Raw genomic sequence first — 515462 nt, 5'->3', positions numbered from 1 at the left:
CCCTGAAGCTTTGGTCTTTTTATGATGTGACCCCTCTCTCTTCTCTTTCAGTAGTTCGTTCCTTCCTTTGCTTATTCATTCATTCATCACATCGGGAGCTCCCAGCGCGCCCTTCTTTCAGCGGGCCACGGCAGCTGGGGTCGTCGGGGGATTCCCAGCCGTGACGCAGTTGGAGAGGGCCACTCTGGCTTCCAAATAGCCAACTGAATCCCGGGCCCTGGGGCATGAGGTCATCAGCGGTGATGCCCATTGGTTCAGGCCTGGACGTGGGGAGGGGGTCCCCATAGCAACCGACGGTGCGTCCGACCGTAACCTGGAGAGTGGTCGTTGCTTGAGCTCCAGGGGCAGCTTGGGTGGCTGTTTGGGTTGGGGGCGGGGAGACTGGATGGAGCTCAGCTTCCCAGGTCCCGGCGCCCTAGCCCAAGCAAGCTCTTATCATTCTCGAGATCCTTTTTCTCACTCCAAGTAATGGTCAGTGCCACTTACCCCAGGAACGTTAGGGGAGGAGTACTGGCAACAGCGCTGGGGTCCTGGGTGCCCGGCCTCCGCCACATGGAATGCTAATTCTGAGATCCTCCTGGTCTTCTGCATATCGTCTGCATCTCATTTGCATTCTCTTCATTTAAGGTCAAATTGAGCAGACATCTCCACATCCCCAGCCCTGTCACTTGTCTGTATCGCGACTTTATCCCTTAGCAGCTCCATAATTTCTCTCTCCTTTTCCGGTTCCTTATCCCACCCCTCTTCTAGCCTCCAATGTCTCCTCCAGTGGGAGGGGGCGCAGCCTGGCTGAAGCAGAAAGGAGAAGTCTGCCTCTCCCTCTGGATGTTTGTTGACAGATGGGGAGGGCTGGTCGGTACTGTCTAGAGATTAAATTGGCAAAGCAAATGGTGGGGGAAGGTGCCCCCGGGCAGGGTCGAGGGTCTCTAGGGCCAAATCACCCACACGCCCGGCAGGGTGTTGGAACAAGGGATGCCTGCTTCCAGCGAGGGGCAGGCCTGCCCACCTGTCTGGTGCCAGGCCAGCTTCCTTCCTCCAATTAAATACTAATGAGGTGTCATTAACCCTTAGTTTGCCTGCCAGCCCTCCGGTGGAGTGCAGATTCATGGTCTCCCAGCGAAGCAAGAGGGAGGCCCTTTGAAGAAGCTCAGAGGTAGTGGGGCCAGGGGCCAGGAGACCCGCAGGCAGGGCCAGAGGTGTGAGCAGCCAGCGCTGGTTTCCTGCGTGCGGCTGAGGCACCCTAGACGTGGGTGTCCCCCTGTCTGAGCGCGCTTCTTCCTCAGTGTATCAGTTCAACAATTTGTTGTGAATCACCTTACCTGCTCCTGCTAACTCAACACCAGGCGTGTGCTGCAGGCTGGGGATGTGCACTTGCATCAGACAAGATTCCTTTCCCTTAAGGAATCTTCAGATTACTCAGGAAGACAAACTGGCCAACAAACGACTATAATGCCAAGTGCAAATGCTACGACGGAGCTACATACAAAGTGCCATGGGGAAACGGGCTGGCAGAGGAGACGTGAGCTTGAAGGACAAAGTTTGAGGCAGGGAGGGGATGTGCAGAGCTCATAATGCCTGTGTGTGTGACTCAGCGTGTTTCCAGGACTGCTGGTGTTTGCCCCCCCAGAGCTGTACACTTTGCATCTGTATGTAAGTGTGAGCGTGTGTATGTGTGTTGTCTGGATCTCTCTGTGTCTGGAATCCCTTCTCCTGAACACACATTGTGGTTTTATTACGGATCAGTGTTTGCCGTGAGGCTCTTGTGCAGATTAGCCTGGACCTGCCCAGCCCAGGGGAGGGGCGTAGAGAGAACTGATGTTGGCTCTTGGGGAAGGGGTGGGCAGGCACCGTCTCCACACTTGGGGGCCCAGACTCTTGGCTCCCCAGTTGGCAGCGGCCGGCCACAGGAGGCAAAGGGCTGGGCCCCGGGCTGTGGTAGGGTGTGCCCAAGCTGTAGTCCCCTCTGGCCCTGGCTCCCCAGAGGAGACAGGGGGGTTACCGCCACCACTCCTCACCGAGGTCTCAGGCCCCCCTCCCCCAACTCGTTCTGTCTGCGGAGGAGCAGGCCAGCTCAGACCTGTCTGCTGGCTCTCTCCTGCAGGGAGCAGATCCCTTCCAGAGGACTCTGGAGGGCTGGGGAATGCTGGAGCCTACTAGGAGGCCCTCAGAGGCTCTCTCCAGCCCGGATTCCCCCACCCACTCCAGGGAGCCACTTCTCTGGGTTTCGCCCAGACGTAGCCACCTTCGCCAGGGATCCTCTCAACCGGTAGGCAGAAGGTGGGGGCTAGGGTTCTGGTGATGAGGATGGGGCGGGGTGGGGGCTGAGGCTACTCAGAGACCACTGCCCCAGTTCCCGCTCCTTGAAGCCACTTGCTGGAAAGCTCGGTTTTGGTGGCGGGAAGAAGAGAGTCTGGATCTTGGCAGTTTTAGGGGTTATGAAGAGGCTCTGCAGTCTGAGGAGAAGGTCAGGGACCCCTCCTCCCACACTGTCAAGGATGGGGACTTCCTGGTTTGGGAGGAAACTTGCCCTCCCCCTGATTCCATCTAACTTTCCTGCCCCATCCCACTCCCCAAGCCCTGGGCCAGCTCTGTCACCGTGACAGCTTTCAGAGAAGCTTGGAGAGCGGGAGAAGTTATGGAACAGCCAGTTCAGGGGTCGTCTCAGTGGGCAGAACTCAGGAGAGAATCCCTTAATAATAACGGTGTTGGGGGCGCCGGGCTGGTAACTCTCGTGGGTGTGAGTTCGAGCCCCACGTTGGGTATGCAGATTACTTAAAAATAAAGTCTTTTTAAAAAATAAATAAATGGGATGCCCGGGGGGCTCAGTCGGTTGGGCGTCTGCCTTTGGCTCAGGTCATGATCCCAGGGTCCTGGGATAGATCCCCACGTCAGGGAGCCCGCTTCTCCCTCTGCCTGTCCCTCCGCCACTTGTACTCTCTCTCTCTCAAATAAATAAGATCTTTAAAATAAATAAATAAGTCAATAAATGGGTAAAACTAATGGTGATGAGGCCCCCATGAACCAAGCACCTCATGGGTCCTGAGCACTGTGCTAAGGGCTTCCCAGACATGGGTCCCAATCTCAGCCAACTCCTGGAGGAAGGGTATTATTTTCCCTACTTCACAGATGAGGAAGCAGCCAGAGGTTGGGTGACTAGAAGAGCCCATGAGTGCTGGGACTGGGGCACAACCTCAAGCCCACCCTGTCACTGTGAGGCCACACTCATCTTTTCCTGAAGCGCATTCAGGGGACTCACACACACTCTCACAGCACCCCGGAGATGCCTCCCCACTTCAGGCCGCGCAGCTTGTGGGGCTCATTACAGGGAGCAGGGCGTGACGAGGGTCAGAGCTTCTCACACCCTGACCGACCCACCGAGCCCGGCATCCTGGTTTCCTGTGTCCTGGACACAGGGCGGTGGGCGTGCTGCAGCGGCCCCTGCGGCCGTGTGTGTGTGTGTGTGTGTGTGACTCCACGCCGACTCAGGACGTGGCGCATCGCACAGCCATGCCGCCAACACACTGGGGAGAGTCAGCAGCCACGTGCATCGCCCTCCTCCTTGGCACCCAGGTCTCCACGTGACCGCCATCCCGACAGCCTGCCTGCTCTGGGGCACACGCATGGGCCCTGGGCAAGGTGCGGAACCCGGGAATATTTCATGTCTGGGGCAGGCGGCTGCCTCCCCCGCGCCCACACGTGCCCCGTCCTTCCTCTTGCAGGCTCCTTGTTTATTTGTTTAATGAATTATTTATCCATGGCCCCCCCTTCCCTGCTGGTCTCCCCCTCCCCCAGGCCCTAGCCTCCATGATTTATTGAACACAGCTCAGCTCTGTGGTTGCCACCCGATGTCCTGGGAGCCGCCTTGGGCCACGCAGCCTGAGTACTCCCTCTGCCCCCGACCTGTTCCGCTCCCTGCTTCCTTGGCCCCGAGGGGGGTGGGAGTGAGGCACCATGTCAGAGGGCTCCCAGGGGTCTAAATTCAGTGTCCCTGGGGAGAACATGGCCACCAGAGGTGCACCAGCAAGACTGAGGCCCGGAGGGAGATGCAGGCTGAATCTGCAGGTAAGAGAAAAGAGGCCGGAGGCCCTAGAGGGAGGACCGGCCCCATGGAGAGAACCCCAGCCCCAGCAGAGACCCTCACCCTACAGACAGGTGTCTGTCCGGGCCCAGGCCTTAGACACCAGTGTCTCAAACCATGGCTTGTGACCCCTTGGGGTGGTGAAATCAAGAATAAATTTTATGCGTCTCAACCACCTTTTTATTTAAGAAAAAAAAAAGATTTAAAACTAGAAGAGGATGGGGCACCTGGGGGGCTCAGTTGTTAAGCGTCTGCCTTCGGCTCAGGTCATGATCCCAGGGTTTTGGGATCGAGCCCCGCATCGGGCTCCCTGCTCCGCGGGAAGCCTGCTTCTCCCTCTCCCACTGCCCCTGCTTGTGTTCCCTCTCTCTCTATGTCTCTCTCTGTCAAATAAGTAAATAATATCTTGGGCACCTGGGTGGCTCAGTCGTTAAGCGTCTGCCTTCGGCTCAGGTCATGATCCCAGGGTCCTGGGATTGAGCCCCACATCGGGCTCCTTGCTCCGTAGGAAGCCTGCTTCTCCCTCCCCCACCCCCCTGCTTGTGTTCCTTCTCTCGCTGTGTCTCTGTCAGATAAATAAATAAAATCTTTAAAAATAAATAAATAAATAAATAAATAAATAAATAAATAATATCTTTAAAAAAATAAATAAATAAAACTAGAAGAGGAGAAAAATATCAGAGTGCATCCTCCGTAGTAAGGCTAACTTGTTTCATGACACTTACTGTTCTGTGTGTGTGCATGCTCACACGTGCACACGTGTGCTGTATTGTGAAATACACATTTGGAGCTCCTGGGTGGCTCAGCCGGTTAAGCGTCCAACTCTTATTTTACTTTATTTTATTTATTTATTTGACAGAGAGAAAGCACAAGAAGGGGGGAGCAGCAGAAGCAGCCTCCCTGCTGAGCTGGGAACCTGATGTGGGACTCAGTTCCAGGACCCTGGGATCATGACCCGAGTCGAAGATGCTTCACCGACAGAGCCACCCAGGCGCCCTGCGTCTGACTCTTGCTTTCAGCTCAGGTCATGATCTCAGGGTCGTGGGATCAAGCCCTGCATCGGGCTCCCCACTCAGCGGGGAGTCTGCTAGTGATTCTCTCTCCCCCTCTCCCTTTGCACCTCCCCTGCTCGCGCTTGCTCTCACTCTCTCTAAAATGAATAAATAAATCTTAAAAAAATAAAATAAAATATACATCTTACTGTGGGTCACAGTTGGGAAAAATTTGAGTGACGGTTATAAACAGAGACCTAGAGCCCACTGATGACCCAGATGCCACAAAAAGAGGCCTCGGCTTCAGATCAGATCCCAGGTGTATAGACAGTGACCGCAATCTTCTACACAGAGACCCAATCCCCAGAGAGGCCAAGAGCCCCTGACTGGAGGCCTAGGGGCAGGCCTGTGCATCACAGCTGGATTGGAGGTCCATATCCCACGTCAAGACTGCCACTTAGTTTACAGTTTGTGCAAGGCTCCGTGTCGCCCACGGAGCTAGTAAAGGGTGCCATCAGCTCAAACTCCCTGACCAACGTGGAGAGACACATAGGGCCACCTCCTGCTGAAGGAAACAGCGCGCTTGTTTGTGCACAAAGGCACTACTTGCAAAGAGATGCACCCTAAAGACTGGGTCTGCATAGAGGGTGCTTACCCTAAAACACACAAAAGCCCAAATCAGCCAGAGTTTGATTTGGATAGAGCACCAGGTCCCATAGACAGAAGCCTAGGCTCTATAGAGAGTGTCTCAGAACTTAAAAACCTGATAGAGCTGCTTAAATCCTAGAGAAAGGGCTCAGTTATGGGGGCTGGGTCTGGGGGTGCTAGTTTCTAAACAGGAGTATCTGAGTCCTGAAGGAAAAGACTCACATCCATAAGTGGGACCCAGATTCTACAAAAAGGGATTTAAGGCTTCTAAAATGAAATCTGAACTCCTAGACCAAATCAGCAAGCTCCCATCCATATGTAAATGGGCAGCCCCTCTGCCAACTGTGGGCCCTACAGAGAGAAGCCTCCCTTTGCATAGCAGGGAGTGTGGGGGGCAGAGGAGGAGGTTGGGATTGGGGCACCTGGAGTAGGTAGGTTAGCATCATTTGGGTGACACAAATCTCCCTGGGGGGTGAGGAGTCTGGGGGAAGAGAGAGCTGTTTGCAAAGTCCCCCATTCCCACCCCAAGGGGCCTAATTTATCTTCTGGCTCCTGAGAAGGGAGAGAAGATCTCCTGGGGAGGAGGGGAGTGAGGGAGGACAGAGTCTGTTCTAGCCCAGCAGCAGCTAGGCAGGAGGCCCATGCTGAATGGCACCGTCCCCACACCCCCCACCGCAGCACCTGAGGACCCCTGTCCTGCCAAGGATCAGCAGATGGAGGGTGCCTGCATGTCCTCTCTCCTGAAGTAAAGGAGAGAAGAGCATCACACCAGTCTCCCCGGGCACAGGTCATTGGTGTGGATTGTCAGAACCTGACCTGAGACCTGGTCACTCTTAGTCCGAGCCTCTCCAAGAGAGAGGAGATGAGAGCTGGGCACCCCCTAGGTCTGGATCCTAGACCCTTTCCCTCAACTTCTACTTCCTGGGCAAAGAAGGAACCAGAGGAGAACAGGGAACTGTGGTGTCAGGGTGCATGTGGGTCTGTGGGTGAGTCCCTGCGGGTGCATGGTCTGGGGTGTGCTCCCATGTCTCTGTGTGTCTACAGATCTCTGGTTGTCTCAGCGCCACTCCCTGTATGTGCTGGCCAGGGGCACCTGTGTGTGTAAATGTCTGTGTCCAGTGCTGCGTCTCTCTGTTCCCTGCGTCTGCTCTCATGAATGTGTGTGTGCCAGGTCTGTGCTTGGGCATCACTGTGGGGACAATGTCGGTGAGAGCTGGAGCCCAGGATCTGCCTTCCCGTCAGTGCGTCCAGCAGCGGCCAAGCTGGGGGACCCCGCTGGCTGCACTGGACGGGCCCTGCTTGAGCGTGAGCGAGGGATCCTCTGTAGGTTCTGGGGCTGACTCGCCTGCGCACCAGTATGGACATTCTCAGGGCGAGCTCCTCTCCCTCGCCTCCAGGAAAAACAAGCCTCATGCTCCTCCGGTGGGGGCTTTGGGTCAGGAGCGGTCAGGTCCTTGGTGCGCACTGAGGCTTCTCCACCCTGCAGCCCCCGACCCCTTATTCACACGGGAAGAGGACCATGGAGGGAGCGGAGGGCAGACTGCTCAGAAGGAAGGGGGGGGGGTTGTCTAGTTCTACTATGAAGCGGTCCTGGACCCCCAGCTCCTTTTCAAATCCCCCTCACCCCATCCCAGGGATGGATGTGCTCACAGCAGGTCGAGACCCCGGTCTGGGCCTCCCTAATCCTTCTCCAGGGAACTCGAGACTGGGCGGCAGAAGGCCCGGGACCCGCGGAAGCAAAAAGTAAACCTAGGAGGGAGAGAGGAGGCGCGCGCCGGTTGTTCCCGAGGGGACAGCACGGTCCCCACCTCCCGAGCGCCGCGCGCTCCGGGCCGAGCGGGGCGGGGCCAGGCGGGAGCGCGCCCGGGGCGGGGCTTCGGGGGCGCGCCCGGAGGGCGGAGGGAAGGGCTGGGGGCGTGGCCTAAGGCCTGGGGGCCGGCGGCGGCGGCGGCGGCGGCGGCGGCGGCGGCGGCAGGGAGCTGGGAGGCGAGAAGCCGGGCGCGCGGGGCTCAGTCGGGGGGCGGCGGCGGCGGCGGCTCCGGGTATGGCCGCGGCTCCGCTGCTGCTGCTGCTGCTGCTCGTGCCCGTGCCGCTGCTGCCGCTGCTGGCCCAGGGGCCCGGGGGGGCGCTGGGAAACCGGCATGCGGTGTACTGGAACAGCTCCAACCAGCAGTGAGTCGGGGGCCCAGGGAGCCCAGCGCGTCCCGCGTCTGCGAGAGGGGGAGCCGGTGGGCCCGGGAAGTCCCGGGGGCCCCGGGGTGGGGGTCCTGGGAGGCACGGCCGGGGGCTGGGAACGAGGGAGAGGGGGACACACACTGTGGGCGTCTGCGAAACTCGCGGGGGGGCGTCTGAAAGAGGCTGTTGAGGTCTAGGGACGAGCACTTGGGCCGTGCGGAGGAGGCTGCTCGGGGACACCGCACCCCACCTTTCTTCTCTCCGCACCGCCGCCGGAATAGCGTGCCCCCATCGCACAGTCCCCCATCTTCGCCCCCTTCAGCCGTGCTGGGCCGTCGCACCGGGGGGGGCCAGGGATGACCTGTTTTCAGCGGTGAGGCTTTCGAGGGGTTCTGTCTAGGACTCCTGCTTTCAAAAGTGGGGTCCAGAGCTGAGGCAGGGAGTCCGGCCCAGCACCTCCTCAGACCGAAGGTAGATGGTTTGCCCTGGTTGTGGGGAAAAGCCGGGCGGGGGTGAGCTGGGCTGGGTCGCCGAGGCGGGGGTCCTGGAGGTGCTGCTCGGTGGGGATGGAAAGGTGGGGTACCGGTGAAAGAGAGAGAGGCCCGCAGATGTCGGCGTGTCACACACGCACACACACGCCCGGCCTGGGGACGGCGTGTGGCTCCAAGTGTGAGCAGGCGTGCGCGGCTGTCAGTGTGCGTGTGTGTCTGAGTGTGTGATTTGTGTGTCTGCGTCGGCGATCGTCTGGGGGTGGGAGCGGGCGGCGGGGCGGGGAGGGGGCTGCGGTCGCTGTCCGCGTGGCCGGCCGCGTCTGGGCTGGGGTGGCTGCCGGCGCCGCCGCGGTCTGGGCGGGTGTCAGGGCGGCCGTGTGGTTTCCCGGGGTGTGTGGCGCGGCGGCTGGGTGCCGGCTGCGGGGCCAGGTCCTCAGTCTGCTCGGTCCTCCCTGCCCTTGTCTTCTCCTCCCCGCCGTGCCTCCGTGTGTGTCTGTGTGTTGGGGGCATCCCTAGGGACGCGGGGGTCACTGTCACACCTGCCTAGGCGGCGGCGGCGGCACCGCCTCGGGCTCCCCGCTCCGGGGGGCGACTCGGGAGCAACTGGCGAGGCCCCAGGGGAGGGGACCGGGAGGGCCGGGCGGCCGCGACCCCCAACCTCCCGGGGGAGGGGCTGCCGCTCGCCGCTCCGCTCTTTGTTGTTTGGGGCTCCGCGCCTCCCCCTCTCTCCCTGCTCGCGCCCGGAGTGTCAGACTGGGGGTGGGGATGAGCCCACGACGCCCCCCTCTCGCTTCCCATGGAAACCTCGGGGGTGGGGATGAGGCCCCTCCCCCCCGGAGCGGGACTCGAAGAACTCCGGGGGGTGCTGGAGGCTGACTCCCCGTTCTATCTAGCTCGTCCCCCTCCCCCAGACTCACACGTCCGCCTCCCCCCGCCCCACTAGAGGCTGGCGGGGAGCGGAGAGTACGCAGGTGAGGGGCCCTGGGTTCCCACCACCCTCGGGGCACCCCCGCGTTCTTAGGGTAAGCCGGAGCCAGGGGTATGCGGGAACGGCCGGGTGTGGGGGGGAATGTTGTTGATCAGGTTCCCCTCCCCCGCATACACCTGGGCTCAGGTGAAAGCCCTGGGAGGGGGTGGGGGAGCCCGGTTCCGGGAGCCTCCTTTCAGTCTTCCCCGCTCCCCCGCAGGTCTGGACCGGCAGAGGTGGGAGGGGGCGCGCACCCGGCTGGGAGGACGCCGCTGCCCCCGCCTCGCTTCCTCGGCCTTTGTTGCCGCTGCGCCGGGCTCCCCGGCTCCCTCACTGCGGCAGCCGCGGCCCCATAAATCGTGAGAGCGACGTGCTCGGGAGCCGGGAGTGGAGAGGGCCAGGGAGCTGGGGGCGGGGCCGGGCCGAGCCAAGGGCTCCCGCGCCCCCTCCCCCCGGTCACGTGAGCTGGGCGCCGGGCTCCCACCCCCTGTCACGTGCTGAGGGTCTCTGCCCCTTGGGGTCACGTGGAGAGGGTCTTGCGACCCCGCCTCCTGGGGTCACGTGGGAGGGTGCTGTAGGACACGTGCAGAGGCCTCCTTTGACAGTCCTGGGGGCCGTGCCCTGCACAGCGGTCCCGATCTCGCCCCTCGTCCACCCACTCAGGCCCTCCGTTTGATCCGCTGTAATTGGAGAGACCAGTTCCCAACCTGGCCCAGAAACTAGGGATGGAGGGTACTATACTGGAGGGAAGAAGGAGAAGGTGAGGTCGAGGGGTCCCCTGAGCCCGGAATTGAATTTGGGGTGGGGGTGGGAGGACCGGCTGATGGCCACATGTATGCCCCCTGGCCCCGCGCTTCCTTGCTTTACAGAACGGAGCAAGGCGTTGTTATTCGCCCCTAACTCAAGAAGCCTGGGGACCATCTTTCTCTAGCCGTCTCCCTACGTCTCTCTCCCTGAAATGTTTCTGTTGCTGATCTCTCTTTCATTCACACGCTCATTCAACAAATATTTATTGAGGCTGTACTACGTCCCTGTTGGTCTCTCCCTCTGCTCGTATTCTCCCTGCCCCCGAGCCTCTGCCCCGTACCCCCTTGCCCGCCACTGAGAGCCGTCTCAGGCTCTGCTGTCTGGGGGCCTCCCCGATCGGCCCCCACGTCTCTCCCTTTCTCCACGCCTCCCTCCGTTCCCATCCTGGTCCTCTTTCTCTCCGATTCTGGGCCCCTCTCTTTCGCTGTGTCTCGCCCTGTCCCCTCTCGGGGACCCGGGTCTGTTAGTCTCCCCTCTCGCTGCGCGCGTCTCTTCTCACTCCGTTTGTGTGTCTCGCTTTCGCCGGGTCTCTCGCTCTTCGCCGCCGCTGCAGATCAATAAACCTTCGCCGCCGCCCGGCGCTGTCGCAGGGAGGGGGGCGGGGATGTGGGGCGCGCTGCCTCTCCCCCACCCGACGCCGGCCGGAGAAGCCCGGCCCCGGGCCGGGGATGGCGAGACCCGGCGGGGCGGGGCGCCGAGAGCGCCCCGAGGGGTGCGGGGGTGTCAGCGTGCACGCGCCGCCCCGCGAACGTTCCCGCCACCCACCCACCCCCAGCCGGGCGCGCGGACCCCACGCCGCGCGCACGTGGTCCAGCCTCGCCTGCTGGAGCGAGCGGCGCGCCGCCTCGGGGCCGCGCGCTAGGGGGGAGGAGAGCCCGGGTCGGTGTCTTGCCATCCCTCCTCCGCTTCTTTAGCTCTGCATCCCGGCTTCTAGGGGTGGGGGCAGGGATTAAACAAGTTCAGCGCCCCTTGGGATGCCTTCCCTCCTCCCTGGTCTTGTTAGACGCCCTGTTTACCTGCCCCTAATTGCCCCGCGGGGAGAGGTTTGCTCCTTCCCTGCTCCCCCGCCGCCCACCCCACCAGGCTCGAGCAGGCGGGGCACTGAAGGAGTGACAGAGAAGGGTCGGAATGCGCCCCGGAGGCGGTGAGAGCCGGGAGAGACGAAATAACGGGGTGAGGGGGCACCCCTCCAGGTGGGGTGTGTGAACACTGGCCTTTCTGCGAGAGAGGTGGAGGCCAGTACGGGATGAAGGGAGGAAGAATAGAGACCTGTTTGAAGGGGCAGGCACACCCCAGGCCCCCGGGTCCCCCCCTCCCCCCTAGGGATGGGGAGCTGGGGCCCTAGAGGAGGAGTCAGCTGTGGAGCTTTGCTGGGCCTAGTGGCACCTTCCTCTCCTCTGCCAGGGCGGGGAGGATGACAGATTCAGTTACAGCGCCCAAGCCAAGCAGACACCCCACTCAGGTCTCCCGGGACTTTTGACTGGGGACTCTGGCACCCAGCCCCCTGCCCACCAGATACCAGCTGCCTACAGCCATTCCACAAGCCGCTGTTCCTCCCACATGCCCAGTTTGGGGGGCATTTCAGGGGCTCTTCCTGCCACCCAGCCCAGGGAGAGGTAAAAGATGGCTTCTCTTCCAGGTGCTCACCCAGCTGCCTTTCTGTAAGGCTAGGCCCCGCCCCGTTGAGGAAACTGAGGTCACCTGTCCCAATAGCTCTGGCCATGGCTTACTGCTTGCTGGAATGGGCTCTGTTGTAGGGGAATCTGGGCAGTGCCCCAGCAAGGGGCCACTTCAGAGCAGGGCTGGAAACCTAGGTGAGGCTCAAGGACGGAGGCCCCAGGGTGGCTGTGCAGTGGCTTTAGGCCTGGCCCCCTAGCACTGGTGGCCCCCTCCTCAAAGCCTGTGGGGAAGGAACAGTAGACTTGGAAGTTGGGGATCGAGAGGCAAGCCACTTGGGGATGGAGAGGCAAACCCAGGTGGCGCCAGGAGCCAGGCCTGGTCTAACCCGTTTTCCTGCTCCCAGTGCCCCAGGCCGAGACTCCTGCCCACCTGAGTGCCAGGGCCAGGGAGGGGCCTAAGTGACCCATCACTCCCGTGGGAACCAAGTGGGACTGGTGGCATTCCTGATGACTCAAGAAGGCTGTGCCCATTCCCACTGAGGTGCCCAGGCACCAGCTCTCACCTCTGCCTACTGCTGGGCTTGGAAGGGAGTGCTTGGGGAGAGGGTGGTACAGGCCAGGCCAGGCAAGGAGGGTAAGGTGGGGAGGGACCCTCAAGGCTCCACCCAATTCAGAGGCCTCCAAGCATGTTTCCCTAATGGATCTAATTACTATTTGTGGCACTGGGAGGTGCTTGGTGACATGGGGAGCCAGTCCCTCCCTCCAGGGAGTTCCCAGGGACTAGGGACCTCAGTGGTTTGACATGCTGCTAAGTACCCCAGGCCTTCTGTGTCCACCATGTTCTCTCCCTGCCAGGACGTGTGCATTCCTACCCTAAAGAAATTGGGGGAAACTCTTTCCTGCTTCTCTGAGTTTCTTTCTCCATTCAGATGTTTTTCCCATCCCCGCACCACTCCGCACCACCATCGAGGGCATTAAGACCAACACTTTGATGACGACTGGCAAGGCAGGTGGGGATTACAAGGGACCCAGCGCCCGCTTCTGTGTGCCCTACAAGGACCGAGGAAGTACGAGGCACAGCCATCTTGTCTGGGCACTACGCCCACTACTCTGCCTCGCGCCATTAAGGGGGCAGTGGTGCCAGGTGGAGGAGGAGGATGTATAGAGATGGAAGTTTTGGCTGGTTGGCATGATACCCCGTGGAGCTTTGGTGTTGAGCCCCTTAGCTTCCCGATTTGTTGTCTCACGTTATCGGGGACCTTCATTGCCAGTAATAGTGCAGAGAGGGCATGTGCCTGGGTGTGTGGGTGTGTGTGTGGGTGTGTGTCTGGGGGGGCGGGTCACGGGGGTGGAGGGGGCAGGGAGAGAGCTCGAGACGGCTGGGGTCAGCCCATCCTGGCATGCCGCCTGAGTGGACGGTGGACATATTTGTGTGTGCGCCACGGAACTTGTGCGTGCACATGCACGAAGCCTCCAGACGTGCGTCTGTGAGCTCAGGTCCTGGCTCACTGGCCTTGGGGTGGACTGGCAGCGGCAGGAAAGCACGCCGGGGGCGGGGATGCAGGGTGCGCATCTCGGGAAGGGCTCCCTCCCACTCTCCCCCTCCCCTTCCATCCCCTACCACTCCTCCCGGTGGGGAATTGTGGGGGATGGACGGAGGAAATCCGGGCCTGGGTCTGGGAGTCGCTGGGGCCTGCGCCGTTTCTGTGGTAACCAGAGCGTACGTTCCCTTCTCCCCCGCCTCTTCGCCTTCGGAGGGAGGCCGGGCTTCCCTGCGCCTTTGCTGCCCTCTGGTGGCCGCCCGCAGAAGGACCGCACAAGGCGTGGGCGTGGAGGGCTGGCGTGGGACTGGTGGCACTAGGGCCCTGGGGACAGGGACAGGGACCGAGAAGAGAGGCAGCTCCGAAGACCCTAGGGAAGGTCTGCGGAGCGGCGACGTGGGAAGAGGGCTGGCGTGGGCTTTCTTCTCTCTGACCCGCTTCCTCTCCCCCGCAGCCTGCGGCGAGAGGGCTACACGGTGCAGGTGAATGTGAACGATTATCTGGATATTTACTGCCCCCACTACAACAGCTCGGGGGTGGGCCCCGGGGGCGGGGCGGAGCAGTACGTGCTGTACATGGTGAGCCGCGCCGGCTACCGCACCTGCAACGCCAGCCAAGGCTTCAAGCGCTGGGAGTGCAACCGCCCGCACGCCCCGCACAGCCCCATCAAGTTCTCGGAGAAGTTCCAGCGCTACAGCGCCTTCTCGCTGGGCTACGAGTTCCACGCCGGCCACGAGTACTACTACATCTGTGAGTGACGGCCGGGGGGCGGGGCCGGGCGGGGCGAGTGACGGGGGCGGGGCCCCGAGGGGCCGGGGCGGGGCCTAAAGAGCGTACCTGGGGGACGGCCGGGGGTGGGGCCCCGGGGGCGGAGCTAGGGAACGTATCTGAGAGACGGCCAGGGGGTGGGGTCCCCGGGCTGGGGTCTCGGGGGGGGGGCGGGGCCGGGAAAAGTGAGTGAGAGCCAGGGGATGGGGTCCGCAGGGCCAACCCCATGGTTGTGGGGGTGAGCCTAAAAGCGAGGGTCAGAGTGCCGGCCAGGGGGTGGGGTCCGCAGGGGCTGGGGCGGGCCCACGTGGCGGCCACGTGGTCCGCGTCGCTGGGCTCGACAGCCCGGGATGCCACGTGGGGCCTGGCGGCCTTAGGGCTTCGGCTCGGACGGCGTCTGAGGCTGAGAGGTTTAGTGACAGTCCGAAGTTTGGGTCGCAGGGTCACCGCTCCCGCGAGGAGCGTTCCGGAACTGAGACCTCAGGGCTCGGGGTTTCTTGAGGGCTGGGACCAAAGGGCCTTCTCGGGCTGACGGCGGAGCCGCGGTGACCCGTGTCCGAGGGCCGGGGAGCCGTGAAGCCGCGTCCCCGGGGCAGGGGGCGGCGCGCAGGGGCGGGACGCGCGAGAACGCAGCTCAGGCCCCGTCTCGTCCCCAGCCACGCCCACGCACAGCCCGCACTGGAAGTGTCTGAGGATGAAGGTGTTCGTCTGCTGCGCCCCCAGTGAGTGCCGTCGGCGCCCAGCCGCGACCGCGTCCTCGGCTCCCCGCTTCGGGGCTCCCCTGGCTCCCGGGGGCGGGGGGGGCCCAGGAGCGGGGACTCGCTCCCCAGCTGTAGCGGTGGGGGGATCCTGGCCCTGACTCTCCCCTCCTCTCTCCCACCCGCACCCCGGCCCGCAGCATCGCACTCCGGGGAGAAGCCGGCCCCCACCCTCCCCCAGTTCACCATGGGCCCCCATGTGAAGATCAACGTGCTGGGTGAGTCTGCGCAGCGCCCTCTGGTGGCCACTGCTGGAACCGCAGCCCCCTCCCCGGTGCCTGCTCACCTTGCATGCCTTCCGGGGGCACGGACCCCTCCTCCCCACCCCACCCCGCCCCCGTGGGTGCTCACGTCCCGGCTGCACTGCTGCTGTCGCTGCCGCGTGCCCCGCCCGCGCGCGCAGCCCCGCCCTCACCAGGCTGTCTGTTCGTCTGCCCACAGAGGACTTTGAGAGAGAGAATCCCCAGGTGCCCAAGCTTGAGAAGAGCATCAGCGGGACCAGCCCCAAGCGGGAACGCCTGCCCCTGGCAGTGGGCATCGCCTTCTTCCTCGCGACGCTCTTGGCCTCCTAGCTCTACCCCCTCCCTTGGCGGGGAGACATGGGGCTGGGAAAGGGCAGGGAGACTTTGGTCTCTCCGAGAGAAGCCTAGCTGTGGGGCCTGGACCCCTGCTCCGGTGGCTGGAAGCGGGGTCTGCACCATACATCTGTGCCCATGCCCTTTGCCCCCTCTCTCCCCTCGTGGGGCACTGTAGTGGACCAGACACAGGGACAGCCACGGGTCCCGGGTGGCCTGTGGCTCTGGTACCTTTCTCTGACCCCGGTACCATCCCCTGTTGTCACCACCGGAGACAAATACGCCCCAGAGAGAGCAGATCCAAGCATGGGAGGCACCCCCCTCATTCTCTTCTAGGGGCGGAACACAGGGAGGGGACTAGATGGGCGAGGGGGTGGCCCACGGCCCCCCCTCCCCTGTTTACAGCAATAAGCACGTCCTCCTCCTCCCACTCCCGCTCCCGGGATTGCGGTTTGGATTGAATCCAAGTTTACAAGTAGACACCCCTGGGGGGGCGGGCAGTGGACAAGGGTGACAAGGGATGGGCACTGGGGTGCCAGCAGGCATGTACGGACTCTGTATCTCTATATATAATGTACAGACGGACAGACTTCCTCCCCCTCCTTAACTCCCTGACCTTCCTTGACGTCCCCTTCCAGCTTCAGACCCCTTCCCCACCAGGCTAGGCCCCCCCACTGGGGGACCCCCTGGCCCCTCTTGTGTCTTCTGTGAAGACAAGACCTATGCAACGCACAGACACTTTTGGAGACCGTAAGACAACAATGCCCCCTCCCCTCCAGCCCTGAGCCGGGACCCAAATCCCATGACCTTGCCCTGCCCACCCTCTGTGGCCCCACCCATCCTCCCGGGCCTTTTTCAAGTGCTTTGGCTGTGACTTTCATACTCTGCTCTTAGTCTAAAAAAATAAACTGGAGATAAAAATAACTAAGTGTGTGTGATTTCAGGGGCCATAGCCCTTCTGGATGCTGGTTAAAACCCACATGTCACGGGCGGGGGGCCGACTCTGGGGCCAAAGGGTCAACTGAGCACCTTCTGTGGCTCAGTCTCCCTTGAGGAGGCAGCTCTGTGTGGTGAGAGCCACAGGGCCTTGGAGCTGGGCCTGGCTGCCTTTGGGCAAATCATTCACCCTCTGCGAGGCTCGTGTTTCTCCTCAGAAGCTTGAGTCGGGCTACCCGTCTCTCAGGGCCTGGTAAGGATGGAATGGTAAAGGAAGCATCCAGCGCAGGATGGTTTCTCCTTCCTTCCTGTTCCACTCTGCAATCGGGGTCTTGATTGGGGTCTCTGGGTTGCAGGGGGGTTGTGAACCTAGATAGGGAAAAAAATCACATCTTTGTTTTCACTCACCTGTAACTGAAATTAAACATTCTCTTACGTACTTGGGCAACAAGCCAAAATAGTTTGCAGAGGGCCTGGGTTTTTGTAACCAACAGAAATCACAGATGCTTTCAGGCTGCATTATAGTTTTTGAAGCTCTCTCAAAACACCATTTGTTCTCATCACTGCTTTGAAAGGACCGGAGTTGTTAGACCGTTCTTGTTTTTAATGTGTTAATAAAGAAGCATATATATTACTACACCAAAAAATGTAAATGTTTTGATAACTGTGTTTCCATGTGATTGGTTTCCTTTATAATCCTTTGTGATTTTATTCATTTAAACCATTATGGCCCAAGGGCTGAGAGTGCACTGGCGCTGGGGTCCCACATAACTCCAGCACCCTGCATCTGTCGGGAGAGAAGAGGAGGCAGAATGCGCCAGACAGAGCAGGGGGAAGGGCCACATGGCCCCACCAGGCTGGGTGAGGTCAGGCTTGCACCCGTGGTGCTGTGGGGGAGGGGAGGTGATGACAGGAGCCAAAACCTGCCAGGGAGGGGGTCCTTACTGCCAAGCTGTGCAGCTTTGGGACTCCATCCCACCCCGGTCCTCTGTGTGCGCAGACTGGGTCCTGGCTGAGGGCCCCTCCTCGCCCCTGTGGCTCCTGCCAGCCGCATCCTGAGAATGAGCCCCTCCCCAGCGGCAGGGACTGGGTCTTCTTCCCGCTCTGTACTCATAAAATAGGGGAAATGGAATTTCCGCTGGACCGTGGCAGACAGGGAGACATGGGGTGGGAGGCAGTGGGGAAAGAGCCAGGGCAGCCGGGGCACCAGTCTGAGGCTCCTCACCCAGAGACAAGACTGAAAAGATAGGCTCATCCATTGCAATCATTCGAGGATTCCATCGACACTTCCTGAGCACCTGCTGAGTGCCTCCCTCTGCCAGGCTCTGGCCTGGGTACTGGGATGCCAAGACACAGTCTCTGCCCTCACATAAGCTCATGTTAGCATGTGTTGATAGGTGAAAAGGAATCAGTAACACCCACACACAGGTAGGACAGTGTAACCAAGTGTTCCACAGTTAAATGCCAGGGGGCTGTGGGAACATGGAGGGAAACGTACCCTCATGCCTGGAGACACAGGGAAGAGGCTGCTGGGAGGGGGAGGCACACACAGTTGGTACCCAACTGGGGAGAGCAGGAAAGGCCTGGAAGGGGTCACAGCAGTGGGCCTAAGCTGCAGGCTCCTCACATCCCAGGGCCACACGGGACAGGGGAGGGCATGCTGTGAGGGGGCGCTTAGTAGGCTCACAGTCCAGCAACCCAGCGGCGCTGGGTGGCTCAGCCGGTTAGACGTCTGCCTTCAGCTGGGGTCATGGTCGTGGGGTCCTGGGGTGGAGTCCAGGAGGGCTCCCTGCTCAGCGGAGAGCTTGCTTCTCCTCTCCTTCTGCCCCTCCCCCAGGCTCATGTTCTCCCCCCACAAATAAATAAAATCTTTTTTTGGTAAAGATTTTATTTATTTATTTGACAGAGAGAGAGAGCGAGCGAGCGCACAAGCAGGGGGAGCAGCAGAGGGAGCGGGAGAAGCAGGCTCCCCGCTGAGCAGAGAGCCCTGCTGGACTCCACCCCAGAACCCCGGGATCATGACCTGAGCCAAAGGCAGATGCTTAACCAACTGAGCACCCCAGTGCCCAATAAATAAAATCTTAAAAAAAACAAAAAAATCCAGCCAGCAAGACGGAGGGCCAAGCCCTGGGGGGCAGGAACTAGAGCAAGCAAGCCAGCTTCCACTTACTGAGCACCTACTATATGCCCAGCACGGCACCCAGTGTTTTCCATGTGCTGGGAGTACCATGCCCCTGGAAGCCTCATTATCCCCAAAGCACAGATGGGAAGGCTGAGGGTCTAAAAGGCCACGTCCCTGGATCAGGGTCACAGAGGCCTGGCACACGGGACAGGGCCTGGCAAGGCTGGCATTTGGAGTGGGTCTGACTGTCGCCACGCTCTGCCCATTGGAACCCCTACCACCGCCTTCCGCCCCCTCTCCCCCAGACTCCTCCAAAGTCACGTGGAGTCCGCAGAGAAAGACATCAAAGGACCTCCAATCCGGATTGGGTGTACCAGTCTGAACCCCACATCTTAAGGGCAGGAAAACTAGGGGCGCCTGTCTGGCTCAGTCAGAGGAGCGTGCAACTCTTGATCTCAGGATCGTGAGTTTGAGCCCCACGTTGGGTGTAGAGATTACTTAAATAAGTAAGGACAGGACAAAGGACAGGAAAACTAAAGCTCAGAAGGGCGAGTGACTCAGCCTATGCGGACAGGTGACGAGGCAGAGAGGCACTGGGACTCGGGTGTCCTGAGCTCCCGTCCCCTCCACCCCTCCACCATGCTGCCAGGCCCCAGGAGAGACTGACAACTTCCAGGGATCCAAGGCTGATACTTGAAACCTCTTAAACCACCCCAAGCAGTGGCTAAAGAGAAAGGACCATTTCCCCTGTAGCTGGGGCTTCAGCCAGGGGGTCCTGTGCGGAACTCCCCTCAGACAAGCTTCTAGTTCCCAGAGCCTGTAAGGGGGAGGGAGGGGTCAACACGTGGATGGATAGACGCCGGTGACCCTGAGCCTGCCTGGCACAGGGCCCCTGCTTGGTGGCATCAAAGTCGGCCCGGCCCAGGGTGTCCTGGCCAAGGCAATGGTGAGGTGACACCAGGGACAGGGCCTGAGGGGGCAGGTGGGACGGAAGGGGACCCACAGTCCAGACTCAACACCTGCTGAGGGATCAGACAGGGCAGGGCAGGATAGGATAGCACAGAACAGACTATGGGATCTGGGACTGAGCGAGACATTCAGGGGTATGGGGGGGTGGCGGCAAAGACAACAGGACCGCAGCGGGAGCGGGGAGGGAAGCAGGCTGAGTCACCTCCTCTCTCTGCCAACCTGGGCATCCGGGCTGCCCTTACCCCTTACCGTCTGCCCAGGAGACGCTGTGCTGTCTCCACCCCAAAGCTGCAGCCCCAAGGCCGTGTGGGCCCCAGGCAGGCAGCTCGTCCACCCTGACAGGGGCCCCTTGGCTCTTGTCTGTGTCCCTCTGGCTGCCTCAGCAAGACCTCAAGACGGGCCATAGCAACACACACGCGCGAATTTAGAGTTGTCCCAGGGGCTCCTCAGGACACAGCAAGACGCACGAGCAGACACAGATTTGGGTTTGGGGAGTGAGGCTCTGAGCGGCCACACGCCCCGCTCCCGGGCCCTGGGTCACCCTAACCCAGCCGTGGAGAGGGGAGAGGAGCAGGACCGTTCACCATTCGGGCTGGGCTCGTCCCCTGAGTTGGGGACCTGCAAGGGTGGGTGCTGGCCCCTGAGGGGCACAGGGAGCTTCACCGAGGGATGCTCTGGGCTCAGCCCTACCCTTGTGCTCTGGCCTGGGGCAGAAGGGGCGAGGTCCTGGCCCACCTTACATCCCAGGGCTTCTCCTACCCCCTTTGGCCTTCTCTCCTTCACTCCCATTTTAGGTGCTAAGGCCTTGGGGGTGGACCTTCCTGTCCGGCCAGCGCTACTCAGCCCCAAAGCCTCACATGGTCTCCCTCACCCTCCCTGTTCTGCTCAGGTGGCAAACCTGGGGTCAGGGGCTGAGCTGGGCTGCAGGGTACATTGGCTGGGACAGGTGACATGGGCTGGGCTGGGGGATGAAGGACCTGAGCTAGGCATGAGGGACACTGGCGGGAAGGGGTAGGGACACACAGGCTGGGTAGCTCAGCCCCTGGACAGACTGGGGAGTGTGGCGCGGGCCCAGGAACAGTACAGAGGCGCGTGGGTCAGGCCGGGGGGGGCAGCAAGAACAACCTCAGGCTGAACCCATGACTGGCCTGGGATGGGGCCCTGGGGACGTCTGGCTTCCTGTGGCTTGGCCCCTCCCCCAGAGGGTCAGCGCCAAGCTCCTGGCTTTCACCCAGGCGTCTGGCTCGGGGTAATTACAGGACTGTCGCCAACCCTGGCTATAAAAGGGAGGAAAGGAGCGAGGCTCAAGTGGCCTGGGGTCCCCCAAGCTGCTCCCCAGGGCTGGTGTTGGCCAGGGGACGCTCGGGCCTCACCCTCACGCTCACACACACTTGTGCTCCCTTCAATCCACACCCGCTCATATACTTCACAACCTTGGGACCCACACAGTCAATCAAAGTCACTGCTCTGGGGAGGGGGGCGGGGCCTGGGAGAGGAAGGCAGGGGCTTTGTTTACACAGCTGAAGTGGAGGGGCGCCCCGGGCTGAGGCAGCGGCCCTCCCCACACGCGAGCGGCGGCCGGACACACGGCCCTTCGCACTTGGACACACACTCAGTGGGCTGGACACGCTTCACAGCCACACGGACACCGTCTCGGGCCTCGGGGCGCACACAGGGGCGTCCCACTGATGCCCACACACGGGCACCCTGAGCCACCCACGTCCAGCGTCGCACAGCGGGGTGCACCTGAGGGCTGGCGTCCAAGGGGGACAGTCCCGGCCAGACAAACAGGGTTCTGTGCCGGGCAGAGCACGGGCCAAACCCGCTGGACAAATCTGGAGTCTGGGGAAGACCAGGGAAGGGAGGAGGTGGGGTTGTGGGGGCGAGTGATGCCGCGTTCACACCCTCTGGAAACCTACACACAGACACAAACACAACCCCTAGAGCCCTGAGGATGTGCACGTACACACACACACACACACACAGGGCGAGACTCAGACTCAGACACCCACCACAGCCCCTCCCAGGGACCTCCAGCGCCCCTCACACCCCCATTGTATGCTGGTGAGGGAGGTGACAGCAACGAAAGAAAGGCGAGCTTGGGACCAGAGAGATCCCTGTCGTCACATGGCAGACGTGCTTACACACGTGGGTGCACGTTCACACAAAGACACCAGACCCTGAGCCTGGGGGAGAGACCCAGGGAGAGACCAACCTGCCTCATCCCATGAAGGGCCACGTCTGAGCATGAGCACTGCCCGCTCTGGGCACAGAACCCCCCAGTCCAGCTCTGGGCAGACCCACCCCCCAGTCCAGCTCTGGGCACAGACCCGCCCCCCCCAGTCCAGCTCTGGGCACAGACCCGCCCCCCCCAGGCCCAGCTCTGGGCACAGACCCGCCCCCCCCAGGCCCAGCTCTGGGCAGACCCGCCCCCCCCAGTCCAGCTCTGGGCACAGACCCGCCCCCCCCAGTCCAGCTCTGGGCACAGACCCGCCCCCCCCAGGCCCAGCTCTGGGCACAGACCCGCCCCCCCCAGGCCCAGCTCTGGGCACAGACCCGCCCCCCCCAGGCCCAGCTCTGGGCACAGACCCGCCCCCCCCAGGCCCAGCTCTGGGCACAGACCCGCCCCCCCCAGGCCCAGCTCTGGGCACAGACCCGCCCCCCCCAGGCCCAGCTCTGGGCACAGACCCGCCCCCCAGTCCAGCTCTGGGCAGACCCGCCCCCCAGTCCAGCTGTGGGCATGGAGGATGGTCCTCCTCTGTGTCCTGAGGCCTGCCGTTTGGGTGCCCTTCCAGGCCTCAGAGGGCCTGGTCTGGCTGTGGGAAAGGGGCGCTCAGTGAACCCCTAGGAAGGCCCCTAAAACCGGCCTTGGGCGCATCCTTCACTCACGAGGGCTGCTTCGCCCACTGGGGCACGACGCTGAGCCCTAGTGTTCAACCCAGAACGGAAGGGCCGTTTGGCTGGGCCCGTGGGCAGGGCTGTGACGGAGGGCTTGGGGGAGCCGGGAGGCCGGCGCAGGGGCGCGCGCACGGAGCGCAGAGGCCGCGGCGTCCACGGCTCGGCTCGTAGAGACCCCGCCCACTCGCCGCAGAGCACACGGTCCGCGCGGGCGCCTTGTGCGCGCACCCTCCTCGGGCGCGAGCCTGCGGTGCCCTCGCGGCCCGGGACAAGCCCGCGGGCAGCGCTCCCAAGGCGTGTGCGCGGGCGCGCGTGGCGGGGTGTGCGCGTGTGCGTGTGCGCGTGCGCGCCCGCGGGCGGTCTCTCACCTGCGCGCCGGCCCGGGCGGCCGGGAAACGCGGGCGTCTGAACAGTCGGGGCCTTCGGGGCTGGGAGAGCGGGGAAGCCGGGGAGACTGTGGCCGCCCGGGGGCTCAGAAGCGGCAGGTTCTGCTTCAGCCAAAAGCACTTAAGACACTTGGGTTGAAAATAGGCTGGATTTGCTGCCAGAAGGTGGCAGGAGAGGAAGCTCTTTGCGACTCCCTCTTCTGCCCCAAACACCTGCAGGCCCTGCGGGAGCCCAGCCCCAGCCCTGTCTGCGGGCGCCGGGCCGCGACCCCAGCTTCTCGCCTTTATTAGCTTATGAAGCTGTACTTTAAAAACTTGCGTCGTGGTTCCTCTAGGATTACAGAATGCATCTTTAACTTACACCACTTTGCTTCTAGTATAAGCACCTTACTTCTATTTCCCACCCGCCAGCCTTCCCGCACTGGATTGCTACACATCGGATGAGTCCACACACGTTATTTTTGCTTGAATCCTTCAACTATCACTTAAAGAGAATTTTGTTTTATTTTATTTTAAAGAGTTTATTTATTTATTTGAAAGAGAGATAGAACAAGCAGGGGGAGCAGCAGAAGGAGAGGGAGAAGCAGGCTCCCTGCCGAGCGGGGAGCCCGACGCGGGGCTGGATCCCAGGACCCAGAGGCCACACAGGCGTCCCAGAATTTATTTTATTTTAAGTAGGCTCCACATCCAACGTGGGGCTCAAACTCACCACCCCAAGACAAGAGTTGCATGCTCCACTGACTGAGCCAGCCAGGCCCCTCTTTTTTTTTTTTTTTTTTTTAAGATTTATGTATTTATTTGACAGAGAGGGAAGTAGGGAGGGAGAGAGAGCATGAGCTGGGGTAGGCTGAGCAGGGAGCCCAACCCCACTGGGGTCTCTATCTCAGGACCCTGAGATCATAACCTAAGCAGAAACCAAAAGTCAGACACTTAACCAACTGAGCCACTTATTTAAGATAAGAAAAAAGTCTTTTATATTTAGCCACATATTTACCATTTCTGGTGCTCTTTGTTCCTTTGTATAGATGGAGAGTTCCATCTGGTATCATTTTTCTTCTGCTTGAAGGACTTAAATTTTTTCTCATAGTGCAGACCTGCTGGTGGCCAGATTTTGAATGTCTGAACGAATCTTTACTTCATCTTCAATTTTGAAAGATATCTCCCCTGAATTCTACGTTGACAGTGTTTATCTTTTAGTGCTATAAATTCACTGGTCCACTGTCTTCTGGCTTCTGCTGTTTTTGTTTTGTTTTTATTATTTTTAAAGATTTTATTTATAACTAATCTCTAGGGGTACCTGGATGGCTCAGACTGTTGGGCATCTGCCTTTGGCCCAGGGTCCTGAGATCGAGTCCCGCATCCAGCCCTGCTCAGCGGGGAGCCTGCTTCTCCCACTCCCCCTGCTTGTGCTCTCTCTCTGTCAAATAAATAAATACAATCTTTTTTTAAAATAAATAAAATCTTAAAAGAAAAAGATAACTAATCTCTACACCCAACGAGGGGTTTGAACTCACGACCCCAAGATCAAGGGTCTCAGCCTCCATCCGCTGAGCCAGCCAGGTGCCCCTGGGTTTTCATTGTTTCTGATGAGAAGTCTGCTTCTCCTTTTCCTCTTTATATAATATGTTGTTTCCTTCCGGCTCCTCCTAAGATTCTCTCCTTATCACCACTGCTCAGCAGTGCCTAAGGCAGATTATGATGTGTCTTCATGTGGTTTTCTTCATGTTTCTCATGCTTAAGATCTGTGGGGCTTCTTGGATATATGAGTTTATAGTTTTCATCAAAATTGGAAAATCTTTTGGCCATTACTTCTTCAAATATTTTCCTGTCAGCCCTCTCCCCATATTTCTGGGTCTCCAAACAGGTATTCCACAGCTCACTGATTTTTCCTTCTCCTTCTCCCTCTTCCTCCTCCCCTTCCTCCCTTCCCCTCTCCCTGCTTTTTCTCCTCCTTCTCGTTCTTGGCTTTTCCTGTGTTTCATTTTAGATAGTTTCTATTGCTAAGTCTTCAAGTTCACCAATCTTTTCTCTGCAGTGTCTAATCTGCTTTTAATTCCATCCAGTACACTTTCTATCTCGGACCTTGTAGTGCTCATCTCCAGAAGTTCAGTTGGGGTCTCATCTTGTTGCACATCTATCCTTATCATGCCCATGTGTTTCTTTAACTTCTTGAACATATAGAATATACTTAATAATAGCTATTTTAGGGCGCCTGGGTGGCTCAGTTGGTTAAGCAACTGCCTTCGGCTCAGGTCATGATTCTGGAGTCCCGGGATCGAGTCCCACATCAGGCTCCCTGCTCAGCGGGGGGTCTGCTTCTCCCTCTGACCCTTCCCCTCTCATGCTCTCTGTCTCCCATTCTCTCTCTCAGATAAATAAATAAAATCTTTAAAAAATAATAATAATAATAGCTATTTTATTTTTTTAAAAAATTTTTTAAGATTTATTTATTTATTTGACAAAATAAGAGAGAGCACAAGCAGGGGAAGCAGCAGGCAGAGGGAGAAGCAGACTCTCCACTGAGTGGGAAGCCTGATGCGGGGCTCAATCCCAGGACCCTGGGCCGAAGGCAGATGCCCAACAGACTGAGCCACACAGGTGCCCCAATAATAGCTATTTTATTTATTTATTTATTTATTTTTAAGATTTTATTTATTTATTTGGCAGAGAGAGGCACAGTGAGAGAGGGAACATAAGCAGGGGGAGCAGGAGAGGGAGAAGCAGGCTTCCCGCTGAGCAGGGAGCCCGATGCGGGGCTCGATCCCAGGACCCTGGGATCATGACCTGAGCCGAAGGCAGATGCCTAACAGCTGAGCCACCCAGGCGCCCGTATTTTATTTATTTTTTAAAGATTTTATTTATTTATTTATCTGAGAGAGAGAGGGAGAGAGAACACAAGGGCTGGGGAGGGGCAGAGGGAGAAGCAGGCTCCCCACTGAGCAGGGAACCCGATGCGGGACTCCATCCCAGGACCCTGGGATCATGACCTGAGCCCAAGGCAGACGCTTCACCGACGACAGCCACCCAATAACAGCTATTTCAAAGGGGTCTTTCCATTCTGGCTGATGGGAACACAAAGTATTCCCGGCCCTGTCTGAGCTGAAGATTGTCCCCTTCTTGCCTCTGGTTCTTCCCCTACTTGCAAGGACTTCCCAGCAGCGGCTGGGGCCCTGGGGAGGTCCCTCTGCAGACCCCCAGAGCCCTCTCTGGGCAGCTTGCCCCTTTCCAGGGCTCTGGCTGCACACTGCCCACCTTGACCCCCCAGGACCCCCACTCCCTCTCCTCCAGCTGGGAGGTCCCTGGGCTCAGCCAGCCTGAAATTCTCTCCAGCAGTAAGTGTGGGCAATTTTAGGGCCCGCTTCATTTATTTCTTCTCTCTCCGGGATCACTGTCCAGCTCCGCCTCTTGTCCAACGTCTGAACATCACTGCTTCTTACAGTCTGTCTGGGTTTTCAGTTGTTTGATGCAAGAGGGTAGAGGGAGGGTCGTCCCTGTTTCTCCAATATGGCCAGAATCAGAGTCCACGGATGATTTCAGAAGAGACCTTCTTCCAAATAGGACTTTGTCTTTCAAAAAGACCTGCTGGATTAAACCATGAGGGGGCGCCTGGCTGGCTCAGTCTCCGGAGCGCGCTACTCTTAACCTCAGGGTCCTGAGCTCAAGCCCCACGTTGGATGTGGAACCTACTGTAAAAAAGAAAGAAAGGAAAAAGAAAAAAGAAGACAAAAAGACCTGCTGGGTCTTCTTCAGTCTCTTAACCCTTTCTTGGCACAACACATGAGCACAAACCCCCAAGTCTGTCTGGACTACCCCTCTATGGAAAAATAGGAGCTTTATGTGGCCACGTACATGCCACTTCTTTTAATTGTATATAATTAATCGTATCACAGTAATACCTTACATAGTTTAAAAGGCCGAATGGCGGAGAGAACGTCAAGCACCTTCATTCTGACCTCAGTCTGTACTTTCTCACTGACTACCTTCTTCTTTCCAGCTTCTCTCTTAACTCAGGTGAAAGACCCAGCGGGCAGAGCGTCCCGTGATGGGGACCCGAACCACCCTCACGCAGAAAGGACTGTCCTGATGCCATGTGATTGACCCCAAAACAGGGATCGACTTGACCTTTCCTGCCCACCTGCATGTACCCCCCAACCTTTGCCCCACATTTTCCTTGTATAAACCTACAAGTATTACAGTGATTTGGAGACAGTCTTTGACTCACCAGTCACTGTTTTCCCGGTGCTGGCCTCACCAAAACAAACTCCTTTCTGTCGTCACCGCTGCTTGTCCCTCTGCCTTTGGATTTTGTCAGGGGGAGTGGCCGGACCCGGTCTGTGCTCGGACACTCCTGCGCCCCTGCGGCCCAGCTGCCATGGGACAGTGAGAGCCGCTGCCGCACCCCTCCGCAGTTCCCAGAGGCAGCCCCCCTCCAAACTTCTGGTCGTGTCCTCTGATGTTTACCTTCATATTTCTAAATGGTCTTATTTTAGCCGGTACTGCTGCTGTTTCTATTCTTTCCTTTTCTTTTTCTAATTTTAGACTTCCAAGAGAAATAGATTGACTTCCTCTCAGGGAAGGTGAGGATTTAGTTCTCTGTGCCCTAGGCCTCAGCGCATGAACACACACACCCTTAGCCTCTGCCTTCCCAATATATTTAAATCCAAAATTTTGGTTAAATCAATATTTAGCATTAAATCGTTATGAAACTGTGACAATTATTCATAATTGAGCCATGTTGTATGCTATGATCCATTCTATTTCTTCACTTTTCCATTTCCATTGTAGTTAATAATTATCTGGAAAGACCAACAACCCAATAAAGAAACGGCCAAAGAACACAAACATTTCCCAGAGGGCGCCTGGGTGGCTTAGTCCTTGGGCGTCTGCCTTCGGCTCAGGTCATGATCCCCGGGTCCTGGGATCGAGCCCCACACTGGGCTCCCTGCTCTGGGGGAAGCCTGCTTCTCCCTCTCCCACTCCCCCTGCTTGTGTTCCCTCTCTCGCTGTCTCTCTCTGTCAAATAAATAAATAAAATATTTTTAAAAATAAAAATTAAAAAATAAACATTTCACAGAAAAGAAATGCAAATGGCTCTTAAATTTTTAAAAAGATGCTCAATCTCACACATAAGAGAAATGAAAATTAAAACTACATCGAGATGGCATTTCTCATTTATCCGCTTGGCGAAAATCCAGACGTTTACAATACAGTCTGTTACAGGGCTTCAGGGGACAGGCGCTGTCGGCCTTGCCAGCGGGAGAGGCCCGGAGCCGTGAGCCACGATGACAAAGGCCGGTGTCCCCGGGCGGCGTCCGCACGCACCGGACGAGGGCGCACGTGCGCGGTGAGGCGCGGTGGCGGCGGCGCGCTGGGAGAAAGCCGAGGTCTTCCCCTGGACGGCTGGTCAACAGGCTGCTTGACGTCCTGGTGGCGAAACGCGAGGCCACCAGACGAAGGAAAGCGCAGCTCTCCATGGAAAGACCTCCAGGTTCCATTGTCAAGTGGACACAGCAAGGTGCAGGACGCAAGAAAAGGGGCACCTGGCTGGCTCAGTAGGAACAGTGAGCGACTCTTGATCTTGGGGTCGTGAGTTCGAGCCCCACGATGGGTATAGAGATTAGTAAAAAAAAAAAAAAAAAAGAAAGGAAAGCAAGACAGAGAAGATAGCATATACATATGTATTTGTACCTTATTAAATCTTTGGAACACAGCAATGTGAAGATAGTTAACAGTACTGAACTGTGCACCTGAAAATGGTTGCAATGGCGATTTCATGTTAGGTGTTTTGGACCACAATTAAATATATATATATATATATACACATACACACACACACAGGAAGTATCCATGAGAAACTGACAAAAAATGGTTGCCTGTCTGGGGAGGAGACAGGGCGCACAGAATCCGTTATTTTGCCTTTTATGTCATTCTGATTTTTCAACCATGTGAATATATTACCTATTCAAAGATGGATTTAAATTTAAAATATTGCCTGGATTGGAGCACCTGGGTGGCTCAGTTGGTTAAGCATCCAACTCTTGGTTTTCCACTCAGGTCATGATCTCATGGGTCCTGGGATGGAACCCCGCACCAGGCTCCGAGTTCATCGTCACCATCATCATCATCATCACCCTCACTGGGCTCCACTCTCATCATCACCATCATCATCATCATCACTGACACCGGGCTCCACGCTCATCCTCCTCCTCATCATCATCATCATCACCCTCGCTGGGCTCTGTGCTCATCATCACCATCATCATCATCATCACCTTCACTGGGCTCCGCTCTCATCATCACCATCATCATCATCATCACCCTCCCTGGGCTCCGCTCTCATCATCACCATCATCATCATCACCTTCACTGGGCTCCGCTCTCATCATCACCATCATCATCATCACCTTCACTGGGCTCCACTCTCATCATCACCATCATCATCATCATCACTGACACTGGGCTCCACGCTCATCCTCCTCCTCCTCATCATCATCATCACCCTCGCTGGGCTCTGTGCTCATCATCACCATCATCATCATCATCACCTTCACTGGGCTCCGCTCTCATCATCACCATCATCATCATCATCACCTTCACTGGGCTCCGCTCTCAGCATCATCATCATCATCATCATCATCACCGACACCGGGCTCCACGCTCCTCCTCCTCATCATCATCATCATCACCCTCGCTGGGCTCCACGCTCATCATCAGGGAGTCTGCTTGAGATTCTCTCCCTCAGCCCCTCCCGCCTACTCACACTCACATGCCCGCTCTCTCCCAAATAAATAAATAAATAAATTTTTAAAAAATAAAATAAAATATTGCCCGGATTATTTTCTTTATTTTCATTTTCTTTTCCTGATTACAAATTCATCCCTAAACTCTTTGACCCTTCCTCGCAATGTGATCAAACTCATCAAGTAGTTTGGCAGTACTTTTTTCAAAAGATTTTATTTTTAAGTAATCTCTACCCCTGAGACCAAGAGCCGCAGGCTCTGCCCGCTGAGCCAGCCAGGCGCCCCCACGGGGCCTTTTTCTTGGAGACACTCTTCCTGGAGCCCATTGTCCTGCGGTCAGGTGGGTCGGCCATTAACCCAGGTACACGGCTGCACCGTGGAGCAGCCCCTCGTCGACCGGCTGGGAGTGAGCACCCTTTCCCTTTCCTGAGAGAGCCAGGTCCTGGGTACCTGTCTCAGTCCTCCTCCTTACCCTCCCATTTCACGGAGCACACCCCCAGGAGCTTGCTGAGACACAGCGCGTGGCAGGGAAATGGTTTGTGTCACTGGTGAGCGTGCTCCGTACCCTAGCCCCGTTCTTTCTCACTGTGTGGCTGGGGGTAGCATTTGGGGCTGGAAAACATTTTGCCCCGGATTTTGAAGTCCCCTAGCTTCCAGTGTTGCTACTGAGAAATCAGAGATGCAACTGATTCTTGAGCCTTAGCATGAATGTGAATTTTTATCATTCGTTCGGAAAATGTCTGAGAAGGTTTCTTATACTATGTCTTTGATAACTTCCACACCCTTTCTCCTGTCAGTTGGGATGCCCAGTCTGAGTGGTTTCTCTCATTTTTATATTTTTCTCCCTTATTCCTCAACATTTTGGCTATATAATCTGCTTTCTTGGGGATTTCTACCGCTAGACTTCCCAACCCCTTGATTGTTTCTACTAACCTATATTTAATTTCTGAGTAAATTTCTAATTTATTTTTAATATAATTTTATTATTTTACAAATCCTCTCTTATTTCTAAAAATATCAGTTACTCGGGTGCCTGGCTGGCTCAGTCAGTTAGAGCATGTGACTCTTGGTCTTGGGGTGGTGAGTTCAAGCCCCACGATGGCATACAGATCACTAAAAAAAAATAAACTTCAAAAAAAACATTTTTTTAAAGATTTTACTTATTTCTTTGACAGAGAGACAGAGACATAGCACAAGCAGGGGGAGCGGCAGAGGCAGAGGGAGAAGCAGACTCCCCGCTGAGCAGGGAGCCCGATGCGGGGCTCGATCCCAGGACCCTGGGATCATGGCCTGAGCCGAAGGCAGACACTTAACGACTGAGCCACCCAGGCGCCCCAACGATCATTTTTTTAATTGAGGTTTTTCTTCTTTTTGTTTGTTTTTATTTTTTTAAGTAAGCTGTGCGCCCAACATGGGGCTCGAACTCACAACCCCGAGATCGAGTCACAGGCTCTACGGACTGAGCCCAGCCGGGCTCCCCTCTTAGGTGTTCTTCTACTTCCCACATTATTCCTACATTCTCATGGCTTCCTTGTCTCCCTTTGCGTGCTTTGCTTGCTGCCTCTTTCTCACTGAAGCATCCCTCAGATGCTGGCTGGTCCTTGGCTTCCGTGCGTATTTCAGCATGAGGTACAAAAACCGTTGGGTAACTGCGAGCAGGAGCCGGTTTATGGTCACGCCCAGAAGATCGGCTCCTTGAGACAAAGATCTATGTCAGTGTGGTTCACACACGAGTCCAAGCACCTAGAATATAGCTTGGCACATAGTAGGTGCTCAATAAAATTTGTGGGCGGGAGGAAGGAATAAACGGACACCTAGGGACTTTCTCATCTTTCTCTGGGACCATTCTCTGGGGCGTTTTCTAGAAAAGAGCCCTCTAATCTCATTCCTGAAAATGCAGTCCTGGCTGGGGGTGGGGAAGGGGCCGGGTCTCCCCACTCAGCATGCAGATTGTTATTTTTATCCATTGCTCCTTTCACCTGTTTTGCTTGGTGTTCCTGAGGCTAGAGTCATGCCCTTCCTATTTTTTCAAATCCTACCATATGCCTGGCACTGTTCTCTGCATTAGGGAACAAAGTCTCTGCCCCCATGAAGCTTACAATCTACTGGGAGAAACACAAAATAGACAGAAAAGGACGTATACAAACACACATACAAGTCAGCTAGTGACAAATACTATGAGAAAAAATAAAGCAGCGAAAGAGGATGAAGAGGAACAGGAGGGTGTGTGAGCTGGCTCGTGCAAGCGCGTGTGGGATAGTCCTCAGAAAGACCTCTCCATGGAGATGACATCGTATGAACCAAGTCTATATCTTGGGGGAAAGTTTTCCAGCCTGAAGTTCGAGTGCAAATTCCCCCGCAGCTGGAGAGTAGGGAGAAGGGGAAAAGGTGGTTTGAGCCCCTGGGAGAGGGAGCCAGGGCCAGACAACATAGGCCTGGGGAGACCACAGTGCACACCTGAATTTCACTGTAAGTGTGAATAGGGGCCACTGGAGGGTTTGGCCAGGGGAGCCCAGATAAAATCTACATTTCAAAGTCTCTGGGGGGCCTGGTTGGCTCGGTTGGTGGAGCACATGGCTCTTGATATGGGGGCCCACGTTCGGTGTAGAGATTATTTAAAAATAAAATCTTAGGGGCGTCTGGGTGGCTCAGTTGTTAAGCGTTTGCCTTCAGCTCAGGTCATGATCTCAGGGTCCTGGGATCGAGCCCCACATCGGGCTCCCTGCTCAGCGAGAAGCCTGCTTCTCCCTCTCCCGCTCCCCCTGCTTGTGTTCCCTCTCTCACTGTGTGTGTGTCTCTCTCTCTGTCAAATAAATACATAAAATCTTAAAAAAATAAAAATAAAATCTTAAAAAAAAAAAAAAGAAGTCTCTCTCTGGGCTGTTGTGTATGGAATAGGACCGGGGCGAGAGCGGGACTAGGAGCCTGGAGCGCAGAGCTGGCGGCGGGTTCAGAACCTGCAGGAAGGCAGATCTGACAAGATTTGCCAGGATTCTGGGACGCCTGGGTGGCTCAGTTGGTTAAGCGACTGCCTTCGGCTCAGGTCATGATCCTGGAGTCCCGGGATCGAGTCCCACATCGGGCTCCCTGCTCGGCGGGGAGTCTGCTTCTCCCTCTGACCCTCCTCCTTCTCATGCTCTCTCTCTCTCATTCTCTCTCTCTCAAATAAATAAATAAAATCTTTAAAAAAAAAAAAAAAAAAAAAAAAAAAAAGATTTGCCAGGATTGGGCAGCAGGTGAGAGAAAGGAGGTCAAGGATGGCTCCCGTGTGGTTTCGTGTGGGTTTTGGCGATTCGGCAGTGCCATCCTAGTGGGGAAGGCTCAGGGCAGAAATCAAGAGGGCATTTGGGCCATGTGGCGTGCAGGATGCTGCTTAGGCATCCTGGTGGACCCGTAAGCCCTACAGGCTGGCATAAATTCGTGAGTCCTCAGCTTAGAGATGGGTTTACAGCACGGAGCTTGATGTGATCTCTCAGTAGCTCGCAGACTCGGGGCAGGGGTGAGGCCTCCTCTGGGGGGAGGTTTGCGGGGGTGCAGGAAAGACCTGAAGGCTTCTCTGCCCTACGCTGCCCTTTCCCAAGCCCTCCCCATTTGCACCCTGGGCTACAACCAGCGTGGAGGTGCCTTGCGCTTCTGAAGCCTGAGCTCACCGGGGGACCCGCAGAAGCCAGCACTCACCTTGTAGGCGCCCACCTCAGAGCTGTTTCCTCTCCCAAAGATGAACCCCACTCCCTGGCTGCTGTCCACCTTCCAAAATGTGTTAAGCCTCTCTAGTGATGTGGTCCCTCCTCTCATCCTGGGGAAGCCACACTATTACTACACTCATTCACACTCATTGTACTGTGGTTTTGAGAAATAGATATATGTGATTAGCCCCTCCCATTCCCCCAGGTCTCTTGAAGGACAGGGTCTGAGTGTCACCACGGAAAGAGCTGAGGGTCGAAGTCGGACAGACCTACTTCAAGTCCCAGCTCTTCCCCTTACAGGGTTTTGAGCCTGGAAAGGCTTCCAAGCCCCTTCAGTGCCCCCTCCGGGGGCAGAGATGACCCCCACTCTTCAGTTCCTGAAGGAAGAGGCTGGTTCTCTCTCCCTCTCCCACCTCCTTCTAAAACCAAGTCCCCAGAACACATAGAAATTCAGATGGGAGTAAAAATAGACAAAAGGGGGCTGAGGAAAAAGAGGCAGCCAGCCTCTGAGGGATGGAGGCCCACCCGCAGCTCAGGTATATTCACAGCTCGATCCTTCCTGCGCATTAGCCACCCCTCCGCCCTGGAAACCAGTGTGCCCACCCCAGCGCATTTGTCGAACTTCGCAGCACAAGCAAGGAAGTACGGCTCATCCCGCAGCTGAGGTCCGAACTAGAGCAGGGGCTCCATTTCCACTTGTGGCCATAAACCCACCCCCCACCCCCCGGTGCGGACCCGTGTGTCTGCGTGACCAACAGCCACAGAGATGATGTATCTGATACCGCTGCTTAGCTATGCCCGGCGTCCTCCCCAGAAAAAGGACCACAGCTTCCTTCAGGTGATTCCCATACTCGAAGCCTCAGAATACCAAAGTCCTGGCGGGCCCCAGCTCCCTGCTGCATGCCACGTACACCCGTGTGTCCCACGCCCTCCCCCAGGCCGCGTCAGAGAGGACTTTGCTCAGGGACGGGTTTCACGACGCTTCCAACAGCTATGTGAGATTTACCCACATATTAAAGCAAACAGCACTTTGGAAGTCTCTAGAAGTTTAGAAACTTTATTGCTCTTGTCCCAAAGCTCCTATCTTTGTCATGTTGTTTAGGACCCAGGAAACAGAACTCAGTTCCATGGTCCCCAAACCAATCCTGATGCTACTCCTTTAGAACATCACTCTCCTTAACTAAAACGCAGGCAAATGCCACTGTCAGCCGGGCCCAGTCAGAGACTGCCCACCCCGAGCAGCAGCGTGGGGTGGGCCTGAAGCATGATGCTACTGTCTGCCGCTGGGGACACGGACCGCCCTGGGTCCCCATGCGGACACGAATCCAGCCTTGTAAAGTTACCGTGAAGGTTAATATGACGGGTTGTGTAAAGCTCCTCCATCACAGAAACTCGACCGGTGGCCAGAGTTACTCATCCTAAGTGAAAGGGGTGCTGCTTCCTGGATGGGGAAGTCAGGCATGTGTCGGCGGCCTGAAGGGCTGGCCCCGGGAGTCGGGAGAGCAGAGCTGTCCCAATTCACCAGGGAGGCTCCGCGGAGAGAGTGGGACTTCACAGAATTGTCAGATGACAGAACTCCCTGCGGAATCTGAATTTCAGATGACATGAATACTTTAGTGTAAGTATGTCCCAAATACTGCATAGGGCATACTCATACTGAAAAAGTATTCATTGTTTATCTAAATTCAAATTTAACTAGGTATGCCCTATTTTCATTTGCTAAATCTGGTTAAGCTTAAACTTGAAGAGAGTGTAGCCTCCATGGGCTGGGAGGCAGGGGAAGAAGGGGGCCTGCCAGGCTTGCGGCGGGGGGGGGGGGGGGGGGGGGTGCAACCGGAGTGCACACTGACACCTGCCGGGCATTTACGTGAGTATCACTAACCCCTATGAAGTACTTATTCTTCCTCACTTTTCACAGATGAGAACACTGAGACTCAAGACCACTGCTCGTTAGTAGTTAAACCCCCAGCCTTCCTGGCTCCTCAGCCCGTTTCTTCCCAGGCGCCAGCCCCCCCCCCCCCCGCCTCCCCGGGGGCAGCAGGGAAGCAAGGGAAAGGAATGAACACCAGTGTGAAGGTCCGCACCAGGACTCTGCCCCAGCTGCGCTCCAAGGCGGCCTCACCACTGGACACCAAGGAGTCAACAATTGTTGCCATTGTTGTCATTTCTTTTTGGGAGTTGAACAAACAGCTAGACTTACAGATTGCCACCGCCTTCAACCTTGGTGCTTTGACCAGGCTGCATTTGGAGCACCTGTGAATGTTCCTTCCGTGCTCAGTTTCGGGTTCCACGATATCAGAACCATCCCCGAAAAATAGTGCCCCCATGCCAGTGTTATATCCTTCATCCGTCAGGTGCCAAGAAAAGTCCTAACAAGACACAGATTCACCATAGGTCCTCTTGCCCCCCACACACACCGTGTTATCCCCAAACAGAGGATTTCCTAACAAGATAGACATTAGAACTACAGACGTCAGAACTATAGTAAAATAAAACCACATTTCCTTCAAATTATATCTTGAATTCCACTAATTCTAAATTCAGCATAATGATATGTACCTTCCACTGAGGCAGAGTTCAAGGACAAACCAGATTAGATCTGCACCAATGCGGGGCCTCTATTGTCCTCTATTGTCTGCCCAGTCATCCTCTTAGAAAGCCCAAAGGTTTAATTCCGCAAAGCCGAGCAGGAGCCCCCTCTGGGCATGGAGCTGTCGGGAGCTGCTGACGGCCAACGCGACACTCTGGTCCCCAAAGCACGTGCGTGCGCCGGAGCCGACAGAAGCTCAGACAAATTCAGCGGAACTTCGGAAGGGAAGGGACCAGGTAAACTCTGTAAAAGACGAAATGTCTTGGGGGCCCAGACGAGGGGGGGACGGATGCACACGGCGGGGAGGCCTGACTGCTCTGGCAAAGGCGGCCAGGGCAGCGACAGAGACACGTCGGCCAAGAGAGGAAGAAGCCAGGAAGCAGGGGGTCCTGATCCTCCTCATCATCTAACGGATCAAAATGTAGACGCAGTGTTCTAATGATGATGTCTTGTCAAATCTCATGACGCCCACTTGCTTCAGAAGTAAAAATCACACCCCTGTATTATTACCCCCATAGGCCTTTAACTAATGATTTATAAGTATAGTGATTTTTAAAAAGATGCTAATTTCCCAGACGAAACCACCCTCCCAAGTCCCGAGGCGCTTCACGCACATTCCAGCACTAGGAACACACACCCTGACCAACAACGGGCTCCTTCTCTTGCCCCTGATCCCCACCAGCCCCTCCGCATCACCGCCTCGAAACTCCCTCGTTAACCCGAGCTCCGGGCCACACACACACGCGTGTTACCAGCTCCCCATACACAGTGCCAGACAGGAAACACATTTGGAGGATTTTAAACAATTTTAAAACGTGCCTTCAAATTTTACAACTTGCTTTACTTGCCCGAGGGAGGAACCAAGCCCCTTATATAAATATCACCCAAACAGGCCTGCTCTACATCCCACCCAGCTCGGGGCTCTTGGTTTTTCAGTGTGAGGCTTGGGGTGCATTTGGGAGGTTTTGTTTATTTTGATTTTTTTTTTCACTTCATCTATGCCTTCTACGGTCACTGGCCTTCTCGGTCATGTTTATTTTATAGGCGCTCCAGTAGCCAAGGGGGAGGACAGACGCTAGCAGGCTCCCGGCGGCCCTGTGCGGGAGCACCTCAAGCCAAGAGCCTCCTGGTCAGAGCCGGCGGTCCCGAGAGTCAGGGCGGCTGTAAGGCAGAGAAAAGGCCCCTCTCCTCCTAGCAGGGACAGGGGCACCCACCCGGAGGGAGCCGAGTGAGAGGGGCCTTCCTGAGCACTGGCCTCTCATCAGCTCACAAACCCGAGTCTCCAACTAACCAGTGTGGTGTTGTTCTTTGTTGTATTTTTTATCACCTTCAGTGAAGTAGAACTTGGACGGAATAATATTCACACATTTTATTTATTTTTTAAAGATTTTATTTATTTGAGAGAGAGAGAGCAGGAGCAGGGGGAAGGGCAGAGGGAGAGGGAGAAGCAGGCTTCCTGCGGAGCAGGGTCCTGGGATCATGACCTGAGCTGAAGGCAGACCCTTCACCGACTGAGCCACCCAGGCGTCCCATATTCGCACATTTTAAGTGTATAGGTTGATGATGAACTTCAACAAGTGTATTCATCCAGGTGCCCACCACCCCATGAAGATAAAGACATTTCCATCTCCCAAGAGAGCTGCCTCCCGCCCCCTCCAGTCGGACCCCCAGCCCCACACCCACCCCTCTCCCAGTCAACCGCTCAACTGCTTCCGGTCACTGTCCATTAGATTTGCCTGTTCTAGAAGCAATTTACCTTTTCTAGAAGGGCACGGTGGTCCCCTGGCTGGGGTCAGACCCTACTCCCTGCTGGCCCTTGGCCTTCTCCGACCCTGCAGGGCACCCAGCTGCATCTACGACATGCAGGGTCAGGTTGCTGTCCTCTACATCGAGAGAATTCTGCAGACACAGGGCCCTGGGGAGAGGCGGGCGGAGCAGGGGGAGATCTCAGGAATGTCCTTGGCCTCCTAGACAGTGGGGATAGAAGGCAGATCAGTGGCTGACAAGGGCCCTGGGGCCTCAGGGCCTGATTCTGGGCCTTTGGTGACAGAGTATGGGCAGGTGGCCTGTCCCCAACCTGGTGCCCTCGGCCCCTCCCCCTGCCCCAGTGGTGCCCTCGGCTGCCCACGCCTGGGACAGGGCTGGTCTCACACTCGGCCCGAGCGTTCTGCCAAGAGACTTGGCTGGGCTGCTATCCCAGGACGGACTGTGGCGGGACAGTCATCAGTACTGTCCACCCTGAGTATGCCGGGGTGGAAAATCACCAAGCAGCCAGGAGGGGACCCCTCACAGGAGTGTCCTTGCTGGAGGGCCTGAGGGAGCTCCCCCAGGGCTCGGCAGCAAAGCCTCATCCCCAGAGAGGACTGGAAAGCCCTGTGGGACAGACTGGGGACGAAACTGCAAAGCCATCCTCAGTCCGGCCGTAGAACAGCTGTGAAGGACGCTGGGACGCGCTGGCCCGCCAAAGCGGAGCATGGAGGACCCCCGCAGGGGCGACAGGGGAGAGGACAGGGAGCTCCCTGCTGCCCACTCCTCACCTGCCCAACAGTGGCAGCGAGCTCGGACACGGGGGGGGGGGGGGGGGAGTCCACGTGACATGCCGGGTGGGAACCACCAGCAGTGTTTGAGGGGACTTTGTCGGGGGGGCTGGGAGGCCCTGTGTCAGGAGGTAGGAGCAGGACCCGGGACTGGAATCCATGACTGTCACTGCACAACAAAAGTCATAATAATTCCCATCAAAATAGCTAACCCCAAGGCCTTTTCATATCGCAGACACACCTGCTTTCCAAGTACCACGCCTACATTATCTCGTTCACCGCTCACCATGATCCTTTGGATAGTTCATGAGGAGACTGAGGCCCGATGTGCTTTGCCCAGGGTCACATCCCAGTGGGTGACCTAGTGAAGCCTCAGAGCTGGCATCCAAAACGCCTGCAGTCTGTCTCCAAAGCCCCAGCCCCAGCCTGGGGGAGGCCTGGGAGCAGGTGATCCGGGCGCAGGTGCCTTCTGCCAATCGCTCCGGCTCCCAGCCCCCTCCCGCCTCCCCTCTGAAACCCAGCTGTGCCCCTCACGAACCTGGACTCCCACCCTCTGCCCTGCACCCCACCCCCACGTGTTCCTCCTGGGGCCGACGTCCTCAGTTTCCCCTGTGCATCTCCAGGCTCCCTGCACTGGCTCTCTCCTCTTTCTCTACAACTGGGCCCACATTTCTCCATCCAGATTTCTCTCCTCATCCCTGCCTGGTCCCTTCAGGCACTGGATGAAAGCCAGCTCTCCACCCTCTCTCATACGGCTCCGGGGCCTCAAACCCCTTTCCCTGCTCCATCTCCACGCTGCTGGCTCAGAGCACTGTCCCAGGCTCAGCCCCAAATATGCAACATCTCAATGCTTGGGGACAAGCACTTTACAGCTAACCTGCTCAAGAAGAGCTCCTGTCCTTCCCCGGGGACAAGCCCACAACTGACCCTTCCAGCCTCCCAGGCCTGGACTTTGCCACCATCACTGACCCCTCTGCCAGCCAGCCCCTGGCTTCCAGTGATAGAAACTGACCCTAGGCCACTTAAGACAGAAAAGTGTTTATTAGAAGGAAATTCAGTATTTCCTACAATAGATGGAAAGGCGGGGAACCTGCCTTGGGGGCTAGGCAGGGACCGGGGCGCACGGGGCACAGAGCTACAGCCAAGACCATGGGAACAGCCTGGTAGGGAATGACCATTGGAGTCCCCCGTCCATCTCCGAGTCCTTCCTCTGCGTTAGGAGCCCCAGGTGGAGCACCTGGCTGACGGAGCTCCAGCAGGAAAGGCCTGGGGGAGGGAGGATTTGATCTGCCGGCTTCTGCAGCTCTGCCTCCTGCCGGGGCTCCTAAGGCTGAAGGGACAGCCCCGTTATACCCCCACATCCGAACAGCTGCTGCATCTGTAGAGGTCATTTCCAGAATGGCCTTACCTCTCGGTGTCCCCAGTGGCCTGCACCGAGTCCCGTTCTCACTGCCTCTTTCTAGGAGCGGCTGGCGGACCGCGGGCCGGTGTGGTTCCCTGCCAGGGCAGGACTCTGGGCCGGGCTGCCCGGTTTCCAAGGCTGGCGGCAGCACTGCCTAGCTGTGTGGTCTCAGGGAAGTTAACAACATCTCTGTACTTTGAGTTCGCCCATCTGTGAAACGAGGACACTAGAACTACCTGTCTCGGTGGTGGTTGTGCAGATGAAGGACGCTAATGGACACAGAGTGCCTCCAAGGAGCCCGGGGCCCAGAAGACTCTGTAACGTAAGCTGCTGTTACTCCCAGGGCACCTTGCGCGCCGTCCACACTGGAGTCTCCAAACCTTCTCTCGCTCTCTGCCTTCCTCAGCCGATGGTCCCCCAGAGACACGCAGCCCACTTGGCCGGTCTCTGAGGCCCGATCTGAATGGCCTTGGCCCATCTGAAACCAGTGTCCCTCCAGGACGTCTGTCCAGTCCGACACCGGCACTCACGCCCCAAGGGGAGCTTTTCCTGCTGAGCCCCACACACTCCACACACCCGCCTTGCCCTCCAGCTATTTGTACCCTCCTGCCCCTCCTTCCACGCGTGTGTGCCCCTCCCCCACCTCCTCTTCACCAATCCCCCCTCCTCGGTCAGACCCAGTTCCCCAGGACCCCTAGGCTGGTGATGATGCCAAGACCATGGTGGGGGGTGAGGGAGGAGCTGGGGCAGTAAAGAACCTAGAGGGGAAAGGCAGGCTCCAAGGGACAGACCCCCCCAACTCTTTCCTGGCCCACCTGCGGGTCAGGGAAGAGGGGCCTGTCCCACTGCCCCGCCATCATCTCCACCCCACTGAACCTCAGGGCTGTGGGTTGCCATGTTTATCAGGTACACCCCCATGTCCAGGTAGAAGCAATGTTGGTGTTCCTGGGGCTCCTGGCACACTCACTGCAGGCTCAGAGAAGTTAAGGAGCTTTCTGGAGTTTCCACAGCTGGGGCACAACCCCACTCTCTCCTGCTCCATCCCTGCACCTTATCTGGCTTCCCCTGCACAATGCCTAATACACAAACCGACCTCAATAAATGCTCCTGAAGGGGGACATAAGCTCTACCGGGACACGTACTGGCCGCAGGGACAGGCCAGGGTGGGCTGAAGCCCTGGAGGCGTGCGTCTCATCAGCCTGCCCCACACACCCCCCTCGGGTCCCTTCTAGGACCTCCGGCCTCCCGTGGGCTCTGGCGCGGGAAGGAGCTGCCCCTCTCCCCCACCCCCCCATCCCCCACCGCCCCTTCCACCTCCTACATACACTCCCTCCTCCCTCCGTTTGCCCACAGCTCAGCAGGCCTCTGCTCAGGGTGGTAAGACAGCAAAGTGTGGACGGAGGAGAACAGCCTGGACGCAAGCCCCGCGCGGCACAGCCATCTGAATTCTGGCTACCACCTCCTTCCAGCCTTGGTTTCCTGGCCTAGTGGGGAAGGGGGGGCAATTCCTGCCTTTGCCTACCTAGCAATGTGTAGGAGTCTATAAAGATGAAATAGTATGTGATAAAATATGCAGCTGAACACACTGGAAGGTCGTAAAATGTTACACAAATGTAAGGGGTTCCGAGCTGGCCGTAACATGGGCATTAAACCGCGGCCTCGCCAAGACGTTCACCATAAAACCTCTAGAGCCGTGGGGAGGGGCCGGGGCTCCTGAGATTTCTGCCACTTCTGTGAGTGACCTCCTCCTCTTCATCACATGTTCTGCATTGATCATATATTCCTTCTGTAATCAGAAAAAAAAGTTATATAAAAGGAATACTTGTGAAATAAAGTATCTGAACTCCTGGTCTTATACCATGTCAATGGTGAAGGTTCTAGCCAGCGGTGGAAAAGAGGTTTATGGGCAGCACGGAGAGTGGAGGTTCTCCCGCCTGCTTTCACGGGCTCTTCTGCCCTGAGAGACCCGAAGCTGGGAGCTGGGAGCTGGAAGGAGGGATCACGGGGCAGACGATGCAGGCTGTCTGGGTCTGAGGACACGGGCCCCAGCGAGAGGCTCCTTGGCCTCATGCAGGACAGAAACCAAACTGGAGCCTCGAGGAAAAGCCAGCAGAGTTCAGCAAGGACACAGAGAGTAGATAGGAAGAGAGACTCGGAAAGGAGAGGAGAGTGAGCCTCATCTTTGCCTGGGGCCTGGGGTTTTTACTGAGGATGGTGGTCTGGGGCACATGTCTTCTCAGTAACCCAGGAACAAAGACCCGTGGTCCTCCATCAGTCACTGATACCCTGGAGCCTGGGTCCTGATGCATCAGCAGTCTTGGAAAACGTGATGAGCCCGCCCCTTCCCTCCTCCGTTATCTGTTGCAAGTTATCTCTGGAAGACTGCAGAGAAGTCACTACCTCCTTGCCCCTCACAGGGAGAACTATACTATTTGTGCTAGAAGGCCGGTGTAAGGCGGGGTGGAGGTCCTAGCAAGAAGAGAAGCAGGAAAAGAAGTGGTTTTTCATGGGGTCCCTTTAGTTTCCCTGTCTCAAAGGACTTCTAGCCCTATATCCAGCAGGCTCTTCTTCCCCACCTAGAGACTCAAGGCTCAGCACGACATCCCAAAGCGACAAGTATTCTGAGCTTCCCACCCTCTTGGGTGCCACCCCCATGTCCAGCTGCCCCCGGGGCCCTTCCCCCTGGAAGTTTCACCGGCCCTTTCAATGCAACAGGCCTGCGGTGGGCACAGCTCAGTGCCCACCCTTCTTCCCGGCTAACAGACTCAGTTTCTCTGGGGAGCAGAGCAGATCCCGGTTGGGGGAGGGGACCTCCCGAGCCCCAGGTCCAGTCAGAGCAGCCGCTTCTCCTTCCGAGATGCGGGTGTAGCCATGGCCACTGAGCCGTCTCTTTCCCCTGAGAGGAGATTGTCTAGGCAGCTGCTAGGAATGAGTTCCCAGCAGATAAAAAGAGATCTTTACCAGGAGAAGACCTCCCGCTCCCACCCCTTCCTCCTGCGGCTCCCACAGCTGGGATGTAGCTCGGTGGCTGAGGCCACCATCTTGTGACCAGAGTCGTGAGGGCAGCAAAGTGGATAGGCGGAGGGGACGGGCTCCTTGCCGACACTGATGAGCGGCTTTCAGATGCTTCCAGAGTGCTTTGTCATGGGGGAAACAACACCTCTTGTTTAAACCACTGCTCCCCGGGGCGCCTGGGTGGCTCGGATGGTCGTTAAGCTTGTGCCTTCAGCTCAGTCATGATCTCAGGGTCTTGGGATCAAGTCCTGCATGGGGGGGGCTCCCTGCTCCGCGGGGAGTCTGCGTCCCTCCCTCTGTCTCTGCTCCTCCCCCGCCGCCCCTCCCCCACCCCCACTCCTGCTCTCTCTGTCAAAGAAATAAAGATTTTATTTATTTTTTTGGCAGAGAGAGAGCACACAAGCAGGGGGAGCGGGAGAAGCAGACTCCCCGTGGAGCAGGGAGCCCAATGTGGGACTCGATCCCAGGACCCTGGGATCATGACCTGAGCTGAAGGCAGACTCTTAACCAACTGAGCCCCCCAGGCGCCCCAATAAATAAAATCTTTAAAGAAGTAAATAAACGACTACTTCTTCACTACTTCCTTTACCCCCCCGCAATCTGGAAGTGGCACTTCTGCCCACCACGCCATCCCAGACTCCCCCTTGCCTCCTATCTGTGGCTTAGCTCCCCTCCACTGTTTAACCTGGCCCCTGGCCCCCCACACTCGCACTGGAACTAACCAGCCCCCCTATCTCTGAGCTCCCTCCTCGACCCACATTCTAACTGCCCAAGTGATTTTTCTAAAATACCAATCTGGGGGCGCCTGGGTGGCTCAGTTGTTAAGCGTCTGCCTTTGGCTCAGGTCATGATCCCAGGGTCCTGGGATGGAGCCCCGCATTGGGCTCCCTGCTCAGCGGGAAGCCTGCCTCTCCCTCTCTCACTCCCCTTGCTTGTGTTCCTTCTCTCGCTGTGTCTCTGTCAAATAAATAAATAAAATCTTTAAAAAATAAATAAATAAATAAAATGAAATACTAATCTGCTTATGTTTCCTACTCAAGTATCCGGGAGCTACAGAACAATGTTCAAGATCCTGAGCATGGATTCAAGGCCATTGGTAACATGGCACCCAACCACCTTCTGCTCTCATCTCCTGCCACTCCCCCAGACCCATCCTGCACTTGCAGCTACCCCAGAGTAATGGTGCACACACTCCCATCCCTCTGAATGTGAGTGCCTACTTATCCTCCAAAACCCATTTCAAATATCCCCTCCTCTGTGAAGCCCTCCTCACCCAAATAAACCTTCCTTCCTCTGGGAGCCCCCAGTCTGTTGTCTCACGCCTGTATTACATTCTTAGCCTATATTCTAATTATATATTTGCCAGTAGACTCAATTACTTTAGGGCGAGGATATACTCCAGAGTCCCCACCACCTCCCAGCACAGTGTTTGACAGGAGTGATTAGTCAGTTTTTGGTGGAAAAGGCAGCAGTACAAAACACCTTCTGGTGCTTTATGTGCAGAAACCACAATCCCATCCTCCTTAGCCCTTCCTGTTCCATGTCCTGCTCACTCCCCATCCTGCCCAGCCTCCCCTCCCCCCCCCCCCCCCCCCCCCCGCCCATCCTACTGAGCCTCCCCTCCCCCCAGTGGGCACCCAAGGGAAGAACTCCACCCTCTCTCTGAGTCTGCTGCCCACCCGACCCCACCCCACCCCCACAACTCTGGACTTGGATTTGGAGGAGGGACAGATCCATGAGGTTCTGGTCACCTTGGCCCTCAGTAAGAGAATTGGACCAGTGGTCAGAAGAATCTGGCTTCCATTTGGCCATATCAAACGCATTTTCTCACATCTGTGATATCCTCCAAAATCTAAGAAAGCAGATATCCAGATTTCATGTAAAATGTAAGCTCCACAAGAGCAGGGTCTCCACCTATTGTCCTGCACTAAGCCCCCAGCCCCCATCCAGAGCCCCCATCTGGAGTGGGTGCACCATAAATGCTTGTTGAATGGAAGTCAATCTCAGGATCATCTGTAGGTTCTAAGAGGGCAATAAGCTCTGCTCAGCAACTGAGGAGTGCTTAAGTGTGTGCATGCTTTTATTTCTTTCCACGCAGCCTCATTACACGGGCAGACTCTGAGACACTCACTTAATGAAACATTATGCTGCCATTAAAAATATTGTTTACAAAGAGTTTATAACATGCAAAATGTCTTCTGTTACAAAGCTAAAAGGGAAAAAAGGAATTAACAATAGAAATGAGTCATATTTATCACACCATCTGAAAGCAAGCAAAGTTTCAAGCAAGGGGGGGCCCGGAAGACACAAAGACACCTGGCACTTCCCCAGCCCTCATTCCCCTGTTCTCTATTTTCCAACTTGTGAAAAATATGCACACATTACTAATAAAGTGGGAAACATACCCCTTATTTTCCAAAAGAACACGGACGGAGCGGACAGCCCCCTCCCGCCTCACCCCATTGCCCAGAGATGCCCTCGGGGCTGCGCCAGGTTAGACGGCGCCTGGGGACACGGTGGCCCTGGCCTTCCCCACCTCAAACCACAGGGTGCTCAGCAAGGGAGTGGCAACCAAGTAGCTCGGCCTGTTCCAGACTGGAAAGGGCGCCTCGAGGAGGGAGTGCGCCGCCCCCGCAGGTGGACAGCGCCTCTCTCCAGAGGCGGGGCCTGCCCTGGGGCGCTCAGAGGGCTAATCCTGTACCTCAGGAATTCCCAAAAAGGACTCGCTACGGAATTTCCCAGACGGGCAGGCAGACAGACAGACAGCCACCGCAGACAGCTCCCCCACTGAGCACAGATGTTCGCCTGGGGGTAGCGGTGCTGAGAGCCGACACAGACGCACCACTCAGCGGGGACAGGCCGTCCAAGGCGACTGCCAGACAAGAGCCGCCCGGGCAGGCTGGGGCTGGGACGGGGAGGCCGGCGAGGGCTCCCCTGGATCGCGCGGTGCCTGCAGGCCTCCTCTTGGTCCAGCAGGCGTCGCCGCGGCTCTAGGGGCGGCGGGGCGAGCGAGGGCCGCGGTGGGACTGCCGCCGCCGGGGCTACAGCCCCTATCGTTTGTTGTATCAATGGTGGCTTGTCTATCATGTCCCCTACTGGCCTGGGGGCTTCCCAAGGGCAGGAATTTTATCTTAGACTCACCCTAACCCCGGGTGCCCGTAACACCCGACCTGAGGTGCCCCATCAAGTCTGACAAACGACCCCCGACGCACAAATACCGGATCGAAGAGTGATGGGACCAAAGCCTGAAGTGAGAATACTGGGGACAGCGCCAAGCCGGGGAAGGCCCCCCCACCTCTTCCCCACCCGGCTCGCCCCAGCCCTGCCCCAGCCCTAGACGCAGGCAGAGCGGGAACCGACGTGGCCCCGCCGGGCTGGGCTGAGCGCGCCCGGACCTGCCCGGCCGAGCGGAGCAGCCCAGGGACCCCACACGTCCCCGCCCCCAGTCCCCGCGGTGGAGAAACGCGGGATGTGCCCCAAACCGTCTCCTGCTGCGGGTAACCCAGGGCCGCCCTCTCTGAACAGCTACCCCCAGCCGTCCCCTCCATAACCCTCTCCCGGTTTCTTTTCAGAGCAGTGAGTCCCGCAGAAGCTCGGCCCCTTCACTCCACAGGGATTTCACTCCCTCCACGAACACGTACGGACCCACTGCCACGCGCGCTAGGTGCCGGGCAGGCGCGGACGACGCCGCCGCGGACTCACACCCTGCGCTCGGCGAGCTGCGATTCCCGGGACACCCGAGCGGGGACTGGGTGATCTCGCCGGGGGCACGTAGGAGGCCCACACCCAGGTGAGCAAAGCGCGCGTGAGGCGCCGCCCCGGGGCTGGTGGGCGGCTGGACTTCGGACCTCACGTCTGCAACCGCCGAGCTGGGCGCGGCCGGGGGGGCGGGGGCGCCGGGGGAGGGGGGGGCCCGGGGCGTGCGCCGAGCCAGGCCGGACCCAGACGCTCGGTTACGCTCGGGAGGTGTTTACAGTCCGCGGGGCGGGTCTCGCCTCCCGCCGCCTGCGGCCCTCCGAGGCCAGCCCGGGCCCGCCCCGCCCCAGGCTCCTCCCCGAGGGACCTCTGCGCCCGACTGGCAGCGGCGTCGGGGCCGCGTGTAATTACAGGCACTGTCGCCAGGCCCGGCCGTAAAAGAAGAGGATGAAACGGCCTGGGCTGCAGGGAGCTGGGCCCGAGGCGGCCGGGAGCCCCGGGTGTGCGGCTCCCCGCGATGCGCCCCGGCGGGGAAGGGCCGGCCGGGGGGCGCACACTCCCGCAGCGCCAGCCGCGCGCGCAGACAGCCGCGCAGTGACACGCAGAAACCACCGCGCGCACGCAGGCACACGGCGTCCGGCCTCCCGCCCCGGCCGCACACACGAGCCTCGGCGAACACCTGTCCTCCCTCGCGCCAACCCTGCTCCGGACGGCAGCGGATCCCGGCGGGGAGAAGGGCCGGGGGGCGCCAGGTCCGGCGGGTGTGCGCGCCTGGCGAGGGGGAGGGGCCCGCCGGCCCGGAGCGTCCGCGGCCGCGGTGCGAACCCCCCCTCCGCACAGGCCCCGCTAGCCGGTGCACGTTCCCCCTCTAGACACGCCGTTCGCTAACATTAGCACACGTACGCGAGAGCTGCACGCGCTGCCGCACACGGGGCTGTGGGGCTACACACGCCTTCACACTCGCGCGCCATCACACGTATTTACACATGCCAGACGCACATGTGCGGTTACAGTTTGCCAGCCTTGGTGAATGCCCAGATTCTCACAGTCCGCGTTCAAAGCCCCTTCGCATCGTACACACGTGCGTTAGCGCCCTTTGGAGCACGAGAAACGAGCAAGAGAGAACGCCCTCGGACCAGGAGCCCGAGTGTCCCTCCCTCGCACTGTTAATGATGGGCACAGGCGCCCTTGGCCCCAGCCGCACACGTTACACACTTGATCACACAGGGTCGCACTTTATTCCCGGCATCTAGGCGATGACACAATCTCCCGAACAAAGACAACATTGACAAACCCAACAAAAACAAACAGCCGCGCGTGTGGGGAGGGGCAGCCGAGCGGAGTCCGGGAAAGGCGGGTGGGAGGAGAGTGGGAACGCGGGGGCCGAGCCTGGGTGTGCTAGGCTCGGGAAAGGTGCGGGCCCTGTCCACGACTTTGCACCCCGCCAGACCCGCGCGCGGCGCCGCACAGCCGGGTCCCGCACGGCGCGTTCGCAGACCTGCACGTGCAGCTCGTTCCCTTCTCCCGCACGCCACTGAGCCGGGGGACGCAGACCCAGCGCCCCGCACAGGCCCACGGGGCCGCATGCACACCCACAAGCGAGCGAACGCGCGGTGCAGAGCACCTCCGTCCCGGCAGACGCTTAGATCCCGCTCGGCTCCCCTGCCCTCCCCTCCTCCACCTCCCAGGCCCCAAGCCCTGGGGCCGCCGCGCTCCGGGCGGGGCGGGGCGGGGCGGGGCCAGGGGCGGGGCGGGTGGTGGGCGGTGCTGGCCCAAAAGGCGGAGTCGCCCGGCGGAGGGGCCAGAGCTGTGCGCGGGGCCGAGTGCGCCGCTGAGACAGCCCGCGGGAACCCGGACCCCGAGGAGCCCCCCGCGTCCTCGCCCGGCCTGGCCAGGCCCTGCGCTATGGAGTTCCTCTGGGCCCCGCTCTTGGGTCTGTGCTGCAGTCTGGCCACTGCTGACCGCCACACCGTCTTCTGGAACAGTTCAAACCCCAAGTAAGCCCCGAGTCTCCGGCCGGCAGCCTGGGCGCCCGGTTGGCACTGCCCACCCCCTAACCCCTCCTGCCCGGGTAACCGTGCCTGCCAGCCCCTGACCTGAGTCTTGGGGCGGTGACCAGAGGCGGGAGGGATTCCGTAGACTTTTTCCCCCTCCCTTCTCCCCCATAACTGGGAGTACCCCACCCCTGGGCAGGAACCTGTCCGTGACTGCTTGCACAGGGTTCTTTCTGCCCTTCCTTTCCGTCTCTCTGGTACCTCTGTTACTCTGAAGTGAGGGACCCTTGCTGAACAGTTCTGCCGGCCAGGGCTCTTGTTCTAGGCCCTTCCACAACAAAAGCTTCTGTGTGTCACTTGGACATATGCCCACCCGGACAGGTACCTGATGTGACATCAGGCGTAAGCAGAATGCTCACTGTAATCCTGGGAGGACCCTTCAGGAGGGACCTGGCCTTCTGGCTTTAAGCCTCTGCATTCTGTGTTTGAGATGAGCCTGGAAAGCTTCCCTCCACACACAAGGGATCTTCCGAGGTGGCACGAGTGGGGCACATGCTGTGTGTAGGTAGGCTGAGGGAGTCACCTGTTTAGGAGATTGGGGGGGGGGGGCATGGGAAAGGTTCAGAAGGAGTGGAAAGGGTTAAAAGGGTGACAAAGGGCTCTGGGCAGGAAGGAGTTAATTTCTCCTGGGCAGGTTTAGGGCTGGGAGGCAAATGGTACTGGGAGGAAGAAGCCCCGTTGGACCCTTTGTTCTTGCCCTTGAGTTTTTGAAGTTATGGGAACAGTATTTGTGGGAAAATGGGAGAGGGGGGTAGGGTGGAGCAGGGAGAGGAGGTCTGGGCAGCTTGGGGTCAGGAAAAACACTTCACTCAGCTTGGCCACCCGCAGCCCTAGCACGCCAGCCCCCCACGCCCCTTGAGAAATGTGTTGTGCCAGCTTCCTCTGACCCTGTGGCAACATTGCCTGGTGGGGGGTCTGTGGGCTGGGGCTTGTGGGTCGGGGAGGGAACAGCCAGCTGCCAGTGCAGGAGGCCAGTGCCCTTTTGCCCATTGGCCACAGGGGCAGCCCGGTCAGCCCCCTCCACCTCACTGTTTGCTTCCTGTTCTTTACCTCCTTGATCCAATCTTGTCCTAGGGGGAGAGAGCGAAGTCCCTGTTTATGCCCATGCCAGGTGTTGGCTGGAGGAGGAGGAGGGGCAGGAAGCCATGAGTAGGGAGGGGGGAACCTGGCCTTTTCCGTTCCCAAGCTCCCAGATTTCCTCTCTTTCAGGAAGGAGCCTCTTCCTTGCCCCCCCCTCCGCCTTCCCTGACGCCGCTGCTGCCCCCCTTTCCCAGACGGGGAGCCAGGGTCAAAGGAGCCTAAGTGGAACAGATTGTCCTGGGGGGGGAGTAATGGGTGCCCCCACCAAGCACAGCTTCTGCCCTGTCCATCTGGCCACACGTGCGCGCGCGCGCGCACACACACACTCCACCATCCCAGGATTGAAGAGAAGCCAGCCAGAGTGCAATGCACAGGCAGCCGAGCTGGCCCGCTCGCAAGCACAGATGAGGTGGCGATGAGCTGGGCGGGGGTGAGGCTGGCCTGGGTGACTCAGGGTAGTGGGCATCGGCGGGATCTCCAGGTCCCAGGCGGGGGGGGGGGGGGGGGGGGGCGGGAGGGGGGCAGCTTGGGGAGAAGGGCGGGGCTGCCGTGAGCTGGGCGCTGGCCTCCCCCGTGCTGGAGGGGCACGTAGCCCACCCACTCAGAGCTGCCAGCTCCTTAGGCCTGGGGGACCGAGCCCGGGGCAAGTCCTGGCATTGGGGTCTGGGGGGCCACGCACATTGGACAAGGTAAACGTTCACAGGTTCTCACGAATGCTGGGGCGGGTGGCAGAGGTGGATGAGGAATGAGTCAGTGCCCGTCACGGGAATGGGGGAAAGACGCCAGGCCGAGAGCTGAAATACCTGTTTGAAATGGCTTCTATGTTTATCTCTCCAGAGAGGAATTTTAAAAGCCTCTCCCTCGCTCGCGCGCTCCTCCTCCCCTCCCCCTCCTCCGCCCCATCTCCCTCCTCCACCCCCATCCCCCCCGGGGGAGGAGCCCGGGGTAGCCAGGGCCGAGAGCTGGCAGGCTGCCCCCAGGCCGGGCCGCGGTGGTGAGGGGGGGGATTGTCCCGCGGACGGGGCAGGGGGTGCCCACCCCAGGGGCCTCGCGTCCGAACTCCTGCCCTCCCCCCACCTGTGCCGGAACTTCGGTTGGCAGCCAGCACTGCTGAGTCTGGCTGGCAGCGCCGGGGAATTTAGAGTCGCTGACCAGCTCGGAGGGGGCGGGAGTGGGGGGGGGAGGCAGCTCCCCCGCCAGGACCCCACCCCGCCCCCCGCTGGAGCCAGGTGTCTGGGGCCGCCGGGCTGGAGCCCGAGGGGCCTGCGGGAGGGAGCTGGCTGCCCCTGGGATCGCGGGTGGGAGAGGAGGCCTCCCACCGAGAACTCCAGCAGCTCTGGAGCTCCTTCCTCGGAGGTGAAGTGTGGCTTTGGAGGTAAAGGGACTGGGAGGTTTGGGGTGCTTTGGGAGAAGGGGACAAGGAGGCCTGAGCCTAAACTGGAGGAGCTAGAAGGGGGATTTACTGTGGGCCTGGTGTGCTGGGGGCGGGAGTGAATGCACTCAGGGGCTCAGGGGAAAGGCCAGGAGTGAGGGACCCCAAGCGGTAGGTGTGCTGGGGGCTAAGGGCAGCTAAGCGCAGCTAGGAGAGCAGGGGTTCCTAGACCCCCATTGCAGCATGCCCGCAGGCTGGGAGGGTCTCAGATTGAGGGCTAACAACATTTAAAGGAGTAACTGCGAGAACAGATTTGGGGAAATGCTCCCGGGAGAAGAGCAGGATGAGTGAGCTAAGGACACAGTCAGTAGCCCTTCCATGGGTAAATGTCTGGGGCTTATGCGAAGTGCTTTGGTACCTGAAGGACACTGAAGTGGACACTGTTTAGAGGATGAACTAGAGGTAGTGATGGGAGCAGGCGTGTGTGAAGATGGTGTAAAGATACTGAAGAGGTCAAGATCAGTAAATACTGGGAGTTGAGATTCTTGAAAAATCTTTGTGGGGGTCCAGTGTGAAATGCGGGGGGCCAGGAAACATTGGGAAGCTCGCAGCCCTAGCCGGGCTTCCCGCCGATGGCCTGCTTCCTCCCGCCCTGCACACGCAGGTTCCGGAACGAGGACTACACGGTGCACGTGCAGCTGAACGACTACCTGGACATCCTGTGTCCGCATTACGAGGATGACACCGTGGCCGACGCCGCCATGGAGCGGTACACCCTCTACCTGGTGGAGCGCGAGGAGTACCAGCGGTGCCAGCCCCAGTCCGAGGACCAGGCTCGCTGGCGGTGCACCCAGCCCAGCGCCAGGCACGGCCCCGAGAAGCTGTCGGAGAAATTCCAGCGCTTCACGCCCTTCACCCTGGGCAAGGAGTTCCAGGAGGGGCACAGCTACTACTACATCTGTGAGTCCTCGGGGCGCGCACACGGGCCGCGCAGGGACCGGTCGGAGCCGCACACAACCCCTTCCATCCTGAATTGTTTTCATGCGTTCACATGACAAGCGTGGAGTGAGCTGCTGCTGTGCACGGGGCACTCTGCTTGGCACGACAGGCACAGAGATAAATAAAACACCGTAGGGCCCCTATCCTCCAGGAAACTGGAAAGCGACGCACACGGGGAAACTCACCATTAGCACAGCACGATACGAAGATACGGACACAGGGGCCTTGGGAGAATGACGTGGGTAACTGCCAGGCTCGGGAGGCTTAGAGACGGGTTCCTGGGGAAGATGACCCAAGAGCTTAGGACAGGCAGAGACGCTGGCCAGGCATGAGGGGACATGTGCAAAGGGAGCATGACATCTTCAGGGAACTCTATATGGTTCAGTCTGGCTGCAGTAGGAGGGACCCTGGAAGTGGGCAGAGGTGGACAGGGCACATCATGGGGGCCTCGGAAGTGCTAAGGAGTTTGGATTTTGTCCTAAGGGTAGTAGAGAAGCACTCGTGGCTACAAGAGTTAGGAAATCTGCTGGTCAGTGGGGCCTAGATAGGGGAAACGTAGTGTGAAGGCCTCAGCCAACTTCGGGCTGGGAAGAGTGAAGGATGGACTGAGGCAAGAGGACAGGGTCTGTGTGCGTTTAGCGCCACCTCCAAAGCCAAGGGTCATTGCAAAGAATGGGAGGTTGAGCGTGAGGCAGAAAGCGGGCAAACGACAAGGAAGGTGAGAATCACAGATGAGCAGGAAGAGGGGCTCAAGTGAGCAGGGCCTGAGAGAGGAGAGCCAGAGGGTTTGCACTTGTATTTTCTCCCAACAAAGGTTCCTCCCTTAACGCTCTGCGCGGGTTTGTCTTGCAGCCAAACCCATCCACCACCAGGAAGACCAGTGCTTGAGGTTGAAGGTGACTGTCAATGGCAAAATCAGTGAGTGTCAGAGCCCTGTGAGCCTCCTTCCTCCATCTGTTTGCGGGGCCTGGGCTAGTGACCTGGGATGGCAGGGAAGTCCCACCTGCCTGCCTCCCCAGGACAGTCCCTGATCGGCCACCGCCCTTGCCTTTCAGCTCACAGTCCTCAGGCCCATGCCAATCCACAGGAGAAGAGACTTCCGGCAGGTAGGTAGCCAGAGCAAATTGGGCCTGGGGTCTGCTTACAGAGGTTGGGTACATAAGGTGGCTTCTTTGCCAGGTGGGGGCTGGAGCTGACGGCCAGTGCCAGCAATAGGGCCACTCACCTTGGGGGCGCTTGCCCTCTCATCTTGCAGATGACCCAGAGGTACAAGTTCTCCATAGCATCGGTCACAGTGCTGCCCCCCGCCTCTTCCCACTTGCCTGGGCTGTGCTGCTCCTGCCATTCCTGCTGCTGCAGACCCCATGAAGGGCTGTGTGCCACATCCAGCCTAAGGACCAGACTGGGGCTGAGGAGGCGGGGCAGGGCATCCCTCACCTGTCCTGGGAACCATTCCCACCACATGCACAAGCTGCCATTCAGCAGCCTCAAAACGGGTCAGGATTAAGGGTTTCAACCCAAAGGAGGTCAGCAAGCCTGGCAGTGCCATCCCTTCCTCCACCCCGAGGGACAAAGAAGTGGGGACAGTCCTTTCCCCGCCATTCCTGCCCTTAAGCCAAAGAAACAAGCTGTGCAGACGTGGCTTCTTAAGGAGGGCACCGTGGGAGCCAAACTGGAAGGGGCCTGGGGTCATGCAGATGGACACTGAGCTTGGCAGAGATGCCCCTCCCGAGAGAGCCAGGATGCCTGGATGAACTGACGGACAGAAAAGCGGGAGACCGTTCCATGCTTGGAAGCCAGAGACCAGGAGAGGCGGCATGCTTGGGCTGACCCAGCATCTCTCCTGAGGCTTCCGGAAGTCTTTGGAGCTGCCATGGAGAGGTTTGTAGCCAGGCACCGCATCCTGTCCCATCTGGGGCAGCACTGCCCAGAGCAGTGCCCGCAGGGGGCTGTGCCACCCTGTGCCTGGAGTGTAGCTGCAAGGGCAGGGCCCACGCATACAGGATCTGTATATAAACTTGATGTGTGTCTGCTGATTTCTACAACTGGAGTTTTTTTATACAAAAAAATAAAGCGATGTGTTTCTTTATTTGGACATGCTTGTCTGCCCCCCTACCCCCATCCCCCATCCTAATTTAGGACCACTGGGTCCCCGCCACATGCTAGGCTCTGTGGGACACCAGGCAGCAACTGGGTTTAAATTTTCTTCCTTCCATCTGGAAAGAATACACGCCCCTCACTAGCACCAAAGGGTGGGATGCTTCCTCCTCTGAGCGCCGCTGCGGTCTCGGGGGCTCCAGGCTGCACCCCACTCCCGCATCGCGGGGCTTTGGCAAACCATCCGGTTGCTCCTGCTGTTGGGTGCATCGGGGAATACCAGCCGAGGCACGGCAGGCCGCCTGGTCCCACAGCCCCGGCAGCCGGGGCAGCCGGGGCGTGCGGGCTGTGGGCTGTGCGAGGCCGCAGGGAGAGTCCCCAGCAGCAGGTCCTGTCGGTTGGACTAGGGCGTCAGTGACAGGTGCTCCAGCCGATTGGCCCAGTCACCCAAAGTTGGCAGTGTGGCTGAAGGCGGAGGGCGCCTGACAGACTGGTGATTCCCGGCAAGCCCACTTATTTAGGGGAGACACTGGGAAGAGGCTTCAACAAACCGGGGAAAAGCCTGGGCAGGTGAGGTTGCGATCGGGGCCTCCGGGGGGGGAAACGTCCAGCAATTAAGGTCGGCCACGACGGCTCATGGGCAAGAGACTTGAGGCTGGGGTCCGGGTGAGCCAAGGGGTAAGCAGAAAGGGAGGAGCGGCGGGTGCCCGGGGCCGGTCCGCGGAGCCCGGGCTTGGTACCCGCCAGGACCTGGAGAGGCCACATCGTACCAGGCCTCCGGCGCGCGCGGACCGGCAAGGGTGGGGCCTGGTGATCGGGGGACGGGACCTGGTTCCGGCAGGACGCCCGCGTGGGCGGGGCTGCGGGTCCATTTCCGGCGGACGGCGGCGCGCGGAGGGGGCGGGGCTCCGGCGCGGGGGCGGGGCTCCGGCGGCGCGGGCTCTGGCCCAGCAAGTGGACGCCGGCGCTGCGCCCAGGATCCGTCGCAGGGGGAGATGGAGGCTGGTGGCGTGGCCGACTCGCTCCTCTCTGGAGCTTGCGTGCTCTTCACCCTCGCCATGTACTCCGCCGGCCTGTGAGAGCGCGGCCGGGCTAGGCTGGGGCAGGACCTGGAAGTCAGGGAGGGAGAGAGCGGGAACAGAGACGTGGCCGCAGCTCCAGGCTGCATCCGAAACCTGGGTCAAAGTGGATTCGGGTCGAGGGATCCGGGGCACAAGGGCGAGGCTGGGCACTTCAGGGACAGGCCAGGGAGCTGAGGGCGGGGCCGGGACCTGCAGTTGTCCGGGGACGACCACAGGCATCAGGGATCTCGACTCCCCAGCAGCCCGGTTCTCCCTTCCCATCTCTCACCTCTGCTTTCGGGGCCCGTTACAGCTCGGACCTCAGGCAAATGCGGATGACCCGGAGCGTGGACAGTGTCCAGTTCCTGCCCTTTCTCACCACGGACATCAAGTGAGAGGGGCGACGTTTGCGGCGGGAAAGGTTGAGGGAGGTGGGGAGGTGGGAGGAGGAACGCTGAAGAGGCCCCTTGGGTCCCCTTCCCATCCTCATCCCCGTGGTGAAGGACCCTCCTGTCCACCCTGCAGCAACCTGAGCTGGATGAGTTACGGGGCCTTGAAGGGTGACGGGACCCTAACCTTCGTCAACGCCACGGGAGCTGTGCTTCAGACGCTGTATATCTTGGTGTATCTGCGCTACTGCCCTCGGAAGGTAGAGGCCCTCCCTGGACCCACGTCTGCTGCTCACCCTGCCCTGCTGGCAGAGTAAACACTGCTTCCTAGAAGATTCTGATAGGCTGGCCATTGCCACCTTTTCCTGGAAGGCCCCTCCAGCCTTGCAGTCCTCCTTCCTCCGTGAAGCCAGCCTCTGAGACCCACACACTGGGCACCCCCCCATTCCTGGCAAGCTGGTAGTTCTGCCTAGCCTGATGGTGCCCTGCTGCCCAACAAGCTGAGGGCAATGGGCTTTGTCTCTGATAGTTCCTTCAGAGTCAGCGCCAGTGCCGGAGAAATGAGTTGATTCGCTGTGCTTCCCCAATCCTACCAGCATTTAAGTTCCTACCGTGTGTATCAAGTTCACACCAAAAACAAAAGCAAAACCCTTCTCTCCTAGAAACCTCTAGTGTTGTGGGTGGATGGGACATGTGTTTGTCACTGGTGGGAAAGAGGCTGCAGCAACTGCTATACTGAGGCTTAGCCCAAGGGCAGCTCCCCCACTGGAGCAGGAGAGTCCGAGAGGGCTCCTGAAACATCTACAAGTACGGCTACTCTCTCCCCTGCAGCGTCCGGTGCTCCTTCAGACTGCAACCCTGCTGGGGGTCTTTCTCCTGGGTTTTGGCTACTTTTGGCTCCTGGTGCCCAACCTGGAGGCCCAGCTTCAGCAGCTGGGCCTCTTCTGCAGTGTCTTCACCATCAGCATGTACCTCTCACCACTGGCTGACTTGGTGAGTGGGGGGTTGTCCAGGGAAGTGGGGGAGGTAAGACGGGTCAGGGTCCCATAGCCAGAGACTGTATGTAGCTTACACTCCAAAGGAAGATCCTGGAAGACAGGGCAGTAGAGGTAGGTGAGTGGGAGGCAAGAGGACAAGGCTGGGTAACGAAGATCAGAGAGGATGTTTGACCTTTTTTCTGAGGAAATTCTTAGACAAGTGGGAGCTCTAGGATGTGTCTGGGATAGGGGTCTTTCATCCTTTTTCTGTAGGCCAAGATCATTCAGACGAGATCAACCCAGCGTCTCTCCTTCCCACTCACCATTGCCACCCTCCTCACCTCTGCCTCCTGGACCCTGTATGGGTTTCGGCTAGGCGATCCCTACATCATGGTAAGCCCAACAGAGAGGGATGGCTGACAGGTGTGTAAGGTGGGAAATGAGCTCCTCTCCTCATAGCAGCCCTTGTGATTTCAGGTGCCCAACCTACCAGGGATCCTCACCAGCTTCATTCGCCTCTGGCTTTTCTGGAAGTACTCCCAGGAGCAAGACAGGAACTATCCACTCTTGCAAACCTGAGGCAGTTCACCTGACCACTGGGCACCTAATGCCAACCTGCTACCAAAGAGAGCTCCTTGCAGCTGTTTCTGCTGACCAGCTCCATGAGCACAGTGGGTTGTCGAAAAGAAAAAGATAACTCTGAGAATCGAGGGACCAAAGAAAGTGTTTTGCTTAGAAGATTGACTGGGACTTGGGAGATGAATCACTTATTTTTTATAGATTATATTTTTTAATTGTGGAGGTTGTGGTGAAATCCTTAGAATGTGCCTTAAAATAAATTGTTCCTTACCCCTGCCCATAAAAGCTTAGTCTCTATCTGGTGATTCTCAACCTGCCTGCTTGGTGAAGGGCAGAAGCGCACTGCCTGATCCACAGTTGTTCGCGGGCTGGGGTTGGCTCAGAGGAGTATGTGAAGGAACCACGACGTCGGAAAGACCTAGGAAGGCCTTCAGAGAACAGAGCCTGGGTGTTCCGGAGAACAGAAGGTAAGACTTCACGAAGTCCTTCCTGAGAGGGTTAAAAGGACCAAGAAAGTGAAATGACATTTCCATCTCGAGAGACCTTGAGAAGGGGTCTTTGCCTCCTTTGGAGCAAAAAGCAGGAGGGACACAAGTAAGGGTGCAAAGGTAAAAGCTGAGATGACCTCAGGAAGGTGGCTCGCCCCCACCCCCAGCCCCCGCTTCCCCGCCAGCTGGTACACAGAATCCCCAGTTCCCGCTCTCCATAAACTAAACAAAGTTAGAAAATAAGCTTCTCTTTAATGGGCGGCGGGAGGAAAGGCTGTCCGGTGGGAATGGGGTTGGGTGTCAGAAGCGCAGCCCCCTGCGGGCCAAGTCGGCTCGGGCCTCCTGGATCTGGCTCTGCAGCTCGCGGGCGGCGTCCTCACAGTCGTGGAAAGTGGCCACGCGATAGCCCACAGTGCCCAGGGCATAGCAGCCGGCGGACACCAGCAAGTAGGCCGGCAGCGGCCACAGCACCTCCCGGCACGACGAGGGCAGCTCCAGGCCCAGGGCTCCCGTGGTCAGAGCCGCCCAGGTGGAGCCCAGGAGCGCCAGGCCCCAAAGCCACTGCGCTAACTTCGTCATGGGCACTGCGGGGAGAGAAAGCAGAGCTCGCGGCCCCTTCCGCCCCGCTACCCCGTCCACCGGAGACCAGTTCTCTGTCCCCCTCACCCACCCTCCGCATCACCTACCCCCAGGGCCGCTCCGCCGCCGCTCTCGCCCAGCTCGCCCCCCGCTTTCGGCCCTCAGCCTGCACTCACCCCCGCCGCCGTCTCCCCTGCCCGGCGCAGCTCCGACGTCAGCGTCCCGAAGGTCTCTCGGCTCGCGCGGCTTTCTGGGAGTTGTAGTCCTCGCGGCGGCGGCGGCGGCGGCGGCGGCGGCGCGCTCTGCCTCGCGCGGCCTTCTGGGAGTTGTAGTCCCCGCGGTGGCTCCCGGGGGAGTGGCAGCCGCCGCCTGCGTCCAGGCTGCGTTCGCAGAGCCTCCGACGGCGGCCCGAGTGCCCGGGGGCTCCGGTGCAGCGCTGTCCGTGAGGACCCCGCTCCACGCTGGCTGGCGTCCTGCTGAGGACACCCTCAAACTTTGCGAGAAGATGGGAATGTAATCTGGGTCCCCCTAGACCTTATCCACGTATTCTTTCCTTCACTGCAACGTTGCCTGGTCACCGTCATAGCCTTCGGAGAAATGCGGCGGTGCAGACACTCGGCCCCAAGCGGACGCCTTGACCGCTGACCGTGACGCCTCGATAGCTGTCAGAACTGAGGATGTCACCCTTTAATAAAGACCCGCAGCGGAGCAACAGTGCAGCTTGGAGCCCGAGGAAGAGGGGCTCTGGGAGGGGTCTGCAAGGAAAGAAAAGTGAGTTTAAGGTATTAAGAGGAGTTTTAGGCATGAATTCATGGTAGGTACGTGGAAAACCCAAGTAAGGGAAAAGTCGGGCAGTTACCAACATCGGGGAAAAGACTCACAAAGAAGGGCGCGGACAAGAGCCTGCCTGGCAAGGGCCTCCCCGGACGTCACTGCCGCTGACCAGCACGCAGCTGCGAGAGAGCACCCCCAGGGGACCCGGGGCCACCCCGTGCGGGGGAGACAGGGCCCTCACAGGAGGTGCGGAGGGTGTGTTTGACAGGTTCGCGCTAAGCGGGAGTGTAAGTGAAGGCATCAGCGAGCCCGGGCTGAGAAGTGGACTGGGGTCCCCTTGGTAACTACAGAATTAAGATAATTAATTTTAGAGAATTATGCAATAGATAACTACGTAATTAAGATAAACATAGAGTGCTGCGTCCAGACGCCTCCACTTGAAGCTTTGCAGGAGGTTGGAAATGGAGGCTGCTTCTCTGTGTCAAAGTAACCTGCCTGGCTCAGACCTCCAGGCCAGAGTGGGATGTTCAGTTCTCACCGATTGATTTCAAATCGCAAAGTGAGTGCCTGCGTGATTCTAGAGAAGGAAGTTTCTCAGTCTCATGTCCTTGATGTTAATTAACAAAGCAGTTTTGACAGATTCACATAGTCTTAGTAAGGACATTACATAACTCAGCTGTGAAGACTATTTTCACAGCCCTAATAATGTAAGCACTGATACTGAGTTAAGTAAATATTGGGATGTATTTGAATTGAGTGGGTGGGGGAGGGGAGGCTATGAGGCGCGTCATGGATAAAGAGAACCATAGCCTCATCTTCCATGGCAGGTGGTCAGCTATATCTAAAATGGAAGAAATGAGGGGCGCCTGGGTGGCTCAGTCGTTAAGCGTCTGCCTTCGGCTCAGGTCATGATCCCAGGGTCCTGGGATCGAGCCCCGCATCGGGATCCCTGCTCCACGGGGAGCCTGCTTCTCCCTCTCCCACTCCCCCTGCTTGTGTTCCCTCTCTCGCTCTCTCTCTCTGTCAAATAAATAAATACAATCTTAAATAAAAAAAAATAATAAAATGGAAGAAATGAAATAATCATATGAGCACATTACTAAGAAATATGAGGTGTACCAAGGAAGCAGCCAAGAATCCCAGGAGGGGCTTACAGAGCTGCACGTGCGGAGTTAGGAGAACTGGAACAGGGGACTGGTATTTTTCTTTAAGTGCCTTTGTAGAACTAGTTGGCTTTTTAAACTATGTAAATTCCTTTGTTAAAGTAAAAAGACAAAATAAAAACATTTTTAAAAATTTGCTATATGAGGGGCGCCTGGGTGGCTCACTTGGTTGAGCGTCCAACTCTTGATCCCAGCTCAGGTCTTGATCTCAGGGTCATAAGTTCAAGCCCCCCATGTGGAGCCCACTTAAAAAAAATTGGGGAGGCGCCTGGGTGGCTCAGTCAGTTAAGCATCTGCCTTCGGCTCAGGTCATGATCCCAGGGTCCTGCGATCTGGCTCCCTGCTCAGCAGGGAGCCTGCTTCTTCTTCTCCCTCTGTCTGCAGCCCCCCTTACTTGTGCTCTCTGTCAAATAAATAAGTAAAGTCTTAAAAATTTTTTTTCTTTTGCTATATGAACTTCGAAGCCCCACTCTACTCGCTTCCCCATTCCATCTAAAACCCTACTGGTTGCTCGCCTGACTTCCAGACTTCTAGCACAGTTCAGCGGATGGATGTCAGCTTTGTAGATCCAGAAATTCTATTTGGTCATCCACAGTAGACCTGGCCCTGAAAGATTACCACTCCCCAGAACAGTTTTTGGGGAAAGATAATGAGAAGGGGCTTGCCCTACAACACATAAAGATAGATAATAAATTATAGCATTATAATAATAATCAGCAGCCAAAGAATAAACATTCATTGAAGGGCTATGATGTGTCGTGCCCTATGGCACATTGTCGTGTTTAATTTTCACAGAATGCAGCAGTAGGTACTTTTCTATCGCCGTATATAAATGAGGCAGCTAGAACAGACAGATGGTGAATGGTAAGTAACTTGCCCAAGATCCTGCAGATAGTGAGTAGCAGAGCTATGCCATCCTTCTCGAGGCTTGGTGCTCAGTGATTTCACCCTCCTGGTTCCTGGTCCAGGAAGGGGCAGAGAGGGATCATCATGGCAACTGACATTCACTGATTGACTGACTGCCTTGCGCCAGGCACTTTGCTGAGCACTTTATGTGCCTGATCTCATTCAGTCTTCACAGCCACCATTTGAAGTGGGTACTATTCTCTCCACTTGACAAATGAGAACACTGAGGCAAAGCCCACATAATGTGACCTCTGAGCTTGCCAGCTCTGCCCCCCCAGTACAGCACTTCTCTCCCTAGATCAGTGGAACAGAATAAAAAGTGAAGAAATAGATTTAAAAAATATACCAATTTAGCATATAATAGAGATGGCAACTCAAGCAAGTAAGGGAAGATGGATGATTTAAAAACCATTTGCAACTAGCTTACCATTTGAAAAAGTAAATTGTTATTACACCTTATTCCAAAATAAATTCCCAGTGCATTAAAAAAAAGCAAACAAACCATAATGTGAAAAGTGAGACCATAAATATGCCATAAGAAAATGTGGGTTCATATTTCTCTGTGTTCCACTCAGGCTTCGTGTCCTCCAAGGTTGCAGGGTCGGCCACCATCCTCCTCCTTTGAGCGCCCAGACGGTCTTGATAGACAGCACTAAGCATGATCTGCAGCGTTTTTCTTTCCCTGCGTGCCCTGCCCAGGGACATTGTGGCTCCAGGACCAAGCACAGTGAGAGAAATCCAGCAGGGCTTCTCTAAATGTAAAAACAAGGGACAGAGGGAAGGACAGGTTCATGTCTGACGGTCTCTAGCGAGACGGACCCAGCTCTCCTGGTTCCATGAACTAGAACTACTCCCACCGGCTGGACACAACGTCCTTGGCCTTGGATAGTGCTCAGCAAACCCAGCAGATTCTTACAGTCCAGCTCCTTTCTCTTCAGTCTTTTTGCAGACCATCCCTCTTTTGCTGCCACAGGACACACTACATGTGATTATAGCAGGGTATGAGAGGCAGTATGGCTCGGGAGATAAACGTTTGGGGGCTTAGGGGCGCCTGGGTGGCTAAGTTGGTTAAGCGTCCGACGCGTGACCTCAGCTCAGGTCCTGATCTCAGGGTCATGAGTTCAAGCCTCAAGTTGGACTCCACGCTGGGCATGGAGCCTATTTAAAAAAAAACTAAAAAGTGTGGGGTTTTAGAGCCTGGCTGTCCTGAGGTTGGGTCCTTGCTCTTTCTTTTCCTTAGCTGTATGAACTTGGGCAAGTAACATAATGTTTCTGGGCCTCAGTTTCCCCACCTAAATAGTGGAGCCAATAGCTGGTCCTCCCTCCTGGGGTTGCCCTGGAGATGAGAAGAGCTAATGTAGGTAGTATGCTTACAACAGTGTGCGGCATGTGGGAAGCATGCATTGGGAGTTAGTCCCTCTTATTGTTATGCTGTCATTCGTCACCTTTTAGGGCTGAGGACGCCCCAAAGCACCTCCCCAGCCTTCCCACCATCTTCTGAAGTAAGTTACTTCTGGGGATGGCTCAGCTCATGTTTGTGGGGATTTTCGGCTTTTGCAAGCTTTGGTGTCAGAGAAAGACAAACTCCAAATCTGGAAGCCCTTATTCAACAGTGCACCGAGGATGAGGATGGGGGGATATGCAAAATGAGACACCACACAGAGGAGGGTTGACTTCCAGGGGGAAGGCCTCACAGAGGCCCCGAAGCCCCAGCTGATACTGGAAAGATGAGTGAGAGTTGTTCAGGTGGGGGGCCGCATGCATGGCCCAGGGAACCCTGAACAAAGCCCAGATGCGGGGAGTAATCCTCTGTGGCTGTCTCTTGGACAAAGACGGCTTCGTGGGGGAGTGGCAGGAGATGAGGCTGGAAAAGCAGACCAGGGCCAAGCTACTAGGAGCCCCTTGAAAGTATTTGTGTTGTGGGGCAGGCTGTTGGTCCCTGAGGTCGGTGTCTTCACCCCTAGAAGAGCGGGTGACCCCCATGTGTGCCTGAGTGTCTGGTGTAAGGCAGTTAAGTGTTCTGGGTGCCTACAGGTGCCAAGGGGATTACTGGGTCCTTGGGGGAGCCCCACTTAGTCAGGTTGCATGGCCTCCATCCCTGTCCCGAGGGCCCCCACAGAAGCAACAGGAGAGACACACATGTAATTAACCAAAACACACCCCACATTATAGCCAGGCTTGAGGGGGACAGAGATCAGAGATGGCGCTGCTGCTTGGACGGAGGAGGGGCTGGGGGCGTCAGGGTTTCCCGGAGAAGGTGAGCCGAGGAGAAGATGCTAGCCTGAGGGAGGAGGTCCCCAGGCACAGGCTGGGCTGCAGAGAGAAATCCTTGGCTGATTCTGGGCACTCGGCAGTTTGGAATTGATGCAGGGTGGAAGGTGAGTTTCAGCAAAGAGTTCAAAATGGGACCATGGCGTGTTGCTCAAAGAATTTGGAGCATATTTAACAAATGTGTGTCGAGCCGTGTTCTAGTCGACAAACCAAACTCCCCGCTTTCAATGAAGCATTCCATGAAAACGGATAAATTTCCTGCTTCAGTGAAGTAAGTGGTGGGAGACAGACAAGAAACAGATCAGTATTTAATGTATCAAGTAACGAGCGGCCCTGGGAGGGTAAGGGGCAGAGGGGTGACGGAGGCCTCCCTGGGAGAGGCGTCTGCACGGACACCTGGATGAAGGCGAGAACCGTGTCCAGGCCCCGCCGAGCGGCGGCAGCCAAGCTGGGAGGAGCGCGAGCCCACGAGGGGGGGGTAGGTGGGGCCCGAGGCCGGGCGGTGACCGCGCTGGCCCAGCAGCATGGCCAGCACCGGTGGGTCTGAAGTTCAACGGCAGCCCTGCCTTCACTTATCAAATTGGTGGGTTGTTTTTTTTTTTAACTTTTAAATAATCTCTACACCCAACATGGGGCTTGAACCCATAACCCCAAGATCAAGGGTCGCACACTCTACTGAGCCAGCCAGACTCCCCTTCATTATCATCTTGAGCAGCTTATTTTGACCTCTCTTCCGTCTTACCTCATTTCATTTCACTAAAATGGGTGTGTCAGTCAGGGTTCTCTAGAGAAACGGAACTCATGGGATGGACATATGTATGCAGGAAGAGATTTGTTTTAAGGAATCGGCTCATGCAATTACAGTCGCTGGCAATCCCAAATCCACAGGGTCTCACTCTGTGAAAACTTGACTTCCAGGGCATCTGGGTGGCGCAGTCGGTTGAGTCTCTGACTCTTGGTTTCAGCTCAGGCCATGATCTCAGGGTCGTGGGGACGAGCCCCGCATTGGGCTCCACGCGCAGTGCAGAGTCCGCTCCAGATTCTCTCTCTCCCTCTCCCTCTGCCCCTCCCCCTGCATGCATGCCCTCTCCCTCTCCCTCTCTCAAATACATAAATAAAATCTTTAATAAAAAAAAAACAACCCACAAACACAAAACCCTTGACTTCCTCCTCCCTTGGTGGGGAGCGGTGGGCAGAGGGCCAGGCCACAGGGCAGGGGAACGCAGATACCCCCAGGCACCCTGCAGGCTGGAGCCCCGGGGCAGCGCTGCGGTTGGGGGTCAAGTCTGAAGGCCAACAGCTGCTGTATTCCCTCCGGGTCTGGGGAGGTCAGTCTTTGGTTCAAGGTAAGAGTTGAAATCGAGAATATCTGTAAAGCACGGAGGACGCTGCCTGGCAAGGTGCGCATCCTCGTCACTTCACAGGGACGCTTGTCCAACGCCCTGCAGGACGGCGCCCATGCGCTCTGCTCAGCCCCTCCACCGCGGCATCTCCTTCTTTATCACAAGCTGAGGCAGGTGTTACTATCCACATTTTCCAGTCGGGGAACTGAAGGTGCAGAGAGCTCACTCAACTTGCCAAAGGACCTTCACCGGGTAAGGGTTCAAAGCCCAAACTAGAAGGCAGGTCAGCCTGAGTTCAAGCCCCAGGCCGTCCCACTGTCCCATGTCCTGTCTGGAACCTGGAACTCTCTGAGTCACAGAGGCTGGAAATGGGGGCTGGAGGCTGAGGGCAGGAAGGGGGGGAGGCTGGGGGGGTTATTCCCAGACACTCACACACCGGTGTACGCGCCCCTCAGTCCCAGAAATGCCCAGGAAGCAGCCGGAGGTCAGCCCACAGCAGCTCTCGGCCCAGAAGAGGGGTATGCGGGAGGTTGTTCTGCGCGTCCTGCACCCCCCCACCCCGGGCAGTGCAGCGTCACCCTAAAATGGGCGGGCGACCCCCTGCTCTTCCAGCCTGAGGGAAGGGGAATTCTCAGAGGAGAGTTCCTCACAGGCCCAGAGGCCATTTGGCTGAGGTCTGAGTTCCCAGGGCCTCACACCGAGCCCCGGGATGCTCTCTGCACAGCATGCTGGTCACACCACTGCCCCCGACAGGACAGAGAGGAGGAACACACCGTACAAGGGACTCAAAGTGCTGTTAGGGAATCTCCAAATATATACAAACATAGAAACAACCGTACAACGAATCTGAGATGCCCATTATCACAGGGCTTTCTATTATAAGATAGGGCCTGCAGTTCCCCGTGAAGGAAAACTTCCTAAAAATCCTGTAATAATCTTGTTACTAACATGATTATATCATATTGTAATTTTGTGTTAAAAAGTGTTCATTTGGGGCGCCTGGGTGGCTCAGTCGTTAAGCGTCTGCCTTCGGCTCAGGTCATGATCCCAGGGTCCTGGGATCGAGCCCCACATCGGGCTCCCTGCTCAGCAGGGAGCCTGCTTCTCCCTCTCCCACTCCCCCTGCTTGTGTTCCCTCTCTCGCTGTCTCTCTCTGTCAAATAAATAAAATCTTTAAAAAAAAAAATAAAATAAAATAAAAAGTATTCATTTGTTAAATGTAAACACTTCAAACATGTTTCCATTTTTCTTCATCTTAAGGCTTATCTGGAGCCTCAACAGACACAAGGGACCTGTGTCCCAGGGGGCAGCTGTGAGCCCCTTGGGCCCAGGTGGAAGAGAGCTGGTTGGAGGGAAGGACGCCCAGCCCAAGCCCTCGGTTGCAAATGCTAGGGAGAGGGGGCTGGGGAGAGGGGGCTGCGGGGAGGGGGCTGTGGGGAGGTGGCGGGGGGAGGTGGCGGGGGGCAGGGGCCTCTGGAGCTTCCTGCCAGGCTTCGGCTGTCACTCCAGGTGATGCAGGGGCCTCCCTCTGGGGCCACCAGGGGCTTCCCTGTCTGTCTCTCTAGGAACCCAAGCAAATAGCCTTTCCAGCACAAGGTCTGTGTGGCCAGGTTGCTCAAAGCCCCAGGGGGCTGGGGAGGTAGGGTTTGGGGCAGGATCTTGGCCCTGCCTCCTGAGGAATTTCCACTCTGCTGGGAGCGAGGCAGAGAAAGGTACCTGAACCAGAGCAGTGAAGTGCCACCAACTATGCCTGCACCAGGGTTCCGGCCCTTGTTTGCCTAGGAGGCGGCTCAGTGACTGACCCTAAGTCAAGAAGGAGCGCGCACAGGGCGGGCCAGCCCTGAGGCCCCCCGAGGGGGCAGGGCCTCTGGCTTCCCATTCTTTTATGGTTCCCACAGTGCCCAGGGCCTTCTCTGCTCACAAAGAACTTCAATGCTGGCTTTTGACGGAATCTTTCCCCTTTGTATCTGTCTCTGCGTCTCTCAGCATCTCTGTCTCTACAAGTCTCTGGCTCTCTCTTGTTTCCCAACATCCTTCCCGAGCCCCTGGGGAGCAGAGCTGGGGGGCCGGGCAGTGGGAACCAGACTGCGTCCTGTTCTCACCAAGGACAATAAGGGCCGGAAAGGGCTGGAGCCAAGGCCTGGCGCGGACTCCCTTGCTCCCTGCCTGTCCTGGGCACCCCCCACCCCCCAGTCCAACCCCGTGGTGCCCCCTCCCTCCAGTGCCAGTCTGGGAGGAGTCTAGCCTCTGCCAGGGGTTAGGGAGCTCTCTCACCCCCCCTTCTCACTGCCCTCCTCTCTGGTAGCATCACCTCCGGCCCCAAGACCTGTGCCTCCGGGGCCAGGAGCTTGGAGTGTCCTCCCCGGCCTGGCTCCCCACACATCTAGGGCCCCCTCCCCCGGTATTATTTACTCCTGTTTCCGGAGCTGGTGGCAGCGCTGGCGGGTGGGCGGGTGTCAGGGCCACGTGTGAGGGAGCAGGAGGAAACATCTGGCTTCCCTCTGTCCTCCAGGGGCCACCACCTCTCTCTCCCCCAGGCCTCCAGCCGCTGGGGTGGAGTGGAGCCCAGGAGAGCAGGGGCCAGGAGGTGAGCGCCTTTGCCCTTCCCACCTCCAGGCCTCCAGAAGCCATGATGGCCTCAAGCCCCCTTACTTAATGATGGTTATTAGTGGGTAGGATACCCCTGCCAGGGTTAATTGGTAGGTTAAGTCCACAACATGCAACTAGGCACCCTGGAGATAGGCCCCAATCTGCCTTGTAAATGCACCTGTTCCCTGAGGAAGGGGTCATTATTCCTGAGCCACTCACTGTCCCTGGTGTCTACGCAGTGGGTGGCAGGGTGCTCAGATCGCTGGGCCTGGCCCCTGCTCTCCGGCTCTTCCCCACCCTTCCCTAGCCTGGCCCTGCCCAAACTCTCATCCTGAAGCCAGGGTGCCCTCAGGTGGCCAGATAACCCCCACCCTGGGTGTCTATGCTCCCTTGGCTGGGACCTGGCCCTCTGCCCACAGCTCCCACCCCAGTTAGGAGGAAGTCAGAGTTTGACAGAGGGAGCCCTAGAACCAACTCAGCCTCCCCTTAGATGCAGGGTCCATTTTGGACAACCGGTCGTCCTCCCCCAAAGGGTCCCACATACCACAAGCCCCTAACCATCACTAGGTAAGTTAGAGCCTAGAGTTGCCATTCCCTCTCAGGGAGGCTCTGGTGTCCCTTGAACGCTCTTTGCCTCCGCTCCCAGGGACACTTGCTTCAGACTCCAGCTCGAAAGGGGCCAGTCCTTCAGGGCCTCCCAGGTGGGCTTCCACCCAGACTTGGGCCAGAACGGTGAGACCCAGCCGCAACCCTCCCTAGCCCTCAGGGCAGGCTTGACCTGCAGATTCGAGCTCGTGGCACCCTCTGCAGGCATCCTGGGCACACTGCACAGCACTCCCCCAAGCTAGGGACTGAGGAGCATGGGGTCTGGGATTCCCGAGTGGATTGGAGTGGGTGGGGTGGTCCTCTAATTAGAGGGAGGGGGCTCTAATCCTTGACCAGAACTCCTTCGATTCACTTCTTCATCTCCACTGGGACTTCATCCCTACTTAGACACATCCCATGTACAGTATTTTGTTGCCAGAGGGCAGGTTTTGCCAACCAACCCAGGTCTTCACTGCCCACGATCAAGCACTGTGCAGGATACAAAGCTGACCACGGCGCTGTGCAAACCCTAAAGTCCACGCCATCCAGCAGAAAGGAAGGTGCTCGGTGCCCTCAAAGGACAGGTACTCTGGACTGAGAGGCACCCCTCAGGGCAGAGCAGAGTAGGACCTGAGAAGCCACATCACTCCCATCAAGGTTGGCTCCAAGGCCGATGGCTTTGTCCCTATCGTTTTATATGCTTTGCTAAAGCGTAGCAAGTCCCTATCTATTGGCTACAAGCCAGAGAAGAGAAATGGAGGCACCTGAACAAAGAGGATGGGGCAGTGATCAACCTTGGAGTCTTTCTAAACCCAGGTATCTGTGCGTGCTGGAGCTGAACAGATGGGTCCAGGAGGGCAACATCAGTAGGGACCTCCCTCCCAAGGGCTCGGAGCAGAAAGGGCAGGAGGCTTGTTTGCTCGGGGTGGGGAGTCAGAGTAACAAGACCCCCAGAGGTGTAAATGAACTCCACAGGGAGTTGTAGGGGTGAAGGGGCCTCTCCTTCCCTTGTTCTTCTATTCCAACATCTATTCCACTCTGATAGGCAAGGAAGGCTTCCTGCACTACAGCCTTGACCCCTTTTCCGAAAGGTCAAGACGGCAGATCATCCACGCACTTTTCTTCCACGACGAGACTTTTGCACAAGCACTCACAGCACTGATGGCAGTCAGTTAAGTATTTGCTAGAAACAACCCTCGGAGGAAGGCAAGCCCCCCCATCCCCAAGGCCTGGAAACAGCAGGTATCCACCTGCCACACCACCAGGCACACCACGCACGCATCGGCGGAAGAGGCCACAGCACGTCACACTCACGGAGCTACAAAGAACCAACTTTATTGGACACTCAGGGTCAATTTCTCTTTTTGCCCTTCCCCGTGACCTTGGCTGGTGTGAGGACGGGAGCTGCTGCCTGGTACAGAGCGGAGGAGATCTTGTTGATGTAGTACAGGCCAAGCATGGAGAAGATGAAGCTACACGGGGACGACAAAGAGGTCACAGCATCGGGGGGTACACTGCCGGCCCGGTGTCTCCCGGGGCACACAGCAGCATCAGGGGAAGAATCCTGGGTCAGGTTTAGGAAAACGGGGAAGGGGACAGGAGGGAGAACGGGGGGAGGAGGGGACGGGGCAGGTGTGGGATCATTACAGGAGGAGTCAGTGCCGAAGGACAGGGTGCTGCACCCCTTCCCCGGCCGTGAGGCACTTACCAGGTGGTGACGCAGACGCGGTGGATGAGGCCGGATGCAAAGAGAGCCAACAGGAGGCAGAGAAGAACTGGGAAGGCAAGAGGGGACAAGGAGGGCGGTGGTGGGAATTGGAAACACCAGGCATTCATATGTGGAGTCTAGGAGAAATCGGGGGCCCTCTGAAACTTGGGGAATCTGCTTGGAGGAATATGGCTGGACATCAGCAGGAGGACTTCAGATGCCCTTAAGGATGCCCAGGACATGGAGGGAGGAGACACATGCTCGTTACCAGCTCTGTCCCAAATATCACTTCCCTATCCTGGCTCTCTTCCAATATAAAGGAAAAGGGAAAGTGATACAGAGTCTGAAAAGCAAGGTTTGCTCCCATTTGGGAAGGAAAGGTAAGGCCTTTCCAACAAAAGCCAGCCACTAAGGATCAACTCATTAAACTGGCTGGCCAGTGGTTGGAGCTGAGGGCCTCACTCCCTGGACGCAGGATGGAGGGCTGGAGGGCTGGGCGTCTGGACGCGCGTGCCCATGGAGGCAGGAAAGGGTCTCGGGATTATCTGGTGTAGGACCAGAGAGAAAATGAGAGGCTAGACGGCTGGGCAGATACCACCTGCCCAGCTGGGGAGGGCGAGGGGGTCAAGAATCTTGGCTCACAACAAAGGTTTCTTTCAGAAGCAAAGGAAGACAATACACATGGAAACAAAATCTCAGAGATCTTGAGGCTGCTGGAAGGGAGAAGCTCCGGAAGGCTGCCACAGGGCTAGGTGGAGGGCACACGACCTAGAGGAGCGCAAGGACTCAGGGCAGCGGCAGGTCTGTGTTCTACCAGACGAAGGTTCCTCAAGAGGCAGCATTTGCTGCCACCTTCAAGCTTGTGACATTGCTTAGGTGACCGGCCTTGATGCCTCAGCTGCTTTAGGAACTCAATTCTGCACAAATGACTAAATCAACACTCCATTACATGAGCAATAACAAGTACTGTTGCAAAGAGGAAATAACCTAACGTTTATTCTACCTTGGTCAGGATTCCTGCTGACATAGAGATCTGCTATAATATTGAAGCTCTGCATGATCATCTCAATAAACAGAACCCAGTGACACTGGTTCACCTTCACATCAAGCCCCTCATTGAACTCAGTCCCGTTTCCTCCCCACACCTCCCCAAGGACTCTGCAAAGCCAGCCCGCGCCGGCCCAGTGTCCTCAGAGACCCCTGGGAACTAGGCTTCCTGCTCTCGGGCCTTCTCTTCCAGCCCCGAGTCCAAGAGCTCGGGGAGGTGCTGGATCCAAGGCCGGCACCCCCCTCCAGACGGTCTCAGGAAGCCCATTCCCTTCTGAACAACCTTTACCAACCAAGCACCTGAGAACTCAGTACCGTGTTGGGGGCGCTTGGAGCAGATGGCTGAAGCACTCGACCCCCACTTTCACTTACTCTCAGGGAAGATCTTTGCTTGGAATCCTTTGCCAAAGACGAGATTCTCCAGATTATTGAAGGCCTGGTGGAGGGAGTTAAGGGCAGGCCGAGCGACAGGGCAGAGTGGCGGGCCCCCTCCCCCCGCAGCGCAGGAAGGATACGGTGAGCGAGAAGACGAACAGGCCGGAGCCCAGCAGGCCCCCCTGGATGGTGAGCCACTCAGTGGAGGCCAGCTGGCGGCTGTACATCTGCATCCCGGCGAAGAGCAGCAGCGACAGGAGGGAGGAGAGCGCCAGCGAGGTGCCCGTGCCCACGGCTGCAGGGGACGCGAGGACGCGAGGTCCGGCCGGGCCCTCCCTCCCGCCCGCGCCGCAGGCAGAGCCGCCCCCCCCCGCACGGCGCACCCCCGCCGCGACCCCCGGCGCCCCCGGCACCGCGCACCCCCGCCAAGACCCCCGGCGCCCCCGGCACCGCGCACCCCCGCCAAGACCCCCGGCGCCCCCGGCACCGCGCACCCCCGCCAAGACCCCCGGCGTCCCAGGCACCGCGCACCCCCGCCAAGACCCCCGGCGTCCCAGGCACCGCGCACCCCCGCCGCGACCCCCGGCGTCCCCGCCCCGGGCTCCCGCGCCTTCCCGCCCCCCCGGGCCCCGGGACACGTCAGCTCTGCGGGCAGAGGACCCGGACAGACGGTCCGCCCCAACCCCACCCCACTAGTCCGTCGGGGGATCCCGCCAGTCCCGTTACCCATCGCGTGCTGCCCCCGGGGCCCAGTCGGCGCCTCAGGCCAAGAAACACAGTAACCGGACCGGGGCGGTCGGCCGTGCGCATGCGTCAGCCCCACTCGCGGGCTCGCTTCCCCTCACGTCCCGCTCGCGCTCCCTCTAGGCGCCTGGCCGCAGCGTCCCCTGCCGGCAGGGAGGAGATATTGCGTCCAAGAGCGGCCTTGGCCACCGCCCTGGTCCCTTGCCGTTCCCCGCACCCCGAGCGTCTGCTGCCCTCAGAGCAAGCCGCTGGGCCCATGGCCCATAGCCTCTAGCCCACCTCTGTCTTCTTTGCCATATACGTCATCTCTAGTGCCTGTTCCTCACACCTCCCTCCCCCATGATCATTGCCTCGCATCTCCCGTGGACTCTTGCCCAAACCAAAATCTAGTCCTATTCTGGAGCTCATCTTTCTCTGAAACTATCCCCCCGTTTTATATGAGTAAGATTAGGGAGCCAATGAAGAATGCGAACATTAGAAATGACTCCCCCCTCAAATACCATTCCATGTTACCCAACCCCCCGACCGTCTTCCGAAAACCACGTGGGGAGAACTATTTCCCACCTCCTACCTCGACGGGCGCTGTTCGAGGCTGTCCCTGGAGCATGCGCAGTGACATCTCACCCCCACCCCTCCCCACACCCCCCACCGGGCTCCTGCTTTAAGCCCGGGGTTCGCAGCCGCAGCCGGGATCGGGCACCCGGGGGCGGGCGGGCATGGTAGGGCCATGGCTGAGGGTGAGGATATGCAAACCTTCACTTCCATCATGGATGCACTGGTCCGCATCAGTGTGAGTTAAGGTGGGGTCGAGGGGAAGGGGAGGGGAAGTATAGGGGTCCGGGGCAGGCCGGGACCTTGGACAAGTGGAGATGAGGCAAGATGCTGGGATGTAGACAGGGGGCTGGGGATGGCAGAAAGGACTGGGAGGGTCGGGGTGCAGGTTGGAGAGGGTAATCCTGGGGCATCCCGGAGGTGAGTGCCGTGGAGGCGTCCATCTGCTAGGGCGTAAGGAACCGGGAGCTGCCCGGATGCTGCGGGTGGGCTGGGGTAGCCGCCAGCAGTGCACCAGGGCTGGGGCTGCAGGGCCATGAGGCTATGCTATGAGGAGGGGGCATGTGTGAGCTTGGATATTTTCCAAGAAAACTGAGGATAGGTGAGGGGCGACGAAGGAGCCGCCCCCAGGGTGCAGTTCCAAATTTGGACCCTTCGGCGAGACCCCACCCCACCGCGCCCCCACTCACGGCTGCCTCCGAGCCCGCGGTTGTCATGGCAACCCGTGCCCGGCTCTCCCAGGGGCGGTGCCAACCCTGCTCCCCCCCACCACTTCCTTCCCCCTCCCTGCCTGTCCCTCCCTCCTTTGTGTCAGCTGCGCCCCTGACCGGGATGGCTGCGAAGAGAGGGACCAAGGTGAGGTGTGGGGGTGGGGCATAGCTTGAGGACCCCCTCCACCAAAAAAGGGAGGGGTACTTCCGGTGGGGAGGGGGCAAGTAGGCGGGCGCTTGTTTCCCCCTCGCTTGGGGAGGGGGTTGTGGCTAGTCAGGTCGCGCCGAGGGAAGGAGCGGGAGGGACGGATGGTGGGGGAGCAAAAGGGAATGGGTAGTACTGGCGACCCGAGGGGACGGCTGGGGAAGTGAAGGATGGGGAATGGAGGCTGGAGCGGCCGCAGGCTCAGCCGCGCCAAGATGATGGACGCGGTGAGCAGGAGGATGGAGAGCGTGCGGCGCCTGGCTATAGGGAGGAGTCACGCCGGGGAAGGGGGGGTTGCCAGAAAAGGGGGCGGGGGTCTGCACCAAGCTGCAGAACGGGCGGTGTCCTTGAGACAAGCTGGCGGCCCGGAGATGGGGGGATGGGGGCAAAGGCCAGGTGAGAGGGGCCGCAGGCCCAGCGCCCGCAGGGGGAGTGAAAGGGGCGGGGCTTGAGGCTGGGGGAGGCAGGTGCTCCAACCTGGAGCTCCAACCAACCCTCCGAAGGCTCTAGGTCTCTGCGGGAGGAAGACAGGCAGGAGCCGGAGCTGGGAAGGTCTATGAAGCAGGCTGGTGTGCGAGGGGGGCGGGGGGGGAAGCCCGAGGTAGCTTGCCTTGGCCTTCCCTGAGACCCCTGGGGTTTCTAAGGGCAGCTGAGCGGCGTGCTGAGATAGGCCCGGCGGCCCTGCTCTGACCCAGCCTCCTGCTCCCTCCGCAGACGAGCATGAAGAACATGGAGAAGGAGCTGCTGTGCCCCGTGTGTCAAGAGATGTACAAGCAGCCGCTGGTGCTGCCCTGCGCCCACAATGTGTGCCAGGCCTGTGCCCGGGAGCTGCTGGGCCAGCAGGGCTACATAGGCCCTGGTGGGGACCCCAGCTCCGAGCCCACCTCGCCTGCCTCCACCCCGTCCACCCGAAGCCCCCGCCTCTCCCGCAGAACTCTCCCCAAGCCTGACCGCCTGGATCGGCTGCTTAAGTCAGGTGGGGCTGGGTCCTGGAGGGCGGGGGTGGGGATGCTGGGATGTCCATCCGGTCGGGGGCCGCTGTCTGTCTTGCAGAGGGTGAAGTCGCGGCTCCCACGGGCTCCAATGTGAGCTGAGCTCTGGCACAATAAAAATTATTGTTTTAATTGAACCTAACTTTCCCCACGCTCGGCCCGCTGTAACTTTCAGCCCCTTCCCTCGGGCACCTCCACAGGCTTTGGGACGTATCCCGGGCGGAAGCGCGGTGCTCTGCACCCCCAGGTGATCATGTTCCCGTGCCCAGCCTGCCAGGGTGATGTGGAGCTGGGGGAGCGGGGCCTGGCGGGGCTGTTCCGGAACCTGACCCTGGAGCGTGTGGTGGAGCGCTACCGCCAGAGCGTGAGCGTGGGCGGCGCCATCCTGTGCCAGCTGTGCAAGCCGCCACCGCTAGAGGCCACCAAGGGCTGCACCGAGTGCCGGGCCACCTTCTGCAACGAGTGCTTCAAGCTCTTCCACCCCTGGGGCACCCAGAAGGCCCAGCACGAGCCCACCCTGCCCACCCTGTCCTTCCGCCCCAAGGTGAGCCAGTGGGGGGAGGGGCCTGAAGTGCTGGCTGGGGGCGGGCGCTGGCCCAGGGGGCTTCCCAGCGGGGGTGGGCCGAGGTGGCCACTGCCAGGCTTCTGTTTCTGTAGCAACTACAGAGAGGGACGGCATCAATCTTTAAACCTCTCCGAGCTCCATCTTCTCGTCCGCTGAATGAGAATGATGAGATCTGCCCTGCATCACCCACGCCCTGGGGGTTGTTGGGGGGATCCCACGAGGTAGTTTGTGAAAGTTACCCCTAGGCTGAAAAGGTCTGTGTGTATTCACTCATTCAGTGAGCAAATATTCATTCAGCACCCATGTGCCTGGTGCTATTCTCGGCATTGGGGATGGGCAGTGAGCAAGATGGACACGGTTAGTTATTAGCCACAAAGCGGAGATTAATCATCATTATCCTTGCTGTTACCGCACATGTGCAGGCGGAAGGGAGGGAGGGTGCCGGCCAGCCAGGCTCCCGTCCTTGCCGGTGCGCGTCGCCAGGTGGCACTGCGGAGCACCCCCAGCGGGGCTGCCTGCCTTGTTCAGGCCGGCAGGCCAGGCTGCGCGTGCTTCTGCCTGAGGTCAGCAGCCTTAAACCCACCGTTGGCTGATGATGTCATTGCTCTTTCTGTCTCTAGGGCCTGATGTGCCCGGACCACAAGGAAGAGGTGACCCATTACTGCAAGACATGCCAACGGCTGGTGTGCCAACTCTGCCGGGTGAGGCGCACCCACGGTGGGCACAAGATCACCCCAGTGCTCAGCGCCTACCAGGCCCTCAAGGTGAGGACCCCGGCTCGCTCCACCCCGCGCCAACCCACACTCACACCCTCTCACACCTCCTCCTAACGGCTGGCTTCTGCTGAGCTAGGCATGATGCCCACCTTTTTCTTCCCCCTCAGGACAAGCTGACAAAGAGCCTGACATACATCCTGGGAAACCAGGACACAGTACAGACCCAGATCTGTGAGCTGGAAGAGACCGTGAGGCACACTGAGGTGAGGGAGGGCTTGGAGGTGGGCCCTGGGCCCCGCCCGGGAGCGGAAGCAGGAAGGGGCTGTGGAGCGGCAAGGCCCAGTCATCTGCTTGACAGCTCAGGAAGCCTATATGGGGTCCATGGGTGTGTCGAGGTTCTGGTTAAACCAGGTTGGCAGGAACACCAGTGCCCCAGACCAGGCTGTCCCTGGGGCTACAATGGGAACAGTGTGGCTATCACCCAGGACCAGGACAGCCTGGAAAGCCCCAGGGACATAGCTCAGATGCCCTCAGGCTCAGCTGCCTGCTGAGGATGGCACACCTCCCTGGAGCTAGGGCGAGGCTCTGTCTCCCGGACCTTCTGCCAGGTTGCTTGAATCCACCGACATGGGGACGGACAGTAAACATGGCCCGGAGGCGGGGAACATCAGTGCCCAGTGGGCGTTAGCGCAGTCACGGTCTCTTTTATTTGGGGGACACCTTATGGGGTCAGGATGATGGTGTGGGCATCCAGGAAGGGTGGCATAAAGTGTCAGGCGTTGAGCCCATCTGGGTGGACAGGTGCCTTTGGAGCCGTGGGCCTGGCCCCGTTGGAATGGCTGCGTAGGACTTCCCTGGATCTTTGGTGATCCGAGGGAGGCTAGCGCAAGTGCTGCCTTCAAGAAGACAGTGAGTGCTGCTGTCTGGGCAGGTGAGTGGTCAGCAGGCCAAGGAGGAGGTGTCCCAGCTGGTGCGGGGCCTGGGGGCTGTGCTGGACGAGAAGCGAGCATCACTGCTTCAGGCCATTGAGGAGTGCCAGCAGGAGCGCCTGGCCCGTCTCAGCGCCCAGATCCAAGAGCACCGGAGCCTGCTGGATGGCTCGGGTCTAGTGGGCTATGCCCAGGAGGTTCTTAAGGAAACAGACCAGCCTTGCTTTGTGCAAGCAGCCAAGCAGCTGCACAGCAGGTACGCGGGGGCACGGGGGGCAGGGGTGTCACGGCTGGAGCCGAGGTCTAAGCTGGGTCTGTACCAGTGCCCCATGGAGAGATGGGTCCTGAGGACTGTCACCAGGCCAAAGTGACACCCAGCTTGCCTGAAGGGACCCGGAGGTGACCCAGAGCAGGTGCCCAGGCTCTAGGGACAGGCGAGGCAGAATCAAGGGGAAGGGCAGCTGCCCAGACGGGAGGGCCTGACCCTCGCCTGCCCCCCTCCCAGGATCGCCCGAGCTACGGAGGCCCTCCAGACGTTCCGGCCAGCGGCCGGCTCCTCCTTCCGCCATTGTCAGTTGGACGTAGGGCGCGAGATGAAGCTGCTGACAGAGCTTAACTTCCTGCAAGGTAAGGAGGTGGCCGGGGTGGCCCCGCGCCCAGTTAGAGCCTTCCTCCCTTCTTCCCCAGCAGCGGGCCCGGGGGGCAGCGCCCACCAGGGACCTCCCTGGCCTCCTGCCCAGCCTGGCCAGCCGCCCCTCCCACCTCGCCCACCCAGCCACACCGTCCCACCGCGCTCAGCGCTGCTTCTCCCTCTCTTTGTTTGTAGGCTGTGGCCATCGCGGACTCTGCTCCGGAGCACCCCAGGCAAGTCAGCGGCCCTGCCCCGGGGGCCCTGCCCTGCCGCCCCCACACAGCTCGGCCACCCATTCATTGCTTCCTTCTCTGTCCTGCCTTCACCAGACTCTTGGTCCTGCCCCTACCCCCACCAGTGCCCTCTGACTCTCTCTGCCTGCCCTAAGCTCCTGCCTAGTCCTTGCCCTTCTGACCTTTAGTCCTTGGGATTCTTGCCCTCGGGACTTTCCTTCTCTTCCCCTTGATCTTCGCCTCCTGCCATCATCAAGCTTTTGCTTGTCCTCTGTTGTCCCCTGTTTTCTGCCTTGCTGGCTCTCACATCTGTCTTCCTCCTCTTCTGCCCCTCCTTCCTGTCCAGTGCTCTTTCCCCAGGCTCCAGTGGCCTCTGCCCGCCTTTCCCTGGGGCTCCTCTTTATTCATAGAATAAAAAAGTCCTAGAAAGAAGGGTCCCCATCTGGTCTAAGACTGTTTTTGACAGAGGAGGAAACTGAAGCCCAGACTTGGGAAGCGACTGCCCTAAGGCTGGAGTTGGGAGAATGGCCGGCCAGAACCCGCACGAGGCTTCCCGCCCCCTGCGCCCGGGCCTCTCCCCTGCTCCCTTGGGCTCTGCCCTGCCCCTCCCTGCCCGGCACCCAGATGGCCTCGCCCCCAGTTCCCTCTCACCCACACTCACCCCCCCGGCCCCCGCTGCTTTCCCTTTTCCTGCCTGCCCTCCATGCTAGGCCCGTGACCAGGCCCTGACTGACCCCCGCTGTCTCTTCCCACAGTGCCCGAGGCTCCCGTCATCGACACGCAGCGCACCTTCGCCTACGACCAGATATTCCTGTGCTGGCGGCTGCCTCCCCACTCGCCACCTGCCTGGCACTACACCATCGAGTTCCGGCGCACCGATGCACCTGCCCAGCCGGGTCCCGCCCGCTGGCAGCGGCGAGAGGAGGTGAGGGGCACCAGTGCCCTGCTGGAGAACCCAGACACAGGCTCTGTGTACGTGCTGCGCGTCCGGGGCTGCAACAAGGCCGGCTACGGCGAGTACAGTGAAGATGTGCACCTGCACACGCCCCCGGCACCCGGTGAGCGGGCAGGTGGGCGGGCGCGGGCACCCGGGGAGCGGGCAGGTGGGCGGGCGCGGGCACCCGGGGAGCGGGCAGGTGGGCGGGCGCGGGGCGTGCTGGGGCCCCCCGGCACCCGGGGAGCGGGCAGGTGGGCGGGCGCGGGGCGTGCTGGGGCCCCCCGGCACCCGGGGAGCGGGCAGGTGGGCGGGCGCGGGCACCCGGTGAGCGGGCAGGTGGGCGGGCGCGGGGCGTGCTGGGGCCCCCCGGCACCCGGGGAGCGGGCAGGTGGGCGGGCGCCGGGCGTGCTGGGACCACCTCGCCGCACTAACAGCTGGCGCTGGGCGGGCACTGGGGAGCAACACAGTGGGCCACGCTCACCAGCTCTGGAGCTAGACTGCCTGGGGTCAAATCCCCACTCTGCCTCTTGCCAGTGGTGGCTCTGGGCAAGTCGTGGGCCCTCTCTGAACTCCAAGTCCCTCTTCTCCAGCGATAATAGCAATGTTATTGCTGTGAGAATGAAGCCGGTGAGCTTCCAGCTCATAGTAAGGGCTCAGTAGAGGTTAGGAGAGCGTCTCTCCAGAAAACAGCCTGGCCCCTGGGGTGCAGGCATAATACCATACCGGAGCATCACCGCCCAAGTGGGGTGTAAGGGCTGGGTGTGAGTCCCAGAGCAAGCGCTGGAAGGTGTAGGTCGGTGGTGGGGGCCAGCCATAGGAGGGGTGGGAGGAAGCACTGCAGGTCAGCTGGGTCTGGGAGACTGGTTTCTGGGCCCACTAATCCCCACTAAAACTCTTCCTGGGGTCCCATGCCCCTTTGAGGTACCCCCTTCTTTTCTCCTTGTGTCCCCATTGCAGTTCTCCAGGCCCTGGTCCTTGGAGCCCCCGCCCATCCCTTGGCAGCTTGTTTCACATTCTGAAACCTCCCAGTGTCCTTTGCTGACACCTCACGACCTCCATGGCCTGGGTTTTTCCCTCAAGGCCTTCCTTTGTCACCCCTCCCCCACTGCAGTCCTGCACTTCTTCCTCGATGGCCGCTGGGGCACAAGCCGAGAGCGGCTGGCCATCAGCAAGGACCAGCGAGCGGTGCGGAGTGTCCCGGGGCTGCCCCTGCTGCTGGCTGCTGAGCGGCTGCTCACTGGCTGCCACCTGAGCGTGGACGTGGTCCTGGGAGATGTGGCCGTGACCCAGGGCCGCAGCTACTGGGCCTGTGCCGTCGACCCAGCCTCCTACTTGGTCAAGGTGGGCGTCGGGCTGGAGAGCAAGCTTCAGGAGAGCTTCCAGGGCGCCCCCGATGTGATCAGCCCCAGGTCAGGCCTCTCTGGGGGGTGGGGGGTGTGAGTGTCCAGGTGGGGGAGCTGGAGACAGGATAGGGGTGGCAAGGGGAGCTCATGCTGGTTGGGGTGGAGTGGGGGAGTTTAGGAGCATGGATGCCAGGCTGGGGCCTGTGGCCGGGGCAAGCGTGGGCTTAGCAGAAGGGCTTGGAGAATTGGTTTTCGGAGGAGTGTGTGACTGGGAGCGGGCTGCAGGAGAGGGAGCCATCCACTTGCTCCCACCTGTCCTCAGGACCACCAGACCATGTCTCCGAGAGCCTCTGCATCTCCCAACGCCCTGTTCCAATGTGCTTTCTCGGCAACACCCTCTTTCTTCCCTTCACCACGTCTGAGATCCTTCCCTTAAAATGTCCACCTCCATCCCGTCTATCGCCAACATGCTGTTTGACACCCCCCAACGCATGTGCCTCCCCGAACCCTTCCTCCCAGCACTCTATCCCTGAACACCCCATTTCTTCTCAGCGCTCTCCCGCCAACACTAATCCCCCCACCCTGTGGCGCCCCCACCCCCACCCCACCTCCCTCCCAACACCTAGCCTTCTCTCCCCAGTCCCTCAGTGACAAAGCCCTCATCCTCAACATTCTTAGACCCTCCCCAGCACGATGTCCCCACGTGGTTCTCCTCTCCACCTTCTTGTCTCCTGTCTCCTCACAGCATCCGATCCTCACCTCCCTCCCTCCTTCTCCGTCACCTCTCCTGCCAACGTGCCTGCTTTCAATACCCCTTTCCCCCTGGACTCACAGCCCAGCCCTGTATTCTAATGCTCGTGTCCGCGAAACGTCCTCTCCGTACCCCAAATCGGTCCTTTCAACCACTTGCTCCCCAACGTCCCATCCTTCCAACGTCTCAGCCCTCTGCCCCCCACCCCCACCCGCACCGTACTCCACCCCTCCCTCTCCCCCAACACTCTCCTACCCAACTCCGCTCCTGCAGGTACGACCCGGACAGTGGGCATGACAGTGGTGCCGAGGATGCCACGGTGGAGGCGTCCCCGCCCTTCGCTTTCCTGACCATTGGCATGGGGAAGATCCTGCTGGGGTCCGGGGCCAGCTCCAACGCAGGGCTGACGGGGCGGGACGGCCCCGCAGCGAGCTGCACCGTGCCCCTGCCGCCCCGCCTGGGCATCTGCCTGGACTATGAGCGGGGCCGCGTGTCTTTCCTGGATGCCGTGTCCTTCCGCGGGCTCCTGGAGTGCCCCCTGGACTGCTCGGGGCCTGTGTGCCCCGCCTTCTGCTTCATTGGGGGTGGTGCAGTGCAACTCCAGGAGCCTGTGGGCACCAAGCCTGAGAGGAAGGTCACCATCGGGGGCTTTGCCAAGCTCGACTGACCGTCTCTGGCCCCTCCTGGGCCCTGGCCCTCCAGGTCTGCTGAGCCGGGTTATTCCTCCAGCAGCTTCTCCCCAAACTCTTCCTACCATGTCTTCCTGTCCCTTATCCTATGTCTGTGTATTCCCGGGGCCTTCTCTTGAGCAAGGGACTCTCCCCTGCTCACCTTTCTAGACGTCCCCCATTCTCTCCATTGCCTGTTAAGCCAGGCCCCAGCCCCCACCAAGTCTCTGGCCTACGCCCTGCCCTTGGCATCCCACCCAAGTCACGGAGAGAGCCCCTTCCCCTTTGCTGTCCTGTGCCCCTCCCCAGGCTGACTGGGAGGGAAGGCACCTGGAACACTGGGCATGACCCCCAGCTCTGCGCTCTGCCCTCCACCCTGCCAAGCTCCCTGCCCCATCGATGCTGAGCTACAGCCTTGGGGCGGGCAGGCTTTTTGGGCACACACTGCCCAGGCACTCCCTGGTGAGGAGAAGAGGACCCAGTCACCCTGCTTGACTTGTTGGGGTTCCCACAGCCCTCGGCCGCATGCCTGTTTTTCTCCTCCTTCCTCTTGCATGCTTCACCCCCTCCTGCACCTATATGCCAACGTGCCAAGTCTCCCTGGGGGCCCAGCGGAGGTTGGGTGTCCCCGGCGGGTTGGGCTAGGTGAGGCCCCTGGGGCCCGCTGCTGCCCCCTGCAGTGGGCACTGCCAGGCTGTGCCAGGCAACAGCCGATATTTTCATGGTTTCTAAACAATAAACGACATTGCCAGGCACACCTCTGCCTTCCCTGAGCCCGACCGTCCCTTCTCATTTCTGGGCTGGGCATGACACGTGGGAAAGAGCCGGGGAAATCCGCTGCTGCTCAGAGCAGGGGTGCTCAGGGGATCTGGCGCCTGAGGGCAGGAGGTCCCAAGCAAGTGCTCCTGAGCCTCCTGCCACACACGTTCTGGCTCACGCCCCCGCCGATGGGTGGCCTACTGGGGGCGCATGGCACTGGCAGGTGCTGGCCATGGCAGGGCCCAGGCCCCCAGGGCATGTGGTGAGAGGGGCGGGCACTGTGCCTGGGCCCAAAGGGGTCAGGGAACCAAAACAACTTCCCCATTCCCAGGGTGCCTGGGGCACACCCCGCCAGCCAGGGAGGGGGCTCCACCAGGCGCCACCATCCGGCTCTGATGCTGTGCTTATCACGGCCATGTTGACTCTGCCTATTATCGCTGCCCACACACTTACTTCACACCCTGGCAGCTAAGATTAGAGCTTCTGGGGGCACCGGGCCAAGGGGAGGTGAGGGTGCGGCTGCCCCCAGCCCCCAGCCCAGGAGAGGGGAGAGCCCTCCCTGCGGGTGCAGGCGGAGCTGGGTCACACTGGCCTCAGGTCGTGCTGGCCTCCAACCAACTCAGTTTCGTTTCCTCCTTCCTCTTGTGCCACCAGGGATGGGAAGAGGTGACCTGCGCCCCAAATTCGTCTCCTCTCCACATCTCCTGCTTTCCAAATGAACCCTACTCTTGCCTTCTTCGCCGCCCCCCGTCTCCCGCAAAGACCCCTTCCAAACCCCCCCCACACACATTCTGTCCCCCCCCAATCTAAGGGTCACAGATGACAGATCCAAAGTTGGCAGTCAGCACAGAGGAGGGCCCCGCTTTATTCAGTCCCGGTCTGGTCTGCACTTCCATCTCAGGGTTTTCTGGGCCGGTCTTCCTGGGAGCCACTGTCCCAGGCCTGTCCCCAAGGGGCTCGGATGGGCTTCAGCAGGGCTGACGTCGGTTGGGAGACCTGGTGGGACTCGTGAGCAGCCCGCCTGAACCCCCAGCTCACCAGCCCCGAACAGAGTTGAGAGGAGAGGACTCTGGCAGTGAGGAGCCTGGGGGAGGCACGAGACACTGGCGTCCCACGCTCGGTGGCGGCTGGCGGCAGGCAACGTGCTCCTACAAGTTGGCGGAAGTGGCTGATGGGTTCACGTTTACATAAGAGAACCCGCTGCCCCCGTTGCCTGCAGAGACCTAGGTGGGGAGAGGAAACCCAGGCTGAGAGGTGGTAGCTCTCCTGGGAGAAAGTGCCTCCAGGGCTCCCAGATCACACCCCAAGCTGGGGTAATAGGTCCGGGAATCTAACTCTCAAAGGGTTAATTCGGAGAGCACCTGCCAGGAACCGCCCGGCAGCCAAGTGACTGTAAACAGGGCCCAGGACTGCTCCTCCCCACTCTGCTCCCCTTCACTCCCTCCCCTTGCCTCTCATCAGCCCCCTTGTCCTCCCCTACTGCCCCCATCTCCATCCATCCTCTGCTCCTCCAGCCCAAGCAGGTGTGTGTGTGTCTCTGTTGAGCTGGGACAAGGAAGTCCCGGGGTGAAGGAAAACAGGGTCGAGGAAGGGAAACTCCCCTCCCCCACCCGCAGTGGCTCTCTAGCCCTAGGTGGCCGAAGTAATTATTTACTAGGTCCTGGAGAGAAAGGCCAGGTGAGGAAAGAAAGAGGAGGGCTCCTTGCTTCCTCGGGCCTCCCAAGAACCCCATGGCACCAAGCTCACCTGGCTGGGTGAGACTTCCTCCCCCACATCACAGACACCCCTCATTCCTGCTGGCCTTTCTAAATCGACCCTCCACTCCTGGGAGCTGAGTGGGGCGGCTCAGGCGCTCATTCCTTCGGGAGTCCTGCTGGAGGGTTCCCCTGGGGCTGTTCAGCAGACCAGCGAATGCTGTCTTGGAAATGCTGGTCATGGGGACACTCTCTCTCGAGATCCCCTTCCTCCCAGGGTCCCTTCCCCAGGCCTTCCCCCTCCCCCAGCCCCTCTGACCCCGCCCCCTTGCCAGGCCCTCCGCAGCCTCTCACCTCTTCTAGGTTCTCTGGGCTTTCAGAAGCCCTGCCCAGCCCAGGCTCTGCCTCCCTGCCCCTGTGGGGACCCTCCTACCTCCTCATAGGGGCTGTGCGTGCTGCCTGGTGGCACATAGCGCCCATGGGTATGGTAGGTGGGGTACTCGCTCATAGGGTGGTAGGCGTCGCGGGTTGGAAAGAGGTCCAGCTGCCTACAGTCCTTCCGGCGGCACCAACACACAGCCTGGGGAAAGGACGTAATGGGGGTCGTGGGGTTCCTTCCAGCAGGGGGCCTCTGGTCAGGCCTGGAGACCCAACACTTACCAGGGTGATGACGTAGAGGATGGCGAGTGCAACCAGGACACAGACCAGAACCAGCAGGGCGATGCCCCAGCCAGGTACCCCAGGGCCGGACTGGCCGGCGGAAGGGAACGACACGTCTTGCACTAAACGGAAACGTAGTGGTCAGAACCTTCTCCCAAAGGAGGTGACCCTCCCCCTCCTAGCACCCTGGGGAAGAGCAGGAGCCTGGGTGCTGGAGAGAGGGGCCCTGCAGGTGTGGTGCTGGGCGGCAGGCGGGGACAGTGGACTCACCGCTAACACCTGAGACGGACAGGTTATATCTGGCTAGCTCCTTTCTGTGCTCTTCAAACCATGTCTTCACGGCCCAGGCATCGGTGGCACTCTTGCGGAAGGCCAGAATTGATTCCACCAGCACAGATCCTGCTCTGGTGACAGGGAAACGGGCCCAGCTTCAGGTCAGCAATCCCCCCACGGCCGCGGCAACCTCCACTCCTCCCCTCCACACGGTCCACACAGAACTGTACCTGAACTTGATGTTAGAGAAGCCCAGAAAATCTTCCTGTTCATAAATCTGCAAAAACTGGGGTGAGAGGAGAAGGAATAAGGCTTGAGGCAAACAGGCCAGGCAGTTTGGAGGCTGATGCGGGGGGAGCACGGAGCACAGGAGAGAAAAGACACCTACTCACCAACTCAGAAATGTTTCTCTGCAGCTCCTGGTAGTATTTGGTGCTGGGATCTTCCAGAGAAGAGTTAAACTGGAGATTCAAAATGGAAAAGGACAGGAAGAAGAAAGAGATCCTAGGAGACAACTGGGAAGAAGTGCTACGATTGGAGGAGGTGGGAGGTTCTACGCTATGGTGAGTGGTACCAGCAATAGTCCTGGTGCTGTGGCTGGTGGGGCCGCCGGTCGGGGATGAGGTGCCACGGGAGTCTGGGGATGAGGCGCTCTGGAGTCCCCGGGTGGTGGTCGGGCCCGAGGCGGGGCCGCCGGTCGGGGATGAGGTGCCACGGGAGTCTGCGGATGAGGCGCTCTGGAGTCCCCGGGTGGTGGTCGGGCCCGAGGCGGGGCCGCCGGTCGGGGATGAGGTGCCACGGGAGTCTGGGGATGAGGCGCTCTGGTGTCCCCGGGTGGTGGTCGGGCCCGAGGCGGGGCCGCCGGTCGGGGATGAGGTGCCACGGGAGTCTGGGGATGAGGCGCTCTGGTGTCCCCGGGTGGTGGTCGGGCCCGAGGCGGGGCCGCCGGTCGGGGATGAGGTGCCACGGGAGTCTGGGGATGAGGCGCTCTGGAGTCCCCGGGTGGTGGTCGGGCCCGAGGCGGGGCCGCCGGTCGGGGATGAGGTGCCACGGGAGTCTGGGGATGAGGCGCTCTGGTGTCCCCGGGTGGTGGTCGGGCCCGAGGCGGGGCCGCCGGTCGGGGATGAGGTGCCACGGGAGTCTGGGGATGAGGCGCTCTGGAGTCCCCGGGTGGTGGTCGGGCCCGAGGCGGGGCCGCCGGTCGGGGATGAGGTGCCACGGGAGTCTGGGGATGAGGCGCTCTGGTGTCCCCGGGTGGTGGTCGGGCCCGAGGCGGGGCCGCCGGTCGGGGATGAGGTGCCACGGGAGTCTGGGGATGAGGCGCTCTGGAGTCCCCGGGTGGTGGTCGGGCCCGAGGCGGGGCCGCCGGTCGGGGATGAGGTGCCACGGGAGTCTGGGGATGAGGCGCTCTGGTGTCCCCGGGTGGTGGTCGGGCCCGAGGCGGGGCCGCCGGTCGGGGATGAGGTGCCACGGGAGTCTGGGGATGAGGCGCTCTGGAGTCCCCGGGTGGTGGTCGGGCCCGAGGCGGGGCCGCCGGTCGGGGATGAGGTGCCACGGGGGTCTGGGGATGAGGCGCTCTGGTGTCCCCGGGTGGTGGTCGGGCCCGAGGCGGGGCCGCCGGTCGGGGATGAGGTGCCACGGGGGTCTGGGGATGAGGCGCTCTGGAGTCCCCGGGTGGTGGTCGGGCCCGAGGCGGGGCCGCCGGTCGGGGATGAGGTGCCACGGGGGTCTGGGGATGAGGCGCTCTGGAGTCCCCGGGTGGTGGTCGAGCCCGAGGCGGGGCCGCTGTCTCCGTCTGCAGTGCCAGCTGTAAGAAGTTGAGGTCACGGGGTTGGGTTAGGGGACAAATCAGAACGAGGAGGAAATACATCGACTGGCATCCTGAGCAGTAATGGCACAGAAGATCTGGAGAGTGGACCAAATCCTGGGTAGACCCTCCTCCTCCTTCCTGGCTGACAGCCTCCCTCTCCCCACACTCCCCTGCTCCTAGCTGTCCATTTCTCCACTCCTAAAACCTAACCTCCCTTGACTCCCCACCTCCTCCCCAGACTTCGCTCCAGGTCATTGTACTGCCCCTGGCACCAGCTCTCTGGAGGGACTGACTCTTCCGTCTGTCCTTAGCCTCTCTCCTTTCTTCTGGCACAGACTGGGTTGCTCCTGCCTATAACTTCTGCCCCTTGGGGTACCATCTGCTAGCAAAGAAAACCCAGAGAAAGGCTGGGAAGACGCCATGAGCTAGGCAGCCCCCTTCCCACCTTGTGCCCCTCACCTGTAAGCTGTGCGGATACCAGGAGCAGGAGGAAGAGAGGGGCCTGGAAGCCGGGTGTCATGGTGGTGGTGAACCAGGTGGGGAGGGGGCAGAGCAGTCTCCCGAACGCGCTGCGTGTGAGGTGGGGCGGTCACAGGCACCTGCTGCTTTATACCGGTCCCCGGCCCGCCCTAGGCTCAGCCAAAGCAGGTGACAGGGGACAAAACCCCGCCCCCTCTCCCCTTCCCTACCTCCTGCTTCCTCCTCCTCCCCAATCATTCCTGGCCCCTCAGGTGGGAAACCTGGGCTCCAACCACTCAACCCTCTGACAACCTGTTTGTTCTCCAAATGGTCTCCTTCTTTCACCAACCACTCCCTGGCTCCAGAAGGCGGTGAAGGGGTGGGGGGAATCAAGGCCCTGGGTCTCCCAGGCTCTCGTTTTTAGCCTCAGGGCGACAACCAAGGTGAGAAAAGGGTCAGAGGAAGTGGGCTAGGTCAGGCTCCTGGACAGCAGGCCGAGGAAGCTCACCCTCACGTCCCTCACCCCGCTCCCCATTCTCACTGCACCCCTTGAAGCCCCACTGTGCGGGCTGGGGAGGAACGAGAAGCCTCGGGAAAGGGTGGGCTGGGTGCCCCTTTTGGACAGCCCCCCGCCCCTTCCCGGACCCGCCGCTCCTCGCCCTGTCCCAGCCGCTCCCTGTCCCGGTCCGCACGCAGATCCACCGAAACCCACAGTCCCCGCCCTGCCGAAGCTTTCAGCAGCCGGCCTTCCCGCCCTGGCTTTCTCCCGAGGAGGGGGCGGGGGAAGAAAGTTCCACTTCACGCTCCACGGGACCGCAGGGTTATTCCGGCCCGGTCCTCCGCCGGGCGGCGGGCCGGGCTCTCCCGCCCCCTGGCGGCCCCCGGGAGCCTGGCGGCCGCGCGCCACAACGCAGGGACGCCCGGGTGGCGGGAGGGGCCGGAGCGGGGGTGGGGGGGGGTGGGGGGGATGGGCGCGCGGAGCCCCGGCGCGCAGGTCAGGGGCTCGGACGCAGAGCGCAGGGACGCGCCGCTCCGTGGGCGCAAAGGCTGACCGCTACGGGGACCCCGGGGCGCGTGGGGGCGGAGTCCGGCGGAGATGGCGCTCAGTGGGTGGGGTCCTGAGGTACCGGGAAGGGGCGCCGAGGTCGATGGGAGAGGACAGCGGAATGTGGGAGGGGAAATGGGGCAGGTTAATGACGCGTTTACGAGGCGGAGACTAGGTGGGGCAACAGAATGGTATTTGGGGGCCCAGAGCTATCATGGGGAGCACAGTGCAATTGGGGGGAGGCAGGCACATGGTGGTGACCAGGGGACTGTATGTGAGAGGGGGTAACGGCAGGGGAGAAGTACGAAGGGCAGAAACGTTTGGGCACGGGGAGGTATTTGGGGCACAGCGCACGTGGAGCGTGGGGGTCGGGCCCCCTCCGGAGGTTACATCCCCCAGTTGCGTCCGCATTAGGAACAGTTCTCGGTCGCAGCGAGTAGACTGGACAAGGGACTTTCATAACACTAAGGTGCCACGGGGCTGGGGGAAGCCGGGCGGCAGGCGAGGGGGGCGCGGCTTCGTGCAGCGGCCAGGCGGGGCGCGCGGGCCGGAGGGGCGCGGAAGCCCCCCACCCGCCCGCGGGGGAAAGCGCAAGCATCTAAGTGGGCGGCCCCAAAACTTCTGCCCCGGCGTTGCCAGGCAACAGCCATTCAGTCCGGTTGCTGGGACACGCGTCACCATGGCGACGGCTCCGCGCCACGCACTCCGAGTATTTAAAGAGCAAGCGCGCGCAACGGCTGGGTGTCGGAAAGCGGCTTTCCGGGCCACCGCGGTCTCCCCTCCTGGCACCCCCACACACACCGTCCCCTCCCCCCTCGTCCAGGCGCCAAGGCCCTGGCATCCAGGGTGGACCCAACTCCCCGGCGCGACCCCGGTTCTGGGGCTGGTCCGGCTGCAGGCGGTGCGGAGCGGGATCCCGGGCCCCGGGCGGGCGGGAGGGACGGGACGCGGTGCAGTGTTGTTCCTTCCCCCGCCAATATTGCACTCGTCCCGGCCTCCGGCCCCCCCGGCCCCCCGGCCTCCCCCTCGCCCCGAGCGGGCCAGCTCCAGCCCTCCTCTCGATCGGGACGACCTAAGATAGACTGGAGTGTCGCCGCTGCCACCGTGAGTAAGTGGGGCTGGGAGGACTTTAGCCATCTTCGGACTAGCCCCTCATCCTTCACCTACCCCAATCCAGCACCTTCCCTCCTCCACCCGGCCCCAGACACAGCCAAACTTCTGTAGATCTCCAACTTTCATCCTACCAGCCCCCTTCCTCACCCCCTCAGGTTCCTTCCTGCTCCCCACACTATCCCGGAAAATCCCTAAAATAAGCAACATGCACTAGCTTAGAAAACCACTGGAACTTTATGGCAATGTGGTGTTATCTTTCCTGGGGTTAGTGCCTGAGAAAAATATCCCTTGAAAACTTCCCAACTCCTGAACAGTGGGGTCACCACCCCTCTGGGGCTAAACTCCTGTGGGTGCCAGAGGAGGGTCTGTGTTTGGCTGAGCTGCTGTAGATTAGACCCCAGCGTCTCCAGGATGGACCCCAAGGCCAAAGGGTCTAAAATCAGGATTCTGAATCCGGTGGCCGCCTCTTCACACTCTTCCCTGGAGCAGCTGCCTCCGGAATGGCTCAAAATCCTCGGGCACTGTGTCTGAGGAAGGAGAAATGATTAAGGTCAGAAGCTAGGACTCTCCCACGAGGGCATCGGAAAGGTCAGGCTGATCTCAGTCTGGAGCCTCACCATTGCATCGGTACTGGAGATTGGACCAAATGATGTTTTCTTGGGAGAAGCAGAATACACCAAGACGCCCTCCCCGCATGGCTGTGTCAATGATCACCCCAGAATCCGCCACTAGCTGAGGACCCTCATAGAGCTTCACCCTGTCCAGGATAGGGGTGTCCGTGGGTGCTAGGATGCCAGTGGGCACTGGGCCATCAAGCCCAGGCCCCTGCTCATCCCCAACCCCCCTGGAGCTCACCGGGCCAGAGGGAGAGAACGGAAGGAGGGAGAGGGAGGAAGGAAAGGGGAGGGACACGGGTGCTTTTCTCAGGCCTGGGGCCCCTGCCTCTTTGTCCGCCCCCTTTGCATCTCAAAGCACCAGCCACATTCCAAGCGAGGATTGGGTTGCCATGACAATGAGCACAAAGGGCTGGGGGGTGAAGTCACCCGCTTCCCAGGCTCTAGTCCACCCTCCCTTATCCCCTGCCCTGGCACCCTGCAGCCCCAGGCACCTTAAAGGAGAACCAACCCAAGTCCGTGGACCCTGGGCTCTTGCCATTTCCCCTCCCTTCCCTGTCATCCCCACCAACTAGGAAATGCACAGGGGTGCACACAGCACTGAACTGAGAAGTCTTAGCCCTGCTACTAAGAAGTGTGCAGTCTAGGCCTCGGTTTACTCTTCTGCAAATGACGACCCCTTCCGGGTCAGACACCGTGATGGGGGGGCTTCTGGGAGGTACCACTGAAGGGGCTGGATGTGATGGGCCTCTCCAAAGACTGGCCTGTGGTTTAGAGGCTCCCAGAGATGCCCTCACTTTACAGAGGGAAAAACAGAGCTCGGACGAGGAAGAACTCGCCCAACGTCACCTATAGGTCCTAGGTCGCACCAGCACCAGGGCCCAGGCTGCCTGAGGAGGAGAGCAGGGCTGAGGTGGGACGTCTGTGGTGGGAGGGGAGAGAGAGAAGTGGTCCCGGTCCCAGCCCATGGCACCGAGGAGTGGAGTAGAGGGGAGTAGAGGGGAGTAGAGGGGCCGTCACTGGTGAGTCCCAGCTAAAGGTGAAGCAAAGCCTGGCCTGGGTCCCTCAGGAGGGCTCAGCCCCTCCCTCACCGGATGTAGCCGACTTGAGGCCGGTGCAGCAGCTGCCAGCGGTAGGAGGTCTTGTCACGCCAGCCCACGTTTCGCGGGTCAGTCCACAGCAGTCGCACCTGATCAGGGGTGTGGCCAGTATGCCACAGGGCATTCCGGAGGTGCTCACCTGGGCCGGACACTGACGTCACTGCCTGGAGGGTATTGGCAAAGATGTTGGGTCAACCACAGGACCCAGACAACAGGCTGGGAAGTGCAGGTGGAGAAGGAAGTCAAGGTGGTCAGGAGAACGTTCTGGAGTCCCGGGGAGCCAACCTCCAGGCCAGACGGCTAAGGAAGAGGGTCCCCACGCAGGCGGCGGGAGAAGCCCTGGGGCCAGCTCAGGGAGGCTTTGGGAAAGGGCCCCGGACTGGGGGCTCTGGGCAGCCGCGGACCTTGAGCTGCAGCCCCGGCTGAGCAACAGCCCGGAAGGGTGTGGCCTGCCAGTAGGTCTGCTCCGTCTGCTTCCACATGACCACGTAGAAGCGGCCGCTGTCTTGATAGCTGAAGAGAAAGCCTGCGTAGTCATCATCAGTCACCGTGTTCACGTGGAAGGTGCCTTCAAAGTCCACACCATTGAAGGCTGTGTATCCTGGGGGGCAGGTGGGGTCAAGGTCAGGGCAGCAAAGCCACCACTGGCCCACGGCGGACTCAGGGTGGGAAGGGATGCCTGTGACGTGTATGGCCAGCTTGGCCCCCACCCTCTGACCCTGTAGGATTCCTCCATGTGGACAGGATCAAACTGGGTGCCCCATACATACCAACTGCCAGGCCGGGGTCACTGTTCATGGTCTGAACGATTTCCATGCCCTGGGGGTGTGCAGTGAAGAAGAAAGCCCTGTTCCGGGTACGCGGCCCCACCTAGGCCCCACCTGGTAGTCTGGTCTGATAGCACCTGCCCAGCCCACTGCCCAAGTACCTGGTTGAGCACGACCCAGTTTGGATCAATCTGAGCATCACCCTCAGGATCCAAGACGACAGTCTGATAGGCCCGGAAATCTGTGAGGGTCACCTCTGCACTCTCGGGGCACACGTCCAGGGGGTCGACCACCGCGTCATTGTCAAAGTCATCCTCACACACATCCCCAACACCATTGCCTGGCAGAGTGGGGCCAGGTGCTCAGGAAGGCCTGGCCGTGGCCTCCAGACAAGACTACCCCCCCGTCGGGCTTTGTCTTCCTGGCTTCTCCCCAGCAGCACCTGCCTCCTTTCCCTGGGCAGGGCCCCCTCCAGTGCAATCCTTTGTGGGACCCCAGCCTCACCGTCTGAGTCCTTCTGATTGGGATTGGGTACCAGGCGACAGTTATCAGGACCAGGAGGCACGTAGTCTGGGACCCCGTCATTGTCATCGTCCCCATCACACTCGTCTCCAAGTCCGTCATTGTCTGAGTCCAGCTGGGAGCTGTTTGGCAGCTGTGGGCAGTTGTCCTTGGTGTCCTGATGTCCATCCCCATCGCTGCCCAGAACAGGCACCAAGTAAAGGCTCTAAAAGTACCACATCCATCCCCTCTCTTCTGCTCAGAAGTCTGGGGTGTGCCCTGCAGTCAGCCAGGTGAGGTGAACGCCCAGCGGCAGGAGTGGAGGCTAGACTAGGGGAGTGACTTCCTGCTCAACAGTAGTGGAGAATCAGAGCTTAACCGTACAGGAAACAGAGAATGTACTGCAGGAAAGTAAAGGAACCCCGGTAGGACCGTCCGTCTCTTGGCCCGCCCTACCTGTCCTCGTTGGTGTCACAGACATCCCCTACCAGGTCGCTGTCTGCATCTGTCTGAGAGAGGGGGGCCGTTCTCACCATCTCTTGATAACTGAAGACGATGGCCGGACGCTTCCCATGGGAAGGGCTGGGACCTCACCCCAGGCCCTCCCGCTCCCTGCCCTCCCCACCCCTGTACCTGCGTAGGGTTGCTCATCTCAGGACAGCTATCACAGGCATCCCCCACCCCGTCCTCATCCCTGTCTGTCTGCAGGGGGTTGGGGACTTTAGGGCAATTGTCCAATCCATTGGGGATGCCTACGAGACGTGCAGGGGGCACAAGCCTGTCAGTAACAGCAGGTGGCGCTCTTCCGGAGCTGCTCTCCCACCAGGACAGCTGCGCGGGGAATCCGCCCGCGCCCTCTGGCCTGCTCCTGCCCCCTGCCTCACATTCCCAGGGCCCTCTGCCCACCCAGGCCTCCCCCTGCGGCCGTCAGACTGCCCAACTGCCCCTCCTTCCCACCGGCACCCAAATCCACACGGGCCTCCCAGTCCCCAGCCCCAGTGGCACCGTCCCCATCCACATCGTTGTCACACGCGTCCCCTTCCCCGTTGCCGTCCGTGTCCTTCTGGTCATTGTTGGGAACGTTGGGGCAGTTGTCACAGGCATCCCCGAACGAATCTGTATCAGAGTTTTGCTGGTCCTTGTTGGGGAACAGCCGGCAGTTGTCCTGAGGTGAGAGGAAGAGTCAGGCCTCCCTTGCACCCCTGGCCACCTAGCCCTCACCTCGTCCCGTGCCCGTGTCTGCAGTCACCACGACGTGCCGGCCCGCCCACCCGCCCTCCACGGAATCCACCCTGTCCTGGCACAGGGTTTATGCTTCCCTAACGGAGCACTGAGGTCCTGCAGAGCCGCCAGGGACCAAGGGGGGACAGGGTTATGGGACAAGGCGTGGAGGGGAGCAGAGGAGCTGAAAGGGACAGGAGCCACCTCGACATTCTTGATCCCATCCCCATCGGCATCATCATCACACTGGTCCCCCACGCCATCGTTATCAGCATCTTCCTGCCCAGAGTTTGGTGTCAAGAGGCAATTGTCCTAAAGGTCAGGGGAGGAAGAGGCAGGATGGGTTGTGGCCTGCCCCAGCCTGCGCGCTCACCACTGCCCGCCTGCCCCAGGCTGCTCCCCCGACCGCCGCCCCAGCCTGCGCGCTCACCACTGCCCGCCTGCCCCAGGCTGCCCCCCCCCGCCCCAGCCTGGGCACCCACCCCAGCCTAGGCACGCACCCCTGCCCCAGCCTGCCTGCCTGCCCGCCTGCCCCACACCTGCTTGCAGTGTTTGTTGTTGTCCATGCACGGCAGGGCCTGGTCCGGGTAGCCATCGATGTCCGTGTCGGTCCCACACACATTCCCATTCCCGGCCCAGCCCACGTTACACTGGGCAACGGGAAGGGTAGGAATGAGGGCCAGGGCCGTCTCCTCACACCCCAGCCTTTTCCTGCTCTAGCCCCCATTCTCACCAACCAGTTCCCGGGCCCCTTCCCATGTGGGCCCCCATCCCAGGCCCTAAGCGGAGTCTCCCCTTCCCCCCCAAGCCCCAGGCCTAGCTCACCGCGCAGGACACTGCCCCGTTGCGTTCAAAGAGACAGTGCGCATGGACGTGGCAGGGGCTGTGGGCTGGGCTGTGGCAGGTGCGGGCTGGGAGGCAGCCCTGGCTCTGGTTGCCTAGGAAGCCCAGGCGACAGGGGCCACACTTGAAAGAGCCCTAAGAACAGGGAAGCAGTGTCTCAGGGAGGAGGGTCAGCCCGCCGGGCACCCAGGACCGGGGCTGTCCTGCCCGAGGGGTGCAGAGTGGGCACTCCCAGCCTGAAGCCAGCTAGGGCAGTCATCGCCTTTGGGCTCTCCTGGCAGCCTTTTGAGGTGTATCTCAGCCCCAGTTTTCAAGTGAGGACACTGAACCTCAGGAGACCTGCTAACGGTCACAGTAAGAAGCAGAACCAGGATTCCAAACCAGAGTGTGCCACGTCTGTGTGGCCTGCCCTAGGGAAGGAGGAGGGGGAGCAGCAGATCTGAAGTGGGGTTCACACACCCCAGCACTCCCGACACACTCCGGGCACTCGGCTCACCACAGTATTGGTGCAGATGGAGTTTGGGTCACAGCCACCATTGTTCCCGTCATTGCATTCGTCCACATCATGGCAGACCTGAAGGGGCAGACTCGAGGTAGGACCGGACCCACGGCGGGTCTCCCCCAGCAAAGCCAGAGCACCAGCCCGGAGCCCCAGCCCACTTATCACAAGGACCCCGTGTCCAGCCCGTTAGCCCCCGGTCCCCACAAGGCCAAGAACTCGTCTCCACGCTCTACTCGACCTGACCTGTTTGCTGGCGCGGGCATAGTCGATGCCCACGCCGGACACCCGAGTGCCTCTGTAGCCTCGAGGACAGGCTTCGCAGTGGAAGCCGGGCACGGTGTTGACGCAGCTGGCCCCAGGGAAGCAAGGGTCAGTGTGAGCACACTGCGGGACGAAGGAGGGAGCGGTCAGGCCCTTGCCTGTGCTCTCCCCACCCGGCCTCACTGCTCTCACCCCACCCCCGGGCCTCCACGTGGCCCTCCGGTCTTCGCCACGCACTTTGCGCCCTCCTTCCTCACCTCTTTTCCTGTCTCCCAACGTCCTAAAGCCCGGGCTCTTCTGATCCTGACTGACACCCACCCCACCGCCTCGGGCCTCTCCTAACTCTCTGTGCCCTCGCAGGCTGCCCTCCCCACCTCATTGATGTCCGCGCAGTGAGTGCCGTTGCCCTGCAGGCCAGGGGGGCAGGGCCCGCAGCGGTAGCCAGGGTACTCATACACTTCCATGCAGTCCACGCCTCGGAAGCAGGGGTTGGGGCTGCAGTGGGAACGCTGCTCGTGGAAGCCTGAGGGGCGGGCACGGTCAGAGCCACCCAGAGGTGGCCATGCCAATCCCTGGAAGTGGAGCCTGAAGCCACGGGGTGGGGAACACGGGGATGCCATCTGGAGCCCACCCCACTCTCCCACTCACCGCACACCTGACACTCCATGATGGTGTTTCGGATCAGAGACATTTCTTTCACCTGGTGGACAGAAGAATGGGGGCAGCCAGCTCCTCGCACCCACCACCCCATCCCAGAGCCCGTGCCGCCCCCTCCACCAGTGCGCTCAAACCTGGTCTCGGATATCATCGCGCAGCTCCACCAGGATCTGGTTGAAGAGAGTGAGCTGGGTGACCAGCGCCTTGGTCTGCTCACCTGCCAGAGCCCCGGGTGCAGAGAAGCTCAGAACTGGGCCACAGCCCTGGTCCCTCTTTGGGGCAGTAAGCCGATTCCTGCCCCTGCTGCCCACCCTGCCTTTAAACCCCACCCCTCTCCTGGCTAAAGAGGACTTTGTTTCAGGCCGCTGCCCAAGCCCTGGACCTCCTCCCCAGCCTCTCGCCCCTCCCCCCTCCTTGTGGCCTGCTCACCTAGGATGGAGTGAAGTGCGTTGGTCACTGGAGAGGAGAAAACACAGAGGGTAGAAACGTGAAGAGGGCCAGGCCAGGGAGGAGGAGGAAGGAAAAGAGGGGCAGGAACAAAGGCCTAGAGGAGTCTTGGAAGAAGGACGGGCAGTTGGATGGTAGGAGGGCAGAGGTGACAGGCAGGCGGCACCAGCTCTCCCCACTGGGTGAGGGACCCTCCAAGGGGGTTGCCTCACAGTCAAAACCCAGATCCTCCTGGTTCCCAGGCCTAGAAGCAGCAGAAGGGATCCAAGTGAGAGGTGACCCAGAGCAGGGCCAGGCCCCCAGTCCACTCCATTTCCGCTCCAGTCCCCCTACCAAGCTTCTGGGAGAAGTGGGCATTTTATTTAGGTAAGAACCTCTGAACATCCTTGTCAGAGACACCAGGCAGATGGACAATGCTCAGACTGCTGGTAGGTGACAGCCTCCCAACGAAAGCTAAGAAAGACCCAAGACCCTTCCCTGGGTCACCAAGACCAAGCAATTAACTTTCTCACCCCCACACGGAGTGCTTGGGAGTTCTATTCTTCTCCTCCATCGCTCTATTCTCCCAGCCACCACGGGAGGCGGGGCCACCTGAACAGGGAGACTTTTCGAGCCACGCCTCCTGGGATGGCTGTATCATTTGGAGATCACAGAGCCAGAGGCAAAGGAGATTGGGGGTAACAGGGTCAGAAGCCCCAGAAAATGAGTGAGCCAAAGGAATGAGCGTTAAGGGGGAAGACAAGGAGATGAGAATCAACAAAGACCACAGGAAGTGATTTGGGGTCCAGAACGTCAGCTCCGTGTTACCTGCACTGTGGATGGACTCGTCCCCCTGGAATGGACACTCACTCAGGGCTCCCACCCGGGCCATGGACCCGCCCAGAATCATTTTCATAGATTCCACGAAGCCCTGGGTGGGGGGGGATAGGAGCAGAGTAGGGTGGGAAAATCCACCAACTCCTCCTCCCCCTGCTGCTGCAAAATGCATCTGCGGGAACTCAGGGGGCCCTCCCTCCCTGCTCACCTGCATCCTCAAATACGCTTTCTGTCCAGTCCGAATCTCCAGCCCGTCGACCTCCGCTGGAGGAATGGGGGCCAGCGCAGGGAGGCCAGCGTGCTGGTCTCCCAGTTTGCAGTCCACATAGAGCTGCAGGGCAGGGCTGGGGCGGGCGGGGCCGCGGAGCCGCAGGAGAGCCGTGTGTGTGCGCCCGTCGGCCAGGCCTGCTTGCTGGAGGCTCACCGCGTGCACTCTGCTGTCTTCCCGCTGGTACCGCACCAGGACTGCCCGGGAGGGGAGGTCAGTACGGGTCCTGTCCCCCGTCCCCTGTCTCCCAGCTGAGCCTCGAATCAACTCTTCTGGACGGCATGCCTATCAGCCCCTAGTCAGCTATGCATCTCTCGCCACCTTGTATGTGATGGGCACACAACAGATGCTTTTCAAACCGGTTCAGAGACAAGGACGTCCTTAGTCTTCAGTCACTCTGTCCCTTGCTAGGGTGGCAGCTGGTTCTGTACCCACTGGACTGTGCCGGGGATCTGAGGGGCTGCTGAATACCCTTGCTGGGACACGTAGACATGCCTCTCCCTCCCCCAGGCAGCCCCAAGTACAAAACCCCCTCCCTACAAGTATTAGGCCTCACTCTCTTGTTTGGGTACCTGGCCTCCTGAGGCACCTCCTAAGCACCCCATTCCAGGCGCCCCTGGTGCCTGAGCACAGTCGGATGGGTCCATGGGCCCCCACGGAGCCCAAGGAGAATTAAGAGGGGTATGGGAGTGGGGACGAGGGAAAGTGCTCAAGGGATCATCGCTGCAGGAAAGGAGATGCCCACCAGTCACCTTTGTTAATTTTGCCCACAACTGAGGCCTCCAGCCATCGTGTGTTGTCCTGGCGAGAGTAGAGGCCAAAGAGGACCCCACCCTGCTTGGGGGGCAGGCGGAAGGTGGACAAGAGGTAGATGTCTCCAGCAGTGAGCAGGGCTGCCCGGATCTTCTCTGCTACAGCTGTCATCTGCCGAGACTCGCCCACAGTCAGCAGGTCAATCACTGGCCAGGCAAGGATTACCAAGGTCAGAGAGAGGGGTCAAATGCCAAGGCCTGCCCTTTCCCCTGAGCCCTCAAGGGCGGAGCATCCTTCATCACTACCCCCCACCCCCGCCCCCAGGCAGCGTTAGTCACCTTCTTGAAATTCAACCCTTGCTGCTATCAGAAGACAAGGCGTTGTGCCTTCCTTTCCCTCAATATTGCCTACTGCCACCCTCTGGAACCCGAAGGCCTGAGCCTCTCGGAAACACAGAAACAGCGCCTGGCACAACTGAGATGCGCCCACCAGGTGGCGCAAGGGAGCCACTGTGCTGATCCCACGCAGAAGTAGCACCTGGTGCCCACAGCGCAGAAATGGAAAAGCAGTTTCTCTTTACGCTGCTGGTTTGGCTCATTCCACACCCGAACGCCCCTCCTCCCATCCTGGGGGCTCAGCACACACACTCTGGATGAGAAGAGCTGCCCACTGAGGGCTCCGACCCTCGTACTGTCTGCCTCTCCCCCACGGGAAGGTAGGACCCAGCTCCTCTCCTCCCGTGTCCTGGCCAGTCTGTGGTTTCCCCTCCAGCCAGTAATGAATCCGTGCCTCTGTCATCTGCTCCAGCTACCTCTCCCACACCCACAGGCCCATCCCACAGCCAGACCTCCGGGAGAGCCCAGACCTCTCGGTCCCCACCCCCACCCTGTCCTGGGGCAGCCAGGAGCCCAGCGGGTGAAGAAGCCCACCTTTGCACTGCTCTCCCAGATCCTGGGCTGCCTGCGGATGCTCAGACACCAACCCAGCCGGGGCAGCCCTAGCATCCAGCTCCTGAGTCCTCTGCCCCGGCCTCACGCTGACCCTGGCCAGTTCCTACTCACCCACCACCCTCTGGTGTTCACTCCTCCGTCTATGGCCCTAATTTCACCAATTCTTCCCTCCTGGTCAATTTCAGGACTCTCCCCTGGCCCACATGTTTCCTGCTACTCGGCTGGGGGCAAACGGGGAGGAGGCCCAGCGGGGTCTAAGAGGATGGAGACAGGCTTACCCTGCAGGTCCTGACTGGCAGATGCGAAAGTGCAAAGGAGGAGAAGAGCCAGGGCCCCTCGAAGTTCCTGCGTCTCCATGCCGCTCAGCTGGCTCACTACCCCTGGCAGGCAGGCGGCTGGGAGGGGAAAAGGCTAGGCGGAGAGAGCAGGAGCGGGGGGCGGAGGGACTGGAAGGGGGAGGTGAAGGGGGGGGCCATCAGGCGGGTGAGGGGGGGCTGAAACAAAGAGCTGCCAATCAGCCCGGAGGCATCCCCAGCCCTGGGAACCAGGGGCACTGGGGAAGAGTCTGGAGGCCTCCCTGCCTCCTGCCTCTCCCTAACGGTCCTCCCTCCCAGGTGCCTCCCTCCCTCCTGGCATCTCGCTGCTGGGGGCCACTACCGAACGCTACTGTTTTCTGTAAGTTACAGTCGGGGAAGGCAGGAACCCCAGGCAGGGGCAGTGCCAGACAGTGGGCATTATTCCACAACTGGCATCAGAGGATGCCAAGGGAGTGGTGGAAACTAGCTTGCTATCGTGCCCAGGGGATGCCCACATGGCTTGAACTTCGCTGCTCTGACGAAGCAAGTGCTCTTTATTAGGGTGGGGGTCCCCTGACACGTGCCTCATTCCTGGGAAAACGTGGAGGCCCCTGCTAGGAACTGGAGGGCCAGCCTAACGCAGCGGTCAGTGAAGGGGTTGGACGGAAGGAATCGGGAACGAGGAAAGGGCCAGCAGGGCCGGGAGTAAACCAGGGGACAGGCAAGGGGCCGGGGCCAAACAGGGAACACATGGGGTACTGGCGGGCAGGCCGTGACCCGGATGAAGCGGAGGGGCGCCTCGGTTCCCGTTACCCCGGCAACGGCCCGCGAGCCCCACCCCCTCCCCCCATCCAGGCCCCAGCCCGACCCGGCTACGGCCGCCGCCGCCCCTGTTTTGTTTCCATGGCGACAGGCGGCGCGGGGCGGGCTCCAAACATAACGCGCTGTGGAAAACATGCGGCTCGGGGGACCCCCCCGCGGCCCCTGCTCCGGGCCGAGTCCCGCGGGGCCCGGGCGCAGCCCAGGCCGCGTGCAGGGCTGCGAGAAACCCCAGAGCCGGCCCGGGCGCACAAGACCCGCTTCGCCGGGACCCGCCGCGCCCTCGGGGGTCCGGGGCTCCCCGCAGCCAGGGCGCCCAGCCTCCGCGAGGAGGGCCCGGCCGAGAACCCTTCCCCCCTTCGGGACCCGCCTCTGGAGCCGGCGGCGGCCACCCTCCCCAGAAGCCCTCGGCTCCGCCCCGCGCCGCCCCGCCCCGCCTCGGAGCTCGCTCCGGCCCCCGCCTCCGGCGGCCCGCGGGGCGGGGCGGGTGGAGGGGGCCGCGCGGGGCCGGGCGGAAGCGCGAGGGGAGGTGCTTCCGGGACAGAGGGCGGGCAAGATGGCGGCGCCCATGGAGCTGTTCTGCTGGTCGGGGGGCTGGGGGCTACCGTCAGTGGATCTGGACAGCCTGGCCGTGCTGGTGAGGGGTGGCGCCACTGCCCTCTGCTGCGCTCTGGAGGACTGGGGGGGGGGGAACCGAACTGGCCGATCGTCCGAATTTTGCCAGGGTGCCTCAGCGCGGGAGCACTGGGGGAAACTGAGGCAATCAAAGACTGCGCCTAGCCCATATGGGCTCGGTGCCCTATGGCTTAACAGCCTAGGTTTCGTGCAGCCACAGCAAGAGGCCTGGTTGGGGTTCAGGAAATGAGTCTTAAGTCCTTGCTCATCCACTTACTGGCTATGTGACCTTGGGGCGATCCCTTCTCGTCTCTGAGCGCTGTTTCTTCATCTGGAGGTTTACTGAGCCTGGACGATCTCCGGGCTCTCGGGCTTGGCATTCCTGTCTTCTCAGCCTCCCTTTCCTCCTCCTCCTCACTGAGCAGCATTTACTGAGCTTATTTATTGAACCAAAAGGCTTACCGCCAGGCTCTGTGCAAAGAGCTTTGCAGCCAGAAAGACTAGTTCACTTCATTCATTCACTCATCCTTCATTTAATAAGCACGTATCAGGCCTCTTCCAAATAGGGCACATTGGCACGCAAAGATGGATAAGACTTAGTTTCTCCCCTGCAGTTGTTTGCAGAACGGCAGACATGTTAGCAAATAAAAGTAATGTGTTCAGGTGCTAAGCTTTAAGTAGGAACAGGCCACAGAGACTCCCAGAGAAGGACATGGTCAGTGCTTCCAAGGAAAGGGATATACTGGTTAGGAGGAACTTAGGAGGCTATGTGTACATCAGGTAGATGGCAGGGGAGGGGACAGAGGGGAGGCTTTGAGTGGCAGACCTGTCCACACTCTCTGAGCCCTGTGTTGCCCATTGTGAAATGGCAGCCATAACGCCCACCTCTTCTTCTGTGAGGCAGGTACTAAGTGTAGCACAAAAGGAATTCAATAGATGTTATTTCTCTTCCTGATCCCCTCTGGGGGCCTCTCTGCCTTCTGCTTCCTTCCCTGCAGACCTATGCCAGATTTACTGGTGCCCCACTCAAGGTGCACAAGATCACCAACCCCTGGCAGAGCCCTTCAGGTACCCCATGTTCCTGGGGGGTGAGGAAGGGGTGGAGCAAGAGACGGACAGGAATGTGGTGTAAATCCATATGGATAGGCAGCTAAGGGTCTGGTGGGCATCCTTTTTTCTCAATGTCAGGAACTCTGCCTGCCCTCCGGACCAGTCATGGAGAGGTCATCTCGGTACCACACAAGATCATCACCCACCTTCGAAAAGAGGTAGGTGGCTCGGGAAGGAGGGCTGCCAGTGAGAGTGGTTCAGTCATTTCAGTGCAACAGACTTTTATTGATAAACGTCGAGCTAGATGCAGGAGACCCAGGGCTTCAAGGAACACGTAGTCCGATGGGAGAGACACACCCAGAGCTGCTGAGACCAGTAAAGCACTAGGCCAGGCGTGAAGCTGGGGAGCTGGGGAGGCATCTGGAGGCACAGTGCCTTTTGCCTGCTGGGCAGGGAGGGAGAGGTGAACAGGCTGATGACACAGGGAAGGGAAAGGACGGCAGAGGAGAATATCTGGCTCAGATGAGGCCCTCAAAGGTGGCTCCTGTCCTTCTCACAGGACCAGGTTGGGCTGGATATGGGGCTTAGGACAGACAAGGCTTCAAGCCAGCGTGGGGAAGTGGAGGGAGTATTACAAGAGGACTAGGGATACCTTGACTATGCTCTTCCCTCTGTCCTTGACTGTGTGACCTTGGGCAAGTTCCTTCACCTCCCAGAGCTTTAAGTTCCTTGTTTGTGAAAGGAGGGGGCTTAGGATCTTCCCAATGGCTCCTCTTTCATGGGAACACTTGTCAGAAGTGGGGCCTCTTCTTCATTTCTGCTTTCCGAAGGGTGAAGGAGCTGGGGAATTCAGTGGAGGCTTGGGAGGCATGGAGAGAGGGGATCCAGGTAGAATGCAAAGTTCCTGGCGGGGACTGGGCCACTGCCCTGATTCCTTATGTATGAGCACAGCTTTGGCAGTTTCCAGAGTGTTCTCCTAACACAGCCACATTGAGAGGAGATTCTACAGGGGAGAATCTGAGGCTCAGAGAGGTTTTTTTTTTTTTTAAGGATCATGTTCCAGAGGTTATGTGGGGACAAAACTTGCTCAGGATGTGGAGAGGGTTGCTGAGGACCAGACACGGGAGCCTACAAAGGTGTGGCAGGCTGAGAGCTGGGGTACGGTTAGAATGTGTGTGGTGGCGCCCGGGCCACGGAATGAAAGAGAAGAAATAGCCGTGGGCATTGAGAGAACAAGCCAAGGGGCCCTGGGCACGAGGAAGGCGTCCCTTAGTTCCTGGGGCATGGACTGAGGCCCACACGGCATCTGAGCTCCGCTCTGCCAGCCGTGCGCTGCCTGGACTGGGGAAGTTCCTGTTAGAAAGTCGCCGTCAGCAGGCACGCTGCCAGCTTTCTGTGGAGGCTCCGGGAGCTGCTCCTGGTTTGCGGCTGGGCCTGCCTTTCTCCCCGCAGCGGGCGCCCGACCTTGATGGCCAGCAGGCTCCGAGGCCCAGGCTTCCCGCCAACAGCAACAGGCTACTGAACGGGCCCAGGCAAGGGGGCCTCAGCAGGAAAAGCTGCTTGCTCTACCTCTGCTGCACTCAGAGGCCGTGCGGGTAGCACCAGACAGGATGCCTCCCTCCTTGGGGACGTGCCCTGGAGCCTCCTGGTGTCCGCCTCATGGGCATCTCCTCCACAGAAGTACAACGCTGATTATGATCTGTCAGCCCGGCAAGGGGCAGACACGTTGGCCTTCATGTCTCTGCTGGAGGAGAAGCTGCTCCCGGTGCTGGTGAGTGCGCCCAGACCTCCCAGCGTTCGTGGCCAGTAAGGTGGGGGCGTGGGGGGGTCATGGACACACTCACACACACGGAGGCCAGGGGCAGCACAGAAGCCCACCCTAAGTCAGGCAGCTGCGCTGGCTCAGACCTGCTTCATCCTTCCTACCTCCCCAATCCAGATCCATACTTTTTGGGTAGACACCAAGAACTACGTGGAAGTGACCCGGAAGTGGTATGCGGAGGCCATGCCCTTTCCCCTGAACTTCTTCCTCCCCGGCCGCATGCAGCGGCAGTTCATGGAGCGGCTGCAGCTGCTGGGCGGGAAGCACGGGCCTGAGAACGAGGAAGAGCTGGAGAAGGAGGTACCTCGGGGCAGGGGGCTGCTGTAGGAGAGGAGCCCCAAAGACCACGGCCAGGAACGGGGCCGCCCAGGCCGGGAGGGGGCTCTGTTCCCGCAGCCGCGAGCCTGCCTTGTGTCCTCCCGCAGCTGTACCAAGAGGCTCGGGAATGCCTGACCCTGCTCTCCCAGCGCCTGGGCTCTCAGAAGTTCTTCTTCGGAGATGCGTGAGTCCGTCTCCAGGGGAAAGACAGGCGGTTTGGGAGAAGATGCGGGTTCAGGTGTCGCCGCAGGGACTGGGGTGGCTCAGGCGCCGGACGAGAGGTCCTTGGGACAGACACTGGGCCTGATGACAGTGGGGCTGTGTGTGAGGTGGGAGGGCTGCCAGGCACAGGGGGGCCTGCAGGGCTGCGGGGCGCTCAATGTGCCCTTTATGCAGCCCCGGGATAGAGTCCCATTCAGGGCCAGGCTGGCGCCGCCTGGGGAGCCCTCCCCACGCCAGGTCCAGAACCGGGTGTCCTCTCCTCCCCTGGGGGCCCTCTGCTGCCAGGGCCCGCTCTTCCTCCCACCCTGTCCCCACCCCTTCTGCCACAGTCTCCTCCTGCCCTCTCTCTGCTCCAGCCCCGCCTCCCTGGACGCCTTCGTCTTCAGCTACTTGGCCCTCCTGCTGCAGGCCAGGCTGCCCAGCGGGAAGCTGCAGGCCCACCTGCGGGGGCTGCAGAACCTCTGCGCCTACTGCACACACATCCTCAGCCTCTACTTCCCCTGGGATGGAGGTAAGGGGCAGACGGGGGAGGGGTGGGCACCAGCCCTGGGGAAAGTGGGCAGGGGTCCAGGAACTAGCCCCCCACCCCCACCTTCCTTCCTTGTTCCTCAGCCGAGGTGCCACCCCCACGCCAGGCACCAGTGGGCCCGGAGACTGAGGAGGAACCGTACCGGCGCCGGAACCAGGTCCTCTCCGTGCTGGCGGGCCTGGCAGCCATGGCGGGCTACGCCTTGCTCAGTGGCATTGTCTCTATCCAACGGGCAACGCCTGCTCGGGCCCCGGGCGCGCGGTCCCTGAGCATGGCTGAGGAGGATGAAGAGGAGTGACGTGTCCTCACGCCCCCGGGACTGACTTTTCTACTGTCGTACATTCCAGAGGCCCCCGTGTTGCCCCATTGCCAGTACGGCTGGAAGTGGGGTGCCACTCCCGTAATAAACCTGTCCACGCTGACTGGAATCAGACACTCTCTTAAGGGGCCGCCGTCCTTCTGGCCGCCGTGCATGTCCTCCCTCATGTCCTCCTTCCCTCAGCCGCCCCCCACCCCCAGCTCGTGTTTGTCCAGACGGTGAGCTCACCCTGGGCCCCAGCCCAGTTTCCACGGAGCCGGCACACAGCACGGGGGTGGGGCCGCCGGGGCTGCCCTGTCCTCTCCCGAGGGGCCTCCAGCCCCCGGCCCCAGCCAGGGGGAGAGTGAGTCACCCAAACCGCTGCTCCCGGGCTTACGTCACCTACGCCCCCCCGGCCCTCCTAGAGCCTCCTCAGCCACACACAGCACGGGAGCCGACTCTGTCCCTTTAATGCCCACGCCGAGCCCGGGCCGTCACTGGCGGCGCCACAGGTAGGTGTGGATGGAGTAGCCCGGGGACAGCGTCTCCACGAAGCCCACGCCAGGGTCCTCGATGGTGAGAGGCACGTCCTTGGGGGAGCTGGCGAAGGGGGGGAAGAGCAGCTGAGCACTCGGCCTGCCGAGGCCGCCGTCCGGCCCCCGCTCTCCGGCCCCCCCACCCCCGGCCCCGCCGCTCTCACCGGTTCAGCACCACCACGACCGCAGAGCCGTCGGGACGTGTCAGGGCCACGGCGTCCAAGCCGTTCTTCTCGCTGGCCAGCAGCTCCACTCTCTGGGAGCCCTCCGGAATGAACTTGCTGAGGTGGGAGCAGGCGTGCTCAGGCCGGGCCCACTCCCTTCTCACTCAGCTGAGAAGGCACTCTCCCCCTGCCCACCCCCAGAGCCCCGGCCAAAGCTGCGCCCTCACTGCCCATCCCCAGCGTCCGCTGACGCCACCTGCTCACTTCCTGCCGGGGGGGGACCACGGTGCCTCCCCCCGGTGCCCTCCCCCACGGGGGGCGCTGTAGGCCTGTGCGGGAGATGCCAGGGGGCCCACCCTCCACTCACCTGAAGTGGCCGAGGTGATAGAACATGGGCTGTTTGTAAAACGTGTCTTTGGTGATGTCGACGATGATGGGGCTGTCCACAAAGTTGCGCACCCAGTTGGGCCCCCCTTCCAGGTTCAGGGCGAGGTTCCAGTCGGTCCAGCCGGCCACGTGGTAGAGGAGATTCTGGGGTGGGAGCAGAGCAGAAACAAAGGCTCCACACAGGGTCCCCAGACAATGTCGTTAAGGGTTGTGTGAGGAAGACAGGTGACGGGTGCCCCGTCCCCGTGACGGGTGCTCTATACCCTCGGTACTCGGGGCGGGGGGGGGGCGGGGGGTGAGGATGGAAGCATCGGAAGAGAAGCTGAGAAATTGAGGCAGATGAGGTGTGCCCGTCTGGGAGGGAAAGCGTGATAGGGAATCGCGAGATCCCAAAACTTGCCCCAAAGAGCGAGTCAGCGGGGACGGTTGGCGAAGAGGCCTTCCCTTGGTGAGACCAAGAGGGTGTGCGGTGGTGTGCCCGGTGGGGGGCGGGGGCTCACCGTGATGATGCTGTGACTGTACTGTACCCCTCGGTCCCAGGAGCCCAGGCGTACACTCTGCTCCCAGAACTTGGAGCCCACACAGGCCTCGGAGGCAAAGAGCATGGTGTTGGGGAACAGGCGGTGTGTCTCCCCCAGGGTGGCTTTGGCTGGAGCCAGGAAGTCCAGGTACCAGTGTACAGCAATGCCATGGACGTACTTAGCTGCATCCGGGTCCGCCAGCACCTTTACCGGGAAGGGCAAAGAGGGGACGGGGCCACTGAACCTGGGCCCTGCCCGGAAGGTTCTGGAAGTAGCACCAGGACCTGAGAAATGGGCCGTGGGGTGCAGGCAACTAGAGGGGCTTCAGGTGACAACCTGGGGACCCCTGGGGCCCTGGAGATCCAGAGGAGGTCAGCCCCCAGGGGAGCCACCTGGGCACCTGGCTCTAGGCCAGGGAATTCTAGGAACCAAGAGTTGGGGCAGGGAAGACACTCTGGGCGCCAGCCACCTGGATGCTAGATTTGGGGGTCACCGGGATACTCCTGGAGGCCCTGAGCCTTACCACCTGGGCCCAGTGAGGCAGCAGCAGGCGTTGGTCATCCAGTATGAGCAGACGGGTGTCGCGGTGCGTACTGTTGGCAAGGGCAGGACCCAGGTCCCGGGCGATGAAGTCTCGCTGGTGTTCGGGGGTGAAGCCCAGGCATTGGAAGGGGTACCCACTGAGCAGCCCTGCAGAGGGCTCATTCTCCGCCGTCACTGCCCAGAACCGTAACTTGTGCTCTGCATAGGCATCCAGGAACCTGGCAGGGCAAAGGGTGTGAGTGAGCCCGGCCAAGAAAAGGGACCAAGACCCTGGGGAACAGGAGGCCCATCAAGGGGGGAAAACTGACAGGCCAAGTCTGAAAGGCCCAGAAGGTAGAAAGGTGGTCTGAGGAGTCCAGTCTGGGGGTGGCCAAGGTCAAGGGGTGGGGCAGAGATGAGGGTGTCCAAGAGGGGAGCTGGTCCAGACCCCATGGCCTTGCAGCTCCCTTACTTCACAAAGTATCTGGCCCAGGTCTGGTGGTAGAGATCCCCGGGCCGACCCTTGAGTGACCCCTTCCCATTCACGGCCCCGTTGGTCTTCATCCACGTGGGTGACGTCCAGGGACTGGCGAACAGTGACACAGGGCGCCGGGCCAGCTCCAGGGCTTGGTGAATCAGGGGTATCTGGAGACAGTGGAGGTGAGGAGAGAGATACCCAGAGCTGGAATACGGACAGACTGGCCCGACCAGTGCATCAGGCCTAGCCATCGGCCCCCGCCCTGCCCCCCCCACCCCAGAACACAACAGAGCCAGGGGCAGGTTCCGCGTCTCTCCGCAGACTGCTCCGGCCTGAGGCTTCTCAGCCGGCAGGCATCGACTCCGCCAGGCCGAGTGCCCACCTTGAGCTTGACGTCCTCCTCAGGGAGGCTGAAGCCGCGTAACTGGAAGTCGTCAGGGGTATCATCGTACGTGTAGGTGCGGACGGAGAAGTCACAGCTGGCCATGGGGACCCGGATGATGTTGTACTCGATTCCTGCAGGAAGGCAAGGCCAAGGCAGGAGGGTCTGGGTCAGCAGGAGTGTGTGGGACCTGGCCTGCCCCCTGCCAGTCCTAAATGATGTCCAAGGCAGGCCAAAGGGAGCCTGGGCTCCGGGGCTGGGGCCTGCAGAGCCAGGCCTTCTGAGCCTCAGCATCCCTACGGGCTCAGTGAGAGGTAGGTGGGACACTCTTACTTCACTGGGCACTGAGAGAGGACCCAAATGTCAGGGGTGCGTGGAAGTCATGGTCAACGGAAAGGTCGGGGTGCCAGTCACACTGTCATCTTGTCCCCCTTTTCCTCACCTTCTTCAGAGAAATAGGATTTGAGTAGCAAATCCCGGGCAGGGGGTGACAGGGCGAGGATGTTGAGAGCAGCCGCATCTGTCATGGCCCCTCCAAAGCCCTTCACTTTCTGGAACGTCTGGCCTGGCCGCAGGGTCAGCAGCAGCCCTGAGAACACACACAGGGAACGAAGGGTCTCAGTGCGCAGGGAAGAAAGTCGTGGTGGTCACTGGCATGACAGCTCCGGGGGGACCCCAGCCTGCCCTGGGGGCAGGGATGCCGTGGTCACCTGTGCCCGTGCGGTTGGCCCGAATGGTCCCCAGGCTCTGCTCCATTCGGCGCCCGCTGCGCGTGCTCTCATACCGGCTGAAGGTGCCGGGGGCAGGCAGGGTCAGGGGCTCGAGAGAGTCACAGTACGTGGCATTGCAGACACAGACCACGGAGCTGTAGCCAAAGCTTTTAGGGCTGCAGGGCCGGGCACCTGGGAGGGAAGGAGCACAAGCAGAGGCTAGGGCTACAGGACGAAGACAGAGAAGGGACACACAGGTCAGAAGGACAGACAACACGGATTTCAAAACTCCTCTCGCTGTGCCCCCACCCAAGCTTGGGCTCAGTCGCTCAGAAGGGTTTATTCCACACCCACTGGTGCTCCTGGATGCCAGAAGGGGACCAAGGACCATCAGGCAGAGGGAGGCGGGGGGCTCCCTCCCCTCTCCGTGCCTCGCTCACCTGATGCCCACGATATTGCCTGAAGTAGAAGAAATCCCGTGAGGCTAGCAGCCATGATGCCTACCCTGCCCAGGGGCCGGGGACACTCCTGAGAACAGAATGACGACTGGCTAGAAGGCAAGCCCCTCTCCACGCCCAGCTCCCTCCTGTGGGCTGGGTGCCCACAGCCTAGTCTTCCACCCTCCTTTAACAGGGCCAGAACAAGGCCCACAGACAGCTGGGTGCTGCCCACCCCAACCAGGACCCCTCTCCTCCCCTCTTCCCACCGCCTCTCCCTCCACCCCTCCCTGCTCCATCTGCCCCTCCGTCGAAGAGCCATGAAGGCCTGGGCTGGAGGAGACTGTCATGCATTGAATTCCAGGGTCCGGATGGCCAGGATTCCGGGAGCAGCGTGACAGGACCGATGGGGAGCTGGGCCCACTCACCTCTCTGGGAGGACCTGAAAGCTCCATCACCAGGTGAGGGGACTGCAGGGCTCAAGCCTCGGAAGGATGGAGGATCCACTAAATAAAAACAGGGATGCAGGTACCGGCCGTAGCTATAGACACCGAATTAGCCCTGCAGGTTGGATTCCGGCCGAATGGAGCGGACGGGTCATGTGACGACTATGGGCGGGTCACGTGACACCGGAAGTGAGGCAACGGCCACCATACTTGTAAAGGGCGGCTCGCTTCCTCCTGGCTGTCGGCGCTTACTCATCCTGTGAGACTCTGCAAGGCGTGTGTGGATGACAACTTTAGGAAGAATCTAGATCGAAGATCTGCGTGGACGGTTGGGCCGAGGCTCCTGAATCCCAGAGGATGGGAGCCACAGCAGGCACACTGCTTTCTTGAGAAAAAAATTTTTAAGTAATACCTAATAAAGATGGGGCGCCCGGCTGGCTCCGTCGGCTGAGTGTGCGACTCTTGATCTCGGGGTCGTGAGTTCAAGCCCCGTGTTGGGCACGGAGCTTACTTAAAAAATTAAAGGGGCGCCTGGGTGGCTCAGTTGGTTAAGCGTCTGCCTTCGGCTCGGGTCATGATCCTGGAGTCCCTGGATCGAGTCCCACATCGGGCTCCCTGCTCGGCGGGGAGTCTGCTTCTCCCTCTGACCCTCCCCCGTCTCATGCTCTCTCTCATTCTCATTCTCTCTCTCAAATAAATAAATAAAATCTTAAAAAAAAAAAAGTGTCTTGCAAAAAAAATAAAATAAATTTTAAAATTAAAAATTAAAGTAATACTAATAAGGGTGATACTAATAAAACAGGCTCAGCCCCAGAATACTGGGAGATGGCTAAGGTACAGTTTGCCCTCCAGAGGCTCTAGAGGCAGGGAAGTTGGACGCGTACACGGATAGTTACAGATAAAGATGAGCTAACAGGTGTTCATGGTGGGAGTGACCCAGGAAGGCTTCATGGAGGAGAAGGGGCGGAAGAGCAGGGAGGAAGGGCCCTGGGCAGAGGGCCTGCACAGCTGGACGGAGGGAGTCATCAACATCGTGCCTCTTGGGACATGTTTTGTCATCAGATGAGGACTGTCATAACTGGTCTTCCTTTCCCGCAGAACAGGGAGGTTGTGAGGTTCAGAAACTGGAAAGCGTACACAGCTGTATCCTTGGTGGGTGTGAGAAGGGGGTTGTCCATGATGATGGCTCCTGGGCCACAGCACCTACGATTTAGCGGGAGGGACACGCACAGCTAGGACCTGACCAGCTGTAGCTCTTGGTGCCAATTGCTCATCTATAAAATGGAGGCAATACCACCCCCCCCCCCAGGGTCACTCCTGGATCAATAAGATAAATACAGTGCCTGGAGCCTAGTAGGTGCTCAGGAACCACTTTTTGTGGTGTCTTTTTGGTTTAATTACTTCAATGAAGACTTTCCAGACACAGTCCAGGCAAAATTGATTCTTTCTTGGGGCGCCTGGGTGGCTCAGTCGTTAAGCGTCTGCCTTCAGCTCAGGTCATGATCCCAGGGTCCTGGGATCGAGTCCCGCATCGGGCTCCCTGCTCCGCGGGAAGCCTGCTTCTCCCTCTCCCACTCCCCCTGCTTGTGTTCCTGCTGTCGCTATCTCTGTCTCTGTCAAATAGATAAATAAAATCTTTAAAAAAAAAAAAAAAATTGATTCTTTCTTCTAGGTTCCTAGAACACTGAGCCTCGTCTCAGGGAGACAAGCCGGGTCTGAGTCCCAGCTCTGCCACGTACTGGGTGTTCGACCTTCAATCAACGTCTTCATCACGCTGAGCCATATTCGTTGCACTCCTGATGTGCTGACCCCTGCGATTTCCCCAAATGTGGGAAACTCGACTGCATAATTTGTGGTAGCGGGGGACGGCGCTAAAGTGGTTCAAGAGAAATGGTTATGATCTTCTTGCGGCGCAGAGCTTTCCAGTGGTTTTTCCCCACACATTTTCAGTCTTGTTTGGGAGTAGTTTCGCCCCCCAAAAGAAGCAGTGAGTCTTTGCGTGTGGAGAACCCAGCTCGTAGCCCTTCTCCGTCCTACTCTCCTGGCCGGGAGGACATCGACCCAGCTCCCTCTCTCAGGGCAGAAAGGGCATTGGCTTCGTTCGGCCCAGAGGAGGATGAGTAGAGTCCATGAGGGTTTCTAGAGTCTATTTAGAAGCAGCACGGGCAGGTGCTCAGGAGGGCAGGTGCCCGGGAGGACAGGTGGCGGTGGTGGGGGTACAGGTGCCTGGGACAGGGTCTGGGCATCTGCGCCCCTCCCCCCAAGGCTGTGAAAAAAGGAAAGGGAGTGGCAACTCAACGTCACAGAATTGTTGAGAGCTCTAAGCACAATAATGCGTGTCTAGTGCACTGCTTGGCACCAAATATTGCAACAGGTGAGGTCTGTGTTTAATTCCGTGAAGGCACGTCTTACTCAGTCCATGCAGATGGCCAAGCAGAGTGGGCAGGTGCCAAAGTGTTGAACTGAACTGAATCCGCATCAGCAGGTCAGCACCTGCCCCACTCAGCTTCCTGCTTCTCCAGGAAGTGCTGCTCCTACAGAGGCCTTGCTGGGGGAGGCGGGGGCATAGACACCCGACACCTTAGGGCCCTCCGGTTCACTCATTCCACAGCAGGTGTGGAGCGTGGACTGCATCTGGCCCTGCCTGCCGGCTCGCTCGTAGCCGCAGAGCCCCCGGCCCCGTCCTGTGTCACTGGGCAGGCGCAGAGTTTGTAAGTCTGCTGTTTCTTCGTCTTACCCTTCAGTTTGAATGTCAACGTTCTCCAGCATGGGGGTGGCCGGCTGGCCCAGGCCCGGAGAATGTGAGTCTTGATCTTGGGGTTGTGGGTTTGAGCCCCATGCTGAGTGTAGATTGCTTAAAAAAATAAAAGTCCTAAAAAATTATTTTTCCAGCACAGACACCATCTCATCTTTCAGATTTCTCTCACAATGTGATTTGCTCTTGAGGCTTTTATATTTTATTTTATTTTTTATTTTTTATTTTTTTTAAAGATTTTATTTATTTTTTTGACAGAGAGAGACATAGCGAGAGCAGGAACACAAGCAGGGGGAGTGGGGGAGGGAGAAGCAGGCTTCCCGCTGAGCGGGGAGCCCGATGTGGGACTCGATCCCAGGACCCCGGGATCATGACCTGAGCCGAAGGCAGACGCTTAACGACTGAGCCACCCAGGCGCCCCTATATTTTATTTTTTAAATAAAGTTGGTGGGACACCTGGCTGGCTCAGTCTGTGTAGTGTGTGACTCTTGATCTCGGGGTCGCGGGTTCAAGCCGCATGATGGGTGTAGAGATTACTTAAAAAAAAGCAAATAAATAAAATAAATTAATAAACAAATAAATAAAATTGGTTATAATAAGAGCTAATATTTATGGAGTGCTTATTCTATGCTACTTTATGTTCGCGGCCTCATTTTGTTCTCACAAGGCAGATACTACGATTTTCCCCATCTTATTTATTTTTTGGATTTTATTTACTTATTTATTTTAGAGACAGAGAGAGAGAAGGGGAGCTGGGGGAGGGGGGGTGGCAACCAGCAGACTCCATGTTGAGCCCGGAGCCTGATGTGGGGCTTGATCCCACGACCCTGAGATCATGACCTGAGCCGAAATTCCAAGTCGGACACTTAATGGACTGAGCCACCCAGGCGCCCCTGTTTTCCCCATTTTAAAGATGAGGAACCTAAGACTCTGAAAGGTAATTAAATTGCCCAAAGTCCAGTGGCCATTCCGTGGCAGACACTGGATTCATGTCCAGAATCCCACGACATGCTCCACGTATTTCCTGAGCACCTCTGGTGCGCCAGACGCCATGCGAGGTGCTGGTTATTTTCAAAAGCTGCGGTGCTCGCGTTGCTTTAAGTCGTCCCGTGTGTTCACGGTGTGTTCTTCTCACCCAAGTTGAAGCCCGTGTTGGCTGCTGATGCTGGCTACGTGGTAGCATCTCTGGATCCTTTTTTCCAAGGGCAGGGCTCAAGGCCTGCAGCTTCCCAGTGAGCCCACCTCGAGAACTCCCCAGGGGGGCAAGGACGACTGACTCTCAGCTGGGAGGGGCAGCTCAGCTCCGCTCTCCATCCCGGGAGGTCTCAGCCCCAAAGCCTGAGCACTCCTCTCCATAACAAGTATTTCCTAACACACTTGTTCCTGTGCTGGAATGAATGTAAAGATAAGAGGACTTACTTATAGGGCGCCTGGGTGGCTCAGTCGGTGAAGCATCTGCCTTCGGCTCAGGTCATGATCCCAGCGTCCTGGGATCGAGTCCCGCATCGAGTGCCTCATCGGGTTCCCTGCTCGGTGGGGAGTCTGCTTCTCCCTCTGCCTGCAGCTCCCCTGCTTGTGTTCTCTCTCTTTCTCAAATAAGTAAATAAAATCTTAAAAGAGGACTCACTTATACACAAACTTTAAAAGAATCAATACAGTTACCTTAATTGGAATAAAAAGAAAGAATAATGGGACAAATTTTTATTATAAAATATGTTTTCAATAAGTAAATGTTTACACCCTGTCATCTAGAAGACATAATGTAGTCAGATCTTGTACTAACCTAAGTGGAATAAATTGGGATTTAATAGAAGCAAAAACAGACCACGAATTAATACATAATTTATGTAATATATGTCATTTTCACAATATGTAATTATCATTGTGCTACAAAAATATGAAATATATGATAAATCAAAATGTTTAAGGTGGCGCCTGGCTGGCTCAGTTGGTGGAGCGTGCAACTCTTGATGTTGGGGCTGTAGGTTTGGACCCCACGTTGGGTGAAGAGATTACTTAAAAATAAAATCTTAAAAAAAAAAAAGGAAGGGGATGCCTGGGGTGGCTCAGTGGTTAAGCATCTGCCTTTGGCTCAGGTCATGATCCCAGGGTCCTGGGATCGAGCCCCGCATCAGGCTCCCTGCCTGAGGGGAAGCCTGCTTCTCCCTCTGCCTCTCCCCCTGCTTGTGCTCTCTCTCTCCCTCTGTGTCAAATAAATAAATAAAATCTTAAAAAAAACCCAACCCCTCCCTTTATTATTATATGATAAAGTCCTGCTTAAATTTAAAGGCTTAATTTTGATTTTTACTTTGAATGTGTTGTTGAGCAGAACATTCCAGAGTCAAGCGGAACGAGAGATGGTTTTTCCTCGCGCGGGACAGTAACGCGCCTTTCCTGTCCGCGCGCCTGCAAGTCCTCAGACCGCCTCCGGAGGGCGGTCCCCACGAAAGACACCCGTTTTCAGAACGGCCCCTAGGGGGCGGCTGAGGACCACTGCCCGAGGGCGGCCCGCCGGGGCGGCCGCCAGGGGCGCCCGAGGTGCACAAAGCACTCCGCAGGCCTCTTGCGAGCGCTTCAGGGGACTCCGCCGAGCTCCAGCGACGGCAGCTGGGAACGAAATAGAAGCCGAAGTACAAAAGTAGTTGGTGCCGCGGCGCGGCAGCTCTGACCCCACGTCGCGCGGCCCGTGCGGGGCGGCGGGCTCGGCTCGCATGCGAGCTCCTGCGCTGGGGACCGCAGAGCATGCCCCACGCTCCTTGCCCTTGAGGCCTCAGACAGGCTCCCCAGGCAGGGACCCCTTCACAACCCAGGTCACCAGCACCGTCAAGCCCGAGGGGCACTTTCTCATTCATGCACCGCAGAGCAGGAGCTCAGGAAGTTCTTTCTAGATGAACCAATGAACAAATCTTACCGGTCAGCTCTGGCTTCTGATCTGAAGACACACCACGCCTTCTGATCACTGACACCAAAAATCACCTCTCTCTGCAGCGAGACCCGTTCTGCCCCTTCCTCACTAGGTGTGGCTTCATCCCTGGATTCATCTGATTAACCAGCCCCTTTGCCGCCAGGCTTACTGAGATATAACTGACAGACCACCGTGTGTAAGTTCAGGGTGACGGTGGGATGCTTTGATACATGTATATACTGCAAAGTGATTACTACAATAAAGTCAGTTTGATTACCCAACTCTTCAACAATACCTACAGCATTCTCGGTAAGGCCCAGGGCAATCTCAAGTACCTGTGCCCTGAGGGCTATCCGAAAGTTCTCTCAGAACAACAGCCAATCTTTCCTTATGAATGCAACCCCTTCCTCCCAGAACCTGGGGCTCATCCTTGACTCTGTCCTCTCTCTGTACCCTTATCCCCATTATTTCTTCTCTGAACTGCTGAAACATCTCTCTCTTGGTCTCCTAACCTCCAATTTTCTCTTCCAATCTGTTCCCCCAAAACTGGATGTTCTAACTAAAATACAAATTCTGAAGCATCCAGTCTCTCTCTCTCTCCTAAAATCCTTCAGCGGCTCCACACTGCCCTTAAGAGAGGTTATGGGACCTGGCCCCTTGTCCCATCTTCATTTCTCACCTGTCCATTTGCACCTTATGCTCCAACCACATTCCTCCAATAGGCTATATTTCATTTCACCTCTACTCTCCCTTTGGCCATGAGTACTTTCTTCTTCTCCTCTCTTGGAAAAAAAAAAAAAAAGAACAACTACTCCTTTTCATCATTGAGGCCTGAAACTTAATGTTACTGCCATCAGAATCATCTTCCTGACACCTCTGACTGGGTTAAGCATCCTTGCTCTGTGCTTCCCAATTCACCCACCCAACAAATAATATAATTGAACATCTGCTATGTGCCACTCTACTAGGTCCTGGGGATACAGCAATGAATAGGGTGATAAAGTCCCTGGCCCTGGGGAGCTTATATTTGAGTGGGGATGGAAGACAAAAAACAGATAATTTCAGGTGGCCATGAGAATTACGAAGCACAATAAAGGGTAGAGCGTGCTGGACAGAGGGGACGAGTAAGGAGTTCGGAGGAAAAGGTTGGTTGCCAGTCTCTGGGCCTTGGTGACCACAGTAATGACTGGTAAATTTTGTTCTAAGATGGAAATGCACTGGAGAGTTTGGTACAGGGAAGTGCCAAGATTAGATTTATATTTTCAAAATAACACTTTGGCTGCTGTGTAGAAATCAGACTGTGAGGGACAGCTGCAAGACAGGGAGACCAGCCTCCTCCCCTCGTTCTCCGTCCCTTCCGTAGACTGTCTTCCTTCAGCATGCAACACTCCTCTCCTCCAGTCAGACTCCTTCATGCTAATGCTGCTAACACAAGCTCACAGCCCTACGAGGCTTGTGTAGTTCACCACGGCTGTAATGACTCCTACCAGTGCTTGCTTTGTCGGTGGGTAAGCCTCGAGGGTAGGGACCAGGCATCCTGGTGCCCCGCCCCATCCCCGGCGGCGCCCTATTCCCCGGCCCCGCCCCTGACCCCACCCCGCCCTGTTCCCAGGCGGCGCCCCATCCCCCGGCCCCGCCCCATCCCCGGTGGCAGCCAGAGACTCGCGCTGGTTCCGTGCGCAGTGTACGTTTGTCGAATGACTAAAGAATGGATAAATTATACAGACTGTCTTCCCACTCCACCTCTCAAAAAAACAAGTGGATGGAGAGCATTTAAAGATTTCATCCGCTGGCGCCTGGGTGGCTCGGTCGGTGAAGCGTCCGCCTTCGGCTCAGGGCATGATCCCAGGCTCGTGGGATCGAGTCCCGAGTGGGGTTCCCTGCTCGGCGGGGATCTGCTTCTCCCCCTCCCTCTGCCCCCACCCCGCTTGTTCTCTCTTCTTCATTAGCAGAAGAGGGCCATCCCTACAATTAATAATGACAACGATGATGAAAAGGTGGACTGCAAACGCAGAGGGGACAGTCCAACAGCGCAACATCCAACACGCCTACCGCCGAGGCGAAACAGCAGCCTCAGCCAGAGGCAAAGCGAAACCCCGGCGCCGCCCGCACTGCGGGGAGGCCGGGCGGGGACACCGGCCCGCGAAGCCGGCGCTCGGCCGGGAGCAGCCCCTTGACGCGCAGCCGCGGGAGTCGCGGGAGTCGCGGGAGTCGCGGGGCGGCGGGGCGGGGCGGGGCGGGGCGGGGCCTCGAATCGCTGGGAGGCGGGACGCGGGCCCCTTCCGCACGACTATTGGTCGTCTTGAGGACGGACTGCTCTCGCTGAGCAACCGCAGTCCAGATGGAGCGCAAGCGTATTCGGGAGTCTACGCGAAAGGGCGCGGAAGGCGAGAGGCGCGCATGCGCCTGGGCTGCGAGCCGGCCGTAACGAGCGGGGCGGGTGGTTTCCCTCAACGCGTCCCGCCCGCGGAGCGTGCTCCTCTGGGAGCCTCGCGACAGGGAACGTCCGGTGCCCAGAAACTGCCCCGCTGGGAACCCCCGTCTCCAGCTCCTCCTACCCCGTGTTGTCGTCCGGCCGCGCCCTGACCCGCCCTGCGGCTGGTGAATTATTGACGAAGCCGTGCAGCCTGACGCCCTCCGCGGGCAGCGCGCCTCCCCCGCGGGCCCCTGTAGTCGCTGTTAGACCTCGCGCGGGGAGCGGAACAGCGCGAGGTAATCCTGGGTAGTGCTCCGTGCTCGGAGCGACGTGCCACTGACGGCGTGACGGCGCGGAGGCGCGGAGGGCGCCGCGGGCAGCGGAGGTGCGCGAGCCCGTGCGTGAGGCCGTGCGGCTGGAGCGGAGGGAGACCGGCTGTGCACCTGCCCGTAGTCTGCTCGGGAGTCTGGAGGGTAGTCTCAGTACAGCGGGAACCCCGTAGACTCAGGCAGAACCTTGGTGTGGCGTGATTTCTTAGCACTCCGCCGAGTGGGGAACAGATTTTTAGGAAGAGTGGAAAATAGACCAGTTCAGAGCTGGGAGAGAGGGGCGTGGCTTGAACCTACCGAGGTAGCTGGTGAGACGCCTGAATTCAGGATGGGATTGGGTTGTGTTGGGTGAGGGAAGAAATAAAATCAGGATGATTCCCAAGCTTTTGGAATGTGCAACCAGGTGAATGGTGGTGCAGTTTATTGAGATGGGAACAGGTGCTGGGGATGGGACTCAAGGTTCATTTGTGGTCACGGTGAGTCTGAGACGTCCATTGGACATCCAGGCAGACACGTCAAGTTGGAGGGTGGAGCTCATGGAGAGGGACCAAGGAGAGAGTTATGCATGGACAGGCAGACGGTATTCAAAGCCATGGATTTTGCTAGTACCACTTGCAGGCAGAAAATAGAAGAGGGCCACGGGGAAAACCCTGGGTTCTCCGGCATCAGACGACCCAGCAGAGGCAGAGGATATGGCAAAGGAGACCGAGAGGGTAGAGAGGAAAAGGAGGAGTATGAGGTCTTCAAACACAAGAAAGGGCAAAATTCAAGAGAAAAGATGCGGATTATCTGGCTTCAAAGTTTCTCAGGAGTCAAGTGACATGCAGGCCGAGAAATGGCCATTGGGTCTTTTACCTTTTTGGTTACTGAACACTTTTTCAGGGGCAGTGCCTAGGGAGGGGGGGGATGGAGCCTGACGGGAGTGTTCTAAGAAGAGGATGAAACGCAGAGAGAAAACATTTTGCTATGAAAAGGAGCAGAGATATAGGCGGTTGGAAATAAATGTCTGGAGAGATTTTCTTACCTATGGGAGATACCAGAACAAATTTCCATGGTGACAAAGAATGACCCCGAGGAGAAGGGGGAAACCTGAAATTTACTGAAGCCTTATTTAGTGTATTAAGAGCTTTACAAACATTCGTCTTCACAATGTTTTATGGATCAGGCAGTTGAGGTTAAATAATTTGCCCACGGTCATGCAGCTAGAGGTGGCAGATCTGAGAGCCACCAGATTTCTCGGACTCTTCATGCCTTACCACCCCATTGCACAGGCACACAGCGCCCTGTGCATAAGCACTGGGACATGCCTTTGCCCTGGCCAGAGTGCCCGTCCAGTCAGAGAGCTCACTCATGCTGGGGTAGGGCTTTATTTTCCTCTTCCGATGCTGTAAGCAGGGGCCTCTCCCCCCGCCAGCCTGAACACCCAAATACCCATGCAGCACAGGACAGAAGCCCTCCCCGTCCTGAGAGGCAGCGGCAAGCAGGAGGAGCTCCCAGAGGTAGGAGGCAAAGGGATACTTCTGGGGGTGTTCAGCGGGTTTCTTTTTGTGTCAGCCGGTGCATGGGGTGCTGGTTGGTCCCAACCAGCTGGTGCCTATGGGCCCAGCATTCATCTGGAGCTGTTCAGAGTGGCAAGAAGCCCAGGTCAGAGCCCGGTCTCCCGGCTGCCCCCACTGAGGCTGAGGCTGTGGGGGCGGGTACCACGCTCCAGCCGGCGGCCGGACAGGAGGCGCCGCAGGGAAGAGCCGGAGCTCAGGTCGCCACAGCTTCGAAGGTGGAGGCTCTCTCGGCCTGGCCGGCCCCATGGGCTCCGGGGCACCTAGAGGCGGACACAGGACAGGGCATCAGCGTGGCTCAGCCTGAAGCTCCAGGCTTTCCTGGTTATCTTCCCAGACTCCCCTAACTCCTACCTGCTTAAGCCCATGGGCCCCATTCCCACTGGGGTCTGGGGCCTTCTTGGACATCTGGAAGAAACGAGTGACCAAGCCTCGGCCTGGCCAGCTGCTCTTCAGGTCTCCCAGGGAGTGGGCAGGTGCCGGGCCCGAGGGCAGGGGGACCTTTTGAAAGGTGGGCACGGGGCGCCGTTTCTCAGCTGAGCGGGCACGTAGCAATTTGGGCGAAGGGCAGCGGGCTAGACGGAAGAGGCAGGCTTCAGAGCAGAGCCCTGGAGACAGAGAAGGTGGGAAGGGAGGTGCACGGAGGGCCAGGCAAAACTCCCATAACCGCCTCCCCCCACCTCGGTACCAATCACACGCCTGACCTGTATCTGCAGAGGAAACGGAAGCAGCTTCTTCCTCGAGCGCTTTGGTATAAAGGTCCCTGAAGTCAGCTGGGGAGGAGAGGGAGGGACTGGAAGGGCCCAGTGGACACGCCCTCCAGGCGAGACTCAAGCCCGGAGGAGCTTTCCCAGCCCCCACACTCCACCCTCAACCGAGCAGGCATCCCCTCTGCCTACATCTGCCAGAAACCCGATGGTAGAGCCCAGCTAGACAGGAACTAAGGCGGTCTGGTTGGTGGCTGCATCCCCCCCAGTCCCCCCAGTACTTGGCACACAAGGCCAGTGCTAAAATTCTATCGCATCACCTCATTCCTCAGTAACTCGAGCACCTGGGCCGAGGGGCCGCTACTGCGCCCCATGAACAGGCAGGAAGCCGAGGCTTGGAGAGGGTGGGTAACTAGCCCCAGCTGGGAGCTGTGGAGTTTGGTTTTAGCCCTTCAGCTACTGATGGTGGGTTTTTAGAGGTGAGCACTCAGAAGTGTCTACTGCAGGAGTGAACTCACCCCTTCTTCCTCCTTGGGGACCTCCACGGTGTCCTAAATCCTGGCGGGCACCCCTGGCCCTCTAACTCCCCTGCCTGTGCGCTCCTGAACCTTTGGCGGGGGGATGCTCACCGGTGTCGCTGGAGGTGGTGATGCCTGGGTCACTGTGGGACCGCGGCAGCTGCAGCGGTGGTCGGGGAGCCGGATGAGGAGGCCGGTGCCCCGGGGGGGTGAGGGAACCTGAGCTGTCGCTGAAGCGGCGAGTGGGGGCGCAGGCGGGAGGGGCCGCAGCGGGCCGGCCGCCTCCCCGGCTGCCTCCCCGGGGGACCCGCCGCCTCAGCTCGGGGAAGCAGGGTCCCACCCAGGGCGGCCAGCCCTCCAGCCGGTGGCAGCTGCGGGCGGCCGTGGGGGCCCCCAGCGGGGGTGGGGCCTCGGGGGCCGAGCAGGAATAGGAGCGGGCGGCCCTCGGGGGTCGCCGCGGCAGGGGGCTGTCCTCAAAGGGGCCGCGCAGGCCGCAGTCCAGGCTGAGGCAGTAGCCGGCGCGGCTGCGCTGAATGGAGCGGAAGAGCACGTAGTCGACGGAGCGCACGGAGCCCTGCAGCTCCAGCAGGCACGAGTCCTCCGACGGGCTCGAGCCCCCAGGGAGGTCACCGATGGCCGACAGCACCAGAGACCCGCTGTCCATGGACACTGTGGGCGGCAGGAGGGCGTGGGGGGGCGCCAGTCTTTTCGCAGCCCCTCAGCGGCCACGCTGCCTCCAGAGCGACCTCAGAGGAGGCAGGTCAAGTCCAGCGCCCCGCCCAGCTCTGCTCTCGCAGGCAGCCCAGCCCTTGCCCCCCTCCCCATTTTGCTCACCGTCTACAATGGAGGCCACCCGCTCACAGATGCAGGAGCCATCGTGAAGCTGAGGATCAAACAGAGTGGCCTGCAGAAAACGCGAGCGTCAGGGGGCCAGCCCGACAGGCTAATGTGGCCACCCCATGTGCTGTGTGCTGGACAGAGCTCTGAAGACCTAGCTTTCAGTCCAGCTTTGCCACCCTGTCCAGGTCAGTTATGTGGGCCTCAGTTTCCACATCTGTAAAATAGAAATAATAGTCCCCCCCATCCCCACCCCCGGGCTCTAGGAAGACCAGGTGCCACAAAGACCGTGAGGACTACTGTTTTCTTTGTCCAGTGACAGCAGCTCCCTCAGCTTTTCAGGTTCTCTCACCAGCTCCCCAGGCCACACCGAGCCCTGCTCTCACCTGGCTGTCTCCTCGTAGCCCCATGACAGCCTCATAAGAAGGGGGGCAATCCGTAGGGTACAAGGGCACCGGACTGTCCATGGAGCCATTGTAGGTGATGCTGGCAGGATGAGGGAGAGGAAAGAGCCTGGAAGAGCACTCCTACTCCACAGAGCTCCCTCCCCAGCAATCCAGGCTGCAGCCCTGGCCCCCTGCTCGGTTTCCCCAGCAGGACTCCACCAGGCCTCACCTCTGTGCATCTGTTTCTGAGCTGCAGGTGTACTCTGGGGGATAGTAGGGCGGAGGGGGCACCGGTGGTACGAATTCCTCCAAGTCCAGCATGGTGTGTAGGAGAGGAGCTGGGGGTGACGACGTACAGCCCAGAGGCCCCAGGGGGCCTGAGACTGAGCGCTCAGGGGCCAGCTGCTGGGGAGCAAGCAGATCGGCAGGCCTGGTTTCTGGGAATGCAGCTCCTAGGCTCCCAGACTCCTCCACATTCTCCTGGTCCTGCCTCCTCCCTCAGCCAGAACCAGCTCCTCTTCTCTCTCTGCCCCAATCATCCAGAAAGTCCTCCACTTATGGCCCCATCTACATCCAGAATTGCCATCTGTTCTCTGCCCCCACTAGAACATCAACCCTTTATCCTCGTCCCCACCTAGGATCTTCTGGACTTCACCCAACTTGTAGTCCCATTTAATGTCCGCTCTCTGAGCTGACATCACATATTTTTCTCGCTCCCCCCCTTCCCCTCCTCATCCTTCCGTGAACCCCCCTAAACATCCCTACACTATATGTGCCTAATACATGACCCACAGCCCCTGAGGCTCAGAGCCAGCGCCGCAGCCACCATCCCCTCAAGCCCAGGCCCGGCACACACACCCCTGCCCCGCATCACACCTGCTTGCCGTTGGCCCTGGCCCGCCTCTCACCGTGTGCACGAGATCCAGGGAGAAGATCTGGATGCAGCAGACAATAGCAGAGAGGGTGCAGATGACGGCGGCACAAATGGTGATCCCGCAGACGCTGAACAGCAGGTTCTGAAAGCCAGAGAGAAAGAGGGGTGTGAGCGGGGTCTGGGGAGGGGGAATCCCACAAGTTCTGGGCCTGTGAGGACTCCAGAAGGGGAGGCAAAGGTGAAAACCAGGGAGATGGTGGGGGGGAAAGGAATGGCTGAGGCGGGGAGTGCACGCTCACCTTGAGGGCTCCTCGGGCTTCGTCACAGGTGGAGTTAGGGGCAACTTTCAGTTCCTGCCCTGACTCTGGACAGGGCCGGAGTAGGGGGACGGAGGGGCAGCACACACAGACCTTTCCTTCCTGAGTGGCAGAGGGGAGGGCGAAGTCAGGACAAACCCGGTGTCCCGCACACTCCGCCCAGCAGTTCTTTCCGGCCCTCCCTCCTCAGTCTCACCATGGAGCAGTCTTGGAAGTCCCGGGCCAGCTGAGCATTCTTACAGGAGAGAACAGAGCCAGCCATGCTGAGCATGACACAGAGCACCGAAAGCAGGGAGAAGAAGGAGATCTGGGGGAAGCAAGTGCACACTCAGGGCGGGGGGCCCTCAGGGGTACCCTCTACCACGGATGGGGCACCCCCTTCACACACATCCATGCCTGCCTGGCATGAACTGCACAGCCAGTCCCCCCCCTCCTCGGGGGTACATGCGGGCATCCCCTCAGGTGCTGGGCACCTGCCTCCCAGTGGGCACCAGACCCTAACACCTACCACTAAAGTGAATGGCCGCTTCCAAGACACAACGCCAACCACCCCGGAGAATGCCAGCTGGGGACAGAGTGGGCACAGGCTCAGCCTGGCAAGGGGGAGGCACATGAGTGAGCCCCTCACCACAGGGTGTGCCCAGCCCTGTAAGAAGACAGCCGCCCAGAAGAGGGAGGAGAGGCCAGCATTTGGACTGGCAGCTAGTGTGGAGGGGCGGGGCCCCAGGAGCCTACCCCCCCCCAAGGACTGTGCACCCAACTCACCGAGAATCCAGCCCAAGATGGGCAGGACCTCTTGATGCTCTCCGTGGTGGTGACAGAGGAGGCCACCATGCTGAAGGTGACCACCAGGACACCCAGGAGCACCTGGGCCAGCCCCAGCGTGAGCAGGGCCTGCAGCCAGGGTCGGTGGAGGCGGAGGTGGGTAAGGCCCCGGGTGCTGGGTCGGCTGGTCAGCGAGCGGCTGGAGTCAGTGGGCGAGGGCATCATGCCTGCTGCCCGGTTGCCTGCGCCTCGCTCGGCCTCCACTGGCACTTGGGAGCATCTCAGAGGCGCCCAAGGCCCCGTCCTCCCTCCTCTCCACCCTCTTTGCTCTAGAGCCCACCGCCCGGATGGGTCCCCTGGGGCATGGCCCAGGGCCTCCAGCTGGGCGGGGGCCCAAGGGAGGGGCGTCGCGGAGGGGTCGCGGGGGGCTCCCTCCCCACCGCGGGCACCGGACGGGCACCGTGCCCGGGACGGCGATGAGGACGCAGAGGCGCCGGCTCATCGCATCTCCCTGGAGAACAGGGGTGCCGAGAAGGGCAGGTCCAGGCGTGAGGAGAGGCCGCGGTCGAGAACCCCGGGAAGGGCGGGGAGGATAAAGGCGAGGAGGGTGGGAGGAAGAGGGGAGGGGTCCTGGGGTCCGAGACCTTCTGGCGGGGAGAAGCCGGGGCGCCACCGGCTGCGGGGCCGCCCTCCCCGCTCTCCCGCGACACGCTGCGCTCCCCAGCTTGGGCGGCAGCAGGTCCTGCCCAGGGCCGGGGGCGGGGCGGGGGCGGGGGCGGGGCTGCGCGGTGCACCCCGGGAGCCGGCGTCGGCCCGCAGGCCCGGTGCAGAGGGGGCGGGCGGGGCGGGGCTGCGCGGTGCACCTCGGGAGCCGGCGTCGGCCCGCGGGCCCTGTGCAGAGGGGGCGGGGGCGGGGCGGGGCTGCGCGGGGCACCCCGGGAGCCGGCGTCGGCCCGCGGGCCCGGTGCAGAGTAGGGGCTCGGCCGGCCTCCCCGGGCCAGGGGCCCGACCCCAGCCCCGCCCAGCCTCTGGGGCCCCGGGCCCGCTGCGTCCCCAGCAGAGGCGGCGCCGCCTTCCCGGTCAGTAGCGGAGCCGCGCAGCTCCGCCGCCCCGCCCTCGGCAGCCCCCGCTGGCTCCGCAGCCCTGCCCGACCTTCCCCCCGGGTTCCCATTCTGCTTCCGCTCCAGTCCCCGCCACACTCCCTTTTCTCTTCCAAAGGCCGGGTTCCCAATAAAAATTCCGGAAACGGGGATTTGAGTTCCAGTTCCGCTTTTTTATTTAAATAACCGAAACAACAGTCTTGGCACAGCAGAGAGAAGCTGGGTGGGGTTTGTAGGAGGCGGCGGTAGTGTGGCCTAATTGGGGGGTGGCGGGGGAAGCGAGCCTGGGTCACAGTGGGCTCCCCGCACCCCTAGTCAGGGTCAGCAGTCAGGGCTGCGGGGCTGGGGGCGCTAGAGAGAAGACCCCGAGTGATGTCACCGAGTCCGAGACGTCAGGGACGGGGGCTAAGTGAGCTCCCCCCGGCGGCAGGGCCGGGGCGTCCCCGCCAGGGGTCACGGGGCTCGGAAGGCATTTTCGGCAGCCCCAGCGGCTGCGCTGGCAGCGGCGGTTCGCACGGCGGGGTTGGAGAAGACCCCGGCGGCGAATTCTTGCTGGGCCTTTTGGAAGCTGGCCCCCGTGCGGCGGTACAGGGAGTGGATCTGCAAGCCGATGGCAGAGACCATTAGCGGGCGCCGGCCGCCGGGACCCCACCGCCGCCCCATCGCCCACTCGCTGCGGCTCGGGCTTTTCCTTCGTAGCTCCCCCCACCCCAGAGGTCCAGGAGCTGAGCGCCCGCCCGGCGGCCGGGCCCTCCCTATCCCCCAGAACGACCCCCGGGCCCCCGGGGCCATGACGTCACGCTTCTGGCCCCGCCTCCCGCACAGCCCCTCACCCGCTTGAGCATCACAATTCCCAGCACGGCGATGGCGGTGAAGAACAGGGCGACCAGCAGCATGAGCACGGCCACAGCCTTGTTGGCCTTCACCACCACCAGAGCGGAGATCCAGCCACTGCCAGAAAGGGGGGCACGCGGCGGTGAGGGCGTGAGGGCGGGCCGCTCTCACCGGTGGGCACGCGGGCCCTACTCCCACCCACCCCACCAGCGGTCGCGCCCCGTCAGTCTGGCGGCTTCCCAAGTACCACAATCCCAAACCATATCCGCCCTCATCAAAGTTTGATTCTAGCTTCCGAGCAATTAGCTCGTAGCTCTCCAGGCCCTCCCAGGACATCCTCAGCCCAAACAGACCTTTCTGTTGAGGAGTCTCCATCCCCGCTTCGGAAGTGCTCCCGGGTGCTTTCTCCAGGAAGCCCTCTCAGATTGACCACATGTACTTTTCCTCCCCCAAACCTAGGCCTGTCTAGAGTTCTGACTGGGCTCTCTCCATCCGGGAAGGAGGTCCTGTTTCTTTCATTAAACAAGCACTTTTCCTTCTTTTGAGCAACTCCTACCCCAGTACCTAGTGCTGACTTGGTCTAGAGGAACGAGGGAAGGGGGTGGGTGGGGGTGGCGGGTAGCCTCACGGACCTGAACCCCCAACCTGGGATGCCAATGGCCTGGAGGACAAAGAGCACATCCTGGACGAAGAAAATGAAGAAGAAAATGAAGAAATTGAATGAACTGTCACTCCTGCGGGCAGGAAAAGTGGGGAGAGCGAGAGAAGAATTAGGGTGGGAGCAGCAGATGTGGGGCCCATCCCAAGTTCTCCACCACCCCCACCCCTCAACTTACCGGAAAGCCTTATACATGGGGCGGTACCAGCACACAAAGGAGCAGGGAGTGAAAAGGAGGACCCAGAGGATAGAGAGTCCAAAGCCGGAGCCATTGCTGGTCTCCACACAGAAGCTGGCCAGGCAGGCAAGAAAATTCAGGAGAAGAGCCAGCGTGCTGCCTGCGGGGTGGGGGTAGAGGAGACTGAGTGTGGGCTGCAACAGCGGCTCCTTCCCACAGCAGCCCGCCACACAACCCGCCCCAGATACGGCAGAGTAAGGAAGGGAAGCTTCTGCCTTCACAAAATCCTCAACAGCGGAGACACATCTCTATCACACGTGATCACCTTTGCAAAGACGTTTAAAGGACTCCGAAAACGTTTATGCAGGAGGACAAGAGAAAGGGGAAGAGGACAAGAACATATGTTTTCTAGAGGGTGGGAGAACAAGTTGTAAATATTATGAAAGGAGTAACCCAGGAAAATTCCTGGAGAAACTAGCCTTAAACTCAAAAGCTGAGCAGAGATGAAATGCTGAGTTCTAGGTGGGTAGGCTCCAGGGCAGGAAAGATGTAAGGTCACTACCTTTACTCTTCCTCCAAAAAAGGCTTCTCACTACTCACACATCCAGAGGTAGTACATGGTGGATACGGTCTTCTGGAATTCTTGGGGGATCTCCATGGAGATGTCCTGGAAAAAGCAGGGCTGGACTGGGCAAAAAGAAGGGACAGGGGGCCAATTGTTCTGTCGAGCTGTAAGGCAGAGAGAGAGCAGGAGGACCTGAGACGTGAGGCAGAGACCAGCAAAGGAATCACCCCTCCCTTCCACCCCAAGTCCTCTCTCCCTCCAACTCGGGGTCCGAGGAGACGAGAGAGAGTAGCAAAACCAGTGCTGATGGTGTTTACTATTATTTACAACTTCTAGGCACTACGCCAAGCACTCTGTATGGAGGACCTTATTTAATTGCCACAAGTCCTGTGAAACATGTACAAATACTACCTTTGTTTTATAAGTAAGGAAACTGAGACACTCAAGATTAAGTAACTTACCTAAGAGCTCATAGGCAGTAAATAACAGCACCCAAATTCAAACTCAGCAATGTGGCTGCATAGCCCACGCTCTTAGGTTCTTTTTGCTCCTTCAAAAGTGTCAAATGCCCGCCCCCCCCCCCAAGAACCCACTTACCAGCTGTGCCCCCCAGGGCAGCATGCTGCAGTTCTCGCTCCCTCCGGTCCAACTCCTCCGCCTTCCGGTTGAGCTCCTCCTGCTTCTTTAGCAGCTCAGCGGTGGCTGCTGCAGCTGAAGCCTGCCCAGAACACGCAGAGGGAGATGGGAGTCCTGGGCCCAGATCTGACCCCCACTCCCCTATCCCCACACCCTGTTTACCTGGGTGCTGTAGGAGCCATAGTTTTTGGGTTCTGTAGGGCTGAGCTTTCTCGAGGACTGCAAGGAGGGAGCCGAGGGTGGAGGCAATGGGGCAGGGGCAGGAGGCTCATAGGCTGGTGGGGGCTGTTGGTTTTGGAAAAGACTTTAGGGATCACCTAGTCCCTCCCAATGCAGGTACTAGAGTCTGCTTGAGTACCTTTAGATCCAGAACCCATTCCCCAGCCTCGCCCCGGACCCAGAGAGTTGAACCTCTGTCAGAGAACTCTTTCCTAAGCTGCGGCAGCCCTCGTCACCCCCCACATCCTATCCCTTAGTCAGGACGCAAGGCACTCATCTACCGAACTCACCCCCTTCACTTTTTAAAGCTCTTAGCATTTTCTATTCCATGGGACAAACAGGTCCAGTCCTCCTCATTCCTTGCCCTCTAAATGCATGCCTAAGCATAACTGGTTTTCTCCTCAACTCCTACCAGCCCCATTCTTTCCTTTCTTCAAAGAAGCCTCCCCAGATACAGCTCTGGTTCAGGCGTTGCCGGTCTCCAAGTCCTCCCAGGACTGACGCTTAGGGCTCAAACGGGATCGTTGGCCCTCGTGTCCCCAGAAGGGTTAGGCAAGCCATGGCAGACTGGCCTCTCTCCGGGGGCTAAGATCCTTTGCATGCAGAAAAGTCCCCGGTATCCCGACAGAGTGGGCTTACAGGCACACCCTCCCCCTCCCTGCCATCCTTGCTCCGAGAATCTCACCTCCCGGGTCTCAAAAGGGTTGTAGACGTCAAGGGTGGCATACTGCGGGCTGGGTCGGTGCTGGATCACAGCTGGGTCCTGTGGGCAGAGCTGGGGCTCAGCTGGCACCTGGGGCCTGGGGGAACTCCCTGGAGCCTCTTCCGATGCCTGTGGCTCCAAGCACTGCACGTCGGAGGCCACGCTGCCGTCCCAACATCTGCCCCCAAGCCTTCACCCCACACTGCTAGCACCAGCTCCATATAGGGGCAGGGCCCGCCCCCCAGGGTGCTCACTGGTCTGGAGTCACCGTCACCCCCACGTGGCGGCCCTTCCCCGGAACAAATGTCAGGACTGGGAAGACAAGTTAGCCCGTCCAGACCCGCGAAGAGTCCACCAAGCTAGCCAGAGAAGGCCCGCGCGTCACCTGAAAGGGGTTGTCAAGCTCGCCGGGCCCGGCGAAGGGGTTTCCGCCGTCTCCGCTCTGAGCCATGTTTGCAACCGCGACCTGGGCCGCCCCTGCCCTCCACGCCCCTGCGCGGCGGCGGCGGCGGCTCCTGGAGCTCCCTCCGCTCCTCCCGGTCCGCCCGCTCGGCTCTGCACGGATTGGCCGCGAAGGCCGGAAGGGCCCCGAGGATCCCTGCAGCGGCGGCGGGCTGCGCCTGCGCCTCGGCTACAGCCGAAGACGGAAGCGCCCCACGTGACGCAAGGCCAAGCCCACCAACGAACTACAGCTCCCGGCAGGCCCCGCGGCGGGGTCCCGGCCCGCTCTGCCGAGACATCCGGCGGGAGTCCTGCCTCCGGCGCGGGCCGCTGACTAGCCTGGGCTCCCGCCCGGTGGCCACCGCAACCGGACCTTCCCCAATGCTCACCGCGCTGGATGGAACAGGTGCCTCGGTTCTAACCCGGAGGAAGCACCCCACCCATCACCAACCCCCCCCCCCCCCCCCCCGCGCCAGACACACGGGGATCCGCGGGCGGTGGGCTCCGGGGGACTCGGGAGGGTGAGATGGACTCCCTTCATCCACAAACTCGGAAGGGCTGCCAATCTCCCTATCCCTCCAGCCCAGCATCCCACACCTCAGACTCCAGGAGTGGGGGTCCGATGAAGCACGTCATTTTTATTTCACAAAGACTGTACAAAATTCCTTATAAAACATGGGCTAGGTGCCACCTGGTTACCTCCTCCTGCCCCCGTCCAACTCCACTGTGAGGGGGCAGGGGAGGATGGGAAGTGTGTGGGATGAACAGCGTTCTGTACAAGGCTGGGGAGGGAGCAACAGGTACAAGTTCTTCCGTATTTACACTATTTCACATATTCACAGGTATACAGGGAGCCAGGAGGAAGGGGCGGACTCCGGCTCTGTTCTCTTGTATAAAAAAGCACCAGTGTCCTGGACTGGACACCCACTGCTGGAGGAGATGCAGGGGGGCCCAGGGCCTGATCGTCACCGACTGATATCCCGACTGGAGTCCCACAACTTGGTGTTGGGTGGCTCAGCCCGAAGGCGGGCGAAGAAAGGATGCTGAAGGGCTTCACCCAAGGTCAACCGCTTAGCAGGTTCATACTCTAGCATGCTTTCAATCAGATCGAAGAGCTGGTGGTGTTCCTCTGCCTCTGAGGTCAGATACCGCTGGTGGTGGAGGGCAGGAAAAAGGTGAGGAGGCACAATGCCTTACGAGTCCTGCCTTTTTCTTCAAGGCCCTAGCTTTCAACCTTGGAGGACCAAGGCTCTGCCATTTACCAATACTCTTACGAATACAACCTTACCAGGAGCACACCGTCACCAGGATTTCTGATATTACTGTTCGATCTACCTTCCCACTAGCACAATTACTTCCTTCATACTCTTTGAAAGTTCTATGTGTGTATCTTTGTCAATTTCATGAATCTTCTTTAGCTCCTCATTAAAATGTGAGCTCTTCAAAGGTAGTTTATTCTTTTCTGTCTGACTCAAGAATCCAGGACATTGCTTTGATCTCTGGTTGGCCCAAGAAAGACTTGGCTGTCTAACCTCCTTCCCTCCAAAAACCACTCCCTCTTATCTCTCTTCTACTGACCAAAGATGTCTTCTTTCAGTTTTCCCCCTTCCTTCCTAACTCTGCTTGTGAAGTGCCTTCCAGGGGCAGAGCACCTTAGGAAGGAAGTGACCTTTGGGCGGTAAGCACTATCTCACCCCTGCCTGGCTCACCCGCAGTGGTTTGCAGTTTTCTCGTACGTAGCGCCCAGCTGATGTGTTCTCATCCCAATCCAGGCGACCCCGATAAAAATATTTCTGCTTCCTAGAAAGGAAGGGGAGGTTGAGGGGTCAGGAGGTTCCTTTTGTTGTGGGATACTTCCCTTATTCCCCCATGTGAGAGTAGCTGGGGGGGGGGGAGGGGAAGGTGTCAAAAAAAAAAAAAAAAAAGAAAATGATGTGAAATAGACCGGTCTTGTGGAGAAAAAGGAAAAGATTTTAAGTCCCCCCCACACCCTCAAGGTTCACCTTGTCTTTCGGATCATCCGGGAAGGGATAGGACCCAAGATCCTTTCCATCATGGCTAGATGCTCTCTGTTGTCATGGGTCTGGGAAACAAAGACAGAACTGAGCATGGGACTGAGAACATGCTGCTGGAGACCAGCTTCCAGGACGATAAGCAATGTGGAGTGAGCAGGCAGGTCCTCAGCAGACAAGGAAACCAGGCAGAATGCCAGGTGGCTATAGAAGACACCCCACCCCTTACCTGGAACAGCGTGAAGCCAACATAATACTCGAAGATGATGCAGCCTATGCTCCACACATCACAAGGCTGTGACCAGCCCAACTCTGGGGGGAGGAGGAGGGACAAGGTGTTATGATGCTTAGGGGGCCCCCCCTCCCCACCACCCACGCTCACATACTTGGACAACCTTGTTCCCCCACTTGCCCGCGCTTACCGAGGATGACCTCTGGTGCCCGGTAATGGCGAGTGGACACAATGGTACTATGGTGTTCGTGGTCAAAGGTGGCACTGCCGAAGTCCACCACCCGCACAGCTGTGCTCTTCACGCTGCGTTCATCTCGTTTCTAGGAGCAGAGCAGGAAGACGATGGACCCCAGCCACCCTGGACCAAGACTCTTACGACTATTCTCTAAAGTGCTTTCAGGCCTTAAAAAAAGCACCTCGACCTGCTTACTCCCATAACGCACTGGAGAATCCACTTTACAGCTTCCCCCGTATCCTGCAGATAATTTAGGAGTGGGAAAGGATTAAGGAATGATCATGGCATAGCATGCAAGTCCCTGTGCATCTGGACTTTTTCCAAGTGACTGGTATACAGCGTTTCTGAAAATAGATCAAGAGAACTGAGCTTCCCTTACGGAGAAGAAAGTCCAAACCAAATATCTTAGAAGCATTTGCACTCTATTGGAAAGTTATCTGAGGTCCTCCTCAAAAGTTCTCTTCCAATTTAAGTCTTCTTCAACCTCTCCCCTTCAATCTACTCTGGTATTCTGGTTTACTCAGAGCCAGACCGGGAGAGAATACGGGAGAAAGCAAAAGGGAGGAAAGGGGCTACGAGAAAGGAAAAGTGGCATGGCTGCCTGTCCCTCTTACCTTCTCTAGATTGTAGGTGAGCTCATAGTCTGAATTCACAAACAGAATATTTTCAGGCTTGAGGTCCGTATGTGTCAGCTTGTTATCATGGAGGACTGCAGGGGAGAAGGCCAAGTCAAGGTTGGTCCAGGTGGCCAGGGCTAACTGGCACCAGTGACCCCAAGTCTGGTCACCTGGCTCAAAGCTGGTGAGGAGGCAGGTCCAGAATCACTAGGCTGCTCTCTGCTCTACATCCAAATGAAATGCCTGGTCTAAGAAGCCGTACGCTTATCAATGTAAGACACAAACGTAATTCTCAACTGATGTATAAAGAGTCTGCCATGCATTTTATTTTTGTCTTTTGACGTATGTGCTTGACATTCTGTGAATTCAACTCCGTAAGCCTGCATAGTTATGAAAACCCAAGAGGAACCATGTACTTGTCTGGCTCCCCTACCTGGCCCCCTTGGTTGCACTCGTCCCTGCTCCCACCTTTGCTGGAAATGGAGAGCATCTCAGCTCAAACATAAACCTCTAGCTTGAGGAGCCTTTTTGTCTCTTTGTGTTTGCAGCCTGACTTAACACTTTCCCAAGGAAGGGAAATGAAGAGAAAAAAGGTAATTCAATGCTTTGATTTCAGAAGCTTTCTCTTCCAGCTCCCTTTAGATTTTTGCATGTGGAGTAAGACTCATCAGTGATGCTGAGGACACTGGTCAAGGAGTCAAGTGAGGAAGCTGTCAACGTGACAGTAAGAGAACTGCAGATAATCAAGTTGACAGCTGAGGGGCTCAGCCAATGTAAACGGACACAGAAGAGGTCCCACAGAGGGAGGGGCTGCCCCAAGTCCACCTCGGCCCACCGCACTCACACTTGACGGCCTGGCACAGCTGGAAGGCCATGTGGCGCACTTGGTGGATGGGGTAGGGCAGGTAGTTGTTGTCTTTGAGGAAATCGAAGGTGCTAAGACCCAGAAGCTCGAAAGAGATGCACATGTGGCCATGGTAGTCAAACCAGTCAAACATCTGCACACAGAGGCTAGAAGAGAGATGGGGGAGGGGGAGGTCTGATGAGCTCCTATCTGCCCACCACCCCTCCAACAAGGAGGGACCACAAAGCTTGTGTAAAAACACGCCAGCTAGCATCACCGACAAAACTCAGTTCAGCGACGGAACGGCCTTTCCGGCAGACCCAAGAAGAGAGATACTACCTGCCGAGCTTCAAACCATTTTCCTGCATCATTTTAAATAGTTAAAACAATTCTACTGGCTGAAGAGTGGGATGCCAGGCTCCAGTATGGACCCTGAATTGTCAAACTGTCATTCCTAAACCCTGACCCCAGCTCCCACTCCTGAAATTCATTGACCACCAGCCACCAGTGGGCCCATGATTATACCGATCGTCTTCTTGTGTCTTTGTTTAATGCCATTATACTTTTAGCTTATAAAAGGTCCATGGACAGAAATATTACATACAAATGTCTGGGGCCTCATCAGTACAGAAAGCTCAAATGACTTTTTGATGAAAATGCTAATTCTCAGTCTCAGGGCCATTTCCAGGGCCCAGCTCTCCAGAGGCCACCCTGGGCTGGGGCCAAACTGCAGAGCAATCTCACTGCCCTGGAAACACAGGGAATGGATTACAGCACATCAGACCCTCCCTTCCTGCCCCTACCGTTCTACTAGTCTAAGATGATGAACAAAAAATGAATGGATGAGAAGGTCTAGGACTCGGCTGCCTGCCTAACCGAGGCCTGGAAGGTGTTCCTGTGCAGGACTGGAGCCTCTCACACTCCCCACATACTCCTTTGCTTCCTTACTTCTTGTTGTCAGGGTCCTTCTCGTTGATTTTCTCCAGGACATTGATTTCAAGTCGAGCTGCTTCCTTGTACTTTTCCACATTCTTAATGATCTTCAGGGCAACTCGAGCCCCACCCCTGTGGGATGGCAGAAGAGGTTTTTGCTGGGTCGTCAAAACCATCTCAGACTGAATGGGGCTGTCTGGGGATTAAGAAATCCTACCTTTGGCTAATCAGCAAAAAAGCCCCAGATAACCCTCACTACCTCTTTATACTAGCAGGTATGGAACAGGGAGGGAGGGGGCTGTAGTTACCTTCGATGGTCGACACACTGTACCACTCGGCCAAAGGTCCCCTCTCCCAAAGTGCTTACAATTTCATCTGAAATGAAAAAGAGCAGGGTCGGGGAGAGGGAGGGAGAGAAGGTGGGGAATGAGCTGAGTAGGAAGAAAAAGGGGTACAGCAACCTGGGGTGAGGAGATGAAGGAAGGGGGAACAGATACAGATGGTCACAGGGGAAGAACACCCCTGCGTGATTCCCACCACCTTTAACCCAGGGGCCATGAGAGCTGGGAGTGGACAGCAGAGGTCAGTTCTCAACAGCAACTCAAACCACCCAGATAAACACCACCACTGAGGAAAGGCAAGAAGCTGTGACTTGGGTTGGCTCGGGACGTTAGGATGGCTATGGGACCATTACAGGCTATAGGATTGTTACGATTTGGCTTGTACATCGCTCTTGTAGCCAGTCCCCGACGTGGTAGATGAGGTGGCCCTCAGCGTCGTCCTCTACACTCTTGGCTCTCCGGCTGCTGTGCTGCTGGCGGGGGGCGGGGGGGGTCGGAGCGAGCCAGGTGTCGGAGCGGGGGCCGGAGGGAGGCGGGGTGGGTGGTGGAGGGGTCACCGGTCACAGGCGCCCAGCCAGGGGGGACAGACGATGATGGGGGACAGTGGAAGGGAACACGTCAGATGCAGTAAGGCGGATCGGGGTGAGAAGAGAGAGCGGCGCATAATCCCAAGTCCCCAAACCCAAAACGGGAACAGGGAGAGGAACGGGCAGAGCAGAGAGGTGGTGTCGTCGCCAGTGTCACCCACGACCCCATGCTCCACACAACGCCCTTCCAGACAGGCACAGATCTCCCTTTGCCCCCCACCCAAGCCCACCTGCTGACGGGGCCCTGGAGCCCAGAGCTTGTGGGAAAGAGGCTATTCACAAGCAAGGTCCCCGCTAGAGAGCGGAAGCCTCTGCGACACAGGAGCTGCGCCCGACACGGTCAGCCCAGCATGCCGAGGAGGGCGCTGGGGTTCACAAGCACGCTGTGCCCGTCCGGCTCCGGAGCAGACCCCAGGGCCCTCCGGGAGCCACAGCGCTTCGGAGAGAGCGGATGGACTCAGCGCCCGCGGCGGCGCTCACGCCCCATCGCTGAGCTGAGAACAAGGATGCTTGGCACTTACCGGGCTCCCAGGGGGCAGGCGAGCGGGGAGAGCAAGGGCCCGGCGGCACTCACCGAGGACGAGCGGCTGAACGTCCGGCTGCGCCGCCTCCGGCGCCGGGGCTTCCTGCGGCTGCCGCGCTGGCTGCGGAAGCTGCTGTCCTCGCGGGGGAACTCGCACGAGTGCCGGAAGCCGGCCTCGCAGCACGCCTCGCCCCGGGCCCGGCTGCAGCCGTTGCGCCTGTAGCTGCCGTAGTACCGCCGCTCGCACGCCCTCCGGTCCGACGAGCGGTCGCCGTAGCTGCTGGGGGACAGCACGGCCGCTAAGGGCACCGCCCCGCCGCACGACGGGCCGCGCGGCCCTCAGCACCAGCGGCGGGGCCAGGACACCCGCCTCACGCACTCGGGAGGTCACCGAGGGCCGAGGCCAGAACAGCGCAGTAACGGGGCACAGAGGAGGATCCCCGCGGCCCCGGGTCACCACGACCTCCGGAAGGACAGCGGCAGGACGACTGCTCTGGGGCCTGCTCTCCCCTCCGGCGACACAGCGAATGGAGCCAAGAGCCATTTCTTTCCTAACTTCCGGTCTTGCTCCGAACTGCCCCCCGCCCCCAGGACACGCCGCTGTCATTCAAACCTCACAGACCTTCGTCCTGTCTGTCAGGACAGCAGCTAGCTCTAGACCCCAGTCTTCTGCGCCTCCTTTCCCTTTGCCTGAGACACTCTCCCTTGTCCTCCAGACCAGCCTGGATGGCACGTTCTCTAGGAAAGTTGTCCCGAATTACACATCCCGCCCCACTCCCACCGACGCCGCCGGACGCCCCGTCGGCCCGACTGCATTCCTCCTCTATGAGAACCGCCTTAGCACCACAGCGCAAACAGCTTGTGCCGTTAACAGTCCTATCGCCTTACCCCAACCGCTCAGCGTGTAACCAATAAATCTTTAACACGTAACTGAGTGAGTGACCTTGAACCCAAGTTTCTCCTCCTGAAGCCTCACCTCCGAGAACGGACATGGTAGCTGTCTTCCCGCCGGCGCCGCCGGGTCCGGTCACTGCTACTTGACCAGGAGCGGCTTCTTCGTCGCTTATGCTTTCGGCTCCGATAGTGCTCATGGTAACTGCCCCGGCTGCCTCGCTCTGAGGAATGGTACCTTCGGGGATGAGGCATCTGGAAGGGAAGGAAAAACAGCAATAGTGGGGAAAAGCTCTGAGTTTTCAGAATTCTGCTCCGAGGCCTAGCTGCTCCAGAGATGCTAAGCTGCTTTCTGCTCTTTTACTTCTACTTCATTTTATGACGTACAACTTCCTTGGTCTTCCTTGTGCTTATAATTTCTCCTTAGTGGAGTGGGATATATATCACCTACAAACTCTGGTGGAAAACTCTAGGAACCCTCCCCTCCCCTCAGGCCAGCCCCTTCCCCTCATTGCTCTACTGATTCCCCTCAAACTTGGCTCCAGGAAGAACTTTAGATCTGGGCCACAGCTCATTACAGGTGGGACTGTGTAACTGATGTCTCAGTTCATCCTTGGCTGGAATCTAAACTACACCTGTGCCATTTCTGAGTTCCTCACAACTCGATAGAATAACATTTTTGTATACATCATCATAATAAATGTTTTACAATTATTAAGAGTGTATCTTTGTCTTCCCAACCAGACCATTCTGTGTCCTGTGGGCAGGAATCCAGTTTACCAGGCTTCTGCATATAGCAGTACCAAATACAAGCAAGTTCCAGGGATTTGGGTCTGACCTCTTGAACTGTGTTTTTTTTTTTTTTTTAAGATTTTATTTATTTATTTGACAGAGAGAGAGAGACAGCGAGAGAGGGAACACAAGCAGGGAGAGTGGGAGAGGGAGAAGCAGGCTTCTCGCTGAGCAGGGAGCCCGATGCGGGGCTCGATCCCAGGACCCTGGGATCATGACCTGAGCTGAAGGCAGACGCTTAACGACAGCCACCCAGGCGCCCCCCTCTTGAACTGTCTTAATCACCTCTCACATCACTGGCCAAATCCCCCTTAAAAGTTTTTAACACAGGAGGCCCCAAGCTGCAGTCAGCTTCCCATTTGGCCCCTCCCCTCTTGTGCTTAAGAAGTACTGAATAACTGGTTTTTAATTAATATCAGCACTACTTGGCTAAAAGCTGGCCCCCTTCCAGTTAGTTATTCGAACTGGAATAGCATGGTACACAAATACTTTTTTCCTTAAAAGAAAAAAACAAAGAAAAATCACTAGAAAAATAAGTATATGCGAACAAAATAAAATTATATAGGCCTAGGGACAGAAGTCTTATGGGGGGGGATTAGATGTGGAAAGGCTTAATGACTCCAACATCTGGCTTTCATTCTGAACTTCTACTTCCCACCTCCTCATATTGAGGAGGAGGATGATCTTTGATTCGGTGCCGCTCCAACAAGGCCAAACGCAGGACTCCCAGGTAATCCACCTTGTTTAGCACAGCCACATCAACATCCCACCCCCAACACACCGCCCCCGAAGGTCCTCACGGCCCCTCCCCGCGCGAGGCACCTCCAGTTCACCTCTCTCAACTTGTAAACCTCCCCCGCCCTCCTTTCTCACTCCGAAAGCCCAGAACCAACTCCTCGAGTCCAACTCTCTGCAGTCGCTCCCAGTGACACGGCGGTGTCTTCCTCGTCCCCAGCCTTGGTCCAACTTTGGTGTTCCGCTCCTTCCCATCTCTGGAACCACTCCCATCCCCGCTCCATCGCCCCTTCTCCGACTCCGGCCCCTCCCGAGTTCCCATAGGTCCTCCCGGGTCCACCGAGGGCAGGCCGGTCTTCCTCCTCACCTCCTACTCCTCACCTCGGCCGCCTCGCAGGGCTCTACCCTCCTCCTCCCCTCGCGCCCCGCGGCCGGGCCCCCAGCCCCACTCTGCCCCCTCCCGCTCCGCGGTCGCCATCTTTCCGCGCGGCCCCGCGGCCCGCCAGCCCGCGCGCTCACCGTTCTGGCGGCGAGGCCCGTGCGCTTGTCCCACAGGAAGTCCGTGATGGCGGCGGCACTGCGGCCGGAGTCCCGGCACCCCCGCGGCGACGAAGTGCGGCTCCACCCCCCCAACCCGAGACCCTGGGACCTCCCGCCTCGTTCCCGGGCTCCGCTCCAGTCCCGCCCGCCCCGGCTCCGTCCCCGCCCCCAGGGTCCGCTCGGCGCCGCTCGCACCGCCCCCGCCCGGGGCCCGATCCCAGCTCGGTCTCCGGCTGTGGCCTCTCCGATCCGCCGCCGCCACCGCGAGCGCGCACGCACGCACGCACGCACGTCCCGCGCCACCTCCCAGCGACCCCCCCCGGGCCCCGCCCCCAGGGCGGCGCGCACGCCGCCGCGTCCTCGCGTAGCTCGCGGGCGCGGCTGTGGGAGCGCCGGGGGCGCGGGGGCGGGAGTTCCTGCGGGCGGGCGGCGGGGTGCGCTCCGCCCCGCCGCGCTGCCTTCCTTGTCCTTCCTCGGTCTGTGCCTTCCGGAACACTTGTGGGGCTGACTCTGCGAGCTGGGGGGGTTGGAGAGGAACCTGGAAGTTGTCATTTACGGGGCGTCGGCGCTCAGCACACCTTTTGAGGCCTGATGTGAGGTCTGACTCTCCAGCACAGTCTGCGAATATCCAGTTCTTAAAACAGTTCGGCTACCTAGCCACAGCAAAGAGGGGCTCCCCGCTTTTGTGCTGAACAAACGGTATGCACGTGAGGGTCAGGGGTCCGGCCGTGGAGGAGAGGTTGAGAGATGGAGGGACGGAGAAGCAGGTGCTGAAAGAGGGGAGCTCGCGGAGAGCTCGTGTGTTCCGAACTCAGACGCAGTACATGAGAAGTGTAAATCACCTGAACTGGAGGAAAAAAAAAAAAAGAGGAAAGAGAAGGAGACCTTGAGACAACCTGGATTGAGAAATAGTCACAAAGGGAAAAGAAAACATAACTTGAGTATGACTGTGTGAAAGTCGGGACCTATCAGAGGGGACAAGGGTGGAGGACAGTTAGATGCAGATTAGATCAGTTAGCCAGAAATGGTTTAGGGAGGGTTCCCTAAAACAGGAGAGGGAGGGTAAGGAGGGGGTTGACAGGAAAGAGTGGAGGGTTCCCTTCCCCTTCCACGAACACCCTACAGGACCGTCCGTTCCTGCAGCAAGCATTTACTGCATGTCCACCACGTGTCCAGCGTTGTGCCAGGCGCAAGGCTCCTGTTCTTCACAGTCTCCGGGTCTAACAGGAGAGAAAGCCTTGTGACGACAGCTATTAGGGACGCTGTAAGAAAGCTCTAGACTAGACTCTCGCTGGGGAAAGGAGACTTGGAAATGTGTTTCTGGGTTTTCTAGAGGAGATGTCCCGTGAACCAGCTGTCAGAAGGGAATTGGAGAAGAATACCAGGCAGAAAAATATTTGCAAAGGGCTGGGGACAAGACAGAACACAGCATTTCAGCACGATTGGAGGCCTGGCTTTCCAGAGAGGGACTATCAGAAGAGAGGCTGTTGAAATTAGGTCCATATGTTGTAGGGCCTCGTATGTCCTTCTAAGGAGCTTAAACGTCATCCTACAGAAGATGGAGAAGTTTGAAGGACATAGCACATTTGACTCTTAGGCGAGTAACTCTGGCAGACTGTGGGAAAAGAACTGGCCTGAGACGGTGTAGGGCCCCTTGTAGAGGCCTCTGAAATAATCAAGGTGAAAAAATGCCGAAGGCTTGAAATCAGGCAGTGGCGATAAGAAACGGAAACGAGGGGAGGAATTTGAGATATTTAGGAGCTTCTAGCTCTTGTGTCTGTATGCGGGCATAGAGGAGACTGACTTTGTGGCTGGGACTTGGGTATTCATCTTTGTGTCCTCAGCGTCCACTCAGTGACGGGTAGGGTCACTCTTGGTGAAGGTTGGCACAATGAATTCGGAAATGAAATCCTAAGGGGAGGGGCGTGGAGATGAAAAGAAAGGAATATGCGTAGGAGAGTGCTGATAAAGAAAGTGAAATGCAGGGGCGCCTGGGTGGCTCAGTCGTTAAGCGTCTGCCTTCGGCTCAGGTCATGATCCCAGGGTCCTGGGATCGAGCCCCGCATCGGGCTCCCTGCTCCGCGGGAGGCCTGCTTCTCCCTCTCCCACTCCCCCTGCTTGTGTTCCCTCTCTCGCTCGCTCTCTGTCAAATAAATACATAAATAAATCTTTAAAAAAAAGAAAATGAAATGCAGGAAGTCCGTGAGTAAGAGTGGCCATTCCCCGCCTCTTCCATTGGTCCCCAATTCCTCGCCCTCCGGCCAGCGTCCGGTTTTCCCGCCACTCGCAGGCGGCTCCGCCTCCCCAGCGCTCATTGGCTGAAAGCGCATCAACGCTAGGCCACGCCCCCTCCGTGACTCTGGCCGCGTTTCCCCGCCTCCTCCTCCTCCTGCACTTGGAGTAGCGCCCCCACTTGCCAGGCCACGCCCACGCCGCAGTCCTCCCAGGAGGCGGGCTTCGTCGGCCCCGCCTCTTCCCGAGGCGGCTCCCGCCAGGGGGCGCCGCGCAACCAGCCGGCCGCCCGCTCGCGAGTCTGGCGCACACACCCCCTCCGCCCCGCGCGCCGGCAGCTCCGAGCCCGCCCGGCTGCGCCGGCTCCTACCCCGGGAGGGGTCGGGGTCCCGGATGGCCGCGGCAGGGTCTACGAGGCCAAGCCTGTAAGCCAACGGGCGTCATGGAGGCAGAGCAGCGGCCGACGACAGGGGCCGACGAACGGGCGACCCCTGGGCTGGAGGCGGCTCCTCCTGCTGCCCCGGCGCCTGCGACCGCGGCCTCGGGACCGCTCCCGGCGCCCGCGTCTGGGCCCGAGCCCAAGCGGAGGCAGCTCGGGACGCTGCTCCAGCCCACGGTCAACAAGTTCTCCCTTCGCGTGTTTGGCAGCCACAAAGCAGTGGAAATCGAGCAGGAGAGGGTCAAGTCAGCGGGGGCCTGGATCATCCACCCCTACAGCGACTTCCGGTACTGGGGGCCCAGCAAGGAGGGCGGGGGACACAGATCCCACCTCCACGGGCCGCGACTCGGGGGCAGGGTCCGCCCCACCCTCCACGGACACTTCATTTCCGGCCCAGGGGTCCTCGGGTGGGACGACAGAGTCACTTCCCCCAATCTAGCCTGGGAATTCTTGGGCGAGGGATTCCCAGCCGGAGGTCCTCGGTGACCTGACACCAGAGCAGACAGCAGAGATCTGGATTTCCCGTTTCGGGAACCTGGCACTCCCCCTGGACTACAGGGACTACTGGAGTTAGGGACCACTGCCTCCTGCAGTCCTGTCTGCCGGGGATCTGGGAAATTATGTCATGTTCGGGGTCGGGGTCAGCCTGAGGGAGAAACCGAGCTCCCGTATCTCCCACCCTTGCACTCCCACCCCCAGCACCTGCATAGTTCAGCAGGGCAGGCTACCAGGAAAAAATAGGGAGGCTGTGGGGCGGGGGCCCGGGGGTGTCCCAGCTGCGGTTCTTGTCGCTGTCCCTGGTGCTGAAGGCGGGATACAGCGGGGCAGGGCCGGGACTCGGAGCGACTGAGGCAGCAACGCAGGGGCACGGCCACCCTCCCAGGTGACTATCAGAGAGACGTAGGGACAGAGGGTGGAGGTGGGGCTGTACCTCTACATCAAGGTCGCTAGGGGAGGAGAGCAGCCCTGTCCTTGGGGGAAATGAAGGACAGCTTTTGGATGAGGTAACGATGTGTCCAAAGCACCTAAGGTGGGGAGCAAAGTGAGCAGAAAGGATGAGGTGTGAATCAGGAGCCTGGAAACACAATTGGAGACCTAGACATCATTTTGAATCCACAGCCATACACACTCCCTAAATGTTCCTCTTTCTCCCATTGTTCCTTCCTCTTCCCTCTTTACTGCCTTATTCCTACCCCACCGGTGCACCTGTTCTAACCTCCTGTGATCTTCCTCCCCTCCCCCGTTTCACCCTCAGGTGTAACCCTCAGAAGCCATGTATCCCCCTTATTAGCATGCTTCTTCTCCGTCCTCTCTACTGCATCACCTGCTAGGCTTGTGACTGCCTGTGAGTCAGGCTGTGAAGATGCTCCATGGCTGGGCGAGCTCTCCTCTCCTCTCCTCTCCTCTCCTCCCCTCTCCCCTCCTCTCCCCTCCTCTCCTCTCCTCTCCTCTCCTCTCCTCTCCTCTCCTCTCCTCCCCTCCCCTCCCCTCCCCTCCCCTCTCCTCTCCTCCCCTCTCCTCTCCTCTCCTCCCCTCTCCTCTCCTCTCCTCTCCCAGCTCACAGTACAGGATTTCTCCAGTGGCCCAGGAGGCAGAGGAAGAGGGGGTCAAGGATTTGTTGTTCATTGAAAGCACACAGTCTGAGAGGCTTCCTGAAGGCCTGGATTTGGGAACCCCCATGTTTCTTTTAGAAGCTGAAAAGATTGATTTTGTAGTCAGACCCAGAAGGGGCTGGGTCCTGGTTTGATGCTGTGATTAGGTGTGTCCTGGAATTAAAACCACCACAGCTGGGGTGCCTGGGTGGCACCCAGTCAGTTAAGCATCCAACTCTTGGTTTCAGCTCAGGTAGTGATCTCAGAGTCATGAGATTGAGCCCTGCATCGGGCTCTATCCTCAGTCTGCTTAAGACTCTCTCTTCCTCTCCCTCTGCTCCTCCCCCTGCCTCTCTCTCTCTCAAATACATAAATAAATCTTTAAAAAATAGAAATAAAACCACCATAGCTAATGGGGGCCCTAGATGGTCCAGTGATCTCTGAATGAAGGCTTCACCTAGCTTCCTCCTGACCTCTTCTTTCCACACTTCCACCACAGCAGTGTGGCCCTCCCCTGCCAGTGCCCTTGCCTGGGCTCAGCCAGAGTGCCAGTAGGCACAGGGAGATTAGGGAAGGAAAGGAGTGCGGAGCTTTAAGCCTTGCTGCCTCGGGATCTCCTGTGGAGCCTCTCTGTGTGCAGCCCTGTCTGAAGGGCTGTGAAGGGGGGCGGAGCATCCCTAAAAAGCTCAGTTCAGATGGGAAGCAGAACAGACCACCCCACCCTGGGACATAGACAAGCAGATCCCAGCAGAGAACAAGGAACCATGGGTCCAGCTGTGTTGGGAAGGAGGGTTGGGGTGGGGAGGGCGTGAAGTCCTAGACCAGGAATGGGCAGAGAGCTGGAGATGGAAGAAGCAGCAACCTCTTCAGAAATCTGGGAACAAAAGGTGGGTGAGTCATGAAACCAACTAGTGCTTGTACACACTGTCTTATCCATTGTCTCAGTGTGTGTGTTTTCAACAACCCTGTGGGGTTAGCACAGGGTACTCGATCTTTTTTTAACTTTAAAAATATTTAATGATAGTGACATAAAGCATGTACATGACAAAATATTACGTATATGTTGTACACATTAAAGAGATGTATGAGTGTATACAGCGAGGCTGTGTCTAGTAGACACATCTGTCCAGTGGGTACCTATACGGTAGACTTCTACCTAGCGGTATAGCATATGCTGGCATATTATATCGCATATGTACTCAAAATACATGTGTGTGTACGTATGCACATGTACACGTATGCGTACACACATACATGTATATGTAATCACAAAGCACACCCCCATGTAACAACCACCCAGGTGAAGAGAGACTACATTGCCGGCGCCCAGAAGCACCCTTACTGCTCTCACAGCCCTTTCCCTAACCTATTATTCTAATTTTTGTGGCACTCAGGTCCTTACTTTTTTAAAAATAGTTTTACCACTTTTCTGTGACTCTCTAAATAATGCAGTTTAGTCTTGGCTGTTTTTGAACTATGTACAAGTGGAATCATCCAGTATGTATCCTTTTGTTCTTCCTTTTGCTCAACACTAGATTAGTGAGATTCACCCACACTGTGGAATGTACCTGCTGTTGGGTGATTTCAGTGTTGTAGATTACTCCAGGGCATGAGTATATCACAGTCTATTTATCTACGGTGTTTATTTTATTAATCTACATTTTTCTACTGATGAACGTTTTGGATTATTTCCAGATTTCATGCTGCTGTAAAAATTCCTGTATGTATCTCCTGGAGCACATACTTCCCTTGAGTGTGAATATACTTAGAATGGAATTGCTGGGTTGCAGGGAATGCAAATGTTTAACTTTATTAGATAATACCAAACTATTTTCTCAAATGGTGGTCCCACCTTACACTCCCACCAGCTGTAAATGACCATTCCGTTCCCCACCCTTAGCTGTGTCAGACTGCTGTTTGTGGAGTGGCTGGTGCAATCTCGTGGTCTTACTCCCCGTCCCACCCCCGCCTTAGGTTTTACTGGGACCTGATCATGCTCCTGCTGATGGTGGGGAACCTCATTGTGCTGCCCGTGGGCATCACCTTCTTCAAGGAGGAGAACTCCCCACCTTGGATCGTCTTCAACGTCCTCTCAGACACTTTCTTCCTGCTGGATCTGGTGCTCAACTTCCGCACCGGCATCGTGGTTGAGGAGGGTGCTGAAATCCTGCTGGCACCGCGGGCCATCCGGTCGCGCTACCTGCGCACCTGGTTCCTGGTCGACCTCATCTCCTCCATCCCGGTGGATTACATCTTCCTGGTGGTGGAGCTGGAACCACGACTGGATGCCGAGGTCTACAAAACAGCGCGGGCGCTGCGCATTGTGCGCTTCACCAAGATCCTCAGCCTGCTACGGCTGCTGCGTCTCTCCCGCCTCATCCGCTACATACACCAGTGGGAGGAGGTGGGGCGGGGAGGTGGGCAGGGGGGCTCGCAGACTTCTCCGGGACAGCGCTATGGGTGGGGCTCCTGGTGACTTTATGGAGTGAGGCAGCCGGGTGGGCTCTCTCCAGAGTTGGTGGGGCAGAAGCAGGGGCACTCTGAGGGTTCGGGGGGGGGGGTGGGCCCCCCGCGCCCCGCAGGTGAGGAGGGTGGGGCGCAGCTGCGGAGGAACACTTGCAGGTTAATTGGCCGGGGGCAGGCGGAAGTGGGAGGGGAGCAGGCTGTGGAAGGGCCTGGAGTTTCGGCTTCAAGGGGAGCAGAGTTTAGTGGTTCAGAGTGTGGGCCCTGCGATTTCATTGCCTGTGATCATATCCCCGTTTTAGTATTTACTATACGAGACTTGGTTTCCTCTTCTATAAAATGAAGACGTTAAATATACTTACATACGAGAAGGTTATAAGGCTTAAAGGAATTAATACCCGTAAAGCTCCTAGAACAGTGCCTGGAACATAGTAAATTCTGTTAGTGTTGGGGGGAGGGGAAGGGGGCTGCGGGCGCGAGTGCTGGCACGCAGGCCTTGGGGACATTGCACCGTGAAATGCCCTCTTCCTCTCTTCCAGCGGGCACGGCCTGGGCAGCTTGCGCAGTAGATTGTTTTGAGTTTCTGCTGTGACGCTGTGATTCTGGGCACGTGACTGGCATCAATTTCCTATGCCTAAGATGAGAGTAGTAGCCCAGCCGACTTTGTATCTGCTCTATGGGTGTGCTGTGCGTGAATAACAGCCGCGTTTGAAACATTCATGGGGGCTGGGGCCAGAGAAGTTCAAGGAGAGAATTTGCAGGGCCAGGATTAGAGGAGGACCAGCGGGGAGGGGGTCCTGTCCACAGCAGCCGCTCCTCGGACTCCTCAGATCTTTCACATGACCTATGACCTGGCCAGTGCCGTGGTGCGCATCTTCAACCTCATCGGGATGATGCTGCTGCTGTGCCATTGGGACGGGTGTCTGCAGTTCCTGGTGCCCATGCTGCAGGACTTCCCTCCTGACTGCTGGGTCTCCATCAACCACATGGTGGTGAGAACTCCCCACAGCCCTGTCACCTCTGGGCCTTCTCAGGGCTCCTCTGCCTGGGAAGCAGGGGCAGGAGGTGGGAGATGGCCGCGTGAGGAGGTGGGGGTGGGGGGAAGCTACCTAGAGGGAGTGCTCTTGTCCTGGTTAGTACTTGGATGGGAGGAAGTGCTCTTGTGTTGTGGGGAGCAGGCAGGGAAGGACACCTAGGCAGACACTGGGGGCCCCCTCGCTGCAGAGAGGCCCCTTCTGCCCTGGGGCCCCCAGAACCAAGCCTAAAGAAGAGGGGGGCAGGCGGAAGGACTGAAGGAGGGGGGGTAGCAGGAGGAGAATGAGGCCTCTCCGAGGAGGCTGTGTCCAGCTCGGCAATGCACTCTGCCCTCCAGAACCACTCGTGGGGGCGCCAGTATTCCCACGCCCTGTTCAAGGCCATGAGCCACATGCTGTGCATTGGCTACGGGCAGCAAGCCCCTGTAGGCATGCCTGACGTCTGGCTCACCATGCTCAGCATGATTGTGGGTGCCACGTGCTACGCCATGTTCATCGGCCACGCCACGGCGCTCATCCAGTCCCTGGACTCTTCCCGACGTCAGTACCAGGAGAAGGTCAGCAGGGGCAGAGAAGGAAGGGGTGGGCATGGAAGCGTGTCAGAGGCTGGGTAGCTCCACTCGAGGCCGATTCTGACGCATGCCCGTGTTGGGTCTCTGTGTCCTTCCCTGCCCTGTGTCCATTTGTCCCATGCCCCTGTGTGTAACTGTTTCCTTGTTTGGACCTACGTCCCTGTCCTTGACCCTTTCTCTGCCCACGTCTGGGTTTTCCTGTGACTGTGCCGTGTGTCTTCCCTGTGGCCCGCCGTACCCCCATGTGTCTCCACGCTTCACCCCTCCGGATCTGGCCGATGCCTGTGGTCTTTCTTCCACATACCGTCCCCCCCACGGCCCCCGCCCTGCACCCGGCTCTGTATCCACTGGCCACCGACCACCGGCTGGCCCTCCAGTACAAGCAGGTGGAGCAGTACATGTCCTTCCACAAGCTGCCGGCTGACACCCGGCAGCGCATCCACGAGTACTACGAGCACCGCTACCAGGGAAAGATGTTCGATGAGGAGAGCATCCTGGGCGAGCTGAGCGAGCCGCTTCGGGAGGTGGGGCTGGGCGTGTGGGGTGCCATCTGGGCTGGGGGCTGCTGGTCAGGAGGTGATGAGACCAGGCCTCTGGGGGGCTTTTAGGGACTAGGGTCTTTCTGGAAAGTCTTATGGGGGTTAAGTATACATGGGGAGGGGCTGCAGGGATCTCTGTTTTGGGGGGATGGTCCTGCAGGGGCTTGTGGGAGAGCTCTGAAGGCAGGAGCTTAGGGATGGTCCCAGGCCCACTGAAGCATCCCCATCCTTTGGCAGATCATGACCCCAGGGGTGGGGCCTCTGGAGACAGATGAGCTCGATGGGGGCACCTCGGGGCAGGGGACACCGCCTGCCTGACAGGCCCCTCCCCTGCCCAGGAGATCATTAACTTCACCTGCCGGGGCCTGGTGGCCCACATGCCGTTGTTTGCCCACGCCGACCCCAGCTTCGTCACAGCCGTGCTCACCAAGCTGCGCTTTGAGGTCTTCCAGCCGGGGGACCTCGTGGTGCGTGAGGGCTCCGTGGGCAGGAAGATGTACTTCATCCAGCACGGGCTGCTCAGTGTGCTGGCACGTGGCGCCCGGGACACCCGCCTCACTGATGGATCCTACTTTGGGGGTCAGCAGGCCTCGGGGAGGGTGGGGGGACTGGAGCAGAAGCTAGAGGGCAGTTGCTCCCCTGGGTCAGGCTGCGTGCAGAATCACAGAGCTCCAGCCTTCCCTAGGCCTGCTTAACCAGAGTCTGGGCCCTGGGGCTCTGCGGTTTTAAATCGCTTCCTAAGAGAGGCCAATGCATACCCAGCTTGACAATTTCTGGGCCAATGGGCCTTGTAGAACCCTTAAGCAGTGAAATCCAAGGATCCTGGGAGATGAAGGGAAGACAGGAATAAAGCCCTGCTGCTCCAGGGGCTTGAGTTTGCTGGCTCCCTGGCGGGACGCCCTGGCAACACAGTGCAGGGGTCAGGCTGTAGCAGTGGGGGGCCGTTCCACCAGAGGCTGCCCACAGCCGCTCGAGGCTCTGCCCTGGCTCAGCCCCAGACCACCCGCCACTCTCCAGCATCCCTGTCGTGTTGCCCTTTGCCCTTTGCCCTTTGGCCCTGCTTTTCTCCTTCTCAGTTGCCCTTGGACTTCATTCGCTGCCCCAGGCCTGCCCCTTGGGCCAGAGCAGGGGAGTGGGTATGAATTAAATGGAGTGGAATAACTAGGTGCGTGGGGGCCAGAAAGACCCACCTGTTTGTCAGCTTTAGTTTGGAGAGAGTGAGAGAGATTGTAATTGTGCACGTCTGGAGAAAGACAACCCTTGGGGCCTTTAGGGGTCTTGGTGTGGGTGGGGAGGAGCCTGAGGGAGCCGGGTCAGCTGCTGCAGGCCTGGCGAGAGGGAATTCTGCGGGAGTTCTGGGGACGGCGGTTCTGAGGCCCCCCCCCCAACTTGGACAGAGATCTGCCTGCTGACACGGGGCCGGCGCACGGCCAGCGTGCGGGCGGACACCTACTGCCGCCTGTACTCCCTGAGTGTGGACCATTTCAACGCCGTGCTGGAGGAGTTCCCCATGATGCGCCGGGCCTTTGAGACTGTGGCCATGGATCGGCTGCGCCGCATCGGTGAGGCCCCTCTGCCCCGTGCGCCCTGGGGTCCTGGCTGTGTCCCCACCCCGCCTCCAGAGCAAGGCAGCCCCGCCTCCCAGGGCCCAGGCTAGTGCATCAACGTCACACCCAGCCCACCCTGTTCTCAGCAAATGCCCCCACAAGACCTTCAACACTGTGTCTCACCGTCCTTGTCACTCAGTGTCTCCTACCCCTGGAGACATCATCCCGAGTCTCCACGCCCAGAGTCCTGCTTCCCTGAGTACCTGTCCCTGAGCCGCACCATCTCAGATACATACTGTCCTCCCTGGCCCTCTTCCTCCAACCCCTACCTTTCAGCCTCCATCCCCATCCCTTACCTCGCTGCCATCCTTTGAGTCCATCTTGTTGTCCTCCTGCTCTCTGATACCCAGCCTTCACCTTGGCCTCCTTCCCCATCCTCGTTCTCTCCCCGCTGGGACCATTTCTAGGCAAGAAGAGCTCTGTACTGCAGCGGAAACGCTCCGAGCCAAGTCCCGGCAGCAGCGGGGGCACCGTGGAGCAGCACTTGGTACAGCACGACAGGGACACAGCCCGGGGAGTCCGGGGCCTGGCCCCGGGCACAGGAGCTCGGCTCAGCGGAAAGCCGGTGCTGTGGGGGCCGCTGGTGCACGCACCCCTGCAGACAGCCGCTGCGACCTCCAGTGTGGCCATTGCCCTGACTCATCAGCGGGGCCCTCTGCCCCTCTCCCCTGACTCTCCAGCTACTCTCCTTGCTCGCTCTGCTCGACGCTCAGCGGGCTCCCCAGCCTCCCCGCTAGTGCCTGTACGAGCTGGCCCTCTGCTGGCCCGGGGTCCGTGGGCATCTACCTCCCGCCTGCCTGTCCCAGCTGCCCGAACCCTCCACGCCAGCCTGTCCCGGGCTGGGCGCTCCCAGGTGTCCTTGCTGGGTCCCCCCCCGGGAGGAGGTGGACGGCGACTAGGACTTCGGGGCCGCCCACTCTCAGCCTCCCAACCCTCTCTGCCTCAACGGGCAGCTGGGGATGGCTCTCCTGGGCGTAAGGGCTCAGGAAGTGAACGCCTGTCCTCTTCAGGGCTCCTGGCCAAGCTTCCAGGGACAGCCCAACCCCCCAGGCCATCGGTGCCTGAGTCAGCTGCCCCTCGGGGCCCCCAGCTCTCTGCCAACATGTGAAACCCTTGGCTAAGCTCTTGGGTGCTGCAGTGTGTGCCCGAGGGTCGATGCCTCTGGGGGAAGGCCAGGGAGACCTGAAACACGGCCCTGTGGGAATATCTCCCTTTACTACCAAGAGATGGTCTCTGTCCTCAGCTCAGGCACCCTGCAGCCTGTCTGACATCCTCCTGACCCATTCACCCATTCATCAAATGTACCGAGCGCCTACCATGTTCAGGACACTGTGCCAGGCGCTGTATGTCTTCACTGCCAAGTAGAAGTGACTCCAAGGCCTCTGAGGAGGGGGTTCCCTGGCATGGTCCTGCCAGGCGCAGGCTCAGGCCCAGGCCTCCACCTCACCAAGCACAAGTCCTTGCCGCCGCCATCACTGCCAAACAACTAGATGTCTCTGTTTCCCGGCCCGTGACCCTGCGGGTGCTGCCTGCTGCCTTCGGCCCCGTCTCCCTAGTACAGCCGGGCACTGCCCACCTCCATGCCTCCGCTGCTGTCAACGGGTGTCTCAGCTCCCCAGTGTGGGCCTCCACCTTCACTGCCGTGTGTGGACCCTTCCCCTCCATACCCCCCCACCCAGCGCGAACGTCTCCTGTCAAGTCCCTTGCACTCTCTGTCCCCGTGCTAGATCTGTCTTTTTGTAGATAGGGGCCACCTCCTCCCTGTGCCCCTGCCCCGCTGGTGTCCCCCTAGAGGCTAAGGGATGGTTGGCACCTCCCCATTTAATGTGCCAGCCTGGATCCCCCCAGGTGGGGGGCAAGTGGCTGAATCCTTAGATGGCATTTTTTCTTTCCTTCCTCCCTCCCTTCCTTGTTTATTCTTATTATTCAATTATGTAATAATTGTATTTATTCATTTGCTAGTTTTATTTATTATTAATTCATTTTATTTAGCCGTTCCTTTATCCATCCCTCCCCACTTCTCCTTGTAGGGAGAGAGGAAGGAGCAGGGCCCCCCATGCCAGCTCTTGGGGTCCTCGCTCAGCTCCATCAGCCAGCAGCAATACTGAGCCCTCTCCCTACCTAGAGAGCGGCAGGAAGGGCTACGCAAACGCAAGCGGGGAGGAAGCTCTTGCTACTTTCAGGGGTTTTGCTCCTCCTGAGTCTACTGTTGGTGCAAGAGTAAGCGGAGGACCCCAGGTATCCAAGCCTGGGGAGGGGTAGGCTATAGGTACCTCTGCCCTCTCAGGGACAAGAGAAATACTCGGCCCCGCTCCTCCGTCCCCATGCCTGCACTACAGTATCAGAGTGTGGAGCCAGGACCCCAAATCCTTCCTCTTGAGTGGGGAGTCCTGGGGTTTTATAATTGCTCCCAAACAGCTGGGTTTAAAAGGAAAACAGAGCTACTCGTTTTGGCCCCTGGTTTGTGTGGGGGAACACCGTGGGCACGAAGGAGTTTCTGGGTGCAGGACGAGGCAGCAGAGCATCTGACCCAGAAAGGCATGAGGTGGGCATGAGAGCAGCCAGGGAGGGGCCTGCAAACCCAACAGAGGTTGTGAAGACAGTGACAAGATGAGCCCCCCAGCTCTTGGGGCTCCCCAGCACTCATCCAGCCTCACTTCCCCAGAAGGGTGGTGCTTTGGTGTCCCTGTCCATCACAATGAAGGAAGAGGTGGCGCTCTCCTTGGGAGATGCTCAGATCATCACGAGGGCCACACCGGAGAGTATCAGACTGCATGGATAGGGACTTCGTGGGGACGGCCCTGTTCCCCTAGCGCCCCACCCCCTGGGTACAGGAAGCCCAGGGGACTCATATTAACCAGCTAAGCTAGGATTAGGGGCTCAGAGTATCTTAGGGCCCAGCTGAGAGCATTGGGTGCAGGGGACGTAGGATTGGTGCTGCCAGATGGCCAGTGCTTAGCTGGACACAGACCTTCGGGGCCTGCGTGAAAGGGAGAGAGGAAGTGGCGCCCTGGAACGGGGTTAGACGGCAGATGTGGCCTCGGCAGGGAGGGCCTGGAGCAGAGAAGACAGCTGGGGGGCTGTGGGGTGGAGGGAGGGATGTCCTGGTTGGGCTAGGTCGGGGGGCGTGGCGTCTCAGGGTACGCTCAGCACGCGCATGATGTTGGTATGGCCGGAGCCAGGGCGCCAGCCTGTCACCACGATCACCAGGTCCCCCACGCGGAGGAAGCCACGGAGCTTTCCTGGCAGGGGTGCGGGGAGAAGATGACCGTCAGCCATTGAGGGAGGCAGGCCAGCCCTGTCATGAGAGCTGGCCACCGCCCCCCATCCCCTCCAGCGCCTCCTGGAGGGGCCTGGGGTGAACTACACAGTGTGGGCCCTAGGTGGCGCCACAGGGACCGCGACCGCGGCAGTCTATTAGGGCTGCAGGGGTGTCCAGGGGTGGCGTGGGCTGCCCGCCTGTGCTGCTATGGAGAAAGGAAGAGGTGGGGTGTGAGCACAGTCAGTAAACCAGAGTTTCGTTCCAGCTTGTACTCTCACCTCTTAATCCTTACGTCCCATCCAGCTCTGGCCACCTGGTGCGGACGGACAGCAGCTGGGCTGACCTCACTCCCACTGCCCTCCTCCTCAGCATGTCCCCCCCCACCCCGGCCCTGGAGGCCATATATCCCTGTGTCTTAGTGACCCTCCCGGAGAAACTCTGGGACCAGAGGAGAGAGGCAAGGCCCTGTGAGTGGGTGTGGAAGGTGAGGTCGGGGGACTGAGGTTGCAGATCCAGGGCCGGGTGGGGAGGAAATGTAGGTGGCTCACCACTTTCAATGCCAAATTGGACCCGGCGATCCACGTCGTCTGCCCAGATGGCCTCTGGAGGTTCACTGTAGAGTAAGGGGAAGACCCCTCGGCACAGGTGGGCCTGCCGGGCAGCCTGGGCAGAGCGGGTAACAGCAATGACCGCTGCCCGAGGTCGGTACCGAGACAGCAGCTGTGCTGAGCTGAAGGAGATGGAGAAGGTCTCAGAACAGTGAAAGAGTGTTGAACCAGGAAACAAGGGTTTGGGTTCTGATCCCAGGTGTCACAAACAAGTTGTGTGGCCCTGGGTGAGTCATCTTATTTCTCTGGGCCTTGTTTTTCTCACCTGTAAAATGGGCATAAGAATGCCTGTCCTTCTTAGCACACAAGGACGACCAGCGATAATGAAGGATAATGAATGATTATCAAAGCAGATAATAAGAAACTTCTTGAGAAGCATAAAACCCTTCTGAGAACGTACCTATATGCAGTACTTAACTCCCAGGTGTCTCTTGTTAATCCTCACAACCCCACGAGAAAACGGAGGTTTGTGGGGCCTAGGTGGCTTACCCAAGGCATCAGAGCTGATTTCAGAGCAAAGACTTGAACTAAGGCCTTCTGGGCCCTTCTGCAACACCTCAGCATTGTAAGGCTTTGTGGGCTAAAAGCAGGGGCCCTAAAGTGTCCTGGAAGCCTACATGCCCAGTGACGTCACATTCCCTTCCAACCCCCTGGAGCTCATGGCGCATTTCCCGCGTGCTCCAAGATCCGCCTCTCCTGGCCTCCAGCTACCTCTCCTCTTGCTGCAGAACGATACTCTTCATCTCTGACGTCAAGACAAAACCCAGGCCTGGGGCCCATCCCCGCCTGCCCCCGGCCCAAAGCTGTGTCCTGGTGTTGCCAATGTCCTCCTCACCGGCCAGTCGTGGTCAGCACGATGATGGCGGCAGCACAGCACTTGAAGGCGGCCTCCACCGCGCCTATGGCGGTGACCTCAGTGGGATCGCGGCTCAGGGACGCTGCCCGGCGCAGCTCCTCAAACAGCTGCCGGTGGTACACGGCAGCCTCTGCCTCCCGGGCAATCTGCAAGCACCAGAGGTCAGCGGGGCCGGGGGCACCGGGGCCAGGAAGGGGCTTGGTGTTTCTGGCACTCTGAACTCCTACCGCGTGCTGCATCTTCACTGCCTCCACGGGAAATCGGCCTTTGGCAGTCTCCCCCGACAGCATGATGCAGTCTGCTCCGTCCAGCACAGCGTTGGCTACGTCACTGGTCTCCGCCCGGGTCGGCCGCGGCTTCGTGATCATGCTCTCCAGCATCTGGGGGACATCGGGACATCAGAGCTGCAGGACTCACACTCTGACTGGGCACCTGCCCAGACTACTTCCCTGCCACTCTCAGAGTGCCCCGAAAGCCAGGGTAACAGCTACAGACTCTGTGATTCTGGCGATTCAGTTTCCTCATTTGAAAATGGGGCTCACGGAATCTCTTCCCAACTTCGTTGTTTGAGGATCAAACACTGGACAGCAAAATGTGCTACAGACCTAAGGTGTGGGTATCCACCGTCAGGTGTCCCCAACACCCAGAGAATGCCCGGGGCCCCAAGGGCTCGCTCCAGACCTGTGTGGCGCAGACAACGGGCTTGCCCGCCAGGTTGCACCGTCCAATCATCATCTTCTGGGCCAGGAAAACCTTCTCGGCTGGAATCTCGATGCCCAGGTCGCCCCGTGCCACCATGATGCCGTCACTCACCTCCAGGATTTCATCAAACCTGGGTGGTTGGGGGAGTCAGGACTGGGGAAGAGCCAGGAGATTCCAGGGAGAGGCAGGCTGGAGAAGAGGGGGGCGATGGGGATGGCTAGGGCCTGATGGGGACAAAAACCAAGCCTCACTTCTTCACGCCTTCGTGGTTCTCGATTTTGCTAATGATCTTGATGTCGCGTCCTTCGGGCCCCAGAGCAGCCCTGATGGCAGCCACATCACTGGCTTTCCTCACGAAGGAGGCAAAGACGATGTCCACGTTGTGCTGCACCCCGAAGCGCAGGTCCAGGACGTCTTGCTCAGACAGCCCGGGCAAGTCCACCTCAACACCCGGCAAGTTCACGCCCTTCCGGCTGCCCAGGAGGCCTCCGTTCTCCACTTGGGTCTCCAGCCCCTCTGGGCCTGCAGGCATGGAAAGAGCCAGCGCAGGTCGGGGGTGAGCCGGAGGCATAGACGCGGAGAGGGAGCCCAGGAGATCAGGAAGCCATGTCCTAGTGTCTCTCCATCCTCGGCCGGGCCTGTGCAAGGAGGGACGAACCCAGCAGTCCAGCCCCAACCCGGGTTGAGCCCACAAGTCTGGACACCGGGGGCTCCGGGAGCGGGTGGGGAAGGGTGCTGGCCAGGGGCGGGGGCGCTGGTCTACGGGGCGAGGGGGCCAAGGGAAGGGAGTGCGCCACGTCCCCGCTTGGCTGGGGCGGAGGCTCATCCGCACCGATTTTCTTGACCAGGAGGGAGATGAGGCCGTCGTCTATGTAGATGCGGCCCCCCACCGGCACGACCTTGACGATATTGGGGTAGTCCACCCACATGGTGTTCGCGTCCCCCAGAGTCCGGAACGCCGCGTCCACGGTCACCAGCACCAGGGAGCCCTTCACTAGCTCCACCTCGGCCTCCGGGCCCTAGGGGCGGGGCCAGAATGGCCTTGAGACCCGCCTCGGGCCCCACCCTCCCGGGCCCCGCCCCCCGGGCCCCGCCCCAGGCCCCGCCCCTCGCGCGGCGCGGGGTCGGACTCACCCCCCGCAGGACCCCGGTGCGTATCTCCGGTCCCTTGGTGTCCAGCGCGATGGCCACGGGTCGGTAGCCGAGCGGAGAAGCTGCAAAGCTCTCCACCGCCTCCCGAATGTTGGCGATGGACTGAGCGTGATACTGCGGACGAACGAGCCGGAATTTCGGGGGAAGGTTGCCAGGACACCCCACTCCCCGCAAGCCTGAGCTCCGCCCCCTCCCCTTGGCCCCGCCCCAAACCTCGTGGGAGCCGTGCGAGAAGTTGAGGCGCGCGATGTTCATCCCGGCCTTGATCATCTCCTTGAGGCTCTCCACCGAGTGAGAGGCCGGTCCTGGAAGCAGGGATCCCGCTCAGACAACCTTCTTCCCAAACCCGTCGCCACCGTGGAGCCGCCCCACTCCGCCGCAGTCCAGCTACCTGACCTTTATTCCCTGACGCAACCTCTCCTCACAGGTCAGCCAACACCTGCTTCCTTGGGGGGCCCGGGGGCGTCTGGGAGGGGAGCGTCCTGAGCCCGGCTTGAGGCACCTGTGTCGGCGGTGACGTACTGCTGCAGAGTGGGGGTCCCCGGCGCATGAGGGGTACGGCAGGAGGTAACGTGCCCGGTGAGGGGCCCGCCTGGGTCTTCAGAGCTGAGAGGCCTCATGCTGACAGAGAGGCGGTCTCTCCACCCCGGCCTTGCTGAGAGAGCCGAGTGCGGGGTGCGGCAGCTGCCCACGCAGCCCTCTTCCACCCGCCGGCCAAGCTCTCCAGGCCCTTCCCCAGGCCGGGCTGCACGTGGGCATAGGCCCCTCCTCGGCTGCTCGGAGACAGGTCTAGCCATTCTGCAGCGCCCTGGGGTATCAACGCGTTCCCTTCTGTTGGATCATCCGCGTCAGGATGGAACCCTGCTGCTCTGTCTTTCATCATGAAAGGAGTGCTCTGAGCCCCAGCACCCCCTCCAGCTACAGCACTATTTCTTCGCTCTCCTTTGCAGCCAAACTCACTGCAAGGGCTCTCTGCGCCTGCTGCCCCCGGTCCTCCCTCCCCCCCCTCTTCTCCCTTGCTCTCCCTCCAGCCGGGCGCGGGCCCCGCCTCTGCTGCATCTCTTCCTGCGAGGGTCGCCAAGAACCTCTGTGCAGTTGCCGAAGGCAGTCTCAGTTCTCAGCGCTCGTCCGGGCTGGCGGGCTGGCAGCACCGGACCCGCGCGTCCTTGCGCACCTGCCTCACGTGGCCTCCAGGACACGCCCCCTGTCCCGTTTCCTCCCGCGCCACTGGCTGTTGCTTCTCAGCCCTTGCTTCCTCCCCTTGACATTAGATGCCTCATTCTCTTCTCTGTCATCTTCCCTTCACTCCCTTGGTGGTCTCACCCAGTCTCATGGCTTTAAATACCATCTCTATGCTGACAACTCCCACATTTATGTCTACAATTCAGACTTCTGCCCCAAACCCAGACTTGTGTATCTGATTGCCTCTGCGCATCTCAAACTCAGCATGCACGAAGCCCAACTCCTGATCTCCTCCCCCGAAAACCCCTGCACCGAGGCCTTCGCTGCTCAGTTGATAATGCATCCTTCTAGTGCCTCACGACACAAGCCTTGGACTCCTCTCTGACTCCTTTTTCACCCTCACCCCCTCCCCATGTCCAATCCGTCTGGAAATCCTGTCGACTTCATCTTCCAAATGCACTCAGAATCTGATCGCGTCTGACCACCGCCACTGCCCCCACCTGGTCTGAGCCAGAAATGTCGCAGGAGCCACTTCTACTCTTGCCCCCACCGCCACCCCCAACCTCTTCAGTACCGCAGCCAGGCAGTCCATTCCAGCATAAGTAAGAGCGAGTCACTCTCCCCCCGCCAGCACTCTGCAGCCCTCTCCTACTTCTTCTAGAGGAAAACTGAACTCAAACTCTAAGAATGGCTGCTAAGCCCTGCATGATCTCCTCTTCCTCTACAATGTCTTCATTTTGCTACTCTTCCCCCGTGATGGTTTCTAACCATTCCAGCCTCCTTGACTCGGGGCCTTTGCACTGGCTGCTCCCTTGCCTGGAACCCCCGCCCCCAACATGAGCACGGCCTCCTCTCATCTCCTTCACGCCTTTGCTCAGATGTAATTTTCTGAACAATGGCTCCCCACGTGGGACTGCAGCCTGCCTCCTGTCCTCAAGCCCCTAACGCCCCTTACAAAGCTCTGTGTTCCTTGTTTCCGTAGTTCCTACCACTTTCTCACATACTAAATAATCTATTTCTTTTTAAGGTAGTATGTTTAATATTTATTGTCTCGCCCAGCTAGATGGTCAGCCCCCCAAGGGCGGCGGTCTTTGTTTACATCACCAACCTCCTCCCAGGGCCCCAAGCCTTGGCCACTAGATGCTCAACAAGTATTTGTTGACTGAGTGAGTCTGTCAAGCATGGAGAGGTCTCAGAGGAGACAGCAGGTGGGGAAGCGTCTCGAGAACCGCTCCCGAGGTCCCGTGATGCCGGGCTGGGGGACGCTCACCGATGGTGGCGATGATGCTGGTGCTGCGGGCGGCCACGGGCTCCGAGTCGATGTCCAGCAGGCACAAGTGCTCGAGGAAGGTGTCTGCCATGGCGGCCGACAGCTGCTGCTGGAAGAAGGCCGTGCCCAGCTCGTGGGTCAGCTGGGCCGCGCTGGCCCGCCGCAGGTTGCCCGCCGGCCCTGCGGTGGAAGAGGGCTGCGTGGGCAGCTGCCGCACCCCCCATCCTCCCCCTCGGCATGCCCCAGGTCCCCTCTGTCTGCATCAGGTTTCACTGAGCCCTCCTTAGGAGCTGGGCATGACACAGACGTTATCCGAGAGATTCGCATCCAGGCCTGGCCGACTCTAGCCTCCGGTTCTTGACCATCCAGCTCCCTGAGCCTTCACAACCCTGACTTCCTGCCCTCCAGCTGCTGACTCCCCTCAGCCTCAGCTCTTCACCATATCTAGTCCACAGTGGCTGCTCATGATCCAGAATCACCCGGTCCCCTTTCCTAAGCTCCCTATTTTCTTCCTTCCAATTGGCTGGCTTCCCAACCCCCTCCTCTGAGTTTCCCCAGTCCCTTCAATGCTGATCCAGTCCTAGGGTCTCTGTAACTTGACCCGGCGCAGCCCAGAGGAGCCCCAGTCCCAGCCGTACCCTCCATGCCCCTGAGTGCCTGCCTGTCTCTGGGGGTCTGCTCCACGCTGTCGGGCTGTCAGAGGCAGGCTGGGCCGAGGGAGCCGTCCTGCGTGCTGGTTAAAGTGTCACCACCAGGGGCCAGAGTCCAGGCAACACGGGAGTGCCCCGTGGCTCACATGCTGCAGGACCCCCCCTGCCCTGCCTGCAGAGGCTGGGAAAGAGGCTCAGACCAGGGCCCAAACTGAACACAGGGGAGACTCCAGTGAACAGAGACCCCCCCCCCCAAGGCCCTCGGGGTCCAGCAGCAGATGTAAATCATTTGTGTCTCTACCCCCACTCCTGATTTCCACCCTCACTCCCCACTCTATTCAATGGCTTCCCCTTTCCTTACCTCCTGGAGCCCCAATCAGGATGGACTTTGCTAAGTCCCTTTGGGACTTAGAAATCCTTGACCAAAGCTCCTGGGCTTGTATGCTCTCCTGGCTGGACATGCTTACAAAGTGAGAGGCTGTGGAGAGAGGGGGAGAGAGGAGGACAGAACTGCTGGTCTTATCTAAGGGAGACAGAGAAAAGAAAAGGGGCACACCCAGCTGGCTGCCCCTGTCCCCACACAGAGTCCCACCCCTAGACCTACTGGCTCTCCACCCCGTCTTCTGGCACCCCCCCCCATCCATTTTTCCTGATAAGTTTCCAATTCATTCATGCTGTCATCAACCTGAATAGAGATTTTGGTGATATGGCCCCTTGTCCTTTGTACTTTACTGGAGTTAGCCCTGATGAATCTAGGAAGGAGGGGGTTTATGGCAGGAACCGGAGCCTGAAGGAAGGGGATGGGGAGCACTGTGAAAATATGGTGGGATTCTCTGGAAGGGCTCTGACAGCATCGCTGTTACCATAACACTGGCCACCATTTGCTCATTGGCCAATATTTATTGAACACCTACTCAGTGCCAGGTCCCGAGGATACAATGGTGAGCAAAACAGATAGGGCCTTTGCCCTTCTATGGGATTTACAGCATGGGGACACAGACAATAAACAAGCACCAAGAGACGCCTGGCTGGCTCAGTTGGAAGAGCGTGTGACTCTTGATCTCAGGATCCTGAGTTCAAGCCCCAAGTTGGAATAGAGATGACAAATAAAAATAAAAAATAAACAAAAAATAAATAAAACAAGCAAAAAAATGAATATACAACCATAAACTTTGTGTTTTATTAAAGGTTTTCTTTTTTTAAATGTGTAGGGAGGGGAGGGGCAGAGGGAAAGAGAGAATCTCAAGCAGGCTCCCTGCTGAGCATGGAGCCAGAAGTAGGGCTCGAACTCACAACCCTGAGACCATGACCTGAGCCGAAATCAAGAGTTGGATGCTGAACTGACTGAGCCACCCAGGCGCCCCGACAAGCACAAACTTTGTAAGTGCTGTTAAGGAATTGATCAGGGTGCAGAACAGCAGAGTCAACGGGGAGAAGAGAGAGACATGTATTTTAGATGAGGTGGTTTGGTAAGGCCTCTTTGAAGTGTGATCATATTTAAGCTGAGATTGGAAGGACAAGAAGGAACTAGTGGGGACAGTTTGAAGCAAGGAGTTTTCTGTGGGGTTAGAAATAATACCCGTGGAGTCTCTGAGGAAGGAAAAGGCCTAGTGCTACAGAGAGAGAAGGCTGTTGTGAGTCGGGGTGCCCGGAGGGGAGAGGCACTGTGCGGGCAGGAGGGGGCGGGTGCCTGGTGCACAGGGGCAGGCTCGCTGTGAGACTGGAGATGGAAGCAGGGACTTGGAGGGCCCCAGGTTGACCCAGCAGAGTGACGCGACCCAGCACATGCTCTGGACCCTTCTGACTGGCGGGTAGAGGTCACAGAGTAGCCGCGAGGCTAGCGGTTTTAGGGGTGATCCAGGGGGGAGGCGACGGACTAACGGCAGCGGCAGAGATGGCGAGAGGGAGACAGATCTGAGGTGTCTCTGGAGAAGAGCACACAGGGTGCAGGGGCAGGTGCGGGGAGCAGGGGAGGGAGGCTCCCATCCCCCGAAGGAGGGCACTGACAGGTCTGGCCTGAGCAGCTAGATGGCAGTGCCATTTCCTGAGACTAGGGAAGGAACAGGTTTGCAGGGAAACGTGCAAGGTTTCCGATTTAGACAGGCTACGTTCAAGATGCCAATCAATCATTGAAATCAATAGGCGGACAGTAGGACTTAGGGCGTGCCGGGACAGTGTTCAACATCTCACGTACAGCTTCTTTGTCACCATGACAACCGAGAAGGAAGGTGGGATTGAGAGCCTGCTTGACAGTGAGGGGCCGAGGCTAGCAGGGTGGGGTGGGCACCTTCTGCCCCTCCAGGTCCTTTCTCTGCCCTTGTCCGCTCTGTCTGGGGCTGGGAGGCTAAAGGCCGCGCCCGTGGCTTCTGTCGGGCTTGGCCCCTGGAAAGGGGCACCAGTAGGAGAGGAAGCCTGGGCATTTTCCCTCCCCTTCTTCCTGCAAGGTTGCTGGAGGTCACAGCTCCTGCCGGGGACCCTCTCCAGATTCCAGGACCCATTCTCTCCCCATCCCCTGGGCCCCTACAGGTGGTACTAAGCCCGCCGCTACACTGTGACTAGATCTGGGCTAATGCTGTATCTCTTGCAGTTTAGCAGCGTCCTGTGCACACCCTCGGATATAATCCTGTTATGAAACATTCTTCAATTTATCTGATTTCAGAGAGCCCTCGTTTCCTGACGGAGCCCTGCCTGATACACTTTGGGGCTAAAAATCTTGTCAGCAGCGGAGCTAGGATTCAGACTCAGTGTGGTTGCAGAGGCTGAGCTGTGGCCACTAAACTCCATCCCTTCCCTCAGACTCTCAGTGGAACAGAAAGAGGTTAGATAGCAGGAAGGACTTACAAGGGGGAATGAGCATGGGATCCGGGGCTCTGTTTATAAAAGAACAAATAAAGATGGTTGAAAATGTAACCAGGGGCGCCTGGGTGGCTCAGTCGTTGAGCGTCTGCCTTCGGCTCAGGTCATGATCCCGGGGTCCTGGGATCGAGCCCCTCATCAGGCTCCCTGCTCCGCGGGAAGCCTGCTTCTCCCTCTCCCACTCCCCCTGCTTGTGTTCCCTCTCTGGCTGTCTTTCTCTCTGTCAAATAAATAAGTAAAATCTTAAAAAAAACAACAACAAAACTTTTCCCCGACTTTGCTACTTTTGACCCTTGACTCAGCTCTATAAATTAGATAGGGTGCACATTTATACTTTGATTCATTAAAAGAACACCGAGGTCACCTAAAATATGGTGGTGTCCTCAATCTGCAGCTTCGGAGCCCGCTCAGAGAGGTCATGCGGCTTGCTGAAGTTCGCCCAGCTGGTCAGGGTGGGGCCAAGGCTTGAACCTGGGGAAGCGTTTAAGGCAGGGGAGTTCCATGTCAGCTGGGTGAGGAGCTGGCAGGACCCAGCCTAGAAGCAGCCCCCCTTCCCAGCTGGTTTCAGCTGCTCTTCCCCCTGCGGGTGAGCTAGCTGGCAGCTGTACCCGACTCCCACTGGACCACCTGGGACAAGCCAGGTGGATAGTAGATCTGCTAGAAGCTCTCCTCCTAGAGTTCTCACTCCGCCTTACACCCATTATCCAGTAGCTGTGCTCCTTCCTGAAGCGCCTTCCCCCAGCCTCCACACACCATGTCAGCATCCTCCTCCTTCCTCAAAGTGTCATTTCTTTCCCGAGTGCTTTGGGCTTCCCGCCACTCCTCTGCCCATCTCTCATCTGTATCCACATCCTTTAACCCCTGCCCGGCCCCCAGCGCAGTCACCTGGCGGGGAGGCGGGGAGCCACAACCCAGGACGGCCTTGGTGGAGAGTGGGCCAGGGAAGGAAGAGGTGGGTCTGGGGGAAGAATCCACAGGCTCCTCAGAGGGGAGAGGTGCAGGCTTACGGGCCGGGCCGAAGAAGTAGATTCTGGGTGTGGCTGGGTGTGACCTGGGTTGTCATTTACTGTGTGTAATGACATTTTCTGGACCTCCCTCTAGTTCTCCAGGGAAGCACGTGATTTTCATTTTTTTTTTAATTGTGGTAAAATATGCGTAACATAAAATTGGCCATTTTAGCCACTTTTACGTGTACCTTTAACCACTCTGAGCAGCAGTACGTGTATTCATGTTGCCGTGCAACCATCACCACCATTGATTTCTAGAACTTTTTTTTTATAAGATTTTTTATTTATTTGTGAGAGAATGAGAGACAGAGAGCATGAGAGGGAGGAGGGTCAGAGGGAGAAGCAGACTCCCTGCTGAGCAGGGAGCCTGATGTGGGACTCGATCCCAGGACCCCAGGATCATGACCTGAGCCGAAGGCAGTTGCTTAACCAACTGAGCCACCCAGGCGCCCCAATTTCTAGAACTTTTAAAATCTTCTCAAACTGAAACTCTATACCCATTAAATACTCCCCATTCCTGCCTCCCCAGACCCTGGCACCCACCATTCAACTTTGGCCTCTATGAATTTGCCTCCTCTAGGGACCTCATGTCACACAGTATTTGTTCTCTTGTGTCTGCCTGAATTCACTTAACGTCTTGTCTTCAAGGTTCACCCACGTGGTAGCGTGTGTCAGAATTTCCTTCCTAATTTTAGGGCTGAAAAATATCCCAATTTAAGTTTATACAATATTTTGTTTATCCGTTCTTCTGTGGATGGACACTTGGGTTGTTTCCACCTTTTGGCTGTTGTGAATAACGCTACAGTGAACCTCAGCTACAAGTATTTTGTGTGGGCATCTGGTTTTAGTGCTTTGGGGTATGTACCTAGGAGCAGGGTTGCTCGGTCATATGGCGATTCTACGTTTTACATTTGGAGGAATGTTTTCCACGGCAGGCGCGCCATTTTACATTCCCAGCAGCAATGTCAGGAGGTTCCCGTTTCTCCATATCCTCACCAACACTTACTATTTTCAGTTTTTAAACATCTATTTGTTTCTACTGTAGCCATATGAAGAAGTGTAAGGTGGGGCGCCTGGGTGGCTCAGTCGTTAAGCGTCTGCCTTCGGCTCAGGTCATGATCCCACGGTCCTGGGATTGAGCCCCGCATCGGGCTCCCTGCTCCGCAGGAGGCCTGCTTCTCCCTCTTCCACTCCCCCTGCTTGTGTTCCCTCTCTTACTATGTCTCTCTCTGTCAAATAAATAAAATCTTTAAAAAAAAAAAAGAAAATCTTTTTTTGAAAGATTTTATTTATTTATTTGCGGGGGGCAGGGTGGAGAGTACAAGCAGGGTGAGTGTGAGAGGGAGAAGCAGGCTCCCTGCTGAGCAAGGAGCAGGACGTTGGACTCGATCCCAGGACCTGGGATCATGACCCAAGCTGAAGGCAGACACTCAACCAACTGAGCCACCCAGGTGCCCCTAAAAATAAAAAATCTTAAAAAATATATCCATCATTAAATACAAGGTATGAAGGCTTATCCCTATATTTTCTTCTAAGATTTTCTATGGTTTTAGCTTTTATATTTAGGTTTTAATCTATTTTGAGTTAGTTTTTGAATATGGTGTGAGGTAGGGGTCCAATTCCATTCTTTTGCATGAGGAAAGACACCTGAGTTTACTTAGTGCCATTTGTTGAAGAGACTGTCCTTTCCCCATTTGGTGGACTTGGTACCTTTGTAAAAAACCTATTTGTCACAGATATATGAGTTTATTTCTGGACTCTCAATTCTGTTTCATTGGTCAATATGTCTGTCCTTATGCCAATACCACACTGTTTTGACTATCACAGCCGTGTAGTAAATTTTGAAATTGGGAAGTGTGAGTCTTTTCTTTTTTTTTTTTTAAGATTATTTATTTATTTATTCATTAGAGACAGAGAGAGAGAGAGAGAGAGAGAGGCAGAGGGAGAAGCAGGCTCCCAAGGAGCAGGGAGCCTGATGTGGAACTCGATCCCAGGACCCTGAGATCATGACCTGAGCCAAAGGCAGATGCTTAACCATCTGAGCCACCCAGGTGCCCTTTTTCTTTTTTTTTTTAAGATTTTATTTATTTATTTGTGAGAGAGAGAGCACAAGCAGGGGGAGTAGCAGGCAGAGGGAGAAACAGGCTCCCCGGTGAGCAAGGAGCCAGACATGGGACTCCATCGCAGGACCCTGGGATCATGACCTGAGCCGAAGGCGGATGCTTAACCGCCTGAGCCACCCAGGTGTCTCGGGAAGTGTGTCTTTCAATGTTGTTCTTTATCAAGATTATTTTAGTCATCTAGGGTCCCTTGTAATTCCATATGCATTTGCAGATTGGTTTTTCCATAGCTGCAAAAAAATCTGTTGGAATTTTGATAGGGATTGTGTTGAATCTGTAGATTGCTTTGGGTGACATCTTAACAATATTAAGTCTTTCTATTCAGGAACACGGGCTGTTTTCCATTTATTTAGGTCTTCTTTAATTTTTTTCAGCAATGTTTTATGGTTTTCAATGTACAAGTTAGTTGTATTTTATTCTTAGGTATTTCATTATTTTAGATGCTACTGTAAATTTAATTGCTTTCTTCATTTCCTTTTTGAGATTGTTCATTGCAGGTGTGCAGAAGCACAACTGACTTTTGTTTTGTTTTGTTTTGTTTTAAAGATTTTATTTATTTATATTTTGACCGAGAGAGAGTGAGAGAGGAAACACAAGTAGGGGGAGAGGGAGAAGCAGGCTTCCCGCCAAACAGGGAGCCCGATGCGGGGCTCGATCCCAGGACCCTGGGATCATGACCTGAGCCCAAGGCAGACGCTCAAACACTGAGCCACCCAGGCGCCCCACAACTGATTTTTGCATATTGTTTTTATACTCTGCACCTTTGCTGAGTTTATTAGCTCCAGTAGCTTTCTTGTGGATGTTCCATATTTAGGATCATGTCATCTCTGAAATACATATATTTTTACTGCTTTTTTAACTTGGCTGTTTTTTATTTCTTTTTCTTGTCTAATAGCTCTGACTACAGCTTCCAGTACAATGTTGAATAGCAGTGGTGAAAGTGAATCCTTGCACAGTGATTTTTGTTCCTATGTATGACCTAGGTTCTTTGGAGTTTCAAGCTACTTTCAGTGGGTGGAGGAACAGGGATTTGGGAGGGTTGGTGGAGAGAGCGCCAACTGAGTCAAGCCCCGGTGCGCTGGTAAGCCGTGTGTAAGAGTGAGGCTTCTAGTTTCTGCTCTCGCTCTTATTTCTTGAGCCCTTAAAGCACTTTGTGTACTTGTCTCAGGGAGTTATTCTCTCTCTTTTTTTTTTTTTTGAAGTTTTAAGATTTTTTATTTATTTGAGAGAGAGAGAATGAGAGAGAGCGAGCACATGAGAGGGGGAAGGGTCAGAGGGAGAAGCAGACTCCCCGCCGAGCAGGGAGCCCGATGCGGGACTCGATCCAGGGACTCCAGGATCATGACCTGAGCCGAAGGCAGTCGCCTAACCAGCTGAGCCACCCAGGCGCCCCTCAGGGAGTTATTCTCCTGGAACAGACGAGGAAAGACAGTTAACGGAGGGTCAGGGAAATTAAATGGTCTGCCTACGTTTGAGAACCCATAAATGGCAAAGCCGGTCCTGCTGGAATTTTATACGCCACCCAACTGCCCAGGGAGGTACCGATAATTAACGTGTGTAGTAAAGGCGGCAGCTGGAGCCAGAGTAGGAGCCTTCCTCCCGCCTCCGTCGTCAGCCCAGGCTCGGCCCTGGGCGCAGCCCTTCCATTGGTTGTCCGGCACAGGGCCCCATGCTCACACGAGGGGAGGCAGCCAATCAGCGCGGCTCACCTCCGCCCAGCCGACTCGCGCTAGACCGCGTCGTCCTGTCCCTCCCGCGGCACGCCGGGAATTGTAGTCCGATGAGGCCTTTCTGTCTGGAGGGAAGGGAGCTCGGGAACTACCGGACCCAGAGGGCCGCGCGCCGAGCGGAGCGGCTTTCAGGAGTTCCCGGCTAAGACTGGACCTAGAGCCGGGATCCAGGAGCAGGTGAGAGAGGTCTCCGGCTGGGACTGGGGCCGCGATGGGAGCCTCAGCCTCACTTCCGTGGTAGTACTGCGGGGCCCAGCAGCGCCCCCCCGCCCCGCACTGGGGCCCGGTGTGCCCGAGCGGCGGGTCTTCCGGCTGTGTGAGCCCGCAGCCTCCCCGGCCGCCCCGTGTGGCTCCGAGGCTGGCGGTGCGGTCCCCGCGCTGCCTGTGAGGCTCGGCCCGCGCAGTCCCCGAGCCCGGGACGCCGTGTCCGTGGTGCCCCGGGTTCCGGCGCACTTCTCCTCCTCTTGGGATAGCCCCGAGCCCGCACAGCCCTTCCCCCGCCTCCCAGGGCAGACCTGGGTTCTAGATATGGCGCCGGCCCTGCCCACGATCCTCCTACCGCTTGGGGCCGCAGTTGGCCCTCCGTAAAGCAGGGCGCTTTGGGTCCTGCCAGGCCCTGGTCCTCAGCTACTTCAGTCAGGACTTTCCCAGCTGTGCTCCAGGACTTGGGGGAAGAAGCCAAGAGAGTAGTGATTCCAGAGGCTCCCTGCAGGAGCTGACGGTAGAGGGGATGAAGTTGGGTGGCCCTGAGTTACTGTAAGTGCGCACGGTGTTAGGTGCGACCCGTTGACTTCAGTCAGCCAGCCGTACTTTGTGTTCTTTGCATTTCCTTCTTTCTGGAAATGCCCTCAGGCTCAGCTCAGAAGAGACCGGTGCATTCTGGGCCCAGAGGTAAAAGGGTGGTGGGGGTGACCTGGGGAGCCGCCACCGTGCATCTGCCTTTGGTGCTTGCCCCTGCAGGGAGTGCTCGGTGCCCCCTCCCTATGCCACCCCCGTGATGCCCCTGTCCCGCTGGCTGAGATCTGTGGGGGTCTTCTTGCTGCCGGCCCCCTGCTGGGCGCCCCGGGAGAGGTGGCTGGGTCCCCTACAGCGGCCCTCCCTGGTGCACGGGTGCCCAGTCCTGGGGGCCTGGCACAGTGCCCGCTGCTGGTGCCAAGCGTGGACAGAGGAGCCTCGGTGAGTGTGGTGGGGGTGAGGGGCCTTGGGGAGGGGAGCAGCTGCTCAGGTTTCTGACTTGGCTTTCCTCTCCTCAGAGCACTTTACTCCTCCCTCAGAATGAATGGAGACCAGAAATTGGACCCTTATGCCCAAGCAAAGCAGGATTTCATCCAGCATTTCTCCCAGATTGTCAAGGTGCTGACCGAGGATGGCGTGGGCCACCCGGAGACGGGAGACGCCATTGCCCGGCTCAAGGAGGTGAAGGATTGGTGACTTCAGAGACTGAATCTGAAGTTCATTCTCTATATGTGTGGGATCCATCTGTGGCGTTTGGGGGACCTTTGACACTGGGGTGGGAGGAGGGGCAGGCTTTTACCTGAGTGACTCTGGGTCTCCTCTGGAGGGAGCAGGGCCTGAGCAGGGATAATTACTCAGCCCATCAGTCCTGCCTCATGGTTCAGGCAAGCCGCATGGACTGCTTTCTATGCCCCTGGGGGTGAAGGCCTAAAACCTGCTAAGTCTTTGATTTTGTTGAGAAAGGGAATTAGGTCTCCAGAAGTCCTTAAGAGCTACTTTGTCAGGGAGCTGGGAGGAAGCAGCCTGAGGAGCTTCAGGGGAAGCTGGGCATCATCAGAAACTCTCCTCTAGAGGCACCTGGGTGGATCAGTCGGTTAAGCTTCCGACTCTTGGTTTCGGCTCAGGTCGTGAACTCTTGGGTCATGAGATCAAGCCCCGTGATGGGCTCTGCTTAAGACTTTGTCTCCCTCTCCCTCTGCCCCTCCCCACTAAAATAAATAAATAAATCAAAAAAAGAAAAAAGAAAAAGAAAAGAAATCTCTGCTCCAGGGCAGGAAATTTGGCTGGGATATTTGAGTTGCTTAATTTTTTTTTTATTATTTTGGGGTATCTAGTAATTCTTTTTATAAATACTGTCTCATTTGTCTGAGGAGAACCAAGGAAAAGGTTTGCCTATACGGGGGTGGAGATTAAAAGGGAGGTTTTCCCAGTGCATTCGAGCTGGTGGACAGCAGGGCGGCAGAAGGCAAAAGGAGAGCTCCCAGCAGGAAGAGATACCACCAGGTCCCCTCCTGAGCTCTCTTCTGGCCAACTTTGGGGACCTTGTCTTTCATGCAGTGAGCAAGGCTTTTCATTTGCAGATGGTTTGCACTGTGGGTAGGAGGAGGTAGCTGGGAAGTCTAGGAGAGGTGGGGATGAGGCTGGAACCTGGGAGGGAGAGACCTGAACGTGTCAGCCATTCCCATGGCATGTACAAAGTTTTCCCTGGGTTCAAGCCTATTCTGGGCTTGGGAGCAGATTTTAATGTGCAGTATGGAGGCTTTAAATTTACTGAGGATTGAGGCGCCTGGCTGGCTCAGTCAGTAGAGTGTGCGACTCTCGATCTCAGGGTCATGAGTTCAAGCCCCATGTTGGGCATGGAGCCTACTTAAAAGAAAAAAATGTACTGAGGAAGACCATGCAGAGAGAGCCTAGGGGTGGGGGGACTCTTCCAGTGGTGCTCCAGGATTTGGGGGAAGAAGCCAAGAGTCGCAATTCCAGAGGTTCCAGGAGGAGGAGTGGGGCCTGAGGAGGTTAAAATCCAGTCCGGGTTGGAAGTGGGAGAGGGCAGGGAAAAATCTTTAGAGTAGGTGCTCTGCGGAACCTGGTGCCTTTCCCGTCTTCCCTTGCCCCCAGGTCTTGGAGTACAATGCGATTGGAGGCAAGTACCAGCGGGGTTTGACTGTGCTGGTAGCATTTCAGGAGCTGGTAGAGCCAAGGAAGCAGGATGCCAATAGTCTCCGGCGGGCCCTGACTGTGGGCTGGTGTGTGGAACTGGTAAGACGGACAAGGGAAAGGCAGGAGAAGCAGAGGTTTTCCTAGAGTGGGGGTGTCCTGGGGGGAAGGGGAGGGATGAGCTTGAAACGAATTTCTCCCTGTGTTTCTGTGCATTAGTAGTCAAGTTTAGACAGTGATTTACTCTAAGGGTTAACAAATGTAGGGAACCTCTTTGCCAGTAGGTATGTATGTAGTCTATAAACTAAGCTGTGGACCAGGGCCTTGGGACTGGGCATAAAGGAGTCAGTTCTTTCCTCTGAGCAGAGGGTAACTATCAGAGTGACATAGTTCTTCCAGAGGATTGTTCTAAAGCAGAGATTGAAAACTTGCAGCCCACCGATAGTTTTTGAAAATGAAGTGCCCTAGGGGTGCCTGGGTGGCTCAGTCGTTAAGCAGCTGCCTTCAGCTCAGGTCATGATCCCAGGGTCCTGGGATCGAGCCCCGCATCGGGCTCCCTGCTCCACGGGAAGCCTGCTTCTCCCTGTCCCACTCCCCCTGCTTGTGTTCCCTCTCTCGCTGTGTCTCTCTCTGTCAAATAAATAAATAAATAAAATCTTAAAAAAAAAAAAAAGAAAATGAAGTGCCCTAAATTTAAGAAAGAAGAGGTGTCACATAAAAACCCAGGTTTCTAGCATCACTTGGGAAATTGCTAGATCTGCGCCCAGGGTCCCACGCAGCATCAACTGGCTGATGTTGAATCGTAGCCCCTTCCGCAGGATGGGGCACGGGCGCTCCTGTGTGGCTCTGTCTCTCTGCTTTGCTCCAGTCCCCATGTGTCCTTGTCTCCCATACCCAGCTCATTTGCCCCTTAAAGGGGTATGGTTTCCTGGCCTAGCCTAAAAGCTTCATTAGTGACAAGGAGACTGGATTCTAGGAGGGGAGCCAGGCCCCGAGGATGGTGGCAGTGAGCTCAGAAGGGAAGGCACTTAGGACCTGGCCTGTGGAAAGGGGCAGCTGCCTCAAGGGAGGGTGTGACGTGCTCGGGGTCAGCCACGCTGCCTTCTCGGCCCGGGCAGTGCAGGTGGAAGTGTCTGGCCTGTGGGTGTTGGAAATTCCAGTCTGGAGCTTGTAAGTGAGACGGGGCTTGGGAAGAGGGATTTGCCTCCAAGGAGGTAAAGGGACAGTGGCATCACTGGGGGACAGGGCCCTGGGGGACCGAGGAGCCCATATGCACAGACGCCAGGCAGGGCAGGGAGGCCAGGAGGATCCCGGCAGAGCAGAGGATCAGAGCTACGGGGCCAGGCCGGGTCACCTGGTCGAGTGAAGTGTCCTGACTTCTAGCCGCCCCGTAGGCTCACCGGGGAGTGCTCGGGGATTTTTAAACACGGCAGCAATGCTGACATTTCCCTAAGATGCCTTTTGAGCTGTGTCCGCCATTGTTTTCACTTGGGTGACTTTGGTTACAGTTTCTGCTTTTGTCTTTCTCCTCCTGCCTCTTGTCCTTCAACCTCTTATCTGTTTCAGCGTTTACCTCCTAGGAACAAGGCCATTCGCCTGCGTGAGCACAGTGCCATTGTCCCGTCTGTCTTGGCTCACTTGGGCTGCTACAACAAAATAGCACACAGCGCGTAGCTTATAAAGAACAGAAATTTATTTCGTAGACTTCTGGAAGCTGGAAGTCGAAGATCGAGGTCCCAGCATGGCTGGGGGGGGGCGGGGGGGTCTCTTCTGGCTCAGCAGCACCTTCCTGCACAGCCCCTGGTGGTGCAAGGGGCCAGGCAGCTCCAGAGCGTCCGTCAGGAGGGCCCTGGAGGCCCCACCTCCTCATACCATCGTCTTTGATGGTTAGGATTTCAACATTTGGGGGGACACATTCAGACCATAGCACCAGTAATATTATCTAATGTATATTACAGATTTAAATATTCCTAATTCTCCCCAAAATGTCTGTTCTAAGTTGGCTTTGTTTTGTTTTGTTTTTTAAAGATTTTATTTATTTGACAGAGAGACAGCACAAGCACGGGGGGAGTGGCAGGCAGAGGGGGAGGGAGAAGTAGGCTTCCCGCTGAGCAGGGAGCCCGATGCGGGGCTCGATCCCAGGACCCTGGGACCATGACCTGAGCTGAAGGCAGACGCTTAACCGACTGAGCCACCCAGGCGCCCTTGTTTTGTTTTTAAACATCTAGGATCCAATCAAGAATAATGTACCGTATTTGGTGGTTCTTCAATCTTTAATCTTTAGAATAGTCCCTCTATCGTAATTGACTAATACTGTGGATAGATTTCTCATTTAATTGATCTGGGGTGAGACTCTGACACTGGTATTCTTTTTTTTTAAGTTCCCCTAATAAATAGAAAGTGCATTTGGGTTAAGAACCACTGCTGTGGGGCAGAGGAGATTGAGGGACACCAGGAATGATGCTCTTCGGAGACCGTCTTGGTTGAGTGGTGCAGGTTGAAACCGGGTGGGAGAGACAGTGGACCACTGGCTTAGTGGAACCAGGTGAACACTCTAATAATAAAACACATGCCTCCGGTGTGGAAAGCCCAGACCCTGCCCCAGCGTGTGGTCAGAGGTAAAGATGCAGATGGGTGCCTCCTTCCCCAAGGATTCACTGGGAACAAGAGCAGTGACCGCCGCAGTCCCTTCCGCACTGTGCACGCCAGAGCCGATGGGCAGCGTCGGGTGCTCCAAGCAAGGCAGACCCGCTAGCCCACACACACAGATCAGGACGGAGTGAAGATTTAAAACCACGTCCTGAAAAGCTGTTTTTAAAGGCTCGGAAGGTGTAGCCTGAATGCAGGAAGTCTCACGGGATACATGACAGCGTCTCACATTCATTAAACAGGCATTTAGGACACACCCGCTCTGGGGCTGGTGCTGTGCTCGGCTCTGGGAATGCCAGGGGGGCAAATGTCCTGGCAGTCTGCTGGGAAAACCGGCCCATTCGGGGACTCTGAGGTGGGCTAGCACCTAGAAGAGAGGCCCGTGGCTGACGCTGGTGTGGTTGCGTGTTTAAGACCCGTGGCTGAGCGGGACCGAGTCAGACTGCAGTTCTGTCCTATTAGCGCTGCACCCCTAAACGAGCTCCGAGGTGGGGCTCTGTCCTGGGCACGGCGTGTGTGAGCGGAGCGCCTCAGGGCGACACAGGAACAGCCTCCTTTTATTGCAGAAGTCCCGGAAAGTCACACTGCAGGGAAAAGTCTCAAGTATTCACTGAGGTTCTTGGCAGGAGAAGAGTAGCGGACGCAATGCTTCATCGCCTCCCTGACACCAGGACTGTCTAGGGCTGCTTGTGAGGGGACAGACGGCTGAGATCTGGCGGAGTCTTTCATGTTACCGTTGGGAAGCCTGAACCAGCGAGGTTACACAGTTTCCCAAAGTCCCACAGCACAGAACAGAAGCTGGCCTGACTTCCGTCCTCACTCGGTGATGAGCAACAGTAGCAGCTCTGTTGCTGGTTGAAGGAGCTCTAGTAAGGGGGCCCAAGGGTCTGATCCCACTGTGCCTTCTCCTCCTAGCTGCAGGCTTTCCTGCTGGTGTCCGACGACATCATGGACTCGTCCCTCACCCGACGGGGGCAGATCTGCTGGTATCAGAAGGTACGGCGGGCGGGAAGGTAGCGGTGGGCACGGGACAGGCCCAGGGAGCTGGCGCACAGAGCATACGTACCGAGGTGTTCAGAGTGGCCGAGACCGAGGCCTTGTTTTTCTCCGCGCCCCCGCCAGCCAGGCATAGGTTTGGATGCCGTCAATGACGCTTTGCTTCTGGAAGCGTGCATCTACCGCCTGCTGAAGCTCTGCTGTCGGGAGCAGCCCTATTACCTGAGCCTGATTGAGCTTTTCCTGCAGGTGCGCCGCGGGCCGTCGGCCCGGGGGATAGCCAGGTTCACCTGGAAGGGGCAGAGTGGGCCAAGGTGCTGGGCACGGCGGCGGCAGAGAGGGCTTCCCCGTGTCCTCGAGGCGGGAAGGAGGGCTGAGAAAGCGCTGTGTCTGCGTGCATGCGGGCCCTCCACCTCTCACTGCCTTTCTCTCTGCCCGTGCTGTGGGCTGTGGGGCCCTGGATTCCAGGGTTTCCTGGCCCCAGAGAAAGCCCAGCTGATGGGCCATCTTCCTCCTCCTTAGAGTTCCTATCAGACCGAGATCGGACAGACCCTGGACCTCATCACAGCCCCCCAGGGCAATGTGGATCTTGGCAGATTCACTGAAAAGAGGTGAGGGACGGGGGAACTGTCTGGCCAGTGAGGGAGGGCTCTGTTGGGCACTGCCCTTCTGAGGACCTTACCTTCTCCCCCTACTCAGGTACAAATCTATTGTCAAGTACAAGACCGCTTTCTACTCGTTCTATCTTCCTGTGGCGGCTGCCATGTACATGGTGAGTGAGTCTCCTGCCCCTTGTTGCCCACCGATGGGGCTTTTGGACACAGGGCACAAAGCAGACAACTTTGGACAGTCTGCTGCCCCCACTGTGGCCTGTGACCCTGGGCAAGTTACTTAAGGTCTGAGGGTGTCTTCTCAGCTGTACAATGGTGCAGTTCCCTCCTTCGGATTTTTGTGAAGGGATATGCGAGTGGCCAGCCCGTCCTCCATCTGGGTCTGGATGGGAGGTGGGGAGGAAGTTCACGCTGAGAGGAAGAAGACCAGGTCCAAAGGCAGGCGGTGGGATTTCCTGCCCGCCCTGACCTCGCTTCTCCAAGTTCCCCTTTGATCGGGAAGAAGCTGGAGGAGGCAGAAGGCGCTGGAAGAGTGAGTCAGGGGCTGGGCACGTGCCAGCCTCCAGAGCTGACTTCGTCCCTGCTGGCTCACACCGGAGGGCCTCGCCGAAGGAGGTGGGCTGGAGGTCGGACCACCGAGATGTCCTGGAGCCCGGAAGCCAGGGATGTCTGAACAGAGAGGGGAGAGGATTTGGGGGCTGCGTCAGGGCGCCCTGGGAGATGCAGCAAGGAAAGTGAAGGTGCCCGTGGTGTTTGGCTTACAGATCCCCTTTTCACTGTAGGCGGGCATCGATGGGGAGAAGGAGCATGCCAATGCCAAGAAGATCCTGCTGGAGATGGGGGAGTTCTTTCAGATTCAGGTAGGAAGGCACGGGCAGGGAGCAGGCCACAACTGCCCTAGGGCCCTGCCCTGGGGTCTCTTCATTTGTCCTCCTCTGCCCCCTGCCCAGGACGATTACCTCGACCTCTTTGGGGACCCCAGTGTGACAGGCAAGATTGGCACAGACATCCAGGACAACAAATGCAGCTGGCTGGTGGTTCAGTGTCTGCAGCGGGCCTCTCCGGAACAGCGTCAGCTCCTTCAGGTGCCCGCGAGGCCGCGGATCGCCGAGCTCCCAGGAAAGGGCCAGAGCAAGGACGTCAGCCGGGTGGGGACGTTTGGCAGCATCAGCAGACATTGTCTGCCACATGCCACAGGGATCTCCAGTGGGTGGAGGCCAGGAAAGCCGCCCGACATCCTCCGATGCGCACGACAGCTTCCCACAGAGAGCTAGCCGGCCCGGGCGGCGGTGGGGGCAGGCAGAGGAAACTGAGGCCCGAGCCGGTTTCGGAGCGAGTGCGGCGGGGAGGGGGGAGTTGCAGATCGCGGGCACTCCAGGCCCCTCGCCGCTGGAGGCCGGAGTGTACGGGTGTCGGGCGTGCTGGGCGGGGCTGAGCCGACTGCCCTGCCTCCCACCCCCTGCAGGAGAATTACGGGCAGAAGGAGGCGGAGAAGGTGGCCCGGGTGAAGGCGCTGTACGAGGAGCTGGACCTGCCCGCCGTGTTCACGCAGTATGAGGAGGACAGCTACCGCCACCTGATGGGCCTCATCGAGCAGTGCGCCTCGCCCCTGCCCCCCGCCATCTTCCTGGCGCTGGCGCACAAGATCTACAAGAGGAAAAAGTGACCTGGAGACTGCGTGGGCGGGGAGGGGGGCCTCTCAATAAATTGTCGAAGCTTCGTGTGGTTCTGTGCCTGCTTGTGCTAGCCGGGGGCGCAGCGCCGTCCGCAACGGGCAGGGTAGGGGGCGGCCGCGGAAGCCGGGACCTGGGGCTTGCCTTCAGGACCCCTCGGCACCGAAAGCTGCGGGCCGGCCTGGGTGGTGACACGCACGACGTCAAGCGGTGGGGGCTGGGCCTGGGCCCCGCCCCGCCCATGCGTGAAGGGGCGCGGCTGCGCAGCGCCGGCGGGTTGTCCTAGCGCCCCCCTTCCAGTCGGCGCGGTCCGGCGGGGACCTTGGGAGTCGTGGACGAGCCCAGCTGCGGCGCTTGCAGGAGGACCCTGGTGAGGGGGGCTCGGCCGTGGGTGTGGATAGACGCTTCGGGGCCCGCCAGGTGGGGCGGGAGAGGGGAGCAGCAAAATTGCACGGAGGAGGAGTGGGGTGGCGCCTGGGTGACGGAGACAAGCGCGGAGAGAACGGGCAAGCGCAGGGTCCGGGCCGGGGTCGGCTGGCCCACCTGCTCCGCGGACCTGACTCGCTGACGGATGCTCGGTCTTTGCCCCCACGCCCGCCCCTCTCCTGCATTGAGCCAGCCAGACGCGTCTCCCCCGCCCCACCCCGTTTCGGAGCATGTGGGCGGGGCCTCCCTCGGCCCCTTCCTCTGGGAGCGAAGGGCAGGCGAGGGAAGTGGGGAGGGGGGGGCGGTGCAGGGCCAGACTGCAGCAGAGAGGATCCGGGGCTCCATTCTAGGCCCCATCCTTTTTCAAGCCCCCGCACCTCCACGGAGATCCAGAGCGCAGCCGCATTCTCTGACCCTCCCCGCCCCAATCCCGGGGGCCTCCTTTGGCTCCACCTGCAAACACTGCAGTGGAAATTAAGGGTCAGTCGATGGACATTTGCGTCTCATTTAAATATCGTCCAAAGCGGCCGGCGCCTTTCATGCGTGCTGCAGCTGTCCGTCACCTCGGTGTCCTTCTGGCGGCCCGCGTCCTCTCTGGCTGGGTATCACTCTCCCTGTCTTCCAGGTCTGCAGCTGCGGTTGCCAGGTAGGCGGGCGTGAGAGGCCCGATCCTGCTGATTCTCGAGGCCGCCCTGTCGTCGCCTGCACAATGCTGTCCCCTCAGAGGGCTTTACTCTGCAACCTCAACCACATCCACCTCCAGCATGTCTCCCTGGGCCTGCACCTGTCCCGCCGCCCTGAGCTCCGGGAGGGGCCCTTGAGCACATCCCCTCCCCCCGGGGACACCGGGGGCAAGGAGAGCCGGGGGCCCTGCAGCGGGGCCCTGGTGGACGCCAATTCCAACAGCCCAGCTGTGCCCTGCCGATGCTGCCAGGAGCACGGGCCAGGCTTAGGAAACCGGCAGGACCTAGCACAGGAGGAAGAGGGGGCCGCCTCTCCCTCGGACCCGGGCTGCTCCTCTTCTCTCAGCTCCTGCTCCGATCTTAGTCCCGATGAGTCCCCCATCTCGGTGTACTCGCGGGGCCTCCCTGGCGACGAGGATGTCCACCCTCAGCCCAGCATCATCCCCCTGGAGCAGGGATCCCCACTGGCTTCCGCAGGCCCTGGCGCCTGCTCTCCGGACAGCTTCTGTTGCTCGCCCGATTCCTGCTCCGGAGCATCCTCCCCACCGGGCCCTGGCCTGGACTCCAACTGCAACGCCCTGACCACCTGCCGGGACCCCGCTTCCCCAGGGCTAGAGGAAGAGGACGACGGTGGGGAGCAGGACCTCCCTGCCTCCGAGCTCCCAGAGGCGGATGATGGGAAAGCCGACGCTGGGAAAACCGAGCCCAGTTGGAAAATCAACCCCATTTGGAAAATCGACAGGGAGACAACTGACGCGGGCTGGAAAACCACGGAGAACAATAACTCCGGCCGCACAATCAGTGGGAATACCAACTCTAGCTGGAAAACGGAACCTGGAAAACTCGACTCCAGTTGGAAAAGCAGCACAGGAATAACTGATTGCAGCTCGAAAACAGATGCGGGGAAAGCTGATGCGGGGTGGCGGAGTGACGTCAGCGAGGAGCCGGCGTCCCACCGGACAATCACGTCCTTCCACGAGCTGGCCCAGAAGCGCAAGCGGGGCCCGGGGCTGCCCCTGGTGCCGCAGGTCAAGAAAGACCGCAGCGACTGGCTCATCGTCTTCTCGCCCGACAGCGAGCTGCCCCCCAGCGGCTCGCTGGGCGGCTCCCCGGCACCGCCCCGGGAAGTCACCACCTTCAAGGAGCTCCGCTCCCGGAGCCGGGCCCCGCCCCCGCCGGTGCCGCCCCGGGACCCTCCGGCCGGCTGGGCCTTGGTGCCGCCCCGGCCCCCGCCCCCGCCCGTGCCGCCGCGGAGAAGGAAGAACCGGCCGGGGCTGCAGCCCATCGCAGAGCGGCCGCCCGAGGAGGGCAGGGCGGGCAGCCCCGCGGCGGGCCAGGAGGCCGCCGCCGCCCGGGAGCCCGAGGAGTCGGGCGCGCAGGCCGGCCGTGCGGGTAAGCGGCCGCGGGGAACCGCGGGGGGGAGGAGGGCGGGGAGGGGCCGAGCTGCGGCCTCGCCCCCCCCACCCCCGCCCCCTGCCCGCCCCGTCCCCTCCGTCTGTGCCGCCCGCCCCCCCGCCGCCAGCGAGCGCTCCGGGAGGGGGCCCTGGGGGGCCGCCGGGCGACGGCACTAACTCTCTGCTCCCTCTTTCTCCGCCCGCCCCGCCTGGCTGCCGCCCCGCCCCCGCCGCCCCGCCCTCGCCCCCGCTGCAGCCGGCCTCCCCCCGCCGCCCCCGCCCCCCGCCCCGCGGTCCGCGGCCGCCGCGCGCCCCCTGCTGGAGGGCGCGGGCGCGGCGGGGACCCCGCTCCCGGCGCGTCCGGCCGGCCCGCCCCGCACGGGGCTGCGGCAGCTGGGCGCGCCGAGGCCCCCGCAGAAGCAGCTGCTGCCCGTCCGCCTGTCCCCGGTGGGCGCCCACTCGCCCCCGGCTCGGGGGGCCCTGCCCTGCCTGGCCAGCCCCGAGCTGGCACTGCTGCTGTCCCCGCTCTTTCCCAGAAGCAGCACCTTCCCCGCCGCGGTCCCCCCGCCCCGCCAGGTGCCCGCCCCCCCGCTGCCACCGCCGCCGCGCCCGCCGAAGGCCCCCCGCCGGACCAGGAGCCCGCCGCCTCCGCCCAGGCTACGTAAGACGGCCCCGGGCTAGCCCGCGGGGGTCGCCCCGCCCCCCGCGCCGGACCTCCGCCCCCAGCGTCCTCGGGGAGGCGGCGCGGCCCCGCCCGCCGGCGGGGGGCATCTGGCCCCGCCACCCGCCGCGGGGCTGGGCCCTGGGCCTCGAGGCCCGGGCGTGGGGGGCGCGGGCTGAGGGGGTGCCAGCAAGTGCACGGTCCGGGGCCTGCGCGGTGCCGGGGCGTGGGGGGCGCTGGGGGCCTGGCCCCCGCCTCGCTCGGGAGGGTGGGGGAGAAGCGGGCGCCGGACTCGGGTGGGCCCACGCCCGCGCCTCCCAGCCTCCCGACCCCGGGGTCGCCTCTCCCTCCGTGTCGCCTCCCACTCCCGCCGGTCTGTCTGTCTGTCCGTCCATTGGTCCCGGCCCCCCACGTGCTCCCGGGGCTGCCCTCCCTCCACGGGCCCAGCGGGCGGGGCAGACGGGGCGGAGGTCGCCGCACGGCCCGAGAGGGGGAGGGGACGGCGAGTGCGGGCGCCCCACGCAGGCCGGGGCCCTGTCCCTGCTCGCTTCCGGCCCGTGGCGCTGCGGGCCCTAGGGCGACCTGTGCGCCAGCCCGGCGTCCTCGGGTCACCCTCGTAAGCGTTTCCGCGTCCTTCCTTCACCCCAGCCCGGAGTTCCTGGTCGTTCGCCGGCGCGCCCGGGGCCCAGCGACGGTGGATGGCAGAGGCCCAGAGCGGGACTGGCCAGCTGCAGGAGCAGAAGAAAGGTAGGGCGCCCGGACTCCTGACCCCGACTTCCACCAGGTCAGCTGCTGCTGGTTGGGCCCTCGCTCCGGGGCGGCCTGCAGGAGCCTGGGTGCCCTGGGTGCCCCGGGGCCCTGGGGTGTGCGCGGGCACGGGCGCCGCACAGACGCGCGCTCCGTGCCCGCCCCTCGCAGGGCTCCTGATAGCCGTGAGCGCCTCCGTGGATAAGATCATCTCGCACTTCGGGGCCGCCCGGAACCTGGTTCAGAAGGTGAGGGTGCCGCTGGGGAGGCCCTGGGGCCGCACGAACGGTGGGCGGGGAGGCGGCCGCAGGCGCCTGGGACATGTCCGCTGTGTCGCCCCCAGGCCCAGTTGGGGGATAGCCGGCTGAGCCCAGATGTGGGGCACCTGGTGCTGACCACCCTCTGTCCGGCCCTGCACGCCCTGGTGGCCGACGGGCTGAAGCCCTTCCGGAAGGATCTCATCACTGGGCAGCGCAGGACCAGCCCCTGGAGCGTGGTGGAGGCCTCGGTGAAGCCAGGTGCGGCGCGGGCGGGGGCGCGGGCGGGGGCGCGGGCGGGCCTGGGCCGGGCTCAGAGCGCGCTGTCCGCAGGTGCCAGCAGCCGCGCGCTGGGGACCCTGTACGGCCAGGTCAGCCGCCTGGCCCCGCTGAGCAGCAGCCGCAGCCGCTTTCACGCCTTCATCCTGGGCCTCCTCAAGTGAGTGGCCGCTCCCCTGGCGCCCCTCCCACGGCCTGGGGCCCGCGCGGGTGTCACGGGCGGGAGGAGCCCGGTGCTGGTGGCCTTGTCCCCCTGGAAGCTCGTCCCCCATCCTGGCCCTCCCGAGCCCGCGCTGTCCTTTCTCCCCTAGCACGAAGCAGTTGGAGCTGTGGTTTTCCAGCCTCCAGGAGGATGCAGGTCAGACGCCGGAGGGCACGGGGGGCTGCCAGCCTAGGAGGGAGGGAGGGGGCGCGCTGTCTCTGCTGCTGGTCCCAGCGAAGCCAGAGTGACCTCGATCCCCGTGTCCCCTTGTGTTACTCTGTGCCGCACACGTTTAGCGTGTCCCATTGCCCCACAGCAGGAAAGACCCAGATCCTCCCCGAAACCTCTAGAGTCTGCTTGTCCTCCTCTTCCTTCTTCCCCTGCCTCCCCGGCTCTCCTGCCCCAGGGCCTCCTGCCTCCTCCTGCCGTCTTCCCCTTGCCCCCTCGGGAACGCTCCTCATCCTTGGGGCCTCGTTGGGTGAGGCTCCGGGCTAGCGCACCCCCACACCGTGGTGCCGCGGGGCCCCCCGACTTGCTGTCAGTCAGTGCTTCGTCCCCCAGCGGCCAGCAGAGCCAGAGGCTGGGCGGGGGCGGGCGCGGGGGCGCTGACGGCAGCCTGCTCGTCCCCAGGCCTGCTGTCCCTCCTGTACGTGCCCACGGGATTCCTGTCCTTGGCCCGGGGTGGCTGCCCGGCCCTGTCCGCGGAGCTGTTGCTCCTGCTGCAGCCGCTGTCGGTCCTCACCTTCCACCTGGACCTGCTCTTTGAGCACCACCACCTGCCCCTGGGACCGCCCCCCGCCGCTTCGGCCCCGGGCTCGCCCCCCGCCCTGCGGCAGACGGTGCACGCCGTGCTGCACTGGGGGGGGCGGCTGGCCCAGAGCCTTCGGGGGGCTTCCGGGGAGACCCCTCCGGGCCCTTCGGCTCCCGCCGGCGCCCCCACACCAGGCAGCTGGTGGGAGCAGCTGACCCAGGCCTCCCGGGTCTACGCCTCCGGGGGCGCCGAGGGCTTCCCTCTTCCCCGGTGGAGGTCGTGGGGTCCTGGGACGGCGGCTGGAGGCCCACGGGAGAGGCCCGTGCCCGCAGAGGACGCCGCACCGGGCCGAGGCGTGTGGCTGGGGAGGCTGTTTGGAGTGCCCGGGGGCCTCACGGAAACTGACGGAGGAACCGGCAAGTCCAGGTACGGGGGTAGCCGGTCCCCTCCTCAGCGCCCCAGTCACCCCCGCTTGGCCTCGCAGGGATCGCTTAGGCCTGAGGTCCGCGGCCTTGCTTGTTCTTTTGCTGCGGGAGCGAGCGTGACTTGCCCCCTTCGGCTTCTTGGTTCTCAAAGCCAGAAATACTTCCTATCCGGCCCTTGACAAAAAGAAAAACGGTGCTGCTTCCTGTCCCTGGGTGTGACCTTCCCTACGCCCCTCTTGGTGTTCGCTGTCGCCACCTCCCTAATCACCCTGAAGGGCCCTCAGCAGTGACCCACTCCTGACCTCTTTGGAATCAGGCCCTGCAGCCTCTTCCTGCCTCCAAAGTCCTGGGTCCTTGGGTCCTTCCCTGGAGGTCGGGTGACCTCTGTGACCCCGTGTTCTCCCCAGGAGACCGTCCAGCTGGCTGCCCCCGACAGTGAGTGTGTTGGCTCTGGTGAAGCGGGGGGCACCTACCGAGCCTCTCTCGCCTCCTGAGGAGCTTGAGGCCTCCGTCGCCGGCGTGGTGCAGACCCACAGGTGGGGGGCGCATTTCGAGTTTACGGGGGGCAGGGGTGGGTAGCGGCGTGAAAGGCGGGGAGCTGTGAGGTCAGATAGCGCTCGTCCTGTCGTTGGCGTGAAGCGCTCGTGTCTGGGCCTGTGTTGTTCCCTGTACGAGGCGGTGAGCCCGCTCCGTTAGGTCCCGGAGGGAGCGGGAAGCCTCGGGCCGTGTCTGCGGGGTCCCCCGGAGCGGCCTGCTCAGGTTTGATACCAGGGGCCGCGTCTGCTTCGGAGTCTGGCTTCAGTTGGCTGCTCTCGGTCCACTGAATTAGGTTTCTTGACTTTTCCTTCCTTTGACGGTGTTTTTCAAGTACTGTGTGCCCAGTATGGTACTGCGGGACGGAACAGGAGGGCAAACGCCCGGAGCCCGTGCCCTCCGGGAGCTTGTGGCCCAGAGAAGGTTCCAGCGAGCAGATGCGCAGTTACCGTAGTGTGTGGTGGTTACTCTGGGCAGGGAGGCCAGGTCTGGGGGTTCAGGGAAGGCCTGGTGATGGGGCGGGTGGGGCATCGAGGCCCGGGTGTGGCAGGTGAGGAACTGTGCCCTGCTCGGGTCTGGGGGGAGGATGTTGGTGGTGGTGACGGACTGCTGGAGGCCTCAGCAGGTCAGTTAAGGCACCGGACTTCAGGGTGGAGGGCCTGGGAGCCCGCGAAGGGTCTTCTGCCCGGGGATGAAATGCTGGCCTGTGTTTTAGAAGGATCTCTGATCTCAGGGTGGAGAAGGGGCCTGGGGCAGGCAGGCCAGGAGGGATGGGGCGGGGAGAGGGGACCAGACCCCGTGGTGTGGTCCAGAGAGTGAGGATGCCGCCCTAGGAGAGCGGCAGCAGTGGACGTGAAGAGGAGGGTGGACGGAGTGGTGGGGATGCGGGGGGCAAACGAGTTTTGGGGGCGATGCAGGGTCTGCCAGCAGCCCCTGGGGGGAAGGTGGTGTGTTTGCCCCCGAGGAGGCCCAGAGGAGGCCTGGCTGGGAGGGTTCAGATAAGTCGCTTAGTTTGCATGGGTCGGATTTGAAGGCCCAGAGGACGTGGGTGGGGTGAGATAAGCGGCGGCGGCCAGCTTTGGAGCTCGGCAGGGCCCCAGTAGAACCCACACGTTGACGGATAGGCCCCGCGCCTCTGCCGGAGCCCGGTCAGCACTGGCCCCACGCGGTGGGGAAGGCGCGCCGGGGACAGCGGGGTGCCCACCTCGCTCATCCCGGCCCATCCCTCTGGCTCCCTGCAGGGCCGTCCGCGCGCTCTGTGACCACACCGCGGCGGGACCCGACCAGCTCAGCTTCAGGCGCGGGGAGGTGCTGCGAGTGGTCGCCACCGTGGACGAGGACTGGCTCCGCTGTGGGCGGGATGGCGCGGAGGGGCTGGTGCCCGTGGGCTACACCTCTCTGGTCCTCTAGGCCGAGCCCCTGTCCCGTCCGTTCTCCCTCCTGCGCCCTGGGAATGGAACGGCCCCGGGGCCACGGACCTGTGCACACCGATGGCCGCAGAAGTGTCTGCCCCGCCGCAAAATGACTCTTCCCCTTCCCCACGGCCATGTCTGCGAATGGGAAGCCAACTTTCCTTTTTCCCTCTCGTGCCATCTGTAAGGTGAAATCTGCTCTTCTTCGAAATGTGAAAAGGAGTTTCCCTCCATTTCTCTCCTCTTCCCCCCCCTGCACAAGGAAACCTCTCCCTTCCCATCTGCACAGTGGAAACCGCTCCCCTCTGCCTCCTTCCTCTGTGAGTGGACTGGGCCAGTGCTGCGTGCGCCTCGGATCCCGAGACTGGAAGGGCCTCGAGTGTCCTTCCTGCGTATGGAACCCCCGACCCACGCGCCACCCACGTTGCCTGTATTTATTATGTACTCAAGCTGTGCTGGGTGCTCAAGTCCGGACCCCCCTGGTGGGTGGGTCTGTGGTGTTGGTCTGCCCGCCCCCTCCTTTGTCCCAATAAAGCGTGGGAGCAGAATGTGTGTGTGTCACTGCGTGTCAGGACAGAGGCTGCAGGGAGGGGAGAGGCCCCCTTCCTACCCCTGCGTCCTTGCCGCTCCCTGGTGGCCGCATCTCAGGAGCACCTCCCTGTTGAGGCGGGGTTGCCTTGTTTGGCAAGATGGGTAGGGTACGAGCCCGAGGAAATGGGGGGACGTGGGGAGGCCCCGGCCTTGCACCTGTGCTCCGAGGTGCTGGGAGGGATGAAGGGGTTACAGAAGTGACACTTTAATGTCACCACTCTGCAGTGACGCAGTTTCAGAAAGCCTCTGGCACTTGGTTCAGAGCTGATGAGGCTCAGTGGCGGAGCTCCGAGGACAGGCTGGGCAGTGACGGCCTGCAGGGGAGCCCCCAGGAGGTGAGAAGACAGGAGAGTCAGGGGGAACAGAACCGGAGCTGAACACGGGAAAGGACCCTGGAACTTCTCCTCCACCTTCGGGCACTTGGTCAAGGTGACAACAGGCTGGCAACAGGAGAGGGGAGGGGAGCCGTGCTCAGCAGCAGCCTTGCACACTTCTGCCATTTCCTGACTTAATGCTCCCCATTCTCGGCCCGTTCTTGTTACTCCTCCACTCCTTCGTTAGTTTTGCTATTTGTTTGCCGTCTCGCTGTTAGACTGGACATCTCGGGTCCGCTCGGGGATGACATTTCTCACGCCCGACTCAGAGCCTGCGGGAACCACTGGCTACAGCCGTAGGAGTCTGAGCGCTCAAGATGATGCAGCTTCTCCAGTTGCTTTTTATTTTTATCATGAAATTATAAAACAGTAAACATGTGGAAGACCACTGTGACTTTGACTTTGGGGCCAGTGTTTCTCACAGTGAGATACGCACAGTGACCCATGATTCCTGTGTGCCGTCACAGCATCTGGTTCCCAGGACCCTGCCTGCCCTGTCCTGCCTCCTGTCCCCACGTGCTGGCTTTCACAGGGGGTCACCCTAACAACTGGGAGGAGCCTGGGACAATATTGGTGGAGCATCATTGCGATCTGGTGATATTTGTAGTCACAGCCTAAGGGGTCCTCAGGCTTGCGGAGGTGGTAAGACTAACAGACCTTGCAGAGCATCATGAAATAGACCAAATGTGAATAAGAAATTTATTATTCTTACATATTACCTAGAACAGCTGTAGTGGATACCAATACTTAAAACATAATTAAGGGTAAAAAACTTTAAGAAAAAAAAAAACTGCCAATCAGTCGGTTAAGCGACTGCCTTCGGCTCAGGTCATGATCCTGGGGTCCTGGGATCAAGCCCCGCTTCGGGCTCCCTGCTCAGTGGGAAGCTTGCTTCTCCCTCTGCCTCTGCCTGCCGCTCCCCTTGCTTGTGCTCTCTCTCTCTCTATCTCTGACAAATGGATGAATGGAATCTTAAAAAAAAAGAAAAAACTGCCAATGTGCTACTTTTGCACCCATGACAAGACTCGCCTAACAACAGGAGAGCCTCATGTCCTCGCAGGAGCTGACAGACATCCAGCTCTTGCAGCCAATTCTTTTTTTTTTTTAAGATTTTATTTGTCAAGAGAGAGAGAAAGAGAGCACAAGTAGGGGGGAGGGGCAGAGGCAGGCAGAAGCAGGTCCCTGATAAGCAGGGAGCCCGATGTGGGACTCGATCCCAGGACCCTGGGATCATGACCTGAGCCGAAGGCAGACGCTTAACCAACTGAGCCACCCAGGCGTCCCAGCCGTTTTTTAAAAAATTGATTAAAAATCCAAATTCCAGCATGGGTAACATACAGTGCTATATTAGTTTCTGATGTATAGTGGTTCAATAATTCTATACATTACTCTGCTCCTCATGGTAAATGGAATCTCACCTGTTCCCCCCCTCCCCCCACCTCCCCTCTAGAGTTAAGAGTCTGTTTTGGGGTTTGTCTCTTTTTAAATTTCCTTTGTTTCTTAAATTCCACATATGAGTGAAATCATATGGCATTTATCTTTCTTTGACTTATTTCTCATAGCATCATACCCTCTAGATCCATCCATGTTGTTGCAAATGGCAAGATTTCATTTTTTTTTACAGCTGAGTAATATTCCATTATGTGTGTGTACAACTTCATTCATTTATCAAGGGACACTTGCGCTGCTTTCATAATATGGCTACTGTAAATAATGCTGCAGTAAACGGGTGAGGGCTCCTGGAGGGCTTGGAGAGTGGAGCGTGGGACTATTGATCTCTGGGTTGTGGGTTCAAGCCCCACACTGGGTGTAGAGATCACCTGAAAAAAAAAAATCTCAAAAGAATAAAACACATAGGGGTGCATGTATCTTTTCTTTTTTTTTTAGATCTTATTTATTTGACAGAGAGAGACACAGCGAGAGAGGGAACACAAGCAGGGGGAGTGGGAGAGGGAGAAGCAGGCTTCCCGCGGAGCAGGGAGCCCGATGCGGGGCTCGATCCCAGGACCCTGGGATCATGACCTGAGCCAAAGGCAGACGTTTAACGCCTGAGCCCCCCAGGCCCCCCTGCATCTTTTCGAGTAAGTGTTTTCATATTCTGTGGGTAAACATCCGGTAGTGGAATTACTGGATCATACGGTAATTCTATTTTTAATTTTTTGAGGAACCTCCACGCTGTTTTCCGCAGTGGCTGCACCAGCTTGCATTCCCATCAACCGTGCTCGAGGGTTCCTTTCTCTCCACAGCCTCGCCGGCACTTGCTGTTTCTTGTGTTTTTGGTTTTAGCCATTCTGGCAGGTGTGAGGCTGTACGTCATTGTGGTTTTGATTTGCATTTCCCTGATGCTGAGTGATGCTCAGCATGTTTTCATGGGTCTGTTGGCCATCTGGATGTCTTCTCTGGAGAGATGTCTGTTCATGTCCTCTGCCAATTTTTTAATTATTATTTTTTGGTGTTGAGTTATAGCTCTTTATATATTTTGGATACTAACCCTTTATTGGCTATGTCATTTGCAAATACCTTCTCCTATTCTGTCAGCTGTCTTTTAGTTTTGTTGATTGTCTCCTTTGCTGTGCAGGAGCTTTTTATTTTGATGTAGTCCCAATAGTTTATTTTTGCTTTTGTTTCTCTTGCCTCAGGAGACATCTAGAAAAATGTTGGCTGTGGCCAATGTCAGAGACCTGACTGCCTGTGCTCTCTTCTAGGATTTTTATGGTTTCAGTTCTCACGTTTAGGTCCTTAATCCATTTATTTCTGTGTATGGTGTAAGAAAGTGGTTCAATTTCATTCTGTTTCATATAGCTGTCCCAATTTTCCCAGCACCATTTGTTGGAGAGACTATATTTTTTCCATTGTATATTCTTGCCTCCTATGTCAAAAAGTAATTGACCATATAATCGTAGGTTTATTTCTGGGCTCTCTACTCTGTTCCATTGATCTATGTGTCTATTTTTGTGCCAGTACCATACTGTTTCGATTACTACAGCTTTGTGGTATAATTTGAAATCTGGGATTGTCATACCTCCAATTTTGCTTTTCTTTTTCAAGATTGCTTTGGCTATTCAGAGTCTTTTGTGGTTCCATACAAATTTTAGGATTTAGTTGTGAAAAATGCTGTTGGTATTTTGATAGGGATTGCATTAAATCTATAGATTGCTTTGGGTAGTATAGACATTTTGTTTTTTATTTTTATTTAAACATATATTTATTTGAGAGAGTGAGCACAGGGGGTGGTGGGGGAAAAGAGAGGCAGACTCCGTGCTGAGTGCAGAGCCCAACGCAGGGCTCCATGTCACGACCCTGAGATCATGACCTGAGCCAAAACCAAGAGTTGGACACTCAGCTGACTGCGCCACTAAGGCTCCCCTAGTATGGACATTTTAACAATATTTATTCTTCCAATCTATGACCATTGAGTATCTTTGCGTCATCTGCAATTTCATCAATATAGTTTTCAGAGTACAGGTCTTTCACCTCCTTTGTTTATTCCTAGGTATTTTATTATTTTTGGTGCAATTGTAAATGGGATTTTTTTTGGGGGGGGGTAGTTTTCTTAATTTCTCTACCTGCTGCTTCATTATTGGCATATAGTAATGCAGATTTCTGGAGACTGATTTTATATCCTGCAACCTTACTGAAATCATTTATCAGTTCTAGTAGTTTTTTGGTGGTCTTTAGGGTTTTCTGTATGTAGTATGGTGTCATCTGAAAATAGTGAACGTTTTACTTCTTCCTTTTTTCTTTTTTAAATACTTATTCATTTATTTGACAGAGCACAAGCAGGGGGAGTGGCGGGCAGAGGGAGAGGGAGAAGCAGGCTCCCCACTGAGCAGGGAGCCCGATGTGGGGCTCGATCCCAGGACCCTGAGATCATGACCTGAGCCGAAGGCAGATGTTTAACTGACTGAGCCACCCAGGTGCCCCTACTTCTTCCTTTTCAATTTGGATGGCCTTTATTGCTTTTTCCTGATTGCTTGTGGCTGGAAGTTCCAGGACTATGTTAAATAAAAGTGGTGAGAGTGGACATCCCTGTCTTGTTCATGACCTTACGGAAAAGCTCTCACTTTTTCACCATTGAGTATGATGTTAGTTGTGGGTTTTTCACATATGGCCTTTATTATGTTGAGGTATGTTCCCTCTAAACCTACTCTGTTTGAGGGTTTTTTATCATGATCAAATGCTTTTTCTGCATCTATTGAAATGATCATATGGTTCTTATCCTCTTATTGATGTGATGTAATACACTGACTGATTTGCACATATCAAACCACCCTTGCGTCCTGGGAATGCAGTCAGTAGTCTTGGTGCTTCTGAGCAACCGTTCCAGCTGAACTCAGAGCTGCAATGGTGACCCATGTCTGGGATGGCGTTTTGTTGGGTCCTTCAGTTGCTGGCAGGAGTGAATCTATCTTCCTTAGTAGGGTCACACTATTTCTGACACTTTTCTATTTGCACATGAACATGAAGATTTTGGAATTCTGAGTCCCAACACTAGTTACTAGGTGATCTCTGGCAAGTTGCTGAGATTCAGTTTTCATTTCTACAAAATGGGAATAGTAACTACAGAGGGCTATAATGAGGATTATCTAACTAGCTAGATGATCCTGGGCAAATTACTTAACCTCTGTGTTGCTTCAGTTCCCTCATCTATAAAATTGGGTTTGGGTACCTACCTAAAACAGCTGTTGTGAAGATTAATTATTGAATACATGTAAGCTGCTTAAGATGGAAATGGTCTGACACAGTGGCCTGAAGTTACTGTTGCCAAGCCTGGGGTTTGCTCGTGAATACCGAATGAGTGATGTGTGCGTATGTTTGCAGAGGACAGAGGGCTCAATGATTATTCTGTTGGTTGGTTAGGCTGGGCTCCGACCAAAAAGATCCTAAGATTGAGGAAATGGCTTTATCTCCTAGTCAGTGGTGAGTGTGCCCCAGCAGGGCCCCAGGATGCTGATGACGTGGTTTTAAAAAGATCTGTCTGGAAACACGATGTAGGAAGGAGATCCTGGAAGACAAATGGAGGCCAGGAAAGGGGAAAAAACAGCAAGCTCACCACTCTGTTGTTAGGAAAAGTTTTTTCCATTTAATACTAGACTTTCAAGGATTGAGATGCAAGCTTTTTATGCAATTACATCCAATGTTAAAATTGGTAATACATAATTTACAAAGATTAACATCAAAACAATCATCTATTTAGATATGCTTTTGTAAAAAGGAAATATATTAGCAGCATTTATATTTTCCGCAATCACACAGCCTACAGACATGCAGACTAACTCTGTATCTATTTGCAGTGATGTAGTGCTTTGCCCCGCATTTCAAACACCAAAACCCGCCTGGCAGCTAGGGGGTTCTTTTTATTTCATTATTATAAAATAACCGAAAAATAAAAAAAGGCATTAATTTCTACACCAGTAAGAAAAAACAAGTTTTTGCACTTACCTAACATTTGATTGTCTAAAAAACATTTCAGTTTTTAGTCTTTCAACAAAAGAAAGATAAAATGACAGAGCGTAGTGTCTTTTGCTTCTGTTCTCATATTTTACAAAGTTTTTTTCGTTTTTCTTTTTTCTTGTTTAAAATTTTAGTGTTTAACACTATTCAAGGAAATATTGAATTTTAATCTCTTTCTTGTCATTTTCCTGCTTTTTGACTAAAAGGAGACCCCCAAAGTGCCCCTATTCCCCACCTCCCTCCCACCCAGCTCCCTGCAATGAAAACCAAAAGAAACCACTTAAATGGGCGTGGACATGCGACGTTCCCAGCTCCACACGTGAGTATCTTATACCCAGGTCTCGTCGTAATGTACAGTGCTTCTCTACAGTAAGAAAATACTCCAAACTATTTTCTTAATTCTCTTTTCTTTAATAAAATATTTATTCTGCTTTTTCTCTGCTCAAGGGGATCTTTGGCATCCCCTGTCTCTTTTGTTTTGTTTTTGTTTTTTTTCCCTTAAGATTGACACAGAAAGGAGAAAAAGAAAAAAAGATTCAATGGAATGGAAGGTGTCAATGTTTCTACCTAAACAAGTCAGAGCGTCGTCGTCATCGGGGAAATGTACAGGAGGACAGCGTTGGTCCGGGGTTAGAGGGAAGCGACGGCATGTGTTTCCGCTGTATTGCTTCCTGGCCGCACGGCAGATGTACATACATACACACACACACACACACACACAACTTGGCACGTTTAAAAACCATCTTTTCTCTTATAAGAACATCTAAAACGTATATGCATATGTATGTCTGAGAAGACAACAAAGCAAAGCTTTTTAAATTTTATTTTTAAAGAGACAGTATCGTCTGGTAGCTTCTGGCCAAGAGAATGGGAAGGAAAGCGACATCCTGACGTCCCTCCCGCTGCTGCTGTCACCATTAGGCTGGAGGAGACGGGACGGGCGGGGCGAGCACTGTCTCTGGGAGGTGGACACTGAAAACCGTGTAACGAGGAAAACGAGAGTAGTGTTTTAAAGTGATGGTGCACACTCACGACAAACACTCTGGCCGGCGAACACTGCTCAACAGCCTGTGCAGGGACTCGTGGCGCGGGGAGTCCGCTTCCCCGGGGGCGCTGCGTCGGCTCGGAGGGCGTCTGCGTTCGTGCGACACAGCAGACCCGCGAGCCACAGTGTGGGGCGGCACACGGGCGGGCGGGGGCCCGGCCTTCTCGTTAGAAACAAACAGGTTTGGCAGGTTATGAAGGGTCAAACGAAAATCACGACAGTCCGTCCTGTGCCCTCTGACCCCATGGGGGCCTTCCCTATTCCAGGATTACAGTCCGGGGAGGAGAGGTAGGGAGAAGGGCGGCAGACACAAGTGCTTGGACTTGTCAGTTCACGTTTTACTTTGACCTGATTGGGCAAGAAAGGAGAGAGAAACTTTCCCGTCAAGGATCTATCTGGAAAGAGGCCCCAGCTACTGTTTCTGTTTGAGGTCTCCGGGCTGGCTCTTGGAGCCCACAGAGAAGAGGCGGGTGGGGTGGGGACGTCCTCCTGAGGGACTGGGAGTGACACCTGGTGGAGGAAGCAGCCCGGCAGCAGTGCCGGTGGGACCGGAGGATGGCCCAGAAAGACCCGAGCTGGGGGCAGGGGCGAGTGCTGCGAAGTACCACAAGGCTCCGGTCCCCCCCCGCCGCCGTGTGCTCCGTCGTCCTCCCATCACGAACCCTCGGGGGGAAGCGGTGGAGAGGAAAACAAATTAAACTCAACTGTTTAGACAGACTCCCTTCCTCTCCACTAGCTCCAAGATTTATGAAGTACCTAATGTCAACGACACGGCCCCTTCCCCTTGCCGGACGGACCCTTCCCACCCCTGTCTACACTCAGAGGACAAGAGGCAGGACTGTTAGCTCCACTGATCGCAGATGCTCAAGCTTCTCCTTTGAGGGTCACTTCCGAAAGCTGTTTTCTGGGATGAACAAAGTACGCCTTCGCAGCTTCCTGCCTGACCCTTCCTCCAGCAAGTAGGTCACGTCGATGGCTGGAAACAGAACCAAGGAGGCTCATCAAACACCACCCTCCCACTCCTCATTCCAGATTTGAGCTCTAAGGAGGTCACAGGAGTCCACTGACTCCTTTTCCGACCTCGAAGCACCTCAGGCCTTCCTCCAGCCCCAGGAGAGAAGCTCTCCGGGGTGGGGTGGGGTGGGGGGAGGCTCTCACCGCCCGCAGCCCCCTTCCCGGGATGGAGCCATGTGCAGGGCCCATCAAAGAACTATGACGTTTTCACAGAACACTTTCCATCCTGGGCAATAACGGTAAGCTGTTCTTTTTCATTCCTTCCTCACTAATTTCCCCTTTATCTCAGACCCCGGGCATGAGCCTGAGTCTTTACCATTTTTCCCAGGGATCTTTTCAAGGAGGCTGAGTAAGATCTGGTTGAGTCGCTCCCGCTGGCTGTGCCTCCGCTCCTCAGGGCCACAGGCAGGCTGGGGCTCCGGACTGATCTCCTCTCGTTTCTTTTCACCCTCGCTGACCTCAGCAAGGGCCCCCTCCCGTGCTGGTTCCTCCAGGCTGGGCACCTCATCGGCGGCTTGCTCCTGGCTGGCCAGAACCTCTTCAATCAAGGGCAGAGCATCATCCTCCTGGCCCAGGTCTTTTAGGGGTGGCTTTGGGCGCTCGGACTTCCAGGATGACCTGCCAGAGAGATGTGGGCATTTTGACTAAGGCCGTTCAGGGCACTCAGGAGAGGAGGGGAGCGGAGGGGAGGAGAGGGACGGCACCTCAGGCTGGATTGAGATCCTGAGTCTAGCTCTTAGGAGCCTTGGCTCTGGTTATCACTGTATTATTATTTGCACAAATCACCTTTTTCTGAAATCTATTTTCTAATTATAAAACTCAATTTTCCTTCTTTCAGGAATCCATACACTGTCCCAGAGCTGGTCAAACTGCCTGGCTAGCCGCCAGAGAAGTACGACGCAACCTTGTGATGCCCGCAGTCCAGCCACAGTGAGAATCCGCATGGAGCCTGCCTTTCCCGACTCTGCCCTCACGCGCATCACTGAGGACTCTGCCCTCCCCGCCGCCCCCACCCCAAAGGGAGACGGAAGGAGAGCCTTCACTGCTCCTTCTCCAAGAACAAGACTCTCACATACAAAACCAGCACAAGTAAAAGCTACGTGGCCGCCACGCTCAGTGAAAGCTCTGCTCTGAACAGCTACTTGACAGCAGGTCCCCGGCAGTGGTCCCAAGAGCTGAGACACCTTGGGGTAATGTGAAAAGCTTGCAGGAATCTTAAAAAAGGAGACTTTTCCGAACCTGTCTAGAGTTCTGTTCCAAATCTTCTTGTCCTTCTGTTTCTACTCCTTGTTGAGTCTCCCTCCCTGCCCCTGACTAAAGCTCCATCAGCAGACCGTGCCCCTGACACCCAGTGCTTCCGAGTCACTGCCAGCACCACGGGCCACCGTCACCGAGTCCCCAGTCCTTGATGCTGTTCTCCTGCTCCACTCGAGTTGGTGGCCAACCCCTTACATAAGGGCTCCCCTCACGCCCCCCAGGGCACTCACCGCCCTCCGTTCCTCTTGTAGTTGTCTGGGACGTAATGAGGCTGAAAAGAAAGGGCAGTGGTAAGTGTGCTGCAGAAGCTGGCTCAGAGGAGCTGGGCAGCCAGGGAGGAAAACACAGGCTAGGGCCCTTCCGCGCTGGGTGGCTGTTTTAAGGGCAGAGGGTCCGTCCTTCTGTCAGTCTGTAAGGCCACGGTGGTTTTGGTGTCTTGTAAGCCTGCCCCCTGTAAGAGGGACGGGCTCCCATCCTAACGTTAAGTAGTGCAAGTTGGGGCTTTAAAGCTGACCTGTGAGCTGTTGCCCAAGCAAGCAAGACCAAAGAAGTCTAGATGAGAGGCAGGGCTTGGTGGTGTGCAGAGAGAATATAAAATAAATACTGTTTAGAGAAATCCAAAAACAATTATAGGAAAAACAGGGATATAAAGTTTGCTTTCTGGTTAGATGGTTTCTCAACATTCCAGGAAGATGGCCACAATTTTTGACAAGCCCACAGAAAGCAGCTTAGTCAAAGATGAGGAGCTTAGACCAAAGTCTGATTAGCGCAAACGGAGAGATGGATGGATGGATGGATGTCCAAAGCCTCTGTGGACTGATGACGGCACAAAAGACCTGGAGGAGTATGTTCACAACAATTTAAAGAAAAAGTGCACGACAAAGGCAAGAAATGAAAATGTTAACAGTGATTATTTTCTGGGTAGTGGGATGACATACAATTTTCTCTTCTTAATGCCTCTATACTTTTCACATTTTATATAACGATGGTGTCTTACATTTTAAATGCAGAGATATAAGGAAAAAGCCCTGAATTATTTTCACCAAAGTTTTCTCAGGGTTCTTGCTATTCTCTCTGCTTGCTTCTTAAAATTGTGGATATGAAAACACAACCAAAAACTACACTAGAGCTCCAGGGCCAAGACTGTAAAGAGGTGATAGAGAAAAGAAGAAAACCTGACTATAACACGGACATCAACAAGTTGTTGAGAAACAGCCCATGCCAGGAAATGCAGAATCAATGTATTCATGCTGTTTAAAAATCCCAAACAGGGAGGCCTGGGTGGCTCAGTCAGTTGGGTGTCTGACTCTTGATCTCAGCTTAGGTCTTGATCTCTGGGTCGTGACTTCAAGCCCCGTGTCGGGTTCCACGCTAGGCACAGAGCCTACTTAAGAAGAAAAAAAAAAAAATTCAAACTAGAGACAGATTCCTAGAGTTTGGGATGGACTAACAGGATGAAGCAGCAGAGAGCCTGGAGGTTCCTACCCTAGGAATTCCATGCATGAACTATATTGCGCTGACATGACAGGTAAGAGGAAGGAAACTTACTGAAAAATCTCTTTTGGGAGTGAGCTTCTTGGGGAAGTGGTCAAAGGCGTAGGGTTTGGTGCAGACAGGATAGCGGTTCCGGTGGATCTTGTAGAACAAGTGTGCGGACTTGTCAAGCCGATAGTCACAGATGTACACATCTTGCTCCTTCACTCCTTTGGGTCTCCCTAGGAGTTCAAATACTGTTAAAGAACTCTCCTGCCTTCCCCTGCTTCACCTCGAGCTCGAGCTGCCCAGAGATGAGCCCAAACCACTGGGAGGGCAGTGGGACCCTGAAGAGGGGACACTGTAGCGATTCTGAGAGGCATCTGGTGATTGCAGAAGAAAGGAGAGTCCCTAGACTGCAGCGCTGAAAAAGGAGAGAGGTGTGTGTGTGTATCTCAGAGTGTAAGGGCAGGTCACTGGCTGGGAAGGAACCAGACAGGCAGCTCACCCAAGTGCTGCAGGAATCTGTGAGGGAACACAGAGTGTGGCGACATTAGGAGAGAGGAAAGGATGAATGAGGGGAGCACATTTGGAAATAAGCACTTTATAACTGGGAGATGAAGTCCCCAGAATCATGGAGCCCCAAGCAGCCGATGCTTAAATGGAGTACATATTCTTCTGAACCATTTGCTACGACAGAGAAGGCGAGGCAGCCGAGCTCGCTAATGGTGACAACTAGGCATACTAAGCTTTCACTGTGAGCCCAAACTGGGCCACGCACTTTGCAGAATACTTCATTTAATCTTCACAAAACACTATAATAGGTACTAATCCCTACTGCCAGTAGATTAGGTAACTTGCCCAAGGACACACAGGTAAAAAGTGGTGGGGCTGGAATTTGAAAATAGATTATCTGACTCCACAGCCTACACTGTTAACCATGGAGCTCAAAAAGCTAGTGTGCTTTTGGGTTTGTTTAATGTCCAGAGTTGTTGATGGCCTTTGGGATTCTGGAATGGGTGGGAGAACATGCCTTGTGACAAATGCCGAATACACAGTACTAAGAAATGCTAACTAAATTAAAAAACAAACAAACAAACAAAAAAAACGGGGGGGGGAATTAACATTTATTGAGTATCAAGAAAAAAAATAAAAAAGAAAAAGAAACAAAAAAAACGTTTATTGAGTACCAAGCACTAGCTAAAAGAAAGAAAAAAATACAGCTTTTTGAAGCTTCATAGCTAGCCTGGGAGACAGTAAGAATGGAGTGGCAATTGCAGATGAAGGAACAGGGGACAGGAGGTCGTTTCTTTAGCAGCTCAGGTCACTTACCTTTACAATACGTATAAAGGTCCAGGACACAGCAGGTCCCCACCACAGCCTCCAAGGGAATGATCTCGTAGAGTGGCACCCGAAACAGCTCGTTGTGATAGAAGCGGCGGGACGGAGAGTGGTGGGTCTCGTGCGGGCGGAAGTAGTGGTGACCAAAGGCAAACCGTTCCTCTCTAAGGAAGAACGGGAGAGGTTTAGTCGACTGGCAAGATCCTAGGCAATATTCAGCTCTGTGCTAGAAGGGCAGAGCTGGAAGAAGAGAGAAGACCTCAACACGCACTTTTCATTCTTCCAAAGCTTCTCAATGCGGAAGATGTCCAGTTTGTCTCGGTTAATGTGCGACAACAGTCGGTAGGACTGGCGGACTGGGTGGCCGTCAGGCGTGCGCCGGCTATCCCGCATCAGGTACACGCAGTCGCCTAGGAAGGCACAGGACAAGTTAAATGATGCCTGCGTGAACTCTGAGAGATGTCCACTGGTCCGACCCAAGGTCTAAAACAAACAACAGATGCAGAGCTACCACTGACAGTCTAACCGTGATGGTCATCAGTTCTGGACTATGAGAACGGCACGAGGGAGGTCTTCCATCTCCTTCTCAGGCCTAAAACTAGCTTTATGACATCCTGGTCTCTCCAAATTAGTTTTATTTGGTGGAGGGGAAAATGTATAAAGTCCAAGGACACAAAAACCTATACTGTCAACCCTTGAACAACATGGGTTTGAGCTGCACGGGTCAAAATATACACAGATTTTTTTCTTTTTTAATGAATACAGTACAGTATTGTAGATGTAATGTAAAAAACCTTATGACTTTCTTTTCTCTAGCTTACTCCATTGTAAGCATGCAATATATCAATACATGTAACATACAAAATATGTGTTAATTGACTATTTATGTTACCAGTAAGGCTTGGTCAACAGTAAGCTATTAGTAGGTAAGTTTTTGGGGAGTCAAAAGTTGTATGTGGATTTTTGACTGTGCGGGGGGGGTGGTTGGTGCCCCTAAAGCCTGCATTGTCCATGGGTCAACCATATTCAACTGCTATGTAAGGTCATGTGGTGACAATAACTACTATGCAGAGAGCGGACACTCCCACCACTCAGAAAGGGAGGGTCAGCTCCTGTGTACACACCTTGACGAAGCAGTAAGTCATCTCGGAGCAAACAGATGAAGTAGACACAGCCAGGCTGGGCATAGTGGGGCCGAGGAATCATGGGTACCTCCTGGTAAGAATGGAAAGCCAACAGATAAGGACTGGGACTACTACGCCCGCCTACTGAGCTCCATTCAAGAGGAAAAGAACTCAAACCTAGAATTCACAACCAATTTAAGACTTACTGTTTAGTCATTTCAACACAATACACATGTACACAAAAATGAAAGCAGCTGGAGTTGAGTTGGGAAAGTGAAGGCAGAAAAGAAAACTGATAGGCCAAGTACCCCAAAATAACTGTATGAAGCACTAATCATATGGCTGCTCTTGCACCCCATGGGGAGCATGAAAATGTGTGAGGGGGACAGTGACTGTCACAAGGACTCAGGGAAGCACTAGCATTTAGTGCCCAAGGCCCAGGGATGCCAGACATTCCGCAGCACATCCCTCAGAGCACAGCAACGTCCGCTCAAAATGACAACACTGCTGTTAAGAAATACTGCCTAAAACACTTCCCTTTATAGAGAAGACCTGCTCGAGATCACACGTATAAACACAGCAGAACCAGGACAAAAACCCATTTAGTAACTTGGGCAAGTGACCCAACCCATTGTCTCTCCTGGAAAGTGGGCCTAAGACTAACCTGTATACTCAAGTTCTGGACTTCACAAGTACTTCTTTCATGGATAGTTGACAGTGTTTATATAGTACCATTCCTTCCACAGGTTTCTAAGTATTTTATTTCCCCTTTGACCACACACTTGAGAAAAGAAAGGGCAGAATTATTACTCTAGTGTAAAGTGTAAGAAACTAAGGCCCAGAGAGGTTGAGTGACTTATCAAAGGAAATTCAGTGCACCAGGAGCAGGGCAGATAAGAGACCATGCGCTACATCTCCTACTTGTAGATCACAGTGTCGGCAGAGGCGGCTTACTCTGTCCACAGGCCTGGGGTCACACTGCTCACAGAGGTAGTGCTCCACGTCTGAGTTCACGCCCATACAGTCACAGTGCTGCCACACCTGTGGGGAGAGGGGTGCGGTTGGGGGGGGCTCAGACTTACTGAGACAAGTGCTGGGGGCTAAGAACAACAAAAAATTAGCAGCAGGACAGGGTAAAGTCAAACAGGAACTAAGGGATAAGTGGGTGAGTGAGAAATTAGAGATAAATGGCTTAAAACAGGGGGAAAAGAAGAGCCTGTCTGAACACAGGTACACTGACTGGTCCATACTACATTCACGTGGGAAAGGAAACGAGCCGGACAGAGAACGGGAGGATGAACGAGTACGGCGCCACACGGTGCTTACGAGGTGGCAGCCACCAGCGAGCAGGCCGTGTGGAGGCCTTAGTGACACCATGCTTCTCCGGGCTGTTGCCTATTCCAGCCTCCTGCCCGCCCTGGCTGCCCCGCCCCTCCTGGCTCCACTTCCCGTCCAGTGAGGAAGCAGGTTCAGACAGTCCTGCACCAGGAGCTCGGCCGTCGCGCTGTGCCCGCACCACTGCTACGGGATGCAGCACCGCGGCGCTGCTCTGGCGTAAAGCCCTGTCCTGCACAGGAACATGCTTCTCGCTCCAGATGCCGTGAGGTGCGTGCAGTGGGCAAGTGGGCAGGGAGAAAGACAGGTGGGAAAGAAACGAGAGGGGAACATGCCAGAGGTATGAAACAAGACAAAGGCAATCTGGTGCACAGTGAGGGGTGAGAGCTGAAGTTCCTAAACCCGCAAGCCAAGCCTGGAGGCCCTGTCACAGGTGGCCGCCATGCCCCTGGGAAGCAGGCCTGTGCCCTGCTCGGGCCTCACCATGCACTTGTCGCACTGGATCATGAGGCCTTCATCCTTGTGCAGGCCGCAGACACAGCGGATCACATCGTCGTCCTTCTCGTGCACGTTCTCCTTCTCGGAGACTGACGTCTCGCTGCTGTCGGCCTCACTTGCTGTCTCTCCCACAATCTCATCAATCTGAGCTGATGCCTCGTGCCTGGCATTGTAGTAGGTCTTCCGTAGGCGGCAAACATCTCTCCCAATTGGGGATTTACGCCCATAGTACTTCTGAAGGAACCAGGAAAAAGAAATCCTGTTTGGTCTTCTCAACGTGGCCTAAAAATATACCTGAAGAGGGGCGCCTGGCCGGCTCAGTCGATGGAGCCATGACACTTGATCTCAGGGTGGTGAGTTTGAGCCCCATGGTGGGGGTAGAGCTTACTTCAAACACACACCCACCCACCCACACCCACACACAGGAGGAGGCAGGAGGATTTTCATTGTTCTCCCGTTTTGGTTAACAGATTTTCAATACCAGCAAATATCAACTAACATGAATAAAAATTAGAATCTGCATGATGGTGTCCCATTTGCTCTGCTGCTGTCATTCAACTTAGCCACAGGCCTTACTGTCCTCAGCTCAGACACCCAGTGAGCACGGAACAGGAGTCACTCTCACAGGTGCGGTGTGTGGGACATCAGCACTTACTCTGTCTGGCAGATGCTGGGGACAGAGCTAAAGCTTGGGATATGGAAGCTGGGTTTCAGTAGAAAACATGTTTTAATTCAGGACTGATCTAATTCTTCTCCTACTTGTCTGTTTTTCTCTCGTTTCTGTCCTCACCTTCCTTTATCTTATAGCCCCTTTTGTCCTTCATATTCCTCCCCAAGGTATTTCAAAATCACTGGAAAACTTCCTCTTTTTTAAGATTTTACTTATTCATTTGAGACACAGAGATAGAGAGAGAGAGCATGAGCAGGGGGAGAGGCAGAGGGAGAGGGAGAAGCAGGCTCCCTGCTGAGCCAGGAGCCCGATGTGGGGCTCGATCCCAGGACCCCGGGATCATGACTCAAGCCGAAGGCAGATGCTTAACCATCTGAGCCGCCCAGGCGCCCCAAAACTTCCTCTTTTCTATGTACCATACAATATTCAATCTCCTTTAAATCAGTTCAAGGTCGGGGCGCCTGGGTGGCTCAGTCGTTAAGCGTCTGCCTTCGGCTCAGGTCATGATCCCAGGGTCCTGGGATCGAGCCCCACATCGGGCTCCCTGCTCCACGGGAAGCCTGCTTCTCCCTCTCCCACTCCCCCTGCTTGTGTTCCCTCTCTCGCTGTGCCTCTCTCTGTCAAAAAATAAAAAATCTTTAAAAAAAAAATCAGTTCAAGGTCACCTTCTCATCAATGAGCTTCACCTAATCTACCGCCCATTAACCTAACCGCCCTCAATTCCATCCTTCAGATTTATTTCTGCTTACTATACATAATTCTGTGTATTTCACATGTATTTATTGTCTTGAGGAAAGAAACTACAGATATGACTTAAGTATGGTAAAATGTATTTTGTAAATACAAAGGTTCAATACTAAATTAGGTTGTTTTCCCCCAAGATTTATCCATTCAACTAGAGAGCGAGTGAGTGGGAGAGTGTGGGTGTGCGCATGCGCGTGGCCCCAATGTGGGACTCATGACCCTGAGATCACGACCTGAGCTGAAACCAAGAGCCGGATGCTGAACTGAGTCACCCAGGCATCCCCTAAATTAGGTTTTTAAAAAAATTTCTTTTTAGGTAGTATAATTTAACCTTTCATTCTAGTCATATCAGTGTCTTTATTATATAAGATTCCACAATATTTAGTACACCTAATCCTTACACAAAGGGTGCTCAATAAAAACTGTTGCCTTTTAGGGCACCTGGGTGGCTCAGTGGGTTAAGCATCTGCCTTCAGATCAGGTCATGATCCCAGGGTCCTGGGATTGAGTCCCGTATCAGGCTCTCTGCTCAGCAGGGAGCCTACTTCTCCCTCTCCCTCTGCCTCTCCCCCTGCTTGTGCTCTCTCTCTCAGATAAATGAATAAAATCTTTTTTCTTTTTTTTAAAGATTTTATTTATTTATTTGACAGAGAGAGACACAGCGAGAGAGGGAACACAAGCGGGGTGGGGGGGGAGGGTGGTGGTGGGAGAGGGAGAAGCAGGCGTCCCGCAGAGCAGGGAGCCCGACGTGGGGCTCGATCCCAGGACCCTGGGATCGTGACCTGAGCCGAAGGCAGACGCTTAACGACTGAGCCACCCAGGCGCCCCTGAATAAAATCTTAAAAAAAAATTGTTGCCTTTCTTAGCCAGAAATATAAAGGTTGATAGAAGGTAAAAATCTTAAGCTTCTAGAATAGTGCCCTTCAAAACAAACTTTTTAAAAAAAATTGATTTTAAAAAAGATTTTATTTATTTGAGAGAGAGAGCATGAGCAGGGGGAGTGGCAGGCAGAGGTAGAAGCAGACACCCGGCAGAGCAGGAAGCCCAACGTGGGGCTCGATCCCAGGACCCTGCGATCATGACCTGAGCCGAAGGCAGACGCTGAACGAACTGAGCCATCCAGGTGTCCTTTTTTAAAGTTTTTATTTAAATTCTAGTTAACCTATAGTGTAATATTGGTTTCAGGAGAATTCAGTGATTCATCACTTATGTATGTCACCCAGTGCTCAACACGACAAGGGCCCTCCTTAATGTCCACCCCCGTCTAGCCCACGTCCCATCTGTCTAGCCAACCCCCCGTCTAGTCCATCCCCTGCCCAGCTCCCCCTCAAAACAAACTTCTTAAATCCATGTTTGAAGTCGGTGTAAGTACCTCAGCATTCCGAAACACCTTGAGCATGTCAGCATCGAAGGCCTCCACGGTCTTGTAATGGCCAGTGAGGATCTGCCTCTCTATGGTGGCCAGGTCCAGGGGCTCGGAGATCTTCTCGTAGTAATCAGCATTCCTGGAGCAGAAAGCCAGGCTGTCAATCTGGCACACTCGGCACTGACTGAAAATTCACAGGATTCCCACATTTGTGAACTTACTTTTTCTTTGGGGGGAGGTTCAGAAGGGGCGCTGCCAGAGCCTGTCGGGAAGAATCTGCAGAAGAAAACAAGGTTTAGAAGGACTCTGTGATACGAGAGGCAAGTACTAACTCCTCACTGAAAATGTAGAAGCCCCCAAATTAGAAGTTAGGGGAAAAAAAAAAAATCTAAGCTTTTTTGAGGCCTGACCATGAAATGTACAGGACTTTTCAGAAATGTGGGTACTTAGAGGCAGGGAAGATACTTTCAGGATGACCCAGAATATGAATAGCGACAGATGGGAAATTACTGAAGCGGCGAGGCTGCTGAGGACAATTCCCTGCTCTACAAGTTTTACGAAAGCAAAGAACGTCTTATCCAAATAGTACCTTCTAGTTCTTGTTAATGGACCACAGTTAATATTATTCTGTTGGTTTGGATTCAATTAAACTCCAGATAATGAATAATTTAGTACTGTAAATATTTTCTGGAATCCATTTTCTTGTAACAGTTACTTTATATTCTGAAAACAATTCAGGCTGTGGGGCTACTTGCTACCTTACCTACTTTCATTTAAAAAATTCAATTTTATGGGGCGCCTGGGTGGCTCAGTCGATTAAGCCTCTGACTCTTAATTTCAGCTCGGGTCAAGATTTCAAGGTTGTGAGATCGAGCCTTGTGTGGGCTCCATGCTCAGTGCAGAGTCTGCTTAAGATTCTCTCTCTCCCTCTGCTCCTCCCCCCACTCGCGAGCTCTCTCAAATAAATAAATAAATAAAATCTTTAAAAACATTCTAATTTTTTATTGAAGTATAGTTAACATACAATGTTATATTAATTTCAGGTGCACAACACTGTGACCTGACAATTCTGTGTATTACTCCACGCTCACCACGGTCAGTGCAGTCACCACTGTCACCACACACAGTTATTACAGTATTACGGGCTACACTCCCTATGCTGTGCTCTTCATCTCTGTGGCTTGTTTGTTTTTTGACTGCAAGTCTGTACCTCTTAATCCCCTTTATCTATTTCACCCATCCCCTCCAGCAACACCAGTTTGTTCTCTGTATTTAAGAATCTTTTTGCTCATTTTGCTTTTTAGATTCCACATACAAGTGAAATCACACGGTATTTGTCTGACTTATTTCACTAAGCATAATGCCCTGTAGGTCTATCCATGTTAGAAATGGCAATATTTCCTTCTTTTTCATAGCCAAGTAATATTCCATTGCATGTATATACCACCTATTCATTTATGAATGGACACGTGGGCTGCTTCCGTATCTTGGCTATTCTAAATAATGCTGCAAAAAACACCGGGGTGCATGTATCTTTTTGAATTAATACTTTCATTTTCTTTGGGTAATACCCAGTAGTGTGATTACTGGGTCATACAGTACTTCTACCTATTTATTTTTAATTTTTTTGTATTCCTGTCTTTTCTTTTCTTTTTTCTTAAAAGATTTATTTATTGGGGCGCCTGAGTGGCTCAGTTGGTTAAGCGTCTGCCTTCGGCTCAGGTCATGGTCCCAGGGTCCTGGGATCGAGCCCCGCATCGGGCTCCCTGCTCAGTGGGGAGCCTGCTTCTCCCTCTCCCTCTGCCCCTCCCTCTGCTCATGCTCTCTCTGTCAAATAAATTAATCAAATCTTAAAAATATAAAAAAGACTTATTTATTTGAGAGAGAGAGAGTGAAGGGAGTATGGGGGGGTGGTGGAGGCGGGGCAGGGAGAGAGAGAGGGAGAGGGAGAGAGAGAATCCCAAGCAGACTCTGTGCTGAATGTGTAGCCTGACTCGGGGCTTGATCTCACAACCCAGAGATCAAAACATCATGACCTGAGCAGAAACCAAGAGTCGGATGCTCAACCGACTGAGTCACCCAGGTGTCCCTCCATCTTTTTTTTTTTTTTTTCTTTAAAGATTTTATTTATTTGTCAGAGGATAGAGAGAGAGAGAGCGAGCACAAACAGGGGGAGCGGCAGGCGGAGGGAGAAGCAGGCTCCTTGATGAGCAAGGAGCCCGATGCAGAAATTGATCCCAGGACCCTAGGATCATGACCTTCCATCTTTAATTTTTTGAGGAACCTTCACAGGCTACCTTACTTTCTAGCAACTTACTATGGTGAGAGAAAAAGCCTGTTATTTCATGCCCAGAATGTAGGGACATGTAGACATACCGGCTGCAGTTTCACATTGTATCAGATGGGCCTGGGTGGCAATGGGGAGCGTGACTTTTTCAGGATGGAAAGAGATCAAGTGCCACAAAACTTTACATGTTAGGACAGGCTAGTTCCCCCTTTCTTCTCTATATCCTTAGGTTAACAAAACTGCAAAGAGCCACTAAAGTACAGAGATAAGAAGTAGACAGAGAAAGAAAAGGGAAGGGAAACCAAATTACTCAGAATCTAGGGAGAGGGAGGGAGAGATAGGCCAAACCTGAGGGCAAAAGGCTGCAATTATTTGTAAAAATCTCTCATTTTAAACATCTCCAAATTTCCTGGTCAGAAAAAGTCACATACATTACACTACATACCCCAAATTAAAAACTCTCCTTCCCCACCATCACCCACAACACATACTCTAAAGATGTCTTGTAAGAGGAAAGGAGTGGTGATAAAGGTGTCTGCATGAAAATGCTTTAAAAGCTCAGTCAGTGGGGCATGTGACTCTTGATCTCAGGGTTGTAAGTTTGAGCCCCACATAGGGTGTAGAGATTACTTAAAAAAAAAAAAAAAGGTTAAGAAACACTGAAATCATATGTTCATTAACACCCTTTTCCTTAAATTGCAAATTCACTGCCTCATTCAGGAAAATTACATCCAAGACAGAGACCTCTTCTTTGTATCCTATAGCTAAAAAATGTGATTTCTAAATATAGTACTTAACTATGGTAAAATTCTAATAAATACCAAAGATTGACATAGAAGACCAAGGGATTTAGATTCTGTCCACACTCCCTGAAGACTGAAACCAGTCCTATGAATTCTACACTCTGACAAAAGGAAGGACGAAGTAAACCTCCTAAATCCCTCGCCCTGAACCGTCCGTCGTTCTTAGTCTTGGGTGTCTCAGGTGAGGGTGAGTGGCAGGATTTTTACAGAAAGCTGAGGAGAAAGCCTTTGGGGTGAGTGTGGCCACCTTTGTAGGAGATGATGCCATCACAGATCTCTTTGAAGATTTGGGCGAGGCGGGCTGCCCGTGCCACCTCAATGTTTTCCTCTGCTGCTGCCAGCCGTCTTGTTCGAACTGACCGTGCTGTCTGCAGGGCGGAGAACTGGGTCATGAAGACGTCTGCAAAGATACAGTGGAAATCAGTTCTAGGAAAAGAGAGCACTGTGTGGCCTCTCCTCCCCCATGGATTCTTGCCATTTGCTCTATTTTCCTTGAAGTGATTAAGCAGATTAGTGATCGTGCAGTTCTTTCTCTCCTCCTTAAAGAAATGTCAGGGAACACTGGGTTTACCAGAGACTGAAGCTGCATGTTAGAGGCGCCTAATCTCTGACCAAATGTTGTGCAATACAGCGGCTGCCAGCCTGAGTCCTAAGAGGAGTCTGTGTTTGAATTCTGGCTTCACTACTTCCTAGCTCTGTGATCTCGGGCCAGTTGCTTATACTCTGTCTCAGCTTCTTGACTGCAAAAGGGGGAACAGTGGTGGTGCTTCCTTTAGCAGGTAACCGTGCAGGTTAAATGAAGGAATGCTTTTCATGTATTGAGCTCAGGCCCTGACCTATAATAAAGACTCAGGAAGTACTTGTTGTTATTACCAGGAGATTGGCCCTATTTGGGACGTAAGTTCAGAGACCTCACGCCAGTCAAGTCACTGACAGGACAGAAGGCAAATTTCTACATCGATCAAGTTTGCACACAGCAGATTCCCTCATACACCACACACAACACTTCTGCTTTTTGGGGGGAAGAAGGAAAGACTCAAAGAGGAGCATGAGCTTTTGAACACCCTATTTGCAGTTAGAAAGGAAGCTTGGACAGGCCAGTGGACAAAAGATCTGAACTCAGGAGCACTGTTACGTTATTCACTCAAGAAGCTTGGAGAATAGAAATCCGAAGGTCTGTGTGTATAGTGCTCATCTGAATGTGGGGGGAAGAAGTCTTCAAATTTACACTGCTGTCATTTTTTCCTGCATGCAGCGTCACGATTTACCCACACGCAAGTTATTTTCCAGGTAGGAAGGGATGCAGGGGACCCTCTACCGATCGCATGTCTGGACACTCTCAGGCTGTAGGTGGTGTTTGGGAAGCTGGTGAAGGGGATTCTTCCTAATCCCTAGAGCACAGACCAGGAACTGGAGCAGCTGGGATGGACAGGTGATTGCTGACTGATGCTTGTACACTGGGATCTTAGCTTTTTTGATCCAGACTAAAAAGAATCATTGAATAGAATGAAAGCAACTAAAATAATCACTTTGAGACAGTATTATGGAATTAACAGGAGCGTTTCATTTTCAGGCCATACCAGACTTGATGTTCCCGTCATCTCGGCAGATGCCATTCCAGCGGGTGTATAATGATGCTGAGTGGAGATTATCGCTGGTGTGCTTTACTTCCTCTTGTTTCTGCCGAATCTTCTCCCAGTTTCGGACCAAGAATACATGATGCTTTAACACAAAGTTCCTGTAAGGAAGGAAGGAAGTTCCTTAATTCATTAATTTGATAAGCATTTATTACATGTCCATTCCATGTAAACTTACACAAAGTTCCTGTAAGGAAGGAAGGAAGTTCCTTAATTCATTAATTTGATAAGCATTTATTACATGTCCATTCTATGTAAACTTTTTTTTTTTTAAAGATTTTATTTAGAGAGCGAGCACAAGCAGGCGGAGCAGCAGAGAGACAGGGAGAAGCAGGCTCCCCGCTGAGCAGGGAGACCACTGTGGGGCTCGATCCCAGGACCCTGGGATCATGGCCTGAGCTGAAGGCAGATGCTTAACCGACTGAGCCACCCAGGCACCCCTGTAAACCATTTTTCAAAAATTAAATTCTTTTTTTTTAAAAGATTTTTAAAAAAGATTTTATTTATTTATTTGACAGAGAGACAGCGAGAGAGGGAACACAAGCAGGGGGAGAGGGAGAAGCAGACTCCCCGCTGAGCAGGGAGCCCGATGTGGGGCTCAATCCCAGGACCCTGAGATCATGACCTGAGCCGAAGGCAGACGCTTAACCGACTGAGCCACCCAGGCGCCCACTAAAGATTTTAAGTAATCTCTACACCCAATGTGGGGCTCGAACTTACAACCCAGAGATCAAGAGTCGCACGTTCTACTGACTGAGCCAGCCAGGCACCCCAAAACCATTGTTACGATGATATAAATGAATAATTATCAGTTAATTAAGCTATAAGATAATTATATATGGGCAAACGTAATTCAGTTTTGCATCTTTTTTTTTTTCTCCATATAACATAAAACATTCCCCTCTATTATTTATAAGTATCTGGCAAATAGCACTTAAAAGCTGCAAAAATTCTGGCAACCAAAACAGCCTGACTTGAAGGCAGAGATTTATTGAGTATATATACAAATTCTAAATGAAGCTGGCAAGATGAAGCATGGGTTCAGGATTAGCTGTAACAAGGAGAACTAGACTGACAGATAAAGGCAAAGACATTTGAGACAGATATGCCCTGGGCAAACAATGTTGGGTGTAGTACCCCCACATAGACCTCCAAGCTTATAGGTAAGTTATGTGTGTCTTCAAGGACCCTACACAATTTGATGATTCCATAATTTGACCCCCACCCTAGTGCACATCTAAACTGGGTAAGTCTCAAACTGTGGGCCTCAGTAATTTAAAACTCGTCCAGTTTTAAAGTTCTTGATCTGGTCACACTGAAATCATCTGGGGGGCCTTATAAACTACTGATGCCTGGGTTCCACCCTGAAAATTCTGGTTTAAGTGATCTGAGGTGTGGCCTGGGCAGCAGGAGGTTTTAAAAGCTCCCTAGGCAAATATGCAGCCAAAGCAGAAAACCACTTGACTAGATCATCTCTGCTTCCCTGAAGTTTAAAATTTCTATGACTCAAGTGATACGCTATAAAAGGGGTCAAAAATCACAGTGAACTTATAAATGCTGATGAACCTTCTAAGATACTGGAGCATATGGTCAGGGAAGATGTAGAAGATGTCCTAAGACGATCTGAAACATAGGACATACATATTCACTTCGCTTACTTCTGACATGGACGAATCTTGCCTGAATCTATATAGGGAGGAGCAAAAATGATCACTAAAGATCCTTTCTACTGCTCTATTAATGTATCAACAAAGCAGGGGATCTTGACCTTTTCTGTGCCATGGATTCCTCTGGAAGTCTGGTGAAGCCCATGCCACCCTTCTCTGAACAGTTTTAAAGTAACTTTTTAAAAAATTTTAGATTAATTAAAAATTTAAATTTTTAATATACAGGGTTAAAAGGAAACCAAATATCCTGAAATTTGGTTTTCAGAATATTAAAAAACCCTGAAATTGTGATATAGAAATAAACATTAATTTTTTTTAAAATTTTTTTTTATTGTTCATTAATTTTTTAACACATGACAAGATCTAGCGGCTAGTGGTGGGTTTAACAACTACAGTAATTTCAAGGTGGAAATCACATAAATGGCATTTTGAGATATTTGTAACACTGTAACAGGATATAAAATGTGAACATCGGTGAAGAGGTCATGGAAACTGCAAATACTACACACGCGTAAGCGCACACACACACACACACACACACTTTTTGCCTATCATCACATTTGAAGGAAATGCTAAATTTCAGTTAGAAATTGGGGAAAATAAAGATGTATTCCCCCCAAATCCAAATTTATCTATCCCGATTCTTGGCTAAAGACCTCCTGCACAAAAGAAATGACTCAACCATACAGATGTTTAGTAATTTCTAAAGTGACAAGCAAATCACACAAAGGCAAGAAAACCTCCTTTTTACCTCTCTCGATTAGACATCGGCTTCATTTGTATTTGGGGGGTCAATCTTGTTGGAGTGTTGATGTTTTCACTGGGTTCTTCGGAGAGGTGGCCTCTCTGAAAAACACATGGATCGGATTGCAGGAAAGAAAGGGTCAATCAGAAACCCCCTTGAAGAACACTGGGACCACCCCCTGGTGTCACCCTTCTCTCTGTAACTGCCCCTAGGCAGCTGTGCAGGGAAAGCCAGGAATGAGATCATTATTCACCCTTTTCTTCAGCTTGTGCTTAGACTTTCTCTTCTCTTTCGACCGTCCAGACTTCTTATGTGTAGCCACAGGCTGGCTGCTTTTGCCGCTGGTGAGTCCATTCACGCGCTGACTCTTGCCCCCGATGATTCCTCGACATTTCTCAAAGCCACACTTACACAGTTGCTTTGAAAGGAAAGACAATCTTGCTTTTGGCCTGCAGTCTCAGTTACAAGTTCAAACAGAAGGCCTGAGCTTCTGTACACCCAATAGTAAGTTTGAGTCAAGAAATTTTTACACAGAGGAAAATAACTGAGAGTAAAATAAACATGTGCTTCCATGGAAAGGAAAGATTACATTCTGGGAAAACTTCTTCCCTAGGCAAGTTAAGAACTGACTGAAGACCAAACTCAACAAAGCAGCCTCTTTCTACAGAGTTCTGAGACCACGAAGCAGAGCTGGCACCCCAGGTAAGTGGGGGGAAAACCGCCTTCTCCAATGCACTTCTCAGCGGCTGCAGACCAGAACATTTACAGAAGGCCTGCGGTGCATATGGCGCTGTGACAAAGTCCCAACCTCCCTCTTGAACTGATTATGCCTACCTGTTTTTCCACATTAAAGGAATGGAAGTTGTAATCGTAAGTGAGTTCAGTACCAGCTGGCATGTCTTTAAGAGCATACAGTCCAATCCGGTAGACTCCGTTGACAGACCTACAGAGAAGGGCAGGGTTAAAGGCAGAGATTCTTTTTTTTTAAAGATTTTATTTGATAGAGAGCGAGAGAGCACAAACAGGTGGAGCGGCAGAGGGAAAGGGACAAGCAGGCTCCCCGCCGAGCAGGAAGCCCGATGTGGGGCTCAATCCCAGGAGCCTGGGATCATGACCTGAGCCGAAGGCAGCTGCGTAACGGTCTGAGCCACCCAGGCGCCCTGAAGGCAGAGATTCTTAATACCTTGCCTGAAATGGTATGCTGCTTTCAAATTTGCCTTTGTTTGTGTCCAATTACTTGGGGTTTCCTGGCCAGTCTCTTCAGTTTCAGTATCTCTCTTCTATTCTGTCCAGCTTGTGTAAACTGCCAGACTAAGTCCTCAATCAGCTTTCTGGAAAACATGCTCTATGTTGTCAGTTGGAATAGGTCTTAACTTTTCTTGCTTGGTATTCAAAGTCCCTCTAAAACATGGCATGAGTCTCCTTATTATATGAATCTCTCTCTTTGGTTCTATTTTATGTAACTTATTAATAATTTATTCATACTATTCTAGATGCTTTATGTAATAACTACAGCTATCATTTATTGAGTGATTGTTACATTAATTATAACATTTTGTTAGACTAACTTATTTAATCCTCCTAACAACAACATTAAAAAGGCACTTTTTTTTAAGTAGGCTCCACGCCCAGCGTGGATCCCAACATGGGGCTTGAATTCACGATCCTGAAATCAAGACCTGAGCTGAGATCAAGAGTTAGAGGCTTAACTGACTGAACCACCCAGGTGCCCCCCAAAGGCACTATTATTAGGTAGCATTACAGCCCATTTTCTAAATGAGGAAGCTGAGGCACAGAGAGGTTAAGTAACTTACCCAAAGTCACACAGCTAATAACTGAGGGGATCAAACTGAGTATCAAATCAAGGCAGTCTGGCTTCAAAATCTTAACCACCATGTCATACTGATAACGGGTTAGCTCATTACCCCTCAGAACCACCCAGTGAGATGGTATTTGGATCCCTATTTTATATAGTAAGTATTTGTGGCTTAGACAGTTTGTTCACAGTCACATAGCAAGTAAGCTGCATTCAAAACCAGGGGATTCAAATCCAGGCTGTTTGATGCCATAGCTTTTCTTCTCTGGCTTCATTCCTGTCTCCCTGCCAATGTCAGACACATCAAGGTTTAGCTTGGCTCCTATCCTTATCAAATGTAAATTTCTCTAATATATTCAGGTTTTATTCCCCCCCAAATTCAGAAATCAGTTTTAGTCCATGCTAGCGGTTGGCAAACTATAGCAAACTCCCACCATGTCTTTGTAAATTTTTATTGGCACACCCCAAAAGTTTAAGGACCCTTGGTCTACAGCCTAACATTTAAAATTTGATTATATACTGTACTGTTTCAAAAATTTGGGGGGATTTGTGGGACGCCTGGCTGGCTTAGTTGGAAGAGCATGTGACACCTGATCTCGAGGTTGCTAAGTTCAAGTCCCGTGTTGGGTGTACAGGTTACTAAATAAAATAAATTAACTTAAAAAAATTTGGGGGGATTCTTATTTATTTTTAGAGAGGGGAAGAGAGAGGGAGAGGGAGAGGGTGGGAGGTGGAAGGAAGAGAAGAGGAGAGGAGGGGAGGGGAGGGGAGGGGAGGGATAGAGAATCTTTATTTTTAAAGATTTTACTTATTTATTTGACAGAGATAGAGCAGGAACATAAGCGGGAGAGGTGGGGGGAGTGGGAGAGGGAGAGCAGGCTTCCTGCCGAGCAGGGAGCCCGATGTGGGGCTCGATGCCAGGACCCTGGGATCATGACCTGAGCCGAAGGCAGACGCTTAACCATCTGAGCCACCCAGGCGCCCTGGGATAGAGAATCTTAAGTGGACTCCTGATACAGGGCTCGATCCCACAACCCTGAGATCACGACCTGAGCCAAAATCAAGTCGGACACAACCAAGTGAGCTATCCAGGTGCCCCTGGGGGACTCTTATACGGAGAATACGCAAATCCTAGAGGTATAGCTTGCTGAATTTTATGCATCTTTACACCTGTGTAACCACCCAGAAACCCTTCTCTCCCAGTTAGTACCCTTTCCACACAGGGTGGGCCACAATTCTAATCTCTATCACCACAGCTTAGTGCTGCCTCTTTGGAACTTCATATAAATGGAATCATACAGAATAATACACTGTAGGAGGTACAATCATATGCTTGGTTCCTCCACTCAGTGTTACACTGTAATTGTGATACATTTTTACTCTGCTGTGTAGCATCCCATTGTATGAATGCAGCACAATTTAGATACCTGTTTTGTTAAGTATTTGGATTGCTTGTAGTTTTTTAGCTGTTATAAAAAAATTTCTGTGGCTATTCTTGCACATGCCTTTTGAACACGAACACTCGCTTCTGCTGGGGACATACTGGGAGTGTGGCTACGGAGCTCCTGGACACGTTCAGCTTTGACAGGTGTGGCAAACGTTTTTTTTTTAAAGTGGTTATACACCAGTTTACATTTCCACCAGCATCTAAAAGCCTTCATGTCATACTACATGCTTGGCAACACTTTGAATTGTCATTCTTTGATTGTAGCCATTTTGGGGGAGTATGTAGTAGTTTTCGAACACAGTTTAATATTTCTCTCGGATGGCTAAAGATATTAGGCACGTATTTTATGTTTATTGACTACTTTAAAAAAAAAAAGGACTGTATTTATTTGAAAAAGAGAGAGGGAGCATGAGCGGTAGAGGAAAAGGGAGAGGGAAAAGCAGGATCCCTGCTGAGTGCAGAGCCAGACATGGGGCTCAATCCCAGGATCCTGATATCATGACCTGAGCTGAAGTCATTAACTGAGCCACCCGGGGCCCCCCTTTTTTGAATACGTTTATATTCTTTTTGATGTGCCTATTCTTTGAACTATTTTAAAAATTGGGCTTTCTTATTTATTTGTAGATTCTGTATTTATAAAGAAATTCTTTGTCAGATAAACATTGTAAATACCTTCTCCCCAGCGTATGGCTTAGCTTTTTAACTCTCATGATATTAGCTCATTTCCTTTAGTCAGTGCTATTTATGGGTGGGTTTGAGCCCCATGTTGGGCTCCGTGCTCAGCAGGGAGTCTGCCTGTCCCTCTCCTTCTGCCCTTCCCCCTGCTCACATGCTTGCTCTAACAGATAATAAAATCTGAGAAAACAAAAAAAAAGTTCAACCCCGAGATCAAGGGCGTCCCTATACTGTTGAATTTTATCAAATGCTTTTTCTATTTTCTATTACCCCTATTGAGATGATACATGATTTTTTTTGCCTTTATTCTGTTAATGTAGTAAGTTACATTGATTGTGAATGTTAAACCAATCAACCTTTCATTCCTGGAGTAAACCCCACATGGTCATGATGTATTAACCTTCTTATATATTTCTAGAGCTGATCTGTTAATATATATATTTTTTAAAGATTTTATTTATTTGACAGAAGGACACAGCGAGAGAGAGAACACAAGCAGGGGGAGTGGGAGAGGGAGAAGCAGGCTTCCCGCAGAGCAGGGAGCCCGATGTGGGGCTCAATCCCAGGACCCTGGGATCATGACCTGAGCCGAAGGCAGACGCTTAACGATTGAGCCACCCTGATTTGCTAATATTTTAATGAGGATTTTTGTGTCTATGTTCATGGGAGATGTTTGCCTATATTTCTTCTTTCTCTTAACAGTGTTGTTAGGTTTCAGATGAAGGTTATACTAGAAGTATGAAATGGAAGAGTTTATATGATATTGGTAGTATAGACATTATTTCTTCTTTAAGTATACAGAAGAATTATCAATGAAGATATTTGAGCCTGGAGCTTCTTTTGTCAGAAACTGTTAATTATACATTCAATTTCACTGGTAGATATTCAGACTTTTTATCTCCTCTCGTGCCGTTTTTTAAGTTGTGCTTTTTCAAGGAATTTGTTCATTTTATTTAACTCTCCAAACAGAAGTTCAGGAAAATGGATAAACTGTGGTGAATTTATACAAAGGAACATTAGTCCAGAATAAACATCAACAACATGGATAAGCTGTAAAAACATTCTAAGTGAAAGAAGCCAGACACAGAAGACTACACATATGTGCAGTTCTGCAACAGGCAACAGGCAAAACAAATCTGGTGACAGAAACATCACTGCTTGCCTTCGAGGTGGCAAGATTCTAAATCTGAAACAATGGAAATGTTCTATATGTTGATAAGGATGTGGGTTGTATGGGTGTATATATTTGTAAAAATGGATGGTAATTTACACTTGAAATCTGTCTCTGTGATACCTAAAGTTAAAAAATTTACAAAAATAGAAAGCTGTTCAAATTATCCAGTTATCTTTTCAAAAAAAGATTTTATTTCATAGTGAGTGAGAGAGAAAGAGAGAAGGAGCAGGAGAGGGACAAGGAGAAGCAGACTCCTGCCAAGCAAGGAGCCTGATGCGGGACTTGACCCCAAGGCCCTGGGATCGTGACCTGAGTGGAAGGCAGACGCTTAACCGAGAGCCACCCAGGCGCCCCTCAAACTATCCAATTATCTTCTAAAGTTGTATGAAAACACACATAACATAAAATCTACCATCTCAACCGTTTTAGAGTGTGCAGTTCGGTGGCAGTAAGGACACCCACTGTTGTACAGCCGTCACCAGCACCATGCTCACAGCTCTCTTCATCCTGATAAACTGAAGTACTACACTTACAGTGACCACCTCTTCCTCCCACCCCCAACGCCATTCTACTGTCTATAATTCTGACTACTGTAAGTACCTCACATAAGTGGAATTGTACAGTATTTATCTTTTCGTGACTATTTTCACTTGGCATAATGCCATCAAGGTCCATACATGATGTAGGATGTTGCAAATTTTCCTTCCTTTAAAAAATGAATAATTCCATTGTATGTATATACCACATTTTGCTTGCTTATCTATTCATCCACTGATGGACACTTGGGCTGCTTCCATATTTGAGCTATTATGAATGCTCACTATGAATATGAAGGTGCAGATACATCTTCAAAACCGTACTTTCAGTCCTTTTGTGTAAATACCCAATGGAATTGCTGGGTCATATAGTAATTCTATTTTTAATTTTTTGAGGTTCCTCCATATGGTTTTCCCCAAGTGGAAATACCATTCTACCCCCTCACACACCATGTGAAAGGATCTCGATTCATCCATGTCCTCACCAACACTACTTTTCTGTTATTTTGACAGGAGCCATTCTAATGGGTCTGAGGTGGTGTCTCATTGTGTGTTTTTTAAATATTTGAGTGAGAGTGCGTGTGCGTGCACACAAGTGGGGGTGCAGAGGGAGAGGGAGGAAATCTCAAGCTGCCTTCTGGCTGAGCACAGAGCCTGGCACGGGGCTCAATCCCACAACCCTGAGATCATGAACTGAGCCAAAATCAAGTCGGATGCTTAACCAGCTGAGCTAACCAGGGGCCCTTCATTGTGGTTTTGATTTGCATTTCCTTAATGATTAGTGCTGTTGGGCACCTTTTCATGTGCTTATTGACCATTTGTATTATTTTCTTTGGCGAAATCTCTATTCAAATCCTTTGCCCATTTCTGAATCAGGATGTTTATTTTCTCCCATTCTGTGGGTTGCTTCTTTCCTCCGTGTCTTTTGATGTACAAAATCTTAAAATTTTCACGAAGTCCAATTTGTCCGTGTGTGTGTGTTTTTTTTTTTCCATTTTGCCTCTTTGGTACCATATTCAAGAAATCACTGCCATGTCCAATGTCATAAAGGTTCTGTCCTAAGTTTTCTTCTACAAGTTTTATTGCCTTAGGTCTTAGTTTAGGTCCTTGATCTATTTGAGTTAATTTTTGCATATGGTGCTAGGTAAGGGTCCAGCTTCATTTTTTTTGCATGTGGATGTCCAGTTTTCCCAGCACAATTTATTGAAAAGACTGTTCTTTCTCCATTGAATGATCTTGGCACACTTGTCAAAAGTCCTTTGACCATGTATGTGAGGGATTACTTCTGAGCTCTCTATTCTCTTTCATGGGTCTATCATTCTGTCCTTATGCCAATAAAACACTGCTTTGATTACTGTAACTTTGTAGTTAAGTTCTGAAATCAAGAAGTGTGACAAGTTTTGTTCTAAGAAATGTTTTGGTTATTCACGGACCCTTAGGATTCCATATGAATTTTAGGTTGGTTTTTTCTATTTCTGCAAAAAAAGTTTTTGGGATTTTGCTGGGGTTGTACTGAATCTGTAGATTGCTGTGGGTGATGTTCATATTTTAACAATATAAAGTCTTTATGGTACATGAACATGGAATGTGTTTTCATTAATTTATGTCTTTTTCTTTTTCATTTATTTATTTTTTAAAAAAGATTTTATTTATTTGACAGAGAGACAGCAAGAGAGGGAACACAAGCAGGGGGAGTGGGAGAGGGAGAAGCAGGCTTCCCACCGAGCAGGGAACCCGATGCGGGGCTTGATCCCAGGACCCTGGGATCATGACCTGAGCTGAAGGCAGATGCTTAACGACTGAGCCACCCAGGCACCCCTTCTTTTTCTTTTTTTAAAGATTTTATTTATTTGTCAGAGAGAGAGAGAGCACAAGCAGGGGGAGAGGCAGGCAGAGGGAGAGGCTGAGCAAGGAGCCCGATGCAGGGCTCGATCCCAGGACCCTGGGATCATGGCCAGAGCCAAAGGCAGACACTTTACTGAGCCACACGGGTGTCCCTTTTTATTTTTCTCTCAGCAATGTTTTGTAGTTTTCATGGTACAATTCTTTCATCTCATTGGTTAAGTTAATTCCTAAGTATTTTATTCTTTTTAGTGCTATTGTAAATGAAATTGTTTTTGTAATTTCCTTTTTGGATTGTTCACTGTGTATTGAAATGCAACTGATTTTTGTGTGTTTTGTACCCTGTGATTTTGCTGAATTTATTTCTGAGATCTAATAGCTTCTTTGTGGAGTCTTTAGTATTTTCTACATATAAGATCAAGTCATACACAAAGTTAAATTTACTTCTTCCTTTCCAATTTGAATGTCTTTTCTCTCTTTCTTGTCTAATTGTTCTCATGAGAACCTCTACTATGTTTAATAGAAGTGCAAAAGTAGGCATCCTTATATAGTTCCTGACTTTACAGGAAAAGCTTTCCATCTTTACTGGGAATTGTCTGCTGTGGGTTTTTTAAGATTTTTAAAAAATTTTATTCATTTGAGAGAGACAGACAGACAGACAGCATGAGCAGTGGGGAGGAGCAGAGGGAGAGAGAGAAGCAGGCTCCCTGCTGAGCTGGGAGCCTGACATGGGCTCGATCCCAGGACCTGGAGATCACACCTGAGCCAAAGGCAGATGCTTAACCATCTGAGCCACCCAGGTGCCCTGCTGTGGGTTTTCATATAGGACTCTTAGAGCAGTCCCCTCTTATCTGTGCGGTATATGTTCCAAGACTCCCAGTGGATATCTGAAAATGTGGATAGAACCAAACCCTATATATACTATGTTTTTTCCTAAACATGTATAGCTATGATTAACTTACAAATTAGGTACAGTAAGAGATTAATAATAAAATACAATTATAGCAATTTACTGTAATAAAAGTTACCTGAATGTGGTCTTTCTCTTTCTCCCCTCTCTCAATATCTTACTATACTCATTCTTCCTTTCCTTGTGATGATGTGAGATGACAAAATGCCTACCTAGTGAGATGAAGTGAAGTGAATGACGTAGGCATTGTGAGGGAGGACCATTTGCATCTAGACCAAGGCAGACCACGGGCAACTGACACAAAGGAAAGTGAAACTGTGGATAAGGACTACTGTATTAGATTAAGGTAGTTTCCTTCTATTCTGTAAAATGATTTTTCTGCATTGAGATGATCGTTTTTTTCCCCTTTCATATTGTTGATGTGACATATTACATTGGTCTATTCTCTGATGCTGAACCATGCTTGCATTCCAAGAATAAATCCCACTTGGTCAGGGTGTATAATCCTTTTAATATGCTGCTAAAATCTGTTTGCCAGTATTATGTTGAGGACTTTGCATCAATGTTCATAAAGAATACTGGTTTGCTTTGTAGTTTTCTTGTCGAGTCTTTGTGTGGCTTTGTCATCAAGACTATGCTGGCCTCACAGAATGAGTCAGAAGTGTTTCCTTCTCTTTAATTTTTTTGGAAAAGTTTGAGATGGATTGGCACTAGTTTGGAAGAATTCATCAGTGAAACCATCAGGTTCAGACCGGACTTTTCTTTGTTGAGATTTCTGATTATTGATTCAATCACTTTACTAGTTATGAGTCTGTTCAGATTTTTCTATGTCTTCATGATTTAGTCTTGGTAGGTTTTGTGTTTCAAGAAATTTGTCCATCTCAACTAGGTAATCCCATTTTTTGGCGTACAACTGTCTGTGGCATTCTCTTATAATCCTCAGTATTTCTGTAGAATTGGTAGTGATGTGCTTTGCTGCTATTGAGTTGTAGTTCTTTATATATTTTATGTATTAGCCATTTATCAGATATATGTATTGCAAATATTTTCTCCCATCCTGTGGGTTGCCTTTTTATCTTATTGATGGTTTCCTTTGCTGTATAGAAACTTTATAGTTTGATGTAGTCCCACCTGCTTAGCTCTGCTTTTGTTGCCCTTTGCTTCTGAGGTCAATCCCAAAAAGTCCTCGCCAAGAACGATGTCAAGGAGCTTATCCCCTATGGTTTCTTCTAGGAATTTTATGGTTTCAGGTGCTACCTTCCAATCTTTAATACATCTTGGCTTGATTTCTGTATATGGTATAAGGAGGGGTCCAGTTTTCCCAACACAATTTATTGAATAGACTGCATGTTCCGTACTACATATTCGTGTCTCCTTTGATACAAATTAATTGATCATACAAGCGTGCGTTTATTTCTGAGCTCTCGATTCTAATACATTCATGTCATTTTTAAGCCAATACTACACTGTTTTGATTATTATAGTTTTGTAATATAGTTTGAAATCAGGGAGTGAGATGCCTCCACCTTTATTCTTCTTTTTCAATTGCTTTCACTATTTGGGATCTTAGGATTCTTTGTTCAATTTCTCTGAAATTTGCCATTGAAGTTTTGACTTTTATTGCACTGAATTTGTAGACTGCTTTGGACAGTATGGACATTTTACCAATATTAATTCTTCCATTCCACGAGCATATTATTTAACAATAATTAATTCTTCCATTCCACTGAGCCTTATTCAATTTTTTTCATTAACGAATTATTAATGTTTTCAATGTACATGACTTTCACATCCTTGGATAAATTTACTCTTAGGTATTTTATTTTCTATGCTGCTTTGCAAATGGGACTGTTTTCTTAATTTCTCTGATAGTTCATTATTAGAGTGTGGAAATGCAACTAAGTTTGATATTTTGATTTTGTATCCTGCAACCAGTTAGCTGACTTTATCAGTTCTGACAATTTTTTTGTAGAGTCTTTATGGTTTCCTATGTATAATGTCATGTCATCTGCAAATAGAGACAGTTTTACTTCTTCCTTTCCAATTTGGATGTATTTTCTTTTTCTTGCTTAATTGCTCTGGCTAGTACTTCCAGTACTATGTTGAATAAAAGTGGTGGGAGTGTCCTTTTCCTGATCTGAAGCAGACTCCCCACTGAGCAGAGAGCCCGATGTGGGGCTTGATCTCAGGACCCTGAGATTATGCTCTGAGCTGAAGGCAGCCATTTAACCAACTGAGCCATCCAAGTGTCCCATCCTTTTCCTGATCTTAAGAGTAAAAGCTTTCAGACTTTTACCACTGAGTATGTTGTTAGCTGTGGGCTTCTTGTATATGGCCTTTATTATGTTGAGGTATGTCCCCTTATACCCACTTTGTCTAAAGTTTTTATCATAAATGGATGTTGAATTCCATTCTGTCACTTGGAGAGTTTAAGTCATCTACTTTTTTAAAAAAGATTTTATATTATTTTATTCTTATTTTTAAAAGATACTTGAGAGAGAGAGAGAGAGAGAGAGAGCATGAATGGGGGAGGGGCAAAGGGACAAGCAGACTCCCCACTGAGCAGGGACCCCTATGCAGGGCTCAATCGCAGGACCCTGGGATCATGACCCGAGACAATGGCAGAATGCTTTACTAACTGACCCACATAGGCGCCCCTAAGGATTTTATTTTTAAGTAATCTCTATGTCCCACATAGAGCTCAAACCCATAACCCCGAGTCAAGAGTCACAGGCTCCACTGACTGAACCAGCCAGGCACCCCAGGCCTCCAAAATTCTGGTAGGAAAACTGCAGATAATATTGAGGATCCCTTGTATGTGATTTGCTTGTCTAATGCTGCTTTCAGAATCTGCTCTTTATCTTTTGCAAGTTTGATTATGTTTCTTGCTGTGTGTCTCTTTGAGTTCATCTTACGTGGAGTTCAGTGAGCTTTGTGCTTATTTATATTCATGTCTTCCATCAAATTTAGGCAGTTTTCAACCATTATTTCTTCAAATACTCTCTTTGCCTCTTTCTCTTCGCTCCTTCTGGGACACCCACAATGCATATGATGGTCTGGTGGATGGTGTCCCAGAGGTTCCCTAGGGTCTGTTCTCTTTCCTTCAGTGTTTTTCTTTCTGTTCCTCAGACTTGAGAATTTCCATTGTCATATCTTGGAGTTCATGGATTCTTTCTTCAGTCTGCTCAAATCTGCCTCTGAATCCCTCTTGTGAATTTTTCATTTCAATTATACTTTTCAGAATTTGTTTTTGGTTTCTTTTTAGGCTATCTATCTCTTCATTGATACTTCCATTTTGCTCACACATCATTGTCATGAATTTCTCCACATTGTCCCTTAGTTCTTTGAGCATCTTTGGACTTTTGTTTTATAAAGTCTTTGTCTAACCTATTTGCCATTGAGTCTTTTTAAGGGACAGATTCTTTTGAATTATTACTTTTTCTCTGAATGGGCCATAGTTTCCTGTTTCTTTGTATTCCTTGTGATTTTTCCTTGTAACACGGCAAATTTGGACCTAATAATGTGGTATGTCTGGAAATAAGGTTCTCTCCACTTCCCCAGGGCTCACATGTCCTAATCTTCAATTTCTGGCCCCCAAAAGGAAAAAAAAAAAAGTGAAAAATGAAGGGGAAGAAAATAGGGCCCTATCCCTTCAAATCTCCTGAAAGTCACTTCCTGTGGCAGGAGAGGGGCTTACAACAATGGTGGGAGGGACCACCACAACGGTTGCCCATCTTTGTCTGCACCTCTGTGATCAGAAGCAGCAATCAGAGCCCAGATTCCCCATTTTTAGAGGACAGGGTCCTCCTCACTCATCCTAGCTTCTGCAATCTGTGTGCAAGCTGTTGGAACGCTGGCATAGCTACCTGCCATGTGGCTGGGGGTAGGGCACAGGGAGTTGCTACTGTTCTGAGTTGAAACTGACTAAATTGACTAAAAGGAACCACAATTTACCATCTCAGCCTTCCCCTAGTAGTTGCAAGCCTTCAACAGACTCCAAAATTGTTCCATCAGACAGATTCTGCTAGTGTAATTATCTAAGGGGAGAGAGACTCCTGATGCTTCCTACTCCACCAACTTCCCAGAATCTTCTATTATCTTTTTTGAATTTTTTAGATGTAGTTTTTTGCTTTTAGTTAGATTCTTATCTATTTTACTTATTTTTGTTTCTCACTGTGACAAATCCAGTGGGCATGTAATAAATATGCTGAGTGACCTCACAGGAGAAGAACCACGTAACACAGTACCTGGCAAGTAAGCAGCTGATAAGTATTAGGTATTGCCATTATTATACTATCATTATTATACTATCATATATACTGTTATATTTTTCTGGGAATAGTTAAGATGAAGTGAAGAAATAGCAGCACCTGACTATGCCTGGAGGATCTGGTACAACAGGGAATTGCCTGAGGTGCTTGTGTAAGCTGACTCACACTGCGGGAAAGACTCATCTCAATACCCTCAATGCCTTCTGCTCTCTTGGATTTGTGACTTCACCTTCCCCTGCTTCCTTACCATTTCTGCATTTCACAGTTTGGGTCACAGCTGTGGTTGATGAATCGGGCCTCATTCCCCATCCGGTAACTGTCAATCACCATCCCACTATCCAGGTTCAGGCAATAGTGGTCACTGTGATTATGATACTGCTCAATCATCCTGTTCCTAAAGAGGAGAGGAAGAATTGAAAGTCAATTAATGATTAAGTTGAAAGTAAATTTGAAATCTCCCATTTTTCATTCTAATCTGGTACCTCTGCCATTTTATTGGCGTATCATCATTCATCACTGTACCTGAACTCTTGTTCGCTGACAACCTCCCCTAGGTATTCAATGATGAACTGCCCAGCTTTCAGGGGTTCTTTGGTTCTGATTCCCCAACCTTTTTCCTCAGCTCGAAATCGTTCTAGACATTGTACCCACTCATGCCTCTGTATCCTCTGGTTACAGCACTGCTCGCCACAGGGGCAAGTGTTGGGGGAACACTCAGCAAAGATCATTCTAGAAAGAAAAGGGATAATTGTATGTCAATTAATATTATATATGCTTTCATGAACCCACTTTTGTTTTATAGGAAGTTTTAAAATACATTGTTTTTATTTTAACAAGGTTGGATTAGTTAACAGGGTTCATAAGGGCAAAGAGTATACAACTTCAAAACTTAATAATACTGAAAATTTCCAAGTGAAGTTATAAATGCTGAATAGATTAAGCTAACTGTCCACTAAGCATCCTGGGTAAACACAATCATGTTTAGCTCTGTGCTAAGAATAAAACTACAATAAAGCTACAACCCATAGAGGAATTAATAATTTGAAGATTACATGGCATTCTTATTTTGAAGTAGCTGATGGGCATTTACAGACTTTTTTTCTTTTGAAATTGTAGTAAAATCACACATAAACTTTACACTGTAAATATTTTTAAGTATACAGTTCAGTACATTTGCACAGTTTCTTTTTTTAAGATTTTATTTGAGAGCGAGAGAGACAAGGAGCATGAGCAGTGGGGAGGAGCAGAGGGAGAGGGAGAACCACACTCTCTGTTAAGCAGGGAGCCCGATGTGGGACTCGATTCCAGGACTCCAGGATCATGACCTGAGCTGAAGGCAGATGCTCAACCGACTGAGCACCCCCAGGTGCCCCTGCACTGTCATTTTATAAGAATTTTACATTTCATTAGTGTAAATGACATTTCCATATTGAAATAACACTTCTAGTCTCTATACTAGCTGAATTTATAACCTCTAGTGAATTAACAAGCAAAATATTCTCCACATAGTAGAGAAAAGCTGTTATGCATATGATTTCTAACTGCTTTGTTTTTTTACATTTCTGGATCTTTCAGAGAAGCCATTTAGTTTTGGTGTATGGTTTAGAATCCCAGTAAGGCTACTGAACATGATTAAAACAAGGGAGGATCAAGAATATAATGGTAGATCAGAATATCACATTATATTTTATATAACATATATATACATACACTAACACATCCATAACTTATAAATCTTGTAAAAAAAAGCATTTAACATTTTATAATATAAAGTACTTTCATAGCCATTCTTCAAATAAATATCCTTATCTAAAGGGCAGAACACACAGTGTCAAATCACATAAATGAGCAGTAAGCAGAGAAAGTATCCACACTGGGATTATTCAATCAAGACAATCAGCTTAATTTGTGAGAAAGACACTGCATTACTGTCAAATTCACCACCTTTTTTCTTTCTTTTAATAAATTTTTCGTTGAATGAACACAACTGAACACCCCTCATGAAAATGCTCTCCTTCTTGATCTTTTAGGATAATGGATTTCCCACCTTTCCAATAACCAATTTTTTTTTTTTAAAGATTTTTTATTTATTTATTTGAGAGAGAGAGAATGAGAGAGAGCAAGCACATGAGAGGGGGGAGGGTCAGAGGGAGAAGCAGACTCCCTGCCGAGCAGGGAGCCCGATGCGGGACTCGATCCAGGGACTCCAGGATCATGACCTGAGCCGAAGGCAGTCGCTTAACCAACTGAGCCACCCAGGCGCCCCCAATTTTTTTTTTTTTTAAAAGAAAACCAGAAATCCTTTTTTCCCTCTCTACCTTTCATGGCACATTCCTGTTCCTCTTATCTTTAGAAGGCTCATTCACAGAGGATGGGGGGATGGGGTAACTGGGTGATGGGCATTAAGGAGGGCATGTGATGTAATGAGCACTGGGTGTTATATGCAACTGATAATCACTGAACTGTACCTCTGAAACTAAACTAATAATACACTACATGTTAATTAATTGAATTTAAATAAAAAAAAAAGAAGGCTCATTCATGTTCATAGTTTCAATTGTAACTCTCTTAACAATACCCCACCTGAATTTTCATCATACCTCAAAACACACAAAACAATAAGCTTTATGTGGATAAAAGAACTAAAATATAACAGAGTACTGAGATGAGATTTTATTTATTTATTTATTTATAAAGATTTTATTTATTTGACACAGAGAGAGAGAGAGTGAGAGAGAGAGAGCCCAAGCAAGGGGAGCGGCAGGCAGGCAGAGGGAGAGGGAGAAGCAGGCTTCCCGCTAAGCAGGGAGCCCGATGTGGGGCTCAATCCCAGGACCCTGGGATCATGACCTGAGCCAAAGGCAGACGCTTAACCAACTGAGCCACCCAGCTGCCCTGAGATGAAAGAGATTTTATTTTTTTTTCCAAAAGATTTTATTTATTTGACAGAGAGAGAGAGACACAGCGAGAGAGGGAACACAAGCAGGGGAAGTGGGAGAGGGAGAAGCAGGCTCCCCACTGAGCAAGGAGCCCGATGTGGGACTGGATCCCAGGACCCTGGGATCATGACCTGAGCCGAAGGCAGATGCTTAACGACTGAGCCACCCAGATGCCTTGAGATGGAAGAGATTTTAAAATCAATTTTAAAAAATTTCTGCTGGAGAACACTCAATTGTTGAAAATTTGTGGTTTCTAGAGTTGAAGGCACTGAAATATATTCCATTCGTTTCAATTATCAAGATAAGTCCTTTACGTAAAAAGTAAAACATGGTTCTATACATTGTGTCTGGAAAACAAACCGTAAACTTATCAAAATCTGAAAGTAGATACTGCAAACTAAGATGTGAAGTTGTTGACTTACAGCATAAATTGCCATTATCTTTAGCCACATAATGCCGGTCATTGTAAGACTAGAGAATTTTCCTCCTTCTAAATATAGACCTAGATTGGAAAGCTCTTTCCCTCACATGGTGAGACTTAGTGTTTAATAGTCACTGGCAAGTGTACTAGTGTGACTGACTTAACTCGTTAAGGACGTCAGACCATCCCGTGAGTGGAGACGGGTTTTCACTTGAAAAATATTCCCACTACAAATCATGCCAGCTCAGGAAGGAGTAAGCCTTGGAGGCAGGGGAGAGGATCCTCCCTACTTTTGGGGACCAAGAATTTGAAGGCCTACTGCTCTTCTGCAGCAAAAGGTGAAGGATTCTGGAGATTCTCACTGTGGGGTAAGAGGAAGTAAACTGTACTCAACAAAGGAGCACAGACAGGACCTAACAGGGAGCTAGCCAGGGACCCGATGTTCAGTTTGCGGCACGTGAACTCAAGAGTAATCCCTTCTGGTGGCATTACAAGGCTTACCTGGCAACATACTTTTATCTTCCCCTAAGTATTTGGCTTTGTTATACAACATGTTTGTTGTTGTGAGAACTGAGAGAGTGGGCTCTGTACACGCTGTGAACAAACGGGTACAGGGTTAAAAAGCAGCTTGAAATGAATGATGAGACTCTGCTCTAGGGAATGTGGAATATTCTGGAGCTGTAAGGGGTTTGATATGGACGGTGTACAGACATAAATATGAACTAGGGAAGATCTTATAGAATTTATAAACAACACTGATGATTCCTAGAAATTGTTTAGAAGAGGCCATGTTTTAAAAATATTTTATAAAAACCCATTACTTATTTTTAAAAACAGTCCTGAATTCAGTTTCCTTTGGGCTATGTGAACCTTATATAGACATAAAATTGAATCTTACAGATATTTGAGTTTTCCCCACAAATATTTACAAAACCTTGAATACATTCAAGACAGGAAAGACATTTTAGGTAGCTCCATTTAACTAAATCTTTATGTGGGTTGCTTTTAAATATATACGGAAGCATCCACTGAATAATGTATTTTGATTTTTCTTAGATATTTATGCATTTATCACCTCATCATTAGATGCATGAATATGTAGGGTTCATATTTTATTTGTTTGTTTGTTTGGCGGGGGCGGGGGCAGAGGGAGAGGGAGAAGCAGACTCCCCAGTGAGCAGAGAGCCCGATGCGGGGCTTGATCCCAGGACCCTGGGATCATGATCTGAGCCGAAGGCAGACATTTAACTGACTGAGACACCCAGGCACCCCTGTAGGGTTCATATTCTCATAAAGTTGGCAGCACCGTATCTGAGTTTTTTTTTTTTTTTTTAAGAAAGACAACACAATGGTAAGGACAAATGTGACACCCATAGGAACAAAAATGATACAAGACAACCAATGTAATTATGTAAAGGTAAATATTCAGATTTCAGTTCTATGTGATTAAAAGACTAACGACTTACACAATAAGCAGTGTACACAGTGGAAAGGACATGACTTTTGAATCAAACACACATGGGTTCAAATTCTGTCACTTAAGTGTTGTATATGATACAGAGCAACTTACTATCCAAACTCTAGGATCCTTCATTCATAAAATATAAAACTATTACCTATCTCATTAGACTACTGTGAAAAAGAGAGGAACTAACCAATGAGATGGTAGCTATATTATGGCAATTTCATAGACAATACAATATCATATAAAAAAACAGTAATGTTAGCATATAGAGGAATGCAAATTTAAGCAATTCTAAACACATATGATATTCCCAAACGTTAAACCAATGAAATATTAAAGCACCAAAAATAAAGTTAGATGCGAATGCCTAAAGGAGGTGGAACTATAGGGAAGTGAGTATATTCATATCCTGGTGGTGATACTCCAAATTAACTCATTAATTTATGAGAGCTACTGGATAGTATATAGTAAGAATTATATAAATGTTCATATAGTTTGTTCAGATAATTCTTCTTTTGAGAGTACATCTTAAAGGTTAAAAAAAAGGATCTACACAGTTTTACAGTAGTGTGATTTTTAATAGCAAAACATTGGGAATAATTTGAATGACGAACCATAGGAGGATGGCAAACTAGGGCATATCAACCTATGGAAGATAACAGAACTCCTAAAAATGGTGAGTTTGTGGACCACACTGATACATAAAAGTGCATATATATAAAAAGAAAAAAAAAGACCAAAAAAGAAAAAAAAGTATATACATATAAAAAACATCTGTGAGTGAAGAAAAATCAGTGCACAACACAGACGAGGTGAGCAGCTATGACTCCTGAAACCATGTGTGTGTATGTACAAGATGTGAGTTAACAATGATGTGGTGTAAGGCAGAGTTTACCAGCTGCCATGCTGATGCAGGAGCTACTAAAACATCGATTCCCTTAGCCCATAGGACAGTTGACCAGAGACCGGGGAAGCAGTTGTCTTTGGCCAGGAAAACTATCTAGAAGAGGAAGCATTGATGTAAAGTTCATTGGTTCTTTTTTACTGTAAATTTGCTTATGTTACTAAAACCAACAAATCAGATCTCCATTCTTCGGTCTCTATCAGACATTTCTATTTTGAAATCTCCTTGTCATTTAGAACTTAATGGCCCCAAATTAAAATCATAGTTTTGACCCCCAAACTAGCCAGACCCCATACTTTCATTCTCTGACAACAGCATAACCACCTCTCATCAGCACCACTGACCCAGTCAGAACATGTGCCTCTATGTGCGTATGCTAATGGTTCACCATCCCAGTTTTCCTCCGGAATACATCATGCCTTTCTTCCTTCTCACTGCCACCATCCTACCTTACTCCCTCATTATGGCTACCATTTATGGAGAGCTCGGAAAGTTTCTAAACTATGCTGAATACTTTATGAACATTGTCTCATAAAATCCTCACCCCCAGCCCCACATAAAGAAGGTACCATTTTTATTAGAGGGGTTAAATAACTTTCTTCAGGTCTCCTAAGTAATAAGAGGATTTAAACTTGGGTATGTTAAAACCCTAAATCTCATTCTTTTTCTGTTACTCCATTCAGCCCAGATGGGCTGAATGCTTGTCTCTCCCTAAAATTAACAGTTGAAGCCCCAGCCCCCAATGTAATGGTTATTTGGAAGTAGAGTCTCTGGGAGGTCAATTGGCTTATATTAGAGTATAAGGGTAGGAACTGCATGATGGAATTAGTGTCCCCACAAGGAAGAGGAACAGAGAGCTCTTTCTTCACAAGCATGCACTAAGGAAAGGCCATGTGAACACACAGGGAGAAAGTGGCTGTCTATAAGCCAGGACGTGGGTCCTCACCAGACATCAAATACTTGCATCTTGACCTTGGACTTCCCAGCCTCCAGAACGATGAGAAATAAATTTCTGCTGTTTAAGTCACCAGGGCTATGGTATTTTGCCATAACAGCCCAAGAAGATTAAGACAGCCCATCAATTAGGTTTTATATAGCTTTGTGCAACTTCAGGAGAGGAAATCAAAGAGCTTATTTAACTTTTCCCTCCGAAAGAAGTGTCATCTATCCTAGAGCCTGTGCTTTTAGAGAAGTCAGTTTAGTACAGTACCTGTTGAGGCAGTCGTCCACACAGCCCTTCCCGGCGTCATCCTCTGGCTTCTTACAGTTACAGGTGGTGGCCTCGTAACCAGAAAGGGGCTTGACATCAACGTAGACGTCTTGAGAGAAGACAGCAAAGCGTAATTTGTGAACATAGAGGATAATTTTTTAAGTGCTAGGCTAAGAAGAACATTGATGGTATGAAGGCAGAAAAAAATAGCTCCCAAGTTACTCACTTGAACGGATTTTTTTATATAGTGGGACATCTGGCTTTTTGTATAGCTAGAAGAAAAAAAGGAAAAATTTTGATATAGCATTTAACTTCAAATGCCAGACAAGCAGCATCAATCACTAAAAATATAAGAAATTATCCACGTGCTCTGCTCATATGGGAATATTTATAAGACTTCCTGGGTTGGATACGTTTGAGGGAAATTCTTGGTGTGATCACTTTTTACACTCTGAAATAAAAAGTGACTTACTAGATCAGGGTGAGAGAGAAACAGATGCAACCGAAGAAACCTGAAATAGCTTCATGAGAACACATTCTCAATTATGTGCATGCTGGGGACAGACTTAAACAAAAATCACACTGTAAAACGAAGCTATTCTTTTGGATACATTAACTCAATTTGCCTCTATGAAAAGAAAGGAAAACACTCATAGGGCTTGTTGGGACGGTCTGGGTAGTATACGAGATTAAAAAGATGAGCACCCTGGCCTTTTCAGGGTGGGTATTCTAGAAAAACACATTTCACATTTTAATTAAGGCAATTAATTTAGTGAATACAGGAGAGAGGAAAGGCAGAAAATAAAGCTCTCATATTGCAATTAAGAATACATTCAGCAAAAAAAAAAAAAAAAGAAAAGAAAAAAAGGAAGGTATCAAAAGAGAGGTGGTCAGCTGGCCAGTGTTTTACAATAAGAGCACAAAAGCAGCCCGTGGTCTAAGCGAGGGTCGATTAACCTGCAAAAAAAACCAAACCCACCGCCATTTTTCAGTGGGGATAGTCAGAGCACTGTCTCCTTCATGGTCACGACCTCGGAAACAGAGATCTAACATATTGGTCCTCTTAGAATTCGAGAGGGGCCACCCAGAGAGGAGAATGCGGGGGGGAATGCCCACTGCTTTCGGCTTTCCAAAATGGAACTTTGGTGGAATTTTGGCAAAGGTCAGGAGCCTATTCACCTCATTTGCATGACAACTTCTATTTCCTGATGCTGTTCTCAACATGAGGCCTGGGGCTACAGCTACAAGAACTCTAGGAATTACTGGGGGAAACTTTACAATTAGGGAAGCAGCAGAGAAAAACAGCACCTTCCTATTTTTAGTTCCCAACATAAAGATCTTTTAAAAGTATACATTTAAACATTTTCCCTGTTTCCTCTGGTAGAAGAATCTCCTTTGTATGTGAAAAATAAATTCCAAACCGATGGGAAGGAGCCAACAGAAATAAAGCCTGAAATTTCTCAGTGCTGCTGGCAGTACATCCAAATTCTCCCGGGACCTGCATCAAACAGGGTTCTCACAGAACAGAGTTCTGCCACCAAAATAAAAGTCCAGACTCGTAACAGAAGGTTGCCTACGGAAGCAGGAACTCAGTGCTATTCTGAAGTATGAGCAAAGGCAAATAGGTCACATTAGATATGGATGCAAATTAAGTTTTCTTAGTCTCTAACCTTCACAGGGACAGTTCTCTATACTTCCTAAGAGGACAGCACAGAGCTCTTGTTTCACAAGGAGGCAGAGAGAGACTTGCATCCCCCCCCCCCCCCCCCCCCCCCCGACCCAAGAACAAAACCTGGTAAGGTAAGATAGGCTCCTGTACCTGATTGTGCTTCCACTGCCAAAGGATGTCATAGGGAAGCTGGAAGTCGATTCTCTTTTGCCTTAGATACTTCCCTGAATCAAAAAAAATACCATCAATTTCAGTATCTATTCATACAAAGGGTCAAACAGTCACAAGATCTAATATGCACTGGTTAGAAAAATAAAGATTTAATATTTAATTTTATGGATTTTCCATCACCAATTTTTAATTTTAGCTACTCTTTTCCATCATGCTCCAGGTGGTAAACGCTAAAGATATGTTTTAATAGTAGCCTATATAAAACAACAAAGCAAACTTACTATCAAAAAATACACAGGTCATTATGAAGCCAACTAAAAACTAAGAATTGTTTGATTTTTAAAATTATTAACTAGAGCATCTGGCAGCTGTTCTCCTACATTATTATACACAATATAAGGTTGTCTGTAAAAACGGGAAGTATAAGAACTTTCTAAAATAGGAGTCCCTGGATTTAAATAACTCAAGAGTATTTACATTCAAATTTATGATCTGTTAACATTTACCCCCCCCTTGAAGTAGAACTACTAGTAAAGGTCAAAAGCCCTTTTCCACCTTAAAGAGGCTGCTTCAATTTCCTTACTTACTCTCTGACCTTCCTGCCCTTTAGGTGACTCACTTCTCACAGGAAGCTAAAACTTCTTGTCATCTGGGTATTCATCCTATCATTGTCTCTAGCCCAGTAGTTCTCAATGCTCTGCCAATCCTGGGGGTAAAGACTGTCTTAAAACTACTGAGTACTATGTATCTACTACTATACTAGTAAGTGCTCAGATGTTACATGCCATTTTCACTAGGCTGACATCTGTACTAATGGTATGAAAGCAATGGTGGGTAGGACTGCTGGCATCTTAGTAGCAATCAAGGCAAGTGGCAGAAAACTGTACCAGAAGAATGAAACTAATAGAAATGAACCATGCCAGCATCATAGAAGCATTAAACATTAAGAATGCTTTTGATGAACCTACAAAAATTGAATTAAATCTTGACCCACAAGCCAAGAATGTTAATATTCTGCAAGGCACAAAGGAAGGACACCTGAAGCACTGCGCCTCACCCCCGGCGGCTGTGTCCCGCAAATGCCTGGGCAGACGCAACGGCGAGCCGGACTAGCTTCTTCCATGGAATATACCAGCTGAACTAGAAAGAGTAACTCACAAACTACGGTTATTCGGACTTAGGAAGTGAAAATGAGTGAAGTGAGCTTGTTACTTCAAGAAACAACTGAAAGTATCTGTTTCCAGTGATAAAATTTGAGTTTGAAGTGAATGCTGGAATTTTGGAAAACTTGTGTCCACTACCATAAGAATCTTGTTTTCCAATACTTAGATTTTCCTCATGAAATAGGTGGGAAGATGCACAAATGTGAATGGTTTTGGATGCATACAGGGAATGGAAGAGCAATATAATTCAGTGAATCAGAATTTCTTAATGACCAATACATGAAGTGATAAAATCACACATGGGTAAAAAAATCCATTTAAGTTCCAAGAGAGACCAATGGACTTCAATGTAACAGAATACAAAAAGTTAACTGATTTCATACTCTACATTGCAACTCACCTTTAAGGAACTATTACATTTATATTTTTGCTAGAGTGTCAAAGAAGAATTATCTGAAATTATTAAAATATTCGTATCTTTTATAACTTATTAACCTGCATGAGGACAGATTTCTTCATGTACTTAAACCAAAGTAACATCATAATAGACTGAATGCAAAAATAGATTAGAAAATCCAGTTGTCTTATATTAAGCTAAACATCAAAGAGATTTGCAAAAATGTAAAATAAAGTCACTTTTCTTATGAAATTTTTCTTTGGAAAAGTTATTTCTCATAAAAATATGCTATTTATGTTAACACATAATGTGTAATGAGTTTATTTGACAAATCTGAAGATACAGCAGCATGGATTACAGGTATATTGTGGAAGAAATAACTTGTGGAGTTAAAGTAATACAACAAGATTTTGGGGTTAGAGCTGGTAAAAGACCAGAGTCTACTTGCTGACAGGGAAGCAAAGCTGAATGTGTAACCACAGAGCATGCAGTGACAAAGTGGAAACAACGTAAAGTTTATCAAAGGTAAGCAAACTTTGGTACATTCAAATAATGAGATATGCAGCTAGAGAAATAAAATGAGGTATATATTTACTCATATGGACACACTCTCCAAGTTGCAAAAAAAATAAAGCATGGGTTCATTTAAAAAAAAAAAAAATACTTTGAAACATTAAAGCTATATGTGGTGGGAACAGCCTGGCAAAGGGCATGAGGGCACTTTCTGGATGAGGACACTGTTCTTTTCAAAATTTTTTATTTATTTGAGAGAGAGAGAGAGAGCACGAGCAGGGTGAGGGGCAGAGGGGAAGCAGACTCCCCGCTGAGCAGGGAGCCCGATGCGGGACTCGATCCCAGGACCCCGGGATCAACCTGAGCCGAAGGCAGACACTCAACTGACTGAGCCACCCAGGCGCCCCGAGGACTCTGTTCTTGAGGAGGGGTTGGATTATGCAGGTATATGAAAGAAACCACAGCAAACGTGCATTTAAGATTTATGCATTTTAGGGAGGGTCTGGGTGGTTCAGTGGGTTGAGCAACTAACTCTTGATTTTGACTCAGGTCATGACCTCAGGGTTGTGAGGTCGAGAGTCTCTCATTGGCTCCATGTGGTCTTCCTGAGATTCTTCACTCCTCCCTCTGCCCCTCCCCTTGCTTGTACTCAAGCTCTCTCTTAAATGGATAAATCTTAAAAAAAAAAGAAGATTGGGGGCCTGGGTGGCTCAGTTGGTTGGGCAGCCGACTCTTGGTTTTGGTTTAGGTCATGATCTCGGTGGTCAGGGGATTGAGCCCTACATGGGGCTCTGCATTTAGTGGGAAGTCTGCTTGAGATTCTTTCTCCTTCCCCCCCTGCCCCTCCCCCTGCTCTGTCTCTCTCTAAAAATAAATATATCTTAAAAAAAAAAAGATTTATGGATTTTATTAATGGTAAATGTACCTCAAAAGAAAAATCTGTAAACAAATACTGAGACCTTGGTTCTGATACGTATGCTGAAATAGGGGGAGGTGTATCACTGTCTGCAATTTACTTTGGAGTGCACCCAAAAATAAGATGAATTAATATATGGATAGATAAATATACGATAAATCAAGGTTGAATGTTAATGACAAAATGTAAGTGATGGGATATTGCACATTCACTGTAGAGTTTTTTCAATTTTTTCCTTATTTCTTAATTTAAAAATTTTTTTAAGTAGGCTCTACACCCAGCGTGGAGCCCAACTCAGGGCTTGCACTCACGACACTGAGATCAAGACCTGAGCTGAGATCAAGAGTAGGCTGCTGAACTGACTGAGCCCCCCGGGCTCCCCACAATTTTTTGTTTACTGTAAAATTTTACAGTAAATTGTTGGAAGACAGATATATATAAAGGAAAAAAGTTTGAAAGGGTATATACTAAATTATTATATTTCTGGGAAGGGGGAGCCTTATCTTTTAATTCATACCCTTCTCTATTACAATTCCTTTGCAAGTATGTACTCACTGTTTCTTAATAACAATACAAATGTAATTTTTTAAAAAGTCAAAATTGGTCCTCAGAAGATAGGATAAACCCCTTAATGCAAAGGGTAACTCCTTTTTTTGCCAGCAATACCTGACGTATTTTCTGTAGAAGGCATAAAAGAGTGAAAGAGAAACCAGTAAGTTAGTAAAAGAATACTTTCTCGACGGGGCGCCTGGGTGGCTCAGTCGGTTAAGCGTCTGCCTTCGGCTCAGGTCATGATCCCAGGGTCTTGGGATCGAGTCCCACTTCGGGTTCCCTGCTCAGTGTGGAGCCTGCTTCTCCCTCTGTCCCCCGCTTGCGCTCTCTCTCAAATAAATAAATAAAATCTTTAAAAATAATAATAATAAAAAGAATACTTTCTTGGGGTGCCTGGGTGGCTCAGTCAGTTTAGCATCTGACTCTTGGTTTCAGCTCAGGTCATGATCTCATGGGTCATGAGGTGGAGCCCCAAGTCCGGCTCTGCACTCAGTGGGAGTCTGCTTGGATATTCTTTCCCTCTGCCCCTTCCCCTGGTCTCTCTAAAATAAATTAATAAATCTTTGGAAAAAAAAAAAAGAATACTTTCTCTTTTTAAGAAATCATCCACATCTACCTCAACTAACCTCAAAGACATAATTTTTCCCACAGTCCAACATCTTGAATTTTGCTAGCAATGAGTCTCCATAGATGTATTAAAAAAGAGAGAACAGACCCCAAATGGAGTCACTTGTGCTAAGCCAAATCACCAAACTAGGCCTTACTATCTCTTACCCAATAGTTTAAACCTTCTCCAGAAAGTCTTAACCAGTCAGCACCAATGACCCTTTTCCAAATCCCCCAAAGGAAGATGAGGTGAGCTGACCTTTCCTTATCCTTTCACACTTCTGCCCAGAAAAGCCTTCCCTTTCGTACAGCTCTTTGGAACAACTTTCCACTTGCTGGATGGGATGCATTGGGGAATGAAGCCAAGTGATCTTTAAGTTCATTTGGTTGAAATGCTGGTGTTTAACAGCTGTTCTGGTGCCTTCCCTGGCATTATTTGTGTCCCTGTACTGTAATTCACATCCTAAGAGCCAGGGGAAGAAATGATGGCTCATTCTTTCCCTTCCTTTAACATTTCTAAAACCAGAGAGAGTTCGGACTCATTTCTAAGAAGTGAGACCTACCTGAAGAGATTTCCTTAATCAAATTCTGCTGGAGAGAATACCTCAGGGGAATCTATTCAGGAGCATCTCATTAAAAAAAAAAAAAAAGGTGGGGGGATTCTTTAGCTAATCCCCATTTTAAAAATGGAGGAAAATTACTTTATATCCACGTGAAAATTAGATGAAATCACATCTTTTGTGGATTTTCCTTATTGTCTGCTAAAGTCTTGAGATCTCAAGTACTGCCACTTATCTCTAGGGAAGGAGCAAAGAAATCCTTTACTTTTCTCTTTAAAAGAAAACTGAACTTGTACAACAAAGTCATTTTAAAGAGAACAAATAGTACAGAAGCTCTAAAGCCTGTGCTGACCTTGAAATCTAAAAGGGGGGAAGTCATGGGACGCCTGGGGAAAAAAAAATAGAAGGGGGAAGTCATGATGATTTTCTTTCACAAAATCAATCCTAACATGAAGAGGAAATGAATAGAGGACTCGGAGGCAGAACATCTCCACAAACACACTCCACTGTTAATTAGGTAGCTAGGCAAATGAGGAAGTCAAAGGTGAGGGAGGTACCCAATAGAAAGGAGAAAAATAACAATCTCCTTTTTCAGAAGAGATCTTAAAATCTGACAAAAACTTGGCCTTTTTTTTTTTTTTTTTTAAATAAGAATAAAGTGACTGACTTCAGATAAAGCTCAGCTTGTTTATATACGATCTGAGTACCGGGTTAGAATATCAGTCTACAAACAGATAACAATTATTCATTTAGTCCTTGTTATTCTGCGTAAATTGTCCTGGAATTCCCCCCTAAAAAACCTATAGTACTATTTCATTGAAAGGAGTAGTGTATCTATGAAATGTGTGCCATTAAGGAGGTTATAAATAATGATCAAGGATACCTACAGGAAACTGTTTAAGTTTCACTAAACAAAACACAGGTAGAATTTGAGCTTTTGGTTTTGTCAGCCTGAGGGAAAATAGGTGCAACCCAGAAATATACGGACAGTGGGATTTCCCCTGAGTGGAAAACTGTCAGCCCCATGGAAGCAAGGATCTTCACCTGTTTTGCTTACTGGTGTGTCCCAAACATCTAGAAAACTGCCTGATCAAAAAGTAGGTACTGAACAAGTATTTTCTGAATGAATGAATGCAAACATGTATTCCATGGCATAAGCTTTGAGATACGGCCCCAACTGTTCTCATTCATTCATTCATTCATTTAGGATTTTATTTTTTATTTTTAGTAAGCTCTACACTCAATGTGGGGCTCCAACTCACAGCCCTGAGATCAAGAGTCACCAGCTCCTCGGACTGAGCTGGCCGGGTGCCCCCACTGTTTTCTTTCAACTCTATGAAGCAGCAGCATCACCTTTACCACTGTTTTGTTTCAGGACAAGTGTTCCCTTAATCCCCACTGCCCCCACCGTTTCTAGAATTCTACTCTTCCTAAGCATAATTTCTCCTTCCTTTCTGCTTGGTATACTAACTACTTTATTTCCCCTCAGTTTTATTGAGATACAACTGCATACATCACAGTGTTCGTTTATGGTGCACAGTAAAATGAACTGTCTTGCATGGATTGTGAAACGATTACCGCTGTAAATCTAGTTAACATCCACCACCTCTTACAGGTACAACAAAAAGAGGAAGTTGTGATGACAACTCTTGGGATTTGCTCTCGCCATTCTTCACACCCATCACACAGCGGCAGGCATCGCGGTGCACGTCATATATCCTCAGTACGTACTTATCTTGTAGCTGGAATTTCAACTTTGGACCACCTTTCTCCTATTAACCCTCCTCACTCCCCTCGCTTCTGGTAACCACAAAGCTGATCACCAACCACCCCCCCTCCCGCCCTTTTAGATTTTTGCTTGATTACTATTATATTTTAAAGTAATCTCTACATCTAACATGGTGTTCGAACCCACTAGCCCCAGATCAAGAGTCTCACGCTCTTCGACTGAGCCGGCCAGGAGCCCCTGATGCCCTTCTCCATGAGTGTGTTTTTGTTTCTTAGATTCTGCATATAAGTGAGATTATAAAATATTTGTCTTTGGCTGGCTTATTTCACTGAACATGATGCCCTCAAGTTCCATCCATGTTGTTGCAAATGGCAAGACTCTTCTTTTTTTGCCTTTCTTTCCCCTTTTTTCTAACGAGGCTGAGTAATACTCTCCTGCATGTATATACTGCTTCTTCTTCATTCATTCATCCCTCGGTGGACACTTAGGTTGCTTCCATGTCTTGCCTATTGTAGATAATGCTGCTATGAACATGGGGGTGCAGGTATTTTTTTGAGCTAGTGTTTTCATTTCCTTTGGATATATTCCCAGAAGTGGAGTTGCTGGATCACATGATCATTCTATTTTTAATTTTTTGAGGATCCTCCATACAGTTTTCCATAATGGCTGTACCAGCACAATTTCTTAAATACAACTAGCTCCCTCCTGCTTTCACATTCTCATGTGTCATTCCTCTCACCTGAAATTGAATCCTCTCAACCAAATTAAGCCATCTGCCTCAATTTTTAAAAAAGTTTTATTTATTCAAGTAAGGTCTATACCCAACATGGGGCTCAAACTTATGACCCCGAGATCAAGAGTCGCGTATTCTACTGACTGAGCCAGACAGGTGCCCCCCCCACTTGCCTCATTCTAAACCTTACTTAAAAATCTGTAATTTTAACATAGCTATCATAAACAACCGTATTCAACCCTGATTACTAGAGCCACTCTCTTTTATACGGTAGTTAATGTAATTAAATTTATCAATCTTTTCTTCTGGTGTTTATACATTTTGTGGTCTTCCCTTTCCATGTCATAAAGATATTATATTTATCACATATCTGGTAAGTAATTAATATCCAGAATATATACAGAACTCCTAAAGCTCAAGAACAAGGAACAAAGGACTCAATTCAAAAGTGGACAAGCACTTGAATACACATTTCACCAAAGAAGACATACAAATGGCCAGAAGTACATGAAGACAGGTCAACATTACTATTAGGGAAATGCAAATCAAAACCCATTAGGATGGCTATCATGAAAAAATAACAGAAAATGACAAGTGTTACTGAAGATGTGGAGAAACTGAACTCTCAAGAATTGCTGGTGGGGATATCAAAGTGGTGCAGCCATGGTGGCAAACAGTGTGGCAGATCCCAAAAATTAACTGTAGACTCACCATATGAGCCAGCAATCCCACCTCTGGGTATATAGACAAAAGAATTGAAAGCGGGGTCCTCAACAGAGAATTGTAAACCAATGTTCATAGCAGCATTATTCACAACTGCAAAAAGGAGGAAACAACAGAAATGTCCATCGGTGGATGAATGGATAAACAAAATATGGACTGTGTGTGCACACACAGGAATATTATTCAGCATTAAAAAGGAATGAAATTCTCATATATGCTACAACACAGAAGAAGAACCTTAAGGACATTATGCTAAGTGAAATATGGGAGACCCCAAAGGACAAATACTGTAATGACTCCACTATATGAGGTACCAAAAACAGTCAAATTCATAGGGATAAAAAGAATAACAGTAGTTACCAGGGGCTGAGGGAATGGGCAATTATTATTTAATGGGCACAGAGTTTCAGTTTGGGATGATGAAAAAATTCTGGAGAGGGATGGGGTTATGGTTGCACAATAATGTGAATGTACTTAATGCCACTGAACCTTACACTGAGAAATGGAAATGAAAAATACAAATTCTAAGTTACGTATATTTTACCACAAGTTAAAAACATTAATAACGTAATGTACCAAAAACCACTGTATGCTTTAAATGGGTGAATTGTAGGATATGTGAATTATGCCTCAATACGCTGTTAAAAAATATAGCAGTGTTAAATTTTTTTGCTTCGTTTACTAAAGAGTTACTTAGAAGACTCAAAAGGAGAAGGAAAGCCTATTGTATATGCCCATAAATGTACTTACTGTTCCTTCTGCTTTCCTGATGTTCCAAGGTCCCTTCTGGTATTTCTTTTCTGTTAGAAACCTTCTTTTATCCACAGAGTAGGTCGACTGGCAACATATTCTTTTAGATATCATCCTTCATCTAGGAAGGCTTTGATTCTCATTTAATTCCTGAAGGATACTTTCACTGGGTTTAAAATTCTGGCTAGACACTTTTTCTTTCAGCACTTGAAAAATGTTGTGCCATTTCCCTGGATTCAGACAAGCAATCCACTATTGTCTGAACTGCCTTATCCCTATAGGTAGGGATTCATTTCTCTCTCAGTTTTACAACTGTTGTGTCTTTAGAGGGCTGAAGTTGGACTAGGATATGCCTCCACAGGGATCTCTTCGAGTGTGTCCTGCTAGGTTTGATCATCGACTTCCATCAGTAGCTTCATGTCTCCTGCCAAATCTGCAAAGTTTTCAGCCACTATTTACCAAAGTAGTTTTTCATCTCCGCGTTTCTTTCCTCCTTCCAGCACACGGAGGATACAAATTTCGCCCTTTTGTCATGATCCCACAGACTCTGTCTTTTTTAGGTCTACTTTCTCTTTTGTTCGGATGGACCGATTCCTTCCTGTGCCTCCTTCATCTTGCTGCTGAGCACATCCCTAAGCCTTAACAGCAGCTACTGCATCTTTCAATTCTAAAATTCTGACTTGGAATTCTTTCTATTTCCCTCCTGAGGCTTTCTATTGTTTTCATGTTTCAAGCATATTATTACTTGTTGAAGTGTGTGTTTGGGGGGGTAGTGTTTTTAAAAATCTAAATGCTTTAAAATCTTTGTCAGGTAATTCTAACATCTTGATGTTGGCATGTACTGACTGCCTTTTAAAATTCAGTTTAACGGGCGCCTGGGTGGCTCAGTCAGTTAAGCGTCTGCCTTTGGCTCAGGTCATGATCCGAGGGTCCTGGGATTGAGTCCCACCTCAGGGAGTCTGCTTCTCTCTCTCCCTCTGCCCCTCTTCATGCTTGTGTTCTCTCTCTCTCTCAAATAAATAAAATCTTAAAAAAAAACTCAGTTTAAGATCTCCCTGGTTCCTAGTATGACATATGACTTCCAGTTTAAACCTAGACATTTCTGTATTATGTTACCAGGTTCTGGATTTTACATAAACCTTCTATTTTGTCTGACCTTTTCCAAAACTGCTCCAGCAAGTTAAGGGAGTAAGATGTCCAGTGATTACCAGTTGGGAGTTCCCCACTCAGCCTCCATTGAAACCTGAGCGTCGGTAGGTTGTTACTGCTGAGGGGATGGTGGGAGAGGCCATGTCACTACTGGAGGATGGTCAAAGTCCTCTGATACAACACAGGTCGGGGGCCCGGGTGGGACACCTTATTACTGCCTGCTGGGGATAGAAGCCAAGGCTCCCCACTGGGCACCTGCTGGTATGAGTGTGGGTAGGGTAACAGTTTTTTTCTACAATGTCTGACTAGAGTATGGAGGGTATTGTCTAAAAGTTTTCTGTCTTGCTAGGTTGACCCTTTCCCTTACTTTTGGCTGTAGAAAGCAAGCTTCTCTTTACTTGCTTTGTTTGTGCCGAATGGAATTTCCAGGTTGCTAGCTTTCTCAGCTTCAAGTTTTACCTCATAGAATATGAGGTAAAAAGACAACTCAGGGAACTCATCACCATGAAGTTCCTCAGTCCCAAGGTTCCTAGTTGGTCTGCCTTCTCTCCACTTTTTAGAGTCTCCTTTTTATATATGATCTATAAAATGTAACATTGTAATAAGACCTTTTTATGTTTTTACTCATACTTATCAGAACAAGGAAAAGTATGTCTACTTCATTTTCCATGAGGTGCAAGCGTGTCAATCATAATTTTTTTTTCCTTTTAATTGCTGGCTAATAGCCCATATATGAATACACCAGTTTATGTATCCATTGTATTGATGGGTACCTGGACTATCTCTAGTTTATAGCCATTATGAATGAAGGTACCATGAACATTCTTACACACATATGTATTGATTTCTGTCTGGTAGATTTATGTTTACTTTTATAAAAGCTGCCAGAGCTTTTTTTTTTTTTTTTTAGAGATTTTATTTATTTGAGAGACAGCGAGCGAGAGAGAGAGCACAAGCAGGGGAGAGGAACAGAGGGAGAAGCAGACTCCCCACTGAGCAGGGAGCCTGACATGGGGCTCGATCCCAGGACCCTGAGATCATGACCTGAGCCAAAGGCAGACGCTTAACTGACTGGGCCACCCAGGCGCCCCTGCCAGAGTTTTTAAAAAAGTCGTGCCATTTTACTCTCCCACAACTGTTTGTAAACGTTTTGGTTATGCCAACTCATTGGAGCTTTAATTTGAATTTCTTTGATGAGTTATGACTGATGAGTATTTTTCACGTGTTAATTGGCCATGTGTGTATTTCCTTTGGTAAAGTGTGTTCAAATCTTCACTTCAAAATTGGGCTGTGTGTTTAAAAAAATAAAATAAAAATAAAATTGGGTTGTCTTTTTTATTTAAATTCATTTGTAGGAGTTTGTTATGTATTCAGGATATACACAATTTGTAAATATTTTCTCCCAGTTTGTGCTTTGTCTGTTTGTTTTTATAATAGTGTTTTTGATGAATAGGTTTACATTTTGTCAAGGTATAATCTATCAGTACTTTCTTCTGTAGTTACTGCTTTCTGTGTCCTAAGAAACCTTTAACGCCGTGCAGGTCGTGAAGATATCCCGTGTTTTCTTTCTTTCTTTCTTTTTTTTTTTAAAGATTTTATTTATTTGAGACAGAGAGAATGAGAGAGAGAGAGAGAGCACACGAGAGGGGGGAGGGTCAGAGGGAGAAGCAGGCTCCCTGCCGAGCAGGGAGCCCGATGCGGGACTCGATCCAGGGACTCCAGGACCATGACCTGAGCCGAAGGCAGTCGCCCAACCAACTGAGCCACCCAGGCGCCCGATATCCCGTGTTTTCTTCTGGAAGCTTTACAATTCTAGCTCTTACGCCTCGGTCTGCGGCCCGTGCCAAACCCAGGCTGTAGCTGCTATGATGGGGCTGCTGTCAGGGCTGCAGGTTCTCTCCCGCTGGACGGCTTGGTGCTGTGTGCAACCAAATGACCACAAAGTGTGGGTCTATTTCTGGGCTGTCCACTCTGTTCCACGGATCTGTTTTACTGGCAATTTATTTTGTTATTTATTTTTTTTTAAGAGAGAGCATGCGAGCAGGGGGCAGAGAGGGGCAGAGGGAGAGAGAGAATCCCAAGCTCCACACGCAGCACGGAGCCCGACGTGGGGCTCAATTTCAAGACCCTGAGATCATGACCCGAACTGAAACCACGAGTCAGATGCCCAACCAACCGAGCCACCCAGGGACCCAAATTTATTAAAAAAAAAAAAATGATTATTATTGTTATTTTTTAAGAGGGCTCTATGCCCAACATGGGGCTTGAACTCACGACCCTGGGATCAAAAGTTGTGTGCTCCGCCTACACCCCTCTAAAGCCAATTTAAAGTTTAAACTTGCTTTATAGTAACTCTGGGAATCAGATAATGTAAGTCTTGGGGGAAAAAAAAACATTTTTTTAAAGATCACTTTGAATATTCCAGGTTCTTTGCATCTCCATATAAATTTTAGAAAAATCAGCTTATCAATTTTTACAGAAAAGTCTGCTGGTAACAATCTACATTGCATGGAATATAACAACTGAGGCTCCCCATCTCTAAATGTGGCATTTCTCCATTTATTTAGGTCTTCTTTAATTTCTCTGATAAATGTTTTAATTTTCAGTATAAAGTTCTTGCCTCTTTTTGGATACATTTATTTCCAATTACTTCAATTTTGTTACACTATTATAAATGTTCTTTAAAAAAAATAGTTTTTTAGAGCAGTCTTAGGTTCAAAGCAGTATTGAGCAAGGTACAGAGATTTCCAATATACACACTGCCCCTAAACAAACACAGCCTACCCTGTTACCAACATTCCTGACCAGAGCGGTACACTGATTACTAACTGCTGAACCTACACTGACACATCATTATCACTGGTGTTCATAGTTTATATTAGGATTCGCTCTTGGTCTTGTATATTCTATGGCTTTGGAAAAAATGTATTAATGACATGTATCCAACCATTATTGTATCATACAGAGTAGTTTCACTGACCTAAAAATCTCTGCGCTCTGCTGATTCATCCCTCTTTTACCCTCAACTGCTGATATTATTAATGTCTCCACAGTTTTGCCTGTTCCAGAATGTCACATAGTTGGAATCACACACTGTGTATGTAGCCTTTTCAGACTGGCTTCTTTCACTTAGTACAATGATTTTAAAGTTTCTCAATGTCTTTTCAGGGCTTGACATCTCATTTCCTTTTAGTGCTGAATAATATTCTATTGTCTGGCTATACCAGTTTATCCATTCACCTACTGAAGGACATCTTGGTATCTTCCAAGTTTTGGGAGTTATGAATAAAGTAGCTATAAAATGTGTGTGCAGGTTATCATGTAGACAGTTTTCAACTTCTTTGGGTAAACACCAAGGACTGCCCTTGTTGGATGGTATGGTAAGGGCAGTTAAGTTTTATAAGAATACAATGGATTCTTGTATACCGATTTTGTTTCCTGTAACTTTGCTAAAAAAGTTGCAGTGGATTTTGGGGTATGTCTTTGGATTTATCATGTAATCTGTAAGCAGGAACAGTTTTACTTCTTCCTTCCTGATCTTTATGACTTTTTTTCATCTTCCTGCCTTACTGCACTGGCTAGAATATCCAGAATAATGCTGAAGAGAAGTAGTGAGGGTGGACATTTTTACCTTCTTTCCAATTTCAGGAGGATTTCACCATTAAGTATGATGTTAACTGTAGATGCCTTCTGTAAGACTGGGGAGATGCCCTTCTACCTCTAAGAGTTTCTGCCTGTATGTTTCTCAACTTCGTTCTGTAGCTGTTTTTCCCCCTCAAGTTTTTGTCAGGTTTTTTACCAGGGTTACATTAGCCTCATAAAATGAGCTGGGAAGTGTTCTCTACTTTCTGAAAGTCTTTGTGTAAGACTGGCGTTATTTTGTTCTCAATGAGGAAACAGCTCACAAGGGAAGCCATTTTATGTGTAGGATTTGATAAAGAACTAAATTTCTTTAAATGATACAGGCTATTCAGATATTCTGATATTCTATTTCTTTTTGAATTAGCTTTGTTAAGTTGTATTTATTAAGGAATTTATCCATTTCATATACATTGCTAAATGAATTGGCATAAAGTTATTCCTCACATTTCCTTATTGGCCTCTTAATAACTATAGGACCTAAGTACAGACACTGGTAATTTCTGTGATCTATTTTTTCTTGTTCATTGTATCTAGAGGTTATCAATTTTGTTGCTCTTTTTTTTTTTTTTTTTTTTAAGATTTTATTTATTTATTTGACAGAGAGAGACACAGTGAGAGAGGGAACACAAGCAGGGGGAGTGGGAGAGGGAGAAGCAGGCTTCCCGCGGAGCAGGGAGCCTGATGCGGGGCTCGATCCCAGGACCCTGGGATCATGACCTGAGCCGAAGGCAGACGCTCAATGCACTGAGCCACCCAGGCGCCCCAATTTTGTTGCTCTTTTTGAACTTGTTTCCTTATTGTCTTTTTAATATTTTATTGACTTCTATTCTTTATTATTTCCTTCTTTCTACAGATACCTGTTTTCTAGGAATGACTGGGATGGCTTTGCTCTTCTCACTGTCACTGAGTACTTAGTTACAGTAAATCAAGGGGAAAGGGTATTCACTCTGTTAAGTGCAAAATAAGTATTATTTAATCCTCACAACTCAGGTTGGAAGTAACTGCAATACATACATGAAGATGCTGAGATGTAGAGTGCATAAATAAGTTGTTCACGATCATCTGGCTACAAGAGTGTGGAATGGGAAGAGCAGTCCATCTGCGTTTGACTCTGAGGTGTGTCTAGGCCAAGACCACCTTCAGGTTTCCTGACTCACAGGACTCAGCACATGGTCATACTCATAGCTATACTTCATTACAGCAAAAGGATACAAAGCAAAATCAGTAAAGGGGAAAAGTGCATTGGGCAAAACACAGAGGAAATGAGGCACAAGCTTATACAAATTGTCCCCCAGTGGAGTCACACAGGATGTAATCTTTGGCAATATACTGGGACAACACATGTGAAATGTCTATCAAGGATGCTCATTACAAACTCAGTGCCCAAGGTTTTGATCGGTGGCTGATCATACAGGTACTCTCTAAAATGTACCAAATTCCAGAGTCTTCAAATAAAAGCAGGTGTTCAGCAGGAATGACACAGTTTATACCCAGCAGGCACAGTAAGACGCTCTCCCATTCAGGAAAGTGTTATACTGACCGAGGAAAATGTTTGCTATTCAAGTTCCCAGATGCCGCCAATGCCCAACCTTGCAAGCAGGCCTTTCTCAGAGTAAGTCTTAGGTCTGCTATTTTAATCCATTTTGCATATAAAGGCCTATGTTCTCTCCACTATATCAGGAAAAGCAGTCAAGATTTGGCATAAATCTCCATGACTAGCAGTGGCAACCAAGAAGAGCTGTGTTGAAAAGAATTCTGAATTATTTTCTGAGCTCAGCAAGAAAAGGCAACATAATATATTTAATAATAACTGCCAGAGGTAATAGCTATGTACTAAGTAACACATTTTTGTTGACTGGTATTCTACCATAAAAACCAACTCTGATTCAGTAGTTATCTTTTATGAAATGATTACTATGTGCTAGGTAATGTGTTACATATCTTACATGCATTATTTTATTGAATATTCCTATTAATTTCAATTTTACAATAAAGAATATGAAGCCTTGAGATGTGTCAGCTTGCCCAAGGTAAGACAGGTAGTAATTGGTGGAGGTAGAATCTGAATCGTGGCCTGATTCCAAAAGCCAAATGTGAAAGACCATGTCCTCACACTTTTTTGCTCCCATACTCCCCAGAAGAATTTTGAAAAACTATGAATCCCCTTATAATTTTTTTTTTTTAAGAGTTTATTTTTAGGTAATCTCTACACCCAACAGGGGGACTAAACTCATGAGCCCGAGATCAAGAGTCCCATGCTCTACAGACTGAGCCAGCCAGGCGCCCCACCCCTACAAATGATGTAATATATAGTTTTGTCATTTTAAAATGATGAATCTGCATACTATAAAGATTCAATACTTACCATTATTCATTTAAAAAGGAATATTCTCTTCTTTAACATTTAGAAATTTAAATAATCTCCTGTCTTTGAACATTATCTCTATTCCACTTATTCCAGAGGATTTTGTCTTAATATTATATATTTTTTCATGTTTAAAGTTCTTTTATTGAAGCTATCCCCTTACTCCATAAAAAAGTGTTCCAATTCACATTTAAAAGTACCTGTGAGGGGGCGCCTGGGTGGCTCAGTTGGTTAAGCGACTGCCTTTGGCTCAGGTCATGATCCTGGAGTCCCGGGATCGAGTCCCGCATCGGGCTCCCTGCTAGGCAGGGAGTCTGCTTCTCCCTCTGACCCTCCCCCCTCTCATGTGCTCTCTCTCAATTCTCTCTCTTTCAAATAAATAAATAAAATCTTAAAAAAAAAAAAAAAAAAGAAATCAGTCTGTTAAAAAAAAAAAATACCTGTGAGGGATGGGGTAGCTGGGTGATGGACATTAAGGAAGGCACGTAATGTAATGAGCACTGGGTAATAAGACTGATGAATCACTGACCTCTACCTCTGAAATTAATAATGTATTATATGTTAATTAATTGAATTTAAATAAGAAAAAATACCTGTGACCATAAATAAGACTCAAAGCATTACAATTTTTCTTTTGCATTGTGTATCACTATAATTTTGATTAATATAGGCCTGATTAAAACAACATAACTACACTTTCAAGATAACAGCTTTTCTGAGGCATAATTCACATACCATAAAATACATTCTTTTTAAGTGTACCGTGCAGTGGGTTTTAGTACATTGAGTTCTGGTGACGGTTAATTTTCTGTGTCAACAGACAGTTGGTCAAGCGTTATTCTAGATGTGTCTGTGAAGGTAATTGTTAGATGAAATTAACATTTAAATCACAAGATTGTGAGTCAAGCAGATTACCCTCCATAATGTGGGTGGGATTCATCCAAACAGCTGAAGCTCTTAGTAAGAAAAAAGACTGACCTCCACAGGGAATTCTTTCCATAGACTGCCCTCCGACTCCTTGAGCTGTGAAATCAACCCTCCCCTGGGTCTCCACGCTGCCTGCCTGCCCTGTAGATTTTGGACTTGCCAGTTGCCACGACGGTGTGACCCTTAAAATAAATCTCTACCGAAGCGCCTGGCTGGCAAAGTCAGTGCAGCGTTTGACTCTTGATCTCAGGGTCTTGAGATTAAGCCCCACATTGGGCATAGAGCTTATTTAAAAAATAATACATCAAATACAATGTTGTCACAAATAAAATCTATTAAAAAAAAAAACCTCTCTCTATTAAAATGAGAAAGGTGGGGACCTAATTTAAAAAAATCCAGATTTTGGGGCCCCCGGCTGGCTCAGTCGATGGAGCATGTGACTCTTGATCTCGGGATCATGAGTTTGAGCCCCGCATTGGGTATGGAGAGTACTTAAAAAATAAACCTTAAAAAAAAAAAAAAAGGAATCATAAAGCACATGGCATTTTGTGACCACCCCCTTTTATATGGCGTAATGTTTTCACACTTCATCCATGTTGTTACCTGTCTCGGTACCTCATTTCTTTTCTTTCTTTCTTTTTTAAAGATTTTATTTATTTGAGAGAGAGAGAGAGAGAAAGCAGGGGGAGGGGCAGAGGGAGAGGGAGAAGCAGGCTCCCCGCTGAGCAGGGAGCCCAACTTGGGACTCCATCCCAGGACCCTGGGATCATGACCTGAGCTGAAGGCAGAAGCTTAACCAACTGAGCCACCCAGGAGACCCACAGTACCTCATTTCTTGTTATTGCCAAAGAACATCCCATCGTATGCACAGACCACATTTTGTTAATCCATTTATCCACTGTGGGAAATTTGGGTTGCTTCCACCTGTTGGCTATTATGAACATTGCTGCTATGTACATTTCTGTCTAAGTTTTTGTGTGGACATGTGCTTTCAATTCTATTGGTTAGATACCTAGCAGCAGAATTGCTAGGTCATATGGTAACTATATGTTTAACTTTTTGAGGAACTGCCAAAATGTTTTCCAAAGAGGGTTATACCACTTTACATTCCCACCAACAATGCATGAGGTTTTCAATTTCTTCACATTATGCATCAATCCTTTAATTAAAGTCATCCTAGTGAGTGTGAGGTGGTATCTCATTATGGTTTTGATTTCCATTTACCTAACGACTAATGATGTTGAGCGTATTTTCACGTGTTTATTGGCCATGTGTATATCTCTTTTGGAGAAGTGTCTATTCAAATAATTTACCCACTTAAAAAATCGTGTTGTCTTTTTAATATTGATTCTCAACGGTTCTTTATATGTATGGGTTTATGGATACTAGTCTCTTGATACATAATTTGCAAATATTTCTCCCATTCTGTGCATTGTTTTTTCATTTTTTTTAAAGATTTTATTTATTTATTTGACAGAGAGAGAGACAGCGAGAGAGGGAACACAAGCAGGGGGAGTGGGAGAGGGAGAAGCAGGCTTCCCGCCGAGCAGGGAGCCCCCGATGCGGGGCTCGATCCCAGGACCCTGAGATCATGACCTGAGCCGAAGGCAGTTGCTTAACCAACTGAGCCACCCAGGCGCCCCTGTTTTTTCATTTTCTTAATGGTGTTTTTTGAAGCACAAAAGTTTTAAATATTGACCAAGTTCAATTTGTGTTTTTTTCTTTTGTTGCACAGGATTTTGGTGTTATAGCTAAGAAATTATTGCCCAATCCAAGGTCATGAAAATTTCCTCCTATGTTTTCTTCAAGAGTTTTATAGTTTTAGCTGTTATATTTAGGTTGATGATCCATGTTGAGTTAATTTTTTTTAAATGGTGTGAGGCAAGGGTCCAACTTCAACCTTTTGTATGTGTATATCCAGTTATCACAGAACCATCTACTGAACATACCATGCTTTCCTCATTCAACTGTCATGGCACTCATCAAAAATCAATTGACTATAAATTTAAGGGTATAATATACATTTTGGTAAGTATCAGGAGAAGTAAAATTCTATTTGAAATGCACTTCTCTAATAAGATAAAGAAACCTGATTTCCTTAGTTAAGCGTTTAAAAATAAACACGATTTTCCATTTATTGATTCTGACTCTTATCAATGGTAAGATGCATTATTATTCTATTTTTATAACTACTTTATTCATACAACTAATACAGCAAAGACAGAGATGAACTGAGGTCTGGCTGACTCAAAGTCATGCTTTTTACTTACATGATACTGGAAATCACCTGTTCAGAACAACTTACTGGCTCACCACCCTAACCTAATCATAAAATATTATTTGAACAACAAAATAGCACTGTCCAGAAAAAAAAAAAAAAATCTGTCCTGCAACAGCCTGATTTTAAACCTTGTTTCACAGGGAAAAAGACCCACTACACTTGGACAGGTTTTCCCATTATTTTCCCACTTTGCAGACACCAAGTACATATTAGTCTTTGTGGGACATTAAAATGGGGACGTGGAGATAAAATCTTTATTTAAATTAAGGGATTTCTATTCTTGACCTCTTAACCACTATTTGTGCAAGAGATGTGAGAGAAATACTGGGCTATTATTCTTCCTATCTTCCTTGGAATGAACGGACACCTTCATCCCCTTGAATGAAGTTAGAGCTTCGTTCTAAGACTTAAGTTAGATCCCAGCCAGGACAAAACCAGTAAGACCAAAGTGGTCATGTTTTTCGTTAAATGGGTCTTTTAAATGACTTCCTTTCTAAGCCTATTTATCATTATCAGATTCTAGGAAACAGCTGCATCTGCTGAGACTCTGCTTCCAGTGCTGTGACATCACAGTAACAACAAAACACTTGTTCAGAAGTGATCCCGGAGAACGTGGAACGGACTCTCACCTTCAAGGTAAGAGAACTAAACCTTGGAACTTCAAGTTGGAGTTAAACCATTCTCCATCCACCTAGTACAGAATAATTAAAGCAAACTAATCTTTATTGCAGAACGTGTCGTCTATGCTTGCTCCTTTAAATACACTGCTGGTACTGGGTCTTCTGGGAAGAAAAAGGGGATTTGATAATCGTAACACAGAGAAGAGTCCCATAGTCATGAAGCTCAAGAAAAGCACAGTTTAAAGAGAACACTATAATGCACAGGGTCTACATCTACTACATAAGTAAGCTGCTCCTGTCACTTCCAATTCAATAGGGTGTCCTGATTTCTCCTCCTTTACTTTCATTTGTACATGTATTTGTTAAAGTTCTATTATGTACCAGGCACTAGGAAATCAAAGGAGAATAAGGGAGACAAATGATCCTGCACCTGGAGCTTATAATCTAATGAGGGAGACAGATAACTAATGAGGAAACAGAGTAGTCATGGATTATAGAAAGAAATGAACAGGGTGCTGTGATATAAAGGGAGGGACCCTCTTTGATGGGACAATCAGGAAAAAATTTTAAAGAAAATGACATTTAAGTGGATATTGACATTAAGCTCATCCTTAAAGAATAAGAAACCAACCATGGGAAGAATAAGAATAGCTTTTTAGTCAGCGAGAATAAGCATATGGATACTCTGGTGGGAAAGGCCTTAGTCTGTTCTAGGACCTGAGAGAAGACCAGCAAGACATCAAACAGCAGGTAAGGGAGAGATGGGAACAGAGAGACAGGGATGATGGGGAAGGGTGGGTCGTTGGGGACCAGATCATTCTCTCTCTTTTTTTTTTTAAGATTTATTTGGGGGGGGGAGGGGCAGAGGGAGAGAAAATCCTGAAGCAGACTCCCTGCTGCGTGTGGAGCCTGATGAGGGGCTTGAACCCAGCTGAGCCGAAATCAAGAGTTGGACATTTAAGCAACTGAGCCACCCAGGTGCACCCGGGGCCAGGTCATTCTTAAAAGCTACAGTAAGGAGCTTATACTTTACTCTAACAGTAAGACACTATAAGGTTTTTTAAGTATAATCTAGTTTAAGTTATAAGATCATTTCTTTTTTTTCTGTGTGGAGAGTGATGTGGAGGGGAGCAGGAATGGAAATGGACACATGCGTCAGAAGGCTGCTGCAGGAGCCTGAGCGGAAGTGTGGGATGCACTTGAGAGTGACAATGGGATCTGCAAACAAGTGGGATGTACTGCAGGGATGGCAACAGCAGAACTCGGGGGGATGGACTGGATGTAGCTCTGTCAGAACAGGAGGCATCCAGGATCACTTCAAGGTACCTGTTACTCATCTGGTAAGCTCAACAGTAGGATCCCAGAAGGCGCTATTACACCGATGCTAAACCAAGCCTTGACATTTCCCCCCAAAATGAATAGAAGGATAAATCTTGCTCAATTTTCAAGCAGATAAATCATCAGGAAAAGTAGTGGCTCTCTTCTGTTGATTATTACATATCCATAAATCATCTCTTTCTGAACATGGAAAATGTTTGAAACTGAAGTGGTGAATAGCTGGGTTTTCCTAGATGTCATAACTCAGGGAATCAAACGCTACAGACATAGTGTTTTTTATTACTGAAACTCGAGTAAGGAAGATTTATGTCATTTTGACTCCTAGATGGCAAAGAATTTGCAGAATTCTTCAGACTGAGTATAAATTAAATGGTAAAGAAAGAGCTCAACCTCATTGGAGATGTAGAAATAATAAGAACACAAAGCCATTTCATCCAAACTCAAGAAATACCATTTCTTCTTAGCAACATATTGTATATATTGAGTACTCACCAACATGAATGGGGGCTGGGAACAGTCCATACTCATGCTCTCCTGGAGTGTATTCCAGCTTCTCTTTCTTTAATTGGATCAATCGGCTCTTTGGGCTGTGATCAGAAAAGAATGGAAAATAATCAGAGGCAATGAAACCTCTTCCTGTGGGTCAAATACAGAAAATAGATCCTCTGTCAAGAGTTATTTGTTTTGGGGTGCCTGGGTGGCTCAGTCGGTTAAGCATCTGCCTTCGGCTCAAGACATGATCCCAGGGTCCTAGGATCGAGTCCTGCCTCCGGCTCCTTGCTCTCCCTCTCCCTGCCATTCCCCTGGCTTATGCTTGCTCTCCCTCTGTCAAATAAATAAATAAAATCTTAAAAAAAGTAAGTATTTAACAGTGGCTTAAATTTTACTTATTTTTTTAAAAGATTTTATTTATTTATTTGACAGAGAGAGATAGAACACAAGCAGGGGGAGTAGGAGAGGGAGAAGCAGGCTTCCCAGATGCAGGGCTCGATCCCAGGACCCTGGGATCATGACCTGAGCTGAAGGCAGATGCTTAACGACTGAGCCACCCAGGCGCCCCGGCTTAAATTTTAAATGCATATTTTTTTGGGGAGGGATATCAAGTACATTCAAGTATTTTTAGAATCTGTATTTTTGGAATTGTCTTTTAGGAATTATACATAAAAAAGAGCCATGTTAGCATTTTCCAGCAGTTTTGCAAAAGGAACCTAAATTTCAGATCTGATCATAATAATTACTTTATACTTGGCCAATAATTTATAGTATGTACATATTATTTTCAAAATTTATTATTTTTTTAAGATTTTATTTATTCAGGGGCGCCTGGGTGGCTCAGTCGTTAAGCGTCTGCCTTCGGCTCAGGTCACGATCCCAGGGTCCTGGGATCGAGCCCCGCATCGGGCTCCCTGCTCCGCGGGAAGCCTGCTTCTCCCTCTCCCACTCCCCCTGCTTGTGTTCCCTCTCTCACTGTGTCTCTCTCTGTCAAATAAATAAATAAAATCTTTAAAAAAAAAAAAAAAAAAAAAAGATTTTATTTATTCATTTATTTGAGAGAGAGAGAGTGCAAGCAGGGGGAGGGACAAGTAGATTCCCCGCTGAGTGCGGAGCCTGACTCAGGGCATGATCCCATGACCCCGAGATCACGACCTGAGCTGAAATCAAGAGCTGGACGCCTCTATTTTTTTAAAAATCTTTTAAGTAAGCTCTACACCCAACGTGGGGCTTGAACCCACAACTCCGTGATCAAGAGTCGCATGCTCCCTCAACTGAGCCAGCTGGGTGTCCCTGATGATTTATAAAGTACTTTCACATATTATCATTTATATCAATCCTATGAAGTAGGGAAGAAGAAATGTTAGCTCTAGTTTACAAATCTGAAAACACATGCTCTATGAAGTCAAGTGACTTGCCTTAATTTTAGTAGCTATTAAGGAGATTTAAGATAAAAACCTCAGTTTCTTGCCCAGCTCCTACTCACTGACTACTCTTTTTATTTTATTCCCCAATGTCTCCATAGACTTACCTCTTCTACTTGTCTTACTGGTCTGTGTTTCTAATGTTTGGTATGAGATCAGTCTCAAGACATTTCACAAACACATAAAAGGGGGAAAAAAAAGAAGGAAATAAAAAGGAAAGGAAGAAAAAGAGAGAAAAAAGGGTTTCAGGAGAGCCTCACTTAGTCTACTCTGACTTTATTTTGCCATTAAGTTCCAGTAAATAAGGCAAGGCTGATGTATTTCTTTTCCCTGTGAATCACAACATACTGCTTTTTAAAAAACAAGTTTATTCTATTTTGTAACAAGCAGGTAAAAAAATTGAGGCTCCCAAAATAAGTTATTTGTAGAACCTGAAGTTCTTAAATTTGAACACTGGTTCCTTCTACTAGATCATTCATTTATTTATTCAACAATTACTGAGCACTAAGTCCAGGTCCTGTTCTTTTCTTTGTTTTTGTTTTTTTTTTTTTAAGATTTTATTTATTTATTTGAGAGAGAGAGAGAGCACAAGCAGGGGGAGGGGCAGAAGGAGAGGCAGAATCAGACTCCCCGCTGAGCAAGAAGCCCGGCGGGGGACTTGATCCCAGGACCCTGGAATCATGACCTGAGCCGAAGGCAGATGCTTAACTGACTGAGCCACCCAGGCGCCCTTCCAGGTCCTGTTCTAAGTGCTAAGAGACAGTGGTGAACAAGACAGTTTACACTGTTCTTAGGTACACAGACAATAAGGAGGTATGAAAAACTAAGAAAACAGAAAAAAAAAATCAGAAAATAATAAATGCTAGGCCAATAATTAAAATGTGATGAGAGAGAGTAACTGGGTAGGCTTTTCTAAGGAGGTGACATTCAGCTCAGCTCTAAGTGTTACTGGGTCTCGGCAATGACAGAATGTGGGAAACGGAAGAAGACCAGGCAGAGGAAATAAATTATCTGGTAGAAGATCACAACTGGAATGGGACCGGAGAATTAGAGCAAATAAAGGAAGGCTGAAGAAGTACAGACGAGGTCAGAAATTGTGAATGAGGTCATGCGAAGTGTTTAAAGCACTGGCAAGGAGTTTGGGAAACAGTTTCGAAGAAGAAAAGCAAAGATATGAGATTGTTCTACTTATATCTAAAAACCACTTTTCTCATTTTAAAAAACCCAAAATAATAACTGTGAACAGAGATTTATCTATCTACCTACCTGAGAGAGAGAGAGAGAGAGAGAGAGAGAGAGAGAGAGCACACCAGCAGGGGGAGCAGGCAGAGGGAGAGGGAGAAGCAGGTTCACTGCTGAGCAGGGAGCCTGACGCGGGACTCTATCCCAGGACCCCAGAATCATGACCTGAGCCGAAGGCAGACGCTTAACCGACTGAGCCACCCAGGCGCCCCAGAGATATGAATTTTTTAAATCCAACTAAAAATTGTATTTCTTCACCATGAATCAAAGTCAAATAGGGTAAGAAAACAACTGTGTCTAGAACCAAGCATTCTGTATGAGAGAAAATTTGGTCTACACTTTATTAGACTCAAGATTTACCCAGGCAAATTAAATTGAGAACATAAAGGGTTCCATTTAGTGACAACAGGAATGGAAGCAAACCGCACATTTCACCCTGCTTCCCTGAGGGTCAGCAAGCAGGTGACAGACAGCGGTCAGGGAGGGCAACACTGGGCACCCCGAGGAGAGCGAACACACAAAACTACAAAAAAATCCAGGGTCACAGGTAGAGTTGTAGTCCTCAACCTACCAAATGAAACACAAGCCCCCCTGATTGCACCTCCCATCAACTCCTGACCAATTCTCTAACAAAAACAACTTCATCCCTGATTCTGCAACGCTGATGTCCAGGATCTGTGGCACCGCTATGAATAGTACAATCATGTGAGAAATCCTTTTCCTAGCTCTTGGCCACGTCCGATTTTGGTTCTAATTTCAGGCATGACCACTGATTTCCTTGTTGGTGATAGCAGCATGGGACTCTCTCTCTCATTTTCCAATACTCTGTCCCATGTGAGCTGGGCAGAGTGGTCAACAGAGAGAGAATGTGGCTCTTTGTCAGTTCGTCTTGATTCTGAACACTCCTAGCCATTTTCCAAGGTATTCATTGCGTGTGTGACACTGATCGTTCAAATCACTCAGGAGAAAATCTGTAGGAATGAAAGTAACCATTTCAGACACAGGACTGCCACAACACAAAGTAAGCTAAACACTAAGTTTCTGTGACAGCTGTTTACTTCTGGCCAATGGCTGAAGCTGCAAAATGAGACTACTATTTCTATGTATATGTGTATAAATGAAAAAACCCTTGTGCTTTTCTTATCAAAAGAAAGTAATCTGCCTTTCATAATGTTCTATTTATAAATGCAACCCATTCAGGATTTATGGCCAGCTTTCTCTCTCTTTGGTAATTTATTAGTTTTAATCATTTATCATTTGAATGCAATGCAGATATCAAATTCAATCAGACAAATCCACCATCAAATGGTAGAAAAAGTATACAAATATTTAAGAAAAAATAGAAAAAGCGAGCATTCCTAATGATTATTAATGGTTATGATATTTATCTTAAATGCTGTCTATAACCATGTCTTGACTTCAGGCATTTATTACCTTATTCTCAAATCTTGTCATCTCTAATCTTGGCCCCAAGCCCCAAATAATGAAACCACTAAGATGTCTTCTTCTAAATTTCCCAGACAGCTGCTGAGTCGAACCAGGGGCTTGCTCCAGCACCTTGTCAGAGAGAGGATATGGGGATTTCTGGCAGAATCCAGACTTTAATGAACATACCAGTATCCTAAAATCTGTCTTGTTTGGCAAACAAATAAGGTGAAGAGAACCTGAAAATCAAAAGGAAGTTCAAGTCCCTAGGTTAACAAAAGGTAAGTCATATTTTATTAATGTGAATTATGCTTTATCTATTGGGAATTTCTAAGTTTGGAGAAAAGCATATTAATGTTCCTATAAGGGACTGAAATAACTGTCAAAACTTTATCCTTTATCAAGAAAGATTTTTCTTTCTTTTTCTCCTAGACTTGGAGACCCCTGTCATGTGATGACAGTCATGGCACAGGTTTACTGGAAGAGTCCGGAGAACTTCCGTAGCATGTCTGCATTCGTTGAGGAACTTCTTTTTTAAAAGATTTTATTTATTTATTTGACAGAGAGAGACACAGTGAGAGAGGGAACACAAGCAGGGGGAGTGGGAGAGGGAGAAGCAGGCTTCCCGCTGAGCAGGGAGCCCGATGTGGGGCTCGATCCCAGGACCCTGGGATCATGACCTAAGCCGAAGGCAGACGCTCAACGACTGAGCCACCCAGCCGTCCTGCAGGAGCTTCTGATTAAATCTGTATGAGTGACTATATTGAGGACTCTATGTCCGTTAATTATGAGATTACTGATAATTTAAGAGATAACCAAAGCCACCACTCTTAGCATCTAAAGGTGGTTCCTGATTTTTCCATACAATTGGCCAAAAGCCTCAGCTACAAGCAAAAACTGAGATAGCTAAAAGAAACATCAAAAAGGCTTCAGTAAAGGACTGTATCAGTAATTTCTGACTAATGATACTATTGGGAACAGAATTATGGCTGCAGGTTCCTCAATATTAGCTGGAGGCATCACCTCAAATGGACACCTGTTAAGGCTGTAAAAAGGGTCAGAGGTAGAGGTTCCAGGGCATTTTTATCTGAGAAACAAATCAATTTATGAAACTAGGCTGCTTAACGCAAGACCAGCAAAATAAGAAGTAATCACCAGAACTGAAATTTATTTAAATGTAATAAATATTTTATCTTTAATGAATGATAAAGACCTTTTCTTTCTATAACCCCCAAGTTAATAGACTATACTTGTGCAAACAGGAAGGAAATACTCGTTAACTGGTATACTGTTCTAAATGTCTTAAGTTTAGAAAAATGTCCTATAAATGTTAATATAGATTATAAGCCTACAGAAAAACAATCAAATTAAAAAATATTTTATTTATTAGACACAGAGAGACACAGCGAGAGAGGAAACACAAGCAGGGGGAGAGGGAGAGGGAGAAGCAGGCTTCCCACTGAGCAGGGAGTCCGACCTGGGGCTCCAAACCCACATGACCTGAGCCAAAGGCAGAAGCTTAACGACTGAGCCACCCAGGCATCCCTTAATCAAGTTTTTGTAAAAAAAATAAAAATAAAATAAATAAATAAATAAAATGCACATTAGTTGGCCTAGCTAGAAAATTATTCATAATATTATATACATATATATAATATAAAATGCGTTTTAGGTTCCTGTTTAGGAAAACAACCCAGTTTTTTCCTTCCTATGTAGAAAACAAAAGACAAACAAAAAGAAAAAAAAAAACCCAGTTCTTTCCTATTGTATGAGTTTCTTTCCTGCGTGTCTCCTTTATTTTTACACAGAACACTGCACTTCTGACACTTCTGGTCACCAAATGTGGGGTTTTACTCCACACCATGCAATTCTCTGAGACACCAGCTGGGTGTCTTACAATTTAACTCAGTTCTGATCCTACCGACCTAGAGACAGCATCAATCCCACAGTGAAGGGCTCAGTCCCACCAGACTGGCCCCAGCTCCACTCCAGATGCTAATCACAACAAGTACTAGGTCCCTACATTACTCATAACTTCTGCCCTATTTGGCTACAAACCAGGGGCTCCCATGACCCTCCTCCTCGCATCTGATTGATATGCAAGAGCGGTTCATGGAACTCAGGCACTTACATTCACCAGTTTATATTTATTTACTAAGATTTTATTTATTTATTTGACAGAGAGAGAGACAGTGAGAGAGGGAACAGAAGCAGGGGAAGTGGGAGAGGGAGAAGCAGGCTTCCCGCAGAGCAGGGAGCCCGATGCGGGGTTTGATCCCAGGACCCTGGGATCATGACCTGAGCCGAAGGCAGACGCTTAACGACTGAGCCACCCAGGTGCCCCCATTCACCAGTTTATTAAGGGACTGTAACAAACAGAGAAACAGTTTTTAACCAGCTACCTGCCCCCCCATCCAGCAGCTCATAGGCAGGAGACAGAAATGCCCAGTCTCTCCATGAAACAGGCCTATTATCTTATCTTCATAGGTATGGCCTCAAGGGGTAGGCTTCTAATTAAACACACTTAGACTTATACAGAACATTCCATCCAAAAGCAACAGAATACACATTCTTCTCAAGTACACATGGAACATTATCCAAGACAGATCAAATGTTAGGTCATAAAACAAATCTTGATAAATTTAAGAAGACTGAAATCATATCAAGCATATTTTCCAACCACAGTGGTATTAAAGTAGAAATCAACTATAGGAAGAAAACTGGAAAATTCACAAATATGTGGAGATTAGAAAACATGCTACTGGACAACAATGGGCCAATGAAGAAATCAAAAAGAAAAAAAAAATCTTGAGGCAAATGAAAATGGAAATACAATCCATCAAAATTAGGGAATATAGCAAAAGCAGTTACAAGAGGGAAGTTCATAGTGATTAACGGCCTACATTAAGAAATAAGAAAGATCTCAAACAATGTAACTTTACACCTCAAGGAACCAGAAAAAGAATAAACTAATTCTTCGAAGATCAGGCACAAGACAAGGATGCCCACTCTCTCCAGTTTCTAATACTGGAAGTCCTAACCAAAACACCAGACATGTAAAAAAAGGGAAAAGGCATCCAAATTGGTAAGGAAGAAGTTAATTGTCCATATTTGCAGATGACATACTACTATACATAGAAAACCCTAAAGATTCCACCAAAAAATTACTGGAAGCAATAAATGACTTTAGTAAAGTTGTAGGATAGAAAATCAATACACAGGGGCGCCTGGGTGGCTCAGTCGTTGGGCGTCTGCCTTCGGCTCAGGTCATGATCCCAGGGTCCTGGGATCGAGCCCCGCATCAGGCTCCCTGCTCCGCGGGAAGCCTGCTTCTCCCTCTCCCACTCCCCCTGCTTGTGTTCCCTCTCTCGCTGTCTCTCTCTCTGTGTCAAATAAATAAGTAAATAAGTAAATAAATAAATAAATAAAAGAAAATCAATACACAGAAATCAGCTACGTTTCTATACACTAAATAAGTAAGTAGCAGAAACAGAAATTAAGAAAATAATCCTATACACAACTGCACCAAAAAGAATAAAATAACTAGGAATAAATTTAACCAAGGAGGTGAGAGACCTACACTCCGAAAACTGTAAGACACTGATAAAAGAAACTGAAGATGACACAAACAAAGGGAATGACATTCCATGCTCATGCACTAGAAGAATTAATGTTAAAATGTCCATATTAGCCAATGCATTCTACAGATTCAATGCAATCCCTATCAAAGTACCAACAACATGGAGCACCTGGCTGGCTTAGTTGCAAGGGCCTGCGACTCTTGACCTTGGGGTTGTGAATTTGAGCCCCATATTGGGTGTAGAGATTGCTTAAATAAATGAATAAATAAACGTAAAAAAAATACCAACAACATTTTTCACAGACCTAGAACAAATAATCCTAAAAGTTGTATGGAACCATAAAAGACTCTGAATAGCCAAAGCAATCTTGAGAAAGAGGAACAAAGCTGGATGTATCACAGTTCCAGATTTCAAGATATACTACAAAGCTGTAGTAAACAAAAAGTATGGTAATGGCACAAAAACAGACAAGATAGATCAGGAGAACAGAATAAAGAGCCACACCAGGACACTAAAAGAAAACAAAATTGCAGGCCAATATTCCTCATGAACAGAGATGCAAATATCCTCAGCAAACTATCAGCAAAACAAATAAAAAGATACATTAAAAGGAACATACACCAAGATCAAGTGGGGATTTATTCCATGGATAAATATGGTAACACCTGCAAAAACAATCAATGTGATATACCACAATAACTAAAACAAAGGACACAAATCATATGATCATCTCAACAGCTGCAGAAAAAGCATTTGACAAAACTCAACATCCATTCATGATAAAAACTCTCCAAAGGTGGGCATAAAGGCATGTACCTCAACATAATAAAGGCTGTCTATGAGAAGCACACTGCTAACAACACACTCAGTGGTAAAGGACTGAGAGCTTTCCTCCAAGATCAGGAACAAGACAAGGATGCCCACTCTCACTACTTTAATTGGACATGGAACTGAAAGTCCCAGCCAGAGCAATTAGGCAAGACATAAAAAGTATCCAAACTGGAAAGGAAGAAGTAAAACTGTCTCTATTTGCAAATGACATGATACTACATTTAGAAAGCCCTAAATACTCCACAAAAATTGTTAGACCTGATAAATTCAGGAGCTGAAGGATAAAAAAATCAAAATATAAAAAATCAGTTGCATTTCTATACACTAATAATGAACTATCAGAAAGAGAAATTAAGAAAACAATCTCATTCTCAATAGCAGCAAAAAGAATAAAATACATAGGAACAAATTTAACCAAAAAGATGAAAGACCTGTACACTAAAAACTGATAAAAGAAACTGAAGAAGGCATCATTAACTGAAAGATAATCCATGTTAAAGGGCTGGAAGAATACTGTTAAAATGTCCATGCTATCCAGGGGCGCCTGGGTGGCTCAGCTGGTTAAGCAACTGCCTTCAGCTCAGGTCGTGATCCTGGAGTCCCAGGATCGAGTCCCACATCGGGCTCCCTGCTCAGCGGGGAGTCTGCTTCTCCCTCTGACCCTCTCCCCTCTCATGCTCTCTCTCACTCTCTCTCAAATACATAAATAAAATCTTAAAAAAAAAAAAAAAAAAATGTCCATGCTATCCAAAGCAATCTACAGATTCAGTGCAATGCCTGTCAAAATTCCACTGGCATGTTCACAGAAACGGAACAAACAAGCCCAAAATTTGTGTGGAATTACAAAAGACCAAAGCAATAGAAAAAGAATAAAAAAGCTGGAGGAACCACACTTCCTGATTTCAAGCTATACTACGAAGCTACAGTAATCAAAATAGTATAGTCCTGGTATAATAACACACACACATATGAACAGAACATAAGAGAGAACCCAGAAATAAACACAAGCACAAACGGTCAATTAATTTATGACCAAGAAGCCAAGAACATACGAAGGAGAACTGGTGGTCTCTTCAATAAATGGTGAGGAAAGTGGACAGCCACATGCAAAAGAATCAAATTGAACTCCTATCATACACCACACACAAAAATCACCTCAAAAGGGATCACAGCCTTGAAAGGGAAGACCTGAAACTATGAAGTTCCTAGAAGAGAACACAGGGGGTAAGTTCCTTGATGTCAGTGTTGGTGATGATTTTTGGGTTTGACACCAGAAACAAGGGTGACAAAAGCATTTAAAAATGAACAAGTGACACTACCTTAAACTAAAAAGCTTTTGTACAGCAAAGGAAACCACCAACAAAATGAAAAGGCAAACTACAGAATGACAGAAAGTAATTGTAAATCATATGAGGTTAATATCTAAAATATATAAAGAACTCATATAACCCAGTATCAACAAAACAAATGATCCAATTAATGAGCACAGTATCTGAATATGTCAAAGACGACATACAAATGGCCAACAGCTATGTGAAAAAGGGGGCTCAACATCAAGAATTATCACAGAAATGCAAATCAAAACCATAATGAGATATCATCTCACACTTGCTAGAATGGCTACTGTCAAAAAAACAAGAAATAACAAGTGTTGGGGGATGTGGAGAAAAGCTAACCCTTGTGCACTATTGGTGGGAATGTAAATTGGTACATCCACTATGAAGAACTTCATGGAGATTCCTCAAAGAACCACCATATTGCCCAGCAATTCCATCTCTGGGTATTTATCTAAAGAAAATGGAAACACAAACAGGATCTGCACCCTCGTGTTCACTACAGCATTATCTACAACAGCCAAAACATGGAAACAACATCAGTGTCTACTGGCGGATGAAAGGATAAAGAAAATGTGTGTATGTATGTACACACATAAAAACAAGAGTACTATTTAGTCATAAAAAAGAAGGACGTTCAGGGGCGCCTGAGTGGTGCAGTTTGTTGAGTGACCGACTCTTGGTTTTGGCTCGGGTCGTGATCTCAGTGTCATGAAGTCTGCTTAAGACTGTCTCTCTCTGCCCCTCTCCCCTACCCTCTCAAATAAATAAATCTTTTTTTCCCCCAAATAAATTAAAAAAAAAACAACAAACTCTCTCTCCCTCCCCTTCACTCTCTCTCAAACAAGGATGTCCTGTCATTTGTCACAGCACAGATGGACCTTGAAGCATTATGCTAAGTGAAATAAGTGAGACAGAGAAGGACAAATGCCATACAATCTATCGCATATGTGTAATCTTCAAGAACAACAACAAAACCCCAAACTCACAGATATAAAAAACAGACTGGTAGTTGCCAGAGGCAGAGTTGCAGGGTGGGTGAAATTCGTGAAGGTGGTCAAAAGATAACCAACTTCCAGTTATGAAATAAGCAATTCCTGGGGATGTGGTGCATAGTGTGGGGGCCTCAGTTAATAATACTGTATTGCATAGTTGAAAGTTGCTAAGAGAGTGGTGGATCTTAAAAGTTCTTATCACAAGAAACAAAATTGTAAGTATGTGTGGTGATGGTGATCATTTCACAGTAATACATACAAATTGAATCATTATGTTATATATCTGAAACCAATATTTTATATGTCAATTATATTTCAAACTAGAAAAAGAATGTAAAATTTAGAAATTAGATACAGATGCTAAAACTACCGGGTGAAAGTTTGAAAACATACTTTTAAAGCATCTCTGCAAACATTACTTATTATTATATAGGAAAACTCAAACTTCACAATGAAATAACCTGCTGGATGGCACAGTGGCCAATCAAAGTGAGCATCACCAATGGCACGGTGATACCCTATGCTTCCTGATTCACTAAGAAGAAAACATCACAATTTTGTGGTGCTCCTGCCAAAAATGCACAAACTATCTATTCATGAAGAAACACCAGAAAAACTCAAATTTAACGACCTTTTATGAAACAACTCTTCTGTACTTTTCAAAAGTGTCAATGATGAAAGACAAACACAGGCTGAAGCACTGTTCCAAATTAAAGGAGAATAAGCAAACCCGTCAACGAGATGTAATACATGATCATATACTGCATCCTGAATCTGTTAAAAAAAGTTGTTATAAAGGACATTATTATTATTATTATTATTATTTTTAAAGATTTTATTTATTTATTTGAGAGAGAGAGAATGAGAGAGAGCACATGAGAGGGGGGAGGGTCAGAGGGAGAAGCAGGTTCCCTGCCGAGCAGGGAGCCCGATGCGGGACTCGATCCAGGGACTCCAGGATCATGACCTGAGCCGAAGGCAGTTGCTCAACCAACTGAGCCACCCAGGCGCCCCTATAAAGGACATTATTGACATGATGAGTGAAAGCTGATTATGAACTGTACATTAGGTAAAAGTACAGTAGTGATGTTAAAGATCCTAAATTTAATATCTGTATACTGTTTATATAAGAACATGTCCTTTGGTCTTAGGAAATACATATTGAAATATTTATGAGTAATGTGTCAGAATGTCTATAACTTCTTATCATCAAATAACAGAGGAAAAAGTGTGTGTGTGTGTGTGTGTGAGAGAGAGAGAGTGAGAGACATACACACACAAGAGAGAAGAGGTGAGGCAGGGAGGGAAATAGAGAAAGAAGTGGCTTAGTATCAACACTGGATGAATCTGGATGAAAGGTATATAGTGTTTCTGTACAATCTTGTGATCATCTATTGAGTTATCACAGACTATACATAAAAATAGAGAACAAATATATGAAATAGGGAAAATATCAAATTTTGTATAATAATCTAATTTACTCTGGTAATAGAATTTATTTAGATTCGTGTTTAAATATATTTCTTTAACACCAAATAACTACAGGAAAGATAGGACCCAAATCATGGTGAAATGTAAAAAAAACTGTATTGGAGTTAAATTAAAACACTGTTGTAGTGGAAAACATAATAGAACATATCTGAAAGATTGTTGTGCTTTGAATCTCTAAGAGTTTAGGACTATGACAGATGCACTTAAATATAATTGACTTAAATGACAATGTATGTAAGAGCTCTCTATAAATGTCAAGGGAGCATACAAACTGTAATAATAATTGACCACAGAAACTGTTTTTTTATACACACCCACAATACAAATTTTCAAGACAAAATCTGGCATTTACTGCATTTTGGAGTGTATTTCTTAGGTGAATAGGAAAAGCATAAACTGAAATAATGTCCTTTCATATTTGTTGCCAAGTAAGAGGGCAGATGCTACTCTTAGAATTTAAAATTTTCTAAGATTTTAAGTCCAATGTATTATATTTTAGGAATTCAGGCAGTTGGTTCTATTCCTTTTCTTTTAAAATGTATTTTAAAAACCACTAGATTCTGTAAGATTTATAAGACAAACGAAGTGAACTCATGGCCTAAAGAAGTTTATGGAAGCAAACATGCCCAGATTACCTCTCAGAATGCAATTAAACTCATACCTCATAAGGTGCTACTAAGCTTTACTAGCGGAAAAAGAAAAGTAAAATTAATTTCAACTAGAGGAGAATTAAGGACACTTTTATTTAATGAGAAAACATTTCAGATTTTGAATAAGATTTGAAAGAATGAGTGGGATTTGACAAGTAAATGGGAAGGAGGAAGGTAGTTTTTACCACATAGGGCAAACACCTAGGACAAATGCTGAGAGGAAAGGACGGAGCAAATTGCTCCAGGGAAAATTATCAGATGTTGTGGGTAAGAGGAATGAATAGATTGAGGAGTGTAACAAGGGGCGCCTGGGTGGTTCAGTTGGTTAAGCGTTGATTCTTGGTTTCAGCTCAGGTCATGATCTCAGGGTTGTGGGATTGAGCCCCATGTCCCGCTCCATGCTCAGCGGGGAGTCTGCTTGAGATTCTTTCCCTCTCCCTCCCCTTCGCCCCCTCCCCTGCTCTTGCATGCTTGCTTGCACATGCACTCTCTCTCAAACAAATAAAAAATCTTTAAGGAGTGTAATGGAGATAAAACTAGAAAAATAGGTTATACTAGATCATGGTGGATCTTTTGGATGTTATGTAGAAAATAACTGTATCTTAAAAGAAATCTAAGTAGAGGAATAACAATCCCGATGAAGTCATATTACTGTATGCAGGAGGAAGTAAGAGTCTTGGAGGAGTTAATTTCATCTGAGGTCACAATTAGTGACAATGGAGTAAGACATTTTAAAAATTTACTGAATACTTACTTCATATGTATAAACCATTTAATCCTCCACAGGTCTATGAAATAGGTCCTCTTCATCAGTGCCACTGTTTTAGATGAGGACACTGAGGACCTAGGCTCAGTAACATGCCCAAATGCATATACTTAGTTAGTGAGTGATGGAGTTGGGATTTGAGACTAATTCTATAATCACAACTTAATGAACTTCCCTTACTGAATTTAAGAATCATGTGACTCTAGCCTCTTTCTCCCTAAACAATCTCTCTGTACACCACAAGCAGTTAAACTTTTGAAAATACTAATTTCACAAACAACCTTGCTGACAATGTTAACATTTCTCTCAACACACTACCAACAAATACTACTTTCTATAACTGATTTATCTTACTAATTTTATTGTTTAGATTAATGTAAATTTACATGATTTTATAGTACAACTATCGATAGGGAGACTTCCAGAATCCTAGTAAAAGGAAAATCCTATTACCGGTTAAAACGTAAATTACAATCATACCTGGCTAAAGTATTTCAGAACAAAACCTACAGACAGAAGGGGCATGAATGAACCCCTGCCATACTCTTTCATGCTCAACAGCACGGCAGTGTTTGTACTGGGGGTGGGATACTCGGGGGGGGGGGGGGATATGAAAGCATATTTCTTTGTGATGCCGTCTGTCCCTAACCCTCCTATTAAAACCATTTTACCTCACAACTTAAAAGCACTGAGGAGTATGACACATTTTTAAACAAAGTAAAAAGTTAAGATTACATTTTCAGATTACTATGTAAAATTTACCAGCCCTGATGTTTTATCTCATAAAGTATGTAATGTCAAAATATACATGTTTATCTAGAGCAAGCATTCCATGTAAGTAGGAATTAATCAAATGTTCCAGACAAGTCAACCATATTTTTACAATCAAACGGTATTTAAGTCCTTTAAGCACAGCTGAATGGATTAAATAAGATAATATATGTACAGTGCTTAGCACAGTAACTAACACATAGTGGGCAAATATTAACTTTCTTCTTCAGTTTAGCCAATGATTATATAGCCTACCAATACTATAGACCAGAATAAACTGCAAACAGACCAGGGAACCAGATATGAAAATCAATATTAAACAATAGAAGAGGGGCGCCTGGTAGGCTGAGTCCGTACAGCATGAGACCCTTGATCTCTGGGTCGTAAGTTCGAGCCCCACATTGGGTGTAGAGCCTACTTAAAAAGAAAAAAAATTACTAGAAGTAAACAAGGCTAAATTTCTTTTTTCTTTTTTTTTAAAGATTTTATTTATTTATTTGACAGAGAGAGACACAGTGAGAGAGGGAACACAAGCAGGGGTAGTGAGAGAGGGAGAAGCAGGCTTCCCGCGGAGCAGGGAGCCCGATGTGGGACTCGGTCCCAGGACCCCAGAATCCCGACCTGAGCCTAAGGAAGATGCTTGATGACTGAGCCACCAAGGCGCCCCAAGGCTAAATTTCTTAATTCCTTTAAAACCAGGGTGTGGCCAGTCAGAATGGCTAAAATTAACAAATCAGGAAAGGACAGATGTTGGCGGGGATGCAGAGAAAGGGGAACCCTCCTACGCTGTTGGTGGGAATGCAAGCTGGTGCAGCCACTTTGGAAAACAGTATGGAGGTTCCTCAAAAAGTTGAAAATAGAGCTACCCTACGACCCAGCAATTGCACCACTGGGTATTTACCCCAAAGATACAAATGTATCCGAAGGGGTACGTGCACCCCAATGTTTATAACAGCAATGTCCACAATAGCCAAACTATGGAAAGAGCCCAGATGTCCATCAACAGAGGAATGGATAAAGAAGATGTGGTGTATATATACAACGGAGTATTATGCAGCCATCAAAAAATTAACATCTTGCCATTTGCAACAATGTGGATGGAACTAGAGGGCATTACGCTAAGCGAAATAAGTCAATCAGAGAAAGACAAGTATTTATGATCTCACTGATATGAAGAATTTGAGAAACAAGACAGAGGATCACAGGTGAAGGGAGGAAAAAATGAAACCAGATGAAACCAGAGAGGGAGAAAAACCATAAGAGACTCTTAATCTCAGGAAACAAACTGAGGGCTGCTGGAGTGGTGGGGGGTGGGAGGGATGGGGTGGCTGGGTGATGGACATTGGGGAGGGTATGTGCTATGGTGAGTGCTGTGAATTGTGTAAGACTGATGAATCACAGATCTGTACCTCTGAAACAAATAATATATTATATGTTAAAAAAAAAGAAGATAGTAGGAAGGGAAAAAGGAAGGGGGGGAAATCGGAGGGGGAGATGAACCATAGAGACTATGGACTCTGAGAAACAAACTGAGGGTTTTAGAGGGGAGGGGGGTGGGGGGGGATGGGTTAGCCTGGTGATGGGTATTGAGGGCACGTATTGCATGGAGCACTGGGTGTTATATGCTAACAATGAATCATGGAACAGTACATCAAAAACTAATGATGTAGTGTATGGTGACTAACATAATAAAATAAAAAACAAAACAAAACAACAACAGGGTGTGGGAAAGCTTATTTAATTATGACTCAAAAATCCAGAAACACAAGGTGCCTGGCTGGCTCAGTCAGAAGAGCATGCAACACTTGATCTTTGGGTCATGAGTTCAAACCCCATGTTGGGTGCAGAGTTTACTTAAATAAATAAGTAAAAACTTAAAAAAAATCCAGAAACATGATAAAAACAGAAAATCAAAATGCAAAGCACTATAAACTTTGCATGATAAAAACAATCATTATAAGCAAAGTCCACAGACAAATGACAGAATCCATTAAAATACTATTAGGATTAATAACTGAGTTAAGGAAGGTTGCAGGATTGTAGGATACAAGATCAATATACAAAAATCAATTGTATTTCTATATACTAGCAATAAATATCCAAAAATGAAAAAAAAAAATTCCATTTATGGGGCTCCTGGGTGGCTCAGTTGGTTAAGCGTCTGCCTTCAGCTTGGGTCGTGATCCCGGGGTCCTGGGGTTGAGCCCCACATCGGGCTCCCTGCTCAGCGTGGAGTTACCTTCTCCCTCTCCCTCTGCCCCTATCCCCGGCTCATGCTCTCTCTCTCTCTAATAAATAAATAAATAAAATCTTAAAAAAAAATTCCATTTACAAGCTTCAAAAGAATAAAATGCTTAGGAATATGCTTAACAGAAGAAGTGCAGAACCTGTACACGGAAAACTAAAAACATTGTTAAAAGAGATTTCAAATGATTAAATAACTAGGAAAATATCCCATGTTAAGAATACTTAATACTGTTAGGGTTGTAAAGCCCGCCCCCAAATTGATGTACAGATACTTTCCAAAAGCCCAGCTGACTGTTTTTGCAGAAATCAATAAACTGATCCTGAAATTCATCTGAAAATATCAAGGGATCCAGAATTAGCCAAAGATGGGAAAAACCAGAACAGCCAAAGTTAGAGGAATCATATTTCCTGATTTAAAATTTCCCACAAAGCTACAGTGGTTCAACATATGTGCTACTGGGATAACCAAAGACACGTGGCCAGTAAGCACAAAAGAAAAATGACAAACTGACAAAACATATTTGCAATTTATATCACAAAGGGCAAATTTCCTTAATGTATAAGGGCCTTTTATTTTTATTTTTTTTGAAGATTTTATTTATTTGGCAGAGAGAGGCACAGTGAGAGAGGGAACACAAGCAGGGGGAGTGGGAGAGGGAGAAGCAGGCTTCCCGCTGAGCAGGGAGCCCGACGCGGGGCTTGATCCCAGGACCCTGGGACCATGACCTGAGCCGAAGGCAGATGCTTAACAACTGAGCTACCCAGGCGCCCCTATAAGGGCCTTTTAAAAATCAAGGGGGAAAAAGAAAAGACTGGTAAGCTGAGAGAAAAATGGGGGAAAAAAATAGACAATTCACAGAAAAAGATAATTAAATGACTTGTATATATATGAAAAGATCCTCAACAATTTCACTTATGAGAAAAATGCAAATTAGAACTCCCTGGACATAACATTTCACACTTATCACATTGATAAAAATTTACAAGTTTGACAACATAATTAGGGCTGTGGAAAAATAGCCACTCTCAGATATTTCTAGAAAGACTGCAAAAGGATACAACTGTAATAGAAGCATAATCAGGCAATATTTACAAAATTATATGTACACTTACTATTGAATTCAGTAACTCTACTTCTCCAAACTTACCCTGAGGATAGATCTCTAAAATATCAAACAATATAGGGACATATTGGGTATTATTTCTCTCTCTCTCTATTATTTATTCATTCATTCATTCATTCATTCATTTATTTGACACAGAGAGAGCACAAGCGGGGAGGGGGCAGAGGGAGAGGAAGAAGCAGACTCCCCACTGAGCAGGGAGCCCAATGTGGGGCTCAATCCCAGGACCGCAGGATCATGACCGGAGATGAAGGCAGACGCTTAACTGACTGAGCCACCCAGGCGCCCCTGGGCATTATCTATAGTAGGAACCATTAGGAACAACTGAAATGCCCTTTTCCTGGCAGGCTGGTTGGATAAACTACGATGTATCTACACACTCAGTTATTATGAGACTATAAAAACTGTATTTTGAGATGTATGAAAATGTTCATAATAGCATTAATCACGATAGCAAAAAAGTACAAATAACTCATGGGGCGCCTGGGTGGCTAGTCGGTTAAGCGTCTGCCTTCGGCTCAGGACATGATCCCAGGGTCCTGGGATCGAGCGCCGCATCAGGCGGGCTCCCTGCTCAGCAGAGAGCCCGCTTCTCCCTCTCCCTCTGCCCCTCCCCCTGCTTGTGCCCGCTCTCTGTGAAATAAAATCTTAAAAAAAAAGAGAAAAGTACAAATAGCCCAAATGTCCACCAATTGACAAATGGGTAAATGAAATGGGGTATGTGGTATATCCAACAACGGAACATTATTTTGGAAGAAAAAGGAAATGATACATATTACAGCATGTATGAACCTTGGAAACAATATGCTAAGTGAAATAAATGAGTCACAAAGAAGCCGATATTATATGATTCCATTTATGAAATGCCCAGAAAAGTTACACTTACAGAGACAGAAAGTAGATGAAAGTAGATGAGAAAATTAGGGGAGATCACTAAAGCATGTGGAGTTTCTTTTTGGGATAATGAAAATGTTCTAAAATTGACTGTGGTGATGAATGTACAACTCTGTGAATATACCAAAAGTCACTGAAGTGTATATATTAACATGGGTTAACTGTATGGTATATGAATTGTATCTTAACAAGGGCTTAGGTTTTCCCTGAGCTCAGAGACCTGAAGAAGCAGACTCTTTCTCTTTGCTGCTGCCCTTAAAGAAGAAAGCCACCACTGAGCTCTGCAACTACAAGAAAATTAGTATGAGTTTGGAAGAGAATGTCGAGCCTTGGATGAGATCGTAGACGCAGCTGATACCTTGATTCAAGCCTTGTGAGACACAGAGCTGAAGTGCCCAGACTCCTGAAATTCTGGGGAAATTATCTGCGAGATAATAAGTGGGTGATGTTTTAAACTGCTAAGATTGTGGTAATTTTGTTACACGGTAGTAGAATATTAATACACATGGGTGTGTGCACATATATTTTGTAGAAGATTTCCAAATTTCCTTCCTTTTTAAGGGTAAATAATATTCCATTGTATGTATAGAATATAATTTTTTTGTATTAATTTTTTAAAAAGATTTTAATTATTTGAGAGAGAGAGTGAGCGTGAGCAAGAGAGCACAAGCAGGGTGAGTGGCAGAGGGAGAGGGAGAAGCAGACTCCCCGCTGAGCAGGGAGCCCGATGCGGGGCTCGATCCCAGGACCCCGGGATCATGTCCTGAGCCGAAGGCAGACGCTTAACCGACTGAACAACCCAGGCGCCCCGAGAATATAATTTTTTGAAGCATCTTAGATCTTGTTATTTATTAGACTATATTAAATCTTGTTATCTGTTAAGCCTGTCAGGCCTACATTAAGAACAGTCAAGTCAGAAATAACAATCGTTAATGAAGTCACTTTACTACCACTAGAGGGGGATAGAGCAACACAGCTGCTGCCTAGTTAACGGCAGCTGCAAACACACTTTTTCCCTGGCCATGAACATGGGGCAGTGAAGCTTCTATAAAAGAGAGCAGAATGTCAATGTGATTGTCGACTCCCTCCTAACCCATCTCCATTCCTAAGTGGAAGACTGAGCTTTAACACATCATGATTTATAATTTCCGCAAACATACACAGTGATGGCCTGATGGCTCTACTCCACATGAGAGGCCAAATCACATGTGGAGAGTTCTTTAATCCTTTCTGTTAATGCCTTCTTATTTGCTTCTTTTATAAAAACAAGTAACTTTCCGAATGTGGCTGTTGACAAGTATCATTTATTATTTAAAAAAATGATTTTTTAATTTTCTTATAGGAAAGAAAGAGGCAAGAAGAGCCTGTTATTCTTTAATCATGATGAGAAACTACAGAAAAAGAGAATAGGAAACAGGATTTAGAAGACCTGCATAAAAAGTACTTATAAATGTATGTTTCTGGGCACACAAAAAATAAAGAAATAATTTGTAACATTGGTAACATAAAAGGGGGATATGAGCTTTATAGGAGTACAGCTTTTGTATATAACTGAAATTAACTTGGTATCAATTCAAATTACATAGTTATATCTTTGGGAAGTTATATGTAATTTCCATGGTAACCACGGAGAAAATAGCTACAGAATACACCCAAAAGGGACTGGAGGGAATCAAAATGTGTCACTTTTACAAAAAGATTAACTAAGCAGAAAAGAAGACCGTTAATGGAGGACATGAGGGTCAAAAAGCTGTAAGACATAGGGGAAATAACAAAATGGCAAGTGTAAGTCCTTCCTTATTGGTAATTATTTTATTTATTTTTTTAAAGATTTTATCTATTTGACAGAGAGAGACACAGTGAGAGAGGGAACACAAGCAGGGGGAGTGGGAGAGGGAGAAACAGGCTTCCCGCCGAGCAGGGAGCCCGATGCGGGGCTCGATCCCAGGACCCTGGGACCATGACCTGAGCTGAAGGCAGACGCTGAACGACTGAGCCACCCAGGCGCCCCAATTGGTAATTATTTTAAAGGTAAGTCGATTAAACTCTCCAAACAAAATGCACAGAAACAAAATGGATAAAAAACATGATTTAACTATACATACTGTCTATAAGAGACTCACTTTATTTTTTTAAGGATTTTATTTATGTATTTTAGAGAGAGAGAGAAAGCACGCTTGTAGGTGTGAGCAGGGGGAGGGGCAGAGGGAGAGAGAGAACCCAGACGTGGGGCTCAATTTCAAGACCCTGAGATCATGACCTGAGCTGAAATCAAGAGTTAGATGCTCAACTGACTGAGCCACCCAGGAGCTCCAAGAGACTCACTTTAGATCAGGAAACAAACAGGCTGAAAGGAAAAGGATGGAAAAAAGATACTCCAAGTAAATAGCAACCAAGAGAGAGCAGAATGACTATACTATAGTATCAGACAAAAGAGACTTGAAATCAAAGACTGTTAGAAGAGACACAGGAGGACAGGGGCGCCTGGGTGGCTCAGTCAGTTAAGCGTCTGCATTCAGCTCAGGTCATGATCTCAGGGTCCTGGGATCGAGCCCCACATCGGGCTCCCTGCTCAGCGGGAAGCCTGCTTCTCCCTCTCCCACTCCCCCTGCTTGTGTTCCCTCTCTCGCTTCTGTCAAATAAATAAATAAAATCTTTAAAAAAAAAAAAGAGAAAGAGACACACAGGAGGACAAATATTGACAAAAGTCCGTTCACTTAGAAGCAGTAATCATTATACTCAGCAAACATCAAAGGACCCAAAATGTATGAAGGAAGTATTCACAGAATTGAAGGGAGAAACAGACAGCTGTACAGGAATAGCTGGAGCCTTTAACCAATTTCAGTAATGGTTAGAACAACCACACAGATCAATACGGATTTGAACATTACAAACCAATTAGATCTAACAGAAATATAAAGAACGCTCCATGCAACAACAGATTACATAGTTTTCTCAAACGCACACAGAAAATTCTCGAAGATAGGTCATATATTAGGCCACAAAATAAGTCTTAATAGATTTAAAGACTGAAATTGTACAGAATATTTTTTTCTGATCAGGAAATCTGGAAAATTCACAAACGTGTGGAAATCAAACAACATATTCTTTTTTTTTTTTTTTTTTTTTAAGATTTTATTTATTTGACAGAGAGAGAGAGCCAGAGAGGGAACACAAGCAGGGGGGAGTGGGAGAGAGAGAAGCAGGCTTCCCGCTGAGCAGGGAGCCCGATGCGGGGCTCGATCCCAGGACCCCGGGACCATGCCCTGAGCCGAAGGCAGACGCTTAACGACTGAGCCACCCAGGTGCCCCTCAAACAACATATTCTTAAACAACCAATAGGTCAAACAAGAAATCACAAGGGAAATTGGAAAGTATCTGGAAATTAATGAGAATGAAAACACAAACAACCAAAATTTATCTGATACAGTAAAAGCAACAGTAAGAAGGAAATTTACAGGTAAAACACACATACGTTCAAGCAGAAGATCTCAAATCAGTACTGCACAATCCATGTCAATGGTACAGCCACTGTGCAAAAGTTTGGTGGTTCTTTAAAAAACTAAACATACAAGGATCTGGCAATTTCACTCCTAAGTATATCCACAAAGGACTGAAATCAGGGACTTGAACAAATACACCTCTGCCAGTTTGCTGCAGCATGATTCACAAGAACCAAAACGTAGAAACAGCCCAAGCGTTCCTCAACAGGTTAGAGAGTAAACAAACTGTGGCCCATCCACACAATGGAATGTTATACGGTCGTACAAACGAATGGCGTTCTGACACATGCTACAACATACATGAACACTGAAGACACTATTAACAAATCTAGACAAAAAAAAAAGCACAAATATTGTATGATTTCACTTACATGGTACAGCTACGAAAGGCAAACTGACAGAAACTGGAAGCACATTAGCCATTAGAGGCTGGGGTGTGGGGAGTTACTGCTTAATGGTTAGACCTTCTGTTTGGGGGAATGAAAAATGTTGGAGGGCACCTGGGTGGCTCAGTCAGTCAAGCGTCTGCCTTCAGTTCAGGTCATGATCCCAGGGTCCTGGGACTGAGCCCCACATCAGGCTCCCTGCTTCTCCCTCTCCCTCTGCCTCTCCCCGCTCGTGCTCTCTCTCTCACTTTCTCTCACAAATCAAATCTTTAAAGAAACAAAGAAAGAAAAGAAAAATGTTGGAAAAATGGTGGTAAAGACTGCACAACATTGTGAATGCAATTAATGACACTGAATTGTACGCTTAAAAACGGTGAAAATGGCAAATTCTGGTATTTTACCACAATAAGAAATTTCAATAATAAAATATAACATAAATACATAAATTCATATAAAATTTATGTTATATAAGTATTTATACTTACGTGGTAAAAATTAATGTAACATACCAAAAACTATTAACTTCTACACTTAAAATAGGTTAATTGTATGGTATGTGAATTACATCTCAATAAAACTGTTTAGAAAAAGAAAGGACGGGAGACACACTCTTGGGGAGAGTGAGACGCAGAAGACACTGAACACCTCCCGTGTGCCAGTCCTTCTACACGTATCATTTCACGTGGACAGCAGTGGAGGAGAGGCTGGAATGCATACTGTAGAGATAAACATTCAGCTTGGGACAATGAAAAAGTTCTGGAGATGGACAGTGATGGTGGCTGCACAACAAGGTAGTGTATTTAATGCCACTGAACAGTGCACTTAAAATTATTAAAATGGTTAGTTTCATGTCATAATATATTTAACCACAATATTAATTAATTAATTAAAATACATTAAACACGAAGGTACTTTTGTTTTTAACACTTTACTTGGGACATCAGTCTTGACAATGATTTTTTGAATTTGACACCAAAAGTAAAGGCAAATAAAGCAAAAATGAACAAGTGGGACTATGTCAAACTAAAGCTCCTCTGTACAGCAAAGGAAACCACCAACAAAATGAAAAAGCAATCTACCGAATGAGAGAAAATATTTGTAAATCATCTATCTGATAATAGGTTAATATCCAAAATATATAAAGAACTCATAGAACAGTAAAAAAACAAACAATCCGATTAAAAAAATGGGCAGAGGATCTGACCTGAATAGACATTTTCCCAAAGACATACAGAAGCCTCACAGACACATGAAAAGATGCTCATCACTCATCATCAGGGAAAAGCAGATCAAAACCACAATGAGCTATCACCTCACACCTGTTAGAATGGCTGTTACCAAAAAGATGAGAAATACAAGAAATAACATGCTGGGAAGGAGTGGAGAAACGGGAGTCCATGTGCACTGTTGGTGGGAATGCAAACTGCTGCAGCCACTGTGGAAAAGAAAACAGCATGGAGATTCCTCAAAAAATTAAAAATATAACTAACCATATGATCCTGCAATTCCACTTCTGGGGTATTTATCCAAAGAAAATGGAAATATTACCTGGAAAAGATATCTGCACCCCCATGTTCCCTGCAGCACTATTTATAATATATGAAAGCAACCTACATGTCCCTGGATGGATGAATGGATAAAGAAAACATATATATAAATGTAAATGTAAATATATATCTATTTACAATGAAATATTTTTCAGCCACAAAAATGAATGAAATCTTGCAATTTGCAACAACATGGATGGATTTTGAGGGCATCATGTAAGTGAAGGAAGTCAAACAGAGAAAAAAAATACTGTATGATTTCACTTATATGTGGAATCTAAAAAAAAACCCCCAAAACCCCAAACCCAAAAAACAAAACACCAAGCTCATAGACACAGAAAACATATTGGTGTTGCCAGAAGCAGGGGTCTTTGGGGGCCCAGGATGGGTGAAATGGGTCAAGGGAGTCAAAAGGCCCAAGCTTCCAGTTATATAAACAAACTAGCCATAGGGATGTAATGTCATGTAGAGCACGGCAACTACAGTTAATAATGCAAGATTGTATATCTGAAAGTTGCTAAGAAAATAAATCTTGAGGCACCAGGATGGCTCAGTCAGTTGGGCATCACACTCTTGATTTTGGCTCAGGTCATGATCTCAGGGTCGTGAAATTGAGACGGCTCTGCACTCAGCGGGGATCTCCTTGAGATTCTCTCCCTCCGCCCCTCCCCCACTCACCCATGCTCTCGCCCTCTCTAAAATAAATAAATAAATCTTAAAAAGAATAGAATAGAAAAGGAAAGGAAAGGAAAGGAAAAAAGAAAAGAAATCTTAAAAGTTCTCATGGCGGGGAACCTGGCTGGCTCAGTGAGTAGAACATGTATCTCTTGATTTTGTGATTATGAGTTTGAGCCCCATGCTGGGTGTAGAGATTACTTAAAAATAAATCTTAAAAAAAAAATTCTCATGGCAAGAAAAAATTTTGTAACTACGTATGCTGACAGAGGTTAAGTAGACTTATTGTGGTGATCATTTCACAAATATATACAAATATTAAATCATTATGTTGCATACCTGAAATTTACATGATGTTGGATATCAATTATAGCTCAATAAAGATAAAATGATTTATTTATTTATTTGAGAGAGAGAGAGGGAGAGGAAGCACCAGCAGGGGGAGGGGCAGAGTTCGGAGAAGCAGACTCCCCGCTGAGCAGGGAGCTGGATGTGAGGTTCGATCCCGGGACCCCGGGATCATGACCTGAGCCAAAGGCAGTTGCTTAACCAACTAAGCCACCCACGTGCCCCAAAGATAAAATGATATAAAAGAAAACCTTTACTAGGGTTACTTTCATTTTCTAAGTGACAGAAATAAAAATCAGATAAGCTGAATTTTCAACCTAGTTTACCTAAAAATGATCTGTGTGACCTGAGTCATTTAACCTTTTATTAGCTTCAGTACTCCCATCAATATACAAAGTATATAGTTCAACAGCTTCATTTTATTCATAAAGTTTCATTTTTATGATTTCAGAGAAACTAATACTCAAAATACTCTCACCAAAATACTCAAGTCTGAAGTTCAATCTCCAATTCACTTGATATATATCTGATTTAACATATTCTTTTAAATTCCTTTTAGATAAAATTAAATTTAAATTCCAAAAGTAATACAGCCTTTTTATAACTTCAAGAAATACAGACAAACATAAAATAAGAAGTGCAAACCCCACTTCCCTGTTTTAAATCCCATAGCCTAGAGTGGTCGAGTAGGCGCAGGAACACCCACCCTTTCTCCACGCCCACACTGCCATCCCCAGAAGCTGGGAACATGCAGAAGGAATTAAGGTGTCTTATCTGTTGATTTAGAGATGGGGAGATTATTCTGGATTATCTGGGTGAGCCCCATATAATCACAAGGGAGCTTATAAATGAAAGAGGAACATAAAACAGGCAAAGTCAGTGACAAGAGAATAAGGTTGAAGTGATAAAATGGGAGGACTCAATCTGTCATTGCTGGTTTTGAAGACAGAAGGGGCCCCAATCCAAGAAATGTGGGTAGCCTCTTGAAGCTGGAAAGGCAAGGAAAAGGATTCTATTCTAGAGCCACCAGAGGGAATGCAGCCTTGCCAACACCTTGATTTTAGCCTAGAGAGACTAAGTTTGAACTTCTGACCCCAGGAACTGTAAGATGATAAATCTGTGTTCCTTCAAGTAACTTAAGTAACTTGCTAGAGCAGGCACAGAAAACTAAGCAGGTTAACCTCTGTTAGTAATCTGTTGACTGTATTACTAGACATTCTTTGGTACCTAAATAAAGGTATATTAATAATGCAGGTTTTCTTAAACCAAGGAGTACTGTCTATAACACTTGTTTCTGGTATTTTCACTAATGACATCATTATCCAACCAGGAATACAAAATGAAACACTGGGATCATCACTGACTTTCGCCCTGTCCTTGAATTCATACCATCTACCCAATCTTTAATCCCTTTCAATTTGAACATCAACATTTTCTTTTTTTTTTAAAGATTTTATTTATTTATTTGACAGAGAGAGACACAGCGAGAGAGGGAAACACAAGCAGGGGGAGTGGGAGAGGGAGAAGCAGGCCCCCCGCTGAGCAGGGAGCCTGATGTGGGGCTCGATCCCAGGACCCTGGGATCATGACCCAAGCCGAAGGCAGACGCTTAACGACTGAGCCACCCAGGCGCCCCATAACATCAACAGTTTCAATAGCCCACCCTTTCCAACACCCTGACACTGCAATTACTCTATTTCGTGGTGTAATATTAGTTTCAGGTGTACAATACAGTGATTCAACACTTCCATTATCACCTAGTGCTCATCATGACAGGTGCACTCCTTCCTCTCCCATCACCTATTTCCCCTGCTGCCCCACCCACCACCTCCCCTCTGGTGACCATCAGTGTATTCTCTAGGGTGAAGAGTCTCTTTCTTGGTTTGTCTCATTCTTTTTCCTTTGTTTTGTTTCATTTTTAAATTCCATGTGTGAGTGAAATCATATCCCCTCATAACTTTTTAAAACCTATGATAATTTACATACAAAAGAGTAACTCTGCAATTTCTTTGTACCATTCTGTGGCCCCAAAACAAACTGACAGAGCATGGAGGACTTTTGGGGCAGGGAAATCATTCTGTGTGATATTATGGTGGTGGATACACGTCATACATTTATGAAAACCCATACAACATATAACACCAAGAGTGAACTCTAATGTCAACTATGGACTTTGGGGGGATAATGATGTGTCACAGTGTAGGTTCCTGATCATAATATATCTAACACTGTGGTGCAGGATGTTGAAAGTAGGAGAGGCTGTGTGGGCCAGGAGTTGTATGCAAACTCTTGTCACTTTATATTAATTTTATTAAACTAAAACTGCTCTAAATAATTATTTATTAATTAAAAAACAAAACAAAGAAAAAAACCCAAATTGCTACAAACAATAACCAACCAGCCCACAAAAATACACTGGCTTCACAGTTTGTAAGAATGTATACATGTATCAGTCTGATCAGTTTCTTCAAAATATTCCAAAATAAACCCATTGTCTTCCTCATTTCTAAGAGGTGAGTAGCTCGTTCTTACATAAACAAGGGGAAGGGAGAGGGAAAGGGAGAGAATCTCAAGCAGATTCCTCACTGACCGCAGAGCCTGATACGGGGCTTGATCTCACAGCCCTGAGATCATGACCTGAGCCAAAATCAAGAGTCGGACGCTAACCGACTGAACTACCCAGGCCTCCCCTGATGAGAGACATTTTAAAACACTGATGTGGTTGAAGATACTGATCTTTTGACTCACAGTCTGACTTTATTATTAATCTCCTTTTTTAAGGGATTTAATTCACAAAAAGTACATTAGTACAAACAGAAATAAAACTTGAACTTAAAATTTTTTAGCAGAAAACTGAGAAAAAACATTGCTTAAAATTATAATTAAAATAGCTCTTTCCAAAATACATTTCCATTTTCTCATTTATAGTTACAGAATGCTAATTTTTTTTTAGGCATCATCATCTGAAATATTAACCATTATTTCCCAGCCTGATGTGGCTGAAGTGTGGTTCCATGATTATGTTCTAGCCAGGGACTATATTTTGTAAGCTTCTTTTTTTAGTCAGTTTGGGCTGCTGTAATACATTAATGGGTGGCTTCAAAAACAAATTTTTATTTCTCACTCTTCTGGAGGCTGGGAAGTCCAAGATCAGGGTTGAATTCCAGTGAGAACACTCTTCCTGGCTTGCAATGCCACCTTCCTGCTACTCCTCACACAGTGGAGAGAGATCATCTCTCTGTTGTTTCTTCTAAGGACACTAATCCTATTCACCAGGGTTACCCCCTCATGACCTAATTACTTCCCAAAAGTCCTACCTCCAAATACCATCACATCAGGGACTAGGGATTCGAATTATGAATTTTGGGGTCGGGGATGGGAAGACACATTCACTTCATACTGTTTCCTTGCGAAGAAGCTGCATGCTTTTTATACTCCCTTTCTTTTCTGCTTTCTAAAATGATGACCTTATGGCTGAACTCTAGCAGCTATGTTGGAATAACAGGTAACCACAGAAATGGAAGCTTAATGCTGAGACGGAAGAACAGAAAGAAAGGATTCTAGATCCCTGAAGATACTGTGAAGTTCCCACATTAACCCTGAAGTGTGTACTTCATAACCTTTTTTACATTAAAGGAAAATGAATGTCTATCTTCTTCAAGTCTTGGATATTTGAGAGAATTTCCTATTATTGGGAGCTGAAACTAATAAGCTTAACGCATAAAACATTTTCATGATCCAAGAAGCAGGAATAGAGTACAAAGAGCTTATGTGGCATCTACTTCAGTGGCAAATAAATAGAAAATCTTTTTTTTTTTTTAAGATTTTATTTATTTATTTGTCAGAGAGAGAGAGAGAGAACACACAAGCAGGGGGAGTAGCAGGCAGGGGGAGAAGCAGGCTCCCCGCTGAACAGGGAGCCCAATGCAGGGCTCTATCCCAGGACCCTGAGATCATGACTTGAGCTGAAAGGTGGACGCTTAACCGACTGAGCCACCCATGTGTCCCAATAGAAAATCTTTTCAATGCAAAATAAGGTGCTGTGGTTTACATAGAGATCACTTTAACCACACCAAGTAAGATATAGCTCTAAAATCTAATCTTTCCTCTTTCAATTTCACTCTTTCTGGCCAAAATTCAGACCCTCACGACCTTTTGAGGGACACTGCGTTTCTGCCATTAGTCACCCCCCATTCATTTTCCGCTCTGCTGCTAGAGTTCATCTTATAACACATACTTGCATTTTTCCTTTCCTAAAAATATCCTATTTAATTTCCTACAGCTTAACGAGGTAAGTATCTTAGAGTCCGTTAGGTCCATGGTTTTGTGATCCCTATCATGCAATGCTTATTTTCCACAACACCACTATATTTCAGAAGCACTGAAAAATCTTTGCATCCTGTATGTGCCTAGGACAGGCTATCCTCTTTAACTGGAATGCCCTTTTCTACCTTGCAAACTAGTATTGAACTTCCAGAACCTAAATCAACTGTATTCTATGAGATACCTCGTACTCAGTGACAGGTGGTATCTCTTCAGGCTCTACATATATATATATATGTATTTTAAAAGATTTTTTATCTATTTGAGAGAGAGAGAGAGAGAAAGCGAGCGCACACAAGCAGGGGGAGAGGCAGAGGGAGAGGGAGAAGCAGACTTCCCGCTGAGCACGGAGCCCGATGTGGGGCTCGATCCCAGGACCCTGGGAACGTGACCCGAGCCGAAGGCAGACACTTAACGACTGAGCCAGCCAGGCGCCCCCAAGCCCTACATATTCTTAAGAGCGCTTCTTCAGCTGTACCTTCCCAAGGGAAGAGGACGTTCTTACAAGAAGTATATTTTACTCATCTGACAAAGTGTCTGGAAACAAGAAAGCATTCAATGAATGAAGAATGAATACAGAAAATCATCAAGGTCATTAGAGATACACACATAGTGCCATTTTTCTTATGTTTAATTAAGAAAAAAGGCACCATTAGAATCCAAACTATAGATATATAATTTAGGCAGAGAGAAGATAAAGATGAGGGAAGATACTGAAATTAGTGTTATACTATGCTAACTAACTAGAATTTAAATAAAATACCCAAACAAACAAAAACCAACCACCCCAGAAAAAGATCTGAGAAAATAATCAGCCCCAAACAACACAGTGCAGTATCATGAGAAAAGTGAACACCAAGGTGTTTGTGCTGAGCTTCATATTTGTGTACATTACACTTGTGTACATTACACTTGTATTCTGTTTTCTGATACTCAAACTGTTTTTTCGAACATGGAAGAATAATAGGTCTGTAAAGCATGTCAGCTGATAGGTAATACTACTTACTCTGTAGTTTTGTAAACGTCAGAATACAGCCCTGCTTTCTGATACTTCTTCTTTGGGGGACGTGGGGCCTTCTTTTCCCTTGGGATGAGAGAAAGCACAGGCTGCAAGGTATTTTCAGGTTCAGGAGGCTTGGCTGGGGTTTCAGGAGGACTGGGAATCTCAACTGCTGCTTCAGTAAAGCTAGAAAGACAAGTTTAAAGGAAATGTTTATTATTGGCTATTTAAAGAACAAGACAGCAAGTAAAACACAAGGTACGGGACTTCCTCATCTGACTGTGATGGAGTAACAGATACCAGACTTGTCCTCCTGACAGAAACTATTAGAAATATAGTAAACTACTATAAACCTGGAGAAAGTTTATGAAACACTTAGCAGACACTGGACAATAGGACAGCACTGTGATCCCTGAGAAAACTGAAAAGAAAAAAAGAAAGAAAAAAAAAAAAAAGAAGGCGCCTGGGTGGCTCAATCAGTTTCGAGTCCAACTCTTGATCTTGGCTCAAGTCTCAGGGTTGTGCGTTCAGGCCCTGTGTTGGGCTCCACGCTGGGTGTGGAGCCTACTTAAGAAAAAATAAAAAGAAAAATAAAGAAATAAAATTAAAAAAAATAAGAATAGTCCTATAGCAGTTTCCCTTTGTAGGGAGGATGATGGTGGAAGGAGGAGAGCCATAGCAGAGAACAGCCAACGTGATGAACTGAACAGAAAACAGAGAGGTTGAGGGCACTGGGACTGTTGGGGCAGAGTACTGGAGTGGAGAAAGCCACAGAGGAAAGTAATTCTAGAAATCTGTATGGGCCTCCCATAGTACACCGCTAAATGCGAGGTTGTGCACATGCAGGGTGAAATTCTAGAAGGCTGGACAAAGAACCACCAACCTACTGTATGTTGTAACCTGAACAACTCCCAGAGCTCACACACGATGGCAGGTGATTCCACGAGGCAGAGTGGAAGGACATTGCCTAATAGTAGGGCATTCCACAGATATCCCAGAGGGGAATATCACTCATTTCCATATAGCTCAACTATTCCTAGAATAAAGACCAGCACTAATAAAGCTTAAAAACAGTCTTGAAAAGAATCTAAGCCAAACCACAAGTAACTTAACTGCCTACCAAAAAACCCTGAACATTTGGAAAAGAACAAAAACCACACACAATTGTGCGACATTTACAATGTAAAGAAATTCACAGTGAAAAAAACCCAAAGATTAATGGCCAAATATTTTCCAAATTTGATAAAAAGTATAAACTCAAAGTTCCAAGAAGCTAAACAAACCATAAACAATATAAATTCAAATAAAACAAGGCATATCATAGTAAATTGCTAAAAACTACTCAAGAACATTTAAGAAGCGAGAGGACAAAATACACAATCTATAGAGGAGTACAAGAAGAAGGAGTGCAGATTTCCTGTCTGAAACAATGCAAGCCAGAAGGCAAGGATATAACATCTGTAAGTACTAAGGGAGGAGGAAGGGGAGAAGGAGGGGAAGGAGGAAAAGGCCTGTTAAAATAGAATTCTAAGTCAATCAAAAACATCTTTAAAAATTAAGTTGATTGCTGGGGCGCCTGGGTGGCTCAGTCTGTTCGGCATCCGCCTTCGGCTCAGGTTGTGATCCTGGAGCCCCACGTCGGGCTCCCTGCTCAGGGTGGAGTCTGCTTCTCCCACTTCCTCTGCTCTCCCCCAGCTTGTGCTCGTGTGCTCTCTCTCTCTCTCAAATAAATAAAATCTTAAAAAAAAAACTAAGCCGATTGCAGTTCCAGGCAAAGATGGAATAGATACTGCCACTTATCGTTCCACTAAGTAAAACTAAAGACCCTAGAAATTATATATGACACAAACATAAGCAAACAGACTGGCTAGGGACCTTGCGACCGAAGCAATGACATGGCAGGGAAATTCCTAGATAGTCTTTCACTACTGAGTATGAGGCAAAAACAATAAACTGTTTCCCTAATATTATGGACAAGGAAATTGTCCGCTCTCATCATATATTCAGCATCAAAGAAAAAAGTTCTAGCCAGCGCAAAAAGGTGAGAAAAAGAAAAAATCCGGAAGAGTCAGTTCTCTAATTTAATTCTTTTTCAAGACTGTTTGGCTGTTTGGGATTCCTTTAGATTCTTGATGAATTTTAGGATGGGTTTTTCTATTTTCATAAAAAACATCACTGGGATTTTGCACTGAATCTGTAGATCGCTTTGGGTAGTTCTGGTATTTTAACAACATTAGGTCTTCCAGTCCATGAACAAAGGCTGTCTTTCCATTTACTCACGTCTTCTTTCATTTCACTAAACAATGTTTTGTAGTTTTTTTTTTTTTTTAAGATTTTATTTATTTGAAAGAGAGAGAGAGATTGAGAGAATGAGTGGGAGGAAGGGCAAGGGAGAAGCAGACTCCCCGCAGAGCAGGGAGTCTGACGCAGGACTCAATCCCAGGACCCTGAGATCATGACCTAAGCCAAAGGCAGACACTTAACCAATTGAGCCACCCAGGCACCCTGTTTTGTAGTTTTCAACATACAAGTTTTACCTTCCTAAATTCATTCTTAACTATTCTATTCTTTTTGATGCTACTATAAGAATTGTTTTCTTAATTTCCTTTTGGGACCTTTTGGGAAAATTGTTGGTTTACAGAAATGCAGCTGATTTTGTATGTGGATTCTGTGTTCTCAACTTTGCTGAACTCGTTCAGTAGCTTTAATAGTTTTTGTGTGAGATCTTCAAGGTTTTTGGCATATAAGATCATGGCATCTGTGAACAGAGCTAATTTTATTTTTCCCTTTACAATGTGGATGCCTTTTACTTCTTTTTCTTGCCTGACGGCTCTGGTTGGGAATTTTAATACTCCACTATATTGAAGTGGCACAGGAGGGCACCTTCCCTCGTTCCTGGCATCAGGGGAAAGCTCTCAACCTCTCACCACTGAGGTTGTCTGCTGTGGTTTTTTTGTGCATGGACTTTATTATGTTGAGGTAGTTTCTTTCTGATCATAGACTGCTCAGAGTTTTTATCACAAACGTGTTAGAGTCTGTGAAATTATGTTTCTTCATTTATTGGCATTTGTGTGATTTTTCTTCTTTAGCCTTTTGATGTGATGAATAACCTTAATTGACTTTTAATTGTTGAACAAGTCTTACATAACTGGGATACATCATACTTGGTTATAGGATCTATCTTTCTATCTACCCATCCATCCGTCTATCCAACTAATTTATTATTTATCTTTTTACCTGTTCTTAGGTGTTTAATCATTTAATTTATTATGTATTTTTTACTGTTCTCCTTTCCAGGCAAATTCATTTCTACTTCTGTGCCTTATTTCTTTCTTCTGCAATCAAAAATGTTTTCTGCTTTCCTGCTTATCACCTACATATATAAATTCTCCCAGTGCTACGTTTCCCCATGTGCTGTCCATAGACCACACACATCAGAATTACCATGACAGCTTACAAGAAATGCAAATGCCTATTCATAGAATTTAAAAAATTCTTATTAATGAAGTCTGGGATGGACAACTTCCTAACCTTGCTGGTATCTATATCCAACACCAGGCACTCACTCTCTCTGTTTTAAAGATTTATTTGAGAGAGGAAGAGTGTGTGTGTGAGTGAGGGTAGGGGCAGAGGGGGAGAAAGAGAGAGAGAGAGAGAGAGAGAGAAGCAGACTCCCTGCCAAGTGTGCAGCCTGACATGGGGCTTGATCTCACGATCCCGAGATCATCGCTTGAGCCAAAATCAAGAGCTGGACGCTTATGCGACTATGCCACTCTGTACACGCCCTTTACAAGAGCATCCATCTCATTCTACTTAGGCTCTCACACCCTACACTGCATTGATGCTCTCCCCACTTTGCACCACGGCCCGACTCCTCACTCCATTAGGTCTCTAACATCAAACTCAGGGTCACCATGGTTTCCATGCCCCATCTGGATACCTATGCCTAAGGGCTTTAAAACTGAGTATTTCAAGGGGCGCCTGGGTGGCTCAGTAGGCTGAGTACCCGACTCTTGGTTTCGGCTCAGGTCATGATCTCAGGGTCATGAGACTGAGCCCCGAGGTCAGCTCTGCACTCTGCAGTGAGTCTACTTGAGATTCTCAATCTTCCCCCTCTCTCTCTCCTCCCTCCCCCAGTGCACGCACACTGTTTCTCTAAAGTAAAAAAAAAAAAAAAAAAAAAAAAAAAAGGTTTTATGGGGGAGCCTGGGTGGCTCAGTCAGTTAAGTGGCGGACTCTTGATTTTGATACAGGTCATGATCTTAGGGTCATGAGATCAAGCCCCTTGTGGGGCTCTACACTGGCCACAGAACTGGCTTAAGAGTCTCTCTCTCCCTCTGCACCTCCACCACCACCTACCCCCCTCCACTTGTGTGTGTGCTCTCTAAAAAAAAATAAAATAAAAAAGATAAAATATGGTTTTATGATATATTTATCTACATCAATACAATACTTTGTTCAGTTTCCATGGTTTTTGTTTTTCTTTTGCTTTATAAAAATAGTTACCAGCTAGTAAATCATTTTTAGGGACTTGCTTTTTTTTACTTAATATCATGTTTCTAAGACTCATCCATTATTATTACATATCAGCTGTAATTCATTATTTTTATTACCATATCATATTCCATTGTGTGAAAAACTAGAATATATTTATTCCTTTTCACGGTAATCTTGGATATTTCCATTTTCTATATGTTATAACCAATATTGCTACTACCTTTCTGAAAAGTGTTTTCTGGTGATTGCTGGGCAAGAGTTTTTCTAAAGGGGAACTGCTAGATTATATAGGATTTATTTGTAACACATTTTTTTTGTTGTTATATATTCTGGATACCAAAACTATACACATTATATGTGTTATAAATTTCCCACTTTGTAGCAAGTCTTCATATATTTGTCATGATGATGTTTATAGAAATAGAAATAGAAATCCTTAGTTTCTTATGCCCAATCATGGCATAGGTTTTACTGGAAGAGTCTAGAGAATTTCTGTAGTATGTCTTCATTCGTTGAGGAACTTTTTTTTTTTTTTTTAAAGATTTTATTTATTTGACAGAGAGACACAGCGAGAGAGGGAACACAAGCAGGGGGAGTGGGAGAGCGGAGTGGGAAGCCTGATGCGGGGCTCAAACCCAGGGCCCTGGGATCATGACCTGAGCCGCAGGCAGATGCTTAATGACTGAGCCACCCAGGCACCCCTAGAAATTCTTAGTTTTAATATAATCCAGTATATCAGTCTTTACTTGTATGATTACTGCTTTTGATATCTTGTTTATGAAATCCTTCCTGACAACAAGGTTGTGATATTTTTCTCCTTCCATCTATTAGACTTAGAAAGTTTAAAGTTTTGCTTTTAACACTTATGGATTTAGTCAACTGGGAATTAATTTTTTATATAGGATAAGACAGAATCCAATTTCATTTCCATTACTATGTGATATCATTTTTTTTTTTAAGATTTTATTTATTTGAGAGAGAGAGTGAGAGAGAGAGAGAGCACAAGAGGGGGCAGGGTCAGAGGGAGAAGCAGACTCCCCACCAAGCAGGGAGCCCGATGTGGGACTCAATCCCGGGACTCTGGGATCATGACCTGAGCTGAAGGCAGTTGCTTAACCAACTGAGCCACCCAGGTGCCCTGTAATATCAACTTTTAGGGCACAATTTATTAAATATTGTTTTCTGTCCCTATTTTTTTTTTTTAAAGATTTTTATTTATTTATTTAACAGAGAGAGAGAGAGAGCACAAGTAGGCAGAGCAGCAGACAGAGGGAGAGGGAGAAGCAGGCTCTCCGCCGAGCAGGGAACCCGATGTGGGGCTCGATCCCAGGGCCCTGGGATCATGACCTGAGCCGAAGGCAGCCGCTTAACCAACTGAGCCACCCAGGCGCCCCTTCTGTCCCTACTGCAGTGTTACCTCTGTCATACAGCAAGCTTGCATACATACGTGCTTCTGTTTCTCTTACCTACTCAGTTCTACACTGGCTTAATATACCATAGCCTGAAATTAAGTCTTGGGACAAAACTTTTACTTTATTCATTAATTCCATTCCTTGGAATATACCGTAAAGAAATGAGTGCCCATATCCATCAGTGGACATTAAAGGAATATTAAGAGCAACATTTTTGGATAATAGCCTCAAAGTGGAAATAACCCAACAGTAAAATGGAAAAACTGTATTGTATACAAACAACGGATTAGTACACAATAAAAAGAAGGTAACTACAGCAATGTGTAACAACATAGATGGTTTAACATGTATATATACGGTGAGCAGAAAAGGTGAGACACAAAAGCATACTTCATGTATAATTCCATCCAAATGAAGTTCAGTAAGGATAAACTAAAGAATATTGTCAGGGTTACATACTTAAAATGGTATTTAAAAAGTTATAGATGTGGTTACCTTGGAAGTCAGGAGACTGATTGTGGCTAATGGTAGGGAAGCAGCCTGTGATTGGGAAGGCACATGGGTGCTAGCTAGCAATGTTCAATATTCACCCCTTCTATGTCTACACTGGTCGTTAACTTTGGGAAAAAATTTTTAAACTGATTTCTTATGTCTATGTGCTTTCTGTATGTGTATTCCCCTCCTTACTTCCCTCACCATCTCTAAAAAGGTTTTTTATTATTATTATTTTTTTTACGTTTATTTATTAAGTATCTCTACACCCACCTGAGGCTCGAACTTAAAACCCTGAGTTCAAGAGTCCCAAGCTCCACCGACTGAGCCAGCCAGGCGCCCCTAAAGAGTTTTAATGAGACTAGAACGATCCTTTTATTTCAAATGTGGTTGAATTTTCTTGTAAACCGTCCGGTCCTGCTGCTTTCTTTTGCCATAAAATTTTAAATTAAAGATTCCATTTATAGAAAAGAAGCACTCAGGCTATTTCTTCTTGGGTAGGTTTTTCCTAGGAATATGTACATCTTAACTGAGATTTGTTGGGTGTAACGTGCTTATAGTCATTTTTTAATCTCTCATATATAGCCTATCTCCTTTTTAACTCATAATGTTCTTCATTGATCAACTTTATGAGTAGTGTGTATATTTTATCAGTCTTCAAGGAACTAACTTTGGTCTTCGGTGATTCTTTCTATTGTACCTTAGCTTTGTTAATTTAATGTATATGTTTCCATCTTCTTCATTTACCATTTTGGGGCTTGTTCTCTTGTTTTTCTCATTTCTTAATTGGCCTCTTGGTTCATGAATTTTCAGCATTAAAAAAATAATATAAGCCTTAAAGGCTATGAATCTCTCTCTAGGCACCTCTTTAGATACATCCTGCAAGTTTTAGTATGCAGCAGAGTGTTTATTCAGTTCTAAGTATTTTTAAGATTTTATGATTTTATTTTTTACCTAGTTTTAAAAATTTATCTTTTTTCCTTTTAGAACCAGGATTTGAACCCAGTTTCTTCTGAGTCTAGAACCCAGCTCATAACCATTACATTATTCTTTTGCAGTCTGGTTTGTTATTAAATCAACAAATAGTATCCAAACTCTTTAACATGGCAAACAAAGCCCTCTGCATGATCTGGTCCCCACAATCTTTTATTTAGACTCATTCTCCAGGCTCTAGACCGTACTCTAATTAGCTCTGTGTTTTGGCCACAAAAGTCTTCTTTCACTTCCTTAAGCTTGCCATGCCTTTTCATACTCAGCCCATAATGTTTGTTCTAGCCTTGCTCCTTTAAATAACAGATGAAGTCTACTCTTCAGATTTTAATTTAGTAATTACTTCCACAGGAAACCTAGGTCAATTACCTCAACAATACATTCTTGTAACACTAAATAACTGTTCATACTGGAATTTAGACTGTGTGATTCATGGGGATAGTGAATATATCTATATTTGCATACCACTGTTACCTATCCTAGCACATAGCATAAATGATTTTGCAATAAATACTTATTGAATAAGGAAATGAATAACCCCTGCTATGTAACAAGTATTATAGTAGGTTCTAGTTACAAAAAGGTGAAAAACTGTTGCTGTCTCTGGGAACTTCCTATGTCATGTCCTTTCTTGATACATCTCCTCTACTCCTGAGGGTAGAAACTGTATCTTTCTCCTCATAATTTCTTCAAATTCTAAAATGTAATTTTGTGGAAAATTAAAGTGTTTAATGTTGGTGACTATGATACTAGAATTTCCTGGAACAGAAAGGCTTTTCTGGAATAAAGCCTTTTCTCTGAAGCACATTTTTTTTTTTTTTTTAAAGATTTTATTTATTTGACAGAGAGACATAGCGAGAGAGGGAACACAAGCAGGGGGAGTGGGAGAGGGAGAAGCAGCTTCCCGAGGAGCAGGGAGCCCGATGTGGGGCTCGATCCCAGCAGCCTGGGATCATGACCTGAGCCGAAGGCAGACAATTAACTACTAAGCCACCCAGGCGCCCCTCTGAAGCACATTTTTAAGGTGACCCTTCCCCTAAAGTGAATGGTCAAAATGTCATGAACTGTCATGTTCTTACTACCGTGAAGGCAGAAATCATTCTTTTTTCACTGTTTTTTTTTTTTTTTTTAAAGATTTTTTATTTATTTGAGAGAGAGAATAAGTGAGGAGGAGGGGTAGAGGAAGAGGGAGAAGCAGACTCCCCACTGAGCAGGGAGCTGGATACAGAGCTCAATCCCAGGACCCCAGGGTTATGACCTGAGCAGAAGGCAAGACACTTAGCAGACTGAGCCACCCAGGTGCCCCTCTTTTCAGTATTTTAAAGCCTTAGTGACTAAAATGGAAAAACACTGATACTAAAATAGTCTGATGGGAAGAAACAATAAAAATAGACCCTAAGACCCCAAAACATATAAAAATTTAGTATATAATAAAGGTATCATTTCCAATAAGTAGGGAAAAATTAATCAATAAATAGTGCTAAGACTACCATTTAAATTTTTTTTTAAAGTTTAAATTACATCTCTTTTTAAAACAAAATCTCTATTTTCCTGCCTTTCCAAAAAAGAAAACTACAATTCAGTGGGAATATAAAGAGTAAAAACTACATACAACATAAAAACAGCCATGTTTATAAAACTGTAACCTTGACAATGAGTGATCATAAATATAGCACTAACTCATAACTTGTACTAAAGCAAATTTCAACTGATTTAAACACCTATATGCTAAAGCTAATATGGAGGGTGCCTGGGTGGCTTAGTTAACCATCTGCCTTCAGCTCAGGTCATGATCCCAGGGTCCTGGGATTGAGTCCTGTATTGGGCTCCCTGCTCGGCAGGGAGTCTGCTTCTGCCTCTCCCTCTGCCCCTCCTCCTTTCTCATTCTCTCTCTTAAATAAATAAATAAAAATCGTTAAAAAAAAAATAAAGGTAATATGGAATCCATTAAAGGAGAACAGTGAAATAAATTATTCTATATTCTTAGCATGGAGTAAGGTAATTCTACGTGTCCTAATGACAAGATCTCTGAGACACATGAAGAGAAAGAGTTAAAAACTACAGTGTGTTACCATTTACATAAGACACCAGCTTTGCAGAGGCACCCACCTGAACAGGTGTAAGAAAAGATATCAAAGTATACATAGTATACTGATTTTTTTTTTTTTAAAGATTTTATTTTTAAGTAATCTCTACACTCAGAGTGGGGCTTGAATTCACGACCCCGAGGTCAAGAGTCACATGCTCCCCGGACTGGGCCAGCTGGGTGCCCCTCCGTGGTATACTGTTCACAGTCACGCCCTTGAGGAGAACAGGATTTGAGAGGAAATGAGATCATGTGAAAAGAGACTTAACTTTTCAATCAGTAAGCTTTCAGTTTCACTAAAAGTAGTACAAGCACATACTACAATGAAAAAAATTTCAATCCCATATATTCTCTAGGAAAAAAAAGTATTTTTCCTAGACGTATGCATTAGAGAGTTATGAAAAACCTCTCTATATAGGATTCACCAAGGCAGATGGCAGAGAAAAAGACTGATAAACTCTCACTGTTCTATTGTTGTTTGGCAAGAAAATATAAAGAAAACCAAATGTCATACAACAAACACTAAGGGTTATCATCCTGACTGTATATAATGAGTACTTAAAAAATAGGTAAGGTACATAAACAAATACTAATGTCCCAATATGCAAATAAGTGCAAATTAAAATAAGTAGGAAGCAACATTTAGGAAGTATATTTCACCTAAATTAAACTGAGGAAGACATTTTGCCCTGCCTCCGATAAAGATTTTTAGAAAGATAATTTCCAGGGTAGGTAAGAGTGGGGGGTAAGAAGTATACGACTATTACTGTATAAAATTAGTAGAAGTATAAATTGGTGTGGCTTTTAAGAGAGCAGTTTGAAAATAAATGTTAAGAGGCTTAAAAATGTGCTGGCAGTTTTAATTTGTATTTCTCTAATTGTGAACAGGGGCCGCCATGTAACTATGAGTGAGCATGCTGTATTTAGTAAAGGAAAAGTCATTTGCAAATGGTGAATACTGTATTATAACTCATTTAAAACTACCAAGCATACCTTCAGGGGAAGAATCTGGTTGGATACATAACAAAAGGATTAAAAGCTCTTTTTGGGGGAGTGATTTTTGGCTCTGTGCTCTACACCTTTTAGAAAAGTAAGACTATAACAAGGAAACTGTGAAGAAAATAAATCTAACCTGCAGAAAAATGTGTGACGATAGGATGAAAAGTCTGGAGCACAGAGAAGAGTCTGAGCCTAAGACTAACTGCAGCCACACAGCTATGTGCTGGGTAAAATACATAACCTCTCCGGGCCTTGAATTCCTCCTCTGCAAAGTCAGGGTTTCAGCCTGGACTGTTACATCCCATGTGCTTCTTAATATTTCATAATTGTGGGCAGCCATAAATAACACTTTTAAATAAAACAGAAGAGTAGAGGTTTTACATAATGAAAGGTTAGGAGATTACCTGAAGAATTCAGCTGCATATGTATGTTATGTTTATAAAAAGCTGTTTTTCTCCCCTCAGGTAAAACGTCAAACAAGGATAATTACCTTTTAGTATGCTCTTGCTCTTCCTCTGGGAACGGCTTCTGCTTTTTCTTGGTCTGTTCTTCCAACAGCCAACTCTTCCTCTTCAGCCCCTTCTTATGTTCTGGACTCAGGTTTACGCTCTGTACAACAGCCTCAATGACGTCCGTAACTGTGTCGGGACGGAGGGGCAGGGCTGCTCTTTCTTCGCCTTCATTCGAGTCAGGGCTGACAAACCGGGCAGCCTGGAATGCTTGCATTGACACCACAGCCTGGAGGGGGCATTTCCGAGGTCGCCCTGGTCTGCGTTTCACAAAGTTATTCCCTGTCCTGGCCTGTCTCTGAAGTTTTTTGGCTTTTAATATTTTATTGACATGGTCCAGGTTTTTCTTAGTGGCCAAGATTTTGTCATAATTGCACATTTTCCGAGCTTGGCGCTGCATGGCTTCCACGACACTTCTCTTGATATGATGGGGCGAGCAGCTGCTCGGCAACTTCTCAGACAGGAGTGAGATGCCGCTACTGCAAGAGTCACTGGGGGCTGAGGGCACCAGAAGGCTGTCCGGTTTTCCCAGGGCTCGCTCCCTGCTGTGGCTGCGGCCTGGACTGGAGGAAGGTGGCCCCGAAGCAGATGCAATCACAGCATCTATATTCTTCTCCAGGGGCTCTTGGTCCTCATGTTGGACCATCCGCTGCAGCAGACTATCCACAGAGTCATCCCCGGAAGCAAGCAATCTTGGACTTCGAGAGGGAACTCCGTTTACTACATAAGATGACAAATCACACATAGAGACAAACTGAACATAGCTAGTCATTTAAATAACTTTTTACATCAAAGGAATACTGCTCCATTTTTCTTAACAGGATTAAACATCCTAACACCATATGCATTTGTCTCTCCCAAGCAAGTTGATGGTTTATTTTCCTGAATAAGGCATATTACAGTAATCATAATAAATTCAAAATTGGCCTGTTTCCCTAACAATATGTGAGTTAAAAACCAACAACAATTCTCAATCTCTGAGATGAGGAGCAGAAAGAAATAGTTTATTTCTTCAAAACTGACGGTCCATTTAACTGTAGAGACTTGCCAGTTAAATGTTGGTGATATTTCTAGTTCAGTGCTTTTTCTGACAATGCTGCAAGTACAAAGGACATAAGTGAAACTTCTTAAGAAAAGCTTTAAAACTAGAATACTAAACATATGTATAAACTAATTTAGAAAGAATACACGTTGACGGTAAGATCGGAAAATAAGTGGTCTTCAATGAATCTTGTTATCTTAGTGGCCCAATGACTTGGTGAACTTTGTTTCTTCAAATACCACTCCACACTTTTTTTATGACTACACATAATGTGGGAAACGCTCACCTTCCTCTGGTAAGCCACATTAGTTTTACAGTGTCTGTAAACATCAGATCGAACAGGGCCATTTCCCAAGATATCCAGTCGCTTACTATTAATGAACACAGGTCATACTTTTCCAAAGCTGATCAACGGATTTCCTACCTATGTGAGTTTAAAATGTGGTACTATTCTAGGTACTCCTTTACAAGCCCAGGGCATTCTAGATTCAGTCTCATCAATTTGTCTCAAATTACCAGTAACTTCCTTCAGATAATACCCAGTAGAGTCTTCTTTAAATTCAGGATTTTTCAAATTTCAAATTCTCAGAGCTATTAAATATCACTACTTCTTAAAATCTGGCCTCCACTGTTTCTCTGGTAATACATTTTGATTATCTTCCAATTACTTGCAACACTATCAGATTTAACTGTAGAGGTCCCTAACCCCCAATACTGTGTGTTTACCTTTCATACTTACTTCCCCACTGGCAACATGTTTATTCTCACAGTTTCAATGATGAGAACACACATACTCATCTTCAATTTTCTCTGAAGATGACCACAATGAGAACTGCTTCCTTCCTATACCTGGCTTGAGCCCATGAGCATTTCTCACTTTCTCTGGTACAAGTGCTTTCCTTGTTGAACTCTCCACGCTCTTTGGCAATTCACTCAACTACCACCTATATTCTGAGATGCCCAAATCTCTATTTTCTGAATAAAACTTTTTTTCTACTTCTCTACTTTTGCATGTTTCACAGATTTCTCAAACTCACATTTACAACTTATGTCATTACCTCCTCCTCCAACCTTGCTCCTCCAGACTATGAAACTCAGTGAATGATACCATAAAGCCAACTCTTCTACATTATATGTATGGAGCACCAATTACATAGCAGGAATTTTGCCAGCCAAGCTCAGGTCACATCATCTATTATTTCTCCTCTACTCTCCCCACAAACCATAAAATGTGGTTTTATGTTAGTCTGGTCTCTCCAACCCATCCCCTGTCCTCCACACTACCGCAGCCGCTCAGCACTGAGCTAGCCTTGTCCCCCTGCCCTAAAGCAACCCATCCCCTTTCCTCCACACTACCGCAGCCGCTCAGCACTGAGCTAGCCTTGTCTCCCTGCCCTAACTGCCTGCAGGGCTACTACAACATGTACCCGAGTACATGTGATGTTCTTTGTGGCTATCTCCTTGAAATCTCATTCTTTCTTTTTAGGGGTTGGCAAACTTTTTCTGTAAAAATCTCAATGGTAGATATTTTAGGCTTTCGAGGACACATATAATGTCTCACATATACGTTTTTCCTTTCTCCTTTATCTTTTTAAGCAATCCTTTAAAAATATAAGAACAGGGACACCTGGGTGGCTCAATCGGTTAAGTGTCCAACTCTTGGTTTTGGCTCAGGTCAGGATCTCAGGGTTGTGGAATCGAGCCCTGTATCAGGCTCTGCAGTTAGTGGGGAGTCTGCTTGAGATTCTCTCCCTTTCCTTCTCCCTTCCCTTCTACTCCTCTCCTCTCTCCCAGCTAGTCCTCTCTCTAAATAAATAAAATCTTAAAAAAAAGAAAAGTAAAAATGATTTTTAGCTGAAGGCTGCACTAAAAGAGGCCTTGGGCAGCATCTGGTCCACAGGCTGCAGTTTACTAAACCCTGGTTTAGGTCGATACCATCAAAAGTAGTCACTCATTGTTTAAGAATCTCTCTGAAGCAGTGTGAAAACAAAACGTTCTGAGAGACAAAACCCTCACTGCTGCTTGAGTTCAACTGTACCTCTGGCACAATGGTGCTAATAAAAAGCTTCAAATATGCTGAAGCCCATCATCAGATAAATTCAACAAGCATGACACGGGTACAATTTGACAGGCTGGCCTTGAACTGATGAAGGAATCAGATTTTCTGACCGTAAGTCACAAGTGATCTACCAATCAAAAAATACGACAGAAAGCCAAGAAATGGTATGTCACTTCTTGCCTAAAATTTTTAATGGTTCCTGAGTGTTATTAATAAGGTTCCCTACATGCTTTTACAGCCTCATCTTTAGTCCCTTTACCTAACCACATTGGCTCTTTTATTTAATTTTTTAAACTCACTGTTCTCCCCTTTACATATGTTACTTCCACTGCCTAAAATGATCCTACCAGTGCACATCTCTCCTGATGACATTGATAGATTAAAAAGGACTTCTTCCTCTGCAATCCTCAGAGGACAGATATATATATCTCTATATATAAGATACATAAGATCTGTATATCTTAAATATAAGATATATATATATATCTGTAATATATATATATTATCCTCTACTTTTGTTTTTTTTATAAACACACAACCAGTAAAAAGGAAAAATTGAGAGCATAATCTAAATCTATGTATGAACTGCACAAATATGATACATTGTATTAAGAGGTTATACATATTTAAAATATATAAACATTACACATTTTAAAAGTTAAGGTTAGAAATAAATATTAATAGAGATTCTTCTTACAACCTCATAAATTGTTTTGCACATCTCAGAGATCTGTAAATGCTACTCTGGAAACTACTGCTTTACTAAGACAATTTTATATACATAGCCAAGCCTTTATTAAATAGTTCCAATCCACATTGCCCTGTAACACCACACACTCCTTTAGCTCAACTCAACTTTTAAAATCTCTATTTTGTGTCTGCCTACTCTTGTACCTAGTCATTTTGAATTATTCCCTCTGAACCCCATCAAAACAACTGCACATCCGGGAGCAAGCCTACCTGGACTTAAGGAGCATGAAAGGGAGGACCAGGACACTGTTTTAGTGTACGTTTCTGCTCATTCACACATCCCACAACCGCTTCTGTTTTTTTCTATGGTACGTAAATACAAATTGTAATTTATGTTGTAAAAGTTTATAGTATCATATTTTAAGTCTGTTCACAAGTAACAGGTGGGAAATTCTAGTTAAAGTCTGGTGAAATAAACAGTCCTTGCCTGTTGAAGAAGTACTCTCAGATGACGACCTCTTCCGGGTAGGGCTACAGTTTGTGCTCTCTGATGGTCGCTGGGAAGACTTTTCTGAGGTTGGCTGAGAACCTGGAGGGAGAGGAAAAGATAGACATCATAGGAAAATTCAAGTCTAAAAATGAAGTCAAACGATGCTGTGTCAGGACTGTACTGTTTTGGTTGCTGTCGCTGCCATTCCCTGCAATAATACAACTTCTAAGTGGACGACAAGTGGACAATAAGCAGAGGACAAACCATACTACGTGCTGCCGACAGAATTCCACAGGTCTCATGTACATGAATTTCTCCTGTTACGTTAACAGAGGGAAAACTAGTTTTAGTGGAAGAATGAACAGAATACATGATTTAGTTTTTATGTATCACTACTATGAAACATATTAAGACATTTATTGATAAAGGTCACTAGCCAAATTCTAATCATGTCTGTTCCTGATTATCAATTCAAATTCATCATATGAACTGACAAACAAAATTTATAATGCAATTAATTAGGAATGACTAATGTGAGAAAGCAGGTCCACCCTGAGCATTTGATAGAATCAGAGGTGAGAAGCAGAGTCAGACCTTAAATCAGTACATCCTATCTACTCCACAGAAGTCACTTTCCTAGTCTGTGTGTTTCCTCTACAGCATATTCGGGAAAACTGGTGACTAATTTATCCATGGAACAGAGCAAACCTACTTTAAAGCTGTACACATAAGGTTCCTATATACATAAGAGGTCATAAAGACAAAGAAACAATTTCCTTTCAAAAAGTTACACACTTTTTGCCAAAACCCGAAATCAATGCAGCATAATTTAACACATTTCTTACTGAAGAGAAAAGTATGTTGTTCAGGAAAGATTATTTTTCTGGATAAAATATACTTGGTTCTGATAGAGGATTCCTTATAACCAAAAAAGCCAGCTGTTGAGAATACATAATAAATATCCATCTCATGTTTATCAAAAAACTAGCAGTACTGTGAAATGTTCACTTTTAACTAGAAAAGAAATTACAAATAGAAAGCCTTACATGTAACTAGAAGCACAAAAGGTACAAGAAGTCAAATACTTGAAGATGAGATTTTTAAGATCTGCCTCTAAATGAGCGTTAACTCCTTAATGAAGACGTGACTAAGTGAATGAAGAACAACCTGAGGACAGAAGAACTGAATGGAGCTACGTTTCTAGTATTTCCCTTTCTCTGAGAGAAACAATAAACCCCAAGCCCTGTTTTATTTATATAGTATCTTAAATCACATCATTGTAAATCCTTTTAGCAGGCTCTTTTAGCGTTGCCCAGGTGAGATATAGGACTATGTGTTGCCATTCAAGAGTAACAAGTTAGATTTTTGGGAAACTGATATTGTGATAGTACATCCTATTTCTCAAACAGTGACGACTAATGTGAGCTCTAATCAAGAAGCAATACTGTTTATTGTTGAATCTTAAAAATAAATACAAAGGGATTTTAAAAACCAGCAGTACAATAAATCCCCCCTAGATTGTGGTTCAGATAAAATTTCCATTAAAGAGCTAAATACCACAATAAAAATATCTAAGTGAAGACATAACTTTATAAGTATTAATACTGAAAAATTCATACACTGGACAGATAAATATTTCCTACTCAGACACACAGCCAAGACAGAAGACAACAGTGGCCAAGAAGCTTGAGACATCAGTGAACTCTCTATCACTATTCTCCTGATGAATAGGCAAACAATCTTAGATTAACTACGAGGGAAAGGAGGCGTTGGAGAGTACTTTTTATAAAGTCTTCTCTCTCAGTCATAAACTAACATTTATTGAGGGCACTTTATATGCGTAGTCCTATGCTAGACATTGTGGAAGTGGGGGAGAGATATAAAACAGCATACAAGTCTCTGCCCTCAAGGAGCTGATCTAGGATCTTGAATGTCATCATGTACTACATTTCAGATGGCATTTGAGCCATCCATTCTTGAGCTCCGTCTTCAGTTTCTAGGCTATTTGGTAATGTTTCCCAAATTTCTTGCTCATCTTCAAGAAAGTCTTGATGAGGCTTCAACTGTACCTTTGATCATCAGGATATCCTGAGAATCACCCTGCCTGGCCTCACCCACCTCAGGGTAAAAGAGGGTACAGGCACTTTCTTCAAAGCTCCTTCTTTTGGTGGCATCTGGAGCTGCAGAGGAGGCAGTGGGAGGTGGAATGGGGGTCAGATCCCCGGAGATCGTTATTGGCAGCATTGTACAGCAATTCCTGAGAAACTGAAACAATTGAGAGAGACATGGCTTAGCTCACTTAGCTTCTGAGCCACTTTTCATTTCCTGAAAGTAATGGAGGCCAGCAGCCCATTCTTAGGATTTAACAGGAGATTGGAATAAAACTTCATTCAGGATGGTTCTCATTTTTCATTTTAAAAGTCTGTTTGAATTCCCTTTTCATAAAAAGCAGAGATGTTCTTAACACTATTCCATATTTAAGGGGAATAAGGATGTATCCCTGAGATATAGATCTCTAGGGTTCGGTAATCATCAGATCTAGATCCTTATTTCATTTTAAAACGTTGCTTATAGGATAGGAAGATGACGAGAATACCTGAAAAAAATGACCTAATGATGTAAAGCAACCAAGATTAAGACTGGAAAATGATGACCAAAACTTACATGCACGAGGTAGCAACCTGTTAAAGATGTTCAAACTGGCCTAACAGCAGAAATCATAGGAAATCTGCAAACATTATCTCCAACGCTGCCAAAAACGTACTGTGCAGCTGGGTGGCTGGAGAAGAGCAAAGTAACACCCAGAGAGAACAAGCATGTCCATTTCAAAAGAGACCAATAAATCCATGTTTCAAAACCTAAAAGAGAGTGCAGCGCAGAACTGTGTGTGGTGGAATGTTAAGTACATCACCAAGGGGCAAGGTGCCCTGAGTCTGAGTCCTGGCTCTGCTACAAATTAGATTTTAAGATCCAGGCAGGTAAATGCACTTGAATGTTGGTTTGATAAAGCACTCTAACTCACACGGCTAATGTGAATTCCAAAGTGAAGCAATGTAAAAAATTAAAAGGGTTTTTATAAATGTCATACTATTACACGTAAATTGGCTCCTTAGGTTTATCGTTAAATTTTTAGACCCTAATTACTTAATAATGTCACTGACAGGTGTAGGCAACTATTCGATATTAAAATAACAAAGAAGGGCAGGGACTTATGCCCAATTAGGAAATGGAACTAACGTAGACTATCAAGCATCATTCTTAAACATGAAGAAGAGCCAGTAAAAGAAGTACGTCTGACAGGGAAGTAGGAGTAAGAAGGTACCTCCAAGGCTCATAGGTACCCACAAGGCTGGAAAAACCTCCTCTGAAGTGAATCTTGAATCCACTGACTCTTGAGTACAGCTTCTCCAGGGCTAGGGTTATGCTCTGGATTACATCCGTAAAACCCGATGTGCCCACAGGAGGCACGAGAACTTGTCCAACTCCGTTCCGGAGGAGTGTGGCCGTCTGCTTCCCCTGCTCGCTCCTCACATCTCCGACAACGTGGCGGACTCCTCAGGGCGGCGACTGCGCAGTGGCCTCTGTCACGTGATACAGGTTTGTTCCCGTCTCATCAGGGGTCACTTCAGATCTGCCTGGGGGGGCATGTGAAGCCCCCCACTCCTTGTAGGACAAGAGGTTTGTATGGATTCCAGTTCAAGAAACTCTGGTACTCCATCAAAGAATACACACGGAGACTACATATAATTTTACGTATCACAGACTTCCCATCATTTCTCATTTCAATATAGTATAAAGCCGAATAATTAAATACTTCAGAAGTAAACAGAATATAATGGGATTCTTCAATTCACAAAACTATTGGGTAGAAACACTACTGAGTGTCTCATTACTCAGATATCTGGCAGCTTCAGAAATATGTTTAGAAATGCCACACACATAAATGAAGTAGAAATTACAGATTAATCATAAAAGAAGTACCCAAATAAAACTGCACTTCAGCATAAATGTAAGTTGATTACTACACGTATATTCTTTCTCTTCAGTTGGAAAAACAGAGATCTTCATGTAAAACAGAAGGCAGACTATCAGTAAGGAGGGAAACTGAAAGGGGAGAATATCATAAATTGGGAAAATAATGAGGGAACTAAGAACTGAACACACTCAGACATGTGAAGGAGCCTTGGAAGTAGTATTGACTATATGGTCTCTGGGTTTTACCTGGCCACTGTTCAATGAGCTTTTAAACATAAAGACAGACTTTGGGGAAACATTTTTGCCAAATTAGACAAAAAGGGGGAAAGATGGTACTTATACAGCAAAACCATAAGAGGAAATCATGGATAAGAAAGACAAAGTTGAGAAAACAAAAAAAGAACATAACTGGATTTTAAGGGACAAGAATCTGGAAATCTTTCCATGATACCCAAAAGTGGGTGGAAACCAAGAAGCTGTTCTGAAGTTGATTTGTCACAAGATATCTTGCTTGATGTCTACACAGGAGGAACTGAAACCACTCTAAGATAAAAAAGAAATATTACATTTACAGATGCCTGGGTGTGAAGACAGTCAAATGGGCAGAGATATTAGCATGGGAGTGGAAGGCGTTGCAAAGAAAAAACTGGAATAATAATTCAACCTAACTACTTCATTGAAGCCTGGAGTATCCTAGGCTAAAAATGAGGAATTTCCAAATGTAAATTAACAAAAGAACACAATGAATGAAACCAACGGCTGGTTGGATAAATCATGTATTTCTTCAGTGTAAATCCACTATGGAAATTTTCATAACTTATAGTTATGAATTCTGGTCATGCCCTGTTGGGAGCTCAGCACTAAAGACCCAAGAAACCAGGGAATGGTTTGGGTAAGCAGAATGTTTGATGTTTCTTTCTTTCTCTTTTAAAAAGATTTTATTTTTCAGTAATCTCTACACCTAATGTGGGGCTGGAACTCATGACCTCGAGATCAAGAGTCCCACGCTCCTCCGACTGAGCCAACCAGGTGCCTGTGTTTGACGTGTCTAATGCTGGAAATATCTTTGGGTAAGCTACAGATTAACAGATTAAGTGTACCAGATTTGGAAAGACACCATGCTGTAACCAGTTTATAGATGATATACATTTATTTCAAAATCACATATTTAAAACTAGTTTCTAACATTTAGGGGCGCCTGGGTGGCTCAGTCGTTAAGCGTCTGCCTTCGGCTCAGGTCATGATCCCAGGGTCCTGGGATCGAGCCCCGCATCGGGCTCCCTGCTCTGCAGGAAGCCTGCTTCTCCCTCTCCCACTCCCCCTGCTTGTGTTCCCTCTCTCGCTGTGTTTCTCTCTGTCAAATAAATAAATAAAAAATCTTTAAAAAAAAAACAAAAAAAAACAAAAAAAAAACTAGTTTCTAACATTTAAATCATTCCTGCTCACCAAAACTAATGCATATTGTAAAATTTTAATTTGAAGAAAGAAGTTTATATTATCATTTACAAGTCAAGGCTATTGGCAGTGTTTGTTGATCAGTGAATGAATCAAAACTGGTTATAATACAAATGAATACCATAGTAAAAGAATGTGAACATAAAATACCAAACTATTTGGAAGTTTCTGATCAGGTTTTTTTGTTTCCAGATTCAAATTCTGAATCCTTTGCTATGGTTCACAGCTCAGGAGCCCTGGAAGCTTCTCTTGAATGAGCTGAGCACTGAGACAAAAGCTTGGTCCATGAAAAAAACAGCTGTTCTCAATTGTGGGAAATACATTTACTGAGAGCAATACATTTCATCTGACTCACCAATTAAATGCACTACAAGAGAGAATGATTCAGAGCCTATGCTGGTGATTTTTAAGCTAAAAAGTGTTTTTTTCCCTCTAATTAGGCTATTTCTCATAATATCCAAATCAGATTATTCACTGAAATGGAATTCCTCTGGAAATCCCCAAAACTGCACAAAACAGCACAATCAATTTTCTGACCTCATCTCCACATGTTCACACTTCACTTTTGGGTGTATCTTTATACATGCTGGTGAAATTGTCGTAAATCAGAAAATTCTGATCAATGCGCACAGTCTTAAGTTAAAAAGAGAAAAACACAGTATACGTCACTTCGACTATTATGCTTTTACAATGAATATACTTTTTTCCAAACAAAAAGAAAATTTAGCTCTAATTTATGCTTGGGGGACAAAATAATTGTCAAAACCTATTTTTAAATATGTATGTGGGTGTGTATGTATGTGTATATGTATTTATACATCTATAATTTGTAAGCTATAAATGGGAAATAACCCCATGCTACCACTCTCCCCATTTTGAAATCAGGTTGCAGGTTCTGACATGTACAGCCAACCATGAGTTGAAAATGCTGAAAAATAGGGATGGATATGTGATTCTCCAGGTCAGAAACTATTTCCCGTTAGGCCTACTATCTGATGTCTACCTAACGTAAATACATACTTAATTAACTTGAATTAGTTATGAGGACTGGATGAAGCTAGAAAGCCTGGCCTGGCTTCCATGTGAAATCACTACAATTCCATTTGTACCAGGCGGGTCTTAGACCATTAGTCTGTAACAGTTACTATAGAAGGGTACATAAGTTAAAATAAGCTAAACACCCCATAAACATCATTTATAAAATAATTAGACCTGTTACCCTTTTTAAAGCTTTATGCAATTTAATTTGTTTAATCCAAATCTGCTCAAGTAATTGTCAGTTTGCCCATCTATGAAACAAGAGAAGGTTAGTGACCCTGCTTCAGACTACCTGGGAAGGACTATCCTTCCTACCTGTGCCCCGATCTAATTTTATTCATTTTTCTCATATTCACATCAACATAATCAGATATGCCTGTTTTATGCCAACGGACACTTAATGATAAATCTACTCGATACAAACATCTTTTTTTTTCTTTAATCAGTTATCAGTTGAGATAGGCTTCATTCAATAATTAGTACTCTTTTTTTAAAAAGATTTTATTTAGCTGAGACAGAGAGAGCCTGCGCGCGCGCGCACACGCACACGCACTCACTGGGTGGGGGAGGGGCAGAGGGAGAGGGAGAAGCGGACTCCCCACTGTGCAGGGAGCCCAATGTGGGACTTGACCCCAGGACCCCGAGACCATGACCTGAGCAGACGCTTAGAAGACTGAGCTACCCAGGTGCCCCAATACTCTGCTTTAAGAAAAAATCTAAACTGGTTGGAGTAATTTTAAATTTACAGAAGATTTGTAAAGACAATATGAAGTAAGACTTCTCATATATCCTTTACCCAACTTCCCCTAATGTTAACCTCTTATATAACTATGGTACATTTGCCAAAACTATGAACTTAACTTTAACATAATTTTTTCACTTCTGTCCTCTTCCTGTTCTAGGGTCCAAATTAGGATATCACATTGTATTTACTTGTCATGTCTCCTTAATCTCCTCTGATTTAAGACAGTTTCTCAATCTTTCCTTGTTTTCTCAGGTCCTTAATACTTTTGAGGAGTACTGGTCACATATTTTGTATAATGTCCCTTTTTTGGGCTTGTTTTAGTGTTATTAGACTGGGCCTGTGTTTTTCAAAAGAGTACTGGGGATGTGAGTTTTTGGAAAGACTACTACATTGTATCAGAGGGTACATGTTGCCCTCTGATTTATCATTGGTCAAACTGAACTTGCTCCCAGTTAAGGTGCTGTCTGCTAGGCCTCTCCATTATAAAGTTACTATTTTACCCTTTCTGTATTCTGTTATGTGGCCTTAGGTCACTAAGTTCAGTCTATATTCAAAAAGTGGGGAATTAAGCTCCACCTCCTTGAAGAGGATAGTCTACATATAATATTTGGAATTCTTCCGTAAGGAGGATTTGTCCTTTCCTCCACTGATCTATTTAATCAAGTACTCGTATTTTTTCCCCCCAAGTAAGCTCTACACCCAACATGGGGCTTGAACTCACAACCCCGAGATCAAGAGTTGCATGCTCTTCTGACTGAGCCAGTCAGGCGCCCCATACATTTATTTTTATCAACATTGAATAGTGGGTATTTACATATTCTTTACATTATAATCCATACTGTCATTACTAATTTTGTTGCTTAAACTATTTCTGCTTTGGCCACTGGAAGCTATTTCAGGATAATGTCCAGAAGGTAATTAGCAATTTTGTAATATATGGTATAGTAAGTAGTTTTTTGGATATTTTAACAGGATACCAATTAATGTATAATGAATCTATCTCCAAATTATGTCTAGAAAAAATATCAGCTGCTAAGACTGAGGTCAATTTAAAATAACAAAGTTTAAGGGCACCTGGGTGGCTCAATTGGTTGAGGGTTGAGTGTCCAACTCTCGGTTTTGGTTCAGGTCATGACCTCAGGGTTATGAGATCAAGCCCCATGTGGGACTCCGTGCTCAGCAGGGAGTCTGCTTGGAATTCTCTCTCTCTCCCCCCATTCCCCTGCTTGCACTCTTTCTCTCTAAAATAAATAAATCTTTTTTTTTTTTTTTAAAGATTTTATGTATTTTTTTTGACAGAGAGAGACACAGCGAGAGAGGGAACACAAGCAGGGAGAGTGGGAGAGGGAGAACAGGCGTCCCCACGGAGCAGGGAGCCCGATGTGGGGCTCGATCCTAGGACCCTGGGATCATGACCTGAGCCAAAGGCAGCCGCCTAATGACTGAGCCACCCAGGCATCCCTAAAATAAATAAATCTTTAAAAAAAATTAAAAAAACAAAGTTTAGTTATGCTCTTTTCACTTTAAGAATAATTATGTGACACTGAAACAATCACCTCACTGACAAGATGCAAATATTTTCTTGACAGAATGTGTAATTACGAGTAAATAATAAACCAGAATTGCTACAAAATTTAAAGCTGTAAGAATTCTGTGTGCACTTCCTCAGAAATCTAACATTTACCACTATACAAACCGCTGAGATCACAAAAGATAACATACTAAACCAAACTGTCCACTTTCCGTCCTTCTCTAACCAGTCTCTGCAGCACCTGACGCTGACTGTAAACTCCCCTTAGGACAAACCCAGCGTGCTCCCTGTCTCCAGGGAGCTTTCACAGCTTCCACAATCACTTCCCGAAAACGTTTATCTTCAGGCTGATTTCTCTTCTGAGCTACAGATCTCCATATCCCAGTAACCAGCATGAAACCCAAATCCACTTTCTGCTCCAACCATCTCCTCCTGTATGCCCCCTTTCGTTCAGTCACAGGGCTGTCCAACCAATTCCTGAAAAGAGGGATCTTACAGACATTCTAAAATCTCCCCCTTTCCTCACCTCTTCTTAAAATCGACTTCTATGCTTTCTTCATCACTACCTTAGTTCAGGCCCCCATAATATTTTGCTGGGACGATTCCCAAACTGGTACACCTGATATCTTTCCAGTCCATCTACCATAGTGCTGTCAATATAATCTCAGCAAATCATTCTTTAAAACCTTTAACTTCGGGGCACCTGGGTTGCTCAGTCGGTTGAACATCTGCCTTTGGCTCAGGTCATGATTCCGGGGTCCTGGGATGGAGCCCCATATAGGGCTCCCTGCTCAGCAGGGAGTCTGCCTCCTCTCTGCCTCTCCCCCTGCTCGTGCTCATGCTCTTTCTCTAAAATAAATACATTAAAATTAAATAAATAAATAAATAAATAAATAAATACCTTTAACTTCCCATTGCCTATAGGGTAAACCCTATTTAACTCCTTGGTATCTTATATAAACAAGAGGTTTTATGATCTGTCTCCTGCCTATCTTTCCAGCCTCATCTCCTGGGTCCCATATCAGACTGTCTGCAGTTACCCAAGCACACTATCAGATCTCCAAGACCCGGAAAAGCTTATTTCTCTGTAAGCAATAGTCTTCACCCTTTATTCTTTGCACACTAAACTAAAAACGTCTTTCTATCTCCTCAGTCCCTCTCTTCTCTACCCCCAAAACATGTTGTGAATATCTCCATTTTAGGAACTATCAATAATTGTTTGTTTTTTTAAGATTTTAAGTAATCTCTACACCCAACGTGGGACGCAAACTCACAACCTGGAGATCAAGAGTCACAGGCTCAACTGACTGGGCCAGCCAGATGCCCCTGGGGCTATCAATAATTATTTGTATACATGTCTATGTTTTCTGCTGAATTGTAAATTCCTGATGGCAAGAAATGACATTTTATTCATGCTTGTATCCTCTGCTCCTGGCAAACAATAGACAATAACTGTGAAGGGGGCTGCCTCCTGGGTGGCTCAGTTGGTTAAGTGACTGCCTTTGGCTCAGGTCATGATCTCAGGATCTCAGGGCTCCCTGCTCAGCTGGGAGTCTGCTTCTCCCTCTGCCCCTCCTCTTCTCATGGTCTCTCTCTCTCAAATAAATAAAATCTTAAAAAAAAATCTAGACACATTTCTGTCTGCTTATCAAAAGAGTGACTGTGAAGAAGATAGACAGGCTCCAAGATACAAGCTAACAGAAGAATTCAGACTTTTGATATAATAATTTATCTGTTGTCTCGGATTCCTGGCAAAGAGCTTCAAAAACCCTTGGAATTTCCTGAGTCATAGAAGTGTCTTTGTTATGCCAAAGAGGTGATTTAAGGTGGGCCCCAAGATAGCCTCACTGATGGGGCTGCTCACTAGAAAGACCAATCACAGGATCAGAGGACTGAGATTTTGGGCCAGCCCAATCTACAGTGAGTGGAAAGGCGCTAGAGATTGGGTTCAATTACACAGTCAGTGATTTACTCAATCATGCCGATGTAATTAAGCCCAATAAAAACTCTAGCCCCAGAGGCCCGGTGTTGCATCTTGATTGGTGAACACAGTGATGTGCTGGGAGGCGACACAGCCAGATGCCACAAAAAGAGGGCATGGAAGCAGTGTGTCCCCTTCTCCACTCTAGACGTTGCCCTACAAATCTCTTCAATTCCTGATCTGCATCCTTTATAATAAAACTGTAATCCTAAGTACAGTGCTTTCAGTTAGTTTTTTTTTTTTTTTTAAAGATTTTATTTATTTATTTGAGAGAGAGAGCATGAGACAGGGGAGGGTCAGAGGGAGAAGCAGACTCCCTGCCGAGCACGGAGCCCGATGCGGGACTCGATCCAGGGACTCCAGGATCAGGACCTGAGCCGAAGGCAGTCGCTTAACCAACTGAGCCACCCAGGTGCCCGGTTTCAGTTAGTTCTGAGTCGTTCTACCAAATTATCACAACTGAGGGGTTGTGGGAAGCCTCAAATTTGTAGCAGGCTAGACCAGAGTGTGGGTGGACTGGGTCACTGAAACTTGCCCTGCACAGTAAGGTAGGTCATTGAAGGACTTTGCTCTTAACTTGCTGGGTCTTTCCTAACTCCAGGTAACTAGTATCAGAACTGAACTGTAGGACACCCAGTTATGGTACAAAATTAGTGTCAGAACAGTGACTTCAGAGAGACCTTAATGGTTTTGTTATTTTTTTAAAGGGGAAGGAGACAAGTTCTTATTCTTAAAGCAAATATTTTCCTGTATTAGACTGGTTATCTCATTTCCTGAGGACACTGAAACCAGGCTCACATTTATTCTTCCAGCCCACCTCCTGTAAGGGGTCTCTTGGGTGACTCTAATGTTTACGTAGATAATACATTCAACCACCTCATCTGTCTTCTCACTCACCTTCACCTCAATCCTACACCTCCTATAAGTTCCTTCTCATAACTCTTAGAGGCCTCGAACTCAAATGTTCCTTAGAGACAGATACCCTGCTTGAACATCTGAACCAGGCCAGGTACAGAAAACTACAGGAAACGGAGGACTGAGGGGAGCTGAAGAATGCATATCCCAACCAAGGTCGGGGGGTGGGGGGGCGGGGGGCCTGCTACTACTGAGACACAGCCACTGATGTCATCCAGGAAATGTGGATTAACTGTTGCCAGATGTTCTGATTTTTCTTCTAAAGAAAAGCAGACTTCAGAAGACTTTCACTCTTATGTGAAATCTCCAGATTTTTAAACTTAAGCATTAATTTTTTAAAAACAGAAGAGATCACAAAGGGTCCCAGATAAACCAAATGGCTGTTAATCACTACTTTATTTATTTATTTTATTTTTAAAGATTTTAATTTATTTATTTGACAGAGAGAGACACAGCGAGAGAGGGAACACAAGCAGGGGGAGTGGGAGAGGGGGAAGCAGGCTTCCCATAGAGCAGGGAGCCCGATGTGGGGCTCGATCCCAGAACCCTGGGGTCATGACCTGAGCCGAAGGCAGACGCTTAACGACTGAGCCACCCAGGGGCCCCTAATCATTACTTTAAATACTGCAGTTCCTCAGGGCGGTCCTAGGCCCTCCTTTCTCACTCTGTACTCCCTCCTTAGGGGAGCACCATCCATCACACGATGACAGATACACAGACGGTTCGTAAATTTATAATCTTTTTTTTTTTTTTAATAGTACAGTGAAAGAGCTCACACATAACTGATAAAGAGAAGAATACCAGGACAATATGGAAATTGTGCGAGTCCACACATGATTTTTCAAAGCACATTAATGTTCTGAAGCACCAAGTTAACAGTGGAAGAGAATATATTCACACAAACGAAATGGAGTAAACCATGGAGCAATGCACTTCTCTTCACAGTACCCATTCATCATTCATCCCATATGCCTCTTCTTGGCTCCAGCGGGTCAGAGATTTTCTGACGAGTGCTCATCCTGTGCTTTCCCCCAATCTCCATGCAAAAACCCAAACAAGGACAATAAACCAGAACCAGCCATATGTGGCATCACTTCATTTATTTGCCAATTTGTGTGTCTCCAGCTGAGCAGCTTCAACCCTTCTTTATAGTCCCTTCTATCAAGTTACTTTTATTTCCTAAAAAGTTAAAGCCTATGTTTACTGGAGTATCTATTTATTAAACAACTTGTCTTTTTAACTGCTGCTGGCATTTTCTAGAATTATTTTTCTTGGTGCTCTGGTTACAAAGTTGCATACATTTGGCGAATCTGCTACCAGCTTTATCTTTTCCAGAAGCCCTTTTATTTTCAGTGAATGATATTGACAGTTTCTCAAAACCTCCTAGTGAAATGGCCCTATCTCCAGCCAAAACATCTTTATTGAGCTCCAGAACTAGATCTCCAACTGCCTGCTCAGTATCTCCACTTGAATGTTCTAAAGGCATCCCAAAGGTTACGCAGATTAAAAGTGAAAACTGTGCTCTCCTTAAATGTGTGCCTCCTCCCGGCTGGCACCAGCCTCTCCAGTGTGCTTGCACAAGTCGACCAGCTGCTCACCTAAGTGCCACCGTTTCCTCCAGACAGACCACCGCGCCACCTACAAACCAGTCTCCCTATAGCTATTTTTCTCCTCTGCAGTGCAGTGTTCACACATGGGCCAGAATGATCTTTTAAAAAAGCAAATCTAAAATCAACACCCCTCTGTCCCTTGCCTAAGCCTAGTATAAAACCTAAACTCTGCGGACACGGTCTGGCTTCTCTATTTGCCACAACTCTGGAACCATTCTGTGTTCCTGTCCGACCACAGTGACCCCGCCGCAGAGTCTAACATCCAAGCTCTTCGTCCAGGACCTTCAACTGTGCTCTTTACTGAAACCTCAGCTTGAGAAGCCAGGGGCTTCTCATCCTTCAACTTTTTGTCCTTGGGCCATAACTAGTAACTTTATCTAAATAGGTGTCCCCCTCCCCTAATGATCCATCTTGACACTGTTGCATTAACTTGATGGCGTTTTTCCTCAATTATGCCTTTATCTGCATGCTTGCTACGCTGTGTCTTCCTTCACTAAAGCTGAAAGTTAATGAGGCCTGACATCATGTCTTTACTATACGCCAGGAACAGCACCACGTGTTTTAGAATTTAATAAATAAAGGAAGGATTGAATGAATGAATGAATAAATGAGTAAGTGGAATCCCATTTTCCCAGCTAACTGCTGCTCATCCTTCACGTAACAAACAGTTTAGAGTCACTTTCTCAAGGATGGCTTGCTGAGTTAGGCCCCCATTCCACACTCTCATAGACCCTGTTCTTCTTCTTCTTTTTTTTAATATCCCCTTATTGATTTTTAATGACATTTAACATGTAAGTTTTTTTATTACCCCTCTCCTCCATTGTAAGTTGCATGAGAACAATGAACTTGCATCCCTTATTCCCTAATATATCACAAGGGCCCACAAAGTAGAATGCCTGGCAGACAGATATTCAATAACTGTTGTTGATTAAATATTTATCAAGTACTTACTGAATGAATCTAATTATAAGTTTAGGAACTTTTTTTTCTCTTTATTACATTGTTAAAAACTAAAGAATGCTCAGTTTCTCAACCAAAATGGCTTTTAGTTTTTTTAAAAGTTCATGAATAATGAACATCAGGAGCAAAAACTTATCTCTGAGGGGTTTATCATTTCCTCTCATGCACAAGTTTTTAATCTTTGGGGGAAAACTACTACCAATTAACATCTGTGTATTTACTATGTGCAAACCCCTTCAGTAAACACTATAATCTCATTACTTGTCATGATTACCTTATTATTACCATTTTATAGGAATGGATATAGAGGCTTAGAGAATTTACTTAGAGAATCTGATGAAATGTATGGATTTTCTCCTGAAAAACACACACAAGCATACATACACATAATTTTATTTATAACAAGAGAGGTTCTATGGACTCCCTAGGGTTAATTTACAAACTCCCAGAGTTGAGATCTCTGATAAAGAACTTCTGATTAGAGATGCCTTCTACACGATTGGGCAATGCTGCCTGTTTCTTGTTTTCTATCTTTGTTTCACTTCTTAAGACACTTTGTAGATGTTACAAATGTATTTATTATCTAGATTTGCTTCACGTCATTTTATATACATTTGAAGCAGCTTTTATGAAGATATCTAGAGATAACTCTGCAGAATGAAGTCCCTCTGAATATTGTTACCTTTTACGAAGCTGATAATTTTGAATGCTTAGACTTTTATTATGAGACATACAGGGTTAACAACATTTCTTCCTGTAACATAAAATCACTTATAATTATTAGATTAGCATATATTAAAAATCCTGCACAGCTACTAACAGATATCTAAGAGCCATTTATCACTGAAGAAACTGTGTAATGGCCTTTCTGCATAAGAAAGAATCATTTTTCCTGGTTTCCAAAAGTTGAGTGTTATTTGTTTTTATAATATCTCTTCTCAATATTCAAAATTATTGCAAAAGCATACCTTACTTCTCACATCTATTGAAAATGAGAACTTTGAAGACAACATTCCACATTTATTTATAAAAACAAAAACAAACCAAAAACCAGTAGATCTATTAAAGGTTCACATACATGTATCAGGCAACCTGCAGGCAAAATAGCCTTCTTTTCGCACACAAATAACAAGGAAACGAAGAAATCACCGCCTTACCTGTCATGGTCTGTACCGCCCTTTCGCTGGAAGGCAGTGGCTCTTTCCTGTGAGGCCGAGTTAGTGCAGTGTCCTGTGCAGAGAACAGTCCAGGACTGTCAGTTAGTTTCTTCCGGCCACTGGAGTTAGGGTTTGAAACTCTGCAGCTGCCTTGCACTTTTGCACTTGTGAAAAGGTTTGTGTGCTCGTCACTGCTAGCTGGATCAGAGGTGGGAGTGAACCCTCCAAGGGATGAACCTGGAGAACTCTCCGAACAGTCAATCTGTAAAGGTGTTTGCAATCCCAAAGCCAGTGGACTAGATTCTGAAGGCTCTCGGTGGACCCACTGTTCTTCTCTATTTATTAAGCTTTTGGAAGGAGAGAGATGAGGGCAGGACATATGACATCGGTGCTTTTCCTTATGTTTATATCGCTCTCCAACAGTTTCCTTTCCAAATCGATAGCGCTTCAAAGACTCCAAAACAGATCTGGAAGAGCCAGTGTCCATGGAAACCTGGGGTTGCTCAGAAGAACGGTGTTCTCTGTGCTTGTGACGGTGCCTATGTTTGTGCTCGACCATCCAACCATAGGCCATCTCAGGAGGGACACTAGGGTAGGTACTCATGGAAAGGAGGGGAGTCCTGCTGGTTGTGAGAAAGGCCTCCTGTCGAAGTAGCTTATGCTTTTTCTTATGGTATTTGGTGGGATTGAGAAGTAAATGACCAGCATGCATATAGGAAGGAGGTGGAAGTGGGGGGGTGAAAGAAGGAGAAGGAGGAGGAGGATAGAGAGTGGGAGGGTACCTTCCATAGTAACCTAATCCTAGGGGAGTGGCTGTAAGGGGTGAGGGAGAATAAGGCATGCCATAGGAGGGATAGAATCCAGTACTAGAAAGAGGAAAACTAAGGCTATGCATGAAGGGCATCTCAGCCATTGCCTCCCTCATCTTAGGAGGTCTCCCTCTCTTCTTTTTTAAGTCAGGTTTTCGAATGTAGTGCAAAGGGTCTAAGGGGAAAGAAGGATGCGTATAGAAACTATTAAAGTTGATCCGAAAAATAGTTGGCAGCAAGTCTCGGGGGATAAAATGATGACTTCGATGGGTGATTCGAATTTCACTCAGACGACTTATCAATTCCTCCAGATCTGCAATAAAGTCCGGATCTTGTCTGCTTCGGAGCTGGGGGTATTTCTTTTTCCGTTTTCGTTTCTGCCTTTTCATCTTGTCATAGCTGAGGTAATCGTGATTCCTGCGCTTACATTTATGTTTATGTTTTTCTTTAAGACTGCTCAGGACTGTAGAGGTTTCAGGAGGTATCAGAGAAACATGTTCAAAAGAATGCCTCCTCTTTTTCTGTCCACAAAATTTCTCTGCTCTGTCTGATGTGCTGTTATTATCTGTTCCAATTCCACTATCACTGGGAATGGTCTCATCACTATGAGATTCACTAATGGGAGAAGGAGTAGCTTCTTTCAGAGAGGTGAGTTCACTCAAGTGTGAAGGAGAATTTGGCAACAAAGTAGGAGGAGAGAGTCGCCTCCTCCCCTTTGAGGCCTTCTTCATTGCAAGAGTCTGAATCATGCTGCCCTGTCTGGAGTGTAAATGCAAATATGGCACTGAACTGGGTTCAACAAAGCCTGCATCACTACTTACAGGGCTCTGACCTCCACTCGTCCCAGAAGACTGAGAGCAAATAGGTGATGGAAGAATCTCAGAACTACTAGCAGAGGAAGGCAGTAAAGGGGGAAGTATCTGTCCTAATGCTGAACCAGCTGCCTGCTGAGCGGTTTGCTCAAGGACAGCAAGGCTGGTAGGGCTACCAGAAAGAATGCCATTTAAGACAGTTTTTGGTTTTCGACCCCTTCTCTTTCCTATGTAAATGGTTCCTTTCTTGCTGACATTTATCTGTTGGCCCAATTTAGAGCCAAACGTGGCAGCAAGACTTGACACTGTATTATGGAGTTTGGATTGCACTTTCCCTTTATTACTTGATTCTACAGAGCTTGAAAGAATCTGATTCAACAGTTTCTTCCTCTTTAAAGTCTTCATTTTATTTATTTTGCGGATAATTGTTTTCATTAACTGTCCATTGTTTCTCTTAGAAATTTTTTTATCTGGTTCCATCTCAAGGTCACTCATGCTGCAGACAGTTGGCCTATGACTGTCGTCCAGATCATCTGGGTCCTGAAGCTGATCCTCACTCTCAAAGCAATCACTGCTGCTTCGATGGTGGTCACTTTCAGACTCCAGCTTGCGTGGACTCTCCGTGGCAACAAACGGAGCCACCGAGAGCACAGGTGGCTTCATCTTGACCGGTGACCTCATCTGCCTCTTTGGTCTGCCTCGTTTTTTCGGAAAGGGAGACACAGAAAGACTTTGTTTGAAGGAAGGAATTTCAATTTCTGGCTGTAAAATTGGGGGTTCTTGTTCTTCCTTAGACTGCAAAGAAAAAACTTTAGAGGCAGGTATTTTTAAAGTCCTTTTAGGTGGACCTTCCAGTTGAGGCATCTCCTTAGCTTTAGGTCTTCCTCTTTTGGGCTTATAAATATCAGACAAAAGGTCACTAGAGACACACATACTGGAGGATAGTTTGTGAGGAGCAAAAGCCTTGTGAGATGGTTTTTCACTATCAGTTAAGAGAGCAAGAGATGGAGTTGTGGACTTGCTCAACTTTGGCAATCGACGTTTAAGGAAGTCATGATCTACAAATGAAGATGGTCCAATGTTTTTCATAAACTTGGCTGGCTCGGAATTACTATTTGATAGTGAGCTACATGAAACATTTTTAAAAAGCTCTGATCTTTCTAGTTCTAGCCCTTTTGGAGACCGGCATGTGCTTCGTGCCACCACTTTAGTCCACCGAGGTTTTCTTCCTTTCCTTTTTTTTAATGGTTTGGACTGCAAACTAGAGCTGAGGCTTTCAGCAACCTGGCAGTGTTTGTCAGATGCAGTTACTGCACCAAGTTTTAGAAAGGGCTTGTTACTAAATAAACTAGTGAAGTTAACAACTGAAGGGGTAATTGCGTGAATACTGGATTCAGAAGTCAAACTTGGCTTTTTTCCCAGGGAAGAGCTTATTCTTGGAATATCTATATGTGTAGTTTTTGAATCAGTTAGCTCTTTATCGATCCCTTTACATTCAATATTCATGCTGTGACCCACAGACCTATGACCAATGTTCAAGTGGGTACTTTCAGAAGGAAACTGGTTCTTGCCAACAGATTCAGAAATTTCTTCCATTAATTCTGTGGTAGGACTTAAAAGTAACGGATTAGGGGCCAATTGTGAAGAAGTTTCAGGGGGACTTCTGGTTAAAGGATTAACAGATACAGTAGGTGATGGGGAAGGGAGATTGCTTTCTCCTACTGCACTAAAAGGGGATTTTGCTGTAGATGCATCAGAAGCAGCTCCCATTTGAAAGTCCGGAGAAGTGCAATACACGGGAGGTTGCTTTTCATGCTTTGAGGTTTCATAAGGCCCCCTGTCACTGGATGAGAAACTGTCTTGCTGAATGCATGTTCCTTCATTAAACATTTCTTTCTCCAAATTAATGATTTCTTTTCGAACTGAGAACTTTTCCAATATGCTCTCTTTACTCTGCCGTATAACATTCTTCTCAAAAGTTTTGCTGGTGGTACTATCTTTCAGGGATTCAGGAAGTTCCTGACTTTCATGACTACTGATGTTTGTACTACAAGAAGCCTTAAGTGGTTCCTGAGTGGGGAGCAGTGCTTCGGCTTTAAGGTTTATGGCATCTTTACTGACCAGTCCTGCCATAGAACAACTCACTAGTTTCTTTCCCATGTCCTTAGTAACTAATCCCATTGTTGAATTGGCTACAATCTTCTTTGCACAGTCCTTGGCCACCAGGCCGACGGTAGAACTCAACTTCTTGCCCAAGTCTTTATTAACCAGTCCGACCACCGTGCCGAGTCCTAACTTCTTTCCAGATTCCTTAGTCACTAAACCTGGAACAATACCAATTCCTAGCTTCTTTCCTGAATCCTTGCTCAGCAGTCCTACTGTAGTGACAGTCCCTGGCTTTCTGCCTAAGTCTTTATTAATGAATACCGCTGTAGTGCCAGCTCCTAGTTTTTTCACAGAGTCCTTATTGACCAATCCTACTGTTGCATTAAACACTGGCTTCTTCCCAGGATCTTTAGTTACCAATCCAACTGCTGTGCTGATAGCTGGTTTTTTTATTAAGTCTTTATGTATTATCCCAGCTACAGAGCCAACACCTGCTTTCCTGATCAAATCCTTGCTAACCAGTCCCGCAGTAGTGCCAGATCCTAACTTCTTCGGTTTAGTCTTGGAAGACTTAGAGGGAGGACAAGTTGCAATGAGCTGTGCCAACTTTTCTGTTACACTTGTTCCTCCATTAAGTAATGCTCTGTCCTTTAAATCAGGATCCCGGCTACCAGCAAGAGTAGATGATGCCGCATTAATGTAATCTGTCATTTCTGAGTGTACTGGAGAAAGCTTCTTAGACAAAGGACTGTTTTCTCCCTGTGAATGAAGATGGATGCTCTCTTCAGATTGGCATTCAACGGCTGCAACATCACCTGTTTTCTTGTACAACTTTGAAGGGTCCTAAAATTTGAACAAGAAAAAGGATTCAGAGAGAGTAAACCTTCTATCACTTCAGGTTAGCATTACAAGTGAACAAACCAACTGATCACATATCAGATAAAAGGTAGGCAACAGTGCTTTTTTTTGAAAAAAAAAAAAACCTGATGAATGTTACACTGTGTCACAGGATGTGAGTTCCTCTGCTGCTGTCAGAGGCCAGCAAAATGTTCTCTGCTGACTTCCAACCTACCATATAAACCTATGTATTACTCAGTATTTAGAAAAATCCCTATTATTTTTTGACATTGTTTTAAAAAGGCAAATTACCAGTCTACTCTTACTTTACTTTAAACTAAATACACATTAGCATACAAATACACTGTTTCTGAAAAGAGAAATACTGTTACAATATCCCATGGTCCTCTTTTAAAATAATCGATCACAGCCTACCTCCTTCATTGATTTCAAAGATTTCCAACCAGCACTGTACGACCCCACCCACTTCCACTCCTTTAGCTCACTCTCACTTACGGTCTTGAATGAGTAGTCACTCCAGTTCCCTCTTAAGTGACAAGAATTAAAAGGACAATGAAATACATTCGTATTTTCTTTAGAATGTATTTTATATAACATTTTAGGAAATAACTTTTAAGTCATTAACATAAATTGTTATCCAGTTCATGAATCCTCACCATATACTTTACAAGTGAATTCGTTACTTCATAGAGCAATCTGTTTTACTTTTGGATAGCAATTAGAGAGTTGTCTTCTGGGACGCCTGGGTGGCTTAGTCAGTTAAGCGTCTGCCTTCGGCTCAGGTCACGAGCCCAGGATCCCAGCGTCCTGGGATTGAGCCCCGCATCAGGCTCCTGGCTCAGTGGGGAGCCAGCTTCTCCTTCTCCCTCTGCCTATTGCTTCCCCTGCTTGTGCTCTCTCCCTCTCTCTCTCTGTCAAATAAATAAATAAAATCTTAAAAAAAAAAAAGAGTTCTTTTTTCCAGTTCTTCTTTTTTCCTTCAGCATAGATTTTTTTTTTTTTAACAACTGAAGTATAATTGACAAAGTTCTTGTTAACCATGAAATAGAAAGACTTGAACAAACGGAAAGATATACTGTGTTCGTGGATAAGAAGACATAAAGATGACAATTTTTCCCTAAGCAAATTTATAAATTTAACACTATCCCAATAAAAATACCACCAAGATTTCTTTCAGAAATAAGAAAAATTATCACATTCATTGGAAAAAACAGACAAGCAAGAATAACTAGCAAAATCTAAAAAGAAGAAAAGCAGGGGCGCCTGGTGGCTCAGCTGCCTAAATGTCTGACTCTTACTTTCAGCTCAGGTCACGATTCAACTGTGAGACGAGCCCCGCATCTGTGGGGCCTGCTTAGGATTCTCCACCCTCTGCCCCCCAACCCAAACATAAGAAGAAGAAAAGCAAGGGAATAACTGGATCAAATGTTTTTAAAGCTTCTATCATGAAAACAGTATGGAACTGACACATGAAAAGACAAAAGAACCAATGGAACAGGGCACAGCAACAAAACACAAACTCAAGCATCCAGACATGAACTCTACGTAACATGGGGTGACTCCTACAGCAGGGAGATAGGTGAGAACTGGGAAACTACCACCTACATGAACTATACCTGTGACCAAGGAATCCCCCTGTGGGAGATCTATTCCAAGACACATTGGCAGAAATAGAACGGCTACAGAAAGCCATAAAATGTACCACTATGTTTTAAGGTTTTATTTTTAGGTAATCTCTATACCCTGCATGGGGCTTGAACTCACAATCCTGAGACCAAGAGTCACATGCTACCCCGAATGAGCCAGCCAGGTGCTCCTACCACTATTTTAATAGCAAATCCCTAAAATGATTACCTACAGGAGAGTAGCTGAATAAACCAAAGTATATCTGTACAACAGAGTACTATGAAACTGGAAAAAAAAAAAAGAGATGTCAACGTACTGCTGTGATGCTCTTCAAGAATATACTGTTAGATGAAAAAAGCAGGATAGAGAAATATGAATATATACCTGGTTATATTAAACATGGAAGAAAAAAACAAAGATGAACGAAAATGGTAACGTATGAGGGAGGAAAGAAACCTAGAAGTTAGATCTCTCTGCATTTGCTTATGGTTCTAACTTTGCAATTACTGTTTTAAATATTTAAGAAACAAAATTATATCATATAGAAAAATATTCCAAATCTCTAAATATTGAAACAATGTAAACAAATACATCAAATTAACTACATAGCTACATGGAAAACAATTATTTTGAGTTACCTTTTTTTAAGATTTATGTATTTATTTTAGAGATGAGAGAGTGTATAAGCACAAGTAGGGGGAAGGGCAGAGGGAGAGAGAGACAAGCAGACTCCTCACTAAGCGCAGAGCCCCATACGGGGTTCGATCCCACAACCCTGAGATCATGACCTTACCCAAAATCAAGGGTCAGACACTTAACTGACTGAGCCACTCAGGCGCCTTTCTTTTCTTTTCTTTTTTTTTTTTTTAAGATTCTACTTATCTATCTGACAGAGGGAGAGACAGCGAGAGAGGGAACACAAGCAGGGGGAGTGGGAGAGGGAGAGGCAGGCTTCCCGCTGAGAAGGGAGCCCAATGCAGGGCTCGACCCCAGGCCCCGGGACCATGACCTGAGCTGAAGGCAGACGCTTTAACAACTGAGCCACCCAGGCGCCTTTATTTTCAATTACTTTAAAACATAGTATTTAGCTACATGTTTTAAAGACAAAAAACTGCCCATAAAAAAATCTTAAATTGCATCCAGTGAGAATATCAGTGGTAATATCGGTATAATTATTTTGAACCTAGATAGATGGATAATTGGTAAATAGATCAAATAAGTTACTATATAAATGTCATTACGAACCAAAATTTTGGAAGAGAGGAGATATAATATAAAATCAAAGAAGTTAATTAAAAACCCTGTAATTTTGGGGTGCCTGGGTGACTCAGTCAGTTAAGCGTCTGCCTTGGGCTCAGGTCATGATCCCAGGGTCCTGGGATCGAGCCCCACATCGGGCTCCCTTCTCCGCGGGAAGCCTGCTTCTCCCTCTCCCACTCCCCCTGCTTGTGTTCCCTGTCTCGCTGTCTCTCTCTCTGTCAAATAAATAAATAAAATCTTAAAAAAAAAAAGAATGAATGGGTCAACTAGGAAATTAAACAAGAATTAAAAAATTCATGGAAACAAATGAAAGTGAAAACAACTGTTCAAAATCTTTGGGATGCAGCCAAGGTGGTCCTAAAAGGAAAGTATATAGCGATACAAGCCTTTCTCAAGAAGCAAGAAAGGTATCAAATACACAACTTAACCTACACCTAAAGGAGCTGGAGAAAGAACAGCAAATAAAGCCTAAACCCAACAGGAGAAGGGAAATAATAAAGATCAGAGCAGAAATCAATGAAATAGAAACCAAAAGAACAGTAGAAATGATCAACAAAATTAGGAGCTGTTTCCTTGAAAGAATTAATAAGATTGACAAACCCCTGGCCAGACTTATCAAAAAGAAAAGAGAAAGAACCCAAATAAATAAAATCATGAATGAAAGAGGAGAGATCACAACCAACACTGAAGAAATACAAACAATTAAAAGAACATATTATGAGCAACTATATGCAAGCAAATTAGATAATCTGGAAGAAATGGATGCATTCCTAGAGACTATAAACTAACAAAACTGAACCAGGAAGAGATAGAAAACCTGAACAGACCTATAACCAGCAAAGGAAATTGAAGCAGTTATCAAAAATCTCCCAACAAACAAGAGCCCAGGGCCAGATGGCTTCCCAGGGGAATTCTACCAAACATTTAAAGAAGAATTAATACCTTTTCTTCTAAAACTGTTCCAAAAAATAGAAATGGAAGGAAAACTTCCAAACTTATTTTATGAGGCCAGCATTACCTTGATCCCAAAAGCAGACAAAGACCCCATCAAAAAGGAGAATTACAGACCAATATCCCTGATGAACATGGACACAAATATTCTCACCAAAATACTAGCCAATAGGATCCAAAAGTACATTAAAAGGATTATTCACCACGACCAAGTGGGATTTAATCCTGGGCTGCAAGGTTGGTTCAACATTCGCAAATCAATCAATGTGATACACTACATTAATAAAAGAAAGAACAAGAACCATATGATCCTCTCAATAGATGCAGAAAACGCATTTGACAAAGTACAGCAACCTTTCATGATTAAAACTCTTCAGAGTATAGGGATAGAGGGTACATACCTCAGTATCATAAAAGCCATCTATGAAAAACCCACAGCGAATATCATTCTCAATGGGGAAAAACTGAGAGCTTTCCCCCTAAGGTCAGGAACACGGCAGGGATGTCCACTATCACCACTACTATTCAACATAGTATTAGAAGTCCTAGCCTCAGCAATCAGACAACAAAAAGAAATAAAAGGCATCTGAATCAGCAAAGAAGAAGTCAAACTCTCACTCTTTGCTGATGATACTTTATGTGGAAAACCCAAAAGTCTCCATAGCCACATGCAGAAAAATGAAACTGGACCACTTCCTTACACCACACACAAAAATAGACTCAAATTAGATGAAAGACCTAAATGTGAGACAGGAATCCATCAAAATCCATTGAATCCTTCTTAGACACATCACCAAAGGCAAGGGAAACAAGGGCAAAAATGAACTATTGGGACTTCATCAAGATAAAAAGCTTTTGCAAAGCAAAGGAAACAGTCAACAAAACCAAAAGACAACCGACAGAATGGGAGAAGATATTTGCAAATGACATATCAGATAAAGAGCTAGTATCCATAATCTATAAAGAACTTATCAAACTCAACACCCAGGAAACAAATAATCCAATCAAGAAATGGGCAGAAGACATGAACAGATACTTCTGCAAAGACATCCAGATGGCCAACAGACACAAGTGCTCAATATCGCTCGGCATCAGGGAAATACAAATTAAAACCACAATGAGATACCACCTCACACCAGTCAGAATGGCTAAAATGAACAAGTCAGTAAACGACAGGTGTTGGCGAGGATGTGGAGAAAGGGGAACCCTCCTATACTGTTGGTGGGAATGCAAACTGGTAAAGCCACTCTGGAAAACAGTATGGAGGTTCCTCAAAAAATTGAAAATAGAGCTACCTTACAACCCAGCAATTGCACTACTGGGTATTTACCCCAAAGATACAAATGTAGTGATCTAAAGGGGTACGTGCACCCCGATGTTTATAGCAGCAATGTCCACAATAGCCAAACTTTTGAAAGAGCCCAGATGTCCATCAACAGATGAATGTATAAAGAAGATATAGTATATATACACAATGGAATATTATGAAGCCATCAAAAAATTAAATCTTGCCATTTGCAACGACGTGGGTGGAACTAGAGGGTATTATACTAAGCGAAATAAGTCAATCAGAGAAAGACAATTATCATATGATCTCACTGATATGTGGAATTTGAGAAACAAGGCAGAGGATCATAGGGGAAGAGAGGAAAAAATGAAACAAGACAAAACCAGAGAGGGAGACAAACCATAAGAGGCTCTTAATCTCAGGAAACAAACTAAGGGTTGCTGGAGTGGAGGGGGGTTGGAGGGATGGGGCGGCTGGGTGATGGACATTGGGGAGGGTATGTGCTATGGTGAGCGCTGTGAATTGTGTAAGACTGATGAATCACAGACCTGTACCCCTGAAACAAATAATACATTATATGTTAATAAAAAAAATAAAGTTGTATAAACTTAAAAAAAAAAGAGAGAGAGAGAAAAACAACAACAACAACAAAGACATCCATAGATAATTTGGTTTTGGTTTCAAAGATCTTTTCCTCCAAATCCTGATATTAGATAAACAATTGATGAGATAATAAAATGTTGAAAACTACATTTGGTACAGGTGATATTATCCTCCTACATTTCTTTCTTTCTTTCTTTCTTTTTTAAAGATTTTATTTATTTACTTGTCAGAGAGAGAGAGACAGAGAGACAGAGAGAGAGAGAAAGCACAAGCAGGGAGAGTGGCAGGCAGAGGGAGAAGCAGACTCCCCGCTGAGCAAGGAGCCTGACGCGGGACTTGATCCCAGGACCCTGGGATCATGACCTGAGCCAATGGCAGACGCTCAACCAACTGAGCCACCCAGGCATTCCTCCTCTTATATTTCTAAGAACCCTTTAAAATGACAACTAGTAATAATAAGTACCATTTTTAAGACAGTATATTATATATTAGCCAATGAAAAAGTTATTGTATCAAAGCATCCTATTAGGCCTGTAATTTTTTTCAACCTCAAAAGAGCTTTCTTCCAAATATAAAGGTATGCTTATTTAAAAAGAGACAAAAATACTATCATCCATGGATACAGTTTTACATTTAAGATATTTCCATCACACGCACAATAACATGCACATGTACATTCTTTTATAAAAATGGGCCCAAAATGCTTTTTGTTTTGTAGCTCAGTTAACTTAAATGATACAAGGAAACACTTCTCTGTGCAAATAAATCAGGAGTTAGAGTACTGATTCACTGGTTTCATAATAGTCCATAATTCATAAAATCAATCTCCGACTTGCTGCTTTTAAAATAATTTCTGGTTATTTTTCATTATGAATATATGATGATCATCCAATTACATAAATCTTTGCCTACCTGTCCAATTACTTCCCTCAGAGAACTGCTAGATCTAAAGGGATACACAATAAATAACTATTTATATATAATGTAATGTATAAATGTACTATTTACACATGTGGACCAGCTATTCACGAAAGGGAAAAAAGTTTAAAGGAAAAAAAAAAGTTCATTATAAAAATCCAGACTGTACAAACAATACATTTCTGCAAATCAAGATAACACTTGATTTAGGATTTGTGATTTCCTACATTGTTAGGCAATGCTTTTTTTTTTTTTTTAAAGATTTTTAAAAATTATTATTTATTTGTTTGAGAGAGAGAATGAGAGAGACAGATTGAGCACGAGAGCGGGGAGGGTCAGAGGGAGAAGCAGGCTCCCCGCTGAGCAGGGAGCCCAATGCAGGACTTGATCCCAGGAATCCAGGATCATGGCCTGAGCCGAAGGCAGACGCTTAACCGACTGAGCCACCCAGGCGCCCAGGCAATCCTTATAGCAGAAACAATACCATCTGACAACCCGACCCTGATAATTCTGAAATTAAACATTGCCAATTTGGGTGATTTGGTTGGAGTTATGTTCAGTAATTTTACTGTCTCCCATTTACTGTTCCAATAAGTTCATTAAGTTTTCATTTCAAATGCTATTATTTCTAGATTATTATTTAAGATAATTTTCAAATCTACTTGTTTTTTTTGTTTTTGTTTTTTAAAGATTTTATTTATTTATTTGAGAGAGAGAATGAGAGAGAGAGAGAGAGCATGAGAGGGGGAGGGTCAGAGGGAGAAGCAGACTCCCTGCCGAGCAGGGAGCCCGATGCGGGACTCGATCCTGGGACTCCAGGATCATGACCTGAGCCGAAGGCAGTCGCTTAACCAACTGATCCACCCAGGCGCCCCTCAAATCTACTTGTTATTGTCCTGTTTTTATCAAATGGCTTTTTGCCCATTTAAACACTTAAATCTTTCAGATGGTTTCAGTATCTATAGCTTTTTGGATGTAAAGGCTATGTGTGCATGTACTAACTTGCCCTAACTGTGGGTTTGTGTTCATGTGCAGTCTGCAGTTTTCTGTTTACTGTTTATATTATGCTATGAGTTTTTTTGGTGGGATGTCAATGTTCTAAATGTGAAGAGAAGACTGTGTATTCCCATTGTCAGTGATTAAGATTTCCACAGCCTATAAGATTTTTTTGTATTTCTATTTACATTTCATTTATTACCTGTTATTTTGAATGTCCTGTCACATGATTTTGCTGGCCATGCGTATTTCTTCAGCACGGAAATAACCGTTCAAAGTCCTTTGTCCCTACTATCTTTCTACATTGTGGAATTTATCATTACTGATTTAGAAGAGCCCTCAGTATGTTAGAAATAGTAGTTCTTTTTTCTCTCATGTTACACATATTTCCCCCAATTTATCAAGTTGTATTTCCATTTCCTGTTAGATTTCTTACAAAGTTACAATCTTTTATGTGTTCAAGTACATATGAAAAACAACTAAGCACCTCACACAGGCTGTCAGTGAACCCCCACAACTACTTGGTGCAGCTACTATGATTAACCTCAGTAGGAACAAGAGTCAAGTGGAGATAGTATCAGCCCAAGGTCACCTAACCAGGTAAGTGACTGAGGTATGATTTAAACCTAGTCTCATTTCACAGTCAAAGCTCTTAACCATTACAGTCAATAAAATAGTCTCTTTAGCTCTACAGCTGTTTTCAAAGCATAATTGGAAAGGTCAGGCCCTCCTGAAGACAATAATCTTCACCACATTTTCAATGAATGCTTTTTTTTCTTTTTACTTTAAATTACTTATCTAGAATTTTGAAAATAATCTGTGAGTAGCACTCAGCTTTTACCTCAAAAGGAGTTTTTCCATTACTCACTTCATGTTAATTTACTTGAAATACATTCATCACCTATTTTATTCATATTTGGGTCTTTCTTTAAGCTCTCCATTTTGCTTCACTCACATTTATGTTTATTATTGAGCCACTAATACAATATATTGATACTATAACTTTATAAAAACTTTTAATACTTGAAAAGACTAATTTTTCTTTGTACTCCTGTAGAAATTTCTTGGCTATTTTATTTATAACATTATTGAGATATAATTCATATACCATAAAATTCCCTCTTTTAGAGCACAAATTCAATGGTTTTTTGTATATTCACTGACTTGCAAATCCCAAGCCACTAACTTTAGAACATTTTCATAAGGATTCCTGATTATTTTTGCATATGTAGACTTCCAGGTGGCCTTGAGATCCATTTGAAATTTCAAAAAACTGTAAATGGCTTTAACTTTGTATATTAAGGTAGGGAAAAAAAAATATATCTCAACAGTAACATTAGCGCCACAATAACAAGCAAATTTATCTATTTAGTTAAACTTTTTGGTGTTACCGGGTATTTATAATCTTATTCAAAATAGATCCCAAACACTTGCTGTCAAGTTTAATTCTTAATATTTCACAAATAACATTACTTTCATGAATAAATTTTTGTTAGATTTTCTAACTCTACATTGATGATATTTGAGAACACTGCTGATTTTATCTACTTTACATCTTGAATTCTTGCTGAATCAAGAACTCATTTTTTCAGAAAACAGTTAATAAGTACCTACTGTTTAAGTACAAAGAATAATAGCAGTGAAAATATCCCTTTCACCATGGAGAGTTCATTCTAATGCATGAGCGGGGTAGAGGCAATAAAAAGGTAAGTAAAATATTCAGTATTTCAGAATGTGAAATGTGCTATGCAGAAAATAAGAGCATGGAAGAAGAGGAAAGACTAGGGTTGGAAAGCACTTACAATATTAAAACAGGTTGTCAGGAAAGTCCTGATTGAGGGCGCCTGGGTGGCTCAGTCGTTGAGCGTCTGCCTTCGGCTCAGGTCATGATCCCAGGGTCCCAGGATCGAGTCCCACATCGGGCTCCCTGCTCGGCAGGAAGCCTGCTTCTCCCTCTCCCACTCTCCCTGCTTGTGTTCCCTCTCTTGCTGTGTCTCTATCAAATAAATAAAATATTAAAAAAAAAAAAAAAAAAGGGAAAGTCCTGATTGAGAAGACCACATCTGCACAGAAACCTTAAGGAGGGAATGTATACAGCTACCTGAGAAAAGAATAATATCCCAAAGAGGAAACAGTGAGAGCAAAGGCCCTGAGGCAGGAGTTTCCCTGGTGTAATCGAGGAAAGTGAGGTCAGGCAGGAAGTAGAGAGGCAGAGTGGACAAATTTTTGTTAGTCCAAGAGAGGGGAAGCCATTGGAAGGTTTTATGCAGAAGAGGTATGTGAACTAATTCTTCATTCAACAAATATATATTGGGTACCCACTCAGCGTTGGAGATAGAGCAAAGAATAAAGACAAGAATTCCTGCTCTGGCATAGCTTATATTTTAATGGAAGAAAAAGACAATAAAAAACCCCACAGATTTGGGGGTGCATGGGTGACCCATTCGGTTAGGTGTCTGCCTTCGGCTCAGGTCATGATCCCGGGGTCCTGGGATAGAGCCCCGTGTCGGGCTGCCTGCTCAGCACGGAGTCTGCTTCTCTCTCTGCCTCGCCCGCCCCCCACCCCCAGCTTGTACTGTTTTGGACATGGTATGACTGAAATGCCTTCTGATCACCAAACAGAGAAGTGTGAGCAGGAAGTGTCAAATCTGGAAGACATCAGCACACAGATATTTAAAGCCTCGAGGCTGGCTGACACAGCCAGGTGAGGGTGAATGGAAACGGAAAATAAGAGGACTAACAGCAAATACTGGGGCACGGCCACATCAGGATAAAGAAGAGCTAGCAAAGACTAAGGAGCCAGAAGGTAACAACAGGGGAGGGGGGCGGGGAGAGACAATAAGAAAGAGCGCAAGTGAATATGTGGTACGCTGCAGCTGAGGTGAGGAACCCAACTTTACAGGAGCCGACTGCCACTTGCTGCTGGCAGATCAAACAGAAATGAGCACATGGATTTCTCTGCTGGAGGTGGCACCGTGGCATTGCCGGCAACTGTGCAACAGCACTCTCTGTAAAGTGTGAGAGCAAAAACCTGATTGGAATGGGTTTAAAGGCTAATCTAAAGAGAAAAATGTAAAATCAAGTAAAAACAACAGGGAAACGGAGAAGTGGGGGGTCAGAGCTAGAAGACAAAGTAGAATCAAAGAATCTTTTTTTTTTTTTTTCAAATGTGAAAAACAATGGCATCTTTTTATTCTCAAAGGAAATACAGCTGTGAGGGGGTGCCTGGGTGGTGGCTCAGGTGGTTAAGCATCCAACTCCTGGTTTCAGCTCGTCATGATCTCAGGGTCATGAGATCGAGTCCTGAGTTGGGCTCCCCACTGATTGGGGAGTCTGCTTGGGATTCTCTTCCTTCCCTTTCCCTCTGCCCTTCCCCCATTCTCTCAAATAAAAATAAATAAATCTTCAGGGACACCTGGGTGGCTTAGTCGGTTACGTTCTGCCTTCAGCTTAGGTCATGATCCTGGGGTCCTGAGATCGAATCCCACGTCGGGCTCCCTGCTCAGCGGGAAGTATGCTTCTCCCTCTACCCCTCCCTGTTTGTGCTTGCGCTCATGCTCTCTCTCTCAAAAAGAAATAAATGCAATCTTTACAAAAAATTAAAGATAAAAATAAACCTTAAAAAATATTAAAAATTAAAAATAAATATTCCAAAAAGTTTAAAAATAAAAAAAGGAAAATAGCAGTGAGAAAAAGATGAAAAACCACACACTCCTGAAGTTTAATATATATGTATGTCTATATATGTATAAAATCTCCTAGACAACTACCCAGTTCCAATAGAACTTACTGAATCATTTTGTCATTTTTCCTGTGACATGAAATGCTATACTTTTCATACATAAAATTCTTATATATACTTGGGTCTGTTGCTAGATCTTCCATTCTGTGTCACTGATTTTCTGTCTATACATTCAGCACTACCACAAGGTTCTAATAATTTTAACTTTGTTTTATTTTCTAATAAGACTGATTCCTACCTGTTACTGCTCTTTTCAGATATGTCACTGCTACTCTTATTTATTTTGCCATATAAATGTTACAAGCAACTTACCTACTGCCAAAAAATATATATATCATTTTAATTTTCATTGTTAAATTTACAAATACCCCAAAGAAGTGAAGGGAGGGACTTGTGCAGATATTTCTACACTGATGTTCACAGTAGCATTATGCACAAATAGCCAAAAGGTGGAAGCAATTCCATCGATGTCCACTGACAGGTGAATGATAAAGAAAGTGTGGCATATACATACAAGTGTTTATTCTTCAGCCTTAAAATGGAAGGAACTTTTGACATTTGCTGTACAACATGGATGAATCTTGAGGACATTAAGCTAAAGGAAATAAGCCAGTCACAAAAAGACAAATACTATATGATTCCATTTACACAGTACCTGGAGTAGTCAAATTTATATAGAGAATGGCAGTTGCCAAGGGGCTGCAGGGAAAGGCTGTCACTGTTTAATGGAGTACAGAATTTCAGTTGGGGGAAGACCAAAAATGTTCTGGAGATGGATGGTGATGATGGTTTCACAACATTCACAATGTGAATGTACTTAATGCCCACAGAACTGTATATGTAAAACTGGTTTAAAAGGTAAATTTGATGTTATGTATATTTTAGCACATTAAAAATTCACAGATAAATTTTGGGAGAACTGACCTCTTCGTGATGATCCTATTCAAAAACATTTCCATTTGTTCAAGACTCAATAGTATTTTGCAGCTTTCTTCATATAGATCTTAAGCCCTGAGAATTATTTCTAGATATTACAGATTTTCATTTATTATTCTATTAGTCAATCACCTCACCGAATTCTCTTACAAGCTTTTTGACTGATTCTCTTGGCATATCAATGTATACAGCATCATCTGTAAATAATAGTAATCTTAATTACTTTTTCTATTTTTATCCTTCTAATTTCTCCTTTCCAATTTTATTAACTAGTATCTCCCAGTAACATTATTACATAACAGTGACGACAAAGAGCATCTGCTTCATCTACATCCCAGTGAGAATGCCTGGTATCTCCTTATCTATTTATCTATGTACATACATGTGTACATATACACATAAGCTCATTTATATGTCTACATATATACATACTTATATGTATTCATTTTACTCATTAAAGGAATATCAGTTTTTCTTTTTTTAGCTACTGGTGTTTCCAGTATTATACTCCCTTGGATTTCTGGGGAAAAACAATCCATAATCGTACATAGTTCTTTTTTTTCCTTTAAATAAACAATTTTTAAAAAAGATTTATCTGAGAGAGAGTGCATGTGCATGTGGGTGTGATCATGAGTGGGGGCCAGGGGCATAGGGAGAGGGAGAAGCAGACTCCCCGCTGAGCAGGCAGCCTGACAGTGGGCTCAATTCCAAGACCCTAGGATCATGACCTGAGCTGAAGGCAGATGCTTAAATGAGCCACCCAGGTGCCCCTCCTTTAAATAAACATTTTGAGATAATTGTAGGTTCACCTGTAGTTTTGAGAAATAACAGAAACCCAGTATACCCTTTACCCAAGTCCCTCCAATAACACCTTTCGAAAGTATAGTTACCACAACCAGGATATTGATATTAAGATAATCCACTGATTTTATTCAAATTTTCCCACTTTTACACGTATTCATTTGTGTGTTTGTGTATGTATATGTGTTTAGCTCTATACAGTTTTATCACCTGTGTAGGTCCATGTATCTACCACTACAGTCAAGATACAGAATGGTCCCATCACCAAAAGAATCACTTGTGTTGTCCCTTTATATTGCACAGCTTCATATTTTTTAACTAAGAAAATTATAACTCAAGTCAAAGACTGTCAGCCTTGGCTATCAACTGCTAATGACAAATGACTTAAGACAAGCACAGAGCTACCACAAGATTCTGTAAAGATAAAGGATACCTATGAACTTGTTTCCATAAAATATAAAGCAAATCTATTTCTATCTTGCCAAATTAAGTTGAAATATGCTTAAGATTTTTTGTCAAAATAGGCCAAAAACTTTGCTTTGATATTTAAATATTTAATAGTTTCAAGGACTGATCTGTAACCTTGAGACTAAAATGAAGTCCTTATAGAACTATATAGGCTATTTATTATAAAAGGTAAATTTTAATCATTAAAAATTATAGATTTTCACTCTTGAACAGTGGAATAACAGAGTAATATACCTTTAATTAATTCAACAAATCTAAATAGGACTATGTGTAGTCCTCCTTGTATATATATTTAAAAGTAAACTAAAGCAAAACTTACCCATATTCAGAAGAATCTGAGTATGTGCTCAAGCAAGATTATTGTGTAGTTTCCCTTTACGTGCTATCTTTGTAAGGCTTTAGAATTAATACTATGCTTCCTTTCTTCCCTTTCTTAGGCTCTGCAAATGTCTAAATAATTTTGGAATTATTGGTTTCCTCAAGGTTTTATGGAATGAAACCAATGCCAGGACCAGGATTTCTGGGTAGTAATATTAACTTTGAGAGACTTCTCTATTATTAATTTTTGATGATCCATAAGTTGAAATTTTCTGTGATTTCTGGAATTAGATTTAGTAAATTATCTTTTTTTTTTAAGTTACCCTTACCCATGTTTTCACATTTATTTGCATATAATTTTTTAAGATTTTATTTTTAAGTGATCTCCACACCTGATGTGGGGTTTGAACTCACCACCCTGAGCTCCACTAACTGAGCCAGCCAGGAGCCCCTTATTTGCATATAACCAAGCAAAAAACCTAATTATTATAACTTTAACTTCTACTGTATTTGGAATTATTTGCCCTTTAGCACTACTTATTTTATATATTCCTGTTTTCCCTCCCTCCTGTTTACTTCTGGGTTACACTTGCTAAATAAAACCTTATGTTTCATTTCCCCCCCAAAAGAAGTACTATCTGGATAGTGACTGCCTTTGTTTTCTAGTTCATTTCTGCATTCTGGTTTCTCAAACACTCTCCTAAGATTGTTTTGTTCTCTTGATAGGTACTGAGGAGAATTGTTTATTCCAATTATTTTTTTATAAGATTTTATTTATTTATTTGAGAGAGACAGAATGAGAGAGAGAGAGAGAGCATGAGAGGGGGGAAGGTCAGAGGGAGAAGCAGACTCCCTGCTGAGCAGGGAGCCCAATGAGGGACTCGATCCCGGGACTCCAAAATCACGACCTGAGCCAAAGGCAGTCACTTAACCAACTGAACCACACAGGTGCCCTATTCCATTTATTTTCATTCTTTCCCTTTTAATTGATATTTAAAAGTACCTTCCCTTTAAATATAGCTTTTGTTATTTTCTAGAAATTCTGAGGTTCGGGATATTTCCAGACTGTGAAGTCTTTTTGTTGTCTGCTTTTATTAATTTCTAGTCTTTCTCCATCACGATCAGAGAACACTGTTTGTTTTTACTCTTTATGGTAGCTTACTATATGTTCAATTTTTGTGAGACTCCATCTGTTATGGACTGAAGTATGTGCCCCCAAAATTCGAATGCTGAAGCCCTAACCATCACCCTAAATGTGATTGTGTTTGGAGATAGGTCCTTCAAGGAGACCTTTACTTCAGCATAAATGAAGCTAGAAAGGTGAGGCCCAAATCTAATAAAAATGGGGTCGCTGTCAGAGGAAGAGAGCTCAGACATCTCCTTCCTCTGCATTCACAGAGAAGAGGTCCTGTGAGGACAGATGAAGAAAATGACTATCTCTAAGCCAGGAAGAGAGTCCTCACCAGAAACCAACCCTGACAGCAAAATGATCTTGGACTTGTAGACTCCAGAACTGCGATGAAATAAATTTGTTTTTAAACCATCTGGTCTATGATATGTTGTTATGGCAATCCTAGTAGCTTGACATACCATCACAGTTTTGTTACACTTCGACTTTTCATAGCCTAAACGTTTTTTTTTTTACACTATGTGGAATGTACTTATTTTACCTATTAAATTTAAAAATCTAGAAAATGTATGTTTCTAGAAATTCAAAATAACTTACACTTAGTTGTTATTTGCTCTCTACTATCAGTAACAATTAAATTAGCATACTCTTCCTGTTCCTGCCTCATCAGTCAATTATATGACTACCAATTTTTTTTACTGTGTTAGATCTTTATCGGTTTTATTAACTTTAAATGACATTTTCTGACCCCTACTATAATAAATGAGGAATCAATGTATAAACTACTTCTCCATGTTCTCTCATTTCCCCAATTTTTATTAAATTTACAAAGCCAACTGTAGTCTCTTTGTTTTAGCCTTTCCATTCTTCTCCTGGTTGGCTAACAAAAAGATTGAAGGCTGTCTTCCATAGTTTGTTGAAGAATGAAAATAATATACTCTGAATTAAAGTGTTCAAAAAAGTTGGTCAGCATCCTCTTGGTATAGATGAACTGTCCAATTTGAGGGCATTATGAAAATGGCTATTTTGGTTCTGAATTTTGACAAGAACACCTTGAATTTATCCTCACAGAGGTAACTTGATCCTTTGACCTGGATCACAAAGGAGATTCTAAGCTTTACTGATAAAGTCTAACACTGCAAATGTTGTTTACATGACACTCTATAACAATATTAAATGAGACCCAAAAAGCCCTTTCAATCTATTTATTGAAATTTTCTATTATTTTATTTTTTAATTCATTTTTATCTTTTTAAAAGATTTTATTTGAGAGAGAGAGCGAGTGCAAGAGAGCAAGCAGGAGTGGGTGGGAGGGGGAGAGGGAGAGGGAGAAGGCGACTCCCCACTGAGGCTAACCCTAACCCTAACCCAGGACTCTGGGATCATGACCTGAGCCAAAGGCAGACACTTAACCAACCAAGCCACCCAGGCACCCAGAAATTTTCTATTATTTTAGACAATATCTTTATATTATGCTTTTAACAGCTGATCTAGGGGCGCCTGGGTGGCTCAGTCGTTAAGCGTCTGCCTTCGGCTCAGGTCATGATCCCAGGGTCCCGGGATCGAGCCCCGCATCGGGCTCCTTGCTCTGAGGGAAGCCTGCTTCTCCCTCTCCCACTCCCCCTGCTTGTGTTCCCTCTCTCGCTGTGTCTCTCTCTGTCAAATAAATAAATAAAATCTTAAAAAAAACAAAACAGCTGATCTAATAAAAAAATTCTGCCTTTCTATTTGAAGATACCAGTTATGCATACTTGTATTTCTTCCCCCTTTTCCCGTATATATCACACCTTGCCCATCCTTTTGAACTTTGTTCATTTCCATTTTGTTCCTTCTTCCCCACTGTTTTCAAATGTGCTGCTTCTAACTGCACTTTTCTATAACTAATTTTCTTCTTCTATTTGTTTCCTAGTATGCCTTCAAATGCCTCATATGTCTTCTGTGTTCTTGAAATTGCTGTTTTATCCTTCGTTGTTTTTACAAAAGTGATTGTCTTAAATTTTTGTAATTCCCAGCAAAACGGTATCCTCGCTACATCTGCAATCCAGTCTGCTAAAACTTGTCAGCTGGGGAAGTTCTGCTCAGAACTGACAATTATTTTTTCTCAGCATTTGAAGATATAATTCTTTTGTTTCCTAACCTTTAGTTGGTGTTTGAAGGTCTGGTATTTGTTTAACTGTTGCTCCTCTGTCTAATTCTCATTGTTTTAGATTTTTTTTGTCTTCGATATTCTACAGATTCACTTAATGTGTCTCAATACAGACATAGCTTTTTTTTTTTTTTTTTAAGATTTTATTTATTTATTTTGACAGAGAGAGATACAGAGAGAGAGGGAACACAAGCAGGGGGAGTGGGAGAGGGAGAAGCAGGCTCCCCGCAGAGCAGGGAGCCTGATGCGGGGCTTGATCCCAGGACCCTGGGATCGTGACCTGAGCCGAAGGCAGACGCTTAACGACTGAGCCACCCAGGCGCCCCTAGACATAGCTTTATCAATCCTTCTCAGAACAAGTCCATCATAAATATTCAATTTGGGAATATTACCCTTCAAATATTAGATTTCCTCAATTATTCTTCAGGACTCCAAATAGGACATATAGGACTTACTACCATCCTTTATCATCTTTAATTCTTTCTACCATATTTGACATCTCTGGCTCTGCTACATTCTAGGTAACTTTCTCAATACTATTTTCCAGTTCATTATTCTCTCCACAGCTGTGTCTAAATTGAAAGCTAAACTATTACTCACCGAGCCTTTATTTATTTATTTAGGAACACTTCATGAATTTGCATGTCTTCCTTGCCCAGGGGCCATGCTAATTTTCTCCCTATCGTTCTAATTTTAGTATATGTACTGCCAAAACAAGCACCACTGAGTCTTTAAATGTAAATGAGTACACTTTTTTCATCATGAAAATAAACCATTCCTATCCAGAAAATATATTTCATTGGCTTCTTTTGAAAATCTGCCTGGTTATCTTCTTAAAGGTTTATTCTTACCTCTCGCTTATTATTCTTTTAAGTCTCTAATCATTTCAAATGCTTTATATTCTTTTTGTTAAGGGAAGATTCACAATTTTTTGTTTATTTCTTTTTAAACTCTACGCCCAACCTGGGGCTCAAACTCATGCCCACGAGATCAAGAGTCACATGCTCCATTAGCTGGGCCAGCCAGGAGCCCCAATACTTTATATTCTTAATTCAACAACTGTATTACTTGAAGCTCCTGCAGAATTTATTCCTGTTGTTAGTTGTGTTTGGGCTCTTGCTGCTCATGATGGATAACTTTCTTGGGATTTTTTTTTTCAATGTTTAATTCTGAATTCTTCTTAAGAGGTGCTTCACTGAGGGTACAGACCCTGAAGAATCCGAGTTCCAACTCCCTACCTTGAGGAGGCTTAGAATAAAATGCAGATCAATTTTAAACTCTTCTCTAGATGGGTATATTTTTCTAGGAGGAAGGTAACAAAAATATATATAAAGGAAAACACTGAGATACAGCCTTTAAAAAAAAAAAGATTTATTTATGCATTTATTTGAGAGAGAGAAAGAGAGAGCATGAGCGAGCACAAGCCGGGGGGGGAGGTGCAGAGGGGGAGGAAAAGAAGCAGACTCCCTGCTCAGCAGGTAACCCAACGTAAGGCTCTATCTCAAGACCCTGAGATCACAACCTGAGCCGAATCCAAGAGTTGGACACTTACCCAACTGAGCCACCCTGGGTCCCCACTGAGATGCAGTTTTTAAAAAAATAACAACAAAAAATAGTTATCTTTTTTTTTTTTTAAAGATTTTATTTATTTGACAGTGAGAGATACAGTGAGAGAGGGAACACAAGCAAGGGGAGTGGGAGAAGGAGAAGCAGGCTTCCTGTTGAGCAGGGAGCCCGATGCGGGGCTCGATCCCAGGACCCCGGGATCATGACCTGAGCTGAAGGCAGATGCTTAACCACTGAGCCACCCAAGCACCCCAAAAAACGGTATCTTAAAATGAACAAAGATATGAACAGACAATTCAAAGCAGAGAATTAAATAGCAGAACAAGAAAACATGTTCAAACTCACTAGAATAAGGGAAGAAATAAATGCTAAAAGATAGGACTTTTATATTTTGCCATTACTATGAGTGACTACCAAAAAGTGAAGGAGAAAAAGGAAAATAAATGAGACCTCAAGAAACATGTTCACAGAATCTCATGAAAGGGCAAGTTACAAAGAGGAAGACAGGAAAAGAATAAATATTACAAAAATATTTTAAAATATCTCCTTTTTTTTTTTAAAGATTTTTTTTATTTATTTTTCAACAGAGAGAGAGATAGCGAGAGAGGTAACACAATAAGGGGGAGCGGGAGAGGGAGAAGCAGGCTTCCCGGCGAGCAGGGAGCCCAATGTGGAGCTCGATCCCAGGACCCTGGGATCATGACCCGAGCCGAAGGCAGACGCTCAACGACTGAGCCACCCAGGCGCCCTAAAATATCTCCTTCTAAAAGATATTATGAATTTATAGGGGCGCCTGGGTGGCTCAGTCGTTAAGCGTCTGCCTTCGGCTCAGGTCATGATCCCAGGGTCCTGGGATCGAGCCCCGCATCGGGCTCCCTGCTCGGCGGGAAGCCTGCTTCTCCCTCTCCCACTCCCCCTGCTTGTGTTCCCTCTCTCGCTGTGTCTCTCTCTGTCAAATAAATAAATAAAATCTTTAAAAAAAAAAAAAAAAAAAAAAAGATATTATGAATTTATAATTGAAGGCAGATTTTTACCAAGTTTGGCTTCAGTTTCAAGAAAGCCAAACAACTAAATGCTTACTTTCACGTTATTTCTGGTATCACAAAACTTAGGAGTAATCAACATAATAGATTACTACCAATTACAATTAGTCTAACATTGTCAGTAATACAAATAAGGCATGACACTTGGATTTGTGGTATTATTTGAATATTCACTTTAAAGAAAGGTAAGAATTCTATTTGAAACATGAACTTCCTTATGGGCATCATGTGTTAACATTTAATAAGTAGAGGTACGTGTACTATTGCAAAACTGAAATGCTGAAATACTTATAATCACAAAAGCTGTTAGCTTCATGTTCTAAAACAAGAACTATCAAACAGTTAAATAAACAAGGAAACTGACAATATAAAGAGTAGGTTATCTAAATTAGCATAAACATTTTATGATTAAGTAAATGGATGCTAATAGAACTTATATAATCATAAAAGACAGGATAACAGAACTGCATTTATATCATAATTCTCACCTTCCTAGAATTTTAGTGCACTAAGTGAAATAACATTAAACATTAACTTTTAAGTAAAATGTTTTACTCTATTTAATCCTTGGAGCTTTCAAGAAAAATACACCTTTAGCAATTCTTCATGTTATGTGAAAATTAATTAAAAGCATATCAACTTAGCTCAAAGTTTCACAAGAGAAACTCCAAAATAAATCATCTTGACCCATAATGACCTTTGATCTGGACATAAAGAAAAGTATTTTTGAAAAAGTAGAAAATGTTAGAGGTAAACAAAACATCTGCAACAAGTGCAGTTCTTATTCCATAAAAAAAACTAAATGCTTTAAGATGTCTCATGCATGTGACTCAGGAGGCCTAAAACCTGTAAGCAACGCTGCAGGCTGACAATCACTTTCAGTAGTTGATAAATATTTTTTTGAGATCTGCCCTCCCAAAGTTCCTTTGAGAAAACATCCTATTGAAAAAGTTGTTCCTAAATCTCATTCTGCCGTAAACAAAATGTGAATATGATTAGATATGCTACTTCTATTTCCTGCACATTCAGATACATAAAAACATGCATGCTTGACAGCATGAGATGATAAACTTCTGCTTTGGTTTTCGCTGAAAGACAGCTGCATCTCACACTGCTTAACAACAGAATGAATCTGACTAAAATAAACTGTATAGAATGGAAAATCAATAAAGAAACGAAAAATAAGTTAAATTATCGTTTAATTAGTATTGACAACAGAATATAGTGAAGGCTATGAATGATTTGGGAATCATAAGAAGAGAATGTTCTGTTCAGGGGCGCTTGGGTGGTTTGGTTAGTTAAGCATCTGACTTCAGGGCAGGTCATGATCTGAGTCCTGGGATCTAGCCCCAAGTCAAGTTCCCCTGCTTGTCCCTCTCCCTCTGTACCTCCCCCCGTTTGTGCCCTCTCTGTCTCTCAAATAAATAAAATCTTTAAAAAAAAAAAAATGTTTTGTTCCCCTCCTCAAGCTGTATGTTTAGAGAATTATAGCAGAAATACAGTAGTATGCTATTTTCATCATTCTTGTTATACTAGAGATTTTGAAATTAATTTGCTGTCTACTTAATGAAACAGGAAAGACTAGACTTATTACGTTAAAACAAGTGTTTGAAATATGGAAAGCTCTAATGTTACTCTACAAACAACAATATGAACATAGGAAAACTTATTCAAAGTAGTTTGCTCACTAGAACTCCCTGGAACAGTGTTGTGCCTTAGGAGTGGGTGCATACAGGCTACCTGCTGGAAAGTTCCTCCTACCCATTGTTCTGTTACATGGTAGATCTTGAAACTAGTGTTCATGCAATGAAAGCTGAGATGCAGGTGGAAATTCAGACAACTCTATTATCTTGTAAACCAATTACACACACCTCCATTGCAATGTTTAGAGATAGAAGGTTTATGGAGAATTTGGAATGTTGCCACTACATCCTAACAAAAAGTAAAAAGCTTGGGACTCCTGGGTGGCTCAGTCGGTTAAGCGGCTGCCTTCGGCACGGGTCATGATCCCAGGATCCTGGGATCGAGTCCCACATCGGGCTTCTTGCTCAGCAGGGAGCCTGCTTCTCCCTCCCTCTCCCTCTGCTTGTGCTCTCTCTTTCAAATAAATAAAATCTAAAAAAAAAAAAAAAGTAAAAAGCTTAACAAACAGAAAAATCAACAAGTTTTCTTAGATCCATATTGGAAGTGAGGTCACAGGGCAAACTACTACTGACGCCCAAATTGGAGTGACCGACAGAGAGTCCTAATTCACCAGAGCAGAAAACCAGGAGCTGAAACATTGGTGGGAAGTAGTACCGGGGTAGCCCTGAATTGTAACCGGCAAACTGTGAGAGGTTTAATGCACAGTCTGGGAGCTGAAAACTCCAGGAAGAATCAGCCACTGCAGTCCCCCACACTTTTCTGAGTTTTAGCTCCTGCATTTGTCCCCGGTTCTCACAATGAGAACCCCCCCCACCCCACTACTTCCCACAGGAGGAGGGGAAAAGGAACCATTTTGAAATAGGTCAGAGAATTCTATTTACAAGGTCTGCCCTCAGGAGATGCTATTAAGCAGAGCCTAACCTGTTAGAATTAAACAAAGCCTAACTGCTCTGGGGGAAGGGAAACATCCAACTTTAGCCTACTCTAGCCATCCTGTCCTACCTCAAGAGGAGAGGGGGAAACGGGAGAAGCATTTATGAAGTTCACAGTCTAGAAGTACAGGCTCCCTGAAAGACTGAGGCCTAATCACAGGACTAAAGAACACCTCCCCTCCCCTCATACCTTACCACCACATCACTAAAAGTCTGTCTATTTACAGCAATTCCTTTTACCCAGTACATTATGCCCACCCACCTATCAAGAAAAAATTACATGACATACTAAAAGACAACACAGTTTGAAGACAGAGAAAGCTTTAAAATCAGGCTCAGGGCACCTTCGTGGCTCAGTCGGTTAAACATCTGACTCTTGGTTTCAGCCCAGGTGGTGATCTCAGGGTTGTGAGATTAATATGCTAATTGATAAAGCAGACCGCATGTGAGAACAGATGGGCAATGCGAGCAGAGAGGTGGAAATTCTAAGAAAGAAACAAAAAAAGTTCTAGAGAACAGAAACACTAAAAAATGAAAAATGGCTCTGATGAGCTCATTAGCAGAGTAAACATGGCTGAGGAAAGAATCTCCAAGCTGAAGGCTATCTCAATAGAAACCTCCAAAACTAAAAAGCAAGAGAAAAAAGACTGGAAAAAACCAGGACAGGAGATCCAAGAACTGTGGGACAACAGTGTAACATTTGCATAATGGGAATACAAGAAGAAGAAAGAGAGAAAGGAACAGGAAAAATATTTGAAACAATGACTGATAATTTCACCAATTTAATACCAGCCACCTAACCAAGTTCAGAAAGCTGAAAGAATAATAAGCAGGATAAATGCAAACAAAACAAAACAAAACAAAAAACCCTATACCTACACACATCATTTTCAAACTATAGAAAATCAAAGATAAAGGGGCGCCTGGGTGGCTCAGTCGGTTAAGCATCTGCCTTGGGCTCAGGTCATGATCCCAAGGTCCTCAGATCGAGCCTGACATCAGGCTCCCTGCTCAGTGGGAAGCGTACTTCTCCCCGTCCCTCTGCCGCTTGCTCTTGCTCTCTTCAAACAAACAAACAAACAAACAAATATTAAAGAAGAAAAAAGGAAAAAAAAGATAAAGGAAAAAATCTTGAAAGAAGATAGATGGGAAAAACACCTCTCCTACAGAAGAGCAAAGGTAAGAATTATATCTAACTTCTTCTTGGAACCATGCAAGCAAGAACAGTGGACTGAAATTAAAGTGTTAGAAGAAAAAAATCACCACTAGAATTCAGTACCCTGTGAAACTACCCTTTAAAAGTGAAAAAGAAATAAAAGACTTTCACTGACAAACAAAAATTGAGGGAATTTGTATCCAGCAGACCTGCCTTGCAAGATGTTCAAAGTTCTTGGGGCGCCTGGGTGGCTCAGTTGGTTAAGCGACTGCCTTCGGCTCAGGTCATGATCCTGGAGTCCCTGGATCGAGTCCCGCATCGGGCTCCCTGCTCGGCAGGGAGTCTGCTTCTCCCTCTGACCCTCCCCCCTCTCATGTGCTGTCTCTCTCATTCTCTCTCTCTCAAATAAATAAATAAAATCTTTAAAAAAAAAAAAAAAAAGATGTTCAAAGTTCTTTAGAGAGAAGGAAAATGATAGTTCAGAAACAGATCTACATAAAGAAACGAAGACCACTGAGGAAGGAAAAAGTGAAGGTGACATATAAGCTTTTATTTTTCTTATTATTAATTGATCTAACAGATAAGTCTGTTTAAAATAATAGCAACAATGTATCTGACAAGGTATGTTTTTATATATATGTGTGTGTATATATACATATCCTTATATATAAGTGAAATGAACAATGGCGATGATACAAAGGAGGAGAGGGAAGAATTTGGGTTATTTTGTTATTATAACGTACCTGTGAAGTGACAGTGTTATCTGGAAGTGGACTTGGCTTAGTTGTAACTGTGTATTGCAAACTCTAGGACAACCACTAAAAAATGTAAAAAGGTTTATGGACAAAATTTTCCCCAATGATAGTAAGAAACATAAGTTACTCATAAAATTATGTTAGAAATTAGAAATATCTGGCTGGCTCAGTCAGTTTCATAAAATCCCTAGGTTTTGTTATCTCATCATATAAGGCCCTTAATTCTGATGTCTCCCCAAAAGTCTTCTACACAGCTATATCTTGAAATTAATTAGCAATGTGCACTTTATGGAGCAGTCTGTATGTGAGCATCTCTGGAGTGATTTATGGTCATTAAAATGAAATAAAAGATATGAATAGGCTACCATAAAAAGCAGCATGTGAATTAGCAAGTCAGTGTGATGATATTTAGGCTTAATTCCCTGGAACTTAAGGAAAGCTATGCCTTCTTTCAATTTGATTCAATAATGACTTTTTCCATTAGTAAGATTAACAATGAAATGAGAAATATTCACATTTACCATACCTCATTTTGTACACCATTCAAACAAACCACGATACAGACTCAAGCAGATAAACTTAACATCCAACACTTTAAGAGAAAGTGAATTGCTCAATCAACCAAATGCAGCACTGATTAGAGAAGTTTCTACTACAAAATGAAAGAATTGAGGATGAACCTGATGAAACTGACTCTGATAGTCTGAATCTTCCTAGTATATTTATAGCAGTCTTCACAGTGCAATAGAAGAGATCTGCTTTCCCCTCCATTTACAGGAGCAGATGCTTCCATAATGGACGATATTTTGGGAAAAGAGTGGCATCTTGTTTTGTCTCCAAGGCTTAAGACAGATCATTGCTGTCCCCTTAGCTGTTTGTGTATGTAAAGGGAGAAAAGAAGGCTTTACTGAAATGTGAAGATCCACGAGAATTTGCATAACAGCTACTGCCATGGAGAAGCTGGGCTCTGTGCCAACTGTTCTCTTCTCTACTACAAAATAACTAGCTCAAGCAGCTTCCAAAATAATCAGTATGAAGGTAAGACAACAGAACTCCATTCAAAGCAGGACCTGGAGATAACCTGTATACCATCAGGTCTTCTAGCTTGAATAACTTTTGTCAACAAGAACATGGGAGTGGAAAAGAAGCGGCGGGATAATATAGACTTGTATTCTGGACCTTTTCATAAGTTGGTACAAGAAAGACTACACACTCACAGATGACACTTAACTCACAAGGTGCAGGTAAGATGAGAGAAATGTGACCTCCTATTCCCTGGATAGAGCTAAGGAGCCAAAAAATGAAAAACTGGTTAAAAAGGGGAGAAAAAAAAAAAAAGGCACTGGGATAAACAACACCTGACAGCAGTAATGATAAAACAGTGTCACTTGGGCTCATCTTGTACCATCTTTTAGTGGAGGAGTCACTAAGATGTGTTAAATGCTTTGAAAAGGTGTTTGACCAATCTAAAAATGTTTTCTTAAACTAAGAACCTAATGTGGGGTTGTTTTTGAATGGAGATATTGCAGACAGCTTAGTTTGGTAAAATAAAGAAAGGTTTTGTTTGACCTATTATAAGATGAATGGGTTTTCTAAGGGTAGTCACCAAAGTTGTGATTTCCCAGGAAATTCATGAAACAGCCACAGGTAATAACACTAATTTCTTAAAAGTAGCAAACTATAGATTGTTTTAAATAGACCTAAAAGTTTTAACACACACTTTTAGTAACTGAAAGGAGAAAATATTTATGAGTATTTCAGTTAGGAAAATATATGCAAAAGCACCATCTTAGAGCTACAGAAAACAAATCCTCTTATTCTCGAGCTAAATGTGAAGGGGTATATTTTTGGTGGTGGTGCTGTTTTTTTTTTTTTTAATGCTTACTGATCTTAACACACAGTTCATAATCTTAATGACTTATTTTTTAAGCATAGTTTGTGATCCTTAAATGCAAAAACTAAAATGGTCACCTCAAGGAGCATTCATTCACTAGTAAACAAAAGAAACTAATAATTGCACTATAATGTGACACATGTTATAGAACAGAAATATATGCAATGGAAGCACAGAGGTTACAGCTCAGGTAACCTTTAATAGAACTGGGTGACATGTAAGCCGAGTCTTCCTACCCTCTCATCCTATCTCCCTTCTCTATTGCATATGAAATTTTTTTCTTTTTGCTTTTATTTAAGAACTTAGTAACAAATTTATTTTTCTGATTTTTCATGTTTATGTTAGCTAATTTACTTCTTGAGATTGCAGCTAAGAGAAAAATGTGTCACCAAGTACGTGTAGGAGAATTTCCAGTTGTCTGGTAATTCCTAGTGGTCACAATCAACAAGCAGCTTAAGGAAAAGTGACCAAGCACCCTTTGCCTCTGGTTGCTAATTGTAAGTGTCTGTGATTTTCTCAGCAGTCTTCCGTAGCTCCTACCCATGCGATGAAGGACTAGACAAAGACTAGAGGATAATCACACTCAGCAATTTGGGCAAAAAATAAAAAGGTGGGGTTCAGAAGCAGGTTCTATCTTACTTCATTGCTGTTACTGTGAAAAGTTACTACTGAATTCTGCAACTGTTAGGATCATCTTTCTCCATTCACATATATTCTGAGGTGTTACTAATTCCAGGTAGCTTGGCTAAAAATAGCTAAAATATTCTATTGGGCGCCTGGGTGGCTCAGTTGGTTAAGCGACTGCCTTCGGCTCAGGTCATGATCCTGGAGTCCCGGGATCGAGTCCCGCATCGGGCTCCCTGCTCGGCAGGGGGTCTGCTTCTCCCTCTGCCCCTCCCCCCTCTCGTGTGCTCTCTCTCTCTCATTCTCTCTGTCTCAAATAAATAAATAAAATCTTTAAAAAAAAAAAAAAATAAAATAAAATAAAATATTCTATTGTACATATCTACCATCTGTGCATTTGGGTCAGAATGTCTCTGCACACCTCCTAAACTCTGACTTCCTAACACAGTAGCAGAACATTTTACTGCAAACTTGCACATACTTGACTATGAGATGTTTTCCAAAACTGATGGTAAAATATACATAGTAGATAAAAAATTGGCTGTTAAAAAATGAAGAGTAGACAAAGGCCCAAATTTAATAGTTCAGAACCTATTTTGTTTAAAGAGTGAGTAGTGGTTACTATTTCACTTTACCAAAGTTACCGTTTCTGACATCTTTGTTCATATTATCTTCTTCTGCTAACCTGTATAATTGCAATTTAGATAATAGACTCTGGATAAACTAAAGCCTTAGGAACACCATAAATCCAGCTTGAAGACCCATATCTACACTAAAGGGTGCCAAGGAAGTCACAGTTAACATGCAACCACCCACCCATTCCCTTTCTTTGTAGGTCTTCACCCAATCTTACATACTTCTCTTAACTCCTGACATTAGGTACTTGCTGGTATAAAGTGATACTCATTTATAACAAAAAGACAAAGGTTATTATATAGATCTTGGATAATATCCTCATATTTTCCCACCTTTTAGTTGTGAGGGGAGAGGGGGATATTAGACATACAACAAGTTTCCTTTTCTTCTGGAAAACGAATTCTTAATTCTATGAAGCAGAATTCCATTATGAAATAGTTGGTTTTAAAAAAAAAATCTTTATACAAACCAACACCACAAACGGTCACATGGAGCTTTGCCAGCTGTATCCTGAAACCCCAATACGACTCACTTCCCCTCCCCCTTTAATAGTTAAATCCTTGCAACTCATCCTTAAACCTGATCTCTAATGCCACCTGCTGTTGCAGTTCTATGTGCTCAAGAAGCTGCACCACTCTGCCTCAATATTATTCCTGCTTGACTTTCCTGCATGAAAGACCAAGGGAATTCACTATTAACAGATCTGTAAAATAAAATTCAAGTACTATATCTTGGTAAGGTTTAACATTACAGCTATAAAGGATAGGGCTCCTACTAACTACAACTATAAATAATTCCAAATTTCTCAAATAAAAAAAAACTTTCCAAAAAAGCAATTTTAACTTTAAAATGTTTCCTCTTTCGGGCGCCTGGGTGGCTCAGATGGTTAAGTGTCTGCCTTCGGCTCAGGTCATGATCTCAGGGTCCTGGGATCGAGTCCCGCATCGGGCTCCCTGCTCAGTGGGGAGCCTGCTTCTCCCTTTCCCTCTGCCATTCCCTCTGCTTGTGCTCTTCTGTCTATCTCTCTGTCAAATAAATAAATAAATAAATCTTCAAAAAAAAAAAATAAAATGTTTCCTCTTTCTAATATAAAGTACAACCACAAAATTTTAGAACTTTAAAAACAAAGAAAAAAATCCTTAAAAACAAACGGGTATGGTCATGCAATTTTTTAAAAATTTTATGTTAGAAGCAACACTACATGGTTTAAAAATCAAAACACGGGACGCCTGGGTGGTTCAGATGGTTAAGCGTCTGCCTTCGGCTCAGGTCATGATCTCAGTATCCTGGGATCGCCCCACGTTGGGCTCCCTGCTCAGTGGGGAGACTGCTTCTCCCTCTCCCTCTGCCTGCCGCTCCCCCTGCTTGTGCTCTCTCTCTGACAAATAAATAAATAAAATCTTTAAAAAATAAATAAATATGGGGCACCTGGGTGGCTCAGTCGTTAAGCGTCTGCCTTCGGCTCAGGTCATGATCCCGGGGTCCTGGGATCGAGCCCCGCATCGGGCTCCCTGCTCCGCGGGAAGCCTACTTCTCCCTCTCCCACTCCCCCTGCTTCTGTTCCTTCTCTCGCTGTCTCTCTCTCTCTGTCAAATAAATAAATAAAATCTTAAAAAAATAAATTAATTAATTAAAATTAAAATTAAAACACTAAGTCGAAACAGAGAAGAAACTTCAACCCAAGATTTCTTAAGAAGAAAATGCAGACAAAAAATGGAGTTTCCCTAAGTTTTGAGTGCAACACGAAAAAGCAGAACATGTAAGTACCCCAAGTAGTCCTCCACTCTGTATTTTCTCAGGACTCACCTACTTTAAAGGGCTTTCAGATTCTTATCCTGTATCACGACTGACAAACCTGTGAGACATGCTAGCTGTGCCTCTGCCCTTGTATTTACTTTGCTCCCCCAAAGCCCCTCTCTCTTTCTAGCAAATTCTAACAAAGATGCCAATACCTAATTCTGAATATGAACACCTCTATAAAGCTTTCCTTGCATATTCTCCACCCACCTCCTCTCAATGATTCTGTGAATTCATAAGTACTCTGTATTTTTATTATGGAAGTTATCACATGATAATAACCTGTTTACTGCACAGGATAGGCAGTATTTATTTTTTATGCCAAATATTTTATGGAGAAACAGATAAATCAAAGAATACTGTGAGGCTAGACTAGAGATTATGTCTAAAATTAAATGAAAGAAAACTTGATCTTCCTTTGTGAAAAGTACAATTATTAGTAACATAAGTAATACAAGTAAATATAAGTAATGCAAGTAAAATATTAATCCCTTGACCAGTTACCTAAAGTATAACAGATACGGGCGCCTGGGTGGCTCAGTCAGTTAAGCCTCTGACTCTTGATTTCGGCTGAGGTCATGATCTCAGGGTCGTGAGATCCAGCCCCACATCACACTCTGCGCTGGGCATGGAGCCTGCTTAAGATACTCTCTCTTCCTCTGCCCCACACCTCCTACCCCCGGCGTGTGCGCACTCTTTCCCTCTCACTCTGGGGGCAAAAAAAGGAAAGAAAGAAAGAAAAGCCAAAACCTAGGTAGTATCTAACCCACTTTTTCCTCAACACTTCATTTCAAAACAATTGGGATTTGTGTGCAACAATTTAAAAACTGCTAGGCAAATTAGCTATACTAAGCAAGAGCTGAGATACTATTATTATTATCTGTATAGTTTCTTATTAAAGAAACATTAATCTATCAGTTCTGTAATTTAATAAAATCTCAGACCAAAAGGAATTAATTAGAATACTTGGACTCATGTGGGTTTTAATAACTCTCCATAAAAATCACTTCACTGAAATTCAAAATCACCTCTTCAATGAGCTGTTTTCTAGAGAACCTATTACATCGGCACAGGCGTTTCTTTTCCAAATAGAAAACTATCTTTTGGAGGAAAATTATAATTAGTGCTGTAAATTTTATTTATAATCCACTGTGCTCATTAAATCCACTCAACGAGGCTAAAATGACAACGAATAAACTATTCACTGGCAAAATGTCAGTCCACATAGTACTAGAGGTTCAATGCTCTGTGACCTAAATTGTAATCAGTGTATAGTGGTATTGAAATAGACCCCAATCCCATTAAACTCAAGTTTCAGTTTTAATCACCGGCCACAGGAAACAGATATTTTGGTTATTTTTCATTTGTCACAAAAGCACCTTTTTTTGGCTCAGTAACCTAAGTAAACTGGGATCACATGTAACTGCACATACATGCTGCACAATTCCAAAGCTGGAATTTTGTTTAAATGACAGAAAGGAAGGTACCATTATCTCTTCTCCTTTTAAGTTCATGTGTAATAAATGCAGGTAAATACTATGACTTCCACCTCTACTCTTATTTTCTAAAATGCTGCTACAGAAGAATGAATAGACCATTCTGACAACTTATGAAATGACAGACACCACATGAAGTGGCAAGACAACAAAACCCAAATTTTTATAGGAAATTTTTTTTAAAGATTTTATTGATTTATTTATTTGACAGAGAGAGAGATTGAACACGAGCAGGGGGAGCAAGAGAGAAGAAGGCTCCCCACAGAGCAGTAAGCCCAATGTGGGGCTTGATCCCAGGACCCTGAGATCATGACATGACCAGAGCCAAACGCAGCCACTCAACCGACTGAGCCACCCAGGTGCCCCTTACAGGAAATTTTTTAAAAAGATTTTATTTATTTATTTGAGAGAGAGTTAGAGAGAGCACCCGCACAGTGGGGGATAGGCCGAGGGAAAGGGAGTCGCTGACTCCCCGCTGAGCTCAATGTGGGGCTTAATCCCAGGAACCTGAGACCACGACCCGAGCCAAATCAAGAGTTGGATCCTTGGGCGCCTGGGTGGCTCAGTTGGTTAAGCAACTGCCTTCGGCTCAGGTCATGATCCTGGAGTCCCGGGATCGAGTCCCGCATCAGGCTCCCTGCTCGGCAGGGAGTCTGCTTCTCCCTCTGACCCTCCTCCCTCTCATGCTCTCTGTCTCTCATTCTCTCTCTCTCCAATAAATAAATAAAATCTTAAAAAAAAAAAAAAAAAAGTTGGATCCTTAACCGACTGAGTCACAAAGGCACCCCAACTATTTATATTTTTTAAGGGGGGAGGAGGGAGACATATGTATTTGCCTGTATATAGATAATATATTTTTGGGAGATATTACAGACTCTAATGTTGGGAGTTATTTTCCTGGAAGATTCTTTGCACCAATTTTGGTTCCAAAACAACTAGTTCTTGGGGTGCCTGGGTGGCTTCTCCCTCTCCCTGCCTCTCCCCTTGCTTGTGCTCTGTCAAATAAATAAATAAAATCTTTAAAAACAAACAAACAGGGGCGCCTGGGTGGCTCAGTCATTGGGCGTCTGCCTTCGGCTCGGGTCATGATTCTGGGGTCCTGGGATCAAGCCCCACACTGGGTTCCCTGCTTGGTGAGAAGCCTGCTTCTCCCTCTGCCTGCCACGCCCCCTGCTTGTGTTCCCTCTCTCGCTATCTCTCTGTTGAATAAATAAAATCTTTAAAAAATAAGTAAAAATAAAATAAAAAAATAAAAACAACTAGTTCTTAATGAGGTATTATTTTCCAAGTGTAAATGTAAACCTGAAAATGTATTCAATAAACATATCAGTTTTCTTCATTTTGATTGAGAAACGGTTGTTCTGCTTAATCGTTATCACAGTTGGTAAGGGGTTATCATGAGATTGTCTAAAAAGGGATTCCAAAATAGATTGACTCAGAGGGGGAGAAAGATAATGACAGTAACAATATTTCATTGTTTCCTTTTTTCTCTCTTAAATTCTGAATCATAGGAGTTTATTACCTAATCAAATAATATTTTCTGGTCCATTATCCATACTCTTACACATTTTATTTTATATATTTTTAGTGGGGGAGGGGCAGAGGGAAAAGGAGACTGAGAATCTTAAGCAGGCTCCACACACAGCATGAAGCCCGCCACCCCCCACGGGGGGGGGGGGGCCCTCAATCTCTCCACCAGAGATCATGACCTGAGCTAAAATCAAGAGTCTGATGTTTAATTCACTGAGTCACTCAGGTGCCTCTACACATGACATTTTTTATAACAGCTTCCCATGTCCAAAGTATCTCTTGCTGTCTGAATTAGTTTCTGAATTCAGAGACCAAGAATGATTAAAACCCTGAAAAAAACATAGAGGAAAATCTTCAATAAACTGGATTTGACAGTGATTTCTTGGATAGGACACCAAAAGCATAGGCAATAGAAGAAAAAATAGATAAACCGGAGTTCATCAAAACTGAAAACCCTTGTGCATCTAGGACACTGTCAAGAGAGTGAGAAGACAACCCACACGGGGAGTTAGTATTAGCTAGTCTTACATGCAGAATGTATAAAGAACCCTGAAAACTTACCAACAAAAGAATAGCACAATTCAAAAAGTGCCATACCAATTTACTCAACACCAGCAGTGGATGAGAGAGCCTGTTGCCCTAGATTCCTGCCAACACTCAATTATTATTATCATTAATATGAAATTTTTCAGTTTTGCCAAAATGTAATATAGAAAGGTCTCAAAATTACTGAAACATAAACCAAGTACACTTCACACCAAGTACACAGCACTGTAACTCAGTATCTTTAAAAACATATTAAATCTAAAAACATATTAAAAAATACATTACAAATACATTTAATAAAAACAGAATTAGGACCCTTAAAATCTTTAATATAACTTTAAATAAAAGACATTAAGAGTATCATCCTCTAATATTTTCTCAAAAGAATGAACTAAACTTCACACTCCAGTTATTAATGTCCTAGTTCCTAAACAATGAACTGAAATTTTTCATAAATTAGTGACATATTTGAATCCCTCTAAATAAAGAGTTCATGAGTAAACTACCATAAATTTAACAGTATGTCACATAATTCAAGAAAAGGGAAAATTTCACTCATGGAACTGAACTTGGGTTTTGCTTTTAAAAATTACATAAACAGGGGGCGCCTGGGTGGCTCAGTCGTTAAGCGTCTGCCTTCGGCTCAGGTCATGATCCCAGGGTCCTGGGATCGAGCCCTGCATCAGGCTCCCTGCTCCGCGGGAAGCCTGCTTCTCCCTCTCCCACTCGCCCTGCGTCTGTTCCCTCTCTCGCTGTGTCTCTCTCTGTCAAATACATAAATAAAATCTTTAAAAAATAAATAAATAAAAATAAAAATTACATAAGCAGTTTAAAAAATTAAACAGTTAACAATCATTCAGTACTAATCATAACAGCAAATAACTTATTTTTTCAGAGGGCCTTGTTTTTGCTCTCTGAATACTGCTGAAAGAAAAATTCTATGTAGAGATAAAATATATGATCTATATTTGTTTTTATTAGGAATATAAGGCCTAATATTTGCTTTATCTTTTATTTTATTTTTTTAGGGAGGGAGAGAGGGAGAGAAAGAATCTTAAGCAGGCTCCACGCCCAGCACAGAGCCCCACATGGGGCTCGATCTCACTCTGAGCTGAAATCAAGAGTTGGACACTTAACTGACTGAGCCACACAGGTTCCCTGTAATATTTGCTTTAAAAGCAACACTGACAAACCCAACTACTTTTGAAGAATTGGGGGTAAATGTTGCAGTTGCATTTAGTAAAGCCTTGTTTTAAAATAAATAAAGTGCCCACACTTTCTTAAAACTACCAACATGACTCGTAATAGTCCCTCTTTCCTTCCTTGGCCAAGGATGCTTAATCTTTTTAGAGTCATGACCTCCTTTAAGAAGCTGGTGATAGCTATGTAAAAACACAAAACTCTATACTGATTGTCGCATTGTGAGGACAACCCCACAGGCCAGCATCCTCCCAGGGACCGCAGGTTGTGAAGCTTTACATCAGGCTGTAACAAGGAAAAGAAAACATTCACAGGAACCTGTCACATGCCAGATGCTTTATATAAATTTAATTTTGTATACAACCATTGAAGATAGGCATTCATAGTCCCACTATAAATGAGAAGACTGGAGACTTTCACAAGGAAGGAGACCTTACAAACTCTTACATTGTTTTAAGGAAAAAGGTCTACATAAAAATCTCTTTCAATCAACCTTATGAAAATCCTTGAGTTCAGCAGGAACAGATACCCTCATGAGGAAAATAAGGCTCAGGGGAGGTTACTCAACTTAGCAAAGATTCATCCAGTTCATTTTTTCAAGAATTGGTACAATACCCGTTTTTTTCCTGGCTTCTAATCTAACTCATTCACAGTTCATTTTATCAATAAAACATCCCAAACTACTTTACATGTCTATAATCTTTGAAGAATAGCAACTATTAAAAATTTCTGGATGCCACAGCAATTTGAAGAACAAAGAGCCTGCATCATTATGGTTTCTGGTAACATGCAGAAAGCACATGAATTTGATGTTAAGTAATTAACAGTAAAAATTGTTATTTCACACAGTCAGGAATATTTCAAAATTTTAGCCAAAATGTTAAGCCAATTCTTTCTAGCTAGATCCATTGTTTTACTTATATATACAAATAATTTAAATATGCACGTGGGCATGTATGGTGCCCATTGCCTGAAATTAGATATTGTATGAAATGGCTAGGGGCACCCGGGTGGCTCAGTCGGTTAAGTATCTAGCTGCCTTCGGCTCAGGTCATGGTCCCAGGGTCATGGGATCGAGCCCCACGTCAGGCTCCCTACTCAGCAAGGAGCCTGCGTCTCCCTTTCCTCCCCACCCCACCTCCACTTGTGCTTTCTTTTGCTCTAATAAATAAATAAAATCTAAAAAAAAAAAAAGACAAAGAAAAAAGAGAAATGGCTAAAACTTGCGGTCAACACATGACCTAAAACAAATTTAATATCCTTTTTTTTTTAAGATTTTATTTACTTATTTGACAGAGAGATAGAGAGAGAGCACAAGTAGGCAGAGAGGCAGGCAGAGGTAGAGGGAGAAGCAGGCTCCCCGCTAAGCAGGGAGCCTGATGTGGGGCTCGATCCCAGGACTCTGGGATCATGCCCTGAGCCGAAGGCAGAAGCTTAACCGACTGAGCCACCCAGGTGCCCCACAAATTTAATATCTTTACTGCACAGAATAAATAAGGTTAAGAAAAATTAGTTTTTTAAAAAGATTTTATTTATTTATTTGAGAGAGAGAGAGCGGGAGCACAAACAGGGCAGGCAGCAGAGGGAGAGGGAGAAGCAGGTTTCCCGCTGAGCAGGGAGCCCGATGCGGGACTCAATCCCAGGACGCTGGGATCATGACCTGAGCCAAAGGCATTCAGCTAAACTGACTGAGCCACCCAGACGCCCTGAAAAATTAGTTATTATATTTGGATAGCCTACGAGAAAGAGGTGACAATTTTTAATGTATCAACTTGCTTTATGAAGAGTGACAGGAATTAATCCTTGTATTAAACAGTTCATTTTACAAAAGCTTTCAACGTATGGGGCGCATAGGTGACTCAGTTAGTTAAGCTTCCGACTCTTGATTTCAGCTCAGGTCATGATCTCAGGGTTGTGAGATCGAGCCCTGCTTAAGATTCTCTCTCTCCCTCTCCCTCTGCTTCTGCCCCTCCCCTACCCCTCACACTCTCTCTCTCCTTCTCTTAAAAAAAAAGAAAAGAATGAAAAACCAAACCAAAGCAAACCAAACACAAAAACCCACAAAAGCTTTCAACATATGGTAGTTAACTGGATCCTTACAACCACCTTTAAAAGGTAAGTGGTATAATCATTTGACATCTTTGAGCCTCAATTTCTTCCCTGTTAATCTGTCTATAACAATGCTAGTAAATAGGAAGGTGAGATTCAAATGTAGGAAATTCCTAACTGCAAAGCCAGTATTGTTTCCACTATCACATGCAGGAGTAACAACATAGGTATATCCCATTTCAAATGTCTGCCATACAAATACACATGCATTCACGGTCATGCTATCATGCACGTCCCTGACAAGCCTCAGAGCCTCTTGTAGTCTCACAAAACGGACTACTTGGAAATAACAGAGATTAAAATCAAACTTCCCGTAATAAGTATGAAAGTTGGATAAAAAATTAATAAAGAAATCCAAGTAATGTCAACAATTCTACTCACCCGTTTTGAAGGACAGTGCTCATTCTTCTCATCTGTCATCTTCCCACTTTTAAGTGCTTTCCTTGGGTGCTTGATAGTTGTTTTTATGGCAGGTCGACATACATAGTTCTCCAAGTTCTTTGGAGGTTTTTTAGTTCTCTTAGCCTGAAGGCCAATTTTCAATTTTAAGTTTCCCTCTGAAAAGTTTGTTTCTTTCACTGAAAACTGTTGCTGTGCATCAGTCAAACCATCCTCCTTCCCTGCTTCGCTGTTTCTTTCCCGATTCCACTTGCGAAGGTCCTCTTCCTCCTTTGTGCTGTTCTCTAGCTCTCCTTCTCTCTTGCTGACCACTGTGCCAGTACCGATGGCAGAGGGACTCTTTCTTGAAAATCCTTCAGAGTCAGAACCCAATCCTAACATAGCAGTATTTCTAGGGTCCATCACAAGTGTCTGTTATTGCCAAGGAAGCTTAGGGAAATTTTACAGAACTGTGTTCCATAAAAAACAGGGATCTCCAAAACTTGCATCCAGCATCTCTTTCTCTGCAGGATAAACCGTAACAAAAATTCATCAGAAAAGAAAGCAACTATTGCTTAATGTGAAAAATGGGTATAAGGGGAGAGGGGCAAGGAGGTCAGGAAGAATCCCAAATCACAGTTATAACTAACCAAAATACAGTACAAAATGAACTTAAATTAATTTAGTTATAAATAAATTTAAAATTTTAGAATAAGCTTATTATTCTACAGATATCATAAACTACTTGTATTAATACATGTTATGGAGTGGTTTTAGTGCTCCAACCTTTTTTAAGAGGTTTCGGGCTTTTCAGGTTAGGACTCTTAGGCTGGAATTATCTCTGCTGCTGGTGTACAATTAAACTCTGAATTCATTCACTCATTCATTCATTCAAAAATATTTCTAAGCTCCTATCATGGGCCAGGCATTGTGCAAAAACCTGGAAACACAGTACTCAACAAAACAGACCCAGTTCCTAAATTTACAAGACTTATACTCTAGTGAAAAAGAAAAACACTGAAAAATTGTTATATAAATGATTTGTAACAATTGATATAAAAACTTTGAAAACCAGAAATTTAATTTTACAAGTTTTCCTAATAGTGAATAGTCAGTTGGCATGCTTTAATTCCCCAAATCCATAAATATTTTTTTCCAAATTCATAAAATATTTTTAAATGAGCAAATTATTATTTTATAAAAGATACACACCTTACCTGTGAATCTGAATAATCTACACAGGGCAACCTCCTTCTCATAAATAAAGATCTTCAGGAAACCAGATTACCATATAATCAGAAGGCTGACTAGCAAATATAAAACCAAAACAATTCACTATTCTTGAAGATTGATAGACTAGTTTTTATTCTAAGCATATATCCAATCAAGATCCAGGACAAGTATCTGAAAAAAGAAGAACAGCCTATTCCTTAGAACATTCCATTTATGAAGTAGAATATTTCATAGTTTAAACTACGTGCCTGAAGACTTTTCTTTCCAACAAGATTGTAAGATTCTCAAGGACAAAGATCATATAACTATTTCACAACTTCTACAAGGAATGTAAGTAAAATGCATAGCCCAATGCCTGGCAACACAGCAAGGGTTCAAGAGAAGGTACCAATAATTAATTATTATTACTAAGAGTAGCAGCATATTAAGTATTCAGTAAATACTGGCCAATTGACTAAACTCTTCAGTTTGTTCCCACTCTATTCATTCACAAAAACAGCCACAACGGTAATCTTCCAATCAGCTCACTCTAACAATTCTTGCTAATGCTTCACAATAGTTTTCAAGGCTGTTCATAATCCAGCTCGTTAAGTATTCAAACTTGCTTGTCCTTACTTCCCAACACACATCCCCTATGACGTCGTCAATTCAGTTTCCTTTACTGTCCCTAACAAATCATGTTTATTTTTGCTTCTGTGCCGTGTGCTTTCTTTCCCTTTAAAAGTACAAAGTCCCGGGGCGCCTCGGTGGATCAGTCAGTTAAGTGGCTGCCTTTGGCTCAGGTCATGATTTCGGGGTCTTGGGATCAAGCCCTGCGTCAGGCTCCCTGCTCAGTGGGGAGTCTGCTTCTCCCTCTCCCTCTGCCCTCCCATGGTCGCTTTCTCTCTCTCAAATAAATTAATTGAAAAAATAAAAAAGTACAAAGTCCTATCTTGTCTGAGATGGGTTCATAATCCTGAAATTTAAAACTCTGAGAACCAGAAGCTTTTTCATAATTCACTAAGGACAAAACCTGACCAGACCTGATTTGGATCCATTTTGGTCTTAATCACCACAATTTTTGTGAATAGTCATACATTTCAATGCAAAAGTATTACTGTGCTTGATGAAGGAGTGCTACTCTAAACACCACTGTGGAAGTAACCCAATCTAGCAAAAAACAAATTTTTGGATGATGCTTTGTGGACTTACGTTTTAACACTTACATTTAAGCTTGCATTGACCTGATCCTTCCCTGAATACCTATTATCCATATAGGATCACAATCTGAGTAATCAGCTTTTTTCCTCCTTCTTCCAAATTTGTCAACTACATCCCCAAATAATTACAGTGTTAAGCTTCATGAGGGTAGGGACCTCTTCTGGCTTGTTCACGACTATTTTTCCAGCACCCAGAATGATGAACAGCACATATATTAGTATCCAATAAATAGCTGAATGAATGAATTTTAAGGCCCCTATAGCTTCTAACATAATATCTGGCATTTAGAAAATGTTTCTCCTCTCCTTTCTTACATGAGTTCACCTTCTGTTATAAGAGTCCTATATACAAGTTTTATCTTATATGTTTATTATATGTATTTCATAGAGGTAGTTTTCTATAAACTTACTACATTATCTTAATCGCACTAGTAACAGCTTCAAAATTATATCTTATACCTCCTTCTGTCTCTGTACCATCAAAGCTGGTCTAAGAAAAATCATGTTCACTGATCTCACTTTACATTCCTGAACGCTAACCTCAACTGGACCCTTAGTGCTGAAACCTATTTCCCTAATCTGCCACTCTCCCACACAGCTACTTGAAGTCACCTCCACCCTCACTGATTTTGCTTCCAATCTGATGATGGCAGTAGAAACAATCAGAAGAAAACGGCCACAAGCCCCCACTATACTGACCCACCTCCTGTGTGTCTGTTCCTATAGAGTCTGCCTTCCCTGCTATCATAATACAGTGGGGCACCTGGGTGGCTCAGTCGATTAAGCATCTGACTCTTGGTCTCAGCTCAGGTTTTGATCTCAGGGTTGTGAGCCCAGGCCCCATGTTGGGCTCCACGCTGGGTGTGGAGCCTGCTTAAAAAGATAATAATAATTAAAAAATACATATATTTCCAACCCCTCCACTTGAGCACTAAAACCTACCCTCTCCTTGCCTTCTCAAGAGCTTTATTAGGGCAACTATCCTTTCTCCCTTGCATCATCCATTTCTCATTTTTCCTCTGGATGATACCAATCAGCATGAAAACATACTACAATATTTCTTATCTAAGAAAACTCCTCTTGACCCCGTATCTTCTACCAGCTTCCCATTTCTCTGTCCCCCTCTTATAACCAAACTTCTTCAAAGGGCAGTCCATTCTTGCCATCTCTAAATCCTCACCTTTTTTCTCTGGAATGCACCAATCACACTTTCACCACCACCTCTCCAAATAAACTGCTAGTCAAGGTCACTAACATACTCCATGCCACTAAGTACACCAGTCAGTTCTTAGTCCTCTACTTGACCTAGCCACAGAATGTGACACAGCGGAACAGCCCCATCGTCTCTGCACTGACTTCCAGGAGCCCTCTCTGGATTCTTCTGCCTTACTGGCTAGTCAACCTCAGTCTCCTTTACCAGTTTTTCCTTTCCTCCCTGAACATTAAACACTGGCGCACCCCAGGGCATGCTCTTCCCTTCCCCATCTACACTTACTTGCTAAATGACCAAATCCAAACTTTTGGCCTCAAATTCCATCTAACATTGTTGATTCACAAATTTCTATCACTAGATAGACGCCAGGTGGGACCTCTTCCTCGAACTCCAGAATCCTATATCTAAATGCCTACCTGACACACTGCCTAGATGTCTACTAGACAGACACCGCAAGTTTAGCCTGCTTAAAATCAGTTCATCTTCTGCCTCATCCCCCCCAACTGTTCTTCCCACAGGCTTCCTCATCTCCTCATAAATAAATGCAACTCCAGCTAGAAATATTTAGGCTAAAAATTCCTAATCACCCTTAACTCCTTTCTCTTTCTCATGCCTCACATGTCCATTTAGTCAGCAGTCTTCTTTACCTTCGAAATACACGCACATTCTATTTCTCGCGAATTTGACAGCTACCACTCAGATCCAAGTAATAATATGTCACCTGGACTACTGCAAAAGTCTCTTCACTGGCTCGCTCCTTGCTTCAGCCCTTTGTATCTCTTTATTCTCAACTCAGCAGCCAGGTGATCCTTTAAAAGCTTGTGTCAGATCATGTCATTCCTGGGCTCAACACCCTTTCAATGGCTTCCCACCTCACTCAAAATGGAAGTCAAAGTCCTTACAATGGTCTAAAGGCCCTATCTACTCTGCTGTACAATCCACTCTACCTCTCTTCTACCTCTTACCAAACTCCCCACTTAGTTCCAAGAAGGGGGGGGTGGGCAGCAGAGGTCTCCTCCTTCTGTTTCTCAAAGTAAAATACTCCTACCACAGGGCCTTTGCAATTATTATTCTGCCTGACTAGAACACTCCTTCCCCAGATAACTAACTGCACGATTTGCTCTTTCACGTCCTTCACCTTTACCTAAATGTAACCTTATAGAACAGGCAATCTCTGACAATCCTTTATAAAACTGAAAAACACTTACCGCACCATCTTCTTCTAACACTCTGTCCTGTTTTATTTTTCTCCATGGCTCTTCTTACCATCTGGTGTACAATGTATTTATTTATTATGGATGTCTTTCCATTGGGATGTAAAGTGCCCCCAGGAAATGGATTTTTGTCAGTTTAGTTCAATGTAATGTCCTAGCACCTAAAACCGGACCTGGCATGTAGGAGGTGTTCAATAAGTATTTGAATTAATTGCATGTCTTTTCTGCGATGTATCTTACTGGCTTTAATTTTTTATTTTCTAGTCATTTTCTCCCCTTTCTTTCTTCTTTCTTGTTTCTTATTTATCTATTTTTAAGTAGGCTCCATGCCCAGTGTACAGGCCAGCACAGGTCTTGAACTCACGACCCTGAGATCAAGACGTGAGCTGAGATCAAGAGTTGGACACTTGGGGCACCTGGGTGGCTCAGTAGGTTAAGCATCTGCCTTCAGCTCAGGTCATGATCTCAGGGCCATGAGATCAAGCCTCGAGTCTGGCTCCATGCTCAGCAGCTGAAAATTTTCCCCCTCTTCCTCTGGCCCTCCCCCCTGCTCTATGCCATTCTCTCTCTGTCTCTCTAAAATAACTAAATACATCTTAAATTAAAAAAAAGAGTTGGACACTTAATCAACTGAGCCACCCAGGCACCGCATGTTTCTTAATTTTTAATACCCATCCTGGGTTTCATATTACTAGTGGTGAACTAATATACCTGCCATGTATTTTTTTGGTTAGTCATGAAAACAAATCTGTCCTAGAATAAAAACAAATAATTTACATAGAAACAACTGCTTCTATATCCATTTAAATTTCCCTACATTTTTTTCATAATGAAGGAATCCAGAACTCTTCATATATATATGTATAAATGTGAAGCAGAACTTCAGTATTTCCTCCAAAGAACTCAAAAGCATTTTTACCAGCACTTACTTACTTTTAACACATTCCAAAGAAGGGTTTGGAGAGCATGATTCTCTTCATTTTAAAATGAGAAAAACTGAATCTCAGTGACACAGATTATTATATAAATATCAACAAACTAAAAAAGAATTAATTTGAAAACACTGATCACTACCCCAGAAATGTATGTAAGAATAGAGAAATATGTTTCCCTAACTTGATCAAAGAGGAAAAAGAACAGTATGCCTAAGGGCATATTTTGTGAATCCATCTAGGCAGTGAGACTGGAAAAGCATGATTGGCAAACCCTACATACCAAAATTTAAGTGTTTCTAGTAAAGATAAATCCAAATTCTGAAGATACTTCACAACAAAGAATGCTTTTTATCTGCTAAATGTAAACTGCTTGAAAACCAGTCCCTACACCAGCTGCCAGAATTCTGATATTGAACTCTGAAAGCAGTATTCTTTGTGAATGATACTCTTTCAGCTTTTGGAAAGGTATCTATATAATCTAGGTTTTCCATCCAGGGACAAGGATGCCATGTTGTTACACAATGTATTCTGGTTCCTACTACAATATATTCAAGGCAAAATATAGTTCCAAGGGGAAACACAGAACTAAGACTGCTAGAATCTCTTTACTCTAAGAGACAAATTCAACATTCATCTCACATGCAACGCTGGGATTTACAGGATATCTTCAAATCACTGAAACAATCCAGAACAGTCTAGTCCAAATTCAAGGGAAACTAACACTAAATCTATATCATGAAGCCCTTTCACTGAGATCATTTTAGCTGTGAACAAGCTTTTTAGAAAATTACTAATTACTAGGGTGCCTGGGTAGTTCTGCATTCAGTGGGGAGTCTGCTTGTCTCTCTCCCTCTGCGCACACATACGCACTCTCTCTCAAATAAATGAGATCTAAAAAAAAGGAGAGAAAATTACTAATTGTATTAATAGGATATATACATTATATCAACACAAGGCATGATAATCTTTTTTTTTTAGATTTTATTTATTCATTTGACAGAGAGAGAGAGAGAGAGAGAGCGCGCACAAGTGGGGGTGGGGAGCAGCAGGCAGAGGGAGAGGGAGAAGCAGGCTCCCAGCTGAGCAAGGAGCTGGATGCCAGGCTCCATCCCAGGACCCTGTGATCATGACCTGAGCTGAAGGCAGAAGCTTAACTGACTGAGCCACCCAGGTGCCCCAAAGCATGATAACGTAACAACATATTAGATACTACCTATAAATATACAAAATAAATCACATTTCATAGTGATTTATGAATGCTCTATTGCTATATATTCATATATTATTGCAATATGACAATACCTGGGCAAGCAATACAAATATAAAACTTTTGAACAGGAATTGCTCAAACTTGTTTTTACCTCATACCCTATTCCCTCTATGAAGTGATGACTACTACCCACCCACACCTCCCATACTAATCTCACATCCAATTAACAAACAACGGATCTGATAAAAATAAACAAATTCACTGTTAACACAGTGCTCTGGTCTGTGAGATACCAAACCATTATGGAAAACAATTCAACTAAGTTTGGAGACCATTTTGTGTACATACCTTTTCTATCATAACAGGTTGGAAGGGAATAGGCATACTTTGATAAAACACTATTTAGCAAGGCAATATAAAATCAACTATGTATTTTTTATTTAATTTTTTTTTAGATTTTATTTATTTATTTGACAGAGAAAGACACAATGAGAGAGGGAACATAAGCAGGGGGAGTGGGAGAGGGGAAGCTGGCTTCCCAGAGCAGGGAGCCCGATGCAGGGCTCGATCCCAGAACCCCGGGATCATGACCTGAGCCGAAGACAGATGCTTAGACTGAGCCACCCAGGCGCCCCTACTATGTATTTTTTAAAATACTGCAAAACTGAGTCCTTCCAGTGGAATGCATTGGTTAAATTAAAAAAAAAAAAATTACATACCTAAAAATTTACTGACCTCTTATATTTGCAAAGCTCTATGCTAATGTTATACAGATTACCTCAATTACTATTATTATTCCATTTTTAGAGATGAAAAAACAAGTTAATAATCAATAAAAGCTTGAGCCCAGGTCTGTCTGGTTCCTCTCAATACTATGTTACGCTGCCTCCCAAAGATCATTTTCATTCCTGGTCTTACTACTCCTGTTACATCCAGCATACTTGCTATTTGAAACTCTCGCTTGTCTTCTATGATCACACATTCTACTGGCTCTCCAACTACCTCTGCAACCATGATTATCATTTCCTTTATGCATTCATCATCCTTAATCTATCCCTTCATTCAATGAATATTTTGAGAGCCTAAAATATGTTTTGAGAATTGTGATACCCACTGTAGAAATAGTTATAAATAATTCAATATGGTCCTAAGTCTTATGAACTTTAAATTTTAGAGCAGATAAATGACCAATTATTTATTTATTTATTTATTTAAAGATTTTACTTATTTATTTGACAGAGAGGGACACAGCGAGAGAGGGAACACAAGCAGGAGGAGTGGGAGAGGGAGAAGCAGGCTTCCCGCAGAGCAGGGAGCCCGATGCGGGGCTCAATCCCAGGACCCCGGGATCATGACCTGAGGTTAACGACTGAGCCACTCAGGCGCCCCTGACTAATTATTTAAATATGTGATTATAACTTATAATAAATGTGAAGGTATTGAATATATGAGGTAGTATATCAAGGAAACTTGGAGGAACAGGGAATATATCTTAGAAAAATAATTAACTTTAAGCTGAGACCCAGTCTGAGTAGGAAACAACCAGGCAAAAGAGGCATTAGGAGATACTTCAAAGGTGTAACTGATTTGATTTTCAGCAAGATGCAGGAAAGGAGGGAGAGAATTGAAAACGTAAGCAACTGGTGAATTGTATGGTAGTACTATTTAGACATTCCATCAACAAATTTACCAAGTGACCATTATGTAACAGGAACTGGGGACATAGCAGTGCAAAAACACAAAAATCCCTGCCCTCATGTGGCTGACATTATAAAAGTTGTCTACTGGGATGAGATTAAGAGTTCAGTAAGTATGTTAAATTTTAGATGTCTGTGAAACATTTAAGTAGAAAGGTCAAGCCGACAGCCAGGAACACATGCACATATGATAAACACAGAAGGAGGCAGTATGATGACACTCTATAAACATATAATAGAGTTCTACAATTTTTTTTTCAACCTGATAAGAAAGATATTTTATATTAACTCTAATACGTAAGAATAACTGTTCTTTCTTTTTGGGTAAGTACATTTATCTAAAATTATCACATTGCAGATTGAACAATGTTGGCAGATTTTTAGCTTAAGTATAGTTTGTCTCATCTGTGATAAATTTTTGTCTTCTCTGTGGTCCTTATCAAACATAGTAAGAGACTGTAATCATTACTCTATTTCTCAACAGTAAGAAAACAGATATAAATTAACTATATAAGATATTAAAAAATTACAGCACAGTACGTATCTTAATTTGCCCTAGCTTTTATACTCTTTAATCATACATCTTATGGATGACCATCCTATTTCTTAGGATATATCATATTAGCTAAGTAAGCACAGTACCACCAGTTGCTCAAGTCGGAAACCTGGCGGTCATCCTTGCCTCCTCTCACTCCCCTATTCCCAACGTGACCCTAACACCAAAACTTGTGAATTCCACATAAATAATTTCTGATTACACCCAGTTCTAAGTCCACTGCCATTCTGTCCAAAACAACAACAAATCTTACAGAGAATATAGCAGCTTTCTAACTTCTCTGCATATCCACCTTGTTCTCCTCCAATCCCTGCTCTAAGATGCAGCTAGAAATATGATTTAAAAAATAATCTGGGGCGCCTGGGTGGCTCAGTTGGTTAAGCGACTGCCTTCGGCTCAGGTCATGATCCTGGAATGCCAGGATCGAGTCCCGCATGGGGCTCCCTGCTCAGCAGGGAGTCTGCTTCTCCCTCCGACCCTCGCCTCTCTCATGCTCTATCTCATTCTCTCTCTCAAATAAATAAATAAATAAAATCTTTAAAAAAAAATAAAAAAAAAAAAAAAAAAAAAAAAAAAAAAAAAAAAAATAAAAAATAATCTGATTATGTCATTTCCCTGCTAGATTAAGGGAGAGCTCCCTGTTAAGTGCTCATGCAGCATTTTCTAAGTCTCTTAACACTCATCATCATAGTAAGTTATATGCTTTTTTGGGGTAAATTATATGCTTAATACCCGTATTTTCCACTACAGCATTTGTTCCATGAGAATAAGAATCCTGACTGCCTTATTTGCTGCAATATCCTTAGCAAAGTACCCGGAACATAAAAGGTATTCAATAAATATCTACTAACTGAATAAGAAAACATACATAATACTACATTTTAAATTACATATGTAGACAAAAACTAAAAGATAATAAAATGAAAATAAAAAACAAAAATAAAAATACTAAAGGATTGACATTTTTCTTTAAGTATTATATAATCTTACACTGTTATTAAGATTTTAAAAATAAGCACTATGTATATCACCATGTAATTTGCTCTTCAAAAGTAGAAGGGTAAGCAGTGTACTAACTGCCTTAAGATGTTTTATATTGAATCACTGATATACAAATCACTGAAATCACAAAAAGCTAGACTATCTTCATAAAGATACCAAGAAAACTTGAACTATGTTCCTAAATAATTTATATAACATAAACTACACTTACAGAGTTGGATAAAGCTTTTTTCTTTTTTTTTAAGATTTATTCATTTGAGAGAGAGAGAAGGAGGTGTGTGAGCAGGGGGAGGGGGAAAGGGAGAGAATCTCAAGCGGACTCCCCGCTGAGCACAGAGCCCAAAGTGGAGCTCAATCTCATGACCCTGAAATCATGACCTGAGCTGAAATCAAGAGTTGGATGCTCAACCGACTGAGCCACCCAGGTGCCCCGGACAAAGCTTTTTTTTCTATACTCAACTACAGAACAACATTCATTTAAAACAGAGTGACAACCACCAATAATTCCTAACTTTCAAAGCACTCATCACCAATAAATCTAGCTGTTTTCACACTTACGTACGGCACATATTTCTTAAATTCCAAGATGTTAGTAATTTAAAAAGGGTTCATGAATCACTGACCGCATTTTCAGGAGAAAAAATTTTTAACCACTACCACATTAAATATAATTATCAATTGTGTTATTTCCTAATTTCAGAAACATAAAACTGGGAGAAAAGAATATGTCTCATGACCAAGGAAATACTGTATTATACCAACAAACTAATTCTGAAAGTCAGAACAAGAAAGTCAAATAGGAGACATAAATTACAATTAGTAAGCCACAGGGGAAATACACACAGAAAGCATTCCCGGGGTGCCTGGGTGGCTCAGTTGGTTGGGTGTCTGCCTTCGGCTTGGGTCATGATCCCGGGGTCCTGGGATCGAGCCCAGCGTCGGGCTCCCTGCTCAGCGGGGAGCCTGCTTCTCTCACTGGCTCACTCTCTCAAATAAATAAATAAAGATCTTAAAAAAAAAAAGCATTCCCAAAGCTAAATCCTGGGAAAAAAATTATACTCACCGACTGTCTGTCACATGGATAATCTAATCAAACCTTGCTTAGCTCTTCCTGAGAAGTAAAGTTAACACAGCTCAGATGTATACACTTAACTCTGTTTTTGTTTTTGTTTTTTAAAAAAAAAGGTGGAATGGGGCTGTAGTGGAAAGGAATATATAGAGATGTTGATTTCTACCCCTAGGGAATTCTAAAATGGCAACAGGAGGGAAGTAAAAGTTACATCAGATTTTCCCATAAATGAATTATTGTATTCTGACAAGGGTTAGGGACTGTGAACTCAGGGCCAATGCACGTGGTTTCACATTAAACAAAAGAGCCACTTCAAAAGGGCACCACTCACATTGTAAATATCTTACATTTGTTTTTTATAAAAATTTTCTGTGGAGAAATGAATAGGAATGTGAAATGGTGCAGACACTTTGGAAAACAGTTTGGCAGTTCCTCAAAAGGTTAAAGAGAGTTACCAGATGGCCCATCAAGTTCACTGCTAGGTATATACCCAAGAAAAATGAAAGTATGTTTACAGAAACTTGTATACAAATGTTCACAGCAACATTATCCATACAATGGAATGTCATTCATCAATAAAGAAGAATGAAGTCCAGGGCAACTGGGTGGCTCAGTCAGTTAGGTGTCCAACTCTTGACTTTAGCTCAGGTCATGACCTCAGAGTCCTGAGATGGAGCCTGTGTTGGGATCTGCCCTCAGTGGGGAGTCTGCTTGAGATTCTCTCCCTCTGCTCTTCTCCCCACTCATACACGTATGTGCGCTCTCTCTCTCAAATAAGTAAATAAATCTTTAAAAAAAAAAGAAAGCAAGCAAGCAGCACTGGTACATACTACAATGCAGATGTATCTTAAACATTATGCTAAATGAAAGATGCCAGTTCCGAAAGACAACCTGTGGATTCCATTTATATGAAATGTCCAAAAAAGGAAAATCCATAGAGAAAGAAAGTAAATTAATGGTTATCTACGCATGGGGAAAAGGGGAATGTCTGGGATGGAGTGACCACTAGTTAATGGACACCAAGATCAAATGTTCTAAAATTAGGTAGTGGTGATGGTTGTATTACTATGTGAATATACCAAGAACCACTGAATTGTACACTTTTTTTTTTTTTAAAGATTTTATTTATTTATTTGACAGAGAGAGAGAACACAAGTAGGCAGAGTGGCAGGCAGAGAGAGAGCGAGAAGCAGGCTCCCCACCAAGCAGGGAGCCCGATGTGGGGCTTGATCCCAGGACCCTGGGATCATGATCTGAGCCGAAGGCAGACACTTAACCGACTGAGCCACCCAGGAGCCCCAACTTTTTTTTTTTTTTTAAAGATTTTATTTATTTATTTATTTAACAGAGAGAAAAAGGTAGCGAGAGCAGGAGCACAAGCAGGGGGAGTGGGAGAGGGAGAAGCAGGCTTCCCACTGAGCAGGGAGCCCGATGGCGGGGCTCGATCCAGGACCCTGGGATCATGACCCAAGCCGAAGGCAGACACTTAACAACAGCACCTAGGCTGAATTGTACTCTTTAGATCGTAGATTATATGGGACATGAAACACATCTCAATGAAGCCTTTTAAAAATTTTCTGGCAGATCAAAATAAGGTACCTTGTGGAAGGGGTTCCTTTCCTTGCATAAAAACAAAATGTGGGCTACTGGTAATCTTGTAAAAACTTTTTTCAATTAATAGCTTTCAACATGGCAACAAGCTGATTTATTTGACATATGTTGCTACATGTTGACCTAACTGGCTATTCATTTGGAGAAGACAAAGATCCATTCTTCAAGTTACACTAAAAAATAATTTCCTCATGGATTTAAGAGCTATATGCGAAAATGAAAGTATCTGAAGGATTTTTGTGAATATTTCTATAGCCTACTGTAGAGAAACCTTCGTAAGCAAATCAAGAAACTAGAAGCCATAAAGGAAAATACTGACAGATTTGATTATATAAAAACATTATAGATCAGTAAGGTTAAGAGTTATTCTATAAACTGGTAAGTAAGAAATGATATAATACAAGAGATGTGCACAGGCAATCACAGAAAAGATGGAAATAATCAAGTAGAAACATAAAAAGAGGCACCATATCACTAGTAGTCAGGGAGGTATGAGTTAAAACAAGACAGTTTCCACTCATCGGTTTGGTTGAAATTTAAAACACTGACAACAACTACTACTAGCAGAGTACACAGGCAAATAAACACTAGTGGCCACCATCATTTATTCTGGAAAGCACTACTTACAGCATCTATGACAATTTTAAGTTTTACATACTCTCAGACTTCAATAGCAATTTTGAGGTTCTTACCATAGAAAAACAAAAGCACTAATAAATGATTTATTATAGCACTGCTTAATGTGGCCACAGGAAAAAAAAAGATATACATATATTCATACACACACACAAATATAGAACCATGTCTGATGGGGCACCTGGGTGGCTCAGTCGTTAAGCGTCTGCCTTTGGCTCGGGTCATGGTCCTGGGGTCTTGGGCTCGAGCCCCGCATCAGGCTCCATGCTCAGCGGGAAGCCTGCCATCTCCCTCTCCCGCTCCCCCTGCTTGTGTTCCCTCTGTCAGATAAATAAAATCTTAAAAAAAAAACAAAAACAAAACCATGTCTGCCATTTTTCAGTAAAAGAGCAAGCATGATGTTATATGTGTAAGAAATAGAAAAAAAAAAAAACCATATGTATTTGTATGCATACAGAAATAAGTACAAATGATTATACACCAGCTAACAGCACTGGTTATTTTAGGGGTTTGGAAGTAAAAGGGAAATAGAATTATGTATATTTTTTCTTGACCTGTTACAGAATTTGTATTAGTTTCATAACTAAGCAAAAATCCAATAAAAACAGGGCGCCTGGGTGGCCCAGTTGGTTAATCGACTGCCTTCGGCTCAGGTCATGATCCTGGAGTCCAGGATCGAGTCCAGCATCGGGCTCCCTGCTCAGCAGGAAGTCTGCTTCTCCCTCTGACCCTCCCCCTCCATGCTCGCTCTCTCTCTCAAATAAATAAATAAAATCTTTTTTAAAAATCCAATAAAAACATATTTTGAAAAGATCTGAAATACACATAGCTACCATATGTCGATATCTCTCAAAGTCTTGTTGTGTTCATATCTACATGAAATTGAGCAAAGTAACCCAATTGTGGACATACTTTCTAACTCCAATATTCTACTACTGACTAGCTATTTTCTTAAAACATTCCTCTCCTGTTCATTTCCATTTAATGGACTACCGCACATTACACACATCTTTATTTTTTTATTATTTTATTGTGGTAAGAACACTTAATGTGAGATTTACCCTCTTAACAAAATTTTAAGTGTGCAATACAGTAGTGTTGACTATAGGCACAATGTTGTACAGCACATCTCCAGAGCGCATTCATCTTGCCTGACTGAAACTTCACACCTGTTGATAAGGAATTCTCCATTTCCCCCATTCCTAACTACATACCTCTTTATAAAAAATATGAACTTCTGTTCATCAAAAGAAACCACCGTGAGAGTGAAAAGGCAAGCCACACATTGGATAATGTTATGTGCAAGGCATATATTGGAGAAAAGGACTGCATTCAGAATATATATTATCCAACAAGCACTAAAAGATGCTCTACCTCACCAATAATCAAGTAAATGCAATCAATACCACAATGAAATACTATTACCCACTAAAATGGCTAAATTAAAAAGAATGACAACAAATGTTGGTGAAGATGTGGAACAAATGGAACACCTATACATTCCTGGTACAGTTATAAAGTCCGATAGTCAGTTTAGAAAACTGTTTGACAGTATTTACTAAAGATAAAAATATGCTTACCCTGTGGCCCAGCAATTCCACTCCTAGGTATATGCCAAAGGGAAATGAGTGCATATTGTTCACCAAGAGGGGAGGGCGGCCAGGTAAGTCTTCACAGCATCAACTTGAATTCTGTCTCAGAAGATGGGTAGGTGCTCCCTGAGCAGCCAGGCACTGGGAGGAACATGACAGTCATGGAGATAAAAACGAACTGTTTGGGAATGATGACGGTTCCAAACAGCTGAAGCACAAGGGTGAGAGACCCAGTGAGACACAAAACTGAAGTGGTAGACAGGATCTTGAAGAAAGAGCCAAACAGTCTGTTATGCCAAGAGACACAGTCAGGTTTGGATTTAGAAATTACATTCAGAAAGGTGTGTGGGATGTAGCTAAGGAAGCCAATCAGGGTGGGGCACAGAGAGGTAATTCTCACTTTGCTGCCATTTTACCCATTTTGAAGAATAACTGCTTTTCTTATACCCAGCCTGCCATTCTAACATTGGTATGCTGCTTTAACTGATAATCCCCCAGAAATTACTGTATTACCAAAATGGTGAAGGGGAAAAGTAGGTGTGCAGATGACAGAAGCAAAGATTTACTTAAACCACTCCCCACAAACAACTACCACTGTCCTTATGTGTTTACTTCTGTTTTTAAGAGCAATCACTGTTGAACAAAATGTAAAGAATGCAACTGTCATTCCATAACATTCATAATTATGAATACCTATGAAACAAGGGTATTACCCTATTACCAAAATTACCTAAAAACTCCCCAAAATTATATAGCAAAAATTTTATGTGTATATATGCACTTTTTGGGAAAGGGTACAAAGATTTCATACTCTTATTGGGGCCCATAACTACCGCCGCCACCACCACCACCACAAAAGGAGTTACGATCCTCTGTTTTTGAAATCAGCTTCTAAGGTAAGGTACAGAATGGATACAGGAAACTAGAAGATGGTCACTTTGAACCACCTAAGTCTCAGTGAACAGTTTCCAGATTTTTGTGGAATAGATTCATCTAGAAATATTTTGAGAGGCTTATCTGAATCCCAAATCGTATTACCATCTTAAACATCTCAGTTTCTACTTAAGAAGATCACCTCTAACCTATCTGGAAACTTTTGGTAGTGTTTTCCTAAGGACACCATTTACTTGGAAAAGAAATGGCTAATGCACACAACTGATGATTCTGACTCTGACATGGGAAAAAGAAATCATACATGATGGACCCTTAATTCTCTGGTGATTTCTATAAAATTGCAACAAGATGTCAGATAAACCCTGGGGAATATGTTATTAGAAATGTTTCCCCTCAATGTTCTGGAATTAATTTCTCTTCCTGGACTGACAAAGTCCAAAACTACTGGCCTTTCAGGCATAGTGCCAATTCAACAGATGGGCCCTACATTTTCCTAATGGTAGAGGTAGACTGGCAAGTGTGAAGTCATGTACTCAAGCAAGAGAGTATCTGTTTCATGCAGTAGCTAAGAGGATTTCTGATAGGGTTTTAAATCAATGACACAAAATAACCTACATGCTGTGATTTTGTCTGTAATTTCTATTCCTTTCCATTTTTGACACCTCAAATACATTTAAATAGATACCTACCCAAACCCAGATGTCCCAAAATATGCAATAAGTCAACCTCACAAGCCCCTAATACCTTCAAGTATTGGATCTTACACATGTATTCTCAGATAATAATGTGTTGACTCAGTAAGTCCACAGATGAAAACCAGCTTCTTTAAAGGAAGGTTTAACAATGCCCAGTGATAGACCAAAGAAGAAAAGGAGGCAGCTTGATCTCACTCTAAATTTTCAAAGCCAGGAATGGTTATCATGTGAATGGGTAAGAAGCTTCATGTCTTTTGATACTTCCTTATTTTATTATTATTTTTTAAAGTTTATTTAAGTAATCTCTACATCCAACACGGGGCTCAATCTCACCACCCTGGGATCAAAAGCTGTATGCTCCTCCAACTGAGCCAGCCAGGCACCCCAAAACTTCATTATTTTATAAATTTATATTTATTTATTTTACTTTATGTTGCCCTCCACAATGGAGATCTAGGAAGGTAATGACCATTCTGGCCACCTTTTCAGAGTAATCTAGTAAAAATAGGCACTTTGGCTTTTAGTTTCATATAAAATGAGTGTTCTGATCTCTGCAGCACAATAAAAAAGCTATTTAACAGATAAAAAATAAATCTGTAGACGAACCATGAGAGACTATGTACTCTGAGAAACAAACTGAGGGTTTTAGAGGGGAGGGGAGTGGAGGGATGGGTTAGCCTGGTGATGGGTATTAAAGAGGGCACGTACTGCATGGAGCACTGGGTGTTATACGCAAACACTGAATCATGGAACACTACATCAAAACCTAATGATGTAATGTATGGTGACTAACATAATAAAATATAATTTAAAATAAATCTGTTCATTAACCATTTTATTTTTGTCTGTCTTTACTAATTAGTACTTGCTAGTTTTTCTTAAGAAAGTATTATTCCTAAAATTATCAAACAATTCTTTCAGCCCTGGCATTACTGATTAAGTGCCTCTAAATGTCAAGAATACCCCACAATTCATTTCAAGACTATCTACACTCACTCTCCAGGTAATCTCATCAAGTCCCATGGCTCTAAACAGCATCTCTACCTGATCAACTACCAAATTTATATTTGCCCCAATCCTGAGATTTATATATCAAACTTCCTGCTCAATATCTCAACCAGAAACATTTAATAGAAAACTCAAAGTCAGTACATCCAAACCAAATTCTTAATTTCTGCACTCCTGAAACCTGCCTCTCCCAGTGTTCCAAACTTCAGTAAATGGCACCCAACGTTGAGGCCATCATTGCAGTGAACCTTGACTACTCTTTTACTCAGACCCCACAGCCAATCCAAGTTATCATCCCCCCACCTTTAAAAATGTATCCCAAATCCATCTCCCTGATAACACCCTAAGTTCAACTTACAATCATCTCTTGCCTCAAATATCACAATGGCCTAACTGGTCACTCTGGTTGCATCATTCTTGCCTTTCAAAGTGTATATATTAGATCAAGTCACTTCCCTGTTCAAACCTCCCAACAGGTTCCCATCAAGTCTAGAATAAGATCTACACAGTTAGTCAAGTCTTACAAGTCCCTAAGTTATATAGCCCCTGGCTACCTCTTCTACCTATTTCCCATCATTCATCCCCACCTTGTTTACTCTGTTCAAGCCCTTTCTTATTTCTTAAACACAGCAAACATACTACTGCCTCAGGGCTTATGCTCACACCCCAGACAGCTGCATGGGGCGCTTTGTGTCATTCAAGTCTCTACTCAAGCACCACTGCCTCAAAGAACTTCCCTAATCACTGCACATCCCCTTACTTTGTTTACATTTCCTTTACACCTATCCTGGAAATGCTATGACATTATACCCATTTATTAAAATCTTACAAGAAGTGAGCACCAATGATTTTTTTTTTCAAGATTTCATTTATTTGACAGAGAGACAGCGAGAGAGGGAACACAAGCAGGGGGAGTGGTAGAGGGAGAAGCAGGCTCTCCGCCAAGCAGGGAGCCCTATGTGGGGCTCGATCCCAGAACCCCAGGATCATGACCTGAGCCGAAGGCAGACGCTCAATGACTGAGCCACCCAGGCGCCCTTACCAATGATTTTTTTAAGTAATCTCTACGCTCAACGTGGGGCTTGAACTCAAGACCCCGAGATCAAGAGTTGCACGCTCCAACGACTGAGGCAGCCAGGTGCCCCTGAAAGCAATGATTTTTTACTTCTTTTTTCAGGGCTGTACTACCCTCTGGGCTTAGAACAATAGCTGGTATAACATAAGTATACAATTAATATTTACTGAATGAAAGACTATATATATTCCTTCTGTTGGAAGGCACAGGAGACAGAATGCTCGTTTTAGTTTTTATTTGACTCTGAACAGAGGACTTAATCTACTGATATCCCAAAGGACTAACTGTCCAGTAGACTGCCTGGATTAAACACAGGCACATAATAAAGATCCTCAAGAGGAAGAGATTTTTGTCCTAGAACTGACTTGCTCTGGCATAAAATAATCCTATCCCAAGACATTCTTTCAATACCTTGCTTGAACCACATGCAATGTGATGGCAGCACATTACAGCAGTACTAAAACATCTTGATCTGGAAGAGTAAAATGAAAATGCCCAAGGACCTGATTTTGTTCATTCATCACTGTATCCTAAAGTCTAGCACATAATAAACAATAAAGTGAGGTGGTATAGTGAAAGCAATGGGTTCTGCTATGGAAGAATACACTGGGCTCCTAAAAATCAAAGAAGTGCTCATCAGCTTTAAAGAGAGAACTGTCCCGGGGCACCTGGGTGGCTCAGTCAATTAAGCGTCTGCCTTCAGCTCAGGTCATGATCTCAGGGTCCTGGGATTAAGCCCCACTTCGGGCTCCCTGCTCAGCAGGGAGTTTGCTTCTCCCTCTCCCTCCATCATGCGTGTGCGCATGCTCTCTTTCCCTCAAATAAATAAAATCTTTAATAAATAGAGAACTGTCCTAACTAAACCCAATTCAGTTCAAAGACTTAAGGTTCTCCGCCCCAAAAACTTCACACTGAAAGATATATTCCTGTTCACTTTGGAGACAAGTCCTTGATTTGGTAAGAAGCAGCAGCCAAACATAAAAGCCTAGACTCGGGGCACCTGGATCAGTTGATAGAGCATGTGACTCTTGATCTTGGGGTTGTAAATTCGAGTCCCATGTTGGGTCTATGCAGAGATTACTTAAACATAAAATCTTAAAAAAAAAAAAAAAGCCTGGTCTGGAGTTAAGTGGGAGAACACAAAAAAATTCATAGGTAAGGAAAATAAGATAACATAAATTAAGAATTAGAAAAAATACATATACATGTAGCAAAGTTGTTTATACATACTTTCAAAAAGGTATTTTGTGTATTCTTACCTCCTATAGGCATCATATACAAGGGAGATCATTTGCTTCCCTAAAAATGTTTTCTCTTTTTAGGAAATAAATAAGAGAAACTAATAATAGTAGCATATCTGTATTATGTACTTGCTACATGACATCTATGATGCTAAGCACTTTTCACATATTATCTGGTACAATCTTTCAACAGCCCTATGCTTTAAGTATTATCGTCATTTTACAGTCAAGAAAACCAAAGACCAGGGCGCCTGGGTGGCTCAGTCGTTAAGCGTCTGCCTTTGGCTCAGGTCATGATCCCAGGGTCCTGGGATCGAGTCCCACATCGGGCTCCCTGCTCGACAGGAAGCCTGCTTCTCCCTCTCCAACTCCCCCTGCTTGTGTTCCTGCTCTCACTATCTCTCTGTCAAATAAATAAATAAATAAAAATCTTTTAAAAAAAAAGAAAAAGAAAAAGAAAACCAAAGACCATAAGGATTTTGCTAAAGATTATACAGTAAGTAGCAAAACTGGGACCTGAGCCTTGTCAATCCGATTTCTGACTCCATGATCTTAATCACTATTTAGGATTTTCAACAAATTGAGGGGAAATATACCAATGTGAAGGTTGGGAGATTTGTTCATTATTAAGAAAAGCAATTATACAATGTCTTTATTTGGCTGGATACATATTATAATAATCAATGCCGCATTAACTAAGATGTTGAAGGAGTGGAGTATGTTCTAGTAAAAGTTTTTTGAGTAACTAAAACATAAACAATTATTTTCTTGATTTTAATCTTCGTTAAAAATTACCTTTAACAATAAGAGCACAGTACTATTTTGTCTAAGAGTGTATGGAACACAGTTCCACCTTTGTTCTGTTGATGATCTCTAAGTACAAAACCCAACCTTACACAGTATTGGAAGACACAGGAAATCATAGGAAAACAGGTAGAAAGTACAGATCCAAATTGCAGTCCCCTAAACTCATCCTATGTTATTTTCATTTTCATACCTTTGCAGATGATCTTCCCCTACCTAGAATGCCCCCTCTAACGCTTACTGAGTACCTCGTATTTATCCTTTAAGACCTGGCTCTTCCCCCCCTTGCAGGAAGCTATCCTTAACCTTTTCTTTCTCTCCACAGATTTAATAAATTTTTCCCTTCTCTACCTGGGAGAAATGTACTACGCTGTATATTATAACGTTTAACATGATGTTCCTCTTACTAGATTCACTACTTTTTTTTTTTTTTAAGATTTTATTTATTTGAGAGAGAGAGAGAGAGCACATGAGAGGGGGGAGGGTCAGAGGGTGAAGCAGACTCCCTGCTCGGCAGGGAGCCGGATGCGGGACTCGATCCAGGGACTCCAGGATCATGACCTGAGCTGAAGGCAGTCGCTTAACCAACTGAGCCACCCAGGCGCATAGATTCACTACTTTGAGGCAGAAAAAAAAAAAAAATCTTCTCCCAACACCTAAGCACAGAAATGGAAATGAGATAAGCATTGGAAAAATGTTAGTTGGTTGAATGAGAGATGAACAGAAAAAATACTTGTTTTTATTTTTTATTTTTTTAAAAGTAGGCTCCAGGCCCAGTGCGGAGATCAAGACATGAGATGAAATTCAAGAGTCGGATGCTCAACTGAATGAGCCATCCAGGTGCCACAGAAAGAATACTTGTTAAACAGAATTAAGGGGCGCCTGGGTGGCTCAGCTGGTTAAGCGGCTGCCTTCGGCTCAGGTCGTGATCCTCAGGTCCTGGGATTGAGCCCCGCATCGGGCTCCCTGCTCAGCGGAGAGCCTGCTTCTCCCTCTCCCTCTGCCTACTTGTGCTCTCTCTCTGTCAAATAAATAAAATCTTTAAAAAAAAATTAAAAATAAACAGAATTAAACTTTGACTTTACCTACATTTATATAACATTTTTTCTTTACACACACACATACACAAAATTAACTTAAATCTCTCTTTTTTTTTTTTTTTTAAAGATTTTTTTATTTATTTATTTGAGAGAGAGAGAATGAGAGAGCAAGCACATGAGAGGGGGGAGGGTCAGAGGGAGAAGCAGACTCCCTGCCGAGCAGGGAGCCCGATGCGGGACTCGATCCAGGGACTCCAGGATCATGACCTGAGCCGAAGGCAGTTGCTTAACCAACTGAGCCACCCAGGCGCCCAAATCTCTCTTTGTAGTTGCAAGGTGATTACTCTTTTTTCTTTGATATGCTTCTGCATCTAAATTTTAACTCCCTAACATGTTATCACTTCACTTGATGTAATCTATACTTGTGATTTATATCCTCCAATCTTCTTTGAAGACCTTTATACTACATATAATATTGTTTACCCAGGAATTATTATACATGACTGATTCACTCCCCCATTTCCTCAAATGTCAGAGTTAGCAGTTTCTTCTCTCAAAGACAATCTTTTAAATTCTCTCCATTCAGCCCTATTAGGCTTCTTATATTAGTAAACATTTAAATTCTGGTGCTTTCATTTTCAGCAGTGCTGAATTTAAAAAACCGTATCATAAGGAATATCTCCTCCATATTCTAAATAATGTCCCTTATATCAAGAGGCCAACAATATAGCTACTTTCTTAATCTGACACTGTCCACCTGGGGTCTTAGGACAAATAAGACGGAATGAGAGGAGTGATTTGGTATCAAGTGTGTAAAAGATAAAATGTAAAACAAGTCAAAGATTCATGATTTATTTACTATGGGACTATAACATAAGCTATAACAAAAGATAAGTTAACCAAAGTTTCACTAGTGATAGAACTTACATTCATAATTATAACTGTCAGCCTTTTATAGAAGGCTAAATTCTACTTTACCAGCAATCACTTCAAATCTGTACATTCTGATACATCTTTGTAACAACAGGAATATTTACTTTCTTTTTCTACAATATTTCCATACTAGTCATGATTACCCTGTTCTGTACCATGGTTTGTATTTAACAACTGAAGCAATGGTATGGACTTTCAAATGACCACAATTAAAATTTCAAAATTCAAAACAATGTTATTTCATACTGTTCAAGCTGATTTTAGACCAATTTCAGCTCCTGTTCAACATCACCAGTATTATCTGATTTCTTAGTGGTAATTAGATCCAGTTAGAAAATCAAGAACAATAAGAACTCAAAAATGTTTTTAGCATCTTGTTACTAGTACTTAAAAAAAGACTATAAGAGACACATTATTTCTCACTTGTATATTAGAAAAAAGCTTATCAGCTTTTCTGGCAAACACAGGAACTGTTTGCATTTTTCAATGCAAACATCTAAGAAGCAGTGAGGTGAATTCTTTTTTTTTTTTTTTAAGATTTTATTTATTTATTTGACAGAGCGATAGCGAGAGAGGGAACACAAGCAGGGGGAGTGGGAGAGGGAGAAGCAGGCTTCCCGCTGAGCAAGGAGCCCGATGCGGGGCTCATGGCTCGATCCCAGGACCCCGGGATCATGACCTGAGCCGAAGGCAGACACTTAACGACTGAGCCACCCAGGCGTCCCAGTGAGGTGAATTCTACTCCTTCATTTCTTACAGTTTGCAGGGGGAATCCCTATTGACAGGTAAAATAGATTAGAAGTAGTTTAATTTCACTTATCATCAGATACTTTTATTTAAAAAGTTATATAGACCTAACTATGGAGAAATAATTCCCCATTAAAGTGTAAAAAGAATGCATACACTGAAGTATTTATGAATGAAATTATATAACATCTGAAAGATTTGCTTCAAAATAAGCAAAGCAGGGGAGGGGAGGCAACAGAGAGGCCAGTAGATGGGGATATATACAGTGTGATAACTGGGTGGTGGTAACTGCTGAAGCTGGATGTTGAGTACATAAGAACTCACTACACTATTCCCTTCATTTCTGCATGTTTGAAATTTCCCACATTTAAAAAAATGAACAAAATAAAATGGAAAAAGTATACAATCCTGTCATCAACTTGCATATGTCTGAGAGCAAATGACTAAAAACTATGAAAAGCAAAACCAATTAATGCTAAAATAAATTTTATAGATTCTTCAAATATACAAAAGTTAGATGTTCAATGAAGGCAATACAACTCTTGAAATAACAAGGTTATTAAATTTCTGTCATCACTTAAATCTATAATTTATTATGTTGTGCCAACATCACACTACCATTAACCACCCCCAATGAGGCAGTCACTAAAATACTGATTTCTAAAACATGAAATGTAAGATTGACAGTTATCATTAACTAAGAAAACAAATAAGTTTGAAAAGCTAACCTCTCCATACAAAATATAAAAAAATTACAATTTAAAGAAAAAACTAATTTTAAAAAAGTAGCAAAAAACCTCAAAATAAAACAAAAATTACTTTCATTTCCCTCTTTTACAGCAACCAGGTTTAAGACATCTCATGCTTCTAGAAAGGCTGACACAAAGTAGACCTCACAGCAGACATCAGTAAGACTGTATATTACCTTTAAATGACTCAGACCAACACACATAACTCAAATAGAAATATGAAATTTTTAACTAGAGATGCATCACCTACAGATATGGTAAAACTTCTCCACTGTGTATAGGCAGATCATTTTGGCAGAACTGAATGTGGCCACTTCTTTATTTGTAAGGCCTGGAAGACTTAGGATAAAACTTCAAGTGGTACTTCTAATGCCATAAAGACACAATGCCTAGCAAGATATATAGGAATAAAGTTATGCTCCACATTTTAGAACACAACTCAAAAATATGACATGAAAATTGCTTTCATTACCTGATCCTTAAAGATCTTGAATAATTTTTTGTAATTATTACAAGCATTATTTTTTATTTTTTTAAAAGATTTTATTTATTTATTTGACACAGAGATACACAGTGAGAGAGGGAACACAAGCAGTGGGAGTGAGAGAGGGAGAAGCAGGCTTCCCGCGGAGCAGGGAGCCCGATGCGGGGCTCGATCCCGGGACACTGGGATCATGACCTGAGCCGAAGGCAGACGCTTAACGACTGAGCCACCCAGGCGCCCCACAAGCATTATTTTTTAAATAATGAAGTATCTCATATATCCAAGACTATATAAATATGTACCTATATGCACTACACACATGTGTATAACATGTTATTTTAAAAACCCACAAATTTACTACCCAAGGTAAAAATTAAAGAAAATATTAAACTTTTCACAAATTTCCAAGACCTTCTTACAGAGAGGCCATGACAATAAAGAGAAGAGACAATCACACCATTTTTCTTCAGATCTTTCCATTATCTTACCGAATACTGTAATCTATGCTATCAAAACACCTTTCTGAATTTCTTGTTCTTTTAAAAACACAGTGATTATTTTAAATTTCCAGTACTGGATTCATGGGTAGTCTGCCAAACAGCTACTGCATTTTACCTCAGTAGAGTTTCCTGGATGCATGCACACCCAAAAAAATGACATTAAGACCTTTGTTACAAACTCACCACAGAAATACATTGAAAACAAGATAAGGAATGCAACCAAAGTGTGCCTGCTTTTCAAAACCACCAGATGATACCAAAACACATATCATAGCTACAAGTTGCATAGAGAGTGGGAAGACTTTATAGCTTCTTGAGAATTAGTAACAGCAAAAACTCTGCAATTAAGTCATGAAACCTCGACTTCCAGGAATATTCTTCCCTCCTCTGTGCCCTTTTGAAAACTCCACCATCATAGAATCCTTAGCTTCTACTGGATTAGAATCTCTCCAGGGACAGAGGCCATATATTACTCATCTTTGTGTCTCCTGCAGAGAATTGAGTCAATAATGTTTGTTATACATAACATAAACTCCAGTAAATGAGCTTCAGAAGCTTCAGTCCCAATGCAAAACTGCAAAGAGAAGTTTAAGAATAGAAAGGAAAAGAATAAAGCTATAAATATTTGAGCAATATATTTTCTTACCACCTAATTCAGAATCATGTACTAACACTGCAAAAATGAATTTGTAAAGAATAAAGAATAAGGGTGCCTGGGTGGCTAAGTTGGTTAAGCGACTGCCTTCGGCTCAGGTCATGATCCCGGAATCCTGGGATCGAGTCTCACATCGGGCTCCCGGATCAGCGGGGAGCCTGCTTCTCCCTCTGACCCTCTCCCCTCTCATGCTGTTTCTCTCTCTCTCTCTCTCAAATAAATAAATAAATAAATGTTTAAAAAAAAAAAAGAATAAAGAATAAAAAATAAAAGACATGACCTTAAAGTTCTCCTTACTTTCAGCACACTCAAAAACTGTCACAGAATCTTTCACCTTAAACTCATACCAACATCTTCATCTCCAAACAGAGCTCTATGTATTTTAAAAGGCTTTCAAATGAGACCTAAATATATAAAGGTTCTACTTCATCACAATTTAAGTTCCTGAAATTGTATGCATAATTTGTGCTTGTGTTTATGCTCATTTAACAGTGAGCGTCTTTCATCAGATTCTCAGAAGGATAAGTGACCCAAAAAAACTTTAAGAACTACTAATCTAGCATATCAAAAACTCTATTTTCCAGAGATAATACAGTTAAGCTGCCTTAGTTCGAGTATTTTTCCCTCATATTCACTGACGGGATCCTTACTGCAAAATTAGTCTTCAAAGAACTCCTTCAGCTGAGCCAAAAAGTTCCAATATCCACAGGAATGTATAGCAACAATTCGCAGATCCCCAAAACAGTTTATTCATAAATGCCAAAAGAAAATGCAAAAGAAGGTACACTGTATCACAAACTTGCCATGCTTTTAGATTGGTAAATAGACTTGTATCCTTCCACATAAAAATGTCTGGGATATGTCAATTCCCTCCAAGCTGAACAGACTTTTTAGGAAAGTTTTAGTTTCAATTCCAACACTGACTCGTCCTCCTTGCTGGACTTAATAACCCACCACTGTCAAGACAAGTCCCCTCATATGCACCCAGGTTGTTTCAACAGGGTCACCTTGATTATTCTCACCCCAAGGCAGGGACCACTTACTGAGTAATTATTCAATAAACTGTTGAATGAATGAAAGAAGATCCTCCCTCCCATAGATCTAAAGTTAAGCGGTCAGCCGCTCCAGTACAGGCTTAAGCTGTGGAAGACATCCCTCCCTCAAATACACAAGCTAAGTGTCAGAAACGCCCTGATTCCTCCACAAACAAGAAATAATCTAGTTGTGGATGCCCATTCCCTACAGGCCAACCTACGATCCGCACCTACGTGTGACACAACCGATCTCTGGCAGATACAATCCGGCCAGTCGCATATCCCCTATCTTTCTGGAAACCGGATTGGTCTGACAAGACCTCCTGAGCTGCCCGGGGCGTGTGGTGAACGGACTACTAGACAAGTAGTCACAATACTCGAGGTCGAGTCTCAACTTTGTCACCAACTTGAAGTGTGTGACCTTGGAAAAAGGATCTCTTTATGCCTCCCTTTCCTACTTTACAAATGGGAGAAAACCTCTCTTCTACCATTTTCTACCATTTCTACCATTTTCACACAGAGCTGTAGGATCACAAAGACAGAAGGAGCATTCTGAAAAGCCTGATTCTGTGGTAAGTGTTAGCATCAACTCGGGCCTCCTCCACAGCCTCGCGGGGGCTGTTCGGTCAGATACCCCGGGGGTTCTCACGGACACGACCCACTCCAGTCAGAGGAACTCCTCAGACCACAACCGGCTACGACGAACGTGCCCCATCCCCGGCCCCACACAGAGATGCTACACCGTGCGCGACACCGCCATGACTCCTCTTTCCCAAACCGCACGAAGGCGCTCCCCAGCTCTACAATACACACGCGTGTCCACCGGAAGGGAACATCCCCAATTTTCTTTTAAAAATGAGGTAACTCGTGAGGGGAACTCCAGCACACTTACACAAACCCGGGCCAACTCTTCCGGAACACTTTCCTGCCTCGCAGACACACACAAACACAGCCGCTCGACACCAGCAGACCATCTGTCTTCCAGACCAAAAACATGTCTTTCCATGTCCAAACTCCCCAGGAACAGCCATTCAACGTACACCCCCGAGGTGGGCCGAGCGCGCCAGGTCGAGCACCCCCCGAAGCCCCCGCCCGGCCACTCTCCCCAGACCGGGGGGATGCTCCCGCCGCGCCTCCGCGACGCGCCAACTAACCTGTCAGGGGCTCGGGCGACTCCGCCCCCGCTCGCCGACTTTCCCGCCCCCTCCCCCCAGGCCGGGAGCCCGCCCGTCAGGGACACCCCTTCCCCCCCCGCCGGGAGGGACTTCCCGGTACGCTCAGGATCCCCCTCGCCTCCCTCCCCTCCCCCACCCCTGCCGCCGCTCCACGGAGGTCCAGGTCCGGGAGGTGACAGTGGCTCCCGGGCCGCCCAGGCTCGCCTCGCTCACGGAGCACCTAGGCCCGAAGCCTCCGCGGGCGGTTCTGCTCACCGTGTCAGAGGCCGAGGCCGAGCGAGAGGAGAGTGCAGGGAAGAGGGGAAGGGGGGCGGCCGCCAGCAGGCTCCTCCGCGTCCCCGGGTCGGCGGCGGATCCCTGCCGCTTGTCAGGAGGCGGCCCGCGGGTGCGCGGACTGGCGGAAATGCGAGCGAAGAGAAGGGAAAGGCGTGGGGCTGAGCAGGGGCCACCGAGGGGAGGCGGTCCCGCAACCGAGACGGGGATCGTCTCCCCCTCCGCAAAGCGAACCCAAAATGGCGGCGGGAGCGGCGGCGGCAGAGCGGCGGCGGCGGCGGCTGCTCGGGAGGGAGGGCGGGCGCGAGCGAAGGGCGCCTCGTGCCCCCCCACCTCCCACCAGTCCCTCCCCGCGGCCTCCCCCCGCGGCCCCCCCGCCCCCGACTCGGACCGCAGAGCGCGCACGCCCGCCCGCACGCGCCGGACGGTCTCCGGGCTCGCCGCTCGCTCTCCCCCCGACCCCCGCCTTCGGCCGCCTGGCGCACCCGCCGGCCCGTCGGCGCTCGCTCGCACGGCCCCCCGCTCCCCCTCGGCCCCTGTCAGGGCGGTCGGGCGCGGGCCCTCACGCGTACCTTCGGCGGCGCGAGCCCCAGCCTCCTCCTCCTCCACCGCCTCTTCTTTCCTCCCCCCCTCCCCGCCCCCACGGCCACCAACCGCCGCCACGGCCGCCGCCGCCGCCGCCGCCGCCGCCCCCCCACATGCCCTCCGCCCCTCGCGCGTGCGCCTCCCACAATCCCCCCCGCCGGACCGTTCCATTCTCGCGGCCGCAGGAGCGGGAGGGGGGGAGGGCCGGCGCCGCGGCGGGGCTGTCGTGAGGGCTGGAGCCACGCGAGGGCCGGGCAGGGCCCGGGCCGACTCACCTCCCCGGCCGCCGCGCCGCGCCGCCGAGGCTGCCTTCCGCGCTCCGCCGCCGGGCCGCGGTGGGCGCCTCGAGGGCGGCCTGGCTCCCCTCCGCTGGCCGGCGGTTGGAGGCCGCGGCGGCTGCGCGGTGAGCAGCTTCCTGCCGAACGGCCCGAGTTCGCCTGTCTTCTGCGGGAAGCGCGGAGAGCGGCCGGCTGTCGGCGGTGCGTGCTGCTCGCGGCCCTGGGACCCCCGCCGCGCCGCTCGCCGGGGAAGGAGCCGGCGCCGGGGTGCGCCCTCGAGGGAAGGGTGCAGGATCCGAGCCCCCGCGAGGTAGGGGGTGAGGCCCTGGGGCCGGCGGCTGTCCTGGGGGCTTCCTTCCGGGCTCTGTGTGGCGGACTTGGACCCGCCGGGGAGCCCGCGCGCTGGTCGCCTTTCTTGCTTTGTGGTGTAAAGCCCCGCCTGGACTGCTTGGGTTTCTCGCCACTGTGTCCCGCACGATGCGTGTGAGCACTTTCACGCGTTCCTCTTGGCTGGATGATACAGCCTCAACCTCATCCGGCAGCTTGAAGGCAGAGGGTAAAGAAACCACGTATTTCTAGTTCCGTGCTGGCCTCGATCTTCCAGTTCTTGCGTGTCCTTCAGAAAGTTGTTTTTCTTTGTTATTTATCAAAAAAACCCCGAAAAAGTGGACAGAAAAATTAGTTGAGTCCAAATCGGCCTTCAGAGTTGGTGAGATACTATACGCCAAGCAGAGAGTGTTCCCGTTCACGGACCTGGTGCAGGTCAGGTTTGTGGGTGCAGTTGGTAGTGTGTGTCCTGTTCTCCAAATGGTTCACAAAACAGTGCGAACCGAGACCTGGCAGATTTCTGCAGCTCCTGATGCTGCTTTATCAACATTCGGCCCCAACACCTACTTTTTCTCGATGAGGGAATTCAGGAGAACTATGAACTGTCAGAACCCCAAGTCTGCCTAATCTAGTTTTTAGTTTCATCCAAAGGGTAAAGCAGAATACATTCCCGGAGGGATCTCCTTGGGTTCCCTTTCCTTCACTTCTGTGGGCTTGTAGGGATCCAGGAAACAGTTTGAAAATCACTCTACTAGATTGAGCTCAAAGCCCTATTCAAGCTCTAAAGTTCGAGTAGACATACCCCCCTTCCCACATTTCAATGTATGGATCAGGTTTTGTTTGTTTGCTTTGTATTTTTTAAGGTAAAGAGGAAGTGAGCTTTAATGACCTCACTGTATGTTTGCTTTTCCTAACCATGTATTAAGTCTCAGCTCTTTCATGGAGCCTATCTAGGTTTACTTTGATCTTTCTTTAATTGTGTCGTATATGCAAATGTGTTACCCTACCAACATTTTTAATTTGATGGCAGGGACTGGGTCTAACACTTCTTGTGTATTCTTTTATAACCCTAGTGCAATGTAAGTAGTGGAAATGTTAAAAGAATGTTAGATACTTAAAATCTGAGAAGGGAAAGAGAAATATTTGTGGAATGCCATAACGGTAGAGCATGTGTTCCTGCTTTAATAACACTTTGAGGTATATCATCCTAATCCCCATTCTACAGATGAGAAGCCTGAGGCTCAGAGAAGTCCAGTAACTTTATCTTTAGATTTCACTTTGCCTGGGGTGCCTGGGTGGCTCAGTCCGTTAAGCGTCTGACTTCTGCTCAGGTCATGATCTCAGGGTGCTGGGATTGAGCCCTACTCAGCAGGGAGTCTGCTTGTCCCTCTGCCCCTCCCCCCACTCATGCTTGTGCTCTCTCTCTCAAATAAAATCTTTAACTGTGCCTGTCCTAAAAACCTTTTTCACGATACCACATTGTTTTTGTAGTAAAAATTTATCATCACCAACATAAGTATATATGCTACGAAGAAAAGACAATGGATTCCACTGCACCCGTATACAAAGAAGGGTGCTTACTTATGGTTTCTGCCTTCATCTTGCTTTCATGAATTGTCAGCTAAGTATAGACAAGATAGTACCCTGTTCTTTTGTATAAGCTCCAGTGCCTACTAAACAATATTAAATACTCAGTAAAATGACCTTATTGAATGAATGAAACCTGAATTACTTGAACCAAGGAAGGTATGGAAGGCAGAATAATGGTCCCCCAAAGATGCCCATGGCCCAGTCCCTGGATCCTGTGCATATGTTACATGGCAAGAGGGAATTAAGGACGCAGATGGAATTAAGTTTGCTAATCAGCTAACCTTAAAATAGGGAGATTATCCTGGATTATGTGGTAGGCCCACTATAAGTACAAGAGTTGTGAAAAGATGGAAGAGGGAGCAGAAGAGTCAACGGCTGAATGCTGCTATATGACAAAGGCTTGACCAGCTGTTGCAGGCTTTGAAGATGAAAGAGCAGCCTCTAAAAACTGCAAAAGTGAAAAAACCTGGTTCTCTACTGGAGCATCCAGAAAGAACACAACTGTACATATACACTTTGATTTTGGATTTCTAAACCACAGAACGCTGAGGTGACAGACTTGTGTTGTTTTATGCTACTAAATTTGTGGTAATTTGTCACAGCAGCTAGAAACTAATGCAGAAAGGGGAGCCAAATCATGATTAAGCTCCAGAATACCTGCCTTGGATTGTGGTTTTGTGCTTTAATTCAAGAGTTTGTTTTGTTTGGGATGCCCGAGTGGCTCAGTCGTTAAAGCGGCTGCCTTCCGTTCCGCTCAGGTCATGATCCCAGGATCCTGGGATTGAGCCCCGCATCGGGCTCCCTGCTCAGCGGGAAGCCTGCTTCCCCTCTCACACTCCCCTTGCTTGTGTTCCCTCTCTCGCTGTGTCTCTCTCTGTCAAATAAATAAATAAAATCTTTAAAAAAATTAAAGTTTGTTTTGTTTTTAAGATTTTATTTATTTGAGAGAGAGAGAGAGAGCACGAGCAGGGGGAAGGGTGGAGGGGAATGAGCAGAGGGAGAGGGACAAGCAGACTCCACGCTGAGCATGGAGCCAGACACGGGGCTTGATCCTAGGACCCCGAGATCATGACCTGAACCGAAATCAAGAGTCGACGCTTAACTGACTGTGCCACCCAGGCGCCTCCGTGCTTTAATCCATAAAATGAGGGTATGGTTCAACGGAAAGTTTGCCCCAAGTAAAGTGATCTGCACTCAGCCAAGCTGCCTAGATTTCCAATGTTTCCCTGCTGCTCTGCTCCTGGCATCAGTCCCCAAGCTGTAAGTGGACAGCTGGTTCTGTGGCCCCACCATACAGCAGCAGTCTCCGCTAACTAAGCTGCCTTCAGACTTGCCTACTACAATAGAAGCAACTAAACGTTTATTTCATGGTGCTTCCTTGCTGGGGTGTTGTCTGAATGCAGGATAGATAAGCAGGAAAACCTCTTCACTACAAACTTCAAAATAAGGTTTCAAATGTTAAAAAATTTTAAAGATAAAAAACTAGAACATCATCATGGTTGACTTTACATCTGACAAGTTGTGGGTAAATACTATATAAGCATAATAGTATAAATAATTTTCTTTTAACAAGGGAAGAACTCTGAAATTTTGGAGGTGGGGGGTACCAAGATTTTAAACTACTGCTTCAGGTGATGGATTGCCTATTAGTAAAGTATCAGTGGACACTCCAGACTGCATGGGTGCAAAGCCTAGGTGTGAAAAGTTAGGTAGAACCTTAGTGGTAGTAACACATTGTAGATTTAGATACTACAGTTACCTCCATTTAGAAATGAGGAAACAGCCACACAAAGTTTAAGTAACTTGCTCAAGGTCACACAGCTATTAAGTAGGAGAGCCAGGTTTCAGATTTCAACACTTAGATTCTACAGTCCATGCTTTTAGCCATTCTGCCATACTTGCCACTCTGTTTTCTTTGTCTGTAAATTGGAGATACTACCTACATCATAGGGTTGTTGTAAAGGTAAAATGAGTTAATTCACATAAAGCGCTTAGAGCAGTCCCTGACTTACAGAAAGTGTTAGTAATATGTTAGCTATTTCTGTCGTTGGAGCCCTAGATTATTTTCCAATGTGCTTGAGTCACTGGAAGAAAGGAAACATCAATGCGGATGCTCCTTACTTCTGCCTTGACCAGCACAGTCCTTTTATCTCTTTTATATGTTAGTGCTGTCGTTGCTCTTAGCTTGGTAGAAGTTAGATTGCCAGAGGAGGGAAATGTCTGGAAAACACACTAGAGTGCCCTTGTTTTACAGGTAGGAAACTTGGGCCCAGAGAGAAGGAAAAAAAGACTTCTACGAGCTTAAAACAATGTTGTTTTTTCCTGTAGAAAATGTTATGTGAAAGGTACTCATCTGAGAATGCAAAGGGCTTATCAAACAGTCTTGAGGTAGATTTAGATGTGGTGTAAGGACCCAGTACTTTTAATTACTTATCTTCAATCTCTAAGAGTTTGATGCAGCAAGGTTTTCTATCCACAGAAGTATAATTCACGCAGAAAATTATGTGTTAGCTTTAAAGGATTTCACTAAGGGTTTGTTGATTTAATTTTGTAAAATTTACTCTTTGCCTAGGTAATAGCAAAGGGGTTCAGATTCAAAAAGTACAAAAGATACCACCCTCCCTTTTCCTGCCCCCATAGGAACTCATTCCTTCTCCCTGAAAGCAACTAGTATTAACAATTTTTGTATATCCTTCAAAATATGGACCTTTTTACAAATTGTATATATATTTTCCCCCTTTACACAAGTGATAGCTAACTGTATACATTGTTCTGTGCTTTTAATCCCCTACTTAATACATATTGGAGATTTTTCTTCGTTAGTATGCAGAGAGCTCCTAGGGTTGTTTTGTTTCTAAACAGCTGCATGATGTTGCATTGTATGGATATGCTGTTTATCTGCTGGTGACAGATATTTAGGTTCTTTCCATTTTAATATTAGAAACAGTGTTGTAATTGAATAATATATACATAGCAATCTCTGTTTTTATTACGTCACTGTAAAAATGGCTTTGCTTAGGTCTCATAAAAAAAAATCTTTTTAACATGGACACCTTACTGAAGTTTGGACAGTTTTTATTACATAAACAATATTATTAATATTGCTAATTATTGTTAATAACATTACAAATCAAAATCAAAAAAAGAAAGTTACCTGCAACATGAGCACCACCATAGATCAGATTGTTTTTTTATATCTTTTTCTTTAAGTCTTCATGCATCTCCACTTCACAACACTAATCTAATGCACCGTTGGGTTGAGCTCAACATAGGTGTACCCCTGAGCCCTAAAGTTGTAGGGTGGTAAGGCTGGGCATGTGCGTTCATGTAACATGCCTTCTGTGAAGCCTTCAGAAGCCTCTCCGATGTTTCACGGTTCAGTTTGTTGAGGAGGATAGTACCACTGGTACAACCCAGAGCTCGCAGAGCTTTGCACTTGTTCAGGTTTGTCATAATCAGTGTGTTTCAAAGAAACGCCTTTACTTCGAGAGCCCAAACCTGGGGAAGTTTTCGACGTTTATGGCGATGTGTGCCAAGTGACCGCTGATGCGCCAGCGTCCCTGTTTGGGGGCCCCGCAGGCTGCACCCACATAAGACGGCCGACCTAACCAGCGCGTGTGTGGCCACGGCTCCGCTGACCGCCGCTCCCCCGTCTCCCTCCCTCCCCGCGGGCCTCCCTCGTCCCTGAGCCACGGCGGGGCGGACCTGAGGCCAGTTAATAACCCTCCGACGGCCTCGAAGCGTCGGGTGAAGGGAAGAGTCGCACGTGTGGGGCTGGCATCGAGAGGTGAGCAGGGGTGAAGTTTAGCGGGGAAGGCGTGTCCAGAGCCGACAGCCCGAAAGCCTGCGCCTCTCGCGCCCACGGTCAGCCGAGCTGTGAGCGCACAGGAAAAGTCGTCGGAGGAAATGAGAAGCGCGACTCCAGGGCGCACACAGGCCGAGGAGAGAGCGAGCCGGTCTGCTGCTGACGTGGACAAGGTCGCAGCGGTGTGGACCGAGCATTGGAGCAGCGGCACACCTCCTTCTGCCGGAGTCCAGCCCAGAGCAAGGCCCCAGCGCTCCTCCCGGTTCTGGGAAGGCCGAGCCGGGGTCGGAGCTGCGGGAACGCAGCCTGGGGCCGGCAGGGGCTGCTTTGTGGGGTGTCGGCAAAGAAGCCGTCTCTGTGACACAGAAGCGGCCGGTGAAGCAGCAGGGTCCCCAGAAGATGTAGCGCAGAGAATTCCTGGAGGTGGCTACGCGACCGACCCACTTCCCACGTGGACGAGACCGCCTTCTCCGGGAAGACGATGCATCCGGGGCCCTCGTGGCCGGAGAGGAGGGGTCAGTCTGGCTTCCCGGCTGCAGAGAACAGGCTGCCTCTCTCGTTGGGGGCTAAGGCCGCCGAGACTCTAAGGGAAGCCCACGCTCGTCGACCGTTCCGAACATCGCAGGGCCCTTCGGGGTGACGCTGACTCCGCTCCGCCTGTGCTCTGGAAATGGCCCAGCCAGGCCTGGACGACGGCTCGTCTGCCTGCAGGGTTGGCTGAGTGTCCGGAGTCCACCGTTGAGACCTGCTCGGAGAACAGATCCCTTTCCGCATATGCAGATGGTTACCACTTGCAACTATTTATCTGTGTGGCTCAAGATTTCTAATGTGTGAACGAAGTAAAAGCTGAATTTCATTTGATGCTGAAACTGTGAAGAACCTGCAACTCGGTTTCCTAGCTTTTGTTTAACTCTAGCAGAGCCAACATCCAGTGTCGGACGCACAGTAAGTGATTCCGACCTCCGTACGTCCTCAGTGCTCGTCGTGCTCAGTGGACCCCAGTCCCCTTCATCTGTTTCCCCGTGTCCGCCCCCCCGCCCCCCTCCCGCCTCTAGTGACCTGCAGTGTGCTCTCTAGAGTTAAGAGTCTCTTTTTTCTTTGTTCGTTTGTTTTGTTTCTTAAATTCCACATATGAGTGAGATCGTATGGTCTTTGTCTTTCTCTGATTGACTTATTTCACTTAGCATCATACTCTCTAAATCCATCCACGTCATTGCAAATGGCAAAATTTCATCTTTTTGATGGTTGAGTAATATTCCTGTGTGTGTGCACACGCGCCTACCACATTTTTATTCATTCATCTTTCAAGGGACACCTGCGCTGCTTCCATAATATGGCTACTGTAAGTAATGCAATAAACATAGGGGTGCATGTATCTTTTCGAATAAGTGTTTTCATATTCTTTGGGTAAACATCCAGTAGTGGAATTACTGGATCATATGGTAATTCTATTTTTAATTTTTTGAGGAACCTCCACGCTGTTTTCCGCAGTGGCTGCACCAGCGTGCATTCCCATCAACCGTGCTCGAGGGTTCCTTTCTCTCCACGGCCTCGCCGGCACTTGCTGTTTCTTGTGTTTTTGGTTTTAGCCATTCTGGCAGGTGTGAGGTTGTACGTCATTGTGGTTTTGATTTGCATTTCCCTGATGCTGAGTGATGCTCAGCATGTTTTCATGGGTCTGTTGGCCATCTGGATGTCTTCTCTGGAGAGATGTCTGTTCATGTCCTCTGCCAATTTTTAATTGATTGGGTTTTTTTGTTTTGTATGGTTTGGTTTGGTGTTGAGTTGTAGAAGTTCTTTATATCCTGACCCTTTATAGGATATATTATTTGCAAATATCTTCTCCCATTTAGTAGGTTGTCTTTTAGTTTTGTTGATGGTTTCCTTTGTTGTGCAGAAGCTATTTATTTTGATGTAGTCCCAACAATTTATTTTTGCTATTGTTTTTCTTGCCTCAGGAGACAAATCTAGAAAAATGTTGCTATGTCCAATGTCAGAGAAATTATTGCCTGTGCTCTCTTCTACAATTTTTATGGTTTCAGTTCTCACATTTACGTCTTTAATCCATTTTGAGTTTATTTTTTGTGTATGGTGTGAGAAAATGTTCCGTAATTTCTGATTTAGAATTTTATCGAAACAACTTCTAGTTCTCATTGGTTAACTTTATAACTAAATGTTAAAAACTGTGTACTTACAAAAATTTCTATTACATAGAAGACACCTGCAAACTGAAAAAAGGTTCAATATTAATAAAATGGATTTTAATAATTACTTTTCTAAGATCAAAATCAACAAATAGCTGCACAGATAAATGACGGAGACCACCTAGGAAGAACATGGTATAGTGATAAGGATGGAGGCTCTTAAGTCCAACAACCATGTTTGCATGCAAGAGTCTCCATTTTTTAACAGTACAGTGGTTTCCATGTGTCAGAAGAATTGTGAGTTTTCTAGCTCCTTAAATAGAGAGAGGTCAAGTGTGCTTCCCTCCCCCTGCCCCGAAACTGTAATGGGCTGCATTAGAATGTGACCGACTGCTGGCTCTGAGCCAGGTTTGAAGAGGTCTTTAGTGTTTTAGCTCTCCGGGACCTTTGCCACTGCTATGACAAGTCAGGTCACACTGCCACAGGATGAGAGACAGTGTGGAGCAGAGTCAGTCACCCCAGCTAAGGCTGACCTTGCCTAGCCAGCCAACCCTAGATGCATGTGGAAGCCCACCAGAGATAGCCAGACCTGATCCAGAACAAAGAATTAACAAGCCTGAAGCTACGGACTTGTGAGCAATAATAACAAGATATTGTTTGAAGCCACTGAGTTTTGGGGTGGTCTGTTACACAGCGACAACTGGTACAATGCTTAAAAATGATGCTGTGATGATAAAATGACACAAAGCATGTAATGTCTACCGCACATTGCCGGACGTATAGTAATCAGGACTAAACTAATCATGGTGGTTTCTGCTGTTGCTGTTTTATTATGGCTACATAGCAACATTTTTTTTTTTAAAGATTTTACTTATTTATTTGAGAGAGAGATACATAGCAAGAGAGGGAACACAAGCAGGGGGAGTGGGAGAGGGAGAAGCAGGCTTCCCGCGGAGCAGGGAGCCCGATGCGGGGTTCGATCCCAGGACCCTGGGATCATGACCTGAGCCGAAGGCAGACGCTTAACGACTGAGCCACCCAGGCGCCCCCATACATAGCAACATTTTTTAATAATGGCTTTATTAAGATTCACAAACCATGAAATCAGTATCTTTAAAGTATACAATTCAGTGGGTTTTTAGTACATTCACAGAGCTATGTAATCACTGTCGCTACCTAATGTTAGAACATCCTGGTCACCCCAAAGAGAAACCCATCAGTGGTCACTCTCCATTCTCCCCTCTCCCAGTCCCTGGCAACCACTAATCTAATTTACTGTCTCAATAGATTTACCTATGGTGGACATTTCAAATAATTAGAATTATATTACAGGTGATCTTTTCTGATAGCCTTTTTCTTCATGTAAAGATTCACCCATGTTGTAGCAGTTATCAGAACTTCATCTGTTGTTAGTGCTGAATAGTATTCCGCTGTATGGCTACACCACTTTGGTTTATCCATTCATCGGTGATGGACATTTAGATTGTTTCCACGTTTTGGCTCTTAGGAATATTGCTGCTGTGAGCATTTGTGAACAGTTTTTGTGTGTACATATGTTTTCATTTTCTTGGATATATAACTGGGTGTATAGTAGAATTGCTAGGTCATTTGGAAACTATGTGTTTAATCTTTGGAGGAACTACCAAACTGCTTTCCAAAGTAGCTGTACCACTTTACAGTCCCACCAGCAATGTATGAATATTCCAGTTTTTCTACATTCTCCCCAACACTTGTTATTGTCTGTTCTTTTGACTTTAGCTATACTTGTGAGCAGGAAGTATATCACATTATGTTTTTGATTTGCATTTTCCTAGTGACTTGTGGCATTGAACATCTTTTCAAGTGCTTATTGGCCATTGTATATCTTATTTGGAGAAATGTCTGTTTAAATCCTTTGCCTGTTTTGAGTTGATTGTCTTTTTATTGTTGAGTTGTAAAGAGTTCTTTATATATTATGGATACAAGTCCTTTATCAGATATGATTTGCAAATATTTTCTCCCATTCTAGACTTTGTCTTTTACTTTCTTCATGGTATCCTTTGAAGCAGAAATTCTTAATTTTGATGAAGTCCAAGTATCTATCTATTTTTGTTCACTTTAGCTTTTGGTATCACTAGGAAACCATTGTCTGATACAAGGTCACAAAGATTTACTCTTATGTTTTCTTTTAAGAGTTTTATTGTTTTAGCACTTCCATTTAGAGCTATGATCTCTTTGAGTTACTTTTTGTGTATGATATGAGGTAGGGGTCCAATTTAATTTTTTTTTTTTTTTTTGAGGCAAAGGAAAATGAGGGTTTCAAAAGTGACTATTTGATTGCTGGCTCATGCAGGAAACAAATAGTACTATCATTCTCCAAAAGATAAAATACTTAGGGAGAACCAGGCTTTGATTTTTAGTTTTGTCCTTATTGAATTTTGTTTTTTGTTTTTTTTTTTTAGTTGAAGTATAGTTGACACAGTTACTTTAGTTTCAGGTGTACATGATAATGATTCAACAAGGTTTTTTTCGTTTGTGGTTTTTTTTTTTTTTTAAGAATTTATTTATTTATTTGACAGACAGAGACACAGCGAGAGAGGGAACACAAGCAGGGGGAGGGGGAGAGGGAGAAGCAGGCTTCCTGCCGAGCAGGGAGCCCGAAGCGGGGCTCGATCCCAGGACCCCGGGATCATGACCTGAACCAAAGGCAGACACTTAACAACTGAGCCACCCAGGCGCCCCAGCTTTTTGTTTGTTTTTAAGATTCATTTCAGGGAGAGAGAGCACGAGCAGGGGGAGAGGGAGGGAGAGAGGGAGAGAGAATCTCCAGCAGACTCCATGCTGAGTGTGGAACCCGACAACGGGCTCCATCCCACGACCCTGAGATCATGCCTGAGCTGAAATCATTAGTCAGACGCTTAACTGACTGAGCGAACCCCAACAAGTTCATACGTTATTCTGTGCTCACCACAAGCGTAGCTACCGTCTGTCACCATACAACCTGTCGTTGACTGTGTCCCTCTATGCTGTATGTTTTAGTCCTGTGACTTATTTATTCCATAACTGGAAGCCTATATCTCCCACTCCCCTTTACCTATTTCGCTCATCCCTTGACCCCCTCTCCAGCAATCATCAGTTTGTTCTCTATGGGTTCGTTTCTGCTTATTTGTTTGTTTATTCATTTGTTTTGTTTTTAAGATTTCACATATAAGCGAAATCATGATATTTGTGTTTCTCTGACATATTCAGTTAGCATAATACACTCTAGGTCCATCCATATGGTTGCAGATGACAAGACCTCATCCTTTTTTATGACTAATAGTCCATTATACACACGCACACACACACACCCCACATCTATCACTGGACATGTGGATTGTTTCCTTATCTTGGCTATTGTAAGTAATGCAGCAGTAAACATAGGGGGGCATGTATCTTTTTTGAATTAGTGTTTCTGTATTCTTTGGGTAAATACCCACTTCAATTTAATTATTTTACCTGTGGATATCCAGTTGTCCCAGCACCATTTGTTGAAAACATTCTTCTTTCCCTCATTGAATTGTCTTGACACCTGTGTTGAAAATCAACTGATTGTGACATAAGGAATTCTTTCTGAACTCTCAGCCCTATCCCACTGACTCATGGATGTGGGTCAGATGCATGTAATCTATAGACATATGCTAATAGCACACTGTCTTAATTACTGTAGCTTTGTAGTAAGTTTTGAAATCAGGAAACGGAATCCTCCAACTTTGTTCCTTTTTTTTAAGGTTATTTATGCTTTTATAGGTCTATTGAGTTTCCATATGAATTTTGAGATCAGCTTGACAATTGCCATAAAAAATGTTGCTGGGATTTTGATAAGTAACTATTTAAAAAAAAAAAAAAAGAGAACTGATGGGGCACCTGGGTGGCTCAGTCGTTAAGCGTCTGCCTTCGGCTCAGGTCATGATCCTGGGGTCCTGGGATCGAGCCCCGCATCGGGCTCCCTGCTCCGCGGGAAGCCTGCTTCTCCCTCTCCCACTCCCCCTGCTTGTGTTCCCTCTCTCGCTGTGTGTCTCTCTCTCTCAAATAAATAAAATCTTTAAAAAAGAAAAAAGAGAACTGATGATTTTAATGAACTGCATTCTCAATGAAACAGTGATGTAATAGAACGTTTAAAAAGTCACTTTTGGTGTGCCTGGGTGGCTCAGTTGGTGAAGCGTCTCCCTTTGGGTCAGGTCCTGGGATCGAGTCCTGCATCAGGCTCCCTGCTCAGCAGGGGGGTCTGCTTCTCCCTCCCCCTCTGCTCTTCCCCCTGCTTGTGCTCTCTCTTGCTCTCTCTGTCAAAAAAATTAAATAAAATATTTTTAAAAAAATAGTCACTCTTAAAATAGAAAATCTAAAAATGATAGGTCATACCTAAAGAGTATTGATCAGTTATGTGGGGAAGGGACTTGTATTGTGTAATGATTGCTTTAAAAAGCTGTAGGCATTTAGCCAGGAAAAGAAAAAACTGAGCACATAACTACCTTCAGTTTATCATGTGGAAAATGGCTTGTAGAACCCAAGAGAAGGACTGGGACAGTGAATGGAAGCTGCAGGGAGACATTTCAGCTCAGATTGTGAAAGAATTTTCCAGAAAAGCTGTCTGAAAACCATGTGGCCTGTGTTTGCGTTCCCCCTGACTGGACATGTTCGCGCCGTCGATGATGGACAACATACCGTGCTATTTCATTCATATAACATCCTTGAAATGACAAAATCACAGCAGTGGAGAACAGATGAGTGGTCGTCAGGGGTTAAGCAGGGGGAGGAAAGTGGGGGAGACTCGGAAAGGACAGCATGAGGGATCCTTGAGGAGATGCTTGAGGTGATGGACATGTCCTGCACATGAGCTCTGCGGACATCTGCGTCTGGGCGTGCGGTTGCAGTGCGTCCTGTGACCACCGGGGAGCCCTGGGGAAAGGGCGCGCGGAGTTTTTCTTTCAACTGCAGGTGGCTCTGCAGTGACCTCCAGTACAAGTTAAATTAGAAAAACTGATTTTTGTGATCCCTGAAGTCTTAGTCTTAGCATATAGTCTTTGGGATACCTTTCTAGATTTGGTACGGGCCTTTTCTGATTTCCGTCTCAGTATGCATTTGCGCTTCCAATGTGAGAAGACTTTTATTTTAGAAAGAGGACTCTAACTTTCATCAGAGTAGTGGCAAAACTTCAAATACAGTGGTGAGCAAGTGTCCCTTCCAGGTGCCCCTAGCAAATCTTCAGATGGCTTAAAGACTAAGGAAATGACTCGTCTCTGGGATTTGTTTGTTTCATACCCATTTAAAACAAAGCATGGGATCGGAGAGAGGACTCTTCTGTCTTGGAAGAGAAGTGGACAATCTACCCTTGATTTATCTTTGATTTTACCATCAGTCATTTGTTTTGTTGTGGTAAAATATGCAGAACGTGAAATTTACCATAATTTTTAAGTGTGCGGTTCCATGAGGTCACACCCACATCATTGTGCAGCTGTTACCACCGTCCATCCCCATAATTCTTTTCATCTTGTACCATCAGTCTGTTCTCATGGGAACTCTGTCCCCATACCTACCTTCTAGTAATAAGCCATATGTCTAATCTGTGCTCCTGCAAAGGACATGGAAAACCTGAAAGGAGAAATTAGTACTGGTGGCTGTGAGCCTTTATCTTGCACTGCCCTGATTTGTATATGCCCTAAAAAGTGGAATCAGCAAATATTCCTCTCTTCTGCTTACATGTGGCCTGTCAATAAGATTTATTCTGCAAACGGGTATTTTAAAAGACAAGGAAAACATGGTTTAGTCAGGTTGTTTGATTTGAGATCAAACTTTTAAGATTCCCCACCTAACCCCCTTGTTTTTAAAGTAATTAACATTTTTAAAATATTTATTTATTTATTTGAGAGAGCGAGAGCATGCAAGCATGTTCATAAGCAGGAGGGGCAGAGGGACAGGAAGAGACTCTAAAGCAGACATGGGGCTCGATCTCACCACCATGAGATCACGACCTGAGCCAAAACGAAGAGTCAGACGCTCAGCCAGCTGTGCCTCCCAGGAGCCCCTGAAGTAACTTCTATTATTTGTGTGTGTGTAGCCTTTACCTTTAAAAAGCCGCGGGGAAATATTGAAGGATTTTAAGCAAGACTTTAGTGGAAAGAATGGATGGAGAAGTTCATGGCTGGAAACTGGTAGACTAATTGTTGTAATATGGATACAAGATGGTAGTGTCCTGGGATAGAGAGCTGATCACATTTTCCTGACCAGCATTTCCCATAATATCTAAAACATGGCCAGAATAATGGCCCCAATGACCACAGGCACACCTATGGGAAGAATTGACCTCAGGACCTGTCATCTGCTTGTTTCTCTCCAGGACCCATCCCCCCTTCAAAGATACAGGCCACAGCTGTCTGTATTGGAATGCATTGGGAAGATTGGGGACGCAGGGTTGGGCGGGCCAGACATTGTTGGAGTCACATCAGGTCATAAGTAGTTTTGGAGTAGAGAAAGTTGAGGTTGAGTGGAGAGCTCGGAGTTGGAGATGAGCTGATGTGGAGGGTTAGAACTGGTGTTGGCAGTTAGCTGTCGTGGATGGGGGAAGACAGTGCTGGGGGCAGGGAGCTGAGGTGGTTTAAGTAGGGGAGGATTGAGAAGAGCCGGGATGAAGAAAATTGAACTGGTTGGAGATGGGCATTGGGTGATGTTGGGCGCCAGGTGGTGGTCAGTGTCAGGTGGTACGGGGTACCAGGCGGTGATGGATGTTGGGTGGTGTTGGACGCCGGGTGTTTGTGTCATCAGTTGCCAAGACCACTCCCACCATCTGATGGCCTAGGAGGACTTGGAAGTCAGCACATAGTCATACTTACGGCTGTGATTTATTACAGGGAAGGGGACGGTGGCAGGTCAGCAAAGGGAAAGGCACGTTGGGCAGGGTGGAGGAAAGCAGGTACAAGCTTCGAGTCCTTTCCCACTAGAATCCCACAGGACGCAGTGACGTCAGCAGCAAACTGTGACAACACGCGTGAGATGGTGCCGGCCAGTGAAACTCAGCTTCCAGGGAGTCTCAGCGCCTGGGGTTGGGCGCTGGTCATGTAGTCGTCATTGGCCTGGCGGGTACTGAAATGCCCGACTCTGAGAAGGGAAAGCAAGTGTTCAGCCTAAGCCATGCTGTGTGTATAAATAGTTCAGGCCCAGTGACCCACTCTCCCCTGTTCTAGGGCTGTCGGGAACTCTCCAGAAGTCCAGGTGCCCAGACAGCTGCTCTGAGAGCTGCGGGCGAGCAGCGGGCGAGCAGGCCTTGCTGAGGACAGCAGTCCCCTGCCTGCCCTTCGGCTCTTCTCTGCGGTCCTGGCTGGCGGCTGGTGGTGCTGGCGGGCTGAGTGGGACAGCAGTGGAGAAGGTGCAGGGCAGAGTTAAGGAGAGCAGATAGCGTGCAGGGAACACGGGACCCTTCCTCTGCCTGTGGGCTAATAGGACTTCATCCCCAGGCCTGGGCCTGCGCTCACAGCCACCTCCTTACTCCACTAGCATCCAGGAGAATGAGAGAGTATTTTGCAACAGTGCAGTTCCAAGGATTCAAAGACCAAGAGAATTTGGGTTAAAATGAAGTAACTTTAGTTTTTTCAAAGACTTTATGCTAATATATGTTGTCTTCAAGAAATAAATAGCTGCTCAGCATTTCTCAAATTTCTCAGCCATAGAGCAGTGGTGCATTTTATGCCCAGTTAGCCCTCCCCCCCAACTCATGCTGGGGACTGCTGCTGGTGGCCTGGGGTTCTCCCACACAGCACAGCAGCCCTGGAATGCCACAGGGGGGACAGGGCAGGTCAGGCTGGGTGACCGCTGCATGTTCCGTGGAAGCACATGCCTTGAATGCCTGAATTAAGGAATGCATTGGCATCTTCATTGAGAAGTAGACTTGGAAACTAAATGGAGATGGAATTCAAACCACTTTGTGTCTTCTCTTGACTACTGGTAAGCGCCCTGGGTCAGGGACCGTCCAGCTTTGTTCACCCGCTTACTCACAGGGCCCGACCAGCATGTGCTCAGTAACAGCCGAATAAATGGCACACGTCTGTTGCTGCTGCTGGCCAAAGATTTGGGGTGGAAGAGGTGAAAATGATGAGCCAAAATGAAGCAGTAACTACCTGGAGATTAGATTTAGGCATGTTATCACTACTGAATATTGAGAGTTGCATTTAAGTATTTTAAACATCTTTTAGCTCTCAAGAGATTAGGGTTGGTTTTTTTTTTAACTTTTTTTTTTTTTTTAGATTTTATTTATTCATTTGAGACACAGAGATAGAGAGAGCACGAGCAGGGGGAGAGGCAGAGGGAGAAGCAGGCTCCCCGCTGAGCCAGGAGCCCGATGTGGGGCTCGATCCCAGGACCCCAGGATCATGACCTGAGCCAAAGGCAGACGCTTAACCATCTGAACCACCCAGGTGCCATGAGATTAGGGGGTTTCTTATGAAATATTTTCAACGTACAAATGAATATATATAACACACATAATATAAAATTAGTAAACTAAAACTCCTGTACCCATTACCCAGCGTTAGAAATAGCGCATTCCCAGTCTTACTGTGTGCCCTGCCCAGCCTTCCCCCTTACCTCCTTCCTCCCTGAGAGGAAGCCCCATTCTCCACGTGCTATCCTTCTGCCTTTCTCCTTCAGTTTTATTACATGTATGTCTATCCCCCAGTGAATGAATTAGGTTTTACACTTTTGAATTTTACATAAATTATATCATGTTGTATACAATAGTTCTCACACAGTATTAGTCATCGAGATTCATCGATGTCCTGCGTGTAACTGCAGTCAATTCTTTTATTTGCCGTGTGGTGTTTCATTGTATGACCGTATCTGTTTATCCACTCCTCTGTCAATGGGTATTTGGGCTTTTTACAGTTTTTGATTAGTCATACTCTACAGTCAACAGTGTTATACATATTTCCCAGTGCACATGTAAGTGTTTTTCTGGAATACCAAGGAGTAGAATACATGGGTCATAGACCTGTACATTTTCAACTTTGTAAGATAATGCCAGATGTGTTTTCCAAGATGATTGTACCCCCACCCCCAGACAGTGCCCCCCCCGACAGTGCCCCCCCAACAGTGTCTCATCAGTGCCCCCATCTGTCCTCCCGACAGTGCCCCCAGACGGTGCCCCCCCAACAGTGTCTCATCAGTGCCCCCCCAATCACATCCCCCATCTGTCCCCCGGACAGTGCCCCCCATCTGTCCTCCCGACAGTGCCCCCCCGACAGTGTCCCCCCAACAGTGTCTCATCAGTGCCCCCCAATCACATCCCCATCTGTCCCCCGGACAGTGCCCCCCCGTGCTGCATGGCCTCTGGCGCATTTCCTGTTGTCTTTCTCAGTTTTCCCAACACCGTGGCTGAATGGCGTCTCATCAGTTCCCTGACTTGTAATGAGGATGAAAATCTTTTCATGGGTTTACTAGCCATTTGTTTCCTGTTCTATGAAATGTCTTACTTGTGTTTTCTGCTCTTTTTTTGTTTTGTTTTTTGTTTCGGTCAATTTATAGGTGTTCTCTTTGTACTGTAGGTAGGAGTCCATCGTGCAAATCCGTTGCGTGGTTGCGGCTTGCCTCTTCACCTGGCTTGAGATTGTAGCCACGATGCTGAAAAGGATGACAAGGCTTGTCTCCGGGGCCCGGCAGGTGAGTCCTGGCTGACCTCACAGCTTTGTGCAGACTGTCTTTAGGTAGAATTCTTGTTTCTAGATGATTCGCTGTATCCAGAATAGCATGCTCTGGAGAACCTCTGCTGTCGAGTGCTTTAATTTAATTTTACTTGAGAGGACACCACAACTCCATCCCTCTGCCCTAAAAGTCTGTGAGTGACAGCCCTCAGTACAATAATGGGGCTTGGGGATGTACCGTCATTGGAAAATTAACATTTAAAAAAGAAATAGCTAGGGACATCTGGGTGGCTCGGTTGGTTAAGTGACTACCTTCAACTCAGGTCATGATCCTGGAGTCACAGGATCGAGTCCCGCATCAGGCTCCCTGCTCAGCAGGGAGTCTGCTTCTGCTCGTCCCTCTGACCCTCCCCCCTCCCAGGCTCTCTCTCTTTCTCTCAAATAAATAAAGGGGTGCCTGGGGGCGCCTGGGTGGCTCAGTTGGTTAAGCGACTGCCTTCGGCTCAGGTCATGATCCTGGAGTCCCGGGATCGAGTCCCACATCAGGCTCCCTGCTCGGCAGGGAGTCTGCTTCTCCCTCTGACCCTCCCCCCTCTCATGTGCTCTCTCTCATTCTCTCTCTCTCAAATAAATAAATAAAATCTTTTAAAAAAAAAAGGGGGGGGTGCCTGGGTGGCTCAGTCGTTAAGCGTCTACCTTCGGCTCAGGTCATGATCCCAGGGTCCTGGGATCGAGCCCCACATCGGGCTCCCTGCTCAGCGGGAAGCCTGCTTCTCCCTCTCCCACTGCCCCTGCTTGTGGTCCCTGTCTCGCTGTCTCTCTCTCTGTCAAATGAATAAAATCTTAAAAATAAATAAATAAATAAATAAATAAATAAATAAATAAAATCTTTTAAAAATAAAATAAAGAAATAGCTAAATAAGCTTGATTGCAGTTATCTTTATTAACCTTTGTTATCATCTAATTGGATTAATGGTTATCCTCCCTTAATGAAGTATTTAAAAGAAAAAGAAGTGGCTTCTTTAGACTTTTAGCATCTGATAGTTGAATAAAATAGTAAAATCATGTATAAAAAGGACCTTGTGTTGCTTTACTTCATTCATTGAGCAGATACTTTCTCAATACCTTCCATGGGACAGGTACTCCGAATTCTAAGATGACTCATTTCACATTAATGGTTATGATTTGTTGGGCTTTATTAGGTGCCAGGCACATTGCGAAGTGCTTTATCTCTTTAAATCGTCATGTCCAGCCCAGCAAGTAGGAAATACCTTTGTTTCACAGGTACAGAACCTGAGGGTTAGCAAGGCTAAGTAAATTGCCGCAGGAACGTTCTGTGAGGTTCGTAGGGCCCACTGTCTCACTGCGAAGCCTGGGGCCTCGAGCGCTGCGCTCTGTAGCCTTTGTGGTCCTTGTGGTCCAGGACGCCAGAAGCCAGCAGGAGAGTCCTTGTGGTCCAGGACGCCAGAAGCCAGCAGGAGAGTCAGTGCCGTTACAGCCCTGGGTACCCTGGGCTCGCAGGGCCTGCAGACAGCAGCCCCAGACTCGATCCCGAAAGGCGAGAGCCCCGGCAGGACTCGTCACTTCCATCTCATCCTTTTGGGACGGATTAGACCGCCTAGAGGAGGATCCCTTCCTTCCGTAGGACTCCTCTTTTTCCCAGGGGCTCATGATAAAACTTGTAGAGGTAAAATAACCCATGGTTAAGAAATAAAATGAAAAAAGAGCAAGGATCAACAGAGGGATAGATTCGGGCCTCAGCTATTTCCATTAAAAGGCTAAAATCTGTTCTTAATGGCAGACAAGAACAACCTGAGTCCAAACTGCAGCGAGGAGTCAGTGGGAAGAATTTTGTGCTTTTTGTAGATTGATTTAAAGTAACCTTGATGGGGTCATGACTGCTGTTCTTTCGGGAACTGCCTGGTTCTCACTCCAGAGCTGTGCAGGGCCGATGGTATCCATGGTGGTTTTCCCCGGAAACACAAGACTATCTGGGTGGTGCCCTATATAACGTTGTAAGAAGTAAGGAATCCATTTTGCTAGGTCTTAATTTGCTGCAAAAAGCATTTAACTTAAAAAAAAAAAAAAAACAACCAGGATTTGTGTAGAAATACCACCACCTTGTGGCCCTTGAATATCTTTAATTTTTTATCTGCTGCTTTTTTTTGTAAAGACCTGATGCTTTGTCTTCGGTAGAATGGAGCAAACTGAGCAGCTCTGGGGCGTTGCGTTCAGACTCCTGCGCTGATGCCCCAGACCCCGGGCTCTCATTGGCTCGGCACCACCAACATGGCTATGGGTGTCGCAGAGGTTCTTTTTTTTTTTTTAAGATTTTTATTTATTTATTTGTCAGAGAGAGAGAGAGAGCACAAGCAGGGGGAGCAGCAGACGGAGAGGGAGAAGCAGGCTTCCCACTGAGCAGGGAGCCCGGTGCGGGACTCGATCCCAGGACCCTGGGATCATGACCTGAGCTGAAGGCAGATGCTTAACCGACTGAGCCACCCAGGCGTCCCAGGTGTTGTAGATGTTCTGTTTCGTTCTTGTTGTTGCTACGTTTCCGAGATGGTTTGGGGTGGACATGGTGACGGTCCATCACGTTGGGGTACTGTGTCAGCATGTTGCTTTTAACATTTAAACAATTCTTTTGCTCATAGAAATTATACCCATCTAAGTTCTATAACGACTTTCACTCCCTGCTCCGCGGGAAGCCTGCTTCTCCCTCTCCCACTCCCTCTGCTTGTGTTCCCTCTCTTGGTGTCTCTCTCTCTCTCTCTGTCAAATAAATAAAATCTTAAAAAAAAAAAAAGTTCTATAACAACTTTCTAACTGGTATTTTCACCGCTAAATCTTGACTCTTCATCTTTCCTAGTCCAAAAGATTTGTCCTCCCTAATAAAATGTTTAACCCCAGCTAATCAGAAAGCGTGGCTGAAAGGGCACCAGGCTGGCTCATTCGGGAGAGTGTATGACTCTTAATCTCGGGGTCGTGGGTTATAGCCCCACATTGGGTTATAAGGATGACTTAAAATAGATAAATAATATAAAAAGAAAAAGCATGGCTGATTCCCAGCTACCGTCAAGGTAGGTCTCAGAGACTCGGCATGAGAATGAAGGCCATTGTGCTGACTTCACCTGCCTTTCTAGTTCTTCGAAAACTCTGTTTCCCAGCCATACAGTGCTGCCATCTTCTCCTTTCTACACGAGGCCTGTATCCTTCAGCTCAGTTTTGAGGGGGTTCTCCAGGTAGCATTTTCTCAGCCTTGCCTCCTGAAATCCCACACCCCAACCACTCAGTTCTGGGTTCCCGTGTGCAGTTTACTGAGCTGCCAGTCGAGCAGTTTCTCTCACTTAGCCGGAGGCTCCCTCATTCCCCGTCCTTAATCAGAGAGTCTTATTCCAGGGCACAGCCAGCAAGAAAAGGGTTGCGGGCGTGTCATGATATCTGTCAAATACCTGCACGGGCCCCGTGAGGACAGAGGTGGCTGTGACGGCCGTCTGGCTGCCGTCCACGGCCGTGTGCCAGAGCGCAGGAGGACGGGGCCCGCTCCAGGCTGCCGGTGGCCGTGCCCGGCCCCTGAACCTTCTCTAGCAGATGGCTTTGCTTCCGCGTGGGACAGAGCTCGGCCAGAGCCAGGCAGGCTGCGGCAGATTCAGAGGATGGACAACGTGATTGGACCTAGGGAATTGTAAAAATAAGAGTTCCTTGGACATAACACTAAACTGTGTATTAGTGACAATTTCCCTGTTGTAGATGGGGCTTAAAACCTCAGTTTTGTAGCAGGCATAAAAAGCTTGCTAATTGCAGGGGTGCCTGGGTGGCTCAGTCAGTTAAGCGTCTGCCTTCGGCTCAGGTCGTGATCCCAGGGTCCTGGGATCGAGTTCCGCGTCAGGCTGCCTGCTCAGCGGGGAGCCTGCTTCTGCCTCTTTCCCTCTGCTCGTCATGCTGTCAAATAAATAAATCTTTATTTTTTTTTAACACTGTATTTATTTGAGAGAGAGAGAGAGCACAAGCAGGGAGGAGGGACAGAGGGAGAGGGAGAAACAGAATCCCCACCGAGCAGGGAACCCCATGCAGGGCTTGACCCCAGGACCCTAAGATCATGACCTGAGCCAAAGGCAGATGCTCAGCCAACTGAGCCACCCAGGCGCCCCTAAATAAATCTTTTTAAAAAAAAAGCCTGCTAATTCCAAAACATGAAAATGATTTCTTTTATAGTTGGACCCTGGACGTTTTTTGCACGGGGAGCCCCAGGCCCCCCAAAGCCTTGCTGCTCACCTGGATAACCAGGTTCCAGATGAGAGCCCCAGAGCCACTTCCTGCACCAGTGAGGATGACCCGGTGAGTTACTGGTGTGTATGTAGACATTTTTGTAGGCCTTATAATTTGTGTTGCTCTCACTTTACATATCAGGAGAACCGAAACCCAGAGAAGCAAAGCAGATCTGCCTGTAGTCAGACATTGCACCCAAGACCGTTCTGGAGCCCGCACCAGCCTCCTCCCTGTCCGAGGCTGTGGGAACAGGAACCTCAGGCCAGTCCACACCGGATTTAACCCCTGCCACTGAAGGCCACTCGTGCCCAGGATTTCGTCGGGCACAAAGCGGGTCAATTCCTTAGAAGTTACGTGTGGTAGTTATTGATCTTACTGTAGGCTGGGTTGGCAGGCTTTTCTCCTTACAGACCAGATAGTCAATATTTTAGGTTTAGGAGCCAAAGTGGTCTCTGTCACAGCTACTTAGCTCTGCCATAAACAAGTGGGTGGGGCTTTAAAAAATAATAATTACTACATAAATAATTATAACTAAAATAATAAATAAATATATAAGACAAATAAAAGCTTATTTACAAAAATGGGTAGCCAGCTGTCGTCAGCCAGCCCTTAAAGAAGTCAACTTGCCCAGGATCGCATGGCTGGGCAGCTAGAGAACCCAGTTCTCCTCTTGGCCAGTCTGGTGCTATTTTCCACCTTTCTAGGCGGGTTCCCTAGTGTGTGGAGGGGAACGAACCTGATTTCGTGAGAACAGCCTTGAAAGTGAGGTTTGTCAGCAGAAGCCAGGGTTCTGGTGAGCATCCGGTGTCGCGTTTTCTCCTTCCCCAGCACGGTGGTGGCCTCTCCCCCATGACAGTAGTCGTGTGGTCTGGGCATAAACGTGAAGGGAGCCGGTCACCTCCCTCTCCCTTCTTGCACCTGCTCCACCTTCACCTGCACTGTGCACACGGAAGGGAGGCCGGAACTCAGTACCCAGGACACCAGCTCCAGGGGGAGTGGGGGGGTCGTGATGTCTCTGGCACTCACCTGCTTTCAGAAGCATAAACTAAATTGAATGAGGGAAGTCACTGAAGTGTCTTTCAGTTTTCCTTGAAATCCTAGTCCCTTTTTGGCCAGTTCCTCTGGGGTTTCTATGGAAACTGTGGTGTGCAGATGATCTTGTCACATGACCGGAGCATCTCCATACACAGCGCAGAAGAATCCAGATGGCAGGAATTGTCTGTTACCTCCACATGCAGGTTTACGTTGCCGAGCAACTGGCTTCGTCCTGGAGCCAACAGCCGCTTTATAGACACACTGTGGATTTGAGGACAACCACCAGCATTTTTTGTCTAAGATAAGAAATGAAAGACATCTTTTCTAGCCCTGAGAGATTCCAGTCAGTCCTTAATACGGCCCCGCAGGCCCTTTCCACTTTTGTAAAGTGCCTGTCCCGTTGTGGCCCCGTTGCAGCTGTCGGCACTTTTGTTTCCCAGGCCAGGCACGGGGAGCAGCATGAGGGCCAGCACTACCGCATTCCCCTCCAGGACCTCAGGACGGTCTTCCCCCACGGCCTGCCTCCTCGCTTCGGCATGCAGGTGCTCACAACCGGACGGGATCCGAGGGAGCTTGGGACACGCTGTTGCGGGCAGAGGGTGGGATTAAATGAGTACGAAACTATAACAGATGAAATTTGAATCTAAAACAGATGAATTTGGCTATTGATTATCTTTTGTAAATAGTGATGTTCCTATAATTACTTTAAGTCTGTGTATTTGTGGCTCACCATTGAAGGCACAATAATCCTAGATAAATAGTATCCTGCTATTTTCCTTGTCCCCCACCTGACAGATTTCTAGAACCTATGGCATTCAAATAATTGTTGATAATGAATTTAATATTTGCCTTAGCATAATACCGTGAAAATAATTAGCATGCTGTAGAAAAAACAAAATCATGATCTCTTCCTGAGCCAAATAGAAGTGATATTTGGACTTAGATGCATTATTGTTCTTCATTCTCATGGATTTTCAGAAAATGTAGTTTTGTGGCTGTAACTTCAAGCCAAACCTCTAATCTTGGGTTGCTTTATAGCCATTGAAAGAATTCAGGATCAACTGCAAGCATGGTTTTTGGCATAATTGGTTCTCTTGACTCACTCCCGCTGAATTCCTGTCAGCCTCCGAGATGGTTCCTTCCCACTGAAATAGCAAACTGGTCTGTGCAGGTGATTTTTAGCTTCAGAGCCAGAGGATCGCACTCCTTCTGTGTCCTTTATTTCAAGAGATTAAATGAGACACCAGTAAGGGAGCTAATTCTAGACATGGATAGCCTTGTCATCAAAACTGTTAAATTGGGGTGGGGGTACTTAAATTTGGAAATGGGATGCACCAGAAGAAATCACGTGTAATGGTGCTTAGACCACTGGCATCTGCAGTGCGGCTTCTAGCTTCTGCACTGTAACCATCTCCAGTTGCTTTCAGACTGGCCTGACCACCAGGGCTTTGGAGGGTATTACTCATACATTCTTTCCATTTACATGAAGGCCAACTCCCTCCCCATTGTTTGTGTATTTTAGCACTGTCATATTGCCTAATATGGCATTTCTCTTTTAATATCTGTATCATGTTTTCGGAAGGTTTCACTTTCCATTAAGTTTGAGCTTGCCTGTCAAGTCCTTCTCCAATCCAGTTGTGTGGTTAGGATTTCTTTAAAAATTCCAACACTGTCGGGGCGCCTGGCTGGCTCAGTCGGTTGAGACTCTCCGACTCTTGGTTTCGGCTCAGGTCATGATCTCAGGCTCGTGGGATCGAGCCCCAGTTCGGGCTCCGTGCTTAGCAGGGAGTCCGCTTGGGTTTCCCCCCCTCCCACCTCCAGTCCCCCGCTTGTGCTTTTGCGCTCTGTCAAATAAATCGTTAAAAAAGAAAATACCAACACTATTTTAATCCTTATCTACTTGTGAATAGTACTTGTTAGGTATTTGTTCTCATTAAAAGACATCATTAAATCCTTTATCTGCAAATTACTGTCACACGTATCAGTGCTTCCCAGATTTTTCCACCAAAGTATTCCTGGTGACAAAAAGGGATTGAACCTTGTGTGTCAGTTCTCTGGCGTCCAGTGCGGCCCCTGGGCTGTGGGGCCCCCGGTCACACCTGCTTCTGAGCTGCCATGAATGTGTTTCTAGAGAAAAGTCCAGATACTTAGAAGAATGAGCTAAAAATAGATTTAAAAGAATTAACATTTATTCAGTACTTACTATGTATCAGATACTTAGTTCAACATTTTACATTCTTTTAAGACGGTAATCCTAAGTGGTTTACTAGCTATGTGACAAGATGGCTATCGATTATTTGTAGATTTCAGTTTACTGATGTAATATATCTCGGCTTCATTAACAGAAATCATCAGAAGGTGCCTATTGTGTTACTGGGTGTTTTAGCTGAATTCTGTGGATAGATTTTCCAGTTCAGTACCAGCCCAGCCTCTCCTGAGTGCGCAGTTGGGCGCTCTGGTCGCCGTATTAGGCTCAGTGCCCCACGCCCCACCCCACCCTCCTTCCTTATTTTGTCAGGTGAGGACATTCAACGAAGCTTGCTTGATGGTGAGGAAGCCAGCCCTAGAGCTTCTGCGTTACCTGAAAAACACCAATTTTGCTCACCCAGCCGTGCGGTATGTTCTCTGTATCCTTTGCTGTCTGCCGGAGCCGTCCTGACCAATGAGGGGAAAGAGGAGGGGGGAAGGGGCCCTTTGCTGATAGGCCAGGTGACCCTTTTGGTGATGTTTTCTTTAACCACAGGTGCTTTAGATGGGGAGACGGGGACAGGAAAAACCCTCAGTCTTTGCCATGTTATTCATTTCTGTGCAAAACAGGACTGGCTGATTCTGCACATTCCAGATGGTAAGAAGGCCCTCTCCTCACTGTTGCGGCCCGGGCATCGGGCTATGGCCCGGGAACAGCTGGGCGGAGCTCGCCCATCCTGACTTCACAGTAGTCACAGGCCGGTTGCGTGTGACGTCAGCAAGCGCAACAAGAGAACTGCAGTGGAAACCTTCCGAGAGCCTTTTGATACTAAGAATGAAGTATCTGGGGGGCGCCCGGGGGGCTCCGGCGGTTGAGCGGCCGACTCTCGGTTTTGGCTCTGGTCCTGATCTCAGGGTCGTGGGGTCAGACCCGTGTTGGGCCCCGCACTCAGCCAGGGCTCTGCGTGAGATGCGCTCTCTGTCCCTCCCTCCCACACTTGCCCCTGCGTGTGTGCTCACGTGCTCGCGCTCTCAAATAAACCTTTAAAAAGAAAAGAAGCGTTTTGGCCCAGCAGTCCTCACTTGGATGAAACCCCCCGAGCTTGAACTCCCACCTTAGAGGGTAGCACAGGCTTTACTCCCGTCAGTCAGCAGTTTTGAGTCCCTAGGGTGCCTTTGACGTGGCGCTGTTGATCAGCGTTCTAGACTCGTCAGCGTGGATCTGACACACTTAAAGCCTTATACTGCGCATGTAGCCCTCCCCGTTGTGTTCAGCATCATGGGCGTCCACCTTTTCTGACTCTCTTTAAAAACTGCCAGGAAGGATGGGCGCCTGGGTGGCTCAGTTGGTTAAGCGACTGCCTTCGGCTCAGGTCATGATCCTGGAGTCCCGGGATTGAGTCCCGCATCGGGCTCCCTGCTCAGCGGCGAGCCTGCTTCTCCCTCTGACCTTTTCCCCTCTCATGCTGTTTCTCTCTCTCTCGCTCTCTAATACATAAATAAATAAAATCTTTAAAAAAAAAAAAAACTGCCAGGAAGGGACGCCTGGGTGGCTCAGTCGTTAAGCGTCTGCCTTCGGCTCAGGTCATGGTCCCAGTGTCCTGGGATCGAGCCCTGCATCGGGCTCCCTGCTCCTCGGGAGGCCTGCTTCTCCCTCTCCCACTCCCCCTGCTTGTGTTCCCTCTCTAGCTGTCTCTCTCTCTGTCAAATAAATAAATAAAATCTTTAAAAAAAAAAAAAAATACATAATTGACTCTTGAACGATTTAAACTGTGCCTGTCCTCTTCCATGCAGAGGTCTTTCAGTGAACAGTGCGCCATAAATGTATTTTCTCATCCTTATGATCTTCGGAGTCATATCGTCTTTCCTCTAGCTTGCTCTGCTGTAAGAATACAGTGTGGTGTACATAGAGCTCATCGACTCTGCTATCAGTAAGGCTTCTGGTCAGCAATAGGCTATTAGGAGCTCAGTTTGGGGGGGACAAAAGTCATACGCAGATTTCCAAGTGCAGGGTCGGGGTCCCTCGCCCCTTGTTGCTCAGGAGTCAGTTTGTGGGAAGCGAACGTTGGGGTCGGAGTCCCTCGTCCCTTGTCGCTCAGGAGTCAGTTGTCTGTGGGAAGCGATCGTCGGGGTCGGGGTCCCTCGCCCCTTGTCGCTCAGGAGTCATTTGTCTGTGGGAAGCGAACGTCGGGGTCGGGGTCCCTCGCCCCTTGTCGCTCAGGAGTCAGTTGTCTGTGGGAAGTGAACGTCGGGGTCGGCGTCCCTCTCCCCTTGTCGCTCAGGAGTCAGTTGTCTGTGGGAAGCGATCGTCGGGGTCGGGGTCCCTCGCCCCTTGTCGCTCAGGAGTCAGTTGTCTGTGGGAAGCGATCGTCGGGGTCGGGGTCCCTCGCCCCTTGTCGCTCAGGAGTCAGTTGTCTGTGGGAAGCGATCGTCGGGGTCGGGGTCCCTCGCCCCTTGTCGCTCAGGAGTCAGTTGTCTGTGGGAAGCGATCGTCGGGGTCGGGGTCCCTCGCCCCTTGTCGCTCAGGAGTCAGTTGTCTGTGGGAAGCGATCGTCGGGGTCGGGGTCCCTCGCCCCTTGTCGCTCAGGAGTCAGTTGTCTGTGGGAAGCGATCGTCGGGGTCGGGGTCCCTCGCCCCTTGTCGCTCAGGAGTCAGTTGTCTGTGGGAAGTGAACGTCGGGGTCGGGGTCCCTCGCCCCTTGTCGCTCAGGAGTCAGTGTGTGGGAAGCGAACACATAACATAAAGAGGCCCAGAGTGTTCTGAGTTGAATACCGTCAGTTCCCGCCTGGTTTCCTTCCTGGTTTGTTTTTTTTAGCTCACCTTTGGGTGAAGAACTGCCGGGGTCTCCTGCAGTCGGCCTACAACAAGCTGCGCTTCGACCAGCCTGTGGAGGCTTCGAGCTGGCTGAAGGACTTCAAGACCGCGAATGAGCGTTTCTTGAGTCAGGTGACTAGACTCCCAGAAGTCTGATGCTGGACGGTCCTTAAATAGACTTCATCTTTGTGCCTCGAGCACGGTGGACTGTGGAAAGCTAGTATCGTAGCTGGGATCGCTAGGCCGTTGTGTGCTTCTCTCCTCTGTCTTACGCACAGTGCGGCACGACCTGGAACTCGCTCCTCTGTGTGAACTAAAGCCGCGAAGGAAGCCGTCCCCAAAGCAGTGAGGGGCTTCCCAGCAGCCAAGTCCAGGCCACGTGGATCCACTGACTTGCCCCAAGCTACAGCCTCAAATCCCCTAAAGCACATTTCCAGCCATAGAATTTTCTCCAGATAAGGTCTTCCATGCAATCAGAAATGTAAGGGTAAAGTTCTTTGCTCTGGTGATTCTTGGATACAGTCTCCAGGCCAGGAGTTTTCAACTCTGGATATAAATCAGAGTCACCTGGGAGCTTAAACCTGTGGATGCCCAGGCCTCATCCCGGACCTTTCTAGTCAGAATGCGTCACTGGTTTTGTTCTTACGCCGTAGGCAGGAAAGGGCTAGAAAGCATTCACTTCTCTACTGGAGTCTCTCACGTGGCTTGAAAAACAGATTAAAACTGACTCCTAACAACCTTATCCTCCTACCTTCTCAGCTAGGGATGGGTTCATCTTTAGTCTAAACAGCCTTTCTCTGGTTTTTATTTTTGTTTTTAGATAAAAGTTCAGGAGAAGTACGTCTGGAATAAGCGAGAAAGCACTGAGAAAGGCCGTCCTCTGGGAGAAGTGGTTGAACAGGTATAAAGAAGACACGGGATGGGTACCGTGTCGTTCCAGAGGAGGCGTCCCCTGGGCCCGCAAGCCCCTGCCTCTCTTCCCTGCAGGGCCTGACGCGGGTGAAGAATGCCACGGATGCCGTTGGGATCGTTCTCAAAGAGCTCAAGAGTCAGAGCGGTTCGGGGGCATTCCGCCTCCTGGTGGCGGTGGACGGCGTCAATGCTCTCTGGGGAAGGACCACGCTGAGGAGAGAAGATAAGAGCCCGGTAGGAAGCTGACCTGGTGCCGCCGTGCGTGTGGGCCGGGACGTGGCCTCGGAGCCCGTGCAGATTTTCTTGCCTTAGGAGCGTGTGAATGAAGATGTAGCATAAAAATGGCACCTGGGGGAGAGGGGGGTGTGGGGCCCCCCGTCCACTGAAAACTCAAGGCGGGTATTTGGAAAAGAACCCCCGCAGCAGAAGCTGTGTGTTGTCCGTTTTCCTTGCCGCTCTATCTTCAGAAGGAGGCTAGGTGACTGGTTTCTGCAGTGTGGGGGCTGGAGCACCTGGCCTCGGGCCCGAGAGAGCCGCGCTGTCGGGAGGGGGTGTGCTCTCCCTCAGTGACTGGTTTTCATCCGAAACAGGCCGGGGGGGGGGGCGGTGGGGGCCGCGGCTGGCAGCCCTCCCCTCTCAGAGGCTGCTCGAGTTGTTGCCAGTCGTTTGTGCCAGGGGAGCGTCCAGGCGCAGCTCGGCCTGACCTCTGTCCCTCCCCGGCGCTGGCGGCGCGCAGATGGCCCCCGAGGAGCTGGCGCTCGTGCACGGCCTGAGGAAGATGGTGAGAAACGACTGGGTGAGTGTGCGGGACGCCCACTACTCGTCAGTCTCAGAGTTTAGGGACAGAAGGTTCTTCATTTAAAGTCTCTGTATTTAGGGGCGCCTGGGGGGCTCAGTCGTTAAGCGTCTGCCTTCGGCTCAGGTCATGATCCCAGGGTCCTGGGATCGAGCCCCACATCGGGCTCCCTGCTCCGCGGGAAGCCTGCTTCTCCCTCTCCTACTCCCCCTGCTTGTGTTCCCTCTCGCTGTGTCTCTCTCTCTGTCAAATAAATCTTTAAAAATAAATAAAGTCTTATGTATTTGGTTTCTGATCTTCCCACTGGATTGGGAAGTAGCCATTGTATTTAAGTATTGGCACAATTTTACTTGGCAGTTCAGAGTGTTTTTGTATCTTATCAACTTTGGAAAAGATTTTTATCAATGTGAGATCATGTAGCAGTTTGTGGTCAGAGCCGAATCCAGGACTAATAACCTATTTAGTTGCCATCTACCTGGACTGAAAATCTACAGATGACTAAAATGCATTTTTCTATGTTTCCCGCCTTTTTCTCATTTGGCCTTTTGTCCTCTCTTTCAGCACGGAGGTGCCATTGTGTTGACGCTGAGCCAGACTGGGTCCCTCTTTAAACCGCGGAAGGCCTATCTGCCCCAGGAGCTGCTGGGAAAGGTCCGATCATCAGAAAATCTGGTTCCCCTTAGATGGTCATTCTGTCTGAAGAGGTTTTTTTGTTACTTGTTTTTTTTTAAGACATAATTATAGACTTGGAGAAAAATCGTATTCCTGTATGACTTCATCCAGATTCCTAAAGTGTTAACGCTTTTCTATATTGGTTTTATTCTTTTCCATCTACTTTTTTCCCTGAATTATGTGACAATTACCTGAGACATGCTGCCTGCTTCTAAATAATGTGTATTTCCTAAAATCGAAGACATTCTAAATACATAACCACAGCAGAATTATCAAAATCAGGGAGCTGGCATCGATAGAATTCTGGGAACTTATCTTGAGAACGGGCTGTGATCTTTCCAGGTCTCCTAGTGTCCTTCACAGAAACAGTCCTGGATCACACGTCCCACTTGATTGTCCTGGTTCTTCGGTCCCTTCACTCTGGGACAGCACCTCAGTCTTTGTCTCTTACAACCTTTTCTTGAAGAGTACCTGCCAGTCGTGGGTGGTTTTGTGGGTTGTCCGGTGACTTCGCCGGTTGGTGTCTCTCCTAGCAGCCGCCACAGTGAAGTCTGAACACTTGGTTCAGGTGCCGTCCATGTGCTGTGTCCTCGGTAAAGTCACTGTGGAGGCTCACGCTGAGGCTGCGTAACTATCCTGTTACTCCTCACATGCCCCTTACTGGTCGGAGCGTCCATCTGTGATTCTTCCCTAAACCCGGCTGTGATACTTGCAGGATGGTATTTTCCAGCTCCCTCATTTCTTCTGCGTGTATGTCGGTTGGCATTGTTACATGTGAGAACGTTCCTTCCCCTTACAGTTACTTGTTTCATTGTGGACACGCAGACTCCTCTTTCATGAGTTCTAAACCTTTACTATCGATCTCTGTTTTGGTGCTGAAATTATTCCAGATTTGGCCAGCAGACGCCCCTTCGAACTGGCTTCTGTGTCCTCTTCACACGCCCCCATCATTCTTGAGCCCCTGCTCTCTAGTTGGCAAGGAATACAGATGTTCCCCACTCATCTTGTACTTTCCATGCCCCAGGCCTAGAATCAGCCACTCCGCAGGCAGCCCTGGTTCACTGTGGAGGAGAGTGGTATGTGGATACCAGGTCCCGGGGCGGGGAGGGGCCCTGGCCGGCTCAGTCGGTGGAGCGTGCGACTCTTGATCTCAAGGTCATGAGGTCAAACTCCACCTTGGGTGTGGAGCCTACTTTTATTTTATCTACTTATTTATTTGAAGATTTTATTTATTTAATTGACAGAGCATGCACAAGCGTTGCGGGGGGCGGGCATCAGGCAGAGGGAGAAGCAGACTCCCTGCTGAGCAGGGAGCCCAGTGGGGGACGTGATCCCAGGACCCTGGGATCATGACCTGAGCCGAAGGCAGATACTTAACCAACTGAGCCACCCAGGCGTCCCTGGAGCTCACTTTTAAACAAAATGTTTAAAATATGCTCCCTTCTTCCAGAGGTGGAACCGAATTCCCCACCTCTTGAGCATGGGCTGGATTTTAGATTCCAGGACCCGAGTGCTCGGTGTGCTCACTGCTGCTGGGGTGTCACTTCCCGTAGGCCCCCAGCGCAGGCTGAGAACAGATGCAGTATTCACGCCTGCATGTACGCACGTCCATGTGCTCTGTGCACGTGTCTGCACATCCACACCCACGCACATCTCTGCGTTTCCCAATTCCTGTGAAAAACCCGTGAGTGCAGACTGATCCCGGCCAGCAGTGCGGCCTCACCTCGCCCCCCTTCCCGTGTGCGGGAGCCTTCTCTCCAGCGGGACGAACGCCGTCGGAGCCCACAGGGCGAGTCGGTCCCCAGCCGCTAGCCCCAGGCTCGTGCAAACGACGCTGCAGACGAGAGCTCAGTATTTGCGTGGCGCGGTTTTTGTCTTTCTTGGCAGCGTCTTCCGTCCAGGTGCTCTGTTCAGAAGTGAACTCAGGTCCCTTGTCCCTTCAGTATTGTGTTTGAAAATTGAAATACGGTTTGGTGGATTCTTTTGTTTCATTGTATGTTCCATTTAATGGGTCTTTATGGCCACCCTTGTTCATTTTGTTTCTGTTTTTGAGTTTATGAACCGTCAAAGTGGTTGTTGACTGTTGAAGTCAGAACTGTGAAAATCAGAATCGCAACTGTGTCCACACACAGACAGGTGGCGCCCCCAGCGGGCATTACGTGTCGCACAAGGACAGCCCGGTGTGGCGCGCGTGCACGGCAGGCTGGCCAGAGCGCGAGGAGCAGCGGGGAAGGAAAGTGTTTAATAAGTCAGGCCACTCTGTCTGCTGACTCGTCACTTAACGAATCTTCTTCCTTCTCCAGGAAGGATTTGATGCCTTGGACCCCTTTATTCCCATCCTGGTCTCCAACTACAGCCCAGAGGAGTTTGAAAGCTGTGTTCAGTATTATCTGGAGAACAGCTGGCTTCAACATGAGAAAGGTCGGTCATAGAACTTTCCGTCCGGGCTTTGTGTTGCTCACCGAGTCAGAGCCTGATCTCCTGCGGCAGCAGCCTGCCCTGTCTCTCTTTCTCCCTTTGTCTTGACTTCTCTCTGGCCGATGAGGCGGTAGGAAAGGTGGGGGGGCGGGGGGTGGTTACAAGACAGCGCATCTCTTCCCAAATTCTCACGTCGGATGAGATACTCGTGCTGGAAGCCCAGCCCCGTGCACGTGAGAGGCCAGCCCCTCGCTCGGCTGTCCCGGTCCGCAGACACGAGCGCCTCGGGCCGTGCGCTGCCGCCTTGCCCCCCGCCCCCGGCGCGGGCGAGCGGAGGAGAGGCCAAGGTGGTTCTGTCGCTGGGTGAGAGCGAGCTAGCTGCCGTGGGAGGGGGTGGTTCGAAGACCAGAGGGAGGAGTAGAAAGCAGCCTCAGCACGTGGTGGGCCGGGAGGCCCAGTGCAGAGATTTCGGAGGGGGTTGGCATTTGACAAAGTCCGAGAGTCCAGAAGATGTTCTTGGAACAGAGCGAGAGACAGATGCTAGATTACAGAGGAAGAGAGACAGAAAAAGGAATGGTTTGCTGGGAGAACGGGTCTAGAAGCGCGGTCTCTCGGCAGTGGTCGTGACATTCCAGTGCCACGTGGAGCACGCAGCCTCTGAGCACAGAAGTTTCTGGGCAGCACAGTGCTGCAGACAGGGCTGCGAGCTGTGTGCGTCTCCCCCGCTTTAGCTCAGACACAAGAAGGGAAAAAGGAGCTGCTGTTCCTGAGTAACGCGAACCCCGGGCAGCTGGAGCGGCTCTGCGCCTACCTTTAAGCCGCGGTCACGGCCCGCCTGGAAGACGGGACATTGCCTGTCCTGGACCCAGTCAGACGGGATGTGGCCAGGATGAGTCAGCTGCCAGCCTTCGGTGAAGACTGACGGTAGTGGCCTGAGATGTCCTCTTGTTCGTGAAACTAGTTTATTAGGTGGGGTTTTCATGTTTTAAGTAATTATGGATCTTTCCCTTAAATAAATTATCTTTCTTAAAGTGTTGTGTTAGATTTATAAAATGGAAAGAGCCTTCGATTGGCCAAATTGAATTTCTCCAGCATCCAGACCCCAAGCTTGCGAGGGGTCTGAAGAGACCAGATTCTGCAGAAATTTCCACTAGTTCTATTTCCAGACTTGATTCAGGTCAGGAGATCGAATTTGCCCCTTAAGTTCTCCCTCCCACGCGGGTCCGCTGGCTCCCACGGTCGCCTCTGCAGGGGCCCCAGTATTACGGACGGATGGAGGGAGCCCCTGCTTCATGCACGTGTGCATGCCAGCTTGGGGAGATTTGAGAAAATAGTGACTCCAATCAATTTCCATGGCGTTGAATTCCCTGTCCTACCCCCATTGTAGCGCTCGAGGCCGAGTCTGCGCCCCAGCTGCCACTTACCAGCCGTCTGGGGGCCCCGCAGGCCCCGTCCTGCCCTGTGTCACCTGATCGAACTTTTGGGCCGTTTGTGAGCACTGCATCACAGTGTGTGTAAAGTGCCTCACACATGGGCGGTACTCCTTCAGTGGTCGGCCACTACCGTCTTGGACTTGATTTTATAGCGCTTTATCTGAAAACTGGCCACGAGGGAGACGGTCTGTGGACGTGCATTGGCGTTTTCGCTGCAGAGGGAGCTTCCCCCATGCTCAAAACGCCCCAAGGCTCCCTCTCAGAACCCGACCTTCGCCCCGACCCAGTCCTCAGTCAGGTCAGCTGGCCTGGGGTCCAGATCCCCACCCTACAGCGCCTGCTCCATCAGCCCCCAGCTTCGGGAGGCTGGAGGCCTGTTCCAAACCCTGACATGCCACCACCATGGACGGTCAGGTCTTCAGCTCTATCTTCACAAGAGTCAAAGCCCGTTGTCCTCTCCATCCTCGTGGACTGCTGTCACACCCGTCACCTCCTGTTTGAGCTCCTACACACGTTTGCCAGTCTGCTCTCTACCCACACCCCTGCCTCCCCCTCTCAGCCCCCTACACAGGGCCACTGACCTGAGCTGTCCTGCAGCTGGATCGTTGGGCGGCTTCCATACACCTTTATTCCTACTGTTTAGCCATGTTCAAACCATAAAGAACCATGTATCATGGAAATCAGCTTCCTTTCTCGCCTCCTTTTCTAGAAGCAACTTCTGTTACCGAATTCTGGAGATAAAAGTGCACACATAAATTGGGTTTCTTTTAAACACTAGAGCGTGCTCTTCGGTACTTTGGTGTTTCCACGTAGCTTGGAAATTTTCCCTGTCAGGAGTCTGTCTTGTAAGTTGAGTGCCCTCGCACTCATTTCATTTGAAAAGGGAAGGAATGAAGTGGTGCCCACGACCTCTGGGAAGGGCCGCATCCGCTCTACACTCGGACGCCGGGCCCGTGTCTGAGTGGGCACCTGAGCTCCACTGCAGAGGCCAGGACAGTGGCTTCCATCTCCGGGCGGCGAAAGTCAGGATCAGTAGGCCTCATTTTCGCTAATGAATGTGGAACAGGAAGTTGTAGGGCTAGACCGCCAGAGATGTACAAAGATCCCGCTGATGAATTAGCATCATTACTTCTGTAATTCACTAAATGTCATCTGTAATCTACTCTGTCCAGTCCTCTTTCTTAAGATCCTTCTACAGACCTGACCCTCACACCCTGAGTGCTACTGTCTCCCTGCTGCACCTGCCCCACAGCCGGTCTCTTGGGGCTTCTCTTACTCAACTGCATGGAATCCAGATTGGAAAGTAAAAAACCCAGGGTGCCTGGTGGTTCATTCGGTCAAGCGTCTGCCTTCGGCTCAGGTCATGATCTCAGGGTCCTGGGATCGAGCCCCGCATCGGGCTCCCTGCTCTGCGGGGAGTCTGCTTCTCCCCTCCCTCTGCCCTTCCCCTGCTTGTGCTCTGTCTCTGTCAAAGAAATAAATAAAACCTTAAAAAAAGAAAGTACAAAGTCCAACTGTCATTATTTTCAGATGACATAATTCTGTATAGAGAAAACCTTAAGTCTCAAAAGATCTCCCACAACTAAAAATAAGTTTGGCAAGGTCACAACAATTCAAGATGAATATACAAAAGGCAACCGTATTTCTAACAATGAGATACGCAAAATGGAAATTAGGAAAGTAATTCTATTCAAAATAGCAGGAATATAAAGTACTTAGCAGTTTTAGCAGAAGAAATGCAAAATTATACACCAAAAACTATAAAACATTACTGAGGGAAATTAAAGAGGATCTAAATACATGGAAGAGAATCTGTGCTCATCAGTAGTGTTAAGACGTGAATCCTCCGCAGACGGATCTAATAGGTACAGTGCAGTCAGCACCAGACTCCCAGCCAACTCTCCGCAGACGGATCTAACAGGCACAGTGCGGTCGGCACCAGACTCCCAGCCGACAATCCTCCGCAGACGGATCTAATAGGCACAGTGCGGTCGGCACCAGACTCCCAGCCAACTCTCCGCAGACGGATCTAACAGGCACAGTGCGGTCAGCACCAGACTCCCAGCCGACAATCCTCCGCAGACGGATCTAACAGGCACAGTGCGGTCGGCACCAGACTCCCGGCCGACTCTCCGCAGACGGATCTAACAGGCACAGTGCGGTCGGCACCAGACTCCGGCCGACTCTCCGCAGACGGATCTAACAGGCACAGTGCGGTCGGCACCAGACTCCCGGCCGACTCTCCGCAGACGGATCTAACAGGCACAGTGCGGTCAGCACCAGACTCCCGGCCGACTCTCCGCAGACGGATCTAACAGGCACAGTGCGGTCGGCACCAGACTCCCGGCCGACTCTCCGCAGACGGATCTAACAGGCACAGTGCGGTCGGCACCAGACTCCCGGCCGACTCTCCGCAGACGGATCTAACAGGCACAGTGCGGTCGGCACCAGACTCCCGGCCGACTCTCCGCAGACGGATCTAACAGGCACAGTGCGGTCGGCACCAGACTCCGGCCGACTCTCCGCAGACGGATCTAACAGGCACAGTGCGGTCGGCACCAGACTCCCGGCCGACTCTCCGCAGACGGATCTAACAGGCACAGTGCGGTCGGCACCAGACTCCCGGCCGACTCTCCGCAGACGGATCTAACAGGCACAGTGCGGTCAGCACCAGACTCCCGGCCGACTCTCCGCAGACGGATCTAACAGGCACAGTGCGGTCAGCACCAGACTCCGGCCGACAACCCTCCGCAGACGGATCTAACAGGCACAGTGCGGTCAGCACCAGACTCCGGCCGACAACCCTCCGCAGACGGATCTAATAGGCACAGTGCGGTCGGCACCAGACTCCGGCCGACAACCCTCCGCAGACGGATCTAACAGGCACAGTGCGGTCAGCACCAGACTCCCGGCCGACTCTCCGCAGACGGATCTAATAGGCACAGTGCGGTCGGCACCAGACTCCGGCCGACAACCCTCCGCAGACGGATCTAATAGGCACAGTGCGGTCGGCACCAGACTCCGGCCGACAACCCTCCGCAGACGGATCTAACAGGCACAGTGCGGTCGGCACCAGACTCCCAGCCGACAATCCTCTGCAGACGGATCTAACAGGCACAGTGCGGTCAGCACCAGACTCCCGGCCGACTCTCCGCAGACGGATCTAATAGGCACAGTGCGGTCGGCACCAGACTCCGGCCGACAACCCTCCGCAGACGGATCTAATAGGCACAGTGCGGTCGGCACCAGACTCCCAGCCGACAATCCTCCGCAGACGGATCTAACAGGCACAGTGCGGTCGGCACCAGACTCCCGGCCGACTCTCCGCAGACGGATCTAACAGGCACAGTGCGGTCAGCACCAGACTCCGGCCGACAACCCTCCGCAGACGGATCTAACAGGCACAGTGCGGTCAGCACCAGACTCCGGCCGACAACCCTCCGCAGACGGATCTAATAGGCACAGTGCGGTCGGCACCAGACTCCGGCCGACAACCCTCCGCAGACGGATCTAACAGGCACAGTGCGGTCAGCACCAGACTCCCGGCCGACTCTCCGCAGACGGATCTAATAGGCACAGTGCGGTCGGCACCAGACTCCGGCCGACAACCCTCCGCAGACGGATCTAATAGGCACAGTGCGGTCGGCACCAGACTCCCAGCCGACAATCCTCCGCAGACGGATCTAACAGGCACAGTGCGGTCGGCACCAGACTCCCGGCCGACTCTCCGCAGACGGATCTAACAGGCACAGTGCGGTCAGCACCAGACTCCGGCCGACAACCCTCCGCAGACGGATCTAACAGGCACAGTGCGGTCAGCACCAGACTCCGGCCGACAACCCTCCGCAGACGGATCTAATAGGCACAGTGCGGTCGGCACCAGACTCCGGCCGACAACCCTCCGCAGACGGATCTAATAGGCACAGTGCGGTCGGCACCAGACTCCGGCCGACAACCCTCCGCAGACGGATCTAACAGGCACAGTGCGGTCGGCACCAGACTCCCAGCCGACAATCCTCCGCAGACGGATCTAACAGGCACAGTGCGGTCAGCACCAGACTCCCGGCCGACTCTCCGCAGACGGATCTAATAGGCACAGTGCGGTCGGCACCAGACTCCGGCCGACAACCCTCCGCAGACGGATCTAATAGGCACAGTGCGGTCGGCACCAGACTCCCAGCCGACAATCCTCCGCAGACGGATCTAACAGGCACAGTGCGGTCGGCACCAGACTCCCGGCCGACTCTCCGCAGACGGATCTAATAGGCACAGTGCGGTCGGCACCAGACTCCGGCCGACAACCCTCCGCAGACGGATCTAATAGGCACAGTGCGGTCGGCACCAGACTCCGGCCGACAACCCTCCGCAGACGGATCTAACAGGCACAGTGCGGTCGGCACCAGACTCCCAGCCGACAATCCTCCGCAGACGGATCTAACAGGCACAGTGCGGTCAGCACCAGACTCCCGGCCGACTCTCCGCAGACGGATCTAATAGGCACAGTGCGGTCGGCACCAGACTCCGGCCGACAACCCTCCGCAGACGGATCTAATAGGCACAGTGCGGTCGGCACCAGACTCCCAGCCGACAATCCTCCGCAGACGGATCTAACAGGCACAGTGCGGTCGGCACCAGACTCCCGGCCGACTCTCCGCAGACGGATCTAATAGGCACAGTGCGGTCGGCACCAGACTCCCAGCCGACAATTCTCCGCAGAAACTGGCAGCTGACCCTGCAGCTTATACGGAAACAGACACAACCCAGAATAGTCCACGTGATTTTTTAAAAAAGCAAACTGGGAGGACTTACTCTTCCTTTTTTCAAAACATCCTAGAAAGCTACAGTAATCAAGACAGTGTGGTACGGGCGTAAGGGTAGCGGTCAGGTCAATGGAACAACATTGAGAATCCAGGTAAAAACCTTTTATTTATGGTCGGCTGGTTTTCAGTCAAGATGTCAAGACAATTTATTGGGGGAAAAAATAATCCTCAACAAATCGTGCTGGGATAGTTGGTAATAATGGACATGCAAAAAGATGAATTTGGGCCATTGCTTCACATCAGACACTCAAAGTGTAGCATAGAGCCAAATATATGAAGTAAACTAAAACATTTAAAATCACAAAAGGGGGTGCCTGGGTGGCTCAGTTGGTTAAGCGACCGACTCTCGGTGTCGGGGAAGGAGGGGAGCGGCTGGATGACAGACACTGGGGAGGGTATGTGTTGTGGTGAGCGCTGTGTATTGTGTAAGACTGATGAATCACAGACCTGTACCCCTGAAACAAATAATACATTATGTTAATATTTTAAAAAATAAAGTAGTATGCCTTAATAACATAACCTCAGAAAATAAAAACTGACAAAATAGACAGAAAAATAAACCGTGGTGGGAGAATTAATATACTTCAGTAACTGATAGATGAAAGTCAATTAGAACATATAATCTAGTAGCATAATAAACAAATTTGTCTTAATGAAAGTATTTTTTTAATTAACCCAAACACTTCTGAATATATGTTCCTTTTAAGCACACCTATACCTGTTCAAAAGTTGACTATCACTAGGTCATATCAACAAATTTCAAAGAACTTAAATCATACGAATGGTATTCTCTGACCCCAGTGCAATTTAAGCTAAAACTGAATACCAAATACATGCACAGAAAATTCCTTATGTTTGGAAATTAAGAAATACTCTTCTGAGAAAAAAATCAGAATGGAAATGAAAGTAATTCAAACTAAATGACCGTTAAAGTACTAAACTCAAAACTTAAAAATTTAGTTCTTTGAAAATACTATTAAAATTGGGGGCACCTGAGTGGCTCAGTCAGTTAAGCGTCTGCCTTCAGTTCAGGTCATGATCTCAGGGTCCTGGGATCTAGAGCAGGGAGCCTGCTTCTCCCTCTCCCTCTGCCCCTCCCCCTGACTCGTGCACACATGCCCTCTCTTTCAAATAAATATATAAAATCTATTAAGAATGCTATTAAAATTAATTTTTAAAAGCATCTGGTGAGAATATTCAAGAAAAAAGTGAAAGTGACTTTTTACCTTTGAAATAAGCAACATCAGAAATGATAAAGGGTTAACACTACAGATCTTAAAAACATTAAAAAAGATTAAATAGGCGCCTGGGTGGCGCAGTTGTTGAATATCCAACCCTTGATTTTGGCTCAGGTCATGAGCTCAGGGTCATAAGATCAACCTGCCCCCACCCCAGGTGGGCTACACACTGAGTGGGAGTCTGCTTGAGATTCTCTCTCTCCCTCTCCCTCTGCCCCTCCCCCACTTATGCACACCCACCCTCTTAAAAAAAAAAAAGATTAAATGGGCATATTATGAACAATTTGATGGAAATAACTGAACTTGAACATGAAAGAGACAAATTCCTAGAACGACACAACTTATCGAAAGTGGCGCAAGATAGAACTATTACAGAATTCATAGTCGAAAACTTTCTTATAAAGAATGCCAGGCCCTTATGACTTCATCAGTAAATTCTACCAAACACTTAAAGAAGAAATAATGCCAATCTCATACAAACTCTAGGGGAAAACTGAAAAAGGAAAGATACTTCCCAACTTGTTTTTTGAGGCCAATATTATGTTGATGTTAAAACCTGACAAAAACATTACATAAAAAGGGCATTATAGGCCAATCTCATTCATAAACATGGATACAAAAATCCCAAACAAATCAGATCCATCCAACATTTTAATAGAAGACAAATGAGTCAAGGTTTATTCCAGGAATACAAGATAAGATTATATGCAAAAATCAAACTATGTAGGGGTGCCTGGGTGGCTCAGTCGTTAAGCATCTGCCTTCAGCTCAGGTCATGATCCCAGGGTCCTGGGATCGAGCCCCGCATCAGGCTCCCTGCTCAGCTGGGAGTCTGCTTCTCCCTCTCCCACTCCCCCTGCTTGTGTTCCGTCTCTCGCTCTTGCTGTCTTTCAAATAAATAAATAAAAATGTTATTTAAAAAAAATCAAACTATGTAAGAATACACTTATCTTGATGAGCACTGAGAAATTTACAGAACTGTTGAATCATTGTATTGTACATGTGAAACTAATATAACACCTATGTACATGTGAAATATAACACCTATGTTAACAATACTTCAATAAAAAAGGAAAAAACTATAATTTATCCCATTAGCAAAACAAAGGAAGAATAAAATTATCACCTTCATTCAGAGAAAGTTTTCTTCCAATTCCAAATCCATTCGGTCCTGGGATCGAGCCCCACATCGGGCTCCCTGCTCAGCAGGGGGTCTGCTTCGCTCTCTGACCCTCCTCCCTCTCATGCTCTCTCTCAATAAATAAATAAAAATCTTAAAAAAAAAAAAAAAGAAGAAGAAGAAAACTTCCCACAAGACGACAGAGAGTACCGACAAAAATTCTTCAGTCCACGTCAGGGGCGCCTGGGTGGCTCAGTCCTTAAGTGTCTGCCTTCGGCTCAGGTCATGATGCCGGGGTCCTGGGATCGAGCCCCGCATTGGGCTCCCTGCTCCGCGGGGAGCCTGCTTCTCCCTCTCCCACTCCCCCTGCTTGTGTTCCCTCTCTCACTGTGTCTCTCTCTGTCAAATAAATAAATAAAATCTTCAAAAAAAAAAAAATTCTTCAGTCCACATCAGACTCAGAAGTGAAGGGTTACAGCTTCCCCTTGAGATGGGGGGGTAGGAGGGGGGGCGGGGAACAAGACATTCGATTCCACACCATTCTTCCTAGTCAATACACTGAGATGAGGAAAACAAAATGTTATATATAAGATTTGGAAAGGGATAAATACAGTCATCATTATTTGTGGATATGATGGTGTAGAAATCCGAGTGTACAGATAAATTATTAAAATTACTGAGTGCGCACGGCAGTGTTGCTGGGTATGGCGGTACACACCTCAGCTGCATTTCTCCGTAACAACAGAAAATAAAACTTTAAAGATTTCATTTACAATAGCAACAGAAATAGATAAAACATAAATGTAACAAGGTATGTATATGATGTTTATAAATAAAACTATAAAATATTATTGGAGAAAACTTAAAAGGCCTCAATCAATGGTAGAATATAAACTAGAAAAGTGACTACCGTAAAGGTGTCAATTCTCCCCAAACCGATCTACAGAGATGCAAGGCTATCCCAATCAAAACACCTAGAGATTTTTAAATTTTTCTGTGCAACCTGACAAACTAATTCTAAATATTATATGTGGCTATAAAAAAGCCCAGAATAGACAAGACTTACTCTCACCTTTTACACTATTTTGAAAACTGTCAAACCTACAGGAATGCAGAGAGCTGTACAAAAGAATCCCATATAACCTTCACCTAGATTCAACTGTTAACCTTTTGTCACACTAGTTTTATCTTTCTACATATTTATTTCCTTTGTGTCATCATTTGAAAGTAAATTGCAGACACGTCTTTTATCACGTTTCTCCTAGGAATAAGATCTTCTACATACCCAGGATATCGTTAACCAACCAAAGAAACCCATCATGGACATAATGTACTCTAATATGTGCTCTATTTTTTCTTTTTTCTTTTAATGTGCTCTAATTTTAAATTTCTCCAGTTATCCCAATGGCTGCCCCACCCCACCCCCGCTCCAATCCAGGTTCCAATCAAAGTTCACAAATTACATTTACGCTGAACTATCTCTTTAGTGTCCTCTTAGCTTCAGTAGACCCTCTGGTTTTTCTGTTATTTGACATTTTTGAAAATGCCAGGCCCGTTATTTTACAGAGTGTCCACATTCTGGATTTGTCTCATTGTTCCCTTCAGATACAGGTTAAATGCTTTTGGCAAACACGATACACAGCTGATGCTTTCTGTCTACCACACTTGACATCACTGCAGTTTGTTTCATTCTGGTGATGCTAAATTTGATCACTTGGTTAATTCTGGCATCCATCATTGTAAAAGGAGCTTTCTCAATGTAATGAACAAGTAGAGTGTTACTTTGAAATCCTGAAACCATCCCGTTTTCCCATAAATTATCACCCAAAGGTTTTAACATCCATTGATGACCCTCATCTGAATAAACTGTTAAACTGATGGCTGCAATCTAAATCCTATCCTTCCTTCTACATTTATTAGCTGCTGTTCTGTCACCCCTAACACCCTCCCCTTTTTTAGTCTCCTTGGGGACTCTAAGACACTTTTTAAATATCCTGTTTACATATCCTGTGAAATTGGAACAGACAGGAGCAAGAGCCCAGAAGATAACATAAACAGCATTAGTAATATTTGAAAAGGTCCATAAATGTGACTACATTTAAAAAGACAAAATAACAAACCTCTATTCTCCTAAAAAAACTCCCTTTAAGGAAACGAAGAGGCAACCAGAGTGACAGGACAGTATTTTCAACACATAAAACTGACAAAGGGTTTGTATCCCCAATAAAGTACTTACTCCTACAAATCAACGAGACAACCCAAAGAACATGGCCACGAGAGTTGAACGTGCAGTTCACAAAAAAGGGATATCCAAATGGCTCATAAACGTATGAAAAAGAGCGCTCAGCCTCGTAATGAACACCAGTGATGAGGCCCACCATTTTTAAAGATTACGGAGCACCAACTCAAACTGCCCTACGCCGCTGGTTTACACCGGTAATGAGCTCGAGAAGACAGTTTGCGCTATTTACGAAGTCCGAGCACAGCCTCTGACCGCACGCGTCCGCCCCGGGCCCTCACCCCGCGGAGCGAGCGCGGCTGCTCCGGGACCCCCGCGTCCGCCCCGGGCCCTCACCCCGCGGAGCGAGCGCGGGCGCCGGGCACAGGAAGGCTCAGCGCAGCGCCCGCCGGCCGCACGCTGGAGCGACCCCGGTCCCCGAGTCAGCGGAGCCCTCGTCCGCGGAGTCCCCGCACAGCGAGGCCACGGAAGGGGCTGCAAGTACACGCAGGGGTGGGGAAAGAGTCTCTCCGACAACGTCGACAAAGGACCGCGTAGGGCGCCTCATTCCCGTAAGGTGACACGGAGCCAGGCGAGTCCTCACGCTCGGAAGCCAGGAGGGCTGGGACCCGCGCGGGAAGAGGGGCGCCTAGTCTCCGGGCCAGGGGTGTGTCTCCTGAGGCGCCGTCGGCCAAGCAGCAGCAGCCCCTGAGGAGAGACCGCGGCCGCGACGGGAACCGCCCGCGCAGAGCCACCCGCGTGAACCGACCGCCAGGCCAGGCGAGGCCCCCCTGCACGCCCCGCTACTTCCGGTCGCGCCGGACCCCGCCCCCCAGCGAGCGCGTCCCACGCAGGCGGTGCCGGGGTGTGGGCGGGGCCTCCGACGCCTGACGAATCGCTTATCTGATGGGAAAGGATGTGTCGGCGCACCAATAGAGCACGGGGAACGAGGTCCCGCCCACAAGGCTACGAACCAATCGGCTCCGAGCGGAGGAGTTGGCCGGTCGCGGCTGCGCGACCCAGCGGAGTCGAGCGGCATGGCGGGCGGGACACGGGAGGTGCTCACGCTGCAGTTAGGCCACTTCGCGGGTTTCGTGGGAGCGCACTGGTGGAACCAGCAGGTGAGGCCTCCGGCCGGCTGCCCCCGAGGGGCCGCTGCTACCGGCCCGACCCTGCGGTCCCCGCTGAGGCCGGGCCTTCCTCTGTGTCACCCCAGGATGCTGCGCTGTGCGCCCCGACCGATGCCAGGGAGCCGCCGGGGGAGCTGTGTCCCGACGTCCTGTACCGGGCCGGCCGGACGGCGCACGGCCAGGAGACCTACACGCCCAGGCTCATCCTCATGGATCTGAAGGGTGAGGCGGTGGCCGGGGCCAGCCAGCGCCCAGGCGCCCCCGGGCGTGCGGTGCTCGCGTCCGCCCCAGGCTGCAGCACCAGCGAGAGCAGCCGCGGGCACCGCTGGCCACGGGAGGGCACCGCCTTATTCCGTTCACGACCCGACTCTGGAACGGGCTCCGCGTTCCTGGGGACGGCGAGGTGGTGAATCGTGGCCCCCTCGAAGGGCCCCACAGCTCATGGCTGAGCTGGGAGTGGAAGGATGGTGCCCAGATTGTCCTAGCCAAGGGCTTGTTCCAACTCCTGTATATTCAGGAAAGCTTGGAAGAGCCAAGGGCTGGAGGGAGGGTGGCAGCAGGTCGTCGGGAGACCCCAAGAAGATTAGCTGAAGGCGGGGAGGGGCTAGGCTTTGACCTGACAGCAGCTGTTCTCTTTTGTACAGGTAGTCTGAGCTCCCTAAAACAAGAAGGTGGCCTCTACGGAGACAGACAGCTAGATGCAGCGATAGCATGGTACCTGTGGTCCTCCGAGGAGGGGGGATGTGCACAGGAAGCCTGAGAATCACTGAAACCGTCCCTGTCATCAACCAATCGGTCTTCTTTCAGGCAGGGAAAGCTCACCACGCACAAGGAGGAACTCTATCCCCAAAATCCTTATCTCCAGGACCTTCTGAGTGCAGAGGTGAGGGCCTCTGCTCTAAGCTTTTAAACCCAGCGCTATAACTAGATTGCCCCCATTGGGGCACAGGAAAAAAAAAAAAAAAAAGGATTTTGATCATTTTAAAGAGCTTGGAATGGCATTTTAGGAAAAAGCACTTTTTCTTAAAGAAATGTGACTACATGAATGAAAGGAAGCTGTAGGGTGTGGCCAGCAAAATCAGGGAGAATAAATTAACTTTTCCTTCTGGACTGGCTGGAGCTAAATGCAATGTTTCTCATCTCTCCCAGGGAGTGCTGAGTAGTGATGGTATCTGGAGGGTCAAACCCATCCCCAATGGCAAAGGTGAGACTTCCACCAGGTACTACGGGATGGGGAACCGGGCAGAACTGGAACACGAAGAAATGTGCCTTTCCTTTGCTTTTCCTTCAGGTCCCCCACCACTCCCTGCTGCTACAGCCCCCAAACCACTTATCCCCACAGAGAGCAGCATCAGAGTCTGGTCAGACTTCCTGCGCGTCCATCTCCATCCCCGGAGCATCTGTATGATTCAGAAGTACAACCATGATGGGTATGGGGGCCGCAGAGGCTGTGAAGCAAGGACCTGGGTCCCCACTGATGTTGAATAAGGCTCTGGAGGCCATCTTCCCTGCCCTCCCTGAACACAGGATCTTGGGGCGGCGGGTAGGGGAGGGATGAATGGCGGGGTTCCTGCAAGTCAGGACTGTGTTCATGCATGGCAGGGAAGCAGGCCGCCTGGAGGCTTTTGGCCAAGGCGAGAGTGTCCTGAAGGAGCCCAGGTACCTGGAAGAGCTGGAGGATAGACTGCATTTCTACATGGAGGAATGTGACTACCTGCAGGTAGCCGGAGGGCGTGGGGGGCACGGGCAGAAGCCTTGTCTCGTCCCGTCTGTCATTATTCGCCTCCTTCCAGGGTTTCCAGATCCTGTGTGACCTGCACAACGGCTTCTCTGGCGTCGGCGCGAAGGCCACAGAGTTGCTACGGGACGAGTATTCAGGGCGGGGCATAATGACCTGGGGCCTGCTCCCTGGTCCCTACAGTCTCGGGGTGAGCAGAACCTGGGGAAAAGGCAGTCCCAGGGGCAGGGAGGGAAAAATGAGGGGATGACAGCCCAGGGAGAAAGCTGCTTAAAACCAATTACCCTTTTTTTCCCCAGGAGCCCCAGAAAAACATCTATCGTCTGCTGAACACAGCTTTTGGCTTGGTGCACATGTCTGCTCACAGCTCTCTGGTCTGCCCCTTGTCCTTGGGCGGGAGCCTGGGACTGCGACCTGAGCCTCCGGTCACCTTCCCTCACCTACATTATGACGTAAGGCTCAAGCTCTTGTTCACATGGCAGGTAGAGCAGTGCCCTCCCACCACCACCCTGACCTGCCATCGCACCTTTGCTACCAGCCCTCTTCGCGAAGCCTCAGCTTGAACTCAGCCACGATACAGCACACTGTCCTCTGCTTGTCCAGCCTTGGGCCAAGCACAACCCTGCTTTGTCCCAAAGCACCCGGACCTCTCTGCCATTAGGAATCTTTCTGCCTTCACGCTCTGCTCTCCAGACCTGAAACGCTAAGTGCCCTTGTTGATATCCTCTTTACAGGCCACTCTGCCCTTCCACTGCGCTGCCATCCTGGCGACAGCCCTGGACACAGTCACTGTTCCTTACCGCCTGCGTTCCTCACCGGTTTCCATGGTTCATCTGGCTGATATGCTGAACTCCTCTGGGAAGAAGGTGTGGAGCTTTGTGAAGGGTCGGGTCAGCGCTGAGAAAACGCTCAGTTACTTGATCTCCCCCTTACCTTTAGGTGGTGACGGCAGCAGCAACCATCCCTTTCCCCTTGGTCCCAGGCCAGTCCCTTCCTGATGCCTTGGTGCAGCCTGGAGGAGCCACGGCGTGGACCCCACTGTCTGCCTGTGGGGATCCTTCTGGAACATGCTTTGCCCAGTCAGTGGTGCTGAGAGGTCTAGACAAAGCATGCCACACCAGGTGAGGACGGGTGGTTCTTAGGAGCCCTTGTCAGACTTCTGACTCACATCCTTTTCTCCGTAACAATTCTGGACATCCGCAGAGCACTGCCTCTTCCTCCCTTTGCCCCACGTTGAGAGAGAGAGAGAGAGAGAGAGACCCTCTGCACCCCGCTTCAGCTGATGGCCTGAGAACCCAAGACTTCCCAGCTCCATATCCACACTGCCGCAGACTAAAGGTGGTTTTGGCTTTGTTCCAGCAGCCGGCTCGCCCCAGGGACACGTCTGCCGTCACCGCTCCATGCGTGCAGCACTGGGGAAGACGTCTTGGCCCAGTATCTGCAGCAGCAGCAGCCTGGAGTCAGGAGGTCAGTGGGAGGCCGGCTCTCCCCGCCCACACCCGACTTTGCTCACCTTCTTCTCGCTCAGCTGTTGCTCTCACCCCCCAGCTCCGCCCACCTACTGCTGGCGCCCTGCAAGGTGGTTCCTCCGTACCCCTGCCTCTTCTCCCCAAGCCTCGGCCGGCACGGTTTGCTTCTGAATGGCCCGCCATTGGGGGCAGGTACGTGGGTGGCGAAGGGACATGAGAGCTCGCACTGTATGTGTGACCAGAGGGAGGCACGGAAGTCCACAGGTAAACGTCCCTTTATTCACTGAGGCCACTGCAGCCACTGAGGGGAGTGGCCTCCTCTGGGGAACTGGTCCACCAAGGGGGCAGCGCTCAGGATTCACAGGGTTCACGCCCCTGCCAGGTCTGCCGCAGGCCCAGACTTCCCTGTCAGCAGCAGAGCCCAGGGCAGGCTCCCCTTTCTGTCCCCCCACAGCCGTGGAGAGCATCCCAGTGCTTGGGGCCCTCTGCTCCTCTTCCACCTCGGGCCGGGCCCTGGGAGACTTGGCTAGAGAGCTCGGCAAACTGGACGTGCGGCGCTGGGCCAGCTTCATGGACGCCGGGGTGGAGCAGGGGGACGTGGAGGAGGCGCTGCAGGAGCTGGGCAGTCTGGCCCAGTGCTACCAGGGTGGCGACGGCCTTGCGGACTAAGGTGTTCCGAGCAAAGGAAAGCGCTGCTTTACAATAAACACCGTGGGTGCAGGACTCCGTGTTCTGGGATTGGCTGCACCAGCACGGGGACGTGCTGCATTTAGAAACGCCGTGATCAGGTCTCCACAATAAATACGCGCCGTGGGACCAAGGGGAAAAAAGGAGCTGAGCCCCTCTCCCCCCCAGGGCCGAGCACACGTAGCTTCCGAAGGCCTTGAGCGACGCCTACGCGGGCACGGCTGTCCAGCCCCCGGTCTGCCTCTGTCCTTGTCCTCAGCCCCTGCGGCTCTGTGTCCCGGGCTTGGGGGCAGCCCGGCACAGTACGAGCGCCCTCCCTCGGGGGCCGGCGGGGGCAGGAGGTGCAGACGACAGGCATGCGTGCCCAGTCACCCGTCCGTCTCCTCCTCAGACAGAAGGTCCCCGCGGTCTGACAGCTGGTCTGTGTTGCTCGTGCTGGTGGCGTCCTCCTCCTCCTCGGAGCTGGCCTCACAGGCCGTGTGGAAGAGCTGCACGAGCTCTCGGAAACGGTGGGAAACCTAGGGCGAGAAGGTGCAGTTCCCACACACACGAAGCACGACACGCTGACGGGAACAATCTCGTCTGCTCCACACAGCAAGGTGTTGAGGGTCGCGCCCTCCACAGATAAGGGAACTCAAGAGGCTTCAGGTTTGGCCCTAAAAACAAACTAGAACGGAATCTCTGGGATTCTACCTCAAAATCCAGTGCCCTTTCTCTTCTAGAACCACTGCCGTGTGCCCTGTGAGTCAAGCCCTCCTCTGGGCCCTTGGGGCTTGTCTCTCGATTGGCCACCCCGTCCCTTCCTCGGTTTCCCTGGGGCTTGACGCTCTAGCAGGGCTGAAGCCACTGACCTCGGCGGGGGTCTTATTTCCCAGCTGCTGGGAGATGCTGCTGAACGTCTGTGGCTGTGCTCCTCGCTCCTGGCACATGGTGAGAATCACACGGTCAGCTTCCCTGGAAACCACGTACCACAATTAGTCCCAGATGAGGAACGTGGCTGTGTTCCACGAATTTCACACACACACGTCCTCCACCCCTACCTACCTTGTCCACAGGACCACCTTCTCCCCCGTGGAGCTGACCTTGCTGTTGTTGGCACAGACTGTCGCTTCTGTGGCCTTCGGGGGCGGCTCTCCCGCTGGACCCTTGCCCTGGCTCCCACTGTCCTTAGCCACACCTGCCCTAGGGACTTTGGAAGAAGTCTCTGAGGTGTCAATTCCTGATGAAGGAGATTCACGGACAGGGGACATCCTGTTTCCTGTCTTCACCGCAGCTCTGCCTGCCAGCAACCAGCTCTCTGGAGTGTCTGATCTCTCAGACACCTGTCTTCTCCCCACGTCTCTGGTCCTTGAGGAAACGGGACTCAGGAAGGAAGCAGGGGGCTCAACAGTTCCAGGCCATTTCTCTGTTTCCGAAGCCTCCCAGGCAGGCATGGAAGCCTCTGGCTCACCCACTGCCTTCTGGTCCTCCCTCTCCTTCCGAAGTCTGGGGGGTGCCTGAGGGCAGGAGAGGACCTCCTGCCCAGCCTGGCTTCTCCTCCCAGTGCAGAGCATGGCCCCAGTACTGGAGGGAAGGCGAGGGGTCTCCGGCGAGCAGGGCCGTGGGTCATCCAGGACGAGCTGGTCTGTAAGAGTCACTTCCTGAGGGGAGAGCGGAGTGCTCCCCACTGCCAATCCTGCTTAAGAGAAAAGTGAAGATCTGAGGGTACAGACAGGGTCAAGATGCACCTAGAACCCCGAGTTACCGCAGGGCCATGCAGGTTGGTTACTGTTGACAGAGCGCCAACCTCAAAGACTGAGGCAAGGGTGGGGCCTGAAGTCGCTTATACGGTGATACGGGTCTCTGCCACGGCCCAGAGTGACTGAGTCTTCGGGGTGCAGATCACAGGGGTCAGGAGGGCAGGGGGAGAGAGTGCGCATCATGCGGGTGGTAGCACTCCCAATTCTGCCAGGGGGCAGAGGCCACAGCAAAGCTAAAGCCGGACAGAGGATCTCCTATTACTTGAGTAATCTAATGGGCAGCGCGTTGGCTCGAAGACGTTCTTGCTTGAAGCACGTTAGAATGAGGTGGGGACAGGGACAGAGGCGGGGCTCACCGGGAAGAGGCGTCCCTCCGCTTCCAACACTCCTGCCAGGCTGGTCCTGGGCTGCCTCCGTGCTCTCTCGCTCCTCGGGGGCTTCCTCCTCCTGCAGGTCCTTGCCCTGCCCGGCTTCCTTAGCACCGGGCCCAGGGCTGGCCTCCCGGTGGGGACTGCTGCCCGCCAACTCCTGGGGCTCCTTGCTCTTGTAGGACTTGCTGTCACAGACCTGCAGGGAACAGCCTTCTTGGTCAAGCGTGTCCTCACACGGCCTTTGTTTTAGGGGCCTGAGCACGGGAAGCAGCCCGGCCACGATGTTCAGCAGGTCAACTGACAGTTTTAAAGTCCGCTTCTCCCACTCCTCGAACCAAGGACTCTAATTTTGCTGCCAACCAACCCTCCCCTAGATAACTGGCATTACTTTTAAGGTCTGTGTATTTCATAAGAAAGAAAAGAAAAATCTGAAATATTTGAAGTGGTTCATTTTGTTCCAATTTCAAAAGCCTTCCTTACCCACAGGATTATCTTCAAAAAGCAAAATCCATCACATACTTGTCCAGGATTCTGTTTGTCCGGCGCACGCACACTCACTGCGTGACAGGGATAGCAGCCGGCCCCCCGTGCCAGCCCCCCGCCCCCGCTCACCCTGCTGCCACAGCGGCCGCAGCTCCTTCTCTTGCTCTTCTTCAGCCTGGAGTCAGGGCCTCCTTCGTGGCAGCAGCAGGCACAGTCCTTGGCTCCGTCCGGCCACTCAGCCTCCTAGGAGACACTGGGCTTGGATAGCGGCCGCCTAGCGTGCGCGGCGCCCAGGGAGCACACGGGCTGCAGGCCCCCCGAGCAAGCCGCCCCGACCAGCACCCAGCATGCTTGGTGGCACTGCAGCTCTTCCCATGGCCCGGGGAGACAACCACGGCCCGCCGGAGTTCCCTGCCACGGTCCTGCAGCGACCCGGAGGACTGACCTAGCCCAGCCGCCCAGATGTTTCAATACTGAAGTCACATACAGTCGGAGGCAAAGTCCTGGGATGACCCACCACCTTGGCTCCCGCGTCCCTGTGCCTGGGGCTCTGCCCCCTCCGCCGACCCCTTTGGGGCGGGGGGCTTGCTTTGTGCACGGAGAGGCCCTCAGGGACACTCTCTGTTCCAGGACCCCAGGTGCCAGGACCGTTACTACCCCCATGAACGACGAAGAGGCTGACACAGATTCAGTAAGTTGCCCTAGGTCATCCCGCTGCTAAGCAGCAGTTTTGCCGAAGGAAGAAGAAAAGAGGAAAACGGACTCCTCCTGGGCGAGCAGCGCAGGGCACTGAGTCTGAGCAGACTCCAGACCGCCGGGGTCCGCACCCCAGCACTGCCACGTAGGAGACACGAGGCCCCAGCACCGGCCTCGCGCTGCACGTCCCTTTCCTCTTCGGTCAAATGCAGAGCCATCTGTTCGTGGCCCTGCCGTGCAAGGAAGTGAGGGAACGACCCGGGTACACCACCTCCGAGAGGTACACACCTGTTCTCACACAGCTGACTATTGGCTGTTACCGATACTGCTAAGTGGGGACGCTCGGTTCTACCTCTTCACGCAAACAGAAAGGAAGGAATCAAGACCCAAGGGCAAGAGAAAGCACTCCAAGCCAGAGAGCCAAGGGGGAAACATCGTTGTAATGGGGCAGCCGTGGGGGAGCCTCCTCGGCAGCTCCCCCCTGCCCCCCGGTGGGCTCTGCAGCCTGACGTGACTGCCTGGGGCCCCAGAGGCCGCGCACCGCACCAGCCAGAGAAACACGCAGAAAACTCAAGGCCTGGTTTATGGCAAGCGGGTGACGCCCTACAACCTGGGGTACCTTGTCATGATTTTGGACCCCAATCTCTTTTCTTCTTTTGCTCTTGGAGGCCGTGGGTATCTTGGGGGGCTCCTCTTCCTCCTCCACATCGGGCAGTGCCACTTCTTCAAAGCCGTCAAACTGGGGAGGAGCAGGGGCCCCTCAGCGCAGACCCTGGGCAGGCACCCCTCCGACGCGTGGCCTTCCCCCTTCCCAAGCCCACTGCAGCCTCGGGGCCGGTACCTCATACTCCTTCTCCTCGGTCCAGTTGATCTCTTCAAAGTCCCCCATCCGGCTGGCTGCTGGGCGCAGGTGATCAAAGAAGACTGAGAACTCGTCCTGCAGGTGGTCATGGCCCTTCAGAAGCTGCCACATCTGCGTCTTGAGCTGGGGAGAGTGGTCGGGGGAAGGATGAAGTGTCCAGGGCCTCTCCAGGCTGCCGTCCCAAACCAGTCCCATTCACCCCCAAGGTCTACCCTCCTAGTCTACTAAGGGACAGCCGGAAGCCTCTCCTGGACCGCTAAGACTTCTTCAGCGTCCCCTCCCTGCTCGCGTGCCTACACTGGAGGGGAATTAATAATGTGTTTGATCCCTGATGACCACACTCTGCACCCTGGCCTCCTGATCTCCAGCCCCGGCAGCAACCCGAGCACAGCGAGGAGACGAGTCCCCCCCCAGGCCCCATCACCTCCTTCCCTGAGCTTCCCTTCCAGGCACTGATGGCAACCCTGAGCCTTTGAGTTCAGTCAGGCTCTGGTTTCAGGGGACAAGCACCCCCTGTTCCAGGGGTTTATGCTTCAGGAAAGCCGGAAAAAGTCCTCGCCTTCTTCATCCCCTCCGGAAGTCCAAGGTACCCCAGAAGCAAGAGAACGGGCACGGGTGCCAGGACAGGAAAGAGCACCTCCGTGATCTCCTGAGGCAGGCAGTCCGCACAGCTCTGCAGCACCTTGATGATCTTCTGGTGGTGCGAGGGGTTCTCTGCAAAGCAAATCTCCAGCTGCCGAAGAAACTTGCGGCTCTTCTCAAACGCCTGCTGTTCCTCAAACTACCCCAGTGGAAAGAAAGCAAGAGTGTCACGTGCACGGCGAGCGCGGACCGGAGGGCGCTACGCCCACGGAACAAGAGCGTTGGGCTGGGAAGCGGGGGCGACAGGGAGCCCGTTTACAGCCGCCAGACGGTGCCTAAGACCCTGGCATCTATGCACCTTGGGCTGCAAAGGCGACCAACCCAAGACTCCTAGGACGGGACGGCAAGCGTCCAGAGACGTGCGCATGTCAAGCTGCTGGCTGTCTCACAGGCTGTGACATCAGACGCCGCAGCTCGTCACCGTCCACAGAGCGCCCGCACCCATGCTGCTCCTCACACGGGGAGAAAGCACGTGCAGGTGGGCGACCCACCCCGGGACCACGGGCCTGCCTCAAGCCGACCAGAAGAACGCACTCCACCCTTCCTTCCCGTGTCTCCCTCTCCTGAGCTCCTGAGACGTCCCTCGCGTGGAGACCCTTACTGGCCAACGTTTCGAATGTCACCTGCTGCAGCGGCCATCCCCGAGCACCGTGTACGAAATAGAACTGCAAGGCCCCGCCCCCGCCCATGCCCCCTGCGGCTCTCTAGCCCCCGTTATATACGTTTTACTGTTCACATGTACTGTGTGATCCTTATGTACATTCACTATATATATTTTACTGTTTATCACCTGACTTTCCCCAAGAGAACTCCATGAGAACAAGGACATCGTTCTTTTGTAATTACTATATTCCTAGGACCGGGAACCCTGCCTGACGATGCACTGGACACACATAGTAAGTATCTGCTGGAACGGACACCTGTTTTACAACAGGGAGGAGCAAAGGGTGCGTGATTCATCCACGGTCTTCACTGGCGACCGAGGGTACAACCCCTCATTGCACGTACAAAGAAAACGGGAGAAGAGGGGTTGGGAAGACCACCCCTTGAAACAAGGGGGCGCTGATCACCCTGGGCCAAGGCAGGGCCGTCTGACCGGGAGTCGCCGAGAGACGAGGATGGTGTTAACCAGTTCTACTCAGGTCCCCTGTCCCCAGACCCAGCAGCCCCCCAGGTGTGGCGTTCACGCGTCCACTCACTAATCCGCAGGCCAGAGCCTGCTCGGGCAGCAGGAAGGCAGCGAAATCCTTCAGCAGCTGAGGCCAGTCCTGGAGCAGAACCTGCAGGCTTCTGTAGAGATCCACAGCTGTCTGCCTCTGAGTGCTGGACTCGAACTCATAGATGACCTGCAGGAAGTCCTCATACTTGCCAGGGATATGCTGCAGCGCCTCTCGTACCTACGCGGGAAGACGTTCCGCCGTCAGGACAGGAAAGAGCCGTACGGATCGAGGAGGAGGAGTCCCCACACCGAGCCCCAGAACCACCCTGCGGAGGCTACCCCTCCCACAGCTCCTGAGATCTGCTCACGGAAGACACGGAGCAGTGAGTCGGGCACCACCGCCCCTCCCCTGCTGGCCGGCCTCTGACACGCCTTCATTCTCCAGGGGCCACAGCCCTCCCTACCAAACCAAGTGAGCGTGTCTCCAGCCCACGGCCCTAGCCTCTCCCTCCTGATCTCAGCCCCGCACTGAGACAGACAAAGAGCGCTCTGCACACGCAGTTCCGCGTGGTACCGCGGGCCGACAGCGCGTACATCAGGAACGCCGGTCAACTGTCGGCAGACCAGAAGGCGTGACCGTCACTGCTGGCAGGCCGAACCGCCGGGGGGATAAAGGAACCAGACGGCTGCATGCCAAGGGCAGTGCCAGGCACAGTGGGGTCAGCTCTTCGAAGACCAGGGCACTTCCCGGAGTCCACTCTCTGGCCAGTGCACCAACGGTCTTTCTTCTCTTGCCGAGGGCTCGGGAAAGGCCCGCTTTAGCCAACCCAGTGAAGTCACCCCTCTCCCTGATGATGGCGGCACCACCTTTCCCCGCTTTCTGAACAACGGAGGGGTGATGCTCAGGGATTCACAACAAGCCGTGGACGAGGAAGCCTGGGTCCTGTCTCTCTCTCTCAGATCTGAGGGCAATTCCAGGAGAGAGCAAAGGCAGAGGCACACGAGGCGGCCGTGCGGCCTGAAAATCAGACTGTTTTCAACACCGGTCCCTGGAAGGAGAAGTGGCCGCGTTTGGGGGGACGGGCAGTAGCGGGAAGCAGTCCCTGCCTACCCTGGTCAGGTAAGCCTGAGCAAAGGCCAAATCCTTCTGCTCCCTGAGGGGGTCCCGCTCGAGAATGTCCTCGTCATACAGCAGCAGCAGCTTGGACGTGTCCTTGCTGGCCCGGGCCCGGCTTCCCCGCTTGCTGCGAGCTCGCTGACTGCCCCGGCCCTTCCCAGCAGCTCGGCCGCTCTCTCCTGGGAAAACACACGAGAAAGACGGTTGTCGGGCCCCACAACCCCACTCCTCCCTTCGGCCACACGCACCCACCCCACCCAAATCCCGCTGGCTGTCCGGGACGGCCTCGGGAGAAGCTGGCGGGAACGTGGCAGGAAGGCACGATGGCGTGGCAGGCCAGCCCCCGCAGCGATGGCAGTCCCACCCCCGGGATGAGAGAAGGCCCTCGGCTGCGACACGCAGCCAGCGGGAGTCCTGAGCGGGGGCACGGGCTCACGCCGGGCTCTCACGCACTGGGTCTTGGGGAGGAACCGCAAATAAACGTCGCTCTTAGCCGCGCACGTGACAGACGGATTGAGAACCGGCATAAAAGCTTGCATGAACCTAACGCAGACCTAGCGGCCGGTAGGAGTCACATCTGAAATGTCTGAGCACGCTTCTCCGCAAAGGCTCTAGGCAAACATGTCTGGGGGAGGGCAGCGTGCGGGCGGGCGGCCCAGAGGACGTCCGCTACGATCTCACACCTGGTTTTCGGACCGGCCGTTCGGCACAGCGCTTAGAGAGGAGGCCGGCTGAGACCCGCCCCGCACACCAGGCTCACCACTCACCCGGCGGGGCGCTGCCAGCCTCCGCTTCCGGAGCAGTCCTGGGCGACGCGGAGGTGGCCGGCGGCTTCTCAGCAGGGTCTCCAATGGCTTCGTCTGTCATTTCGTCCTCCTTCTGCAGGCTCTCCATTCCTTCTGCCTCTTCTTCCTCCTCTTCTTCAGGCTCAGAGTTCTCTTCCTGGGAGTTCTCCTCCTCGGACTCGCCCTCCTGGCCCGCACGCCTCTCAGAGGCCAGCCAGGTCAGTTTCTCCATTGTTTCCTGCAAAGCCCCCGAGAGCGTCCACAGGGCTGGCGCCGGCTCCCCACAGGCCACCGGCGCAGGGAGAGCTGGGCTGCCAGCCCAGCAGCAGGTGGGGGAAGAGGCGTTTTGAAAGGTCGCTTTCTACCGGGAAGACAGTTTTCCTTTGCTGGGATCCACACTTAACGATCTACATGTTTAGGCATTTAAATTGCGCACAGGTGATTCAATCTAACATTTTAGTGACTGAGTCACACATAACAGCCAACTAAAAGTTCACCTTTTCCTCCCCTCTCGCCTCAACCCCCCGCCCCCAAAACTGTCCCACACGGTATTCAAAAGTCAAATAAAAATGACAGGAGGAGGGCGCCTGGGTGGATCGGTTGGTTGAGCGACTGCCTTCGGCTCAGGTCATGATCCTGGAGTCCCGGGATCGAGTCCCACATCGGGCTCCCAGCTCGGCGGGGAGTCTGCTTCTCCCTCTGACCCTCCCCCTTCTCATGCTGTCTCTCTCAATAAATAAAATCTTAAAAAAAAAAAATGACAGGAGGACTAAGTGCAGCAAGCAAGCAGGTGGCCTGTCAACAAATCAAGCAAATTACTGAGGCCACAGAACACCTGAGAATATTCCTCAGCTCTCACCTGGAGCTCCGGGACCGAGAGCACAGACTCCTCAGAGGCTGAGGACATCTCATCCTCCTCATCTTGGGTCAGGTCGTCAAAGTCCTCCTCTTCCTCCTCCTCTGGCCCGTCCTTCTCGCCCCCAGCTTCCGGCCCAGCTGGGGTCCCCAGCGCCTGGCCGACGGCGCTGGCCAGGTCCTCAGACTTGCCTGGGGGGCTGCTGCGCACTTCAGGGTCGGCGCAGGAAGGAGCCATCTTGGGAGATCCTCTGCTCACATCTCCGGAGTCTCCCTCATCCCGAGGTTCCCGAGAAGCTGACGAGGTTCTAGCCGGCTCACTTCTGTCGTCGTCCTGCTGGAAGGCTGGCTGTCTCCTTAGCTCACTAGGACCACTCGGCTCCTCAGCTGGGAAGCCAGCATCCAATCCCACAGGACGTTCCTCTCTGCTGTCCTCACAGGTGTCCTGCCCTGGGGACCCACTGGAGTTATCCTCCCCGGGGTCCTGAGGTTCCATCTTGACCGTTTCCTGCAAGTCCCCTGGAGGCAGGGTATCCAGAGCCTGCCTCCCATCCTCGGCCTTCACCAGAGTCCAGCCACAGGCCCTGTGCTCTGGCTGCTCTTCCTGGCACACGTGATCTGCTGCTGGGGGCCCTGGGCTGTGCTCCTCTTTGGGGAAGACAGGAGCACAGAGAGGAGATAGTTCCTGGGGTTCTAATTTGGGTTCTAGGCCTTGAAAGGCATTTTTCCCTTCAACCAAAGGACAACCAATGTCCACATTCACTTGGGCCTTATCCTCAGGGGTGGCGGAAACAGGAAGACTCACAGAGTTGCTGGAAACAATCAGGGGTGGGATAGAGGAGGCCACAAGGGGCTGGTTCAGTGGGCAGGGGAAGGAAGTGGGGTTAACCAAGAGGGTGGTGATGGGGATGGTCTGAGGAGCCTGGGCCACAGCTGCGCTGACGGGCTGGATCACGTTGCAGCCGCTGCCAAGGCTGACGACCTTCACCGTGGCGGCGGGCACAGTGAAGATCACGGGGACCGGGTGGAGGAGGGAGGCTGGCTCCAGACACAGAGAGGCCTTGGCCCCCTTTCTCTTGGAAGCTCTTGGCTTTGCACACGGCTTTCGGAACTTAGAAGGGGCAAGTGAGGGCAGCATTACCTTGGGCACAGGGGCAGAGGAGAGCAGGGTCTGGGGCTCAGACAGAGGGAAGCTGGTCCTGGCCTCAGGGGGCGTGGGAGGCAGTGCTGCCGGAGACTCCAAACTCTCCCCCGCCGTGACCCCCAGTGGAGGGACACGGGGCACCGTCTGTAAGACAGTGGCTGGCTGGATCACGTGAGGAATCCGGACCACCATTTTGCTCGGAGGGGCTTCGGACAGAGTTGACCTAGCTGGTGTTTTCCCAGAGGTGGAGCTGGGCTGGAGAGAGGGGCTCGGTCTGATTAGCAGGGGCTTCAGGACTGATGGCCGCTTCTGTCTCCAGGCCTTCCTGGAAAAACAGCTGGCCACTGGCTTCAGTTTCAGGACTACCCCCTTGGGCAACAGCAGTGGGTACAGACTTTCACTCCCCAGTTCCGAGCTGCCTCTTCCCAGGCCTGGCTCTGAGCTGCCCTCAGCAGGTCCAGTCACACCTCCTCCCCCTCTGGCACCATCCGCTATGCGCCACAGTTCCTCCTGGATGGAAGGCAGACTGGCCTAGAGAACAAGAACACACTGATCCAGCACATGTCAGAACCTGGAGAAAAGAACGGGGCTTCCGAGATTTTAGGGGCCTTTCCAGGACAGTCTCAAAAAATCTTTTCAAGGAATTTTCTTGAAGGATATCCAATTTCTAAAGACTACACCCTAATTACATGCTCTAGAAACGCCGTATCATTTTACCCACTATTTTTCAGAGGTGGCAGAGTCACGTGGGGGAAAGGGGAAGCAGCAGGAGAAGAGGGGGGAAGAAGGAAGATCCGCTGAGCCCGTCCCTGAGCTATAGCTCCACCAGGAGTGTAAAGTCACCCCTGGCGTCTCTGCCAGGGCTTGGTGTCCTTCTGCCTCCGACACACTTCGAGGAGGAAAGTTGTACCTTTAACCAGAACGGAAGCCGGTGCTCTTCCCTCTCTACAGGTGGCTTCCACTGATGGGGCTGGATCTCTTCACAGCATTTCACCAAGACGGGCAACTGTTTGGTCTTCTTATAAAACTGAGAGTGAAGAAATGACACACGAGTTACAGTCTCTCCAGAAACTCTGCCCTCTGTCAGGCTGGGGAGCAAAGTGTGCGGCAGTTTGAGACGCCGCCCCCCCAATACACACATGACCATAACCAGCACGTGCTACATGCTCTGCATTTCAAATTACACTAAGCTCTCAATCCTAATGACAATTCTGCAACACTCGCGATCATCAGACAGGGAGAAGTTTAGGTCACAGAGAAAAGGAAGCAGAAGATCGGAGCCTGTCCTTCAGATCTGCTCCTTCACGCAGCACCTTAACCCTCAGCCGCGACCCACGGAAGCTTCCTACTAAGGAAGTAATGGTGCAAAGGACATCAGAGGGGAAGGGAAAGAAGAGACTGAGGCAGTTTTAAGAGTAAATTAACAGAAATCAGGGGCGCCTGGGTGGTTCAGTCGTTAAGCGTCTGCCTTCGGCTCAGGTCATGATCCCAGGGTCCTGGGATCGAGCCCCACATCGGGCTCCCTGCTCGGCAGGAAGCCTGCTTCTCCCTCTCCCACTCCCCCCTGCCTGTGTTCCTGCTCTCGCTATCTCTCTGTCAAATAAATAAAATCTTTAAAAAAAAAAACTTTTTATTTTAAATAATTAGATTCGTAAGAAGTTGCAAAAATAAGACAGAAAGGTCTTATGTAGCCTTCCCCCAGTTTCTCCCAAAGGTAAGACCTTATGTCGCACGGTGACATTGGTCACACACACAAACCAGGATGCGGCCTCCGGTCCCGTCCACGCAGCGTGAACACCAGGAATACGGCCAGTTTAAATCTACACACCTGTTTCTCAAGCACTCTTCCCCAGAATGCCATGAGGATGTGCTCCACTAAAAGAAGGAAGTAAAATCAAGAAAGATGTGGGTTTGGGGACCAGGAGGATGCACAGAGGAAAGAAGCAAAACCAACCCACGATGATGGGGGAAGGAAAATCCCAAGAAGCCGTTCGTGTAGTGAGCGGAGAGAGCAACATGTTTAGAGGGAACACATAAGCGGAATTGGGGAGAGGCTTCCTCAGGAAGCTGAAAATGACCACAGATTCCTAGCACTAAAGTAAACTCCAGTGTTGAACAGGTAATACACACCTCCGAGACCAAGCCCCACCGGCTCCCCCAAATGCAATTACCAACTCCACAAAAACATGTCGGCAGGAAAGCAAAGCAATCACGCTACACCACACAGCTCAGCTGGGAGGGACACGTACCAAGCAATTATATGCTTACAATGTGAGCCCTGAATCTAACCAACACCGTGGTCTCGTGGGAGAACCGGGGGACAGAAGACACCTGTGATGATGGCAGGGCTGTGGCAGTGGGAGGCCCAAGTCTTTGTCACCCGTGTTGCACTTTACTAAATAAGGCTTCAATCCAAAGCATCAAGTGGTGGCAATGACAAGCAAGCCACCCAGATAGAGACGTAGACACACCACCCTCAAAAACCTCTATACACAATATATATACACAAGTATATACCCACACGGAAAAGGAAAGGAGGATACAGTGGAGTGTTGTCTACCCTTCAAGAAGGCTAGCGGGAAAGAGACAGAAAGCGGCTCGAGGGAAATGTGAAGTTGAGAAATTTTTTAAGAGTTGGAACAATTTTGGGGCGCCAGGGTGGTTTAGTCGGTTGATCATCTGCCTTCCGCTCAGGTCATGATCCCGGGGTCCTGGGATCGAACCCTGAGTCAGTCTCCCTGCTCAGCGGGGAGTCTGCTTTTCCCTCGCCCCGCCCCGCCCCGCCCAGCTCATGCTCTCTCCCTCTCTCAAATAAATAATCTTAAAAAAAAAAAAAAAAGTTGGAGTAATTTTATTTTTAGGAGAAATACCCGTAACAGAGGAAGAAGATGACACTCCAGAGGAGAACAAGAGTCAATGTCCCTGGAAAAGCCAGAGGGGGACTGACCCAGCTCTGGTGGGAGGAACCAGGGCCCTCTGCTGTGAGGCTGAGCCCGAGGGAGACCCCGGGGAGTTCACAGGAAGCACTTACTTTGATGATGTTATCAGGCGCTCTGTTCATGTTGAGGTTCTTGATCCTCACTGTCAGCTGGTGGGCGGTCTTGCAGGTGAGGAGGTACTTGCTGATCAGCAGCTTAGGAAACTTGGTCCCTTCAAAGTGCTTTAGCCCTAAAGCCAACAAACTGAGAAAGGAGCCATGACCTAAATCTCGCCTTATTCTGTTCTGCAGAACGCCCTCTCCCCAGAGCAGCCCACAGGGTACACCCCACCTCATTCTTGTGCAAGCCAATGGCTGCCCCACAGAGATCTGCAGGTGTTTACTCACGGCGAGTAAGTACAATGACGGAGACGCAACCAGGGGTTCCCAGTCAAGTGGGAAGAGGAAAAATGGGCATGAATCACTAAAAAATGTCAGATCGTGACGTGCTTCACACTAATAGTACAAACGAAATTCAAAGGAAGGAGAATGGGGCTAAATATGAAATGAATAATTGGCACGGTGTGAGACGTATTAAATCAGGACCAATACTGCCTCCCGACATAAGCCATCTGATTGCGGTTACCTATCTACCGCAATTCGCTGATGGCAGTGGGCCAATACCATCAAGAGCCATGAAAATGTTCCTGACTTTACCAAATAATCTCACGCTTGAGAATTTACCCAAAGGGATAAACTCAAAAGACTTCCAAAAGCTCTATATGCAAAGATCCTTGCCGAAGCCCCACTAACAGCAAAACAGGAGAGGAGAAAAAATGAGACAGTGGCAGATAAAAGGGCTGTCCCAGGGCCCATGGAAGATCACCGGCGTAGACAGCACGCGGAACCTACAGGAAGGCCAGTGCTCCAGCAGAGAGCACAGAAAAACAACTTCAAGGTGTTAGGTCAAAAAAGGCAAAACAAAATTATACTTAAATTGCCAATAATTATATGAAAAATCATTGGGGATGCCTCGCTGGCTCAGTCAGTAGACCATCTGATTCTCAATCTTGGGGCCGTGAGTTCGAGCCCCATGTTGGGCGCAGAGGTTACTTAAAAAAAAAAAAAAAATCATTGTCATGGGGTGGTTAGGATGATGGATAAAAATTTTTTTCCTTCGAAAAATTGCCTCTAAAAGTACTATGATTGGTTTTTACAATAAATAAAAAACAGAAAACAAGTTAAAATGTTTCCAAAGAGTGCACATTGTTCCCCAAAAAGAGCAGTGTCCGGGCTCGAGCAAACCCGCCGCAGAGCTGCGCCCAGCACCCGGGCTCGGCTTCCGGCCCCCCGCGTCCAAGCCGGCTAACGCGCGCCTGCCTGCCCCCAGCTCCTCAAGAGAAGAGCCAGGCCTTCTCCCCGGCGCCCTCGGGGCCTCTGCTCCCCGCGGCAAACCCTTACTTGTCCTCGGCCTTGGTGAAGAAAATCTTATCCTGGGGGTTCTTCGCCTTCAGAGAACACACCGGAAGTAGCTCCGGGTACATGAAAACCTTGCTTGTGGCCAGGATCCAAGCCACTTGTTTTGGCAAACAGGGAAATTCGTCTGCTGTGAGGAAACAATTCTGTGGTAAATGAAATCCCAGAACAAAAGCTTCTGAATGCAAGCCTGCATTTAGCTAGAGCTGCCCCTACCTGGGGGTGTCCCCACCTCCCCTCCCGCAGAAGTTCCCAGCATCCTCGGTGCCACCAAACGCAGACACGCTCGCTGTCCCCTCAGCGGCACAGATACTCGTAACGGGCGAGCCACCCGGGGCACACGGCGCACACCCAAACGCTGCCGCCGCCTCCCCCCGCCCCCAAAGGCCTTGCAAGGGAGGGACCTTTCTTCCAGGGTAAGATGCCAACTCCTTTCATCTCTCTCACCAATCTGGTATTCCAGATTTTATCTGATTTGATTCTTACTTAACTTCCAGCAAGTCCTCCCAGATTCCTCCTGGGGTTGGGAACAAAAACCATAAAAGGAACAAGGCACTTCAGTCTCACTCATTTCTGCCTTGCTGCCTAAGCCTCTCGTTCCAGGCACGTCTGCCTTTCCAGACATGGAAAGCACCACTATATCCATAGTTCTCCTTCCAAAAATGGTATTTTTGTATCCCCAGAAGAAAAACACGGGACACTGTATGTGTAATCTATTACCAGGCCATGATGTTAGGTTTTCATTACCATCAGAGAGCTAAGAAAGTCGTTTGAGATCGGTGTCTGTAACATAATGCACCTGAATTCAACTATAATTCAATCTAATGCTAAGAGGGATTTCAAACCACAACTCATCTGCTAAACCATGAAACTAATCAGAAGCAATTACTCAGTTTAAGGGAATAGCAAATGTGTTCTCAAAAATTACTAAAAAATGCATGGCAGAAAGCAAACCTGCACAAATCTTTAAAATACTGAACATGGCAAATGTACATTTCTAATTTGTACCTAACTCCCAAATCAACATTTCATTCAAAATGGAGATACCACTGCAATCATGAAGGGAAATAAAAGTATCTTAACGAAGCAGAGAATAAAAACCTGACCACGAACCAACTTCAACCACTGGCCTTTCATCTTCCCCAGACCCCAATGACCTTGCTCCCACTGCTTCCCGCCCTCACATCTGCCGAGGACCACAACCCAGCCCTGCCCCCCGCCCCGTCCTGTCCATCGCCCAGCCCTCACAGAAGCCCAAACACTATCATGACCTCCTGGAACGTAGACAGTGGGTACCAAGGACGACATTATAGATGTCCCCTGTCCTGTCTCCTGGGAAGGGAGGTTCAAGATAACTCAATGCAAGCAAAAAGCAGAAGCAGACATGGGTCCCCTACCAGTCTTCTTGACAGTTTTGCGAGGACTCCAGTCGATGCTGACGTGCGTGTTGAAGTCTTCAACGAGCTGCATTGCCCCCAGCAGGTTGCAGGGCTGGAACAAGGTCTGAAAGCCGGGAATGGACTGGTGGAGCGCAACAGAGCTCTGAGCGAAGGTGCCCAGCTCTTTCTGGGGAGACAGAGCACAAAGGAGACCTCAGCCCCAGAAACTTAATACCAGCAGCCCTCACTAGCCTCCGAGGGAAAATCTGTCCTTCCTGCTAGAGGACAGAAACAGATAAAAATCATCATAAAGTCCTCCATAATTAACATGACTCCATTAAGACTACTCTTTTGCTGAGTCCTCAGATATTTAAAGATTGTGTTTATGATACACTCATCTGTTCTTGTTTTATTCCTCAGCCTTCTGGATGGATGGTCTAGCTCCCCAGTCAGAATAAAGGTTCTCAAAAGTAAGAACAATTAAAATTTTTTGTCTTTCGGTTTCTCTTAATAACACCTAGAAAATTTCAAAATTAAAAGCCCTTCCTCCAAAATACTTAAAAATGTCATGACCGAGATTAATTGTATACATAAAATACTAATGTTGAGCCTAATGAATGGATAATGAATTCAATAAAAAGAACAGAAGTACCAAAAACCCAAGAAGTCAGGGTGGGTCTAAAGATGAGGAAGAGGAGGAGCTCCTGGGGGGCTCAGTCAGTGAAGCATCTGCCTTCGGCTCAGGTCATGATCTTGGGGTCCTCGGATCGAGCCCCGCATCAGGCTCCCTGCTCAGCGGGGAGTCTGCTTCTCCCTCTGCCTGCCGCTCTCCCTACTTGTGCTCTCTCTCTCTCTCACACAAATAAATAAGTAAATAAGTAAATAAATAAATAAATAAAATCTCTAAAAAAAAAAAAAAGATGAGGAAGACGACCCAACAGAAAAGTCAGAGAAATGTCTTAAGGAAACTGGCTGCACTCTGGTCCTGCGTGGGGTCAGAGGCTGATGCGCTCTCAGCATAGGTAGGAAGCCGTAGGGATGGCAGCCAGGACACCCAGGACAGAGAGTAAATGCAGCTGGTGTTGGGTGACCATCTGGGAGAAGTGACCCCCCAAGCTAACGGATACCAACATCTTTAGAGTGAAGGATACTTGGAACCTTACAAGAAATATCCTGGTGGTACTGGCCTCTGAGCTGAGGTTGGGGTTGGAGGAGGCGAGAAGGTGAATTTGCGTCAAGAGCTGAACATGCTGGGAAGGGAAAGAAAATAACACGGTGACACGTTACGGTGTTGTCATTTCCGGAACCCAGAAGACCTTAGCAAGATGTCTGCAACGTTACCACACGTTTTGCTTTCCAAAGAGACTACGAGATTGGCACCATATCTTGGTGTGAATTTCTCAGATCTGTTCCCCTTGAGCAAAATGACAGAACCAGAGGAAGTTTAACCTCAAACCAGAGGGACTGAAATTAGAACTTCAGCAAGTGAGGCTGTTAAATTCAGAATGGTTCACGGAAGACTGAAATGTGTAACCTTGGAGTATGAGGGTCGTTACGTGCATCTGCATTCTTGCCTGCCCGTAAGGATACCCACGTGATGCCCTTTCAACGCCCTCAGTGATGTGAAGATCCTGTGGCCCTGTGAGTTCAGTGGCCTCAAGGTACCGGGCTGTGGTGTCCAGACCACTGCTAGCCCTTGGCCTCCAGTCCGGCCCGGGACGAGGCTCACCTGCTGCACCTGCTGCTGGAGGCGGCTCCGCTGTGCCGGGTCTAGAGTGAGCGTCTGAGGAACCTTCTCGGCCTGGGGCTTCACCCTCTCCACCTCCTGCTGCTGTCTGCCCGAGGACTTCTTCATCTTCAGGTGCTCAAGCTGCTCCTTCACTGTGCGGTGCTGCTCATTCAGCAAGTTGGCCAGCGGCTCCTCAAACCTGTGCGCGGTGGGGAGACGGCCGGTGGGGAGACGGCCGGTGGGGGAGACGGCCGGTGGGGAGACGGCCGGTGGGGGAGACGGCCGGTGGGGAGACGGCCGGTGGGGGAGACGGCCGGTGGGGAGACGGCCGGTGGGGGAGACGGCCGGTGGGGGAGACGGCCGGTGGGGGAGACGGCCGGTGGGGGAGACGGCCGGTAGGGGAGACGGCCGGTGGGGAGACGGCGTGGGGAGACGGCCGGCGGGGAGACGGCCGGATCTGGACACCTCCCCAGGCGAGCAACGCATCTGACCCCTCCTGACGTGGGCTAAGAGTCTGGACACCTCCATCTTCTGCTAATCCCCACATCCCACTCTAGCCAACAAACTCCTAGCCTATCCACATCTTTCCCTAAGTTGTTCGCATAAATCCACATGAGGTAGTTCTGAATTGCGCTGTCCCCCCCATTCTTCTACAACCAGTCTTAGGAGTAATACACAAATGAAGGAGAAACTAAACAAAACTCTAGGAGCAGAGAAATGCCTGGATAACAAAGTAGTCAAAGAGCCAACGGGAAGAACTCATCATCCTCGGGTCCTACTGACACCACATTACCCTGGAACCCAAAGGTGATACAGAATCTTCTCCAAGTCCAGCATTTGTTCCCTAATCCACTTATGACCCCACCCCAGGTCCAGCTTCTGCCCTCCTGCCACTCCCATCCACTTAGGCTGCCCTGCCTTCCTTTCTTAAGAGGTCAAAGACCTAGTAGGAAGCAAGAAGCGGATACACTGAAACACAGGACAGCTGGGAAGGCCAGTGAGAAGCTGGCTCCCACCGTGAATACATCCTCTGGCAGCTCCCCCACATCCCTCCTCTCAGCTGTCTAACCCGCCCGCCCACCCCTGCCTCCAGAGAGAGACTGGCTGGCGCCAAAGCAAGCATCCACGTAGCCAGCTCACAGCCTAGTCCTGGGGCAGAGCGGGACACTCAAGGGATTAAGGGTGAGCTGATACCCTGTGCAATCACGATGAGACCAGCTCAAGCAGGTATGGCCAGCAGGATATCCTATTTCATGAAATCCTCTATACTGTAACGACGGTTAAATGGTAACTTTTCTATAGCCTCTACAGATAAAGACTCTGTGTCCTTTTGCAGTATTTACTGTGAGTGTGGGCAGGCAGGCACAGGGTAAAAACCTAAAGACAAGGACAGTCCTCTGTACAATGTTTACTGAGAACAGAAAACTCTCCATTATCTGTGCTCCTAGCAGGACAACAGAAAAACACATGGAAAAGGTAGACAAAGCACAAATAGCCTGCCCCTGGTTTTATGAAATATTACTTAGCTGGTTGGCAAGAGGGACACAGATGGCTCACTTTCCCCGTATCTTAGTCAAAGACTAAACCAGGTTTGCAATTTTAGCTGAATGGGAAGCAGCTGCAGCCCGGGCAGATGAACCGAGCGAGTGCCAGAGACAGCTCATCTTCAACCAGGACTTTAAAGCAGTTCTATAAACCCCAAATGTAAAGAATTCATACACAGAGATTATTAGTGGAACCGAAATATGTTTATAGATCAGATGAACTATGAACTATGGCTTGCAGTAAGTGGGTCAAATAAAGACTCAGAAATCCTGAAAATGTTTCCCCCCAAAAAGTAAGTATGCAAGGCCACAGTGTTATTAACTAACTCGAGGTGGGGACCCGTTCACAATGCTTACCTGCACCAAATCACTTTCGATGTCTTACAACTTGTCAATTATACTTCAATAAAGCCAAAACAAAATAAAATGGGGGTGGGGGATCCCGAAATTCTGTTGTGGTTACATTATGGTGTTTATTATAATGGACCATGAACTATATTCCCGGCTATTATGCAATGGTAGGGTATCTTGTCTTTTCTACTGAATTGCACGTTCCCTGAAGGCCTGGCTTTCAGGTGGCTCCCAAGCTCTCCGGTTAGGTCAGGCTGTGAAAACACAGGACTAACGGAGGCTGCAGGTCTCTCAGCTTTGCTCTGCTCCACCCCCTGACTGCTAGCTAGCCGGTCACCTCACCACGCACGTATGCTGCTGCTCAGAATGGGTAACAGTTCATTAAAATATACATGAATTACACAAACCCATCCCACAAAACTTAAAGCCTCCACTCTGTGGGTGGAGAACAGAAGTGCCAGCTTCGTGTGCAGAGGGCGGTACTTCTCCCTCAGACCAAAGATGCTTCACGGCCGCTCAGTCATCACCAAGGTGACCGACAAACTTTCGCTAACATCTACCCGATGCTAATGGCCAAGAAGGAGAACAAAGGGACACACAGGCTCTTATGAAAGGGGTGGTCTCTGTGGCTGGCCCCAGAGTCCTCACACCTCTCCAGCACCACTCATCTGGAGAAGCTGCTACGGACACCAGCTACTGCTTTCTCTCCCTTCCCAAACAGACGCAGCCTGGTCTGCCGCTGCACTGCCCCACGACGAGGAGACTCATCCCCGGAGACCCTCCACCAGCGACCACGGGCACTGAGCGACGGGGAACTGTCAACGGGAGTGTCTGGACACACACGTTCCCTCCATTTGGCACCTCGGCGTCCTTGGCTAGCCTACCGCAGGGCTTGAGGGGTGTTGAAGCTAGGCCGGGGTTCAGCCACGCGATCCTCCTCCTCTGGGCCATCATCTTCCACGTTGGAGAGTCCCATCTCATCTTGGAACTGAGGGCACAGGGGAAGGAGGGTGATCCTGGGGAAGGGGTGTGTGGAAGCCCCCCAGCAGTGAGAAGGGAAAGCGAAGACCACAGTCTACAGGGCGCCAACAATGCTGGCACCCAGAAAGAGCTCCCTCAAGACCTTTCTCACGTCAGGGCACCCGCAGTCCTGCACACGGCTATTATGCCAGGAACAAAGTCTCTCAATCAGCCACTTGCAATGGTACACACAGCACAGATAGCTCAGAATGATCAGAAATATCTTCCAAGAGACAAGTTTATGAGAAAGGTAACTATCTGTGCCCAGAATAATCCAAAAACTAATTTGCAATCTTTACGGATGCACGGAATGATGGTTGGGGAGGCCATCCAAAGTTTACAAGGAACATTTTACTAAGAATAACCTACATATGGACAATCAAAATGTATCAGTGAGCCAAATTCCCCTCCCACAACACCCACTCCCAAGGGGGTTGAAAGGTGAAGTGGCTTGGCCACACCAGCCTTGTGGAGGGATGGGCCTGGGAGCAGAGGACAGAGCACGCTGGAGGAGCTGCCCAGCGTCCCGAGCCCCGACTTCGCGTCGTTACTCACAGTTTCAAACAGTTCCTCCATCAGCTCATTCACCTCCTTCTCTGAAAAGAAGCCAAACGGCATTGTTGGTCCAGGTCGGTCTCAGTTCCCACAGGCGGGAATTGCACAGAGACACCGTGTCTTGTTTCCAGCAAGACATCTGACAAAACCCTCACATCTACCTGTCATCTGTTCATTCAAACACATTTACTGACTCCCAACTATGCCTCAAGCCCTGTTCTAGATGCTGGGGGGCACATGGCAGAGCTCTCAGTCTCACAGGGCACCTGGGTGGCTCAGTCGGTTAAGTATCTGACTCTTGATTTTGGCTTGGGTCATGATCTCAGGGTCGTGAGATCGAGCCCCACATTGGGCTTTGCACCAGGCATGGAGTCTGCTTAAGATTCTCTCTCTCCTCTCCCTCTGCCCCCTTTACCAGCAACCCCCTTTTCTAAAACAAAACAAAACAAAAAAAAAAACAGAAAGAAAAAACTAACAGTCTCACTCTCTAGAAGGTAAAGTTCCAATGGGGAGACATGCAGGAAATGTGAGCCAGATGATTTCACAATAAGGATAATTCATAGTTTACCGGCCTAGCCTACTGAACGGAGTCACGAGAGAAGTCTCCAGGGCCCTGTCTTTGTACCCGAACTACAAAGCAACTCCATCAATGACCTAGAAGACCCAGAAAACACACTTACCAAATCTGTAAATCATATAAAGTTGAAAGGGATTGCTAGACCAACTGATGACAGATTCAAAATTCCATGTTTTCTCAAATTAATTGGATGAAACTTAATGGGACAAGTTTAAAGTCTTACATTTAGGAATTCTAAAAATCAGTTTCTCAAGTACACAAAAACATGAAATGGCTCAAAAATATCTGAAAAAGATCTGAATGTTTTGGCTGACCTCAAGTTCAATCTGACACAGCTACTCCAAAACAGCACAAGTATCCATGAAAGCAAGCCTGTCACAGAACCAGCGTAGAGTCTCAGACCACGTCCAGAGGATCCAGACGTATCTGTGATCTTTTCTGCAAAAGCCCTTCCTACGAGGGCATTAAAAAGCTAAAAATCGAAATGCTGGTGAAGATGTGGAGCAAATGAAATTCTGATGAGAAGGTAAAATAGAAATCCACTTTGGAAAAAATCTGCCACTTTCTTGTAAAACTAAGCATACATCTCCCCTCTGACCAGTGATTCCTGTCCTCGACAGCTGACCCAAGAGAAATGAAACATTTGTCCAGGAAAGGTTTGCACAAGAAAGTTCAGAGCAGCTTCATTCAAGATAGGCAAAAAGTAGAAAAACCCAGGTTTCCATCAAGACCTGGGAATAGATTTAAAAAAGATAAACTGGTATGTTTATACAATGGAATCCCACTCAGCAATAAAAGAGGAAAAAGTAGTGATACGTGTCAATACAGATGAATCTCAAAAACTTCATGCTGAAAGAAGCTTTATACAAGAGAGCACACACTTTATGATTCCATTTACATGAAGTTCTAACACAGGCAAATCTAATCTGTTACAGAAAAAAAAAACCAGAACAGCGGTTGCCTCAGGGAGGATGGTGAGGGGAATGATTCAGAAGGGGCCTGAGGGAGCTTTCTGGAGTGACAGTTCCATATTCCCATAGGGGTTTGGTTACACAGGTGGAAGCACGAATTCACTGAATGGTACACTAAAAATGTGTGCAATAGGGGCACCTGGGTGGCTCAGTTGGTTAAGCGACCGCCTTCGGCTCAGGTCATGATCCTGGGGTTCCTGGATCGAGTCCCGCATCGGACTCCCTGCTCGGCGGGGAGTCTGCTTCTCCCTCTGGCCCTCCCCCCCTCATGATCTCTCTCTCTCTCATTCTCACTCTCTCAAATAAATAAATAAAATCTTTAAAAAAAAAAAATGTGTGCAATACATTGTGCATAAATTTACCTAAAAAGAGAAATTGTAGATAAATACTGAGCCTGAATGAATGATATGCTTAGGCTAAAATGTTTAGGAATGAAGTATGCTGCTATCTACAACCCACTCTGAAATGCATGAGAAAAACCCACACAGATTCACATATGGACAGAGATGGATGAACAGCTGCATGACAAAGCAAATATATTAAAAGTTACTTACAGAAACTAGGTGGTGGGTATGTGGGTGTTCAGTGTACAATGCTTTCAACTTTTCTATGAATTTTAGAAGTTCCATTAAAAAATATAAGGGGAGAAAAGCTTATAAAAAAAATAAAGGCCAGGGGCTCCTGGGTGGCTCAGTAGGTTAGGTGACCGACTCTTGATATCAGCTCAAGTCTTGATCTCAGGGTCGTGAATTCAAGCCCTACACTGGGTTCCACACTGGGCATGGAGCCTACTTAAAAAAATTTAAGTAAAAAAATAAAGGCCAGAATCCAGAGAACGGTGGCTGGGATAACGAGAGGTCTGGGGACTACTGCATTTGGAGAACTGAAGAAACTTAGTATATTTGGCACGGCAAAGAAAAGACGTAGGAAAAGGAACATCTTTTACTATGCAAGCTTGGGAGTAAATTACATTTTCTAGCAACAAAGGACAAACAGGAATGTAACAGGTATACGGAGGTTCAGTAAGGAAAATGTTGGTTGAGGAGGTGCTCAAGATGGGGACATGCCGTCTTCAGGACTGATGAGCACTGGGGGTCACCCAGACACAGAGAAGCTGCAGACAAACTCAAGTGGGAGGAAAATACATGGCCACAGGAAGCCTTCCAAACTCTGAGTTTCTATGCCTATTTTTATTTTTAAATTTTTGTCATCCACGTAAGGAAAAGTCCTCTCATAGGGATAATATGGTAACATCAGACACAAGAGGACAAGAGGTAGGAACAAAACTGGAATTCCATCCCAGTTTTTACGTATGATCACAGAACCCTATGACAAGAAAGGATGGCCCTTCATTCAGGCACCCCAGAAAAGGTCACTATTTGGCCAAATCCAGGCCTAGGACCGCAAACAGCACCAACTCCCCAAGAAGCTCACAGGCCAGAGGAGAAGACGGACAGGGCCCGAGCAACCGGGAGAGAGGCAAGCACTAGAAGGAGCACATCAACTGGTGTGGAGTGCAAAGCAAGAACCATGCTAACTGGGGAGGGTCTTCCTGAGAAACGATCTGTAACATGGAGAAAGAGACAGACAGACAGACAAGGAAGGCAAGTGCACTCCGTACGCGAGGCCAGGAGCCAAGCCCAAACGAAATCTACCTCCCGCTTCCAGTAGAGACCCTTGATTACCAGCATCGGTGACCAGATGCTCCTTCAAAGAATCTTCCCTTGGTTTCTGACTAGACTTCCTTGGTTTTTCTCATACTTTCCTAGACCCTCCACAGTCCACACCTCAAGCCTTTTCATCCTACACTTTGATTACTCTAACCTTAATTGTCCTAACATAGCAAATAAGGGAAGATCTTCACAAAGGAAATGGCATTCTAATCCCAAAAACAAGATCAAAGAGGAAATAAAGCAACAAACTGGAACGAAAGTCCTAAAGGATGTTTCCATAATTCTCTCTGCACAGATAGCTGCATTATTTAGGTAGGTAATAATAAGTGTGTCTGGATGCTCATAAAGCTTTCTCCATAACCCGGTCAAGAGCCAACATCCCACCTTCACCATGTTGTGTATACTAGTCCAGGCCAGGGTCACACACACACTCAATAAGAATCAATACTTTCTGGGGCACCTGGTGGCTCAGTCGTCAAGCATCTGCCTTCAGCTCAGGTCACGATCTCAGGGTCCTGGGATCGAGTCCTGCATCAGGTTCCCTGCTCTGCTTGTCCCTCTCCCTCTGCCCCTCTCCCCTGCTCATGCACGTGCTCTCTGTCTCAGATGGATAAATAAAATCTTTAAAAAATAAAAAATCAATACTTTCTGAAATATATGTTTTCTATCTTTGGCAACAGAGCCAATGAAGTAATTCTCTAAACAAATAACTCGAGCAAGTCAAGTCACTGAACTGTTTTCCAGGCCTCCAATCTTGCTCTCTTTACCCATCAAATTAATACATTAACTTGGTGTTAAATCAAAGTAGTATTTCTAAAATCCACATCAGTTCCTACTGATTTCCTGTCAAAATCTCTAAGCTCTCCTTTTGACAGATCAAAACCCAAATTCACGATTCTCCAGGATCTGAACACTGCTTACCTTTTCTACCACCGCACACTCACAACTCCATAACCAAGCAACTCACCATTTTCCAAGCGCAGTACTGTTCCTCCACACGTCCGTGGTCGGTGGGAACTCTTCTACCTATTTGCAATATCCACCCGTCTTCATTTACCCAGAATTTCTTTCTTTTTCAAAGATTTTATTTTTAAGTAGTCTCTACACCCAACGTGGGGCTCGAACTCACAACCCCAAGATCAAGAGTCACACAGTCTACCACTGAGCCAGCCAGGTGCCCCTCACCCAAAATTTTTTTTTTTTTTTTTTTTTTAAGATTTTATTTATTTATTTGACAGAGAGACAGTGAAAGAGGGAACACAAGCAGGGGGAGAGGGAGAGGGAGAAGCAGGCTCCCCGCTGAGCAGGGAGCCCGATGCGGGGCTCGATCCCAGGACCCTGGGATCATGACCCGAGCCGAAGGCAGACGCGTAACAACTGAGCCACCCAGGTGCCCCCCAAAATTTCTTATTCCTCCTTCAAAACTGAGATAAAACATCTCATCATGTGAGTCCTTCCCCAGCCCACCCACCCTACTGTGCACCATCCACTAGGAGACTACACCCTCTTTTAGGCCACTGGGAACCTTACATACAAGCCATTATAGCACCTATCACTTTGTATTGTAACTTTGCGTGTTTGTATCCCCTACTTGAGCTGAGGTCCTACGGGGTGCAGGCCACGCCTTATTTATTTTGGTATCGTAGGTACGACCCCCACCAGATACTGGACTCAGGGCAGAACTGTGGGATGTGTAAGTGAATGACTCACAGGCTTCCTAAATACATACGTAAATTTAAAGAGTTACAGAAATAAATGGGTACAAGCTTAAATGTCTCAACTTGAATGGGCTGCAAACTCCACCCTCCAAAATCTACAAAGTAAACAAAGGCAGCTGCGGAGCAGTGAAGAGCCGGACTCCTAGTAAACAGACTCACTGGTGATCCTCACGGCCCGGTCAGTGCGGAAATCCTCTGTGTCGGGTTCATCAAGGTCTTCCAGGAAGTTATATTCTGGATCGTCATCGTCATCGGCCTCATCTAGGAAAAAAATACTTCAGACACTTATTCCCCACTCTGAACTCCTATCACTGATGAAAATTTTCAGCACCCTAAGAATCTGTTCCAATAAAGTTTTTAAATAACTTCTTTTTCTCCCGAGTGTGTTGCACAGCTCATTTCCCATAGCTGACACATCCCACCTAGTCTCTCCAGAAAGCCAAGTTCTTTCCTCCCTTCCAAAAAGACTTAAATCTGCCAAAATGCAGCAAAAGCCAGAAAACTGAACACATAATTTATCTCAGTAATCCCACTAGTGCACCTCATGAAAATAACACTCTTGTAAAACTAGGTACACAAAGGCACTGATGGTGAAAGAAGATGACCCTAATTCCCAGCGACTAGGGAGTGACTCTACCTCTGACGCCTCAGGACAGAACGGTACATACGTGTAAAACGGGAATGTGCGGGACCAAGTACAACACAACAGAAACACACATAATAATCCTCAGTATGAGAAGTTATAGCCCTACAACAAGACTCAGAAATAACTAGAAATATACAAAAAGAATAAACATTTGTTATGTTAGGGCACAGAAGAAACGGGTGTTCCTCTAATGTCGTGCTCTGATTCCTAGATAAAGACTGTGCAGGAGTCACTGGACGACAGAGCTGTTACATTACCAGGTGATTTATATTATCAAGTTTCAGCACAACTTTAGGTAAGTGCTGTCTAGAGAACATTCTGTGCTGATGGAAATGTCCTGCGTGTGCCTGGCACGGTCATGGCAGCTCCTGGCAACAGGCGGCACCTGAGAACTTGGAAGGGGGCTAGTACAACCAAGGAGCTGAATTAGAACAAAAAACAGGGACATCTGGGTGGCTCAGCCAGTTAGGTTCTGCCTTCGACTCGGGTCATGATCCCAGGGTCCTGGGATCGAGCCACACATCAGGCGCCTCGCCTGGCGGGGAGTCTGCTTCTCCCTCTGCCTCTCCCTCTGCCTGTGCTCGCTCTCTCACTCTCTCAAATAAATAAAAATCTTAAAAAAAAAAAAATTCTGCCACATGGAAATAACTAAATTCCTTACTACTATGTAGCCATTAAACGGGAGAGGTAGTCTCTATGTGTTACAGTGGAAAATTGTCTGAATTCTATTGTTAAGTGAAAGAAGCAAGTTGCAGATGCAGAACAATACGTACAGTATGATTCCTTTCATGGAAAAAAATTATTGAGGTGAATATGTACTTGACTGAATATACAGAAAATAACTACAAAGCATTAAGATGAATATTTTCCTCTCTGTACCCTTCCATAATATTTTCATTTTTTGTAATAAATGAGTATCCTTCATTAAAAATAAAAATATATATACACAATTCTGATTCATAATCACTGGGAAATCTGTACTGATTAGCCCCAATCTAACCTGATGTTTTTCACTCCACATTTATACCCAGGTTATAATATATTAATTTACATTATTTATAATGTAGCTATTTAAGTGTCAGTCTTTTTCATCCATTTGTGCATTTAAGTTTCCGATAAAAATTCTTCAAACCCTTATGAATGGAATCCTGTCCTCCCCATCTCTACGGTACTGTCGACATCAGTGTCTTCAGGGCAGGCTCTGTACAAACACGCCGAAGGACGAACACTCCAGGAAGAACTCCAACCCATGGGGCGCGTGCACGGGTTTGGAGCCCCACCTGTTCGTGTGCAAGAACCGCAACAGGGCAGCTTCTGCCCACGCCACACAAGTGGGCTGGCCCTTATTCTCGGAGCACCCATTTGCCGCACACGTTAGGAAGTCATTCGGGAAGGTTTCTTCTGAGTTCTTAGCTTTGAACTCCTTGGTGGTGGAATCTGTCCTCTTACTCTTGACCGATTAACAAGGTCGCATCCACCCAGCTGATCTCAGTTTGCTGTGCGCCTACAGTGAAGCCTCTCAATTGTTTTTGGCAAATGAGATTCTCATTTTTAATACTGTGCAGATCAGATGGTAGTAGGAACATGCGAGAATAGCCACGTGATGCTCCAAAAGAGACTAGCATGCGGCTGGCGTGTGGCTCTGGGATCTCTGTCTAGCACCATTCCCTGTCTGTCGGCACTCAGGAAGTTAAGCCGGTAGATCGGAGGGTCCACACCTTCCCTACTCACTGGCTTTGTGTTCTCTTTTATTAATCTGTCCTAACACGTAAACAACAACAATACAGAGTTTTAAAGAGGACTGTCACCCTCCCCACTACCCATTATTCCACTTTCTCAGTCCACCCTGATCACACACGCTCATGCCTCCCAGACCAGCAGTTTCCAATATTTAGGATGCATAAGAATTACATCCCTAGGGCGCCTGGGTGGCTCAGTTGACGGTTGAGCGGCTGCCTTCGGCTCAGGTCATGATCCTGAAGTCCCTGGATCAGGTCCCGCATCGGGCTCCCTGCTTGGCAGGGAGTCTGCTTCTCCCTCTGACCCTCCCTCTTCTCATGTGCTCTCTCTCTCATTCTCTCTCTCTCTCTCTCTCAAATAAATAAATAAAATCTTTCAAAAAAAAAAGAATTACATCCCTACACCATTCCCACTGAAGATTCTGCCTCAGTGACAGGTGAGGCCTGGAATCTGTATCGTTAACTAACACAAGCCGGCACGCACACCATCACACTCCTTGACTCTGATTCAGGTTCTAGGGATGAAACCAGGAGTGGCACAGCCTTGGGCTCCCAAACTCCTGACACTGGCCTTTCCTCCTCAACAGCCACCACCTCAGGTCCTCCAGCCACGCTGATGGAAATCCGGGAAATCGGGGCATGAGCTGCCACCACGGATAAAGCCATAGGACCTGCCTTAGTTCCCGTCCATATTGTATCTTAGCTTAGGCCTAAAGACAACAAGAGGAAGAGTCATATCCATTTAACAAATGCTTCTATCCCTGAGCCTTCCTTCAATGGGACACCTTCCTAGAACATGAAACTGGGCTCAACTCCTAGCAGCATAACAAACGGATTCTGCAACATGGGGCAACGTGACAAAACTCTCGGAGATTTCTATGAAATGGATAGAACTACATTTGTCCCTGTTCTTGCCCTTGTGCAGAGACTCTGAGCCCTGGTGTCATGGGACCTGGGGTGGGTCGGTAGAGAAAGGTAGTGTCAGTTAACAAACAAGATGTATAAATCCCGGAAAAAAATCCATGAAAAAAATCTGTGATCCCTCTGGATCATGAAACTGTCACCACGGGGAGGGGGTTCACAGTTTTCTTCACATAGTATTTGATTTCTTCCCGCCAAGCCGGCATTGTTCCTGCAGTTACAATGCAGACACTAGAAGACTCCTCGGAGGACATGTGCTCTCCTATCACCTCCTCTCCTCACCAGCACTGCTGTCAAACATCCTTCAAAGGCCCAGCTCCGTTTCCACCTCTTTCATGGAGCTGTCTCGGAGCCATCCTAAACAAGAATGCTATCTCCCTTTTAGAAAACCTTGGAACAGCATTTATGCCACTTTTATGGCATATCTAAGTTTATATCAACTCCATTCATCTGAAATGTATTGTGCATCTAACAATGGACCGGGCAGCATTCACGGGTGTTTTAATGTCTGACATAATGATTATGCTCCTTTCTCTCTCATGATCTTAGCACAATGTCTCGTAAAAGAAGAGTAACAAACACTTGACGAGCCACGGATCATATAATGAATAGCTCCAAAGGTATATTCAAGGACTTACTCTCTTTCATTCACTTATGCTGACTTACTCCTAGCCTGACCTGCACAAATATTTATTCAGTCTATTTCCATCAAAACTATACCTTCTCTTAAATATCTTAAAGCATTACTCTTTTCAACATACAAATCTTATGTAGCTGTTCTTAGAAGACAGGGAAAAGAATAAAGATGTGCTCTGCTTGTATGTAATTAGATTTTTTTTAAAAAGTGTGAGTCTTCCACAACACAGCTAAAAAGAATATTCTGGTTCACTCTCCACTGAAAAGTCAAAAAGAAACAACAGGAACAAAATTTCCCCGATTCCATCAAAAGAATGTAACATCATCTGGCATCACTATAAACTAAGACAATCTCTTACATCTTGTGAATCTACAGAAGTTTATGGCACAAAATGAGCAATGATGCCTGATTTCCATTATAATACACACAAGATCCCCCAAAGACAACTTTCATAGGTTTCTTTCACTAGATTAACGTAGTGAGTTCTAGCCACAGTCTAAAACCGTAAGGGCTGCAGCAGGGAGTAGTCCACTCTGCTTCTGTCTGAGCAAAGCTCCTTCCCCGTTTCTGGAAATACTACCGTGGCTTCTGGGTAACTGCCTACTCCAACTGCACTGCTCCCGTGGGAGCTGCCAATCACAGGACCCCACGCCGACAGTCTCCCGATAACACCATGCAGCACCAAGACAGGGGGCCTGTGACCAAACCAAGCCAATCTGAGTTGTTCCTCTGGATTTTTCAAAGTGGAGCCTACAGCACAGAGTCCTTCTGATGTGGAGACAAAGCAGGACATAAACGGTGTGCTTATGACGACAGGAAAAAAACAGGGCGGAGGATGGAACCGAGTGACAAAAAGGAGCAGAGTCGCCGGCTCTAGAGATGGAAGGAGGCCCTGTTACGGCAGGTGCTCCCGCCCCCCCCGAAGTCCACTTCGCACGGCTTTCGTTCGGCACGGCGGCAGCTAAGGCTCATCCACGTGCGTCATGCCGACCCTTCACCAACACAAGTCTTCCAGGGAGTCACCGCATCCCCATGAAATCATATATAAAATTAGTTCTGCATGTACGCTTCAGGGGACGGTTCTCCGCACTCCAAAGACCTCCCTAGAGTCGTACCCAGCAGCCCGTGAGGAGAGGCAGTGCACCGCCTCCGCGACGCGCCCGAGCAGCCGCGCCTGTGGGAGCGCAGCCCGCGGGCAGACGTGCCAGGGCGCACCCCGGAAGCCAGCAGAACACGGGCCAGCTGTCCTCAAAGATTCTTCCCCCAAAAAAGGGGCCTTAACTACTGACTGACAGTAAATTCTGAGTGACATACAATTAATTTCAGTTAACCAAAAACACCCCCTTCCTTTAAGCTTCTAACCAATGAAAATTTTAGCACCGAGATAACGGACAGAGTAGGTAGAAAATGCCAAGGACCCCACTTACCCTCGTTCCCCACATCATCGTTCATGAGCCCCCCCAGCCACACCTTCCAGTCCTCGTCGTCCGCCGTATTGGGGTCATACATGTCTGGGGTGATGTCCGGAGCCCGGAGCGCCGCCTCTAGCTGCCCCAGGGGGATGTCCTTCAGGGGCATCTTGGAGCGGGTGCGGAAGGCAATGAGGCTGTCATCCATGGGCTTGCCGACAGAGAAGGGATAACACAAGTCACTCAGCGCCTGGAACCCCCCGACCCTCCAGACCTCCTCGGACCTCCTCGGACCTGCACCCTTCTCTTCCTGCCTTAAATCACAAGGTCTCTTCCCCACACAACTGGGTTTCTTATTCTTTGAGAAACTTTAAGGACAATGACGTCAGTTTTAAAACCAACATTTCAGAAACATTTATAGCGGCTTTACTAAGATACAATTTACAAACCGTAATATTCACCCTTTAGAAGTGTGTCACTGAGTGCATTTTACTGTATCCACAGAACTGTGGGGCCATCACCAGTACCTACCCCAGAACATTTTCTGCACCCCTAACAGAAACCCCAATCCTATTGGTAGGCGTTCCCCATTCTCCCCTGCTCCCCGTCCCTGACAACCACTCATCTACTTTGTGTCTGCGGATTTGCTTAGGCTGGACATGTTACATATGTGGAATCCTACAGTATGTGGCCTTTTGTCTCCGGCTATTTACTTAGCATGACGTTTTCAGAGTTCATCCACGTGTGGCGTGCATCAGTGCCTCATTCCTTCTCACTGCGTTAACGATACCCCATCCCCACCTCGGTGTGTCCATTTATCAGCTGAGGGAAACCTGTGTTGTTTCCACTTCGGGAAAGTTTATTATGAGTAATGCCAACAAGAACATTTGTGTACTTGTTTTTACTTGGATATATGTTTTCAGTTCTCCTGGAGCCATACAGTAACTATGTTTAACTTTCTGAGGACCCACTGAACCATCTTCCCAAGTGGCTGCACATTTCACGTTCCCCCCAGCAGCGTGTGAGGGTTCTACACTCCTCCACATCCCTGACAATACTCGTTACTGTCCATCCTTTCTATTACAGCCTGGTGGATGGGAAGTGGTGTCTTGTACTCTTCGTTTGCAATTTCCTAATGACTAATGATGTTGAGCATCTTTTCACGTGCTTCATGGCCATGTGTATGTCTTCTTCAGAGAACGATCTATTCATAGCCTTTGCTCATTTTTGAATTGGGTTGTCTTTTCATTGTTGGGTTCTAAGAGCTCATTATACATTATGGATACAAGGCCCGTTCCTCCTATGTTTTCCTCTAAGAGTTTTATACTTTTAGCTCTCATATTTAGGTCAATGATCTATTTAGCATTAAGTTCTGTATCTGGTGTGAGGTAAGGGTACTGCATACTTTTGGATGTGGAGTCCCAGTTGTCCCAGCACCATCTGCTTGAAAAGACTACTCTGGCACCACTATTGGTCTTGGCATACTTGTCAAAAATCAGTTGACCATAAATGTAAGGATTTATCTCTGGATTCTCGATTCTATTCCATTGATCCATAGGACTATTCTTATGCCAGCACCAACCTGTGTTGACTGATTACTGTAGCTTTGTAATAAATTTTGAAATCAGGAAGTATAGACCTCCAACTTGTTTTTTCAAGATTGTTTTAGCTATTCTGGGTCCCCTGCATTTCCATGTGAATTTCAGGGTAAGCCTATCAATTTCTGCCCCCCCAAAAAAAAGCAGCAGCTGGGATTTGGATAGGGACTTCAGGACATCCTCCCTGGATGACTGTTTCTCCCTCACTCTCCTACAGAGTGCTGCCCACACCTTAACCAAAGGGAAGTGTTTAACATCAATCAGAAAATATCACACGAAGATTTTCAAATGTGAAAATAAAATCTAAACACCTTATCACGTTTCCAAGACCCTCATGACCCAGCTCCTGCCCAGCTCTCTGTCCTCACCCCTACTCTTTTCTCCACGGTCCCCAGGCTTCAGCTCGTTTCTGTCTCTTACACAAGTCAAAGCTGTTCCCACCTCAGGGACTGTGAATGTGCTGCTTCCTCCATACGGGACACTTTTCCCCAGACCATGGGTCTACACGGCTCTTTCTAATTCAGATCTCAGCTCAAATGTCACCTCCTCAAGGAGGCCTTTTTTGTTGTTGTTTTAAGATTTTATTTTTAAATAATTTCTACAACCAACATGGGGCTCAAACTCACAACCCCAAGACCAAGAGTCAGGTGCTCCACTGACTGAGCCAGCTGGGCGCCCACGGAGGCCGCTTCTGGTGATCCAATGGAAGCACTCTGGGGGGCTTACCTGACTTCTCCACTTTTATTTAGTTCATAGCACTTACCACTACTTGAAATCACTTGTTTATGGCATCTCTCTCTCCAACAGGAAAGACCTTTCTGTCTTGTACCTTGCTATTCCCCAACTTCCATCATTCGATATGTGTATGAATAAATGGTCATACAAAACACTATTACCCCCCTCACACTATTTATTCACCGCAGAGCAGGGTGATTAGATTAAATGGCCCTTTCAGGGGCGTTCCACTCAATATTCTCTTTTTAAATTTTCGGACAGACATATTTTTCATTAACCTACAAGACTGGTGGAGAAAACCCGAAACATTCAAACTGGCTAAATGGTGGGATTTAGAAAGTCATCAACTGACAGTGACCAGAGTCGTGACTTTTCAAGCAAGAATAAGCAATGGATGCTCAAATTACTGGGCAAAAACGTGTTTGGCCTCAAAGGATATCCCCTTAAGATACATATTAGTAAATTTAACAATGGAAAAACAGCTTTATAATGAGGAAATCAAGCAGACATCAGCATAACCATGTGACCCCAATTCACACAACAGATGTCACATGCCTCCTGACATGATGCACTGGGAAGGACATGTCGATTCTGTGGCGTTTGTGCCAAAAGAGCATAACCTGCATCTCTAATTATGGGGAAATACCAGAAAAATCTAAGCTGAGGAACATTCTGTAAAATAATAGTCTATACAGGTCAAAAATTTCAAGGTTATGAAAGACAAATACTGAGAAACAGTTCCAGATTAAAGGATGCTACAAGGGGCGCCTGGCCCGCTCCCTCAGGAGAGCGTGCGACTTCTGACCTCGGGGTCATGAGTTCAAGCCCTGCACTGAGCGCAGAGATTACTTAAAAACAAACAAACAAACAAAAAATAAAACATGCTAGGAGACAAGACCCTACGTGTGGTCCTGGACTGGGTCCTGCATCAGGGGAAAATGTTTCTTTTTCTAGAAAGGGCACTATTGGGACACCTGGTAAAAATCTAAAAAAGGACTTTACTAGAGTAGATAATATGACTTCTTTTCATAACTGAATGTCCTCATTTTTAGAAAATAAATGCTAAAGTGTTTAGAGGTCAAAGAGCATCATGCCTGCAACATACTGTAGAGTGATTCAGGTAACCAAGTACGTGTACAGAGAGAGGGAGCGGGCAGGAGTGATAAAGCAGCTGTGCTAAAGGCTACGATCTGGGGGATCCGGTGGAAGGCTGTTCCCGTGTTCCACATTTAAAATGCTGTCCATCATGTACCTTACTCCTTCCCCAGGAGCTGCAATTCTCAAAATAGAACAGCACAAACCAGAGTATCAAAGACCTGCATTTCCACAACTCTTACTTATTTACCAGAATTTAGTATCTTCCCGTCTCCCTTCCCAGCCTGAGTAACAACGACATTCCTCCATTTGACTTTCGCAGTGATTTAGTTACACAGTTTACCTGGAAAGAGTCCATGCAGACGGGACTGGAAGCCAGCTCCTCATCTACTGCATGCAACTTCTCCATGAAAGTACTGTCCCTGGTCTGCTTGGGCTTTGGGGGGGGCGGGGGCCCCATGGGCACCACCTCAGCACTGATGTGCCTGACGGCAGGTGTGGTGACTTTCTCAGCCTGATTAAAAGAGGCAACTATGTTAAAAAATGAAAGGGAGGGAGGGAGAAGAGGAGACAGAGAAGGAAGGAGAAAAAAGGGGGAAAAAAAAAAAAAAGCCAGGGGAGGGGAGCACAACTCTCCTACCCCAGGGGTCTCCATCCACCCAGACAGAGCCCCAGAGGAACAAGACACACTGCCAAACACATCCATCTAACTAGGTTCCATCTGATTTCCAGCATAGCCAACAGGGTGCCACTTAGGTTACCAAGAGTGGGAAATCTAAGAAAAATGGTGTCAGGACAATATAAGAAAGACAAAGGTAGAAAAGAAACCACTCATCACTCATAGTTGGCCCCTCAAGAAGAACTCAGAAAAGCGCTCTCCCTCTGAGGAGTCCCACTTTTCCTGTCAACCATTCACTCACTTAAAGGACTTTGTTTGGTTTTGGGGTTTTTTTTTTATTTAATTTATTTACTTATTGAGAGCGAGCACGCGCACAAGTGGGGGGAGGGGCAGAGGGGGAGAGAGAATCTCAAGCAGGCTTGGTGCTGAGCGCAGAGCCTGACACAGCCTCGATCTCACGACCCCAAGATCACGACTCGAGCTGAAACCAAGAGTCAGACACTTTACCGACCGCGCCACCAGGCGCCCCAACTTAACGGACTCTGACACCTGAACAGCTGTAACCAGCCACAGCGACCAGGAAGGTTTGGGCACTAATAGTGATCTTGAATCCTGTTCGGGAAAGGTGACAGCTCGGCATCACCACGCACGGCCAGCCTACTGCAGTCACCTCTCCCCGCTCCCCTCTGCACGAAGCACACTCACCTCTGACAGCAGGCCGCCCTCCTCATCAGTCTCGGTCATCTCAGAAGACTGCCTCAACCTGGACTTCTTCGCCCCCCGTGGAGACGAAGCGGTGCTCTCAACATCACTTTCCAACAAACTCTAAAACACAAATCCAGTTCAGGTTTCCATTTCTGCCCCTGCCTCATCCCCACTGAGTCTGAAATACCTCAAGAAAATGAACGAATTTAGTCAAAATAAGAGAAAATAAAACTTAAATAGAAGTTGAATATTCTGAGGTGAGTACAGAGATCAGATTGCCCTCGTCATCAGAAGTGCAAGACAATGGTTTAAAATCCTTTCACCAACAAGTCAAATACACTAAGAAACAGAGTATCGCCCAGCAATGAAAGTGAGCGAAGAGCAGCCGTAAGCAACAGTATCGATGAACCACAAAGGATTGACGATGAAACAAAGAAAACAAAAAAGCCAGACGAACTGTCCATTATGTAAGTTTCAGAACCAGTACAACACAGGACTAGGCTGTGTCATGCTGCATACGCAGGTGACAGAACTATAAAGAAAAGAACACAGGGGTGTGCTGGCAACACTGCGTTTAAGGACTTTGGAGGATGCTTCATGACCATCGGCCTTATAATGATTTAAGCTGTATTTTTAAGTTTTTATTCTGTGTGTTACACGTGCGTTCTATTTCATAATATAAAACATGAAAACATTAGGGATTCTGAAGCGGAGAAAACAGCTCTCAGTCCTGGTTTTATGAAAGGAAGTGAGCAGAAAGAACTGTGTCCTGATTCTGCCTACGGAAGAGGTGACAACACTGCGGAAGCCTTACGGAACCCAGTTCTTCCATACTGGCGACTAACACTCACAAGGGGGCCACTGACCTCTTCAGCCGTCTCATCTTCCTCTTCGTCGTCTGGCTGGTACTCCTCATCTGAGGAGTCGTCGTCTTCCAGGTGGATATCCACAAACTGGGGGGGCTACGTAAGCAAGTTACAAAAAGAAATGAAGTAACAGGGAACACAACCATATATATTTGGAAAATAAGAGGAAGAAAGCAGAGCAAGAAGAAATAAATCCTAAGAGCACAATGAGCAGCTAAAGCAAGTAGTAAGAGGCAGGGCTTAAAGAGATCTCTAACATGAGAGTCAAACCTAAGAGGAATGGAAAGGAAAAAAACAAAGATCGAATTAAAATAAGAAGACAGATCCCCCCAAAATTAACAAATAGAAAGGAGGTATAGGTTTCAAAACTGATGAAGTCTTTCTGGAAAAGAATAAGAATTACCTCTTCCAAATTTACCTTAATTTCATTGGCCTTCTTAATCGGTGAAATATTCCATGTTGGAATTACCTACCAACAAAGAATATAAACAATTATGTTCTCTTAACTGAAATAGACGGGTTTTCATTTTTACTTCCTCTTCACCATCACAAGAGCCATGAACCTAACATGCAGCTGCAGTGATGGAGGGGTATTAATTATCCCTGAGGGGACACTCTCAAATATCTGTCAGAATTTGCCAGAAGAAAAAGAGAGAAGAATCTATTTCCATCATTAGCATTTCTGCCTTAAAGCCAGTTAAGACTCTGTATTATCTATAAATAGAGAAAGTATCTGTCTTACCTACTTTATTATTATTTTTTTAAGTAAACTCTACCCCCACCATGGGGCTCGAACTCACAACCCCGATATCAAGAGTCACATGCTCTACCGACTGAGCCAGCCAGGTGCCCCTGTCTTGCCTACTTCATATCACAACTTGTGCTCACATGGAACAATGAATTTGAAACTATAATAGTCACACACCTAAGATATTATAGGTAATCGTAACCTTTGGGCGTCAGTATTTTTTTTTTTTTAAAGATTTTATTTATTTTTTTGACAGAGAGAGACACAGCGAGAGAGGGAACACAAGCAGGGGGAGTGGGAGAGGGAGAAGCAGGCTTCCCGCAGAGCAAGGAGCCCGATGCGGGGCTCGATCCCAGGACCCTGGGATCATGACCTAAGCCGAAGGCAGACGCTTAACTGACTGAGCCACTCAGGCGCCCCTGGGCGTCAGTATTTTTTTAATCCATTACGTAAGTCCACCGTAAGTATGCATGCTGACAGCCAGCCATGACCAGTTCTTATGGAAGGATTTAGGGGTGAAGTATCGAGTTGTCCCCAACTTATTTTCAAATAGTACAGGAAAAAAACAAGGGATGGGGCGCCTGGGTGGCTCAGTTGTTAAGTGTCTGCCTTTGGCTCAGATCATGATCCCGGGGTCCTGGGATGGAGCCCTGCATCAGGCTCCCTGCTCCATGGGAAGCCTGCTTCTCCCTCTCCCACTCCCCCTGCTTGTGTTCCTGCTCTCACTGTCTCTCTCTCTGCCAAATAAATAAAATCTTTAAAAAAAAACAAGGGATAGATATAGAGATACAAAGCAAATATGGCAAAATTTTACCGCTGTTAAATCTAAATGGAACATAGATTCACTGTAAAATTACATCAACTTCTTATATGTTTTAAAATAACAGAGTTGGGGGATGCCTGGGTGGCTCAGTCCGTTAAGCATCTGAATTCAGCTCAGGTCATGATCCCAGGATCCTGGGAGCCCCGCTCCCTGTTCCGAGGGGAGCCTGCTTCTCCCTCTCCCTCTGCTGCACATGTGCTCTCTGTCAAATAAATAAATAAAATCTTTTTTTAAAAAATAGTAAATAAATAATAAAATAACAGAGTTGGGGCGAGATGTTTTTAAAGAATTTTTTTAAGGCTCTTACATGTTGTTGACAAAAAATGCCCCTGGAGTGTATAATTTCTTGATCATTTAAGGTGACCCAATGAATCATGTTATGAATAAAATCCAACAGGCCACTGGGTTCTGTCTCCACAAGGAGCCTTAGGCTCGCCACATGTCCTTCGCCCTGCCATGTTCCGGCCACTTATCTCAGGTGGCCCAATACAGGATGAAGGGAATGATGTAATATAGGTCCACACCTCTTCCCATGCTTGTGTCTGAACCAATTAGGTTCCCTACCGCCAAATCCACCAGGAAAGCGAGCAGCGTCTGGGAGTGTGCTAAAGTCAGCTTACTGAGCATGAACAAAGCAAGAGCCTCGGACTTTAATCCCTGCTCTCCCACGTAAACCGTAGTCTTGGCTTGTCCAACATCTCTGCATTTATTCATGGTTGGTAAATACAATCCAGAGCCTGATCAGGATCTCTTTGTTTCCAGATCAAATATGGAATTACTGTTACTTATACTCTGTGTGTCAGGAGACTTCATACAACTCCGTCTCACTGATGGCTGCTTTCATCATAGCTACCACATATGCGCATTTGTGATGATTATGTAATTCCTGGAGAAAGATGAAATTTAACTTTACGCAACCAGGCTTAGCCCACTAGACAAAAGAATATGATGTGGCTGTCAAAAAAAGCCAATGCAGTCCTAGGCTGCACTGAGAGAAATATGGTGTGTGGGACACTAAAGGGATCCTTAACTTCATTCCATACAGTAAAACCACATCTGGAGCAGGAATTCCATGTCAGGCACACTTTTCAAAGGATATGGACAAAGCAGGCACATTCGGGAGAAAAGGATCAGATTGGTAAATGTACTCAAAGTCTTGTCACATGAAGACCGATAAAAAAAATTGGGGGACATCTAGCAACAAAAGAATATTACAGAAAGATGTACTAGTTTTCTCCTACCAGAGGAAAGGTCACGTGGAAGAGGAGCAGACTTATTTCGTCTACGGGGCTGTGAAGAATAGACCCGGACGAAAGGACAAAAACAACAACATGCATTTTGGGTCCGTTAGGCAAATCTTCCTCATTATCAGACACAAAACGGACCGCCACAGGACCATCGCCTGCCTGTTACAGACGCTGAGCACAGACTGGACAGATGCTTGTTGAGCAGGAAATAAATGGGTCCCAGCATCTGTGCCAGAATCCTCCAGAAGACTTCGAGTGGCTCTCATTCCTCAGTGTGTGCAAAACAACCAACTGCTGTTTCCAATAATGCTTATTCCCAGGCCCCGCTCCTGCGTCCCTATTCCAGGTCTGAGGTGAGCCACGGAACATGCATTTTCAGTAAGCACTCGTGAGGGACCCCACAGCAGGGTGACCTGACGCAGTGCTCCCTGGGACACACCTGGAAAATACTCCTCTCGACCCTTTGCCACGTACCCCATGAATAGAAAGGCTGCCCCTGCTCAGTGCTTCCAGCCGTGCTAATGGTTATCTACCGAGTAGGCCCCAAACAGCAGTACTTCCACGTCAATGGAAATAAACGATGATAAGGACTCTGAATGTTGTCTCCACTTATCTTTTACAGCTATTTCTCAGAAGGAGGCAAACCCAGACCATGATAATTCTTTCCTATTTTTTTCCCCCTGCAAATAACCTAGAATTAGACCTTATTTACCAAACTAAAGGAAAAAAAACAAACACAAAAACAGAACACCCACCACTCCTTTTTCCACCACTTCCTTCAGTTTAGAGCGCGTCATTTTGGGCTCCTGAGGCAGGGAAAATGAGAAGAAAACAGTCAATAGAAATTATCATGTGAATCTTGGGTTTTGAAACGCTAACTCTACCCTCACTATCAAGCTATTTACAAACTCCCGAGCAACCTCCTGCACTTGCCCATTTACAAGAGCTGTTCCACAGCATTAAAGAGAAACAATCAACTACTCACAAACATCGGCATATCTTCCGTCTCACTGATGGCTGCTTTCATCATAGCGACCACATGCTCATTTGTGATTACTTCCTGGAGAAAGATGAAATTTCACTTTATGCAGCAAAGACGTGTGACCTAGAAAACAGCCGCTTCTTAACTCTGCTAGATACTGAGATGGCTTCCGGTTGGGGTAAAGCCAGCTTTGGCCAGAAGCACCCAGGCTCAAACTCTAACAGAGCAGGCATGCTCGATGCCACAGCTACCAGGAGCAGGAATGAGAATGCGGTAACGGACTCTACGCTTCTGAGAAACAGTAACCAGCAAGGAAGGTTCTGTAAACAGCTGTGTTGATACATCTGGAAGAACAGGACCAGCGCATGCGCAGCATAAACTGTTCCCCTGGCATCTCTCCAGACTTATCGACCCACAGAAGAGTAAGTCCACTGCGAACATTATCATCTTCAAATGTGCCAAATAACACGATAAACCAACCAGGCAGTGGAGGAGGAGAGGAACAGTTTACCTGCCCAGGTTTTTTTGAACGTGTGTTCGGATTTCAAACGTGTGCTGAGTGCAGCGGGGAAGCCGTCCTGAAATGTCAAGTGCTGTGGCCCGTGCAACTCCCAAAGTTAGTAATTCGCATACTAAGAACCAAGAATTCCCTGAGGGTCTGTACTTGCTTTCCGGGAAGCCTCCCGGCCGCCGTGTCCACGGCCGCCATCGTACTCACGTGGAGGATGTTGCGCACGTTGACCGCAGTCAGGTTGTGCTGCTTGGCGCCGTCCTCCAGCGTGCGGTCCAGCGCATCGTCCAGCTTCAGGTCGCAAGCCCACGCCCCTCCCTCTGGACCGCGTCCGTCCCGCTTCCTCTTGGTGCCCTTTCTCTTTTTTCGCCTTTTCTCACTTTCTTCACCGCCTTGTTCTTCTGCAAATAAACCAAGAACATCATCAGAATCTCCAAACCACTGCTCCCATAACTTACCCCAACAGGCCAACAGTAAGAGAAGAAGAGGCCGCCGGCCGGCTGGCCCCGAAAATGAAAGCAGCCTGCTCGGTGGCGACAGTCAGGGTGCGCTGGGCGGCGCACTCAGTCCGCGGCAGCCGGGCCTCCGCACAATGACACGCATGGACCTACTCCTCCGAACAACCCTAGGAAGCCGGAACTGTTACTTTGCCCACTGTATACAGATGAAGAAACTGAGGCAGAGAGATTAAGAAACTTTCCCAAGAGCCAGTAATGACAGAGCCATGCTCTGAAGCCTTGTTCTCTAGCCCTGGCATCCACAGTCCTACTTACTACCCTGTGGAGCCCAGATGATATGGCAGAAACCCCGGCTTTGTGTCTCAGTTCTGGGCAACCTCGGAAAGAGTCTTCTTTTCTTCTTTTGCAAATACAGATATCTGCCTATCAGGGACGCCATGCAGATTAAGTGAAATAATATAAACCAAAGTGCTTTATACCAGTGAAACATTATACAATGTAACTTGTCATTATCATTATTCTATTCAGTCTAGAAGAGAGAAAAACAAGGAGCAAAGGATAAAAAATTCACTCTGAACTGTACCAAAAAAGGGGAGGGGAGGACAAAGTTCTCTCTATTCTACGAGAGCATATATATAACCAGACAAAAGGAAAAACTTCTCGATTATTAGAATCTGTTAAGTCTTGAAATAGATTATCATGTAATACCAAAATGAGGTTCTCATCCTTCCAAAGCTTTAAGGCCTGCTACCCTCTGAAAACAAGGATTAGAGAGGATGAACATGAAGATGACCTTCTCTGTTTAAAAGATTTTGTGACCTTCAAGCCACATCCCGACAATATTTAAACAGTGAAAAGTAGTGACTTCAAACAACTGCTTCTGCACTTGTGAACACACACCAAGAATTTGATAAATGTGTACAACTCTCAATCCAGTAATTCTTGTTTTTAAGGAAACAATTAGATGTGCAGAGACTAATAATCACATTACTCATTGCAACGTTAATTATTTTAGCAAGAAGATGGAAATCTCCTAAATGTCCAATATTCCAGGAAGGGTAAAATGAACACTGGTACATCCATACACTGGACTGCAATAGAGCCATTAAAACTTGTCTTTTTAGGGGCGCCTGGCCGGCTCAATCAGTAGAGCGTGCGACTCTTGATCTTGGAGTTGTGGGTTCGAGCCCCACGTTGGATGCAGAAATTACTGAAATAAATAAAACTTTTTTTTTTAATGGTCTTTTTAAGCAATGGGGGAAACAAGTAAAAATATCTACAAAGAGCTTTAATGATATGGAAAATTTTTCTGATAATGATTTTTAAGAAAAAAAAGAATATGTAGAATTCAAACATGCGCATCTTACAGTCATGTCGCCTAAATCAAATGCGCTGCTTCGAGGTACAACCCACAAGATGACACCTACAAAAGAAACATAAAACCTCCCAAAGTACTAAATAATGATAAAGCTCTTTACTACTTTTTTTTTTTTTTTAGAAAGCAGCAAAAGGGGAATTATACAGCATAATACACACCAAGACTCCCTAAAGCCCTTTGTATGCATTATCTTTTCCCCAAACCTCTCTTCTCGCCTCACCACTGAGTCACCCAGATGCCCTAGACTTAGATTTTTATAAAATAAAATTAAGAATGTAGCCATCAGGGGGCGCCTGGGTGGCTCAGTGGGTTAAGCGTCTGCCTTCGGCTCAGGTCATGATCCCAGGGTCCTGGGATGGAACCCCGCATCAGACCCCCCTGCCTGTGCGCGCTCTCTCTCTCTCAAATAAATAAATAAAATCTTTAAAAAAAAAAAATAAAAGAATGTAGCCATTATGTCAAATGTTATAAAATTTCTAAACTTCTACTCAGTTTCCATAAATAATTTTGTTTCAAACCAGTTCTCAAACTGGCACTGGTTCTCGGACCACACTTTGAGTAGCAATGCTTTAAGATACACACTGAGAAACAGCCCCACTAAAAATACTATAAAAAAATGAAACATAAAAATTATTTAAATGAATTGTGAAGAAAGCTTTTCATAAAATTTAAATGCAAATATTTTTCATGGAAAAATCATTAGAGTTAGCATAATTCCATTTAGAATAGCTATCTTAAAACATGCAATCGGAGTGGGGTTAAACCATCCCAGTGTCTAAATTACATCACACCTATTTCTCCTCTGATGTCTGATTTTTTTTTTTTTTAAGATTTTATTTATTTATTTGACAGAGAGAGACACAGGGAGAGATGGAACACAAGTAGGGGGAGTGGGAGAGGGAGAAGCAGGCTTCCTGCAGAGCAGGGAGCCCGATGCGGGGCTCGATCCCAGGACCCTGGGACCATGACCTGAGCCGAAGGCAGCCGCTTAACGACTGAGCCACCCAGGCGCCCCGCTGATGTCTGATTTTAATGCTGAGTTTTTATTAGGGAATATATGTCTGAAGGAAAATCTAATACATTCAAATTCCAACACACTACACAAACAATCCAAAAAAGAACAGATAATTCAACTATTTGTTATACTGTTTTAGAATTAATCCGTTATTTTCTAAAATATTGGGATACCACTGACTCTATGAATTCTAAAGAGCTGAAATTAAAACATTAAAAAAAGGAAGCCACTCTATTTAAAGATCAGGCTGGAAAAGACACAGAAGAAAATCTAATTTTTCCTTCCAAGAGAAAGATGGAAGGTGGCCTAAAACAAGATATTCCCTGAAAAGTAGATCTAATGATGTAACCAATGAACTGAAAGTAAAATGTACTGTAAATATACTGTAAAGTGGATGAAGTGAGTAAAAATACAGTAGGTTATGCAAAATCTAAACCACCAAAGTTGCTCAACAGCCCCGTCAAGCACACACCCAGAATCTCAGGTTCTGGCCACAACAATGTATTTTTTAACAGATGAAACCTTCCCACCAAAAACAACTGTAAAACTACATAAAACTACAACTGACCCTTGGGTAACACAGGTTTGAACTATGCAGGTCCACTTATATGTAGATTTTTTTCAATAAATACAGTACAGTACTGCGAATGCATTTCTCTTCCTTATGATTTTCATAACGTTTTCTTTTTTCCAGCTTACTTTACTGTAAGGATAGAGTATACATTACACATAACTTAATCAACTATATTATTAGTAAGGCTTCTGGTCAAAGTAGGCTGTTTTAGGGGAGTCAAAAGTTATATGTGGATCTCCAACTGCATGTGGGGCACAGCGCCCCAACCCCCACACTGTTAAAAGGGTCAACTGTACATAAAAGTGGAAAAATATATATATAAAGCAGTCTGAAGCCACTGAAGAACCCTCATGGAAAGGATTTAAGGAGTTGGAATCTTTTAGAGAAGGGAAGCACATTAAGGAGGACCCAAGCTGAACACAGTGGTCTTGCTAGCATAAGAAGCCAGACATTTGGAGCTGCCGAAGCAGCTGAGACTGAAGGATAAAACTCTGCAGAGTAGGTTAGACGTCTGACTCTTGATTTCGGCTCAGGTCCTGATCTCCGGGGTTGTGGGATCAAGGCCCCCGGCTAGCTCCGTGCTTGGCAGGGAGTCTGCTTGAGATTCTGTCCCTCTGCCCCTCCCCCACCCTACTCACATGCATATGCATACACTCTCTCAAATAAATAAATACTAAAAAAAAAAAAAAAAAAAACCTCTGCAGAGGAGAAAACCAAGGAAAAATGGGCCAAAAAAGTTTCTGTTCAAGCTCCTCTGAAGACCTTAGCAGACCCTTAAGCTGTGCATGAACAGGATGGAACCCCAAGAAACACAGCAGGAGAGTGGCTAGGAGGCAGAAGATTCTCATTCCACACAGCTCTGGGGAGAAAGAGGTTGTAGTTCAAGTCGTGAAAAGGAGGTAAAGGTCTTCGAAAACACTACAGCAAGATTTCTTAGCAGTGCTGAAACCTCAGAAGAGCCACCCACTAGGGATACAGGCCACAATCTAGGAGTAAGTAGAAAGTGGAAACAAGGGGCACCTGGGTGGCTCAGTCATTAGGCGTCTGCCTTCGGCTCAGGTCATGGTCCCAGGGCCCTGGGATCGAGCCCTACATTGGGCTCCCTGCTAGACGGGAAGCCTGCTTCTCCCTCTCCCGCTCCCCTTGCTTGTGTTCCCTCTCTCGCTGTGTCTCTCTCTGTCAAATAAATAAATAAAATCTTTAAAAAAGAAAAAAAAAAAAGAAACAAAGAAAGTGGAAACAAACTAGACTTAACATAGCATAAAACTAACCCGTGGCAGATTTAGGTGATCCTCCAAAATTATCTGCCTGCCAGAAGATAAAATAACCCTCTTTGGAAGAAGGTAACAATACCAAAGCCTCCAGAATTTTCCATCCATAATGTCCAACATACAATCAAAAATTATAAAACACGGGACGCCTGGGTGGCTCAGTCAGTTAAGTGTCCGCCTTCAGCTCAGGTCATGATCCTGGGGTCCTGGGATGAAGCCCCACGTCAGGCTCCCTGTTCAGTGGGGAATCTGCTTCTTCCTCTACCTCTCCCCCCTGCTTGTGCTCTCTCTCTCTCCGTCGAATAAATAAATAAAATCTTTTTTAAAAAATTATAAAACTCTAAAAACAGAACCAAAATACCACAAGGGAGGTGGTAGGAGAAGACAATAAAAGAGACCTACAGGGGCGCCTGGGTGGCTCAGTCGGTTAAGCGGCTGCCTTCGGCTCAGGTCATGAACCCAGGGTCCTGGGATCGAGCCCCATGTCCGGCTCCCTGCTCGGCGGACAGCCTGCTTCTCCCTCTCCCTCTGCCTGCCGCTCTGCCTACTTGTGCTCTCTCTCTGTCAAATAAATAAATAAAATCTTAAAAAAAAAAAAAGAGAGACCTACAGGTAAATCAGATACTTGAGAAAGGGTTTTAAAGTAATTATGATCAATATATTCAAGATAAAGGAAAAGATATAGAATTTCAATCAGAAACATGGAATCCCTGGTGCTAAACACCATTACAAATTTAACAGGAACAAAAAAAAAAAAAATTAACAGGGGCGCCTGGCTGGTTCAGTCAGTAGAGCACGTGACTCTTGATCTTGGGGTCTGAGTTCAAGCCCCACATTGGGAGTAGAGCTTACTTACAATAAATAAATCGATAGGTAGATACATAGATAGATACAAAGATAGATACAAATAATTTAAAAATTTTAAAAAGCAAAACTAAATATATTTTGTTTCCAGACAAACAAAATCTGAGATAATTCACTAAGACCAGGTTCACAAGAAATACTAAAGGAAAATCTTCAAAATGAAAAAAAAAAAAAAAAAGATCCTAGATAAAGGCAAAGCAAAGAATTTCAGGATGAATCAAAGAGCACCAGAAAGGTTAACTATGTGATAAATATAAATGAATACTGACTGGCTAAAATAGTAACAATAACATCTTAGGGATTTAAAACTTAGGAAGAAGTAAAATACAACATCAATAGCACAAAAGGCAGGAGTAGATATATGGAGTGAAACTGCTATAAAGTTCTTGTATTGTTTTGGAAGTGGTAAAAGTACAAATTTAATAATTTTATTTTTTTTAAGATTTTTATTTATTTTAGGGAGAAAGAGCACAAGCCCACGTGCATGAGCAGAGGGAGGGGCAGGGGAAGAGACAGAATCCCAAGCAGACTCCGGACTGAGTGGGGAGCCTGAGCAGGGCCCCATCCCACGACCCTGAGATCATGACCCAAGCCAAAACCAAGAGTCAGACACTCAACTCAATGAGTCACCCAGGCACCCCATAGATTGTAGTAATTTTTAAAAGATGTATATTGTTGGGGTGCCTGGCTGGCTGAGTCAGTGGAGCTGACTGGCTTAATTGGCAGAGAATGTGACTCTTGATGTCAGGGTTGTGCGGGTGAGCCCCACACTGGGTATAGAGATTACCAAAAATAAAGTCTTTAAAGGCATACCTCACTGACTCAGTCAGAAGAGCATGCAACTCTTGATCTTGGGGTCATGAATCTGAGCCCCACATTGGCTGTAGAGATTACCTAAATAAATAAAACTTGGGGCACCTGGGTGGCTCAGTTGCTTAAGCGGCCAACTCTTGATATCTACCAGCTCAGGTCATGAACTCAGGGTTGTGAGATTAGGCCTCACGTCAGGCTCTGTGCTGGGCATGGGTCTGCTTAAGATTCTCTCTGCCCCTCCCCCGCCACATGTGCACATGCTCTCTCTGTCTCAAATAAATAAATAAGTAAAATTTTCTTTAAATAAATAAATAAGACTTTAAAAAATATGTAGAGCTAAAACTGATAGAACTGAAAGAAATATAGACAGATCCACAATTAAACTTGGAAACTTCATTATTTCTTTCACAGTAAATGACAAATAGACCCCCCCGTACACACACAAAAGCAGTAAAAAGGGAAGAACTGAACAATGCTATCAACCAACTTGACCTAACTGACATTTATAGAACAGTACACCTGAAAACAACTGAATAGATGTTCTTTTCAAATACAAATGGAAGAACTACCATAAAGATTATACTCAACATTTGAATAAAGACCTAAAGGAAAAAAAAAAAGATTATATTCTGGGCTATGAAATAAACCTCAATAAATAGAAAATGAATGACATTTATACAAAGTAAAATCTGAAGACAAGGGAATTAAACCAGAAATCAGTAACAGAAAGATAGCTGGAATTCTCCAAACTATAGATTTCTAAAGATTTTTTTTTTTTTTTTGACAGAGAGAGAGACAGCAAGAGAGGGAACACAAGCAGGGGGAGTGGGAGAGGGAGAAGCAGGCTTCCCGCCGAGCAGGGAGCCCGATGCGGGGCTCGATCCCAGGACCCTGGGATCATGACCTGAGCCGAAGGCAGACGCTTAATGACTGAGCCACCCAGGCGCGCCCAAACTACACACTTCTAAATAACCTGTGTGCCAAAGAAGATATCCCAAAGGGATTAGAAAATGTTGTCAACTGAAGTCAATGAAATACAACACATCATAATCTGTGGGGCAAAGCTAACACAAGTGCTTAAAGGGAAATTGATATATTAAATACTATTATTAAAATATTTAATAAGTCTGGGGCACCTGGGTGGCTCAGTCAGTTAAGCATCAGACTTCAGCTCAGGTCATGATCTCAAGGTCCTGGGATGGAGCCCCACATCGCTGAGCACAGAGCCCGCTTAAAATTCTGTCTCTCCCTCTGACCCGCCCCTAACTCACATGTGCCCACGTGCACACTCTCTCTCTCTCTAAAATCAATAAATAAAATCTTAAAAAAAAAAAATACTAAAGGAATATTATAAAAACCTTTATGCCAAGGTTTCCACAAGTTGGATGAAACAAATACCTTGCAAGACACCTGCTGTCAAAGCTCACTCAAGAACAAGGAGATAATTGAACAGCCCTGTATCTGCTAAAGAAACCGAGTTCAGGGGTGCCTGCGTGGCTCAGTCAGTTAAGCATCTACCTTTGGCTCAGGTCATGATCCTGGAGTCCTGGGATTGAGTCCCACATTAGGCTCCCTGCTCAGTGGGGAGTCTCCTTCTGCCCCTCCCCCTGCTCCTTTTCTCTCTCTCCCTGTCTCTAACTCATTCTCTCTCTCTCCCAAATAAATAAATAAAATCTGAAAGAAAGGAGGGAAGGAGGGAGGGAAGGAAGGAGGGAGGGTTCATAATTAAAAACGCCTACAAAGAGGGGCGCCTGGGTGGCTCAGTTGGTTAAGCAACTGCCTTCGGCTCGGGTCATGATCCTGGAGTCCCGGGATCGAGTCCCGCATCGGGCTCCCTGCTCAGCGGGGAGTCTGCTTCTCCCTCTGATCCTCCCCCTCTCATGCTCTCTGTCTCCCATTCTCTCTCTCTCAGATAAATAAATAAAAAATCTTTAAAAAAAAAAAAAAAAAAAACGCCTACAAAGAAAACTCCAGGCCCAGATGGCTTCACTGGTGCATTCAACAACACATTTAAGGAAGAAATGCCACCAATTCACAGACACTTCCAAAAATAAAACCATGAAAAACACAAAACAAAAGGAAGAGAGAACACTTCCCAACTCACTTTATGAGGTCAGCATGACCCTAATACCAAACCATGCAAAGAATACAAGAACACTTATCGGCGACAGGTACAAGAATCCTTAAAATATTAGCAAATCAAATCCAACAATATATAAAAAGGGTAATATATCATGATCAAAAGGTGTGGTGTACCCCAGAAATGCAAAAGTGCTTTGAAATTTGAAAATCAATCAATATAATTCACCACATCAACAGACCAAAAGCAGAAACAAAAGATAATCTCAATAGATGCGGGAAAAGCTTTTAACCAAATCTAACATCAATTCACCACAAAAACTCTCAGCAACCAGGAACAGTAGAGGACTTCCTCAATCCAATGACAACCTCCAGCCCCACGGTGGAAGACTGAGCACACTCCCCTGAGGTCAAGAGCAGAGGAAAGATGCCTGCTCCCACCACATCCCAAGGCTGAACTGAAGGTCCTCTCCAGCACAGAGCGAAGCAGGATGGATAAATGGAGAGAAAGAGGAAGAAGGAGGGAGACAAAGAGGGAAGAAGAGGAAGAAAGAGAAAGTAAGAAAGTAAAGACGTACAAGCTGGAAAGGAAGGCAAAAAAACCTTTTGTTCGCAGATCACATCATTCTCTCTGTAAGGAATTGCTAAAGATCTACCAAGTATATACAGCTAATAATGGACTTATAGCAAGGTCACAAGATAGACCAATACACCCAAGTACACTTATCTATAGATTAGCAATGAACAATTGGAAGTTGAAAAGAAAAACTCATATTAGCATAAAAGAAGAAATATTTAGGTGTTTCACAAATCTAAACAAATAGGTGAAAAATGTATATGTAAAGAACTACAAAATATTGCTGAGAGAAATTTTAACATATCTAAATAGATAGATCTTGTTCATGGATTAGTAGACTCAATATTGTTAAGATGGCAACTTTCCCAAATTTATCCACAGATTCATTACCAATCAGTATTCCCGCAGCTATTTTTTTTAAGATTTTATTTATTTATTGACACAAAGAGAGAGAGAGAGCACAAACAAGGGGAGTGGCAGGCAGAGGCAGAGGGAGGGGGAGCCCGATACGCGGCGCTCCATCCCAGCATCTGAAGATCATGACCTGAGCCGAAGGCAGACACTTAACCGACTGAGCCAGCCAGGCGTCCCCAGCAGGTATTTTTGAAGAAAATGACAAGCCAATTCTTAAATTTACATGGAAATGCAAAGGACCTATAATAACCCAATAACCTTGTTTAAAAAAAAAAAAAAAAAAAGGACATGGGGCACCATGTCAGGCTCTCTGCTCAGCAGGGAGTCTGGCTCTCCCTCTCCCTCTCCCCTCCCCCCCACCTGTGTGCATGCACTTGCTCTGTCTCTAATAAATAAAATTTTAAAAATATATATATTAGGGCACCTGGGTGGCTCAGTTGGTTAAGCATCTGCCTTCAACTCAGGTCATGATCCCAGGATCCTGGGATCAAGTCCAGCATCGGGCTCCCTGCTCAGTGGGGAGTCTGCTTCTCCCCACCTTGTGTTCACTCTCTCTCTTTCACTCTCCCTCTCAAACAGATGAATAAAATCTTAAATATATATATATACACATATATAAAATATATATACACACATATATATGTATATATACACATATATGTACATATAAATATATTTTAAAAACAGGATAAAGGTAAAGACCTAGATTACCTGATCTTGACACTTACTGTGAAGTTATATGGATCAAACCAGTGTAGTTCTGGTGAAAGGTCAGACACATGGATCAACGGACAGAACAGAGTCCAGAAAAGACCCCACACTAATATGGCCAGTGAGTTTTTCACAGGTGCAAAGGTAATTTAATGGAGAAAGGAATCTTTTCCAAAAATCATGCTGAAATAAACATCCACATGCAAAAAAGAATCTCAAATATGCCTCACACATGATACAAAAATTAACTCAAAATGGATCATATACCTAAACAGAATATGTAAAACCACACAACGTGCACAAAAGAATCTCTGTGACTTTGGATTGGGCAGAGTTCCTTTTTTTTTTTTTTTTATGCTCTACACCCAACATGGGGCTTGAACTCCCAACCCCAAGGTCAAGAGTCACACGCTCCACCAACTGAGCCAGCCGGGCACCCCAGGATTAGGCAGCATTCCTTGATATGACACCAAAACCATATTCCATAAAAGTAAAACCTGAAGTATCTCCCCATACCTAACACTAAAACAATCTGAGCAAAATAATGACAACATTGCACTGTAACTCAAATAATAAAATAAATACCCATGAGTCCACACTCACATAAAAACTGAATAAATAAACGAGAAAGAAGGACAGCTCTTCTTTACAGAAAATCCCAATTACTAGATGTAGAAGGAATGAGAGGAATAAAAAAATTAGAACAACACAGTAATAATTCTTGCAGGCAATCCACCAATGGATGCTAAAATTAGTGGGGAAAAGTTTGAGGAGAAACAGGATACATGCATAGTTTTAATGTATCTTCTGCAAGGAGTGCCTGGGTGGCCCGGTCAGTTAAGCATCTATCTGACTCTTGATTTCGGCTCAGATCACGATCTCAGGGTCATGAGATAGAGCCCAAGTCTGGCTCTGTGATCAGTGGAGAGTCCGCGTGGGATTCTCTTTCCCTTTCCCTCTGCCCCTCCACCCCCTCTCTAAAATAAATAAGTAAAATATTTTTTTAAAAAATAAGGTATCTCCTGAAAGATATGTACTAATTACAAAAGGAATAAGGGCATATAACAGAATAATGATCAAACATTTCACCAAAAATGATCTACAAGTGGCCAATAAACACATGAAAACATGCTCTACATTACTCTTCCTTAGAGAAATGCAAGTTCAAACTGCAAGGAAATACACCTACTAAAATGGAGAAAATGTAAGCGTCTGGCAACTGCTGGAAAGGACGCGGATCAGTTGTGAATCTCACACCCACTGGTGGGAGTGTAAAATGGTACAGCTGCTTTGGAAAACGGGTCAGCAGTTCCTCATAAAGCCCCGGAAATGTCCCTCCTAGTGATTTACCCAAGAACAATGAAAACTTGTGTCCATCAAAGGCCTATATGTGAACGTATAGAGCAGCTTCAGGCAAAACCTGGAAACAACCCAAACGTCCATCAACTGGTGAACCAGTAACTGGTGGTGTGTCTGTGGGATGGAACACTACTCAGCAATGAGAAGAACAAATGCGAGTGAGTCTCCAAAGCATCGTACCAGGCAAAGACACCTGCATTCTGTACGTGAGCACGGGCAGGACACTGCAGAGAGAACCGCATGGACGCAGTGAGGTGGCGGACGAGACCGGGCTGAGAACGAAAGCCTGCAACGGGCAATGAAAGAGCTTTCGGGGTGAGAGAAATGTCCCATATGCTGACGGGGGCGGCAGTTACAGAACTGTATTACCTGTTTCAAAACTCACTGGGTATGTTTCATTGAATGCAAATTATATTTCAATAAATCTGACAGTAAGAAACAACGTGAATCTCCACATTACTAACAAAATAAAGAAGAAACACTGTATGATCATCTTAATAGAGACAGAAAAGCACTAGCACAATTCAATACATGATAAAACTCTGAAAATTAGGAAAAGAACTTCCTTAATCTAATACAACATATCTATAAAAAGTTGGGGCGCCTGGGTGGCTCAGTCGGTTAAGCCTCTGCCTTTGGCTCAGGTCATGATCCCGGGGTCCTGGGATAGAGTCCCACATCGGGCTCCCTGCTCAGCAGAGAGTCTGCTTCTCCCTCTCCCTCTGCCCCTCCCCCTGCTCATGCTCACTCTCTCTCTCTGTCAAATAAATAAATATAATCTTTAAAAAAAATGTATCTACAAAAAGTCTACAACTCTCTCATGCATAACAAGGAATTCAGGGGCACCTGGCTGGCTGTTAAGCATCCGACTCTTGATTTCGGCTCAGGTGGTGATCTCAGGATCATGAAATTGAACCCCATGTCAGGCTCCATGCCCAACAGGGAGTCTGCTCTAGAATCTCACTCTCTCTCTCTCTCTCTCCCTCTGCCCCTCCACCTCCCCACTTCTAAAAACAAAGCAAAACAAAACCCCAAAAAACAAAAATAATACGGAGTGCCTTCCCCCAAGTTCAGACGAAATGTGCATGATCACCACTAGTATTTACAATAAGAAAAAGAAATCACAGGGGCGCCTGGCTGGCTCAGTCCGTTAAGCATCTGCCTTCAGCTCAGGTCAAGATCTCAGGATCCTAGGATCCAGCCCTGCATGGGCTCCCTGCTCAGCAGGGAGCCTGCTTCTCCCTCTCCCTCCGCCCCTCCCCCGATCATGCTTGTGCTCTCTCTCTCTCTCTCAAGTAAATAAATAAAATTTTAAAAAGAAAGAGAAAGAATGAAAGAATGGAAGGAAGGAAGGAAGGGAGGGAGGAAGGAAGGAAAAAAAAGAAATCACAAGGGGTGCCTAGGTGGCTCAGTCAGTTAAGCGTCTGCCTTCAGCTCAGGTCATGATCTCAGGGTCCTGGGATCAAGCCCCGAGTCAGGCTCCCTGCTCCGTGGGGAGCCTGCTTCTCCCTGTCCCACTCCCCCTGCTGGTGTGCTCACTTGCTCTCACTCTCTCTCTCTCAAATAAATAAATAAAATCTGAAAAAAAAATTGAAATCACAGGTGCTCGTTGTAAAACCATTTTTTAAGCTGAATAAAGTCTTTATTCACTTGTCTGTATGTGTTATAATTCACAATAAAAAATACAGTATTTCACAAAAATTTCAGAAGGCCTAATCCTATGACCTAGCAATTCACCCAACAAAAATCAAATGCAGATGTTCACCCAAAGATCTGTGTAGAATGTTCACAGCAGCACCATTCAGAGTAGCCTGCAACTAGAAACTATCCTAATGCCCATTAAGAGTTGAATGAAGGGCACCTGGGTGGCTCAGTTGGTTAAGCGTCTGCCTCCGGCTCAGGTCATGATCCCAGGGTCCTGGGATCGAGCCCCAGGTCGGGCTCCCTGCTCAGTGAGGAGTCTGCTTCTCCCTCTCCCACTCCCCCTCTCGTGGTCTCTCTCTCTCTCTCTCTCTTAAGCTCTCTCTCAAATAAAATCTTAAAAAAAAAAAAAAGTTGAACGGATACAGAAAATGTTGAATACTCAAACAACAGAATACTAGACAGCAATGAAAATGAACAATCTACAATCAACAGCGTGGGCCAATTTCATAAACGCAACAAGATGAGTGGAAAAATGCAGTCACTAGGCATACAAACACAGGATTCCACTCATATGAAGTACAAAACAGGTGAACCAAACTGGGCTGCCAGAAGTCAGAGTAATGGCCCCCACGCATGAGGTGCTGGTAATAACTGAAAGGGACAACCGAGGGAACAGGGAATACTCTGTTTCTTGATCTGGTTGCTGGTTGCACGGGTGTCTTCAGTCTCCGAAAATTCAAGGAACTACGATATCTTGGGACACATGCAGTTTTCTACATATTATACTTTATATCATATTTCAATAAAGAGGATTTTTTTTTAATTACAAAAGAAGAAAAGAAAAAGAAAGCCTACCCATCGGAATGAAGAGTCCACCGTCCTCTGTCTCATCCTCAGCTTGCGGAGCCAGAGTCCCGAATGGCTTTTCCTGAGGACAGGCACAGACACCTGGCTGAGGGGACTTCCCAGGCTGGGCTCCTGGTTTTGCAGAGTGGCTGCCTAACGGCAGCGAAGGTATCGCCCCTCCAGAGTGCAACTGAGGTTTTCCTGGAAGAATCACAAGTATTGCTCCACACTTTGCCCATTATCAATCATACCAGGTTACAAAAATCAGCATTTGGTTATAAAGTCCTTTATAGATGGGTAACTTCATTAATGATGCATACACCATATAGGCATTCTCCTCTCACTTACGGGGTCCTAAGAAATCAAAAGCTCAGTTCCAACGTACTCACCTATGTCAGGGTGTTGAACTACATAATGGCTATGGTCTCCTACTTTTTTGTTTTTTCCTCTTAATTTTAAGTAGGCTCCACTCCCAATATGGGGCTTGAACTCATGACCCTGAGATTAAGAGTCACACACTCTACCGACTGAGCCAGCCAGGCACCCCAAGGTCTTTCTACTTCTAATATGCTTTGAGTTATGCATTTTTTTCCTATGGAGAAATGAGAACCATAATTGTGGGGTGGGGTCTGTTATAGTCCTGATGACAAAGGGACATTTTATACAGACAACCATTAATACCGCATTTAACCCACTATAAGTGATATCCATTATAAATGTCCTGAACTTTCTGACTCTATAAATTCTACAGAGCATTAGAGTAAAAATCACCATAAAATTATCAATACACGGTTCTACAGTTCCTCAGACAACTTTCCCCTCTTCACCTCTACTCTTAAGGAGTGCTATCTTTCTTCTGGGGAAGATGGGGCATTTAAAAAGCAAGGAAACATTCATGCTGTAGCAAAAGTCGACACGAGAACCAACTCGTCATGGGGAGGAGAACACAGGCAGAACAGGCGTGCTGAACAGTGACTGCTTGCTCCTGAGACAAGAACCTGGGGGCAAGAGCAGAGGGAAAGGGTGCCCAACTTTCACGGTGCGCTGTCGGCATCTATGAATTGTTTTCATGTCTGTGTATTACACAGTCAAAACATATTCAAAAAGAGATCAAATTATTTATCACTGAGCTCTATGCAGAGCAGCCCTTAGGCTGTGACCTGTTGTCTCATCGACACTGGGACTTTCAACCAGTGTAAACATGGTTTTAAATTGGACCATCCTCTCCCCCAACAGAGAAAAAAAAGCTTTAAAGAAGCCATGAATCGGGCGCCTGGGTGGCTCAGATGGTTAAGCGTCTGCCTTCGGCTCAGGTCATGATCCCAGGGTCCTGGGATCGAGTCCCACATCAGGCTTCCTGCTCCTTGGGAGCCTGCTCTGTTTCTCTCTGTCTCTCATGAATAAATAAATAAAATCTTTTAAAAAAAAAAAAAAAAAAAAAAAAGAAGCCATGAATCAATCCTGACTTGCATGTACTCTCAATCTTCTATGCTTCACTTCCAGAGCCCATGAGTACTCCACAACATCAAAACGTCCCACGGCTTTGCCTTTCACAGGGACTGGACAAAGAGATCCCAAATCGGTCAAATCCAAAGTTGCTCTCAGCCAAATTTCTTAGAAAAGAGAACTTCAATAAACAGCATAGTGATCTCCTTCATCAACAATCTTGAACAAGTTGTACAATTAATGATGTCAACATTTTCAAAACTGAACCAACATAAAAGATTTTTTAAACAAACATGCCAGAAATTCACCTTGGTAGTTTCCACTGATACTTCTACTACCTAAAATGTATTCGGAACAACTCTAACACTGTCCGCACAGCTTACCAGCCATACAGAAAATGTTTTTCTTTTCTTTTAAGTTTTATTGATTTAAGTAATCTCTACACCCAACGTGGGGCACAAACTCATGATCCTGAGATCAAGTCACATGCTCTTCCAACTGAGCCAGCCAGGCACTCCAAAAATGTTCCTTTTCAGTGACCACATCACATTGCTTCTCAATTTAAGTCCCGTCTCAGAGAACCCCGCAGGAATCCCACTCTTCCTTCCCTGTATCCGTGTGTTAGATGCTCAGAGCCCCTAGAAAGGGAAGCTGAGAAGGGTTCAGCAGCGCAGGGGAAGCCTTACACAGAACACATCTGTAACTTATTTACTGCCAGCCTAAAAACTGTGAATTGATAACATGAAAATAACTAGCTGAGAACCGTACAACTAATTATAAGCTGAAATCTGCCTAAGTTAATCATTTTATTTATTTTTTTTTTAAAGATTTTATTTATTTGACAGAGAGAGACACAGCGAGAGAGGGAACACAAGCAGGGGGAGTGGGAGAGGGAGAAGCAGGCTTCCCACGGAGCAGGGAGCCTGATGAGGGACTCGATCCCAGGACCCTGGGATCATGACCTGAGCCGAAGGCAGATGCTTAACGACTAAGCCACCCAGGTGCCCCCTAACTTAATCATTTTAGAAGGCAAAGGAAAAGAAGCATAAGTAGAAATTAGGGTATATAAATCAATTTTAAAAGAACAATTAAAATTCTGACCAAAAAAAAGAGGGAGCGGTAGGGGTTAAAATTCTGTTAGAATACACACCAAGGCAAGGAAGGTTTAATCACTAGCACCTGCAGCCTAGAAACATGATTTCACAGAGTACCCACTGTAACAAAATGCTGATACAGTAGCCCCTGCCTATCCCCTGGGACACAGCTTCCAAAAGCCCCAGTGATGCCTGAAACTTCCCATAGTACTGAACCCTATATACACTGTTTTTTTCCTGTACGGACCTATGATAGTTTAATTTATAAATTCGGTGGTGAGATTAACAGTAACTAATAACAGAACAATTATAACAGTGTACTATAATAAACGTTAAACAAATGTGGTCCCTCCCTCTCTCAAACTATCTTACTATCCTCTACTCACCCCTCTTCTTATGATGATGTGAGCTGATGTGATGCCTACATGGGGTGGTGAAGTGAGGGGAGGGCCGGAGGCGCGGTGACACAGCATTAGGCTACTACTGATCTTATAACGAGGTGAAGTCAGGATCACCTGCTTCCAGACTGAGGCTGACTACGGATAACTGAAGCCACGGATAAGGGGGCACTACCACACTTCAAAATAACCCAGAGTTTTTTGGTTTTGTTTTTTTCTACAAAACTGTAATACTACACGTTACTTAAAAGAAAGCAAAACATGGGCGCCTGGGTGGCTCAGTTGGTTGGGTGACTGCCTTCGGCTCGGGTCATGGTCCCGGAGTCCTGGGATCGAGTCCCACATCGGGCTCCCAGCTCGGCAGGGAGCCTGCTTCTCCCTCTGACTCTCCCCCCTCTCATGCTGTTTCTCTCTCTCTCTCTCAAATAAATAAATAAATAAAATCTTTAAAAAAAAAAAAAGAAAAGAAAGCAAAACAACAGGGGCGCCTGGGTGGCTCAGTCGTTAAGCGTCTGCCTTCAGCTCCGGTCATGATCCCAGGGTCCTGGGATCGAGCCCCGCATCGGGCTCCCTGCTCAGCGGGAAGCCTGCTTCTCTCTCTGCTGCTCCCCCTGCTTGTGCTCTCTGTCTGTCTCTGACAAATAAATAAATAATAAAATCTTTAAAACAAAACAAATACACACTATTTTTTTTTTTTTTAAGATTTTACTTTTAAGTAGTCTCTACACCCAACACAGGACTCAAACTTACAACCCGGAGATCAAGAGTTGCACACTCCAAAGAATTAGCTGGCCAGGCGCCCCTACACTACATTTTAATGGTAATTACTGTGCATAGTAAGATTTCTTTATTTTCTTCCTTAAACTTTTCATTATTCAAAATGCATACATATGGGGCGCCTGGGTGGCTCTGTTAAGCGTCTGCCTTCGGCTCAGGTCATGATCCCGGGGTCCTAGGATCGAGCCCCGCATCAGGCTCCCTGATTGGTGGGAAGCCTGCTTCTCCCTCTCCACTCCCCCTGCTTGTGTTCCCTCTCTCCCTGTCTCTCTCTCTGTCAAATAAATAAATAAAATCTTTTTTAAAAATGCATATATATGAATTTTCAATCTTCTTTCTTCCTTTCTGTTTTGTATGTTACATTTCTAGCCCGCAAAAAAAAAAAAAAAAAAGGTACGGGGGGGGAAAAAGGATTCTGGATAGACACTCATAAGGTCCTTCTTTTACTGGTATTACAGCTCATTAAAAGTGCAAGGTGGTAGAATCCACTTTCAATTATCTAGCTTAAAGAAAGGGAGTTGTATTACAGATAATCCTAAACAACAAATGTTTATTTTATTCACCTACACTTGGACATCTGTAAACTAACCATTGAAAACATCTCTAGATTCCACTCCTCAACAGCTGAGTGACTTTGAACCCCTAGTGAATTACCCGTTCCTTCCCTACTAGCACTGGAATCCTGTATCCTCTCCAGGTCCCCCACCTTCATGTCACAGACACAGCCAAGCTTGAAGAAGACATGTCAGGGATCCCACTGCCTCTCTGGCCGTCTCCATCCTCCTGATCTGATCTCCTCGTCCCAGAAACTCTCCGGCGCCCCCTCTCAACCACCTCCAAGCTGCAAGCACAGCCTTCTGTCGGGCCCCATCATCCTTCTCTCTCCTTTGTCACTAACTTTTAAATCATGTGCCTTGGGGCACCTGGGTGGCTCAGTTGGTGAAGCGTCTGCCTTCGGCTCAGGTCATGATCCCAGGGTCCTGGGATCGAGCCCCGCATCGGGCTCCCTGCTCAGTGGGGAACCTGCTTCTCCCTCTCCCACTCCCCCTGCTTGTGTTCCGTCTCTTGCTGTGTCTTTCTCTGTCAAATAAATAAAATCTTTTTAAACAAACAGACAAATAAATAAATGATGTGCCTTGTTCTCAGAGCTCTCCTCCTTCCTGACTTCTATCATTTCTCCAGTTTTCCCTTCTCTGTCATCTTCCTCAGCCTAAGCTGGTCCCCTTCCTCCACATTCCTCTCCATGAAGAAGCACAACGAACACTCTGTTTCTACTCCTACCTCTTACCCAACTTCAATCTCAGAGCTCTATTTTATCTTGATGGCCCCCACATCACACCTCTCACTCCTCATACCTAAAGCCCAACTCCTTTCCAACCCCCCCAACGCCTGCGCCACCATCCCCAGGACAGATCTCTTAAATGGTATGAGGCTCCGAGCAAGATTAGTTCTTCCTTCGTAATGTCTCTAAGACACACCCTTTCTTCTCTCCCCACTGCCAATATTCCAGTCCAAGCCTTTGTAAGGTCTCAAGGGGAGAAGGGCAAGGCTCTGTGTCGTCTGCTCGCCTCCCGCTGCTCCAAATGAATTATGTGCTTATCTTGTCTTCCCAACTAGACTACAAGCTTTCTGAGGTGAGAACTGTGCCTTCTGCTTCTTTTATTTATTAACTGGCTATCACCTACAGGAAAAGGTCAAACGCTTGAGAATGAAAAACAAAGCCCTTCACAATCTAAACATAATCAACCGCTCTGAAGACATCTCTCACTTCTTCCAACCAACCATGTCACCATCCCCTTCGGCCTCTGCCTCGGCGCCTACTGCTCTTGGCCTACGATACCCCATGCCACCAACTGTCAAACTCTTATCCCTCAAGTCCTAAGGGTTATGTGATCTCTGTAGAGCCCCACCCAATGTCCCTTTACACTGCTGCCCCTCCTCCACAAGCCCCACTTCATGTTCATGTCCACCCACCAAATCACAAAAGGCCATACATAGTTCACCACTCCAGACATGAGAGGGTAAGAGAAAGGAAAGGATACAGAAGAGGATCTCGGAACGGGAGGGAGAAGAAAGTCTCCACCCATTCATAAACCTGACTGCTGACCCTTATGAGCAATGCAGTTCCAATTCCATAGTGAATCAGTATCCCCGTCAGAAACACCGCTTCATAACTGAACTGCAGAGAGCACAGTGGCAAACTGGTGCGTCAAGGCAAACATGGCCTAACAACCATTCATATCTTACCTCCTTCTTCCTTGACTTCTTCACTAGGCTCTCCTGAAAAAGGCTCCTTTGTAATAGGATGATCACCTCTGTCTTCTTGGGGAACAAGCCCAGGCCTGAGTGTCATCTTCTTCCCTCTCCTTGAGCCAGTGGCCTGGACTTTTCCTTTACCAATGTGTACATTAAGGGGCTGGGAAGACTCCAAGGAAGGTAGGGTGATTCCCTGAGAGATGGCTGCATCAGCAGCTTCTAAAACTGGTGCATTTGTGTCCTGGGCGAGCACCCTAGAGCTCAAAGACGGCTCCTCCACACCAAGCTGATTTCCAGCATCCTGCACGGACTCTATTTGGAGGCCAGCTGCTCTGCCATGACTCGGACCCCCAGAGAGTGATGCTGACCCCAAGTCTTTCACCTGGTCAGACGACGATTTAACGGCTGACTCCAGGTCTAGGTCCTCTTCCTCCCGGTTGCCCTGGTGCTGTGGGGACTCTGTCACTGTAGTCCTTCTCTTCTTACAGGGCAACATTGTACAAGTCCCACTCCTCTTCCATCCTGAAAGGAGAAAAGCAAGTTCTCATCACCCTCATATTAATTAATGATAAGAGCATTTCTTCAAGTATCTTTCCACTTATTCATGTTCAGTCATGGACACAGTACACCAAATACACAACATCCAGATGGGTGGGAGGTGAGAGACTGTGGTTAGAGTGTGGTGCTCAAACCCTAACTTCAGCGTACTAAGCAATAGCGCTTAGTACACTATCTTGGCTGAGTGATTTAACCTCTCTGATCTTGAGTTTCCTCCACTGTAAAGGATAGTAACTGGGCTTACCTCATAGAGTTGTTGTAAAAATTAAACAGTAAGTGATTAGTAAATGTTGATTACCATTACTACCATCAGGGAGGTAGAAAAGCATGATGCTGAGAGCAAACTGTGGAGTCAAACTCCATTTGTTTCCCAAATCACCTTCTCTCCAGCTTTGTGACCCTGCATAACTTAAACTGAACCTCAGTTTCTTCAGCTATAAAATGAAATGGGGACACCTGGGTGGCTCAGTCAGTTAAGCGTCTGCCTTCGGCTCTCAGGTCATGACCCCAGCGTTCTGGGATCGAGCCCTGACTCCAGCTCCCTGCTCAGCGGGGAGCCTGCTTCTCCCTCTGCCCCTCCCTCTGCTTGTGTTCTCTCACCCTCAATCTCTCTCTCAAATAAATAAATAAATCTTTTTTTTTTTTTAAGATCAACCATTTTATTTATTTGTTTGTTTGTTTGCCAAAGAGAGAGAGAGACAGTGCACAAGCAGGGGGGAGCGGCAGGCAGAGGGAGAAGCAGGCTTCCCGCCAAGCAAGGAGCCCAATGCAGGACTCGATCCCAAGACCCCAGGATCATGACCTGAGCTGAAGGCAGACGTTTAACTGACTGAGCCACCCCAGGCGCCCCAATAAATAAAATCTTTTTTAAAAATATTTTTAAAAATGAAATAAAAATAGCATCTACGTCATTAGACAGCAATTTATTAGATCAATGTTTGCTATTGCTGTTTTCATGAACAGGTAGTTCCATTAACAGAAACAATCCAAAAGCAAAGTGTGGTTGTTTAAAAACGTTAAGCTATATTAACAGAAATTTTGTGTTGAAAACAAGAGTTCCACTATTCTCTATGCTATGTTACTTTTTGACTCTTGGCTTCTATTCCGGTTTTTCACAATTTAAGGGCAACACTAACCTAAGCTGGAGGGTATCTTTTATGTTCTTATAGCACCTGTTTGCAAAGCTCTTTTACAGTATTTTGTTTTTAAGATTTTATTTATTTGAGAGAGAGAGAATGAGAGAGAGAGCACATGAGAGGGGGAAGGGTCAGAGGGAGAAGCAGACTCCCTGCCGAGCAGGGAGCCCGATGTAGGACTCGATCCAGGGACTCCAGGATCATGACCTGAGCCGAAGGCAGTCGCTTAACCAACTGAGCCACCCAGGCGCCCCTCTTTTACAGTATTTATCACTTTTGTCATTCTCTTGTCTGTCTCCTTCCCATCTCCTTCCCCCAAAACTACATGCTTTCTGAGGAAAAGGACTCTTCCAACTGGTACCCCCAGTACTTGGCAGGATCTGCCTATGGTATACTTAATGAATGTTTCCTGAAGAAACGAACAAATGAAAGAGGGCATGAACTTCCCATTTGGTGCTTATTCTATGCAGCATTTGGACCATGAGTTAAGCATTGGATGGAGGCTGATCGCATCTTTCTACCAAGAAAAACTTTACTCTTATAAAATAGGTTCAAGAATAAAGTAAGTTGCCTTGTACAACACTGAGTCCTTCCTCACTGACAATGCCCATCTACCAGGGCACTACACGAAAGCTTGGACTAGAGGACTAAGAAAGTTCTCTCTCAGAGTCTGAACTATAAGGTTATTTTAAAACTCCCCAATTCAGGGGCGCCTGGCTGGCTCAGTCAGAAGAGCGCAGGTACAACTCTTGCTCTCAGGGTTGTGAGTTCGAGCCCCACGTTGGGGACAGAGATTACTTAAATAGATAATTTTTAAAAATAAAATAAACCTCCCTAATTCAGTCTCTCCAGGCAGCAGGAGAACCCCACCCCTGGCTCCAAACCAGTTTGTTTCACAAACACACACACCTATCAGGGGAAATCAGGTATCCTAACTCTGGCTTCTAATGCACACTGATTGGTTATTAAAGCTCAGTAAACACGTGAAGGTTCTGCTGATCCCGGTGCGGGATGGTGGAGAGCAGGGAAGACGTGGGGTGGGAGCAGCCTGCACGGGTCCTACATTTCAGAGATGAATGACAAGTTGAGGAAAGAAAAAGAAGGACGGAGGCAGGCAGCTACCGTTCAGAGGCAGCAGCGTGCAGAGATGGGCCCCAGACACTTCAAACGCAGCAGCTCTCTTAGGCCCCGGCTCCGGGAACTGGGGTCACACCAACGGGGGGAATGAATGCGACCCCGGGCAGCGCCAGCGCGGGCCCCTCCCGGGCACAGGTTCCAAAAGGGGGTCCTCACTGCGCTCCCCACCTCGGCGCCGAGCGGCGGCCCAGCTCCCCACGCCCAGCCCGGCACCGTCACGCACCCCGCACTGACCCGACCCCTCTTCCCGCCCCACCGCACGCGCCCCGCCGCCCTCACCAGCCGGCCAGATCCCGCGGAAACCCAGCTTCGCTACCGCCGGAAGTCGGCCAACGGCAACGACGGACGTGCGCGCCCCCGAGCCGCGGTGCGCGCCGCCGGGCCGGCAATGAGCATGCGCCAGCCTCCGGGCGCCATGCTAGCTTGGGGCGGAGTGAAGCCAGCGTGTCGGCTGTCGGCACAAGAATTTAAGGGCGATCCCTGGCTTTTTTCTGTCCGTGGAGCTGCCCTACTCTGAACAAAGCTGGGGGTTGCGATGCAGTGGTGTAGTTTGACAACCAGTCCTTCCCGCCGCAAGATACCTGGAATACGGGACCGAGGAAATGGCGAATTCACAAGATTGCAGAAAGAGGACTCCCTGGTTTGTACAAATAGTGCAGTTTCCCGAATAAAACGAAGGCAGTCTGGGACTCAACCCACAGTGATTACTCCTGTCTGTATAATACTCTTCATTCCACAAAATGCTTTCACTTACGTTATCATAGGTGATCTGATCTTCACAATGAACCCTGTGGGACAATGGCTATTATACCTTCCAATTTACACAGAACAAATTTCGGGCTCAGCTGGGAGGGTGATTTCGCAAACACACACAGCTATCAGGGGAAATCAGGTATCCTAACTCTGGCTTCTAATGCACACTGATCCAGTGCTCGGGAGGGTGCCGGGGGCAGAGTGGATGTTCATTCAATACATGGATTTTGAGTGAATAAATGATTTCTAGAACCATGTTCTTTCCACTTTTCTAGAAGGACAGAATGTCGAAGCTGAAAAAAAAAAAACACATTCAGCTGTCTCCGTTTACAGGTGAATCACCAACAAATATTTATGCATTTAAATAATTTGACCTGATCCTGTCTGTAAACAAGATGAAAACATCCGCAGTCAAAAAGAAGGGTGAAATTGCAGTAATCATGGAGATTACTACCAGGATTCTACAAACTGAATCACCCTACCTCTCCCAAATGCCAAGGAAGTCTCTAGAAGCTTGGAGTTTCGTCCGTGTCCTGTTCTTCAACCTACAGAACACACAGATCTGTTGGTTTGCTCGCTCGCTCTGCCCTTCTCTCTCCCATTGTGTGTGTGTGTTGAAAGTTTTGGAAGAGAAATACCCAACACAGGTGAACTTTGACACACCTCACTAGTCTTTTTTTTTTTTTTAACAGCTTTAATGTACACACCACAAAACCCACCCGTAGATGGATTGTAGCATTTTACTTCTATAATTATTCCCAGTAAATTTTCAGAGTTGTGCAACCATCACCTGGTTTAGTCTTTAATCAGACCTTCTGAAGTTTATGAAGTCTCTGTAATAACCCTTAGTGGTCTCAGAAATGCGTAACTATAATGGCAAATGATACTGAAATGCAGGCAGTATAGAATTTTCTTTTTCCACAATCCTGGGCTCCCTGTCACCCAGAACATTCTGCTGCTGTATTTAGCCCGGGGAAGGGAATCACAGGATCTACTGGACCTCATACAAAAAAGTACCTACGCCTCTTGGGCCGCTGGGCTTTCGCCTCACGGACCCACAGCGCGCCAGTGGGCGGGGTCTTATTCTCAAGCAGTCTCGGCAACCGCAGGGGTCCTCTCGCCGAGAGCTTCCGGAAAGGGGCGGGGCCTGGCCTCCGGAACTTTTCGGACGGAGGCGGAGTCTTCTGCCGAGGGCCGTTCGGAAGAAGGCGGGGCCTACCTCGCATCAGGACCAGTCTGGCTGCACCTGCATCCTTCGCTCAGAGCATCCCTGGAGCATCTTAGGAGGCGGCCGCAGCTGGCAACCAGGGGCCCGACCGTCGCAGGAGGCGTCCGCCAGACACCTTCCCCCTCCCCTGAGCTAGCGCTCTACAGCGGCGGCCTCGGTGCTGACCGGGCGCCCCCAGACTTGTCCGACCCTTGAAAAAGCGTTTATAGCAATAGCCTCTGGTTACGACATGGCTGAGATCACCAATATCCGACCTAGCTTTGGTAAGTAGAGTCGGGAAAACTAAGCCTGGGGCAGTGGGCACCGCCGCAAAGCCAGAGGGCCCCAGTGCTGGGAGGGAGCGAAGCCCACATCAGTGCCTTCCAGCGCCGGCCCCGCTAGGACGGGGCCTGCCACGGCGGCCGGCGGCGCCTGAACTTGAGCTGCGGGCTGCAGGGGCCGGCCCGGCCGGGGGCTCGCTGGGGGTCGTGGGTCCCGACGGACGCGCCAACCTGTGTGGGCCGCGTCAGCGCTCTGCGGGGTGGGAGTTGGGGGGGCAGGACGCGGGCCCCCCCCTCAGGGCGCGCAGGGCGGTGCCCCCTGCTCCCCCTCCCACTCCTTGGGCTGCGGGGGAGGGCGGCGGCGGGGGATGGGCGACAAGATGGCAGCTGGGGGGCTGGGGGTACGTGGGCTGGGGGACGGCCGCGGAGCAGCCAGGGCTGCGGGGGCGCGGGCGCGGGGAGCCCTGCCCAGCCGGCGGTGGGGCGCGGGGCGCAGGGCCGGCGGCCGCCGAGGGCCCCCGAGTGCGGTTCTGCACCGTAATGGTGGGTCCGTCCGATGCTACCAAATGGCGCTTGGCGCTGCCGAGCCGGGGATGACGTGATGTCTATTCTGGGCCTCCTGGCAGCGCCCAGGCCCCTCTTCCCGGGCCTTTGTTCCCTGTTTCCCTGGCTGGCCTTTTCGAAAGGGGGACTCACCGCGCTGGTGCTGGCGGGGGCGCGGGCCCGGCCGGGGGGAGGGGCAGAGAGGCCGGGCCCGGGGGAGGCCGCTTTGTGTACCCGGCAAGGCATTACGTCATCGCGGAGCGGCTGGTCCCCGACCCGGGCCTCCAGGCTCCAAGCTCGGCTGCACTCCCAGGGGCAGAGAGTGGAGTGGAAAATAGGCAGGAAGACGGGAAAGAAAAGCTGGATAAGCAAGTTTTTTCCTTTTTGGGGCTTCCTCCAAAATGTGCTAGGGTTGCAAACTTCCTGGGTTATGCTTTCCTGGTTGAAAAATAAAGGAGTTGCCCTGCTTCTCCCTCACTTCCACCCCAGCTTGGATGAGAGTTGCTGTCAGCCGAGGATTCCTTCATATCCCCTAAGAGAGTCTATCTTTCAGACAATCCAGAAGGTTTGAGCATCCAGACAACAATTTTTAGGGTGGGGCCACAGTCCAACTAGGAAATGGCTTTTCTCATTCCCCAGTAAGAGGTTCATGGAAATGAGCTCTCCCACTTCAATATCAGGAAGAAGACATCAGATCAGGGGAAGTATCCAGAGAGCAAATCACACCCATTAGCTACTGGTTCCCACTGATTCCCCAAGGCTTAGCTGTGTTTCTTTCTTCCACTCCACCTTCTGCATCTCTGTCTCTGAGTCCTAAATTTACAACACAGTTGTCCCTTTTGTAGTCACATGAGCACTCCATGATTTTTCTTCCTGCTCTTTCTCTTTTGTCTTATGCCTTCCGTCCAACATATTCTTTTCTCTAATTGCAGTTCCAGATTCCTTGGAAAGTTAGAGCATGTGGAGCATAATATAGTGGTTTCCTTTAGAAGAAATATTAGTGGGAAAGAGAAAAGAAATTACTTCAACTTTTACATACTCCCATTTTATTTAATCCTTACAGCATCCTCCAGTGTAGGCATTATTATATATATTTGCCAGATGAGGAAACTGAGGTTCAGTGAGACAAAATAACTTGGGTCAAGTCAAACAAACAGCAAAGGTAGTGCTAGGACTTAAACCAATGTCCTGCTGATTCCAAAGTCCATTGTCATTTCACTGTATCACCCTGGCCCACTTGACAGGGAAAAGCTGTTTTAGTAAAGGGGGTGTCAACAGCACGTCTGGTCCAAGGCTGAGAGGCGGGGCACAGCCCAGAGACGTCTTACGGTCTTTGGACGTATACAGGGGTCCTACATAGAGAGCTGCCACTTCCGACGTTCTCACATCCCACAGAGTACTTCATTTCAAATGCCTTAGCCCTTGGGAGGTGCACCCAGCCAACACTCAATTAGCCGTGACCTTGGAGGACAAAAGGAGCAAGCAGCACAGTCACTGCAATTTATGACTACTTTAAAACCCTGACTTCAGCCATTAGTTCCAACTTCCTTTTCCCACCAAGCTTTTGATGAAAGCAAGACAGAGGGTTCCTAGTTTCAGCATCTCTGATTTTCTAGTTCACTGCCTTGGGTGTGGAGGAGAGAGGCAGGGGTTAACAGATACTAAAACAAAGAAGAAAGAGGGGGAGAAGTGGGAAAGCAGGTGGAGGAGAGTGCCTGGAAGAGTCCACAGATGGCTTCACGGGTTTGTCTTCTTCTCCTTCCCTGTCCTGAAACATGGGAATCCCTCCTCTTCTCTCCCCATCCCGCCTCCATTTTCTAACAGCAAATGTGGAGGCATCAGTGGGCACTCTCCAGACCACAGAGTAAATCTATGGTGGAGCCAAAAGGATCACTCAGATGTCTCCCAGCCTGGGCCTTTATATCTCTCTTTTAAATCATTCTCAAAAATGTACCTGTCTGGTTGGTTTCCTGCTTTCCTCGTCTCATGGAGGTAAGCTCTTCGCTGTCATTAATCAGTAGCAAGCAGTTTTCAAGAAAGTCCCTGGTTGGTGAACGGAGAGACACTTTCTCAGATTGTGCCCATTGTCATTGACCATGGAATCCAATCAGTTTTTCAGCTGTTTACTGAGCTCCCTTTAGATGCAAAGACTCAAGGACTCAGAGATGGACAGGATGTTATTTCCGCCAGCTTCCTACCAAGGCTGCTCGCATTTTGTGAAGCCTGTCCCTAACAACTCTTATTCCACTTGATATTTGAGAAACACTATTATTATTTAGTATGGCCGTGGACATGGTCACCTTCATTTATTTTGTTAATGGCTTTACTCCTTCTCTGTACTGTATTATTAAAGGATATAACCCCTTCTTTTCTTGCCTGACCCAACCTTCACAGAATCATGGAATGTTGGGGAAAGAACTTCAGAGATATTTAGTCCAATCCCTACTGAAGAAATCTCTTTTAGAATATGCCTCACCAATGGAGATCCAACCTCTGAAAGTTTCCAGTTGGAGAGTCATTGCCTCATGAAGCAATCTGAGCCATTGTGAGGCAGTTCTAATAATAATATGACTCTTTTCACTGAGTCAGAGTCTGTCTTCTTGTAGCCTCCTGCCCTCCAACGTACAATCCAACCAGACCTCTTCCATCCAAAGGCCTTCAATAACTGAAGAAAGTTATTATTCCCAGAACGCTCAGCTCCAATTCCTTCAACTTTTCCTCATTTGGTATGGTTTCCTGGTCTTTTATGACCCTGATTATCCATCATGTAGAGACGCTCTGGTGTCAGGCAGACCAGGGTTGGGTTTCCATCACTGCCATTTGCAACTACATGGCCTAAGGCAGAGTTGAGGACCCAGGCTCCTCAGTTATAAAGTGGGGACATCGGTGGAGGTACCTAGTCAACGAGTTCTTTGGTTCAGAGGGAGCTCTGGCGCAGGGTCTGGCAGGGACACAGTAAACGTTCACAAGAAAAGAGCAGTTGTTATTCTTGTCTGTGCTAGGCAGAACAGGATATATGTCATGACCGGCGCAGATTAAATCATACTACCCCCACCCCCCATCATCTGGACATATTCACAGTATTCATAGTATGGGTTGGCATCAGACTTGTGGTCACCTGAACAACTACTTTTTTTTTTCTTGAGAGAGAGAGAGAGCGTGCGCATGCGTGCTCATGGTGCGGAGGGGCAGAGGGAGAGAGAGAATCTTAGGCAGGTTCCACGCCTAGCACCGAGCCCAATGCGGGGCTCAGTCGCACAACCCTGAGATCAGGACCTGAGCCAAAATAAACAGTCATGTGCTCAACCAACTGAGCCACCTGGGCGTCCCACAACTAGATTGCTTTTGCTCAGACTTGTCAAGTAAGGTCTCCCGTTGTGTATCGATAGGTTTTGAAGACCAATATAGAATTTTACATTTGTCTTTGATATATGTAATCATATTGACTCACTTTTCCAATGTGTGGGGGCTGTTTTGAATTCACTGATTCATTTGTTCTCTGAATACTTTACTAGGTGCCACATGATTCTAGGACGTGGGGATATAGCAGTGAACAAAACAGACAGTCAGGGGGCACCTGGGTGGCTCAGTAGTTGAGCGTCTGTCTTCGGCTCAGGTCATAATCTTGGGGTCCTGGGATCGAGCCCTGCATTGGGCTCCCTGCTTGGTGGGAAGCCTGCATCTCCCTCTCCCACTCCCCCTGCTTGTGTTCCCTCTCTCGCTGTGTCTCTCTCTGTCAAATAAATAAAAAAAAAACAAAAAACAGACAGTCACTATTCTTACCAATCTTCTCTAGTAAGGGAGGACAGACAAAATATGTCAGGAGTAATAAGTGCTATGTAGAAAAATAAAGCAGAGCGATGGAGATAATATCTCACTGGGGGCAGCCAGGAGATACTTTTCTGGTGAGGTAAGGTTTGAGCAGAGGCCTGTAGTGAGTGAGGCAGTGAGCCGGGCAGATACGTGGTGGAAGGATGTTTCAAGAAGATTCTGGAATGTGTTAAAGTCATGTTCATTTCCTTAGTTCTCCCTGCCCTACCCAAGTCTTCCCCTAAAAGGTAACACGTAAAAATAGAGGTCTTTTATGGAGACCTTTAAGGCCTAAACCCAGTTTGGCTTCAGTGGACTTAAGGGGGAAAAGAAACCCCAAACTGGTTAAGGGGCCCCACTTGTATGGGAAAGGACAAGAGTAAAGGAAGGAAACAATGTTTCTCCGTCGTTATTTGTTCATTCAGCAAATATGTACCAAGTACCAGCTCTGCATTTTTGGTGCTGGTGAGACAGAAATGAACAAAATAGAAAAAATCCCAGTCCTGGTGAAACTTATTCTCTAGTGAAGATATATTTCTTGTAGTAAAATCATGTACGTGTGTGTGCCTGTATGTATTATGTGTGTGCACATGGGCGTGCGTGTCGCTGCGTGTGAGAAAGGTAAGACGTAAGGAGAAAGTCACGCAGGGCGAGGACTCCTGGGTCTCAGCGGGAAGAAGGTTGAACTTTTATTGTACGGCGGTCAGGGAAGGTGATACTTGAGCAAAGGCCTGACATTTTCCACAGTCCTTATTTCTTCCTATTTAAAATACAAGTATTTGAAAAAAAAAATAAGTAAAATAAAATAAAACAAGTATTTGGAGCTAGGAGCTGAAATTTGGAACATAGTTTTAAAGTACTCAGATCCAGCTTTCTTTTTACCACCTACCCACTTTTACCACCCTTGAACACCCTACCCGGACCACCCAGAGTCAGCCCTACACCCTTCCACCCCAACGGCCATTCCGTCGACACGAGCCCACTGCAAACCCTGTACGGGATGCCGTGGAATATTCTCCCGCCCGAAGCCAGACGCGGCCCGTGCCCTGTGTGCTGTGTAACGGCTCAGGTAAAAGGTGACTTTATAACACGAGGCAGCTTTATGTGAAACACAAATCAGTAAGGGGGAACCAAGTCCTTAAGTGCTGAGAGAAGGCCAAGAAAAGAACAGGGAGTCGGGTTGGGGCCCTTTAGGGCAGGCTTCCTGGAGAAGCGAAGGATTCCATGCAGGTCTGGTGGGAAGGAACAGCCATGGATCGGTTGGACAGGGTGGCTGGGGGCATCTCCCAGAGGGGGGGCTCCTCAGCCTGGACGAGCGCCTGTTGCTGTGCAGCCTCGGTTGCAGGTCCCCTGGCTCTGCAGGGGGTCGGTCTGGACAGGGGTTGAGGTCCACCTGCCTTGACACCCCTCTGGTCTCCACCCTCAGACGTGTCCCCGGGGGGGTCGGTCTGGACAGGGGTTGAGGTCCACCTGCCTTGACACCCCTCTGGTCTCCACCCTCAGACGTGTCCCCGGGGGGGTCGGTCTGGACAGGGGTTGAGGTCCACCTGCCTTGACGCCCCTCTGGTCTCCACCCTCAGATGTGTCCCCAGTGGTGGCTGGCCTCGTCGGGGCGTCCGTGCTGGTGGTGTGCGTCTCGGTGACCGTCTTTGTGTGGACATGCTGCCACCAGCGCGCAGAGAAGAAGCACAAGACCCCGCCGTATAAGTTTATCCATATGCTCAAAGGCATCAGCATATATCCAGAGACCCTCAGCAACAAGAAGAAAATCATCAAAGTGCGGAGAGACAGAGATGGCCCTGGGAGGGAAGGAGGGCGCGGGAATGTGCTGGTGGATGCGGCAGAGGCTGGCCTGCTGGGCCCCGACAAAGGGCCCAAGGGACCCAGCTCCGGCTCCTGCATAGACCAGTTACCCATCAAGGTGGACTATGGGGAAGAACTGAGGAGCCCCGTCGCGAGCCTGACCCCCGGGGAGAGCAAAACCACGTCTCCGTCATCTCCAGAGGAGGATGTCATGCTAGGAACCCTCACCTTCTCCGTGGACTATAACTTCCCGAAAAAAGCCCTAGTGGTGACGATCCAGGAGGCCCACGGGCTGCCGGTGATGGACGAGCAGACCCAGGGTTCTGACCCCTACATCAAAATGACCATCCTTCCCGACAAGCGGCATCGGGTGAAGACCAGAGTGCTGCGGAAGACGCTGGACCCCGTGTTTGACGAGACCTTCACCTTCTACGGCGTCCCGTACAGCCAGCTGCAGGACCTGGTGCTGCACTTCCTCGTGCTGAGCTTCGACCGCTTCTCCCGGGACGACGTCATCGGGGAGGTCATGGTGCCGCTGGCCGGCGTGGATCCCAGCACGGGCAAGGCGCAGCTGACCAGGGACATCACCAAAAGGAACATCCAGGTGAGGAGCAAGAGTGTGTCGGGGAGGGCCAGGAGGCTGGGGGAGACGAGATCTCAGGGAACAAGTGGAAGGGCGGGGGCTGTATGGACGGCGGGGAGGGGCTGTAGGTATCACGAATCAGCAGGGACCAAAGTAAGACGGAGGGCCTCCTCCAAAAGGAACTTCGTGAGGAGAGAGGGCCAGGTAGGTAGCTGCTGAAATTTCACTTCGAGGGTGGCATCCTGACACTAAGTCCGGCTTACTTGGAGCAGGCTCGTCCCCACCAGTCCTAGACCCTCATCCTATCAAGGACATGGGGCTGGTTTCTTCTCCAAAGTCCTGTGTGATCTTCTACCAGTGAGCCATGACGGGGCTTCAGTAATTCTGCCCTCAGCTTCCCTGTCCAGCCCCAAGCAGGTCAGGTTAGGGTCCACCCCAGTGCAGGCTCGTGAGCGGCTTCACCTCCGAGCCCCACTCCCGGCCGAGCCCCTGCTGCAGACCCTCCTCCTCTGAGCCCTGGGAATGCGAGCCCACCCTCCTGCCTTCTCCCCACTGGGCCGGCATTGGCTCTTGAGTTGTAATTTCAGGGCTGTCAGAACCATGCCCCCACGCCCCCTGGTTCACGCGTTTCTTACACAACGGGGGGGGGGGGGGGCAGTGTGGTTGTCCACTGAGCACTCTGTCCACACAGGCTGGCATCATGCCCCAGCTCACCGCTTCCCGGCCCAGGGGCACAGCGGGATCACTGCACCCTCCTAGGCCTCTGTTTCCCCATCTGTAAAATGGAGCTGATAACACCATCCTCCTCAGAGGGCTTGAGGGTTAGAGGAGATGATGTGTCTGGCACACTGTTCCCTGGGGGAGAGAGACCATCTTGGCAACTGCCCCACAGTGCGTAGGTGCCTTGAAAGAGGTTGTTGGCATTTTAAATTTAGACTTTCATTCCTGTTTCAAGGTACAACGTAAGTACCTAATAACAAGGGCTTTGAAGTCAAAGCTGAGTTTGAATCCAAATCTCGCCCGCTCCCTTAGCTCGGCTTAGCAACTCTGATCTCAGGTTCCCACAGGAATGAAGCAAGAGGATGCATTTGCACAGCCCCTCGCGCACAGTGACCCTCCAAGAAATCGGACCCACTACCGTTATTGTTGCCACTGTTTCTACTATTAGTGAGGCTTGGTCCCCGGAGATGTATGTGGTTCGCAGGCGTTTCTGTTCTGTTTTGACAAAGTAAAGGAAGGCAAGGGAGCCTGAGTCAGTGCAGAAGGAGGTGGGGGGTTCAGAAAGGATGTCAGAGCCACTGAAAACAACCGCACATCTTGCAGAAAGATGCATGGCTTAGAGGCCATGCTTATCTCCTGATGCCCACCTACAAGCCCACACTGGACTCATTGGGGAGGCAGGGGGCTCGGGACTGGACAAGAGAGGCTTCCGGGCCAGTAGGGGCTGCGTGTGCAGTGAGCTCCAGGCACAAGGTGTACCCTCTACCAGGGGGCACTGCCCCTCGGAGCGTGTCCCAGGCACCTGTCCCTCTGCCGCTGGCCCAGCCGTGCCCTTGCCCAGAGAACCCTCGGCCTCGCAGCGGCCGGGAAGCCCAGGCATTTTCAGAGTATTAGAGGGGTTTGATCAGGGCATAAACACAGGTCCAAGGCCAAGACACAAGGAGACGTCCTAGGGTCCACCACAGCAAGGGCTCTTGTATCCTCTGGGGTTGGAGTCAGAAGCACCGACAGACACTGGGGCAGTGACCTGCTTTCATTCTGCTCCCTCCCCGCCCCCTTGCCTGTCATCTCCTTTCCTCAGGGTTCTGCCAAGCCCTCGGGGCTCGGGCTCGCTGACACCCCTTTCCTGCAGCCCCAGTGCCCCGCTGCCTGCCTTCCTCCAGCTGCCCAAGCCGTCCTTCCCTGTAGCCCCAGCTTGGTAGAGCCATCTAGCTGGCTGGACACCCCCAGACGGCTCATGCTCTCATAGCCCACGGCCGAGGGCAGCCGATGGCTCTGTGCCAAGCTGCAGCTGGGAAGAGACTGGCCAGGAAAGGGACTGGTTTGGGCTGGGAACAAAACAGCCTCAAATCCAGGACACTGGCCAGGACAGACAATGGCGTTTGCTAAACTGCCAGGGGCTCTTGGCAAGAGCCAGGTTTCTTTCCACTTTATTAACTCCCTTCAGGAGGGACAAGCCAGGGCTAGGATCCTGAGCAACACGTCCCCTGGGAGAGGCCCAGACAGGACACACAGAGGCTGTGCGCCCCTGCCCCAGAGCCTTCCAGCCTCCTGGACATCCTGAGCATGTTTCCCGAGCCGGCGCCTGTGGGCAGGGCTGTGTTCCGTCCTGAGCCATGGCTGTCCCCGTGCCGGCCTGGCCGCTAGTCCCCAAGCCTCCATGCAGTGCAGCCTCCGCGTGTCTCCCAGTCCTCCCTGCCGTGGCCAACAGTCTGCCCTTTCTGGATCTCCCCTTGGCTCACCAGTTAGAGCTGCTCTGAACCACTCCACACTCTGTAAAGAGCTTCCTCTGGTCTGTGGAAGGCATCCCCTTAGAATACGGGGCCAAATTATCTTCTCCCACCCAGAGGCCTCGGTGGGGACTGGTGAGAATTGCACTTCTCGCCCCGCAACTGCATTTCCTTAGCAGAAACTGCATTTCCCCTCCTTAGCAGAAAAATTGCCTCTTGTCCTTTCCATTATCCACTGCAATCCAGCTGAGGAAGCCCAGGACTGGTCATCCTCTCTGACCCTTCCATCTCGCTCCTTTCTCTGGGCCAGCAATCACCGTCTCTCTAGGTCTCATCTAGGCTGGACCGGGAAGGCTAATGGGATCACCGAGAGCACTCTCAGCTCTTATGAATCTATAAGACGTAGGAAGCATTAAAAATTAACCCTTGATGGGGTGCCTGGGTGGCTCAGTCGTTAACTATCTGCCTTCGGCTCAGGTCATGATCCCAGGGTCCTGGGATCGAGCCCCACATCGGGCTCCCTACTCGGCGGGAAGCCTGCTTCTCCCTCTCCCACCCCCTCTGCTTGTGTTCCCTCTCTTGCTGTGTCTCTCTCTGTCAAATAAATAAATAAAATCTTTAAAAAAAAAAAAAAAGCTAATTCTTGAGTCTAACTCAGAGATCAGAGATTTGGGGCATTATGTATACTGTGATTTTTCACTAATAATCAAAGGTTAACTTTTTTTTTTTAAGATTTTATTTATTTATTTGACAGAGAGAGAGACAGCGAGAGAGGGAACACAAGCAGGTGGAGTGGGAGAGGGAGAAGCAGGCTTCCCGCCGAGCAGGGAGCCTGATGCGGGACTCGATCCCAGGACCCTGGGATCATGGCCTGAGCCGAAGGCAGACGCTTAACGACTGAGCCACCCAGGCGCCCTCTAGCTTTTCTTTTCTTTTTTTTTTTTTTGAGGGGCAGCTTTTTTTCTAATATTTTATTCAGGACATTTTTTTAAAGTAGGCTCTCCACCCAACGTGGAGCTTGAACTCACAACCCTGAGATCAAGAGTCTCCTCTCTCCCGACTGAGCGAGCCAGACGCCCCTCGGATAAAAATTAACCTGAATTTACATTCCCGTAATAAATCTCCCGCAGGGAGAAGGAGGTGGTCCAGAGAGGGCGAGGGGATAAAGAACAGAAGTAACTGGCCAGTGGGTCAGGTAGAGTTGTTGGACTCCCCTAGTCTCTTCAGGTCATTGTTTTCCAAATCACTTCCTGTCTTTCCTGGGCCGCATCTGGTGTTGATGGCCTGTGACAATGGTCATGGGAATGACAGGATTATTAAAATCTCAGATTTGTAAGGACCCTGAGAGGTCCCGCAGTGGAGCCAGAAAGGACTGAAAAGAAAGAAACGAGCCAGGAAGAGGGTAGCTGTGCTTTCATATCGGGGAGAAGATGAGGGATGTTTTTGTTTCTCTTGTTTTCCCGTGACTGTGAGTTGTGTGGAGGTGGCCCTTGGGACTTCTAGCCCCATTGAAGGTGTGCTGAGGATGTGCGGGTCCACCTAGTGCAAAGGCCCTGTGGCTGGACGGTCACTCTGGGAGGGGCTCTGCTGATTACAGGGAACAGAGCCTCACCTGAGCACTTCCTTCATCTGCGTGTCTTCTTCAAGACCTCTAGTCCACTGAGGGCGACCGGAGCCCGCTGTCTGAGAGCAAAGCCTCCCAGCTCTTTCAGGCGTGGATAAGACCCTTTCTGCCCCTGTGCTTCCGCCTGCCTCACTAGGCCGGGGGGCTGGGAAACGGAGCTCGCTCCCAGCCCCTGACAAAGAGCCCTTGAGAAAGAACCATTGACGATGCTACTTGCAGTGGGAATTGGGTGGAAAGAGAAGGGGGGGAGGGACGTGAGATCTGGCCTTTGGTGCAGAATAAGAGCGGGACAGGTGTTCTGCCGTGTAAAATGGCCAGAGGTGGGGGGGGTTAGATGGAGAACAACTGCCTGAGGGGTGATTTTAGGGGAGAAAATTATTAGAAGGGCAACCAGACGTTGTCCACTTCCCCAAAGCTAGGGAAGGAGCTTGGGGATTTAGATTTTACAAACATTTCGCTCTAATGGGTGATTTACAAAACAGTTTTAACCAAATAATTAGGAAATCCAAGCTATAATTTTATAGTCAAGGCTTTTTTTTTTTTTACAAATAAAACTCTTTGTTTTTTGGGTTTTTTTAACGATCGGGTTTATTTTATTTACTTATTCATTTTTAAGTAGGCTCCACCCCCAGCGTGGGGCTTGAACTCATGACCCGCCATCAAGACTTGCATGTTCCATGACTGAGCCAGCCAGGTGCCCCTCAAAAACTCTTTGTTTTTCAAATCAAGTTTCTCTTTTCCCCTTCTTCTGTATATAAAGTTCAAATTGTATTTTTTTTTAAGATTTTATTTATTTATTTGACAGAGACAGCGAGAGGGAACACAAGCAAGGGGAGTGGGTGAGAGAGAAGCGGGCTTCCCGCCGAGCAGGGAGCCTGACGCGGGGCTCGATCCTAGGACCCTGGGATTATGACCTGAGCCGAAGGCAGACGCTTAACCAACTGAGCCACCCAGGCGCCCCTCAAATTGTATTTAAAGACTGTATGTGCATATTCAAGGGTGGTCTAGGCACAGACCTCAAATCGAGCTCACATTTCCTTATTCGTGGACTGGGAGGGGAGTGCGGCCCAGACCAGCCCAAAGTTCTTTCAGGATCAGTGCACCGGAGCTCTCCGTGGTGGTGGAAATGCACTCTGTCTGCCCGAGGACACTCGAAATACGGCTCGTGTGACTGAGGAACTGAAATTGTAATTCTATTTAATTTTAATGAATTAAAACTTAAATGTAAGTGGACACATGGAGCTAGTGGCCCCTGTTTTGGACAGCTCCGTTCCGAATGTTCTTCTGGATGGCATTTAATTCTCTCTTTCATGTGTGATTCCTCTCCTGATGTCATTTGGCTGTAGCTAATCGTAAAAATGAGTTTACATTCTCTAATTGGGGTGTGACTCATGTCAAAAGGAAGCAGGCCAGAATAACACCGGTTGGCAAGGGTTTTTAAACTGGGATTTTAAACTGGCTGAGGGTACTTCCCGTGGACGTAATCAAGAGCTGACAACATCTATGTTATGGGTAAGGAAAAAATGTGGGCCTTCAATCTGGCAGAGAAAAGCCATGAAAATCCTTTTTCAAGTCTGTTCTCTTTGGGACTTCAATTTCAAAAGCTAAAGTCTAAGTTTACATTTTAGTCATCTTATGCCCTAGGAGAGACATTTCCCTACGTTCCTGGAATGACATAGAGCCTCAGGAAAGTTTCTGAACCATGTGAAGTATTAGTACAGTTTCATTCCTTGAGACGAGTTGGGCCTCTAATCAAAGCACAGACGTTGAGGTTTCTCTCGTTTTTCACTGATGAGCTCATTCTGTGATTTTCTGTTGTTGTTCCCGCACAGATTGCACCCCGCCCCCAGTAGGGAGTGCTTGCTGAGAGTAGGCTTCCCCCTCGAACCCCTTTCCATCCCCCTTTCCCTCCCCCTTTCCAGCCGACCCTGAGTAGACGCACGATAAGTCATTTTGTGTGTCTGTGGCATATGGAAGGCCGGTGGTGGGTACGGTCTGTTCTTGCTGAATCAGAGAACAGTTCCTGGGGTAGGTGCCATTTCTTTGGGGCTTTGTAGACTACAAGGAATAAGAGTTGGTAATAGGGGGATTTTTGTCCCAAATTTCCTTATTTTGTCCAATATTCCTGGAACCCCACCTCCTTTTGTTTTCCTTCTCCCAGCCTCATCCCTAATTTATAAACCAGAAACACACAAAATTTTTAAAAATTATTTATTTATTTATAAAAGATTTTACTTATTTATTCGACAGCGAGAGAGTGAACACAAGCAGGGGGAGCGGCAGAGAGAAAAGCAGACTCCCCGCTGAGCAGGGAGCCCGATGCGGGGCTCGATCCCAGGACCCCAGGATCATGACCTGAGCCGAAGGCAGACGCTTAACCGACCGAGCCACCCAGGCATCCCAATTTTTTCAAAAATTAAAAAAAAAAATGAGAAAACAAAAGAAACATAAAAAATAAATAAAACAAAAACAATAAGCGAGAAACACAAGAAATTGCCCTCCACTTCGGTGAGCTCTTCTTGAGACGCGTCCTGCCCCGTGCTCACCTCCGCTGCGGGCGCCTCCTCCGCAGCCTGACGCACCAGCCTCGGGGCCCGTCTCCCTCCAGTTCGTGCTCCAGTCTCACCAGAACAATACTAGTCTTCGTGAACAGTAACACAGCAACAAGTGTGTCCCTCCGGGGCCGGCAGCCGTACCCCCCACCTGTGAGCTCTGGCTGGCTCTGCTGTTTGGTTAGAAGCCTCCCCGCCCCGCCCCCATCTCCCTCTCTGTCGCCCGCCCCACCTCCCACCAGCATCCAAGGGCAGCACCTCCCCTCCCACCATTCTTGGGACACAGTGGACCCAATGCCCTCATAGTCCGCATTCTGCCGCCTGTCCTGACCGGTCCTCCCTCTGCACATCGCCTCTCCTACTCCTCCTCACCTTCCTAAACTCAGCCCGGAGGTCAGCCGGCAAGCCCTCCCCTGGGTCCCCCAGCAGCACTCAGACGGGCTCCTTACTACTCTGATGAGGGCAGGTGTGTTTCTGTCTGTCTCTTCCGGGCATGGTAAGCTCCTTGGGAGCAAGAACGAGATCCTGGGCGCCTGGCCAGCTCAGTCACTGCAACATGCAACTCTTGATCTCAAGGTCGTGAGTTCAAGCTCTACATTGGGTATAGAGACAACTTAAAATTAAAAAAAAAAAAAAAAAAAAAACGGGAAAAATGAAAAAGAGAAAGAAAAACAAGAAAGAACCAGGTCCTATCAGCTCTGGACCCCCAGCACGTAGCAATGTATCCAAGTATTGTTTAAAATGTCCTTTGGGGGCCAGAGCATTTTTTCATTTTCCAAGCAGAGCCTAGAATAAAATTCAAAGAGGGGAAGCCCAAGCTGCGGGCACCGGGGAGGAGGCCAGCTTGGCTGGAGAAGACACTGGGAGGCGGACAGAGCAGGCGTGCGTACTCACCGTGCGGAACAGGGGAAGTTCAGGAACCTGCCCGAAGCCAGGGGGTGAGGGAACAGCGAAGTGAAGGCTCAGCCCCAGGTCTCCTGCCTTCCACCATCCAGGCTCTAAAACTGTTATTGCAAGAACCGAAGGAGGGAATGGGAGAGAATGCACTTCTCTAGGCGCTGGCAGAGGTAAACGTTTACCCGTTTTAACGTATTTAATCTTCTTGATGATGCTGTGAGGTCAGTGCTGTTTTTATCTGCACCTTCAGACGAGGAAACTGGGGCACAGAGCCGTCAAGTTCTTGTCCAGGTCACACAGGCAGCGGGGGCAGAGGACTTGAATCCAGACCAGTCTGGCCTGAGACTCGCGCTCGTGAATACGAGGCGAGGCCACCTCTCCATGCCGTCGCTTTCATTTAGTATCAGCACTGTAATGAGAATGTGTCCGTTTCCCCTCCCTGTTAAACGCGGTAGTAACACGCTGGCGGGATGCACAGCTTCCGTGGCCCTCCGCAGCCCCCCGCCCTGGCCTCTGCACACCCGCTGTCCGTCCCTGCCCTGCCCCCGCCCCGGCCAGGACTCTCATGTGCTGTTTCCTCTTCACAGAAGTGCATTAGCAGAGGGGAGCTCCAGGTGTCTCTGTCCTACCAGCCCGTGGCACAGAGGCTGACCGTGGTGGTCCTCAAAGCCCGACACCTGCCGAAAATGGACATCACCGGTCTCTCAGGTAGCAGCTATTTACCTCGACCTGCCTCGGGCCCCCTGGCCCCACGCCGCCCCGCCTGCACCCCCGACGCCCTTCGGTCCCCACCTGTTCCTCTGCGCATGTTCTCTCCCCGGTGACTACCTAGGCTCTAGATGTCCCTAGCGCGGGAGGGGCCCCGGGTGAGTGGATATGGTCCGACGTTTGGTGAGGTGTCCTGAGGGGTGTCCTGACCTCTCCAAAACACAGCAGGCCATCTGTGAGTCCCTGCGCCCTGGAAAATGCTTCCCAGTGTCATGGGCTTTCTTCACTCCTGACTTGGGGAAGTTGTTCTGTTATGTTCCTGCTTGGTTCCCTTGGCCCCTCGCCTGGGCAGGCAGACCCACCTAAAGTCACAGTGCTTTGGTATGCCGTCCCTGGAGACCATGTGTGAGTGGCCACCACAGAGTTGAGCAAACCCCCCCCCCCCATGAAGCCACCATTTGAGAGGAGGACCGTGTCATGGGCCTGTCTCCCTTTTCTCTTGTCTCTTTGGTGGCCCCAGATCCTTATGTCAAGGTGAACGTCTACTACGGCAGAAAGCGCATTGCCAAGAAGAAAACCCACGTGAAGAAGTGCACTTTGAACCCAGTCTTCAACGAGTCTTTCGTCTACGACATCCCCCCTGACCTCCTGCCCGACGTCAGCATTGAGTTCCTGGTCATCGACTTCGACCGCACCACCAAGAACGAGGCGGTGGGGAGGCTGATCCTGGGGGCACACAGCGTCACCAGCAGCGGTGCCGAGCACTGGAGGGAGGTCTGCGAGAGCCCCCGCAAGTCCGTGGCCAAATGGCACAGTCTGAGCGAGTACTAGTCCCCCGGTGGGGACAGAGATGCCAGACAGGAGCAGACTTGGAACCTCCTTTTAGTTGTAGAAGATTTCTTACAAAACACACCCCACAAAGAACACCCCACATGACCACAGCTGCAGATCAGTTCTTAGCGATGACGATTTTTCTCCTTTGCAAGGCACTAGAAATCCTTTTTTTTTAATGGGGAAAAAGAGAGGGAAGGGCCTCACAAGTCTATATATAACAATGTAACCTTATACTTGCATGTCTAATACAAACTGAAATTAGCCTAACTGCCAATATCAAGTTACAGATTTTGATCCATGAAAATTGTGTTTTGTGCCGAATTGTATTTGCTGATTACCTGAAATTGGCCTCTTTTTACTGGGCTTCTCTGGAGAGTGACTCCCGCCCCCCAGCTCAGCAGAAGGATGTTGTTTTGCTCATGTAAAACCTCACAGTGTCGTCATCCCCGTCTTGTCTCCTTCCCACCTCGGACAGCTCTGCTCTTTGAGCTCAGGGTCCAGAGGTCTGTCGTGAGCCAAGAAACGAAGTTGGGGTGGATGAGGCCGGTGTGCAGGGGAAAGAGGATTTGGTTCTCGCTGCCACACTGCCACGGGGAGGGCTCGGGCGGTCCGGGGTTAACTTGCGATGAAGTACATGCACACGGCAGACTTCGAGGTAGAGTTCGGGTCTAGGAAACTAGAGGTCTTCTCTGGAGAGAGCTTCGAAGCCTTCCAGTCCGGCCAGGGTGGCTCCAGGGAGCTGGGGCGTTCGTTGTTCGTGGGTGTGGGCAGAATGGTGCGTCTGCCACCCCCTGGCAGCCCCATGGCCAAATGACAGCCATCTGTTGGTGTGAAGGATGAAACTGGCCTGTTTTTCCAGAAATGCTGACCCATGAGAAGCTTTAGAGTTTTCTCAGGTAGCTTAGATGAGATTGGTTTTGCTTCATAAGGAAAAGGGCCTTCAGAAATTATTCTTTATCCTTAAATTTTTCAACTGTGGCTCTTAAAACTAAGGAAATGAGTGAAATGAGTAAATGGGAGTTAATGGGTAGTCAAGATACCCTGGGTTCTTTTCTACCATCCTGTCCCTCATAAGAGTGCTTAGCTCTTGGGTCTCACTGAGCGTCCAGACAAGGCGAAGGGCTGGGGGAGGCGCGCGGTCCCGACCCCCCCGCCGGTGGGCAGCCTGGCGGCGAGGGGGCTGCTGTGTCGCGGAGATTAGGGCTCCGGGCTCCCGGTCAGCCGCGGCTCTGGCGTCGAGACCTGTCGGAGGGCAGAGCCCGGGCCACAGGCCATGAGCTTGTCCGGCCAGCAGAGCTCAGGTTAGCGGCCGCCGGAGCCGAGGCCTCAGAGAGCAGGTCCACCCGCTCCGACCCGCTCCCGAGGCCGCTGGTGTCCGTGCACGGAGCCGCAGCGGTGCGTGTGACATTCTCTTAGCTCTTGGGGATTTAAGACCAGTCTGCTCCTTGAATCTTTTCGTCGTTCTTTTTAAAGCCTGGATCCTGAGCAGTGCTGAGCAGTTCTGAGCGGGCAGAGCCCACTCTGTTCTTGTCCCTGCCCCCCCGCCCCCCCCATCTGACTCGCTATCCCATCAGTGTGTCCACCACCCGTCTCTAGCCTAAACTCCATGGAATGTACATACTGTATCATACGTAGAAGAAAATAATTTTTGTTTTCTAAAAATGCATTTTGAGATAGTTTAATGTAAATCTGACAGGAGCATTCTGAAGCCCCATTAGGAAAAAAATCTTAAATGCTTCCTCTTCATCGCCTTAATGTCTGAAGATCAGAAATTGCTGAGCAACCCGCTTTTGTTTCCTTCCCAGAAACAATGCAAAGCAACAGCCGTGGAGAGCCTGGTCTCTGCCCTGCTGAGTGTGACCTCAGCCCCTCCCGCCACAGGTCTGGGAAGGCCGCCTCGCCGCTCCTCCCCTCCCCATCCCTGGTAGCTTTCTCGCTCCCACTCTTCGGGTCTGTGGAGCAGCGGGTGGTGAGGTGACAGGGCGGGAACCAGCAGACAGCACAGGGCTCCTCCCTCCTACCTCACGCCTGATCCATCATGCCCTTGGCTTTGCTGTCCCAAAGTCTCTTAGCTGCCTTTGGCTTTCACACGTGCCCTCCCAGAGCTAGCTGATCCCGCCGAGGAGCAGCGCCTCCTCCCAAGAGTCAGTTGAAAGACGAGAGTCGCACCCGAGCTTTTGCACAAGGCACTCATGGTCAGGAATGGGTTAGGGAGCGACCACTTCGGATTTTCCAAGAGTCAGGCCTTCTCTGCTGATATCTTGATTCCTTTGGGAAGACAAGAGTTTTTCTTAATAACAAAAGTCCCTTTATGAGTTATCCCTCCTTTCAGTTCTTCTCAGTGGAGGACAGCCAAGATGTACGTGTCCAGGAACATGCTCTAGCTAGGAAAGCAGAGGAACTGGCTTGTGGGACAGGAGCGGCTTGCTCAGGAGAGGGAACGATGCAGGTCTTTTCTTGGAAGGCTTTTACTGTGGCCGCGATTGTGACGTTGCCCATTGCCCTCACCAGGATCCTTCTCCGATGTGGTCGTCTTTCTTTACCTTGTGTCTTCTCTTGTAAAAAAGGAAACTCAAAATAAATGTGTCAAATTAAAAAAAAAAAAAAAAGAAAAAAAAAGAAAAACCCGGAAAAGCAAACATGAATTGTGTGAAACTTCCTAACGCTGTAATGCTAAGCTACAATATGTAATGCTATATTGTATGTGGAGTTTGTTAATGCACCACACAAGTGCAAAATAAAGACTGACTCACATTAAACACACAGGTGCACCAGCACGGTTTTCTTGGGAGCTGGGTGGCCGTGAGCGAGGTCAGCACTCAGACTCCAACAGGATGATCCGGGGCACGCTT

At 49.2% G+C, this 515462-nt stretch overlaps 22 protein-coding genes, 3 long non-coding RNA genes and 2 other non-coding genes across 74 annotated transcripts; 14 read left to right on the top strand and 13 right to left on the bottom strand.

The window, feature by feature from the left end:
• Window positions 1-7668: 7668 nt before the first annotated feature.
• Window positions 7669-16343, top strand: EFNA3 (ephrin A3). 3 transcript variants are annotated; one of them, XM_036124462.2, is made up of 5 exons: window positions 7670-7890; window positions 13773-14068; window positions 14743-14808; window positions 14985-15062; window positions 15286-16343. In XM_036124462.2, the coding sequence occupies exons 1-5, from the start codon at window positions 7763-7765 to the stop codon at window positions 15414-15416; spliced, it is 699 nt and encodes a 232-aa protein (XP_035980355.1). In that variant the 5' UTR covers window positions 7670-7762; the 3' UTR covers window positions 15417-16343. The 3 variants fall into 3 exon arrangements, with proteins under 3 accessions (XP_035980356.1, XP_035980355.1, XP_035980357.1); XM_036124464.2 differs by lacking the exon at window positions 7670-7890 and adding an exon at window positions 9930-10111; XM_036124463.2 differs by lacking the exon at window positions 14985-15062 and having other exon boundaries at window positions 7669-7890.
• A 31835-nt stretch (window positions 16344-48178) lies between these two features.
• EFNA1 (ephrin A1) lies at window positions 48179-53990 on the top strand. Of its 2 annotated transcripts, none has more exons than XM_036124427.2 (5): window positions 48179-48393; window positions 51567-51862; window positions 52754-52819; window positions 52957-53007; window positions 53157-53990. In XM_036124427.2, exons 1-5 carry the CDS (start codon window positions 48302-48304, stop codon window positions 53267-53269), a joined length of 618 nt encoding a protein of 205 aa, XP_035980320.1. In that variant the 5' UTR covers window positions 48179-48301; the 3' UTR covers window positions 53270-53990. The 2 variants fall into 2 exon arrangements, with proteins under 2 accessions (XP_035980320.1, XP_035980319.1); XM_036124426.2 differs by lacking the exon at window positions 48179-48393 and adding an exon at window positions 49078-49939.
• A 547-nt stretch (window positions 53991-54537) lies between these two features.
• On the top strand, window positions 54538-57289 carry SLC50A1 (solute carrier family 50 member 1). 2 transcript variants are annotated; one of them, XM_078078580.1, is made up of 6 exons: window positions 54538-54568; window positions 55373-55450; window positions 55585-55708; window positions 56280-56441; window positions 56699-56818; window positions 56903-57289. In XM_078078580.1, exons 2-6 carry the CDS (start codon window positions 55389-55391, stop codon window positions 57002-57004), a joined length of 570 nt encoding a protein of 189 aa, XP_077934706.1. In that variant the 5' UTR covers window positions 54538-54568; window positions 55373-55388; the 3' UTR covers window positions 57005-57289. The 2 variants fall into 2 exon arrangements, with proteins under 2 accessions (XP_077934706.1, XP_035980321.1); XM_036124428.2 differs by lacking the exon at window positions 54538-54568 and adding an exon at window positions 54918-55073.
• Window positions 57290-57724: 435 nt separating this feature from the next.
• Window positions 57725-58338, bottom strand: DPM3 (dolichyl-phosphate mannosyltransferase subunit 3, regulatory). Of its 2 annotated transcripts, none has more exons than XM_036124433.1 (2): window positions 58248-58338; window positions 57725-58076 (listed from the first exon to the last, which is right to left on the bottom strand). In XM_036124433.1, exon 2 carries the CDS (start codon window positions 58069-58071, stop codon window positions 57793-57795), a length of 279 nt encoding a protein of 92 aa, XP_035980326.1. In that variant the 5' UTR covers window positions 58072-58076; window positions 58248-58338; the 3' UTR covers window positions 57725-57792. The 2 variants fall into 2 exon arrangements, with proteins under 2 accessions (XP_035980326.1, XP_035980327.1); XM_036124434.2 differs by having other exon boundaries at window positions 58179-58264.
• A 10683-nt stretch (window positions 58339-69021) lies between these two features.
• Window positions 69022-71716, bottom strand: KRTCAP2 (keratinocyte associated protein 2). 2 transcript variants are annotated; one of them, XM_036124431.2, is made up of 5 exons: window positions 71559-71716; window positions 70973-71127; window positions 70830-70893; window positions 69411-69477; window positions 69022-69174 (listed from the first exon to the last, which is right to left on the bottom strand). In XM_036124431.2, the coding sequence occupies exons 1-5, from the start codon at window positions 71560-71562 to the stop codon at window positions 69054-69056; spliced, it is 411 nt and encodes a 136-aa protein (XP_035980324.1). In that variant the 5' UTR covers window positions 71563-71716; the 3' UTR covers window positions 69022-69053. The 2 variants fall into 2 exon arrangements, with proteins under 2 accessions (XP_035980324.1, XP_035980325.1); XM_036124432.2 differs by having other exon boundaries at window positions 69134-69266.
• A 479-nt stretch (window positions 71717-72195) lies between these two features.
• Window positions 72196-81581, top strand: TRIM46 (tripartite motif containing 46). 5 transcript variants are annotated; one of them, XM_036124423.2, is made up of 11 exons: window positions 72260-72366; window positions 72943-72983; window positions 73758-74019; window positions 74236-74579; window positions 75221-75364; window positions 75484-75579; window positions 76248-76501; window positions 76751-76872; window positions 77865-78167; window positions 79158-79455; window positions 80414-81581. In XM_036124423.2, exons 2-11 carry the CDS (start codon window positions 72960-72962, stop codon window positions 80805-80807), a joined length of 2241 nt encoding a protein of 746 aa, XP_035980316.1. In that variant the 5' UTR covers window positions 72260-72366; window positions 72943-72959; the 3' UTR covers window positions 80808-81581. The 5 variants fall into 5 exon arrangements, with proteins under 5 accessions (XP_077934705.1, XP_035980314.1, XP_035980317.1 ...); XM_036124421.1 differs by lacking the exon at window positions 72943-72983 and having other exon boundaries at window positions 72198-72366; XM_036124424.2 differs by lacking the exon at window positions 72943-72983 and having other exon boundaries at window positions 72253-72376.
• An 820-nt stretch (window positions 81582-82401) lies between these two features.
• MUC1 (mucin 1, cell surface associated) lies at window positions 82402-87316 on the bottom strand. Its single transcript, XM_078078578.1, has 8 exons — window positions 86776-87316; window positions 86464-86573; window positions 84587-86001; window positions 84425-84480; window positions 84192-84325; window positions 83922-84043; window positions 83695-83841; window positions 82402-82790 (listed from the first exon to the last, which is right to left on the bottom strand). The coding sequence occupies exons 2-8, from the start codon at window positions 86522-86524 to the stop codon at window positions 82716-82718; spliced, it is 2010 nt and encodes a 669-aa protein (XP_077934704.1). The 5' UTR covers window positions 86525-86573; window positions 86776-87316; the 3' UTR covers window positions 82402-82715.
• A 1520-nt stretch (window positions 87317-88836) lies between these two features.
• THBS3 (thrombospondin 3) lies at window positions 88837-99469 on the bottom strand. Of its 4 annotated transcripts, XM_036124407.2 has the most exons (23): window positions 98600-99467; window positions 97371-97577; window positions 96559-96815; window positions 96342-96444; window positions 95517-95543; window positions 95222-95304; window positions 95079-95130; window positions 94805-94953; window positions 94413-94553; window positions 94164-94241; window positions 93650-93802; window positions 93364-93474; window positions 93029-93136; window positions 92609-92768; window positions 92237-92355; window positions 92060-92112; window positions 91607-91800; window positions 91264-91442; window positions 91106-91154; window positions 90740-90936; window positions 90327-90499; window positions 89239-89378; window positions 88837-89148 (listed from the first exon to the last, which is right to left on the bottom strand). In XM_036124407.2, the coding sequence occupies exons 1-23, from the start codon at window positions 98676-98678 to the stop codon at window positions 89090-89092; spliced, it is 2871 nt and encodes a 956-aa protein (XP_035980300.1). In that variant the 5' UTR covers window positions 98679-99467; the 3' UTR covers window positions 88837-89089. The 4 variants fall into 4 exon arrangements, with proteins under 4 accessions (XP_035980300.1, XP_077934701.1, XP_077934703.1 ...); XM_078078575.1 differs by lacking the exon at window positions 89239-89378 and having other exon boundaries at window positions 98600-99469; XM_078078577.1 differs by lacking the exon at window positions 95222-95304 and having other exon boundaries at window positions 95086-95130; window positions 98600-99468.
• Window positions 99470-99937: 468 nt separating this feature from the next.
• MTX1 (metaxin 1) lies at window positions 99938-104414 on the top strand. Its single transcript, XM_036124417.2, has 8 exons — window positions 99938-100073; window positions 101050-101119; window positions 101240-101319; window positions 102780-102872; window positions 103041-103223; window positions 103349-103425; window positions 103820-103974; window positions 104076-104414. Exons 1-8 carry the CDS (start codon window positions 99993-99995, stop codon window positions 104288-104290), a joined length of 954 nt encoding a protein of 317 aa, XP_035980310.1. The 5' UTR covers window positions 99938-99992; the 3' UTR covers window positions 104291-104414.
• Window positions 104415-104743: 329 nt separating this feature from the next.
• Window positions 104744-109118, bottom strand: GBA1 (glucosylceramidase beta 1). 2 transcript variants are annotated; one of them, XM_036124415.2, is made up of 11 exons: window positions 108856-109118; window positions 108431-108518; window positions 107991-108215; window positions 107723-107869; window positions 107281-107414; window positions 106893-107065; window positions 106422-106659; window positions 105878-106102; window positions 105358-105521; window positions 104991-105107; window positions 104744-104890 (listed from the first exon to the last, which is right to left on the bottom strand). In XM_036124415.2, the coding sequence occupies exons 1-11, from the start codon at window positions 108880-108882 to the stop codon at window positions 104785-104787; spliced, it is 1644 nt and encodes a 547-aa protein (XP_035980308.1). In that variant the 5' UTR covers window positions 108883-109118; the 3' UTR covers window positions 104744-104784. The 2 variants fall into 2 exon arrangements, with proteins under 2 accessions (XP_035980308.1, XP_035980309.1); XM_036124416.2 differs by having other exon boundaries at window positions 107991-108182; window positions 108856-109110.
• Window positions 109119-118356: 9238 nt separating this feature from the next.
• Window positions 118357-124010, bottom strand: ENTREP3 (endosomal transmembrane epsin interactor 3). 7 transcript variants are annotated; one of them, XM_036124408.2, is made up of 12 exons: window positions 123239-124010; window positions 122982-123038; window positions 122670-122780; window positions 122456-122575; window positions 122191-122298; window positions 121512-121687; window positions 121283-121382; window positions 120894-120963; window positions 120171-120728; window positions 119539-119607; window positions 119189-119442; window positions 118357-119097 (listed from the first exon to the last, which is right to left on the bottom strand). In XM_036124408.2, exons 1-12 carry the CDS (start codon window positions 123461-123463, stop codon window positions 118924-118926), a joined length of 2022 nt encoding a protein of 673 aa, XP_035980301.1. In that variant the 5' UTR covers window positions 123464-124010; the 3' UTR covers window positions 118357-118923. The 7 variants fall into 7 exon arrangements, with proteins under 7 accessions (XP_035980301.1, XP_035980305.1, XP_077934699.1 ...); XM_036124412.2 differs by having other exon boundaries at window positions 119189-119409; XM_078078573.1 differs by having other exon boundaries at window positions 119539-119580.
• A 480-nt stretch (window positions 124011-124490) lies between these two features.
• SCAMP3 (secretory carrier membrane protein 3) lies at window positions 124491-128724 on the bottom strand. The gene is made up of 9 exons (XM_036124406.2): window positions 128517-128724; window positions 128114-128191; window positions 127372-127494; window positions 127171-127291; window positions 126609-126737; window positions 126009-126168; window positions 125805-125906; window positions 125172-125289; window positions 124491-124938 (listed from the first exon to the last, which is right to left on the bottom strand). Exons 1-9 carry the CDS (start codon window positions 128580-128582, stop codon window positions 124792-124794), a joined length of 1044 nt encoding a protein of 347 aa, XP_035980299.1. The 5' UTR covers window positions 128583-128724; the 3' UTR covers window positions 124491-124791.
• Window positions 128725-128784: 60 nt separating this feature from the next.
• Window positions 128785-130018, top strand: LOC118555935 (uncharacterized). Its single transcript, XR_004927231.2, has 2 exons — window positions 128785-128978; window positions 129415-130018. It is a non-coding gene; the product is annotated as an uncharacterized LOC118555935 (long non-coding RNA).
• Window positions 129191-138000, bottom strand: CLK2 (CDC like kinase 2). 4 transcript variants are annotated; one of them, XM_036124400.2, is made up of 13 exons: window positions 137834-138000; window positions 135873-136042; window positions 134948-135176; window positions 134172-134259; window positions 133754-133820; window positions 133461-133577; window positions 132513-132679; window positions 131666-131760; window positions 131007-131136; window positions 130814-130896; window positions 130576-130655; window positions 130282-130372; window positions 129191-129723 (listed from the first exon to the last, which is right to left on the bottom strand). In XM_036124400.2, the coding sequence occupies exons 2-13, from the start codon at window positions 136040-136042 to the stop codon at window positions 129538-129540; spliced, it is 1503 nt and encodes a 500-aa protein (XP_035980293.1). In that variant the 5' UTR covers window positions 137834-138000; the 3' UTR covers window positions 129191-129537. The 4 variants fall into 4 exon arrangements, with proteins under 4 accessions (XP_035980293.1, XP_035980295.1, XP_035980294.1 ...); XM_036124402.2 differs by having other exon boundaries at window positions 134948-135173; XM_036124401.2 differs by having other exon boundaries at window positions 134172-134256; window positions 137834-137999.
• Window positions 138001-140423: 2423 nt separating this feature from the next.
• On the top strand, window positions 140424-150289 carry HCN3 (hyperpolarization activated cyclic nucleotide gated potassium channel 3). The gene is made up of 8 exons (XM_036124389.2): window positions 140424-140812; window positions 144092-144521; window positions 145411-145572; window positions 145953-146171; window positions 146564-146710; window positions 147064-147304; window positions 148123-148287; window positions 148740-150289. Exons 1-8 carry the CDS (start codon window positions 140529-140531, stop codon window positions 149438-149440), a joined length of 2349 nt encoding a protein of 782 aa, XP_035980282.1. The 5' UTR covers window positions 140424-140528; the 3' UTR covers window positions 149441-150289.
• A 124-nt stretch (window positions 150290-150413) lies between these two features.
• On the bottom strand, window positions 150414-158071 carry PKLR (pyruvate kinase L/R). Its single transcript, XM_036124392.2, has 11 exons — window positions 158003-158071; window positions 157365-157544; window positions 155126-155217; window positions 154895-155026; window positions 154593-154779; window positions 154012-154282; window positions 153740-153890; window positions 153286-153438; window positions 153038-153204; window positions 152143-152324; window positions 150414-151574 (listed from the first exon to the last, which is right to left on the bottom strand). The coding sequence occupies exons 1-11, from the start codon at window positions 158007-158009 to the stop codon at window positions 151468-151470; spliced, it is 1629 nt and encodes a 542-aa protein (XP_035980285.1). The 5' UTR covers window positions 158010-158071; the 3' UTR covers window positions 150414-151467.
• A 7676-nt stretch (window positions 158072-165747) lies between these two features.
• FDPS (farnesyl diphosphate synthase) lies at window positions 165748-174591 on the top strand. 3 transcript variants are annotated; one of them, XM_078078568.1, is made up of 11 exons: window positions 165808-165904; window positions 166688-166903; window positions 166981-167143; window positions 168578-168718; window positions 172181-172261; window positions 172388-172510; window positions 172784-172872; window positions 172961-173033; window positions 173655-173732; window positions 173823-173957; window positions 174338-174591. In XM_078078568.1, exons 2-11 carry the CDS (start codon window positions 166725-166727, stop codon window positions 174536-174538), a joined length of 1263 nt encoding a protein of 420 aa, XP_077934694.1. In that variant the 5' UTR covers window positions 165808-165904; window positions 166688-166724; the 3' UTR covers window positions 174539-174591. The 3 variants fall into 3 exon arrangements, with proteins under 3 accessions (XP_035980291.1, XP_077934695.1, XP_077934694.1); XM_036124398.2 differs by lacking the exon at window positions 166688-166903 and having other exon boundaries at window positions 165748-165904; XM_078078569.1 differs by lacking the exon at window positions 166688-166903 and having other exon boundaries at window positions 165764-165904; window positions 167002-167143.
• On the top strand, window positions 168247-168319 carry TRNAE-CUC (transfer RNA glutamic acid (anticodon CUC)). Its single transcript has one exon. It is a non-coding gene; the product is annotated as a tRNA-Glu (tRNA).
• Window positions 174592-174779: 188 nt separating the features above from the next.
• RUSC1 (RUN and SH3 domain containing 1) lies at window positions 174780-182864 on the top strand. 3 transcript variants are annotated; one of them, XM_078078565.1, is made up of 11 exons: window positions 174780-174915; window positions 175597-177046; window positions 177305-177709; window positions 178358-178456; window positions 178628-178704; window positions 178800-178974; window positions 179047-179152; window positions 179304-179350; window positions 179825-180371; window positions 180778-180906; window positions 182146-182864. In XM_078078565.1, exons 2-11 carry the CDS (start codon window positions 175681-175683, stop codon window positions 182312-182314), a joined length of 3120 nt encoding a protein of 1039 aa, XP_077934691.1. In that variant the 5' UTR covers window positions 174780-174915; window positions 175597-175680; the 3' UTR covers window positions 182315-182864. The 3 variants fall into 3 exon arrangements, with proteins under 3 accessions (XP_077934691.1, XP_077934693.1, XP_077934692.1); XM_078078566.1 differs by having other exon boundaries at window positions 174813-174915; window positions 175496-177046; XM_078078567.1 differs by lacking the exon at window positions 177305-177709.
• A 5477-nt stretch (window positions 182865-188341) lies between these two features.
• ASH1L (ASH1 like histone lysine methyltransferase) lies at window positions 188342-382263 on the bottom strand. 6 transcript variants are annotated; one of them, XM_078078559.1, is made up of 30 exons: window positions 381957-381974; window positions 381367-381505; window positions 352914-353434; window positions 311838-316407; window positions 296468-296569; window positions 292171-292909; window positions 281211-281390; window positions 250648-250742; window positions 237072-237176; window positions 229171-229244; window positions 227578-227623; window positions 227352-227460; window positions 220935-221141; window positions 220660-220806; window positions 208576-208684; window positions 207995-208159; window positions 207748-207842; window positions 205273-205430; window positions 203940-204092; window positions 200824-200878; window positions 200609-200741; window positions 197808-198056; window positions 196944-197030; window positions 195990-196080; window positions 195137-195275; window positions 194857-195029; window positions 193600-193766; window positions 192282-192322; window positions 191111-191412; window positions 188342-190756 (listed from the first exon to the last, which is right to left on the bottom strand). In XM_078078559.1, the coding sequence occupies exons 3-30, from the start codon at window positions 353331-353333 to the stop codon at window positions 190665-190667; spliced, it is 9003 nt and encodes a 3000-aa protein (XP_077934685.1). In that variant the 5' UTR covers window positions 353334-353434; window positions 381367-381505; window positions 381957-381974; the 3' UTR covers window positions 188342-190664. The 6 variants fall into 6 exon arrangements, with proteins under 6 accessions (XP_077934685.1, XP_077934689.1, XP_077934687.1 ...); XM_078078563.1 differs by lacking the exons at window positions 381367-381505; window positions 381957-381974 and adding an exon at window positions 382245-382263; XM_078078561.1 differs by lacking the exon at window positions 381367-381505 and having other exon boundaries at window positions 381957-382050.
• LOC118519835 (U6 spliceosomal RNA) lies at window positions 334219-334325 on the bottom strand. The gene has a single exon (XR_004909363.1). It is a non-coding gene; the product is annotated as a U6 spliceosomal RNA (small nuclear RNA).
• Window positions 382264-382365: 102 nt separating the features above from the next.
• DAP3 (death associated protein 3) lies at window positions 382366-415894 on the top strand. 6 transcript variants are annotated; one of them, XM_036067507.2, is made up of 13 exons: window positions 382366-382557; window positions 399665-399779; window positions 403976-404098; window positions 405505-405606; window positions 407583-407691; window positions 407808-407909; window positions 410067-410197; window positions 410886-410966; window positions 411053-411211; window positions 411714-411758; window positions 412335-412424; window positions 414749-414866; window positions 415595-415894. In XM_036067507.2, exons 2-13 carry the CDS (start codon window positions 399738-399740, stop codon window positions 415678-415680), a joined length of 1188 nt encoding a protein of 395 aa, XP_035923400.1. In that variant the 5' UTR covers window positions 382366-382557; window positions 399665-399737; the 3' UTR covers window positions 415681-415894. The 6 variants fall into 6 exon arrangements, with proteins under 6 accessions (XP_035923400.1, XP_035923401.1, XP_035923397.1 ...); XM_036067504.2 differs by having other exon boundaries at window positions 382368-382557; window positions 411714-411773; XM_036067505.2 differs by having other exon boundaries at window positions 382370-382557; window positions 407817-407909; window positions 411714-411773.
• Window positions 415895-421203: 5309 nt separating this feature from the next.
• LOC144382644 (uncharacterized) lies at window positions 421204-426481 on the bottom strand. The gene is made up of 2 exons (XR_013450033.1): window positions 423481-426481; window positions 421204-423241 (listed from the first exon to the last, which is right to left on the bottom strand). It is a non-coding gene; the product is annotated as an uncharacterized LOC144382644 (long non-coding RNA).
• Window positions 426482-426688: 207 nt separating this feature from the next.
• On the top strand, window positions 426689-430752 carry MSTO1 (misato mitochondrial distribution and morphology regulator 1). Of its 4 annotated transcripts, none has more exons than XM_036067498.2 (14): window positions 426689-426813; window positions 426909-427044; window positions 427467-427536; window positions 427630-427705; window positions 427972-428026; window positions 428165-428252; window positions 428425-428542; window positions 428616-428750; window positions 428860-429012; window positions 429295-429426; window positions 429500-429681; window positions 429920-430027; window positions 430109-430221; window positions 430484-430752. In XM_036067498.2, exons 1-14 carry the CDS (start codon window positions 426730-426732, stop codon window positions 430696-430698), a joined length of 1665 nt encoding a protein of 554 aa, XP_035923391.2. In that variant the 5' UTR covers window positions 426689-426729; the 3' UTR covers window positions 430699-430752. The 4 variants fall into 4 exon arrangements, with proteins under 4 accessions (XP_035923391.2, XP_035923393.1, XP_035923389.2 ...); XM_036067500.2 differs by having other exon boundaries at window positions 428114-428252; window positions 429923-430027; window positions 430109-430188; window positions 430460-430752; XM_036067496.2 differs by having other exon boundaries at window positions 428114-428252; window positions 429923-430027.
• Window positions 430287-497610, bottom strand: LOC118519826 (GON-4-like protein). 7 transcript variants are annotated; one of them, XM_078078553.1, is made up of 32 exons: window positions 497503-497610; window positions 491726-492256; window positions 485773-485964; window positions 471968-472161; window positions 471253-471327; window positions 471023-471073; window positions 467868-467918; window positions 467450-467545; window positions 466584-466703; window positions 465603-465773; window positions 461850-462042; window positions 456639-456740; window positions 451541-451581; window positions 450850-450953; window positions 448071-448269; window positions 447505-447591; window positions 446360-446528; window positions 444948-445092; window positions 443601-443751; window positions 441480-441596; window positions 439430-441100; window positions 438553-438808; window positions 437780-437964; window positions 436709-436906; window positions 435505-435648; window positions 434847-434990; window positions 434625-434744; window positions 433439-433552; window positions 432812-433022; window positions 431761-432394; window positions 431568-431670; window positions 430287-431234 (listed from the first exon to the last, which is right to left on the bottom strand). In XM_078078553.1, the coding sequence occupies exons 2-32, from the start codon at window positions 492228-492230 to the stop codon at window positions 431085-431087; spliced, it is 6693 nt and encodes a 2230-aa protein (XP_077934679.1). In that variant the 5' UTR covers window positions 492231-492256; window positions 497503-497610; the 3' UTR covers window positions 430287-431084. The 7 variants fall into 7 exon arrangements, with proteins under 7 accessions (XP_077934679.1, XP_077934678.1, XP_035923378.2 ...); XM_078078552.1 differs by lacking the exon at window positions 497503-497610 and adding an exon at window positions 494845-494919; XM_036067485.2 differs by lacking the exon at window positions 497503-497610 and adding an exon at window positions 494845-494919 and having other exon boundaries at window positions 431761-432391.
• Window positions 494976-496104, top strand: LOC144382643 (uncharacterized). Its single transcript, XR_013450032.1, has 2 exons — window positions 494976-495205; window positions 495594-496104. It is a non-coding gene; the product is annotated as an uncharacterized LOC144382643 (long non-coding RNA).
• SYT11 (synaptotagmin 11) lies at window positions 496519-515249 on the top strand. Of its 2 annotated transcripts, none has more exons than XM_036067503.2 (4): window positions 496519-496809; window positions 502740-503566; window positions 511656-511776; window positions 512297-515249. In XM_036067503.2, the coding sequence occupies exons 1-4, from the start codon at window positions 496776-496778 to the stop codon at window positions 512605-512607; spliced, it is 1293 nt and encodes a 430-aa protein (XP_035923396.1). In that variant the 5' UTR covers window positions 496519-496775; the 3' UTR covers window positions 512608-515249. The 2 variants fall into 2 exon arrangements, with proteins under 2 accessions (XP_035923396.1, XP_035923395.1); XM_036067502.2 differs by having other exon boundaries at window positions 496521-496809; window positions 511656-511779.
• Window positions 515250-515462: the final 213 nt, after the last annotated feature.

The sequence above is a fragment of the Halichoerus grypus genome, chromosome 7 (assembly GCF_964656455.1).
Source record: "Halichoerus grypus chromosome 7, mHalGry1.hap1.1, whole genome shotgun sequence".
In the NCBI taxonomy this organism is placed as follows: domain Eukaryota; kingdom Metazoa; phylum Chordata; class Mammalia; order Carnivora; family Phocidae; genus Halichoerus; species Halichoerus grypus.
This window is presented reverse-complemented; position numbering and strand designations above follow the sequence as displayed.

Bases quoted from the DNA above. Each gene is read 5' to 3' on its own strand.
- EFNA3 (XM_036124462.2), top strand. From the start codon at position 7,763: ATGGCCGCGGCTCCGCTGCTGCTGCTGCTGCTGCTCGTGCCCGTGCCG. The intron at 14,069-14,742 runs GTGAGTGACGGC...TCTCGTCCCCAG, and splicing joins CCACGAGTACTACTACATCT to CCACGCCCACGCACAGCCCG. The intron at 14,809-14,984 runs GTGAGTGCCGTC...CCCGGCCCGCAG, and splicing joins GTTCGTCTGCTGCGCCCCCA to CATCGCACTCCGGGGAGAAG.
- EFNA1 (XM_036124426.2), top strand. From the start codon at position 49,596: ATGAGTAGGGAGGGGGGAACCTGGCCTTTTCCGTTCCCAAGCTCCCAG. The intron at 51,863-52,753 runs GTGAGTCCTCGG...TTTGTCTTGCAG, and splicing joins GCACAGCTACTACTACATCT to CCAAACCCATCCACCACCAG. The intron at 53,008-53,156 runs GTAGGTAGCCAG...CTCATCTTGCAG, and splicing joins GGAGAAGAGACTTCCGGCAG to ATGACCCAGAGGTACAAGTT.
- SLC50A1 (XM_036124428.2), top strand. From the start codon at position 54,994: ATGGAGGCTGGTGGCGTGGCCGACTCGCTCCTCTCTGGAGCTTGCGTG. The intron at 55,074-55,372 runs GTGAGAGCGCGG...GGCCCGTTACAG, and splicing joins GCCATGTACTCCGCCGGCCT to CTCGGACCTCAGGCAAATGC. The intron at 56,442-56,698 runs GTGAGTGGGGGG...CTTTTTCTGTAG, and splicing joins TCTCACCACTGGCTGACTTG to GCCAAGATCATTCAGACGAG.
- DPM3 (XM_036124433.1), bottom strand. From the start codon at position 58,071: ATGACGAAGTTAGCGCAGTGGCTTTGGGGCCTGGCGCTCCTGGGCTCC.
- KRTCAP2 (XM_036124431.2), bottom strand. The intron at 70,894-70,972 runs GTATCCTTCCTG...TCCCTCCACCAG, and splicing joins TGTTCGTCTTCTCGCTCACC to GCCTTCAATAATCTGGAGAA. The intron at 69,175-69,410 runs GTAAGTGCCTCA...GTCCCCGTGTAG, and splicing joins CGCGTCTGCGTCACCACCTG to CTTCATCTTCTCCATGCTTG.
- TRIM46 (XM_036124421.1), top strand. From the start codon at position 72,304: ATGGCTGAGGGTGAGGATATGCAAACCTTCACTTCCATCATGGATGCA. The intron at 74,580-75,220 runs GTGAGCCAGTGG...TTCTGTCTCTAG, and splicing joins CCCTGTCCTTCCGCCCCAAG to GGCCTGATGTGCCCGGACCA. The intron at 78,168-79,157 runs GTGAGCGGGCAG...CCCCCACTGCAG, and splicing joins GCACACGCCCCCGGCACCCG to TCCTGCACTTCTTCCTCGAT.
- MUC1 (XM_078078578.1), bottom strand. From the start codon at position 86,524: ATGACACCCGGCTTCCAGGCCCCTCTCTTCCTCCTGCTCCTGGTATCC. The intron at 86,002-86,463 runs GTGAGGGGCACA...AACTTCTTACAG, and splicing joins GGTATCCGCACAGCTTACAG to CTGGCACTGCAGACGGAGAC. The intron at 82,791-83,694 runs GTAGGAGGGTCC...CTCCCCACCTAG, and splicing joins CGCACAGCCCCTATGAGGAG to GTCTCTGCAGGCAACGGGGG.
- THBS3 (XM_036124407.2), bottom strand. From the start codon at position 98,678: ATGGAGACGCAGGAACTTCGAGGGGCCCTGGCTCTTCTCCTCCTTTGC. The intron at 97,578-98,599 runs GTAAGCCTGTCT...TTGCCTGGCCAG, and splicing joins TGCCAGTCAGGACCTGCAGG to TGATTGACCTGCTGACTGTG. The intron at 91,801-92,059 runs GTAGGGCGGGCC...TGTTCTGGGCAG, and splicing joins TGTGACACCAACGAGGACAG to CGATGGGGATGGACATCAGG.
- MTX1 (XM_036124417.2), top strand. From the start codon at position 99,993: ATGGCGGCGCCCATGGAGCTGTTCTGCTGGTCGGGGGGCTGGGGGCTA. The intron at 100,074-101,049 runs GTGAGGGGTGGC...CCTTCCCTGCAG, and splicing joins TGGACAGCCTGGCCGTGCTG to ACCTATGCCAGATTTACTGG. The intron at 103,975-104,075 runs GTAAGGGGCAGA...CTTGTTCCTCAG, and splicing joins CTACTTCCCCTGGGATGGAG to CCGAGGTGCCACCCCCACGC.
- GBA1 (XM_036124415.2), bottom strand. From the start codon at position 108,882: ATGGAGCTTTCAGGTCCTCCCAGAGAG. The intron at 108,216-108,430 runs GTGAGCGAGGCA...TTCGTCCTGTAG, and splicing joins GGCAATATCGTGGGCATCAG to CCCTAGCCTCTGCTTGTGCT. The intron at 107,415-107,722 runs GTGAGGAAAAGG...GCCTTCCTGCAG, and splicing joins ATCCTATTTCTCTGAAGAAG to GAATCGAGTACAACATCATC.
- ENTREP3 (XM_036124408.2), bottom strand. From the start codon at position 123,463: ATGATGCCCTCGCCCACTGACTCCAGCCGCTCGCTGACCAGCCGACCC. The intron at 122,576-122,669 runs GTGAGACTGAGG...TCTGCCACTCAG, and splicing joins ACTTCCAAGACTGCTCCATG to GAAGGAAAGGTCTGTGTGTG. The intron at 120,964-121,282 runs GTGAGAGCAGGG...CGTTTTCTGCAG, and splicing joins GGCTACGAGGAGACAGCCAG to GCCACTCTGTTTGATCCTCA.
- SCAMP3 (XM_036124406.2), bottom strand. From the start codon at position 128,582: ATGGCTCAGAGCGGAGACGGCGGAAACCCCTTCGCCGGGCCCGGCGAG. The intron at 128,192-128,516 runs GTGACGCGCGGG...CTCTGCCCACAG, and splicing joins AGCTTGACAACCCCTTTCAG to GACCCAGCTGTGATCCAGCA. The intron at 126,738-127,170 runs GTAAGTGGGTTC...TCTGCCTTACAG, and splicing joins TGCCCTGGGGGGCACAGCTG to CTCGACAGAACAATTGGCCC.
- CLK2 (XM_036124400.2), bottom strand. From the start codon at position 136,042: ATGCCTCATCCCCGAAGGTACCATTCCTCAGAGCGAGGCAGCCGGGGC. The intron at 131,761-132,512 runs GTGAGTGCGGTG...TCTCCCCTGCAG, and splicing joins GCTGTGCCAGGCCGTCAAGT to TCCTCCATGATAACAAGCTG. The intron at 130,897-131,006 runs GTAAGCGCGGGC...TCCTCCCCCCAG, and splicing joins GGCACCAGAGGTCATCCTCG to AGTTGGGCTGGTCACAGCCT.
- HCN3 (XM_036124389.2), top strand. From the start codon at position 140,529: ATGGAGGCAGAGCAGCGGCCGACGACAGGGGCCGACGAACGGGCGACC. The intron at 140,813-144,091 runs GTACTGGGGGCC...CCCCCGCCTTAG, and splicing joins CACCCCTACAGCGACTTCCG to GTTTTACTGGGACCTGATCA. The intron at 144,522-145,410 runs GTGGGGCGGGGA...CGGACTCCTCAG, and splicing joins ACATACACCAGTGGGAGGAG to ATCTTTCACATGACCTATGA.
- PKLR (XM_036124392.2), bottom strand. The intron at 154,283-154,592 runs GTGCGGATGAGC...CCATGCCTGCAG, and splicing joins CCTCCTGGTCAAGAAAATCG to GCCCAGAGGGGCTGGAGACC. The intron at 152,325-153,037 runs GTGAGGAGGACA...CATCTCCTTCAG, and splicing joins GTGCTGACCACGACTGGCCG to CTCAGCACAGCTGCTGTCTC.
- FDPS (XM_078078568.1), top strand. From the start codon at position 166,725: ATGCCCCTGTCCCGCTGGCTGAGATCTGTGGGGGTCTTCTTGCTGCCG. The intron at 166,904-166,980 runs GTGAGTGTGGTG...TCCTCTCCTCAG, and splicing joins GCGTGGACAGAGGAGCCTCG to AGCACTTTACTCCTCCCTCA. The intron at 173,958-174,337 runs GTGCCCGCGAGG...CACCCCCTGCAG, and splicing joins AACAGCGTCAGCTCCTTCAG to GAGAATTACGGGCAGAAGGA.
- RUSC1 (XM_078078565.1), top strand. From the start codon at position 175,681: ATGCTGTCCCCTCAGAGGGCTTTACTCTGCAACCTCAACCACATCCAC. The intron at 177,047-177,304 runs GTAAGCGGCCGC...CCCCCGCTGCAG, and splicing joins CGCGCAGGCCGGCCGTGCGG to CCGGCCTCCCCCCGCCGCCC. The intron at 179,153-179,303 runs GTGAGTGGCCGC...TTTCTCCCCTAG, and splicing joins TTCATCCTGGGCCTCCTCAA to CACGAAGCAGTTGGAGCTGT.
- ASH1L (XM_078078563.1), bottom strand. From the start codon at position 353,333: ATGGACCCTAGAAATACTGCTATGTTAGGATTGGGTTCTGACTCTGAA. The intron at 204,093-205,272 runs GTATGGCCTGAA...GTATCTTTGCAG, and splicing joins TGACGGGAACATCAAGTCTG to ACGTCTTCATGACCCAGTTC. The intron at 191,413-192,281 runs GTGAGTGCCCTG...TCTCTCTGGCAG, and splicing joins TACAAGAGGAACGGAGGGCG to GTCATCCTGGAAGTCCGAGC.
- DAP3 (XM_036067504.2), top strand. From the start codon at position 399,738: ATGCTGAAAAGGATGACAAGGCTTGTCTCCGGGGCCCGGCAG. The intron at 410,198-410,885 runs GTGACTAGACTC...TTTTGTTTTTAG, and splicing joins ATGAGCGTTTCTTGAGTCAG to ATAAAAGTTCAGGAGAAGTA. The intron at 414,867-415,594 runs GTCGGTCATAGA...CCCCCGCTTTAG, and splicing joins CTGGCTTCAACATGAGAAAG to CTCAGACACAAGAAGGGAAA.
- MSTO1 (XM_036067495.2), top strand. From the start codon at position 426,730: ATGGCGGGCGGGACACGGGAGGTGCTCACGCTGCAGTTAGGCCACTTC. The intron at 427,537-427,629 runs GTACCTGTGGTC...GTCTTCTTTCAG, and splicing joins CTAGATGCAGCGATAGCATG to GCAGGGAAAGCTCACCACGC. The intron at 430,222-430,483 runs GTACGTGGGTGG...GTCCCCCCACAG, and splicing joins TGGCCCGCCATTGGGGGCAG to CCGTGGAGAGCATCCCAGTG.
- LOC118519826 (XM_078078553.1), bottom strand. From the start codon at position 492,230: ATGTTGCCCTGTAAGAAGAGAAGGACTACAGTGACAGAGTCCCCACAG. The intron at 467,919-471,022 runs GTGGGTGTTCTG...CTTTGTTGGTAG, and splicing joins AAGTGGTGGAAAAAGGAGTG to GTAATTCCAACATGGAATAT. The intron at 443,752-444,947 runs GTAAGGGTTTGC...CTCCTTTCTCAG, and splicing joins TTCACCAAGGCCGAGGACAA to TTTGTTGGCTTTAGGGCTAA.
- SYT11 (XM_036067502.2), top strand. From the start codon at position 496,776: ATGGCTGAGATCACCAATATCCGACCTAGCTTTG. The intron at 496,810-502,739 runs GTAAGTAGAGTC...CTCCACCCTCAG, and splicing joins CAATATCCGACCTAGCTTTG to ATGTGTCCCCAGTGGTGGCT. The intron at 503,567-511,655 runs GTGAGGAGCAAG...TCCTCTTCACAG, and splicing joins TCACCAAAAGGAACATCCAG to AAGTGCATTAGCAGAGGGGA.